This window comes from Rhinatrema bivittatum, chromosome 2 (assembly GCF_901001135.1).
Source record: "Rhinatrema bivittatum chromosome 2, aRhiBiv1.1, whole genome shotgun sequence".
Lineage (NCBI taxonomy): Eukaryota > Metazoa > Chordata > Amphibia > Gymnophiona > Rhinatrematidae > Rhinatrema > Rhinatrema bivittatum.
The window spans coordinates 528,209,514-528,786,229 of NC_042616.1; the positions used below are offsets into that span (position 1 = coordinate 528,209,514).

At 43.8% G+C, this 576,716-nt stretch overlaps 2 protein-coding genes across 9 annotated transcripts; one reads left to right on the plus strand and one right to left on the minus strand.

Moving 5' to 3' along the window:
• Nucleotides 1-9,004: 9,004 nt before the first annotated feature.
• Nucleotides 9,005-211,318, plus strand: SLC66A2 (solute carrier family 66 member 2). 4 transcript variants are annotated; one of them, XM_029590811.1, is made up of 6 exons: nt 9,022-9,357; nt 12,276-12,581; nt 50,644-50,777; nt 62,227-62,280; nt 124,464-124,680; nt 205,990-211,318. In XM_029590811.1, exons 2-6 carry the CDS (start codon nt 12,379-12,381, stop codon nt 206,198-206,200), a joined length of 819 nt encoding a protein of 272 aa, XP_029446671.1. In that variant the 5' UTR covers nt 9,022-9,357; nt 12,276-12,378; the 3' UTR covers nt 206,201-211,318. The 4 variants fall into 4 exon arrangements, with proteins under 4 accessions (XP_029446674.1, XP_029446671.1, XP_029446673.1 ...); XM_029590812.1 differs by lacking the exon at nt 9,022-9,357 and adding an exon at nt 9,486-9,748; XM_029590814.1 differs by lacking the exon at nt 124,464-124,680 and having other exon boundaries at nt 9,005-9,357; nt 205,990-206,139.
• Nucleotides 211,319-230,598: 19,280 nt separating this feature from the next.
• KCNG2 (potassium voltage-gated channel modifier subfamily G member 2) lies at nt 230,599-463,399 on the minus strand. Of its 5 annotated transcripts, XM_029590819.1 has the most exons (5): nt 463,267-463,390; nt 340,881-340,993; nt 325,732-325,847; nt 279,864-280,717; nt 230,599-232,816 (listed from the first exon to the last, which is right to left on the minus strand). In XM_029590819.1, the coding sequence occupies exons 4-5, from the start codon at nt 280,620-280,622 to the stop codon at nt 231,980-231,982; spliced, it is 1,596 nt and encodes a 531-aa protein (XP_029446679.1). In that variant the 5' UTR covers nt 280,623-280,717; nt 325,732-325,847; nt 340,881-340,993; nt 463,267-463,390; the 3' UTR covers nt 230,599-231,979. The 5 variants fall into 5 exon arrangements, with proteins under 5 accessions (XP_029446679.1, XP_029446677.1, XP_029446680.1 ...); XM_029590817.1 differs by lacking the exons at nt 325,732-325,847; nt 340,881-340,993 and adding an exon at nt 461,360-461,535 and having other exon boundaries at nt 463,267-463,394; XM_029590820.1 differs by lacking the exon at nt 340,881-340,993.
• Between the last annotated feature and the right edge of the window lie 113,317 nt (nt 463,400-576,716).

Here is a 576,716-nt window from a genome sequence, read left to right on the forward strand (position 1 = left end):
TTTAAAGGGTCCAGCGCGGGAAATACCCGGGGCCAGCCCCGGAAGTTCCCCACCCCTGTAGGGATTTCAACCCTCTCTCTTTTACTGCTTTTTGAGTTAGCAAGGATCGGTTGCCCCGGTCTGAAGCTCCTCTGCTGCTTCTATCCACTGGACGCTATCTTCACCCTTCGGGGCTCTCTACCTGGGTACCCGCTCCTCGGGGGCCCTCTGCTTATTTACAGGTGCCTATCCTCTTACAGGTACTCGCTCCTCAAGGGCCTGTGTGTCTTTCCTGGTGCCTGCTCCACTCCTCAACCTGCTGGAAATCCACCTATCAGCTACAGAGAGTGAGTTCAACTTCTATCAAGCTGTCTCTCATCAGTTCCTTGCTACCTCTCTGCATCAAGCCCTACACCACCATTGTGGAACGGGTCTCCTCTGCCATGGACCACAGACTGCTAACACCTATCCTCTCTACTGCTCATTGGAATTCTCTCTACTCTGCTTCGGGAGAGTGTTTGACATCTGCCAGTCTGCCTCTCCTACAGTGCCTTATTGGACATCTGCATCGGGGCCTCACACCACCATTGTGGGACGGATCTTCCTCGCCAAGGATTACAGATTGCTACCAGCTAACCTGCTCTTTACTGCCACCTCTGGTGGTCATCCTAGCTGTACAATAAAAGAAACTATCTCAGTGTTTGTGCCATTGAGTCTAGCCCGGTGCATCAGTCTCCCTACGGGGCTCCTCCCCATAGGAGATAATATCACTGTTGCCCCTGAGAATCCACCAAACACCTTGATATCATAACAGATTGCTAACTGCATGGATTCGGCTCAGCTCAACGCTCTGCAGGCCATTCCTGGCTTGGCACAGAGGAGTCAAGAGCAACAAAGGTTCCTGGAAGCACTGTCTACCTCTGTGGACAGATTGAATGTTCGACTAGATTCACAGACTGAGGAGTTGAAAGTACTTCAGTCAGTGCCCGGTTTTCTTCAGAAGATCCATAGCCTCCAGGCCTCCCTAGAACTAGTAATGGCGGATGTCCACCGTTTGACTCTCCGCCAAGATTTTCTACAGAAGCTAGACATAAATTCTCCCATGCTAGCTGTCTCACCAGTGGTCCCAGGACTCCAGCAAGCTGCGATTTCTCTGCCTAATCCCCCTCGCTACTCTGGGGACCCTAAGCATTGTTGTGGGTTCTTAAATCAGTGCCATATGCACTTTACTCTTCAACCATTACTGTTTCCTAATGATATGATTAAGATGACCTTTATTCTCTCCCTATTAGATGGCAAAGCCCTGGCCTGGGCTTCACCCCTGTGGTAGCACTCTGATCCTCTGCTATCTGATCTACCTCAGTTTGTTGCCACTTTCAAGGAGGTGTTTGATGAGTCCGGCAGGCTGCCAGCTATGGGTGCAGATCTCCTTCGCCTACGACCGGGCACTCGATCCCTAAGCGAATATGCTGTAGAATTCCGCACCATGGCTACTGAATTAGACTGGCAGTTTAAATACTATATTCCTAGAAGGATTGTCGTCACAGATCAAAGATGAGTTAGTGGCTCGGGAACTTCCCACGACTTTGGAAGGGCTTATTAACCTCACAGGGAAGATCGACCGGAGGTTGCGGGAGCGAGCCAGGAGGCCCATGGAGGGTGACGAGGGCATCTTCCAGACCCACTCTTCCGACCAGAGGTATCTCCGCTTATCACCGAGGAGCCGATGCAACTGGGTTGGACCCAGGTTTTGGCAGCCGTGACCACTCCCTACAGTTGGGGAGCTTTCTCTGGAGATGATATTCCTTCTGATTCATCTTTTGGGTCTGAAAAGACGATGCCACTTTGTTCTAGACCAGCTGAAAGTAAACCCTTCGGTCAAGCTGCCGGATCACCTTTTTTCCTCTTACCTACAGCAGTGGAGCTCCCAACCACCAGGGTTTCCTCTCAGGCCTTGGTGGACTCGGGTGCCGGGGCGAATTTTATTTGGCAGGACGTGGTAGATCATTGTGGTCTTTTCACATCACCAGTAGAACCCCCACTAGCTCTCTTGTCTGTACACGGGAATCCTCTCCCGAGTGAGATTACATTAATTACTCTGCCGTTGTCATTAAGGATTGGAACATATCATGTGGAGCACCTTGTCTTCTTTATCTTACCCAAGGCTGTGAGCCCTATAATTCTAGGGTTAACTTGGTTACAAAGACACCAACCTCAATTCGACAGGGCTTTTCCTGACCAGATTCAGTTGGGCCCTCATTGTGCAGGAACCTGCTTTGCAGTTCCAGAACCATCCCAGTACATGAAGACGGCTATTGTTGTATTGGAACCTATAGTTCCCCGTGCTGTAATTGAAAAAGAACCCGAAAGAGCCGAATCTTCAGGACTACTTAATTCATTGGAGGTGCTAGCACAGTTAAAAGAACAGTTGAGCCTTAAGACTTTGGAGAATGAGAAGCTGAGGAAATCTCATGGACAAACCACCCAAGGCCTATTAACCATTCTGACTTATAAGGAACAGGAGATTCAGCAATTACACACTCATTTGCAACAACAGAGGGGTTCCGCGGTATCTGCATCAATCATTCCGGACTCCATGAACTCCTTACAAGAGGGATCTTCTTCCCTGCAGACTTCGGAGTTATCCAGTTTGGAGACTGAGGATAGTGAACAGAATTGGATTACAGAGGATGAAGTGGACTGGACGACAGATGATGACAACCTATCGGAGGGGATCTATGAAGAGGGGGTATTGTTACACACTGTGCTTACCCACTCTCGCAGCGGATCGGCGGGCCTGGAAATGCTGGGAGGCCTCCCTTCGCAGCAAGTGCTGCCGCCGGCGAGGCCACACCCCTTGATGTCGTTTGGACGCACGCGGTGACGTCAGCTCTTCGTTTAAAGGGTCCAGCGCGGGAAATACCTGGGGCCAGCCCCGGAAATTCCACACCCCTGTGGGGATTTCAACCCTCTCTCTTTTACTGCTATTTGAGTTAGCAAGGATCGGTTGCCCTGGTCTGAAGCTACTCTGCTGATCCTATCCACTGGAAGCTATCTTCACCCTTCGGGGCTCTCTACCTGGGTACCCACTCCTCGGGGGCCCTCTGCTTATTTACAGGTGCCTATCCTCTTACAGGTACTCGCTCCTCAAGGGCCTGTGTGTCTTTCCTGGTGCCTGCTCCACTCCTCAACCTGCTGGAAATCCATCTATCAGCTACAGAGAGTGAGTACAACTTCTATCAAGCTGTCTCTCATCAGTTCCTCTCTACCTCTCTGCATCAAGCCCTACACCACCATTTTGGAACGGGTCTCCTCTGCCGAGGACCACAGACTGCTAACACCTATCCTCTCTACTGCTCATTGGAATTCTCTCTACTCTGCTACGGGAGAGTGTTTGACATCTGCCAGTCTGCCTCTCCTACAGTGCCTTATTGGACATCTGCATCGAGGCCTCACACCACCATTGTGGGACGGGTCTTCCTCGCCAAGGATTTCAGACTGCTACCAGCTAACCTGCTCTTTACTGCCACCTCTGGTGGTCATCCTAGCTGTACAATAAAAGAAACTATCTCTGTGTCTGTGCTATTGAGTTCAGCCCGGTGCATCAGTCTCCCTACGGGGCTCCTCCCCATAGGAGGTAACATCACTGTTGCCCCTGAGAATCCACCAAACACCTCAATATCATAACAGGAACAAAGCGGGTACTGTGGCTGCAGCTGGCTGCTGTCTGGAAGAAGAACCCCGGGATCCAGCAGTGAGTGCCGAAACAGAGCAAGTGGCTTTGGAGGTCAGTGGCTCAGGGAGCATTGCAGTGCAGGCCGCCTGGTAGGAAAAGGCTTTGAGAGGGAGGATAATTTGAGCCTAGGATGATGATGGTGTTGGGAGGAGGAGAGGGCAGTGAGGAGAGGGAGTTAGTGAATGTACTATATGTTCCTGAGGGAGAGAAGTGAAAGTTCCTGTGTGAAGGAAAGTGGAAGCAGGAACAGATGGGGGGGGATGGGTGATACTGCTGGTGCTGGCTTGGAAAGGAATGGGGACACAGAGAGAGGGATACTGGTACTGCTTGGGGGGGACGCAAGAACAGAGAAAGGGACATTGGTGAGTTGGGGGAGGGGATGATGTAAGAGCATGTGTGTGTACACACGTGAGGGGGCGAGAAATAGCATGTATCTGTATGGGGAGCATGAGAGAGTGAGCATGTCTGTGAGGAGGAAGAGAGCATTTTGTATGGGTGTGTGAGAGCGAGCACATGTATATATGTGCGAGAGAGCAAGCGCGTGTGTGTGAGTGAGAGGAGAACGTTTGTGCATGCCTGCACGCGCACACACACACACCTCACACCACACACATACACTAATCCACAACAATTTCGGGGTCATGGTGACTGGAAATCACAAGCACCCAGATATTGAGAGCAAGACAGGTTTAAAAATTCTTATTAGTTTTACTTATTGGGTATTTGATGTGTTCTGAAATATTTTCTTGGTTGAGAAATTTTTAAAAATTATGTAAATGAGTTTTTAATTATTGGATTTTCTATTGGTCAGCTGTTTTGAAATATGAACTTTTTTTAAAGGATTTAAATGCATTTTTATTTGTGTAACAGACTTCTCACCAGCTGCATTGTTGCGCGTCCCGGCCACGTTGGCTCCGCGGCCGGGCCTGCTCACCTCGCGCTTCCTTCGACCAGCTCCGGGTACCCCTCCCTTGTGGCCGCAGCCAGTTCACGGCGTCCTCGGGCTCTCCGCTCACCATCCTCCTCGCAGGCGTCAAGGCAGAGCTCCCATCGGGGTTCCGCGTCGTCAGTGTCCTCGGCCATGCCCCTAGGTGCGCTCGCGGCCAACGTGCAGTCTTTTAAAGGGCCCAAGGCGGGAAACCCCCCGGGGTGCCTCCCGATGATGTCACATAGACTCACTACTTAAGGCGAGGCCCTGTCCCTAGGACCTCGCCTTGGCAATCGGGTCAACACTGTTGGTGTATTAGTTTGCCTTTGTGTTCCAAGTGTTCTCCTGTTCCAGTGTCTCCGTGTTCCTGTGTCTTCAGTCCCCAGTGGCTCTGTGTGTTCCTGTAGCCTTCTCAGGTAGTCAATTTTCTCAGTGGAAAAGGGTAAACAGTGGAGTGCCTCAGGGATCTGTACTTGGATGGTGCTTTTCAATATATATATATATATATATATATATATATATATATATATATATATAAGAACATAAGAAAATGCCATACTGGGTCAGACCAAGGGTCCATCAAGCCCAGCATCCTGCTTCCAACAGTGGCCAATCCAGGCCACAAGAACCTGTCAAGTACCCATAAACTAAGTCTATTCCATGTTACCATTGCTAACCGCAGTGGCTATTCTCTAGGTGAACTTAATAGCAGGTAATGGACTTCTCCTCCAAGAACTTATCCAATCCTTTTTTAAACACAGCTATACTAACTGCACTAACCACATCCTCTGGCAACAAATTCCAGAGTTTAATTGTGCGTTGAGTAAATAAGAACTTTCTCCGATTAGTTTTAAATGTGCCCCATGCTAACTTCATGGAGTGCCCCCTAGTCTTTCAACTATCCGAAAGAGTAAATAACCGATTCAAATCTACCCGTTCTAGACCTCTCATGATTTTAAACACCTCTATCATATCCCCCCTCAGCCATCTCTTCTCCAAGCTGAAAAGTCCTAACCTCTTTAGTCTTTCCTCATAGGGGAGTTGTTCCATTCCCCTTATCATTTTGGTTGCCCTTCTCTGTACCTTCTCCATCGCAATTATATCTTTTTTGAGATGCGGCGACCAGAATTGTACACAGTATTCAAGGTGCGGTCTCACCATGGAGCGATACAGAGGCATTATGATATTTTCCGTTTTATTCACCATTCCCCTTCTAATAATTCCCAACATTCTGTTTGCTTTTTTGACTGCCGCAGCACACTGAACCGACGATTTCAATGTGTTAGCCACTATGACACCTAGATCTCTTTCTTGGGTTGTAGCACCTAATATGGAACCCAACATTGTGTAATTATAGCATGGGTTATTTTTTTCCCTATATGCATCACCTTGCACTTATCCACATTAAATTTCATCTGCCATTTGGATGCCCAATTTTCCAGTCTCACAAGGTCTTCCTGCAATTTATCACAGTCTGCTTGTGATTTAACTACTCTGAACAATTTTGTGTCATATGCAAATTTGATTATCTCACTCGTCGTATTTCTTTCCAGATCATTTATAAATATATTGAAAAGTAAGGGTCCCAATACAGATCCCTGAGGGACTCCACTGTCCACTCCCTTCCACTGAGAAAATTGTCCATTTAATCCTACTCTCTGTTTCCTGTCTTTTAGCCAGTTTGCAATCCACGAAAGGACATTGCCACCTATCCCATGACTTTTTACTTTTCCTAGAAGCCTCTCATGAGGAACTTTGTCAAACGCCTTCTGAAAATCCAAGTATACCATATCTACCAGTTCACCTTTATCCACATGTTTATTAACTCCTTCAAAAAAGTGAAGCAGATTTGTGAAGCAAGACTTGCCCTGGGTAAAGCCATGCTGACTTTGTTCCATTAAACCATGTCTTTCTATATGTTCTGTGATTTGATGTTTAGAACACTTTCCACTATTTTTCCTGGCTCTGAAGTCAGGCTAACCGGTCTGTAGTTTCCCGGATCCATATAAATGATCTGGAAAGGAATACGGTGAGTGAGGTTATCAAATTTGCGGACGATACAAAATTATTCAGAGTAGTTAAATCACAAGCGGATTGTGGTACATTACAGGAGCACCTTGCAAGACTGGAAGATTGGACATCCAAATGGCAGATGAAATTTAATGTGGACAAGTGCAAGGTGTTGCACATAGGGAAAACGATGTTAAGTTCCATATTAGGAACTACCACCCAGAAAAAAGATCTTGGCACCATAGTGGATAATACTTTAAAATCGTCAGCTCAGTGTGCTGCAGCAGCCAAAAAAGCAAACAGAATGTTAGGAATTATTAGGAAGGGAATGGTTAATAAAACGGAAAATGTCATAATGCCTCTATATCGCTCCTTGGTGAGACCGCACCTGGAATACTGTGTACAATTCTGGTCGCCGCATCTAAAAAAGATATAGTTGCGATGGAGAAGGTACAGAGAAAGGCAACCAAAATGATAAAGGGGATGGAACAGCTCCCCTATGAGGAAAGGCTGAAGAGGTTAGGGCTGTTCAGCTTGGAGAAGAGACGGCTGAGGGGGGATATGATAGAGGTCTTTAAGATCATGAGAGGTCTTGAACGAGTAGATGTGAATCGGTTATTTACACTTTCGAATAATAGAAGGACTAGGGGGTATTCCAGGAAGTTTGCAAGTAGCACATTTAAGACTAATCAGAGAAAATTCTTTTTCACTCAATGCAAAATAAAGCTCTGGAATTTGTTGCCAGAGGATGTGGTTAGTGCAGTTAGTGTTGATGGGTTCAAAAAAGGTTTGGATAAGTTCTTGGAGGAGAAGTCCATTAACGGCTATTAATCAAATTTACTTAGGGAATAGCCACTGCTATTAATTGCATCAGAGTCATGGGATCTCCTTAGTGTTTGGGTAATTGCCAGGTTCTTGTGGCCTGGTTTGGCACAGTCAAACTCCTATTTCCACTGTCACGGGAATGGGATCCCGCAACTGCCTTGCTGCTCCGGCCTTTCTCTTCGCCATTGCGGGGATGGGATCCCGCAATGGCCTTGCAGCTCTGGTCCTCTTTTTTGCCGTCGTGGGGATGGGATCCCCAGTTGACATTGCTGCTCTGGTGTCAGGCAGCCCTGGTTGGTTGGGCCTGAGTCCAAAGTGGGCCGGCCATGGCCCACACGGGCCCACCCATGGCTACACCACTGTTGGTGGAGATGGCAGTTGTTAAGTAATTAGAGTTTCCCTGATTATTCTAATGGAATGCTATAGGTATTACATTTTGGATCATTTGGTTGTGCCTTTCTTAGTGTACAGTTTTCAAAGTAATAAAAGTTTAAAGTGGAAGGACATAGGTGTTCGGAATTTCACAGTTGAAAGTTGTCAACTCTAATGAGCATGTGTGTGCGTTAGAGCATTCAAGGGTGTGTGTGACACAATGTATGAAAGTGACAGACATGATAGTGAACATATGTGTGTAAGAAAGCATGAGTGAGATCATGTGTGCGTGAGAGCATGTGTGACAGCATGTGTATGAGAAAGGACATGTATGTGAGGAAGCATGTGAGAGAAAATGAACGTGCATGTCAAAGAGTATAAACCAATAATTCTGTTTTTAGGGCTATTCTCTCCTCACAATGTATACAAAAAACCAAACGGCGTCTGAAACGCAGGGAGGAGCCGTGAGAGGCCAACTCGCAGGGAGGAGCTGTGAGAGGCCAACTAAATGAGAGGAATCCCCTGAAGCAGGCGAGATGAGCCACCAAAACATTGCAATGTTGGGAGGTTGAAAAGTTTTAATAGTCACAAAAGCAGTGTCAGTCTTGAGTCACGAGAGGAGGTGATGGAAGGAATTAGAGGATCTACGGAGTGTTTTTGAAAAAAGAAAAGAGATAAGTGACAGTAAATTAATGTGCATTTTTTAAAAACTGAAAAATAAAAATTGTGTTTTAATGGGAATTGGTAAATGAGGTTAACAATCAAGTGCTGTTGTTGCCATGAATATGGTTGTAGCCCTGTAAGGGCAAGAGCCTAAACGATTGAGCACAAATATTCTGATACTAATTCCCTGAGTCTTGAAATATGTTTGGTGAAATAGAGTGAAAAGTTTGGCAGTCCTCATTTGTGTGGAATATTGTCAAAGGGTATATACATAAAAGAAAGGAGAAAGTTTGTATACTGACCCCTCCCTTCCCCTACTAATCTCGGGACACCTGGAAATCAAATTCCCAGGTATGAAGAGCAGGCGATTTTTGTTTTTTTTTTAATATATTGTTCAGATACATGATATTTTACAGGGGCAGCTGAACACGTTTTTCGTTGGGGTGGGGAGAGAATCAAATAGACTAATGCCTGCCCCTACTCCCTGAAGTACCCTTGTTCTGATACCATGTGGTACAAAACGCTGACAGGGCCACTCCATTCTGCTGACTCTGATATTTTATCAAATACATAAATAAATAACGTTCCAGTATTTCTTAGAACTCCAGAGCCTCCCACTGCTGAATATGCAGGAGAGGGGAGGAGAAGCAGGCAGCTCGTGCCGACTCGGCGTTCTTTCCGGGCCCTCATTGTGATGTCACAGAGCCGGCGGTCCTCCTCTGGCTGTGACGCCACAGATGGGAGGGGTAGGGATTGTCCTTGCTCCTGGCCCTCGCTCGGCCGGTTCCGGGAGGGGAGCGTGGGGTCCTGTTTGCTGCTTGCAGGCCGTCCTAAGGCGGGACCGGTAAGGGGAGCATGGCGGCGGGAGGGGAATGTCAGAGAGAGCGGGGTGCAGGGCACTTCCTGGAGGGGGGAGGGTGTGTGTGTGTGTGGTGCCGCTGCCAGATTTCAGAGCCGCCACGCCAGAGCTCTCTCGGCTGTGAGGCTGGAGCTGTTGCGGAAGAAGTTGCGAGCAGCGGGGGAGTTTCTTGCTGCATTTTCCCTCTTTCTCTGCAGAAGAGCCCCCGCCCGTGCAGGGATATAGACCCGGCAGCGAAGTCCCCGCCAAGCTGTCTCTCCGACAGACAACTTAGCGGTTGGGTTTGTTCCTTACTGCCTTCGATTTACACCCAAGACAAAGAAACAGAAAGAAAACTGCTGAACTCCTGGAGGAGAGGATGACTCTTCTATCTCCGGTGCTCTCTCCATCTTCCCCATGTTCTAGTGCTAGGGGGATGTGGTCGTGTTTGGTTTGTGTTCGGGTCCCGTGGTGTCTGCGCAAAGGGAGGGATGCCACTGCACGCCCAGGGTATACATACATTCACCATCACTGCACGCCCAGTGAATACATACATTCACCACCACCTGCACTCCCAATGTATACACACACTGACCGCCACCTGCATACTCAGTGTATATACACTCACTCACTTCCACCTGTGCGCTCAGTGTATACATACTTGATCGCCACTTGCGCACCCACTGTATACACACGTTGATTGCCACCTGCGCTCCCAGTGTATGCATACAATGACCGCCACCTGCATGCTCAGAGTGTATGCATACAGTGACCGCCACCTGAACACCCAGTATATATACACATGCTCACCGCCACCTGCAGGTCCAGTGTATGCACACACTCATTGCCACCTGTATACCCAGTACATATATATATATATATATATGCACTCCCAGTGTACATGCACTCTCGCTGCCACCTGTACACCCAGAGTAAATGCACACTTGCTGCCACCTGTACATCCAGTGTATATGCACTCATGCACTGCCTGCATGGCAAGTGTATACACGTGCACACCCTGCACACTCAGTGTATACACACGCACGCACACTGACTGCCACCTACCAGCATGCCCAATGTATACACATACATATTGACTGCCACCTGCATGCCCAATGCAAACACAGGTGCTGACCACCTGCACTTCCAGTGTATACACACACACACTGACACCACCTGCACTCCCATTGTATACACATACTGACTGCCACCTGCACCTCCATTGTATACACATACTGACTGCCACCTGCATGCCCAGTGTATGCACAGGTGCTGACCACCACCTGCATGCCCAGTGAATACACACATGCACTGAGTACAACCTGCACATCCAGTGTATACATATACACTGACCACCACCTGCATGCCCTGTGAATACACAAATACATTGACTGCCATGTGCATGCTCAGAGTATGCACACACATAGACCGTCACATGCACTCCCAGTGTGTACACTCGTACTGATCACCACCTGCATGCCCAGTGGTTACACATGACTGCCACTTGCACATACAGTGTATACACACATTCTGATTGCCACCTGCATGCCCGTTGTATATGCGCACATACACTGACCACCTGCACAACCAGTGTATGCGCACACCTGGACTGCAACCTGCATGCCCAGTGTATATACATGCACACCCTGATCGCTACCTGATGCCCAGTTTATTCACACCCACTGACCGCCACCTGCATGCCCAGTATATCCACATTGACCGCCACCTGCACTCCCAGTGTATGTACACATTGACCGCCACCTGCACACCCAGTGCATACAGAGCATACATACATGTATTGACCACCACCTGCATGCCCAGGGTGTACCCAGACACTCACTGCCATCTGCACTCCGAGTGTATACACATGCTCTGAATGCCACCTGCACACCCAGCATATACACACACTAACCCCCACCTGCACTCCCAGTACATACACACGCACTGACTGGCACCTACACATCCAGTGTATACACATGCACTTCCACCTGCATGCTCAATGTATATAGACACACAATAACTACCTCCTGCACATCTAGTGTATACACATATGCTGACCACCACCTGCAATCTAGTGTATACACACATTGTCTGCCACCAGCACACCCTGTGTCTACGCACACGCCGACAGCCACCTGCACAACCACTGTATTCGCACGCTGATTTGCCACCTTTACGCCCAGTGTATACGCACAGATACATTGACCGCCACTTGTTTGGCCAGTATATATGCTGGCAGTCAGGTTGTGCATATGTATCTGCCTGCACACCACCCATGGCCTGCATACTCTTAGTATATAATTGCACACATTCTGTCTACACCTTGCATACCTATAGAATATTTACATTCTATCTACATCCTATGTACTCATAGTATACATACACATGCTTGGCTCATGATCTGTACACTAGTAGTGCACACAAACATATACATACGCATTGCCCACAATCTCCACCTTCATAGTATTCATACATTCTTTGCACATCCAGCACACCCATGGGAGATGTGCACACACATACACACACACACACTGTATTTTCTGCACTGTCATGGGAGACATACACACAATGCATACATCCTGCACATCCATGGTGTGCCAACATTCTGTACACCAATTATACATATACATCTGTGAATTCACTGCCTGTGTTATGCACATTGCTAATGTCCTGCCTACTCATGGTACTTGAACACTGCTTATGTCCTGTACATCTATAGTACAAGTACACCTGTGGTACACACACTGGTTATGACCTACATAGCCATGGTACACATATGCTCACCTTGCCTCCTACCTGCACACCCGTAGTGTGTGCACACATGCTGTACAGTTAGTGCCCAGGTGACCTGTGAGAGAGCAATAGGGTTTTGCAGACAATGTCTGATTGTGTTCATTTTTTTTTTTTTTTTTATTATTTTGCAGTTTGGAGGAGGCTGGTCTCTGTCACCTGAGCCATGGCAGTAGGCTGCCCCAGGGTGAGATTATTGTTTGCTGAAGAGTAATCCAGAGTAACTGAGGAACGAGGATGGAGGCAGATGACTTGGAGTGGCTACTTCTGCTCCTGCACCAGCTGGTGGCCTGGGGGGCAGCTGGGGCTATGGTCTTTGGAGGGGTGGTACCTTACATCCCCCAGTACAGAGACATTAAAAGGACACAGAATGCAGAAGGTTTTTCCACTTACGTCTGTCTGATGTTGCTGGTAGCAAACATTTTAAGAATACACTTTTGGTAAGTTTGTATTAATGTTAATGTATTTTAAGGTTTGCTGTGGAAAATAGACCAAACTATTTTTATTTGTGCATGAAAAGAATATTGCTGTAAAATTTGGAAACAATGTTTTGGGTTCTTTATAGGAAAACAGTGAGTAGTGCAGCAGTCACAGTTAGAGATCCATTATTTGCAAAAGTTGCATAATAATCACTGCTTATGTATTATGGGCCAGATTTTCTAACATGCGCGCGCATATTATAAAATCCAGGGTCGGCGTGCGCAAAGGGGGTGCACACTTGTGCATCCTGCGCGCGCCGAGCCCTAGGGGAGCCTCGATGGCTTTCCCTGTTCCCTCCGCGCTCCCCAGCCCTACCTAAATTCCCCCCCCCCCACCTTTGTTGTCTTAATTATGCCTGTTGGCTGCTGTGCCGGAGGCCTCGGTCCCGCCCCTTTTTCAAAGCCCCGGGACATATGCACATCCCGGGGCTTGCGCACGTCGCCGAGCCTATGCAAAATAGGGCACTTTCTCAGGGTTATGCGCGTAAGCTCCACATGTAACCCTTTGAAAATCTGCCCCTATTTTACACTCTGCCTAACTTTCCATTAATTTTATGTTAATCACTATCCAACGGAGCGCACTGTTAACCTGCAATTGGACGCGCGTTTTCCCTTACCCCTTATTCAGTAAGGAGCGGAAAAAGCGCGTCCAACCCGCCGAACCTAATAGCGCCCTCAACATGCAAATGCAAGCCACACGTTTTACTTTCAGAAATTAGCTCCTACCCAAAGGTAGGCGCTAATTTCTTCCGGCACCGGGAAAGTGCACAGAAAAGCAGTAAAAACTGTTTTTCTGTGCACCCTCCGACTTAATATCATGGCGATATTAAGTCCGACTTAATATCATGGCGATATTAAGTCCGACTTAATATCATGGCGATATTAAGTCGGAGGTCCCGAAGAGTAAAAAAAATAAAAAAAAAAAAAAAAAATTTGAAGTAGCCCGGCGGCTGTCGGGTCGAAAACCGGATGCTCAGTTTTGCCGGCATCCGGTTTCCGAGTCCGTGGCTGTCAGCGGGCTCGAGAACCAACGCCGACAAAATTGAGCGTCGGCTGTCAAACCCGCTGACAGCCGCCGCTCCTGTCAAAAAGGAGGCGCTAGGGACGCGCTAGTGTCCCTAGTGCCTCCTTTTGCCCGTTTCTACCGCCGGGCCTCATTTGAATACTGTATCGTGTGCACAGGCCAGTGGCCTGTGCGCGCGCCTGGAGAGCGGGCATTTGCCCGCTCTCCTGCAGACTTTACTGAATCGGACTGTATATATGTAATTTGTTTCCTGTCTTTTGTTTCTATGTGTTTTGAAAAAAAAAAAAAGGGGATCTCTGAAGATATTGATTCTGCGTTTGTAGCTTTCAGCCCTATGTTTATGAACACCATGCTGTTTTTTGTATATATATGAAATGTAGCTTTGACAGGTTTTCTATTCTCCTCTTTTGATTGGCTGAATCTCTGACTTCTCTCATTGGTGTTCTGGAGTCATGTGACTTTTGGCACGTTTTTGAAACAGTATGTATATTTCTTCCTCCAGCAATGCTTCCGTTTATATTGATGCTGTACAGAGATTTCTGTACAAGCGTTATATAATGACAGAAGCAGGTATGTTTCTTTATTTTCCTGGTGAGCACAGAGGTTATTTGTTTAAAGGAGCCAACCCTCATCCCAGGTTAGGGGGGAAGGTCAAAACAGTTGTACTCCTGGGGGAATTCTGCGCACAAAAACTTAAAATTCTGCAAACTTTATATTGGTCAAAATAACCCAATTTACATGACAGTCTTTAAGTAATTACATTTTAAATTAATACAGAAAAAAGTTATTACTTAGAGATGCAGAATTTTAAATATTTTGAACAGAATTTCCCTAGAAATTCACTGTAAGAGTGTCCCTTCCACTCGCTTTCCCTACTCCCCTGGTCACTTTGTCCTCTCAGGCCCCAACTCCTCCACCTGCCAGTATCTCTCCCCTCCACCTCTTGGCTTAACCCCTTTCACTCTATCGCCAGTCCCAGAGTTTGACCCCATTCTCAGTACTGCCCCTCATACAGGCTCTCTCACTCTCTCGCACACATACACACATCCCCTCATACATGGTCCCTCTCTCTTGCATACACACCCACACAAGCTCCCTTTCACTCTCACGCATACATCCTCACACAGGCTACCTATGTCTCTCTTTCATGCGCCTCTTCACACAGGCTACCTATGTCTCTCACACATATGCAATCCCTTCACACAGGCTAGCACCTTCACATACACACGATCCCTTTTTCATACACACGTGCTCCCGATCTCTCTCACACACACACTCCTTCACAATCTCCTCATATAGGCTCCCTCTCTCTGGCACCCGCGCTCTCAGATCCCATGCTCTCTCTCACCCTCCCCTCTCCTCTCTCCCACCCCTCCCCTTTCTCCCACCCGTCTCCCTCTCCTCTCTCAGGCACCTTTCCTGGGCACGCGATTCTTTATTTAAATTAGGGCCCGCGCTAATAAGGAGGAGCTAGGGGCACTTAACGCGTCCCTTGTGCCTCATTGGCGGAAGCGTCGGCTGTCAGCAGGTCTGACAGCCGACGCTTAATTTTACTGGCGTCTGTTGTTGAACCCGCTGACAGCCACGAGTTCAGAAAACGGACGCCGGCAAAGTTCAGCGTCCGTTTTCCAACCCGCGGGCAGATTTTTTTTTTTTTTTTAATTTTTGGGGCCTCCGACTTAATCTCGCTATGATATTAAGTCGGAGGGTGTACAGAAAAGCAGTTTTTTCTGCTTTTCTGTACATTTGCTCGGTGCCGTCTGAAATTAATGCCTACCTTTGGGCAGGCATTAATTTCTGAGAGTAAAATGTGCGGCTTGGCTCATCCACATGCATTTGCATGTGAAGAGAGCTATTAGTTTCGGGGGTGGGGGTGGGGGTTAGCCGCACGTTTTCCACGCGCTATTACTACCCCTTATAGTATAAGGGGTAATAATAGCGCGTCAAAAACGTTCGGCTAAACGGTGCACTCGGCTGAACGCACCATTCTGTATCGGCCTGATAGTAACTTAAATCATGACAGAAAAAAAAAAAAGCCCATCCAATCAGCACAGCAAGCACTATTTATTCCTTCTTTTAATTTATTTAATTCTGTTGAGGTTGTAACTACCGCTCCAATTAGATTACCCCATGCCCTTCGTCAAGGTCGGCAGCTGCGCAGGGCACTCCAGGACAGGTTATCTCTTATCTTCATTTCCTTCCATTATCCACTACTGATCTTCTGTGTTTATTCTAATTACATTTCCTATTTTCGTCTTAACCACCTCTACCGGGAGATTATATACCTGAAGATCTTCAGGGTCCGAATAGGTGAATAAAGTGAGGGCATAAGATCCTTGGTTACATAGACAACGAGCCATGGAAAATCACTGCTGACCAATGTTCATATACAGGCCCGCACCCAGGCTTTTGCAGCAAGATCACCAGTGCTTGCTCCGGAAAGTGCAGGATTTCTGGGCTGAGGACATGTGCATCGTTAATTACCTTTCCTAGGTACAGCATGAGCCCTGGCGTGTGGTAATTAATGAGATGTATGTAGGGCATGGATAGCTAGGTCCCACTTTCTGCAACACATACATTGCGCTTAGCACCTTTGCATCAAGTAATTTCAGCCGCTGTCTTATTCCCAGGCTGAGAGAGCCTGGTATTGGGGATGTGACTCATTCTGACTTTTTGAGCTGTGTCAGCCAAATGCAGCAACCAAGGTACCTAACTGAGCCTGCTGCTTGCACCTTTCTGACTTCCCACCTTCTGCATTTCTATGTAGACTTATTTTGTATAGTCTTATTTTCAAACTTTTGGCATCGGCGTGCAGTCATATTAGTACATTTATTAGTGGTATTTCTATCTTATAGGCATCCACTCCCTGCTTTTCAGATGATACAGGCTGGAGTCATTCTGTCTTCATGCCTGGTATTTAAGATATTGCAGTCAATTTCATCTGCAGGCTGTAGTTAAATACATCTCATTCCCGCAGCATTAAGGGTGCTCGGATATGCCCAATAGGGGATATGCTCCAGCAGCAGAGGATAGCGAACCCAACTTTCTTCTTTTCACATGGTGGCCAACAGTGCTAAGAACTGTTAAAACATTTTCTGTCCTCAAACAATTCTTTGTACACCTTCTTGCCTTGAACAGATAGTGATCAATCGCTATTGGACTTCAGTATCGGGGGCCCAGTGCTGTCTTAGCACAGCAGTCAGTGTGTCAGTATCATAATCTGAAGGTCATGGGTCAGTCCTCTGAGAAGGCAGCAGCCAGCTTTATCACCCCCAGCACTTGCAAGTCAGCATTTTCTGAGTGTCATCCATTCTCGTCCTTCAGCAGGTCATTTATGGCATCCAGGCCCTCATCACCATGGGGGATTTCCCCCTGGCGGGTAGCACAAGTGTTTCTTGGCTGCGGACAGCACGCACATGCTGGGCCCCAATGCACTGATGTGATGTTTTGAAATTACTGTCAGCTTTTGGTTTGTAAGTCTTATGATTCTTGTTTGCAGTGACATGGAGTTGACCAGCAGCATTATTTATCACATCTTCAGTGAAGACTGCTGCATCATCTTGAGCCTCGGTATTGTGCAGGTTTTCCTAGGAATGAGGACAATGAAGTGCTAGCCTGTCAGGTGTCTCTGCTGATAGTCTTCTACCTGTTCAGTTCTGGTACATATAATAGATCTCTGTAGGCATGTTCTAGGACAGGCCTAATTGCTTTGCCATGAGCTGTTAGTGTTGGGGGAGTGCTCGGGAGCGGTCCCAATTCCGGGGAGGTTATTGTGCCCTTGCACCACGGCGCGACTGCAGAGGAGCTCCGAGGAAGCGCCGAGGCAGGCAAGACGTGTCCAAGCTGAGGCGGACAGGCTGAAGACCGGGAGCCCTGACCTCTGCCGAACCTCGACGCACTGGAAGAGACCCAACAATGCAATGCTGGTCTCTGGGGTAGCCCTCCGGCCACTCAATAGCCCTTTTGGACCTGCCGCCTGGAAACGGCAGATGCGACAGGACGCACAGAGGTCGAGGACAGGCGATGGTACTGGAACAAGATGAAGACATGGACGAAGGTACTTGGAGACATGGTCGGAATGAAGATGCTTGGAGACATGGTCGGGACGAAGATACTAGGCGAGTGGACAAGGCTAAGGCAAGACTGAGGCTTTAGGATGAAGAGAGGATTCGGGCGGCTCACAAGGCAAGGTCCAGCCGGAAGAGGCTTCAGTGACCCAGCGCGACTGGCGCCCTAGCAGGTCCACTGACGGCAGGGTCCGCTGGATGGGCTAAGGCTGGCCCCCGGAACCTGGAACATCCACACAAGGACAGGCTAAGGGAACTAGGTGGATGAGGATTCTTGGTGAGTGGAAAGACGACAGCAAGATTACAACTCAGGATGAAGTGGAATCCAGGCAACACTCATAGCAGGAAATTGGCATGGGCGGCCTCCGGGCCGCAGTGGCTGAACAGCGGCAGCTCCGACCACCGCGGAGCACAGGCAGCGGCCTCCAGGCCGCAGAGACGGCGTCGGGAGAGACTGGTGGTGGAGGTAAGAGGCTGCTTGCGGCTAGGCTCGCGAGCAGCATCACAACAGTTAGCTCAGCTAATGGCAGTTAATTTCAAGGCAGCACTGTTCTTTGAGTGTTCGACAAGGCGATGACATAACTTATGCAACATTGGTGCTATTTTGTGGTTAATTTACCTTCTGGCAGGTGAATTTTAAACGTGATTTGTACTCATCCCTAGTCTAGACTCTAGTGCAGGTAGGCAAGCTCTAGAGGTACCTGGCAAAGAGACACTGTAGTGTTGTGAGCATGTTGCCATCTCTGTTTCAAACGTGAGTTTCATCTCCCTGGTTCACTATATGGCTACAAGCTGTTTGTGAGATCCCATGACTTTTGCAACCTCACACTATATAATAGTTATTAATTCTTACTGCAAGTTCCAGACCTAACCCTATGTGATTTATAGATGCATTTGTGGGAATCACTTACTCTAGGCATCTCACACTTTCTTTCCAGAATGGGGATTTGTCCCCGATTTGGGTGCTATAAGATGGGCTGGCAGAGGGAAGTACTAAAGTGTTTTTTGTCCGTGACTGTGGTCTTCTGTCACCCTCTTCACTGAGAGGGTGACAGAAATGCTGTTTGGGTGACTGCTGATACCCTGTAGCAATATCTCTGCTATCTGCCCTATCTCGTATTGTTCATGCCTTGTTCTGTCCAGGTATCTTAGTATGCCAGTCTTCAATATGACTCTCCCATTATTCCTCCCTAAGGGCAGTTTCACCTGGTACCTGAAGCACTGCAGGAACATGGCAGCTATGTCACTACACATGGCCTGCCAAGAGGCATTACAGAAGCCTCTACTGGGGATGTCAAAGCTTGTCTCATGCAGATCTTGCAATCCCACACTTGGGGATGTGGTTGTGCTACCGCATGGTCTATGGATACATGTATTTCTCTACGCGAGTTCCATTGTTGCATATCTCATCGGCTATGTATCCTCATCTCTGAACTTGTGCTGTTGATGTGAGGGCTTTTATGCTGGTAGTTTGCTTCCCATGATGTGTCATGTGCTATTCATTTATGTTTGAGAAATGTGATTGGTGGAGCCCCTTGGTGTTGCTTAATTCAGGGATGCCATATCCCCCTTCGATCTATTACAGCATACAGCACAACTGTATGGGTTTTGGAAGAGGGCTTTGACAGGTACTTGGGCTATATATACGGCAGGTATTGTCATTCCTGAATCGCATGGGTTGGTGCCAACCTGAAGTATCCTACTTTGGCTTTGGAGGGGCTGAACTATCTTGGCACCTTTGTGCAGTATGTTTGCAGCATTAGTGGTGGCTTACCAAACTGAATGGGCGCAATCATATCTGTGGGTGCCAGCCTGTGATACCCTCCTTGGAATACAGAAGAGCCGTGCTGTCAGCAGTAATATATGCAGTATCTTGCGGAATGATCATGACATACCAAGTCGTCGTCAAGAACCTCAAGAGGAGTTACAGCTGGAGGCGTTTGTAGCGATTCAGTGGGGCAAGAAAATCCTTACTGCTTGCAGGTAGCATTGAAGCTATTGGAATATGGCCACAGGTAGGTTGGTGGAGAGCCTGTGGCAAGCGAGGTGTAGCTACTGTGGGGATGGGGTGAGGTTGACCATGCCCTAAAGGTGCACAGCAAGTGCTGTTTTAAAATGCTATTTTAAAGTTGTTCAGAGAACACCAAGCAGGTTCTCCTGCCACTGTGTTGCACACAGATTATGTGATGTGAAAGCTGGTCAGGCAGCGAATACCAAGCGGGCATCTCCTGCCACTGTGTTGCATTGGTAGTGAAAGTGTAGACGAGTTGCCTGTCAAGTCTTCAGCTTTGATGGCCAGGATTAGCCCTATCACTTCCCAGTACTCCTGCTGCATCCTGAACAAGTGAGTCCTGCTCTTGCTACGGACCAGGACATCGTCGGAGAGGCGAGGCTTCAACGGCCCTGCGCTCCCAGCGCCAGAATATTGCATTAGTATGATAACGTGATGAGCCTCTGTGAACTGCAACTCTGGCAAGGACGTGGTCGCCCTATAGGGCTTGCCTAACGGTCTAGGATTTAATTAATGGTTGAATTTAGTATTGTAATTTGACCTATGCTGTGGCCATAGTCATCCAATAAAGATCTTTATTTGTAAACCATGTTGTGTCAGTGAGCTTCATTCATGGTGAAATTAACTGAAACTTGTTGGGGAGAGAGGGGATGATGAGGTTAGAAATATCATAGGGGAGGGAAAGGAGGAGGCAAGTGTGAACCTGACACAGTCGAGAAATTTTACTTTGCACAATTTTATATTCTTTCTTATTCCTAGTAATTTGTCCCTCCCGATGCAGCATGTCTATGAAACACGTACGTGGCAGGGGACTCGGCTATTTCAACGACATCTGCGAATAGCAGTGTTTTAAGGTTTCAATAACCTGTTTCTAGATATTAAAAACATTTTCTGCCTTCTATACATGATTGCTATTGCAACTTTTGCATAAAATGGATCTCTATCTGTGACTGCTGCATTATCCGTTGTTTTCCTATTGATGCCTATGTGCTGCAGTCCTTCTCCACTTGTTCCATTGGGTTTTTGTATATTCATTTTTTAAAATGTATGCATCTGTGCATCTCTGATATGCGAATATGTGCTTCATCGCACTGGTTTCAAGATTTTGGGTCGGACTTAGGTGTTCATGCCATTTATATGCTACTTCGTGAAAAGTGCAGAGAGACGTGAATGCAGCAGTAAAGAAACCGTGGAAATTATTCTGGATGGATGAATTGGAAAAACCGTCCTGCAGTCAGAAAGGTTGCACAAAGTCCTGTTCTGTCCACAGAGATGACAATCAAATTAGTGTTTTATGTAGGTATCCGTTGCTTGCAGTTCTTTGGCAGCAGCCTGCTGAGTGCGGGTTAAGCCCACTCATGCCCTGTTGATCCTCTCCTGGCAGAATCACAAATCTGAATCCATGGACTCTGTACAAACGGAAGAGATGTTTGCTATCCAAACGGATTGTCCACAAGCTACTTATGGAGTTTGCAAAAATCATTATTGACTCACCCCTAATGAGGCCCACCTGACTTTTGTTCAGTATTTTTATTTGTTTTTGTTAGAAATAAGGTGTTACAATATCCTGTGTTGTGTCAAGTTTGAGTTTCAGGGCTAGTAGGGCAAATGTATTTATTCCTGTTTTCATTGCTTACTAGCTGGCATTAAATTACAGCACTTGTCAAGGATTTACTTGGAAAAAACCCCCCAACATAAAGCCTCCCAAATGTATATGACTGTCTTAGTTAATGTAAATCACATTAATATGATCACATTTATTGGGAATCTTATGGCATGCTTTAGCCATGCAGATTTCTTTCTGTGGATTTCTTTATTCTGAAAAATAGAGCATGCAATCTTCTATACGGTAGCAACCAGAAATGCCAACCTGCCGAGGGAGCTAGAGTGCTCTCTGTTTCAGAGAGATTACAGAACGGATCATATCCAGCAGCCAGTGGGTGATGAGATCCAGATAAGTTTACTGCCTGCTGATCCATCACTTTCAAAATAAGGTGTAACGTTGGCTTTAATTTCATTATCTGATGGCTGCAGTAATGCAAATTACATTTTCCTTTGGAGTTCTGTGCTTAGGACTGCTGACTGTGAAGGCAGGTGGGCATGCTTTAACACAAAGCCCTTCTGCAGGGATTTCTGCTGCATTATGATTGCAGTGCAGATTGGCCCTTGTTGAGCTGGTGGTGGGCTGGGCAGGCATGCTCACATGCGGGAGATGTGCTTCTGTTTAGTTTTTTATATCTGAGGTCCCCTCAGCAGTTGCATGCATTGGGAGGTGCAGGAATGAGGTGGTAAGAGGGATGGGAAGATGCTGGAAGTGTGGCCAGGGGATGGTTAGCTTTACGCATTTGTCATTTCACTGTAAGCTGAGTAAGTGCTGACGAATTCAGTTAAAATATGGCTCAGACTGCAGAACCTGCTCTTTACTGCCTGTGGCTGAGTCGAAGGCCAGCTCAGAAAGGTAGCTCCGCTTTAGAGAGATAGGTATATCCCAGATAATTTGGTTAAACTTCATAGGGCTTATTACTGCAGGTTATTACTGAATTTATCATCTTTCAAGTCCTTGGTGAATCTCTCACCTGATTCCAAAGTTTAGCTTACTGAACAATGTAACCACATCTGTGCTGCGCTCAGTCTGTAATCAGAAACCCACCCAAGATTAAGTAGTGTACAATAAGACGATAGAACAGACCTCTCACTTACCAGATCAGTAGGGGTGGAGAATACCATTTAGTCTTTTTCTGCCATCATTACTGTGTTACTTAGGCATCAGCCAAAAATTTTGAGGAGCCGGGGAAATGTATTTTTATTTTGCTTTTTTTTTTTTTTGCCCTTTTTTCATTTTTCTTTTGGTTATTTTGCTCTTTAGGTTCTTTTTTACTTTATTTTGCTCGCTTTCCCTCTCCTTCAGGTACTCACTTCCCCCTTCCTCTTTCCTCCCCTGCTTCCAGGCACTCCTCCCCACCCCCACCTGCATCCCATATTCTTCCTCTTCCCTCTGGCCAGGCATTTCCCTTCCTTACTAGCATTCTCCTCCTTTTGTGGTCCAGCAATAGTGTCCCACCAGTGCCAGCTGCCACCACTTCCTTGCTGAGGCCCGCCAGCCGCAGCCACCATGGCTTCCTCTACCTGGCCCCACTGGTGGAGACCACCTAGACTCCTGTTCCCTTGCTTGGGCTCCTCTGGCCTCAGGTGACTTGGTGCATGGCATTTCTTCAACCCTCTTGGTGTGGATTGGACAAACCTCAATTTGTCAGATTACCGATTTTAGTGGCTCTGCATTTAGTCACTTCTTTTGGCGTGTCCTGCAACGCCACCACTAATAATAATTATCATTTCTAAAGTGCTTGCACATGTATGTAGTGCTGTAGCGATACACATAGGAGAAAGCCCCCTTCTCCAGAGAGTGTAAAAGCTAGTTAAGACAATTATAAATGGGAGACAGGAGGAGTCCACGGGAAGTGTATTTATCGTAGAGAAACACTTAGGATTTAAAAACAGCTTCAAGTTTTTAAAACTGGATTTTAATACAGCCAGAGTTGGGGGATATGATGCACCGATCCAGGACATCTTCCAGGCATATGGCGCAGCAAGATGGAAAGCACAGAGTCGGGAGTTGGCGGTGGAGAAGAGGGTTATGGATGAGTGACTTGCTGGAGGAAGAGTGTAGGGAGAGAGAGAGGAGAGGTAATTAGGAGCTGCAGAGTGAATGCATTTATTTGATTTATATTCCGCTTTTTGGCACTTCAGAGTGGATTACATTCAGGTACCGCATGCATTTTCCTATCCTCAGAGCGCTTGCAATCTAAGTAGACAGAAGGTAAGAGAAGCTTGAACTGGCTGAGAACTGGTGGGTGTGTGCATGTTTTTGTGAAGCGCCGCGCACTTGAGAACTGCATTTTGCTGAGGTCACTGATGCTCCTGCCAGCCCTGTCCCTGTCATCCTACCGCATCAGCCTTCTCTGTAAAAGGGATGCGCTGCTGGCGGGCCACCGACTTTGCTTGCCCCTTAGCTTGAACCACTGTTGTAAGTCTCTTCTTTTGGGGGACATTTTTGCGGATTTTGTGGGGGATGCTGGGTTGCAAGAAGTTAACTCTATTTCAGTTATGTGGGGCAGGGTTAGATATGGTCAGACAATAGGTTATATTGCCAGTAGACAAAAAGCTGGCGATGCAGTGCTTTCCACTTTGTTAACATGTAAAGTAGCTATGAAATGCTCATTGGGTGCCCCACTAGAATTTTATTTTAATTGTTGCTCTATTAGGAATATCTTTATTTTCAGATCTTAAGCCTGACCTGTTTTTGATAAGTCTTGGCTATGGATACTGATATTTTGACTTTGAATCAGCTCTGTCTCCCATGCTTTGCTTTTTACCATCATGCCAGAATTGGGTGGAGGGATTGTATTAGTATATCTGTCTACTCTGTCTGTGCAATATGCATCTCATAAGCTGGGTTTGGGTAGTGAAAGTTTGGTGATAATTGGGCTATTGGATTGGTGTACTGACCTTCCGGTCAAGAGGGGACTCCATTAGATGTAGTTTGGGATTTTGTTTCTTCCTTGTACCTTTGGTATTGAATGCTGTTGTGGGTGGATTGGGAGGATTATACTGGGGAGAGACCGGTTAAAAATTTTTTTTTTTTTTTTTAAGAAACAATTATGTCCATTGAACTAACATAGTTAATGGATTTTCCAACGCATCGCACTAGACACATTTTAGATCTGGTGCGTTTCCCCACCGAATTGTTATGTAGGAAGATTATTGGGGATCTAGAAGCAGAGGAAGTATTGTGGTCAAATCATATTTTAAATGAGTTTTCAATTTACTCTCGATAAAAGCTCTCACACAGCGGCTCCAACTGGAACTTTGCACCAGTCTCATGGTGAGATTGACATCGCGAGTCCACTTCTTTTTCTAATCCTTTATCTGATTCTTTAGCGCAGGCAGTTGAGAAGACTGCTCCTTTAAAGTTGTTATCTTCTCCTTTGATGAGACCTCGGGTCCCCTGGTACAACATTCTCTGGTGGGGAAAAATAACTTATGAGATGGGCTGAGAAACGTTGAAGGAATAGTCCAACTTTCCAGACTGTGGAAAATGTTATTGCTAGAAAGTCATGTAAATTTAAAGTTGATCAGGCAAGGAGAAAGTACCGGTATGTTACCTCTCATCTGAAAGCTTCCCTGAATCGTCCTCATGAGCTATTTGGCATAGTTTCCTGGTTGGATGAGCCCTTTCAGAAAGCAGAGTCAGATTGGAGTTGATTGTATAACTTTCTCAATATTGTAGGGATAAAATAGGTAAAACATATAAAGCTGTTAATGATAGGCCCTGGAGCAGAGTTAAAGATAAAAAGTGATACATTTGAAGTAGTGGCATCCTCAGAAGTTTGAGTAGTAGTATCGAAATTGAAATCATCCCTTTGTCCCTTAGATCTGTGCCCCTTTTGGTTGTTAAGTGGGTTGTGTGACATTTTTGTAGAAACTCTTACCACGTTGGTTAATTTGTCAAAGGCAGTTGTTTGTCCAGTGCTGAAGGGGAGTCATCTTCCCAATGGCAAACCCTCTAGTTACAGACCTATTTCGGTTCTTCTGTCACTGGAGAAGATAGATCTGGCCCAACTGCTTGATGTTTTGAAAGATAATAGGATTTTGAATGACCACCAATATGGGTTTCGTGTGGGCCACAGTATTGAGACACTGTTGGTCTCAGTGGCTGATTTTTATTCTGAAAGAGATGGGCCCAGAAGCATTCTGTTATTGCTGTATTTTTGGGATGTTTTACTGGTGATTAATTCTGTTCTGCATCTGGTGATATTGCAGCGATTGATGGAAAAAAGTATTGAGGGTGTAGTGATGCCCAAAAGTACACTAAAGCTTTGAAGCTATTACATAATGCTGCTGCAAGAATCCTGTCTGCTGCTAACCATACTGAGCATATAACTCCAGTATTGCATAATGTCTACTGGCTTCCTGTGAAGTGGAGGGCTCAGTTTAAAATCCTGGTCATCGTATTTGTTATTAAATACTGGGAATCCATGTTCCCTGGCTTCTAGTATTGTTAAATAATGTTCTTGTGCACCCGTTGAGGTCTTTTAATGCTAATTTGTTGTTGCAGAATTCTAAGCAATAGAACATTTGCCTGTATTGCCCTGACCTTGTTGAATGTTTATCAGCAGACCTCCGAGCAGAAAAGGATATTCAAATTTTTAAAGAACAAGTAAAGCTCTATATTTTAAGGAAGCATTTAGACACTAAATATTTTAATGTGTTTTATGTCTCATTTTATTTGTATTGTATTTTCATATTACTGTATTGTTTTATATTTGTTTACTATTTGAACATGTATTAATGTATCTTATGAGTGCATATTTTTGGTTCTCTGTAGTGAATTATGTTGGAATTCATGGACTATAAGTATGTTTTAAATAAATACAATGGTTTGGATCATTTTTAAATGGGCGGTTGCAGCAAGTTCAGATGGGTCAGGATATGCTGATGTGTGTGTGTGCCCCAAGGATCTTCTCTGTCACCAGTTATATTTAACATTTATTTCAGCCTCTTGTTGTAAGTTGGCAGATTAAGGAATCTTTTTAAAAGTTTATGCTGACTATATACAGATTTTGTTTACTGTAGTTACGTCTATAGATGATGTAACATTTCAGTGGATTCTTAGTACTTAGGTATTAAGCAATGCGTGGCTGAAAATGGACTTGGCTGAATATTGCTAAAACTGAAGCCCTGTTAATTGTGCAGATGCTTCATCATGCTGCACTCCCCTCTCTTATTTTTGAAGGGCTGCTTGTTCCATTTTTGGATTCAGTGTGAAATTTAGGGGTGCAACTAGATAAGGTTTTTAGTTTGCATCTCCAATTAAAAGCAGTTGTGAGAACCAGAGATTTGTTAAACTAAGACTTAAGCATATTCTGGATAAATTGCATTTTCATTCTATCATACAAGTGTTTGCGTTATCTATAAGAACATAAGAAAATGCCATACTGGGTCAGACCAAGGGTCCATCAAGCCCAGCATCCTGTTTCCAACAGTGGCCAATCCAGGCCATAAGAACCTGGCAAGTACCCAAAAACTAAGTCTATTCCATGTAACCATTGCTAATGGCAGTGGCTATTCTCTAAGTGAACTTTATAGCGACTTCTCCTCCAAGAGAACTATTGCAGTGCACTATATATTGGATGGCTAAAATGTCATCTTAGAGCATTACAGATGCTGATGAATAACATGTTTAGTCTTAGGTTGTCCTTGGAGAGACCATACATTGCTGGTTTTGCAGTTCCTACACTGGCTTCCTGTTGTGCAGAGGACTAAATTTAAAATTTTGGTATTAGTTTTTTTAGAAACAGCCACCTTATTTGAAAGAACTACTGGCTGGTACTGTTCAATGTGTGCACTCTTTTCTGTTGGTTCCCATTTGCTGACGATACCCAGTGGGAAGGCTAATCACACTGGGTATGCAGGAAACCATTGACAGAGCTTTTTCTAAACCAGTAAACCAAGTAAAAGGACCTTGGCCATGAAGAGGTCATGGGAGACTCCAGTGAGAGCAATTTCTGTGGAACATAAAGGGTGAAGGCCAGACTGCAGTGGAACCACGTTTAAGCAGTTTGAATGCAAGGGGGGGCAGGTATGATAAGTGGGTAGGTAGGGTACAGTGAGGGTTTGTTGAGGCGCAGTGTGACCACAGCATATTTGGAGGAAAATTGGATAGTCATGGTAGCAAGGGATCAGTTTGAAGATGTGATAGATTGAGAGGATGATTGCAGGGGAGATAGAACTGAGGAGCCAGGTGGCAATGAGGTCAAAAGAGCAAGTAGTGAATTTGGATGAGGAGAGAAAATGGTCAAGTTCTTTCTCTGTGATTTCAGAAAAGGAGGAAAATATGGAGGGGGGCCAAAGAAAGGGTGAAGTTTGTGGACAGAGGAGGCGTCTGGTAGGGAATGCACAGCTAAGCCACGATGCACACGTCTCGATATCCCTTTATCAAAGAAGTTTACTTGGGAAAACAGTTGGTCACTGTATCTGAGTAAGAGAAACAGTTTCTTTCTTTTCTTCCTTCTTGACACAAACCATTGCTCCAGTATTTCTACAGTATGTCATTTTTGGTCTCATCCCCTCTCTTCAGTAGGCTACATTCCTGATTTCATCAAAACCGCTGACACTTGTTCTCCAGCCTAACATCTACCCCTGCCTCACATGATCCTCTTTCTGCATCGTCCAGTGCATACCTGACCTCTTTGAGAATCAGAGCATGCGTGTACGCCCTTGCAGATCTCCATCTGTGCACTTCTGCAGTTTATGAGAGGAAGCTCTGTGCCATAATTAATAGGCGTTTATGTGGCTTTTGATATGGGAATAAATACCATCTTGCTGCATCCGATGCCATGGAACTCGCGTGCATAACCTTCCTGACAAAGAAATGTTACACATTTAAGCTGAAAAAGGACGGACAGAAATCAGCATTGACAGAAGCTTTTCTCCAGCATTTTCTGTAAAGAATACCTAAAAACAAAAAAATCAGCCTTAAAAATGCCAACTATGTACATAAAAACTATTTTGTATGCATGCTTGAGGCAAAAGTTGTGGGTGATACTTTGTGTAATAGTGTTTATCAGAGAGGGAGGGAATGTGCATGTGCGCGCATATATTTGTGAGCTGGAATTTGTGTGTGCGAGTGTTGGTAACATGCTGCCGTTATTGGTGTAGATGTATGAAATTAAGGATCTCTTCATGCGTACAGTTTCTTTCTCTCTCACAAACAAAAGTCTGTCTTACTCACGTATAGAAACTCAGCCCCCTCCTGTCTGTCATGAACATTTTGGAAATTTGTGCTGCTCAGTGTAAAGAACACATGTTGGAAATGTTATGCATTCAGTGGAGTACTCCACCTTTCCAACCTCTCTCTTTTGGGCCTGATATTTTCCGTTTGCTCCTTTGGCCTTTCAGCTCAATCAGATCCAGAGCTGAGTTCTGACGCCATAAACCTTCATTTTATTTCCACTTCCATCTCAGTTAGCTGGGTCTTTGCAGCAGTGGTCTTTGGTTGGTGTCACTATTATTGGGATGACTGGGATTCTTTCCCTGCCAGAGGCTGTGAATGGCCAATCACTTTTTTTTTTTAATGGCAGTACTGGTGTGAAGTGTTCCTTGCTTTTTTTCTCTTACTGTAAGTAATTTTTTAGGCAGGGAATTCCCATATCATTACTATTTATGATAACCTAGCATCTTGTTTTTGTAACTTACAAGCAGGGTCGTCACCCCCCCCCCCCCCCCCCCCCCCCCCCCCCCGTGCAGGCCTGCAGACCTGTATTTTCCCGAGATCCTGTAGGGAAACCGCTCTTTTGGCTTATTGGCTTGGCTGGACGTGCGAGATCCCGATCCAGTTTTCAGAAATCTACCTTGTATTCTTGTATTCACAAGAAGGGATGTGCTTTGGGTAAGCAAGTTGAAACCATCAAGTGTGTGCAAAATTTGTAATGGATGGTGCCCAGTGTTTGTGTATCAAGGCTATATACATTATTACTTGTCCTAGCACAAAAAATATGTTTTCAGTTTTGGTTCTGTGATGAAATATTGTACCCTCTTACATCTATTCCTCTCACATTTGCATTCTTATTGCTGTAAGCATCTCATGGTGAAGTTAGAAGATTTTAAAAAGTTGTCCTGTAGAGAATTTGAAAGGTATATCGATCAATTAGTAATGACCATATCAATTCAAAGTTTTACTGCTCGGTTATTCACCGTGAAATTGTTTAAGCAGCTCGTTCACAATTCCGTGTTAGCGAGAGTGTCACAGATTGTTGCCATGGCTGGATCTGATTGGTTTATATTGGACATGATGTTGCAAGTGGCAAAACGTGCAGGGCACGAATCGGTAGGATCCTGCTCTATAGAAGGTCATCTGCTCCAAACCCAGCGTCTTCCTTGGGAGCAGCTTGAGGAGTAGGACTTGGCAATAGCATTTTTAATTCAGGTAGGGTGAGTTTTGGTGCTTGGGTAGCAGGGCCTTTGGGCATTTCCCTCTCTATGTACTGCAGTTTTTCTTTGCTGCTGGAACTGGGGTGATATGGCTACAGTTGTTTTACAAGAGTTTGAGGGGGCTTTGAAACTGAAGGGAATTTCTTCCCATTGAGTTCAACCTTCTAGAACTTGGAAGGGAACTCTCTTGATAATAAAATAATGTATTAGCAAAGTCAGTTTGCTTCTGTTGCCATATATATGTATCTAATTGGGTCAGGAATGCACAATTTTTTTTTTTTTTTGCTGGGCTTGGGTTACTTACTTGTCGAGGCTTCAACCTACTTTCAGTTTGTGCATCATTCATACACATTCATAATTCAGTCGTCTTAAAAATCTATCTAAAGTGGAGAGTGGATCTTATATTTACCTCATGCTTGGATATGAAATGGCTGAGCAGTATTTAGGATGCAACTCTTAAGGAGCTGCCTTGGGAAATGTTATCACTGTCAATAGCTGAACAGTATATTCTGGTAATGTCAGATATACCAATTTACTGGTCAGACAGTATGCAGCCTTTGTAACTCTTAGAGTTGCTTTTGCCAAAAGTTGATTACAAGAGTTACATTCTTATGTTTTTTTTTTTCCTTCTAGGACCAACAAAGAGGCATTTTCAGTCTGTGCTGCGCCAAAAACTGACATACTTAAAATGGTACTGGAGACTGAATATATTGAATTATATATATTGAAAAGTAGTTTTCTTTTTTTTTTTTATATAATTTTATTTTTATCGTTAAATCATATTACAGCTATGAAATAACATAAAACAATCATGAATTACCATATCCCACATTTGTCCTTTTCCTTTTTATATATCTTATGCTATGTGTATATATATATATGTATATATATATCTATATATATCAAGCCCACATAAAATAATAGAGGGGGGGAGATAAAAACTATATCGAGAAGAAAACATGGAAACAGGTGTGAATGACACTAAATGTGTCTTCCCCCACTATACACCATCACAAATATATGCTTATATCTCACAAGGACAAACTGCTTTCTCCGAGTCTGCTTTGCTTGTGATACATCCGGAAAGACTTGAATATTTTGGCCACAAAACAAAAACCTCTTTGTTCTAAAATATTTTCTAAGAACAAAGTCTTTGTCCTGCTGAGCACTATAAAAACAACCGAGTAATGTTGCTCTAGCTGGAATATTGTCAATTGAGGCTTCCAAAAATGTGGCTATGTCTGGACTTCCAGGGGAAGGAATATCCAGCTTCCTTTCATTCTTATTCAGACCTCTCACCCTCCTAGGAAGACAGTAAGCCTTTTTTCTGATATATTCAAAACCTCGCGCACACAAACTCATCTTTTAAAAGTTCCCCTAGCTGTTAATAGCCTAGTTGTTGGAAAATTCAAAAACTGCAAATTTCTAACAATTTGAATCTTTTCTAAGGTCTCCTATTGATTATGTACAAGTAAACTATCTATAATAAAAAGTACCCCAGTAGTTTGCAAGGAAGCCATCTGAGGAGACAACGTAGAAACTGAATTTTCAAGTCTTTCAAGATGTGACTTATGCTCTTCTGACTTTGGTCGTATCTCTCTAGTGAAACTACCAAGTTGGGTAAACTGATTGAGATATAGGGTCTTCTCCAGTTTAGTCACCATCCTCTACACATTTGCAGGAGCCAAATTCCTTAATTTCTCCAGGAATTCCAACAACTGGAGAAATAACAGATGGTAAAGGGAACCATCGCCACATGCAAGGCACTGGGAGTGCTATCAACACTAACTCGAAGCCCCTCTTCACAGCGAGTGGATGCCGCCTCAAGAGGATTAAGAGAACCATTACATGTTTGTGCTCCAATAGATGACTGACCTGTTGGATGCAGTGGTTGCTGGTTTCCACCAGGATTCAAAGACGCTTCCAGAAGAGACGCTTCCGTATCAAAAGTCATATCTGGGCTGATCCTCTAAATGCTGAATATGAACATCCACATCACAACGGGAAAAGGAGATGCCAGAAGTTTGATATTCTTCCTCCTCCCCATCCAGTCCTAGGGGTGCACCCTTTGTGTCGTGGCTTTAGCTGTACATCTCGGGGTCCTTATTTAGGAAGATGGAATAGGCGTAACCTGATGACTTTACAATGATACTCAGAGGAAGGGAAAAGTCCAGCTGCTCACAAAGACTAATCACCCACAGGAGTTTGGGATTTGGGGAAGACCACGCCAAGCTTCAGATCCAAGAAAAAGAATATTTATATTGCTGAGTTTTTTTTCTCTGTATTTAATGTTCTGTTTTAGCACTTCACTCCCCTCAGTAGGTGGTATTTCGAGGGTGATAGGCCTCAAATAAAATTTACTGCTATTAATCTGCCCTCGCCGCATGTCCTTTTTATGGCCGTACAGCTGTCTGAATCCTGATTCGGTTTATATACAAGAGGCTGCTTATTAAAAAAAATAATAGGAACATCAAACGTCCTGGAAAGAACTAGAGAAGAACACCAAAACAGCTTTTTAAAAATGTTACAGCTGGTTTAGCCTTCTGTGGATATTACACTGACTCCGTGAGTGAAAAAGTGATGCTTTCTGTGGTAGCTGAGGCAGACAGCTGGAGCATCAGGCTTAGCTGGGAGTGTGAATCTGTGTTACTGACAGTTCCTTTCATACAGCGAGGTAAGAATGCCCTTAATGCACTGCTGTCCACCTAAAGTCCAACCTGTCGGGAACAAGCATACAAATTCCTGTTTTTCTTTCGCGTTTTTATGTATGAGTCTGTTTCCATCTGCTACTAGAAGGTGACAGCAAAACATACAACCCTTTGTAAATAAAGCAGGCTGAGAATACAGGATATTGTAATCAGTGTTGCCAACTGGCTCCAGATTTTCAGGACAGGCTGATCTGATCCTGTTTTGAGCCTACTGCATCCGGGGGTTTTGTAGTTTCCCTTGTCTTAGGAGCTGCAATAGAGAAATCAGAACTGCAAGGCCTTGCCTGCGGAGGGGTAAAACCAGGACTGGATCCTCCTGCCCTGAAAAAAACAGAGCCCATTGGCAACCCTTCTGTGAATGCAGAAGAATTCCTGTGTAACAGCACAGCCTGTATTGTAATTTTTCTTACTTTATTTGGGAAGTATTTTGTGAATTGTCAGAGGTGTGGAGTTTTGCTGAGGTGAGTTCTTGGTGGCTAGAACAGGAGAGAAACATTAGCTGCAGTCTTCTAGGTGTTATACTCCTTCAATAATTTTGTGCTGTAAAAGAACCGCATTCAGTAAGTTGCGGAAGTTACATGGTGCTCGCGTGGTTCAGGATGTGCAGCATGCTTGTGCCTGAAGTCTGTGTGCATGTGCACTATAGATGCATGGCAAGAAGAGGAGCAGATAATTGCAACTGCAAACTTTTTTTTCTTCCTGTACCTTTAAAGAAATGGTAAAGAGCTCGAGGTCTTCCATTCTTTTGTTTTCCCTTTCATAACTTGCTTGCTCCTTAGTGTGCCTGAAGGTTGTATGCTCGTTGCAGTGGACGCATAAGCTGGCAGTACTTAGGGGTAAGCAGGGGAAAAATAAAATGTGTTTTGTTTTATTTAGCATGCACTAAATATTTGAATGTGTGCCAAATGCAATGAAGCAAACAAATCGCTTGCGGCTATAAAAAATTTCCTTGTCTCAGCATTTTAAACTTTAACTTAAAAAATGTAGCTAGGGCAGCATTTTTTTTTTTTATTTGCACCTTTAAAGTCAATTTAGAGTCTAGGATGACCTCTGCATGCCTGGCCCCAAATATAATAGGCAGAATAACATCAACAACAACAATATATGCCACATTTCCTACTGGTGCTTTTCTGCCAACCCAAATAATCACAATTTTCTGTAAATTTAAGGTTAATCTGTTGTGAGACAGCCAACTGTTAAGAGATGGAAAACAATTCTGGCAGTGAGGAGCTGGGAGGGTTCCATCAGGGTGACAGGCTGGATCTAGGTTTTACGTAGGAGAGAGAGAATTTTCCAGTCTCCGTCGGTGCCACTCTGCACAATAGCACTGTATCGGACATTGCTAAGGAAATGATTGTATTTGCACTGTGGGAAGGAGAATGTGTTTAGGGTTATTGCGTAATTGTGTTTTAACAGCAATAACTAGCTGCTAAGTAACTTCCTCTGCTTTGTACCATGCTCCCTGTTTGCACCTCCCTGCTCAAGAGAGAATTTCAGGGCAGGTGGAAGGCTCCTTTGACCCTGGAGAGCTTTCCAGGGTAGCCAACCTATGCACATGGAGCCTTGTTCTTAGGCTGAATATTCATTCTGGATATGATGAAACTATGACTTGTCTTTGGTTTTTGCTGAGAGGCCCCTGACCTCCTTCCTAGCTTGCCTGTGGGTTCTGTGCCCTCTCGACGCTGCTTACTGTCTAGCTGATGGACTCTTTACTTTTTCTTTCTTCTAGTTGATATTGGCATTAAAGCTGCAGCAGCACTACTTTGGTGCTTTAAAATGTCAGCGTGGCCTGTTTGATCTTTTTCTTAGATTCCCTTTTTTTTTTTTTTTTTTTTTAATTTGTCCTAGTACAAAGGTAGGTAATTCTGGCCCTTGAGTGCAAACAAACGGGTCTGGTTTTTAGGATATTCATGAGATGCATTTGCATGCACCGTTTCCATTTCATGCAAATGCATCTCATGCGTATTCATTGTAAATATGCTAAAAACCTGACAGGCCTGCGGAACCCGAGACCTAGCATGGCCTACCCCTGATTTAGGCAATAGAATCTGTTGCTTTTTTGTTGTGATCAGGCCACTGCCCTGTTGTATTCCTGCTTGGCGTGTGTCAGCACGGTGCTGGTGTGAGGGCTAGGCTCAGGATCATCTTTGCAGTGCTTCAGTTCACTTAGATTCATAATGCTGCAAGCAATTAATGGAAAGTGCTTTCAGAAACTTTAAACGCTAATATCATCCTGGGAATTGATATAATGAGAATCAGAAAAGGATGCCACTGTTTTTTTTTGTTTGTTTGCATTATGACAATGTATTATTAAAATAATATAACAATCCTTTTTTTTTTATCTCATCTTTTGAGAACGGGATGACTCAAGAGAACGGGCATGACCAAAGCTTAAAAGAACCTTTCAGTTCTAGGCCATCAGTTTAAACCCCACCTGAGGTGGGCTAATTGAAATGAGTGTCTCGGTCCTGTTCTAGGGGCCAACGCAGAAGTGTTCACATCATAGCTCCTGTCAGACCCCTGTGACGTTTTGCATTTTCTACCTCACTGGTTCATGATAAAGACACGAGAAAAGACAGTCTCATCCTGCTGCTTTAGCTCTCTGTTATAGATCAGGGTGTCATGAAATTGGAAATCCTAAACACCAGTAACAACTTGATCACTCATGGCTGGGGATTGGGGTGTTGCAAAGTTGTGTTTTGTTTTGGTTTTTTTTAAACTGTTCTGTGTTCGTGGTGTAAAAGCTTGAGAAATTGGTCCTTTTGTCATTGTGTTAGAAATGCTTATATATAAATTAAAGTTTGATTTTCCCAACTTGCCCTGGCATATCTTTCTTCAGGAAACCTTGGATAGTCACATTTTTTTGGATAAGCTGATGAAGACACTGTCCATCAGTGTCAGGAAGGAGAACGATCCAAGAGTGGATGTCTTTGGGCTTCTTCAGTTTATTCAGCCCCAAGTCAACTCTGCATCCATTCCAGTTCATAGACTCCTCAAGCACCTACAGATGTTGATGTGGCAGATGCCAAGCTCATGCATTCTATTGGTCTGAAAACTGGGCCTAAAGTATAGGGTACAGGCCTATCTCCCCAGGGTTAGCAGTGGTTCAGCTATTGCAGTTCTTGGTAGTAGTGAAAGTATTTGCACAAATGCATACTTAAACTTTTTATGGAATTGTCAGAGCCAGCACATTTTGATTCACTCAGCATAGAAAGCTTTTGCTATCACAGCGCATATTTTGACTGCTTTCATAGGGGCCCAAAGACTTGTGTGATTGAGAGTGAGTAGCCTTCATGAAGACATGCATGACCATCTGAAGGATGTACTCTTTTACAGGGGACAGTTTTTTGATGACAATTGAAGGAGGTGGTAGTTTTGATTTAAGGAGTATCAATCCACCCTAGAGTCATTGTCTGTGATGGCAGCCCGATGACAGTTCTTCTCCTGGTCATCAGACCTGGATAGACTCACTTGAAGACAAAGTGTTTCTTCCTACTGATGGACCTTGTGCGATGTTTTCTACAGCAGGTCGAGCATCAGAAAGGTTGCAGGTACATGTCTACACATGTAGGACTTTCAGTGTGGGTCTTCCGAAGTCAGTAGAATCAGCTCTATCAACAGTTCTCCTCCTAAATCTTTGTGACTTCTGGGATGCTTTGGTGGTGGATGAACTCAGAGGTTCTAAATATGGGTAACTCACTTCATGTCTTACTGCATCAAGTGATCTGCCAAGGATGCTTTCACCAAGGAGCGGGGTTTACACACCGGAGTGATTTGGACCCAGGTATCATGATCATTGGAGGGGAGTCATCTACAAATCAAGTATCTGAAGCTGCATGCCATATGCTGTGCTCTAAGGGCTTTCTTTCATCTCACAGGCAAGATAATCTTAATTCAGATGGACAGCCAGGTAGCCATGTTCTGCATAAATAGGGTGGCATGGGCTCATACACCCTCTGCAAAGAGGCCCTCTGAATCTGGTTGTGGACCAACCATCTCAATGCCCATCTCCAAGGAAACTAGCTTCCATGAATTTAAAATACCTTAGTGGACTGCCTCAGAGTATTGCAACCACACAAGTGGTCCTTGGATCAAGAAGCGATGGATAACTTCGGTCACTAGGGAACACCGGTGATTAACCTGTTTGCATCGGAGGACAACAGAGAGATCTGCTTCATACATCCGAGAAGCTACAGATAAGTTCCTGATGCTTCTGTGCTAAACTGGAGCACTGGTCTACTCTGTGAATTTACTGATTGTATTCATTGCCAGGGCTGTCTAGAAAGCTCATCAGGACAAAGAGAGGATAATCTTCACAGCACCAGACTGACCACCTGTCAATTCAGTCTCCAATTCCCGTAGTGATGACTCTGACTCGTCACACAGGAGGACAGCAGGCTCTGCCATTTGAACCTACCATCGCTAACCTTCATGGTCTAGATGTTGAATATACAGTAATCTTCTCCTTACTGCTTCCAAAGGATAGAAAGCCTTCAACTAGAAGATCCTATAGTTTCAAGAGGTTCTCGACTAGGTGTGGAGCCAGCAAACTGGCTTTATTCTCCTGTAGCCAGAGGGGCTTACTTCAGTATCTGTTCTTCTAGACTTCCGGTCTTAGCACCTTTTCAGTTAAGGTTCATCTTGGTGACATCTCAGCAGGTGGGATGGGCTCTAATCCCCCTTCCCTTTAGTTTTAAAGTTCATGAAAGGACTGTGGCATTCTAAGCCACTGGTCAGTAAATTTCCAGTACCTTGGGACCTCCATGTAATTCTTGTTCAACTCATGAAAACTTTCAGACCTCTTGAGTCTGTGGACATGAAGTATTTCACTTGGAAAATGCTTTTTCTTATTGCTGTCATTTCAGCACAGAGTGAGTGAATTACAGGTTCTGGTTTCCTGTTCACCATAGCTGCAGTTTTTTTCACAACAGAGTTGTTCTACACACTTTACAAGTTTCCTCCAAAGGTAGTGTCTGAATTCCATGTTAATTAAACAATCTTGCTTTCTGAGACTGCACACAGAAGAGTCCAGTGTCTTCACTCCTTGAACTGCAAGAGAGCCTAGCATATTTCTTGAGAAGGAATCAACCTCCTCATGAAGCTTCTCAACTGTTCATGTACTTTGATCCTATTAATTGGGAAGACCAATTTCCAAAAGAACTCAGACATTGTTCAACATGGCTGGTGGAATCTAGCACACTGTCTGCTTACAAATTACAGATTATGTCAAAGTTCATCAAGCAAGAGCCGTGACAATGTCATTGGATCATCTCAGGGCCACTTCCATTGAAGATTTATGTAAAGCTGCTACTTGTTCATCAGGTCATACCTTTATGTTCCACTAGTGTCTCAACAACATGTCACGAAGGGACAGTAACTTTGGACAAGCAGTAGTTAAATCTCAAGCGGATTGTGATGAATTGCAGGAGGACCTTGCGAGGCTGCAAGATTGGGCTTCCAAATGGCAGATGAAATTTAACATGGACAAGTGAAAAATGATGCATATAGGGAAAAATAACCCTTGTTGTAATTACACAATGTTAGGTTCTATCTTAGGAGTTACTACCCAGGAAAGAGATCTAGGCGTTATAGTGGATAATTGACATCGTCTGCTCAGTGTGCTGTGGCAATCAAAAAAGGAAAGAGAATGTTAAGAATTATTAGGAAGGGAATGGCAAATAAAATGGAGGATGATGTCATGCCTCTGTTTCACTCCATGGTGAAGACCGTACCTTGAATACTGTGTGCAGTTCTGGTCACCGTATCTCAAAAAGGATATAGCTGCACTGGAAAAAGTGTAGAGCAGGGCGACCAAAATGATAAGGGACATGGAACAGCTGCCCTATGAAGAAAGGCTAAAGAAGTTAGGGCTGTTCAGTTTGAAGAAGAGACGACTGAGGAGGGGATATGATAGAAGTCTATAAAATCATGAAAGGACTTGCATAAGTTAATGTAAATTGGTTATTTACTCTCAGATAATAGAAGAACTAGGGGGGCACTCCATGAAGTTAGCAAGTAGCTCATTTAAAACAAATCGAAGAAAATTCTTTTTCACTCAGCGCATAGTTAAGCTCTGGAATTCATTGCCAGAGGATGTGGTTACAGCAGTTAATATAACTGGGTTTAAAAAAGGTTTCGATAAGTTCCTAGAGGAAAGATCCATAAATAGTAGCTTGTGATTTATCTAATGTTTAGGTACTTGCCAGGTACATGTGACTTGGTTTAGCCAGTGTTAGAAACAAGATACTGGGCTTGATGGACCCTTGGTCTGACCCAGTATGGCATATCTTATGTTCTTAAGTAGTCCACTCTCCTCTGGTGGGGTCCAGGTTGCCTATTTTGGTAGATACTATACAATACAATGCTCAGCTTGGGACACCCCGTGTGTTATGGCTAATTCACGAGTGTTTGTTGATGGAGAAACCAAGCTGCTTACCTGTTTGTGTGAAAGTATGTGTGTGTGATTGAGATCCTTTGTGTGTGAGAGAGATCATGCGTAAGTATGATTAAGATCCTGTGTGTGTAAGAGAGAGAGAGCATGTGTGTCTGTGTGTGACTGAGAGCTGCTTTAAGTGAGGGAGCATGTGAGTATGTGATTGAGAGCCTATGTGTAAGTGAGAGAAAGAGAGCATGTGTATGAGCATGTGTGTAAGCATGTGAATGAGAGTCTGTTGTGAGAGAAAAAGACAGCATGTATGTGTGTGATTGAAAACGTGTGTATAAGTGTGAAAAGACAGCATGTGTGTAAATGTGTAATTAAGAGCCTATATAAGTGAGAGAGAAAAAGCATGTGTATATGTTTGCGACTGAGAGCCAGTGTGAGAGAGAGAGAGGAGAAAGTTGCAAGCAAACCATTCCTCCTCCTGCTAATTCTAAACAATCTCAGAGCACCTGGATATCAAACGTTCCCAGGTATGCAGAACAAAACGTTTTTGTATCCTTATATTTCATTATTGGGCCTTTGTGTCTGCTCTTTTGAAATATTTTATTGGTATCTAGAAATTTTTGATATGAGTTTTTAATTATTGGATATTCCATTCATCCGCTATTTTGAAATAATCTGTTCTTTTTGTTAGTATGGTTTTACTGCTACTGATTTTATATTTCTTGATTTGTTTTATTAGGATGGGTGATGTTTCTTTTTTTCCTTTGTTACACTGCATACAGAGACTCTGGCTTGTTGCGGTTTCCAATTCAGTTTTTGTCTGCATGCTTCTAGATATGCGTTTTGGTCTCTTTATTCTTTGTTAGGTGAGGGTCAGCACATGGAATTCAGGTGAGGTTTTCTGCTGGCGTATAGTTTCTGTGTAGGGTTCTATAGCAGCCTGGCTTGTTCCGTTTTCCTAATAGGAGATGTATTGGTGTCTTAAGACCTGGTGTAATATTTTCAGTGTTGCCTTTTCTTAGGTAAGGCGTTTTCTGTTTGAGTACTGGTTATTGGTGCTGTTTTGGTGTGGGATGTTTACTATTTATGCAATTTCTGTTCAGACCGAATAAATGTCTTTCCCTTGTGTCATTCTTAACAATAAAAATAATACTAGGCCGTTATTTTTTATTTCCACCGTGAATTGTAATGAGCAGTGTGTCACATGTGAGCGTGGTCTGTCAGGTGTGTCACGATGGGAAAAAGGTTGAGAACCACTGCATTAGAGTAGCTCTTTAGTACTGGGAGTTGTTGCACTAAGTGAGGATCACAAGAAGCTGTAAAGCTTCAAATCATTTGCAAATAGTAGGTGCAATGTAATCTGTGGATCATTAGTGTCACTAGCGTGGTGACAGGGAATCCCCCTGAAATATTCCTTGCTGGATCTTGATATAAGGAGTGACACATAGTTCATCTTAATAATTCATATCTGCCACTTTTTATGGTCGATTTGATGTCCTTGATCAGGCCATGGTTCACTGTATATTTCAAGGCAATGTATTATCCATGAGTGTGAGATGTTATTCAAAGCTTTTTTTTTTTAATAGTCAGTTCATGCTAAAATAAGGTTTCAGTTATTTTTGTTACAGCTGGCTGTAGACATGTAGAACATGACAGTTGATAAAGACTGCATGGCTCATCTAGTCTGCCCATCCAAATTTCTTTCTCAGATTTATAGTCCCTCTCGCTTACTTATCATCTGTGCTTGCCCCATGTTTTCTTGAATTCTGATATTGTCCATCACCTCTACTGGGAGGGAGGCTGTTACTTTCATCCATCACCCTGTCCATAAGTAAATATTTCATTAGATTACTCAAGCCTATCCCCTTTGACTCTCACCCCATGATCCCTCATTCTAGAACCTCCTTTATACTGAAAAGACTACTTCCTGTGCATTTATTCCTTGGAGGTCTTTAAATGTCTCCATCATATCGCCCCTTTCCCTTCCTTTCCAACAGAAGGTACATGATTAGATCTTTAAGTGCGTCTCCATTTGTTTTTTGATGACTATCACTAAGCAACTCTATCCAGTTTATAACCTGTTGAAGATGCAGTCTCTAGAATTGTACATCACATGAGGTCTCACCAGAGGTAATATCGCCTGCTTTTTCTGGCTGGATATTCCTCTTCTCCTGCATCCAAACATCCTTCTGGATTTTACCATCACCTTATCTACCTATTTGGCTACCTTAAGATTATCAGATATGATCGCCCCAAGATCCAGCTTTTGTTTTGTGCACAGAAGAACTTCACCCCCTATACTTTTTTCTTTGGGATTTTGACATGCAAATGCTCAACCCTACATTTTTTATTTATTTAATTATTTATTTGTTTTAGCATTAAATCTTAGTACCAAACTCAAGACCATTACTCAAGCTTCACTAGATCCCTCCTGTTTCCCATGCCTTCTAGGATGTCTACTGTTTTGTACATTTTGATATCTGCAAAAAGGCAAACCTTTCCTGGTAGCCCTTTTACAATATTACTTATGAAAATGTTGACCAGAACCAGACAGAGGACCACCCAGTCAGTCACTTGAGGGCCCATACATAGGGCATTCAATTTGTTTATAAATTACCTATATGGAACCATGTCAAAGGCCTTGCTGATATTAAGAACACTACATCTAGCGCTCTCCCTTGATCATTCTGGTCACCCAGGCAAAGAAAATTGGTTAGATTCATCTGACAAGACCTGCCTGTGGTGAAATCATGCTGCCTTGGATCCTATAAACCATTGGATTTCAGAAACTGTACTGTCCTCTGTTTTAGCAGCAGTTCCATTAATTTACTTATCACTGAAGTCAGATAAACTAGCCTGTATTGCTCCATGGTGTGACTTTATCTAGAGTATTATGTACAGTTCTGGTCACCACATCTCAGAAAAGATATAGCAGAATTAGAAATGGTACAGAGAAGGGCAGCCAGAATTTTAAAAGGGGTGGAACAGTTCCTCTATGAAGAAAGGCTAAAGAGGTAAGGACTCTTCACCTTGGAGAAGAGACAGCTGAGGGGCAGATGTGATAGAGGCTTATAAAATAATGAGTTGAATGGAATGTGTAAACTTTAATTAGTTGTTTACTCTTTCACAAAGTACAGACTGTGGGGAAACACAATGCATTTAAAACTAATAAGAGAAAGTGTTTTTTTACTCAATACATAATTAAGCTGTGGAATTCATTGCCAGAGGATGTGGTGAAAGCTATTAGTGTAGCTGCATTTAAAAAAGGTTTGGACAAGTTCCTGGAGGAAAAGTCTATTTACCATTATTAAGGTAAAGTTGCAGAAATCCACTGCTTATTCCTGGGATAAGCAGCTTGGAATCTATCTACCCCTCGCGATGCTGCCAGGTACTTGTGTCCTGGATTGGCCACAGTTTGAGACAGGGTTCTGGGCTTGATGAACCCTTGCTCTAGCCCAGTATGGCAAGTTTTATGTTCAAATGTATTTTGTGATGAGGAACCACATCTGCATGTTTTCAGTCCTTTGGAATCACTTCTGACTATAAACCACCGGAAAGGTCAGCCAGTGAAGCTGTGAGAACATCCCTAAGCCAATCTTTGCCTCAATCATATAATCATTTGTCCTTTTTAAAGAACATTTTTAGAATACTGTTTTGAAATGCACTAAAAAAAAAATGTTTTGGATTCTGATTTAGATTTCACATAGGAATAGTCTTCGTAACAAAACTGAAGATATTTTTTAAAAATTTATATTACTTATCTAAGTTGTCTTAATGTCAAAATGCAGTTCTCAAAAAGATTATCCCCTCATCTGGGTTATCCTGATTTCACAGTCTAGCATTTTATAAAAAAATAAAATGCCCGACACAAGCCTGGTGTTTAGAATCACTGTTCTGCATGAGGGTCTGTAGTCCTAGACAGCTCTTTCTTCTTTGAATATAAAAATGCGATTCTCTGTACAACACATATCAGCGTTTATTTAAGCGCCCCTCTTAATCAAGGAATCTCAGTTTTACATACTTCTTTGCGGTAACTTTTTATGAGCCAAAATTCATACATCTAACAGCTCTTTGTGTCCCAATGCCATGATAATTCTCAAGCAGAAACACAGTTCTGTATACTACCCTTTCTTTAAAAGGACCTGTGATTATAAAACTGAAGCAAAGGTTGGCTTAGGGAAGTTCTCACAGCTTATTATAAGCTGTATAGCCCACATATATGATGGTCCCATAAGTATAATGACTTTATATGCATATGTGAATAAATTCTGAGTTAAATATCAAAATTGGATATTATTGTGTATACTGGTTGTTATATTGTCTTACTGCTGAAGGATTTTTGTTATTTGTTTAAAAGTACCATCATTATGCCCATTGCGATTGTTCCTTCCTGTTCTGCTTCTTTGGTTCGTTGTATCACCCCCCCCCCCCACGCCCTGTTCTTTGTAATTTCCTTTCTATAGTTCGCTGTAAACCGATATGATGTCCCCACTAATATCGGTATAAAAGTCTCTTTAAATAAATAAATAAATACTGGAAGCCCAGATAAAATGTATTTCATGCATTAGAAAGGTCAAAGAAAGATCAAATGACTGCCAGTATGAATATATGGTGAGGTGAAAGGCAGTTAAAGCCAAAAGGACTTTTCAAAACATGGAAAGCAGATCCAACTGAGGAAAATAGGAAAGAGCATAAACACTTGTGAGTTAGATGTTAAAAATTAATAAAGCAAGCCACGAGAGAATTTGAAAAGCAGCTTGCCATAGCAGCAAAACTCATGATAAAAACAGCTTCACACAACTCTCACCCCCTCATGCCTCCCAGTACCATGGTCAGACCACTTTATGATCACCTCCACTCTTAAAAGGACGACAAGATCTCTTGCTCCCCCGCCGCTTACCCCACTGCACTATAGGAAATCCTGCCCTTCAGAAGCCCTCAGCAATTCCCTGAACAAAGAACTTCCCAACCTGGATCTTTCGAACCCTAATGCAGCTATACTCTCTTGGCAAAACATCACTGAAACCATAGCGAACAACCTATGCCCGCCTTCATCAAAGAATATCGACCCGTCACAGAAAAATAAATAACCGTGGTTCTCAAAGGAGCTCCGCGCATTAAAACAAAGCCTGAGACAGAAGGAAAAGAAATGGCGGAACTCCCCCAGCCCTCATACTCTAGCCATTTACAAAGCAGCTCTCCACCACTACAGAACTATGACACTGCGAACTAAAAGAGACTTTTACGCCCACCGTATTCATGATATGATTTTCGATGCAAAGGCTCTCTTCGCTTACGTCTTGGACCTCACCAAAACAACCTCCTCATCGATCTCTGACGACCTAGCCCAATCGAAAGCCAATGAGCTGGCCATCTTCTTCCAGAATAAAATCTCTAACATGTTGGCTAGATTACCCTCTAGCCCAATCACATCATCTTTGGATCCTCTCTACCACCCTAACTCAGTCGCAGTGTTGGAAGCTTTCGAGCCCACCTACACTACAGAGGTGGAAACTCTCCTTAAAAGAATGAAACCCTCCACTCACCCACTAGATCAAATCCCATCTAAATTACTGCTTCTAATACCAGGCTCCATCTCTAAATACCTAGCAGACATCATCAACTGCTCTCTCTCACAAGGAATCTTCCCGGACACTCTCAAATTAGCAACCCTCAAACCTATACTCAAAAAACCAAACCTGGACCCGGACGATCCCAACAACTATCGACCGATATCTAACCTGCCGTTCGTAGCCAAAATCATGGAGAAAGTTGTAAACAATCAACTATCAAATTACTTGGAAGAACATAAAATCCTTCATCCATCACAATATGGATTCCGGAAAGAACATAGTACTGAATCACTCCTCATATCACTCCTAGATCAAGTATACCTGGGCCTTGACAAAGGACGCTCCTTCCTGCTAGCACTTCTCGATATCTCCGCAGCTTTCAACACAGTCAACCATGCACACTATTAAACCGGCTATCAGACATAGGAATCTCAGGATCTGTCCTCAGATGGTTCGACTCATTCCTCAGCAATCGAGGCTATAAGGTTAAAATCAACAACATGGAATCTCCTCGCACCAATTCCCCACACGGAGTCCCCCAGGGCTCCTCTTTATCTCCCACCCTATTTAACATCTATCTCCTCCCTCTCTGCAATCTACACTCGATGCTAAATCTGAAATTCTATGTATACGCAGATGACGTTCAAGTTTTGATCCCCATAACTGGCACCTTGGACTCAGCAATCAAGCTATGGGACTCTCACCTACAAACTAACAACCACCACCTTACCAGCCTTAACTTGGTGCTAAATACTGCTAAGACAGAACTCCTGCTTATCACTCCTGAAAATAGTCACCACCTACAACAATCGCACGCTACCATCCAAATCACCCATGCTAGAGACCTCGGAGTCATAATAGACAATCATCTGAGCTTAAAGAAGTTTATAAATTATACTACCAAGGAGTGCTTCTATAAGTTACAGGTGCTCAAAAAAACTCAAGCCTCTTCTATATCACCATGACTTCAGATCAGTACTCCAAGCCATCCTGTTCTCCAAGGTCGATTATTGTAATTCGATCCTGCAAGGTCTACTAGTTGCTACAATAAAACCGCTGCAGTTGCTCCAAAATGCGGCGGTGAGAATCTTGACAAACACTAAGCGAAGAGATCACATCACGCCCATACTAAAAGACCTACATTGGCTTCCAGTTAACTTTAGAATACTCCACAAATCTCTCTCCACAAAAGCATCTACCACCAGACCCCCCTAGACCTGCTACATCCTCTCAAATTATACTCTTCGGCTAGACCTTTAAGAGACGCTTATAAGGGATCTCTACACGTTCCCCCGATCAAAGTGGTACATAGATTAAACATCAGAGACCGGGCATTTTCAACAGCAGGTCCCGCCATCTGGAACGCACTGCCCCCGAACCTCCGACAGGAAACCTGCCTCCTAACTTTTAAAAAGAAACTCAAGACATGGCTGTTCGGTCGAGCCTTTCCCGGCTCCTAGACCAATTCTGCCATCATAGTATCCAATCCGCTGTTCTTCAGTTATTTCATATTAATACATAAACTAGCATGGCATCACATAATCATGTTATAATGCTAGAGGTAATCTCCAGAGGTTGGCTTCCAAGCCCCCTACTCTCTGTATATACCTTCTACCTTGGTTTCTCCCACTCTTCATTTCCAATCCCCAGTTGCTCACCCTTGTTATAATGTAACTTTTACTTTTACTTCTCCTACTTTGTCTCCTCTATTTGATGTTTTGACTTGTTATTGTTAAGAGCTTTTGTTCTATGTAAACCGAGTTGATTTGATCTGTATCAAGAAAGTCGGTATATAAAAACCCTAAATAAATAAATAAAATTTCAAGTACATTCGAAGCAGGAAGCCTGTGAGATAGTCAGATGGCTTGCTAGATAACCAGGGTCAATCAGGGATAACTAGATCATAGCAGAAAAAGTAAATGAATTCTTTGCTTTTATCTTTACATCTATCTTTACATCTATACCAGCAATGTTTATCTTTACGTCTATACCAGTAATGTTCTTTGCAAATCACTATGAAACTGGAAGAAGTAATAGAGCAAATTGACAAACTAAAGAGTAGCATCATTGGGAGTGGATAGTATTCACCCCAGAGTTCTGAAAAAACTCCTGAAATTGTACACCTGTTACTAGTAATCTGTAAACTATCGTTAAAAATAAAAAGATTGGAGGCTGGCTAATTTAACACCATTTTTTAAAAAAGGCTTCGGGGGGGAGGGGGAGTGCGGTGATCTGGGAAACTGTAGTCCAGTGAATCTGAGGTCTGTGCTGGGAAAAATGGTAGGAAGCCATTCTCGAAAACAAATTTACTGGCTGTATGGATAAATATGACCTATTGGGGAGCAATCAACATGGATTTAGCAAAGGAAAGTCTTGCCTTACCAATTTATAGCACTTTTTTTTTCCTTTTTTTTGAACATGTGGATAAGAGTGAGCCAGTCACTGTGCTATATCTGGATTTTCAAACGATATATGATAATATCGCACATGAGACTCATCAGGAAAATTAAAAAGTCATGGGGTGGGAGGTGGTATTTATTGTGGATTGGTAATAGATTAAAAGACATGACTCTAAATGATCAGTTTTCCCAATGGAGAAAGTTAGAGTTGCCCAGGTGTCTGTACTGGGACTGGTGCCATTTAACATATTCATAAATGATCTAGGAAAGGTAGCAGTGGGTGAGGAGATCAGATTTGCAGATGATGATAAAATTATTCAGAGTTTTTAAAACATAAGCGTACTGTTTGGAGCCACCAATAGGACCTTGTGAAGCTTGGGGAACTGGGGATCTAAATGGCAGAAGGGAATTTAATGTCGACAGATGCAAAGTGATGCTCATAGGGAAAACAAAGTGCAAACTATACAATGCCTTGTCAAAGTATTAACACCCTTGTATTTTCTTTTTACCACGTTCTGCTGTCTAAAAAATTCAAATCAAAATGCATTAAAGTAGGAGTTTGTTTCATTAATCTACATACTCTACACTTTGTGTGAAAGAACAATTATAATAATTAAGAATAAAACCCCCCAAAAGTCGTGATTGCATAAGTCTTCACACCCCTTGATCCAATGCTTGGCAGAAATCCCTTTTGTTATAACAGCCATGCAGTATTTAGGATAAGCGTCTACTACCAACTTTGCATAACAGAATAGTGCAGTTTTTCCAGAAGAGTAAAAAGCTCTTCAGAGTTGGCTGCAGTCTTTAAGTCTTGGCACAGATTTTCTGTTGGATTCAGGTCTGGCCTTTGATTGGGCCACTGGAGGGCGTTCACTTCTTCTTGCTGAGCCAACTCCATTGTTGCTTTTGCTTTGTGGTTAGGATCATTGCCCTGCTGAAAGGTGAATCTTCTCCCCCCTAGTCCCAGGTCTGTTGCGGAAAGGATTTTCCCCCAGGATCTGCCTGTACTTTTCACTATTCATCTATCTCGTGGTCTTCCCAAGCCTCCTTGTTTGCCACTGCTGCAGAGCATTCCCACAATGCAATACTGCCATTGCCATGCTTTACTGTAGGGATGGGGCTAGCAGGGTGATGTGATGGGTTTTTTGGTTTTTTTTAATACCAAATGTGTCGCTTCCCACTGAGATCAAAAAGTTCCACTTTGCTCCCATCAGTCCACAAAACCCTCGGGTCCCACAGGCATGCAGTATCCACTGATTGTTTCTTTGCAAACACTATGCGGCAATCCTATGGCTTTTCTTCAGCAGTGGCTTCCTTCCTGCCACCTTCCTATAGAGGCCATGTTTGTGGAGTAGTCTTGAAATTGCTGAACAGTCAACATTTTCCCCGGTGTCAGCCAGAGACCTCTGCAGTTCTTTTAAAGTATTCTTAGGCGTCACAGTGATCTTGGAGGGACTGTCTGATCGCGGCAGTGCCTTGGTGGAGCCAACCTGTTTCCACATTGCAAGGATGGACCTGACAGTGCCCCAAGGGAGAATAAAACCCATTGAATTTTTCTTGTAACCTTCTCCCAGTCTGTATCTTTGAATAATGCTATCCTGGTGTTCGTTTGGCTGATCCTTATTTGGCATGCTGTACCTTTTGCTTCAAATAACACCTCGTACAACAGAAACAGCTTGATACTTTATCCAGAGGTATTCAGATCAGTTCAACCACTGTCATTGGACACATGTGGGTATTGAACTGGAGCTAATCTGGGTTTGCTCTGACAAAGGGTGTGAAGATTTATGCAATCAAGATCCTTTTTTTTTTAAATTTTTATAGTAATTATCTATGGGATGTTTCTATCATTGTTCTTTCACAATGTGACTGTAAAGTATGTTGTGTAGATCAGTGAAATAAGCTATTTTCATACGTTTTGATGTATATTTTTTAGCCAGTAAAAAGTGAAAATATACAAGGGTGTGAAGACGAAGCAGTGTTGGTACACAATGCTGAGTTCCATGTTAGCAGTCATCACCCAGGAAAAGGATCTTGCAGTTTTTGTGGACTATAAGGTGAAATCCTCAGCTCATTGTGAGGCAGCAACTAAAAAAAAGCAAATAGAGAATCTTAGGAATGATTGGAAAGGAATAGAAAATAAAACAGGTAATATAAGGTTTCTATTACAATCTGTGGGCAACCACACTTTGAATATTGTTTGCGATGGAGAAGGTACAGAGAAGGGCGACCAAAATGACAAGGGGAATGGAACAGCTCCCCTATGAGGAAAGACTAAAGAGGTTAGGACTTTTCAGCTTGGAGAAGAGACGGCTGAGGGGGGCTATGATAGAGGTGTTTAAAATCATGAGAGGTCTAGAACAGGTAGATGTGAATCGGTTATTTACTCTTTCGGATAGTAGAAAGACTAGGGGGCACTCCATGAAGTTAGCATGGGGCACATTTAAAACTAATTGGAGAAAGTTCTTTTTCACTCAATGCACAATTAAACTCTGGAATTTGTTGCCAGATGATGTGGTTAGTGCAGTTAGTGTAGCTGGGTTTAAAAAAGGATTGGAGAAGTTCTTGGAGGAGAAGTCCATTACCTGCTATTAATTAAGTTGACTTAGAAAATAGCCACTGCTATTACTAGAAACGGTAACATGGGATAGACTTAGTTTTTGGGTACTTGCCAGGTTCTTATGGCCTGGATTGGCCACCTTTGGAAACAGGATGCTGGGCTTGATGGACCCTTGGTCTGACCCAGTATGGCATGTTCTTATGTTCTTAAATGCATTATGCAAAGGAACGACTCTTTGCCCAGAAAGGCTAAATAGGTTAGGGCTCTTCTGCATAGAGAAGAGGTGACTGAGAGGGGATATGATGCAGGTAGATGAAATTTATTTTAAATTTATTTTAAATCTTTTCTATACCGTCGTTTGGAAGATACCGTCACAACGGTTTACATCAAGGCACATAAATCATGAGTGGGGTCGAATGGATAAATCGGGGTGGTTATTTACCCTTTGAAATTGTACAAGGATTAGCGGTCATACATGAAACTAACAAGTAGCAGATGTAAACAAATCGGAGAAAGTGTTTTTTCACTCCAAGCACACATCATGTTTGGATTTTAGTTTTGCTTGAGATTTTTATTTTATCTGTGTTTCCTAATATTTTTTTTGGGGGGGGGGGGGGGGGGGTGTGTGGAGGTCTTGTTTTGTTAAATTATTTCTCTCCCTCATCCCTCCAGGCAGGCAGGGAGCAGCCTCGGGCTGTAGCAGCTCTTCCTGGACCTGGGCCAGCAGCAGGCAGCACATTTCAGGTACCCGGGGTGACCCGGAGCCTGGACATTTTCCACCGTGAAATACAGATTAGAATTTCCTACTCTTCTGCTCGTCTTGGGATAGGAAAACCCGGCGAGTCTAAAACTTCATTTTTGAAGGGAGGCAGAGGGGGTCGGTGTAGTTGCACTTGAAATTTCACGCTCTGGTGTGCACTTGGCACAACTGCTGTATGTGAAATGGAGAGGAGGAGAGAGAGTGAGAGAGAGGGGCAGAAGACTGCGATTTATCCCCTTGAATCACTGCTTATAGGAGATGAGGGGAGAGGCTGCGACTCGGTTAGGACTCGATGACTCTTCTGTTGTGTGCTCTTCAAGTGTGCCCTTTCAATGAGTTAAAGACGTTAATGCTTAAATTCGAATGTTTAAAATACAGTAAAAGCTTGGTGGCTCCATAGAACCTCGAGCTACATCCGTCTGCTGCAAATTCTTATTCATTCAAACCATTCATCTTAAGGATTTGTTTTATTTTTTTGACCAAAATGTGTGGAAACCTTTTAACTGTTGGGGATAATCAGAGGTGTACACTCTGTGTTCTTTCTAGGTTTGGAAGGCATTTTGAGTCCCCGCTCCTGTGGCAGAGCCTGATCATGATCGTGACGATGCTGCTGATGTTAAAGCTGTGCACCGAAGTCCGTGTGGTGAATGAAATCAACACAAAACGCCGCGCCTTCGCAGGTTGGTGCACGTGGCCGAGGTGCTGCTCTTTTCCAACCCCGCTCTCGCTCAGGGAAAGGTCTCTGCCCTGCGCGTGTCGCAGTCACACAGCCGCTGCCAGTACAGAACAGACGCACCTTGGTGGGGGGGGGGGGGGGGGGGTGTGAGCTTCCTGCCTAGGGATTCAGGAAAGAGAGCATGCGGCATTGGCTTTTCTCGTGCTTTTCCTCGGGTGAGGGGGAGGAGTTGGCGGGGAAGGGTCGGGCAGCTCCCCGGGCAGTACGAGGAGCCGAGTACATTTGTTCTGCTGAGGTCCGGCCTGAAGCCAGCGTGTATGGGGGAGCCAGTGGGCCGCCTCCTGTGCTCAGTCTGCAGGGTACGTGCTGCTTCCTCGGGTCCGAGGACGTGCTTTGGACTTGGCGGGGGGGAATATAAACCTCACAAGTCGCTAATCCAGAATATGGCGGGGTGGTATGATGTGTAATAGGGATTCTTCCCCTTGCCTGATTGAGAGGTGCTGACCTGCTTTCTGTCGGCTGCACTGGAGAGCATTCCTGTGTGTCCTAGCTTAGGCAGAGAGAGATCCTGCAAACCCATCAAAGAGTTCCATTAAATGGTTAGAAAGCTTGATTGTAAACAAAAACGTGCCTGATGGCTTTTGGGTGGGGGAGTGGGGAAGAAGGTTACAATTGAACCGCAGTAAAATGTTTTATAATATAGTAACCAGGGAATATTTCCAGACTTCTGGAGCTTTTCAGGCTGTCCCAGTTTTTAGCAGGAGCTCAACTGGCTGCACCTGAACTGATAGCAAAATAAAAAAAAAGCTCAATTAATCTCAGTAAAAGCTCAAATGGCTCGAGCAATTATTAGATGAGTGTCTTAAAATATTCCCTGTTGGTAATTCAAAAAAAAAAAGTAACTGTAGTATTGTAGCCTGGATCTGCCAGAAAATAATTCTGCAGTGCATGAAGACTTGGCAGGTGGAGATATGGAGATAGGTCTAAAAATTATCAATGATGATTGTTCCTTGTTCACAGTTCATTGGCTTATAAAGTAAGCTGTTTGTAAAGCTCATTAGTTATAGAAAGGTATGTCAGTGGCCGTGCCAAGGAAATGCTTTAGGGGACAGTACTTCCACGTTGGAGCCAATTTTTTTGCCGCAGCAGGGTGTGTTATAAAGAGGAGCCACTGTAATAACACAGGATGGTTTGTTGATATCTTCAGAGTTTTGGTCTTCATGTTTCCGAGGGCCCTCCTGGCTCCGTGTAAAGTTTAAGATTCTGCTGTGCTGGGCTGGGTGGAGAAATGTAGTGCCGGGCTCTGCTCTTCTGCTGACGCCTGGTCCTGGTGACCTGAAGCACATCTTTCTGGTGAGCTGCATAATGTTGTGGGTCCCTTGTTGCTCTTGGTCACGGGTGGGCAGACCACAGTAGCTGGAAAGAGGAAAAAGCAAGCTGCTGGAATTTCTCTCTCTGCACTAGATTATTATTTTTTTTTTTTAAAATAAACTATAATGTGAGATTGGATGCTCCACCTGCAATGCATATGAATTCTTCCGCGAAACCCAGAGTAGTCACTCACCGGGGCTCCCCTCCCCCCAACCCCTGCCGTGCGTGTGACAGACACGTTTCCAGAAGGCTGAGATAACTTCCGTGTATCCTCTGCTGGAGCACTGCACAGGGTGGAGTGCTACTGTTGATCTTTCACAGCATTCCCTTGTAGATTAATTCTGCATTGGAACAGTGACAGCGCTGTAGCCCTCTGATTTATTTTACGTATGATAGTGTCCTGCGGTGGTTCATGTCTTGAGCGCTGTGTAAGGGTGCTGGTCGGAAGCCCAGACCGTAGCTGGGCTAGTCTCACAAATCAGGTCATGCTCTCGGGCACGGGCAGGTAACTGAGAGAAGCAGAATATATTGGCATGTATGTGCCTGTCTGCACTGGGAGGCGAAAAATGGTTGATGGCTCCAGCTTCCAAATTATACTCTCCATGGCAAGCCGTGGTTTTATGGTGTTTCAATCTACCAAAATCATCCTCCCCCCCTTCAAAAAAAAAGACCTTACAATAAAGTATACAGTAATGATACTAATTCCTGGAGCTAGAGTCTGAGAGGGCACTCAATTATGCACATACCTTTCCCCCATACAATCCCTTCATCCCTCCAGATAATTTTCAAAAACCGATTTTACATGCATAAACTACGGTTTATTATGCCCATGAATCCTTTTGAAAAGTACCCTTAAGTGACTCGGGAGAAGGGGGAAGTCAGATTGGGGGAAGGTAAAGTTTGCATAAGGTGTCTTAAAAAAAAAAAAAGTAATATTTAGAATCATAGGCGTTAAAATCTGAGCAGTAGAATGCACTTTTCTAAGACTACCACAAAGGCTGGAAACATTCAGAGTCATAAGGACTGTTCCCAGAGTAATCGAAGGAGCCAGCTTTAATGTGAATTTTATTTTTAACTTAATAGATTTATAACCCGCACCCTTAAAAGTGACACAGTGGGATTCAGAGTTAATAGGTACCATAAAATATTTGGCTAGCTTCAAGGAATGAGGTGTGATGGCACAGGAAACGTATAAATAAGGTACTTATTGGTGAGCTGTAAGGCGAGATGAGAAAAGCAGCTCAGTGTGGAAGAGAGAGGATGACACTGAAATATAAAAACAAAAAAACACTGTACAGTTCAACAGAGATTACTTTGAGGTGACAATTATGAAATAAAGGTATTTAAATATCAAAGGTGGAGGAAAAAGAAGGCCCTGGGAAATGCTTTCAGTCTGAAGAGGAAGGGGAGGTTTTGGAGGGCTCTGGATAGTACAGATGTGGAGTGAGAGCACCTCTGCCTCTCAGAAAGATGAGCTTTTCCTTCAAGCACACAGGCATTGAAAGAGCATGGGAAATCCAGGCAATGTGAACGTACCAAAAAAAAAAATCACCTTTAATCAGTAAGAAGTTAATAAAGATGAAAGGAGATGTTAAAGTTGAAGGAAAACAAAGTCGGCACACAAAAGATCCTGCCCTTTTGTTAGACTAATGCTGAATAGTTAGACTTTTGGTGGTTTTAGTTTTGATGGGTTTTTTTTTTTTCTGGGCTAACATGGGACTTCCTTTCTACTTTATGAAATAAAAAAAAAAAAGGACTAGAGGGTTGTGTAATGGTTGTCTTTACCTGCATGCGGGTCTGCAGGTGACCGGCTGTGCAAGAGAGAAATGCCAGTCGCGGAGGCAGATGAGAAACCCGACGTCTGACAAGGCATCAGGAGCAGGTGACTGGGCGAGCTGGGAGGCAGCTGATGGCCATACAGAGGGGGTGGTATACTTTAGAAGGGAAAGTCACGAGAGACTGTTAGCATACGTTTCTCAGTTTAATGTAGTCTGCAATGTGTACGTTTTCTGTAAAGGTTTTCTGCAAGATTGGCTTTTTGTATTTCTTTGTCACCGTCTTAAGCTGAATGAACTAGGAAGCCGTATACAGCTGGTAATATTGGAGTTCTGCTGGTTGGGTGAAACTGTAGATTTATTTCAATAAGTGCAATCTTGGGAGAAGATCTTGACTTAAAAGGCTTTCAGTGGGCCAACTGAAATACCTCGACTTCCTGTTCAAAAAATTAAAGAATAATAAAAAAAAAAAAAAGTCCAATTGACTAAAGAGGTTGCTTAGTTTGGCCTTTTCCAGTGAAGGATTTCATTTCGTGTGAATTCTCAGCATCAAAATTATAGCAGCAGTGTGTCGGAAGAAGATCTATGACATTTCTTTCCTTCAGTGAGCTGGAAGTTCCAGGCAGCTTTCAAAATCTATAAATCCTAATAGGACTGCTAAACCAGGTGGGAAGCCAAAACTTTGCACATTAATAATCCACAAATTCAGACTAACAAAAGTCAAATGAAAAACTTCTTTAACTTCAAGTAAGGGGGGAAGGGAGAAATGGACGCTAGAGCAGCAGTTCCCAAAACTATTATGAGGGACCCTCCGCCAGTCCGGGTTTTCAGGATATCCGCAGTAAATGTGCGTGAGATGAACTGGCATTCATTCGGTGGAGGCAGGTCATGGAAATCTGTGTCTTGCATGTTCATTGCGGGTATCCTGAAAACCCGACTGGCTGGAGGGAACGCAAGACAGGTTTGGGAACCGCTGCTCTAGGGTTTGTTTTTTCCAGCCAAATGAAATTGTAGATCGGTGAGAGGAAGGAGTTGAAGGACGAGGATTCCGAAACCAATTCCTTCATTTTCGAAAACTAAAGAGATTTAAAAAAAAAAAAAAAAAAAAAAAAAGGTGTTAAAATCAAGTTGGTTTTATATTTTAACCCTGTTATGGGAAGGTTAATTGATATTTTTGAACATCTTAATATCTCCAGTTTCACCAAAGGAGAAAATGGGTCACAAAAGTGGAAACAAGATAATATAAAAGGCGCTGTGTTGGACCATGGACATTATGGCACTGATTGATAGGGATGTGAGCATGGATTTCATTATTCCCTTTTGTACAGGAAAGGAGAAGGGAATCAAAGGTGTGTGTACTTTTGATTTACTTGCAATTTGGGTTTCTTTGAAATAAAGGCTCAATAACCATTGACAAGTCACAAATCACATACTCCAGTGTGATTGGCAGGCCTCTATATCAGCCCGTTGTCCTTCTGGAGAGGAAGCTCAACCTTACTTTCCGCCTTTAGACCTAGAGTAATGGGACTGTATGTGTATGCACGTGCACATGCTGCTGACATATCCTGGCAGAACTCTTTATACATTCTCTTTTGCTTTTCTTTTCTTCTTTTTTTTTTTTTTTTTGGATAGTCCTTTGTTACCTGAAGCCTCCTGGCACAAGTTAACATGTGGTTGTGTAAATGCAAAACTGCTTTGGACCAAGCTTCCAAAGGATTTTCATGCTCAGGGCACCATATTCTTATCTCTGCACAGCAGGCTAACTCTCAGCTCGATACAGTAACATTCAGTTGAAGATTTCTCGTCTGTAACGAGCTCGCTGCGCACAATTCCGACGCGTAAGGCAAACCAGCGATACAGTCTCCAGTTTCGCGCGTCCGTAGCGCTTCTTAAAACAGACGCGTAACCCTTCCCCACCCGGCATGTAAATGAACGAATTAGCTGTATAATGAAGGAATTAGCTATTCCCCTCCGATACCGTAACGCGCGCTCAGGTTATCTGATTAGTAACGCACTGTTTTGCCGCGGCCGTCACGTGTTAGTTTACCGCCTCCCCCTAGTAGGAGTTAGGACTGTGAGTCTAGTAACAAATCCATCGACACCGCTTAAGACACTCAAAAACAATAAAACACAATAAAAAAAAAAAGCGATACAGAGATGATCGAGAAAATGTAATGATGTGGGACACATAAAACCTGTCAGAAAAAAAAATAAAAATTTTTAAATACCTGTTGGAGGGCCGTGTGGGTCCAGGCGGCCGGCGGGCGGCGGGAGCCGGGTGGTCGCGTGTTAAATCTAGGCCGTGGGCGGGTGGGCGCCTGTTCCAGGCAGCAGCGGCAGCGGCAGCGGGGGGACACGCGTTAGTTCGAGACGGCCGGTGGGCGGCGGGTGGTCGCGTGTTAAATCTAGGCCGGGTCCGCACAGGCGCGCATTCATTCACTGCTGGTGGGGGCTGCCCCGGCAGTGAATGAATGCGCGCCTGTGCGACCCCTGCGATTCGGCGCTCAAGGCAGTCACATGCCGTGACGTCACGGCATGTGACTGCCTTGAGCGCCGAATCGCAGGGGTCGCACAGGCGCGCATTCATTCAGGCGGAGGAGCCGGCTGCTTTCGCCGCCGGCTCCTCCGCCTGGATGAATGAATGCGCGCCTGTGCGACCCGGCCTAGATTTAACACGCGACCACCCGCCGCCGCCTGCCCGCCGGCCGTCTCGAACTAACGCGTGTCCACCCGCCCCTGCCGCCGCCGCCTGGAACAGGCGCCCACCCGCCCGCAGCCTAGATTAAACACGCGACCACCCGGCTCCCGCCGCCGCCCGCCAGCCGCCTGGACCCACGCGGCCCTCCGACAGGTATTTAAAATGTATTTTTTTTTGAACACTCAGGTTTTTACATATTTTTGGTATTTTTTTTTTTCACTTCATGGTGCCTGTCATTTCAAATGACATTTGAAATGACAGGTACCAGCGCACCCAGGTTACTGTATAGGCGCTGTATTAAGCGCCTATACAGTAAAATGGGTTACGCGGGCATAACCCTTCCCTACCGCTTTAAAGCCGCGGCATGCGATTAGAGGAGAGTATCGGGGAGTTAGTGAAGAGAACTGTGCGTGCGGGGAGGAAGGGTGCGCCTGACACTGCCGCACTGTTATTACCGCGGCCTTACAGGATCGACCTGTCTATCTTTTCTGCCTGCAGTTCTGGCATGTCAAAGACATCAAGGAGAGAGCAGACACATTCCCTTGTGTGAGCAGGTGCTTTAACTTGGTTAAAACACATATATTGTTCTGCTAGCTCCTTACAGGGTTAAGTTTCTGGATTAGCTGTGTTGGGAGTAGTTAATTATAATAAAAGTTACAGCCAGATTTTTGATATATTATCCCTGAACCCATTCCTTCTCAATTACTATAACCTATTAGAGAAATTCTTGCTTTTCTATTAGTGCTTATGGGAAAATACTGTCTCGAGATTATAGCTTAATAGTTGAAGGAGCAGTAAGTGAGGTGGCTGTACCTCCTTCATACATGCAGATATGGAAACATGGGGCTGTCATGGGGGACCTCGGAATAATCCCTTTTATCTTGCCTAGAAACATTGTGTGGAAGAGGATCCCGCCAAGTACCTGTGACCTGGCTTGGCCACTGTTAGGAACAGGATACTGGTCTTGATGAACCTTTGGTCTGACCCAGCATGGCAAGTCTTATGTTCTTCGTGTTTACATAAGGCTGTGCTGGGTTAGAGGTGCCATTGTACTTGGAGCCTATGGATCAGTTGAGGAGTGGGTTCGGGGGCTTTCCCTTGGTGATTGAGCCTGCACATTCATAATTCAGGTAACAAACATCATGCGGAGGGGGTGTTGTCTCATCAAACATTCTGCATCCGTGCCTCCTTCAGCATAAGATCAGGCATCCGTGTGCGTACATTCAGTGCCTTGTAAAAGTCTTCAAACCCTTGTCCATTTTCCACATTCCGCTGTCTAAAAAATACAAATCAAAATGCATTAAAGTAAAAGTTTAACTGATCTGCACAACATTTTCATGGGATGAGTGTGAAAGTGGTTTGAGGAATAATGTGAGGGAGTATTACTGTACGGGGATAGTAGTGGATGCATGGAGCAGCCTTCCCCTGGAGGTAGTGGAGATAAGGACAGTATTTCAATTCTAAAAAGCAGGGGATAAACGCAGAGGCGCTCTGGAACGGTGGCGATTGTAAAGGTGAATGGTTGGTGCTGGATGGGCAGATAGGCCCTGTGGTCTTTTCTAATGTCATGTTTCTATCAATCTCCACTTTGATCATGCAAGAATAAGTATAGAAATATTTCACAACTAATTAAGAATAAGAAAACAAAAAGCCTTTGTTATAGCAAAACCCAAATTAGCTCTGGTTCAAAACATTGCCTTAATAAGGTCCATAATAAGTTAGAGCCTGCCTGTGTCCAGTCACATTAACTGAGCTAATTCAAATACTCCTGGATGAAGAACTGAGCTGTTTCTGTCGTATGAAGTAAATCCGAAATATGATCACCTAACTCGTCGTACCCCTTTCTGGATCATTTATAAATATATTAAAAAGCACCGGTCCAAGTACAGATCCCTGAGGCACTCACTGTTTACCTTTTCCCACTGTGAAAACTGCCCATTTAATCCTACTCTTTCTTTCTTGTCTTTTAACCAACTTGTAATCCACAAAAGGACATCTGTAGACTATCTCCAGCCAACTTGAAGGAGCTTGAACTCTTCTGCCAAGAAGAATGGATAAAAGTTGCACCATCCCACTATACAATATTGGTAGACACTTCTCCTAAACCACTCATGCTGAAATTGCTGTTATAAGGGCTTTCACTAAGTATTGAATCAAGGGCTGTGAAGACTGGTGCAATCAGGACAGTTTGGTTTTTATTCTTAATTATTTTTGGAATATTGTTATAATTGTTTTTTTCTCAGTGAAAGTGTAGACTGTTGTGTACATCATTGAAACAAACTCCTACTTAATGCATTTTGATTTGTATTTTTTAGGCAATGTAAAAATGTTCAAGGGTGTGAAGCAGGAGCGTTAGCTTTGGGCACACAGGGCCCATATCCCAAGTCCAAAGATCAGTAACCCGAGTTTCAGCCATGGCAACTATTAAATGCTTTTTCAGTCCTTCAGCATTTCTGCTCAGTTGGGTCCCTACACCCTGCCAGCCAAAGAGGGGAAGCTGCTGTGTCAGCCTGGACCCCTGCGGCTGAAGAGGGGAAGCTGCTGCCTGCACCCTGTATGTTCTGGGGAAAGAGCACGAGAATGTGTATCTGTGTGAGAATACGTGAGAGGGAGCATGTGTGTGTGTGTGTGAGAACATGAGAGAGAGCATGTATTGTATTAATACAAGAGAAGGTTATTGGAGATTTTGATAAGACAAAAAAAATGAGACACCCTGTGTGAGAATTTGCGAGGGAGAGCACATGTATAAGTGTGTATGTGGGAACATGACAGTATGTGTGTGTGTGAGTCTATGTGAGAGCATGTGAGACTATATGTGGTGAGAAAACGAGAGAGAACATGTGAGAGAATGTGTGGGTGTGAACACGAGAGAGACAGTATGTATGTGTGTGAGAACACAGAGAGAGTGATCTTGTGTGTGAGAACATGAGTGTGTGTGTTTGAGAGATGCTGTGTAGGCCCAAGGAGGAGGCTGCTACTGCTGCTGCTGCTAATTTCTCCGGGCACAGGGAAAGTGCACAGAAAAACTGCTTTTCTGTGCATCCTCCGACTTAATATCATGGCGATATTAAGTCGGAGGTCCCGAAAGTTTAAAAAAGTAAAAAATTAAAAAAAACAAACAAAAACTTGAAATAGGCCCGCGGATCGAAAACCGGACACTCAATTTTGCCAGCGTCGGCTGTCAAACCCACTGACAGCCGCTGCTTCCGTCAAAAAAGAGGCGCTAGGGACGAGGTAGTGTCCCTAGCACCTCTTTTTACTGCCGGGCCTAATTTTAATAAATTAAAATACTGAATCGCGCGCACAGGAGAGCGGGCGCTCGCCCGCTCTCCCGTGTTTTTACTGTATCGGCCCGTTAATGTGCAAATGCATATTTTGCCCTCCGTGCATGAGTGACACCTTCATAGAGTCTGTGACAGCCCTAGACTTCAGGGGCATTACTGCCTTAGTTATCAAACACTGGCAAGACCTGAAAATCTCACTTAGTAGAAGATTAGCAGGTCCTAAGTGTACAATAATTTGGAGTTCATAGCTGAGTTTAGCATTCTGCCTGAGAGCTTTGAGTGGTAACCATAGAACAATCTGCTACAAAGAGAGGACGTGGGAACAGATATTGGTGAACTTCTGAGCTAATGGCAACAGTTCACATCAGTAAGGAAGCACAAATGCTATTTGTATTGTGTTTCTTTTAAAGCAGGTTGTATGTGCTGTAATATGCAACTTCTCATCACGCTGCCCTGTACACTACTCAGTCAGGGCTCCCTCGAAGGAGTGACTAGGTGTGTGCAAATTATTTTTTTGTGCGTGAGCAACAATTTTTTTAAACCAACAATTTTGGAGTGCCAGTGTTAGTGTTGCATTTCTGTATATAGCACAAAGAAAAATGTATGTGAGTGAACATGTAAAACCTGTGAGCGATTCTCCAAAATGTCTAAGCAGTCGTTCGCATGCTCAGCTTAGAGGGAACTATGGTCATGATTATTTTAGTGTAAAATATGAAACCTAAAATGTTTGGGTTTTTTCCCCCGTTTTATATAGTAGGCTATGAAAACCTTTTTTTTTTTTTATAATGTTTCAGTTCTTTAGGGGCATGATCACTGTTACTTCTAAGCTGTGTGTGTGTGCCTGTGTATGTGTGCGCACAGGCACACAGCTCGTGAACCCCATGCACACTGCAAAACATAGTCACAAAAAATCCTGATATTTGTATTATACATAAATTTGAACTCTGCTTATAAAATGTTGCCTAAAAGAACAATGTTTGTGCACATAGCCTTTCAAAAATTAGAGGGGCCATTGGGCATGATTGTTTTACCTGATAATGGCACCATTTCTATGTGCACGCCCCTCTATTTGCCTCAACATGGGGGCAAAAACACCCATCAGCTAATGCAAACTTTAAAGTTAAGAAAGCAACTTATAAATATCTATTTTTCAGAGAGATTTTTTTTCTGTACCTTGCAGTTTTTCTGCCCAGTGGTTCTTTGTTTCTGTGCTTTTGCTTTGCTGGGTTTGCGAAGGGTTGACAGATATTTTGGAAGCAGTGCATATGCCCAGGGTCTGGTGAAGCACTGATGAAATGCTCACACAAAAGAGTGCCAAGGTTATAAAATGGATCCTGGGGACACAAACAATAATAGGTGGGGGAAAATAGTTGTGAAATTAAACTGCATGATTTCTTTTTAGTACTTGCTAAAAATAATAATAATTAAATCTTTGGGGGTTAGTAGGGTGCCCTCTTTGTAAAATGTAGTAGATTTTTCTTCACTGTCAGCAGTAAAGTGAACTCATGCTTTTCAGACTGTCTTTGTGCAGCTATATTTATTCAAAATCTTTGAACGCAACTCACCAGTGGAATTCTCTAGAGAACCCTGATTGGTCATGTATGGGGCATCGGTTCATGGCATGCCCACTTCTCAATGCCTTTTCTCTCTCTCTCTCTCACATTTTTTACAGTGATTTTAAAGGGGATGGGTAAGGATACATGCCTTAATCATCCCTCTTTTGGTAGCTTTATCACAGCTTTCATCTTTTAAATGGTAACAACTGGTCTTTACTCTCTTGAATATGAATCGCGTAGATCGCTGAGAGACAGCATCCTTAAACACATCCAAATCATGCTGACCAGCATCCAAATAAATATTTTCCAAACAAACAAATTGAAAGGGGCCTCTTGGTATGTCTGGGCCACTGTGTTTACAGCTAAGTGGGAAACCGATTGTGTTTCCCAACCTTCTGCTGGAGGCGCACATCCTGTCGGGTTTTCAGGATATCCATAATGAATATGCATGAGAGAGATTTGCATACATCAAGGAATGCAAATCTAACTCATGTATATTTATTATGACAATCCTGAAAACTCAACTGGCTAGATGTGCCCCCAGGAGAGGGTTGGGAAGCGCTGATTTAGATCCTTGCGTAATAGAAGGTAATGGATCCGTTGACCCATCCTTTTTAGAAAGATGATGTACAGCATTTATGGGGGTTGAAAAAATTCCATCCTGCCCAGTTTGCAGGTTATAGTAAGTGATTATATTGGTTAATGCATTATATCAAACTTGTCTCTTTTGTCTTCTCTTCTTCTGTTCTTTAATTTTTTTTATGTATAGCCACAGATAGTAAGGATGAAGAACTCAGAGCTCACGCCAAGAGATCCTTTTTGGGTATGTACTGTACAAACCCACACTGCATGAGGCTTTTTTTTTTCTTTTTTTTTTTTAGCTCCTTGCTCTTTTTTTTTAAATTTTTAGTTTTGATGGCTCGTTTTGCATTTGGTATTTGGATGTGACAGGCACTGATGGTCTCTTCGTGTTAGGCTTTCTTTCTTCCTATTTAATTTCCTATTGTTCCAGTACTTGATGTTGGAACAAAAGGAAGTAATGCTTTCAGAGGGTTTCAGGAATCCTTTTTTTTGAAGGGGAAAGGGTGTTCGTATTTGACATTTCGCTTCAAGACAACTATCTGGTTCTTGGTACTTTTTATCCTGTTCATCTTCACTTTTTTTTTTTTTTTTGATGCTTCAGTATCCTGGCTACACCCCCCAAATGCTATGGCCTGTGCCATCATTGCCTCTCTTCTCCACAGCCATCCCTATGCATTACATCTCACACTAAGGCACAGGTGGGTGGGAACAAACCTAGCTAAGGAAACAGCATTAGTAGCCTTGAAAGAAAGAGGTTCAAGGTACAAGTAGAACTGTCATGGTCTGCTCCGCTGGGGACGAAGAGTAGCTATATAGTTTTTTAAAATATATTTTTACCTTCTATATAGTTGTTAATTGGTTTCCCCTGTTCTATTGTAAACCGGTACGATAAGACCGTGTCTTGAGTATCGGTATAGTAAAAGAATTTAAATAAATAAATAAAATAAATAGCTAGGCAGGAGCATACCTTGGAGAACCTCTGCCTGGAGCAGTCGCTGTTCCCTGTGGTTTGAGCTCTTGGGTGCACGCAGCTGCCAGAACTTTCCAGATGGAATCAGGAAGAAGGAATTAGGAAAGACCAAAGATCAGGACTGTGTCGCTGAGGAACGGGGACCAGGAAACGCAAGAACACGGCCAGACAACAGTATATCAGGGAGCAAACTCTGTGCAGAATGTTGGACCAACAAAGGTGTGTCAGGCTAGAGCTCCTTATAGATAGCCCTCTATTTGGGACACACCTAATGCTGGTCCAGTAGGGAGCCTTTGGAGTCTCGTCTTCCTAATTCTAGAACGCTTAGTATTTTCTGCAGAGTTCTTGGTGAATTAAGAGTCCCTGTGACTCCACTGCAGGATCCCCTGGCCTTGAAGACCTGGGGCTGCAGATTCGATCCCTGCTGCCCCTCACACATTCTAACTCTGCGTCCTCCGGTTTTCTCAGCCAATCACCCCACCTGGAAGCACATCCTGTGATGAGAAGGCACTTCCTATCTCTAGGCTGCTAAGCTGTTTGTGGAAGGTGATGCAGCCTACTCCTGAGATCATCAGCTCTGAGGTTTCCAGACAAAATGTCAGTCATGGATGAATAGCCAAAAGAGTGTTATCATCTAAAAAGTCTTGAGCAATGCTCCATGGACTGCTCAATTAGTAGAAAAGTCACAGAAAAGCTACCATGTTAAATACCAGGAAAAGAAATGGGGGGGGGGGGGGGGGGGGGGAAATCCCTTGATACGGTAAAGCTTAAACAGATGCAGATTCGCTGAGCTCTGAGTGTCATCCCCAACAATTACAAAACAAATTGCATTTTCGGAAACTCTTTGATAACTGCTTTTGAAATAGGTTGTTGCTGAAAACGTAAGAACCTTTGCTGTTGGAATTTTTGGATGAAATGACAACTAGGCCAATAAAAAAGGACAAAGAAAAAAAATAGAACACAAGACCCTAAAATGGCCGAGCCACGTGGAGAAATGAAAGCAGGCAGACTGAGTGAGCAGACAATGGAAGCGCCAGCAAACGCGGCTGAGCAGATTTAGAAAATAAAGTTGAAAAGATTTTCAGTCAAAATCAGGAGGCACGTGACTGGATCGATTCCTTTAATAGCCAAGTAGACATGGTAGAGACGTGAAGATGTAATAACGAATACGAGCTAAATGCGTTAAAGCTTACGATTATTACATTAGAAAAAATCAGTGAGTGAAAGAGAAGCAAAACTGGAAGACCTGGAAAACACGGTAAGGCGAAATAACTTGCATTTAATGGGGTTCCCGGAAAGGCTGCCGGAAAGAGATCTCCCTGCGATGATTGAGGAATAGCTACCAACTGCTGTGGAGCTAACGGCAGTACAAGGCCTACTGGTGGGAGAATGGGCCCATCACTTAGGACTGCTGTTGGAGAACTGATCATGGCCCAGGGTAGTTATTGCAAAAATTCTAAATTTCGCCCATAAAGCAGAGATTCTAAGAAAGTTTAATAATTAATAATAATTAATAATTCTCCTCTTCCTCCCATCCATCTTTTTCTTCCCCCTGCTAATTTTCTTCACTGCCTTGTTTTAACTCCCTTGTTAAAACTAACATGTACATATGTATATAATTCCTGTATATAAGTCCTGTATTATCTCCTACCCCTGTTAACACTCCCCCTGTTAATGTTATTATTGTAAAGCTTGTTGCTAAGTTATGTTACATTGTGAACCGAGGTGATGTTTTGCAAACGTGCCTCGGTATATAAGAAACCTTAAATAAAATATAAGAAACCTTAAATAAATTTAAGAAATTTGCAGTACCAGGAAAATAAAATCCTCAAGTTTCAGGATTCTTTTGCAGCGGTCTCTGCGAAAAGAAGAGAATACTCAACCACATGCAGTGAACTGGCCAAGAGAAACATTAAGTTTCCACTTACATATCCAGCAAAATTAAGGGGCAGATTTTAAAACCTGCCTGCGGGCGCCGATTTGTTCACACAACCGGGCGCGAACAAATCTACGCCCGATTTTATAACCTGCGCGTGCATGTTATAAAATCCAGGGTCAGCGCGCGCAACGGGGTGCACAATTGTGCAACTTGCGCGCGCTGAGCCGCACAGGCTGCCTCCGTTCCCTCCAAGGCCGCTCCAAAATCAGAGTGGCCTCGGAGGGAACTTTCCTTCTGCCCCCCTGCACCTTCCCCTCCCTTTCCCTACCTAGAACCCCCCTTACTTTGTTGAAGAAGTTACGCGCGCCGGCCGACGGCCAGCCCGCGATCCCGGGTACAACTGCAAATGGCTACTGTGCCTGGAGGCTCAGGCCCCGCCCCTTTTTGCAAGCCCCAGGACATACGCGTGTCCCGGGGCTTGCGCGCGCCACCGAGCCTATGCAAGATAGGCTCGGCGCAGGCAGGGGTAGGTTTTTGAAAATCTACCCCTAAGTGTGGCACAAGAGTCAGATGCAAAATATTACCATGGTGGAGGCAGCATAGAGCTTTTTAAAATCGCTCCAAGATCAACTAAAAATTTGAGGAAGGTTTTGAGAGAGAAAGTCCCAATATTGAGACACCGTCTTGAAGGTTCTGAAATTGCATAAGCAGCAGTGAGTAGCAATGTCTGATGGTTCGCCTGATGACTATTCTCTTTGAAGGTGTAGGAGCCTGGCTCCGTGGGAAATAGCATGAACAATTTGCTTGATTTAAAGCTAATTGGGGGTTTACATAATTGATCTTCACAAATCGAGCTTTATAAGGTTTAGAACACATTTTGACAATTAAGATGTTTTATATTAAATATGTTTATTGATTTTTCCATCAAAGAGATCAAAAACAATACCACTTATAAGGAGCAATGCTGAAAACAAAGCCACAGTTACATTTGCATAAATGAACGATATAGAGATTTAGAAGTTGCATTGAGGCTTTACGATAGTAACAAACCAGTTACAGTAAGTCTTTGATGCTTTATGCCCTCCCTTCCCCCCTTTTATGAAGAATCTCCAAACATCTATTGAACTGGTCCTTCAGCGGACTTGCCAGAACTGAATCCAGTGTCCTATCCGCCCTCCCCTCATGGCTTACCACCAGGCTTTGTAAGTATCTAAAACAGCCACCAAAACTCCTAAGGCTGTTGCCCAAACATCCGGCCTTCTATGTCCCTATGAACTTACTTGGCCATCACCAACATGCTGGCATCGATCCGGTTTCTTCTTAGGGTGTTGTAGTCTGCTGGTACCAGCCTAGCTACCCCATATCCTATAGCATTGCAGATCATTTTTTTCGGCAGCCTGTTTTGTCTTTAACAAACCTCATCTACTTTAAAAATAATTTTTACAATATGCTGAGGCTGTGACTGATTTTCTTGAGGCAACATAGTCATATTCCTAACATCTGTGAGCATAAGTAGGTGTAGGATCAATAGGAGGAACGTAAGTCAGCAGTCCCTGAAGGCCTGACTTACCATGAACTTTTCTTTCCTTGTGTGCCTACAGCAAATGCCTTAGATAAACCCAAGCCCTGTGTTACTACCAAGAATAGTTTGTTTTCCTTTTTCTTTTTGTTAGCCTTATGATAATTATGTTGGTTATTACAAAGCAATGTATTATAACCATAATATTTTTTGTCGAGTAAATTGAAACAAAGTTTTAGGAGCCAGCATGCATAAACTACTCCTACTTATTAGCTATTTCTGCAATGCTACCAGATGCGCATGGTGCTGTACAGATACGCAGAAGAAACTTGCTTGCTTTGTAGAGCTTACACTCTAATTGTTTTCTAAAAAAATGTTGCTTTTATTAAAAAAAAAACAACCCCAAAAACAAAACAAAACCAAAAAACCTTCGTCTCTCTCTCAGCTAGCCAACAGTATTGTCCTCAGATAAGAAAAAAATACCTCCTTTTTCTGCCTAGCCAACCACCAGTTAATTGAAAAAAAGATTCCTCGCTCTTTCCCTCCCCCTTTGGTCACCTGCTCATCCAAAAAAAAGATGATAGATCCCTTTCTTTCTCTCCCTCCCTCAGCCAGCCAGTAACATTACTACAATTAATATCTCTGACCCGCTGACTTGGGCTGGTCATGAGACCCAATCTCTGGGAAAGGAACAGCTTCAACCAAACGTTCTTGTGCTGGCAGGAGACTAACAGGCTGATTCAATAAAATGTGCAGGACAGCCGGCGCTCCGAGTTGAGCACCTGCTCTCCCAATGCGCGCCCAGGCACATCTCCTAGGTACACGATTCTCTATTCAAATGAGGCCGGGCGCTAATAAGGAGGCGCTAGGGACAATTGCACTTCCCTAGCATCTCCTTATTAGCGGAAGTGGCAACTGTCAGCAGTCCGATAACCGACGCTTAATTTTACCAGCATCGGTTTTCAAACCCGCTGACAGCCACAAGTTCGGAAAACGGACGCCTTCAAAATTGAGCATCTGTTTTCGAACCCGCCGACCATTAATTTGCACAAATTTCTACAAACCTGATTTCGCTTTGTCATCATGGGGTATTGTGTGTAGGTTGAGGAGGGAAAAAATGCATATTATCCATTTTAGACTAAGGCTGTAACGTAGCACAATGTGGAAAAAGTGAAGGGGTCTGAATACTTTCTTGAATGCACTGTGTGCCTGTGGCTACTGCCTACCCAGAGATTGGGCCTCAGGATTGGCCCCAGCTGGCAAAAAAATGTTCTGTTGGGTGGGTGGGGGAGGATAGGAAAAGTCTCTGCTAGCTGTGGAGCAGGCTGCAGTGCTGCGTGTGCGGTTGCAGAGCAGGTTTTGCAGCCTCGTCATCCTCCTTCAGTTATCATTGCTTTGCAGACTGGCAGAACTGCAGACTGGCGACAGGTGCCAGCCCATGGACCAGTGGATGAGAAACACTGATTTAGAGGAGTTGCAATGTGGGGGTGACATCAGTGTGAAAATAGGGATAAAATGAGTAGAAATCAAATATTCATGTTTTTCTCCCACTTAGATTAATTATCTTCTACCCTTCCCTCCCCCACCCTGCCTCAGACACGCAATTAGTTTTCAGACTGTTATTTCCTGTTGTTGTTGTTGTTGTTAGGAGTTGTTCTGTTTTCCCAAGACATAGCAATATGCTAAATCACTTAAGTATGAATATTTAACTCTGACCTTTAAAACACCATAATTTCTGTTTTTGTACTAAGAGTACATCTTCAGTGACTTATCTATTTGTGTTATTAAAAAATCTTGCTAGAAAAACACCAGTTGAGTACAGAAAGGATTAATGCCATTAGCAGGGGTCAGAGGTCCTTAGCAAAGAGAATGGAAGCACCTGTGACTAATAACAAGCAAGCATAAACCTGCATCCAAACAGTTAGCAAAGGGCAATCTAATCTGTTTAGTGAAAGGAAATGACAGTGGAGCGCATGCATCATTATGTCTGTGATTAATAGGCTGTTGTCTTCCATCTGTGGGACTATGCAGGACAGAGTGCAGCATGAGCCTAAGATTAACCATGTTGGCTTGCTTTAGGAGAGGGGTAGGCAGACACTTGTCCTGGAGTGCCACAGACAGATCTGGTTTTCAGGATATATCCATAATAAATATGCATGAGAGAGATTTTCATGCACTGCCTCCATTGTATCTGTAGCGGTACCCCTGTTTGGGTGGTTAGCTTAATCCGGGGCTACGGTTGCTGGGGTTTGTCTGGCGGGGGAGGAAGGGGGAAAGATGATAAAACTTCAGGGCGCTAGGTGTGTTTGAGGAAAATTCCCTTCTTCTCACAGCTTCTGGCTCTGGGGTGCCAATAAGGTGCAGGGGAGACCCAGGAACCACAGCAAAATTAAACCCCCAAACCCTGGTGCCAAAGGACCGTCACCCTTCATATCCACTCTCTTAGGAGGGGGACATAAAATATCCAGAGTCCCAGTTAGTGTTCAATAAAAAATGTACCATGGTTGGAAAATGAAAATGTAACTCGGAAGCAAAGATGATAACATAAAAATGGAAGTGATGACAAACTCACGGCCACCTTTTCTCTTGGTTCTTCTGTGTTGGTCTCCACCTTGCTGCAGAATCTAAATCTAAATCCAAGCTGCTGTTCCTTCCCATTGAGAGGTAGGATACAGAGGAGTACCACTCCAGCATCCCCATGGGCAGAAAATAGCAAAATTCCCCAGTCCAGCAAACTGACTCGCAAAAATTCCAACAGTTCAAAAGAAACTTCAAAGTATAATCCAAAACGTCTCAAAGTCACCTTAATTCTTTCAGCTTCTCTTCACCCCAGCCTTACACTTGCAGCCTGGGCAGAGAGGCTAAAGCTCACCCTTCTCTTCACTGTTGTTTTCCTGGTCACTTGGGCAAAAAGAAAGAATGCTCCGGCTTTTCTGGATATCAGGGGGAAGCTCATCCTTCCAGACTGGTCACAGTTCCAAATTCTCCACTGCAATCTGCAGCAAACATCCTTCTGTTCCTTTGGATCAAATACCTCAAGGAGTGAGGCTGTGAAGAACCTCCAACTCCTACTCCTGTTTCTTTTGCTTCGAGACCAAGGGGTGATCTCCAGCCGCTTTTCCTCTCTCGCCTTCCCTCTAAAGAAATGAGCATGCTCCAAAGGGTTATATACCCCTAGAATCCTTCCCCCCCAAAAAAAGTGGGGATTATTGCTATGGGAGGATTCAAAAAATCTCCAAACCTCTCCCACTACCTATTGATGGAAAATTACCGCATGGCAGAGCCCCGTCACAAATGCAGATCTACCTCATACGTATTCGTTGTGGAAATCCTGAAACCAGACCTGTGTGCGGCACTCGAGGACAGGAATAATCCAACCATGCGTCAGGATCCTTGTTGCATCATTCAGTTTAAAGTTATATTGCTGTGCTGCTTGCCAGCATCTCTCTCACACATTTCTGTGTCATACAAATATGGACACTTGGTACAGTTGGATGAAGAAAAACATCAGGTCATGATATGAAACTCCGAAGAGGGTAGTTTCAGGAGTAACGCATGCCCGGTGCAGCCTTCCGGAGGAAGAAATTGAGATCATAATAGGAACAGAATTGAAGAGGGATAAGTACAGAGGGTTCCTAGCTACTAAGAAGTGAAGCAAAGCCTGAGATCACCTGGGGTCTACAGCAGGGGGTGGACAACTTTGGTCCTTGACAGTCTCTAACAGGTTAGGTTTTCATGATATCCCTCATAAAGGTGCACAAAATGGATTTACATATTTGTAAATCTCTCTCATGCATATTCATTGGGGATATCCTGAAAGTCTGACCTTTATAGGGGCCCTTGAAGACCAGAGTTACCCTTCCATGGACTATGGCACGCAAGAAATTTGGGCAGTTCTCACCTGCCATCATATTCTTTAAAATATAACTAAGGAAATGAGCTGGAGCAGCACAGTTTAATTAGAAATCCTGTAAAAAGTTTTTGTATGCCCTAGTATGCAGGGGCTGTGGGATCCAGATGCCTGGTAGTCTCTAATCCGTGTTTGCTGTCGCTTTCTATCTTTCTGCCATTTGGGTTGATACAGTAAAAGTTGCAAGAGAGCGGGCGAGTGCCCAGGCCACTCTCCTGTGCACGCGATTTAGTATTCAAATGAGGGCCCGGAGTAAAAAGAGGCGCTAGGGACACTAGCGCGTCCCTAGCGCCTCTTTTTTGACAGGAGTGGTGGCTGTCAGCGAGCTTGACAGCTGATGCTCAATTTTGCCGGCGTCGGTTCTCAAACCTGCTGACAGCCACAGGTTCGGAAAACGGACACCGGCAAAATTGAGCGTCCAGTTTTCGAGCAGCGGGCTGATTTTAAATTTTTTTATTTTAAATTATTTTTTACTTTTCGGGACCTCCGACTTAATATCGCCATGATATTAAGTTGGAGGGTGCACAGAAAAGCAGTTTTTACTGCTTTTCTGTGCACTTTCCCGGTGCCCGGAGAAGTTAGCGCCTACCTTTGGGTAGGCGCTAATTTCTGAAAGTAAAATGTGCGGCTTGGCTGCACATTTTACTTACTGTATCGCGCGGGAATAACTAATAGGGCCGTCAACATGCATTTGCATGTTGAGGGCGCTATTAGGTTCGGGGGGGGGGGGGGGGGGTTTGGCCGCGCATTTTCGATGCGCTATTACCCCTTACTGAATAAGGGGTAAAGCTAGCGCGTCAAACGCGGGTTAACAGTGCGCTCCGCCGGAAAGTTAAATAGAATAAAAGAAGGGTCTAACGATCCAGCAGCACAGCTACAGACTTGCTTTATTCTGTATGAGGTTCTGGTCTGTTAGCTTGTCTTCATCCGCTCCTGCCCATAGAGGTCAAGAAGTATTTGTTTCCTTTTTTTTTAAGAAGTTTGCAAAATAAAGAAAAGAATGCCTGTGCCTAATGGAGCGAAGGTGTCCGTCCATGCGTCTGTCTGTCTGTCGGTGATCTCATACCAGCAGACAGACCAGGGAATGGACTGACCCGATAGTCAGGATTCTGCAGTTGAATCTGATAGTTTACAATGTCGGGGGTGGTTGGGGAGGATTTGCTTTTGTTTGTTTCGATTAGGGTTCAAGCCTGTTACTGTGCGGGAAAGTGATTTAGTCCTCGCTGACTGGAGCAGAAGGGGTGCGTGTGTCGGACACACAGTTTCCTCGACAAACGAATGCCACTCCCCCTCATATGTACATCTCCTTGGCGTCCATCCTTTTAGATTTGCTCTCTTTGTTCCGGGCCTCTTCATGCCTAGAAACCTCTGATGATACAGAATGTGTAACGGTGCTTGCCTTGTGGCTTGATATTTGTTTGAGGTAAGGAGGATTGACTGAAGGGTAAATTACTTTTCCCTTGCAGGACATAAGTTATTACGATTTCAAAGCACTGTATATATATATATATATATATATATATATTTTTTTTTTTTTTTTTTTTTTTAAAGGTAAATACACAATTTTGGTTCCTGAAGTTTTCTTATGTACATTATTTTTTTTTTATCTCGGAATGGATGCCGTGTGTTTTTACTGTTCACCCTTGAATTTTCTGTTAGAAAGGCAGTTAAGCAAATGATAAACTAAACACGATGTTAGTTGTGATTAGTCTTTTTATCCAGTAGATATAAAAGCAAAAGTATATATTCACACAGCTTAAATCTTGCAGCGTTAACCTGAAGAAAAGAACCCAGCTCTCTTTCCACAAATGTTAAAGGAAGAGTGTGTTTCCTGTAATTTTGTGTACAATCTTTCCGTGGATGGCTGAAATAGATGTGTTGGTTCACTTGAGGGCGCTCATGCATTTCCAGGCTCAGTTTATAAGGCCGCTGATGTGCAAAGCAGACACTGGAAAATGAAGACTAAATCTCTCTCTCTCTCTCTCTCTCTCTCTCTGAGTAGTACCTACCTACTGTAGGTGCTGTATGTCAATTGTTTAGGTACCAGGTAATTCTTATGTGCTTTTAAATGCTTATTCCCCTGAAAAATAGAGCTTATCTACACTTTCTTAACAAATGCTTGAGAACTAGGTAGAAGCATAGGAGAAGGGAATGCAGTGGCTGTGGTTGGGTGACCAAGTTTGTCATTGTGCAGAACAGGCAGGGTCTTGGCCTCCCTTTTCTAAGCTTTTCAGAAAAAAAGTGTTTGCGCACAGCCTTGCTCTTGTGTATGGAAATCATTCAGCATTTCCCCCTCAATAGGTTTGGATTTAAAATGGCTTAGATCACAGTTTGATGACTGTTCAACTCGCTGAAGCACCAAGACCATTTCATGCCCTTCAGCACTTAAGATCCCTTTCCTTACCCTGGCAGGATTCTGTGAAATGTGTCAGAGATGTTGCACGCCAGGAGAGAGGGCGTATCTTGATAAAACGCATTGCCACACACTGGCTGTGGGCTAGGTAGTGCTAGTATTTATTTTTCATTTCTCTCTTGTAAGACTTTTCTCTTTTCCTTTTTCTTTGATGTCCCAGTAACAGTAGTGATGTAGCTGCTCTCATTATAGGGCGGTGCCTCTGGGAAAAGCCAGTGGTCACCTGAGGTCTCTGACATTGCACTAGGAGATAAATTGGGAACACGGATGAGCCTTACGACCCTTAGCTGCCATCACATTTCATGTTTCTATGCAGCATTACTATCCCAGGGAGCAGGAGTCTGAGCTGGATATGTCAAATAAATGTTAATGAGCAGTTCCATAGTCCCCAAGTATTAACCAAAAAAAAAAAGACATACCCCTTAGCCCCTCCCCAGGAATTTATCACTACACCTGCCGTGCATTTTTCTTGTGACCTTGTCTGACCGACCTCTGTTTGTTATGACTGTGCCTTGGGCCTCATTGCCATAATTGTGGCCACTCACCTGGCATGTGACATAAAAAGGTTACGTGGATGTATCGCCAGTGTTTTCTATGCCAGATCTGAAAATAGAAGCTTTCTTTCCACATCCTCATTCCTGAAAGCATCTGACATTGGTGCAGGGCAAAATTAGTAGAAGCCATTCTTAAAAGCAAAGTCACTGGCAATATAGATATACATGGCTTAATGGTGAAGAATCAACAAGGGAAGTCTTGCCTTGCCAATGTTTTTATGAAAATATAAATAAAGGTATAAAAAAGGGTGAGCCAGTCGATATGGTGTATTTGGATTTTCAGAAAACATTTGACAGGGTTTTCCATGAGAGACTCCTCAGGAAATTAAAAAGTAATGAGATCGAATGTAGTGCTCTGTTGTGGATTGGTAGCAGACAGGAAACATAGGGTAGGATTAAATGGTCAGTTTTACCAAATGGAGATTGATTTAACATATTCATAAATAATCCAGAAAGGGAAGAAAATGAGGTGATCAAATTTGCAGATATCACAATTGGTAAAAGATGTTAAAAGCAGTCGCGTATTGCGAGGAGCAGCAGGACGACGTGAGGCTAGGAGACTGGGCAACCGAATGGCAGATGAAATTTATTGTGGAAAAATGCAAAGTGATGCGCATAGGAAAAAATAATCCCTACTACAGGTACACGATGCTGGGTTCTGTATTGAGTCACTATCCAGGAAATGGACCTTGGGGTCCCTTGTAGCTCAGTGTGTGGCGGCAATCAAAAAATCAAATAGAATGTTAGGAATGATCCGAAAAGTGATCTAGAATGAAATAGAAAATATCACGTTGCCTCTGTGTCGAGCCTTGGTGTTGACTGCACCTTAAGGATTGTGTACATTTTTGAACTCCCCCCTTTCGAGAAAGACATAGCAGAACTAGAAAAGGTACAGAGGACGACAAAAATGAGAAAAGGGGATGGAACACTTCTCCTGTGATGAGAGGCTACGCAGGCTAGGAATCTTCAGCTTGGAAAAGAGAAGGCTGAGAAGGGGACATGATAGAAGTTTATAAAATCAGTAGTAGGGTGGAACGGGTAAATAAAGGACTGTTATTTACCCTTTTCAAATAATACTAGAACAAGGGAACATGCCATGAAACTAACAACCAAATTTAAAACAAACGTTAGAAAGTACCTTTTCACTCAACAATTAAGCTTTGGAATCTGTTGCCAGAGGACATGATGAAGGTGACTATCATAGCAGGTGGAATTTAAAAGAGGTTTGGATAAGTTCCTGAAGGAAAAGTCCGTCACACATGATGTGCCAGACATGATGTGCTTTACCCCCAGGGATAACACATGTGTTATCCCTGGGGTAAAGCAGATCAACTGTTTGAGATCTGCTGGGTACTTGTGACCCAGACTGGCCCCTGTTGGAGGCAAAATGCTGGGCTCGATGGACCTTGGACTGACCTCACACGGCATTTCCCATGTTCCATGGAATTGCCTTTGTTCGGATTGTTCCCATATTTTTTCCTAATTACTAGCAGTTCAGAAGTTAGTCTCCTTCCTTTAGTGTGCTTGAGTGTTTTATTTATAGACTTTCTAAAAGTCTGGTTAGGTGAAAATATGTGAAATAAAAAACAACTCTCCCCCCAAAAAGCAGACGAATCCTGCTTAAAATCTTCACTCAGATCAGGTGCTGCTATTTTTTTTTTTTTACACAAATACAAATTCTCTTAACTTTCAGTTAGATGGGGTTTCTGCCTGTACATCTTTCACACCGAAAGCAGGCTCAAAGCTTTTACAAGCCCCAGTGCCCAGTAATTTTTTTATACTGCAGCGTAACCTCCTTCACTCCAGAGAGCCGAGCCGGCTGCAGGCTGAGGACGATGCATCCGCTGATGCACGGCAGTCGTTTGGGTGTAAAAGATGCGAAGAATGCACCGGTATTAACTTGATTTTTTTTTTTAAACGTTATTCTTTCTTTCTATGCCTTTATTTTGTTTGGCATAAAGTCCAAATGCTGACGATGAGGTTAATTGTGACACAATTAACCTCATCGTAAGTTTCGAGACGGTGCCGGCAGTCACTCGGTCCCTTTGGTGCGGCTTAGGTTTCGCAGACGGTTCTCATGGGAGCAGCTGCCGCACCGGAGGCAGGTTTCTGCTGGCTGTGTCTTCTCTATCCCAGCTCCCTTACTGAGATCTCATCTCTAATTTTCTGAACTCCGCGGTCCCCGGCTGCCCTCCCGTGTAAATCCTCAGGTCCCTGAATTAAACTGTCCAGGCTGCCCAGTCCCACCTCAGCATGAAACTGACCGAATGCGCCACCTGCAGTTTGATTCGGCGGGGACACTCGCAGTAGGTGGAGTGCTCTGGATCAGAGGCAGCCCCTCCTCCTCTCAGCAGCTTTTCTATCTTGCTTGCTTGGTCTCTTTACAAAAAGACTTCAGGTGTGAATTGAGCCGGCTTCCGTGCGTTGCAGCGTTGTATGGCAGCTGCTACAGGATTATTGGGTACTTGCCAGGTTCTTATGGCCTGGATTGGCCACTGTTGGAGACAGGATGCTGGGCTTGATGGACCCTTGGTCTGACCCAGTATGGCATTTTCTTATGTTCTTATGTTCTTATTTGTCTTAATCCTCCGTGACTGACACGTTTCTACCAGCGTTATCAGCCAGCGGCAGGAACTGCCTTTGACTTGGCTGTGTTACATGACAAAAGTTGAGCAGCAGTTTCTTTATTTCTGCTGTGGTCCGTCCCCCCGAGCCTGGACTTTTCTTGTGTGTTGGAAATGCTTCTTGGGGGTCAAACTATCTTGCCAAAGGCTTGTTTTTGCTTGTTTGGGTTTTTTTTTAATTTTCTTTCCCATCCGCACTGCAGAAGCAAGTGACAGGCAATAGAAACTTTTCATGTATTCATTCGAGCAATAGACTAAACTATTTGCTGTGTAGTCAGGCCTTGATGAGAGAAGCCTTCTACTACAATAAGAGATGTAGTGAAGTGAATGGAAGAATTTATCCAGATTCGCTTGTGATATAGCACACAGTACAGCCTGTTTTCACAAACAAGGGGAAGTGGCTTAATTAAAAAAAAATCTTTAAAAAATGATCATTCAGTGACCAATGATTAAATATAAGGCTGGGTTTTAAAGTTATTCTTGAAAACTATACGATGAAGGTAATTTATAACTAACATAGGTTCTTTGATTATAAAATTCAAGAACGCTGGACTTATTGGTACCTTTCACACATTAGTTATAGATTTACCAACGGTCCAATTGTGGTAAATTTTGAGGTTAACGTGGTTAGTTGAGTGAAAGAGATTATTTGCCATCCAATTCCTCCCGCCGCAATGCTGCAGCGTCCGGCCCTTGCTGTGCTGCATGACTGGCCATGCTCCCCCCCCCTCCCGCAGATGTCATTGTAAAAACGAGTGCAAGAGCTGGCCTGATGTGGGGGAGGGGTGGGGCGGAGCACAGTGCCAAAGAGGGCTTGCTCCTTTGGGAGCAAGCACAAGGGGAAGGGGAGGATAGAAAGTTTATTTAAAGTAGTTTTGTGGTCGGAATAATATAGGTTGGGGGCAGCCAACCTTGCACAAACCAAGAGTCAATAAACCAGAGTGTGCACACCACTGAAGAGCTTTACACGTTCTGAGGTTGGGGTGGGCCTCATCCCCTCCAGTCTCCCTCTCTCAATCCCCCCCCCCTTCCTGTCCCAACCAGAGTTTCTTTCAGTGCGCCCCACTCTGTCCCCATCAGACGCACCAGACACAAGGTTTTTTGGGGTTTTTTTTTTAGTTGAATTTATTACCTGCCTTTTTGAATAAGAAATTCATCCAGGACATGGTACAATAGTGAAATGGCTATATAATATAATCTGGTTATGTTCAGATTGACGCTGAAAGGGTGCCTAACATTTTTAGTAAACCTAAAATCACGATTACTGTTTACATTACATAAATACATATTACCACCACTAGCTTAACATTGGACTAAACACATCGGCATTATATTCCAATACTACATTTTAGCAGCATATCCATGGCACTCTAGTGCACTTGTAGTTTAGTTTGTTTTTTTAGTGCATGCTTACCCAGGGAAAGAGTTTGGCATTAAAAGCCTGGTGGAAAAACCAAGCTTTTGCATGTTTCCTGAAATGGGAGTGGTTATTTGGCAGAGCTCTTCCGGAAGGGAGTTCCATAGGCCAGGTACCACTCCCAAAAAGGATCGACGTGTGTCTACATATTTTTTATTTCTTTTGTTGTCTGCTTTGTAATGAGGGCTGTCTATGAGTTGGCCATCCCTGCTATAGTAAATAAGGACCATATTGAAAATCAGTATTCTGCATTTATAGATCATTGTTTTATGAGAAATTATATGACTTTGTTATATCCGCTTTCTAAAATAAAGGTGGAGTTGCGTCCATAAAAGATTTAAATAAAATGAGAATGAAAACGTTCGTGGTCAGAGAACTAAGTCCGTCCCCAATTTCCTCCCCCAATTCTCAATTTAGATGAGATTTAGTGTGATTGTTCCTACAAATGGCAAAAAGCAGTTAGCCCTAGAATCCTGTCTGCTTTGGTTATCATGGCATATAGTTGGACAATAAAAATGTTTACCTGTAAAGATCACTTAAGATCACAAATCTGACTTTTCAGCTTGGAGAAGAGACGGCTGAGGGAGGGTATGATAGAGGTCTTTAAAATCATGAGAGGTCTAGAATGGGTTAATGTGAATCAGTTATTTACTCTTTCGGATAATAGAAAGACTAGGGGGCACTCCATGAAGTTAGCATGTGGCACATTTAAAACTAATCGGATAAAGTTCTTTTTCACTCAACGCATAATTAAACTCTGGCATTTGTTGCCAGAGGATGTGGTTAGTGCAGTTAGTAAAGCTATGTTTAAAAAAGGATCGGATAAGTTCTTGGAGGAAAAGTCCATTACCTGCTATTAATTAAGTTGACTTAGAAAATAGCCACTGCTAATACTAGCAACAATAGCATGGAATAGACTTAGTTTTTGGGTACTTGCCAGGTTCTTATGGCCTGGATTGGCCACTGTTGGAAACAGGATGCTGGGCTTGATGGACCCTTGGTATGACCCAGCATGGCATGTTCTTATGTCCGTCCAGCCGTTTATATTCTCAGCTCAAATAACTTCAGTTTGTGTCAAAATATTTCTCACAGTAAATCAAACTCTGACATGTCTTACAAAGAGCCCCATTAAATTACAGTTGAGAATGTGAATTTTTAAAATAAGAGCACTGCTTTGATAGACAAAAACAAAACCTATCACTGTACTGTTTTAAGTTTTATCTAGTCCTCTGTTCAATGGCTCCAGCTGGGTTTTGTTCTTTGTCCCTTCTGGTTTCTTCTCCTGTAAGCACCAAAGATCAGGCAGATTTCTGCTGCTCTGGGAAAGGCTCCAGGTGAGTCAGATGCCTTGTTTCTTGGACTCCACATTACCAGCGCCAGGCAGGCTGTCACTTTTGGGAGTCTCCGGGTTTACTTCTCCAGGTTTTGCTTTTCCTGCATTCCTGCCGCCTGCATAGCACCAATGTGCACGGTGGCTGTACGGGGGTATATTTTTATTTATGTCATAGAACACTCTACACATAACCTGGTAGAGTGAAACTTAGTTTACTAAATGTTATAAATATATGGATAATAAATCAAAAAAGACACCAAAGGTCTTAACTCCTTATCAGCTCATTGGCATTGGTATTAGTCTTTAGCATTTGATCTTCCCAGGTGTTCCCTGGGGTCATCTCAACTCTCCTGAAGGACATGAAAGTGTCATGCCTTTATACAGTCCCTCTACTCAACTTATATGCAATAATCATCAATCATTAGAGCCTGTTCTGATCCATCACAAAGTCTTCCGGGGATTTAGCTAAGCTGTCTGAAATTATCTTCTTACAGTCCTCAGCCGGTGGCCCCCCCTCTGTGGTCCAGCTGCACCCGTGGAGGGGATTTTCAGAATTTAATGGGCTTGATTTCTTTCCTCTATGATGCTGAAAACTCTGAGAGTTGCAACTGGCCAGCGTTAATGGATAGCTTGAAAACTGGAAAGCAGGTCTGGCGTGAGTCAGGGCTGCTGCTGCAGTGCACAAGGCCGCCCCCTACAGGCTGGAGCAGGAGGAAACAGTCATGGACACTTGAGTGCGCTGCCCCAGCCACCATAAACAGCTGTTTTAAGAGGGAAATGGCAACAGACTGTGCCTCTTCTTCCCTTGAGCCCCTGCAGGCTGCTAATGCTGGAAGTGCATTTTTATTTTAAGGGAGCCACATACTGTGAGATGCAGGTGGGCCGCCCCTGGTGTAGGATTTTCTTTTTCTCCTGTTAGGGGAGAGAAAAGGAAGGAATAGTTGTTATGCTTTTTGATTAGTTCTTGTATATGATATTGTTTTTGATATATGCTGCTATATTCAATGTATATATTTTGAAATTTACATTGCCTTCGCTCCTTTGTTTGGAGTAAGGCAACATATAAACTGAAAGTGTAATGTAATGAAACAGCCTGTGTAATCCAGGTTGGAAATGTCAGATGGACTGTAATTCCCCACCACCACTGCTGCTGAACTGGCTTGCAACCTGGCGCGAACAATTCTACGCCCAATTTTATAACGTGTGCGCGCAAGGGAGTGCACACTTGGGCCGAGCCCTAGGGGAGCCCTGATGGCTTTCCCCGTTTCCTCCGAGGCTGCTCTGAAATCGGAGCGGCCTCGGAGGGAACTTTCCTTCCGCCCACCCCCCAGCCCTACTTAACCCCCCCCCCTACCTTTGTTGCCCGAGGCAGGCGTAACTTGCGCGCGCCGTCTGTTGTGCAGGAGCACTCGCTCCCGCCCCCGGACCGTGGCCCCGCCCCCGGACCGCCCCTTTTTCAAAGCCCCGGGACATACGTGCGTCCCAGGACTTATGCGCGCTGCCGAGCCTATGCAAAATAGGCTCGGCAGCGCGCAGGGGCAGATTTTCTCAGGTTACGCACGTAGCCTTTGAAAATCTGCCCCATAATGTTTTAGATAATCAGATAATTTAGTATTGGAGGAAAAGAAATCATTAAAAATTTGCCCTTTTATTCTGATTTATATCTTGTCCCTGAGACAGAGGTTTTGTTTTGTTTTGCAAGCTTTGCCTTTGCAGGCACTCCGGCTTTCACCGATTTAAGTAGATTAGGGGGTGTTGCTTTAATGGCCTTTAGCGGGAGCCCATACATTCTTGACTCCGGTATTTGTAAATTAATGAATTCAGCACCAGACAACTGAAAAAGTGTTCTTGGAAGAGTTTTGAAGAAGGAACCTAACCATCATTAAAAGGAGCGCCCCTTTTATTGCACAGTCATAAAAATCTTAAAAAATTGCTTTCGTAAAATAAAGAAAGGAAACCTAGGAATAAGTTGCACTGAAGAAACAAAGCTGAAGGACAGACGGGCTGATATTTTGAGATACCTAGCTAGCACTGCTGGTTTAAGCTTTGATAGCTTCCTGCTGGCTGGGGCAGGACTCGTGAGATCACTCTGTGCACTGGTCGCAATTAACACAAATATTGTGGTGGTAGGGTTGGCAATACTCTGGTTTTGCCAGCCTCCAGCTCCAGAGTGGCTCCTGTTGTCTAGCTCCAGGCTGGCTTCAGAGTCAAGAGAGATCCTCGGCTCCAGACTGCTCCAGGAACTCCAACTCTGGAGCAGCTCCAATCCACTTTACCAGCTCCGGCTGCTGCTGCTATTAGGTTCTGTCTCCCAGAACCATGGGGGAAAGAATGGGAAAAAAAGGTACTGTAATAATCTTAACATGTTTAACTGATGCTACTGGATAATAAATATTCCAAGAGTGAAAAACAGATGACACTTAAAAGCTATTTATTAAACCTTAATTGTTTTATTTGTATATCTAACAAATTTGCAACTATGGCATAATGAATAGGGCAGAGAAAGAGAGATATTTCTCTTTCCATCAATTAAGTGACACTGAAGCTACGTTTGCATGACATCAGTTGCACACTAAAACTTCCTAAACAAAGATTTTCTATTTTTCTGCCCCTCGTTAAACTGCTTTTTTCCAGTATCTCCCTGTTAATTGCACACGCAAGGATAGATTACGGTTTGTCAAAATGATTTTCTCAGCATTTGCAGGACTCGGCCTGGTGCTGCAGTCAGTGGTTAGGTCTCCCTGCTTTAGAGAAGAGGCTTTCACTTTCTAGAGGCGTTGCTGTCCCGCATAAGAAACGATGAGACACTTGTGCCAGTAAAGGTGTTTATGTCTTTGCACGTTTTCCAAAATCCTTAAGGGCAGGCTTCAAGAGGCTCCCTCTTCTTTACGCCAGCTCAGTGTGCAAAGGAGAAGAGAAACCTCCTAGTCAGTTGCAGGACCACTTTTGAAGAGGTCGTAGATACTTGAAAGTGTACGCGCGCTCTTGTCTGGAGCTGACGTTTTGTTGTTGTGTTCACTTGGTGCACAGGGAGCAGCAGACAAACCTTTTATCACCACTTCCTTTTGCCCGGTGTCAAAAAGACGATGTTTAAAATGTGGATCTAGAAAGGTAGATATTTGACAATATTCTTGAAGCTTGACAACCTTGTTGAGATTTGCCGTGAAAAGAGACTTTCATTTTCAGGCCAAATTCAGATTTCGTGTCTCGTTTTCCAAGAGCTTTGTGAAATTCTGCTAGCAACATCTGCCTAACTTTCTTCATTTCTGCTTTTGCTGTTCCTGTGCCTCAGCCATAATGTGAAACTAGAGACGAGTACTGGTTCGGTTCCACCAAGCACAGTGTACTCTAAACAAAGTGAAATTATTTGCTTTCCCTCTGGGGCTTTTTATCCACACATCCTATGATCTGACCAGCTCCCAATCACCACGCATGTCTAGGAATTCAAACAGACTGAGATGATATAATCAACTCTAGAATCAGGAAAAGGAAGGCATCAAAAAGATTACTTTAATAAAAATGTACTTTCCCAAATGAGGTTTGATTGTTTTACTTTTTAGACATGAATTACATATTGTGTTTTGTTACTTTCAGTAAACTTACAGTATTTTAAGGTATTGGCTCTCAGCCCTGTCCTTGGGCCTCATACCTAGCCATTCAGGTTTCCAGGATATCCACAATGATTATGCAGGAGATAGATTTGCATGCAGTGTCCCAGCTGTATCTCATGCATATTCATTATGGATATCCTGAAAACCTGACTGGCTAGGTGTGTCCCGAAGACCGGGTTGAGAGCCTCTGTATTAGAGAGCTGCAATTTGAGGACCACATGCTACTAGCACAGGATTATCCAGCTCCGGTCCTCAGGGCTGCATATCAGTTGGGTTTTCAGGATATCCCTAATGAACATGCATGAGAGAAATTTATATGCATGCTATGTCAGCTTTGTGCAGCTCTAACTTATGCTAGTTCTTCATTAACAATGTCCTGAAAGCCAGACTAGTTTGCAGCCATCAAGGACCAAAGCTGGGCACAAATGTGTTATCATTTGCATTCTGACTGAAAGTTACTACTTATAGATAAATAAGGAGTAGATAATGAACCACTGATTTAATACCTGCTGGACAGTGCGCCGAGATGAGATGGATGCAGAAGACCTCAGTTACTCATGCACTGAAAGGCTGTGTGTGGATATAATTTGTGACTCTGTATTCCAGTGAATGTTTAGTAAATGGTTGGCATCCTCATTCATGTGTAGAATCTGTTGCTCTGCTTTGAATTTTGTAAAAATGTTTTTTTTTCTCTGTAGATTTTGTGCTTGCTTTAGTCATCTTTTGACTTCGTGGATGTCAGACATTTCAGTCACAATGTCTTTTTCACTGCCTCACCAGATGCTGCCTGTTCCTGTTCGTTTGATCTCAAAAGCGGCACCAGCGACGGCAGGGCAGGAACTGAGCCCCAGTGCACGATCCTAGGCCTTGTGTCCCATACAGAGACCAGAAAGGAGCAGAGCATGGGAGTGCATGTTAGCTCGGTCCTCATTCTATGCGCCTTCATAATCTGCAGCCGCAGCTGGGAGCAGGACCACCCGGCCCCGTTTTGTAAGAAAGTCAGTCCAAGGGAGGGGGCAGAGAGGGTAGGGAAAGGAGAGGGAGAGATCTGCTGGGTGGGGAAAGGTGGGGGGGGGGGGGGGGGAAGAGGAATTCAGCCCATCAAATATTTTGATTTAAATAGTCCTTGTGGCCAGATAACTGACACCACTGCTTCAATGGGCTGTTGGAGAATTCTGGCACACAGAACAGAAAGTTATGCTTTAGAGCTGACTCTTCTGTCAAGGTCTTTCAATAGATGACTAAATGGAGGCATCAAGCAAATGAACTCTTAAGAGTATCCCAGGGTATATCTGATGCTAGGGGACAAATGTAGTAGAAGATATTAGTAGGTAAGGACCAGCTGAAGCACTCAGTCTGCCTGGTTTTGCCAGCCTGCACTGCTCTAGCTAAAGGTATGTCCCAGCTCTCAGCCATACAAGCCTTGACTTCCTGCAGAAGAATAATTGGCCCATCCAGTCTGCCCATTTATTCTTGTCTATAGCATCAAGGATATCTAACAGTCATAGAGCATGACTGCTGGTAAGATATCACTCTTATCCAGAACAGTTTTTGTCACCTTCCTCCTTTCCTCCTTATACACGTATAAGATCCCCCTACTTAGTTTCCACCTATATCCTCCCTTCCAGTGTGTAACCACAAGGCTTTATTATAATCTGAATAAGTACCAATGCTAGCATGACTATTGCTCCAAGCATCTGATCTACTTAGGCCCCTTGTATAGCCTGCCAGACAGACCCAGCTATGGGCAAACCCACGTTTCCACTAGGGCTTCTAATCCTTATTGTATTTGAAGTCTTCCAGACAGACCTGGCTACATGGTGCCGTTTAATCTTTGATGTCATTTACTCACCAGTTCATTGTGGCAACCCTAGCACTAGTTGAATTTTTTAAGTAGGGCATTCTAATTACTTCAAACACATCCTGCTAGGTTGTGCCTCACTATCTCTTCAGCTTTTGCAACTTATGATCCTTTGTGCTTATCCCCTGCCCTCTGAAAGTCTTGTTACTGTCTCCATCATGCACACCTGATGGTGCTCCTTGGGGCCTCAGATCATGACCCCCTTGTTCTAGAACATCCTTTCTATTGAAAAAGCTTTACTACTTCTGCATTATTTCAGGGATTTGAATGACTCTAGTATATCTCCTCCTTCTCTTCTTTCCTTAAGGGCATGCATATTTAGGTCCTTAAGGTTCACTGCATGTCGCTTTTGGGGCAGTCCTGCACCATTTTGGTAGGTATTTCCTGGATCACCTCAAGACTGTCTGTATCCTTTTGGAGGTACAGCCTCCAGAAATGGGCACAATACTCCAGGTGAAGTCTCACTAGCAGTTGATATGATAGCATAATCACTTCCTTTTTTTCTGCCGGCTATGCTTCTCCTTATGCAATCTAGCAGCCTTCTGGCTCTAGCTGCTGCCTTGTGGCACTGTTTCGTTATCTTGAGATGATCAGATATTGTCCCAAGGTCTCTTTCCTACTGTGTGGATGTTACTGTTTCACCTCACACTGTGTGTACGTCACCTTTGGATTTTCATGCCCCAAATGTACTACTCTACATTTTTTAGTATTGGAATTTATCTTCCAAGCAGTTGGACCTCTTCTCGAGCTTTCTTAGATTACTCCTCATGCAATCCAGTCCTTCACACATGTCAACTCTGGTGAAGATCTTAGTGTTATTTATAAAACAAACAAACAAAAAAAAGTCAAATGTTTCCGCCTGACGTCTTTGCAGTATTGTGCACATAGATATTGAACAGACCTGGCAACAGAGCTGATTCTTGAGGCACTCCATTACTCTTCTTTCCTCAGAGTGAACTCCATTTATCCCTATACTCTGTGGCACTAAGTCTGTAGTAATCTGCTCTTCTGGACAGATGAGCTCATTGTCAGTACTAAGGTAAATGGCTCTCCTTGTACACAAGGATAATTGTATAAATCTAGTCTTACACTAATTATAGATAGCCAGCTAACTTTAGGTGAATTTCCAAACACAAACTAGCCAGCAATGCCCAGCATAGCAGTGAATTAAAAAAAAAATCTTTAAACATCTGTACCAAGGGTAGGCAAATGTCTTGGCCGGCCTAAATGGCAAGCCACTCTGTTGAGGGAGGCAGGGGCATTGTCCTACACCATGCGTGGGAAGAAAGCTTTGGATCCTGACCCAGCCTGCAGTAATGATATCACTTTCACCAGCCCATGGAAGTCACTTCCTCCCATGGGCTGATAGAAGTGATGCTGCTGCTGTGGGCTGGGATACTCGTGCAGGTGTGGGCTGGAAGGAGGATACCCGCAGGCTGGATGTGGCCACCCCTGATCTATGTCCTCCCTCAACACTTAATTTTTGTAGGTTACCTGATGCTAGAAATCTTTTCTTAAAATTAGAATACCCTCAGACAAAATATTTTCATATTTATAAGCTTGAAAATATGGTCTTGAATTAGAGCATAAACAGCATTATATTAAAGCATCTAATGTTCTGAAAGTTACACCTGTTTGTCCAAAGTTAAATCAGACCTATGTAGCCAGGCATTTGAACTAGGTGCACAAAACCTGTCTTTTGAAAGTTCTTCAGGCCACCTGCATCCCAGTTTAAGCTTTTTAAAATTTTCATAGAGTGAAAATTCCCCTTGTTTTGTCACTGACAGTGCAAGCCTCATTATTTCTATTTCTGTAAACAAGGAGTATATATATAAAATATTTAACATCACATTCCTAATTAATATTCTGTAGGCAGTAAATGTGAAGATTGCAGATTTATTTTGCTCTCGTGGCTTATTGTTCCTCTCAGAGGTAGTGCTGTAAGAAGCTGATCGAGACGAAAGTATTGTCAATATCAGCTAGGGAGGGCGATCCATGACCTATCACCGGGGCGCAACACTCTTACTGTCTTGTCCTTCCTCTAGAAAGGGCAATAAGGATACTAGGGGCCTCCAGATGAAATGCAGGATTACAGGTGACTTAAAAAAAAAAGTATTAATGTAATTTAGAGTACATGTCAAGAACACAGAAATAGAAGTTTGCATAATGACTTATAGAGGATAAATAATGGAAAAAGTAAGTAGTAATATATTCACTTCATATTAACCCTCGATACATTTAAGGGGAGATCCATTACAGAAAAGGGAGCATAACTAAAGTGAAAAAGGTAAGTGCCTCAGTCACTGGCATCATTTTCAGTATGGTGAAACGAATAACAAACTCCAGCTCCTTAAGATTTACCTTATAAAGATAACAGCTGTCAAATTTAATTGGAGCCCTTATTGGCTGCCTCAGTTTCGCAAGTGTTTCTAGACTTTAAGAAAATCTTCAATTGAGGAAGGTCATAGAATATATATCTGATATTTTCAAGTTTAAGTAAACACACAAGGCTAACACTAGGAGGGGGGAGGGTGTATCGGAGGCTTTTAGGGGAGGTGACAGAGCAGCAGCAGTCACAACAAAACAGTAAGTCCTGATAGCCACACAATCTCTCATAGAACCATCAATAAGTTCAACATTTGTGGTGCTTATGTCCCAAGGCCTGTCATTTGGACAATTAAGGATTGTCCAATTTGCCTTCAGCTGTCTGCCATGAAAAAAAGAACTAATTCACCTGAAAGATAAATTATCTAGGTTTCAAAAATCTTCCCCTTCCTTGCAGCATCCCAACTCCCACAGAGGAGTCAAAAACCCAGGGATAAATGGTTTACAGTGGGCTCTGGTAAAATAAAATCTGTGACTCTGAGACACCTGATTTCCCCATCTTTGAAGCATTCTGGATATTCATCCCCACTCCTACAGAGAAGTCAAACATCCAGAATTCAGAAACCTTGGAATAATTGGATAACAGTGGGCTGTGGCAGAATAAGGCCTGCGATAAAGAGGTACCTTCTCTCCCTGCTGATACCTTTACATATAATGCCTTTTCTTCATTGGGAAAGGAAGAAGCCCCAGCAATAGAATTATGAAGTAATGTCTGAAAGGGAAGTAGTTACCCAACACACCCAGAAACCCTCCAACAGGATCAAATGTCTTAAAAGAAAGCTTTTTATGCTGGGAGACTCTGTCATCAGAGGAACCAATTTGGGAACTCATTTTGATGGGGACACAACAGTTAAATGCCTTCCAGGATCCTCAGCCAGTAGAAATACCAACCATATATTCAAAGCAATTATGGAAGCAAGTAGGGGCACTGACATCAGTGTTATCATCCATCTAGAGACCAATGACCTGGGGTGGAGGTATCCATAAAGTACAGCTTGACTTCCAAAATATAGAGAAGAAGATTAGACACATGGCAAAAACTATTGCCTTTTCGGAATTATTACCTGTTCATGGAAAAGGAAAGAGAAAGCTATGCCATATAGATAATTTCAATTCCTAGCTCAAAACCTCGTGCAAAGAAAGTAATTTTGTGTACATTGGAGGCTGGGGCCATGTATGGAGCAGTAAAAGGTTATATGGTAAGGATGGCCTACATTTGTCTGTGGCAGGAAAGAGAATGCTAAGTGAGAAATTCAGATCATACATTCTCAGGCATTTAAACTGGAGAGTGGGGGTGGCAGGAGGCAGCCAGTGAAATTGGCAGGTTACTCCCAAGAAATACAGGAAGTGGGAAGAGAAAGTAACAAAATCAATCAGTTCAAAAAAAGCAGAAAAGGTGACTAGGAATAGCAGCTGGAAAGCTATGAACACAAATGCTCGTAGTCTGGTCAATAAAATTCCAAACCTGGAGGCCCTAATGGTGGAGGCAGACTTGGACATTGTTGCTGTTACAGAGACATGGTTCACTGATTCTCATATGGCCATCCTGGCTATAACTTGTTTAGGACAGACAGAGAGGACAGAAAAGGGGGGAGTAGGGCTTTATGTCAAAAACAATATCAAAGCAACTGAACTGCAAGGGAGTTGGGGTAGAGAAAAAAGCATTATGGACCATCCTAAATGTAACGGGAGCGCTAGGGAGCGGTCCTGATTCTGGGAAGATTGGTGTGCCCATGGACCACTGCGCGACTGCAGAGGAGCTCTGAGGAAGCGCTGAGGCAGGCAAGACTTGTCCAAGCACGGGCGGACAGGCTGACGACCAGGAGCCCTGACCTCTGCCGAACCTGAATGCATCCGACGAATCCCAACAATGCAATGCTGGTCTCTAGGGTAGCCCTCTGGCCACTTGATAGCCCTTTCGGACCTGCCGCCTGGAAACAGCAGATGCAACAGGATGGACAGAGGACGAGGACAGGTGATGGTACTGGAACGGGAACAAACGAAGACACTTGGAGACTTGGACAAGGCGAAGACACTTGGAGACTTGGACAAGGCAAAGGCAGGGCGGTGGCTCAGGATGAAGAGCGGATCCTGGGCAGCTCTCGAAGCAGGGTCCAGCTGGAAGAGACTTCAGTGACCCGGTGTGGCGACACCCTGAAAGGTCATCTGGAAGCAGAGTCCGCTGGAGGAGGCTAGGGCTGGCCCCCGGAACCTGGAACATCCGAACAGAGGAGCCGAAGGGAACCAGGTGACAAGGCGGAGATACTTGAAGACTTGAATGAGACGACGACTCTTGGTGAGTGGAATGACGTGAGCAAGGTTAAAACTCAGGATGAAGAGGAGTCCGGGCGACACTCGAAGCAGGATCCGGCCCAGGCAGGGGCTTCAGTGACCCTGCATGACCGACGCCCTGGCAGGTCATCTAGAAGCAGAAATTGGTGGGAGAGCTGAGTCGAAACCGGAACCAGGAACATCCGAGGACAAAGGCATCTAAAGAGAGGAGCCAGAAGAAATAGGACGTCTGGAGACATGACATCTGAAGACGAGGACATCAGTGACATCTGAAGATGAGGACATTTGAAGATAGGATGGACGAGATTGCAGGATCCGACGAGAAACCAGGAAACATGGACGAAGACAAGAGAATTCCCACGAAGAACAGAGTGCCTTGAAGAAGCGGAGATGGACTTCGGGGTCTCCTGGAACGAAGGGCTGGAACAGCGGAGAATCCAGGAGCAGGCTAGGTTTAAGAAAGCTTGAAGGGTGGTGGAAGATTTGGCAGCTGGGATTCAGTGTGAAGAAGTGCAGAGTCATGCATCTGGGGTGTGGTAATCTGAAAGAGTTGTATATGATGGGGAGTGAAATACTGCTGTGCACAGACCAAGAGAGAGAGATCTTGGGGTAATAGTATCTGAAGATGGCAAAATAATGTGACAAGGCGATAGCTAAATCTAAAAGAATGCTGGGCTGCATAGAGAGAGGAATAACAAGCAGGAATAAGAGAAGATAATGCCCTTAAACAGGTCTTTAGTGAGGCCTTACTTGGAGTCCTATATTCAGTACTGGAGACTATATCTCAAAAAGGATAGAGACAGGATGGATGTGGTCCAGAAAAGGGTGGCCAAAATGGTGTGGGGACTTATGAAGAGAGGCTGAAGGATCTAAATATGTATACACTGGAAGAGAGGAAGTGCAGGGGAGATATGATACAGACCTTCAGGTTTTAATGATGCACAAACTTCAAACTTTTTCTGTCGAAAAGGAAACAATAGAACTAGGGGGTCACAAGAATGAAACTCCAGGGGGGGATGTCTCAGAACCAATGTCTGGAAATATTTCTTCATGGAGAGGGTGATGGATGCCTGGAATGCCCTTCTGGAGGAGGTGGTGAAGAAGAAAACAGTGAAAGAATTTAAAGTGGCATGGGATAAACAGTGTGGATCCCTAAGGGCTAGAGAACGGAAATGAAGAAGAGGGTGCATGGGGGTAACTTGCACTGAGTGGCAGTTACTACCCTTAATAGAAAGCATGGGCATTACTACCCTCAATCAGTAGCTTTGATGCTTTTGACACAACCGCAACATCCCTCCCTGCTTGGATGGTGGTGGTGGTAGTGGTGGTGGTGGAAAAGGGGACCTGGATACAGATAACAACCAACTTGGGCCCTGTCTTTTATGGTGTGGGGTACTGACATGCAGCCAAGGGGAAAAGCACAGGATGGCTTCTGTGTCCAAGTCCCAAAGCAAAGAACATCAAGCAGCATCTTCTGAATCAGCGTTTCCCAACCAGTGAGCCATGGCATACTACTGTGCCATGGCTAAAGTGCAGGTGTGCCGCGGATGCAGTCTTTATTTTGCCTTTCCCTATGGGCCTGCAATATGTCCTCCCAAAAGGCAGGGAGTGTTAGAGAGCAGCGCTTATCAGCAGCTGCTCCTGGTTTCCCTCTGCTGGCTCTCTGCAGTGGAAACTGCATGGGACTTTATAGGCTTGTGAGACTTGCTTGCCCCATGGAGTTCAGATTGCAGAGGGACGCTAGCAGAGGTGGAAGAAGCAGCACTGGGTAAGCCTGCTCCCAGACATCTGCTGTTCAAACATTGGGGGTGGGATGGGGGAAAGAGACAGCTGAATGTACCACCAGGTGTTGGGGAGAGAGAGAAGGGAATTTGATGATGCCAGGAGATGGGGGAGAGGGGAGATGATGCCAGGGGGGCGGAAGGAAAGAGAAGAGAAGTTGTTGACAGGGGGTGGAAGAGATGGAAGATTGATGACTATGTTGGTGGGGGAGAGAACTGGAGAGATAGGGAAGGTGATGATGCCAGAGTGTGAGGGAGAGGGAAGGTGATGGCAAGTGAGGGGGAGGGAGCAGGTGATTCCAGGGGTGGAGGGAAAGGGAAGAGAAGGTGATTGGCATGGGGGGTGGACGGGGTGGACAGAGAGGGAAGTTAATGATGAGGCCAGGGGTGAGGGATGGGGTGGAGGGAGATGGGTGGGGGAGGGTGAAGGGACAGGGAAGGTCATGATGATGCCTGGGGGAGGAGAGGTAGAAGGAAAAATGATGCCAGGGGGATGGAGAGATATCGAAGAAATGGGAAGAAGGTGATGATGCCAGGAAGTGAGGGGGAAGGTGATAGTGAAGCAAGGGAGTGGCAGGGAAGAGGTGGTGGGAGAGGGAAGGTGATGATGCCTGGGGGTAGGGGGGAGAGAGGGAGGGAAAGGGAAGGTGATGGCAGGGAGAGGGGTAGAGGGAAAAGCATGATGATGATCACGGGAGAGATGCAGAAGATAGGGAGGGAGAGAGACGATGATTCTAGGGGGAGAGAGGGAATGTGATGATGATGATGCCAGGGGGTGGGGGGGAGAGTTAGAAGGAAAGGGAAGATGATGGTGATGATAATGATGCCAGGAGTGAGAAGATGGAGAGAGAAGAGGATGAAAATTCCATGGGGTGGTGGAGGGATAGGGAAGGTGATTATTATGGGGGCGGAAAGATAACTGGAAGGGGGGGAGAGATGGTGGGAGAGGGTTGGTGATGATGATCATGCCGGGGGGGGGGGGGGGGGGGAGAGAATGAAGTGATGATGATGCTAGGGGGTGGTGGAGAGGAAAGGGAAGGTGACGATGCCAGGGAGAGGGGTGATTATGATGGGAAAGGGAGCAGATGATGGTGCCAAGAGATGGGGGTGAGGGAAGAGAAAAGGAAGTGGTTGGTGTGCCACAACAAAGTGAACCCTATACTAGGTGTGCCACAAAACAAAAAAGATTGGGAAGCACTGGTCTGAATTATCAAGAAGGCTCCTCACCTACAGGCCGATACAGTAAAAAATGCGGGAGAGCGGGCACTCCGTGTTTAGCGCTCACTCTCCCGACGCGTGCCCAGCCACCTCTTCTGGGCACGCGATTCTCTATTTAAATGAGGTGTCGTGCTAATAACCCTAGCTCCTCCTTATTAGCGAAAAGGTGGCTTTCAGCGGGTCCTGACAACTGACGCTCTATTTTACCGGTGTCGGTTTCCAAACCGCTGACAGCCACGAGTTAGGAAAATGGACGCCGGTAAAAATTGAGCGTCCGTTTTTCTAACCTGCTGACCGGCGGGCAGACTTTTTAATTTATTTTTTAATTTTTATTTAATTTAAATGTTTGGTTTCTCCGACTTAATATCGCTAGGATTTTAAGTCAGAGGGTGTACAGAAAAGCTGTTTTTTCTGGGTTGCTCAGAAATGAATGCCTGCTCCTGGCCGCACATTTTATTTTCAGTATCCCGGGCGACTAACTAATAGGCTCATCAGCCTGCATTTGCGTGTGATGAGCGCTGTTAGTTTTTTGGGGGGGTTGGCCGCGTGTTTCAAGAAAACCCGTGTTAAGCACAGGGGATCTCTGAGGGAGTGGTTGCGTTGTAAAGCTGAGAAGTTGGTGTGGATGGACAGGCCAGATTGGCCATGGAGTCTTTTCTGCCATCAGGTTTCTAGATTCTAACAATGGAGCTTCTCCTATTAAGCTTCTCCTTTCTTCTTTAGCATCTCCAAAACTTGCTCTTTTCTCCACTCCTTAATTGCTGCAGCTTTAGAGGCTTCCCAGGAGAATTGGAGCATTGTATTAGAATAGTCTTGTAAAATAACTGCAATAAGGTTATTGCTGCTGGCAAAATTTGGTAAAAGGCATGAGGGAGGGGAGAGAAACAGAGGAGGGAGGAGAGATTGCGTAAAAAAAAGTGACTCTTCCTAATCTTGACTGGGTGGATTGATTTTAAATCAAGTTTTCTATTGATATTACTATAGATATTTTTTAAACAATGATGCAAATCTGAACACTAAAACATCTTGGCAATTTACTTGCTAAATCATTTATTTTAAAAGGCATAGAGATTCTTGAAGAATGCCACATTACAAAGCGAATCTTTAAATTACTAAACAGTGGATCCGCATTGTTCTTCTGACATCCATATTTTTATCCACATCATTTTTAACCAATATCCGGTTTTCATTATTATGTTGCATTCTTGCATCTCCTTCTTGCACTCTTTATACTTGACACTTTTCTTTCTTTTTTTTTTTTTAACCCAGGGAAGGAATTTCTTTAAAGTATTCCCAAATTAGAACTTCTTTACACCCAGAAGCAATGACAATTTTCTATGGCATTAAGGAAGCTTAATGTGTATTGAATTATGTCTTCCCTTTATCGTCCCAGTCCATTCCACTGTTTTTTCTTCTCTGCCTTCTTCCATTCCTGTGTTGTCACTGTCATAACTCCTCTGCCAGCTCCACTACCACATAACCACAGAACAACAACAACAATCCTATCCAGCCTGTATCTTTGCACATGTGACTTTAGCCTGCTGAGAAGCAATCTGAAATCCCAGAACGCTCCAAAAGCGACAGCTGGTTGTTACTGGGCAGTGCTGGATAGACTAGAGCCATTTTCTTGAAATGACAAACTGAAATGAATACCTGTGTTTGATTTTTTTTTTGTTTGATTTTTATTGTTTGTAATTTGTTTACTTTTATTGTGTGTGTTTTATCATCATAAAATCACTCAGATAAAACATTTTACAGGTGGTATATTAAATCTTAATAAAATAAAATTGGTGACAAGCCGATTCAGTAAAGTCCACGGGAGAGCGGACGAACGCCCGCTCTCCATGCGCGCACACCGGCCCCTCGCCGGTGCGCGCGATGCAGTATTCAAATTAGGTGGTGCGGTAGAAATGGGGAAAAGGAGGTGCTAGGGACACTAGCGCGCCCCTAGTGCCTCCTTTTGTCCCGGAGCTGTGGCTGTCAGCGGGTTTGACAGCCGACGCTCAATTTTGCTGGCGTCAGTTCTCGAGCCCGCTGACAGCCACGGTCTTGGAAATCGGACACCGGCAAAATTGAGTGTCCGATTTTTGGCCCGACAGCCACGGGCCGAATTCAAAATTTTTTATGTATTTATTTTTCTTTTTTTTACTCTTCGGGACCTCCGACTTAATATCGCTATGATATTAAGTCGGAGGGTGCACAGAAAAGCAGTTTTTACTGCTTTTCTGTGCACTTTCCAGGTGCCGGAAGAATTTCTGAAAGTAAAATGTGCGGCTTGGCTGCACATTTTTCTTTCTGAATCGCGTGGGAATACCTAATAGGGCCATCAACATGCATTTGCCTGTTGAGGGCGCTATTAGGTTCGGCGGGTTGGACGCGCGTTTTCCTCCCCTTACTGAACAAGGGGTAAGGGAAAACGCGCGTCCAAGAGCAGGCTAACAATGCGCTCCATCAGAGCGCACTGTACTGTATCGGCTGTGTGTGTGTGACAGAACCATTAATTAAGTTTTTGAGACTGTAAGTGTATGTTTAGCATGTTTGTGATGAGATAGAGCTGTAACTTTTTTTTTTTAACAAAGTTTAGTATTTTTTAAATTTGATTTAAAACTGATTTAAGCAGATATTTTAAATTAAAGTCAATTATTATCCACTCTGATCTTGTCCCTTGAATGTTAAGCATATTACTGTAATACTGGAAATTTTGACTTGTGTGTCAACTAGATTGCAAGCTCCAAAAAGCCGGGAGACTCTGTTTTATGTATTGCACAGTGCTGGGTATGTCTAGTAGGGTGATCCAATTGGTAAGCAGTAGTGATGTTAGGCATGAGGGACAAAGGGGAAGGACGGTGGTAGGCAGGGAATGAGAGGGAAAGGACAGGGAGCTATTCATTTTATCAACTCATGTTTCCCTTATCAAGTTGCTGGCTAATATTCTCGGAAAGTTGTTAAGATTGTTTTGATCTGGCAGCTCCTGTTGCTCTAGAGCCCATGCTGATGCAGACATTCATGGTAAAATGTGCCAGCCTTTTCAGAGCTGGCTGGCAGTCTGACAGTGATGCAGACAGCCTGGATTTGGGGACAGCATCTGGTCTGTTGTCTGTTACAGAGGTGACACAGCTGGAGCCTGGCATCAGGGTAATAGGAATCCAACTGCTCTGCTTCCCGACAGCTTTTACTTATGGCTCTGACCTTAGAGGGAGCCCTTCCCGTTCTTTTTTTTTTTCTTCTGTGGGAGTTGGCTTGTTGAGAAAACTAGAAGTTGCCTTGTCTGCTATTGTAGATGAGCATGAAGGAAGGGGAAGGGTACCATGAAGCAGAATGCCTCAGTAATTTAATTAAGCAAAGCTTTCCCACTTCAGCCTTGATCCTGACAGAAAAAAAACCATTTCTCCTTAGTTTTGACACGACTGCAATGGTCGATCCTAACTCTTCTGTATCGCCTGTGACCACGTGCAGTAATGGACGCAGGGACAGGCTGGCATCTCCCAGAGAATGAGCCAGCCACAATATTGGATATATTTAAGAGTGGGAATGGCTCTGACATGCACATACGTTAATTACCATGGTTGACAGGTTTATATTTCTGCTTTAATTTTCTCATGCGTTTTTTTTCTCATCCACATGCATAACGTGTGAGATGCCTCTCTATTTGGCATGACATACCCCTAAGCTTTTCCCTGCCCCCTAGGAATTTATCACAACACCTGCCGTGCATTTCTCTGTTTGTTATGACAGTGCCTTGGGCTATAATTTTGGCCACTCACCTGCATCTGACAAAAAGGGTTATGCGGATGTATTGCCAGTATTTCCTATGCCAGATGTGCAGATGGAAGCTTTCTTTCCACATCTTCATGCCTGTCGGCATCTCTGTGTTGTACACTAGTCTGCATTTTTTTTGCTAGATATTGTCCTCTGAGCCCAGTCTGTTTTCTTGGATTCTGAAGATTCATAAGTAAAGGTGTAAACCTAACTTGAAAATCTAATTTCAGCCAAGGAGTCCTAGTTGTTTCTGCATGGCAGACTAGAGGAAGTGTGTGTGGGTTTTTTTTTTTGTTTTTTTTTTAAACCTGGCAGTTTGTTCCTGTTTCCTCCAGCTGAATCAGAACCAGGATTGGGAGATGATACCTTTAGCTTTCATTTGCAACTGCCTAGGGATTTTTCTCCCATTTTATTTCCTTTCTCGGCTTACTTAGGTCAGTCATTGCCACGCTGATCCTTGGGGGGGGGGGGGGGGGGAGGGCAGCCTATGCACCACAGTTTCTTCTATCATGGATCCTAAACCTGACCACTAGTTGTCGCCATTGCGCACCCTCAGTAGCTCTGAGGTTGCTCCCACAGCTTCCTCATCCCCGATTGACCCAAGGAATGGAAGTCATGAGCCGCAAATAGATCTCAGGGCCCCCTTTATTTGGTACTGCTCAGCACTTCTAGTGTTGTTAGTGGGTCGGCAGGGAAAGTATTTTTATTATGCTTGGGTGTATGTGATATGTCCCATGTGTGCACTGAGCTGCTTTTTCTTTTTGTTTGTTTAAATGCTCTACATGTCATAAAATGAACATCTAATATGTGTGAGCGTTTGCTCTTTTTTCCAGATCTCTGGAGGATTTTGGGTTGCATGACACAGAATTCAAAGGGGTTTACAAAACAGCAACAATTTTGTACAGCAGATCGATTTTAATGGGGTAGCCTCCTCTGGTTAACACTGAATGCTTCTTTCGACTCAGAGGAAAACAGAAGAGTAAACACTTTTTAAATAGAATGCTGTATATATTTTATATGAGTGCACGAGTGCTCATTATTTCTGATTTGTTTTTTTTGTTTTAATAGGCTTTTAACTTTGCAACAGTCTTTAGGGAATCGGACAAAGGACATAAATACACTCTCACATGTTTTATAGTACACAATGCCAATTTATTTTCTTAAAATATGTGACTTGTGAAATGAAAGCAGGTTCTCAGGTTAATGGCTATAACGTTTAGTGTTCGTGGCTGGAGAAAAGCGACTGTGTGTTGTGATGGAAACCCTGGTGCCTGTCGTATGTCGTCTTTTGAATATTGTGGGCATTCCTAAGTTGTGTTGCTCATTCATTTATTCATATAATATGCTTAACAGTTTGAAATAAGCGGTCTGTTCTTCAGAATTGTAAAAGTACAGGAGCTGATAAGAAGTGCAGGCAGAGAGCCCATGTGCTTTGGTCTAGGGGTGACTGTGCAAGGCCTGTGGTTGGTGCTTCTGACTTTCTTTGCAGGAAATCTAGATTTCTTAGGTCTAGCAACTAAACCTTGTGTAGTGAGTAGGAAAATTGGTGATTATTTTGTCATAGATTACACAACATACTTATTTATAAGGATAGAAGTTTTACTTGTAAGTCTGAGAATAAGCAATAAAAGCATACAAGAATAGAGTTTGCATTAAATAATATCTACACAAAAATACTTCCCCTCTCAGTTCCCAGGGTGAATCTATCTATCTTTGGAGATCCGGGAAAGCAGCAACAGCTCATCAGGCACTTCATTAACCACTGATAATGTCTAAAGCTTTTCTTCAGAGCTGTTCTTTCTCTGATTTCAAACAGCTTGTCTCATGTTGCTCTTTTTAAGTTAATTCTTCTGGCCTTTGTCCTAGTTTCTTCTCTGGGCTACTCCCATGTGTTCTTGAGGCCCCAACTGTCTGTCCTTATCACATCAGCAAGCAGTTAGATGTGACCAGGTGACTACTGTACTGTTTTCCTCTATCTGCACAGTTGGCCTCCTGAATAACTGCTCTCCAATATATCTGATCTCATGACATGTTTTGGTGCAAGCAAGCAAAGGAAAATGGTATATCTATTCTCAGAACTTATAGGCCTTATATCAAATAATTACACTAATAATATGAGTGATTCTCTGCTTCATTACGTCTATCGCTGTACAGTATTCTTCTGCAGACTAACTCCTTAAAATAATTTCCCACACCTTGTGATAAATGTTTATTCCAGGTTCCCCAAATCATCATCATCATTGATTTATTTATACCACGCCTTGCCAGCCAAGAAGTTCAAGGTGCATTACATGTATTAATATATTTATTTCTTTAAAAGCATTTATTACCCGCCCTTCCTACATTCTGGGCGGGGTACAATATGAACAAGATGAAACTGCACATTACATAATTCTTCAATACGGGGAACTTGTACAGCAGATGACAACATATTAAAACATGGGAGGCAACTCTGTCAAGATAGAGGAGCCATTAGTGGGGCCAGTAATCAGCTACATAGAACTCCCTCTGGAGGGATATGTCGGGGATAATATATAATCACTTAAGTTTGGAAACACTTTATTGAAGAGGAATGTTTTTAGTGCTTTTTAAAAGAACATTCTTTCCTGGAGGCCTCTTACTTCCTTTGGTTAGCTGTTCCATAAGAGGGGACCTGCAGAAAAGAAAGCACGGTCTCTGGTTTGGAGATGTGACATCTAATAGCATTAGGTTTGCCGACCTGAGGGGCCGGGAGGGAGTGTGGATTTTTAGTACTGAGGAAATCCAGAGGGAGTGTATGATCATGGCGAGCTTGTATTGTATATGGTATGAGATTGGGAGCCAGTGTAGCATTTCAAGGACAGGAGTGATATGTTCCTGAATGGGAATGCTAGTTAAGTTTTGCTGCCAAGTTTTGTATAATCTGCAGTGGATGGATCGTGTATAATGGGAGACCTGTTAAGAGAGAGTGACAATAATCTATACTGGAGAATAATAAAGATTGAAGGACTGACCGGAAATCAGAGTGTTCAAGAAGGGGCTTGAGGTGGCAGAATAGACATAGTTTATAAAAGGATGAGTTGGTAATTGTTCTTATATGGTCACTCGTAGAGAGGGGGTGGGGGTGTCAATGGTGACTCCCAAATTACATACAGTTTGGGAGACAGTGATGGAATGAGTATCGAATGAGAAATTGTTGGGTGTAATTTCAACAGGAAAACGTGATAAAACAATTTCTGTTTTAGAGATATTGAGAACTAATTTATTGCAGTGAAGCCATTCTTGGATTGTTATAAGACAGTGGGTAAGGAATGATTCAGTAAGAGCCCAATGTTTCTTTCAGAGGAAAAAAGAATTGGATATCATCAGCATAAATTTTATAATGAACTCCAAGGCCAGCAAGGGTATGGCATATTGGTGTTAAGTTGATGTTAAATAAGGCAGCAGAGAGAACAGACCCTTGGGGTACCCCAGAGCTCAGTGACATCACTGTGGAAGTAAAAGAATTGAAATAGACTTGTTGGGTCCTGTTATTGAGGTATGAAGAGAGCCAGGACAGAACAGATCCAGTTATACCAATGGAGTGCAGTCTGGAAAGTAGGAGGGATGATTTACTGTGTCAAGAGCAGAGGAGATATCAAGGAGACATAGAAGGAAAGCTGAACCCTAATCGAAACCCCGTCTAACCGTGTCAGAGCTGGAAAGCAACAGTAATTCAGTGCTATGATGTTTCCTAAATGCAAATTGATATTGATTAAGGATATTATTAGCGTCAATACAGTTGCAGAATTGGTGGAGAACTGCTGTTTCTATGCCTTTGGCCATGAATGATAGAGAAGAGATTGGGTGGTAATTGGAGATAAGAGTTGGATCAGCTGATGGTTTTTTGATTATGGGGCGAACTGAAGCCTGTTTTAGTAGGTTAGGAACAACACCATGTTGTAGTGATGAATTAATGAAATTATTAATAAAAGTAGGATTTTCAAGTTTAATCATTTTAAGTAATGTAGTATGACATGGGTTAAGGCGATTAAATGATGGCTTCATGTTATTGATAATCTAAGCAGTATCAGATGTTGTGACATGATCGAAATGCTCCCAAGCTGGGCCATCGGTGATCAATTCATCAACTTCTTCAGTAGGGGAATTATTGAAGGTACTGTTTACAGTTGCTGTCTTATTGTTAAAGTATGATGCGAATGTCTCTAGATTGTTCATCCCAGGGAGCGTGGATGGTAAAAGTAGAAGGAACTGAACTGGGGTTAATGACTTTCTTGGCAGAGGAATATAATTCTCTAGGATTGTTTAGTATAGATGCCGGTTTCGTGAAGATACAGGTTTTCTTAGCAGAATTGATGGCCTCTTGATACGATGCAAGTTTACAATCATAGAGTAGCTTGTTTGTCTGGGTAGTGTCTTTTCGCCACTTCTCTCACATCCCCTCAGCTCACATTTTTTGGCTTGAAGCGAGGTATTGAACTACAGGACCAAGTTAGTTATCTTGGGTTGAGAAAGGATTCAAAGGAACAAGTTTATCAAGGGTAGATGTTAGGGAAGTGTTCCAGAATTCTAAAAATTCTTCAGGCAAGTTACAGGGGTTATTGCCCAGAAAGTTATGAGGTTGGAGGCAAGGGATTCAGTATCTAAATGCCCTTGTTTCATGCAGTGGTATTATTCCTGTGGGAAATTTGCTCAAGAGATTTGGATGTGAGTAAAAAGGAGATGAGGAAGTGGTCACTCCAAGGAATTTCAGCTATGGAGACAGTTTCATTTATATGGAAACCTGAGGGATTAACAAATACCATATCTAGGCAATTGCCTTTCTTTTGAATGGAAGAGGAGATGATTTGCTTCCAGCCATAGGAAAGTAGGGTATCAAACAAGATTTGGGTAGGGGATGAGAATGTGGAGGTTAAAGTCGCCTAGAATTATGGTCTTAAAGAGATTTAAATTGAGATTCAGAATTGATTCGCAAAGAGGGGATGAGTTATAGGCAAGTAGCCCTGTAGGTCAGACAAAGATTAATATGTTGAGATTTCAGACATAACTCTTACGGAGAAGGAATAGAGACATTTATCATAGACCGTTTCAAGTGGAATTTAAAGAACACATCTAAACCTCCTCTTTGCCCCGTTTAGATTTAAGAAAGTATGAGAAGTTTGGTGGGCAGCAGCGATTAAATATCAGAATGTCATAATCTTTCAGCCAAGTTTCAGTAATACATAGACAATCATATGTTCCAGAGGTGAGAAGGTCGTAAATGACAGCAGACTTCTTTGTTATGGATTGTGCATTGATGAGTATGAATATCAGGGTATTAGATGCAATAATGGGAGTCATGGTGTTTAAAGCAATGTTAGTTAGGGTTCTAGCATACAGAGGATGGAAATGCCGTCGAATACTGCCTACACCATAGCATCCTTGGCCTGTGATATCTGGTATTGAGAATTGAACTGGATTAGAAAATAAATTGTACTCAATGTTGCCCATCACCGCCTTGGTGATTCTGGTAGCAGGCGCACATGAAGGAGTGCACAAAGGGGCAAACTCCTTTGTTGTGCTCCTAAGGGCACACGCCCTATGGCACAAGCGCATTCGGTGTCGGCGCCACACTTAAGAAGCCCTGCACCCGATGAAGATGTCTGTGGTGGACTGGGCAAGCACACAAGGCGTGGGTGTCTTTCTTGGAGAAACAGGGTGGCCGAAAAGTCAGAGCTGTAGCCAGCCAGTAGTCTGGCCGATAGAGGAGACCAGCTAGTAGAGGCAGCAGTGGTGGCACGGCTGATTTTCCTTCGGTGCCACACTTAAGAAGCCCTGCACCTGATGATGATGGCGGTGGGTGGGGAAAGCTTACAAGGCACGGGCATCTCTCTTGGAGAAATGGGGCGGCCGAAAAGTTGGAGCTGTAGCCAGCCAGTAGTCTGGCTGATGGAGAAGGCCAGGTAGTAGAGATAGCAGCAGTGTAGACATAGATGACTTGAGAAATAAAGTAAGGTACATCACAGTTAATACAGTGCATATGCTTCATGAAATATAGTCTCTATTTGAGTTTGTGTCCTTGGTTTTAATATAGTATATAGCTAGTGCAGTATGTAAACATTAGTTTACAGTTTTTAGCAATGTTTGTGTCTTTACTTGGAAATATACATAGTTCCTGGTAGAGTTTGTGACCTCAGCTGGGCTCCATTAATTCCCACTGTGCAGCACCAATGTAAATAGCACCACGGTACAAGCCAATCTGCACCAGTGGATGGCAGTCACGAAAATTGACGCCGGGTTTATCAGCCTTCGGTTTTCGTGGCTGTCTGCCGGTAAGGAAAACAGATGCCGATAAACTCGGCGTCTATTTTCGTGATGGGTCTGACTGTCAATTTTATTTTTTTTTACGTTTGTTTCTTTTATTTTTCATCCTACTTAATACCATAACAATATTAAGTAGGAGGCAGTACAGAAAAGCAGTTTTTTCTGCTTTTCTGTACTTGTTTATGATGTGCTCAGCTATTAACGCCTGCTCCAGGCAGGCGTTAATCGATGACAGTTAAATGTGCGTCCGAGATGCACATTTTTTTTTTGTTTGCATCCGGAATGAATGTCTAGCCTCATTCACATGCATTTGCATGTGATGAGTGCTATTAGATTCACTCCTTGTTGGACGTACGTTGAATATGCTCTAATCCCCTTATTGCATTAGGGGATTGATTAGCGCCTATTCTACCCGTGTCCGACTGCAGGTTAACAGTACGCTTGGCTGAGCACACCGTATTGCATCGGCCCCTATGTTTGCTTAGTAGCTTGAGCACAGGTTTTGGAGTCCAGAGACACACAAACAGGTCTTTTTTACTTCACACTGTGGGAATTTGTGCAAGCCAAGCCATCTTGCTCTGCTAAGGTGACTGAGTTGGGTATTATGATGGGATGAATAAGTGGGTTGTTTTAGCTACGTATTACTGCTGTTTTTATTTATTTATTTAAAAAATACTTATATTCCACAACTTCCAAATTTAAAATTTGTCCAGGGTGGATCACATAAGTACATTCATAATACATAAGTATCAACAAAAATATGACAAATAACACCCATATCTTGCACAAACATTACAAAAATTAATGCATCTCATTAATACCATATGCTTCTTGAAAAAGGTGTGTTTTAATTCCCTTCCTGAACTCTTTCACATCCTGCATTCTTCTCAGCTCAGCTGGCAGATTACTCCACTGTGCTGGGGTGACAAGTGAAAAAGCTCTTGATTGAGTTTGAGCTGAATTAGTAGCTTTAACCTTCCTAGTGAGAATAGGATTGGTCTGAGTTTTGATCCAGTTTGTTGATATTTTATGTTATATTTTGATTACTGTAATATTTTTGGCTTGTTACATGCTTTGGTTTGCAATTGCATGTAAGGAAGGCAATCTATAAATATAAAATAACACAATATAGTCGGCATGGATAGAAAATGGGAGATTGTGCTGGTAGTAGCCTTAAGGGGCTTGCACTGGAGCTTTTATTGAAGATCTAATGCAGGAGAAGGATTTGAAGGTGGAGCAAGGAGGAGTTTGGCAAAATGAAAAAGAATAAACCAACCTAAAAACTGAGTACAAGTTTGGTTGATGTTTTGTCCCACACTCAGGTGCTGTATGGAAGTCTGCAGAATGGTCAGCAGAGAAAGGGAGAGCTGATATTTCCCTTGTATAGGTCCCTCACTTGGAATACTGTGTACAGTTCTGGAGACCGCACCTTGAAAAGGATATAAACAGGATGGAGTTGGTCCAGAGGGTGCCTACTAAACTGGTCAGAGGTCTTCATTCTAAAGCATATGGGGATAGACTTAAAGATCTAAACATGTATATCCCAGAGGAAATGCGGCATAAGGGAGATATAATAGAGACATTCAAATATCTCAAAGGTTTCCATGCACAGGAGGTGAGACTCTTTCAGTGGAAAGGAGGTTCTAGAACGTGGATTCATGAGATGAGGTGGAAAGGGGGTAGTCTTGGGAATGATTTTAGGAAATATTTCTTTGCAGAGAAGATGGTGGATGTGTGGATGAGTCTCCTAGTGGAAGTGGTGGAGATAAAACCAGTATCTGAATTCAAGAAAGTATGAGATAAATACAGGGGATCTCTAAGGAAGTGATGAGAATTATAATGCTAAATTCATTGGACGGCAGGGCAGACTGGATGGGCCATACGGTCTTTTTCTGCCATCATGTTTCTATGCATGTGCAGCCTGAGTGATTCCTTCTGCTGACGTTACCATGTGTATAATACATGCTGCTACCTGTGGGGGAATTCATTTTTAACAGGAGGCTGACAGTCCATTAGTTGTGCAGCTGAATTGCTCTAAATACCTATTATTAACACACTTTATACAAGCAAATACAATCTCCACCTGTAATTTCCACAGGGGTGGCCTCCATTCGTGCTTTTGCAGCTCTAAAGTTACTATACTGGGGGTTCAGGGAATGCGGGGGTTTAATCACGACCCCTTCCACCCTACATAAGTATTTGCTAAAACTTTTATTTGTAGAGCTTGTTGATTTTTATTTTATTTTAAAGCTGATACTTTTTTAGCCTAGTTTCCTGTAGGAAAACTGGCCTTATGAGATTCATATGATTCCCTTCACCCCTCACTACTGACATTTGAGCAGTTTATCCAGTTCCATTTAAGTAACAGTTTCCTCAAGCCTTTTTGGTTTTGCCAGCTCAATTGGAACCAGAGCCGGGAATCCGGCGCCATGAGCCTTTCTTTGCAAACATCCAGGGATTTTCTTTTTCCTCGTGTTTTATATCTTCTTCCAGTTTACCTAGCCCAGTTTTGGCAGCAACAAATCCTCCTGCACCAGGGTTCCATTCATCCAGAACCCTGCCCTCATGGGCCCTAAATCTTACCACTAGATGATACTGCACAATGATTGAGACTTCATTCCTGGGAATGCCGCGTTTACAGCATCTCCATCTGGCTTGGGAGCAGAAGCCCTGAACTGGGAACCAAACCCAGTTCCTCTGCATGGCAGTTCACAGCTGTGATACTAAGCCACTGTCAGCTGAAGATCACTAGTCAAATTGAACTTAGACCCCTGAACCTGATGTTCTACAACCACTATCTGCACAAATAATTACAGACAAATAAAGCATCACGTGCTGAAGGACCAGCAATTTCACATGCAGCAACTGGATGAGAAAATACTTCAAAGCGGATTGCATGCAGGTGCTGGTGAAGATTTCAGTGGAAGGGGGCCTCCAGATGTCACAAATGTCTTACTCCTGATCTCCTTCCAAGACAGCATCGATGGATCTCTCTCTGATGGAAAGGTCAAATCTTGAACTTTCCTCAATTACCGGGTTAGAACCCCTATGGTGAGAATGTCTGGCCATGTTGATGATTTCTGAGCATCAGAACTGGAGTTGAAAGCAGGCTGTGCCTTTACGGTGATCCTCCTCTGATGCAGACTGGCTTCCTGAAAGGGGAACTGCAAAGCCCCTCTCATTAGATTACTGTAATGAAACCGCTATCTGATGGGAGGAGCAATCAGATAGGAGTTAGCAATCTGTTGTTATTTAGGAGAGTTGTGGGTGGATCCTTGGACTGGTGGCAGATGACCACGCCCCCGGGGGAAGATCCCGAGAGGGACCACCGGTCAGGCTCAGAGTATGGAGACAGACACACACTAGTTCTTTTATTAGACAGTATACTGAACCACCAGAGGTGGCAGTAGTGAGCTGGAATGCCCGGCTGGGCTGTGGTCCCTCAGAAGCTGGAAGAGCGATCCCTGGAGGCTGAGCTGTAGAGAAACTGAAATAAGGGGGTAGGCAGGGTAAGCAGAGTTCATGTACTGAACCTGATGGTAACACTCACACAATGACTCATAGAAGCCCAGGAGCTGGAATGAAGTAGGCCCTCGAGGAGCGAGTACCTGGTTCCAGGGAAAGCTCTGAGAGAGCGATGGTAACTCACAGATGTAGTAGGCAGTGCTGACTTCCAGGCAGAAGTGAATTCGAAGAAGTCCGGAAACAAGGGCCCTCAAGAAGCGAGTACCGGTTCCAGACTGCAATCTACAAAGTAAGAGAGAGAGCGAGGCCCCCGAGGAGCGAGTACCCCGAGTTAGTCCAAGGAGGCAGAGTAGCTTAGGTAGCAAAACCCCTTGCTAACTCGATGTGTTAGCAAATTCTAAGACCTTAAATATCCGTTGCAGGTGACGTCATCTTCGGGGGACGCCCCGAGGTTCGCGCCATCGCCGGTACTTTAGTCGGGGCCGCGCTGCGCACGCGCCCCTAGACCTCCAGGAAACATGGCGGTTTGCAGCATGGAGCCGGTCCGGGAACGCTGGAGGACCTCAGCAGCCAAAGAGGTGATGAGAGTGGAGAGAGGGCATCAGGAACCAATGGACACAACAATTACCTGCTCCTATGAAGGAAAGACAGTGGGGTTTGCCTGTCTTACTTCTGGATTCCACCCTTGCACTTTATCTGCTTCTGGCTGACCGCGACTTGTGGGGCTCGCCGGCTGGTTCCACCCCCTGCTTTGAAATCCTCCTCCCGACGTCAGCAATCCTCCTACAACATCAACGGGTTTCCTGAAAAGGGGAAGGCCTGTAGGCGGGCCGCCGCTAAAGATCCACACCTGAAGGCCTGTCCTTTAATGTGACCCTTTGTGTGCCAGTGGTGTTACTGTTTGTCACTTAATGCGAGGTTTGAAATTTGTAAAAAAAAATAAAAACCAAAAACTTGTTTATGGGTTCCATCCCTGTTCTTATTAGGTGAGATTCTAGGAGCTTTAAATCTTGAAGATCTCACTGAGTACCTACTTTTGTTGTTTCCCTTTTGTGATCGTTTATAGAGTTCAAAGTGCAAAACGTTTGTGGAAATTAGTTGTGGTCTGTTAAATGTTTTTTCCTTAAATTCTGTCATCTTTAGTGTCTCACGTAATTGTTGAGCATAAAATGCATTTTTTGGCCCTTTATAACACCTGGTTGCATGTGACAGTGAACATTTTTCCCTTCAGGCAGCTTGTCCCAAATATTATTCTTTTTATGCTAAGAATAGGGTAGGTAGACAGGGTGGTGGTTGTAGCTCTGATGTTTTCCTTTTTTTTTTTAAAACTAGTCAGATTGAATTTAGACCCTTAAAATGGTAAAAGTTGAGTTAGACTTTCCTTTTTGGATTCTGGTGGTGTATAATCCTCCTGACAAATCAAGACTTCCTCTGCCTGAAACTTTGGAACGCTTGGCAGAGTGCGCTTCTAATTTTGACTCCGTAGAAGACTTTAATGTACATGCAGACAAACCTAGCAATCTGGAAGATGTGGAGTTTCTACAAATGATGTCTGATCTTAATTTTATTCAACATGTCATTGGCCCTACACACAAAAAAAGGGCACACTCTGGACCTGGTTTTATTTTAGGGGAGATTCAGTTTTCTGGCCCTCCCACAAATACGTTTTGTGAGAGAGCCAGATCATGGACTGATCACGCTCTTCTTTTGTTTTCTGTAAATAATTTAAGGCTATGAAAGAGCATCCAGTAGTTAGATCATGCCATAACTTGCAAGTCAGCGTTGCTTGAGAATGTTCAACAGTTTCCAGCTGTCTTTGCTGATACGACCTTGGATCAGCAAGTGGTGACCTGGAATTCTATTTTAAGTAAATCTCTGGAGGAGGTTGCCCCGCTTAAGAAATTGAGATGCTCAAAATCTTCTAATGGTTTGGTTCCATGGTGGCCTTTTGATTTTGAAAAGGCAGGTCTGCCACTGTGAAAGACAGTGGTGTAAGGAGAAGCCCTCAGGAAATGTGATTATCTGTAAAGCTGCAATTGATATATTTATTTATATTAGATTTTTATATTTCGCTTTTTCGCACTTTTTTCAGCGCTTCAAAGCGGATTACATTCAGGTACTGTAGGTATTTCCCTATCCCAGAGGGCTTACAATCTAAGGGGGTCATTCTCTAACGCTATCACACGCGAAAAGGGACTTTTCGCATGCGATAGCTAGCTAGGGGAGGAGTCGGGGCGGCACCGGGGGCCGATGCGGACACATCGCTGGCAGCGAAAGGTAAGATTCCTTATCGCCGCCAGTTTCTTGTCTAATAACTACACCATTTATGGTCCTGCGCTTGCTGGCAGCGATCGCAGTGAAGTTATTCGGTGCAAAAGCCGGCAGCGATCGCACCGCGGAGGTGCGATCGCTGCCGGCTATCGCAGGACCGCCGCCCGCTTCGCCCCCTGTTACTGCCGGATTCTCTAAGGTCGCAAACCTTAGAGAATCCAGGCCTAAGTTTGTACCTGATGTAATGGAGGGTAAAATGACTTGCCCAAGGTCACAAGGAGCAACAGTCAAAATAGTGAAAAGGGATTACATTACAATTAAACTGACTGAAATTAAATCTAAACAACTTTTTTCTGTTGTCTGCCAAATGTCGGGGTTGTTCACATCTGGTTCTTCTGTAGTTCCATCTTTGTTTGCTGAAAAATTGGCAAATTTTTTTCGGCAGAAGAATCAGAAAATACAAGACTTCTTTCCAATTTCTCATAGTTCAGAGGATTAAATCATGTTGTTAGACTCAATTAGTAATGATTTCATGGTGTGCTTTGAGGATTAGCCTATGGATTGAACTGTCTGGAAAAGTTTTAATCCAATGGTACTATTGGGTATGGAAAAGAATTTGACATCTTTAAAGAATTCTACTTCTGATCTTGATCCTTTGCCCTTGTTTTTTTTTTTTATCAAAGATAAAGAATTGGGATTAGCTAAATATCTAATGCCTTTGATAAATTCTATCTTAATCAGTGGCCAAATTCCAGCTATATTAAAACTTTTATCAGTGTCTCCATTTCTAGAATAAAATATTTTGGATGCTCATGATCCCTAAGCATTATCATCCTGTCTCTTAACATCCCATTTGTAATGTAGGTAATAGAAAAAGTTGTTTTCACTCAACTTAGTGATTTTGGAAATAAAGTTAATGTGCTGCATGCAAAACAATCAGGGGCGGATTTTCAGAGCCTTGCTCGCGTAAATCCGCCCAAAACCGGGCGGATTTACGCGAGCAGGGCCCTGCGCGCCGGGAAGCCTATTTTACATAGGCCTCCCGGCGCGCGCAGAGCCCCGGGACTCGCGTAAGTCCCGGGGTTCTCGGAGGGGGGCGTGTCGGGGGCGTGTCGGGGGCGGGCCCGGTCGTCGCGGCGTTCCGGGGGCGTGCCGGCAGCGTTTTGGGGGCGGGTACGGGGCGTGGCTACGGCCCGGGGGCGTGGCCGCGCCCTCCGTACCCGCCCCCAGGTCGCGGCCCGGCGCGCAGCAGGCCCGCTGGCGCGCGGGGATTTACGTCTCCCTCCGGGAGGCGTAAATCCCCCGACAAAGGTAAGGGGGGGGTGTAGACAGGGCCGGGTGGGTGGGTTAGGTAGGGGAAGGGAGGGTAAGGTGAGGGGAGGGCAAAGGAAAGTTCCCTCCGAGGCCGCTCCGATTTCGGAGCGGCCTTGGAGGGAACGGGGGAAGGCAGCGCGGCTCGGCGCGCGCAGGCTATACAAAATCGATAGCCTTGCGCGCGCCGATCCAGGATTTTAGCCGATACGCGCGACTACGCGCGTATCTACTAAAATCCAGCGTACTTTTGTTTGCGCCTGGAGCGCAAACAAAAGTAGGCTGTTCGCGCTTGTCTGAAAATCTACCCCATAGGTTTTTGTCAAACTTTTAGTACCGAAATTTCTCTTCTGGCACCTTTGAACAAAATCATGGTAAATATCGATAAGGGAAAAGATGTGATAGTGGTATCTATTGGCATTAGTGCAGCGTTTGATACAGTCGATCTTCTTCTGTTATCCCATTTGTTTGAACTGGGAACATCAGGTACTGTTTGGCAATGGTTTCAATCAGTAAGGGTCAAATGGGGTGATGAAAGCTCAGCTTTAAAGAATGTGAATAGTGGTGTTCCACAAGGGTCTATCCTATCCTTCTTCTTTTTAGCCTCTTTTTGGCTCCCCTTCCCAAAATTATTCATGAGCAGGGCTACAGCTATTATGTTTATGCAGATGTCATTCAAGTTGTTGCTTCTTTGAACTCTGATTCAGTTTTGGCTATGACTGGGTTTAATGACTGCTTGAACAAGATCGCTGACTGGCTGAGTACACAGAAACTAACAGTAAACACACAAAAATCTGAGGCCATTTGATTTGGTGGTTGTAAGTCAAACATTAAGTAGTCTCCCTCTATGAATAATTGTAGTATTCCTTTGATGGAGGATATTAAGATTTTTTGGAATACATTTGTATCATACTTTATCTATGAATAAACAGGTTTGCGTACTCTCTAAGTCGTTTTTTTTCAGTCCCCCAAATGATTCACCAATTAAAATCTTATTTGTCGGTATCCGATTTGACTATGTTATCTTGTGCATTAGGACATTATAAAATTGATTACTGTAATTCTTTGTATTTGGGAATCACTGAATTCAAATTAAAAAGATTACAATTGCTTCAGAACACGTCAGCCAGGATCATTAAGGGTTTATTGAAATACGATCAGAGACCGAATGTTTTCCATAGCGGGCCCCGGGTTGTGGAATTGTCTTCCAGAATCACTACGTCAGATAAAGAAAGAAAGAGTTTCAAACGGGAACTGAAAACATGGCTCTTTAGGAAAGTATACGATCTAATGTAAAATACCAATATGCCGATAACAATAACATCAGTGTCTTTAACCTTAGCTTATGTTAGTAGATCGAGCAATAAGTATTGAACGATGTAAAGTGTAACAAGATAACATACTGGGGCGGATTTTAAAAGGGTTAGGCGCGTAATATACATGCCTAACCCTTTTAAACCCGCTCCTGCGCGCGCCGAGCCTATTTTGCATAGGCCCGGTGACGCGCGCATGTCCCGGGGTTTGAAAAAAGGGGCAGGGAGTGGGCGGGGCAGGGTGGTCCGGGGGCGGGGCGGGACCAAGGCCTCTGGCACAGTGGCTATGCCGGGAGATCGCGTGCCGGCACTTGGCCGGTACGCACAAACTACGCCTGTCCAGAGGCAGGCGTAAATAAAAAAAAATAAAGGTGGGGGGATTTAGGTAGGGCTGGGGGGGCGGGTTAGATAGGGGAAGGGAGGGGAAGGTGGGGGGGCAGAAGGAAATTTCCCTCCAAGGCCGCTCCGATTTCGGAACGGCCTTGGAGGAGATGGGGAAAGCCATCGGGGCTCCCCTAGGGCTCGGTGTGCACAAGTGTGCACCCCCTTGCTCGCGCCAACCCCAGATTTTATAACTTGCACGCGGCTGCATTCCCATGTTATAAAATCGGGCGTAGATTTGTGCGCGCCGGGTTGCGCGCACAAATCTACGCCTGCGAGTAAATACGAAAATCTGGCCCACTGAGTATAACATGAAGGATAATGAAATGTAAATTATAGGTTACAATCCATCAGAGCACCCTAGCTAACTTGTATTTGATGCTGAGGTGTTGACCTAGAGTATGTATTTGTCATTGTGATGAACTTGATTATGTATTTATTTATTTATTTTTAATTTTATTTAATTTTATATACCGACAGCCGTTTGCACATTGTGCCGGTTTACAGATAACTTACAACCAAAGTATATATATGAATATGATCTGGAATATGTAATTGAAGTTGTATTGACCTAGAATATGAATGTTGATCCAGAATGGGAATGTTGACCCGGAATCTGAACGCTGACTTTGTAAACTATTGTGATCTTATTTTGGAACGGTGGTATATAAAATGCCTAAATAAATAAATGATCATATGTCCCCTGTTCTCAAAGGCCTACATTGGTTACCGGTACGCTGTAGAACTTGTTCAAAGTGCACTGCTTGACCCATAATGCACTTTCCAGGGGACTTCCTGAATACTTGTTCAATTTGTTGATTCCCTACCAACCATCTTGATGTTTGAGATCATCTCAAAAAAGTCTTCTTATGTTGCCCCCTCCGAAGGAAATTTATCTAGAGGGTACTCGACAGTCTGTATTTCAATATTAGGCACCTGTGCTCTGGAATTAATTGCCTCTTGATACTCGATTGGAAGGTAATTATTTGAAATTCAGCAAATTGGTTAAAACCTAGTTTTTTTCTAGAAGTTTTTATTAAACTATGACCTTTTTAAGTTTTTTTTGGCAGTTTCTGTTTGTTTTTTTTACTATATTTATTGCTGAAACATTTCTGAGACTTCAGGAATTTGATATTGTTGTTTGGTTTTATTTCTTATTATCTATATTGATCTTAATGTGAGTGTTTTAATGTGCTTTTATTTTTTGTATTTTGGTTTTGCTATATTGTATTACTTTGTTAATTTTTGTAAATTTGTACATTTGTTTGGCATATTTGCTCATTATATTGAATTTTCTTTTAAATTTTTATTGTACACCATTTTGATATGATTACTAAAATCGGTTTATCAAAAATAAATTACCATACCATACTGGGCCAGCAACTACATTCAAATATCTGACAAAGATAGTGTAGTGCCTCTGATGCAGCTGGTATTTAGAATCATTTTTTTTTATTCCAGTTACTATAGGGCAACAGATCAGGTCCGTTCAGTGCCTTTGTTAATGTATGGGAGCTCAGTGTGTTGCGATATGATATGATCAAACATTTTTATGTTCAATTACTTTTCATTGAGTTTTAAAAAGTAACCCTTACATACATAATTTGATGACCTAAGGTGAGGCGGTGTTCCTACATGCCACCATATCAAATAAACACATTTTCAACTTCAAGAATCAGTTTTGGCAAATACTCCACCAGTTACAATAAACCTCTCTTCCGGTAACTCCCCCCAACCCTCTCCCTCCCTGAGTGTGTCACATTTGTCCGGCTGCAGGACTAGCCTGAATGCCACCCACACTCATGTCTATTCTGCCCCTCTGGCACCACCATTGCTCCTAGACTGGTGCTTCCCAAGTGTGCATGTGTGATATAGGCCCCATGGCAGAAACAATGTTAGTAGTACCCTTTGATGACAGCGCAGCTGGGATTTAAATAGCTTCCAGCTATTGCCTCAGCAACAGGTCCTCCTGCTCCTAACAGTGTGTGTTGCTAATTGTGTTCCCATCATCCTTTGCTCCCGTCTTGCCTCGTCCTTACTGCCTGGATCTGACCATTCTCTTGCCTGCCGCCTGGATCTGACCTCTGCTATGGACCTTGACCATTCTCTTGCCTGCCGCCTGGACCTGATTTCTGCTTGGACACTGACTACAGCTTGCCTGTTGCCAGCCCTGACCCTTGGCCTGGATCCGGTACCCTCTCTGATTGCTGCCAGCCCTGACCTTAGCCCATTTCTGGATTCACACTTTGGATGCCCTCGGGACCCTCCTAAGTCCTGCCAGCCCCCAGAATCCAAGAGCTCAACCTGCAGGGAAGGGGCTGGTATAGGCGAAGCTCCAGCTTGGAGCAGACCAGGGCGTGTTTTCCAGCTGGCGGTGTGAGCCTTGTAGGTTCACCTTCTAGGCTGCGTTAACCACACCACAGCACAAGGGCTCACAATCATCACACAGTGATTGTATATAAGTTGCCAGAAATTGAAGCAGTTTAACAAAAAACCTATGGTCATAGACACTGGTGGTGAACACATTACAAATCTCTAAGGATTTACAATAGAGCTTACCCTCCACTATTAAATATCTGCCCTCTGGATCTTCCATCACCGTGGAGACTTGAAACAGAACATTCTTTCCAATCAAAATATCCATCCCTGCCTTTCTAGTACCAGATTGTGATGAGAAAACATCCCCGACTCACCGTTTCTGCAATTTCTGGTGCTTGGCCTTATCCAGGTGTGTCTCTTGCAATAATGTTGTGTGGATTTTTTGCCTCTGCAAAGCCTGCAAAAATTTCTATCTTCACTACGATCCTATGCCTGAGAAGTTCCAAGTGGAACACCTGATTGTATGACTGCTCATCTTATTGCTTGATACGTGTGCTTAAAAATAATTATTGTCACCCTGACATGTTTTAAGATCCGGACCTTCAGCCTAGGTCCTGGCCTTTTCCCATCCCTACCATCAAGGAGCTCTGGTTGGTTCTTACCCAATTGTTATTCCGTTCATTTTCAGTCTTCCAGTTACATAAAGTTTTACACTGTTTTCCAGTTGCTTCCCTCCCAAACCACCCTCCCACCCTCTTGCCTCCCCTCCCTTGTCCCACCCTCCCTCCTTCCTTCCTCCTTTCCAACCATTCCTAACCAAGTTTAGAATTATAAACAATCCTCAACTGAGTATCTCCTCTCTGGAGGCATATCAGTCACTCCTGACATGTGGGATCCCACTCCCCCCATCTCCTCTTCTTCTAAATAAAATATATGTACTTTCCAAATGAGTAGCAATTGCAATATTGAACCTTGGTAATTATCCCAAAGCAGAATACTAGAATTTGTAACAACAATACATTTTATCTCACTTTTCTCACATCATTGTTGTCACACATCTCAGCTTTTTAAAAAAATAGTATTTCTTGCATTAACCACGTGTTAAGTAATTCAAAGTTTCAAGATAGGTCCTCTCTCTGCCTTTTGTTGCTCTTTTACATGTTCCTTATCTTGCACTCTTTTCTCCTATTCCATGCTAGAGCTCTTGGAAGCCTAATGTCAGTTGGGGTAAACATAAAAAGTCTTCATGCAGACACAACACCTTCAAGGTCATGTAAATAAGCAGAAAGGGTGACATATTAATGGGAAGAGCAGCTTCCAAGCAAACACAATAGCACTGTTCCACAAACTTATTAAATTGATGCACTGTCGATACTGTTCTATCTATCCTTACCCCCACTGTAAGGTAAATTGCTGCGATTGCCTTTGCCCGTGACTTAGAGCAAAAACCAGCGATTCTTCAAGGCCCAATGGGTGTTGGTAGAAGTAAAAATAAAGTTCATGAAAAAAAATCTGTTTGCAGTATTGTAGACACTATGAGAGAACAGCACGTTGATGAAAAGCACAAGCCAAGTCCCTCTAGTAAACACATTAACAGCTATTCAACAAATTTGAAAATAGAACTTGCAATCACAATTACTCAGTCTAGCTTTGCTTGCCACCAAGAGAGCTGCTGCCCTCTTTAACTGATCTTGGAGCTGTAAGATCTGAAGAAATTCCTATCTTCTCCGTTATTTCAAAAAAAGCGACTTGATTCTCATGCATTCTGCGAAGTTTCGCTGGGAATTGCAATGTAAAAATTATGTGTCTCTCTGCTAGCTTGGCACAAACATAAGCAAAGTTCTTTCATTGAGCTGCTACAGTTGCCAAGAAATCTTAAAGATAAGAATTGGCGCTCCTTGATATAGTAAATTTTGGTTTCCGCAGTAGACTTGACTAATTTCTGCCTTCTGTGCAAATTTTAAAAACGTTGCCATCACCAGCCACAGCCTATTATGGTGAGGCTGTTTTGCCCCTAGCCTGTGCGTTTGCTCGATTCGAAATTCACCATGATGGGAGCTCAGTTGCAGAACACACAGAGGCCCCCCCTCCAAGACTTTTTCCAGATTTCCATCTGATATCGATTCTGGAAGCCCAATGAACCGAAGAGTATTTCTAGATCTTCAAGTTTAGTAGCATGCTGATCCCGACTTGCTTTTAAATTCGGTAATTCAGTTTCCAAGGTGGCTATCCAATCTTATGTTCCTGAAACCCACGTCTCTTCTTCCTGGACCAACTTAACTGCATCAGATATGAGTGAGTGTAAGTCTTAAAATTTAGCATAAATCTTCTCAAACTTATCTTCTAATGTAGAGACTACCACCACCACCATCTCACTCCTCATCGGGTCTTTTGTTTTAGGCGAGGAGGGATCGCTCATGGTGCCCGCCATTTTCCCATCAGCAGCTTTCCCTCTCATCTTATCTTTATACTGCAAGGTCACTGCCATCGCCATCCTTAAAATTCTCTGAGGACAAGCAGGAGGGTAGTCCTCACACATGGGTGACATCATCAGATCATGATACGGAAAACCTATGTCAAAGTTTCTAGAATTTCTGACTAGGCATACTGAGCATGCACAGCATGCTCTACATCATGCGTCCATGCAGGTTCCCTCTTCAGTCTCTTTTTTCCCCCGGAGCTGTGAGCCTCTCTGTTTGATTGAGCTCTAAAAACTTGGCTTTTTGCATTCTGGAAAACTTTGTGTTACGTTTTTTCGCAATCCTTTTCTTCGATATGTGAGTGGGTCCCTCTCAGTGCCTCCCCATAATGTCCCCAATCAGGGTTTTTTGCATTTCGGGTAAGTTTCTTTTCTCTGTCGTTTTCCCCCTTAGTGGTAGTGCCTTGGTGCCTGCCGCCATTGTTCTGTTATACCCTTTTGTTTCACCCCATCATGGCCATGTCGAGCTTTCACTGATACCTCAAGTGCCAGAGGACCATGTCGATCACTGATCCTCATAAAGTTTGCATCTTCTGCCTGGGGGCATCGCATGACATCCGGGGCTGCCACTTGTGCACCCAGATGACCCCGAACGGATGTTGCCTTCGACTTGGCAAGATGGATCAGCAATTTGGGTCTAAGAATTCTGAGCCATCAGCATCAAAGGACCCTGGAGCCGCACCGATGGACCCCTTACCATTGACATCGGCAGAAGTATCTGTTCCGTTGAGGTCACTGGTGGATAGGGGTGCCACAGACCAACCGTTGTCAGTCTCCTCCAGACTGAGGACTCTGGGTTTATCGTCCTCGATCTTGGCACCAGGGAAGGATCGGGCCAAGCATTGAGAGAAACCTAAGAAGTGCTTGGCAGCAGTCGATGCATGGTGTTGGGCATAGGGGTGCACCAGCTTTTGTTGCAATGCCCCCCAAAGTGACCCCGTGGCAAGGAGTTTCCACTCTCCATCGATGCCCAGGGTCTGTGACTGTCTCCACTGGTCCTGTTGCCAGTCGCCTCTCCCCCTCATGGGTTTGAGAAAGATCTGGCCACCCCTCCTTCCTCCCAGTCAGTGTTGGCATCAGCAATGTTTGAGGAGGAACTGAAGAATCGAGTCCAGCTGGCGGTGGAGCAGGCACTGCAGGGCTTCAGTCCTGTGGCACTGACTGCACCAGAGCCGGTACCACCCATCCTCGTACTGCTTCTGGAGAAGCTCAATGTGCTAATTGGCATGTTACAGATCCAGCTGGTGTCAGTTCTCGGGACGCACCACCTAGGGCTCCCCCTACTGATATGGTGGTCGTCCCTAGTCCCTCCAAGAAGGAAGCTATACCGAGGCCTATAATCCCCCATCCAGTTACATCAGTGCCTGCACCTCTGGACATAGGCCGAGCACCTAGGGCCCCATTCCCTGTGGTATATAGTGAGGAAGAGGGTCCCTATGACCTCTGGAGTGGATGATCAGATGGATTCCTCCTCCGAGGATTCGGATGATCTCTCATCAGACCCTTCTCCTCCAGATGAGCAAAGGAAGTCTCTGCCTGAGGACTTAACCTTTGCAGGTTTTGTGAGGTTGATGGTGGAGGCCATCCCATTCCAGCTTGTGACAGATGAGGATGCCAGGCACAAAGTGCTTGAGATAATCCAGTTTGTGGAGACTCCTAAGGAGATCGTGGTGGTCCTGGTACATGAGATCCTTAAGGAGTTGCTGCTGAGGATTTGGGAATACCCCCTCACAGTGGCTCTCGTTAATAAGAAGGCGGACGGGCTTTAACTCTTCCAGAAAGCTGCCGGATTCGATAAGTGTCAGCTGCCCCACCAGTTGGTGGTGGTCGAATCTGCCCTCAAGAGGGCCAAGTGCTCTTGAACCCATTCCTCGGCACCCCCAGGGACGGACAATAGAGTGATGGATACTCTTGGGAGGAAGGTGTTCCAAGGCATCATGCTTATTGCCCGTATCTCTGCCTACTAGCTTTACATGAGCTAATACTCATGGGACATCTGGAAGCAAGTGCAAGAGATGGCTGAACAGCTCCCTCATGTTATTATTTGTGATAATTGTGGGTGGATCCTTGGGCCGGTGGCAGATGACCACGCCCACGGAGGAAGATCCCGAGAGGGGCCACCGGTCAGGCTCAGAGTTGGGAGACAGACACACACTAGATCTTTTATTAAACTGTATAGTGAACCACCAGAGGTGGCAGTAGTGAGCTGGAAGAGCCCGGCTGGGCTGTAGTCCCTCAGGCACTGGAACAGCGATCCCAGGATGGCTGAGCTGTAGAGAAACTGAATATAGTGAGTAGGCAGAGTATGCAGAGTTCAGGAACAGAACCTTGATGGTAACATTCACACAATAGTCTCTTGAAGCAGCCCAGGGGCTTGAATGAAGTAGGCCCTCGAGGAGTGAGTACCTGGTTCCAGGGAAAGCTCTGAGAGAGAGATGGTAACTCACTGGTGTTGTAGGCAGCGGTGACTTCCTGGCAGAAGTTGTATTCAGTAGCAGGTCCGGGAACGTGGGCCCTCGAGGAGCGAGTACCGGTTCCAGACTGCGACCTGAAAAGCAAGAGAGAGTGAGGCCCCCGAGGGTACCCCTGGTAAAGTCCGAGGAAGCAGAGTAGCAAGGTATGCGGAGAGCGAATCCCATCCGCAGCAATACCTGGAGGAAGCTAGGAAAACCTTCATAAACCTTTGCTAACTCGAATAGCTAGCAAAACGACAGATCTTAAGTATCCGGTGAGGATGACATCATCTCAGGGGGACGCCCCTGAGGTTCGCGCCACAGCTGGTACTTTGAGTCGGGGCCGTGCGCGCGCCCGCCCTTGAGCTTCAGGAGAACATGGCGGAAGGCAGCGTCTAGCCGGTCCGGGGACGCTGGAGGAGAACGGCAAGATGACGCCGCGGCAGCCAAACTTCCATCAACCAAAGAGGGAGTCGCAAAAGAGGTAAGGTGGGCGGAGTGGAGACGTCTGACAGCGACAGTCGCAACACCTCAGCAGCAGCAAAATACCCTCATATCACTGGTCCACAAGGGTCTGGAATGCGGGAGACCCGAGGTCTGTGCAACCTACAATGTTTTTGAAATGGCATTGAGGGTCTCTGCAGTGGGAATTGGCACCCACAGAATGGCATGGCTGTGGGCCTCGGATCTCCAAACAGAGGTACAGGAACGACTCATTGACGTGCCATGTACTGGAGAGAATCTCCTCGGAGATAGGGTGGGGGATGCTGTTGCCCAACTCCAGGACCATCATGAAACCCTCCAGCAACTCTCCACCAGTACTCTGGGCCCGTTCTCCTCTTCCAGGAGGCCAGGGCCAAGGAAATCTTTCTTTCACCAAAGGAAGTACTATCCTCTGGCTCCTCGATCCTATCTACCAACATAGCTTTTTCAGCCATCCCAAGCCGCAGAAAGTTCCCACGCCCCAGCCAGCTCCTTAGTCAACTCTAGGAACAGGGTTTTTACTGGGCCATAAGGAGCATAAGCCAGTTGCCCTTAACCGGGACAATGGACCATCCAGGCAAGGGCAGACTGTGGTTCTTTGCGAACCAGTGGCCCAGTGTAACCTTGGACCAGTGAATTTTGTACATCGTCCACCGGAGTACCAATTAAATCTATTGGGTGTCCCACCAAATTGCCATCTGTGCCCATATTGGGGGCTAGTAGCGCATCAGGAGGTAGTACAGGCAGAGCTCTCCTTCCTCTTAATGGCCAGAGCAGTTGAGCCCATACCACCAGGGCAAAGAGGGCGGGGATTCTATCCCAGGTATTTCCTGATTTCATAGACAACAGGAGGATTCCGTCCCATACTAAACCTGAGGGCATTGAGCAAGTTTCTAAAAAGAAGTTCAAAATGGTTTCCCTGGGACCTTGATCCCCCTTTTACAAAAAGGGGACTGGCTATGCTCCCTCAGCCTAAAGGATGAATGCACCCATATCGATATCTTCTCCAGTCACAGGAAGTATCTCAGATTTGTGGTATGGACACAGCACTTCCAGTACCATGTTTTGCCATTCAGGCTCGAGTCTGCCCCACAGATCTTCATAAAATGCCTGGCCATGGTGGAGCCACACCTCTGCAGGCTAGGAGTGCATGTTTTCCCATATCTGGAAGATTCGCTGGTCAAGAGCATGACTCAGGCAAGGCCACCAGGTGCATGCGCTTGACTATTCGGGTGTTGGAGTCTCTAGGTTTTATTCTCAACTACCCAAAGTCTCATCTAAGTCCATTACCTCAATTGGACTTCATTGGAGCCCTGTTAGAAACAGCTCAGGCTAAGGCTTTTCTGCCATGCCAGAGAACTGTTGCCTTGGTGACCACTGTGGCAGATGTTCGACAGAGCCGGCAGGTATCAGCCTGGCACATGTTGAGGCTGTTGGGCAACATGGCCGCAACCATCCATGTCACTCCTTTGGCATGCTTGCACATGCGTAGAGTCCAGTGGACCCTGAGGTCACAATGGTGCCAAACCACGCAGAGCCTCCAGGATTGCATCCGAGTCACCCCAATTCTCTGGGACTCCTTGACCTGGTGGCGGGTACTTTCCAATTTTGAATGGCGGATTTCCTTTTGGAGTCTCCCAATTTAAATTGTGTTTACCATGGATGCATCCACCTTGAGGTGGGGAGCTGATGTGGATAGACTCGGCACCCGGGGTTTGCGGTCCGCTCAGGAATATTCTTGTCAAATCAACTTCCTGTAGCTCCAGGCAATCAGATACACGCTATGGGTTTTCAGAGATCAGCTATCCAACAAAGTTGTCCTGATACAGACCGTCAACCAAGTTATGTAGTATGTCAACAAGCAGGGAGGCATGGGATTGTACCTCCTGTGTCGGGAAGTGGTCCATATCTGGTCATGGGCTCTGTCTCATGGGATGGTGCTCAGGGCCATGTACCTGGCTGGGACAGAGAATGTGGTGGAGGACAGGCTGAGTTGAGCCATCAATTGAGCATTCAGACCCCAGGGGGTAGTGAATCAGATATTCTGCCTCTGGGGGAACCTGAACATAGATCTGTTCACATGCCCCTTCAACAGGAAGGTGCCTCAGTTCTATTCCCTGTCCAGGTTAGAAGACAAACTAGCCTCAGACACCCTGGCCATTCATTGGGGCAAGGGTCTTCTGTATGCGAAGACTCTCTTGAAGCTTCGCGAGGACAGGGGAACTAATTCTGGTTTCCAATCCTATGGGAGTTGACCATCTAGAGACTGTTCAGTCTGGGGACTTCCCCAGATCTCATCACGCAAGTTCAAGGTAGGCTGCGGCATCCCAACCTCCAGGCCCTGTTGCTCACAGCCTGGATGTTGAGAGGTTAATCCTGCAGCCGCTTGATCTTTCTGAGGATGTGTTCAGATCCTCCTGGATTCTAGAAAACCTTCCACTAGAAAGTTATACAGACTGAAATGGAGGAGGTATTCCGTGTGGTGTGAGCAGAAGACCCTAGATCCATTCTGCCCTACACAAAAGCTGCTTGATTACTTTCTACACCTTTTGGAGGCTGACTTAAAAACTAACTTCATCAGAGTTCATCTTAGTGCATTTGGTGGGTACCACCACGGTGTAGATGGTATTCTCATCTCTGCACAGCCTATAGTTGTACGTTTCATGCAGATCCTGCTTCAATTGAAGCCTCCCCTAAGGCCTTCCACTGTGTCTTGGGACCTCAACATGGTGTTAGCTCAGCTGATGAAAGCTCCTTTTGAGCCGCTGTGCACCTGCGACCTGAAGTTCCTGACCTGGAAAGTCATATTTTTGGTGGCGGTCACTTCAGCGCGGAGGGTTAGTGATTTATCCACCTTACATTAAGTTTTATCATGTCAGGCATGTCTTGCGTAAGCATCCTAAGTTCCTGCCTAAGATGGTGATGGATTTCCATCTTAACCAATCAATTGTCCTGCCCATATTCTTTCCCAGACCCTATTCACATCAAGGCAAACGAGCACTGCACAGTTTGGACTGCAAGTGAGCCTTAGCCTTCTATCTGGAGTGGATATAAGCCCATAGATAGTCCACCCAACTTTTCTTTCTTTTGATAAGAATAGGTTGGGTGTTGCCATTGCCAAACAGACAGTATTCAATTGGCCAGAAGATTGCATCTCCTTCTGTTATGCCCAGGCGGGATTGTATCTTGGAGTACATGTCTAGGCTCATTCTGTGAGAGCCATGGTAACTTCGGTGGCTCATTTGCAAGCAGCTCCCATGGAGGACATCTGCAAGGCTGCCATGTGAAGATCTCACCACACATTCACATCACATTACTGTATGAATAAGGATGGCCGATGTGACAGTAGGTTCGGTCATTCTGTCCTCTGGAACCTGTTTGAGATGTAGAACCCAAGTCTCCCAACCTAGGGCCCATTGTTTGGGTCCAGGCTGTCTTCCCCTTTGTTACCAACAGCACTGGTGGTTGGGTGTCTGTTGGTCCCCTTTTTGTATTGAGGAGCAGCCTGTAGCTATGTATTCACCCATGTGTGAGGACTACCATTCTGCTTGTCCTAGGAGAAAGCAGAGTTGCTTACCTGTAACAGGTGCTCTTCAAGGACAGCAGGATGTTAGTCCTCATGAAACCCACCCGCTGCCCCACAGAGTTGGGTTTCTCCTAATTTTTTATTTTATAATTCTATGTTACGAACCTGAAGAGGGATCCTGCGTGGTCGTGTGGTATAGGGCTTGCTCAGTGAGCTTAGTCAAAGTTTCTAGAAGCTTTTACATAAGTTTTTCATATCAGGCTCCATCTGATGGTGTTAGCCATGTGTGATGATTAACATCCTGCTGTCCTCGGAGAACACCTGTCACAGGTAAGCAACTCTGCTATATCTCCGAATCTGCCTGTACTGTTCTCAAATGTTTTGGAACAGTTACTGTGCCTTTTTTGTCACAAAAGTTAAATTTAAATGTTCTTTAAGTTGCAAATAGAGATGTAGGGCCTCGGAGCATCACAGGCACATGTTCTTTTCCTCACATCATATCACATGACCTCTATCAAACATTTTTAAAGCTACCCTGCTAATGGTAAATGCTTGTGATCACCAGCTGATGCCCTTTTTAGCTTGTTCCATGAACAGTAATTCACATAAATGTTATAACACTGTACACATTTATGTGCCAAAGATAGAAAACTAGGTATCATGAGATGTTCACATAACTCCTGAATATTCAAGTTCTTTTCTTGTCTCTTGTATCTTTCTAGAATTGGAGGTTATTGGTGTGCGCTTAGGTAATGAGAGAGGCTGTTTGTTGTCCTTCAGGGATTGTTAAATTTAAACTTGTTTGACTTCCTCGGTTCTATTACTCTGTGACAGATGTGCCACAGATGGCCAAGGCACAGCTGTTCACGTTACTCTCTTTATTTTTATGTGCTTGGAGTTTCTACTGTCATAAAGATGAATTGATAGTGGGGATACAGCAGGGTGGGTACCAAGAGATGGGGAGTGTGAGGTTGATGGCTCAGGTCATCTGTAGATTAGGGCCCTGTGGTGCATGGATAAGAGAAGTGAATGATAAGTCATGCTACTCTGCTGGCAGAAGTTCAGGTCCAGGGAAGATTGGAGGTACTAAGTGCATGGAGAGAGGAGGAGTGGATCAGATGTAGGGAGAGAGTGGGGGTGGTATGAACTTAAAGGAGTGTATAGGGAATGGATTAGATGTGCTGCTTCCATTGTTTGCAGATCTTTCTCATGTATAGTCATTGTGGATATCCTGAAAACCTGACTGTCTCAGTGTGTCCCAAAGATTAGGCTGATAACCAGGGCGGATTGGCCTATTGGGGGATCGGGCATCCCTCGGTGGGCCGGTCGCTCTAGTCACGTGGTCTGCCGAGCGCGGCCGTGACAGAGCCGCGCTCGGCAGACCACGTGGTATCGCCTGGGCGGCGAATCCCCGGGCCGGTCGTCATCGGAAATCCGCCCCTGCTGATAACCACTGGATTATAAATCAAGAGAACACACTCATGTTATACATCCATACACACAAAGATGAAGACAGTTTATTAACATCACCTCTCTCTCCCCTAGCCTTAGCTTTCTCTTCTTACATGTGATCCACTCACTACCCATGATCCATGTGTGGTTGACAATCCAATTGAATGCCAAATTCATACTTTTGTTTCATTGCAAATCACAAACTTTGGACAACTTATCTCTAGTTTCCATTTATTTTTTCAATTTTTGGTTCCAAAAATGTCTTGGTTTCAGTGAATCACTGTAGATGCATATTTTCTGCATCCACAGCTAATGAAGAGGCAATTTCCAAGGGTGAATGTTGTTTGATGTCCTCATGTATCTTGCTTTGGTTTTATGTTTTTGGTTTCCTTTTCTTCTATGTTCCTTTTTCTTGTATATGTTGTTCCTTTTTCACTTTTTGCCTTTTATTTTTCATGATCTCTAGGTCCCATTTTCCATTATCTCTAATATAACTAACCTTGTCAACAGTGAGGTTTGTAAAAATAAAATTATTCATACGTGATAAATACATTTGTATTCGAATTTCTGTACATAGACTTCAAAATAAATATTTAAAACCAAATATAGGTAATAGGTGTAATCTTCTCTGTGATGAACTGTTGTAGCAATATGCTGCTAAGACATGTAAGATGTCATCTTGATCATTTTTTTTTTAAATTTGCCATCTTCAAGAGTATATAGCTGTACACACACATGTCCGGACTAAAATTGTCTCAGAGGGCAAATATTCCCAGGAGAAGAGGTAGTGACTAAAATGAAGACTGCATTGCCTTAGTCTAGAGCTTCAGCACCATGTCTGTACAGGTCACTCATCTCTCTCAATATCTCTTTTGCTACTGCAGTACAATATACACCTGAATATATTTTTTTAAGAGTTGGTTGCCAATCACTAGCTTCTGTGTTTAAGCTGCCTTCATTAGGAACAACATTTGACATAACTTCTCTGAAGAATAGTGGAATCCATTGCAGTCTTCGCTAAAGAAGAAACTGATTCAAATTTATTTTTACACTGCCAAGGTTTTGTGCGCAAAGATCAAGCTTGCTTATGTACACCTTACATACTATAAAGTCACACATGGACGAGTGCAATTAAATGGATGCATGTATTTGTTTTATTTCAGATTTTGACCTGAACTGCTTTTGGCACTGGAGCAGGTTCACAGACTATGTGCAATGTGTGTTGACTTTCACTGCAGTGACTGGATACGTCACCTACCTCTCCCTCGACTCCGTACTCTTTGTAGAAACTTTGGGCTTCCTTGCAGTGTTCACCGAAGCCATGCTGGGCATTCCACAGCTTTATCGAAACCACCAGAATAGATCCACAGAAGGAATGAGGTGGGTCTGCTTGCTTTAGTACTTCGCTGTTTGGGTTGAAATATAGCTGGGGGAACTCAGTACATATGGGACCACTCCTGGAAGAGTTCTCCAAGTTTGGATTCTGGGAGAGGAATTTTCCACTGTGGAATGGAGTTGGTGGCTTTTAGACCATTGGTGTTGAACTTGTCGATGTCTATCAGACCGTTATTGGAAGAGAAATTCAGAATCCATTTCCTGGGCTGTTGAAGGGGGAGTACATTTGTGTTAAGTGAGAATAGTGTTGAAATGTTAGTAAAATGCCACAGGGCCCTCTCTACATTAGGGATTTTGCTGTCAGGAAAGTGCATTTTCCCTACTAATTTGTATCAGAAACCTGAAAGGAAAGTTGTTGATCCTTGGTACCTGAAAAAGGGGTACATAAGTCTGCAGCCATATCACATCTATCTCATGTTAGGAGGGGATGCTCAATTTCAAAGTGTGCTCTTTCAGTTTAATATAGTAAATGACAGCAGATAAAGACCAAAAGATCCATCCAGTCTGCTCTGCAAATTGTTTAGAATTGTAACTGCCGCTCTGTGCAGATTACCCCCATGCAGAAATGTTACACCAAAATTACTACCTTTTACCTTGGTTTTTCATTTCCTTCCTCTGGTCACTAGGGATCTTCTGTATTTATGCCACACCCTTTTGAATTTTGTTACCATTCTTGCCCTCACCACCTCCTCAGGCATTTGAGGTATCCACCACCTTTTTTGTGAAAATGGATTTGCTAACATTGTTCCTGAGTCTACACCCTTGGAACTTCATATCATCATGACCCTTAGTCCTACAGATTGCTTTCTACTGAAAAAGATTTGATTCTTGTGTATTATTACTTTTCAGGTAATTAAAAACCTTCATCATATCCCCCCTGCCTCTCTTCTCCTTTTGATTTTACATATTTAGGTCCTCAAGGCTCATCTAATATGTGACTACCCTAGGAGTTTGATTAGATTCTGCCCTAACCTGTAGCGGACAAATTTCAGCCCTCATTCAAAAGGCCTCCTATTTTTTATGCATGATTAGAATGGTAAGACCTTATCTTAAAGTACAAGAGCTCAAAACTCTTACTCTCTTGTACTAAGCCAACTTGATTATTGTAACTATTTCTGTCAGGCATTTCTTTTAATTTCTTCATTGACTTCAAATAGTTCAGAACACGGCAGCAAAAGTTATTTTTGATAAAAAATAATATAATCATATTACACCACTTCTACAAGAACTACACTGGCCTCCCATTAGTAGTCACATCGTTTTCAAGATCTATTGTCTAACTTTCAAAGTCCTTCAATGGAGCACCCAACCTTGGTCTTGGTCCCTTGTCAATCCACTAGATCTTTGCGTTCATCTCAGTAGGAACAAATTAGATTACCATCTCCCAAAGAAATCTGTTTAGAACAGAGATTATCAACCGGTGTGTCGCCAAACACCAGCAGGTGTGTTGTGTGCTACCCGGTCTCCCATTGCCCCTCAGAAGGCCCTTCCTCCGCCAGGAAGACCTCCAGACTGGGCTCTCGCAAGTCCTTTTACCAGTTGAGGAAATAGTATCCTCTAGCCACCTGTGCTCGCCCGCCTTGGACCAGTTCCAGGGGTCTTGGCCGGTAGCAGCGGGCTCCGAGGACCCAACCAGCCCCCCAGTAAGCCCCATCTACAGGCTTTTGACTAGTGGCGAGGGGGCACGAACCAGAGGCCGGTTCCCCTGGCGGTCGGTCCCCCAGTCGGTGGCAGGCTCCTTTGCTTTGCCCGCCATTGGGAAGCGATCACTTTGGACCGTTGGGTCCTTTGCATTGTCTGCCAGGGCTACTGCTTGAACTTCAGCAGGCTTCCAGAGACTGCTCCCCCAAATCCATTGTGGGGTTCACCCGCCCATCAGGTCTTCCTTCAATCGGAACTTTCTGCCTTTCTAGCAGCGGGTGCAGTAGAACCGGACCCCGTGAGTAGCATGGCTTCTACTCGAGTACTTCCTCATTCTGAAGAGGAACGGCAGCTTGCACCCCATTCTCAACCTCATGACATTGAACAGGTTTCTCATATGCATACTTAACCCTAACTTGAATGCAAAAGTTGTAATTCTGCTGTTAACTCTCTCTTCCTTGGTATTTTGTATTACCCAGTTAGCCCCTCCCTTGTTCTTTGTAATTTCCTTTCTCAGTTGACTGTAAACCGACATGATGTGTCCTACGAATGCCGGTATAAAAAAGTGTTAAAATAAATAAATAAATAAATATGAGAAAAATTCAAAATGGTCTTTCTGGGCATGCTGATCCCGCTCCTCCGAAGAGGAGACTGGCTTTGCTCCCTCGACTTAAAGGAGGCTTATGCCCATATTGCAATTGTCCCCAACCACAGGAAGTACCTCCACTTCCTGGTGGGGACAGAACATTTTCAGTTTAAAGTGCTGCCCTTTGGGCTGACATCAGCCCCACATGTCTTCAATAAATCTTTGGCAGTGGTGGCTGCCTACCTCAGGCGTTGCTCGGTCCATGTCTTTCCATACCTGGATGATCGGCTAATTCAGAGCAACTCCCACTCCAGGGCCTTGCAAGCACTAGCCCTGATGGTTCAGACCTTGCAGACATTGGGATTTGTCATCAACTTCCCCAAATCACGTCTGTCCATCTCCACAGCTAGACTTCATAGGCGCCAGGTTGGATACGACACAGGCAAAGGCCTTCCTGCCAGAGGAGCGGCCGGTCGCCCTCTCCTCGCTGGCTACCCTTGTTCGCAACAGCAAGAGGGTGCCAGCCCGCATACTGCTCCGTCTGCTGGGCCACATGGCCGCCTCCGTCCACGTGACCCCCTTTGCCCGCCTCTGCATGAGGAACCCTCAGTGGGCCTTGCGGTCCCAATGGTGGCAAGCATCCCAGGCTCTGGTCATGGACCCCCTCCACTCCTCCCTGGCCTGGTGGGAAGCCCTCCCCAACTTGGAGAGCGGGGCTCCCTTTTCTACCCATGCCGCCTCAGATGACCCCTCTCCACTGATGCCTTGCCTCAGGGGTAGGGAGCTCACACGGATGGCCTGCACTCTCAGGGCCTCTGGACTGCGGCTGAGGCTTGCTGCCAGATAAACTTTCTGGAGCTTCGGTCGATCCAGAACACCTTGTGGCTTTCCAGGACAAGCTGTCCTCCAAGGTTATCCTCTTCAGAACAGACAACTAGGTGGCGATGCAGTACATAACAAGCAGGGCGACACAGGCAATGCCGGTCTGGGATTGGGCCCTTTCCAGAAGAATGTATCTATGGGCCACCTACCTGCCGGGTCACCTAGACACACTGGCGGACCGCCTCAGTCGGTGCTTTCAACCACATGAGTGGTCCCTGAACCCTGCGGTGGTGGCTGACTTGTTCCGCCACTGGGGTAAGCCGGACATGGACTTGTTTACTTCTCCCCGCATTCGCAAGATGAGCAGGTTCTGCTTCCTGATTCCGGGGAAGGGCCATCCAGCCTGCGATGCCTTCTCCCTTCACTGGGGGCAGGGTCTCCTGTACACGTACCCCCCTATTCAGCTCCTCTTGAGAACTCTGATGAAACTGCAAGAGGATGGAGGGGGGGGGTGACCCTAGTGGCACCCTCCTGGCCAAGGTAGGTGTGGTTCCCTCTTCTCCAGTCAGTGAGCGCACCTGTCCCACTGGGGACAGCTCCCGACCTCATATCACAGAACCAGGGCACCCTGCGAAACCCGAACTTCCGGGCCCTGGCCCTCATGGCGTGGATGTTGAGCGCATGATCCTTCAGCCTTTGCAGCTCTCGGAGGGTGTGTCCAAGGTCTTGATTGAGTCCCAGAAACCCTCCACTTGGAAGTCTTACAGCTGAAGTGGAAGTATTTCTCCATGTGGTGCGGTGGTCACAGACTGGACCCTTTCTCCTGTCTGCTCCCCCACCTGCTGGATTACCTCTGGAATCTATCCGAGTCTGGCCTCCAAACCAGCTCGGTCCGCGTGCACCTCAGCGCCTACGACCAGAGTGATATACACTGCTGACACTCTGCTCCACTTTCTCAGGTCCCAGGAAAAAGGTTCTAGGTTGTTCTGCCAGAAATTAAGACCTCTGTAATGGACACAAAAAGGGGGTTGAATTAGCACAAGATTAAAAGTTGAGTAGCGTCATTCATCAAGGCCAAGGCTGAAGCTCTGACAATTGGTACTAATTCTCAGAAATTTCAAACTTGTGCTAATTCAAACTTATCTTATTTCTGTTCTTTGCTTTGCAGGTCTGCATTAGTATCACCCATTCCCCTACTGTTCTTTGCAATACAGGAGAAGAAGTACAGGGAAGGGGCTTTATTAGGGAGCAGAGTAGCTGTTCTTGTCTGTGTGCTTCAGGCTCACTTCTCCTCTTCCCTGTAGACTGCCTGGAGGGGAGAGACTGGAGCAGAATATCCCTGCTGCTCTCTCTGCCTCTTAAGCCTGAAAAGAAATGCAGGAACTGCATTCCAGGCCATTCTCCCACAAATTAAGCCTTGGGGCAAACTCCAGATGGTTCACTTTAAGACAGAGGCACCACAGTTATTACATTGAATAGCAGTCATTATGTTAATTTGTTCTAATATTGAACACTTTTATTGTGGTAAAGATTTGCAGAGTACCTTGTTACCACTTCCTGTAACTGAAGGTCATTGGTTATGTGCCCTAGTAAGACTATATAAGAAAAGCAGGTTCTGGGATTGGTGGAAAAGAATAGGGGGGAGGTTTTTAAATAGTTGAGATGAAAATTGTAAGAAGTCAAAACACAAAGAGATTTTTAAAAAAAAAATATAGCTAGAAAATCACTCCACAGTTGGAATGCTGGAATTTCTTGATATAACAGAGCAGCACACCAAAATGTGCTCTCAGAACTGACTCTGTCTGGTTTTCTAGCAGCTTCGGTTTGTTCCCTGCAAAGGCAGACATTCACTATATGGCCAGGTAGAAGATGATAAAACAAAAACCCAACCTCAATTTCAAAAGAGTAGATTTAACGAGTAAAGTCTGTTCTAAAATGCTAAAGTGGCAACTATTTAAAGGCCCAAAACAGGGCTTTGCTGTGCTCAGTGCAGTGAGCTGTGCTGCTCAGCCATTCCTCATCCTAAGGACAGGTTTTCTTTCACACAGGCAGCTTTACTCTGCTCACGTTGGAAGGGAAAGGGCCTTTGGGCCAAGTGTAACAGAGTTGTGTTGTGGCCTATTTGTTCTATGTTTGTCACTTTTATAGACTGCGCTTAGCAATTCTGTCTACGTCTGCATGTGTTTTTGTTTTATTAGACAGATTGCAGTGTAACAGGCACACTGAGAGTTGTTGAGTATGACTTTCTTTTCCCTCAAATTAGTAGCCTTTGAAAGATTATTATTATTTATTTTTTTTAAAGGAACCATTAACCAAAGGTATGAATCAGAGCACACATTGCTGGAGTCAGAGCAGTCACATGCTGATAAAGCAGCAATATTATTGTCTGACAGGTTTCAAAAGTATAATTGCAAATCTTTTACGTTGCCATGGCAATGACAATAGTGACTTATTTAGACTCCCTTTCTTTTTATTTTATTTTTTTTATGGTCAGCCTTTTTTGTAGATGATACTTAGATCCACAACAGACTGGAAGTCTTGGAGGGAAAGAACAGATTGAGAAGTGATTTAAGAAAACTCAAGGAGTGATCAAGTGCTTGGCAGTTAATATTTAATGCAAAGAAAAAAACAAAACCCAGTGCAAAATCTTGCATTTGGTGTGCGGAAACTCAAGGGAGCAGTATACGAATGGGGGGGGAGAAAGGGTGGGCTTACTGATGTGAACCGACCAGGTGATGGACCTTAGCGTGATTATCCGATGATCTCAAATTAGTAAAACAGTGTGGCAAGCTGTTTCATGCCAGAGGGATGTTACGGTGCATAGGAAAAGGTATAATTAGTAGAAAAAAAGGAGGTGATCATGCCCCCCCACAGATTTTGGGGAGACTTTGCATGGAATATTATGTTCCATTCCTGAAGCTGTATCTCCAAAAGAATATACATAGATGCAGTCCAGAGTGAGAGACTATCAAAAGGAGTGCTATATTTTATTTTATTTGTTTCTTCAACTTGAATATCACCCGTTCCTAAAGAATCCAGGCTGGTTTACAAAAACATAAGTTATTCAAATAACTCATAGAGAATAATACACAGGAAACCAATTTTTATTTTTTTGGAGGAAAAAATTGTCTAGTGTCATGGATGTGGGCCCTTGAGCCATGGCGTGGTTGATGTAGCCTAGCAGGTGAACTTACTAGGCCCACGCTGACAGCTGGTGGACTCGCTCTTACTAGGACTGAAGCTGGAGCTTCGCCTTATACCAGCCCAGTTCCCTGCAAGTTGAGCCCTTGGCAATGGGTGATATCATTCCATGGCACCAAGCTCTCAGAGCTCAGTAAGTGTCTTACTAAGCATGTATAGTTGTTCTCACACACAATCACTGCCTTGTGAGCCCCTCTGTCTTTCTTTGTCTAACCTATCGCATGGATATGTTTGTTTGTTTGTTTGTTTATTTGTAACTATTTGTAACTCACGCCCTCTGATGTTCGAGGCGGGGAACATAATTGCATACATAAAATAATGTAAAACAGGTTTAATGACCACAGAAATATGACTGAATGGCTGATATGCAGGAGATGTAAAGCTTAAAACATCAAAAATAATAAGCAGAAAATCTGAAGGCTGAGTTAGGGAGTAACCTGGCTAGACACTGAATTTAGGGAGAAGGCATCTGCGAATAGATGAGTTTTAAGAGCCGCCTTGAATTCTTTTGAGTCTTTCGGGGTAAGTAAATGCTGCAGAAGGAATTTCTAGAACATTTCTTTCACTTCTAGTTGACAATAAAGCTGTTTGAGGAGAGGGGATTTCCCAAAGAGATTGAGAGGCTGAGCAAAGTGTTCTGGTAGAAATGTAAAATCTAAGAGTACTGCTGATCCATGGAGACATAACATGGTGTAGAATGTTATAAATTATAGAAGCTAGTTTATCTTGTATATGTGACTGAATAAGAACATAAGAAATTGCATATTGTGTTAGACCGAGGGTCCAACAGTGGCCAATCCAGGTTACAAGTACCTGGCAAGTACCCAAACATTTAATAGATCCCATGCTACTAGTCATCTTGATTAATAGCAGTTTATGGACTTCTCTTCCAGGAACTTATCCAAACCCCTTCAACTTCTGCAAAATGCTACTGCAAGACTCATTACAAACACACGCAAACATGACCATATTACCCCCATCCTCAAGGATTTACATTGGCTCCCCATAATGTCCCGTATACACTACAAAACTCTGACCATAATTCACAAGTCCATTTACACCCACAACTCCAACTGGCTCGACCTCCCTTTCACTGCCCCCCTGTCCATCCGAGCCACCAGATCTACCAACAAAGGCACCCTCCACGTTCAATCCTTGAAACAGGCACATCTCTCCTCCACCCGAGACCGTGCCATCTCTATTGCCGGGCCCGTTCTCTGGAATACACTACCTGTCCACATGCGACTTGAACCCTGTGCATTTAAATTCAAAAAGAAATTAAAAACTCTCCTGTTCAACCATGCTTACACAGAATAACTCCCTCCACTCCCCCTCGCAGTCCCCTTTCAGGTAACCTCCTTATTAAGGAGACTTTCATTGTAAATTGTTTTGGTTATTACCTTCTTGTTCTCCTATCCTTCCTACTGCCTTTCTGTTCTTCCCCCCGCCCAGTTACATTCCCCTGTTGCAATGTATTTTCCAATCTTTCAGTTACTATGTGAACCGGTATGATGTCCCCACAAATACCGGTATATAAAAGTTTCTAAATAAATAAATAAATAAATAAATCCAGCTAAGCTAACTGTCCTAACCACATCCTCTAGCAATGAATTCTAGAGCTTAATTGTGCGTTGAATGAAATAATTTTCTCCTATTTGTTTTAAATATGCTACTTGTTATCTTCCTGGAGTACCCTCTAGACCTTCTGTTACCTTTAAGAATAAATAACCAATTCATATTTACCCATTCAAGACCTCTATCATATCTCCTCTCAGTCATATCTTCTCCAAGTTGAGCAGCCCTAAACTCTTTAGCTTTTGTTCATAGGGGAGCTGTTCCATGCCCTTTATCATTTTAGTCACCCTTCTCTACTATATCTTTTTTGAGATGAAGCAACCAGAATTGCAGACAGTACTCAAGGTGTGGTCTCACCATGGAACGATACAGAGGCATTATAACATTCTCCATTTTATTCACCATTCCTTTTCTAATAATTCCTAACATTGTTTGCTTTTTTGACTGCTGTAGCACACTGAGCTGATGATTTCAATGTATTATCTACTATGATGCCTAGATCTTTCTCCTGGGTAGTAGCTCCTATGGAACGTAACATCATGTAACTACTGTATGGGTTATTTTCCCTATATGTATCACCTTGCACTTGTCCACATTAAATTTCATCTGCCATTTGGATGCCCAATCTTCCAATCTCACAAGGTCGTCCTGCAATTTATCACAATCCGCATGAGATTTAATTACTCTGAATAATTTTGTGTCAACTGCAGATTTGATCACCTCACTCATTGAATAGGCAGCCAATGCAGGGATTGCAGGGTTCTCAGTCTCTCTCTAAAATTTTTGGCCCTTTTTTTCAGACTCAGGTTTGGTAGAGTTTTTCTTTACTGCTGCCTTGGAAGCTGCTCAACAGAAATTTCAGTTGTACCAAAAAAAAGTAAAGGAAATTGAGAAGCCCAGTGCCAAAGATCCTGCAGTCAGTGGGTTAAGGACTGTGGATGTGGACATCGCATGTTTATCACAGACACCCATTCTGTCTACTATTGCTGCCTGGGCCCTGATCATGATGCTCCCAGCTGTCCCAGTTGTGGTCAGATGTTCCCAAGGGCACAACAGTACTGTGCCTGGAAATTGGAGGCCCTGCAGAAGTCATCTTTGAGTAAAGCCCCTAAGTTTTGGTGCAAGGGCGGACAACAGAGAAGCCAATCTTAATCATCTTCCGGTCTCAGTGCCAAAAGAAGCCAAGGCAGGATTCAACATCCCCTCTCTCCTGCAAGTCAGGAAAGGCTACCCCATGGCACTGGATCCCAGATAGTCCACAGGTCAAGGATGAGTGAACTGCAGAAGAACAAGGCTCTGAGAAAAGCACCTCCGGCTCCATCTTCCTTGGTTATGAAGAAGCCAGTGCTGCCCATCAGGGTTCCACTTGGGTGGATCCTGCTTCAACACCTCAATGGAAGATACTTTCCTCAGCACAGGCACCCTCATAGTTTCTGGCATAGAAGCCATTTGTTCTACCTGGTGTGCTGTCCATCTTATTGGCGTGAAGCATACTGGTGCACACTATGATGTAGTCAGCCCCCTTGGTACAGGGTTTTAGAATGCCTTTAATCTCATTGAAGCAGAGCGCTAAGATGCGCAAGGACATGCATTCTTCAACTATGGAGTATGTGGTCTTTGTGCAGAAAATGGCCTTACTAGCATCATTGATCAGTGCTAGTCAGCAAGACGTATTGGCACAACTCCTGCAGAGTAATTCACAATCCGCTGCCTCTACACTTATGACTATTGTGCCTCCAAGCTCCCATTCAGCACCACTGGTGACAGCAGTACTCAATGTGGCTGAGCTAATTTTTGTGTTTAAAGAAGCGCTCTCTCCCCCAACTCCAATGCAAAGGGTTCTTCAGCCAGTGGGACTCTAGCAATCGGAGATAATAACAAACTTCTTTACCGGCTTAAACTCTGAAGACCAGCAAGGAAAGTTGCAATCTCTCCTATTTAAGATGGAGGAACCTTTCCTGCTTAGTGGGACCTCACAGAGACTGTGAGAGTTTCAGTCCTTGCCTCATGGACTCCTGGCAGTAGGATTGAGTCCCTGTCCTGAGATGGTAGATTTACCCCCTCCAAGGGAGTCCTTTCATGAATCAGAAGTGAAGAAGTGGGATCTGCTTATTTTGACTTCTTATTGGTCATTTCTCCCTTTGACCAAAAGATGTCTCCTTATACTCTCAGAATTATTGGGGCCCTAGCTAAGTGTCTCTCCATGGGCAGGTGAAGAGGATTCCACTTGGATTCTTTCAAATCACCTGCCGGACTTGCCTCAGCATAATTCTCCTCTAGAAGATCTCAGCTACTTAGCAAAGAGCTTCAAGGTGAACTATAATCAATTTAAAACAATTACAATTGAAATAAACTTATAGTGGAGATAAAATTTACAGCATTGTAATAACTTCAGGTCCTTGATCAGTACCAGGGGGAGTAAGATTAGGGGCAAGTGGAGTCTCTATAGAGAAGACCTTGCTGAAAAGCCATGCCCTTAGCTTTTTTCCTAAAGGTAAGGTAGCAAGATTTAAGTCATAGGGGTAGCGATATCTTGTTCCAGATTTTTGGTGCATAACAGCTGAAGGCACAAAGTCTAGTGCAGGACAGTCTGGCAGTGGTTAGAGGAGGAGATGGAAGAAGAGACATTTGGGAGGAGTGTAGATCTCTTATAGGTGTGTAGGAGGAGAGAAGTTAGGAGAGGTACTCGAATGCTTATTCATGCACTTGTAAGTGACATCTTTCACTGTGAGGAAGGAACGGGCCCAACGAATGGATATTTTCAGTTTGTTGCAATTTCTCCTACTTTGAGCAGACTTTGCATTTATCCTGATATATAGCCTCCTCAGAAAACTGCAAATGATGATGTGGCAGGCTCCAACATGTTGCCTTCCAATAGCTTGAAAGACTGATTGAATGTATAAAGTCTAGGCCTCCCTGTGTTTTGGAGTAGTCCAGCTACCGCACCATTCCATTGTGGTGGAGTTGACATTGAAGTGGACAATGTGAACCTAGGATTGCTCTAACATGTCTCCTGGAAAGGTCTAAAGGCATTGGCTACGTTTGGAAAGAAGGTCTTCCAGGATCCATGCTGATGCTTGGATTGCAGCTTCCCACTTGTACATGGCATAGTATTTACACAAGTGTGTGCAAAAGCTGAAGCCTTTAGCAGAATTGTCAGACCCTGGGCATGTAGGATTTCACCGAGCCATGGAGGATGTAAAGGTGTGCGAGAAGCACCTCATCCACTCTGCCTATAAAGTTTTTGACAGTATGGCAAGAACCTTGATTATCTTTGTAGGTGCCAGGAGGCTTGCATGGTAAGTGAATGGTCTCTGAGAAGATCTGCATGACCTCATGGTGGGTGCGCCCTGTACAGGGGAAAACTCATTCAGGTATAAAAGTGCAGCAGATGGTGGTTCTGATTAAGGAGCATCAATCAGAGTCACTATCTGGTTGCAGGTGACAAGCCAGCCCCTTCCAGATGCCAGTATTTTACCTATAAGCACCAATTTTTCTAGAGATACCCTTCCATCTGTTAGAATTGTGGACTCTTGTGGGGGGTGAGTTTGATGCTATGTACAAGTAAAGCTCTGTAGGTCGTCATTGCCAGCTGGCGGAGTGGACGGTGAAGAGACTGAACTGGAGCTTCGCTTGTTCAGCCCCTTCACCTCGGGTTGAGACTTTGGGTTCAGGGGGCTGGCAAGTCTTAAGTAGCATTCTCTGGGCACAGGGCGAAGAGTAGACCCAGTGTCAGGCTGAGGTCAGAGGCAGGCAGCAGACAAGGTAAACGAGAGTCCAGGCTAAGGTCAGTACCAGGTGTCCATCCAAGGGAGAGAAGGCAGTAGGTTGGGCAAGAAGGATGAGGCAAGGCTGGATAGATAAAGACAAGCTGGACAAAGTTGAAGACTCTGAGGCAGTCTGGAGAGGCAAAGACAAGGCTGAACAAGGCTGAAGACATGGAAGCAGGCTGGAAAGACGAAGACAAGTCTAGACAAGGCTGAAGACGATGGACGCTGAGGCTGAAACTCACTCTACCACTAAGGTAGTAGACCCATTGCTGAGGTACTGTAGTTTGCACGGCTGAGATTTGAATACCCAGCTGTGTGACATCATCTGGAGGTACCAGCCAGCATTGTTCCTACACTAACTGCACTAACCACATCCTCTGGCAACAAATTCCAGAGTTTAATTGTGTGTTGAGTGAAAAAGAACTTTCTCCGATTAGTTTTAAATGTGCCCCATGCTAACTTCATGGAGTTCCCCCAAGTCTTTCTATTATTCGAAAGAGTAAATAACTGAGTCACATTTACCCGTTCTAGACCTCTCATGATTTTAAACACGTCTATCATATCCCCCCCTCAGCCATCTCTTCTCCAAGCTGAAAAGTCCTACTCTCTTTAGTCTTTCCTCGTAGGGGAGCTGTTCCATCCCCTTTATCATTTTGGTCGCCCTTCTCTGAACCGTCTCCATCACAACTATATCTTTTTTGAGATGGGGTGACCAGAATTGTACACAGAATTCAAGGTGCAGTCTCACCATGGAGCGATATAGAATCATTATGACATTTTCCGTTTTATTCACCATTCCCTTTCTAATAATTCCCAACATTCTGTTTGCTTTTTTGACTGCCGGAGCACACTGAACCGATGATTTCAATGTGTTATCCACTATGACGCCTAGATCTCTTTCTTGGAACCTAACATTGTGTAACTATAGCATGGGTTATTTTTCCCTATATGCATCACCTTGTACTTATCCACATTAGATTTCATCTGCCATTTGGATGCCCAATTTTCCAGTCTCATAAGGTCTTCCTGCATTTTATTCATATCTTATTCACCTGTCAATTCAGTCTCCGATTCCATGAAGAATGTTGTGAATCTTATCACCCAAGAAGACTGCAGACTCTGCCATTTCAGTCTGCCATTATGGTCCTCATGATGTGGATGTTGAATGCACAGTAGTCTCAGCCTTTTTCTTCCTAAGGAGGTGGAGATTGTGCTGATAATGGTTTGCAAGCCTTCAACCAGAAGATTCTACATTTTCAAGTGGAAGAAGTTTTGAACTTGGTGTGGGACTAGCCAGCTGGATCCTTTCTACTGTGGCCTGAGGGACTTGCTTCAATATTTATTCTTCCTCTTGTCCTTAGGCCTCAGCACCTCTTTGATTTAGGTTCTTCTCAGCACTGTTGCAGTGTATTACCAGCAAGTGGCAAGAGACTCAAACTCTCTACAACCTTTAGTATCAAAGTTCATGAAATCTGGTGTTCTAAACCTCTTGTCAGTAAACCTCAATGTCAGTAGACCTCAATGTAGTCCTAGCTCAATTCATGAAACCTCCCTTCCAATATCTCAAGTCGGTGGACTTGATGTTCCTCATCTGAAGAGTGTTTCTTGTTGCCATCACTTCAGAACAAGAGTTAATGAATTACAGGCTCTGGTTTCATATTTACCAGGCCTGCGTTTTTTCCACAACAGGATTGTTCTGTGTAAATTCCTTTTTGAAAGTGGTGTCTGCTTTCTACTTTAACCAAGCTATTGTGCTACCTGTGTTCTTTTTTAGACCAATGTGCACAAAGGAGAACAGGCTCTTCACTCCTTGGATTGTAAGAAAGCCCTGGCATATTATTTAAAAATGGCCCAGCCTTGCCATCAAGCTATTGAACTGTTCATATCCTTTATCGCAATAGGTTGTGAAGAACAATTTCCAAAAAACTGGCTAATTGGGTAGCAGACTGTATAGCACACTGTTATGCTCTGGCTGGTTTACAGATTATGGATGCTGGCAAGGCTTATCAAATGAGAGCCATGGCAACTTCAGTGGCTCATCTCAAGAACACTTTCATTGAAGACATATGCAAAGCTTCTACTTGGTCATTTGTTCACACCTTCAAGTCCCATTACTAGCATATCCTGGGAAGACAGTAACTTTGGACAAGCAGTTCTGCACAACCTGTTCATCCAATATCCATACTCTACCTGGTGGGGCCAGGTTGTCTTTTAAGTATTTGTTATGCAATACAACCCTCAGCTAGGGAGTCCCCATGCATTATGACTGATTCATGTCTACTTGTCAGTTCATTTTTCAAACTGCACACTTTAAAAAGATTAAAGCCACTTTTCTTTAAATCTGATTTTCAAACAGTCCTTCAAGCCCTTATTTTCTCAGGGCTGGACTATTGTAATGGCCTTTATTTAGGCCTACCTGACTCTACAACAAAACCTTTACAGTTGATTCAAAACGCTACAGCCCGGTTACTTATAGGCTCCCCAATGAGAGGTCATATTACACCTATTCTATATACATTACACTGGCTCCCAATTAAGTATAGAGTGAAATTCAAAATACTATCCTTAATACACTCACTTATAAATAGCCAGGACTCCATCTGGTTATGTACAGCATCTAAGGCTGTATAAACCATCCAGGAATCTGAGATCTACCAGTAAAAATTTGCTTGAAGTCCCTACAGTTCGGCTTGCAAGATTAAACATCACAAGAGAAAGAGCTTTTGCCATGGCCGGTCCCATACTCTGGAACTCTCTTCCGAATGCTCCGAGACAAATCTCCAATCACAAAGAATTAAAAAAATCATTAAAAACGCATCTATTTAAAGAAGCATTTGTAGGCCTTGAGCAACAGAACAAACAATAATAAAAATAACAAACATCTTCATATATCATACTATTACTGCCATTTTCAATGCAATTGAACTCTTATTGTTTTTATTTGCTTTCTTAACTGTTTCCTGTTTTTGTAATTTTAAGTATAGGAGATATATACTGAGACATATGAGAATAGGGATTAAACCATGAATTGTATTTCTCTCCAACTGTTACTGTTTTTTGTTTGTATATTTTTTATTTTTATGCATTTTTAATTCTTTTATTTTTACTTTGATTGTTATTTCTCTTAATAACTGTTATATTAATTTTATTAATATACCCTATAGTTTTTTTGATGATTTGTAAACCGTTCTGGTCAATTCTTATTGTGAAAGACGGTATAGAAATGTTTTTAAATAAATAAATAACCCAACTTGCTTTCTCAGTTTATTTTATTTATCTGTATACAGATTTCTCTGTAGACACCAGGGTAAATCAGCCATACTTAACTCACCCGCCTCCCTGGACATTCAATGACCTTTGCTAAAGCTTAAGACCTGGAAGAGACCTAGGGTGTAGGAGGCAGTGCGTGTGCACGCAGGAACTCCTGTGCATGCTCAGTAAAACGTTTACTGAGCTATGAGAGCAGGATGCATGTCAGTGCTTTCGGATGATGCCACCCATGCGTAATGGCTAATTCATCCTGCTGTCCACAGAGAACCCTGTTTAAAGGTACACAAACTTGCTTTTTCCTGGGTTGCTGTTTGTGTCCAATCTCACCTTTCTTTCCTCTGTGCAGGTTAGTGCATTTTCACTGACGTCCAGGGGGTTGAACTCGTGACAGAATATCACGTACAGAGCCTTGCAAAAGTCTTCACTTCCTTATGCATTTTTCACATTCTTCTGCCTAAAAAATACAAATCAAAATACATTAAAGTAGGAATTTTTCATTGAACTACATGTAGAATATGGAGGCAATGAATACCCATCAGGCAGCTTTCATGGCAGGCAGGGAAAAGGGACTGAGCACACCTCAGGGCCCTCTTTTATTGTACATTCATACAAAGGCAGATGATGTGTCATTACATGATTGGCTACTTTCCCCATAGCAACAGACGAGTCATTACACCATTGGCTTGGTTCAGGGGGTGTATACGGATCATTTCATTGGCTGCTGAAATCTATACCTCCTGACTTTGTCCTGCCTCTGACTAGGGAACACCCAGCCCTTATTTCAGGCAATCAGGATTAATTATAAGCTAGAGAAATACATGACAGTCAGGTATCCTTTCCTAGGCAGAGAGGCTTAAGCACAGGTGATGCTTTTATTCAGTGCAAGGCCAGGGAGAAGGGAAGATAGTGTAAAACCCTGACATGGCTTGCTGGCAAGCGCATATTTCCCACACTACATAACCTACTCCCCACACCTTCATCATGAAAGAAGTATAGAAAGATTCCAAAAGTACTTTTCTTGTCTTATTATGTGGTGAGTTCACTTCTCATTTACAGATTTTTGAATACGAGATTCTTTATGATTGACTTTTCTTTTTACAATTCAATGCTGATTCAAGTCAGCTTTTGGCTTCTTTCTTTTTTTTATTTAAACACCATCCCAATCCCTGCTCCCATATCAAACAAAAGTGTCTGATTCACTACCCCCCCGCCCCCCCCCCCAATTCCCATTCCCATAGAATGGAAGAAAAAAACATTGCGGTGCCTAAGATCAAGAAACAACGCTGGGTCCATCGGGAACATAAGCAGGAAAATGGCTTGCATCACATTTCTGCAAGACTTTCCTCCATAGCTCAAAATAGCCTTTGTAGGCTAGAAAGGCTCTACCTGAGGGTAGGTCTTTCATCCGCAATTGCTCAATCTGCGCAGCGAATGGGGTATGATTGTAGTGTGAATGTGTGTGTGTGTGGGGATTCAGTTTTCTTCATTGTAAAAAAAACCCAAAACTGTTTGAGCCTAAGGATTCTCTTACTCTGTGGATATTTTTTTTCCTGCACTATTTGTCATGTTCTAACCTGCTTTGTATTGGACTGAGTTGTATATCATATTTGTTGGCTCAATTAACAAATTAAAAAAAAAAAAAAAGAATGGGAAAAAAATCCTTGGTTAAATCAGTCCCAAAGTGATTAAAAGAAGAGAGCTGTGAGGATAGGTATGTGGCATACAGGTGCAAGAGGGAAGATGCTGCTTTGGACTGTGCTGCTCTGTGGCATCACAACCTCCAAAGTCTCATACAAGCTCTGCTGAACTGTCCCCAGCAGGGGCAGTGTCTGGTCGCCGCATCTCAAAAAAGATATAATTGCGATAGAGAAGGTACAGAGAAGGGTGATCAAAATGATAAGGGGACTGGAACAGCTCCCCTATGAGGAAAGACTAAAGAGGTTAGGACTTTTCAGCTTGGAGAAGAGACGGCTGAGGGGTGGATATGATAGAGGTGTTTAAAATCATGACAGGGCTAGAGCGGGTAGATGTGAATCGGTTATTTACTCTTTCGGATAATAGAAAGACTAGGGGGCACTCCATGAAGTTAGCTTGTAGCACATTTAAAACTAATCGGAGAAAGTTCTTCTTCACTCAACGCACAATTAAACTCTGGAATTTGTTGCCAGAGGATATGGTTAGTTCAGTTAGTATAGCTGTGTTTAAAAAAGGATTGGATAAGTTCTTGGAGGAGAAGTCCATTACCTGCTATTAATTAAGTTGACTTCGAAAATAGCCACTGCTATTACTAGCAACGGTAACATGAAATAGACTTAGTTTTTGGGTACTTGCCAGGATCCTATGGCCTGGATTGGCCACTGTTGGAAACAGGATGCTGGGCTTGATGGACGCTTGGTCTGACCCAGCATGGCATGTTCTTATGTTCTAATGGGCTGAATAACAATTGGGGTTTGTTTGGGGTTTTTTTTTGTTCAAAACCATAGAAGTGCTCTGTTTTCATGATGTTGTAGAATCTCGTTTTACCATTGTTGTTTTGGAAGGGCCTGGAGTTTTTCTGTTTTGTTTTGTTGATGTTTTCTACTGATCCCTTTTAATGACGACACTGAACCTGATAATACAGGCACACAAGCATTAGCCTATGTCAATTGGGAAAACTAAGCTTTAATGTGACTTCGATTCATTCTGTCTCTTGAAGTTACTTATGCTTTTTAATTGAAAAAAGAGTAATTGGAGACACAAAGCTTGTAATTAATGAGGATTAGTATTTTAGTTTCAGCTTTGCACTCTTCTGCCATAATTAATTTACTGTTTTCTTGCCAAAGTAGCCATCTGGCATCACCTTGAAAAACAAGAAAACGTAACAGGGGTCAGTTTTTCCAGAGCTCTTAGTTTTCCGCAACAGATTCTTCAAGATTCTGCAGCAAGAGATGGCAAATTCTGAGGCCGACTTCCCCAAATTTGATGGCAAATTTGCGTAATTTTCATATTTGCAATTTAAATGTCATATTTTGTTTACATTATAAAAAGTCATTTTTTGACATATCTGTGTCCAGTTAGTTTATTTGGTTCTTTAGAGGAGATTTAGGCTGGGGAGGAAGGGATCTGGAAACGGGAAGAGAAGATATCTCAGAAAAGGGAAAGGGGAACTCAGAGGGGTATGAAGTTGGAATCTTTGGAGGGATAAGCGGTAGCAAAGGAGAGGGAAGAGAGGACAGGGATTCAGGGAAAATAAGGAAAGGGAATGAGAGGAGGACAGGGTTGGGAAGGGGGATCAGGAATGTGGAGAAGGTAGAAAGAGAGAGGGACTATTGGGGCTGGAAGAGATGAAGGGAAGATTGGGATGAAGAAGAAAGAGGACAGAGGGAGGACTGGAGTTGGGGTGGAAGAGAAGGAGGAGGAAGGAAGATTAGGATGGGGCTGGAGAAGGAGGGGAACCCACCGTCCCTGCAGTTACACCCCAACCCCTCTTTCCCTTATCCCCTAAAGCCCTTGTGGTACCCCAATACCCCCTCCAATCCTCTCACTCACATCCCTCACCCCCTCCAATCTCCTCATTGCATCCACAGTGATCCCCTCATTCACTTCTCTCCCCAGCCCCCCTACTCAAGCCTCCCCCCGCCGCTCTCCATGGCTCACTCTCTCCTTTGCTCCCTGTGCCCCTCCCACAATCCACTCACCCTCCTTTGCTTCCTTCCCCCCACGAGCCCCCCACGAGCCCCCCACGAGCCCCTCACTCACTCTGCTTTGCTCCTTTCCCCCCACAATCACCCCTTTCCTTTGTTCCTGCTAGCCTCGATTCCCTCACTTACCCTCCTTTGTTCATTGATTCCCCCAATCCCCTCTCTAATTCTCCTTTGATCTCTGCCGGCCCCCCCTGATTGTTTCACTCTCCCTCCTTATTTGGAAATAGGAGGAGGACAGCAGCCTTATATGCACCACCTTGTGTTGCATCCTCCATCTCCTCCTCTTCTGCTGTCTTTGAGATGCGTTTTTGAACCACGCATGGCTCAGACCCGGCAGAAGGGGAAGAGGAGTCTGACATGGCTGAAGTCGCTGCAAGGTCGCCATCCTCCTAATTTTAAACAAGGTGGGTAAGTGAGACGATTGGAGGGGCAGGCAAAGAAGCCGCCTGCCGTTTGCTGCCACCTGTGCGTTTTTCTTTGGACCCTGGTCTTCTGCAGCAATTTGGCCAGGACTTGGCGGTGCCACAGCAAGGGCCGAATTTTGCGGTCTTTTACCGTGACCGCAGAATCGCAGGAGAATGGGGGCCCTGAGTATTCCTAATATCAGGACTGGAAAAATACTAGAAAATGCTAGGTGCCAGTAAGACCATGCTGGGAGCTAGGCAGCAATGCCAGAGATTGTGAAAATCCTATCATCCAGCCTCGTTGCCAGCATTTGAGAACCAGCTTTCACCATCTCTCAAGATATGGAGAGGCAAACTGAAACCCCATCTCTTCCCCGCATTTCTGCTCTTCCTTCTCTCCCATGATTTTTTTCTTTTTCTCTGATCCCATCTCTCTGTGGTAGTCATAAGAACCGCTTTGCCTAGAACATTGGCGTGGACAAAGGATATTACAGACTTTGAAAAACTGAGATTTGGATTATCGGGGGAGAGATGTAAATATGACAGGATTTGGAGTTGTTATAGAATATATTAAGGCTTGGATATTGTCAGTTAAATGATTGCATTAACAAATGGAAAAGTACAGGCAAGTGATAAATGTGTGTTTAAGCATGACCACGCAGTTGTTATGGAAACTGTTAATAATTTATTGCATGACGAAAGTTAAATAAAAAGTTAATAAAAGAAAATATAAGAACCGTCGGACCAAGGGTCCATCATCTCAGTATCATGTTTCCAACAGTCGCCAGTCCAGGTCACAAGTACTTGGCAGGATCCCAAATATTAAATTCCATGCTGCATACACCCAAAGATAAGCAGTGGCTTTACCCGAGTCTACCTGTTTAATAGCAGTTTATGGACTTTTCTTCTAGGAGCTTGTACAAATGTTTTTTTAAACCTAGCTGAACTAACTTCCTTTACCACAACCTCTGGCAATGAATTCCAGAGGTTAACTGCGTTGAGTGAAAAAAACATTTTTTCTAATTTGTTTTAAATATGCTATTTAGTAACTTCATAGAGTGTTCCCTAGTCTTTTTATTTTTTGAAAGAGCAAACAACCAATTTGCATTTACCCAATCCACGCCACTCATGATTTTAAAGATCTCTATCATATCTCCCCTCAGCCATCTCTTCTCTAAGCTGAACAGCCTTATCCTCTTTAGCCTTTCCTCATAGAGGAATCATTCCATCCTCTTTATCATTTTGATCACCTTTCTCTGTGCCTTTTCTGTTTCTGCTGTATCTTTTTTGAGGTGTTGCAACTAGTATTACACAATGCAGAAGTATTATCATAATCTCTATTTTATTCTCCATTCATTTCCTAATAATTCCTAGCAATGTTTGCTTTTTGATTGCTGCTGCACACTGGGCCAAAGATTTCAACGTATTGTTCATGATGATGCCTAGATCCCTTTCCTAGGTAGTGACTTTTAATATGAAACCTACCATCATATAATTACAGTTCGAATTATTTTCCCCTATGTACATCAATTTACACTTGTCCACATTAAATTTCATCAGCCATTTAGATTCCTAGTCTCTATCTTGCAAGTTCCTCCTGCAATTTCTCACAGTCTACTTGTGGTTTAACAGCTCTTTCACCGCCTTTTAACCATACCAGCAATCATTTGGCCTTCCTTCTGCCTTTTTTAATACGTGGAATATATCTGGTCTGGGCTTCCAAAATGATATTTTTAAACAATGTCCATGCCTGATGTAAACTCTTAGGGGCAGATTTAAAAACATACGTGCGGCACGCACAAATGTATGCCCGATTTTATAACATGCGCGCGCAGCCGCGAGCATGTTATAAAATCAGGGGTTGGCGCGCGCTCGGGTGTGCAGACTAGTGCAAATTGTGCGCACCAAGCCCTTGGGGAGACCAGCTGGCTTTCCCTGTTCCCTCCACCCACCTTCCTCTCCCTTCCCCGCCCCCCAGCCCTAAAGAAACCCCCCCCCGTACCTTTGTTTCGGAAGTTATGCCTTCCAGAGGCAGGTGTAACTTGCGCGCCGCGATCCCCCTGTGCCGGAGTCCTCGGCCACGCCTCCCGGACCACCCAGGATCGCCCAGCCAAGCCCCTGGACCGTCTGCCCCGCCCATTCAGAAAAGCCCCAGGCATACGCGCATCCTGGGGCTTTACACATGTTGCCGGGCCATTTGAAAATAGGCCCTGCGCGCGCAAGGTAGGTTACGAGCGTAAATCCTCTGGATTTACGCTCGTAACCTTTTGAAAATCCGGCCCTTAACCTTTGGAACTGCACTTTTTCATTTTTTCTCACTCTTTTCCTATTTTATCATAGTCTTCCTTTTGAAATTTAAATGCTAGAGGAGTAGTTTTCCTTAATATCCTTCCACCAGTTAAGCCAAATTTGATTACACTATGTTCGTTATTTCCAAGTGGCCCCACTACCGTAACATTTTGCACCAAATCCTGCATTCCAATTAGGGTTAGGTCTAAAATAGCTCCCCCTCTCAACGATTCTTTGACCAGCTGCTTCATGAAGTATTTATTTATTTCATCTAGAAACGTTACCTTCCTAGCATGAGCTGTTGTGAAATTTACCCAATCAATATGGGGGTAATTGAAATCTCCCATTATTACTGTGTTGCCAGATTTGTTAGCTTGCTTAATTTGTTAGCAATTTTTCTGTCCATTCATTCTGGCCAGATGGATGGTAATATATCCTTACCGCTAAACTTTTCCCCAGTGCACATGTAATTTCTATCCACAAAGATTCCATGGTGCATTTAGTCTGAGGGATCTTGATTCACCCTATTAATAAGATATAATTTGTATTTTGGTATCACACTCTCCTGTTGGTTATCCTTCTTCCACCAGGTCTCTGAGTTGCCAATTACAGTATTTTTCCCACTATAAGACGCACCTGACCATAAGACTACGGTTTAGAGGAGGAAAATAAGAAAAAAAAGATTCTGTCCCCTTGATGGGCTCCGTACGGAGCTCCCCCTGGTGGGCGTCCGTGGGATATTTTTTCGGTTTTGTGTTTTTATAGTAAGGCAGAGAACTTCCACACAGGTACTCACACTCACTGGTTTTCTCTGCCTCACATACATACATAGAATTTTTCCCCTCCCCACATACACACACAGGCTCTTTCACACTCACTAGCTCTCTCCCCCACTCCCACACAGGCTCTCGCACATACAAGCTCTCCCTCCCACCCTCACACACACACACACTCACTGGCTCTCCCTCACATATACACATACCCACAGACACTCACACACGCAGACTCTCTGCCTTATACATATAGCTCTCTCACACTCACTCACTGACTCTCTCTCCTTCACATATACATACACATAGATGGCTGTCCCCTCACCCCACTCAACAGACTCTCTCAAACTCTAGGGCTCCTCTGCTGCAGGTGGGAAGGAAGATGCTCGCACATTTGCCCAACAGGACTTGGATATCTTGCTGGGTCTCTACTTACAAGATGTATTGTCTTACTGCCGTCTTACTGCGAAGGTCTGTGCGGCGCAGGTCAAACATCAGCTGTTTGAACCGCGTGGGCTACAGAGGCCTCTCCAGTTCAAACAGCTGACATTTGACCTGCACCACCATGCTGATTGGGCTGAGTTGGGAGGAGGAGGAGGGGGACGGCGCGCGAGAGGGAGAGACGCTAAATTCGCTCCATAAGATGCACAGACGTTTTCCCCCCACGTTTTTGGAAAAAAAGTGCGTCTTATGAGCGAAAAATACAGTATATCTACCTCTTCATTCAGCCCTATACATTCTGACTTTACCATCTTATTTTTAAGACTTTTGCATTTGCATACAGATATTTCAAGACATATTTTTTGTTTGTATTTACAGCCTTTCTAGTAGTTGACAGGGATAATTTGGAATCTTTTAACTCACTCTGCTTTTTACTTAAAGGTACATGGGCTACTTTTGCCTTTGGTGCAACCTCTCTATTTTTATGCTTTAACTTCCCTGTTTCGTTAGTATTCTTCAAAGATACCTCCCTTCGAACTATGCACTGCTGAGCGACTGCTTTCCCCCTTGTTCTAGTTTGAAACCTGCCCTATCTTCATTTCAAAGTTAGCTGGGTTTCACCCTGGTTAAGGTAGCGCCCACGTTTTGGAATAGTTTCCCCTTCCCTAAAATGTGTCAAATCTAGTTCCTAACAAATCTAAAGCAGTATTCCTTGCAACAACATCTCATAAATGCATTGCAATTCTGGGGTCCTGCGTGTTGAAACAGGGAGCATTTCTGAGAATACTATCCTGGAGGTTCTGGATTTTAACAGGTACAAACTTACGGCTCGATCCAGTAAGGCCGCGGTAAAAACAGTGCGGTAGTGTCAGGCGCACCCTTCCTCCCCGCACGCACAGTTCTCTTCACTAACTCCCCGATACTCTCCTCTAATCGCATGCAAATGCATGCCGCGGCTTTAAAGCGGTAGGGAAGGGTTATGGCCGCGTAACCCATTTTACTGTATAGGCGCTTAATACAGCGCCTATACAGTAACCTGGGTGCGCTGGTACCTGTCATTTCAAATGACAGGCACCAGGAAGTGTAAAAATCAAAATTTGTAAATACCTGTCGGAGGGCCGCGTGGGTCCAGGCGGCCGGCGGGATCCGGGGGGCCGGTGGTCGCGTGTTAAATCTAGGCCGCGGGTGGGCGTGGCGGCAGCGGCGGCGGGGGGACACGCGTTAGTTCGAGACGGGCGGCGGGTGGTCGCGTGTTAAATCTAGGCCGGGTCCGCACAGGCGCACATTCATTCATTCACTGCCGGTGGGGGCTGCCGGAGAGGCAACCCCCACCGGCAGTGAATGAATTCATTCATCCAGGCGGAGGAGCCGGCTGCTTTCGCCACCGGCTCCTCCGCCTGGATGAATGAATGCACGCCTGTGCGACCCCTGTGTTTCGGCACTCAAGGCGTGACGTCACGGCATGTGACTGCCTTGAGCGCCGAAACGCAGGGGTCGCACAGGCGCGCATTCATTCATCCAGGCGGAGGAGCCGGCGGCTTTTTCACACCGCCGGCTCCTCCGCCTGGATGAATGAATGCGCGCCTGTGCGGACCCGGCCTAGATTTAACACGCGACCACCCGCCGCCCGCTGGCCGTCTCGAACTAACGCGTGTCCCCCCGCCGCCGCCGCTGCCGCCTGGAACAGGCGCCCACCCGCCCGCGGCCTAGATTTAACACGCGACCACCGGCCCGCCGGCAGCCTGGACCGACGCGGCCCTCAGACAGGTATTTAAAATTTTTTTTTTCTTCTGACAGGTTTTATGTGTCCCACATCATTACATTTTCTCGATCATCTCTGTATCGCTTTTTTTTAATTGTGTTTTATTGTTTTTGAGTGTCTTAAGCGGTGTCGATGGATTTGTTACTAGACTCACAGTCCTAACTCCTACTAGAGGGAGGCGGTAAACTAACACGTTACGGCCGCGGCAAAACAGTGCGTTACTAATGAGATAACTTGAGCGCGCGTTACGGTATCGGAGGGGAATAGCTAATTCCTTCATTATACAGCTAATTCGTTCATTTACATGCCGGGTGCGGGAAGGGTTACGCGTCTGTTTTAAGAAGCGCTACGGACGCGCGAAACTGGAAACTGTATCGCTGATTTGCCTTACGCGTCCGAATTGTGCGCAGGGAGCTCGTTACAGACGAGAAAACTTCAACTGAATGTTACTGTATCGAGCTGCTAGATTGTAAGCCCTCTGGGGATAGGGAAATACCTACAGAACCTGAATGTAATCCACTTTGAAGCGCTGAAAAAAGTGCAAAAAAGCGGAATATAAATCTAAATAAATAAATAAATGCATGAGGTCTGCCACCTTCACACCAAGCAAATAAGTCACCAGACGATCCTTATGTCCACCAGCCACTCAGCTATCTATATTCCTAATGATCAAATTGCCAACTACAATGTCCATATTAACCCTTCCCTTCCTGCAGATACATCACCTGGAGGACAAATCCTCGCCAGATAATCACTTCCTGCCACTCCAAGGTGATGCTCTTCTTTCAAGAGGCCTTTCTCCTCCAAAGAAGCACAGTGGAAATGTTACCGGCTTATGTCCCTGTCTCTGTCTTGTACTCTAACCTAAGGCGATTGGACTCATTCTCTGAGAGCCAGGAGCTCTTTTCATCGTGCACACACATACAACTTCTCACCCACTGGTAGATAATCATACAGGTGACCAGGGCCGGCGCAAAGGTGTTAGGCACCCTAGGCAAACCTTACATTCTGGCGCCCCCTCCCCATACACAATTTTAAATTATGCATTTATAACCTATTTTACATGAAAAATGACATTCTGAGGTAAAATTAATATACAAGTTGTGATAATTTCATGCACTGTTGTGATGCCAACAAGAAAACTTTGCATCTTGGAATTCATATGGCATCATACCTATTGTGATATGTTTCAGCTGGTCCTCCCGTATCAACACAGTACTATCTGCCAACACTCAAAGAATAACAACCCTACCTATGAAAAAGAATATCACAAATATTACACCAGAATCTAAAATATCAATACACCTCCTATCAGGAAAACAAAACAGGTCAAGCTACTACAGATCCCTACAGAGAAACCACATGCTAAAAGAATGCTTCATCTCAGTCTTTGCATGCAGAACACAAACCCTCACCAAATACAGAATAAAGCCACATAAAGTATAAATAGAAATGTGCAGACAAAAACTGAACTGTAAAACGCATCACGCCAGACTCTATACAGTGTAACAATGGAAAAACAAAAATTTCACCATTTCTCATGAAACAAATCAATAAAATAAAGATATATAAATCATTAATCATAATTATAAAATCATACAAATAAAATAATTTCAAAACAGCTGATGAATAGAATATCCAATAATTAAAGACTCATGCAAATTTTGAAAGCTTTACCGAACACCATTAAAATGTTTCAAACAGCAGACACATCACATACTACCCAATAATTACCCTCTCAGCAGTTCTCCTCCTCCTTTCCCTTGCAGGCCATACCAGAAGCAGCAGTAGCTGCTGAAGCTGTCCTCACAGTCCGCTTCCTTAGGGACCACAACCAGTCTCTTCTCTCTCTCACACACCCCAGTCACACCCTCAGGACTAGTTTCTGTTTCTCACACACCAATCATCTCCCCAACCAGTCTCTCTCTCATCCACCCCCCCCCCCCACCCCACACACACACACACCAGTCATCTCCCTGATCAGTCTTTCTCACACATACACACGTCACTTCTCTGGCCAGTCTCTCTCAATCACACAATGCTTTCGCTCTCTCTTACTTACACACAGGCTTTCAATCACATACATGCTCTATTTCTCTTACACACAAGCACTCAATCACACACTTGTTCTATCTCACAAACAGGCTCAATCACACACATGCCCTCTCTCACAGCCACAAGCCAGCCAAAAACATGCTCCATCTCTCTCGTACACACACATTGACGCACAGAAGCACCCTCCCTGACTCACGTATACACCACACACATACCGAAGCACCCTCCCTGACTTGCATATATATACCACACACACATTCAGAAGCACCCTCCCTGTCTCACATACACATTACTCTCTGACAGAAGCACCTTGCTTTCAGACTTGCAGCATTTTTCACTTCTACTAAAAGTGAAAGTGATGCTCCCAACCGTTAAATAAGAAAACCACATTCCTATCAAAAGGCGAAATGACACCCTTCCTTCAGGTTCTGTCCTCCCAAGGGACAGCCACCCACACCATACAGCTTCTCTTGTTTTACGCTTTCAGGCAATAAAGCAAGTGTCTTTCTTCAAACTATCAGTCGTATGATTATTCATGTGGGAGATATGGAACAGAAGGACATCGTTAGTCGGCTTCCCTTTTAAATGGGAAGATTCCAGTCTTAGTCATTTAAAAATATACATTTTCTAAAGGCTTAAAAAAAAAAAAAAAGCAAAACCATTTCAGATTCTATTCTAGTCTTCATGCTTAAAAAAAACCAAACAAACCCCACCTGGCAGCAGTATCTTAAATTTGTGATTTTGCTGAGATGAACATTTTAAATATTTTAATTTTTTTTGCTTTAGTATTTGTCTCTACCCACTTTAAGTTAAATTTTATTTTCCAGAAGAGGGATGCTTAAAATTCAGTAATTTCATCTTTCATCCAACTTTCCAAAAGTTCAGGTATATATTACATTTTTTTAAACTGGCAGATTCGTCTTTCTCACATACACACACACTCACAGAAAGAAGACCGGCGCCGAGACTTAGGGGGCGCCGCGGCAGGCAGGCAACCAGCTCCCGACTCGTCCTGCCTCCCCCCGAGTGCCACCCTCCCGACACCCCCCTAGTGGTTCAGCGGAGGTCCTGGGAGCGATCTGCTGCTCCCGGGTCCTCGGCTGCCACTAAGCAAAATGGCACTGGTTACCTTCAGCCCCTACCATGTAACAGGGGGCCAAAGGCCACTGGCGCCATTTTGCTTAGTGGCAGCCGAGGCCCCGGGAGTAGCAGATCGCTCCCAGGACCTCCGCTGGACCACTAGGGGGGCGTCGGGAGGGTGGTACTGGAGGGGAGGCAGGGCGAGTCGGGAGCTGGCTGCCTGCTGCGGTGCCCCCTAAGTCTCTGCGCTTGGTCTCCACCTAGGCGAGTCGGAGGCTGGCAGAATTTTGAAAGGGCACTTTTTGCCCTTTCAAAATTCTGCTGCTTGCCGCGGCGCCCCCTAAGTCTTGGTGCCCTAGGCACAGGCCTCGCTCGCCTGGTGGTTCCTCCGGCCCTGCAGGTGACACTCTGTGCAAAAGAATGGATGGCCTCCATTTTGCTGCATCTCAATTTTGATGAGGTATTAGTTGAGGTTTCTAATTGAGTAGAGATTTTTAGCTTAATGTAAAGCCCTTTAAATGTATTTGCTACATTTTATTAGTTTGCAGTGACCTGCCAGGTGGCAACAATTAATTTATTGATAGGGGTTGGGCTATTTCCTTGTTTTACCTATATTAGAAATAAATTAATAAATTCTCTCATTTATTCTTTTTGTGAAAAATTTCTCTTTTGTCCTCTTGTTTGGGATAACAGTGTATAAATCAAAAAATGTGCTTGGGGTGAGTGGAAGGAAAAAGACACTGAAAATTAGCCTAGCTTTCTTTTTTAAAAACGCACACAGAATATCAGTCTACCCCACAATCTCTTTTCACCCAAGCTTTAAGCCACAGGACATCTCAGCAAATCCATACTTACAAATCCTCTTCAGTTACCAGCAAAATCACCATCTACAATCAATACTTCCTCGGGATCGAGGGTAACTGGGCTCTTGCCTTGCTATATATATATATATCTGTGCTTCCAAGGCAAATTGCTTTTAATAAACCCCTCCCCCTTTCTATTTGTAACTTCTTTTCACCCATCTATACCCCCAAAGTCCTCCTCCCTCCCGTCTTTCTTAGCGTGATGTGAAAGGGAGGTGAATTGGGAAAGGGGAGAAGCAGCTGTGTGTGTGTGGGGGGGGGGGGGGGGGGAGGAGGAGGAGGACCCTGGCTCCATGAACTAACCTGCAAATAGCGGAGGCTGTGCTTTGCTCTGGTTTCAAGAACCGGAAGGGGGCAGGGCCTCAACCTTCATGCTTCTTGCAGCAGAGCATAAGAGAAGGTTGTGCATCAGGTTCTGTGTTACTTTGGGAACCCAGAGTGGCATAAAGAGTTCAAGAGTCTCCTCACACTTGTAATACTATTCCAGTCCATAGACATGAAGCCACGTGCTCTGCTAAACCCTGCTGCGGCCGAACAACCCGGTTCATCCAGTCAGAACTAAATACTTATCCAGGGTGGAGAAAAACTCCATCCCCAGTATTTATTTTTTGTATTCAGATTACCAGGGAGATTATGTGACCCACCTACCGGATCCGAAGAAACAGTACATTCAGCTGTCCTTTCCTTGATCCCGATAGTAAGGAAAGGGGATGGAAGAACAGAAACACTATCTCCATACGTTGACTTATAACCAAGAAGTGGCTTCAAAATAACATTGCACCTCTATAGCCACCCTTCCCAGTCATGAGACAGAATTGCCCACAGAGTCAGGACATTTGATTATATATCTGTGATAACCAGCAGCTGCATGAATCCAACTTCCCTACAGCAGTGGTTCTTAACCCAGCCCTTTGGATGCACGTAGCCAGGATATCTGCAATGAATGTGGATGAAATAGATCTGCATGTGTTACCTCCATGTTATGCAAATCTATTTCATGCACTTTTGATTTGGATCTCTTGAAAAACTGATTGGCTAGGATGAGAGCCACAGGCCCTACCGTTCCAACAGTGGAAAAATCCAGCAACTGAAGCCCCACCTCTCCCCCCCCACGGAACATGCCAGTATACAAGTCAGTCCTGAGCACCAGCTTCATGGAAACTCACCCAAATTAAAGAGAGAAAATTTACAGCAGAATCATTTCAACACAAATAATTTTATCTGTGTTTAAAAAAAATAAATCTGCTACCCTGGCTTTCTGATTCTATTCCAGTGGCCGGTGGCAGTGGGGAGGAGGGAATCTCACGGCAGCTGCAGGCTGTCTTCCCTGGGCCCCCCCCCCACTCACATGGCTAGAGGAACTCTGCCGGTCACAGACACTTCTCATCGATCTGCACTGGGGTGGAAAAATCCAGGTACAGAGTACTGGACAACCCCCCAGCTCGGAGCCTGGGCACCAGCAAGGGAAATGTTAGGTGACTGGGCACCTGGTAAAATTCTAGCCCTGCCTAATTTGATACATCTCACCCTCTTTCTGCATCATAAAAGTGGCACAAAAACCCCCAAATCTGCTCAGATAATTTTTAGGTGTTTTAAATATTTAAAAAAAAAAAAAAAAAAAAAAAATCATTCCCGTTTTTGTATCATTCAGGTTTCTACTGCCTTCCTGTAGTGCTAATGGTATTTAACGTTTTTGAAAGAATTAGACACGTTCCTGCAATGCTGAGTCTGAGTAAAATCGGGGTGTTCAGACCAAGAGACACACAAGAACATCACAAATATTAGGTTAACTTGGTTAATATTAACAAAAATGCTTTCAAATGTCAATTTTATTTTGATTCTTTTTTAGAGGGAAGGAGAAGTTATAAGTGATTAAAGTATCCCTTTGGAAGTGTGGCTATACTGGTCTTAAGCTAGGAATAATATATAATTTTATTTATTTATTTTTTTTAACTTGCCTTCAGGTAGCTTTGTCTGCCATTCTCTGCTGTTTGGCAGTCTCATTTCTCAGAGATGTTTTGAGAAAAATATTATTTTGCTAAGATTATCTGAGCCAATCTAATATCCATTGTGCTCTTCTTGTTCTGTGCTTTTCAGTAGTGGTTACATCGAAAACAAAAGAACATAGATATTTGTAAGGTTGAAGTAATGCTGTTTCTTTAAAGTAGCAAAGTGCAGTCAGTATGTTTGCTAACGTCCAACTATGAGGCCGATGTAATAAGACCCGCGGCAGAACAGGCACTAGTTACGAGCGCGGGTTTTGACAACTGCGTGTGGTTGAAGATGCTTCCGCAAAATGTAAAAATCGGAGCGGCCTCGGAGGGAACAGGCAGCGCGCGCTAGGCTCGGCGCGCACAGGTTGCACAAATGTGCACCCCCTTGTGCGTGCCGACCCCGGATTTTATAAGATACGCACGGCTACGCGTGTATCTTATAAAATCTAGCGTACTTTTGTTTGCGATCTCGCAAATTTTTAAAATCTACCCCAATATTTTGATTATCTTAATTGTTCAGTTCTTAAAAGTTCTGTGGGGTTTTTTTTTTCCTTTTTCATAACCGTAGATAGAACACCGCTTCATGTGGAACTGATAAAGGCTCCTCAGGGATATTAGTTAATCTTGTAAGGAATAACTGAGAGAGGAGTATATGGGGAAATCCTTTTATCGTTAGCTGACGGACCACTAAAGCCATCTTTAAAGTACTCTGAGACACTTCTCTTGAAAATTGAAGGTGGAGAGTGTACCTCAACGGGAGCGGGTTTTGACAACTGCGTGTGGTTGAAGATGCTTCCGCAAAATGTAAAAATCGGAGCGGCCTCGGAGGGAACAGGCAGCGCGCGCTAGGCTCGGCGCGCACAGGTTGCACAAATGTGCACCCCCTTGTGCGTGCCGACCCCGGATTTTATAAGATACGCACGGCTACGCGTGTATCTTATAAAATCCAGCGTACTTTTGTTTGCGATCTCGCAAATTTTTAAAATCTACCCCAATATTTTGATTATCTTAATTGTTCAGTTCTTAAAAGTTCTGTGGGGTTTTTTTTTTTCCTTTTTCATAACCGTAGATAGAACACCGCTTCATGTGGAACTGATAAAGGCTCCTCAGGGATATTAGTTAATCTTGTAAGGAATAACTGAGAGAGGAGTATATGGGGAAATCCTTTTATCGTTAGCTGACGGACCACTAAAGCCATCTTTAAAGTACTCTGAGACACTTCTCTTGAAAATTGAAGGTGGAGAGTGTACCTCAACGGGAGTAAGCACCTTCCACTGAACTGCTATGCATCAATTCGCCCTTCTCTGTTTTCCTCCCTTAATTGCCTGTTTGCCCCAGGGGAAAGTTACTGCAGACAGAAGGGATTTTCACTCCAGGCAGCATGTTTATAAAGACTGAATGAAAAGGCAGAGTTTTTAGATACTAGGCAAATAGCAGGCTGGCGCTGATGAATTAGTGCCAGCGTCAGGCGTGGAACATGGAAAGCTGAGACACTAGCTGAAGGCAAGCACTCGCATTTCTTGGTGGCATGCACGGGGAGTATCCTCTATTTTTATTCCCTGCACTGGCAGTAGTTGAATTGGCGTGATGAAGGTTCAGATTCTCAGTTATTCTAGTGTTTGCCCTGAGCATGTTCATGGTCAGCATGTACTGCTTTGTGCGGACACATACCCATTCTGTTGGAGCTCCATATGTCTTGACCTTTTGACCAAGCATACTAAGTTAATGCTTACCAGAAACAATTTTTGGACTTATCATGACTGATCGCTGTTAAAAATGTTATGTAAAAAAAAAAAAAGGCACTACTAGTTTTGGTCCAATCTGTTGGCCACAGAGCTGTGTATCACATCGAGGGCTTGCTGCTTTTTATTTTTTATCAGGATCCATTTTTTTGGACGTAAAATGTGATTGAGGTTCATGATGCAAAAAAAGAGGCATGCCCACATGTACTGTACTTGGATTGGGCCTCTTCCACCTCCATTAGGATCCTTGAAATCCAAAAAGTGGCCTCATTCTATTTTTAGACAGTCCTTTGAAAAAATCTTCATACCCTTGTATATTTTTCACATTCTGCTATTTAAAAAAATAAAAAAATGAATTAAAGCAGGAGTTTGTTTCACTGATCTATACAACATACTCTGCACTTTAATCGTGAAAGGATAGTTTAGAAATATTTCAAAAATAATTAAAAATAAAAAAACTCTTGATAGCATAAGTCTTCATATCCCTTGACTCCATACTTGGTTAAAGCCCCTTTTGCAGCAGTAACACCCATGAGTCATTTAAGATAAGTGTCTGACAACTTTGCATAGCAGCATGCTGCAGTTTCTAACCACTCTTCTTGGCAGAAGAACTCAAGCTCTTCCATGCTGGCTGTGTGATTATCTGTGGCCTGCAGTCTTCAAGTCTTGCCAAAGATTTTCTGTTGGATTCAGGACTGGGCTTTTGACAGAGCCATTTGAGAGCATTCACTTTTTTTTCTACTGAGTCACTCCATTCTTGCTTTTGCTTTGTGCATAGGATCTTTGTCCTGCTGAAAGGTGAATCTTCTCCCCCATCCCTAAGTCTGTGGCAAACTGGAATAGATTTTCCTCCAGCATTTGCCTGTACTTTGCACCATCCATCTCTGCCTCCATCTTCATAAGCCTCCCTATCCCTACTACTGCAAAGCATTCCCACGACCTAATGCCACCGTCACCATGCTTTACTGTAGGGATGGTGTTGGCAGGGTGATGTGCTGTGCTTGCTTTACACCACACATATCGCTTGGCATGAAGACCAAAAAGTTCCACTTTGGTCTCATTAGACCACAAAACCTTCTCCCATATGCGCAGTGTCTCCTAAATGTTTCTTTATAAATGCTATGCAGCACTCTATATGGCTTTCCTGCCACCTTCCCACACAGGCAGTATTTGTGGAGAAATCTTGAAATTGTCGATCAGTCAACATTTTCCCCAGTCTCAGCCACTGGTGCACTGATTTTCTGCAGCAGTTTCCTTAACTAGTGGGTACTGACTTTGGAGGGACAGCCAGACCTCAGCAGTGCTTCGGAGGCACCAGTTTCCACTTTACTCTGATGAATCTGACAGTGCTCCAAGGGATATTCAAACACACTGAATTTTTCTTATAGCCTTCCCCCTATCTGTATCTTTGAATAATGTTATTCTGGAGTTCTTTCAGCAGCTCCTTGTTCAGCAATTTTTGACTTTTATTTCAATTTCACTTCATACAACCGAAACAGCATGATTCTTCATCCAGGAGTATTTGAATCAGCTCAGCTACTGTGGGCCTTATTAAGGCAATTTTTGAACTGGAGCTAATTTAGGTTTGCTATGACAAAGGGTCTGAAGTCTTATGCAATCAAGACTTTTTTGGGTTTTATTCTTTTCTATAAATTTTCCTTCATGATGTTGTAGATTCTCCTAGGACAAGCAAGATGGTAGTCCTCACGCGTGGGTGACATCATCAGATGGAGCCTGGCACGGAAAATTCTAGAAACTTTGACTGGCACACTGAGCATGCCAGTATCCGCGCATCCACATGGGGGTCCCTCTTCAGTCTTTTTCTTTCCGTGAAGTGTTTGCCTCGTGGTAGTGGAGGTCTGCTCCTTTGAAGTTTTTCCCGTTGATTTTCGGCTGTTTTCTGCACTGGGTCCCTCTTCACCGGTTGGAGTCCTTCCTGCAGCATGGTAGATTTAAAATTTCCTTTGTTGCTGTCGATTCCCGGTGTGTCACTTTTTCATGGCCACCGGCCATGGACCTCTTGCCGGCTATTTTTTATGGCATCGTTTGGTTTTGGACAATGCCCACAGTGCCTGTGGACCATGTCCATCATGGATCCACATGAGGTTTGTATCCTCTGCCTGGGGGCATCGCATGACTCGATCAGATGACTCCCAAAGACCGATGTGCTAGGCTGGATAAGATGGACAAGCATTTTGGGACCAAAAAGTCTGATCCATCTACTCCGGCATTGGGTCCATCGACACCGAGAGGCCATGGGACGCTGTTAGATATGCCGTCCCTTTCCACTCCTTCATCAGGACCCCCCTTGTGAGACAGGAGCCAGAGATAGGCCATCGCCAGTGTCATCAATTTCCAAAACATTGAGATCTTCGCCTTCCTCCGCGCACTGGGCCAAGCATCAGGAGAAGTCCTGTGAACATTGTTACTGGTCGGCGTCTCTACATGGCACTGGGACAGGTGCGGCACCGGCAGCTGCCGTGCTGGCACCAAAGCAACCCCGTGGAGAGGAGGCCTCGATCTCTATCAGACCCAGGAGTCCCAGGCATTCCTCAACAGTGACAGTGCTGGGGACTGACCCTCCTCGGGGATCCGAGGAGGCTCAGGTGACGCCACCTCCTCCTCAGTCCACTTTTTCTTCTGCAGATTTTCAGGAGGAGTTGGATCGCAGGATTCAGCTAGTGGTGCTATGAGCCCTGCGGGGTATTGAGCTGCATTGACACCAGTACCCATGCTGGTGCTGGAGCCTGTGCCGTCTCTCTTGGCTTGAGCATCTTACTACCAAGGCAACCGGTACCTGTGGTACTATCGGTGCCCCAGTGACCACCGATGCCCTCCTCTGGAGCTATTCCCATTATTGGGTTCTCCAAGGAGGAAGAGTTGATGCGGCCAACGGCGCCCACAGAGCCACCAGTTCCATGTCCACGATTCCCTGATCCCAGGCTCAGGCCATCAGGAATCCTGGTCCCATCGGTGCCCTCTATGCCCCCAGGGCCAACCAGAGCTGGTGCCAAGGGGATTAGGCACCCTAGATACCTTCTGCCTTGCACCCGCCTCCCCTCACCATACCCGCCATTGCACCACTACCCCAATCTCAGCCCCAATTGTGCTGGGCCGTGAGCAGCTGAAACTCTACACTGCCTCCTTGCTGCTCGTGGCTGGTGGCCCCACAAAGCTTGCACCCCCTAATGGTCAGCGCCCTAGTTTGCCTAGGGGTTCCACTGGCCCTGGGGCTGTCGATGCCCTTGGTGCCAAAACAGAGAGGCTTGGGCAGGGACCCTCCACATCGGCCCCCAGAGGACTTTAGGGAGGAGGAGGGCCTATATGATCCATGGGGGATGATACCACTGAGTTCTTCTCAGATGACTCAGACCTTTTCTCGGAACTGTCTCCGCTGGACGAGAAGCATAGGTCCCCCTCAGAAGACCTTTCCTTTGTGGGCTTTGTCCGGGCGATGGTGGAGGCCATCCCATTTCAGCTCCTCACTGAGGAGGACACCCTGCACAAAATGCTGGAAGTCCTCCAGTTTGTGGATGCTCCAAAGGGAAGTAGTGGCTGTCTCAGTCCATGACATTTTCAAGGAGCTACTCCTCAGGATCTGGGAACACCCCATGACTGTTCCTCCGGTCAATCAGAAGGTGGATGCGATTTGTCTCGTACAGCAAACGTTAGGGTTTGAGACGTGCCATCTCCCGCATTAATATGATGTGGTGGAGTCTGCCCTCAAGAAAGCCAAGCACTCCCGCACCCACACCTTCTCCTCCAGGTTGAGAGCATAGGGCGTTGGATGCCCTGGATAGGAAGATCTACCAGGGCGCTATGCTCATCACCCACATTGCCTCCTACCAGCTGTTTATGATCCACTACAACCGGAACTTGTGGAAGCAAGTCCAGGAGCTGTCGGAGAACCTGCTTCAACAGCAGCAGGTGGTGGTACAGCAGTAGAGATGTGAATCAGGTGCCGGAATCGGTTCCAGTTTTGATATCGTGGACCCGCGGGAAATTCCGTTACCCGCAGTCCGGATGGTTTTGTTTTTCGGCTGTCCCGAGCCGAAAAAAATCAAAACACCCCGACCCTTTAAAACTAATTATTTAGAATCCCCCACCCTCCCGCCCCCCAAAACTTTCCTAAAGTACCTGGTGGTCCAGCGGGGGTCCCGGGAGCAATCTCCCGCTCTTGGGCCATTGGCTGCCAGTAAACAAGATGGTGCCGGTGGCCCTTTGCCCTTACCATGTGACAGGGGCTATTGGTGCCATTGGCCAGCCCCTGTCACATGGTAGGAACAATGGACGGCCAACGCCATCTTAAAAAATGGCACGGGCCATCCATTGGGGTTTTGGGGTTTTTTTTCTGTGCGCACTTTCTCCCCCCCCCCCCCCCACCCATGAAAATTTCGTGGGGTTTTTCTATCGTTTTCAGGGACCCCCGATACTTGACGGATTAGAAAATATCGTACGATATTTTCATTCGTCAAAAAAACGATGCACATCCCTATACAGCAGGGTCTGGAGGTGGGTAAAGATGAGGTGAGATCCACCTACAATATTTGTGAGATGGCGACCAGGGTGGCTGCAGCTGGCATAGGTGCCTGCAGGATGACCTGGCTCCGTACCTTAGACCTTTGGCCGGAGGTCTAAAAGAAGCTGGCAGATCTGCCCTGCACCTGGGAGAATCTCTTTGGGGATAAGGTCAGGGACATGATGGCCCAGTTGAAGGATCACCATGAGACCATTCAGCACCTTTCGGCCAGTACCTCGGATGCGCCATCCTCAGAAAATTCTCATGACAGGAAGTCCTTCTATCACCAGAGGAAATATTACCCTCCTGCCATGAGGGTGCATGCACCATGCATGGCCTCCTGGGCTCATTCCAAGCAACAGCGGGCCCCCAGGACTTAGCCAGCCCCCCCAGCAGAGCCCCACTACAGGGTTTTGAGTGGGAGTGGGGGAGCATGAGTCAGACTGCTGAACTCTCAGCACCCTACCCTCCAGTTGGGGGCAGGCTGCATCTTTTTGTGGACCATTGTCCCCACGTTACCTCGGATCAGTGGGTTCTTTCCATCATCTGCCAAGGGTACCGGCTAAACTTAAGGGATGTCTGTGTCCTGTTCTATGCTCCATCTGATGATGTCACCCACATGTGAGGACTAACATCCTGCTGTCCTAGGAAAACACCTGTTACAGGTAAGTAACTCTGCTGTACGTTGTGTAGATCAATGAAACAAATTCCTACTTTAATGCATTTTAATTTGTATTTTTGGAAAGAATGCGGAAAATGGCCAGGGGTATGAAGACTTTTGCAAAGCACTGGCTATTGGCCTAAGTTTGTACACTGCTGCATGATGGGATTTAGGATGGCTTAGGGGAGGGGACAGTAGGCATAACCCAATGAAAAAAAAAATAGTGCCATTGTATAACAATTTGAGGTGGCCCCTGGCGTGCCAATATGTGGGGGCACAGAAGGCATGAATGTTACAAGTGGTTATTAGAATACAAGCTACAGTCTTAAGAATATAAATGCTAGAGAGGATGAGAGGTTTAGGGGTGCAGAAGAGCATTCCATGAAGTGAAAAGAGTTTCAGATCCAGTGCAAGGAATATTCTTCCATTTTCTGAGCTAAGTCTCAGGATATAACAGAATTCTTATCAGAATAAAGTTTCCTTCTGTTTATCTAGATTTATTATGTTGTTAAAGATTAGATGCAGTGGACATCAGGGTTTACTTTAAAACATTACACATTTAGCAGTTGTTTCTTACAAAAAAATATATATGTTTATGTGCCCTACAAAATTCATAAGGCACTACCCTATCAAATTAGCATAAACTTGCACTTTGCAAAGATGTCACAGCCTAACTGTTCCCAGCATTAATGAGACTAAACAACCCAAACCTTACAGTTGCAGTGAGCGCCAGGAATATATGTGAATCTGGCCGCACTCTCCTTTTGGCTGCAAATAGCAGGAGACTGGAAGCCTTTGTTTCAAACTGCAGAAGGCCAGGTTTCTTGCCTTCAACAAGGCAGAATGAGGCTTAAGAGCAATGATGGAGAGTCTGATGGTGTCCAGTAGAGAGCCCAATGATATTTGATGATGATTTAATATCTTTGTTCTCCTCATTTTAAAGACTGGAATTTAAATTTCTCAGATTCAATTTAATGCAGATAAATTACAAGATCAGATCCGGGACCAGTTTTTTCTACACCACCTCTGCTCTTTCTGTATGAGCTGGCTAGCATCCCCCTCACTCTCTTTCCCCCTGTTCCTCTGCCTAACATCCCCTTCTCTTCCTTCCCCCCCATTCCACCCAGTATTTATTTTGTTAGATTTATATCTCACTCCTACCTACACTTGCTCCGGGTGAGTCACAAGAGTAAATCGTTACGTTATCAAAAGTATTGTAAAATGCAAGCAATTAAAATAAATCTTAAAATGCATTCTACACCGTCAAACACTTAATATAAACATGAGCAATAGAAGCAGTATTAGCCAAAACTAAAGTGAAAACAAATAAAACTTAAGTATCACTTCCGCTTTATCCTCTCCCCTCATTCTCTCCCTTCTCCCACCCCCAGCAAGAATCGACTCTCTCTCCCTTCCCTATCCTACAACCAGCATCCCCCTTCCTCTGTCTCTCTCCACCCACCTCCTGCCCAGCATCCATCCCCAGTTTTGTTTAGTATTGTTCCAGTATATGCTAACTTCATAACTTGTACTGGTGTGCCTAGATCCCGCTTCAGGCATCTAGTAAAATCAGTTTTCTAAGCCATTAGTTGATGGGAAATTGAGCCTCCGCTTAAACTGTTTTATGCATTGTCTTTTTTTTTTTTGTTTTTTATTTATGCAATCTTATCTTAAATTCTGGCAACTGAATGGCGTGAAGTATTCAAGGTCACTGATCAAGATGTCTGGACATATCAGGTTACATTATTTTACATACAGAGTGTATGTGATCTCAGCCGTAACTGAAGTAGTAAATTGGTAACATTTTAAAACCACATCAAGGGCCACCAAGCAAGGCTGTGCAATAGATCAAGGGGCATAGACTCTTTTGGGTAGAGCACTGGATTGAATTGGGTAGGAATGGCAAGCTCTGTTCCTTGGGTGCTGCGGATGGGCCCGGTGTCAGGATTTGCACAATAACTTTTCACGAGAGAGATAGAGACTGGTGTGCAACTGAACCGACAGCATGGTTATCTTGTGAAATCCTTAAAACCAGTGACGGGTCTGTGCGAATGCTGTTTCTTCATTGGGAGCAGTCGTCAATGTCCGGCACTCTTATAAAAGGTCTCCAAAGGGACCCGCAGGGCTGGATTGGGAGGTGGAGAGGCAGCTGTATTTTATGTTATCCATAGGCCACTTACATCACAGTTGGGGAGCAGCTGCCCTTTTTTACTCTCCTCCTCCCCAGAGTCCCTGCATCTATGCAAGGTTATGGGGAAGGAAATGATCAGATTTTCTATAGGAGGAGAAGGAGATGTCCGCAGCCAGTGTTTTTGGAAAGAAAGATAGAAATTATTGTTGACATTAGTCATCAAGGATTCAACATCAGGATCCCTCCAAGTTTTTTTTGCTTTTTGCATGTGCCTACAGTTGAGATGGTTTCGCTGGTTACTACATTGTACAAAACAGGAGCCATTCCCAAAGGAGGTTGTAGCTATTTCCTGATAGCAGGAAATGATGCTTCCTTTAATAAGATTCTTCTTTTTAATCATGTGCACTGCTCGACTTGGGAATGAAATAAGAGCCTGTGAGTATGGCTAGGGGTGTAATTACAGCACGCCAGCATATGGTCCCTATTTTTATTCTGCCATGCTGCACTTGCCTGGTTGGACCCCAGTGGAATGTAATAGCAGGAAGCTACAGCCTGACCTCCTGCATGCTAACGTTTGTTTTATTGATTTTAATTATTTACACGTTCTCCTTCCAACGTGATGGCACAATAGAGGATAGATTGATTCATTCAAAATATAAGGGCACTATGGTCAAGCTTTTTTGTCTGTGCCAAATTAAGGTTGTTATCCTTGTCAGCCATCCCCTATGCTAGGAAACAAGCATTTTCTGTTTCATGGCAGGTCAGATTATATTCAGGGGTTTGGTTTTTTTTGTGTGTTCTTATCGACATACGTTCAGTGATTATATGTGACTTGGACTTGGATAGTGAATGAGACTGTATGTGAACAGAAAGGGTTTTATTAATGTGTCGACTCCAAAGAAACTGGCTAAGCATTTAAAGAGAAGAGACATCTGCTCTCACCTTGCTTTTACATAGCTATTTATCATGGACCAGTATATCAAAATGGGAAACTAGATAATTGCCTGCTGTTGATGGGGTTGAGGGAGGAAGGAAGCCTTGTGGATATATACATCACAACCAGAGTTTTTAAATGAGAATTTTAAACTGAGGTAGGTTTTTTCTTTGTTGTTTTTTGAGAAAGAGAATAGGACTTTATGTTGCAAAAATTTTATATTTGTCATTTTTCTTTTTTTAAATTATTTCAGTTTTGTATTTTTCAAATTTGTTTTTCAGTTTTGTTTTTTTTTCACTTTTTTCATTTGGTTGATTTTGAGTTTTTAACACAGTGGGATGACAAATACACGTGTGTGTGTGTGTGTGTGTGTATGTATGCAAAATACAAATAGAGACTTGTAAAAGTGTTTACACCTTTGCACATTTTTCACCTTCTGTCTAAACATATAAATCAAAATGCATTAAAGTTTCACTGTTCTACACAACATACTCTATGCTTTCATAGTGAAAGAACAGTTGTAGAAATATTCCAAAAATAACATTGTAAAAAGTAAACAAAAAGTCTTGATTGCATAAGTCCTTACACTTTTTGTAATTGGCAAACCCAAATGAGATTGGTTAAAAAAAATTGCTTTATCAAGGACCAGAATAGATTAAATAGAGCCCAACTGTGTACAGTTACAGTAGTTACATATGTATATAATGCCAGTTATACCTTACCTACTTATGTATATAGCTCCAGTCAATCATACTTCACTCACATATGTATATAGCCTCAGTCAATTACTTTTATCTCTATTCAATTAGTAATTGAGAGTTGTCCTATATTGATATATTTATTCTGATTTACTTTGTTAAGAAGTTCTCTGCAGTTGCTCTATCCTTCCTTACTGCCTCAAGTGTGCCCCCTACCTTACTGTTTACTAGCTCTGTTATATGTATTTTCAACCATTTTGTTACAATGTAAACCGGTGTGATGTACCCACTAATGCCGGTATAGAAAAGGTTTTAATAAATAAATAAATAGTTGAGCTGATCTGAATGCCCCTGGATGAAGAATCAAGCTGTTTCTTTTGTATGAAGTGAATTTGAAACAAATGTCAAAACATGCCAAACAAGGAACTGCTGAAAGAACTTCAGGATAATGTTATTCAGACATAGATAGGGGGAAGGCTATACAAAAATTTTAATATATTTGAATATCCCTTGGAGCACTGTCAGCTCCATCGTTTAGTATCACTGCTGTGATCAAGTTGTCCCTATAAAGTTAGTAGCAGATGAATTAAGGAAACTGAGGCTGAAGGTCACTATGAGACCTTAGATTACTTTAAAACAACTACAGAAAATTCTGGCAAAGACTGGGGGAAGTATGTTGTCTGTTGAACAATTTCTGGATTACTCCACAAAAATGGCCTTTATGTGAGGGTGGCAAGAAGGAAGCCACTGCTGCAGAAAAGGCACTTGATATGCAGCATAGCCTTGTATGCAAAGAAAATCTTAAGGGACACTGCACACATGTGGGAAAAGGTTTTGTGGTCGGAGACTAAAGTGGAGTTTTTTGGTCTCGATGCTAAGCAGTACGTGTGGTGTAAAACTGGCATAGCACATCACCCTGCTAGCACCATCCCCGAGGCAGCAGCATAGTGATGGGGGCCTATGCCCCCAAGGGGCAGGGGGATCTCATCCCACTCAGCCAAGAAAAGGCCCCACGACCGCTGAGGGGATCCCATTCTGCCCGTCAGCAGAGGTGGAGAAGGCCCGCAGTTGCAGGGGATCCCATCCTGCCCAGCAGCAGAATTGAGGTGTCCTGCGGCAGCCAGGGGATTCCATCCCACCCAGCGGCCCAACTAAAGGAGAGGAATTGGAGCCAGCTGTGTGTGTGTGTGTGTGGAGGAGATAGTGATGTGGGTGCTCATAGGCCCTTAGTCTCAGTGAAACACTTTTTGTCATGTCTCATATGAAGTCATTATTGCTGCGTTATCAGTAAAATCATTTGAGAGGGAGTTTAGGCAAGTGTCTTGCCTGGTACCCTTCCTCTCCATAAGGTACTTTATTATTTAATATCTAAGATTTATATTATAGCAGTTAATAAAGCCTTTTTCTCTACAGCTGATGGCTTTAAGCATTCTTATTTTTAATGAACCACAACAATAGAATGGAGCCAGCGTGTGTGTGTGTGTGTGTGTGTATGTGTGGAGTTGGAGTGGAAACAGCTTGTGTATATGGAGGAGAGGGAGTAGAGACAGTGTGTGTGTGTGTGTGTGTGTGTGTGTGAAGGGAGAGTGAATAGAACCAACCTCTGTTTGTGTGTGGAGGAAAGGGAGTAGAGACAGCATGTGTGTGTGTGTATGTATGGAGGGAGAGGGAGTGGAGCCAACGTGTGTGTGGAAGAGGAGGAGTGGAGCCAGCATGTGTGTGTGGAGGAGAGGGAATGAAGCCAGCGTGTGTGTGTAGAGGAGAGGGAGTGAAGCCAGCATGTGTGTGTAGAGGAGAGGGAATGGAGCCAGCATGTGTGTGGAGGAGCAGGAATAGAGCCAGCCTGGGTGTGTGTGCATGGAGGAGAAGGAGCGGAACCAGCATATATGTGTGAATGGAGCTAGCGTGTATTTGTGAAGGAGAGGGAATGGAGCCTCTGTGTTTGGAGGAGAGGGAGTAGAACCAGCATATGTATTGTGTGTGTGTATGTGGAGGAGAGGGAGTGGAGCCAGCATATGTGTGTGGAGGAAAGGGAATGGAGCTAGCATGTGTGTGTGGAGGAAAGGGAGTGGATCCAGCCTGTTTGTGTGGGGGAGAGGAAATGGAGCCAGCTTGTGTAGGAATGTGTGTGTGTGCATGGAGGAGAAGGAATAGAGCCAGCATGTGTGGAGAGGTAATTGAGTCAGCATATATGTCTGTGGAGGAGAGGGAGTGGAGCCAGCATATATATGTGTGTGTGTGTGTGTGTGTGTGTGTGTGTGTAGGAGAGGGAGTGGAGCCAATGTGTGTATGCCTGAGAGAGAGGGATCCGATCTGTATGTGTGTGCCTCAGAGAGAGGGAGATAGCCAGCGTGTGTGTGTGTCTGTGAGCAAGTGTAAGTTTTGAAAGAGGGTTTGTGTGTGTGTGTGTGTTTGTTTGTTTGTTTATTTATTTATTTATTTATTTATTTATTTATAGGCTCTTCTATACCAACATTAGTGGTTACATCATATCTGTCTACATCAAACTGAAGGTAGACAGATACATAGAACAGGGACTGGGCAGTGGAATACAGTGAACAGAACTAGAGTAAATATAAAGGACTGCAGAACAGGAATTCTTAACTGAAGAAAAGATAACATGTTAACAAATTAAAGTAACAGTTAATAACTTAGAAGCATAATGATTCAGCATTGGATATGAGACGCAGGGGACCTAATCTGGGTATGCCTGTTTGAAGAGCCAGGTCTTTAGCTTTTTCTTTAATTTGATGGTGCAAGGCTCAATGCGGAGGTTTGTGGGTAGTGCGTTCCAGCGGGAAGGGCCAGCAATGGAGAGGGCTCGATCCCTCGTGGAGGTGAGGTGTGCATTCTTGAGGGGTGGGATGTGAAGGGTACCTTTAGTGGTTGCTCTGGTAGGGTGGTTGGAGGGTATGAAGTGGAGAGGCTCGTCAAGCCAGTTGGAGTTGTGTTTGTAGATGGATTTGTGAATAATGGTGAGGGTTTTGTAGAGGATGCGTGTGGGGATCGGGAGCCAATGGAGGTCTTTAAGGAGGGGGGTAATGTGGTCGGATTTGCGGGCATTTGTGATGTTTCTAGCAACAGCATTCTGCAGCATTAGTAGAGGTTTTATGATAGAGTAGGGGAGGCCTAGAAATAGGGAGTTGCAGTAGTCCAGTTTGGATGAGAGGGTGGAGTAATGGTTTGAGCTTTTTCAGTACATTGAGCTTATAGAAGCCTTCCTTAAGGATAGTGTTGATATGTTTTGTTTTTTTTTAAGTTTAATTGCTGGTCAATCAGGACACCAAGATCTCGTACGAAGGGCTGTAAAGAAATGGAACTGTATGCTGGGTCGCATGAAAGGGCAGGTTTTGGAATTTGTTGGTTGGAAATGAAGAGCAGTTCTGTTTTAGTGGTATTAAGTGCGAGGTGGAGATTTGTGAGTAGGGTGTTTATGGAAGCGAGACATTTTTCCCAGAATTTTAGAGATTCGGAGATAGATTCTTGTATTGGAATGATGATTTGAACATCATCAGCATATATGTAGAATTTGACGCCAAGGTCGGTTAGGAGCTGGCCGAGGGGGATGAGGTATATATTGAATAGGGTAGAGGAGAGGGAGTATCCTTGCGGAACTCTTGGGTGAGGCAGAAATGAGTAGATTGAGTTGCCTATTTTGACAGAGAATTGTCTATTGGCCAGGTAGGATTTAAACCAAAGATGGGCTGAGCCTGAAATGCCAATGTCAGATAGGCGGGAGAGGAGAAGGTTGTGGCTGATTGTGTCAAATGCTGAGGAGATGTCGAGGAGGGCAAGAATGTAGCAGTGGCCTTGATATAGGCCTATCAGAAGGGAGTCTGTGAGGGTGAGTAATAGGGTTTCCGTGTTGAAGTGTTTACGAAAACCAAATTGCGAAGGGTGAAGAATATTGTTGCTGACAAGGTAGTCCATGAGTTGGGAGTTGACAACCTTTTCTATGGTTTTAGCAATAAAAGGGAGGTTGGAAATGGGCCGATAATTGGATGGGTCATTGGGGTCCAATGAAGGTTTTTTAAGGAGGGGTTTGACAACTGCATGCTTAAGGGTATCTGGGACCGTGCCAAGGGAGAGGGAACAATTGAAGATGTCAGCTAGGGGTTTGGCAATAGTATTAGGGATGGTTAGGAGTACTTTGGTTGAGATAGTGTCTGTGGGGTTGGAGGCTGGTTTAATCTTTTTAAGAATGGTCTATGTGAGTATGAGGAAGAATGTGTGTGTATATTTTTTATTTTATTTATTTTTTATTTGTGTTTTTCTATACCGGCATTCACGGAAGTTCGTATCATGTCGGTTTACATAAAACAAGGGGTGAGCAATACATTATAACATACATAACTAAAACATAAGCGTATACATTACAAAAGTATAACAAGTGCATAGAAGAAAAAGTTACAATAAAACAGGGGTTATTCTAACTGGGATTAGAGTTAGAGGAAAGATAAAGAGTTTAACAAGAAGTAAAACGTTGTGGTGATTGGTTGGTAGTGTCTGCTACAGTTTAATAGAAGATGCTCAGTATTGCTGCATTTGATGGAAGTATGAGAGAGGAGAAAATTTGTGCACCTCCCTTCCCCTCCCACTACTCCATGACAATCTCAGGAGGACCAGAAGTCAAAATTTCCCAGGTATGGAGAGTGCACTGTTTTGAAATATTGTTTTTGTATTTGGGAAATTAGAAAATATGAGTTTTTAATTATTGGATGTTATTCTGTTTATCAACTATTTCAAAATACAGTATTCTTTTTACTAATCTGATTTTATTATTATTGATACTTTATTATTTCTTGATTTTATTGTTTGATGTTTTCTGAGGAATGATGATGCCTCTGTTTTTCCATTGGTGCCCTACATATGGAGTCTGACTTGTTGCAGTTTCATGTTCAGTTTTTGTCTGCACTTTTCCATTTATACTTTATGGTTACTTTATTCTATGTTTAGTGAGGGTCTGTCTTTGTTCTGCATGTGTGATTGAGGTTAAGTATTCTGCTAATGTGTCATTTCTATGTAGGGATCTATAGAAGCTTGGTTCGTTCTGTTTTTCTAATAGGCGATATATTGGTGTTTTAGGACCTGGTGTAATGTTTGCAGGGTCACTTTTTCATAGTAACTATTTGAGTTCTGGCAGTTAGTGCTGTTTTGGAATGCGAGGTTTATTATATTGTAATTGTAATTTAGTGTGCTCATGTATGGCTTTCTGAGGACCAAGCCCACACCCAACATGCATTACAATAGTCCTAATACCATATACATTCCAAGTGTGTTTTTAGCTTTTATGCAGGGTTTTTTGGTTGACACAGAAGTACATGTAAATATAATGTATATGCTGTTATGATACTTTTATTTCAAAAGACCGTACTCTGTGTCCTTTTTCATGTAAAATCTTTTATTATAAATGCAAAATTTGAAATTGTGTGTGGGAGAGGGCTATGGTTGAGGGAAGACTGGGCACAAAACTGTAAGATTCACTTAGGGTGCTTACTACCCTTGCACTGACCCTGATTAGAAAAAAATACAAGTTAAATGTTAAAAAAAAAACAAAACCCAACAAATCCAAAACCATAATGAGGAGGGGCCTGGGACAGTAGTTGTTCGCACAGGGCTGCAAAAAAGTTAGTCCTAGCCCTGCCTACCGGTGCCCTGTGGTGATGTGCTGACAGTGTTCCCACCCCTCCCCAGTAAGAAGAGACCTCGTGCAGTGGTGCTGTGTGGTGATGCACTGGCAGGTGATAGTGGGGAACAGGGGGCCTTGCAGAGGAGACAACACAAATGCATTGGCCCCCAAGGATCAGAGACCCTCGCTATACCACTGCCCTGAAGTAAAGCATAATAATAACAGTTAAACAGGACGATACAGTACAGTGCACTCTGGAGCACACTGTTAACCCGCATTTGGACGCACGTTTTTGACGCGCTAGCTTTACCACTTATTCAGTAAGGGGTAATAGCGCAACGAAAACGTGCGTCCAACCCACCCGAGACTAATAGCGCCCGCAACATGCAAATGCATGTTGATGGCCCTATTAGTCATTCCCGCGCGATACAGTAAGTAAAATGTGCAGCCAAGCCACACATTTTACTTTAAGAAATTAGCGCCTACCCAAAGGTAGGCGTTATATTTCTGCCGGCGCCGTGGAAGTGCACAGCAAAGCAGTAAAAACTGCTTTTCTGTGCACCCTCCGACTTAATATCATGGTGATATTAAGTCGGAGGTCCCAAAAGTAAAAAAAAAAAAAAAGTTAAAAATAATTAAAAAAAAAAATTGAAATTGGCTCACGGGTTGAAAACCGGAAGCTCAATTTTGCCGGCGTCCGGTTTCCGAACCCATGGCTGTCAATGGGCTCGAGAACCGACGCCAGCAAAATTGAACGTCGGCTGTCAAACCCGCTGACAGCCGCTGCTCCTGTCCAAAAAGAGGCACTAGGGATGCGCTAGTGTCCCTAGCGCCTCTTTTTATCATGGGCCCTAATTTAAATATTTGTATTTACTGTATCGCGTGCACAGGACAATGGCCTGTGCGCGCACCGGGAGAATGGGTGCTCGCCCGCTCTCCCGCGAACTTTACTGTATAGGCCTGTGTGTGTGGAGATGCTTTGCAGCAACAGGAATGCAGAAGCTGTGAAGATCAAGGGAAAGATGGATGGTGCAAAGTACAGGCAGATCCTGGAGGTAAACCTGTTCCAGTCTTCCACCCTAAGATTGGGGAGAAGATTCACCTTTCAAAAGGTCATGATCCAAAGCAAAAGCAACAATACAAAGTGAATGTCCTCAAGTGGCTCTGTCAAAGCCCAGACCTGAATGTAATAGAAAATCTGTGGCAAGACTTGAATACTGCAGTCCACAGATTATTCCCTGGGTATGTTGAAAGAGCTTGAGCTCTTCTGCCAAGAAGAATGGACAGAAACTGCACCATTCCACTGTGCAAAATTGTTAGACAATTCTAAACCACTCATGCTGGTTAACTACTGCAAAAAAGGAGCTTCCACCAACTATAGCGTCAAGGGGAATGAAAATTTATGCAAACAAGACTTTTTTTTTTATTCGTAACTACTTTTTGGAATATTTCTACAATTTTTATTTCATGATAAAAGTGTAGAGTGTCTTCTGTAGATCAGTGAAACAAACTTCTAAAGGCTAAAGGATAGAAATGAAGAAAAGAGTGCATAGAGTAATTTGATGGTGCAGCGATAATTACCCTTAGCCGATAAGCCTTGATACTGTTGATGCAACTCCATCATTGCTCTCTTCTTCAATGGCAAGGGGAAAAGTGGAATTTGATTCATTCAGCAACTGAGGGTCCTGACTCTTACAGTCTGGGGAAACAAGTATGGGAGGAACTTCCTGATGCGGTGGTTACTACTCTTAACCAATAAGACTGATACTTTGATGCAACTCAAACATTGCTCCCTACTTCAATGGCAAGACATAACGTGGAATTGGATTGAACAGTAATTGACGAGGACTAGTGTGGGAAACTGATAAGCACGGGGGCAATGGGAAATTGGATTCAAACAGCAACCAGCGAGGGCTCTGACTTTTATGGTTTGGGAAAGAGATAAGCATGGGGTAACCCACATGGCATAGCAAATACTACCGTAAGTTTACTGGGCAGACCTTCTCTGTCGTCATTTCTATGTTTCTAATGCATTTTGATTTGTATTTTTTAAACAGAATGCGAAAAATGTACAATGGCGTAAAGACTTTTACAAGACAAACAGGGGAATCAAATATGGTCCATTTAAGCAGTTTTGATACTATTAGTCCTAGGGGAATTCTGTACTCCTGTGGAGTGCAGAATTTGCACAGAATTCCCCCCCCCCACACACACAGAAATTCCAGTTTCTGTACAGAATTTGGAGCAGACCCCACTGTGCCATGAACAGACCCCCATCCCACTCGTGGCGAAGAAGGCAGCCCCAGCGTGCTGCGTCGCCAGGAAGAGGAAGGAGGCTGTGACATGTTGTGTTGCAGCGAAGAAGGAGGAGGCCCCAGCATGCCGCATCACCAGGAAGGGAAAAGGAGGCCCTGGTGTGCCGCATTACAGTGAAAAGGGAGGTGCAAGTCCCGGCATGCCGCAAGTGGAGCAGGCCTCAGTGAGTCTGTGTGTAGTGGTTGTTTGTGTGAGAGGCTGTGTGTAAAGGTATGTCTTTAAGACTGCAAGCCAGTGTGTGTGAGAGAGCATGAATGAGGGGGGTGTGTGTGGCAGAGAGAGGGAGTCTTTGTGAGGAGATTGTGAAGGAATGTGTGTGAAAGATTAGGAGCTGATGTGTGTGAAAAAGGGAGTGTGTATGTGAGGGAGTGAGGGTGCTTGTTTGTGAGAGAAGGAGCCTGTGTGAAGGGATATGTGTGTGTGTGAAAGAGAGAGGGAGCCTGTGTGTAAGGGTGTGTGTGTGAGAGAGAGAGGGAGACTGTGTGTAAGGTTGTGAGTGTGAGAGAGAGGGAGCCGATGTGCAGGGGTGTGTGAGAGAGATAGGTAGCCTGTATGAGGGTATATGCATGAGAGAGAGAGAGAGGGAGCCTGTATGAGGGGGTATGCATATGCACGAGAGAGAGGGAGCCAGTGTGTGTGTGTGAGAGAGAGAGACAAAATAGAGGGGTGTGTGTATGAGAGAGGGAGATAGATAGCCTGTGTAGGGGTGTATGCATGAGAGAGAAAGGGAGCCTGTGTGAGGGGGTGGGGTGTGTGCGAGAGACAGGAAGCCTGTATGAGGAGGTACTTATGTCCTGGAGAGAGAGAGGGAGCCTGTGTGTGTGTGAGAGAGAGGGACAGAGGTAGCCTGTGTGAGGGGCAGTACCGAGAGAGGGGTCAGGCTCTGACTCTGGGAATGGAGATAAAAGTGGAAGGGATTGAGCCTAGCAGGGAAGGGGAGAGATAGTGGAGGGTGAAGGAGTTTGGAGGCCTGAGAAGGCAAAGTGAAAGGAGACTGGCCAGGGGAGCAGGGAGAGAGAGAGCGGGAGGATGGGACATTCTTACAATGTACTTCTAGGGAAATTCTGCTCAAAATATTTCCAACTCTGCATCTTTAACTAACAATTTTTTTCTGTATTACATTTTAAATTAATTACTTAAAGATTGTCATGTATATTGTGTTATTCTGATTAATATAAAGTTTGTAGAATTTTTTTGCTCAGCATTCTCCCCGAATTAATACTATGCATAAATATAGCTTATTTGATTCCCCCTCATATGTACGGTATGTATGCGTACGTAGGTTTGTGTGTGGGGGTGTATATATATAAAACCTCCATTTCATGTCTTATCTCCTAATGGTGGCTTAGGGTTAGTCTCATGCTGTGATATGAATTCTACGTAGGTTTGGGCCTAACTGGATATCTGCTAAGGAAGAAATAGATGTTTTAAGTGCATTTTTGAAGGTTTGCTCTTCCGCATGTGTTGTGCCTCTCTTGTGGGTTTTGGTTTGTTGCAAGTTGAACACCCAGTCTTGATATTTCTGAATCCTGCAGTAGAATGGTATTCTATATTTGTGTCAAGTTATAAATTATTATTTTCATTTGTATAGCACATAATGGACAGTCCCTACTCCTTGGTGCCTACAATCTTTGCTAGACAGATAGACCAGGTAGACAAAAAAACAAAAAACAAACAAGCAGCTTTGAGTTCAAACAGTGAAGGCCATGTTTGGGAAGAATTTAGAGAGGCGGGTTATAGGTGGGATTAATATACAAATTGGTCCTGGAAAAACTGGAGGGTTTTTTTTTTTTTAGGCTGTGAAACTTTTCACCTCTGAAACTGAGGCCTGTGTGGTCTCCAAAGCTTGTGTATTACATCTTCAGGGGTTTTTTATTTTTTTTTTTTTTTTTGACCCTTTAATAAATATGCAGCAACTTTATCTCATGGAAAGAGTAAATTGAATTATAAAGTAATTTTATAGAAACTGGCTTGCTTTGGCTGGGACATCTTGTTTCAGCTGGCCCCAGTGTACAGCTAACATACCATGTAACACCTAATACTTTAGGAGACCATATTAATGGTAGCATTTCCACATCTTTGCTCTGCCATAAATTGAATCACAGAGGGGCTCAAAAGCTCCATGCACAGGGTGCTTGAGCAGCACATTGCCACTGAAGATGTCTTTTCATTAAGACTGCTGATATAGCCAAGTTCTTAATTTGTAGAGTGTGTTGGGTTTGGTTTGTGTTTTGTTTTGTGTTTTTTTAAATGTAACCTTGACATTAAGTCATTATTACTAACTTGGCAGCTCCCTGTAGCAAGATCAGCTGTTCAGAATGAGTGGAGACACTGTGCAAGGTTTGTTGTTGTCCTCTGTTACCTTGGTGGTAGTTTATGGATGTGCTATTTTGGTTGCAAACCGGCTCCGTTCTCTGAGCATACCTGCTTATTTCATCCTGGCTTCTCCTTATTTCCTAAATGCTTTGCTGCCATTGCACAGCAAATTCCATTGCAAATATCGTTCCATTTCCTATTTCCAGGCTACTGCACTTAAAGCTGGATCCTATCACTTATGACATCCAAGAATTTCACAATGTACCTTTTAGAGAGCTTTACTATAACATAGGCTCTGATTTTTAATTTGGCAAAAGATGGCATAGTGTGTTCTCTGACCCAATATGGAAAAACCACACACTGGCTAAAGCGAAATTTACTTCCCCAACATACAAAGTATAGTAAGAAACTAGGGGTAAGTATATTAATCAATGTTAATAATCCTTAACACGTTAATTTAAAATAGGATTTATTCACAATATCGTATAGACAAAGTTTAAATGCAGACTGACAGATGTATCATTTTTTGATTTTTCAACTATATTTACTCATATAAATTTATTCAGAACTTCAATTAATCACTTAATTACATAAATGAATCCCCCATCAATAAAAATTACTCATACACACACATGAAGTACTTCCACACACACCAATTCCACATGCATCAATTAAAAAATAAGATCATATTTCAAAATATTAAAAATACTCAGTGTATATTCAATAAGTGAAGCTTCTAATCATGTCAATATTTCTCTTAACATAGGGTTACAGTGATTTGAATAGCATAAAGAAGGGTGTAAGAAATTCCAGCTTTCAACGAGAAATGATTTCACTCCAAACCCCAAAGAGCTTCCAACTTCCAATAAAAGACACTAAAGGCTTCCAAACATCCGACAGGAAAATGAATTTCACTCCCAACCCGACTAGGGCCCAAGATTCACCTCATATACAAGGCTGCTTCAGGGGAACAGCTATAAATATTAATTCTTCAAATTCCTACCCGATGCTTACATTGATATCAACTGCCGGCTCCAAAACGCCATAAACTTGGAAGAAAAAAATCTCTTATAGGGTATTGCTGCAATGGTGAAGCGCTATGCAGTCACATTTCACTTGGACTCTTAACACAAAAGTATGTTACATCAGCGTATCTCTAGCATGATATCTCCACTACCCATTTAACCAAACCATAAAGCCTCAGCTTTAAGTTCACAGGTTAAATAGGCACTCGCTCTCAGCAGCTTAATGCCCCTAGAACAGTATTTCCCAACCCTCTCCTGGAAGCACACCCTAACAAGTTGGATTTTCAGGGTATTCATAATGAATATGCATGAGATTGATTTGCTTTCCCTAGATCTCCAGTGTATGCAAATCTGTCTCATGCATATTCATTGGCAAGTACCTGGCAAGTACCCAAACAGTAAATAGATCCCATGCTACTAATGCCGGTAATAGCAATGACTATTCTCTAATGGGCCAATACAATAAACCTCCCGGGAGAGCCGGCGAGTGCCCGCTCTCCTGGGTGCGCGATTCACTAAGCCAAGGCATGCAAATTAGGGCCCGCGGTAAAAAGGAGGCGTTAGGGATACTAGCACGTCCCTAGCACCTCCTTATTGACAGAAGTGGCGGCTGTCAGCGGGTTTGACAGCCGACGCTTAATTTTACCGGCATCGGTTATCGAACCCACTGATGGCCACGGGTTCAGAAAACGGATACCGGCAAAATTGAGCGTCTGTTTTCCAACCCGCGGGCAGATTTTTTTTTTTTTAATCTTTGGAGCCTCCGACTTAATATCGCTACGATATTAAGTTGGAGGGTGTACAGAAAAGCAGTTTTTTTCTGCTTTTCTGTATACTTTCCCGGTGCCGGCTGAAATTAACTCCTGTCTTTGGCAGGCATTAATTTCTGAAAATAAAATGTGCGGCTTGGCTGCACATTTTACTTTCTGTATCGCGCAGGACTAACTAATAGGCTTATCAATATGCATTTGCATGTTGAGCACGCTATTAGTTTCGGGGGGGTTGGCCGCGTGTTTTCCACGCACTATTACCCCTTACTGTATAAGGGGTAAAAATAGCGCGTCAAAAACGCACATCCAAACGGGGGCTAACAGTGCGCTCGACCTGAGCGTACTCTACTGTATCAGCCCGTAAGTCAGCTCGATTAATATTAGTTAATGGACTTCTCCAGGAACTTATCCAAACCTTTTTTAAACCCAGCTAATTTAACCACATCCTCTGGCAACAAATTCCAGAGCTTAATTGTGTGTTGTGTAAAAATGCATTTCTCTGATTTTTTTTTTTTTTTTTGGAACAAAACCAGTGATCAATCATTTTATCATTATGTTCTGAACAAGCTTACGTTCTACAATTTGCAAAGCAAAATACAGCAGAGTTAAAGAAAATCAGTCATCCATCTGGATATAAATAAAACAATCTTCTCCCATTGCCCAGCGGAGGAAGCTCTGCAACTGCTCAGATGATATACACCTTGGAGACCAATATGGTTGAAGTTATGAGTTTGCACCCCTTCCCCCCCCCCCATTCTAAGTGATCCTGATAAAATACAGATGGGTTACTATATACAAAAGGCCACATTCATTCCATAGGTAGATCATTGAGCAAAAGACTGCGAGCCAATGGGGAAAGAGACTGAAGGTATATACCCCAGCGTTTAACAAAATCTCTCTCTTTCCTGTACCATTCAATTTTGTCGACATATTTATCAAGTACACAAGTAAGGTGAATCAGGTTGCGGAATTGTATGAGTGTGGGTGGGTCTGAGAGAATCCAGTTCTGCAAGATGCATTTCTTGGCTAATAAGATTAATAATCTACAACACCATTGTTCACATTTACTGGAAAAAATAATACCCCGAGAGTCATCCCATAGCAGGGCATTCACCGTGAATGCAAAAGAAGTAGTGATTAAGGAGATCAAGTATTTATGCACGTGTTGCCAAAAGGCATTTATAACTGGACTGGTCCAAAATTGATGCCCCAGCGTACTGTTGACAGCCCCACATTTAGGGTAACAACCATTACCTAGATTCCCATATCCACCTGCTTGTGCAGAGGGTATGTAAGACCGGTGCAAAAATCGAAATTGCAGCTCTTGAAGGGGAGTGTGGGCTCCCAGAGATTTTGCTTGGCTAAAACAACCCTTATGATAAGCGGAGGTCAATTTGGTGCCCAATTCCCTGTTCCAGCCTGCTACCAGAGTGTCCCAGTTGGGGGAGAGGACAATGTTTCATGAATAACTTTTACCAAAAGGACACCCAATGACGTGTAAGGTCATCAATGTCCAAAAAATCAGAAAGTAGTTCCCAGGCATAATGAAGTAGGTCAGGCAAGGTCAGGGACTGCACATAATGTCGGACTTGCAGATAGGCATAATAATGTTGGTTAGGGAGATCTATTGATCCTGGAGATTCTGAAAAGAACGGACGGCATTGAACCTGTCCACAATATGAACAAGAGCTCGCAGTCCCCTGCCTCACCAGAACCTAAATACCCCACTTTGTAAGCTAGGTAAAAAATCCCTGTTGCCCACTAAGGGCCAAAAATGGGTATAACGACCAGGGAAATCCAGACTGTGACAAACCCAGCGCCACGCTGCTAAAGTGGGCTTTATCAACACGTTGTGGCGAAGATGCACAGGGAGAACCTGAAGTGACCTATGTAGGATATATATAGGAGAGAGAGGTTTTACGTAAAGTTGTTCCACTGCCAGAGGCGTGTAAAAACTAGTGTCCATAATCCAATCAACGGCGTGGCGCAATTGGCAGGCCACATTATATACTCATCTTCACTAAGCCTCATCCACCCATTTGTTTTGAATAACAAAGCTTATTAAGGGCTTTATGGAGTTTTCCACCTTTCCATAAGAAGTATTGCGTCTGGGCTGCGATGCCTTGCAGCTCTCTCCTCGTTCAGTATATTGGTAGCAGCTGCATTGCATATAATCATTGTGGGAGAATCATCATTTGATACAGGGCTATACAACCCACTAGGGAGAGCGGTAGATTATGCCATAGTTTAAGTTGCGTGTTTGTCTTTTGCCAGACCTTCTTGTAATTTAGCGCCTGTACCGATGTCAGTATGCGGGGAATCACCACACTAAGGTATACTATTGAGTCCATGACTCGAGGAATGGGGATATCGGGCGGAATCCACTCATGTGTGTCTGGCACCGTAAGTAAGGCAATTGATTTTCCCAGATTGAGTTTCAACCCCGCAACATGTTCATATCTAGTAAATTCACACATTAAGGCCTCCCAGGAGCGTTGCGGGGAGCTGACGGGGACTAAAAGGTCATCAGCAAAAACAACCAACTTATAGGGGACCGGGGCAGGGGAGGGGCACACCTCTGATATTCTCATTATGTCGGATGTTATTCAAAAGGGACTCTAGTGTGAGAATAAAAAGCAGTGGGGAAAGCGGGCAGCCTTGTCTGGTTCCACGATGTAATTCAAACGGAGCTGATAAAACCCCGTTGACAAGCACTGCCGCTTTTGGTTTATGGTAATAGAGCATGTAGCACCTGAGAAAAATATCCAGTGATACCCATAGCAGTCGAAATAGCAAACATATAAGACCAGCTAACCCAGTCAAATGCCTTTTCAACATCAAAACTAATCAACAAAGAAAGTATGTTTTGCCAGTGACAAACTTCCAGGGAAGATAACATTTTGCGAACATTCATGGAGGAGTGGCGGTCTTTCACAAACCCAACCTGGTCAGGCTGAATAAGCGAGGGCAGCAAGGCAGCCAACCGGTCCGCCATGATTTTGGCCAACAGTTTAGCATCAAAATTTAGAAGAGAGATCGGGCGATACGAGTCTGGCTGAGTGGGGTCTTTTTTGCTTTTGGGTATCACTGTGATATGAGCCATGTTGTGATAAAAGGAAGAATTCTTATGTTGGGTAAGATCTTCGTACATGTCTCGCAATGGGTGAGAGACGTGAAGCGCCAGTATCTTATAGAATTCTACCGGATAGCCATCGGGTCTCGGGGTTTTAAGTACCTTAGCTGCTTTAATTTTGTCATAGACCTCTTGGGGTTTTATGGGTTGGTTCAACAGGGCAAGTTGAGATTCGGACAGGTGAGGTAGACCTGACTGGGCTAGATAATCCACTATTGGTCGCTGTTCTGCTGTATCAGCTGTGTAAAGATTTTGGTAGTAAGTGCGAAAAATCTCACTTTTCTCTTTTTTTTTAATTGACCAAGAAGCCCGCAGGAGTACGCAGCGTGGAGATGTAGCTCTTGTGTCCCCAATTTTTAGTCATGTTAGCCAATAGTTTACCTGATTTGCTACCATAGTGGTAATATTTGGCCTTAAAATACATGGCTGATTTTTGCGCCCTCGCATGCAGAACCGAGTTCAATTCTGATTAGATGTTCATAAGTAAAGTCCTAGCAGCTGAGGTCGGTGCCTTCTCAAAACGCGACTTGGCAGCTTTGAGTCATATTTGACATAGCAGGGCCTTATTACATGAGGCTACATAAGCTATTATGTCTCCCCCGCAAGACAGCCTTAGCAGTCTCCCAAAAGAGGAGGGGTTGAGTCTTATTCTGGTCATTCGCAAGTGAATATGCCTCCCATTTCTGAGTTAGGTAGGTACGAAATCCTGCATCCCCATACAAATGTCTAGGGAACCGCCACAGACTGGCTTCATTAGACGACCGGGTGAGTGTGAAATCAACTGATACCGGAGCATGATCAGTGATATCCAGGGGTCCCAACTCCACTCTCTGATTTGTTTTAAATATGCTATTTGCTAACTTCATGGAGTGCCCCCTAGTCCTTCTATTATCCAAAAGAGTAAATAACCGATTCACATTTACCCGTTCTAGACCTCTCATGAATTTAAAGACCTCAGCCGTCTCTTCTCCAAGCTGAATAGCCCTAACCTTTTTAGCCTTTCTTCATAGGGGAGCAATTCCATGCCATTTATCATTTTGGTCGCCCTTCTCTGTACCTTCTCCAGTGCAACTATATCCTTTTTGAGATGTAGTGACCATAATTGCACATAGTATTCAAGATGTGGTCTCACCATGGAGCAACACAGAGGCATTATGACATCCACCGTTTTATTTGCCAGACCCTTCCTAATAATTCCTGACATTCTGTTTGCTTTTTTGACCACCACAGCACACTGAACTGATGATTTCAATGTATTATCCACTATAATGCCTAGATCTTTTTTCCTGGGTGGTAACTCCTAATATGGAATCTAGCCTCATGTAACTACAGCATGCCCAATCTTCTAAGCAAGAAGAGAGACTGAAGGAGGAACAGTCCAGGGCTGGCACAATAGATGATAAATTTATATTAAAAATGTTTTGTTAGGCCCTATACATTTTTCACATACTGTTGCCACCCCCATACTTTACTGTGTAGGGATGAGATAGGGGAATACCTTAAGGAGTCAACTGGATGTGATAAGCGTTTTGATTTGTATTTTTAGAATGTGAAAAAGGTATAAGGGGTTGTGAAGACTTTTACAAGGCACAGTATCTGTGTTCGAGTTCTTTTCTGGGTCCGCTTTGTGTTGTCTGATAATGCTGGCTATGTCAGGTTCTACCTAGAAATAGTGATTTCTTGGCCTGGTTTACTAGCCTCTTAAATTGACTGTAGTGCATTTTTTTCAAGTTTGCAACACTGTTAAAGTTAGATTTGTGATTTCTCATGCGGTTTTGGATGTGTACACGCTCCACTTGTGTAAAATAATTATGTGCATCACCTGGCACAACACTCCAAATGAAATAGTAATGATGTACTGTGCAGAGTTTCCAAAACTACATGGAAAATTAAAGAAATTTGAAATGTGGTTGCATTCTGTACATCATTGTAATCCTTCGTGAAGAAAAAAATGTGGGCATTTTGTCATTGACTGTCTTACCTGAGCAATCCTTAGCTTTAAGGAGGAAGGTTCTGTCTTTTTAGCTTTGCCTGTGACTACATAAACGCAAGTTATATTTCCTTCACACTAAGGGGCCAGCGCAATTCCATGCACAAGCCGCTGTGCACGGCTTAACACACGATTGGATGCGCGTTTTGGACGCGCGTCCATAACCCCTGATCTAATAAGGGGATTGGTGCGTCCAAAACACGAGTCCAAATCACTGCTCATCACATGTAAATTCATGTACATGAGGCTATTAGCTAATCCCCGCAATCCAGCAAGTTTTCTACGCTGGCGATGCACCCTTGCAACGCGGCAAATTTTATGCCAGCCCCAGGATGGCGTAAAGGTATGCCATGCTCAAGGGCGCATTGAAGAAAAGAAATATCCTGCGTTTCCTGGCGTGTAGCCAGATGGACTCAGAACGAATGGGTATAGTATGCTCGTGCTAGCAGTTGGAGACTGATCTGATGTCAGCTCGGGTATATATACCCCCACAGGAAACGTAGCAACTTAGTAATTTCCGTCTCCAAAGCAGTTTGGAGAGCCTGCACGCTCGCTGAGCGTATTTCCAATCTACTTTCTATTTTCTACTATCTTCTTACTAAATTTCTACTGCAACATCGAGCCCCGCACTCCTGCGGTGATACCCTTGGGGTCCCTCCCCCAGTAGAGTTTCCCGGGGTGATTTCCGTGATCCCCCGAAGGTTTAAGACCTCGGTCCGGTGGCCGAATCGTGGCAGGGACATAGCCCCCGGGCGAGGCTCGGGCGTGGCGAGCGAGGTGCCTCGGTCCCGGCGTGGACGAGGCAGCGGGTGCATATCCTCAAACGCGGCGGTGAAGGTACTTGCCCTCTTCCCCCGCAGCCGGAGACCGCCTGGGTTCCAGCCGGGAAGCGCCGAGGATCAGGTAAGGCGTACATCTCTTACTTTTGGTCTCCGAGGAACCGAGGATCAGCGACGTGGTACGCCGTGGAGGGCGCCATTTTGTGGGCCTTATTCATGTATTGAGCGCCCGTGATAGGCGCATGTCTATGACTAAGCGCATATTGTATCCATCATTGTGCGTATACTTATTGCTGAGAGCATATTGAATACCATTGAGCGTGTATTGCTGACCGCTTATTGCTGAGTGCATATTGAACACCATTGAGCGTGTATTGCTAACCACATATTGCTGAGAGGCTATTGCATACTGTTGAGCGTATATTGCTAACCACATATTGCTGAGAGCAGATTGAATACCATTGAGCGTGTATTGCTAACCGCTTATTGCTGAGAGCTTATTGAATACTATTGAGCGTATATTGCTAACCGCATATTGCTGAGAGCATATTGAATATCATTGAGCTTATATTACTGCCGCATATTATTGTGCGCCTGTTATATTAAGCGTATATTGCTGCCGAATATTATTGTGCGCTTGCTATATTAAGCGTATATTGCTGCCGCATATTTTGTGCGCCTGTTCTATTAAGCGTATATTGCTGCCACATATTATTGTGCGCCTGTTATATTAAGTGTATATTGCTGCCGCATATTATTGTGCGCCTGTTCTATCAAGCGTATATTGCTGCCGCATTTCATTAAGCGCTTACTTTTCAATGGAACAGAACGCCTCAGCGTCTTCAGCGGGGGCGCCTCCTGCCTCCGGCATTACAGCCCTCGGCCTCTGCTCCGCATGCCAGCTTAGAGCCACGCACAGTGAAGAGCCAGACTCCCTATGTGCCCAATGTGAGGAGGCCGTGGGACCCTCGGGCCAGGACCAGTCTCAGCCACGATTTGCTGACAGTTCCCCAGGGGCTACCCCGGATTTAGCGGGCAGTCTCGACCAATCTGGAATCCCGGGGGATCTTGTACCCCGGCGATTAGAGACCGCTTCAATTTCCTGGGTGGATCTCTTTAAGGGGATTCATGCCTTTGTACAGATGCAGACGGCTTCTTGTCCAGGCCCTGCGGTTCCTGCTGTTCCTGCTGTGGCTGCGACTGCGGCGGCTACTACGGCTGCTGCTGTGGTTGCGGCTCCAGCGGATTCTGTTCCTGGACCCTCACGCCCTTATCGTGAGTGGGACCTCCCGCCGCTAGACAGTCCGGATCAGTCGGACCAGGAGGTTTCACCGGACGAGTCCGAACTCCCGGACGAAGGGGAACTTCCCTCAGGGATTGAGCCATATAGAACCATGGGGCGGTTCTTCCCTAAAGAGGATCTCTCCGACCTGGTGTCTCAGTGCCTGGCGGAGTTGGATATTACAGGTCCCAGCGCTACGGTACCCTCTGCGCAGAACCCCCTGCTGGAAGGTCTTCGTCCTACAGCCCGCCATTTTCCATTCTTGCAAGCGGCACAACAATTGATAGATTTAGAATGGGCTGCACCAGCGGCCTCATTTAAAGGGGGTTGGGCCCTGACGGGCATGTACCCATTGGCACCGGCTATCCAGGAGCTGCTGGCGTGCCCTCAGGTGGACGCCTTGATTAGCGCTGTAGTCAAGCGCACTACCATTCCAGTTGAAGGGGGGGCGGCTCTCAAGGAGCCTCATGACCGGCGACTGGACGCCATTCTGAAACAGACTTTTGAGGTGGCAGCTTTGTCTTTGCGGATCGCCACCTGCTGCACAGTGGTGACGCGTGCCTGTTTGTCACAGGTCAGGAACAACGCTCCAGCAGCAGACATGGAGTCAGCTCTCTCGTTCCTCACGGATGCGGCATCAGACCTAGTCCGGACAACAGCCAAGGGGATCTCATCCTCCGTAGCCGCCAGGAGGCAGCTCTGGATCCGGCAATGGTCAGCCGATGCTCCTTCGAAGACACGCCTCACCAGATTGCCCTTTAAGGGCTCTTTCCTGTTTGGCAGCGACCTTGATAAACTGGCCAGCACATGGGGCGCCTCTCCAGTGCCCCGACTGCCGGAAGATCGGTTCAGAAGGAATCAGCGCGCCTTTCCAAGGCCCTCCAGGGGTAGAAGCTCTCAGCGCTTCATTCCCTAAAGGAGTCGCTATCAGGCACCTCGTCCTCAGGCCCGGAATCAGTCCTTTTGGACCAAGCAGCGCAAGAGGGGAGCAGGCCCGGGCTCAGGTCCCGGCCGAGCCTCACAATGAGAATCCACCGATTCATCTGGGGGACGGGGCCATAGGGGGCAGGTTAACCCTCTTCTTTTTTGAAATTTAAGGTTTATTAGAGAAAGATAATACCGACAATACAAAACCATACAGCATCTGTGAAGCATGTACAATAACAAAATTGACAGTAGAATAGATGCAATAAAGACTTACAACAGATTCTCTGCTTTTCTCAGTTATTGTGTAAACATATCCCCCCCTTCTGTTCCCCTCACCCCCCACCCTTCTCCCCTACCATCCCTGGGAGCTCCTGCAAAGGTAGTATGAACAAATAACATAAGAGAAAATCAGACATAAAAGGAAATCATATCTTCTTCTGTTGTTGTTGCCATGTTAGGTATAAAGACCAGGTACGCTGAAAGGCCCCTATTTGTTTCCGACGGTGCGCCGTAATCTTACTAAGGGTACAAACCTTTGCCACCCGTGACTGAACCTGCAATAATGTAGGTACACCCTGAGACTTCCAGTGTAAAGCTATCTCACATCGAGCAGAGGTGACCACCAATCTAACAAAACGCTGTAAGGCCGTGTCGAGCTGTGGATAGTCTGAGTTAAGCAGGGCAACTATGGGGGTTAGAGTAATAGAAACATGCAATATGTCTGAAAGCCACACAGCCAGTCCCTGCCAAAACTGGGAAACAGCAGCACACTCCCACCACATATGATAAAAGGAACCTCGCTCCCCACAACCCCTCCAGCACCGATCCGAGGCCGTGGAATAAATTTTATGGAGTTTAGCGGGGGTATAATGCCACCGATAGAGGAGTTTGAAACTATTTTCCAAGTAGGAGGCTGAGATAAGACCCTTACACCCCACTGTAAAGATAGTGTCCCAAAAGTCGTCACCCTGCGGGGACCCCAGATCAGCCTCCCAGGCGGACAGGTATGTTGGGCGCGTTCCCATACCCTGAAGGAGCAGCTTATAAATTTTGGACATTAAGTGCTGTACTTTGTCAGCCGCTCGGCAGAAATTCTCAAAGAGACCAATTGGCTGGAGTAAATCCCGGGAAATATGGGTCGCTCTTGCGTAACTCATTAGTTGGAGGTAGCGATAGAAATCCCCCTGAGGTAAGTCATGCCGGGCCTGGAGAGTGGAGAACGTCACCCACGAGGAGTGCTCCCAGAAGTGACTATAATTATAAAGACCCTTAGCCAACCAATCTGCAAAGACCTGCGGAGCTGTACTCCCCAAGAATGACCCAGAGTGAAAGGGGGAAAAAAGGACCGACCCCACCTTGGACCCCACCACCTGAGGCTTCCATTTATACCAAAGGTGTAAGGTACACTGAATCGTGTCCGGTAGGCCTTCCAATTTGGGCCCAGAGCTAGGAGGTTGCCAGAGGATATTAGTCAGCAGGTGTGGCCCGATAAGTTCCTGCTCCAGAATCGCCCAAGGTTTGCGGGCGGTGGTTCTGTGCCAATCAACAACAGCTCGTAATTGAGCCGCAACATAGTATCGTAATAAGTTAGGCACTGCAAGGCCCCCCCGCACCCGAGGTTGAAACAATACTTTCTGGGCCACCCTGGGGTGCTTCCCCTGCCACAGGAATTTCATAATCCTGCGTTGCCACTTGAGAAGCAGTGCAGGTGGTATGACGCAAGGAATGGTCTGGAAAAGGTATCCAATCCGGGGCAGGATGTTCATTTTAAAAGTAGCAATTCGTCCCAGCCACGAAATGTGGTATCGATTCCACTCCTCCATTTCCCTGTACAATTTAGCGAGAAGAGGTGGATAGTTAAGCCTAAAAACATCAGAATGAGCCCCTATAAATATACCTAGGTATTTAATTTTCTCCTTTGCCCATTTAAAAGCAAAACGGGCTTTCAGATCCCGTGCCTGGTCCTCCGGTAACGTAATATTAAGGATTTCGGTTTTGTCCCAATTAATGGAGTAGCCAGACACTTGACTGAAGGTTTTAATAATCTCTACCACGGCTGGCAACGATTGCTGAGGGTCCGCAAGGGTCAGAATGACATCATCAGCAAACATCGCCAACTTGGAGGAATATGACCCCACACTAATGCCCATCACGTCCCTTGACAACCGGATCCGTTGGGCCAAAGGTTCTATAAATAGGGCAAATAGTAATGGAGAGAGCGGGCAACCTTGGCGGGTGCCCCGCTCAACAATAAAGAACGGGGAATAGCCCCCATTTACCTTAATGCAGGCCCTCGGTTTATCATATAATTTCTGAATCCAGGTAATGAAAAAAGGCCCAAAACCCATGGTATGCAAGACTTGAAATAAAAAAGGCCAGTGAACCAAATCAAAGGCCTTTTCCGCATCCATAGCCATAAAAAGAAAGGGGATATGATGGCGCTTAACCCACCAGAGGGAATCCAACAACTTCCGCACATTATCGGACGCCATGCGACCAGGGATAAAACCGGCCTGATCCGGGTGAATGAGTTGTGCTACATAACCGTTAAGCCTGTTAGCCAGAATTTTAGCCAGAAGCTTGAGGTAGGTTAACCCTCTTCTACCCCAGATGGGTCGAGATTACGTCGGACCAGTGGGTCCTCGCCATCATCTTGAGAGGGGTATTATCTGGACTTTCATCACCTCCCTCCGGACAGGTTTGAGGAATCTTCATGTCCCATACACAAGAAGGCAGCATTGGAAGCTACCCTGGCGAGGCTCCTGTCCTTGAAAGCCATCATCCCAGTACCTGCATGGGAAGTGAATTGTGCACACTATTCCATTTATTTCATGGTACCCAAGAAAGGGGGCACCTTTCGGCCCGTACTGGACCTCAAGTCAGTCAATCGATACTTAAGGGTCCCCGAGGTTTCGCATGGAAACTCTGCGCTCCGTCAAGACCGCAGTACAGCCAGGAGAATTCCTCACGGCCTTAGACTTGTCGGAAGCCTACCTGCATATCCCGATCCATCCGGATCATCAGCGCTACCTACGCTTCAAGGTTCTAGGACGCCACTTCCAATTCCGGGCTCTGCCCTTCTGGTTGGCCACGTCACCGCGGACCTTCACCAAGGTGGTCGTAGTGGTAGCAGCGGCACTCAGATGGGAAGGAATCCTGGTCCATCCCTACCTAGACGATTGGCTGATCAGGGCGAAATCACGAGAGGAGAGCCATCGGACAACCGACAGAGTGATCGCCCTTCTGGAAAGCTTGGGCTGAGTAATCAACCTCGGCAAGAGTTGCCTACAGCCTTCCCAGTCACTGGAATATCTGGGAGTACAGTTCGACACCCAGGCAGACACAGTCAGTCTCACTACCAAGAGAAGGTTAAAACTTCAGACGCGTATCCGGTACTTGATGGGAGCCAGTCGGCCCATAGCTTGGGATTATCTGCAGGTTCTCGGCCTCATGGCATCCACCCTGGAAGTAGTACCTTGGGCAAGGGCCCATATGAGACCTCTGCAACGCTCCCTGCTCTCTCGCTGGAGCCCCCGTTTCCGGAACTATTCCACGCACTTACCTCTGCCTGCCACAGTACGGACCCAGTTATGGTGGTGGTTACAGTCCAACCACACAAGCAGGGGGTCGAAGATGTCCTCCCCCACGTGGACTCTGGTCGCCACAGATGCCAGCCTGAGCGGCTGGGGAGCACACTGCGAAGGACTTACCGCACAAGGGCGGTGGAACAGAGAAGAGTCAGCGTGGAACATCAACCGTCTAGAGGCTCGGGCAATCCGATTGGCATGCCTTCGATTTGCTCACAGACTGAAGAACAGAGCAGAGTGATGTCCGACAACGCCACCACGGTGGCATACATCAACCGTCAGGGCGGAACCAGAAGTCGACAAGTATCTCTGGAGATCGCCCCACTGATGGCTTGGGCAGAGGCGAATCTTCAGGACATCTCCGCCGTCCACATTGCCGGGAAGGACAACACCACGGCAGACTTCCTCAGCAGAGAAAGCCTAAATCCGGGAGAGTGGCAGCTGTCACCCACAGCCTTCCAGATGATTGTGGATCACTGGGGGATTCCGGACATAGACTTACTGGCGGACAAGTCCAATGCTCAAGTACCCAGATACTTCAGCCGCAAGCGCAACCCGTTCTCACACGGAATCGATGCCCTGGTTCAGCCATGGCCTCCAGGGACTCTGCTATATGCCTTTCCTCCGTGGCCTCTGCTGGGCGCCATCATCCACAAGATTCAGAAACACCGGGGCCTAGTTATTCTGGTGGCACCAGACTGGCCAAGAAGACCCTGGTACGCGGACATGAGAAGACTACTGGCAGGGGAGCCCCTTCCCCTGCCTCCTCTCTGGGAACTTCTACGTCAAGGTCCCATCCTTCACGAGGATCTGGCTCGATTCTCTCTTACGGTCTGGCCATTGAGAGGGCTAGACTGAAGAAAAGAGGCTACTCGGAGCCCGTGATAGATACACTCCTCTGAGCTCGCAAGTTTTCCACATCCCTCACCTACGTAAGGATCTGGAGAGTATTTGAAGCATGGTGCAACACTCATGGCATCAACCCACATGCGACTACTATCCCTATTGTTTTGGATTTCCTACAGGATGGACTTCAGAAGGGTCTCTCCCTCATCTCCATCAAGGTTCAGGTGGCTGCGCTGTCTTGCTATGGTCCCAGGAGGGATGGCAAGACCATTGCCACGCATCCAGATGTTTCTCGTTTCCTGAAGGGAGTCAAGCACATTCGTCCGCCACTGAAGTGGCCTGTGCCCTTATGTAACCTCAACATAGTTTTGGATTTCCTCGCGGGATCCACCTTCAGACCCCTTCGGGGCCTGTCTCTCCGTTCTCTCACTTTGAAGATGGTGTTCTTGCTGGCAGTGTGTTCCGCACGCCGCATCTCAGAGCTACAAGCACTGTCCTGCCGTGATCCATTTCTCAGAATCACTCCAGAGGCTATCCATCTTCGGACAGTTCCCTCCTTTCTACCTAAAGTGGTTTCACAGTTTCATCTTAACCAAACCATATCCTTGCCTACCATGGTGGGTTTGAAGAAATCTGAAGAAGGGCGTTTGCTACGCCATCTCGACATTGGCAGAATGCTGCCCAGATATCTGAAAATGGCACAAGAAGTACGAAAGACAGACCATCTGTTCGTCTTGCACAGCGGGAAAAGACAAGGGGAAGCGGCCTCTCGGCCCACCATCGCCCGCTGGATTAAAGAAGTTATCCGAGCAGCTTACGTAGAGGCTGGGAAGTCTCCGCCTCTACAGGTCAAGGCTCATTCTACCAGAGCACAAGCGGCATCCTGGGCAGAATCCAGGATGCTGTCGCCTGCAGAAATATGTAAAGCGGCGACATGGTCCTCCCTCCATACCTTTTCCAGGTTCTACCGTCTGGATGTCCAGGTCAGGGAAGACACAGCATTTGCGAGGGCGGTACTACATGGTCCTCAGGCAGCCTCCCGCCCAGGCTGGGAGTAAAGCTTTTGTACATCCCATTCGTTCTGAGTCCATCTGTCTACACTAAGGAAAAGGAGATTATCAGGTAAGTAATCTCAACATTCTGTGATTCCTCCTAATAGTATTGTCGTGATACTAAGTAGGAGGAACCAAATAAAGGAGTATTTAGTTTAAAAACAAAAATTCTGGACGCCCAGTACACACACAAGATACACGGTCCGGACGTTCTATCTTGTGCGTGTATGTGCTGGTTGAGGGAAAAAATGGACACTCATAGATTGTATCTGTTTTCCTAACCTGCTGACAGCCACCCCTCCTGTGCACCCGATGCCAAAGAGGTGCTAGGGATGCACATTTGTCCCTAGCGCCTCCTTTTTAGCGCGACCCCTCATTTAAATATTGGATCGCGCGCCCAGGAGAGGTGGCTGGGCGAGTATCAGGAAAATGGGCGCTCAACACTGAGCACCTGTTTTCTGCACACAGTTATTGCATCAGCCCCTGAGAGCAATGAGATGTCAGACCAACAAGCTTTCCAATTAGGACACATGGCCCCTGGTTCACTGAAGGCAGGGGCTTCCTCCTCCTATCAGATTTTCTCTTCAAATGTGCCATTAAATGTTACCTCTTCTCCACTACCTGTCAAACCCGTTTCTAATAACTTGATTTAAAAAAACAAAACAAAACACTGTACTTGTTTATTTGATATCCTTGTTTTCTTTTACTTCTATTTCTGTTCCGTATTGAGCTGTATCTTTTGATTGTTGTGAATTGTATTGAGGAGGCTTTTGTGTTATGTTTGATAGAGACTGTGCAATGTAAGAGACTCTTGCAATGTAAGAGACTCCAAGAGACTATTACTGTTGCCAGCATTAGCCAACAGTATAGGTCAGGAGGAAAGGCAGAAGAAACAACCATTATTTGGCAAATGGGATCCCGTCATCCCCAGTGATGCTGGATAATCTGACCCGAATATGCAGATAAATTATCCAGCTAATCTTGCATCTTGCTCTGAGTGGTCCAGGAGGAGAGTAACAAATCCTTGTATTAAGTAAAAGTAAATAACACAGAAGCTTTAAATGCTTTTGGCAGGCATGTTGAGGAAACTGGAATCACTGATAAGGTAATGTCTGATAAAAGGGTCTGGGCACTATACCCGCCATATTTAAGCAACTACGAGGGAAATTTAGAAACCCCCTCGGACAGTGTACAGGGACCTGCAAACTCATTGTAAACAGAACCGCCCCACCGAGTTTCCCTGTATAAATGTGGAGACTGAGGATCTGTTCCAGCTTTCCAGCAGGTGCAGAGTCTATATGCGGGGATTTCAGAATGGAATCCCACCACCTCCTTTGGCTCTGGCCCTGCCGCCTCCCCCCTCCCCCCCCTCCCCCCCCAGTCTTCCCGGTATCCATTCTTTTGGCTGCTGAGGGGAGGGAAGTTCCAGCCTTCAGGGGATTTACTCCGCTCATTGACAAGACAAAAGTAATCCTGCTGATAATTCAGTTTGGGCCTAAAGCTTTAGAAAGTATTCACGTTAATTTACTCTCTCGTTTGAATGACCAGGTTTTGGTACTTGACAATCCATCTTCTTGATGTGCATCAACAAGAATGGTGGAGGTATACCGTACTGTCAAGCAGCATCTTGCACATGCATTTTATTTACTTATCTATCTATTTATTTATTTAAGGATTTTATATAACGACATTAGTGGGGAACATCATGCCGGTTTACATAATAACTGAGAGCAGGTGGAAATTACAAAGAACCGGAGGAGGGGAGGGGAGAGAATAGACAAAGCGGCCGAGAAATGTGCAAACAATGCATATAGAATTTATAATACTTGAAATAAATTAAGAAACAAATGGAAACAAGATAAACATGATAAATAACAGTAAACCTTTTATACAGTAAATAGTACGATTTTATACAGGCTCAGTTGAAAAGGGAGGGGAAAAAGGGAGATGGAAGGGGCGGACTAGTCAGGGTATGCTTGTCTAAAGTATTATGCTACTAATACTATACTTTTCCCTCTAGCCTGATGAAAGTCTGTTTTGGGACCTTGCGGTACTGAACATTTTTGTTTGTTTTTTTTAATCTAACTTTTCGCAATATACAGAGTAGGTGTGGACACATTTTATTATTTAATGTGTGACATTCAGTAGATCTGTAGCTTTAAATACTTTTTTTTTTCGGCGGGGGGGGGGGGGGAGGGGAAGGAAACGGGAATGTTTTATTGCTGACTAGATGTGCAACATCACCATAACTATTAACATTTAATTCTAAAAGTAAATGTTAGGAGGATGGTCATTTTCTGGCATCCTCTTTCAGCAGCTGAGATGAGAGCACATCTTGCTGGAAACAGGATAGCTAGCTTAAGATTAGAGAGGAGGTTGTGCTGTTTCCACGCAGCACTACTCGTTACTGTGGAAGGTTAGCTCCTAATATTCTCCCCACCTGACCTTCCTGGTCTCAGGCAACAGAACTTTGATTTTTAGAAACCGTGCGCCATATTAAGCAGGCAGGAACACCATTTATTTAGACGGTGCATCAGGGAAGGGACTTTGGCAGTCCCTGAAAGCAAATACCGTATTATAGTTAGGGATATGCAATTGTTTTCAAGCAGAATGAAAAAATGCTACAAAAGAAGCTGTTTCATTTTGTTTGACAGTGAAACAGAAAAAAACACTAACGAAATTTCATTGTAATATTTCATTTTCAATTTTAGTGCGTGCTAATTTGCAAATTAACACATACTAAATTGGGAATGAAATGATATAAAACAAACAAACAAACAAAAAAAAGACACTAACCCCCATCCCCCTATAAAACCCCTGATGTGAAACAAAATTTGGGGGGCTGCACATCCCTAATCTTAGTATGTTACGTAGAGAAAACATTTTTTTTTAATTTATATTTTTATTGAGAACTTAAGCACACAATACAGAAATTGAAAAACATTGTAAAACATGGTTTCAATAACTTGTACAAAATAAATAAAGTTACATTCTTTCTCAACAATGATATGGTTGGGCTCGGGACAATCCCTTAGACCAGGAACAAATGGAGAGAAAACATTTTTATTAGGACAGCAAACTACTTTGCTTTTAACAATTTTTTGCTATTCCTAGTGACTTTGAAGCATAAAAATACATTTGTTTACCAGACACCGCTCCTACATGTGGCCAATGCAATACATTGCGCTCACCGGAGCAGGCATTAATTGCCGAGCGCTCCTAAAAGTAGTACAGAAGAGCAGAAAAAACTGCTTTTCTGTACATCCTCCTGCTTAATATTGTTGTGATATTAAGTAAGAGGAACAAATCTTAAAAAAAAACAAAAACGTTGGCAGTTGGGTGCAGGAAATGGATGCTCAGTTGACAAGTGTCTGTTTCCTGAACTCCTGGCTGTGTGCCGTTTAGGGAAATGAAACATAGAAACATAGAAATGACGGCAGAAGAAGACCAAACGGCCCATCGAGTCTGCCCAGCAAGCTACGCACTTTATCCATTTTTTTCCCCTTTTTTTCTCTCCCACCTGTTACTATTGGCTTCCAGTACCCTCCAGCCCTAATCAATTAGGGGTAGCAACCGCTGTAACAAGCAGGCCACACCCTTACCCCATACTCTTACCCACCCCTGTTTTTATTTTATTTTATTTTATTTTATTTTTGGAAATAGCAGCCCTCCATCCTTCCGCTCCGTGAAGGTGGAACACCAACTACTGGCCACTGGCATCCCGCTCCGTGAATGCCTCTGTGGCTACTGCCGCTCCGTGCAGTGTTTTGCTGCCTCCTCTTTATACACGTCCTCTAGACTTGATGGATCCACAGTGTTTATCCCACGCCCCTTTGAAGTCGTTCACAGTTTTAGACTTCACCACTTCCTCCGGAAGGGCATTCCAGGCCCATCTAATCTGCCCAGCAAGCTACGCACTTTATCCATTTTTTCCCCTTTTTCTCTCTCCCACCTGTTACTATTGGCTTCCAGTACCCTCCAGCCCTAATTACCCTCCACCCCACCACCAATTTAGAGAGCAGCGCCGTATCTGCATCCAAGTGAATGTCCAGCTCAATTAGGGGTAGCAACCGCTGTAACAAGCAGGCCACACCCTTACCCCATACTCTTACCCACCCCTGTTTTTATTTTTTTATTTTGGAGATAGCAGCCCTCCATCCTTCCGCTCTGTGAAGGTGGAACACCAACTACTGGCCACTGGCATCCCACTCCGTGAATGCCTCTGTGGCTACTGCCGCTCCGTGCAGTGTTTGAATGCCTCTGTGGCATCAGTTTTCCTAACCGGCGGACGGCCGATGCTCTTGGGGGGCGCTAGGGGCGACCCCCTAATTTAAATATTGCATGGCGCCCCCAGGAAGGGGGTGCCTGGGGATGCGTCAGGAAAGCGGGCGCAGAGTGTTCAGTGCCCGCTTTCAGCACATATTTATTGCAATGGCTCCTATGTGTTTTTAATTTTTATTTATTTATTTATATATATTTCGATTTCTCTCTTGCCTTTTCATTCATTGCTTAAGGCAAGTTACATTCAGCTACAGAAGGTATGTCCCTCTCACCTGAGGATTTGAGTCTGTTTTTATTGGAGGCAATGGAGGGTGACGTGACTTGCCCAAGTCACAAGGAGCCTCAGTGGGAGAAGTGGGAATTGAAACCTGATTCTCAGCCACCTGCTCTAACCAATAAGCGGCTACTCCTTAATAAAAGCATCAAAGTTCATTGCTTCCAAAACTGTAATAATAATGATGTCACAAGTGTGACTCAGAGTCGGACTATGTAAAGTTGGCACCCAAGGCAGGCTCGTAATTCAGCCCCTCCCCTCCCCTCCCCCCCTCCCCCCCATTAATTTGGCGCTCCTCCACTTTCCCCATGACATTTTACCCCTCCCCCTCCCCCCCCGGAATGAGGGTGGCAACACTGCTCCCTGTCTCCTCTCCTCCCCCTATTCCGGCCTTGCAGTCCAGCTCCCAGGAGGTGGAGGATAGATCTGCAGGCCTAGTCTGCCACCACCGCCGTCCATCGCCTGCCCTCCGAAACGGGGAACGCACGCTGTCACCGGCCACTGCGACCTGGCGCACCTGCATTCCTCTCCCCCACTCTAATGCTTCCCCCGGTGCTTGTCTTAATCCAGCCTTGCTCGGCTGGTTATATAATCCCGAGCTGGCAAGGTAAGGGTGAGGATAAAAGCGTGTCGATTTTAAGTCTGAAATTATAAATTCAAAAATTAAACAGGGGGACTGGATCTCTAGCTGACCATTAGTTAGTCTGTCTGCATAATCCTTAGGGCAGTATGTAACATTTATTTATTTTATTTATTTTGATTTTTTCTATACCGGCATTCGTGATAACATCACATCAAGCCGGTTTACAGTAAACAATGGGGTAATAACTGGAACATAGAACCAAATATGTAATATACATATTATAAATACAGTTACAATAAACAAGGATACGTACAACTAGGAGTAAGAAGAAGAAAAGATAGGAACTTTAACATGTTGTATTAACCTGTAGAATGGTAAAGTTTCCAAAGATGGAAGTGAATGATTTACAATGAATTGTTCAGTTCAAAAATGCAGTTTTTAACAATGAGGAAGAAAACATAAGTAATGAAGATTCTGGATGTTTATAAAGTGTAGGGGAAGATTATCAGGATGGTTATAAAAGAGAATTGTTGCTTGGAATTTGAATATCGGAGAGAATTGTTTTTAGTCTGAGTCTGGGAAGGCTTGTTTGAAAAGCCATGTTTTGAGTCTTTTTCTAAATGTCAATAAGCAGGGTTCTTGTCTAAGTTCCGTTGGTATGGAATTCCAAAGAGTGGGTCCTGCTGTGGAGAAAGCCCTATCTCTATAAGTTATATGGAGGGAAGTTTTGGAAGGTGGTACCTGCAGAGACTCTTTGTAGTACTCTCTTATGGGTCTGGAGGAAGTATGCTTTATGAAAGGGATTTGTAGGTTGAGAGGAGCGATTTGTTGGATGGATTTATAGATTATGGTGATTGACTTATAAAGAATTCTGAAATGGATTGGCAGCCAGTGTAAATCTTTAAGGATCGGGGTGATGTGCTCTCTTCTCCTTGTATTTGTTAGAATTCTAGCTGCCGTATTTTGAACCATTTGTAGCGGTTTGGTATGTGTTGATGGGGTACCTAATAATAAAGAATTGCAATAGTCTAACTTGGAGAAGATTATTGCTTGTAGGATAGTCCTGTAGTCATGGATGTGGAACAGAGGTCTTATTCTTTTTAGAACATTCAGTTTATGAAAGCAGTCTTTAGTGGTTTGGTTTATGAATGCTTTTAAGTTAAGCCTGTTATCGATGATTGCGCCCAAATCTCTTACTTTTGTTGTTTGTAGATTAGTTGGAGGGATTGTAGGGGTGTGGCTAATCTCAGATGATATTAGAAGGAGTTCCGTTTTTGAGGAATTTAGGATTAAATTCATACTGGAAAGGAGGGAGTTGATTTCTTGCAGATAATATTCCCAAAGATCGAGGTTTTTGTTTAATGGATTCTTTAATTGGTATCACAATCTGGACATCATCTGCATAAAGGTAGTGTTTAAGGTTCAAGTTGTTTAATAGATGGCAGAGAGGGAGGAGGGTAGATGTTAAAGAGGGTGGGAGAGAGGGATGAACCTTGTGGAACTCCTTGAGATGAAGGGTAGCGTTTAGATTCTTTACTGTGTATTTTTACCTTGAAGCCTCTGTTTTTCAAGAATGAGTGGAACCAGGACAGTGCAGAGCCTGTTATGCCGATGTTCAATAGTTGGTTAAGGAGCATAGAGTGGTTAACAGTATCAAAGGCGGCTGAGAGGTCCAAGAGAATCAAAAGGTAGGACTGGCCTTTATCTAGGCCTAGGATGAGGTAGTCTGTTAAGGAAATTAGTAGAGATTCTGTGCTTAACGATTTCCTGAAGCCATGTTGTGAAGGGTAGAGAATTTTGTGGTCTTCCAGGTAGTCTGATAATTGAGAATTAACCAGTTTTTTCCATGACTTTAGCAATGAATGGGAGGTTTGAGATAGGGCGAAAATTGGAGGGGTCGTCTGGGTCTAACTTTGGTTTTTTCAAGAGCGGTTTGATTGATGCCATTTTAAGGTCGTCAGGGTAGAGTCCTTTAGATAAAGAGCAGTTTATTATGTCTGCCAGAGCTTTGGATATAGTATCCGGAATAAGGAGGAGTAATTTGGAAGGGATTTGGTCTAAAGGGTGTGTCGATGGTTTCATCTTTTTCAGTATTCTAAGGATCTCAGAAGTTGTAGTTGGTTCAAATGAGTTGAGTGAGATGTATTTGTTATGGTGTATATAGGTACTGTAGGGGGAAGAAGTATTGGGCGAATTTTTAGAAAGGAGGTTAGCTATTTTGTTATTGAAGAAGAGAGCAAGCTCCTCTGCCTTTTCTTGTGCTTTGTTAAATGGAATGTCAGGTGTTTGGATTTGAGTTAAATTGGAGACGTAGGTAAAAAGGGCTTTAGCATCAAAGATCATATGATGGATCTTATGAGCATAGAAGTCTCTTTTGATTTTTGCAAGGAATTTTTGTAATTGTGGAGAGCAGGTTTGTAGGTAGAAAGGGTGGACGCTGAAGGGGATTTGCGCCATTTGCTTTCGTTCCGTCTGAGGGAAAGTTTTAGATTTTGTAGTTCTTCATTAAACCAAGGTTGTTTTTTGGAATATTGTGTTTTAGTTTTTTTGTTGTTAGAGGACAGAGTTTATTAGCTGCAGTTTCTGTAATATTATTCCATGAGTGAAGTGCCGAATTTGGAGAGGAAAGGTCCATGTGGAGTAGTTCTAAGACTAGGTGGTTGTGGAGGTCCTCGGATGCACATATTTTCCTGTAGGAGAATTGTTTGTTGAGGGGCGGAGTGCTGTTTTTTTTGTGCCAGTGTGATGGTGGTCGAGATTAGAGAGTGGTCCGACCAGGGTACTGGTTCGCAGATCGGTTGAGTTGAGTTAGAGATACCAGAATTGGTGAAGATAAGGTCCAATGTATGACCTGCTTTATGAGTGGGTTTCTTGATAATCTGATTGAAACCTAAAGCAGACAAGGCTGTAATGAAAGTTTTCCCATTTGTAGATAGAGATGGATTGTTGACATGTAAATTGAAGTCACCAAGTATAATTGCTGGAGAATCTAAATTAATGTGGGAGACTATTAGTTCCAGAAGAGGAGAGGCATCTAGGTCGAGAAGGCCTGGGGGGGGCATATACAAGAAGAATTTGGAGATGGTTTGATTTGAAAAGGCCTATTTCCAGTTTGGTAGAAGAGTTGACAGAGTATTGGGTGAAATTCAAATCTTTTTTGGTAGCAAGAAGAATTCCTCCACCTTTTCTTTTCTGTCGGGGAATGGAGAAGAAGTCATATGAATGTGTAGGTAGTTGGTTAATTAGAGCAGTGTCTGTCGATTTGAGCCAAGTTTCTGTTATGGCGCATACGTCTGGATTTTCTTCTAGGAGAAGATCATTGAGAATGGGGGTTTTTTTAGTGATGGATTGTGCGTTGAATAGATATAGTGAGAATAATGTTAGTCCAAGCAATTGTGTAAGAGGGGAAGCCATGATGGGAATGAGGGCTTTATAGGTGTGAGGATGAGAGGTCCCAAGAAAGTTACTAGTTGCATTGTGTCTCCTGTGATGAAGAATCGGAATCGGTAGACCGCGGAGCATGATGGTTAGAATAGGTCGGAGGTCTTATTATTATTATAGAAAAGTAATGTTAAAGATCTACTATGTGAATAGGGTGGAGAGGTAAGAATATTCACGGTGGTTGATTGTGACTGAGGCTTGAATGAGAGGTGAAGAATGATTGCGGATTACTTGTAGACTTAGAGAATAGTCGAGTGAAATTGAAGAACTGGTATTTGAAGACGAGAGGTGGATGATGATGGTTATGGGGATGTATTATGCGTCAGGGGTGTACGAAGAGGTGCACATAGGGGTAGGCCCTTTTGTGCTAGCGGTGATTCGGTCCTGGGAAGGTCACTTTTTATTTGTTTAGGTTTGGCGTCAGAATCAGCATCAGACTCAGCGTGCTGGTTGAAAGCTGAGTGCTTGGAGGAAGTTGTCTGATGCTAGTTGAAAGCTGAGTGCGGTAGTACACTTTCTCTGGACGTTCTGCAGTGTAGGAGCAGGTTACATGAGTAACTGCACTCGCTGGCAAAAATTAAGACTAGGCCACAAAGCCATCCCAGTGCCCTTTAGATGTTCTTTTCAGTTTTTTTCATAAATGATAGTGTGGGGGTACTATCGGGGTAAGGTTTGCCCTTTTGCAGATGATACTAAAATCTGCCACAGGGTAGACAACCAGGAAACATGAGGAGGGATCTAGTGAAGCTTGAGTAGTAGTCTAGAGTCTGGCAGCTAAGATTTAATGCTAAAAAATGCAAGATCATGCATTTGGATGCAAATTCCCAAGGGAGCAGTACAGTCTAGTGAGTGAAATTCTGTGCACTAATCAAGAGAGGGATCAAAGGGTGATCTCATGTCTGATGATCTCAAGGTGGCCAAACAGGTGAGTAAGGCAATGGCAACAGCCAGAAAGATGCACGGGTGCATAAGAAGAATGGTAAATTAAAAAAAAAAAAAAAAGGAGGTGATATTGCTCCCTGGTGAGACCTAATTTGAAATGCAGTGTACATTTCTGAGGCTGCCTCTTCAAAAGAATATAAACTGGATGGATTTGGTCCAGAGAGTGGCTACTAAAATGGTCGGTGATCTTCGTTGTAAAGCTTTGAGGACAGATTTAAAGAGCTAAACTTGTATACCCTAGAAACAGGGGTGCTCATCCTAGTTCTTGGGACACACCTAGCCAGTTGCGTTTTCAGGATATCCACAATGGATTTGCATGCACTGCCTCCATTGTATGCGAATCTATCTCATGCATATTCATTGTGGATATTTTGAATCGCAGATTGGTTAGATGTGTTTTGAGGACTGGGTTGAGAACCACTGCCCTGGAGTAATGGTATTCCCTCCCAGCTCTTAAAGCCTGCAAACAGGTCAGGTTTTCAAGATATCCCTAATGAATATGCATGAGATAGATTTGCATTCCCTGCCTCCATTGTATGCAGTTGTATCTCCTACCTATTCGTTTGAGATATTCTGAAACTATGACCTTTTGTGGCCCTCAAGGGCTAAGAATAAATACCACTGCCCTAGAGTAGTGGTTCCCACTAGACCATCACAGGCGATGCGCCAGAAGGGAGGCAACCAAAGTGCAACCGCTGGGAAACAGAGCGGGCTGTCCTCACCTCTGAGGAGCTCTGCCCTAAGGCTCCTGCTGCCTGATCCCATGCCCAGGAGGGGAAGATCACAGGCTTAAGAAACCCAAACTGGTGCAGAGAGGAGGTGGGGAAGAGTGCGGCTGATTTGCCACCACAAGGAAGCTGGTGCTGAGAGGAGGGGGAGATCGCTGCTGCCACCAGCACCTCCATCAGCTGCTGCTGCTCCTCCACACGACCAGAGGCAGCAACAAGCAGGGTGATAGCCCTGAGGGGCATTTCTGGCCCCTGCTGCATGCGCTCTGGCTGCCCTGCAGGCCTGACAGCCAGGGGAGAAAAACTGCACACAGGGAGCGGGGGTCAGAGGGCAGGAAGGAAAGGGCCATAGTGGGATCAGCGCTTAGAGAGATGTGGAGAAGGGATCACAGGGAAGAGAGGGCAAGAGGGAGAGCATAGGAATGAGAGCACCTGGGGAGGAGGGCAGGAGGGAGGGATATAGACTGCTCGGCCCCTTATGGGGCGCCTCAGACGTGCTGCTGCAGCCTAACGTTTTCCTGACATGTTTGTATTCTTATCGAATTAGCCCTGTGGTTGATGTTCCCGAAATGTGCTGTATTCTTAGCCCTGTTGATTTCTTTTAAGTTGAGCCCTGCCATTGATAGATATCAGTTTTTGTCGTTCCTGAAGGCTCCTTCAGACTGCGTTACCTTTCAAATATGTTGCACCCCGCTTTGGGTGAACTTCTTATCCAAAAAGGTGGGTAATAAATCCAAATAAATGAATAAAAAGGACGTTTGGGATGGCGCCACGGGGAGAGGAAGGGGGGGAGGAGCAGGGAAAAGGGGGCGGGAAGTGGGGGAGAGAACAGGAGGCAAAGCACTCAGGAAAGGGGGGGAGGAGCACCCAGAAAGAGGCCATGGAGGAAAGGCAGGAGGGGAGGAAGGTGCACAGGAAGGAAAATATTCAGGAAGGGGCCTCAAGGGGGAGAGAGCCAGGGAAGGGCACTCAGGAGAGGAGGAGGAGGAGAAGAAGGGAAGGTGCCATGGATGGGAGCAAGCAGGGCAGCAGGAAAGGCGTTCATGGAGAGGAGAGGGGGGCAGGAGGGTGAGCCCTCAGGAAGGGCTCACAGGAGGGACAGAGCTAGTGAAGGGGCTTCAGGGATGAGAGCGCTGTTGGGAGCGCACTCAGGGAAGGGTCGGTAGGAGAGGGAAGGCACCTGGGGCAGGGGCCATTATGGAAGTGGGGAGCAGCAGTCATGTAGGGTTATAAAGGAGAGGGCAGGAGGGTAGAAGCACAGTTTGTATCATACAACATTTCTGTTTAATGTAGGTTTTATACGTTACAAATGATTCAGGAGTGCATGTTATTACATGGATCAGTGTCCCGTATGGCATTTAACCGTACATAAAAATTAGAGATCTGTGGGGTCCACATTCTCTAAAAGGTTGGGAGCCCCTGCCCTGGAGGACAGGCAAGATAGGGGAGATATGAGAGACACTTAAATACCTCACAGATGTCAATGCACAGGAGGCAGGGCTCTCAGTGGGAAGGAGACTCTGGAATGAGAGGCCATGGGATGAGGATGAAAGGGGAGAAACTGAGAAGTAATCTAAGGAAATATTTCTTTACAGAGAGGGTGGTGGATGCAAGGGACAGCCTCCCACTGGAGGTAATGGAGACAAGGACAGGATCTGAATTGAAGAAACCATGGGGGCAATCCCTACCACTCCTTCAGAGGATCTCTGAGGGAGTGGTAGGGATTGTAGAGCTGAGCAGTTGTGTGGTTGGGCAGACTAGATAGGCTGTATGGTTTTTTTTTGTGTCAGCCTGTTCCTATAATACTAGCCATTTACTGGAGATGTGAAAGCCAACAGATGTTCCAGGAAGGAGGTTTGAGGATAAGTGCACTCGACTTACATTTCATTATATAAATGATCTTCTTGCACTGGCATTGTGCCAGTGCAAAATGAGAGAGAGATGCAGTTCTCCTTCTGAGTTGGTGAAAATTCATCAAGGGCACCTTGAAAGGATTTATATAGTAGCATGTTGCCCCAAGTCTGAGTCCCATCTTGTTTGGCTATATGACTAAATCATACCTCTATTCAGCTGGTAAAGACTACTGTTGCACCTGTTGTGGCTATGGTGACTGTAGCCCATTTTTCTCCATTAGTAGCAATAACGGCACAGCTTTGCCCCATGCGGTATTGCCGCTACCTGCTGGCACTGATGTCAGATTAGTCCAAACAACTGGGCAAGTTTGTCATTGGCAGTTTGGGCCTGTGCAACTTTATCTCATCTATGCACCAAAGCAGAAACATTCCCTTGCCCTATTGCTTCACAGGACCTCTTCATAGCAATAATTCTCAGACATGTTCAACAGGTAGAAATAGCAGAAAAGTAGAGATGAGGTTGCTGAACCACAGAACCTCGAGCAAGGAAAGTGAGAGAAGTTGCATTGATTAGATATGTCCTGTAGATGTGCAGTATATAGCAGGCATTGTGGAAGCTAATAAAATGAAATAAAGCAGTGAACAGTAAAATATACTGCAAAAGAAAATGGCAAAATGTATTCAGCAAGCTCCCCAAGTATTTGATACACTGTTGGCCTTTTATTTAATTTAAAAAAATTTATATATTGCCACCTTGGCCAAATAGGTTGCCCAAAGTGATACACAAGAAAATAATCTATCTTTATATATATATATACATACCATATATATATATATACATACCGTAAGATGGCGCCGGCCGTCCATTGCTCCTACCATGTGACAGGGGCCGACCAATGGCACCGGTAGCCCCTGTGACATAGTAAGGGCAAAGGCTATCGTGCCATTTTGAATACTGGCAGTCAACGGCCCAAGTGCAGGAGATCGCTCCGGACTCCCGGTGGACCACCAGGGACTTTTGGCAAGTCTTGGGGGGGAGGGGGTCAGGAGGGGGGGGGGGGGTTGTAGTTAATTAAATTTAAAGGGTTGGAATGGGGACAAAAAAACCATTGGTTGTAGTTAGTTTTTATTTTTGGTTTTTTTTTAATATTCGCTCCATAAGACGCACAGACATTTTCCCCCACTTTATATTTATACATATATATATATATATATGTGTGTGTATATATATATATATATGTATATGTACCAGTACATGAACATCGGTATATAAAAGCTCTTAAATAAATAAATAAATATTTTTTATAAATATTTATTTATGTGTGTGTGTGTAAAAGGCATGTGTCGGTCGGTCACGTTGTGTCTGTGGACTCAACTGGCACCTGGAACAGTGTAAGGTGCACTCTGCAGGCACACGCAGGCTGTTATCGATCAGATAACCCATGCAATGCTGGGTAATATTCGCTCATATGCTTTGTCTGCGAAGCCCTGTGTCTTATTCATATTCATTACGGATATCCTGAAAACCTGACTGGCTAGTTGTGCCGCCAGGAGATGGTTGGGAAACACTGGACTAGCGGCATGTAGGAAGTATATGGTCATGGAAAATCCTTAGCAGAGCAAAATGAATAGAGCGCCCAGTGTGTTCCAATAGGGAGAGCGTGGGTCACTTTAACAGTGGATTTTATAGCCATCTGGAAAAAAAAACCTGACCCTGTTTGCTTTCAGCTGGCACTGATGAGGCAGTGATGTGTAGGCTGAGATTAAAACTGTATAAGAACAGTGTAGCCCTATGTTTTATTCTTTTCTGAAAGAGAACGATAGGGGTGCATTTAGCATAGAAAAGTTAAAAAAAAAAAAATTCCTTCCTTTTCGCATATAAATTTCTTTTTCTTCAAAAATGTTCTCTGCATGAATGTAATTATAGTGTGCCAGTAAGTAGTCATTTATGCCTTTATGGAACATAGAATGCTGTAAATGTCTCCTAATAATAAAGCACTTAGACTCCCTTTCTCTGTACATTATTTCACACCTCGGTTCTTGCATCTAGTTTGTTTTTCATACGTTTTCCCAAGTGCAAGACCCCCTTCCTTTTTTTGGTCCCAAACTTTCACTGGCACATGCCCGTGATTTTCGCATAGCCCAGCCCGGTGACAGTCCGCCTTGGACTCCTTTCCAGTTTCTGCCACATTACGTTTTCTAATGTAAGTATAGGCTGCACTGGATACTGTTGTTGTGTGCTGAGAAAAATAAATAAATAGGAATTGTGAGAGGTAAGTGACAGGTCGAATGTTGCTTTTTCGGGATCCCTCAAACTAGAGTGGCCAACTTCACCCTACCCCCCCTCACCCTTCTGAAGAACCATTTCCCTTAAGCACTGCAGCAGTCACCGGCCCCAGCTGAATCCCTGCCCCTAGCCTCACCGGCTAGTAGTCAGTTAACAGGTATTCCAGACAAGATAAACAGATGTTAAGGAGGGGCTGCCTGCGGTCCTTTCACTTTCTATTGCTCCAAAGCATGGTAAAAGTTTTGTTTTTGTTTTAGCAGCAGAAGACTACAAATGTGCTTAAAGTATTTCTGTACAAATTTATGAATTTTGAGTTCACGTTGCTTTTTGAATCGCTTATTTATTTGTCTATTTTTTTACAGCATCAAAATGGTGCTAATGTGGACCAGCGGGGACACCTTTAAGACAGCTTACTTCATTCTGAACCCAGGCTCCTTTCCAGTTTCTCCGTCTGCCGGGCTGCTTCAGGTCTTGGTGGACGTGGCCATCCTCCTGCAGGTTTACTTCTACAGCGGCTTCCCGCAGAAGCCAGCGCCACACACGGCGCACCCGACCAGTGCCAAGGCCCTGTAGACTGGACGGCTCCAGCTCGGTCCGTCGGGTGCCAACAGGCCTCCTGAAACTGGCACGACAGCTTCACGTCTGCAGCTTGGACTTGTAAATACTGCCCCTCCCCTCTCTGCCCGCCCCCCTTTCCTTTTGAAAACTGCAAGCAGGCAAAGCCGCAAAAAATGCGTTTAGTTTTGCAAAGCCTGCTTTTGGTATCTGGATGATGTTTTAAACAGCTTGTGTGGTTTTTATCTTTTGAGTTTATCCAGGTCATATTTTTTTTTTTTTGTTGCATTAATTCCTATGGACCATGTATGACTGCATGTATGGGTATGACATAGAAGGATGTGTGATGTGAGAAATAGATCATGGGTCGCTGTTAGATGTAGAACTTATCAGAGGTTCTAGTGGCACAATAAGAAGCTGATTCTCCGTGGGATCTGGCCCTGTGATGGCTGAATTAGGCAGCTAGCCTTAGCTGTACAAAGGTGGACAGCCCCGTAGGTGTTCTGGGGAGGGGAGGACTTCAGTGAAAATCGCAGGCTGCCAGTGCTAGCCGGCCAAGCATCGCCACGTAACTGGGAGCAGGCAAATAGCAATCCTAAATCTAGCCGGCTAAGCGTTAGCCAGTTAGAGTAGCTAAATGTTTTAGCCCTAACCTAGCCACATAAGTTGTGGCTGAGCATTAGCCTAAGCATAGCCAGTTAAAAATGTAGCTGGCTGTCCTCCAGGCCCGGCTGAAAATGCATCACTAAATGAAGCCGACCTGTCCGTGCTACAATTCTCTTCTTACTTGAACTCTTAAGATGGATTCATGGCCTCATGCGCTTGTTAAGGATGAAGTACGCTTGCCATAGACTCCCACCTTCTGCCTCTTTCTGCCCAGGCGCGTGCATCCCACCCCGGTGTAACCCTCTGAATCTTCCTCTCTGTGCCAGACCACCTCCCTCCCCTGTATCCCATCCAGGAGCTGTCCCCTCTTCTCTTATAGTCTCTCCCATCCCATGCAGCCCTTCCACCCTCTCTCAGCTCCTATGTCCCCGTACAATCTTCCTTCTCCTTTCCCCCACCCCCCTCCCATATTCCTCGGGCCTCTCGCTTCTCCTCCTAGGCCCCACTGCCACCTCCTTCCTCCCCTGATTGCAGCCAGTGATTCTTCTGCGCCTCTCGCTTGTGCCAGGGTCCTGAACCATGGCCAAAGGCGCTTCTGCTATCTCCTGCCTCCTGGGCCTGCCAGCTGAGAAAAATGCACTCACACCCCCTCCCCCCCCCCCCCCCCCCCCCCCCCCCCCCCCCCCCCGTGAGTAGCTGAGTGTATTTTTGAAACGCCCGTGCATACATTAACACGTGCAGCTTTATTCCTGATTTAATAAGGAGTTCAGTGCTCCAAAAATGTGCACACAAATGGAAGTAGAACTGTGTGCACATATTTAACGTTCCTCCGTGCAAATCCCATGTTAATCAAAGTGTACTGACTGCTATTCCCCAGTGCAGAGAGGTGCATGGGCTTTAACTCCTGGTTCTAACAGATCTCCTCCTCCTGGAGCAGCTCCAAACATACACACACACCTGTTCATTTGTATTTGGTCTTTTACTAGCCATTGCAATGGCTTCATAAGTGATTCTAAAAAACCCCCAACACTATGCAGCCCTCTGATACACAAATGCACATTACACCTAATTGTGCAAAGTGCTCACACACACAAAATATTAACTTATTACTTATAAACTATATATATATATATATATATATATATATATATATATATGCAATTTTTTTGTTTTTACTGATAGTGAAACCTTTTAAAATTGAACTGATTCTTTAAAAACTTTTACTGGAGGACTGTACATCTATTAATTTAGCTCTTTCGAATTCTAACCCTAATTATGAATTTTAACCCTAATTATGGCCCTGATGCAATAACATGCAAGCTTTACTTGCACGTTAAGAGTTAACGCCCCATGCCTTATGTTAATAGTAGGCTAATGCATCAGGAGTAAGAAAAGCATGCTAACCTAAAACTCTGTGCACAAAGACACACAACATGCGGAAAATATGATTTGTGCACATAAACAGTGTTTTCTGTGTGCAGCACACCATTTATGCACAAAGTGTGTTCTCTGTGCATAAAATATGGTGTGCAGCAAATTTGATTTGTGCGCAGATCCCGAGTCCAGGAGCCCTGCACCACAAACTCAGGGGTTCATCCCCAGAAACTTTACTCCACCTCAGACCATCAGTTGCGTTTCCAGCGATAAGAAAACCTTTTTCTTCCGCCCTCCCCCTCACAAGGCCCTGCTGCTCACTGCTGGGTCAGTGGGTCACGTTTTCCTTATCTGGGCACCCTCAGCAGTACCCATTGGTCTTGTGAAATGAAACCAAGCTGCAGAGCAGAACATGGGACATGGAGACGCGTAAAGGAAAATGATAATATATGAGAAGAGGTCACATCTCTTCAGAGCAGCTAAATACGAGAAAAAGCTGAGAAGCTGTCCAGATCCTGTGCCCGGGTCCTGGGTCAGTTGTAGTGAGTCGAGGACTCGATTTTTGGCGGGTCCAGGATGCCAAACCAAATAAAAAAATTAATAAATAAAAAAAAAAGCTGAGAGATTTCATGAAAGCTACACACGGGTTGGTTGAGAGAAGTGAGGCATGAAAAATTATTTTAATGAAAGGTGTTAACTATTTATTGACTTCTAATTAGAATGATTTAAAACTGATGTTAATATGTCTTTTTTGTTGATGTTGTTTTGCATAGATAGCACATGCCAGTGCTGTAAAGAAACGAGTTGCCAGTATAGTAGTGTAATGGCATTCTTCCTTTTTGGGAAGTTCTCATCGCCAGTCTATGCAGAACACAGAATTTAACAGGTGGTCCCTACACAGATATGCAGCTGTGTGCCATAGTTCTACACTGCATCCTCATCAAGATGGAATATTGTGCTTCGACGTCGTTTAAACACTAGAGTGATGCATAGCACATGGTGTGATGGGGAGGGGGGGGGGCTACATTTGGAAAGGGTTTCCCCTCCCCCTTTTGTGCCTATTTGAAAAACCTTATCAATGAGGCCTATAGGGTGGACACTAATCATGGCAGGATAATTGTTTTGGCCATTACCATAGTGGCAGTGGCCTCCTTATTGCATGTAACCATAACTTAAGTATTTTGTGGTAAATTAATGATACTCGCCTGTTTCTTATACAAGGGGGTTTCTTGGAAGCTCATATATGCTTGTGGTCGCACCAAACTTTGTAGACCTCTACGGGGATGCGCATGACTTTTGAATCTTTTAAGTGTTTGTAATGATTTCCATTTAGAGCTGGCCAACACTGGAATGCCTCATGCAAACTATTTTGCTAAGAGTTGTGACTTCCGTAAGCAGTGTAGGGTTTCAGAGTTAGGCTGACAACAACAAAAAAAAACCCCCCCAAACCACAACCCCCTTCCAGCTAGCCACCGCACATCTTTAAATATCTTACTCAGGAATAGTATTAGCTGGTGTGTGTGAAAGGTGGCTTGCCGTGAAGTGCCATGCTCGCACTGCATCCCTAAGACTTCATTTGCCAAAAGCGATCCTACAGATGTATCCATCCTGGAGGGGACCCTGAAAGGTCTATTCTCGTCACTTCTCATGTGTACCAGTACCCTGAAAAGAGAACTTTTACCCCTTCCGCGCACGCACGCAGACACGAACATGTCTGGGATTTCAAGACCGTGCAGGGTGCAAATTAATAGTCCTTTGCCACAAGTAGAGCAGTTTACTTTCAAATCATTGTTTTGTTTTGGGTGGTTTTTTTTAAGCCACTTCTGCACCCTGGTAAGAAATCTGTATTTTTTTTTTCCAAGTAAATATCACAGATATCATCACACATGGATGAACCAATAACAGTCCACAGTTCTGAAGTAATTTTATGACATTCTTCTGAAATATGGCTGTTTTTGAATTTACAGTATACACAAAGACTGAGGATGCGTACAAGCATAGCAAATAAGTGTTCAGGAGAGCTTCTTAAGGAAATGTAAAAATGACTCTAAAGTAAGCTTTATTGACACACTGCACAAAGGGTATAGGTCTCTTTTTAATGGAAAGCTGCAAATTTTTTAACTGTTAAATGTATTGAGCAAGCTCCCTTGTGCTGGCTACTTCAGTGGAGGTAGTATTTGTTTGCAGAGAGCTTCTCTTATAATTATTTTGTACGTACCGTGTATCATAAATATGAATCTTTGTCACATTTTCTTTGTCATCGTTTTCTGAAGTGAATGGTTTATGCTGCAGCTCAGCAGCTGTTGCAGAAGCTTTGATGAATTACCCTGCAGAGGTCAAGTGCCGTTCACGTTTGTGCGCCTGCCACTGTGCTGGTACCTGACTACGGAAGATATATCTACCCTGATGAGTGTTTTCTTCTCCTGGCAGGAGGCTGTGCAGATGATTCCCAAGTCTGCAGCAAATACCAAAAGATGCCCAGCTCCTTGAAACATTTTGTACCTTTCCGAGCCTGTGACATTATCATTATAATGATTTGTATAGCTTAATACCAAATTCACACAGTGTTGAACAGATGCACGTATTGGACAGTCCCTTGCTCCTTGGAGCTTATGGTCTAGACAACACAGACGAGACAAAAAATACAGTCAAAAACAAATGAGAAGCTCTAGGTTAAGAATGAGCCCATGACTGTGAACAATTAAACCAGATGGGTTACAGGTGGAATTGAGGAAGGGGATAACTTGATGGGGAATGTGCTAATGAGCTCTTAAGCTGGTGCCATTTTATAATTCTGCAGTATGGAGGGTGGCAACAATTCGGCTGGAACACCTCTTCACCTTTCCACTTGTCCCGAGAGTGTTTGAAGTTTGGTAACATGCAAGGGCCTTCCTTTCATCAAAATCACCTCTGAATTGGGTCGGAGAAGCCCGCCGAGTTGAAAAGGGAGGGCCACCAGCTCCTCGCGTTGTCACTCATTGCTGTGTTTTTTTTTTTGTTTTGTTCTGTTTTTGGGTTTTGTTTTTTTTTCAATTAAATTGTACATGCGTTCTGTGTTCAAATGCTTTGTCCAGGCTAAAAGAAATGGAGTATAACATACAATCTTTCTTTTTATTGCAAAAAAAAAAAAAATCCATTATGGTATTCAGTTGCTAAGCAAATTGAATGTTATACTTACCAATAATATATGTGAACATAGTGTTTGCAGCTGTACGAATTGTGGACTAAATTTGTACTGCTAGGCACAAGCATCCGAAAGTGTTACACGGTTTATGTTGGTATCACCTTTACGATGGGGGGGGGAATAAATATATATATTTTATTAAAGCAAAGACATAATAGGGAAGCTAAACCCAAAAGCTGGTTGATGACACTTGCTTTAATACCCTGCCGGGACGAAATGCAAGGTATTCTTGATCTTCTTTGTCCACGGTGCATGTTAATGAAGACCTGTGGTACTTCGTACAGTGGGCACCCTCATTCCTCTTCAGCTTTCTTAAAAGTGTAAGGCGCAGTGGGCAGGGGAAGGGAATAGGTTGCCATGTGAAATGGAACCACCCGGCCGTGCTTGCCCTCGCCTGCTTTATTTTGCATTCTCGGCCCCCTGGTATACCTGGGCAGCATTAGAGAGCTGACCGGTGATGCTGGCATCTTCTTAAAAAAAAACAAAAACCCACAGGGACACACCGTGCAAAGGTGTGACAATGCTTTGTCTTAAAATTCACTTAGATTTTCTGTCCCTGTCGTGAATTCTACCTTAAGATATGAGGTGGGGAGGGGGAAGACGCTTTAGGGGCTTGCCCTTATTAGCATTTTAGTGCCAAATGGGAGGTCCAAGTTTGGATCCTCAGCCTGCTGGGGGGGGGGAGAAGTCTTGGGTGTCGCCCAAGTTCGTTTGATCTCCCACGGTACCATACTATCCTATCTAACCGTGCTACACGTCCCCAGGAAAGCATTTTAACACGACCAGCTTTTGGATCAGCTTATGTGAAGATGGTGCTTAAATAAAGCAGCGCTACTAGAAGACTGAGAGCAATGTATATCAATTTGGTACTCCCATTTCTGGCTGCTTACCACAGAATAATGTATAGCGCTGTCAATTTGGAAGTATGGATTAAAATGATCAATCAAATCAAATTGCTGTAGTGTGCAAAAAGCGCATGATAAGGAGCCATGTTGAGGATGGGTAAAATGCATTCTGTTTAGGACTTTCCTTTATTAAAACTGAAATAAAGATTTACATTTTTCTAAACCTGGATTTGTTATCTTATCCTCCACGTGCATTGCTGCAACGCAAAGCTGTGTGTGTGGTTTGTTGTTTGTTTTGGGGTTTTTTTTTTTGGGGGGGGGGGGGGGGGATTGAGCAGGAAGCAAAAAGGAGAATTGATTGGGGAGCCCTTGGTGAAGCTGAGGGGCCGATGCGATGCAGTGCGCTCAGCCGAGTGCACTGTATAACCCGCAGTTGGACGCGGGGGTGTATAGGTGCTAATTAATCCCAATGCAAAAAAAAAAAAAATGCGTCTAAGATGCACATTTTTGTGATCAGAAATTACAGAAAAAAAACAGCTTTTCTGTACTGCCTCCTACTTATTTATTTATTTATTTATTTATTTAAGTTTTTTTATATACCAACATTCAGGACGATAGTCCCATCATGCTGGTTCACAAGAAACAGGGGTGCAATAATAATAAAACTTTACAATTTGAACAATAGTGCAGAAAAAGCAGTTACATATAACAAGGAAATCAATAACTTGGAGTGAGAAGGAAAATGAAGATCAGATAATTATATATAAGTATAGATAGCATTGAATAAATAACATTTATTAACGTTATTACTAGCGAAGCGTGTTGATTGATGGGAGATTAAATAATGTTGGAGTTAGGAAATGCCTGCGTGAACAGCCACGTCTTGAGTTTTTTCTTGAATGTTGAGATGCTGGGTTCCATTCTAAGATCCGGGGGAATGGAGTTCCATAAAGTTGGACCGGCTGTGGAGAATGCCCGATCTCTAAGCGTGATGTGTCTGGTAGTTTTGGCTGGAGGTACTTGAAGTGAACCTTTGTAAGCATCTCTTGTCGGTCTTGTAGAGTGGTGTAATCGGAGGGGGATATGGAGATCGATTGGAGCTAATTGATGGATGTTTTTGAAAATGGTGAGAATGGCCTTGTAGATTATTCTGAAGTGTATGGGCAGCCAATGAAGGTCCATCAGGATAGGGGTTATGTGTTCTCTTCTCCTGGTGTTAGTGAGTATACGGGCGGAGGCATTTTGGACCATTTGCAATGGTTTGGTGTGTGATGAGGGGAGACCTAGCATGATGGTGTTACAATAGTCCAGCTTTGCGAAAATGATTGATTGTAGAATCGTTCTAAAGTCATGTGTGTGGAAGAGAGGTCATATTCTTTTCAGCACTTGGAGCTTATAAAAGCAGTCTCTGGTGGTTTTGTTGATGTTGGCTTTCAGGTTTAGGTGATTGTCAATTAGAACTCCTAGGTCTCTTACTTGTGTAGTATTTGGTACGGTAGGATGGGTGAGTGTGAGGGAGCTGTTTTCTGGTGTGATGAGTAGAAGTTCCGTTTTTGATGAATTTAGTATCAGGTTGAGACTTGTGAGAAGCTGTTTGATATTTTGGAGGCAGGTTTCCCAGTGAGACAGAGTTTTTGCGAGTGACTCTTCGATGGGGATCAAGACCTGGATATCGTCTGCATAGAGGAAGTGTTTGAGATTGAGTTCGGTGAGAAGTTTACATAAGGGTAACAGATAAATGTTGAACAAGGTAGGAGACAGGGATGAGCCCTGAGGGACTCCTACTGACGCGGGGTGAAGAGAGGATTCTTTATTATGAATCTTAACCTTATATCCTCTGTTGCTGAGGAAGGTTCTGAACCATGATAGGGCAGTGCCTGAGATACCCATGGCTGTTAGTTGGTTGATGAGAAGGGAGTGATTAACCATATCAAATGCAGACGAAAGGTCGAGTAGTATCAGAAGGAAGGCTTGTCCTTTGTCTAAGCCTAGGATGATGTGGTCAGTCATAGAGATGAGGAGGGCTTCTGTGCTTAAAGTTTTACGGAATCCGTATTGTGATGGGAATAGAAGGTTATTATCTTCAATGTAGTTTGAGAGTCGTGAGTTTACCAATTTTTCCATTATCTTGGCTATGAATGGGAGGTTGGCTATCGGTCTAAAGTTGTTAGAATCGTTTGGGTCGAGATTTGGTTTTTTGAGCAGGGGTTTGAGTGAGGCAAGTTTGAGGTTGTCAGGGTAGAATCCTTGTGTAAGGGAGCAATTTATGATATCTGCCAAGGTTTTGGAGATAGATTCTGGAATTGATAGTAGTAGTTTGGCTGGGATGTGATCTGAAGGGTGAGAGGAAGGTTTCATTTTCCTAAGAATTCCTTGGATCTCAATGGATGAAGTTGTGTCAAGTTCTTCTAACCGAGTGTAGTTGATTGAGGGTTGAGGAGTGGTTAGTGGAACAGTGGGGTTCGTGGGGAGCTGTGATAGAAGAGTATTGATTTTGTTGCTGAAGAATAGAGCTAATTCTTCCGCTTTCGATTGAGCTTGGTCATGAGCAATCTCTGGTTGGTTTAATTGTGTGAGGTTGGCTACATAGCTGAAGAGGGCTTTGGCATCGAATACAAGGTTGTGTATCTTCGAGGCGTAGTAGTCCCTCTTGGATCTTAAGGTGCTTGATTTGTATTGCTGCAGAGATGATTTGTAGATTGAAAGGGTGTTGGTTCCTGGGTTTTTGCGCCATTTAGCCTCATTTTGTCTTAGTTGGAGTTTGAGCTTTCTTAGTTCTGAAGAGAACCATGGCTGTCTTTTGGAGGAATTCTGGTGTGGTTTTTTTGTAATAGGGGGGCATAGCTTGTTAGCTATAGTTTCGGTGATTGTATTCCATGATCGAAGCGCTGCGTTGGGATCTGTAAGGTCCAGTTGGTGGAGTAGTGGTGAAAGGTGATTGTTAAGGTCTTCTGGGGAGCAAGTTTTCCTGTAATTGAAGGAGGGCGAAGGAGTGCAAGCTGGGTTGGTATCTTTTATAGAGAATGAAGTTGTTATGAGGTAGTGATCTGACCACGGGACCTTAGTGCAATTTGGGATAGATGCGGGCTTGATTGCAGCGTTAACGAAGATCAGGTCTAGCGTGTGGCCAGCTTTGTGGGTAGGTTTGTTAACTAATTGAGTGAAGCCTAGTGCTGTGAAGGCTGTGAGAAGTGTTTCACAGTTAGGAGATAGGGTAGGGTTATCAACGTGCATGTTGAAATCACCTAGAATGATAGCTGGTAAGTCAAAGTTGATGAGGGAGGAGGTTAGTTCGACCAGTGGTGAAGCATCTGATTCCAAGAGTCCTGGGGGAGCATATACGAGAAGGATTTGGAGCTTGTCTGAGGTGAAGAAGCCGAATTCAAGTTTTGAATTGGAATTGGATTGATGTAGAGAGAATCTGAGGTCCTTTTTAGTTGCTAGAAGAATACCTCCTCCCTTTTTTTTTTGACGAGGAAGCGAGAAGAAGTCGTAAGCCTCTGTAGGTAGTTGATTAATTATTGCTGTGTCTGATGGTTTTAACCAAGTTTCAGTGATTGCACATATCTCCGGTTTCACGTCGGTGAGGTAGTCATTTAAGATTACAGACTTCTTCGTTAGAGATTGGGCATTGAAAAGGCTTAAAGAGAAAAGGGTGAGGCCTAGAAGTTGCGTGGAAGGAGTGATCAAAGTTGAAGAGAGGGATTTAAGGTTGTGTTGTTGGGCATGTCGGAAAGAAATTCTTTTAGGTGGTGTATAATGTTGAAGAATTGGAATTGTGAAAAATGGGGCCATTTGTAGGGACTATGTTGCGAGGTTAGAATGATTAAGAAGGAGGGGCTATGTGGAAGTTGGAGGCTTGTATGTGCAGGTTTGATGAAAGCTAGAGGCTTGCAGGGGATGGTGTATGAGTACTTGAAGCTTGCAGGTGGGTCATGAAGAGTGCTAGAAGCTTGTAGGTGAGGCTGGATGACTGCTGTAAATTTGCAGGTAAGGCTGTATGAATGCTGGAAGCTAGCAGGTGAGGCTGGCTGGATGCTGGATGCTTGCCGGTGAGGCTGGCTGGATGCTGGATGCTTGCCGGTGAGGCTGGCTGGATGCTGGATGCTTGCCGGTGAGGCTGGCTGGATGCTGGAAGCTTGCCGGTGAGAATGGATGAGTGTTTGTAGCTTGCATGTGAGAATGGATGAGTGTTTGTAGCTTGCATGTGAGGATGGAGGAGTGTTTGTAGCTTGCAGGTGAGGCTGGAAGAATGCTGGAAGCTTGTAGAGGAGGCTGGAAGAATGCTGGAAGCTTGCAGAAGAGGCTGGATGAATGCTGGAAGCTTGCAGGTGAGTCTGGATGAATGCTGGAAGCTTGCAGGTGAGGCTGCAGGTGAGAAGGGTGAATGGATCGAGGTTCGGGTGCGGAGGTAGCGAGGTTGTACGACTGGCGTTCTGACAGGGTGAGAGTCTTATTGTAGGTGTCTGTTACGACGCTGTAGAGACTGGGATGGATGAGGTTGGCTGAGAGGGGCTTTTATTCCATACGGCTGAATCGGTAGGCTCCGTACCTTTGCTAGCTGCTACCTTTGTTGTAGATTTAGGTTATTCCGCGGGTATGGCTCGGGGCCTACTCGGGGCTCTACGAAGGGGCGAGACAAAGGGGCAGGCCCCTTTGTCGCGCTCCTTCATTGCTCCTTCATTGCGATATTTAAGTAGGAGGAAAAATCTTTCATAAAGTAATTAAAAAAAAAAATAAGCGCCGGCAAAGTTGGGTACAGGAAACGGACGCTCAATTGACAAGCGCCCATTTTCTGAACCCCTGGATGTGCGCCATTTAGGAAACTGACGCCGATAAATTTGGCGGAAGGCCGATGCTCTCGGGCTCCTGTTATCAAGGAGGTGCTAGGGGCACGCAACCCCTAATTTAAATATTGCATGGCACCCCAGGAGGGGGGGGGCACCTGGGGGCGCGTTGGGAAAGCGGGCGCCGAGTGGAGCAAAAGCTTCAGGCTGCCTGGCACTGGTTGAGTTTACAACTTAGTTTCTGCCCTAATGCAGCGTAAGCTTTTAAAGTACTTTCGTTGCATTGATTAAGCAGGCCCTGGTGCATGTTCCTGTGTTAAATGTTTTAGTACTGAGCACGTATCACTTTTCGGTTGATTTGGGTGTACTACAGCGCATGCTACGTTTTGTGAGCCTGTGTTTAAGTGAGTGGTTTGCAAGAAGTTAGCAGCACCCACTACAGCAAACCCATATGGTGAACATTGTGAGATGTCTTTTTCGATAAAGCTCATGAAACTTTATTTTAGAATACTGAATAAGGGAATTTCATAAAAGCTGTCATGGGACATTCTGACAGTGGGGTGTTGGGAGATTTCTGACTAAGAGAAAACAATCTTTAGTATGTCTCGTCCCTAAGAGGAATAACCAAACCAACAATCGGGAGATTTTTATTTAATCTGCCCTTTTTGGATTTTGTAAGAGCCAGGAATTTACCCCCCTGCCTGCACCAGCACCCCCTTGAAAATCCAGAATTTCTTTGGATTTGTTCACAGCTTAAAAAACAAACGTAGATAGGAATGGATGTGAAAGTGTGGTCCTTTAAATAACTTGCATCCACAACAGGAGAATTTTATTATTATTATTTTTTTTTACAGTTCACTTTGCAAGAATGTCGCTTGTGCTTTGTGCAGGCCCATGACGACCGCATGCGTCATCGAGCCTCACTGCCCCCAAGTGTGTAAAGTATTAGAAAGCACCTACCGCAAGCTTTTGGTGCATTTTTTCCATCCATCTTCCTCCGCATACACACACACACACACACACACAACACTGCCTGTACATTGAAATGCAGTGACACCTTTGGTGCTTGAGAAAACTGTGTAAAAATATAAAGACTGGAGAAAGAAAAATCTCAAGATTGACTGTCATTCCAGGCTGAATTTTTTTTTATTCATTTAAATAGATGCTGCGCTTGTTCTAACCAGGTTCCATAAAAACTCCAGTTCTTTTATATTGCTGTTCTTGTTGACAGTAAGCAGCAATTGTAAAAAAAAAAAAAAAATCAAATCTCGTGGTACACGGTGACTGCAACATTGGCAGTCCCACTCAGTAGCAATTCACAGTAGAGCATTTAATTCTGATTTTTATGAGGGAATAGAAATTTAGAATACCTGAGATGTTCTACTAAATCTACGAACAGGGTCTAATAAAAGCTTAGGCATGTTCTGTTCTTATTAAAAACAATTATTATTGTTCTCATTGTTTTTATAAACCATGCCCGAAAAGGAGGCCAAATTTATTTCCTGACTACGGTAGTTTCCTGAAGACTGAGGTAGGTATCTAGTCATCCTGCCGCAGTGCCTGGAAATGGGAATGGTGGGTTAGCATGTGCAATATGGCAGCACCGGCAATAACGCTTGTTCTTTGCTGGTGTTTGCACGCTTTCTTCAGATTATGTGACCCAACCTGCCCAGTTCTCTCTGACTTCCTGGTGTCTGCAGAACCGTGAAATGTCTCAGTGATTCAAGAAGAGTTGCAGCACTAACCACAGCTACGTATCATCTGTGGAGCTGAAGCAAAGGTGCCAACAGCTGGATTTTTTTCCCCTAAAGTTAGTTCTCTCCTCCCTTCCCCTGCGCTTGTCAATGAAAAGGAACATAGAATTTATTTGTCGATGTGGAAGACACTTCCATAGACAGTGATCTGAGTCCACTAAAAGTGAATGACATTTCACTTCTGAGTCTGGCACCAAATTCTCCCTGTTCTGATCACTTCCAATTGTGATTTAAGGTTTAATCTTCAGGGAAGCATATGGTGGGAATTGGCATTTGTGACAATGCAGAATCATGACAAATAAGAACAGGCCTTATTGGGTCAGACCGAGGGCCCATCAAGCCCAGCATCCTGTTTCAACAGTGACCAATCCAGGTTAGAAGTACCTGGCAAGTACCCAAACATTAAATAGATCCCATGCTACTAATGTCAGTAATAGAAGTGGCTATTCCCTAAGTCCACTTGATTAATAGACACTGGGGAACACAATTTTCGTTGACTTAGATCTGACACTTGTTTTGACTAACTTTTGATATCTGAATCCAAAAATGACCCCAGTTTTTCTCTATCACGTCAACTTTTTAAAGTACAGGATACCCTCCCTTTGTCCCAAAAATCATACAAAATGTACATACAAAGGAAATAAAAGAAAAAATTACCTGAATATACTGTTTATGTAGTTATTTTATTCATATAATGGCTATATCTTGTTACTGTGAGTCAAATTGTGTACAAGTAGTAAAGTTCTGCTACCAAACATACATTTCTCTCTCTCTCTCTCTCCCCCCCCAGTGGTGGTAGGCTATGCTCTCTCTCCCCTAAGAGCTTAAAATACTGAAAACGCTATTTGCGAAAACATCTCTCTCCCCCCCCCCCCCCCCCCCCCCCCCAGTGGTCGTAGGTAGGAATTACAACAATTCTGGCACTTACCGCAAAGTGCGAAAAAGTTTCCAGATAGTGCACTTTGCGATAAACAGCCTGTTACCATAAAAACATGCCCCTTTTCCTATCGCATTCGATATTTAGTGCATTTTGATAAATCCAGGCCTAAGATAGGCTGTAGAGAGAAAACTTGACGTGATAGAAGAAAACTAACTGCAGTTTTTAAATCAGCAAGCCTATTTAAGTCTAAAACAGCTGAAAAATCGAACTCAACAGGAATTATGTTTATGGACTTCACCACCAGGAACTTATCCAAACCTTTTTTAAACACAGCTATCTTAACTGCCCTAACCATATCCTCCACCAATGAAATCCAGAGCTTAATTGTACATTAAATGAATTTTCTTTAATTGATTTTAAATGTGTTACTTGCTAACTTCATGGAGTGCCCCCTAGTCCTTCTATTATCCGAAAGAGTAAATAACCAATTCACATCTACCCGTGCTAGACCTCTCATGATTTTAAACATCTCTATCATATCCTCCCTCAGCCATCTCTCTCCAAGTTGAACAGCCCTAACCTCTTTAGTCTTTCCTCATAGGTGTGTCATTCCATCCCCTTTATCATTTTGATTGCCCTTCTCTGTACCTTCTCCATCACAATTATATCTTTTTTGAGATGCGGTGACCAGAATTGTACACAGTATTCAAGGTGCGGTCGCACCATGGAGCGATACAGAGACATTATGATATTCTTCATTTTATTCACCATACCCTTCATAATTTCTAACATTGTCTTTGTTTTTTGTTTACCTCCTGGCACAGTGAGCTGACGATTTCAATGTATTGTCCATTATGATGCCTAGATCATTTCCTGGGTGGTAACTCCTAATATGGAACCTAACATTGTGTAACTACAATATTGATGTGTATACATTATTTCAGAAACACGCAGGCATGCTACCTTCTCAGTTAAGTTTTACTTTTAAGATCTTTTTTAAATTCTTTAAGCAACGCTGGCCATAGTTTCCTGAATTCTAGGAGATCCAGCTCAGAAGAAGTCCAAATTACTTCACACCTACTGGATCTGAAACCACGTTTCATGTCCATGTTGATTATGATGTCACAAATTAAATCACACAGCCTGCTGCTCTATGCGGCCTATCCAATAAAACTGACAGCTGAGGACGCTCACTGCAATGACTTAAAATGAGTTGGAAGCAGCAGGGACATTCCTCAGCAGTTAGGAAAAGAGGCTCATGATGCAAGATCTCAGCCCTAGTTCCAACTGAGTTGAAACGCTAAAAAAAAAAAAAAAAAAGGAGAGGTGGAAAAGGTCAGGTCCAAAAAAACCAAGACAACTCTTCACACTAAAGAAAAAGGTTTTATCGTGCAACTTAGTAACGGTTTTTCTTGTACATTAAAATGGGACATAACATGCTATTCGATCCATTTTAGCAAGGGTGTGCTGAAACTTATCCTTAATAACATGGCCTCAGTATTAACGTGGTTGTTAAAACTGAAAGGCAGAATATCCATGCTAGCTGTTCTGGTAACAAAGTTACTAACATATTTATGAGACTGCCTGCATGTGTATGAGACAGCCTGAAATTCTGTGCATGAGAGACAGAGCCTGCGTGCATGTATGAGAAAGTCTGCATGTGCAAGCCTGCATGTGTGAGAAACTACATGTGTATGAGAGAGAGAGCACGAGTGTACATGTGAGAGACTGCATGTGTGTGTGTTTGTTTGTGTATGAAATTGCCCATATGGATATGAAAGAGTGAGACCCTGCATGTGTGTATGAGAGTCAGAGAGAGCCTGTGTATGTCTGAGAGCCGCATGTGTATATGAGAGACAGCGAAAAACCCTGCATGTGAGTATGAGAGAGAGCAACTATGTGTGTGAAGGGGAAAGAGAAAAAATAAATATTGTGTGGCCTCTTTCCCCCAAATCCATGATAATCTCTGGGTGACTGGAAATCACAAGATACCAGGTATTTATTTACTTATTTTATGGTATTGAGAGGTGGAGATTTTTTAATCCTATTATTTTACATTTTGGGATGTTATTTAATGTGTCTGCTGTTTTGAAATATTTTATTGGTGTTTAGGAAATATGAGGGTGTGTAGGTGTCTATTAGGGCGGGGGTGTGTGTGTGTACCCCCAGTTCATGACAATCTCAGAGTAACAGGTATGGAGAGTGGGGAATTTTTTAAAATCCTTATTAGTTTTAATTACTGGGGGTTATTTGATGTCTACTGTTTTGAAATATTTTATCAATAGTTAGGAAATTTAAAAAAATTTGTACAGGAGCTTCTAATTATTGAATATTCTATTAATCTGTTTTGAAATGTATACTTTTTAGTATGGATATACTATTCTGATTGATTTATATTTCTTGATTGTATTGTTTTGAGGAATAGTGATTTTCTGCTTTTCCATTGTTGCACTGCATACAGAATATGGCTTGTGGTTTCCATTTCAGTTTTTGTGTGTGTGTGTGAGAGAGAGAGAGAGAGAGAGGAAGCGTATGTTGGTGTGTCTGTGTTAGTGTGTGAGAGAGACACAGAGGAAGCGTGTTTGTGTGTGTGTGTCTCTCTCTCTCACACACATGCTCCCTCTGTCTCTCACCAAGCATGTATGTGTGTATGAGAGAGAGCATAATTTTAAGTGGGGTGGGGTGGAGGTGCAAAGCTGTAAGGTTTGTCTAGGGTACCTAATACCCTTGCACTGACCCTGCGGGGAGCACGCCATACAGCCCCTCACCATTCACCCATTTCTTACTTCCCCTGGGTGTAGATTCTGGGGGAACGATGGGATGCAGATGGTAGGATTTCTGGGAATGCAACAGGATTGCCAGATTCCTAGAAATATTAGATCCGGCAATCTCTCTGCCACTCCTCTGGGAACCCTGACGCTGCCTCCCACCTTTCCCAGCATTTCAAATTGCCAAAAGGTAAAAACTCCAAGGTGGACCCCCTCCACCTCCACCCCCACTCTTTCACTGATTTGACCTGTGCAACAGCGTTGGGGGTGGGAGTGGGGGGCACCGCTTCATCGTTAGCCTCAGGCAGCGGATTGCCTCGAGCCGCCCCTGATCCCAGCCAGGGTCTTCGATGAGCTCTGATGCTACAGACACTCGTGCAAGCACACAATACTGCCAGATCTCCTACATTGGGCAGGAAGTGCCCCCTTCGGGAGTGCATCTCCCAACTCTTCCCCACCAGAGTAGGAAACCCCGGCCCAAAGCAAGAGACTTAAATTGGGAGGCAGGGGGTGGCAGCTCCAGGGATGCAACATTCCAGCGCCGGCAAAGAAGAAACTCAAGGATGGGAACGCTGCACCTCAGACCACGGAAGAGGAGGAACAGAGGGAGCTTGTCGTGAGCAGCTCATCGCTCAGTCTATTCCCTGCTTGGCAGCGGGACGAGCAAGCTTCAACTCTCGGGAGATCAGCAGCAAATGGTCCTGGTCTGTGAGATTTGAGGTTACTTCAGTGCAGTCCCGGCATTGAAGAAATGGAGAGAAGCCTGCTGCCTGACGGGCTCGGCTGCTGGAGGGGAGTGGGTGGTGATATGGGCAGTGGCAAGATTAGAAAGCAGATGCTGTGGCAACCCATGAAGGAAGCAGATGCTGGGAAAGTGGGGAGAAAATGCTGAGCAAGTGGGGGGCAGGCATGTTACTTGGGGGGGGGGGGGGCGGGTAGCCAATACTGGAGAAGGAAGGCAAGGGGAGCAGATGCTGGGGAAAGGTGGGAGCAAGAATCAGTGGATGATTAATGGGGAAAGTGAGGGAGAAGAGGTAGGGGGCCAGATGGAGGGGAAGAAGAGTGGAGACAGGCAAGAGACAAATGGTGGAGAAAAAGGGGGGAAAGGCAGGAGGGAGATGATGGGCAAGGAAAGGGAAGTGGCAGGGGGCAGATGCTGGTGAAAGGGGGTTATGAGGCATGGCAGATATGTGGGAAAGGTGGCAAAAGTCAAGGCTGATCCGTGGAAGAAGTGCAAGGCAGAGACTCGATGTTGTGGAAAAGGGGAAGGCAGAGGGGACGAATGCTGAGTGGAAGGGGATAAAGAGGCAGGGGGATGGGTGCTGGTGAGAATGGATGCTGGGGAAGAAGGAAATGAAGGTTTGGTGGAGATAAGAATGGAAAATCAGACATGGACGAGGGATAATGTGGAGGCAGAGAGTTGAGAGATAAAGAATAGGAAAGAGACATGAGGTGAAGGGAGTGGTATGGGGCTGATGGTGTAGACGCTGGGGAAAGAGGCAGGGAGCAGATGGGTAACAGAGAGGGAAAGAGAGGGTAGATGGGAGGCAAGGAATGTGAAGAGATGGAAAAGCAGTAATTATAGGGATGAGGTGAAGGGGTTGGGAGACAAAAAAAGGAATGGAAGTGTTGAAGAGAGGAAAACAAGAGGAAGGGGGTAGGCGAGAGAGCTGAGATGTGAGAAAAGCGATGACGAGAGAACGGGTGGATTAAAGGGGAGATGATGGACGGCAGCTGAGGAGAGGACTGGGAAGGGAGGCAAAGTGTACCGGCGACCAACCCGGAACAGGAGAGGGAGAGGACTTGGGATGTCAGGTGAGGAAGAGAGGGCCCTGGATCTGGTGGTGGGGCTGGAGGAGAGGGGGAGACTCTATTGAGGTAGGGGAGGAAAGGATTGAAAATCCAAGGACAGACCTGAGGAGAGGAAACCATGCAGAAAGGGAGAAGAGAGCAGAGAAGAACAAGAACGTGTTAAAATATTCACTCAAAGAGAGAAAGAAAGGAGGAAGAGAGAACTGCAACAGAAAAGAGACAGGGAGGAAACCAGAAGGAATGAAGAGGTAGAGATGAAACTAAGAGAAGATGGAGAACAAGCAGAGAATATGAGGATAGAAATAATGCTGCAGACACACAGATTAGAAAGTTGTTTATTTTAATTTTGGCAAGGATTTCCTGCCTTTTTTTCTTCCTGTACTACGTAGCCAGTCTAAGTCAAAGGGCCCCCAGAGGTAGGGGGAACAGTGGTGATCCATCCTTCTCATCCATCCCTGTTGTCACTGCTGTATATAAAGTTATTTTCTAGATCCACGGGTGGCCAACTCCGGTCCTCCAGGGCCACAGACAGGCCTGGTTTTCAGGACATCCGCAATGAATATGCATGAGATAGATTTGCATGCACCGCCTCCACTGTTTGTGGCTCTCGAGGACGGGAATCGGCCACCCCTGATCTAAAAGGACCAGGGGAGGGGGGGAGAGGAGCCTTCCCTATGCCACGTGCTGGAGATCTCCCTCTTAAATGTTGCTTCCTCTTGGCAGCTCTGGTACTGCACATGGGTACTGAGAAGACACCAGTGGCATGCGATCAGGGCCTTCAAGGGATTCACTGAATCCCTGGCCCTACTTGACTTTTTTTTTTTTTTTTAGCAGTGTCATCACTACTGCCTCGGGTACAACTCTCTGCTCCTTCTTTTATCAGGTGGAGCCTGCGGGGCCAATGGAAGCTGACAAAACATGCAGGGGCCAATAGCAAGGAGCCAAGAAGCAGGAAGTAGCATGGAGGTGGAGCCAATAGGAACAGCATTTCCATCCCATCATCAGTGATGTCAGTATAGTAATACAATACGGGGCAGAAGGTGGGACCGTACTTCCATCTGAAGCGGACATCCCACATGTTTTGCTGCTTGAACGGTGCAGAGCAGAAGGCAAGGCTTCCCTGTAGGCCATGCTGGCTCTGTCCTGTGGTCCATGCAGCGCATAACGCAGAGGCAAAAGAAGATGCAGCACCACAGCAACAGCAGAGCCAGTGTAAGGGTCTCCAAGATCGCTATGTAGCATTTGTATCTTAAAGAGGCTCTAGCAGAAAGTCAGCTTACTGCTGGGGACTTGGGGAAGGGGAGGAGGGATGTTCAGAGTGAGGTTGGGATGGGGGGAGATTTGAGAGTGAAAGTTCTGGGGAATGTGGGAGAGGGAGAGAAGAGTATGCAAGTGAGAATGCTGGGAACTCTGGCGGGGCTGAGAGTGAGAGTTCTGGGGATTCTGAGGGGGTCTGTGAGAGTTCTGGGGACTCTGGGGCAGCCTGAGAGAGTTCTGGGGACTCTGGGGGGGGGGGGGGGGGGGGGGGGCGCTGAGAGTGAGAGTTCTGGGGACTTTGAGAGAGCTGAGACTGAGAGTTCTGGGGGCTGTATGTGAGAGCTCTGGGAGGTTTCAATGTGAGTGATAGGTGTGGGGACTCTGGGGGGCTGCAAGGGAGTAATAATTCTGGAAGGGGTTGTATGTGAGTGAGAGTTCTGGGGACTCTGTGTGGCTGAGAGTGAGTTCTGGGGACCGTATGTGAGAGTTCTGGGGGGTCTGCATGTGAGTGATAGGTCTCGGGACTGTGGGCGACTATATGTGAGTTCTGGGGACTCTGGGGGTCTCAGTGAGTGTTCTGGGGACTCTGGGGGGCAGTATGTGAGTCATAGTTCTGTGGACCCTTGGGGGCTGTGAGAATGAGTGTTCTGGGGATTCTGGGGGCTGTATGTGAGTGATAGGTGTGGGGACTCTGGGGGGCTGCATGGGAGTAATAATTCTGGAGGGGGCTGCAGGTAAGAGTTCTGGGGGCTGAGAGTGAGAGTTCTGGGAGGTCATATGTGAGGTCTGGGGACTGGGGGGCTGTATGTGAGTGAGAGTTCTAGGGATTCTGAGGGGGGCTGTGAGAGTTCTGGGGTCTCTGTGAGGTCATATGTGAGTGAGATCTGGGGACTCTGGGGGGCTGTATGTGAGTGAGAGTTCTGGGGATTCTGAGGGGGGCTGAGAGAATTCTGGGGACACTGGGGGTCCTGAGTGAGAGTTCTGGGGACTTTGGGAAGCTGAGAGTAAGTGAAAGTGCTGGGGACTCTGGAGGAGTGGATAAGGGATAGGGGTTTAAGGGTGAGAATACTAGGGAACTGAGGGGTTGAGAAAGAGACTGTAGGGACGATGGGACTCAGAAGATGATCTATAGCTGCTGTTTCTATAGGAGAGGATGGGAAGTGAGAATAATTTGATTTTCTCTGTTATTTTGAGAAATGTGCCTCTCTAAATATTTCTTTATGGTATATATATAGGAGGAAATGCATTTCTGTTTTTATTTCTCTGTTGTTGCATTGCAGGCAGAGTCTGGCTTCTTGGAGTTTCCAGGCAGTTTATCCGGGTTTCTATTTCTAATTTGTGGATCACTCATTCTCTATTTGATGAGGGTCTGTCATGTGGGACTGAGGTGAGGTATGCTGCAGGCCTGTTTCTGTGTATCTAGAACAGTCCAATTTGTTCTGTTTTCCAATCTGGATCTCCTGGTAGCAGGGTCTTGATGTAGCAGAGTGTAGGGAGTAGGGCAGTGATTCTCCAACCATTCGTGACTGTTGTAACCCTTTCAAGAGTTTCAGATGTCTTGTGAACTCCTGGGGTCCCAACAATTCAAAAGTCACAGTAGATATAGCTCCTATTCTCTGGCTCCCCCACCCAAAATAAACACATACCTACATGCACACCGGCATTTCACCTGGCTCCCCCTACTTGCCAGACTTCCATTCTCTCTTTTTTACTTCCATCCCTGGGAGGGTGAAGGAGAGAGGGAAAGGGAAGGCCATTATGTCAGGGGATGGGGGGAAGGGGAGGGAAAATGATTATACCAAAGGGGGTGGAGTGGGAGACAGTGAAAGGAAAGCGATAGGGGACTGGGCATAAGGAGAGGAAAAGGAGGAGGAAGGGGTGAGAGGTAAGGCAGGGGTGGTTTAGGAGAAGATGATTGCACAATGGGATGCATTTACTGAATCCACTACTGTGACTGTCACCCCACACTACTGGAAGACACAATCTCTCAGCTAACCCACCTTCTAACCTGCTGATTTCCAAATGAGGACAATTTTGTCTTACTTTGAAGAAAAAAGTTTGATATTTCAGTACTTTAATGGCATCATCTTAATAAGGGTGATTCCATTAAAGTTTGTACTTGTTGATGATGTGGGGGTGAAAAGGGCGACACCCTTGAGATAATGGGGGAGTTGGAGGTTTCTGCACATACTTCCTCAGAGGGTCTAGAAGATTCTTGGCCTCTGTGACTTACAGCAAGACCTTTCCAGGTCCTTAAGAACAAAAGTTACACAGGTTTTCTCTAAGTTCAAGGAACAAAAAGAAAAAATGGTTGTGTAGGTGGCGAACGACAAGTTAAAAAGAACATGCCACAGGCATTGCACAGAGGTGTGGCTTCTTTCTGGTCCCTACTCCCTTCCACTGCTGTCACTGGCAAAAGCTCAGTGGCATTGGCAGAAATTTCAAGTGGCAGGGGGGCCAAAACTTCCACTGCTCCTCCAACTCTCTGAAGATGATGGGAAAAGTGGCATCAATGTTTGGTGTCTCTCACCCTGTTCCCAACTCCTGTAATGCACGTACACACACACACACACACACACACACACACACACGCACACAGACAGACAGACATATCCACCCTCCCTAACAGGCGCTCTCGCTATAGCAAAAGGCGCCTAAAAAAACCCAAAGAGCTCACATATCCATCATGGGAGGAACTGTAAAAGAATCCAAAGCAGTACACATTTTCTAGAGATTGAAGGCGGAGCTCGATCTCCCAGTCAACTGCCTCTTTCATGCTTCTGTTACATCTTGTTGGATTACTTGTTGGGGCCCTGCCCCTAAATACCACTGCATCTTGGCCAGATTCCACTCTGTTCCTGGTACGGTTGTTCGACCTGGTACTGGTTCTCCTAAGCTGACTGGCTTTCCAAATTTATAGTGCGAGATATTTGGAACATTTGTGGTGGGCATGAAGAATCTCTTTCTAGAACACAATATTCTGCTCCATTTGTGTGTGGGTTACCCTGTCCATTGGTTACCCTCCTAAAACATTCCCACAAAAGCACTGAGATCAGCCATGGAGATGCTGCTGAGGGTCCCAACTCCTGAAAAGAAGTTAAAGTGGTCTCAGCGAGAAAGCAGGCTTTTCCTGTGTTGTCCCTGTCTATCCTGGAATGTGATTCTCAAGGAAATTTGGTTGATCCAGGAGCTGGCGGCTTCCAGAAAAACCATCAAAACATGCCTCTTTCTCCAGGTTTTTCCTGCTTTGCGGTTTTCTTCACTAAGAGCTAACTTCATGGAGACCACAGATTAGAGTTTCAATTGCAGATCAGTTTAATCCGATGACTTGACGTTTTTTATGAGCCATAAAGCATCTACTAATTAGCCTTGTTCCGTTGTTCACGTGACCGCCTAGTTACACTCTGATATTGATATGCAGTTATGGCAGTGGTCCACAACCCTGTCCTGGGGGCCCACCAGCCAGTCGGGTTTTCAGGATATCCACAATGAATATGCATGAGAGAAAATTTGCATGCACTGCCTCCATAACATGCAAATTCTCTCTTAAGTATATTCATTGTGGATATCCTGAAATCCTGACTGGCTGGCTGGTGGGCCCCCAGGACAGGGTTGGGGACCACTGTGTTACGGTGCTAGAAGTTCTCTCGTTTTTGGTGACGTTTTCTATTTATTGAATTTTATTTTCTGCTTTTGTACCTCAAGATGCCTCGTGCTACCAATGGGAAGGCACGGGTAAGTTTGAATAAATATATATTTACACTGACTTTTTAAGGACATTTATTGAATGATTTCATTTCCGTAGGATCTACTCTTGCTATCCCATCAAACGCTGCCCCTCAATCATCTTAATGGAAGATGAAATAAAAACGATGTTCTCATGAGACCGCAAAGATGGCAAATTTTCTGCACATTTCAAGTGGGTACAAACATCCTTCGGATGACTGCCCGGCTTCTGCATGTGTAAAAGTACGTAGGCTGGGTAACAGTACGCCTACTTTCATCCGCTGAGAGAAGGAGAGGTCCCCAAGGCAGGCAGAGGTCGAGGGAGAGAATATATACGCACAAAACACGTGTCTTTTATTCCCCCATAACTTGGTACAGACCCTTACACTAAAGCTTCAAATGAAGTGCATTGGACTGGATGCATTTATTTCTAGCAGAAAGTGGAAAAGGAACAAACATTTTTTTAATGAAAACGAGAGACAGTTCCTCAGTGGCAGCTCCTCGCCCTCGCAGGACCCTGTGAATTCACATGAAGGGAAGGGGGAGTGGGGGAAGGGCTGCCTTTTCCTTTTGTTCTCTCCTCCTCCTACTGCTCTTCTCTCTGGTATTAAGTAGGCGAGGGCCACATGGGGGATGTGACCTGCAGCTGGGCACTTTTTACCCAGATTTACTGTGTTCGTAAAGGAAAGAAGCAAACACTCTCTAAAGGAATTAGTTTTATGCCTGTAGAGTAACAGTTTGTGGGCAGGTGACAGACCATAGATTTCATCCCTTTATTTACGAGTGCTTGAATTTTCATGTGGCATTTTCATTCAAAGAGGCATAATCCACTTTGCCTGTCAGAGCTAGAGTCAGAGCCAGAAAATTAAAGCAGCAATAGAAAATAAATTTAATTTCTGTTGTCACTTTTATTCAAAATCATTAAGATACCCCTTTCTTGTTTTCCCTCCCTCCCAGAATGACACAAGCACTCTCCCTTCTAATCCCAAACCCCTTCACAGCACTTTATCACTAGCCTCAGCCCCAGGACCAACCCCAGCATTTTAACCCTTCATAGGCATAGGCAAACAGGACTTGTGCAAGGAATCTCACTAAGCACACTAGAGATGTGAATCGTTTTTTGTGTTCGTGTCGTTCTTCATTTTTTGGCCGCCACAGGAAATGTCATTTTTTTGCGGTTCGGGTTTTTTTTTTTCCGCGAAAAATCGTTTTTTGAGTTAGTGTGCGCTAACTCCCTGTTAGTACGCACTAATAAAAACCGTTAGATTTAGTTACTTTTTGTTAGATTTTGTTAGTGCGCACTAACTCCCGTTAGTGCACACTAATCCGAAAAACGAATTTTCGTGAAAAAATAGGAAAATCCCGATCGTTTTTCGGGCTCCCCGAAACATGCCGAATTGGACAATTTCGTAGAAATTGTCCAATTCGGCATGTTTCGGGGAGCAAATTCGGTAGAAGTTTCGGTAGAAATTGTCCAATTCAGCAACAACGAATGCACATCTCTACTAAGCAGAGAACAATCCTCTGTTTCCTGCTCTAGTCCCTCTCCTCCTAGACATCCTGCCAGGAATAGTAAGGGAGAAAATGGGAAGAAGCCTGGAGCAGATAGAGCAGAGAAAGAAAAGAGTCACTCTGCTCCCTAATCCAGCCCCTCCCTTCGTTTCTGGCAGAGAACAGGAAGGAAGTGGGCGGATTTGGATTGCATAGAGCAGAGCAGATCAAAAAAGAGCTACTCTGCTCCCTAATCCAGCCCCTCATCTCCTGTTTTTCGCTCTCAGACAGCTTGCAGACCCACAGGCCAGCAATGAGGCTCCCTGCAATCCATCCCTGTACCAAAGTTTACGTGAAAAATTACACAAATGAACAACTGCTCGGGCATATACAAAATTCCTACAGTACTTACTGTAAAGAACACCTGAAAATGCGAGAAAAGAGAGGGCTGATATTGTTTTTTTGGCCCTGCAGTTTTCTCCTGCTCCTTTGAGTTTCCAGTTGATGTGGAACTACCCTCTACTGGGCTATGTCACCAAGAGCCTTCATTCACAACTAGCTGGGATTTTTTTGCCCATTTCTTTAATCTCTTCCTGCATAGAATGGGATATAATCAGGATCTATGGCATTATCTTAGTTTTGGCTGCCAGCATGATAAAAAAAAAATTGCATGAGAACAACTGCAATTTGTCCTTAGCAGTACCACTGTTACTCTTCTTCCTCCATCAGAAGCTTTTCCTTTAAAAAAAAAATTGCATTCCAAAAAAATGATTATAATTTTTTACAGAAATAGAAAAGCACTACTGGGTGGGCCCACAGGCAGGACACAGGCAGAAATAGTATGTATCCTATGTTAAGATGGTTCTGAGTGCACACATAAATAAGAGGAAATTAAAAGTGTTGCTAGCAAAGGTTGTGTGTATTTCTGTGCCATTCCTGAAATGCAGAAGATAGAGAAGCAGGTTTGGAGAAAGATTCATAAACAGAAAGAACACAAATTAGTTGTCAGCTCATTTCTCACTCTTTTTTCTTCTAATTTCCCCTTCCTTTGAGCACACACCCCATAGGGGCATAGCTCAAAACAAAGCAGTTTGTGTAGCAGGGAAAAAGAGCATTGGTAACTAAGGACCAATTTTACCTTTTCTGATGCTGTACTTTCCATATTTAGCCAACAACCTACATGTAATAAATGGTGCATCCATGTTCTATTAAAATTATTTCTTTGCACATTGCATTGTGTAATACGAGTGCCCTGACGCATGTGGTTTAAATTGATGCTTTTAATAGGCTGGAAAAATCTCTCATCTACAGTTTCAGAACTGCTGCCTTGACTCTTCAACCTCTTGTGATCTTTTGCATTGATTTGACTCGTCGAGTTTCTCAGCTAGGTGACACTGCCCAACACCCTGGGAAGACAAGCCATCAGCTCCCTGAGAACTGCTGCTTTCTGAAGACAAAATCCTTTCCTCCAGCCTATGCATCTGCCTACTAGCTCGCTGCTGCTGCTCCTTCAGCTCCGAGTAGGAGCGAGAAAACGTGTGGAAGATGGAGGTGACTGGGAATGCCATCAGTAGAATGCCACTCAAGATGCTGCTCAAGGCCACAACCTGCCCGGGGATGCTGCGAGGGACCATGTCTCCGTAGCCAACCGTGGTCATGGAGATCACGGCCCACCAGTAGCTTCCGGGGATGCTGGTGAATTCCTGTTTGGCACCAAGCTCATTTTCTGCCAAGTAAACCAGCGGGGAAAACAGTGCCATGGCAACACACAAGAAGAGGAGCAGGAGGCCAAATTCCCTGGTGCACCTCCTGACCGTGAGTCCCAGGGTCTGCAGGCCCAGAGAGTGCCGAGCCAGCCTCATGACATACATAATCCTCAGAGCACGGAGAACCCGAAGGACCAAGCCTACTTTCTCCAGATATTTGTTTCCAGCTCCACCGGGTTTCTTATTCTCCACGGAGACTGTGTCTACTATCAGAGTGATGTAGTAAGGCAAGATGGCCATGATGTCGATGATATTTAAGGGGGTCCTTAGGAACGCACATTTGCTCTCCGTCTGAATGAAGCGTAGAATAAACTCAAAGGAAAACCATGCCACGCAAACTGTTTCCAGCACAAAAATGTTGTAGCACTTCTGGGAGCATTCACCCTGAAAAACAAAAACAAACAAAAAGAAACATTAGCAACAATAAGCGCACAAAACAGCTAATGAAGAATTCTACACTGGTGCACAGAACCACCACACGGTACAGAAAATAAGTAAGCAGTTTATTTTATGATCCTATTTCCCATAAAAACACATTCTCCTTAGACCAAATTATTTTATTTGTTTTAAACAGTTATAACCCGTACTAGAGTCACGGTTCAAACGATCATAAAAAAAAAAAGTAAAACAGAGACAAGACAAAACTGAGCTATCTCATAACATAGGTGTTAGACCACCACTAAGAGCACAAAAAATAAAGTGACCCTGAAAGTCCCCTATCCGGGGTATTATTGCTCATAATGCCATCCGGGGATGGCATTATGAGCAATAATACCGAAGGTATAGACACCACCTGTATACTATAGTAAGCTTGCTGAACAAAAAGGTTTTCAGCTGTTTTCAGAAGATCTGAGTGCAGGTGATCGTATGCAGTTGTTCAGTGAGAGCGTTCTGAAAGAAGGGACAGCAACAGAGAATGCCTTTTCCCCGAGCTTCGGCAAGATGATCCAGCTGCACGAAAAGGGCATCCAAGAGACCTGCTTGTGAGGATCTCAGTGCGCGAGGGAGTTAGTATACATGTGGCATTGAGTTAATCCATGTGGGCAAACTGTTGCTGTAGTAATCAGAACATAAAACGTGCCAGGCTGCGTCAGCCCAATGGTGCATCCAGCCCAGCTTCCTGTCTGACAGTGGCCAGTGCCACTCACATGGACGTGCTTGGCAGATCCAAATGAGATCCATTCCCTGTTGTGATCCCTAAGTCTGCCTGGCTAATAACCGTTGATGGACCTGTCCTTCAGAAACTTGCCCAAACCTTGTTTTTAAATTCCACTATAATATTAGAGGTTGACTTTAAAAGTACTGTACAAAACTGCCCGCGCACAAGGAACGTGGATTTTAAAAGGCCACAAATTATGCAGGTATGCACCCACGCACACGTGAAAAATAAGAGGTGGGGAATGGGCCTTATGGGGTGGGGCTAACACTTATACACGTAACTCTGTATTTTAAAGCTGAAAACTGCAACGTGCGTACGCTAGATATCCGCATAACTTTACTGCTGCTTCTGATGAGGAGCCAAGACTATAGATCTTGAGTTATAGGACAGGGTTGAGCGGTCCGGGTCAACTGGGCAGCATGCAGGATGAAGAACCAGAGTGATCAGCAAGACCTCGATAATTAACTGGACAAACTGGTGGACCATTTGGGAAAACTGGGAAATGTGCCCCGCAAGCGCGCATGTTTTAAAACCCGCTTACATATGCGCATAAAAGCTGACAAAATCCTATGGAAGACACACGCGCTAGCCTTGCTCAAGTAACCTCTTCAAATTAGGAGCGTGTTTCCACCCAGCTGGTGCATTTTAAAACATACGTATGCGTGTGCGCACACAATTTAAAATTCCAGCGTTATCTTCACTCGCGTGCAGATAACCGCGTGTATAGGCACACGTGAACTCGTTTTACAGTTACTGTCTAGCCTTGATCATACTCTTTGGCAACAAATTACAGTTTAATTATGCATTGACTGATAAAATACTTTCTTAAGTTAGGTTTTAAATCTACTGCCAATTAAGCTTCTTGAAATGTCCCACAGACCTGGTACTATTTGAAAAAGTAAAGAACCATGCTGTACCACTCATGATTTTATAAACCTCTGTTATCCCCTCTCAGTTATTTCTCCAAGCAGAAAAGTTCTAATCTGCTCAGGCTTTCTTCACAATGGGGTCGTTTCATCCTTTTTTTATTAATTTTGTTGCCCTTCTCTGTACCTTTTCTAGTTCTCCTACATCTTTTTAGAGATGTGTTAACCAGATTCACACACAGTGCTCAAGGTGTGATCTCACCATGAATTGATAAAGAGGTATTACTTTATTCCCTTTTCGTTTTCTATTCCTTTCCAAATAATCCCTAGCTTTCTGTTTGTGTTGTAGCTGCTGCTGCACCCTGAGCTGAAGATTTCAGTGTTGTCCTGCTCAATGACACCAAGCTCTTTCTCTTGAGCAGTAACTCCTAATACGGAGCCCAGCATTGGATACATATCGGGGGTAGTTTTCAAAAGGATTCAGGACGTAAAATTGGAAGTTACACATGTAAGTAACATGTACACGCACCAGCAGTATTTTGTAAAAGCCTAGAGTACGTGCAAACTAAATGAAAGAAAGAAAAAAAAAAGGGCTTAGGGGCCTTGCACAGCGGGGTTTGGTAGTTTGTGCATGGATGGGTCAGCATTGTGAAAGTGATGCACGCTTGCTCTCTGAGTCGTGGAAAAGAAATCACACTTGCCTTTTTCGGAGTGGTAGGGTTTGTAGACCTGAGCAGTTGTGCAGCTGGGCGGATTAAGCAGGCCATATGTTCTTTTTCTGCAGACATGTTTCTCTGCTTCCATGTTTTGTCTGCAGTTTTTGGGGGTGGGGGTGGGGGTGAGGGTCAGGGTGAACTGGTGGAGGTGGCAGTGAACTGGTGATCAAAAGTATGTGCACAAGTAAGTGTTTGCATAAGTAGAATTCAGGCGTACTTTATAAAATACCTTCCTCCTTCCATAAAATTCAGTAAATAAAGACATACATGCTACATTTCTTTCGATATAAAATATGTGCATGTATTCTTATAAAAATAGGTTTAGAAAGTAAGTGGGTCCCTGCATTAAGAAAATGTGCACAGAGATACACAATATTTTATAAACTGTGAGGTTTATTTTATAAACCGTGCAGTTTATAAAATACAGGTATAGCTTTCAGTTTACTTACATGTGTATTTGCTGTCATGCACACTGTTGAAAAGTACCCTCATAGTTAGGATTTGTGTTTCCTATATGTGCCTCACTTTGCACTTGTTTATATTAAATTGCATCTGCCATTTAGATGCCCAGTCCCCCGGTCTTGCACGGTTCTCCTGCAATTCCTTACAATTGGCTTGTATTTTAACTACTTTGAATAATTGTATATCATCTGCAAATTTGATAATTTTAATCACTGCGCCTTTTCCCGGATCACTTAATGAATATTTTAAACAACATTGGTCCCATTACAGATTCCTATATGAAGTTTAAAAGAGCAAACTATTCACCTCTTTCTGTTGGGGAAACTATTTAGGCCTACTATCTGTGTCCTATTCTTTAACCAGTTACCAGTCTCTCCTACCACCACTGGCCCCCTACTGCTCCTCCTGTGCGGGTGTGAATGCTGCCCACAAACCTCCTCCAGTTACCAGATCTAGTGCCTAACGATAGCCTCCAACGCCCAGGTCCAGGCAACTGCTGAAAGCCTTTACATGTAAAAGCTGAGCTGGCAGAAAAAATCTAGGTTAATGAGTCTGCTGGTCTCAGCAGAGCTGGGATGGGCTACCAGATGTTTCAAGGGGATTAAGAACTGACTTGGTCCTCTCCTAGTTTTAAATTTCTTTTATATTGTCTATCCATTTGTCGTCCTTTTTCCCTTTTTTTTTTAATTATCAAGAAACAGCATAAAGAAAGGAAACTCATGCTTTCTGACATTGGGCACGTAATTAAAAAGGAAAAAGCATATGAACATGTGGAGACTTCTTCCTTCATTACTCCCATCTCACTGAGGTTGCTTACAAGAAACTACGGTGAAGCTGAGCAGTTGTTGTGGCTGGGCAAGCAAGATAGGCTGATTTGGGCTTTTTCCACCCTCACGGTTCTAAGTTTCTGTGTTAACCTAATAAAACAGGTCTAAAAAATTTCAGCTTTGAAAGTAACATGTACAAAAAGGTCCATTTTAGATATCTTTTGGTGTTGAGAATCCTGAGGAAATATTCAAGCAAACCTGAGCATTTATATTTTCTAGATAAACATCTCAATCCCATACAAACTTTGCAGCAATTTCAAGTAGTAGTTATTTCTTAATAATAGGTTAATGAATTGTTTTTACTGGTCTAAGTCAATACATCTGTGATTGGCTTCCAAGAGCTATATGTTTCCTTCATTAGGCCAGCGCAGCTCTGGAAAGCTAGCCACAGATTTACTGAGATAGTTAAAGACAAAGGCGTCATCTACAACTTGGATTTCTATATATTCAAGTGGATGAACATGGCAGCCCCAATACTTTGCTTAGAGAAACTGAAAGTTGAATCAAGTTTATTTTGCATCGTTGTACTACACTGTACATGTACATGTTCAAATGCCATTATAAATTTTTTCATTCCTCTTTTGGATGAGGACATGTTACCTTTCATTGTGACAATAAAAAGGTTCAAATACAAAAAAACTAGGGCTGAAGCAATTTGCTCCTGCTGACCTGAGAGTACAGCAAATAGCTATTACTGAGCAAGTAAAATGTTCCCACATACAGATTAACTACATCCCACATAGATATGATAATTATGTCACATTTATTTATCGCCTTCCAAAAAACGATCTCAAAAGCAATTTTGGATCCATCCGATAACTTTAGTGATAAAATCTAAAAACTTGACACACAGTGTCATGTAGGACATTTTTCCCTATTAATTGTTCCCCTTCTGGAGGGGCTGTACTGCAGTGCAGTTTTGGTGGTCAAAATGCTAATCAGCCATCTACACTACAGTGCCACAACACTACTTTCACTCAGTCGCCAAGGGGATTACCACCAAGCAATGCCTTTCTACACCTTCACTTTCCCTCTTCCTTTCCCTCCCAGAGACTGGAAGCATCTCCTTCTGATTTCCAAGCACTACAGATCCTGTAACGTCTCTGCAGTAATTAATTTTCCAAGATAGGTTCTCATTCATCACTTTGTGGGATCACAGAATTAATGGTTCTTTTAGTCAGTGGCTCTTGCTTGACATTTTGAGGTAGAGAAAAAATGTTCCTCCGACTATGGCTTGGTGTGATTTATAGGCTTATCAAGAGATAGAAGGGCTTTGCATACTTTAGGGTTGTTAATGAGCTGTCAGACATAGCTGAAAATAAATCTCATGGCCCGTGTGCTAGAAACCAAAATGTGCAACTTTTTCATATTACAAGCCTTTAGACTATTAAACACGTGGGCCGCTGTTATTGTACCCTTTACCATTTATATCTGTGCCCCTTGAGCTCTCTTCTGGACAAGGACTATTGAGGCAGCCCATGCTATGCCTGCATGGCTCTTCCTGTGGGAAAAATCAATACTTAGGAGCTCTACCTGGGGAGACCTTTGCTACTGTGATTACTCATCTTTGAAGTGTCCTCATGCGGCCGTGAACGGCTTCCTTCTGGATAAAGAATGATGCCGTGATCAGAAGAAAAGAGTCTGAGACGACGTGAACATGGAACCAAAAACCTTCTTTCAGCCAAAGGTACAATCTTTCTTAGCTTGGGAGTTGTACAGCATTTTCAGAGCAGCATGGTTCAGTACAAATCAGCTTCCTTGTCAGAGAATTCCTCTAGTGCTCCTTTCATATCTGATATCCAGGAAGACTCCGATTTACAAGAAGTGATAGTTGTTTCACCCTTTATGCTGGCTTGCATGACTTGTGAGATACTGCACAGCATCACATGCTTCAAGTTCTCACAGTGTTTTGCCTCTTTTTTCAGTGGATTATATTCTTGGGTTATATTCTCTTGTTCTGTGACTTGATTACTATGTTTAGTTTTTGTTTGTTTGTTTGTTTAACCAAGCATGTGCAGTGCATCTGCTGCTGCACTGTTCCAGTGAAGGCCAGTGCCAGCCTTTGCTATAGAAAGCACAATAGTGACAACCACTTTTCATGGCACAAGTTCTTGAAACCAAACGGAATCGCAGGCCAGCAGGGCTACTACAGAGAATCTCTGGAAGAAAAGAGGGCAATATCTATCACAACTACAGACACAAATCAGGAGTTTGGAAAGAGACTCATGAACCCCATCCAAACACTCTAAAATCCATCCAAGATAATTATTCAAGTCAATAGTCGCCCTATATAAACAAGGGCAACACAGAAACAATGAGAATTATTAATGGATAAAAACAGAGAACACAAAAACATATAATAAGTCTGATTAGAAAACCAGGTAAAATCCACCTTCCAAGGTCTCATACCTGTACTTGCTCATTTGATTGAAGTCACACTAGGTGAACTTCCACTATGGGGCTATCAATAATTATCTACTATTATCAAATAGAATTTATCAAAGAATGAAAAGTGAATGAAATATATTTCTTTAGATATTTACATACTTTTAAAAAGATTATGTATGATCATGTGTGAGTTCTAAGTTCACTATCCCAGGGGTTTTCATGTGATAAAATCAGAAAAAAAATAATCAGCTCTTGAGCAGTGAAAGAAGTAAATCTAATTAAAAAGTAAATAACCATGGAAAAAAAATTTAAATCATCAGAAAAATTGTGCTTTATGAATGCAAGGATCTCTTATAAATCAAAAAGCAGCCAACCAGACCTGGGGGGATGAGGGGTGGGAAACATTTCTCACACCTGCAAACAGGGTACAAAGTCTGTGTTTCAGACCAGCAGGGACCTGTTTCAAGGACAGACAGGAGTTTAAGGCAGAATGGAAAGCAGGAGAATGAGAATCTGTGTACTCCGGTCAGTCTCGCTACTGTAGTAAAACGCAAACTCTTCACCCCCACCCTTCCTTAGAGGGGCTGGGAGCGGGCACCCAGCCTCTCTCTCTCTCCATATTCTGCTCTTTCTCCAGGTTATAAATCTTCATTTTCAATTGATCTTATCAAAAGAATCAAGTCTCATACAAGCTTATCAAGAAATGAATATTGTTAGTCTGAGAAAATGATAGCTCCTAATGTTATTTACAAGTATTCAAGTGGACTAACAACACAACTACACTACATTATCCAAAGATATTAAAAAAGCTGAGTTCTAAGCCCCTCTCCCGTAAATATATACTGTAAGTAGCTAAGGGCATTTTGATTTATTTTGTATTGTTTAACTCATAATGTGCTTTATTAAAGGAAACGGGAAAGAGCGTTCCTGCCCTAGGTGAGACAGTGTTCCCCCAAGGGACCACTTTTCTCCCTGTCAGTTGGAAAGACAAATCCCTGGACCTGGAATATCCCCTGACTACGACTGCAGTAAAGACTCGGTGTACACACATAGCACATGGGCTTAGTCATCTGTGGACAATGTGCAGCAAGCGCTGTGTTAGAATTTATAAATGCCTTTATTTTCTCAACGGTTTCTTCGCCAACTCTGATTCTTGAGGGATTTAGTTCTTTCATATTTACATGTTGTGCACATCCCACAGATAAAGGAACCCTGTGGGTCAACTAAAAACCCTCTTTATGTATTCCCTCGCATGATGTCTAATGGCTAGGATTAAATAACTGAAGTACTGGAGACCATTTTTTTTTCTCTTTGGAAATGTTTCTTTTAAGTTGTTAATGCAAAAGAAATTCTTTCAGTGAATTCTGGAAATTGCCTCTGTGGAGCTGAACTGACTGCAATATGTACTCACTAAAGTATGGGTTGTTTTTTTTTTTTTTTACCATGACGAGAGTCCTAATTAAGTAATTGGGCAGCTGGAAAAAGGATTTAAAATGTCAGGAGGAGAATGTGCAGTTTGCAAAGTAGCACATGAGACACTGTGCAAAAGGCCATCTCTCCCATTGGAAGTGCAGCCTTCCAATGTATATGTCTCATGTAGGCAGGGCTGGTGATGAAGGGCGGGAGCTCAGGGATTCGTGTGATCATAGCTCACTGGAAGTACAGGTGCTGTCGCCACCACACTGCTTCATGTATGGGCTGCCGGCATCAGGCCTGGCCCCCATTAAAAATGTTGCTGCCGCTACTGCCATCAAGCTTCTTGTCCAGGGTTAGGGTGCCAACCTTGGACCTCGCTAAATGTCCTCCTGGTGCTGATGATCCTCCTTGTGCGAGGCTGATGGGACAAAATGAGACAATGGGAAAGGAGGAGGTATTTGTGTGTAAGAGACAGACGGAATATATAAGTTCTTGATACGACTTTAATTTGTAGGCACTCTCCATATCCCAGGGCTTAGTCATGTAATATCCTGGTGCGCATTCGACGAGGCAAAGGATTTCCTTCAGGGCCCCAAGGAGTTTTAGTGGTATAGCACCAAGGAGATACTTGACATAAAGTACTGGTGTTCCACAAACAAAAATGTTTACCAAAACATTCAGAGTAGAAAATGGCAACAGGTACAGTCTTTCAGTATTGAAATTCCAAAGCAGGTAATGAGATTTCACAAAAGAGTTGCTAATCCTTGCTAGTGCACATTCCTGGGATCCTCTTGCTCGTTTTCCTGCACTGGGCTTCTGCCTCTTAAGGACCCTGTTTGGTACCTGACTATCCAATGCTTGAATCCTTCTCCTGCATGCCTCATTCTTTCTCTCCTCTGGACTCCGTTGGGCTTCATGAACAAAGCACCAGATGGGCAACTCTCTTCTCTTTTCTTCTTTCCACACTGCTGGTTCCCTTTGGATGGGCACCAGACATTCCTCCTCCTGTGAAGATCTTCATTCACAAACAGAGTCTTCTTTTCTTCATAGAAAGGCAAAACCAGGGTGAGAGGTTTTACTCCCTCGAAGAGGGGATCCCTCAGGAAAGTTTCAGAAGCACCACCATGAGGATCTGTCTACGTGACCCTCTATACTCATAGAAACATGACTGGCAGCAAAAGACCAGATGGCCTATCTAGTCTGCCCATCCACACCAACTGCTCAGCTCTACAGTCCCTCAGAGATATCACGTGTTTATCCCATACATTCTTAAATTCAGATACTGCCCTTGTCCCCACCACCTCCACTGGTTGGCTGTTCCATGCATCTAGCACCCTTTCTGTAAAGAAATGCTTCCTTAGATTACTCCTCAGTCTATTCTCTTTCATCCTCATCCTATGACCCTCCTCGTTCCAGAGCCTTTTTCCCTATTGAAAGAGGCCTGCATCCTGTGCATTGATACCCTAGAGGTATTTAAATGTTTCTACCATATATCCGTTATCCTCTTTTTCCTCTAGGGTACACATGTTTAGATATTTAAGTCTGTCCCCTTACACTTTACAATGAAGACCACTGATCATTTTAGCAGGCACCCTCTGGACTGACTCCATCCTGTTTATATCCTTTTGAAGGAGCGGCAACCAGAACTATACACAGTTTTCCAAATGAGATCCCAGCAGGAATTTATACAGGGGCAATATCACCTCCTTTTTTTGCTAACTATTCCTCTTCCTGTGCATCCACACATTATTCTTTCTTTTGCCTTCAAATTATCTACCTGTTTATCCACCTTGAGATCATCAGATACAGTCACCCCCAGATCCTTCTCTTATTTCGTGCACATAACAATTTCACCCACTATCCTGTACTGTTCCCTTGGCTTTTTACAGCCCAAATGCATGACCTTGCAATTTTTAGCATTAAAGCTTAAGGACTAATTTCTTAAAGATATTGCATCTTAAGGGACTCTGAAGACACTGGGCAGAAGGCAGGTTTTTCCCCTTCTCTAAACTCCAAACTCCTGCAGAGAGATGAGAGACAGACTTGCTCTCTCTCTCAACTCCAGACCTTCTGACCAGAATATATTTGCTCTTCTTTGACCAACCTCTGGACTATGCTATTGTGGACACTCCTAGAGGGGAGTGCCAGAGCAAAATGGTTAAGCCCACGCACTACACTGACAACCACAATATGCCCTCCACTGTCTATACAGAACTGGGACAAGCACTGGTCCCTTTACATATGCCAGATATTATGTGTGCATGACAAATATTGCTGACTTTTATCCTATAAGTAGAACCAAAGCCAGTGGCAAGCATGAACGCATTGAGCATAACTTACTAAATGGTGTCCTGAGACAATGATTTTTTTACTCAATAAATTATTTTCAGCTTTTCCCATCTTCACTATTGTACCATAATATGCATGAACGTTAAGAAAGCTAAAAGCAACCTTTTTGCATTTATTTCCACTTTTAATTAATTACATAGAAAAGGACATGGCCACGTATGTCACAACAGTAAACAATTAAGTCAATCAGAGCGCTGGAGGAGGAGAGAGAACTGTGAGAGCTGGGGATAGTGGGTGGCTCTGGAATAGAAAGTACAACTTTTCTCTTGCATATCTGCCCGTCTGATTCTTCCAGGTTGCGTTTCGAAGGGGGGGGGGGGGGGCAGCCGTACAAAAGATAAGGATTTTACTTTATTGTTCGCATGTCTGCCCCACCCTCTTCCGAATCCCACCGATAGTCAGAGCATCAGCACGGGAGAAGAAGCAGGAATGAAGGTGAGCTGGAAGGTCAGGGTTAATACCGTACATGCCATTGAGCGCTCCTGTATAACAAGTGCTTCACAATTACACCCACGTCTTTTAATGGCTTGTTTTGCTGATCACTATATATAATTTGCTTTCCTATTATTATTTCCTACACACATACGGTTGGTTCACTCCCAACTTTCTACATTCTTAGATGCTACTTTTGTCTTACATCCATAGCAAGCAGGATACAGGAAAGGACACAGCATTGAGATTGCCCTTACTTCTCCGATCAATGAGATCAGCTAATACTTGGACAAGGAGAAAAACAGCTCTATTAATATGCTTAGACATGAGTTCCGCCTTTGATATTGTCGACCATCAATTGCTTCTTGTCCGGCATTCGAGCTCAATTCCTTAGCTAGTTTAAATCGTGTTTAACATTTGAATCTTATTCTTTCTCTTGGAATTCCTCACTGACTGCAACTCATTTTACTAACGGTGGTGTTACCCAAGGGTCTCTGCTATTTTATTTAATATTTTCCTTGTGCCCCTAGCTATCTTGATTCAGAGTATGGGATTTTCTGGTTAGTTCTATGTGGATGATATACAAATTTTGGCTTGTTACAAGCATAATTCAACATTTTCTCTCACTAGAATCAATGACTGCTTGACAGAATTGGCCAATTGGTTAAAATCCTTCAAATTTATGGCCAATCCTGATAAATCTGAAACAATTTGGTTCTCCAGAAAACAGGATACTACTCAGTTTCCTCCTCCTACTATGGCTGGTAAACGAATTCAAGCAAAAAACGTCATCACCACCTTAGGTGTCCATATTGATACAGCTCTTTCCTTTTCAGATCACATTTCACATTTGTTTCAAAGTTCATATTTCTTTCTGTGCTTCATTTGTCATCTCAAATCTTTTTTGAATTCTTCTGATCTCAAGACTCTAACACATTTTATATTATCAAGACTAGATTATTGCAATGCCCTGATTCATGGATTAACATCTGTTCAATTAACAAGATTGCAAACTGTTCAAAATACTGCCGCAAAACTCATCTTTGGAAAGAAAAAATATGACCATGTCACTCCTTACTGTATGAACTACATTGGCTTCCGATATCTTTGAGAATTAAATTTAAAATAGGGTGTTTGACTTTCAAAGCTTTACTTTGGGGTTCATCAACATATTTTTTGAGCTTTATTGTTCCTCATTGTCTTGCTCGTTTATTGCATTCTTCTCGATAAGAACTGCTAGTGTTACCTTCCCTCAATGAGATTAGGTTAGAAACTACCAGGGAAATTAGTTTTTCATACATTGTGCCAAGTCTTTAGAATTCTTTTCTCTTAGACTTACATTTAGAAAAGGATTATTTTAAGTTTAGGAAACTTTTAAAGATTTTTCTTATTTTGAAAGCCTTTCCCTCCATTTAAATAGGGTTTCCTTTATTTTTATGTTACTTAATGATTCTTGATTTTAATTCTTCTGTTGTTTTTTTTATGGCATTTAATGATTTTATGGTTTTTAATTTCTGGTATTGTATTTAATATATTATTGTTTTCTGTTAGATTGTAAACTTGTTAGTTATAACCTAATTAATACTGTTAACTTGGATATTACTTTTTATTATTGTTTTAGCTTTGTTTTATATATTTAATTTGATAATGTATTTTCTTTTTAATGACTCTTTGATTTTTTTGTTCCTGTACTTAATTTTGTTTTGTATTGTACATACCCTAGATTACTATATGTAAGATACACAATTGATTAAATCTGTAGACTAAATAAAGTAATATATACTATGTATAAGTATATAATAACCAAATATGACACACACAAAATGATATTCAAAAAGATATTTAAATTGGATGAACAAGCTAGTTCATAATCTTATTTTAATGCTAAACTGTGACCAAATGGCCGTGTAAGCATATAAAAATATTTTAATTATAACTGGCAAAAAACATCCACTTATAATTACTGATGCAGTAAAATTCAGTGATGTAGTTTTTAACCCATGATTGAACAAAACATGTTGCACAAATATCCCAGATAAACATTCCTAGCCCCTATAAAGGTCTTTGTTTCTCCCATAGGACTTCTTCAGGGGGACAAAAAAGCAAAAAAAAGAACTTATCTTATGGTATCCATGCTGACTCAAACTAAACCAACTTGATCTCATTGATGCTTTATCTCGGCTGCAGTGTCATCTTAGTTAAGCATATTTTTAACTGCATAGGTAACAGACCCACTTTATTTATACATACACACACAAACATCAATGGTTCCCATTGAAAACCTTTTAAAATTAATGGAAATCTACAATTCTTAATGAGATTTTAATAAAAGGTGACCTACATTGAAGTAAAAAAAAGTTTAGGTAGGCATCAATTCTCAACTGATTTGTAGGAAGTCTTGAATCAAATTTTAGTCTGGCTTCAATCTTCCAAGACTTCTAAAATTTCTCAATTTCTAAAATTAGCCAGGTTTCAATTTATACAACATTTTAGAATGGCCGGTAACTTAGCCTTTGATAAACAATGTGTTTAATGCCTAACAACATGCAAAAGTACCAGAATGAAATAAAATTCTCTAATTTGATTTTTTCTCTTATCAGACTGAATAATTACTGTTCTATATCTGTCCCTAGTGCGTCTCTGTATAGCACTGTGTACATCTGGTATGCACTATACGACTCATGATAATAAGAATATTTCTTCTTCAGACCTTGTGATTTGGTTTTTATTAGGGAAGCCCACTTTTTTTGACAGCTTCATCCAGACATATCCTTCTTGCTTCATGGATGAGTTCCATCAGGCTCAAAATTGCAGTTACCATTACAGAAGTAAGAATTCTTCCCCTTAGAACTTCATCTGACATATGTATTACTTCTCGTTTAACTCTCAATAGGTTCTTTCATATTCATAGCATAGGATAGCTCCACCCTATTTTCCTTCTCTGAGGCCACGTACAGATAGTGATGAACCTTTGAAAATGAGCCCTCTGGCTTGGCTAATATTAGAAACATAGAATATAACAACAATAAGGACTTTAAGACCCATCTACTCTGCCCAGTTTACTTCCTGTTACATGCCATAGATCCCAGTTGAGCTCTGGGATTGTCTGTGCTTATGCCATGCTTACTGGAATTCTGTTACAGTTTTTGTCTCCATCACCTCCCCTGGAAGGCTTTCCAAGGATCCACCACCCTTTCTGTGAAGAAATGTTTCTGATGTTATATATATATATATATATATATATATTTGAGATAGTTGAATGTCTGTCATATTTGCCACTTGTCCTCTTTTCTAGGTTTATACACATTTAGTACCTTAAGTCTCATCTCACTGAGCATTTGGTGCATAACCTTCACCCATTTAGTGGCCCTTCTCTATCTGTACAGCCTAGAGAACTGGACTGGGGATGGGTGTGGAGTAGACGAAACTCAGTTTTCAGAAGAGAATGTATGGGAAGAGCTAGGAATACTGAAAGTGGGCAAGGCTATGTGGCTGGATGAGGTACATCCCAGGATACTGAGGAAGCTCAGAGATGTGCTGGCAGGTCCGCTGCGTGACCTGTTCAATAGATCCCTGGGAATGGGAGTGGTGCCGCAAGATTGGAGAAGAGCGGTGGTGGTCCTGCTTCACAATAGTGAGAGCAGAGAGGAGATTGGAATCTACAGGCTGGTTAGCCTCACCTCAGTGGTGGGAAAATTAATGGAGACTGCTGAAGAAAAGGATAGTGAACTACCTACAGTCTGATGGGTTGCTCGACCAGAGTCAGCATGGATTTACCAGGGGGAAGTTCTGTCATACAAATCTGATTGATTTTTTTGATTGAGTGACTAAAGAATTGGATAAGGGAAGAGCACTCGATGTGATTTACTTGGATTTTAGTTAAGCTTTTGATACAGTCCAAAATGAAAAGCTTAAGAGTGGGTGCCAAAATAGTAGTGTGGATGTCAAACTGGTTTACTGACAGGAGACAACATGTATTGATAAATGGAACCTACTCTGAAAAAAGAACGGTGTTAAATGAAGTGCTACAGAGATTGGTTTTGGGACCAATTCAGTTCAATATCTTTGTGAGCGACCTGGCAGAAGGGGTAGAAGGTAAAGTTTGTCTATTTGCTATAGAGTGGATGGAAGGAGTAGTGAGAATGAAAAGTGATTTAAGAAAACTTGAAGAGTGGTCAAAGATTTGGCAGCTGGGATTCAATGCCAAGTCATGCATCTGGGGTGTGGCAATCCAAAAGAAATTTATGAGATGGGCTGTGAAAGACTAATGAGCACGGACTGGGAGAGGGACCTTAGTGTGATAGTGTCTGATGATCTGAAGATGGTAAAGCAATGTGACAAGGTGATAGCTAAAGCCAGACGAATGCTGGGATGCATAGAGAGAGGAATAACCAGTAAGAAAAAAGAGGTGATAATGCCATTGTATAGGTACTTGGTGAGGCCTCACCTGGAGTACTTTATTCAGTACTGGTGCCCATATCTCAAAAAGGATAAAGACAGGATAGAGGCGGTCCAAAGAAGAGTGACTAAAATGGTGAGGTGTTAGCATTGGAAGGCTTATGAGGAGAGGCTGAAGGATCTGGATTTGTACACCCTGGAAGAGAGGAGGTGCAGGGGTGATATGATACAGACCTTCATATATCTGAAAGGTTTTAATGATGCACAATCGTCAAACCTTTTCCGTTGGAAAGAAATCAGTAGGACCAGGGGTCATGAAATGAACTCCAGGGAGAAAACTCAGAACCAATGTCAGGAAATATTTCTTCACGGAGAGGGTGGTGAATGCCTGGAATGCCCTTCTGGAGAAGGTGATGAAGATGAAAACAGTCAGGGAATTCAAAGGGGCATGGGATAAACACTGTGGATCCCTAGAGGTTGGAAATAAAGAAAAGAGTGCATGGGGGTAACTGTGGGTAACTTGCTGGTGTGGTGCTTGCTACCCTTAACAATTAAGCCTTGAAACTGTTAATGCAACTCCATCATTGCTCTGTGCTTTAGTGGCAGTGGGAAAGAGGAATTGAATTCTGTTAGCAACCAACAAGGGCCCCGACTTTTAAGGTTTGGGGAACAAATAAACATGGAGGTAACTAGCTGATGCGGTGCTTACTACCCTTAATGACTAAAGGCCAGATTTTAAAAGGTCTGAGCATATAAAACCTGGGGTTTATGCACGTGGCAGGGCCTTGCGTGCACCGTGCAAATTTTCAAGAAAGGCCCAGCCACACGCATAAACCCAGTTTGCAAACAAGTGCCGGGCCTCTTCAAAGGGGTAGGGTCTGGACATGGAGGGGCAAGGGTGGGCCAGGACAGCGCCATTGTACACTGTCCCGATGACTTACTTCAACTCCGGCCCTGAAGTAAGTTGTAAAACAAAAAAATAAACGATGGGTAGGGTTTAGGGGGTGGGGTAGAGAGGGGAAGAGGGAGGGAGTTTAGGTAGGGGGGTAGGGAACTGGGGAAGGCCCGATTGCGTCCCCGTGCGGAAATTGTAAAAGTTGACCCCCCCCCATGCGCACGCCACCCGCACATGCACACGCGGATTGTAATACCTGGCACGCATATATGCGCAGCCCCCCAATTTTATCACATGTGCGTATGTTATAAACTCGGCGCATCCATGTGCATGCACCGCGAACTGTGCACACATGGATGTGCGCACATATGTTTGAAAATCTACTCCTAAGCCTGATACTTCGATACATCTCCAACATTGCTCTCTGCTTTCACGACAACGGATAAGGGAAACTGGATTCAAACAGCATCTGAGGGCCCTGACTTTTATGGTCTAGTAAACTGATAAACATGGGGGTAACCTGCATAGTGCAGAAGATACTGGCATAAACATGCTGGGTAGACTGGGTGGATTATTTGGTCCTTTTCTGCTGTCATTTCTATGTTTCTATGGACATAATACTTTAGAAGAATTCTCACAACAACTTACACAGCAGCATTGTCGCCTCCTTTTTTTCTACTGTATCGCCTCTCTCTATGCACTCTAGTATTCCTCTGGCCATTGCCTTGTCACAGTGTTTTGCTACCTTGAGATTGTCAGATATGATCAACCCAAGGTCTCTCACTTCCTTGGTGGGCATTAATATCTCACTCCCCCCCAAGCCCACTGCATACTCAGGGCCGGAGGAACCAGTAGGCGAGCTAAGCCTGTGCCTAGGGTGCCGCGATTTAGGGGGCGCCGCAGCAGGTGGCATTGAAAGGGCAAAAAGTGCCTTTTCAAAAGTCTGCCAGCCCCCGCCTCACCGTGCCACCCTCCCGACACCCCCCCTTGTGGTCCAGCGGAGGGCCCGGGAGCGATCTGCCGCTCCCGGGGCCTCAGCTGCCACTAAGCAAAATGGCGCCGGTGGCCTTTAGCCCCTACCATGTGACAGGGGCCAACCAATGGCACCGGTAGCCCCTGTCACATGGTAGGGGCTAAAGGCCACCGGCGCCATTTTGCTTAGTGGCAGCCGAGGCCCCGGGAGCGGCAGATCGCTCCCAGGCCCCCACCTGGACCACCAGGTATTTTGTAAGTTTTCTTTTGGGGGGGAAGGAATCGGGGCTGCGACTGGGGGCGGGGCAGGGGGGTGGCACGACAGGGGGGGGGGGGGCGGCACAAGGCTGAAGGTGCCTAGGGCGCCCAATCCCCTTGCACTGGCCCTGTGCATACTACTCCCCCAGACTGCTCAGTCTCTTTGTGAGCCTCCCGTATGGGACGATATTAAAAGTTTTGCTGAAATCGTACACCATATCCAGATATGCCCTTGACCTAATTATCCGATCATTCATTCAGAGAAATTGACTAGATTTGTTTGACATGATCTTCTTCTGATAAAACCATGATGCTTCAGATCTGGCAATCTTTTGGATTCAAGATGCTTCACGGTCCTTTCCTTCACTAGTGTCTCCATGAACTTTCCTGCCACCAAAGTTAAACTAAAGAGGTCTGTAGTTTCCAACTTCCTCTCTATTTATTTATTTATTTGATTTTATGCTCCCCAGAGGGCTCACAATCTAAGACGGTAACTTTCAAACCGGCACGCGGGCACACATATGTACATGCGCACTAGCCTGTGCCCAGGGATGTGGCAATTGTATAACATGCATGCATATACGCAAACATGTTATAAAATAGCCTGGCTGCGCACACGTGTGCCAAATTATAAGTAGTCGTACGCATGGGTGTGCAAATTCCGCTTCTACTGCGTAAGTTGGGGGATTTTAAAAGGGGTGTGCGCCCTTGCCATTCTCAGTTTACCAGTTCATCCACCAGTTTGCCCAGTTAACAGCTAGGTCCTCCAAACCCCCCTGGTTTGATAGCCTACACTCCCCTCAGTTACCCCAGACCCTTTAAAGCCCTCAGAAATATCTTGATGCTTTTATTTTGAGTTACACATCATTCATAACTGAGGTAAAGTTACACAGCAGTGTATTTATGTGTAGATCTCTTGGCCAGGCCCCAAAATGCCCATGCCCCAGCCCATGCCCTGCCCCTTTGTGGACATTTTTGAGATGTGTGTGCTGCACGGTTTACATGCACATATGGGCAGTACTAAAAATATGGTCAGCGCGCATAAGCCCGACTTCTTTGCACATCCCCAAGTGATGCGCATGCTGGGCTTTTAAAATTCACCTTTAAGTTTGTACCTGAGGCAACAGAGGGTAAAAGTGACTTGCCTAAGGTCCCAAGGTTTCCCTGGTTTGTAGCCTGCCTAGGCTTTTCCTTCACTCCACTCCTAGTACCGTGTTTATGAAGAGGGACAACATTTATTAGTCACTGTTACTATAGAACCTCTCCCATTTCCAAGGATCAATAAAACAGATCCCTTAATGTCCTAGAATTATCCCATCCTGCCACGGAGCTCATCTGCTTTTGGTTCTGCTAGTTCCACACTGACTCTCCCTTCAGTAAATGGTGCGGCGGGTATCCCACTACCATATGCACCCTTGCCAACAGTCAGCAAGCCTTCTCCAATCCCTTCTTCAGTGAGTAGTGAACAAAAGTATTTATTTAGCGTTTTGCAATTTCACAGACTTGCCTCCTTGCTTTATCCTCAGAGCTGTCTTTTCTTCTGCTTCTGTCTTTGCCATTCTGACTACTTTCCCTCTTTCTTCGGCTTTCCCAGATGTTTTTCCATGTGCTCCTCTTCCTGGTGTCTCCTGAGCTTTTGAATGCTAATGCTCTTGCCCTCACTTTTTCAGTCCCCTCTTTTGAAAACTAAACAGGTCTATTTGTCCTCTTACTTTTATTTATTTTCCTAAAATGTGTTACCCCTTAATGAAGCTCAATTTGCTTTAGCCCACCTTTCTACTTTACAAAGAACATCCTGCCCTGCCAGCACCCCCTGCAGATTTTGATTTTGTGTTTACTCCTCTCTGCTTTGGCTATGGCTGCTTAGTGTCTGGAAAACAGCCAGAATGCTTCCAGTCTGGTGGTGTTTTGCATCACTGGCAGCAAAGGAAACAAGGACAGCCACAGGAGAGAAGTACAGATCCAGAATACATTTTTTATTATTAATTTATGTATGTATTTGTACAAGTATTTCTGTGAATTTGTTTTTTTAACTTTTACGTATATATATGTTGTATGGCGCTGTGAACTGCTATGTGGAATATGCGGGTTATAAGAATTTTATAAGTAAATAAATAAATAAACGTTTTGACTTCATGTTAGGTACAGGTTTAACAAACCAAACTTCCTGGATCTCTGTGATCTGTTAGAAGATCTGGAGAGTCAGATACACAGAAGCCATGCTTTCATTGTGCACATCACAGTCACCACTGCCTTGGCTTTCTTAGCTACAGGCAGTTTCCAGACAGCAGTAGGAGATACCACAGGAATTACACTTTCCGCCGCCTCGCATTGCAATTAAAATTATTTCTTCATGCTCTTCTGCACAGAATAAAAGACTATATTTCATTTCCTCTCTCAAGGGAACACAAAGAGCAAACTATGAGAGACTTATGTGACAAAGCTGGCTTTCCCTCTCTTCTGGATGCTATTGATTGCACCCAGGTGGCATTCAGGCCACCATCTTAGTGTGAAAGGAGCTATAGACACAGGAAGAGGTTCCACTCTTATGAATATGCAGGAAGACTGCAATGCCAAGGTCCTTATCATGGACCGTCCTAGCCAAGTACCCAGGGTTCTGCCACGATGCTTACATTCTCGCCTAGTCTGGACATGCTAAAGACTTTGAGAGCTGCCCAGTAGGAAATAGCTGGCTTCTAGGTAAACTACTTCCTGTCTTCTTCACATGTCTCATGGCATGAGCTGGTGCTTCTACAGTCAGGGCTATGACCCAGCAGAGCACACCACACACCATGTTTCTCATCTGCACACTTTCTTACCTTGGTGCTGGCACTCAAATTCCCTTCCTAGGCACTTCTTTGTATGCTTGCTGGGCCTGGGGCATAGGGAGTTCTCGCTATTGCTTTACCTACCTGCACTATAGCACTGCTACAGGTAAGGGAGATATGGGTAGCTAAAGAATGAGATTTATCCCACTTTAATAGCACTGGTTTTCTAACCATGCTCACCAGCTTTAAACTTAACCAATGACTACATAAGCCTCTCTCTTCCCCCAGGTGATAGGGGCCACCCCCTGAAAACCTGGCTTTTAACGCCCATTAGACATCCTGCAACATTGGCAGAAGAAAGGTGCAATAAGGCTCTGCAGTGAACCAGGCTGGTTACAGAGCGCACCTTTGGCACTTTGAAGAGCCGCTTCAGATCTCTGGACAAAACAGGAGGAGTGTTACTACATACTGCAGACAAAGTCTGTCACATTTTCACTGCTTGCTGGGTTCTACTAGACAACCATGAATACCTGCGCCAGAGGAGGAGGAGAGCAAAGATGACAGTGATACAGAGTCTAATAAAGAGCCAGATGTACCAAGCTTCCAGACAGAAACATCAGTTGCTGTCCTTTCTCAAAGGAAGAGATTCATTCTACACGTGTTTTAAGTGAAAAGTGGCAATGTATTTACAGTCAGGCCGATACAGTACAGTGCGCTCCGGCGGCGCGCACTGTTAACCCACGTTTGGACGCGCGTTTTCGACGCGTTAGCTTTACCCCTTATTCAGTAAGGGGTAATAGCGCGTCGAAAATGCGCGTTTAACCCCCCTGGCCCCCACCCTATTAGTTATTCCCGCGCGATTCAGTAAGTAAAATGTGCAGCCAAGCCGCACATTTAACTTTCAGAAATTAGTGCCTACCCAAAGGTAGGCGTTAATTTCTGCCAGCACTGGGAAAGTGTACAGAAAAGCAGTAAAAACTGTTTTTCTGTACACCCTCCGACTTAATATCATGGCGATATGAAGTGGGAGGTCCCAAAAGTAAAATGCAGGAATGGTGGTGACATATTCTCTATCCTCTCATCACCTTTTTCCTGGAGTCTGGAAACTTGGGACACAGGAAGGTCACCTGGTTCTTCTCTCCATGGCCTATTTGCTGCGCCAACTCCTGCTGATGCTGCAAGACTGGCCTGCTGATTGTAAGAGCCAGCCAGAGAACCATCATCACCATGGCTGGGGGTCTCCTAAAGTTAGGGAAGAGCTTAAAAACTTCTGTTAGTTTTTTGGCCTCAGCTTACCCTAATGGCATGATGTATAAAGGCAGACATTATAAAACAAAGCTTATAGGGAAAGGAAGCTCCCATAAAAGGAAACAACTATAAAGTTGCAATCACTTGGTAGCATCTTGGAAACAAGGAAAAACTAGCCATTGGAAAGCAGCAGAGTCAAGGCCTAAACTTAATGGGATGGTACTATAGCAATTGGTGCTAATAAAAGGGCAGGACAGGATATATTTATATAAGAACTTCAAGTGCATTCATAATGCAAGCTGCAGCCCTAATTGGACTGCATTGCATGAGCCACAACACTGAACAGCAGCTTTGTAATTATATGTAGGGATGTGCATTCATTTAAAAGGAAAGTGTGCAACATGATGAATAAGGCTTATTTGTTTCTTTCGGGGGGCCCAAACCGAATTGGGGCCCCCCCAAATGAAAGGAACCTTATTCGGTTGTTGTGTTTTAAACAAATGCTTCGGGCCTAGGTCAAGGCCAGAAGCTGGGGCCTCGCCTAAGATCTAATCCGAGGGCCAAAGCAGGGGCTGCAGCCTATGCCCTAGGCAAGGCCCCAGCTTTGGGCCTAGGCTGAGATGCTGGTGTCGCATTCAGTGCAAAGGCCAAGAACCAAAGCAGGGACCTGGCCTAGGCCCAGGCTCAACACCGGGGTCAATGCCGGACCCTAGGCCTGGACCCAGGCTTGAAGCCAGGTTCTTAGCCAGGAGGCTAGGTCCCAATGCCTGGGCCTTGACCCAAGTTCAGGCCCCGGCTTCAGAGCCCAGGCCTGGGAGCTCTTCGCCATCCTCTTCTTCCTTCAGCACTTGCAAGCCAAATGATGCCGTCTGCTGGTGTGCATGTGCTGGAGTTGGGTTGCAACAACAGATCTGGGCCGAGGCACCAGCGCAAGAACACAACCTCCGGACTGGGTCACAGCTTCGGGCCTGGCCTTGGGCTGAGGTCCTGGCATCGCTTGGCCTCCGGACCAGGCCACGGCATCGGGCCTGGGTCTGGGCTCCAGCCTAGGCTGAAGCCTCGGGCTTGAGTAAGCCAAGGCCGCAGTAGGTCGCCGCGGTCTCGTCCTACTCAAGGCCAAGGCTTCAGCCTAGTCCTTGTCGGTGGATCCTCCCGGACCGAGTAAGTGGAGGCCAGGGGGGATCCTGGCCCCAGCATTTTTCTGGGAGGGTGGGTGGGAGGCTTTGATTTAGTTTTTTGGCGTTTTGCTTTTTTTTTTTTTTTTTATTGCTTTTTTTTTTCACATGAATTAAATGAATCAAGCAATCCACGAACCGAAATTTGTGGGAAAAAAACCCTCCTGAAAATGAACCAAATAATGAAAACAAATGTTTTCCCCCTGCACGTCCCTAGTTACATGTTCCAAATATCAAGTTGGTCTAAATAAGTGCACATTTAATAGATAACTTCCACTAATGGCAAGAGCTGCATAGTTGGTCATATACAGCACGAAACGTCATTTCATAGCAACGACACAGTGCCTTTCATACTGTGAGGCAGTTCAGTTATCAGCATACTGTCTCCTAATAAAGCAGGCTATCCTGGGTACATACACTATATGCCCAATGCTTAATGTTACAGTCCAAAAATTATATTGAGGTTTTGTAGCAGTTTGGGTGGGATAGGCTTTACAACCAGTACTTCCCATAAAATAAACATATAAGGATACAGACATGGCAGGTATCAAAGCCTTGGCCCACAGTATCCTAGCCCCTGGCCCAATTGACTCATATGTGCAATGCATATACCTAATTATCTGTGAGCAGTAAGAGTTAACAACAAGCGTTATAGCACATAAAACAAAACATTTACTTTGGGGTCTGTTAACCCTTGAGGTGTCCACTTCAGCCACCCCACTGATGGTGACATCATCCAGGCTCCCCAGCACTTCCTGTTCTAAAAACACGAGGCTGGCCTTTCAGAGGCAGGGAGGAAGAGCTTGGCTGCATGCCTCTCCGCAAAACAACCTCCTTATGGCTTTGGGGGGGTCTTCAAGCTCCATGTTCTGGCGGTGGGCTGCATTCACCTGGTGACAGACGGCGAGCCTGGCAAACAAACTCTGTGCCCAAAACAGTGAGCCTTCATGCTCCCGAATTAGTCTCAGCACCATCTGGTGCCCTGCGCTGGGCTAAAATTGGCCTTCCTCACACTTCAACCCTTTGTAGCCTTGATGCCAAGCTTAGAGACACGTAGGCTTGTAGCTGGTTACATTTTAAGTATGAATGGTTATCTCATGTTTAATGAGGACATGATCAAATGAAAGGCTGCCACTTAGATGTGTCATTTTTATCCAACTGAAAACTGAAATCGCAGTTCCTGCTAGGAACATTTAAAGAGCGGTTAGCCATTTAAGGAACTTAACCAGTTCTATTTAAAACCTATCCAGACTCATATTATCATCGACTACATTTTGAATATTACATTGCATATATGCAGGTATACAGTACTGTGGGTCTTCAGTTTTCAGTGGAAAACTTTAATCCAGTAGTTTGATGGGTATGAGGAGCTGGCTTTGCAGTGTGTGATATACTTGTGATTTGATGATGCTCTTGCAGGTGTTGGTGCTTGAGTGTCAACAGATGAAAGGCAATAGGCAGGATGAAGGTGAAAGGCATCTATTTTGGAGAGCTGTATGCAAATTCCCAGACCAGGTATGCCCACAGGTTAAATCTGATTAGCTTCAGCTAGTACATGGATCCTGAGATGAGGCAAGGAAGGTATCAGATGTTAGGGGCATAGCATAGCTTGTACATCAGAACAGCTCTGGTAACAAAATGTTAGGCTATGTCCAGCAGCGAAGCAATGCAGAGGCTCTACTACAAATGCCTGTATAATATTCCCTTCCGCTACACACTAGGTAAAATAGAATCTAGTGGGATAGTAATGCCATAAGATCCACAAAGTGACGTTATATCCTGTCTCTGTTTCTCTCACCAGCCCATGTAGCTGATTGCCAAACTTACCACTGTGTAGAAGGACTGGCTAGCACCTGTAGGTATGAAACTGATAGCTGCAGGTGCAGTGAAGATGCACTTTAATGTTGATGCTGTGTATAGGCCGTGAGCAGACAGGACCCTGTAGTTGTAGCTGGCTGTCGCTGCAATAATTCATTCTGAGCTTTGTGTGTTGGTAACACTCCTCATAGTGCTTGCTGTTGGACATTCTTTACAAGTAGCAGATGATAGCCCAGTGTTTGCGTATCTTTTACTATCAGCATAACATGCTAGCATGTGTGGCCATTATGTTTCCTTTACACTTATCAAAGTCCTTCTTACTTATAACTGTATGCATGCAATGTGGGGAAACCCCAGACTGAGAGGCCGTGCGTACCAACTGGGATAAATGTGTTACAGCTATGTTGTATCAGATCTTTTAAATTGCATGTGTGTGCCGTCTGTAGGCTGCTCAGAGGGGTTTATGCTCGTCTGGGGGCATATTTTCTGATTCCTGATATCAACTGGCAATCTTCGGCCTGACTAAGTTGGGGAGGAGCAGGAGGTCGCCATTAATTAGGTGACCAATCAGGGTCTTGGGTGATAACATAACATATATTATACATGTGTACATTACAGAGCTTGGTTAGTAGCTGGAAGTGAATGGGTGGCATGTAAGCCATAAAGATGTGTGCAGTTTGACATTTCAAGTACTCCATGCTTTGTGTACAAAAGATCGACAGAACAATAGCAAGAAATGTCCTGGCCCTCAAAATAATTGTTTTTCACCTTGCCAGCTTTTGGCCTTTTGTACTGTTCAGGTCTATCTTTGGGGTGGCACAATATGCAAATTATTTGCTCTCTGTAGACTGAAGTAACATGTCTGTATAAACCCTGTGGTTTGGTTTTGTAAAGCCATTTTCTAGAAAGGTGACTACTACATTGCTCTGTATTACTATGTGCCTAATATAGTTTTGTGCATGTGAGGCATAGTAAATGCAGGTTTCTAGCAGTCTGTTTGTAGTTACATAAGAACATGCCATACTGGGTCAGACCAAGGGTCCATCAAGCCCAGCATCCTGTTTCCAACAGTGGCCAATCCAGGCCATAAGAACCTGGTTACAAATTTTAACAAATAGATCTGAAATTTCATTTTTTAGTTCCTTCAGTACCCTAGGATGCATACCATCCGGTCCAGGTGACTTGCTTCTCTTTAGTTTGTCAATCTGACCTACTACATCTTCCAGGTTCACAGTGATTTGGTTCAGTTCATTTGATTCATCACCCTTGAAAACCGTCTCCAGAACCAGTATCTCCCCAACATCCTCATTAGTAAACACGGAAGCAAAGAATTAATTTAGTCTTTTTGTAATGGCCATATCTTCCCTAAGAGCACCTTTAACCCCTTAGTTATCTAACGGTCCAACCGACTCCCTCACAGATTCCCTCCTTCGGATATATTTTTTAAAGTTTTTATTATGAGTTTTTGCCTCTGCCAACTTCATTTCAAATTCTCTCTTAGCTTGTCTTATTAATGTTTTATAGTTAACTAGATAATGATTATGCTTTTTCCTATTTTCTTCAGATGGATCCTTCCAATTTTTGAAGGATTTTATGGGGCTAAAATAGCCTCTTTCACCTCACCTTTTACCCATGCTGGTAATTGTTTTGCCTTCCTTACACCTTTCTTAATGCATGGAATACATCTGGACTGCACTTCTAAGATTTATTTTTAAACAATGCCCATGCCTGTTGTACACTTTTAACCTTTGCAGCTGCGCTTTTCAGTTTTTTTTCTAAAAGAAGTGATTTCCTTTGAAAGGCATGAAATCAAAACCCCCTTACATATATGACGATGATGATATATTCCTTACAGATATGATGATGCCTTGTTTCAAACTATACTGCAATGCAGAGATGTAGTTGCTAGAGTTTAAAATTGATTCTAGTATATCTCACAGCCTTGCGGTTTTACAGTACATGAGCATTCAACCTACGTAGCTTGCCTTGTTGTTATGAGCTTTGTCTTGGAACCATGGTCCATGCAGATCTTGGGGTTTCAATGTTATGGCTCTATGTATCCTTGCAGCATCTACCCTGCAGTGGCCTCCCTTGCCTATCATTATAAACCCTTTGGCCTCCTTTGCCTGTCATTATATGCTATTCTTAGCTGCTGCTTCTTGGCTGTCATTTGTTTGGCAACGTCTTCCAATGCTCTGGGCTCTACCTTGACAGCACATGTCAGCAATCCCATGCACTGCTCATTCTGTAGAAGTGGCATCCTATGTAAGAACATTTTACACATGAGGTCAACAGTCTCAGCAGCTAAGGGGCAGTAAAGTTGATGGCAAGATGTCTCAAAGTCTAGTGAGGAGCAGCAGGTTATTGGTGTTGATAGCTGGCTGATGTGTTTTCCCCTGCCATAGGTTGGCTGGTCACTTCTGCTCTGCATTTGGAAGGCTCCACACCTCTCTGCTTCCACTGATCTTCTTACATAGTGACATAGTAATGATGACAGAAAAAGACCAAGTGGTCCATCCAGTCTGCCCAGCAAGCTCCTTATCGTAGTGTCTGCTGCATTTTGTAGGTTGCCCCCATGTTTCTCTTTTACTGGGTGATGAGCCTTCTTGAAAATTCAGACACTGCTGCTTGACATGCATTGCTTATGGACTTGGCCACTGAAGCAATCCCATGCTTTTTCTCTTATGTCTGCATAGCAGTACCCCAGAAGCAGCTAGCTAAATTTCGGTATATAAAAGCAATTAAATAAGTAAACAAACAAACAAATAAATAAATAAAAAAAAGTCAGGACCCGTTTTGGTTGTCGTCTGAATTCAATTACCCTTATCCTCCTGCTGTTGAAGCGGAAAGCCATGCTGCAGTTGCATCAAAACATCAAGGCTTACTGTTTAAGGGAAGTAATCCCCATGCCTTCTATTAAGGGTAGTAACTGCCAAACCAGCAATGATGAGTGTGTTATGTATTAAGAGATAATGTACACGTATACGATGTGAACATATTCAATTAAATAGCCAACAAACGATAAAAAGTAAAGGTCAAGAATTTTTACTTATTTTAAAAATACAAGTACAGAAAGTTAGATTTAGTAAGTGTGGCGTCACTATGTGCACTTACCAAGGAGAGGACCTTTGCTATGGTATACACAATCACTTTCATGTACGTCACTGGATATTCTACTTACTCATAAAAACCCCCCCTCAAATGCTAATGATTATTTCTCTATCAAGATTACAAAACATTAGCAAAATAAAGCAAAAGCTTCAATAAAACTTAAATATTTGTGAACTTTTTTTAGGGACAATAATATGTGGGGAAAAAACTCTTGACCACTGTGCTGCTAAATATCCTGGCTAAACTTATCCAGCTAACTAGCCGAGCCGCAGCGTCACTGAAAATGGACCTCATAGTTCTCAACACCCTGAGGCCAGCAGCACATCAGAAGGGTGGTGCCGCAGAAATGTGCAATGCTACATTTAAAAAAGTAGCCTCTCCCCCTTCACCTGAACTTCGGCCCTTCCCTGACCGTCTGCCAAGACACGTGCTCAATAGATTTTTGCTGGTTGCAGAAGTGACAAGTGCAAGTCAGCAAGGGCCCTATGATACCATGCACACAGACAAATGATGCTCAGCTTTTCCCTTATCTCCCACACAATCTTATCTTTCTCCACAAATACCCAGGTAAGGGTCAGAGCAGAGCAGAACTTTTCAGATGCATTATCTCATCCATTCCATTTTGCCTTTAGGTAAATGCCACAACTCCTACCATTACACACACTACCAACCCCAGCTGCAAAGAGAACCAGCCAGCTGGGGAGAGGTGGCACAATTACTCCTAGCCTACAGCTGTCTTCCAGCCTTCAACCCATAGATGAAGGTTGGTATCCCAGAATAAAGATCATCCTTACCAGTTACATTTCCATTGGATTTCAGTCCAGGCCGGTGTCCAGGCTTTTACATTCCCTCTCCTGTGTATCCAATGAGTACAACACTGCTTCTTTGGCCATGGCCAGACTGACCAAAAGTCCCTTCTCCTCCTCACTGAAACCCTGATGCCTACTCCATGCTGCCATCTTGTAGAATGTTTTCCGAGCTTCTAGAAGGCACTCTCAGCTGCAGAAAACTTCATGTGCATTTTTTAAACATAACCGGCTACATATGATATAGAAGGATATATTCAAAGTTAACCAGTTATCATTAATATCTGGCTAAATAGTGATATTAAAAGTTAATGGACAGCAATTATAAACAGCTACATTTTAATATCAACACTAAACTGCATAACATGTATAAATGTCTGGTTATTGTTGATAAGTGACTATTACCACTTAGCTAGATGTCTACAATGACCAGCTAAATCCTGATATTTACCATTTAATCAGCTATCCCCACATTCAAATCTCTACTTAATATACTCCACTTAATATACCCATATAGTTAGACTTAACCGGTTAAGTATCTGCTTGTTTGAAAATTCTTGCTCTTTTTTATTTGTTCATATTGATCTGTTTCTTAGTATTTACAGCATGCTAGGAATTATTAGGAAAAAAATGGGGCATAAAATAGAGAATATCATGGTACCTCTGTATCGCTTCATGGTGAGACTGCACTTTAAATACTGTGTGCAATTCTGGTCACTGCATCTCAAAAAAGATATAGCAGAATTAGAAAAGGTATAGAGAAGGATGACCAAAATGATAAAGGGGATGGAACAAAACTCCTATGAGGAAAGGCTAAAGAGGTTAGGGCTCTTCAGCCTGGAGAAGAGATGGCTGAGAGGAGATAGGATAGAGGTCTATAAAATCTTGTGTAAAGTGGAATAGGGAACAGTTATTTACCCATTTATATTGTACTAGGACTAGGAACACTCCATTAACTAGCAGATAGCAGATTTAAAAGAAATTGGAAAAAGTATTTTTTCACTCAATGCACAATCAAGCTATGGAATGTTTTGCTGGAGGATGTGGTCAAGGCATCGAGCACAGCGGGGTTAAAAAGGGGTTTGGACAAGTTCCTAGAGGAAAAGTCCATAAACAATTATTAGGTAGGTGGACTTGGGGAAAACCACATCTTATCTCTGGGAGTGAGCAACAAGGAATTGGATCCTCTCTTTGGGATATGCCAGGTACCTGCTACTGACCCAGATTGGCCACTGTTGGAGACAGGATGCTCGACTTGATGGACTTTTGGTCTGACCCAGCACAGCATAACTTATGTTTTTATGTTCTGATTGTCTCGGGTAAATCAGTTGTAATCAGACCTACAGGTCCCTGCCTGCAGTAGGGTAAAACCAGGACTGGATTAGTCTGTTCCTTATGACATGGAGTCAGGCCCCTTGCTAATTTAGTTTCAAGTTGCTGCAGCTATCACTGCTGTACAAAGATCTTCAATAACATGACTCGAAGTACAGAAAGGAGGAGAGAGAGTGAAAGGGGAAGAGGTGGAGGTGAAGGGAGGAGCCAAAGAGGGGACTGTTTGGAGAGATGGGGAAGAGGAGGCTGCTGCTCCTGGAAAAAGAGCTGGGGAAGAGGGGGTGGCAGCGGCTGCTGCTGGGCGGGGGTTTGGGGGAGAGGAGGCTTCTGTTGCTGATCTGGGGGTTGGAAGAGATAGAGGGGTTGCTGCTGGACAAAGGGAAGGGAAGACAAAAAGAAAGGGATCATGGGTAGGAGGAGAGGTGGGGGGGGGGGGTGCACTGTGCTGGATCTGCCACCATTAGAGGGACAGCTGTTCTTTCTTCGGCAAAGTAAAGAAAGCTGTGCCAGATCAACTACTGGTAAATCAAGGAGGAGGGCATAATTCTGAATTCCGAGTCTCTGCCCTGCATGAAAAAATGATGGTCCCAGCCCTGAAGCTGACATGAAATCACATATCTAACTAGGAGCTTCACATTGAAGAAGGCTGTGAGATTGAGTGTGGAGCCTCAAATACAAAGTATGCCCCAGTGATGCAGTGCTAAGACCATGTAATCTAGAAATCCTATCATTAAGCACCCTTTGTACCATGTGCACTTCATTTCTCACTTTCATCTACACAACAGTCACCTGCTGCACATTTCTTGATATCTCAAGTATGATTCAAAGCAGATCGCAGGTAGCATGAACAAATCTTGTTCAACCAGGGAATAGATAACTTACCCCATGCTCAATAAACTCATGTCTGCTTATTACATGAGATGGATTATACTAATATCTGGGCAATGAATGAATGAATGAATATAATAAACTTGAAGGGCAGTTTCCAGAGAGGGAGGGAGAATGAATGAGGTGACTGGAGGGAAAATGGGGTAAAGGAGAGTGAATGAGGGGGGTGGAATGCAAGAGTGAATGAAGGGATCAGAGTGGGGAGGATGGTGAGTGAGTGAAGGGATCGGAGAAGCTATGGGGTGTGAGGGAGGAGATTGGAGGAGGGGTATAAAGAGAGAGAATGAGGTGATTGGAGGGGCTGTGGATGAGAGGAATACATGGGTGTGAATGAATAATCCCTTCCTCTCTTGCTCCTGGATTCTCTTATCCAGGATCCCCTCTTTCTCCTCCCCCTCTTTGATCCCCTTAACTCTCCTCCATCTAACTCCCTTTCACTCTGATCCCTCCATCCTCCCCTCCTCTGGCGCCTCTAACCTCTCCTACTCTCCTGCTGCCCCTCATCCTCTGTACTTCTACCTGTTCTGCCTTAGATTCCTTCTCCATTGTCTTTCTCTAAGATCCCTCCTCCCTTCGCAGTATCAACACTAAGATCCCTTTCTGCCCAAAAAAGAACCAAATTAATTAAATGGACACAGAAATGTCAGAAAAGAAATTTATTTTTATAAAGTAAAATAAAAATGCACATAAATTAATATGCAAATACACGCAAAGTTATGCAAATTTGCCACAGAATTGCTACAGAATTGGCTAACTCTTTCTGCAGAATCTTGAAAAATGTGCTGTAAGAAACAAGGGGCACTGCAGATAAGAGGTTAGATTCCACCTAACGGTTTGATTTTGTATCGAAAATCAGATATATAAAATAATAAACGTTCTATTACTGAGCAAAACACCATGTGGTGAGAAAGGATCCTTGCTTCCATGTTCCTGGGATACTGCTAAAAACCCCAGCCTGGCTGCCCAGGCTTCTTAAATGGAAATTCCCTACCCGAGCTTTGGTTATTGGTTTATTGTTACCCCATACAGTGGCTCCATAGCCTTCATGACTTTAGCCTGGGTTCTCTCCTCCTTACAGGGTTCCAGCTCCTGGTTTTCTCTTAATCTCTTTTTCCAGCTGTCTGCTTTTTCTCCATTGCTTGCTTAATTTCTTAATTACTTCTATCTGGCTCCCCGTGCCAGGTTCCCTTAGAACTTTACCTTTGAACAGTAATCATATCTTCCCTCTGCTTTCAAATATGTTTTCTAGATACTCAAAATTACTGGAACAACATGTAATTCTTAATTCTTGCTACTTTACATTTTTGCTAGCCTGACCTCTATCCAATTATTTTTTTTTCTAATTCATTTTATTTAACAGGATAATCTTTTTCTACTTCGTCATAAACAATGATTCAAATAGGCTTGATTCATCCAAATTATTTTTTGGCTTCTGGAAGGCAAATAATGGAAAAAGCTCAAATAGCAGAAGCAAACTGAATAGAAACTATGTTCAAAAAACGTTTGTAATGCACAGAAGAAGCTATCATAATACTCTAACAACAACCTGCACTCCTTCTACAGACATGCCCACAAACACCTGGTCACCTAAATATGTGCATGCCTTTTATTTGCCTCCAAAAGCCCTCAGAGCCAAATATATTTATTCCTGCTCAAGACTGGCACAAGTTCAGGCTCGAATGCAACTGCCAGCTCCTATTATTGCTTATGGGAACAAGTTTCATACAATAATAGGGCATGGATATTATGTCCATCCTAATTGGCTTACTTAAGCATAATTACATTTTCAAGTACATGCAAGTGATCCGGGACGTGCCTGTGCTTCCCTGCCCTGGTTGCTTGGCATATTGTGCTTGATAGAACCATCAGTGCATATTATCCTAGTAGGGGTGTAGCAGAGATAGATGTACCATTGTAGAATGCAGAGATGTGTTTGTTTGTGATGAGAATGGTCCTCCTCCATCAGAGTTGTCTTAAGGCATTAGCAAAGCCTACTATGGTAATAAAATGTAGGCCCTCCCTCCTGTGTGTTGCTTCCCTTCTCTTCCTCGCTCTCTCTCTCTCTCTCCTTCTTGCCTTCCCTTTACTGCATTCCGACGTGCCTGTGCTTCCCTGCCCTAGTTGCTTGGCATTGTGCTTGATATTATCCTAGTAGGGGTGTAGCAGAGATAGATGTACCATTGTGGAATTCAGAGATGTGGTTTTTTGTGATGAGAATGGTCCTCCTCCATCAGAGTTGTCTTAAGGCATGAGCAAAGCCTACTATGGTAATAAAATGTAGGACCTCCCTCTTATGTGTTGCTTCCCTTCTCTTCCTCGCTCCGTCTCTCTCTCCTTCTTGCCTTCCCTTTACTGCATTCCTTTCCTATTCTTTGCTGCTCCTCTTTCTTTTTCTCCTCTCCTCTCTCTGTCTCCCTCTCTCTCCCTACTTGACAGCAGTATATATAAGAAGAGAAGGTGCTGGGCAGGTGGAAGTGGGTGCAGGGGTGAGAGGAAGAGCTTCTCAGTAGGCTACACTTTCTGCCATTGCTCGCTGCTCTCCTGAGCAGAGTGAAGCAATAAACCATGGGAGGGGAGAGAAGCATCAGTATGCTCAGAAGTGCTTCACCCCCTTCCCATGGCTGCACCAGCCCCCACTGCCAAGGGCCTGCTCATAAGTGCTGCTCCTTTTCCTGCTGGCCCCATGCAACCGATGTCTTTCAGTGCTGCTCCATGCTACTGTTCTGCTGGCCCTACTCATGAACTGGCTCCTTCATCTGCTGATATATGCACTACAGGGCCATCTTTAGGCCAATCTGGGTGTGATCATCATAAGGCCCTTGTGTAGTTACACCATTTTTATTCCCCCTAGAGATGACCCTGTCCAATGCAATTGCAAAGCAAAGTGTGCACAGTGCATGAGATTGTTTTCTCTTATTTTTTCACATTTTGACAAACACATGATAGTCCCCTAAATTATATACTTGTAAACAGAGATAATAGATTGTCATTTGTTGTTTATTTATTCTACGGATGGACAGAGGACTCGGGGTGGGAGAAGAAGGAGAAAGAACCATGGGAAAGAAGACCTAGTGTAGGAGGATAGAGAGAGAGAATCTGGTGGAGAAGAGAGGGAGAGAGGACTAGGGGTTGGGGAAGAAAGGACTGGATTGAAGGAGAGACCCTCTGTAATAAATGGATGTGTCTCCCCACCACCACCCAAATAGCTTTAATGCTGTACCGGCCTTGGATATAAGGGCATCCCAGCCTGATTTAAAGGAAAGGTATAGAAGACAACAGTAAGACCAATACTAGTCTACAGAACAGTGTTCTGGAGCACTAGAAAGGAAAAGACAACAAGCAAGGGATGTGACAGAGATGAGGGTAGTAGGCTGGATGTTGTGGGTGACAAGAAACAACAAGGTCAGGAATGAAGATGTTAGGTGGTTGAGATCACAGAAAAGATGAAGAAAAGACAACTGATGAGCTTTGGACAAGAAGAGATAAATGCCACGTTGGCAGGAAGATGCCGGAAATGTAGTGGGGGTATAAAAAACCGAGAGGAAGACAAAGAAAGATTTACGTGCACAACCGGCCTTACGCATGCCGGGCCTAAAGCCCCGGGATGCGTGTAAGTCCCGGGGCTTGCAAAAAGGGGCGGGGGCAGGGCCAGAGGCCTCTGACAGTGCGGCCATTGCCGCTGTGTCGGAGGATCGCAGGCTGCCGGCGCACGCAACTTGCACAAGTAAAATAAACATTTTGGAGGGTGTTAGAGTAGGGCTAGGGGGAGGAAAGGTTAGGGGAAGGGGTGGGAAGGTCAGGTTAGGGGGAAGGGAATGGGGGAAGGCAGTGCTGCTCAGCACACGCAAGGTGCACAACTGTGCAACCCCTTGTGCGCACCGACCCCGATTTTATAACTTGCGCACGCCTGTGCGCACAAGTTATAAAATCGGGTGTACATGTGTGCACGCCGGGTAGCAAGCGCATATATGTACGCCCGCACGCAACCTTTTAAAATCTACCCCAAAATCAATAGGCAGATAAAAATCAACAAACCATCCAAAACATAAGAGAACAGGAAAAACAGCTTAAGACAGTTCACAACTTTCAAAGCGGTTACTTATTCTCCTCTCATGGATCTTGGGTCACGAAACAGAAAAATTATCCAAGGATTACCACTCGACTCTCTCTCTTAATTAGGACATAGTGATAGTCAGGGAAACGGAAACCTTTTCTCCATTACAACATTCACTGGTTCCAGACTTTCCCAGACAGAAATGGTTTCCCCACGGGTGGAGGTTCATCCCTTCCAGATGGCCTGTTGCCCTTGTCAGAGAAGGACTGCTCGCTCCAATGAATTAATAAAATCCAAGGCTGGATACCATACTGGGGCTGCCCTCTCTAAGCTTCAAATGAGATGTCTTACTTTCAGACCAGCTCCCGTAGCTCCCTAGACTCCTTCCAGTGCTTCGTGGAAACATCACATACACTATCCCAAATTGGCCATCCCCTTTGGGGGAAGGTCCCTCCTATAAACCCACCTCTTTAAGCTGACACCCTCTGAACCTCCCATTGCTAGAAAATTCCAAATAATAAAGCACAGTACAATCTAGTGCAGTGCTCCCTAACATGGGGCCCGTGGACCCCTCAGAGTCTGCGAGAGAATCTCAGGCGCTGCGCCAGAAGGGAGGCAACCAAAGTGCAACCGCTGGGAAACACTCCTCATCAAGACCCACTAGATCGGCATACAGAAGCTCCCTACAAGTTCCTCCCAGCAGTTCCACTAAACATAACTCCATCGAAAAGCGAGCGCTTTCCACCGCGGGACCACTTCACTGGAACTCTCTCCCTCCAGACATACGCCAGGAACACTGTCATCTCACATTCAGAAAAAAACTGAAAACTTGGCTCTTCGCCCAGGCCTATCGCTGAAGAAACCCATGGTACCCGCTAGGACGCCCACCCCCCGGTTGATGTCCTCTCCCAGCTGCATTAAGTATCCACTATTCTAGAACTGCATTTGTATATTAACACTGCAATTGAATCTACACCATGTAAATATGTATTTAAGTTTTTCAAAGAAGCAACCGTTCCTGCTGATCGACTCTTCTTTATGTTTAGAATTGTAATTATCTATCCTTTTCTTCCAACAACCATGTTTGATTTCCCTGTTTTAATGTAACTTTTTCACTTCATATGTTAACTAGTTTCTCCTTGTTTATTGTAAACCGGTACGATAAGACCTTGTCTTGAACATCGGTATATTAAAAGAACTTAAATAAATAAATAAATAAAATAAACAGAGCGGGCTGTCCTCACCTCTGAGGAGCTCTGCCCTAAGGCTCCTGCTGCCTGATCCCATGCCCAGGAGGGGAAGATCACAGCCTTAAGAAACCCAAACTGGCGCAGAGAGGAGGTGGGGAAGAGTGCGGCTGATTTGCCACCACAAGGAAGCTGTGCTGAGAGGAGGGGGAGATCGCTGCCACCAGCACCTCCATCAGCTGCTGCTCCTCCACACGACCAGAGGCAGCAACAAGCAGGGTGATAGCCCTGAGGGGCATTTCTGGCCCCTGCTGCATGCGCTCTGGCTGCCCTGCAGGCCTGACAGCCAGGGGAGAAAAACTGCACAGAGGGAGTGGGGGTCAGAGGGCAGGAAGGAAAGGACCATAGTGGGATCAGCGCTCAGAGAGATGTGGAGAAGGGATCACAGGGAAGAGAGGGCAAGAGGGAGAGCATAGGAATGGGAGCACCTGGAAAGGGCCTTAAGGGGGAGGAGGTCAGGAGGGAGGGATATAAACTGCTCGGCACCTTATGGGGCGCCTCAGACGTGCTGCTGCAGCCTAACGTTTTCCTGACATGTTTGTATTCTTATTGAATTAGTCCTGTGGTTGATGTTATTGAGATCTATTGTTAATTTATTTCAAGTTTTGTTCTGTTCTACACTTTACCTGCTTTAGTCCTGTCATTGATGGATATCAAGTTTAGTCCTTACTGAATTCTTCTTCAGACCAGAACTGTTAAGTTTCCTTTCAGATACATTGATCCCCGCCTTGGGAGAATTTCTTGTACAAAAAGGTGGGTAACCGACAAAGCAAGAGGGTAGGCTATATAAGAAAGCCGTTTAGGCAACAATGTGGATTAGATGCCAAAAGATAGTCCAAGTATGAGCTTTATTTGAATGGAGATGTAAATTTTGTACATATGCCCGACTCAGGCTGAGTTTCACCCCGCCTGGGGCTGCCTCAGGGGCTGTATATAGATGATCACTATGGGCCGGATTTTAAAAGGGTTACGTGCGTAACCCTTTTAAAATGCCCCTGTGCACACCAAGCCTATTCTGCATAGGCTCGGTGGTGCGCGCAAGCCCCGGGACGTGCATAAGTCCCGGGGCTTGCAAAAAGGGGCAGTCTGGGGCGTGGTGTTGGGGGCGTGTTCGGGGACATGTGGGCGGTCCGGGGGCGTGGCCAAGTGCCCCGACACAGTGGCCTGTGTTGGGGCCTGCTGCGCCAGCAGACAGCCAGCGCGCATAAGTTACTACTGCCCAGAGGCAGTAGTAACTTTTCGAATAAAGGTGGGGGGGGGGGGGGGGTTAGATAGGCCCAGGGGAGTGGGTTAGGTAGGGGAAGGGAGGGGAAGGTGCGTGGGGGTGGAAGAAAAGTTCCCTCCAAGGCCGCTCCGATTTCGGAGCAGCCTCAAGGGCACGCGCAGGGCTCGGCGCGCGCAAGGTGCACAAATGTTCACCCCCTTGTGTGCGCCGACCCCGGATTTTATAAGATACGCGCGGCTACGCACATATCTTATACAATCCAGTGTACTTTTGTTTGTGCGCGCGTGTAGATTTATAAAATCTACCCCTGCATATATGAGTAAACACTCTTAGACTTAGTGCACCAAAAATCTAGTAGTCTGGTGGTTTTAGTTATGCGATGATGTTGTATCGTCTCCGCTCAGATACTGCACTAAGTCTAAGGGTGTTTACTCATATACATAGTGATCATCTATATACAGCCCCTGAGGCAGCCCCAGGCGGGGCGAAACTCGGCCTGAGTCGGGCATATGTACCAAATTTACATCTCCATTCAAATAAAGCTCAAACTTGGACTATCTTTTGGCGTCTAATCCACATTGTTGCCAAAAAGGTGGGTAATACATCCAAACAAATAAATAAAAGAACTCTTGGGATGGGGCCGTGGGGAGCAGGGAATGGGGCCATGACGGAATGGCAGGAGGGGAGGAAGGAGCAGAGTCAGGAAAGCACGCGGGAAAGGCCTTAAGGAAGGGCATCAAGGAAGGGACGCAGGAGGGAAGGAATTAGGGCAGGAGGGAGGGCATTTGAGGAGAGGGATAGGGGGGGAGGGTGGGCACCGAGGAAAGAATCAAGGGAGAAAGACAGGAGGGAGAGAAGGAGCTGTAGGGAGGAAAGAGGAAGGAGAGCACTCAGGAAGGGTCTGTAGGTGGAGGGAAGCAGGGCAGGAGGGAAGGCACTAGGGAATGGGCCAGGGTGGAGGTGGGGAGTAACACTCATAATGTGGGCCACATGGGGAGGGCAGGAGGGGAGCACAGTTTATATCTGAAACCATTCCTTATTTACTATTAAATTTTATACACTGCAAATAATTCTGGAGTGCATATTATTAATATTAGGGTAATCACGTTTCTGTATGACCTTTAACTGCATGTAAAAATGAGAGTCTGCAAAATTTTTGGAGGTTGAAAAGGGGTCCATGCTCCCCAAAAGGTTGGGAATCCCTGCTCTAGTGACCCCAGACAGGGGTCAAACCCCACTGCTTCAAATATATTATGGGGGGAGGAGGAGGTGGGATAAAGGCTGTCCTTCAAGGGCTCAGGGTTACCGTGAACAACTGATCTTACTTTTAATTTTTATTACTGCAGACCTAACTTCTGGGTTCATGGTAATAAAAAAAAAAAATAAAAGAAGATCAACTGTTCACAGAAACAGCTGATTATAGGGCTGGCAGGAAGGAGGCACAAAAAGGGGATGGGAGGAAGTGCCTGCCTTTACTCCTGTTCCCATTTCCATCATACTTGGGTACATCATCTCACAATGATAACAGATTCATCAGTGCCATGGTTTCCACAACAAACAGACCACATTGCCATTGAGAACAAATATCGATCAGAGTAGTTAAATCACAAGCAGATTGTGATTAATTGCAGGAGGACCTTGTGAGACTGGAAGATTGGGCATCCAAATGGTAGATGAAATTTAATGTGGATAAGTGCAAGGTGATACATATTGGGAAAAATAACCCTTGCTGCAGTTACACGATGTTGGGTTCCATATTAGGTGCTACAACCCAAGAAAGAGATCTAGGCGTCGTAGTGGATAATACTTTAAAATCGTCAGCTCAGTGTGCTGCAGCAGTCAAAAAAGCAAACAGAATGTTAGGAATTATTAGGAAGGGAATGGTGAATAAAATGGAAAATGTCATAATGTCTCTGTATCGCTCCATGGTGAGACCCCACCTTGAATACTGTGTACAGTTCTGCTTGCCACATCTCAAAAAAAGATATAGTTGTGATGGAGAAGGTACAGAGAAGGGCGACCAAAATGACAAAGCAGATGGAACAACTCCCCTATGAGGAAAGACTAAAGAGATTAGGACTTTTCAGCTTGGAGAAGAGACGGCTGAGGGGGGATATGATAGAGGTCTTTAAAATCATGAGAGGTCTAGAATAAGTAAATGTGCATCGGTTATTTACTCTTTCGGATAATAGAAGGACTAGGGGCACTCCATGAAGTTAGCATGTGGCACATTTAAAACTAATCGGAGAAAATTCTTTTTCACTCAATGCACAATTAAGCTCTGGAATTTGTTGTCAGAGGATGTGGTTAGTGCAGTTAGTAAAGCTGGGTTTAAAAAAGGTTTGGAGAAGTTCTTGGAGAAGTCCATTACCTGCTATTAATTAAGTTGACTTAGAAAATAACTACTGCTATTACTAGCATCAGTAGCGTGGGATATACTTAGTTTTTGGGTACTTGCCAGGTATTTGTAGCCTGGATTGGCCACTGTTGGAAATAGGATGCTGGGCTTGATGGACCCTTGGGCTGACCCAGTATGGCAATTTCTTATGTTTCTTATGTATGTTACTATGTAAGAATATCAGTGGCAGCAGAGAGGTGTGAACATGAGAAAAACGGTGACTTGTGGTGGGAGTGTTCTTTTGTTTGCCATCTTTTCCTTTAAGCAGGGATAGCAGGAAAGGAACACAAGTACTGCATGCATCCTTGCCAACATCAAAGGCTCAAAGTATCCTGATACGCAGAGGCATGTAGGATGTCCCATGGACCATTGCTCTCACCTCCGGGCAGGCCTGAGTTGCAGCAGGATGCCATCAGCGCATGCGGCAGACGCCGAATTGATTTCTATCAAGTCGACCACCATTCTGTGACATGGCGAGATGTGGTAGATGATTCCTGTGTGGTGCGTGGCATTTCTCCACATTTAAAGGGACTGCGGCGGGGAAGTCCCCGTGACCCTTAGAGAGAATGTTGTTGATCCTGCCTTATAAAAGGGCAGACTCCCAATAGCAGGATGCCTCAGCAACAGGTCTTCCTACTTGCTAGTTGTGTGTGTGGTCACTGCATTCCTGTTTTCAGTCCCAGCACTCCCTGTCTTCGTTCTTCAGTTCCACTGTTTTTGTTTTTACTTCTAGTGTCTTCATTCTTCAGTTTCAGTGTCTTCGTTTGTCAGTACCAGCATCCCATGTCTTCAGAAATTCTCTGTCTCCTGTGTTGTCTGCCTGGTCTCTCCATACCTCCCTGCCCTGCCTATCCATCCCTCCATTCCCTTCGGATGGACACCCGGCATTGATCACTGCCTACTCCTGGATATTCATGAATGCTGCCTGCCACTGACCACTGCCTGACTCCCAGATACGCTTGAATGCCTCCTGCCACTGACCATTGCTGCCACTGGATATGCCTCACCTACGCCTACTCCAACCCAGCTACCTCTACGGATCTCGTCACCATCAGCAGAGGCACCCACCTAAGACCTGTTGGCCCCGGCATCCAAAAACTCAACCTGAGGGGAACGTGGGCTGGTAAAGGTGAAACTCCAGTTGAGCCTCTGCTCCCTCCTGGTCCACCTGCCAACGGTGTGGACCTGCAGGGCTTCTCCTTGCAGGTTGCATCAACCCCACCTCAGTCTAAGGTTCCATGAACTCAACAAGCTACAGCACTGGCAGCCCGGTAAATCTATTACAATGAGCTATTTTTAATAATCAATAGACTGGAAAAATGGGCCTATGGGCCAGTTTTGGCCCATAAGCCATAGTTTGCCTTCTTCTCTTTTATGAGAAACAATGCTACCAGAACTATGTATGCTAGGCTGCTCTTAACTTATTTAAGAAGATATAAATTTCATTCACTGTGAACAGCCTGTGATTGGACGTTCTCTTTATTTTTGTTTCCAATATTTTTGTTTGCAATCACCACTAAAGTTGCAATGTTAACTTGGGTTAAACGTTTTTCCACTGGAGAGATAAGAAACTGACGACCACCTGTTGGTAACCCCAGAATCTGAGACATATAGTGGAACCTTGCCAATCCCCATAGGGATCTAGTCAACCCTAACCATCTAATGCTGCACCTTGTGCTGGTCCACTACACTATCTGTTCAACCAAGACTACTTCTCGTACCCAATAACTCAGGTGGGATTAAAATGCTTACTTGTGAAAATATGTCCATTTTATGGTCTGGGGAAACAAATAAGCACAAGGGTAACTTGCTGATGTGGCAGTTACTACCCTTAACCAATAAACCTGATACTTTGATGCAATTCCAACATTGCTTCAACGGCAAGGGGTAACAGGAAGTTGGATTCAAACAGCAACCAATGAGGGATCTGACTTTTACGGTCTGGAAAACTGATAAGTATGAGGGTAACCGGCCCAGTGCAGCAGATACTACCATAAGCTTGCTGGGCAGACTGTATGGACCTTTATGTATCTGTGTTTATATGTTTTAGTACCTAAGTAGGGAATTGGATCAAAGCGTTGAAGAGATGGGGAACAAGAAAAACAGAAAGTCATAAATCACAGGAATTTGTTCTAAGCTACTGAGTATTACTGAAGAAAAGTAATTAAAATTCCAGCTGGAAAAGGCAGCTGGCTTGGGATAAATTATGATAATGGGATAGTTTAATTATCAAGAGATTAATGGTGAAAGTGAAACATGCAACATAGTTGAACATAGGCAGTTGAGGCATGTCGTCAAAGAAAACAATGCTGCACAGTGGGTTTAGGAAGCAATACTGCAAAGAAAGCAATAACTGGGCAATATTGGATCTGGTCATTCTACACAACGATGAGATGGTGACCAATTTACTATGGAGGGCTGCGAAAATTCTGAGAACTGTGGTAATGTGATTACATTTGAATTGAAAATGTGGTTGGAAACAAGAGTGGGAGAAACGTGGACACTAATATTCATTACAGCAAACATGGAAATAATGAATGAATTAAGGGTAAATTGTGCTAGGGAATTTAAAAAAATAAAGACATAGAGGAAGAAAAGATAACATATTTAAAAGGATTGCTCAGGAGGCAGAAATGTTACATGAATCAACCATAAAGAAAAAGAACAGGAAAAAGTGTAAATCAGGACAGCTCAGTAATGAGGCATGCCATGAATTGGCAAAAATGGCTAAAGGTTTCTTTTATTTGCTAGATTGCAAATACAATGCATTTTCTGAGTATTGTCGATTAATTATTTCAGTCCCATCAGCAACTGGGGGTACAGAATGAGGAGAGCAACGGGTCAAGCACGAGCCATGAGGGGGGACTAATGAAAAGACGATGAGAAGGAGAATGCGCAGAATTTAATGAAGCCACAAAATGGACAAGACAAGAAATAAGGAACCAGTCCATTATAGAGCCAGATTATTCCAAAGATTAATCTAAGAGAGCATGTTTGATAGCATCTGAAAAATAAAGGAAAAAAGTCACAGAAATTGTTGAGTCCTGCAAGTGATGGCCATTAGAGGCTAAGGACTGATACAAATTTAACAGAGAAAAATTCACACATCTCTTAAGAAGATTTAAGATATAAGGAAGAGAGCAAAGATAGGGATTGGTTATAGGGTTCAGGGCAGGCTTTTAAGAATGGGGCAAAGCTTTAGCTTGTGATAGAACAAATACCGGACAATAATGAAGAATTTATGATATGACTAAAATGGAGGATAAAAAGTAGAGACAGAGTCTTCATGTGCATGAAGATATCATCAGGACCACAAGTCGTGGTGCAGCAGCAAGAAGAGAAATATCTTTGTTAGCAGGAAGAAGTCACTAAAGGAAGGGAGGCAAGTGAAAACTAATGGAGAAGGAGAGGTAGTGGTGAAAGAAGAGCACGCAGAATCCACTTTTGTGGTGAGAAAGTTTGCAAAAATAAAAAAAAAAATAGTATAAAAGGGACCTGGCCCTTACTAGACGAAGAGCGGCCTTTCTATTTTTCAGAAAGGGGAATCTTCCTGCAATGGAGTATTCATAGAGAGTTTAGGGGAAGTAGTGAGTAACAGAAGATTCCTTCCCCCAGAGGGTCTGTGTTAGAGGTGCTAGAAATGTGCTTTCTAAGAGGCATCTCGAGGAAGTCTTTGCGGGTGTCCAGGATGTGGTGTGGTGGGTGTGCTGGGAACCAGAAGGAACAGTAAGAAACTGTAGCCTATCGTGGAGCTCCAGTTTGGATTTATGGAAGAGGGAGGACTCTTTAGAAAGTTGAATAATTTTTCCTGGTACTTCTAACCACCTAAGCACCATGGGAGGATTTCTATTGGGCCAGCTGTTCTAGTCTGTGAGCACTTTGAGCAATTTCAAAAAGAACTCAATAACATTTTCTCTGGGCTAAACAAGAGAAAGCCTGGGGAAGGAAGTAGTGTTTTCAGTGAGTAAGACGACTTAAGCTGAATACAAACTGGGTCTACATTATGTGATTTTGGAACTCTGTTTCTGATTTCTACCTTGTTTGCAGTGAATTTGTTTTGCAACTTTTCCTGTAAATTTTGGAACCTAAACTACTTTTTTTGCTCTCTTTCTGTTTGGAACTCAACCTTTCTGGAGTAGACTGTGCGACCCTTTCAGTATTCCTGCCACCATTCCACAGAAGCGGTGCTATTTCTCCATCCTGTGTAAGTGAGCAGTGCTCTCCTGGCAGGCTGGGGGAGGCCACATAGGTTGAGGAGAGGCAGAAGGTAGAGGCTGAAGACAAAAATTCAAGGACATGGACCAAATATGAATGAGACTTGAAGCAGGTTCAGGAAAAGTCTTAAAATCATTTTTTTGCATGGTCTTTCTTTGCATAGGGAGAAAGGTGGGCTTGTATAACCAAAGAATATCGAGGGATTCTAGTACTGAGATTAAAGCTAAGGAAAGACAAACTATAACAAAGAAAAAACAGGGAATTGAGACTACTTTTCTGCATCAGTATTCAATTATGAAAAGTCTCTTAATAACAAAAATTTCCTTGTTTTTTAAATATTCTTTTTATTGTATTTTCTATATTTTTCATTCCATCATAAATTTGGTACAAAGTAGCAATATCAATTCATGTATTAATATCTGATGTATTTGTTAATATATGCAATTCAGTATAGGAAAAAGAAAAATAATAACATTTGAAAAAAAGAAAATAGATCTGTGGAGGCATCAATAAGAAATACCGAATTAAATATAAATCTCCTTGAGTAATAACAATAAAGATAATTGCCATTCTTACTAAGTTACCCTACATTCATTAAATACGTCCAATGCAAGATTACCAGTGCAAATTTTAAATCGTAAACCAAAGAATCATGAGTGGATGCCTCAGACAGACAATCAGAACCATGATCAGAACCATGATAAACCTTTGCAAATGTTGCAAAATGCAGCTGCTCGCATTATCACCAACACAAGCCGCCACGAGCACATTACCCCAGCACTTCAGTCCTTACACTGACTACCAGTGGCTTCCAGGATAATATATAAATCTATGACGCTGATACACAAAGCCATTCAAAACAGAGATATGCACTGGTTCACTGATCATCTACAATTCAACACTTCATCCCGCCCAACGAGATTCCAGCATTTAGCCAAACTAAAGATCCCAGCACCCAATCTGACTAGACTTTCTAGTACAAAAGAACGGTCATTCATCATTGCTGGATCAACAATATGGAACACCATGCCCTCTGAATTACGCCAGGAAATTTGTCACAAAAAATTTAAACAAAACCTTAAAACCTGGCTATTTAAAAAGGCCTACTATTAATGATCTGAGTCCTATACCATTCTTCACCATTTCCACAGTCTCTTATATTTCGACTATATTCTTTTAATACAAAGTTATACATGGTTTTGTATTTGTTCAGTTTCTATGTTATATTGTAAAGCGCAATGCTGAATTATTGTTTTAATGTAAACCGAGGTGATGTTACTTACGTACCCCGGTATATAAAAATCTGCAAATAAAATAATAATAATAAATAAATAATCTGTTATAGCATACTTTGCCTACGCCTTGTCTAATAACAATTTAGCATCATCAAAGCCATGAAATACATATCTTATATCTCCTAAGACGACTCAAAATTTAGCTGGATAAAATCTTAAAACCTGAGCATTAATTTTTTAAAAATCCTCACGTAGTATCAAAATTATTTCCGTTGTTGAGTAATTCAAGAGATATCCTGAAAAATGTGTATACGTGAGTCATTTCATATTAAAATTGTCTTTTGTTTAACCGTAAAATTCTTGTCCTATTTCAACTAAAAAAAGATGATCACTATGGGGCCCATTTTAAATGATCAATCAGTACCACCAAGGTTCAAAATATAAAATGGACAATAATTTCTTCTTTTCCATCTTTCACAGTTTTCTCCAGGTTCATCCGGGACTCATTGGCAATGAGAAATGATCCATGCTTAATGCACCAGATGTGACCAGCCGAAGCCACCCCTGGGATGACCTGCCAACTAAAAAGGTATGACAAGTTAAAAAAAAAATCTGTAGCTGTGCAGCAGACAAAAGTTTCACCTGTGGTATCTACACCTTCCACCCTTCCTACTGCCACAAATAAAAAGGTGCACGACCCAGACAGACCATGTCCCTTGAGCAGGAAACCTCAACCCCCTAAAGAAGTGCCATGGCTTCAGAGAAAAGCCGCTGGACGAACATAAAAGCTTGTTTAAGGAATTAGGAATCTGCTCCAGCTGCTGTTCTTCCTCAAATCTCCTCTCTTAAGGCTGTAAAGCAGCCTTTACGTGTATAGAGTGTGACAGTGACAAACATGTTACTGCCCTGCACCCACACGCTGCAGAAATCAACTCCCCGGGTGGTTTCTCTTTAAAAACGTAGCTAGAATACGATGCATGCATGACACACCCATACACTGCACGCCTGCTGTTCCTGCGGGTGGCTGACATGGTGGGGGTGGGGTAAAACAGCGTGGACACATTGGAAAATTGAATGTATACCACTGTGTTCCTCTCTGGATCAAAACTCACCTATGGGAACGCCTCTTATTCACTCGGCTACGTACTTTAAGCTCAACAAAGGATGGGCAATTTTCAGGCAGGCTAATTTATGTGAGCAAATCACTGTTTGCCATGCAAAATGGCTTTGAAAATTGCCCTCTGAAATCACCTCACATCTGTTTCTGATGCAAACCAGGTAAACTGCAAAGAAGAGGCATGCTCCTATCACTCCTAGGGGTAAAGAGCCAGTATACGGCCATTGCACATGAACTACCACCCTCTCCACGCTACCTGCAGCTACAAGCATTGGGTTTTATGGCTTCTGGATTTGTCTGTGTTTTAATTTGTTACTCGCATTGAGCCTTCTTTGTTATACTGTGGTCCATAAATTGAACGTACAAATAAATAAAATAAATATTGTATGGCTCCTAGATGTTCAGTGGTAAGCCACTAGACTAAAATATGCTCTCTTAAATCATTTGGATTAATTTCTGGGTGACTTGTTTAATTCCCAAGCACCATAAAATAGATGTTAAACAAGAACTATCTAACATTTTCTTGTAGGCTCCCCCCCCCCTTTCTTTTTCTGATTTTAATCTCTCCGTTCCAGCATTTTAAATCAAATTCACATATTTCTAAATGACATTGTACTTTAACCAGCCCTGTAAGAATTCACCGAGAACACCACATTCATTAATTGTTTCATGCAGGGTGTCTAGGATTTCTGGGTGTGTGTGTCTAGGATGGATGAGTACTGCATGCCCTGTATTTTGCTGTCAGTCATCCGTAGTCCTGTGAACCCTGCCCAACACGTTAAAGCTTCAAAGACAACCCTTTTTTGACATAAGCTTTTGCATTTGTTTTACTTTTTAATTTGTGTGTTTCACACATTTTCCACCCCTTAAACTTTTCTAATACGCAGCTATGGTGAGTAGATGGAAATAAAAAGTAGACACACCGCACTTGAAATGAACTAAGGCAGTAACTTTTAAACAGGTGTGCAGGCTCGCATGTACACGTGTTTGCCAACTCACATCCAGAAACGGGTCCGTTTTATAACATACGCGTGTATGTGCACGCATAGTATAAAATAGGCTGTACGCGCAAATATGGGTGTGCAAATGCTGCATCTAGTACCACGTAAGTGGGGGAATTTTATAAGGGAAGCGTGCTGACGCCAGAGGTAGTTTTCCCAGTCCGTTCCTGGTTCGTCCAATTAAGAGATAGGACTTCCCGAAGCCCCTGGTTTAATAGTCTCCCTTTCCCCCCCCGTTAGCTCCGACCTTTAAAACTCCGCTGACTAGCCTATATTGTTTTATTTTATTACTTACACGCCACCCATAGCAGTAGTAAAGTTACGCGGCAGAGGATCCCGGCATGCGCCTGTGCGGGTAAGTATTTACGCGCACATTCTCTTGGTCTTCCCTCGACGTGCCCATTCCCCGCCCAGATCAAGCCCGTGCCCTGCCCCTTTAAAAAAAACCAAACGTTGACTTGTGTGCATAGTGGAAGGTTGGCGCATACACAGGCGGCTTATAAAATCTGCTTGGCGCGCCATGGCCCAACATGTGCGCGCGTCGCCTGGCTTCGGGGCATGCAGGGCTTTTAAAATTCGCCTCTCAATTTGCGAGATTTTACTGGCTGTACTCAGCACTATAGGAGTGAGTGGTTACCTACAGAAGCACACTCACCCGATCTTCCTCTTCTCTCAAGTCTGGCATGGTGCTGATACAGAGGCTGACTGCTGTGATGGCCACAAAAGAGACGGAGAGGCAGGCAAAAATCTTTCCAGGGATCCCTGAGTGGGGGTTCTCCACCATGTCCCTAAGCTTCTTCATGCACCGGCCCAACCGGCTAGTGTCGCGCAAGGCACTTTGGGAGTCGTCTCTCAAGACGCAGAGCTCGCCCTCGTACATCCTGGCCTCCGCCACCTCCTCCTCCTTTTGCCGCAGCTTCCTCAGGCAGCACCACTCCAGGTTCTCTTCCTCGATCCCCCAGTACACCAGCTCCTCTTGGAAGGACAGGGCACACATTTCCCGGAGAATGCGCAGCTTCCCGGCTGCCAGGAAAGTCATGATGGTCCTGAAGGCACAAGGGTTGCGGTCAAAAAAGAACTCATTGCAGCTGATGTCATAATCATCGCAGACGTCCATTATCTCCTCATAATTGTTGCAGGCTTTCAGCTTACCAAGCCGGGTCAGAGGGCAGTCCTCCAAGGTGGTCCAGGCAATCTTGTATTTGATGCCACCCACGTTGATGATTACATACCTGGTCCGGTCCTCCCGGTGCCCCAAGCAGCAGAGCTCTTCCCCTGGGTGGAGGAGCTTGGCATTCTTGTAGAAGAATCCTTTCTTGGTTCTCACCTCACACAGGTTTTCCAGCTTCTTGAATGTAAATGAGGTGAAGTCGGGATCTGCTTTCCCAGCCAGCAATGCCATTTCCTGATACATTTGCTCTCTTCATTTAGACACCCAGTCCTTCCAGATAACACAAAGCTCTGCCGGGCAAATTTATTGAATCAGTAAATGGAAATACACTGACGGGTCTGGAGAAAAAAAAAGATAGGAAAAAAAAAAAAGCACAGATTACGGTCATTTTTATTTAAAAGTGGGCTGTTGGATGATATATCAATGAAACACATTTATTTCTGACAGATTTCGAAGTCAGAAAGAACAGGATGCCTACCCATAGTAATGAGTATCAGAGAAAAAACAGGTTGCCAGTTTATACAGTGTGCGTTGCATTCAGTGTAAGCAGTTTACAAGATGTGAGAAAGCAACATAATATGACTAGTCCACTATTACCTACTGAAGTGATAAGGGGGTGTGCTCATTGGAAGGATGGAACTCCTGGGTTCCAATCCCAGCTTAGTCACTTGCAGTCACAATTTATTTTTCTTTTCCAGTTAACCCGAGTCCCAACTTTAATTAAATAGCAACTGTGCCCTCTTTACCTCGTTTTAGAGGACATGTGCTTTGTTAAAGTACTGAAATGCTGCCCTGGCACTGTCATTGCGACTGGCACGTGCACTGACAGCAAGCCTAGTTGAAAGAATTTAAAGTAAAGATATGCCCTGGTATAAGGCCATTCCATTTCAATCATTCCCAATAGAGATTCAAATGATCAAAGTGGACAAATAAGTTACTATACTGTTTCTGAGCTCTTCAACACCACTATATACTAATATACTCGTTGTTGGCAGATATGGACCAGCATATGCAGACTTTGAGAAAATGTGCCAACAAACATTCGATAAGCTCAGGCAAAACCTCAGATTTACTAAGCTGTGTCAAAGCAACATTTTAAACACAAGTAAAATTCCTGTGGGATTCACTAAACTGTGGTACCCAAGCACTGAAGTTTAGTAAATCTCACATAGCCCTGGGCTACGATTGCATGTTGCTGCAACTGGCAAAGCGCGTGTGATCATTGCCTGGGGTAACACTCTATAACACACTCAGAGACAATATCACTGTGTAAATACAATGTTTATTTATTCAAGCAAAATATACAAAAGCTCTATCTAAACATTTTAAAATCTAGCTAACCCACACATTCCTCATTCATACCATTAAAACAATATATAGCAAATACATGTAAACAACATCGTGATTACTAACACTTTTTTCTCATATGTATATTTAATAGCTTTAAACAATTATTCAAGTATTTCCTATATCCACTTGCTGACGTAATAATTCTTCTTCATCAATCTTTTGTTTTCAAACTTCTTTCATTTGGGTTTCAAGATATATCTCGTCCGACAAAGATATCTTTGTTTCTCCCTCACATAAGGGCTTCCTCAGGGACCAACCCCAAAAATCTCATCGCAATTGCAATTCTTTATTCGGCTTTAATACGGGAAGGTTAGAGCGTGATACTACGTTGTGTTACGGATGACGAATTTACGGTGAGGATGTCAGTTCCGGTTTCATATATATTCTATACCCATTAAAGAGAGGGGTATTATGAAATTCCATGGATTGATTTGATAAACGGTGTTCAAGTTCGTTGTTGATGTACTGGATTGGATACTATTGAAATGCGGTTTTGCAGGAAAAGTTATTGAAGAATCAATGTTTAAGAATTGCAATTTATTGGTGGGAGGAAGGCCAAGAGGCTTTTAATGCCCTAAGTGCATTGGAGGGGGAGCAGTCTACAGGGGTTTGTGGCTCCTTATAAGATCGCAACCTTGGAAGCATTGCCAGGCACTTTAGCTTTTAGGAGAAAACAATACAACTTCACTTCTTGAAGTGTGGTTAACTTTCATGGAGTAGTGGGGCTTGGAACGTTGTTCTGCACCTGTGCTACTGCGTTTCCATAGTAACGAGCTGTTTTGCCTGCATTTGCACATGCAGCAGCTCATTGCATTTTTACTGATTTTGCACCTGATTTGTAGCTCTGAAAAGGCAACATAGTGAAACTGCCAAATAATGCAGCTCTTTGCCAAATAACTTGCATTATTTACCAGTTTTGCACATTTTTCCCTTCTCACAGTTTAGTTAACCCAAGTCCCAACTTTAATTAGATAGCAACTGTGTTCTCTTTACCTCGTTTTACCTAGTTATTTAAAGCTAAGTAACTCAGGGCTTCTTCTAGCTGGCAGCCCAGGTGAACTGCTACTTTGGAAGATCTCTGTCCCTTTTAATCCCTGAAGGTTATTAAACCTGGAAACAAAATTCCTCAAAGGGCAATTTCTCCTCTTACGACTACGGAGTCAATTTACTCCCAGCCTCTACTTAGCAAATAGTAGTTAAATATTGGTCTTTCCTAAATATCTACCCTTATAAAAGGAGACATTATATTAAAGGGCCTGAAAAGTGAGATATTCAGAGCACGCAGCCTATACTTTTTATTTAGCTCTGCTCCACCTCTGACCCTGTCCCCAAAAGGTTAGTCACCCACCTAGATACATGGCTTTATCCCCCTTCCTAAGGCCTCTAATTCGGTTTATGTTTATTTTTATATCACACTAAATCCAAAACCTGAAGGCAGTCCAAGGTGAAGCAAGAGTAAAACTAAATGGCCTCCCCTGAGCTATACTATCTTCTTTCTTTTTATTCTGTTCAGTTCTATTGGAAAAGAATCAGAAAATGTGCGAGTGTAAAAAAGACAGGAAAACATCCCATTTCAGGACCACATCTCTCAGCTTTTAAAGAATCTGTGACTGTTGCAGCACATCTCAGTCCTTGTCTTCTAAAAAGTGGCCTTGAGAATCCCTCCCTACAGTACAAAATGCAAGTATCTCAACACACTTAATCATACAGTTCCCCTCCCCTTAGCATTCCTACATCGTCCTCACATTTACTCTTACAAACCTGTACTAGTGGTACCTGCACTGTACACATGCACTCATTTTAGTACTCAGACCCATCATTCACATGCGAATGGACCCCTAAATTGGGGTCACATCTTGGAGTACGGCCCTTAATGAGAATCTGGGTGAGGAAGCCCAAGGTTTCTTTTTAAGTAATTTGAAGAAAATTACTATGTGTGTAGTACCAGTGAACTGCCACTAGATGGCATAATAAATGGTTTACAGAACCTGTTGTATGTTAATAGAATTTTCTAGATGGAGTTAATAATGATTGCAGTTCCTTTAAGAGGATTGGGAAGAAGATCCTCTAGGTGGAGTGTTTATAAGACTATATAATTCTGATCCAAAGTTAGGCTAGAGGAGACTCCAAGATGGAGTAAAACAGTGATCCCCAACCCTGTCCTGGGGACCCACCAGCCAATCGGGTTTTCAGGATATCCACAATGAATATGCATGAGAGAAAACGTGCACGTTGTGGAGGCAGTGCATGCAAATTTTCTCTCATGCATATTCATTGTGGATATCCTGAAAACCCGACTGGCTGGTGGGCCCCCAGGACAGGTTTGGGGACCACTGGATTAAATGATTGGAGGGAACTGCCAGCAAGGGACCCTTCCTTATTGGAGAGGGCCATGCAGGGGGTTGCTTCCTTCTCACAAGGAAACAACCAGGGGGACCCAACCTGGGTTTCAACATAAGAGGAAGTGTTGAAGAAGAATTTGTCCCTAGAGGAGGTGGAGGACCGAGGGAAGGAGAGGAATCTATACAAAGAAAAGTGTATTGAGAGCACTGGAAGTCCTTGGATACAGAATTACTGCAGCTAAGAAAAGCTAGTACCCCATGGCCCATGAATGAGAACCTGAAGAAGCTGAAGCTAATGTTGGAAACTGTGAGGATGTAGAGTTATCCTAACTTATGGTGGGGTATGGTTTGGTGATGTGCCAAAGAAATAATGAACAACATATTTCCACAGTAATAGGAATGAGGAGCATTGTAGTGTTTTTTTGAGAGATTAGAGTAATTCTCTTGGGATCTTTGTGCAATTTGTTGATAACTGTCTATTTGAGAACCTTAAAGTTATATTTTGGCTGTGAAAGCCTGTGAACTTTAAATATCTCAGTAATCTTGCCTATCCTTTGCTATCTTGTACATATTTTTTTTTATATTTTTGAAATAATCTCTTTATTAACTTTTTCCATAGCTTTCTATAATCAGTAATAAGGACGACATGAACATCTAAACCCTAGTCATCCTGCTCATCCTCTCCACCCCTTGCCCAGAGAGCTAATACACCTTAATCCACAACTGAAAATAAATTCAACAAAAATGAAATCTCATTTGCACATCCATAGGGAACAGATTTATATAATCACCCCAGATTTGTACAAATTTCTTCTGTACCAGTGGTGGCTTAGAACAAAACGTTTTAAATTCTAACCACAGGGATGGTGACTTTAATACCAGTGCGCTGGCGCACACCCAGGGACGCAGGCATTTTATAACTTGCGTGCGTATATGCGCACATATTATAAAATAGCCTGGATGTGCGCACGTGTGCACCAAATTTCAAATAGGCGCGCAAATCCCGCTTGTACAGCATGAGTCGGGGAATTTTAAAAGGGGCGCACGCTCGCTCCATTGCCAGTTTCACCAGTTCGTCCTCCAGTTCGCTCAGTTAATGGCCAGGTCCTCCAAACCCCCCTGGCTGAATAGCTTACACTCCCCCCAGTTACCCCGGACCCTTAAACCCCTCAGGTATGGCTAGTTTTTTAAAATATTTTTCAACTTTCACCTCATCCCTAGCAGAAGTAAACTTATGCAGCAGGGGGATCTGGGTGTGCGCCCAGGCTCACAAGTATTTATGTGCACATCTCTTGGCCACGCCCCACAATGCCCATGTCCTTCCCAGACCTCGCCTATCCCCCACCCCTTCTTGAAAACCTTTGAGATGTGCACACAGCGGGAGATACACGCACACCTGGGCAGCTTTTATAAATCGGTCAGTGTGCATGAGCCTGACTTGTGCGCGCATCCCCCCATTGATGTGCCTGCTGGGCTTTTAAAATTCTCTTCATGAATTCTAACTGTGCTTTCCAAGTGATAAGAACTGGTGCCACCAGATCATACCATTTAAAGAGAATACATTTTTTCACTACTAAACAGCACTTTAATACAAAAGCAGAAATACCTTTTCCCAGCCCCTGAGTTTCTGGGGAATACCTAAAACACACAGAGAAGGAGGAGAAGGCCATTAGCTGCTATTAATCAAGTTGACGTAGAAAATAGCCACTGCTATTACTAGAATCAGTAGCGTGGGATAGACTTAGTTTTTGGGTTCTTGCCAGGTTCTTATGGCCTGGATTGGCCACTGTTGGAAACAGGGTACTGGGCTTGATGGACCCTTGGTCTGACCCAGTATGGCATGTTCTTATGTTCTTAGGTGTCATGGAAACCATAAGAGTGATTACTGGCCTAATAATGTACGGAACTTGTGGACCACCCTACAAGTGCACCATTGTAGCACTGACTTCCTGACTCCTAAGGTAGCTCGCCGACATCGTTAACTCTGCCCAGAATGCTCTCTAAGGCAGTGGTTCTCAACCCTGTCCTGGGGACCCCCCCCAGCCAGTCGGGTTTTCAGGATATCCACAATGAATATGCATGAGAGAAAATTTGCATGTTATGGAGGCAGTGTATGCAAATTTTCTCTCATGCATATTCATTGTGGATATCCTGAAAACCCGACTGGCTAGGGGGGTCCCCAGGATAGGGTTGAGAACCACTGCTCTAAGGTGAGAATAACATTCTATGCATAATTTTCTGTTGGAATTCTCTTAATACTACCCACTCTGTACCATTATAAATTATTGAGTTGCTTGCAAATAAATCATCTTCTATAATATCACATGATTGTCCCTTACCCCATGATGCTGCCAGAGATTGTAAAACTGAGTAAGATGAGCTAGAATTAAGATATTTAAACATGGAAGGCAAAGTGTATTTACCAGTTTTATAAATGTATAACCGGGGCTGGTGCAAGGCGATTAGGCACCCTTGTCACCTTCTGCCTTGTGCCGCCCCCCCCTGGTCGCGCTGCCACATCCTGGTTGCATTTCCACTCCCCCCGGTCATTCCGTCACCCCCATTAGGTCCAGGCCTAGTTTGCCATATTCTAACCATTATTTTTCCAAACAAATCGGGAATTGCTACTCTGCCTGTAACCAAACTAGTATCCTCCACCTTTCACCAGCCGTCCCTAGTCCTTTACCTTTCCAAGTACAGATCACTGGGCAATGATCAGATATTACCAATGATTCTATAATTGCATTCCTAAGCTTAAAAAAAAGGGTTTCCAAAATTAGCAAATAATCTATTCAGTCTTTGTATCATGGGATCGAGCCAAGTGGACGAATTCCTAGGGTTTCCAAAATTAGCAAATAATCTATTCAGTCTTTGTATCATGGGATCGAGCCAAGTGGACGAATTCCTAGGGTTTCCAAAATTAGCAAATAATATATTCAGTCTTTGTATCATGGGATCTAGCCAAGTGGACGAATTCTTTTACCGTGGATTTGAGAATCCTCCTAATATCAATGAGCTGTAATTGTTCACAAAGAAAACCCACTGTTATATTCTTACCCAGTACTTTAATCCTCTGTGTTGATTGTCTAGTTAACCTAGGTTCACTTATATAATTGAAGTCCTCACCAATGTTTCCTCAAAAGTTTGAAAGACTGTGGGCCAGATTTTAAAAACTACGTTCGGGCGTAGATTTGTGCGTGCAATCCGGTGCGCACAAATCTACATCCGATTTTATAACATGTGCACGCAGCCGCACGCATGTTATAAAATCCAGGGTCGGCGCACACAAGGGGGTGCGCAATTGTGCAACTTGCGTGCACCAAGCCGTGCAGCCTTCCTCTGTTCCCTCCTCTCCCCACCTTCCCCTCCCTTCCCCTACCTAACCCGCCCCCCAGCCCTACCTAAAACCCCTCCTTACCTTTAATTTTTAAGTTGCACCTGCCTCAGGGCAGGCGTAGGTTGCACACGCCGGCGACAGCTGGCCCACAATCCCGGGCACAGCGGCAAATGGCCGCTGTGCCTGGAGGTTCCGGCCCCGCTCCCAGCCCGCCCACTCCCCGTCCATTTTTTCAAGCCCCAGGGACATACGCGCGTCGCCGAGCCTATGCAAAATAGGCTCGGCGCGTGCAGGAAGCTTTTAAAAGGAGACACTATGGGCCTGGGTCCTCTCCCTCTTGGCATATCACGAGCTACTTAAATCCCACAGCCATTGCTGAAATATGTAAATATAAAGCAAAATAGTCCCAAGAACTCTGAAACATTGAGCCTCCCCCCCCAAAAAATCTGTTAAACCATATTTTCAGTCCTATTGTCACACTCACACAGCTAAACCATTACTATTTGCCAACTAGCAAACTGCCCATGAACACATTAGTCTCCTTAGCAGACTCATAGGCACGTACTAAATTATTATGCCAGACCAGCAGTTTTTCATCTGCTTTTGGGCTAGCATCATATGTATGGGAACAAATTGTTTCTTTTTTGCCAAGACACAGTTGGAGAAATCTTGAAAGATCGGAATTCGAAGTCCCTGGTATTCTAGATCTCTCTTTTTGTTATATACCTGTAGAATCACCATTTTATCTGTGTAGTTAAGTATGTTTGTGATCACAACTCTAGGACTCACTCACCCCACCGCTTTTCCACACATGCAATGCACGCACTCAAACATAATCTATCCTAGTTGTGTAGGCAGCCATGATTCAAAGAGATTTGCTAGGTTCTCTCCAACACCAACTCCAGGATTCCCATGAATCTGAGATTGCTGTGTCTAAACCTATTATCTAGGTCATCAATTTTATCCTCTTGCACAGCAGTTAATTTTTTCTAACTACTAAAACTTTCTCTTGCATATATTTAGTGCCTTCCTCTACTGCTCCCACAGACCCCTCCACTCCTTTGTTATGAATACCAAGCTCCTAGATCATAAGAACATAAATGTTGCACTCGGGGGTGGACCCCTATCCTGTGACAGTACAGGGACTGGCCACAGGGGGAGGAGCACGGAAGGAGACAGAGGCAGTGTAGGTCTTCACCGCTGGAAGCCCGAGGTGACCCCGGGAGGAGCCCGTAGGGACCCAGGCTGCTGGGACTTAGGTGGGCCTCGCAGGGTCTCCTGGGAGAGTCAGAGTCCGGCATGCCCACAGACACTGGAAGAGCGCTATCGGGTTCGGAGCTGGAGACAGGTTGGAAGAGAGCGAACCAGAATAGTGTTGGTGAGGACAAGGCTAGGGACAGAGCAAGAATCAAGCAAGGTCAAAGTCCAAGAATAAGTCTGAGGAGTGGTCAACGAAGCAAGGGTCAAGACCCAGAGGTCAGGCAAGGTCGAAGAGCAGGCTGAGGTCTTTGGCAGGCGGCAGGCAGGCAGGTCAGGAACAAGCTGAGGTCTTTGGCAGGCGGCAGGCAGGTCAGAAACAAGCGGAGGCCTTTGGCAGGCAGCAGGCAGGCAGGCAGGTCAGGAACAAGCGGAGGCCTTTGGCAGGCGGCAGGCAGGTCAGAAACAAGCGGAGGCCTTTGGCAGGCGGCAGGCAGGCAGGTAGGTCAGGAACAAGCTGAGGTCTTTACCAGAAAGTCAATCCAAGGTAAGAACAGGGAGATGAACAAAGAAGGCAGGAACAAGCAGGTAAGGAGCAGGTATGAGCAGGAACAGAACTGGAACAGAAGGATCCTGGAATGAGATTAGGAACAAGCAAGCAGGAACACGAACAAGGGCAATCTCAGGAACAAACCGACCCGATTACCAAGGTAAGGAAGTGAGGCCAGGAACTTCCTTTTAACAAGAGTTCAATCAGGGTGCACCATGGAACTAGGCCCCACCCTGGAACCTACACAGGGCAGCTGGTATGTGCGCGCGTGCGTGCGTGCATAGGGGAGTGGCTAGCTGCTGAGATGCCGAGGCCTGGCGTGAGGCTCGGCACGTGACTGAAGGCCCGGCGACCGCCACCGCAGGACGCCGGGGCCTAGCTGGACTTGCAAGGGCCATGAGGGAGACTTGACCAGGACCTGCTGTGTGACTCCGAAGGTGAGCGGTCCTGAGCGCTGGACGATCTCGGGTGGGGCGCGTAATAATAAGAAGATGCCATACTGGGTCAGACCATTGTTTAATATCTTGAATTTTCTCAGATAAGTGGTCAAACTTACAAGTAAGCACAGCAACCACTGCAGCCTCTCTGAACGAACAAGGCAGTGCATTCTCCTTTGTGTTTTCTCTTTTGCTCCTTTTAGTGGACATTACCTCTGATGATATAGTAACAAATCTGTCAATAGGCTTCCACTCTTCATACACTGGAAATATTTAGTAGTTGGGCAGCAAAAGTCTACAAAAAACCTGAATTATCGGGGGATGGCACTTGGGAGACTTCTGTCCGAGCTCACCACATCACATGACTTTCTATCTTATACATGTTTTTATGCTGGTAACCCCAGAAATAAATGAATGTTTTGGACTATAACTTGATGAAGACCTTATTTGGGGTGCATATTGACTACCAGAGATAGTGAGGGACAGGGCTCATACAGGGAAAACCCAAGTTTCAGCCCAAGAAATGATTTCCTATCCCTCCTGCCTCTTGGCCTAGGTTTCTACATCTGCTAGACTCATTTCCACAGTTTTGATCCCTAACCCCCCTACAGGTTCCAGCCCCTCTCAACATTTTATATGACAACCCTGATGCACATATCACTAGACCTATCTGCAAAAGCACACAGGATAATGAAGATAACCATAACAAAAAATATGTATTTTTAGAAACAAAAAATAATTATTATTTTTTCTTGCAGTGTGTACAATGCCTAGACTAAAAGATACTGGCCCTTTGCTGCATGCTTTGGTCAGTGAGAGAAAAAGTAAAGAGAAGAGGAAAAAAGATACACCTGGTTAACAATTTCATTTATGAGCATGAGCAAAGAATGGAAAGGCAGCATGCACAGAAGACAAAAAACGTAGAGAGGGTAATTATATAACAACCCGCAGAACTTATGCATTTAGAGGTCCATATTGAAAAGCCATTTAGACGCATAACTCAAAAGTTATCCATCTAAATGGCAAACGTGTTCCGGGAGGGGTTGAATCATCCGGCTAACCTAGACAAATATTGGGGATATCCAGCCTCATGTGGCCAGATAACTCACTACTTCTTTGAATGCCTTCAGAGATATCTGGATAAGTAGCACATCTTAGAAAAAGAGAAAAAAATAAGTTGCAGGCTGCGCGGCCTGATGCGCCCCACAGCACCACTACATGTATCTATCCCCTTCCCTCTTCGGCTGTCCCACAACTTGGTAACTTTAGAACGTTCCTAAGATGATCGTTGCTGGCCTCCCCCTCCTCCCCCACTAAGAAACTTTAAATGTCCCTCCTCCACCTCTGGCTGATACCCTCCCATCCACTCTTTACCTCCAAAAGTGGACTGGGCCCCTCTTCTCTGTGCTGGGATTGCTGATCTCAGTGATCTCGGCCGCTTCTACCATAACTTAGGCTATTACCTATGTAAAGCTGCCAGCACTACGTAGGTAATAACACTGGAAGTGTACTTTTACACTAAAGACTACGCTTCCACAGTAGTCTTTAGTGTAGGGAGGGGAAATGGGGAGGGAGAGGGGAAGGGAGTGGGCCAGGCTGGAGGCGATTGTCTTAGGAAAGTTTTAAAGATGCTAAGTTGTGGGGCAGCTGAGGGGGCAGGGGGGTAGATACATGTGGTAGTGGGGGTGGACACTGGACTGGGAGGTCCGCAACGTTTTTTTTTCTAAGATGCGCTACTTACCCGGATATCTCTGAAGATTTTCTGGCCACACGAGGCCAGATAACCTTAGGCCTTACCAGCCATATTCAATGAATGGCTATTTGTAACTGGATAACTTTCAAACAAGTATATTCAAGGGGACGATTATCCCGCTGAATTGATTGGACAAGTAATCCGGTTAGCTGTAGACAGATAACTTGTCCTCTAAACAGCCTACTGAATATTGCCCTCTTAAACAAATACATCAGTTATGCCAGCTTTCAAGGCAAAATTATGTGCATAAGTTTGATCTGAAAATTATATAATGTACACAAACTAATCTACACAAAGTTATACCTCCTCTTTGCAGGATTTAATGTGTGGGTTAATTTACACACATACTTTTTAAAATCAAAAGAATGCACGTAAATCTCAATGCCACCCCACCTCCATCCCCTAGAATGCCTTTTTTTTGTGTGTGCATAAAAGTATGCATGAAATTGGGTTAAGTGCAGTCTTTTATAACAAGACATTTCCATGCATAAACCCATGTTTTATGCAGATAAATGGTGTTCAAAATTACCCCCACAATAGAACAAATAAAGACAAGCAGCATAACAGATAATACCACTCAAGGAACTCAGAAACAGTACATGCCTTTGCACTGCATGCAACAGAGGATCATGCCCAAAGTGCAGAAGGAAAATAGTGATTTAAACGGTGATATAAGGATTTGGACTTTTCTTATGTTTTATATTTTGTAAACTGCCTTAGGACTGATAATGAATAAATAAAATAAAATAAATAAGACCACATTACTTACATATGCACAACAAACATGACCAGAAGGAAAGAGAATGAGTAGAGATCCCTTGAACCCTACTAGAACAGATACAGGAACAAACCATTTTTTGTTCTGTGAGGAAACATAACAACAATATGTAACCCTTTCTCGGGAAATGTGTCAGATGTCAAAGGGCCATAAAATAATTCATTGACCATGGCTCGCTCCTCAGCCTCTTGCCTCACATTCTTTTCCCAAGGTGAGGGTCCTTCCTGTGGGGGCGCCGGCAGGGTGTGTGTTACCCTTGCTCTTCGGGACGGGTGCACTTACAAACCAGGCCGGGCTCTCTGGATGGGTGTTCAAATTAAAGTTTATTTGGATTGAGTTCAAAATAATCAAGAGTTGCAGCAAATGGAATATCCAGTTACATCCAGGGTCCTTAGATTTACATGATCCAGACTTTAATTGATCTCTAACGCTGTGGGTGTGTCCCTCCAGGCAGGGGCGTGAAACTGGCTTCTCCTCCATGACCGGGAATGATAAGTGTCCTAAGTGGGCTGGGGTGTCCTAACTATGAACAAGATACCCTACCCAGTACCTGAGGTCCACGAAGAATCCCGTTCTCCAGCCTGGCACTGTCCTGTGTCCCAGGGGTGGAAACTCCGTTGGGGGTCTCCAGATGTCCTTCTCCTCTTTTCTCCCTCTGAATCCTCTTCGAAAGACAGATGCAGTCTTCCAGGAGGAAAGGCCAGCTACTGAAGGCAATCCTTCCAGCCTCCAGCTCAGGGCAAGGAAGGGTGGCAGAAAACAGCTTCCTTCCCCCTTGGTGGTAAAAACTCAGTCTATCATCAAAACACTTCTCTTCTGTCTGCAGGGTCACTGCAGCCTCCTCTTGGACTGGGAGAAGGAGTACACAGCTCCCTCCTGACCCACTGAGAAAGGGATTAGAAAAACTGCAAAAATCCTTCCGCTTCTCTCTCTTCCCTCCAATCCACTTCCGGGGACCTGGCCAAGGCAGTGTCACTCCCTTTCTGTGCTAAGCCGAGGGCCTAATTTGGAGAGCACACTGAAAACACTCCTTCTCCCTTGAAATCAAATCTACACTGCCGCACTCTAACTAGGGCTCACCCCCCATCACTCACAGGCTGCCTCTGGGGGAGGGCCTATGCAGGAATGCTATCTCCTCTCCACCTAAGCTGCCATAAATCCTAAGGGCTAGGGGCTAGGAGCTTGGGCCAGCTAGTGGCTGACCAGTGGGTCTGCCACAAGTAGTATGGGTGTAGAGCTCCCCCATGTGGAAGCTGGTAAATGCTAAGCCCCTCTGGCACATTGCCAGCATTTAGAGTGTGGGGTTTAGTTTATTTTTCTAGAGGCATTCTATTTTTCTAGACTTACATCCATCCAGACGAGAAGAAGGAGAGGGGGGGGGGGGAGGAGTTAAAATGGACCCCCATAAGGCCCAGGATCATCTACTAAAGATTTGAGAGAAGGGGAGTAACTGCAGTATCGCTCTGATACTAAAAAGGGAGAAGAGGAGGATAATGTGTGCCATTCAGTTACTATGAGGAGAATAAGGAGTTCAGAGATGAAAACTACACGGAGAAGTAGGAGGTAAAATGACTGTGTAAAATGGATTTCACCTTTAATATTTCACCAACATTGGGAGGGAAGTATAAAGCTTGCCCTGTGGCAGTGAGATGGGAGAAACATCAGATTAAAGACTGAACCAATTGATTTTAACATCTTAAACTTAAGTAAGACTGTGAGAAGTCACAAATTTATTTAAAGCACCTGTAACATTGAAAAGTGAACTGAACGGCTGTAAAGAACATTTTTATCGTTTTACAACATCTCAGTAAAAGTGTTGTTGGAAACCAAAGTCAGCTTTCCATGTGCTGTTACTGCACAGTGACTTTGGCGCTTATTCGTACTGTGATCATCACTGCTGTATACAAGATGCTGACCTGAGACTTGATTGAATGCAATGAAAGGGCTTTGAAAGTTATGTCCCTCCCCCCACTCATATTTTAACATTATGAGATATTTACCATCTGAAACTGTGATTTGAGAAATGGCCTCTGTTACCACTATCCAGGTACGACCAGCCCAGGGGTTACATATGCATTGCGTTAAAGTTAGAAAAAAATGACACGCACAAACAAGACAGCAGGTGTCACACCAGTACATCTGGCATATTCAAACACCATATGAAAAGACATATACAAAGCAGCATGTCTGACAACAACAAACAGTACAGAAAAACACTCATGAACTGGATCTCCTCAACTAGCTACCACCGGCTCTCTAGGCCCTCCTATCCAAGGGCCCTCTATTAACCAGTGGGGCATCCTTGTCCACTCTGATTCTGCCTGCTGCTAGCTATCTCTGACTCAAGGACCCACTCTCCTCACAGGGTGCAAGCTGGTCTGAAAAACATCAACATCAAACATTAGCACAAAGTATTATTCTACAGAAAAGACTCGCATTCTGGCAGCACAGACTGGAACCATCAACAAAGTTTACAGACCCTATTTATCTCATAAAGAAAGACAGATAAGCAGAAATGCTGGACTTATCGGAGTTTGCAAGAGGATATGCCGGGGTAGTCCTCCCGACTCTAATAGTGGTCCTAGAGTAGTGATGGCATACTCCAGTCCTCGAGTGCCGCAAACAGGCCAAGTTTTTCAGGATATTTACAAAGAATATGCATGTGAAAGATTTGCATGCACTGCCCCCTTTGTATGCAAATCTATCTCATGCATATTCACTGTGGATATCCTAAAAACCTGGGCTTGTTTGTGGCACTTGAGAACTGGAGTTCACCATCACTGTCATAGAGGAAGATCAGCTAGAGCAGGACTTCTCAAACCTGTCCTGGGGACCCCGCAGCCAGTCGGGTTTTCAGGATACCATCCATGAATATGCATGAGCTATATTTGCATATAAGGTATGCAAATATATCTCATGCATAGCCCTGGGGGCTATAGCAGACTCACAGTAAGATGCTGAGCATAAGCATGTCTAATTATTTATTTATTTATTTATACTTTATCTTGATCTCTTTTTTACTTTTCTCAAATCCCATGATGGGAGGGATCCACTTGGAACCTGCAGCTCTGGATGTTCCCCCGAAAGGTCAGGAAAAGGGGCAACCAAGCATTTACTCCCAGATCTTTCAACAAAAATGTCCTTTGCCCAAAAATTGATTTAATAACATCAGAGGACGCTGTAGCATGTCACCACCATTCCTCTGCTCCCTGGGAAGGTCACAGCAGGGCAGACGTTTTCCAAGATCTCTCCCCGGATAAGACACCTTAGGGTCTCTCAGTCCTTCCTACAACAAAAAATGCAAAACTCCCAAAATGAGCTGCTGAATGTGACAGCCTTTTCATGGCCGCTCTATCTGACTGCAGTGATTTTCACACCTAAGTATTTCAGATATTCACCCACATATTAAAAGTGAAAATTTCTTTGCAAATGTTTGCCCCCCCGTGTAGTAACGTTGCTATTTAATATTCCAGATTTCCTGTAATTCACCTTAAATCTTGCTAATTTACCATAATGTTCAGCTTCAGCCATCAGGACTGGAAGAGGGACAATTGGATTAGAGACTGTAAATAAGACATCATCAACATATAGAGAAATCTTGAATTCCTCCTCTCCCACCATAATCCCTGAAATATCTAAATTCCTACGCATCCTTTCTGCAAAGGTTTCCATTGCCAGTGCAAAAAGGAGTGCGGATAACGGGCATCTCTGTCTGTTCCCCTCTCAAGTTGAAAGATTTCTGAATACCCCCCGCTGATTCTGATATTAGCTGCTGGCAAATCCTACAGACTCCTTTTTCATCCGTATAAAATGTCTCCCAATCCTTCCTTCTCCAGGATTCTAAACATATAGTTCCAATAAACTGTCGAATGCTTTCTCAGCATAACAACAAACTGGAGCTCTTATCCTTTTGAGCAGTCAATATCAGATTAAGCACCCATTTAATATTATCGCTGAGTGCCTGTTGGGAATCCAGATTGATCTTTATGCAACAGTTCTGGAATTACCCCTGCTAGTCTAGTAGCTGAATTTTTGCCAATATTTTGACATTTATATTCAATAAAGATACAGGCCTATAAGACCTGCAACAAGGTTTATCTCTTTCCTCTTTTGGAATTACCACTTTCATTGACTAAGGGAGCTCTTCCCCGAAGCAGCACATTAAACTCTGCCTTCAGAGGGTGAGCTGGCAGTTCACCAAAACATCTATAAAATCACACTGTATGGCCATCCATCCCTGAGCCTTATCTGTTTTCAGGAATTTTATTGCCATTAAAATTTCAAATTTAGAGATCATTGCTCCTGAGTAATCCCTGGTATCTACATACTCTGTAAATATGAAGTTATTTCAGCCTCCCTAATTGAGCCATTTAAGGAATAAAATTCTCGGTAATATTGCTTAAGTGTATGCCCAATCTCTTCCCCTGCACATCTCTTACTTGTGTAATCTGTGATTTTGCCGATTTCTTTTTTTTTTTTAATGTAAGTGCTAGTAGTAGCTTTGTTAAATGTTTGCTTGGCTTGTTGCATCTGATAGTTTATGTTACGCGCCCCATCCACGCTCGGCCCGCGCACGGGCCTGCTAACCTTCCCAACTCCTCGGCAGGTCCGGGGTCGGCCTCTCCCGCAGCTGCGGCTAGCTCCTTGAGGCCTCGGTGTCCCGCAGCAGTGGTCACCGGGCCTTCTTCAATGCACCAGGCCTCACGACGGAGCTCGGCTCCTCCGTGGCATCAGCCACGCCCCTAGGTGCGCACGCGCGGATCAGCCAGCCCTTAAAGGGCCAGGGGCGGGACCAGGCTCCGCGGTGTGCCCTGATTGAACACAGTATATCAGGAAGTTCCTGCCTGCACTTCCTTGCCTTGGCAATCAGGTCGACACTGTGTGTGTGTTCTAGTTTGCCTCAGTGTCTCATTGCATGTTCCAGTCCTGTTCCAGCGTCCTTCCGTTCCAGCATCCCTCTGTTCCTGCATCCCCTCAGGTAGTACCTCTTGGACTGACTATCTGGTACTGACCTCTGCCTGTTCCTCGACTACGCTGATCGCTGCCCGGATTCCTTGAGTCTGGCCCTGCTCCTAGCCTTGTCATCGCAGACACTATTCTGGCCTTCCTTGATTCCCCAAGCCTCCAGTCTTGTCATCGACCATGCACCCTTGATCCTGGTGGGCATGCCTCTTCACTTCCTTTCTGGGAGACCCTGCGAGGCCCACCTAAGTCCAAGTGGCTCGGGTCCCCAAGGGCTCCACCGGGGGGACTGTGGGCTTCCAGTGGTGAAGCTCGAGCTAGCCTCTGTCTCCTCCTGTGCTCCGCCTCCTGGTGGCAGGTGCTTCCTGGGTTCCTCACTGCCTCGGGACAAGGCGCAACAGTTTATGTTTATTAAAATGTGTTAATCACCTGTTGCCCAGGCCCTAGGCCATGTACAAGATTAAACATGCATAATTCAATAAAACAATAACCAGTAACCATTAAAATATCATCATACAAGTCAAAGACAACAATAAATATAATGCTAGAAACGTATTACTAAAACAGCACTGACTGCTAAAACACTGGTATGCCACAGCTAGCATAAAAAAGCTTGTTTTAAAGAGCATAGTCTTCAGCATAGATTTAAAAGCTTTTAAGCAGTCCAACTGCCTAGTCTCTTCTGACGGTGAGTTCCAAAACATGGGTGCAGCCACAGAGAAAGTGCACTCACGAGTGACGCCCAAGCGAGCCTGTTCAGCCCATGGAACGTCAAAGAGTCCATGCTGTTACAACTACAAAGCACAAGTTGGACAGTACAGATGAACCAATGCATTACCCCAAGGAAGCCTATCAGCGCTGATCAGTTTAAAAACTATCATGCCCTCTTTTTATTGAACACGTTGGATTACAGGGAGCCAATATAAGTCCATTAGCACAGGTGTAATATGATCTCTTTGCTTTTCTTCCTGTTATGAGATGGGCTGCAGAATTCATAAACAATTGAATAGGTTTCAAGGTCTGAGCAGATAGGCCCAAGTAGGCAATGTTACAATATTCAATGAAGAGCGATTGTAGAAGCCTGGATAACCGTACAGAAGTCAGCTTGATCCAAAACAGATTTTAAACCATTCAACACTCGTAAGCTTAAAAAAAACCAGATTTTATAACAGATTTAATATTTATTTTATTTTATTTATTTATTATTTTTATATAAACCGACATTCGATCTCAGTTGAGATATCACACCGGTTTACATTCAGGTACTGTAGGTATTTCTCTATCCCCAGAGGGCTTACAATCTAAGTTTTTGTACCTGGATGGATAGAGGTCCAGAAATGAGGATCAGTCCAGATACCCAGGATCCTGGACTGTGCTAAAGCACAGGGGAAAAGTTGAATCATCAGTGGTAATGGAAGTGCATTTTATTTTAGCAGCCGATTTTTGAACTAGCAAGAATTCAGTCTTTGACATATTTAGAGCGAGCTTATTAAAGGATAACCATTTTTGAATTTCAGATAAGCAGGTTTTCAATGTTTCAATTGTAACTGACCAAGAAGTCTGTACACAGACAAAAAGTTATATATCGTCCACATAGATCTTATAACCATCACAGAGACCTGTCAAAAGTTTGCATATAGGGGCAATGTAAATATTAAAAAGTAATAAGGATAAGCCTGAGTCTTGCGGTATTCCCATCTTTAACTCAGACCAGTCTGAACTTTCTGACCCAATTTTGACTATGGGCAATATTGGACAAGAAATATTCAAACCATGAAAGAACAGTATTTGAAAGGCTACATTCTTTGAGTCTACAAAGTAAAATCCTGTGGTCAACAGTGTCGAATGTGGAGGAAATATCCAAGGAAACAAGGATATAACTGTTTCCTGCATCAAGGCCTCTTAGTGTGTCTGGCAGAAAAGTCATCAAAAGTTCAGTGCTTAAGGATTTATGCAAACCAACCTGATGAGGATCGGGAAACCCCTGATCTTCAATAAAGTCAGATAACTGTTGAAGGACAGTAGTTTTGAGTAATTTAGCCAAGAAGGGTAAGGAGGAAATAGGCCTATAATTAGCAGGATATGTGCAATCTATATGATGTTTCTTTAATAAAGGTTTGATAGCAGCTTTTTTTTTTTTTTTAAGATGTAATCAAAATAACTTGCTCCAGAGAAAGATTTGTGAGAATAGCCAAAGAAGAAGCAATAACATCTCTAACAGCTAGAAAAACCACAGGGTCACAAATATTAAAAGGTGAAAAGGAGGGTCTTAAATTGGAGATTTCACAGCGTCTCATCTGCTGAGACGCTGTGAAAAGAAGACCTTGTTGTATTCATAGTCAAAGAAGAATGATCATACCAATCAGGCACAGATGTCTCTGCAATTTTGGAAACTTTATTGGAGAAACATTGCAGAAAATCATTACAGGTGAAAGAGTTAGATCTGAATTAATCAATGGTACACTAGTGAATTTTTTGGCAATTCTGAATAACTCTCTATTTCTCAACTTCTTCTGGAGAAATAAGCTTTTCTAGCTTGATTAATGGTAACTTTATATTGAGTCATCATAGATTTATAGGATTATAAATGCTAAATAGAGTGTGATTTGCTCCATCTTTTTGGCACAAGGAACGCCTTAAAATTCTGACTTCAGTTGTTAGAGTGGGGCCGTTGCAATTTCAGTGGAGCAACCTGGTCTAAAATAGATGTCATTTCAGACTCCCAAGATGCTACAGTGGAATTAACATCCATGGGTAAAAAAGTGACAAGTTTTTCTTTGATAACTTATGCAAATTCTTCACTATCAATGTGATCTCTAATTAAGACAGGTGTAGCTGAGGTAGATTTAGAAGAATGGTCAGAAACAAAGGGGCCTAATCTGGCACAATCACTATGGAGCATTAATATGTCCCCCCAATAATTATATAATCCAACACATATAGGGACCGCTAAAATAATTCATCAGTCTATACCAACACTTCAAATTACTCTTCAAATTTACAATTGTATCCTTTATTATATTTAACACATGAATATTTAATATGTTACATTATAATCACTAAATATATCATATAAATTACATTAAATACATAATATCTCATAACATCATACTCAATATTGTTTATTCATAAACCCCATTACCCCTCGACCTATAGATGACTCGTCATAATTTCTAATCTGATAATTCAAATTACCTCTTTATATACACCTCACCCGGACAAGTTCTCACCCACTGTAATTCCAACCCTAACCTCCTAATACCTAACCCCCTAATACCTAACCCACACAAACACACTCATTCATTCACCACTTAAAACTCCATACCCCATAAAAATAATCTGATATCATTGATTTCACTTATTTCATTAATATTTTCATATATTCATGCATTAATAAATTTCATAGGTTTATAAGTTGACTCATGTTCAGTGCGATTCCTTGTGATCAATGTACCGATGCCCCACTCTTTCTTGTCACGCCCCAATCTTCCTCAATCAACGTGATTGATGTCCAATGCCCCAACAAGGCACCTTGTTTCACCCTGAATTGGGCTTCTTCAGGGGATTCTTAATGTGTGGTACACTATTTCAATCATGCATCACTTTCAGGGTATATCCAGCAGCAGAACACCACTTTTCCGGACCGCACTACATGTGCTTACAAAATACATCCACACATTTCCATATGGCTTTTTACAGCTGATTTAGACAGATTTCACCGACAGCCAAATGCTCGAAAGGAGAACCCACTTATTCTTCAACAAACTTCCACGACTCTCGAATCTCAAATTTGGTCTCTAACTATTTTACCGAGTAGTACAACGCCGTTGCTAAACGTCGCTCCTTTCATTTCCTCTTCATGCCAGCAATGTAGAAGAATCCATCCCAAGTCTTTTCTTTGCCTTGTTTAGTTTCTATATTTTCAAAATTGGTGACGGCATAAATACAGTGCCTAGATTGAAATACTAGCTTATGCAGCAGTGGGAGCTACTCGCAGAACCAAGGTAATCACTTTTTATTATATATTACTTTGTGAATTTTCAGCCAATTTTAATATAAGAATATTAAGCAGTATGAATATGGAGCTTATAGATATAAGTTTTTATTTAATTTTTATTAATTTTTATCTTGTTACAAAATAACTGTAATTTTTTTATCTTGCTACAAATAGATTGTATTTATTTGGTTCCTGTGTTTAATTTGGAATTGCATTCTGATTATGTATAATTTATCTGGATATTTATATCTTGGTTTGTCATTCTTTTACTACAAAGAATATGTAGTTCCATATAGTCATCAACTGTGACTTGAGGCAATATCAATTTATTATTTGTTTCAATTAAGTACTTGATAGATTTTTTTAAAATATTTTTTTGATTTTAAATTTTTAGCCCCTGATGCAGCCTTAATTGGCGAAACTCGGCCAGAGTCGGGCTTTTCAATAAAATCTTTCCACGGTATAAGGTTGTCCTTTGTTGTTTTTTGCCGTGAAAATAAAGGTGACACAAGATTCATACAACTGGTTTAGACTGACAAAAAAACAACCTACATAAGTCCATACTGCACCGGATAGCCATGAAGGTCATTGATACAGTGTGGGTACTATATTGTGCTGGTTCAGGAAAGAATTGCAAATTCTGGGTGATAGAAGCCCAAGAATTATAACAGTATTAAACCTCCATAAAACCTATAACAGAGTGCAGCTCAGTCCAGGACATTGTACAACATGTACCCACCTATCAAGTACACATAAACCGGAGTGAAGGCATCTAGCTAAACTTCGGTATATAAAAACGTACAAATAAATATTATCTGCGCCAGTTACTGTCCTCAACACACAAGTTACCTGGAGGTTCATATTCAGCTGATGGCCAGCTAGGAAAGTTAGCCAGATAAACATATCCAGCCAACTTAGCTGGGATATTCAGCAGCGCAAATATACCCAACTATCTTAAAGTTAGCAAGATACATTTATCCAGCTAACTGTAGGACTTTAAAGCTATCCAGTGACTTTAGCTGAATAATGCTGAATCTTGGAGTATTCTGGCTAACTTAGGGCCAGATTCATTAATGCTTTTCTCCCATTTTGGGTCTTAGTGAATCAGGTCCATAGTCAGATGATCATGCTCCGCTCTGAAATGCCCCAGACCATCCCCAACATAGCCAGATACGTTTTTAACTGGGTAACAAGTTATCTGGGTATGTCAGGGATAGTCTCAGATTGGTGGGCTTTTCCATACGCAGCAAGACAAGCTGGATATGGACCTCCCTGTAATCAGCTTGCATCAACATTTCAAGCTTATAAGAAAATAATATTCATTACAATTGTTCTGCTGATTGTTCCATAAAGACTGTGCTTTCTGTTAAAGAAATGCCATGGATTACAGCAACAGAAAAGAAGTTCTCAGTGACCTTCCAGTGCAAACGGAAACTAAAATATATAGCATGTACATTACCCCAAATTCAAAGCAGTTTTGCATCCTGCTCCCCTTTCCCCATCTAACACAAAGCCTTCTATCTAAAAGTAATACAACAAATTCAAATTCTTGCAATAAACATTTGGTCATAGTTTTACTCAAATAAATTATATCCATGGAAAGACACCATGAAAACTTGCATCCCAAGCAATCTTACAGTTTGTAAGACTTTTTTTGCACATCAAAGGGAGATCAGTATGGAAGACTATCAGACAGAGTCAGCCTACTACAAAGCTTCCATCCCATTTCCTTAAAATCTCCAAGGATATCACTTGCACTATCCCTCCTCTTCTGCTCTTTTTTTCAAGTTGTTGTACAGGTTCTCCTTTTATGAAGCAATGGAGAAATTACCCCTCTAACTGGTCCTTTGGCTGGTGTCTCCTTTTTCATTTGCTCAAGTGCATTTTTTTTCGGCAAGGCTATAGACAGAAATCTTAACTTGTCTACCAATCCCCCCAACATCCTCACCTGGCAAACCGAACCTCTTGGCATGCTTTAGCAATACTATTTCCATAATTTTGGAATGGTGTTAAAATGGAATGGTGAATCAAATTACGGTGAACCTAGAAGATGTGGTAGGCCTGATTGACAAACTGAAGAGTGGTAAATCACCTGGATCGGATGGTATACACCCCAGAGTTCTGAAGGAACTAAAAAATGAAATTTCAGACCTATTAGTACAAATTTGTAACCTATCATTAAAATCATCCATTGTACCTGAAGACTGGAGGATAGCAAATGTAACCCCAATATTTAAAAAGGGCTCCAGGGGCGATCCGGGAAACTACAGACCGGTTAGCCTGACTTCAGTGCCAGGAAAAATAGTGGAAAGTGTTCTAAACAAAATCACAGAACATATAGAAAGACATGGTTTAATGGAACAAAGTCAGCATGGCTTTACCCAGGGCAAGTCTTGCCTCACAAATCTGCTTCACTTTTTTGAAGGGGTTAATAAACACGTGGATAAAGGTGAACCGGTAGATGTAGTATACTTGGATTTTCAGAAGGCGTTTGACAAAGTTCCTCATGAGAGGCTTCTAGGAAAAGTAAAAAGTCATGGGATAGGTGGCGATGTCCTTTCGTGGATTGAAAACTGGCTAAAAGACAGGAAACAGAGAGTAGGATTAAATGGACAATTTTCTCAGTGGAAGGGAGTGGACAGTGGAGTGCCTCAGGGATCTGTATTGGGACCCTTACTTTTCAATATATTTATAAATGATCTGGAAAAAAATACGATGAGTGAGATAATCAAATTTGCAGATGACACAAAATTGTTCAGAGTAGTTAAATCACAAACAGATTGGGATAAATTGCAGGAAGACATTGTGAGACTGGAAAACTGTGCATCCAAATGGCAGATGAAATTTAATGTGGATAAGTGCAAGGTGATGCATATAGGGAAAAATAACCCATGCTATAATTACACAATGTTGGGTTCCATATTAGGTACTACAACCCAAGAAAGAGATCTAGGCGTCATAGTGGATAACACATTGAAATCGTCGGTTCAGTGTGCTGCGGCAGTCAAAAAAGCAAACAGAATGTTGGGAATTATTAGAAAGGGAATGGTGAATAAAACAGAAAATGTCATAATGCTTCTATATCGCTCCATGGTGAGACCGCACCTTGAATACTGTGTACAGTTCTGGTCGCCGCATCTCAAAAAAGATATAATTGCGATGGAGAAGGTACAGAGAAGGGCTACCAAAATGATAAGGGGAATGGAACAGCTCCCCTATGAGGAAAGACTAAAGAGGTTAGGACTTTTCAGCTTGGAGAAGAGACGGCTGAGGGGGGATATGATAGAGGTGTTTAAAATCATGAGAGGTCTAGAACGGGTAGATGTGAATCGGTTATTTACTCTTTCGGATAATAGAAGGACTAGGGGGCACTCCATGAAGTTAGCATGTGGCACATTTAAAACTAATCGGAGAAAGTTCTTTTTTACTCAACGCACAATTAAACTCTGGAATTTGTTGCCAGAGGATGTGGTTAGTGCAGTTAGTATAGCTGTGTTTAAAAAAGGATTGGATAAGTTCTTGGAGGAGAAGTCCATTACCTGCTATTAAGTTCACTTAGAGAATAGCCACTGCCATTAGCAATGGTAACATGGAATAGACTTAGTTTTTGGGTACTTGCCAGGTTCTTGTGGCCTTGTTTAGCCTCTGTTGGAAACAGGATGCTGGACTTGATGGACCCTTGCTCTGACCCAGTATGGCATTTTCTTATGTTCTTATCCATTCTGGTACCTTCTGAAATGCACCAACTAACCAAAGCCCATACCATCTACAGACATAACATTGTGCCTTGGCCCATAAAACTCTCTCTAAGCTGTTGATTTTCTTATTTTATTTATTTTTGCTTCCGTCTACATAGTGCTTTTTAATTACTTGCATTTATGACCAGAACTATAGGAGGTAGAGACAGAAACATTATTCTTTTAAAACAAGAAACCTATGCTAAATTCTGCTAAAATCTCATTTTACATTTTTCCTCCCTGCACAAATGATTCTTTTTTTTTTTTTTTTTCACAGTTCGTAAGAGAACTAACACAGTTTGAGGTGCAAATGCTGTTACACCAGAAGGACACTGCTGCTGCAGCAAAGAAACACAACAGCAATCTACTTCTGCTTAGCACCTTCAGGCCTGGTGCAACTGGGTGTGCAGATCGTGCAGTTGCACAGGGTAGCACACCTGGGAGGGTGGCAGCAGCGGGAGCAGCGGCGCAAGAAAAATCCCCATGGCTTGCAAGAAATGAGAATAGACCTTTCTTCTTACGTCAGTGACAGGCAGTGTTTTTTTCAAGGTGGGTGTGTACGCCTTGCGCATAGCACACCTCAGACCCTGCATGTCCAGACCCCGGAGGAGAAGAAGAGGGAGCCCGGGCAATTCCGCTACTCTTCCTTCTTCATGTGGGGGGCCCTGCAATATTCAAACTGGCGGGGCTTTCACTGCCTCAGTGCTGATTTCGCAAAGCACGAGATCAGCATGGAGGAAGTGCAAGCCCTGACAGTTTTGAACGGGATACAGGGTCGGCACCCGGGGAAGAGTGGCAGCACGAGCTTCTGCTGCTGACAACCAACCCCCTCTCTCCAGTGCTGTGATCTTTGCCACTGCTAGGCCAGGCCTGGCACGGGAGAGAGAAGCTCCAACAATCTGCTGGCAGAGCTCATCATGCCAGCAGCCAGAGAAAAGAAGGAATGATGTCATTTTTACATTACAACAGATAAGCAGGAGCACCTGGAGATCACTGGAGGACTTTTTTCAGCTGGGAAAAGGGACTGAGACAGAGAATGACTGACAATTTTTACTGTGTGTTGGTTATTGAGAAAAAAACTCCACAATTTAAGTGTTAAAAAAAACCTAGAAGGGAGGAGCACAGTAATTGTTCACACAGGGCAGCAAAAATGCTAGCACCAGCCCTGAACACATTTACATTACTACCAAGATAAATGAGTATCACCTCTTGATCTGGCTTCGCCCTACCTTTTCTTATGTATCTGGGTCAGTACCAATTGATCCCATCTCTTCTCCCATTTTCTAACCAGCTCCTTTTATAATGAAACCACATGCTCAGCCAAGTCCCCTTCTTCTCACCCAGTAAAACAGAGTGAGCATTGATCTACAATTTCTTATTTTCTGTGCTCTTATTAGGTCCTAATTTAAGAAAACAAAATAAGAGTGGAACAGTGAACAAAAAAATTATATTACCTAGCCACAATTTCAAGGCAATAAGCATCTCCTTGGCTCTGTTACCTCACACACAACTAAAATCTCCCTGACTTCCATCTGCCAACATAATTTTTCCTTCAGGCTGTGCTGCTGCTGTACTTGTGTCTCTGTTACAAAGGAAGGTGTGCCAAGGCTGGAAACCTGCTTCCTTAACACTTACCTTCACAACTCACGATTCCAAATTGTCTTCTTTTCACAATTACGTAAACCTTTGGGGGTTAACTCTCAGATAACTCTTCTAGCCCTTCAAGGCGGCAAATTTCTCCTCTCCCTTTTCCAGCACTGCATAATCTGAGCCAGTTCCTCTTTTTGGTTCACTCTGGATTATATCTAAGGTGGTAAGTAGATACGGCCAGTGAACCATATCAAACGCTTTTTCAGCGTCTATAGCCAGGAGAAGCGAGCTATTATCTCTTTGTCGGCTGCCCAAATTATGTTTAAGATTCTCCTTGTATTATCACTCGCCATTCTACCTGGAATAAAGCCAGCTTGATCTGAATGGATAATCTGGCTTATAAAACTATTGAGGGAGAATCCAAAATGGCCGCTTGAGAGAGGACATGTGCAGAGGAGCTCTCGCGTTGTTGAATTACCTTGTTGGACATGCTGCACACGAAGCGAAAGGGTAAGCTCCGGGTGGATACCCCGACCACCCCGATACAGGCCCTTTCGCAACCGAATATAGAACATTTCTTTGCACCCACGGCAATTTCAACCCCGGAGGGGAGATCCGCGGAGGCGTTAGGCGGGGAGCTAGGCCTAATGCCCTTGGATGAGATGACATCATTGAGCCCCGGGGCTCCCAAAACGCCTCCACCCCCGCGAGCAGACCCGCTGCAGGATCCGGGTACGAAAGCTCGACCAGAGTTGCCGAGTGACTTTCTGTCCCTTGGGAGGGAACCGGCAGGGGTGGAGCCGCTCGCCATTACTGCGGGGATCAAAAGTTCAGTGCAGCACAAAAACCAGCCCTGGTTGGAAACGAGTGCAGCAGGAGGAGATCCTGAACTTAACCATGCAGCAGCGTTACACCTGGGGGGAGAAGGACTGTTGGCTGACCCAGGAAAAGGGAAAGAAAGCCAACAAGAAGGAATGGTAAGAGCTATTTCTTCTGCTATAACTGAGACTAATCCTCAAAATGTGACTTTAGACCTTGTATGGAAAACTCTCACCTCCCTGGTATCAGCTATAGGGAACTTATCAAAGATAATGACGGATACACAACAGCGAGTCTGCCATATTGAACCTTTATTAACTTCTCAGTCAAGTAAAATACAAGCACTGGAAAAACAAGTTACCCAGATACAAACTACACAAAATACTTTGATTCAAGGAGAACTGATAAATTCCAAGAAAATTGAAAACTTAGAAAATGAACTCAGAGCTAAAAACCTAAGAGTGTTAAACTTTCCTCATATTGCTCTAATCTCCCCATTGGAGCAATTTAAGAAGTATCTTTTGGAGACTTTGCAGCTTTCAAAAGATTTAATACCATCCACAACAAAAATATATTTCATAAAAACAGAGAGGAAGGATACACAAGGCGATCAGCTTCCAAATCCAGGAATTGAAAATCTGACAGAATTTCTTGAACAACCGTCGGAAGAACAGATTGACTATTGTGGGACGTTGTTAATAAGTTTTTCATTGGTATCAGAAAGAGATATGATTTTGAAACTTTTTCTTAGGAATAGAGAAAAAAAGTACCTGGGATTTAAGTTGTGGATGTTTCCGGACTTGACTAGAACGACTCAGTAAAGAAGGAAAATCTTTTTGGCAATGTGTCAGGAGGCCAGGGGTATAGGTGCACAGATTACCATACGTTATCCGTGTAAATGATACGAGATACATTTTCCTTGACCCGTCTCAGTTAAGAATATTTCTAGATACGCATTCCTTGACTAAACAAAGCTCTAACTAATTTCCGTTTTTGGGATCTAGAAGTATTATATTGCTGTGCCTCTCTTTTTACTTCCTATATGAAAATGAGATTTCCTTAATTACTCCCAATGTATAGGATTCTCTCTTTTATTTCCTTATAAAGGGATGATTTATAGTTGGGAATTTTTTCCACATTTCTTTTGTGTAAATTTAAAAAGATATTCCAGTAGGAACTTGATGTTCTTTTTCTTCTAATATATATGTATACCTTTATCCCAATCTCTTGATATGCGTGTATTGCTATCATGTTATGTTTGAAAATTCAAAATTCAAAATTAAAAAAAAAACAACAAAAAAAAAAAAACAACTATTGAGACAATCCGATAGTATTTTTGCTAATAATTTTAAGTCTAGATTAATTAAGGAGATAGGTCGGTAAGAACTGCAAGGCGTGGGATCTCTTCCAGGCTTGGAGATGATGGTAATTCCAGCCAAATTTGAAAAAGGGAGCAAACAGCCTCCTGTGCGTAAATAGTTGAAGAGTTTTAGCAAGTGGGATACAAGATAGGGTGCAAATTGTTTATAAAATTTGGCTGAAAGTCCATCTGGACCTGGAGCTTCTCCAGTTTTCAGATTTTTGATGGCTAGTAAGATTTCAGGACTAGTAATTTCCTTGTCAAGTGTATCACGCATCTCATTCGTTAGGTAGGGGAGGGAAATATTATGGGGTAGATTTTAAAAGAAGCGCGATCAGCCTACTTTTGCTTGCGCATCAGACTCAAGCAAAAGTACGCTGGATTTTAGTAGATACGCGCGGAGCCGCGCGTATCCACTAAAATCCTGGATCGGCGCGCGCAAGGCTATCGATTTTGTATAGCCTGCGCGCGCCGAGCCGCGCTGCCTCCCCCCGTTCTCTCCAAGGCCGCTCTGAAATCGGAGCGGCCTCGGAGGGAACTTTCCTTTGCCCTCCCCTCACCTTACCCTCCCTTCCCCTACCTAACCCACCCACCCGGCCCTGTCTACACCCCCCCCTTACCTTTGTCGGGGGATTTACGCCTCCCGGAGGGAGACGTAAATCCCCGCGCGCCAGCGGGCCTGCTGCGCGCCGGGCCGCGACCTGGGGGCGGGTACGGAGGGCGCGGCCACGCCCCGGACCGCCCCAGGGCCGTAGCCACGCCCCCGTACCCGCCCCCAAAACGCTGCCGACACGCCCCCGAAACGCCGCGACGACCGGGCCCGCCCCCCGACACGCCCCCCTCCGAAAACCCCGGGACGTACGCGAGTCCCGGGGTCTGCGCGCGCCGGTAGGCCTATGTAAAATAGGCTTACCGGCGCGCAGGGCCCTGCTCGCGTAAATCCGGGCGGATTTACGCGAGCAGGGCTCTTAAAATCCACCCCTATCTAGGTACTCCTCAATGGTATTTAAGTTGATGGAAGTATCTGGGCTGTAGAGATCTGTGTAAAACTGGAGAACACTTTGGATTATATCTAAGGCTTCAGGGGCAGATTGGCCTATCAGGGCTTCAGGCATGCCCTGGTGGGCCAGTCAGCCCAATCACATGCTTGGTATTAGTCTTAGTGGCCCCAGAAGGAGGCCTCCAACAGTTATTCTTAAACAGTGGGAACCTCCCCTCAGGCTCTCTGCTCCTTCTTGCCTGCTTGTTTCCCTGCAGTGTCTGACAGTTTATCACACAGCCCCCCCCCCCCCCCCCCCCAGCTTTCAGCGGCAGAAGTTTATCTTGTTATTAGCTTCTGTGGCAGCGGAAAACTCTTGGACCACCTTCATTCTCCTCACCTGCTTTGCTTCTCCCGGCTGGAGGCAGTCACCAGATCTCCCACCACTGCTGCGAGGCTTTCTATTGTTTTCTTTGCCTCCAGTTCCACCCATCCGTAACAAAAATAATAATTTACAAATCCAAGCCTCTGGGCCTTGCAGCCTGCCCTTTCACCCAGGTGAAAGAGAGAGAGAGAGAGCATCTGTTTGCACGTGTATGTATGTGTGTTTGAGAGCAAGCATTTGAGAACATATAGGAGAGGGAGCATATATGTGTGTGTGTGTGTGTGTGAGTGAGTGAGAGAGAGTGAGAATATGTGTGAGAATGTGTTGAGTGGATGAATATGTGCATGTGCTGGATTGTGTGTGTATGGGAGTGAGGGAAAAGTTTGTGTGCCCATCTCCTCACCCCCCCCCCCCCCCCATTAATCTGCAACAGTTTCAGGGTGACTGGAAATCAAAAGTTCCCAAATATGGAAAGTGGAGGATTTTAAAAAATCCATATTTGTTTTAATTATTGCATGTTATTTGATGTATTTGCTGTTTTGGAGTATTTTATTAATGTTTGCAAAACATTATAGCTGTTTGGCTTGTTATATTTTCATAATAGGAGGCATATTGGAATTTTAGGGCCTAATAATGGGTGTAATATTTATAGTGTTGTCTATTCATAAGTAGGATTGTTTATTGTTGGAGTCCTGGCAGTTAGTGCTGTTTTGGTATGAGAGGTTTACTATTGTAATTGTAATTCAGACTTTTCAGAGGATTCATTGTCAATTTGTTTTCAGCATCAAATTAAAAACAGCATGATTTTTAAATTTCTACAATACTGTAACTCAAAGGCTTTATGTAAGTGGCTATTTGCTGTGCTATGCAGTGTCTGGGTTCCTCAGCCAGCTGTTAGGAGCACCTTAAGAAGAGGTCAGTGAAGAGTGTGGATGATTTACACTCATAATATTTCCATAATATTGGGAAAATGAGTGATGCACCCATAATACACATGCATGCAGACAATTAATGGCATGCAGATTGTGCTCCATCATTCTCATGTTTCAGACATGAGTGCATCACTCATCATTGGTGGTCCTGTTGATCCATTATTAGATTGTTCATTGCCACTGTCCTGGGAATTCCAAAATAGAAGGAACAGAGGGATGAGCGAGAGGAGGTCAGTTCAGGGGCAATGGTGGCAAATCTATGTAAAGAGGGGCGAATCAGGTGATCAGGTTCCTCCCACCCCCCAGGCCTCAAGTGTCCAGTTCTGATCTGTGGAAAAGTGGACAAGCCTGGAGGGTGTGGGGGAGGATAGGAAAGTCCCTAGATCTTTGAAGTACCTAGCAACGCCCCTGCCCTGTTCTCCTGGAGCCATGCCTGGATTTCTCCCTAACCATTAATGTAAGTTAAACTTTTTTTCAGTTATGTGAGTCAGTGATCATGTGTGTGTGTCAGCATGTGTGTGTGTGTGTGATGGTGTGTGAGAGTTTGAGCGGGTGTATGCATGCATGAGAATGTGCGCCTGAGTGTGACTCAGTATGACTGTGTGTATGTCACTGAGCATGTATGAGAGTCACTGTAGAATGTGTGTGTGTGAGAGTGTTAGTGAGGCTTTTGTATCAGGTGGCTGAACTAAGCTCTGAGAGGGGCAGGGAGTCTCCTGAAGAGTGCGAGTGCTGAGATAGTGTGGGAAAGAGCAAGGGAGGGGGCTGCTATAAGCTGGGGTAGGGCTGGCAGCATGCAAGAACCTTACTTAATGATGTGGGGGACACCCACTGAGTGAGCACATGAACAGCAGTACAACAGCAGAATGTGTGTGTGTGTATAGGAGCCATTGGTTAGCAGTGTGGTTTGCCTCATTGCTTGGCAACTGGTTTAAGAGCTGATTGGTTGGCATCAGGCCAGGAATATATATATAAATATATGAGATTTATCTAAAGTTAAGTGGGGGGAGCAGGAACAAAATGAATGGATGGAAGGAGGACTGCAGCTCTGTTTGTTCAGGTTTAGTCTAGGGTATGCTTTAATTATTTAGGAAAAATGTGAAATTTATATTTTGGCTCAGTTTTGCTAGGCTCCAGGTCAAAGGATATACTTGTCAAAGATTGGTTTGGCATGCTTTTGGGAGCTGTTGAGGCATATGGTGCACAGAAATTGCATGAGGGACTCAGGTACTGTATGGGCTGGTTTTGAAAAATTCCCCTGGGCTGATATTTTTCTACAATCCACTCCTGAAGACTTATGTTTTTAGGTTTAAACCAATAAACCCTGATAAAAACACCCTTGATGCAAAAAAAAGGTGTTTATTAGATAAACTCAGAAAAACACCACTTCCCCTAGTATTTTCCCATCCCTCCTTTGCCTAACCTGAACCCTCCGTTTTGTTTTTGAATCTTTTCCATGCTAACTTGGGTGCACAGAGTTCCATTTATTATATAAAGCAGGGGTGGTCAACTCCGCTCCGCGACAGCCACAATCCGGCTTGGTTTTCAGGATATCCGCATTGAATATGCACGAGGGAGATTTGCATACAATGCAGGCAGTGCATGCAAATCCATCTCATGCATATTCATTGTGGCTATCCTGAAAACCTGGCCAGTTTGTGGCTCTCGAGGACTGGAGGTGGCCACCCCTGCTATAAAGGCTAAATTAGATGCTGCCTCGAGCTCACTAACCTGAAAAGCTCCAAAACAAGGGCAGCAAGGAAGCTGCTTTAGAAAAGAAGTTTCCTGTAAGGTTGTACATTTCTGGAGAGGACCCATTAATCCTGTTAACATCTCAGCAATAATTGCTTTCGATCTATTTGGCAATTTTTCTTCTTGGCTGATCCTCTTTCCCTTTGCCTTCCTTGCAGGAAAAGCCTTGATAGGATCCCCTTCCTTTGGTGCGGTTTCACTTTTTTTCTGGCTGGCGCTGATATTCAGTGCTAGCTGGACAAAGTCACCGGGTCATTCATCAAAATGCGTTATGGCGTTATCGCATGTGATAATAACGCTAGCGCACGGCATGAATGCAAATTTTTGGAAGGGGTGGAATCAGGGAGGAGTTCGGGCGGGATTTATGAAAATGAGGGGCAATATCACACTGTGTGATAGCATAACACATGCTATCGCACGGTTTTAACACCGGAAATAACTACACCTTTTTTCCTGGTGTTAAAATTTTTAGAATTGCATTTTGGCCATAGGAGGGGAGAGGGGAGTGGAGTGGACTACAGGAGAGAGAGAGAAAGAGACAGAGAGACTCTGGGGAGGCCCTCACAGTGTGCAGCTTTTTATATCTCTATCGGAGGGCCATCTAATAGGTCGAGGTGAGGTGTTGGTGGTGGTTTAGGGGCCATTTTCTCATGTAGAGTGAGACGTATGAACAGTATACCTTGGTGAAGATTTGTCATCATTTGGAGTGAGGAAAGTCTCACAAAGATGAAATTTTGTACTGTGTTATCTCACCCTAGCTTGATGGTACCCTGTTATAGAGTCCATTAAGTTAGGGTAAGAGAACATAGTAGAAATGGCATCTTTGTGAGACTTTCCTCACGCCAAATGATGTCAAATCTTCACCGAGGTGTACTGTGCTGTTTGTATGTCTCACTCTACGTGAGAAACAGGCCCCTAAAGCACCACCAACACCTCACCTCGACCTATTAGATGGCCCTCCTATAAAGATATGCGGTAATTCTAAAATTTCCCTAAACACACCCCTTTTTCTTATCGCAGGCGTTATTCATGTGTTAATAAGGCATTTTGATTAATCTAGGGGGGGTCAGTTAAGTAACTCTGCTTAGCCAAAAAGCTGACTTAAAGTAACCTGGATAACATAGATAAAAAAGGTAACTGGCCAAAAACGATGGGCCAAATCTACATGCCCACCCTCACCTCCCCAAATGCCCAAAGTGTCCCTGAAACCCGGCTCTCTGATGAGACTAATCCCACTGAGAACTGAGTTCTGCTTTAGGAGTAGTCTGTTCACCCCAGACTGAAGTGAATACATGAACACTAGGTGCTGGTGGCTATCAGCTGTGCCGGCTATTTATTTCATTACATATTCTTATATTCTGCAATTTCCAATCAGTTGTTCAGTGCAGATTACATAATAGCATTCATGCAATAAACATATAAACAGCACCAACAAATATAAAGTGCAGAAAACCAATACAGTCCATCATCCGGATTAAAATCTTTTTTATAAACCTGCCTGAAAAGGGATGCCTTGGTCTTTTTCCTAAAGCTTATATAACTAACCTCCTCTCTTACAGCCCTCGGCAAAGCATTCCAGATCATAAGTTCAACAAAATAACTTGCTGTTTCCCATGCTTCTTGTAACTAATAATTACAAAGATGGAACAGCAAGTACACTTTGTCTTGAAGATTGCAAGAGACGTTTAGAGATTCATGGAATCAAAAGCATAATGAGTCAAAATAAAATTTCGTTATAAAGAGTTTTATGGACAATCGTAAATAACTTAAAATGAGCTCTTTGCTGTGCAGACAGCCAGTGCAGTTCTCTAAGAGCCAGATTTATTAAGGCTTTTCTCCCATTTTGTGTCTAAAGGAAAAACCCTCACTGGTTGATTTTCAAAGGTGCGCGCGACTCGGACCCGCGAAAGCCGCGCAGATTTTAAAAGACCCATGGTCACGCGCATTATCTCCCAGTTTGTGCATAAACATTTTTTTTCTGAAAAAGGGACGGGGCGTAGGCATGGTCTGGGTGGGGCGGGGCGGGGCATGGGCGGGCCAGGACTGCACCGTGAAGCCAGCGCGCAAGTAATAACATGCACAAGTGTGCACCGGGGTCCCCTAATGCGTAACTTTACTTCTGCTATGGACAGCGTGTAAGTCGTGTAACAAAAAAAATGAGGCTAGTCAGCGGGATTTTAAGGCTCGGGGCTAATAGGGTAAAAGGGAGACAAGTTAGCTATGTGGTTTAGGAAGTCCTCTCCTTTACTGGGGCGAACTGGGAGCGAACTGGTTAAAAAGGCCTATTGCATCACTGCACTTACCTACTAAAATCTCCCCCATTTATGCGCTTCAGATGGCATTTGCATACACGTCAGTATAAAATTGTGGGGACATGTACGCGCAGATAGCCGATTTTATAACACAAGCGTATATATATGCACATATACACACATATGTTATAAAATTGGCGCGTCCATGTGCACGAGCCGGCAAACTCACGCACATGTGCGCATGCACGCGGGTCTTAAATTTTACTTCATAGTTAGTTAGGTACTAAGTTTGGGAGTAATAGTATCTCTATAACTTATACCAGTAATTAAACCAGCTGCTGCGCTTTGTGTTAGTTGAAAAACACAAACCATATGTAATATAACATATAGGGGCGGATTTTAAGAGCCCTGCTCGCGTAAATCCGCCCGGATTTACGCGAGCAGGGCCCTGCGCGCCGGTAAGCCTATTTTACATAGGCCTACCGGCGCGCGCAGACCCCGGGACTCGCGTACGTCCCGGGGTTTTCGGAGGGGGGCGTGTCGGGGGCGTGTCGGGGGGCGGGCCCGGTCGTCGCGGCGTTTCGGGGGCGTGTCGGGAGCGTTTTGGGGCGGGTACGGGGCGTGGCTACGGCCCGGGGCGGTCCGGGGGCGTGGCCGCGCCCTCCGTACCCGCCCCCAGGTCGCGGCCCGGCGCGCAGGAGGCCCGCTGGCGCGCGGGGATTTACGTCTCCCTCCGGGAGGCGTAAATCCCCCGACAAAGGTAAGGGGATGGTTTAGATAGGGCCGGGCGGGTGGGTTAGGTAGGGGAAGGGAGGGGAAGGTGAGGGGAGGGCAAAGGAAAGTTCCCTCCGAGGCCGCTCCGATTTCCCTCCAAGGCCGCTCCGATTTCGGAGCGGCCTTGGAGGGAACGGGTTAGGCAGCGCGGCTTGGCGCGCGCCGGCTATACAAAATCAATAGCCTTGCGCGCGCCGATCCAGGGATTTTAGTGGATACGCGCGGCTCCGCGCGTATCTACTAAAATCCAGCGTACTTTTGCTTGAGTCTGATGCGCAAGCAAAAGTAGGCTGATCGCGCTTCTTTTAAAATCTACCCCATAGAGAACTGCAACAGTGATTAACATTAGTGCCTACACAACAGCTCTAAAATCATCATTAGAAATAAAATACTTCAAATGTCTTGTTAGACAAAGTTTTAAAAAGGCCGATCTGGTGACCAACCTGATGTGAGATCTTATCATTAATGTGGAATCCAGAAGTATACCTAAATTTCTGGTTTCTGTAACAATTGGCAATTTTACATCATCAAGAATTAAGTGATAAAGAAGGCACAGCTGATTGCTACATATTTAACACTAATTTGTTTGCTAACCTCAATTCATTTTGAACTTTAAAACACTGACGAGGTAATTTAGAAAATGATTTACATGCATAAAACTGGGTTTTACACGTGTAAATACAATTTACCCATGTAAGTGGGCTTTTGAAAATTGCTACATTATATGTCATTGAATTGTCCATAGGTTATACACATGTAAGTGCACTTTATCAGGCCAATACAGTACAGTGCGCTCCGACGAAGCTTTACTTCTGCTAGCCGGCATTTGGACGCGCGTTTTGGACACGCTAGCTTTACCCCTTATTCAGTAAGGGGTAATAGCGCGTCCAAAATGCGCGTCCAACCCCCCCCGAACCTAATAGTGCCTGCAACATGCAAATGCATGTTGATGGCCTTATTAGGTATTCCCGCACGATTCAGAAAGCAAAATGTGCAGCCAAGCCGCACATTTTACTTTCAGAAATTAGCGCCTACCCAAAGGTAGGCGCTAATTTCTCCGGGCACTGGGAAAGTGCACAGAAAAACGGTAAAAACTGCTTTTCTGTGCACCCTCTGACTTAATATCATGGCGATATTAAGATGGAGGTCCCGAAAGTTTAAAAAAGTAAAAAATGTAAAAAAAAATTTTAAATGGGCCCGCGGCTGGCGGGTCGAAAACCGGACGCTCAATTTTGCCGGCACCCGGTTTCCGAACCTGTGGCTGTCAGCGGGCTCGAGAACCGACGCCGGCAAAATTGAGCGTCAGCTGTCAAACCCGCTGACAGCCGCCGCTCCTGTAAAAAAAGAGGCGCTAGGGATGCGTTAGTGTCCCTAGCGCCTCTTTTTACCGCCGGGTCTAATTTAAATAAATTAACTTACTGTATCACACGACAGGAGAGTGTCCTGTGCGCGCGCTGGGAGAGTGGGCGCTCGCCCGCTCTCCCGCGATTTTACTGTATCGGCCCGCAATTGTGTAAATGGCTTTGGAAAATTGCTACAGTAGTATGTTATATTTACACATGTAATTCCTCTGAAAATTACCTCCTAAGGGCTTAATTTTCAAAAGCATTTACAGGCTTAAAATTGGGTTTTCCACGTGTAAATGTACTTTACTCGTACAAGCAGGCTTTTGAAAATTACTACAATATATGCCACTGAATTGTCCATAGGATTCACCCGCAAAAGTGTACTTTTATGCGGGCAAATAGCTTTTGAAAATTGCTACAACTGTAGTTACATTTACACATGTAAATCATTTTGAAAACTACCCCCAGGGCCAGTAACTTTCAAATGAGCGCACAGGACCCCCATATATATATATGTGTATTTGGGCATGTGGCCACACATACCGAAATCTTATATCCTGCCTGCAAGTACGCGCACATGGTATAAAATGGGACGAGCGCATGTATGTGCGTTCCCTATTTTAAGCATTTACACGAACAGCAGGGAATTATCGGCATTTGCACGCACAAATGAGGAAATTTTATAACATGGGCGCATGAAGGAAATGACCAGTTTATCCAGTTTGTCCGCCAGTTTGCCCAGTCAATCCCTAGGTCATCAAGACACCCCCCCCCCCCCCCGGTTCTTTAGCCTGCACTTCCCCTGGTTTACTCAGACCCCTCAAGCATTTCATATGTGGCTATAAATACATTTATTCAGACTTACATCTGATTTACAGCAGAAGTAAATTTGCGGTGAAGTGAAGCTTTGCTACATACGCGCGTATCTCTAGGCTCCGCCCCATAACATGCATGACCCGCCCCCATTCCACCCCTTTTTTTTCTCAATGTGAGATATTCGCGCATCGGCACTTGTGCGTGTATGTGGCAAGTTTCTAAAATCGGCTGGCCGCAAATAAGTAATACATGCGTGTGCATCTCCCATTTTTGGCATTTAACGCTTTTAAAATTCACCTTTAAGTGAGCAGTTCCACTGGAGGACTACCATCTAACTTACAGGATATAAAAATCTGTATATCGTCGGCATAAATACAATAACATACTCCCCTAACCGCTGCGATTTTACACAATGGCTGGGAATAAATATTGAACAGAGCCGATGATAAAGCCAATCTGTGTGGAATGTTGCAATGTTTTCCATGTTATGTCCCAAGCAGATTTGTTGCTTTTGATCTAAACCAGGTATGGTGTCACCTATACTCAGTAGCCTAAGATGCTTAATCAAAATTTCAAGACAGACCATATCAAATGCAGCCGATATATCTAATTGTACTAATAAGGCTGCAGCTCCTTCATCTATTCGCTGCCGAAGAGCATCCAATAGTGTAATCAATGTCTCTCTACTATCAGCCTTCCACATAATTTTCTAACACACTTCCCCAGTAATTTAGCTACAGTAGGTATATTTGAAATTGATCCACAATTGGTGAATCTACATTTTCTGTATAGGTCGCACTATAGCCCTTTTTAATTTCTCAGGTATATAACCTTCCAATAATGACATGTTAAATTATCCTTTCCAACAGTTTATATGTAAGGGCCCGGAGTCCTTGAATAATCCAGTTTAACAAAATCCAGTTTAACAAAAAGTAGATTTTAATTGTGAAACTAATCCTGTAATTTCTGCTGAAGTAAGCAGCACAGATTTAGACCATATTACTGGAGGAGACTCCATTTCAATATCAAAAGTTTCCACCTCACATTTAGGTAAAAGAGGCCCGCAGGCCTTGAAAATATGCTGCAATATCTTCACCAACACCAACATCTTCACCAAAATTTGAATTATTTGGCTTCTTTAACATCTTTTTTCACAAGATTGAACAACTCTCTAGGCTGATTGCGAACATTCTTGATCTGATTAGTATTTTTGCCTGCTGAGCACAGCCTTTGTATACTTTTAGTCAGATCTGCCTGTTCCTATTATCTTGGCTTAGATTCTTCCGCCACGGTCTTTTGCTTTACAAAGCTCCTGTCTCTCCCTCAGCAAGTCATAAGAGAACAAGGGCACAATATGGTTATACCTCCTTGTTAAAACAGTTTTCAATCAGAGCTACTTTGTTAGAAGTGTCAGACGAGGTGGACCATCACCTATCTGCTAATCTTGACATATCTCCTACACCTGCCTCCTGAAAAGAGCGTTTCCAAATACTGAAACTCATTTCCATCCACCCCTGGCCTAGTAGTCTTTTCAGACTTATGATGGATTTGCATAGCAAGCTTTATCTCCAAAGGAAATAGCATCAAAACTTGATCAGAGCAAGGCACTGTTAAAGAATGCGGCCGTTGCACACAGCTTCACTGAATAACAACAAGTCTAGGAGTGTGGCCTGAACACTGTCGGCTAAATTTTAAATCCCCTGGGCCAGATTTTCAAAAGCATTTACTCGAGCAAAACTGGTTTTTGCTCGAGTAAATACACTTTACTCAAGTAAGTGGGCTTTTCAAAATTGCTACAATATAAGCCATCGAATTGTCCATAGGATTTACTCAAGTAAGTGCACTTTACTTGAGTAAATAGCTTTTGAAAATTGCTACGATAGTATGTCACATTTACATGTGTAACTCCTTTGAAAATTACCCCCAATGTGCGCAGGGAAAACGGGGGTTATGTGGGTGACCAGACCTTGTGCGCACTGTGCGCATCTTCAAAGGGGCCCGGCCACACGCGTAACTCCTGTTACGCGCAGAAGTGCCGGGCCCAATAAAAGGGGCGGTCCGGGGGGGGGGGGGGGGCTGGAGGTGGCCATTTGCCGCTGTGCCGGGGGATCGCGTGCTGGCTACATAAAGCCGGATAACAAAATACCTAACTGGCTATGTTTGAAAATATCACAAACCAAAACCACACGTTGCAAAGTAGACCGTCTGTAAATATCTCAAATAAATCACCTCCCTCCAAAAGTCAACAGTCTACATCAGAAACTACTCCAATTTACATCAGTCTACAACTATCTGAGATGGTATCGTTTTTCAATGAGAAAAGAATAAAGTAATTGTGTTAAAGAAACTTGGAGTAGTTTCTGATGTAGAGGCAGGTGATTTATTTGAGATATGTTTGAAAATAGCAAGGTAAACATTTTAGTTATGCAGTCTTGTGGGGCCAGATAATGCACTACTGAACCGGATATCCTGAAAAGATATCCGGTTAAGTAGTGCTGTCATCTACTAAAGACAGAATAAGTTGCCCCGTCCCCTCCTTCCCTCCCCCCCCCAAAGCATAAGTCAGTTCATACATTGTATTCTAATACACCCCGCTCCCTAAACCTTTTCAAATCATAAGAGATTTGCCCTGTTTTGGAAGCCAGGCCCCCGTCCTGATTTTACCTTTAAAAGGAGATCAACCTGCCTCCTCCCTCCCACACACCAGGAAAACAATCGGACTCCCATCCCCGCCCATACCTTTTTCTTCATCGCTGGGAGCGATGGACCCTCTGGTCCACTCCCGACGCTTCCAGCGCTGCTCTGATTGACGCGGGGGATGGGGGTGCGGGGTTTTTTCCTAGTGGGAGGGGGGATGTTACCTTTTGAAGGTAACATCAGGACGGGGGCCCGGCTTCCAAAACAGGGCAGATCTCTATGATTTGAAGAGGTTTAGGTAGGGGTGGGGTTAGGATACTTATTTTCTCTTTAGTAGATGACAGTGCTATTTAACTATTTAGTAGATGACGGTGCTACTCCGGTTAAGTAGCAAGTTATCCGGCCACAGAAGGCTGCAGCAGGTCTAAAGTTATCCGGCTAACCTAGCTGGACATATCCGATATTCGGCCAGGTTAGCCGGATATCTCAGCCCCTCCCCGGAGCACCCCTGAAACGTCCCTTTTTTATCTGGCTAAATTCTAGCCAGGGAACCAGTTAAGTGCTACATGTAGCTGGGTGAGCCATTTAGATGGATAACTATTACATCATCCATCTAAATGGCTTTTGACTATGGTCCTCAATATATCTACTCCAACACAAAACAAGGAGAAGAGATTTGCACTCCAAAAAATTATCCACACAACATGAGGGAGATGAAAAAATAATAAATGACAACTTGGGAAAAGATTAACTTTATTCCTCGTTTGGACCGTTACTTCTTTTGCATCTCCCTCAATATATCTATATCATGTGCTGCATGATCACTTCAGAAAGTTAAGTGTCTTTATTTAGCACAGATCTAGCATTAACATATCCCACTTTTAAGAACTTTTCCACCTCAGTATTTATCTTGACTACCATGCCTCTTAGAGTAGGTAAGATATTGAACTGAGTTGATACCTTTCTGTCTCGGTCACTTTCTAAGATCCTTATTTCATCCATTCTCCCGGATGACTGAGATGGAATGGGCTCCAGGATTAAGCACGTCAGGCTGAACCATTGTTAGCAGTAATAAGCTATGTTTCTTAATAAAAGATGCAAGCCCGAAGAGCATGCACCAAGCGAAATACATTCCCTAAGAGCAGATGATAATGTCAGCATTGTATAAAATTATAAAGACCATACTAATCGCTACACGATAAATACCTTACATGGGCCAGAACAGCAGGAGAAAGACAATCAAAAATTCAAACCCACTTAATGCCTACTAAGGGGGGTACATAAGGGGCCAGGCCCTTTGGTGCGCCTTTCAGCAATGGGCTGCCAGGTGGGGGCCCGTTGCAAGGAGCCAGTGGTGAGACTGCCTGATGGGGGGGGGGGGGCGTGAGACTTAACACCAGCTCCTCAGTGGCACATTGGGGGCCGTGGTCTGAGTGACTGCAGCTGGTCACATGTTCTGCTCAGGAGGACAGGAGGATATTCTTCAGGGTGGTGCTGGAAGCCATGCACACACATTCAGTATCCAGCCCAGCGGGAGGAGGTAGGTTCCTCTCCTCCTCCTCCTGCTGGGGCTCAAGGACACTTTTAGGGATTTGGAGTTGGGAGGATGGGGATTTGGCCCACCACTTTTTTTTATTTTTCTTTAGGTAGGGGATTGGAGGGAATCAAAGCCCCGCTGACCTGCAGGTGGGAAGGAAGGAGAATTGGGGTGCTGCTGGCCCGCTAGTTACTGTCAAAGTTCAAAAGCCCAGTGAGTGGCAAAGTTACTCAAATAACTTTATCTGAGTAGGGTCAGTAACACTTTTACCAAAGTGACTATACAGGGAATGTTATCCACATAAAGTTATCTGGCTAACTCTGCTGCTCACCAAACCTTCTACTCTATAAGAATGTGCATGTCCCTTCTTTTGCCTATCTGCAATCAAAGACATCACTCGCCATTCACAGGCAGAGCCCGCTTGTATCATGCCTTTAGCTATCTGCTTATTAATTGCATGTATGACATCCAATCTGTTATGCCAAAATTACTTTGCTGTTCTCTAAAGTATTATCCCAGGTGCTATTCCAGATTGGAGATTTCTAGCACCGTTGCGTAGCTCTCAGTGCAACTCATAGGCATTCTTACACATGCCATACTCCCTGAAATGAGAGTCCAAAACCTTAAACCTGCTCCTCCTCCTTTCTCCTGGAGGCATCTGCAAACAAGTGTAACTCCCTGCTGCTTGCTGTGGGAGTCTGCCAAATGAAAACCCCCTAGGAACTTCTCCAAAATAGGTCCTTCCTCAAGGGATCTGTAATGCTAATAGAATAATAATTCTGTATTATTCCAGTCATTGCAGCTGCCAGTTTCCAAATAAACAGCCTTCCCATTCGTATGACCCTGCAAAGATTAGAGCTGCATCCAGTGACTGTATGTGCTTCAGTGTAACTATGAAGGGCTTGACACCCCAATTCTTTTTTTTTTTTTTAATCTCTGGAGGGTGAATACCTGAACAACAACAACAACAAAAAAACCCCCTCCAAGAATATCAAAAAAATTTTTGGGTTTTTTTTTTTTTTAAACATCTACCTCACTCTCACATGAGATCTGTAAGAGATTCAGTAAAATAAAATTTGTCAGAGCCACCAAAGATATTTGGATCCCGCAGGAGGAAAAGTCACTATAGATATTCCATGAACACTCCTCATTAGCCCCCAGACCTGCTCACAAATACCCAGGGCTGTCTCTAGGTCTTGTCTCTCAGGACCCAAGCACATGGCCCTACATGTCTAGGAAGGAGGCAGCCCACCTAAAGGGAAAACAGAAAGCTGCTGACCCCGGGAGAGGTTTTTCTTTGCGTGTTTGAAACCCAGCACTGGACAGAGTGGCAGGGAGAGGAGAATGTGTTCTGTGGGCCCCCTGACAGAACTGCAAGGAGACGGCAATGACCATTTTGGTCTTGATCTGCCATCATTTACTAGTTACACTATACCAGAGACTAAACTGAACTTGGGCTGAGATAAAAAAAATAAGCCCTATCCGGCTCGCAGAGGATGAGGAACAACTGATATAAGCTACAGAGAATGAACAGAATAAAAGAATAAAGTTGCTTGACAATTTAAAATTCTCTCTTTTTTTTTTTTTACCTATGAGAATTAGGGTTGTGCATTTATTTAAAAATGACTGGTATTCTGAGCCTAAAATGACTGCTTTCTTTTTTCGTTTCATTAAATCCAAAACAAATGAAAAAAAATGGCCCCATTCGTCCCCCTCCTGAAATTTTGTTTTGTAAAACAGTGCAAAAAGCATTCACTATTTTCCAAAATGGAAAAAAAAACCAAACCCCCAAAATAAAATTTGGGTAAGAAATGGTTTTAAAACAAAAGAAACCAAAACAAGAATTTCAACCATGCATATATCCCTAATGAAGAAAGGCTTTCAAGTTGAGGAGCCAATGAAATATGTTGTAGTAAGTATAGTCCCCCGCCCCCAACATCTTAATTTCTCCCACCTTGCCACAGAGACCCCCTGCTGAATGCAGAGGAAAACATGGCCTAAGAGCTGCCTGCCCAGGAACTCCTGTAGGCTGTTATAGGCAAATGGAAGAAAAATGTTATGTAGAGACTACGGGGTCTCCACTAAATGCTCCTTCTTCCCAGCCCTTGATTGTACAGCAGCAAAGGGACATGGCATTCAATACAGCACCTCCCCCAGAGGTTGCCTGCACCCAGAAGTCCTTTTAGGCACGAGGGGAGCTTAGCCCTAGTTAGAGAGCGGCAGTGTGGACTTGAGTTTGAGGGAGAAGGCGTGATTTCAGTGCGCTCTCCAAGTTAGGCCCCCAGCTTAGCACAGAAAGGGAAGAGACACTGCCCTGCCAAGTCCCCCAGAAGTGGACTGGAGGGAAGAGAGAGAAGCGGAAGGAGATCTGCAGTTTTTCTGAGTTTTACAGTTTGACCCGAGCCTCCTGGCAGACAGGACCCCCTGCCCAGTGGGGTCCTCTTCGCCCAGTTCAAGAGGAGGTTACAGTGACCCTGCAGAGAGAAGTGTTTTGATCCGAGATTTGAGTTTTCCCACCAAGAGGGAAGGAAGTATTTTTTTGTCACCCTTTCTTACCCTGGGCTGGAAGCTGGAAGGACTGCCTTCGGTAGGAGGCCTTTCCTTCCAGGAAGGCTGCGTCTATCTTTTGAAGAGCAGTTGAAGGGAGAGAAGAGGAGAGAGTCACCTGGAGACCCCTTAACGGATTTTCCACCCAGAGACAAAGGACACACTGACAGGTTGGGGTTCGGGATTCTTCATGGACCTCAGATATTCTGGAAAGGGATTCAGACACTTATCATCCCCGTCCATGAAGGATAAGCAGGTTCCTAGCCCCTGCCTGGAGGGACACATCCACAGAGGTAGAGAGGTCTTTTAAATCCCAGCTCTTAGGCAGCTGAGGACACTGGATGTAAATGGACACTTTAGTTTTTTGTACCTATTGATTCTGTTGAAAGAAATCACAGTGAGCTTTAATTTGAACACCCCCATCCAGAGAGTCCAGCTTGGTTTGTAAGTGTACAGGTCCCAAAAAGCTATGGTAACCCTCTCCCAAGGGGGATCTCACTTCACTGCCTGGGCCAAGAAGGTTTTCCTTCACCTCCACAGAAAGGACCAACCCCCCTTGAGAAAAGAATGAGGGTAAAGAGGCTGAGGAGGTATCCCCGTTTAAGAAATTATTTTATGGCATCCACCAAAAAAGGGTTACAGTTACTTACAACCAGAAGCTATGCACATCAGCAGACAGTAGGAAAAGTGTCAACAGATAGGGACTGACTGTCACTCCTGCAGGCTAGTCAGGGACTTCAAGATTCAGTGTGAACGGAGAGAAGAATGAGGAAAGGAATCCATCGACAGCCAACCAGCGGAGAATGTGCTGTCTATGTCCCACATAAATTTTAGTCTGGGAAACAGAGACTGGAGTGGCACTGTGCCACCACTATCTTGTTAGAACCTCTCATATCCCCAAGAAAGCAGCAAAGAGTCTATGGACAGGATTATGTGGAGCAGCAGCCCACTGTCTGAATGCCTACAGAGAATACCTGAAAGGGCTTGAGAGATGGAAGCTTGCAACTCAAGCACCCTCTCACCTCAACAGACTTCTGTTTCAGGCAACCGGGTGCTTGCTTGCTGGCAACGAGAGGCAGCCAAGACTCTGAATCATCCTGAAAAGTATAGATTTATGTTCACAGCCTTCTTGGGTGAAGGCATCACTTGGCAGCATCTATCTACAAGAAAGTATGATTCACAGTACCTGAAAAGATGAACCTGGGTGTCCCTTTAAAAGTTCAAACTACTTTCAGCTCAGTAAGAGTGAGAGGAGATCTGCCCTGTGACCACCTGGAGAGCCAAAGAAACAGGGGATTTTATCTAAGAAAAGAATAAACAAATAGAAAGTATGTGTTGCACAGTTCCTGAAAAAAACTTGTTTCAGCTGAAACATGCATTCAATTTATGAAACTAAAAAAATAAAGGAGGGTTTTTTTTTTTAATTTTGTGTAAATGAACTGAGATGACATTTTTCTGCTTCTTTGTATTTTTATGAGTCAGATGTTTTCTAACTGGCAAAAGCATTTATTCTGGCAACATCCTGGGCCATTACAAAATTAATCTGCTATAGTTTCCAGCACACTACTGGGACAATCAACAATGTAGGCAAAAATCATTCAAAAGCAATTAAAGAACTGACCAACAAACTAATTCCAGGCAACATAACATTTTTCGAATTTTTACAATTCACTAAAACAACCATTTAGTGACACTACAACTTTTGCTTTTAGACAGCTATTGAACAGTGTTTTATTTTAGTTGTTATTTCATTAGAATGTCAATTGTCTTTTGAGTTTTGTTCCAGAGTACAAAGTATGTTATTTGTTCTTTTCAAAAACAGACATAAAGAACCCCGGAAAACTGCATGTAACCGAAACACATTGTTGTAATGTTGCTGTACCTGTGGTTTTCATGATCCTGGCAGCATAGAGAATGGAAAGCATTATTCCAAGAGCATTTATTTAAAAGTGAGTCTCCATAGATGCATGGATTACATAGAAATTAAAAAACAACCAAAATCAAAGGAAGAGTGTCACACCAATGTCACCACAACAAAGAAGGGGACCCAAAAAAGTATGTATATAAATTTGCAAAACATTTAGAGTATTTAAGAGAGTATTAAAAACTTGGCTTTTTAAGGAAGCCTACCCAACCCATCTTAAAGTTGTTTTACAGTTTTAGTTATTTTTATTTTGTTTTAGTGAAGGCAGTTTAGATGTTTTTACTATTATTATGATTTAGTTACAGGAGATAGGAAGAGATTGTGGCAGCTGCCCGATGAGTTTATTGATTTGTTTTATGAGATGTTATTATCCGGATGTTTGTAATGTTTTAATTCATTTTACTTTTTATGTCGATTAAGTTGATTTTATTATGTTTATTGTATATTATTATTTATTGTTGTGAATCGTTAAGATGGCACCCGAGTGACGGTATACAAGATCGAACAAATAAATAAATAAATAAAAGGGAGAAACCAAGATCATAATCAGAATAATTCTATATAATATGAGGACACCCTGGACCAGCCTCCAATCTGCACACATCTTCGCACATTCACAAACAGATAAATACATAACACAAATGTTTGGAAGGAGAAAGGCTGCAGATTTTATTAAGATTCAGTACTCGAGCCAAATAACAAAAACATCGACTTTACTTAAAGTAAGCCTTTCCCAAATCAGCCTTGACAGCTTAGTCACCATAACCAGCAAACTAAGACTATCCCTAGGTCGCTCGACCTGAAGGCCTGTTTGATCTCAGGCGCCCACCACAGTGAGCAAGGAGCCAGATATCCGTAAGGCTGAACCCAGCCCCTCAACGCATCACATCTGCCAAAGACTCCAAATACCACTAAGCTTTCTTCTATTGCTCCGGTACTCCGCCAGCCTCGACAACAACCAGATCCACATAAACAAAAGAAGGAATAACCAAGAACAATCATTGCAAAAGAACTATAAAACAGGAACAGAGGAAGGGGTGGGTGGGTGGGAAGCAAACAGTGGAATAAGGGGGGACCTGAGAGGGTGAAGCAGGGTATCCCAGTTATTATGTAATAGTGACACCGAGGGATCAGACTAAGGGCCTACAATTGCAGGGCTCTGAAAGGAGAGCTGAGAACTGTCACTGCAATAGATGGGCTAAGCGAGTTGAGAGCAGGATATAAATAAGGGAAAAATCCCACAGTGGGGGCCAGCTCAGTGGCAGTACTGTGCAGTGCCCTGTAATAATCCTGGGCTCAATTTCCAGGTAGGCTTGCCAACTGGCTCCAGATTTTCAGGACAGGTTGATCCAGGCCTGGTTTTACTCCCCTGCATGCATGAACTTATAGCTTGCTTTTCTTAGGGAATGCAATAGGGAAATCAGAATAAATCCCAGCATGCAATGGGGGTAAAGCCAGGCCTGGATCAACCTGTCCTGAAAATCTGGATCCAGTTGGCAACCCTATTTCCAGGTCAGGTCTTGCATTCCCTGGACTGGCCAGGGCAAGAGTTGCTGCAGAAGCGGTGTTTACAGCCTTTTGGAGGAGGGAGTCCCGGTTATTATGAAATGGCAACACCTAGTGGCTGTTATTTAGAGACCATGATTGTAGAGTTCCAGAAGGCGCCCTAATTCCTGGCCCATGGCAGAGGACTGTCACTGCAATGACCGGGCTAAGTAAGCTGAGACATAAAATTAAGGCTCAAGGCACCAGATCCCAGCCCCAGTTCTGATTGAGCTGGAAACCCAAAGAAATAAGAGGAAACTGCCATGTTCCCCTTCAAATCCATTCCTACCCCCCCCCCCCAAAAAAAAAGAAAAAAAAAAGATTATTCATGGCACCACAGTGCAAAAGAGGCCAGCTCTGAATGAGCTGGAAATCCAAAGGAGAAAGCCAGAAAAAAAAGCTTTACCTCAAAATGAGCATCACAGGGCTTTCTACAACCATTGTGGAAAGCTGGCTGCCTAAGAGAAAATTAAAACCTCCCCCCTCTCTTTTTTCTACATTTTTTCAGGTATTCTCCTGGTTTTCAGAAGGGGAGGGGATGTGGGCAGGCCCTGGGGTTTATGCAAGTCTGATGGTTGATTTTGAATCCCCCTCTGATTTAAACATCTGTGTAGGGATATTTTTAAGTTGCACTAAGCCATCTTTAAATTGGGATATCTCAGGAACCATAGGCGACAAGATAATAATTAATGCATCTAGAGAGAAAGAATCATGCCATTTTAATACATGTGCCCAAAGGATTATTTGTGGCAGATACTGAATCTCCCAGTAGTCTCCTCCTTCCCCTTTTTTGTTTTGGATATGCATTTTAACAAAATTTCCCATTCCACAGTAATTTGTTTTTAAAACAAAATTTTGTTTTCATTAACCCCCCCCCCCCCCAAAAAAAAAAAACCCCCCAAAACTAATGCTGTCAGTAGTGCCAAAAAATATAAACTACTCCAGGCATCTCCACCGCCAGACTTTGATGGACCTTTGGTCTGACCCACTATGGCAATCTTATGTTCCTGTGGGACCGGTAGTGATGAGGGGGATTTTAATTTAACAATTAAACCTGAATTGGATAACTCCTCAGGAGTGGGAATGTCGCAAAAGGGACAAAGAAAGAAACTGCATGCAGCGATTGATGTCTTGGATAAACAGATGTCTGGAGGGCTTTGCATTGTGCAAGTAGAAACAATGCTTGTTCTGTTCCGCACTCCTCCTACCTTTGGACAGACGTGATGCCGATAGGTACAACTTTCACGGGGAGGGTTAAAGCAGCTGAAATTGAAAATGTGATTAGGATGGATCATACCTCAGTTTTGGTGGAACTGCAAGGACGCCAGTGTTAGAGGAAAAATAAGTTTTGAAGGTTGAATGATGCATTGCTGTGGGATGAAGGGATCTGTGCTTAATAGCGAGGCAGAAACGAGGGAATACCTAGAACTTAACAACACAGGGGAATTAAAATCCTGCACTGCTTTGGGACTGTCTGAAGGCATCTTGAGGGACAAGCTAATAAGAGGAAAGTGAGTTGGAGAGAAAGAGTTCACTTCTTTGCAAAACTTAAAATGCTAGAGGAACAACATAAGGTACATTTATATATCAGAGTTTACATACCATTCCTAACACAAGTTACTCATATATAGAAAAAAAGGAATCTTCATTTAATTCAAAAATACAGAAAACATAAATAAAAGATATTGAATTATTAGCACACGCAATCGTAACTTTTCACCAAAAATATGTCAATGTTATTAAAAAACAAGCATAATATACATTAATGTTATTGATTAACAACACAATATATCTAAAAATACATGAGAAAGTGATCACAAAACACCATCTGTACACACAGCCCAAGCACTCTGTCATAAAATCAGAAAATGTCCAATACATAATGTATAGTCAAACCTTCATAATCCAAAATCACAGGTCTTTTCACAGACTGCATTGATAAAGATTCTATAAATACCGGATAATAACGCAAGTGTGAAAACTTAAATATCCTAACAGCCTCCCAAGTTTTCACCTTCAGAGAGTCAGTATATACCCCAACAACAGGTCCAGCTGTTCTGCCTATGTGGCTTCTTCAGGGGGATCACTGGAACCTCACTTTCTGTTGTTTTCTATTCAAGTAACTGATAAAAACTGGCTGTTATGATGAATTCTCTTTCACACAATATATACTGCGGATTTTTTATTTTTCCCTTAAGACTCAGTTCTTCATATCATTGAAAATATGCGATACTGTGTGGGACACTCCCACGTAAAGTGATATAACACAATTCAATCAAACATCTTGCCTGATACAACACAAACGATTCAACCAACTGAACGATATTCGTTAGCCCATCTCAGAAAAAGCACTTTGGACTGTTTTATTCTGTATGAAGATTCCCCGAGAAATTATTATTTGCGAATTGGACTTTAAACTAGGGATAGATATTCCGGAGAAACAAAATAGGAAATTAGACGAAATTTCCTATTTTGATTCATTACATTATCAAAACCAAACGATTGAAAATCTGCCAAAATTTCGTTGGTTTTCATATTTCGCTTCAAAAACAAAATCAATCCATCAGGCCTAGGCCCAGGTCTGAAGCTGGGGCCTCGCCTAGAGAATAGCTTGAAGACCAAAGGAGTGCCTTGGCCTAGGCGAGAGCACGAACCCAGGGTCTGGGTCTAGGCCTAGGCCCAAGTGCAATGCTGGGGTCTCAGCCCAGGCCCATGCCTAACACCGGGGCCCTGACTGAGATCCCAAACACATAAAAAACGTACCTGGCTCATGCCCAGGCCTGATGCCGTCACCCAGTCCAGAGATCGAGTCACGACACTAGGGTCTCAGCCCAGACCCAGGCCTGATGCTGGAACCCGACTGGAGGCCAGTTCCTGACACCTGGGCCTCAGCCTAGGCTGGGACTGACTCTGCATCCTAGTCCGGATACCAGGTGCTGATGCCGGGGCCTCAGCCCAGACCTATCCGGAGACCATCCCGACGCTTAGGCCCAGGCTGAAACCTCGGCCTTGTGTAGACCTAGACTGTGGTAGGTCGCCATGATCTTGGCCTATGCCCTATGCAAGGCCTAGACCTAGGCCTTGGTATCAGATCCCCCCAGACCAGGTAAGTTGGGGCCAGGGAAGATCCTGGACCTGACATTTTTTGGGTGGGGGGGGGGGGGCTTAGGAGGCCCCGTTTCTTTTCTTTTTTTTTTTTTCATTTTGGGGGGGGGGGGTTATTTAAATATTCATTTCATTTTTTTTAACTAAATAAACATTTGACAGGACGAAATTTGTAGAAAATGAAACCTCTGAAAACAAAATGAAAAACAAAACACGCATTTTTCTACTTCCCACCCCTACTTTAAACTACCTTCTGTTACAATAAAAAAAAAAAAAGTTTTTGAACTCCCAAATCAAGTATCTAGCCTATTTCTTCTGAGTCAGTAAAGCCTGCAAAAAAGAACATTTAAGCATGAGTACAAGGAAGAGTACGTCCTCAGCATGCCTGAAAGACTGTGTGATCCTAGGACCTTGGAAGAACCCCCAAAAGCCCCCAGGGACAACTGTGTGCCCCTGCATTCTGGGAAGCCACCTGAAGAGAGGGTTACATAATAAAGTCATATTTTGTGAGCAGCTTTGGCTCTCTTTACTAGCAGATGCTCTCAGACCTAGTAATAGGATGTTCAACTGGACGCAGTGTGAACTTAGGAGTGACAAGAAGGTTCATCCCCATAAAGGGTGAGTCAAATATCACAGGAGAATAAATAGAGACTCCATGAGCTGCTGGGGGGTGGGGTCGAAAAGGAGTGAAGAGGAGTGAAGAGGAATATAAACATCTAAAAAGGAATCAGGAAGAGCAGCCAAGGGGCTGAGCTTGGCTCTGGAGAGATTTTTTCCTGGATCTGCAGAAGAGCATGTTTTCCTGTATGACTGGTGAAGGGCGGAGAAAAGGGGATTCCAATCCAGAGAGGAGCGAGAGGGCTGCTTCTTTCAAGCCTGCCACCAGTGAGTAATTAAGAATGAAAAAGAGAAGGGAATCCTGCCATTTTTTCCCACTGGGGATGAAGAGAAAAAGGCCTTATGGGGGGAAAAGACCTAGGGACTTAAGTTGAACCAGGAACTGATCTACTTTTCTGTGAGTTTTAGGAAATAAGGAACTGTTTCTTGTTTTTGGATTTTGTGATCTGGACTGTCTGTTTTGCACCTGCTTTACTTTTGATTCTTTCAATTCAAAACTATTTTTCGGATTTGCAACACATCACATGGAGTGTGGTGGACTGTTTATTTTTTAGTATGTGATTCTCCTTAGGGCCCTACAGGTTAAGCCTGTCCCCATCACTGAACTATGTCTCCAACCCTGCCACGAGTGGATCTGTGCTCAGCAGGACTTGAAAGGGTGACCCTCCTTGTAAAGGGAGGGGTGAGGGAGGGTTATTCAGATACCTTTTAAAAGACTACAAAAGCACAGCCTATCATTTAAATGAATTTGTATATATATTAAAAATTCAGAGCCTCTATAGGTCAAATATGCTTTTCCAAAAAAACAAAAAAACCCCCTTTAAATTGAGTGAAGCTCATCATCTACGCAGAGTCCTGAAATCAGTATTGCAAAAAAGGACTTCTGGCAGCCTCAGTAACAACAGTATCTCATGTTACTATATTGTTAGGAGTAGAAGGAGACTAATTCTTGTCTTCATAAGGAGATGGGTGTTAAGAAGGACTGAGTCACTGACTTTCTTAAAATTGGCTGCAAAAGTCATCTTAAGATCAGACACAACCAGGAGGAAAGCATTTATCCCTCCACAGGAATATAATTGCCTCAAGTACTGTCCCGGGTGTTGTAAGTTTTATGAGTCAGCTGAATCGCCCTTACAAAAATTTCCATGCTGCCTCAGGGTTTATTTAAGCTCTCCACAGTATTTTTGTTTGACACTAAGAACCCCACAAAGGGAAATAAACTTTGGTTTACGATTATAGCAGAAACAGTTGCAGGCTACAGTGCAAGCCACATCAGCGTGCTGTATTTCCAAAAGAAAATAACTCCAAAAAAAATCATTTGGTAGAAGCATAAATTCTCTCCTCTCCATCTCGGAGCGTGAAATATTTCGATGTGTCAGAGCCCGTGTGCTATTTCATTGTCCTGTTGGACAAGAGATATCAATAACACGGTGCACACAGAGCTCAACTTACCCAGATTCCAGGCCTAGAAACATTTATAGCCAAAAAGTTATTTACTGATGTTAGCAAAAAAAAGAGAAACACATCTTATGTTTAAAACATACAGCTTAGAGATGCTTTCTCTCTCAGAAAACTTGCTTTCCTCTTTAGAATGACTGTCCCCCCTTCAGAATCACATAGCTTTATTGCAATATGCAAGAGCATCATTACCCTTTCTCAGTGCTCACCTGATGTCATCATCATCTGGAGCAGGAGAAATGGTGCACAACAAACAGGACATCACTGTGTGGTCACCACAGGCTAACAGCAGGGAGTTAAAAAAAAAAGCTTGCCCACATACCAGTCACCACACTGTCATTTAAACATGGGCCGAATGATTTATACGGGCCAGCTCTACGGTTCAACCCTAAAGAGGAGCATTTCCAAAGCTTTTTACCCACATTAATCAGCTGTCTGACACTTGCTCTGCCTTGGTGAGGCTAAAAGTCTAAACCTCGGTCCACAGTGCGCCTACTTTAAGCCAGCACGGGAAGAGGAGTTCTGGCAGCACATTTACAGAGAGCTGCGTTTTCAAATCTTTGCATGCGCTTTTCTACCTGCAGACCAAAGCAGCTACAAAGGACTGCACATGCTTGTAACCCACGAGCTGTTGCAAAAGTATGTGTGTAATTTCACTTTGAGAACTGGTGCGAAGTCTACGGGTAAAATGTCCGCGCGATCTTAATCCCAATCCTTATAGTTTGAAAATTTCTCCCCAGATCTGATTTGTGATGCATAAGGTTTTTTGGGGGTTTGTTTTTTTTTGACAACTCCCTAAACTCAGGAGAGTAAAATACTTCAAGTGAACCATATAACTCTCATTACGTGGCATGAAACAAGCAACCCTGGGCCACTTTTTGTGTGACGAAGCATTACTTGTACTTACGTTCAGATGCTACTTTTGTGTTATTCGCTTTGCTGTTAATACCACGCATGTAAAAACAATGCAACACGACATGAATTTGAAACATACTATAACCATTCCCACACATCAACAGCCTCCAGCATTGCTTTACACAATATTTCAGAACTGTTTTATTTAAGTGTAGAGCCCCCCATTAGGATCCCTACTAAGGAGCTAGGTCATGCTGTGCAGGGTCGTGTAGACGAATGTACCATCTTCACCACAACACCCCCGCTCGCCCCCCCCCCCCCCCCCCCCCGCGTGGCTGCTGCAATGGTTTATTCCTGCTTTCATATCACAGAGTGACTCCTAGTGTCTTTTTGGATTTCTGATTTTGATTTTGAGAGAATAGGAGCTGTTTATTTCCTGTTCCTCTGTATTTGAGTTGTAGGCTGAAAGAGTTGCAGGTTAATTTTAAAACTGCTTGCTTGCGCAAAAATGCCCACATACGAGCGTATGTAGGTCGCAAGTGAGCAACACAGGTTTTAAAAAGCCACAAAATACCCGCGTACGTACCCATGCGGGCGAAAGGAATAAGGGGGAGGAAAAGGGGCGGGGCATGGGCATTCTGGGGCGGAGCCAAGACTTACACGTGTAACTCCGAATTTTAAAACCGAAATCCGCAGTGCGCATATGCTAGATATCTGTGTAACTTACTTTACTGCTGCTCCTGATGAGGAGCAAGTCTGGAGATCTCACGTCTTAGGGCTTATAGGACAGGATGAGGGGTCAGGGTGAACTGGGGGGCGTGTAGGTTGAAGAGCAAGAGAGGTCTGGACAAACTGGTGGACTAATTGGAAAACTGGGAATGTGCCTTGTGTTTTAAAATTTGCGGATATACCGGGTAAAACCGACAAGGTCCTATGGAAGACACATGCATGCTGGCTATGCTCAAGTAACCTCTTAAAATTAGGGGCATACTTACACACGGTTGGTGCATTTTAAAACATCTGCACGCATGTGCGCACACAATTAAAAATTCCAGTGTATTCTCGCTTGCGCGCAGATACGCGCGTGAATTGGCGCACGCGTGCTCGTTTTAAAATTGACCTCTTGGGGAGGAGCCTAGGTGTTAGGTGAGAAATTTGCTGCTAGTTCACTCCCAGAGGGCTGGTAAGCTGTTTCTCTCTTTTGTGAGTTTGTTTTGGAAGGAAGATTTTTTTGTCCTCCCTTCCTTTCCAGCAGAGAGGACAGAAAGATTTGCCCAAATCTTGGATGAAAGCCTCTGGTCTTCTGGAGCTGTGTGGTTCCTTTTTGTATTTTGGTTTGCAAGGAATTTTCTTTTGTGGCTGGAGCTTGCACTGAGGTGTTAGGAACCTTTTTAGTCACCTCTATGTTCCTAAATCTGAGAAAGTCAACACCAACCCAGCAGAAATCTGGAGAAGGAGTGATACCATTCAGAGCCAAAATTGGGAGGAGAGAGAAGAAGAGCTATCCATCAAGTGCTTGCTCAGCATAAATAGCAGAGGAGGTGCCCACAAGGAGGAGAGAAGAGAAGTGGAGCCGAGTTCAAGATCAAGCACTGGATTTTAGATACAGAGGGGAATCTTTATTGGTTAGAAGGAACCTTACTAATCTGTCCAGGAGCAGCCCCAAATTTCAAGAGAAAATAGAAGGGATCTCAAAGGGAGAGATCAAGTGGGACAGAGACTCACTAATTTGCTGTTTCTGTTTGCATTATGAACTAGGGATGTACATTCGTTTTTATTTGTTTTCATTTTTTAGTGTGCACTAAAATTTAATCCACACTATTTTGATTTAGTGCACCTACCTTGCAATTAGAGCCATAACAGAATTATATAAAGACCCACATTATTCATGTCAAGCCAATACTTCAGTAAAATATATTGAAAAACCAGCAAGAAGTCCTGACTGGGTATTTAGCACTTAGAAGATAAGAGTTCAAAAAAAGGTTTTTGAAAAAAAAAAATTTTCTGGACGTCCAATGCACACACAAGATGCATGGTCCAGGCCGTGTATCTTGTATGTGTCTATGCTGGTAGTGGAAGAAAACAAACGCTCGTAGATTGCGTGTCCATTTTCCCAACCTGCTTGACAGCCACTCCTCCCGTGCACCCGATGCCAAAGAGGTGCTAGGGACGCACATTTGTCCCTAGCGCCTCCTTTTTAGCGCGACCCTTTATTTAAATATTGGATCATGCGCACAGGAGAGGTGGCTGTCGAGCGGGTTGGGAAAATGGACACACAATCTATGAGCATTCATTTTCTTCCACTACTGGCATAGACACATAAAAGATACACGGCCTGGACCATGCATCTTATGTGTGCATTGGGCATCCAGAAATTGTTTTTTTTCAAAAACTTTTTTTTTTTTTAAACTAAATACTCCTTTATTTGGTTCCTCCTACTTAGTATCGCTACAATACGTTTAGGAGGAATCACATAAAGCAGGAATTTTTCTTTTTTTAAATTAATTAATTAATTAATTTTAGGTTTTTCTATACCGATATTTGTGTTGGGTAACGCATCATGCCGGTTTACAATTAACAAGGAGTGACAAAAGGAAAATAATAAGAACATTAACAAGTGCTAAAAGAAAAAAATAGCAGTTACAATAAAACAGGGACATAATACAACTTGGAACGGTGAAGAGGCGATAGTAAATTTAACAGTGAAAAATAAAAAGAAAAAAATCTGCCGATTTAAAAGAGATTGAAAAGATTAAGGAGTTGGCAAAGTTGTTGATTAATGTGTCCTTGAGCGTGGCATACCTTTACACCATTTCCAGGCTGGTGTAAAATTTGGCACGTTGCAAGGGCGCATTGGCCATGTACAAAATGTATTGGATCGCGGGGATTAGCTAATAGTCTCATCTACATGAATTTACATGTGATGAGCGCTATTAGCTATACAGTGACTGGGACGCACTAATCCCCATATTGGATCGGGGGTTATGGATGCGCGTCCGATTGCGTGTTAAGCCGAGTGCAGCAGCTAGTGCACGGTATTGATTCGGCCCCCTAATGCCTTGGATCTTGGAGGTTAATCCTTCCCACCATCAGAGAATCCGCACCTGGGTTAGAAGAGAGTGAGTCAAGGACTTAGCCATGATACTGAGTGTGTGTCCCCCTCATCTAAAGGAAGAACCTGGATAGGATTTACATAGGCATAAAGAACATCGACAATCATGTGTTGTTAAATATAGCTAAGACATAAGAACATGACATTCATAGTGACAAAAGTGATCTACTCAGGAAGCAGATTTTGAGTTTACATAAATGTATTTTCTGTGAAATTTCTAACAGAATACTGGATGCATTTTTGCCACATTACAAGCTGCAAATGCAATCTTGAAGCCCTTACTAATTTTAATAACAGTGTGGTTTTTATAAATCATACCATAGCATTCTGTCACAGATTCAATGTACTTAATTAGTTTCACTGTTTTTGTGCATCTTGTGAACTCCAGGTAAAGCACAGCCTAGTGTTTAAAGCACGAAAGCTCGTAAAATCCTGGAACATGAATACAAGACTCCTTCTGCCACTGATTTTCAGAGTAACTTTACATAAGTCACTTTCTCTGTGGACAGACAGGGCTGAATTAACTGTGACATGTGGGTGACGTTATCCAAGGTGCTGAACGGACACTTCTCTCTTTTGCTTTTGCTCTACTAAGCATGTGTGGAAAATTTCACTGGGGTGCTGCCTTGTGAATCCCTCAGTTGTTTTCGGCCAAGCTAGAGCACGGATTGTACCCTTCTCTCTGTTGCTGTTGATTTCATTTCTTAACTCTTTTTTGAATTCTTTAAAATTTTTCAACCCTTTGTATTGCCTAGCTGCCTTGGCAATGTATACACAGTACTTTTCAATGCTGTAAAAAAAAGAAAATTAATATCTGGCTCCAAGAAAACCATTCTCAGTGGTTTTAAGGATTATGTGTGGGGCAAAAAGATGTCTCTCATTGACTACCACCACTTCTATTATCAGTGCCTTGGGCCTGACCATGACATGCCTAACTTATCACTGTGGCTAGATGTCACTGCAGACTCACAGATCCAGAGCCTGGAAGATGGAGGAGTTGCACAGGCCAGTAAAGAGCTGCAGCTGATCCTCCTACAAGAACAGAGCATCTTTTAGGTCCCTGGGTGTTGAATTGCACAGGAGTTCCTTCAGCACAGGGTTCCTCCACCTCATTAGAGGTCAAGTAAAACATGAAAGCATGGACTTAGGGGACCGCAAGCCCTTCACGGGCCCCATGGGGCTTGGTGCAGACCAAACAGAAGAAGGTGCTGTTCATCAGAGCCAGCGGTGCAGTCGAAGCCGACGAAGCCACACTGAGCTCTGGCACTAATGGCGCTGTCGACGCACCAGTCACCAATGCATCAAGCCCAGCAGCCATCAAATCTTGATGCTGGTGATGCCTCAGACCTTGGCACTGTCAACACATTGAGCCCGAATGCCTTCAGTGCACTGAGCCTTAGCACAGACAGTGCATCCACCCTCAATGTTGTCAACACATTGGCTGGGAGCCCTCAATGCCCCAAACCTTGGAACGCAGATCGACACAGTTGACACACTATACCCTGGTGCTACCAACTCAGCTATCCCTTAAATCAGCGCAACACTCACCGGTTCTATTGATGCATCCCAGAAGGGTAGAAGGTCTGGAAGGACATATGCTCCATTTTCCTCCCCCCTATCTCCAGGGCAATCGCGCTATCGAGGCTTTTAGAATAAACTCTTTGTCTGGAGATGCTGGATCCTATTTGTTTATTGGTGCTCTTGCTCTCCATGTACCTTCCGAGATAGCAACTACAGAGTCCAGTGAGACTTCAAGAGGAAAATACTGGTTTCAGAAGAAGATGTTTCTCCCCCCAGAGCCTGGCCAGAGGACATGATAGCCCTTAGACAAAGTGGCAGAGTTGGTGAAGACTTTCTTTACCTCCTTGACAGCTACGGACAAGAAGGGCACTCTTCAACCTCTCTTGTCCAAAGTATCAGATTTGCTCCTACCAAAGGGAGTCCTTTTGCTTCTTTGCCCAGGGATGTCCCATCAGAACTCCCAAGGCAGATTCTAGTCCTCGCCACTCTCTTGTGCAAAGTCCAGCCATTCAGAAAATGTTCCACAAGAATCTTCCCCTCCGAGATGATTGAAGACCCCACTTGAATCATCACTAGGATCCTGGGTTTAATGTTCCTTCACCCCTTAGATCAGAGGAAGGGTTGATGGGGATTCTTCAGACCCCTACCTGAACCAGTAGAGCACTTGTCATTGTCTGAAGATCTCTCCTGCTCCAGATTTCTGAATAGTAAAGCCCTAGGAGTAAATCTGCGTAAAGACAAGCACTCCTGCACAAAGGTCTTTGGGCCTTCTCCAAATCTTGGAAACTCTAAGGGAGCCTGCAGCAATTCTGATACACTCAGTCCTGCAGAAATTGCAAACAAGAATGTGGGAAAATCCAGTCTCCTGTGTGCTCAGAAAAAGCTAGAGTTCAAAAAACCCCGGGTTTGGGATAGTTCAACTGCCCCATCAATCAGTTGTTGTAGAATCAGTGCTAAAGTGGGCAAAGAAAACAAGGATCTTCTCCAATACTCCAAAGATTCCAAGCTGCTAGACAACTATGGGGAAAACATTTTTCAGAGCTCAATGTTTAATGCTCACATTGCTGCTCACCAGTTTTATATGGTGCAGTACTTACATGACTGCATTCAGAAACTGAATGCTAAGCCCAGAGAGCATGGGCTATGCCAGATATACACAGGCTCTGCTAGATGCGGAAGAATGCATGTGCCACTTCATTCAGTCAGTATAAAAGAGTTATTTGATAGCCATTGGAGTTCGCCAAATGGCTTGGTTAAGAGTCAGCAATCTGTGCAACTATGTACATGATAAGTTGACAGATGTTCCCTGCACTGGAGACCACATCTTTGGAGTCAAATGCAGGGAAGCAATCACCCAAATCAAAGAGCAATATGTGGCAGTCTAGTCTCTCTCAACAGGGTCAGAGCAGCAGTCATCATCGAGTCATCCCTACTTCACTTTTAAGTGCTCCTATTTCCAAGGATGACCCTTCCATCAAGCCAGTGGTATCATGCTCCAGCTATGTTTCCACAGCAACAATTTCTGGCTCGAGGACGGCAGCAAGACAGATATAAGCCGAAAATGACACAACATGCCCAAACCGAACCTTGGCCCTATTTTTGATCAGCTTTGACATCTAGTACTCAGTCCGACCAGTGTGTGTGTGTTGGGGGGAATTCAATTTTACTTGGAGGAGTGATGCAAAATCACAAACATCACTGGGTACTCAAGATTGTGGAATCTGGTTACCATTTGCACTTCTCTCAGCTTCCAGCACTACCTTATTGATTAGCCTTCATTCTGGATCCATTTCACTTCTCTCAGCTCCAGCCAGAAGTAAACACAGAAACATAGAAATGACGGCAGAAAAGGACCAAATGGTCCATTCAGTACCCAGAAAGTTTATGGTAGTATCTGCTGCACCATGTATGGTACCCCTATACTTATCAGTTTCCCAGACCATAAAAGGCAGGGCCCTCATTGGTTAATGTTTGAATCCAATTCCCCGTTATGCCTTGCCGTTGAAGCAGAGAGCAATGTTGGAGTTGCATCAAAGTTTCAGGCTTTTTGTTTAAGGGTAGTAATTGCTGTATTAGCAAGTTACCCCTCATACTCATTTGTTTCCCCAGACCGTAAAGGAACGTAGAACTCTGCCAAGAGTCCATAAGAATTTGGGAGTGGACTTGCAACCACCAAGCTTTCCTGCAAGTGACCTACCTTTGGGGGATTTCCAACATGTTGGTGGATTGCCTCAGCAAAGTGTCTCGCAAGAAGTCCCTATATTGGAAGGTGGCAGATTATTCATTCTTCGGGGACATCCATTGATTGACCTATTCGCAATAGAGGAAAACAAAAAGGTTTACAGATTTTGCTCCATTCCTCCCAGCAAACTCAGGTCCACTCTGGACACTCTACTGCTCAACTGGAATGCTTTTCTACCGCTTCTGCTAATAAGCAGGATAATGCAGAAAGCGCTCAAAGATTGAGCTCGCTTGATACTTATTGTGCCAACATGGCCCAGACAAATCTGGTTCTATACCTTGTCCAGTTATCCGTCAATCCCTGATCCCTCTAGGGGCTGATCCGACATTATAGACTCAAGAAGAGGGCCTGTTTATATCATCCAAACTTCCCCACTCTCAAATTGACAGCATGGATGTTGGGCACTCATTCGCTTCCCTATCCCTGCCCAAGGAAGTTGAAGACATTCTGGTATCTTCCATGAAGCCTTCAACTAGAAGGGCTTACAACTTTAAATGGAAATGGTTTTCATCCTAGTGTTAGAGCTCCCTGGACCCTTTTGCTTGCAAACCACAGGAACTGCTTCTTTTCTTATTCTCTCTTTCCTCCTTGGGTATCAGTACGTCTTCGGTTAAGGTGCTTCTCAGTGCCATAGCAGTTTACCAAATTCAAATGGAGGAAAAATCAATATCCACTCTTCTTTTAGTGCCAAAGTTCATGAAAGGCTTATGGCTTACGAAACGTGTGGTAGCCAAACCACCAATGCCATGGGATCTTAATGTGGTACTGGTGCAGTTTATGAAGCCACCCTTTGAACTGTTGAAGTCAGCTTCACTGAAGGTTCTCACATGGAAAGTGTTATTCTTTCTTGTGATCACATCAGCTAGGAGAGTCAGCAAATTTCATACACTGGTTCATTAACTCTCCGTATATGCAGTTCTTTCACAATAGGGTGGTGGTCTGTACCCACCCCAAGTTTCTGCCAAAAGCGACGTCAGCTTTTCATATAAACAAAGCCATCATGTTACATTTTTTCAAGGCTGCATGCACACAAAGGAGAAAAGGCCCTTCATTCATTGGACAGCTAGAGGGTCTTAACTTACTATCAAAAGAACTCAGCCACATCACAACTATTCATCTCTTATAATCCTAATCATTTAGGCATAACAGTTTCCAAGCATACTCTGTCCAATTGGCTAGCAGACTGAATCACACATTTTTATGCTCTCGCTGGCCTCCATATCCTAGACTCTTTTAAGGCTCAACAAGTGAGAGCCATGGCTGCATCATTGGCTCATCTATGAGCCATGCCTATTGAGGACATCTGCAAAGCTGCAACTTTGTTGTCATTTTACACCTTCACATCCCATTACTGGCTGGACAATCTGTCAAAAAGTGACAGTAAATCTGGACTAGCAGTTTTGTGCAGCCTGCTCACTCTTCATGGTCGGGCCCAGATTGCTTTTTCAGTAAGTGTTACACTGCAGCCCTCGGCCTGGGACTCCCCATGTGTCATGGCTAAATCAGCCCTGCCTATCAACAGAGCAAGCAAGTTTGCTTATCATAAATGGTGTTCTCTGTAGGCAGCAGGATGAATTAGCCATGTTTATTACCTGCCTGCCTCCCTGAATAGTCAACTATCTAGCTAAAGCTAAGCTCTAAATCGACTGAGGGGCTTATGAGGGAGCACCCATGTGGGAACTCACTGAAAAAGCTCTATGAGCTAGGGGAGAAGGGCCTATCTGGCACCGTCGGATGACATCAAGTGTCATGGCTAATTCATTTCTGCTGTCTATGGAGAACACCATTTACAGTAAGAAAACTTGCTTCACCTCCCAATGCATCAGTTTATCCAACTGTAGAAACAGAGGGGATAGTTATTCAAATTGGCAGCTTGTTTGCAGGCTTGCCAGTACAAAGCACCCTGTGGATTTTCCCTTTGAAAATTAAAGCCAGCTGACACTGCTGATATTTTTGCACCCACGAACTTTGCCCCTGTTTTACAACAGGGTCAAAGTCAGCACTGCAAAGCAGGCAAGGTGATTTCAAAATGAACTCCCTATGCATTGTCTGCCAACTCTGCCCTCACCCCATTCCTTTGCAGCATGGGTACTTTTACCCACAGAGAAGGGAAGCTTTCAACCGATGATAACCGTTTAGTTACCCGAGTAAGGTTGTCAAAAACTGTCTTCAGATTATGATGGTAGATAAGGCCTGTAAGTGATAATCCTCATAACACTGTTCTTCCTCCCTTCTAGAAGCTTATAGGCAGACTGCTTGCCAGCAATCAGGCTGATAACAGTAAGAAATGCGGGAGAGCGAGCGCTCCGTGTTGAGTGCTCGCTTTCCAGACGCGCACCCAGGCACCTGTCCTGGGTGCGCGATTCAGTATTTAAATTAGGTGGTGCACTAATAAGGAGGCGCTAGGGACAATAGTGCCTCCTTATTAGCGGTAGAGGTGGCTGTCAGCGGGTCCGACAACTGACGCTCAATTTTACCGGTGTCCGTTTTCGAACCTGTTGACAGCCACCTTAGGAAAATGAACATCAGTAAAATTGAGCGTCCATTTTGCTAACCGATGAGCGGGGGACAGATTTTTTAAATTTTTGTACCTTTTTTTGTTTTGGTTCCTTCGACTTAATATCGCTAGGATATTAAGTCGAAGGGTTTACAGAAAAGCAGTATTTTCTGCTTTTCTGTACACTTTTCTGGGTTGCTCAGAATTTAATGCCTGTGCTTGGGCAGGTGTTAAATTCCGAGAGTAAAATGTGCGGCTTGGCCGCATATTTTAGTTTCAGCATCCCGGACAACTATCCCGGGAGGTTGGCCGTGCATTTTCGACATGCGTCTATTACTTAATAGACGCATGTAAAAAATGCGCGGCCAAACGCGTGCTAAACAATGTGCTCGGCCGAGCGCACCGTACTGTATTGGCCTGTATGAGTTGCCAAGTCATCCACCCTGGAGGTGGCTACATCATGTTTCTGAATATTAAAAAAAAAAAAATGTAGAAGAGGACCAGAAGGCTCATCTGTGTATTCTACCCAGCAGTCCCTGGGAGAGGGCTCCAGAGGTCACAGCAGGCCATCCAGGCTTCAAACTCCACAGCCCCAGCTTCCAGAAGCCCAGAAGCACATGCACCTCAAACTTTCTATACTCTATCCATTTACCTTGCTATATATACCTTATCTGTTTACTAGAACGTATCTGTTTTTATTTGGTTTTATATGTTTTGATTTTACATGGTAATTGTGTTTGGTAGGAGTAATGTGTTGCAGATTCAAAACAAGAGTTAATAAGGTGGGTAACTAGGAAGATATAGGTAGATTCATTGTAGTGTTTTGAGGGTCATTGCCAGACATATAAAATAAATCCATAGACTAAAAGTACTTTAGGTTAGCTTTACATCCCTGCTCCCTTAGAAATTTTAAATCGATAACAAATCAACAAAATTATGATGCAGGAAGTAGTCCAGCAGCAAGAGGGAGGCTTTCCAGTCTTTTGCACTGAGCACCTCATGTATGATTATCTCCCAGCTGTCGAGAGGTTTAACGTGTGCACTAAGTGCAGAACGTTCCAAGCCCTCAGAAAATGAGTCCGATCTCTGGAGGCTGGAGTGGCAGATCTGGGGAAGCTAAGGGAGACAGAGAGGTATATAGAGTAGACCTTCAGGGACATAGAAGAGAAGTCCTACCTCCAATCTGGTAGCCCCTGTGCTGCTTTGGAGGAGAAAGGTCACCTGGAAGGAGAGCATCAGCTTGATAAGGCAAGAAGCAATCCTATAGCTAAGACCTGCCCTCAAGATGATATAGTATCCTCTCGCACTGAGCATAGGTCTCTAGGGGCACGTGCCCAGGAGGGAAGAGTTAGGATGGCCATTATAGCTGGTGATTCAGTTACTAGGAAGGTTGATAGCTGAATGATTGGTGGGCATTTGCAGATTGTTTGGTAACTTGCCTGACTGGTGAGAAGATGGTGAACCTCACGCATCACATAGATAGGATTTTAGATATTTATTTATTTATTTATTTATCGAGTTTTATATACCGTCATTCAGTTTTGTCATCACAACAGTTTACAGAGGATCGAATTCTAAAATTATACAATCGTTATCATGCACCGTACTGTATCGGCCTGGGGAGGAGCCGGCTGTCTTGGTACATGTGGGTACTAATGACATAGGACAGTGCAGGAGAGAGGTTCTGGAAGCCAAATTTAGGGTTTTAGGTAGAAAGCTGAAATCCAGAACCTCCAGGGTAGCATTCTCTGAAATGCTCCCCGTTCCACATGCATGACACCAAAGGCAAGCAGATCTCCAAAGTCTCGATGTGTGGATGAGACAATGGTGCAAGGAAGTGGGTTTTAGATTTGTTAGGAACTGGCCTTCATTTTGGGGAAAGGGGACCTTTTCCGAATGATGGGCTCCGCTTTAACCAGAGTGGAACCAGGCTGCTGGCACTGACCTTTAAAAAGGAAATAGCACAGCTTTTAAACTAGATGATGGGGGAAAGCCGATAGTCGCTTAGAAGCATATGGTTCTGAATGATGTATCTTTGAAGGATACTAAGAGAACAGGGAAAAGAGGACACCCCAGTAGAAAGGTTGCAATAAATTCCAAAGGGGACCAAGAGCCTTTAAGTAAAGTGCAGAAAGATTCCAAATTACCCCAGTCAACTGATGAGTAGGTTGCTAATGCAAACAAGAAATGTACTTTGAAATGTCTATATACAAATGCTCAAAGTCTAAAAAATAAAATGGGAGAGTTAGAATTTTAGCACTGGATGAAGAGGTAGATATAATTGGCATCTCAGAAACCTGATGGAAGGAGGATAACCAATAGGACACTGTGATACCAGGGTACAAATAATATTGAAATGATAGGATGGATCAAATTGGTGGAGGGGTGGCACTATATGTTAAAGAGAGCATTGATTCAAACAGGATAAAAGTTTTGCAAGAAACAAAATGCAATGTTGAATTTTTATGGATAGAAATTCTAGGTGAAAAAGGGAATAAAATAGTAGTGGGGGTACATTACCATCCACCTGGCCAGAATGAATTAACAGACAATGAAATGCTAAAATAAATTAGGGAAGCTAACAAAATCAGCAGCACAGTAATAATGGGTGATTTTCCTAGTTGAAATAAATGTCTGCTTCATGGAGCAGCTGGTACAAAAACCAACAAGGGGGGGAAACTATTTTACACCTAATCCTTAGTGGAACACAGGATTTGGTTCGAGAGGTAAACGTGTTGGAGCCACTTGGCATTAGTGATCACAACATTATCAAATCTGACTTAATAACTGGAGGGAGCACAAAAAAGAAATCTAGTGTGACAACATATAACTTACAAAAAGGTGACTGATAAAATGAGGAAAATGGTTAGGAAAAAACTGAAAGGAACAACTGCAAAGGTTAAGAGTTTAGATCAGGCATTGATGTTGTTTAAAAATACCATCTTGGAAGTCCCAAACAGATGTATTCACACATTAGAAAAGATGGAAAGAAGGCTATACGACCACCGCCATGGTAGGAAAGTAAGGTGAGAGAGGCTATAATTTCTAAAAGAACATCTTTCAAGAAATGGAAAAGGAATCCAAATGAAGAAAACAGGAAACAGCATAAGCATGGCAAGTCAGATGCAAAGCAATTATAGAGAAGGCAAAGAGAGAATTTGAAAAGAAGCTTGCCGTGGAAGCAAAAACTCATAATAAAATTTTTTTCAGGAATTTCGAGGTAAAAAGCCTGCTAGGGAGTCAATTGGACCATTCGATTATCAAGGGGTAGAAGGAGCAAGGGAATACAAAGCCATAGCTTTGTATTCCCTAAGTGAATACAAAGCCATAGCAGAGTTATCATGTCGCTTAGTTCCTGTTTTATTTTACTAAATATTTATACATAGCCTAAATTAATTCACTGAGGAAAATGTAAGTGATATACTCATAAGCGAAGAAACAAAGGTGATCGGTGTAAAAGTAGCCTTTATTGGAATAAGCCCATTGAGCACCCCGGTATTGAGCAAACTCCCTTACTGTGACCAGGGAGGGAGGGATTTGGGTTGAATTTAGCTCCCCCAATGATTTTGAAAAGTTGGCTTCTTCCGCTCCTATGATCATGATTCTTGACTTGACCTGACTCAGCTTTTCAGGATGATCCAGACAAAACACAATTTGGATCGGCTTCCGCTTTGTTTCAGTGATATACTCATGCCAGGATTGATATTCAAAGGTGATGATTCAGAGGAACTGAAACAAATCTCAGTGATCCTGAAAGATGTACTAGGGCAAATTGAGAAATTAAAGAGTAGCAAATCACCTGGAATGGGGGGGCTGCAGATGAGCCTTTTAGTCCTCTTCTGATGCACATGGTGCAGAATTGAAACAAATCTCAGTGAACCTGGAAGACGTATCAGGGCAAATTGACAAACTAAAGAGGAGCAAACCACCTGGACCAAATGTAATACATCTCAGAGTGCTGAAAGAACTGAGAAATACAATTTCAGACCTGCTATTAGATATTTGTAAACGATCAATAACAGCATCCATGGTACCTGAAGACTGGAAGGTTGCCATTGTAACACCAATTTTAAAAAAGGGATTAAGGGGCAATCCAGGAAATTACAGACCAGTGAGTCTAACGTCTGTGCCAGGCAAAATGGTAGAAACTATCATAAAGAACAAAATTGCTGAAATATAGATAAGCATAGTTTAATGGGACAAAGCCAACATGGATTTAGCCAAGGGAAGTCTTGCCTCACAAATGTGTTACATTTTTTTGAAGGTGTAAATAAACATGTGGTTGAAGGTGAGCCAGTTGATATAGTATATCTGGATTTAGAGAAAGCATTTGACAAAGTCCCTCATGAGAGACTTCTTAGGAAATTAGAAAGTCATGGGATAGGTGGCAGTGTCCTATTGTGGATTGCCATTTGGTTAAAAGATAACAGAGAATAGGGCTAAATGGTAGATTTTCCCACATGGGCAAAGGTGAATAATGGAGTGCCCCAGGGATCTGTTCTGGGACTGATGCTTTTTAATATATTTATAAATGACCTGGAAATGGGAACAAAAAGCAAGGGTATCAAATTTGCTGATGACACAAAATTATTCAAAGTTGTCAAATCACAAGAGAACTGTGAGAAATTGCAAGAGGACATTGCAAACCTGGGAGACTGGGCATGCAAATGGCAAATTAAATTTAATGTAGACAAGTGCAAAGTGATGCACTTAGGGAAGAGTAACCCAAATTATAGCTACAAAATGCAAGGTTCCACATTAGGAGTCACCATTCAGGAAAAGGATTTAGGTATCATCGTTGAAAATATGTTGAAATCTGCTTCGTGTGCAGCAGCAGCCAAAAAAGCAAACAGAATGTTAGGGATTGTTAGGAAAGGAATGGAGAATAAAACAGAGAATATCCTAATATCTCTGTGTCACTCCATGGTGTGACCTCATCTTGAGTATTATGTTCAGTTCTGGTCATCACATCTCAAGAAACATATAGCAGAATTAGAAAAGGTACAGAAAAGGGCGACCAAGATGATAAAGGGGATGGAACAATTCCCCTATGAAGAAAGACTAAAGTGGTTAGGACTCTTCAGCTTGGAGAAGAGATGGCTGAAGGGAGATATGACAGAGGTCTATAAAATAATGAGTGGAATGGAACAAGTAAAATTTAATCAGTTGTTTACTCTTTTGAAAAGTACAAAGACCAGGGGACACACAATTAAGTTACTGGGTAATACATTTAAAACTAATAAGAGAAAATATTTTTTTACTCAACACATAATTAAGCTCTGGAATTTGTTGTTAGAGGATGTAGTAAAAGCTATTATGTATAGCTGTGTTTAAAAAACGTTTGGACAAGTTCCTAGAGGAAAAGTTCATTAAGAATTATTAAGGGAGAGTTGCAGATAGCCACTGCTTATTCTTGAGTTAAGCAGCTTGGAATTTATCCACCCCTTGGGATCCTGCCAGGTACTTGTAGCCTGGATTGGCCACTGTTGGAAACAGGATGCTGGGCTAGATGCACCCTTGGTCTGACCCAGTATGGCAAGTCTTATGTTCCTTTGTAAACACTGTGTTCCTGTTGGATTGGAAGGCTCTATTTAAATTTACATTACTGTTATAATTAACTTGAATTTTTTTTCAGGGTAGAGGATTATTGTTGTAGCAATTAAAGTAATCTCTGAAACCAACTGTTGCGACTGGACCGTGGCAGAAGTACAATATAGAAATAACTCTCACTGATAAGCCTGCATAAAGCTATGGATGAAATTCACCCAGGAATAAAACAGGAACTAAACGACATGATAACTCTGCTACTGTATTTACTTATAAGGAATTACTGGACATTAGAATGTTAGCAGAGGACTGACAGCAAGGAAATATGACCATGCAAAACAAAAGACCTGAGATGGTTAGTCTGACACTGATTCCAGTAAAAATATTAAAGAAAAATGAGCAAACTCTTTGAACAGTGGAGTTACTGCATGGACTTAAGGCAAAAAGAGTGTGTGAAATCAACCTAGTTAATTCTTGTGGGACTGCTGGCAGAGAGAGAGAGAGAGAGAATGGTGTAGCTATAAATTTGCATTTAATATTTTCTGGCAGGTGATGCTGTCACAGTAAATCACACGAGCATGTAGGGGTCAAAAGTTGGTTGGTTGGCTGTGGGATGCAGTGGGTAGTGTTAAAGGACATACTCTAAGTCCCAGGTGGTACAGAGTGGAGGGCTACAAGGAGAGGAACTGGAATGCCAGCTTTTCATCATGATTATTAAATAGAAAAAAAAAGAAAGGGAACACAGCACGTTTTGCAGATGACACTAAAATTCATGGCATCACAATAAATTCAGCACATGCTGCAGAGGGACAAATCTGCCTAACTCACAATTCAGCTCTGATCACCTGGAGCCAGTTCTGTGAGTACAGCAGGTGCTTGAGCACCCCAGCATTGAGCAAACTCCCTTACTGTGACCAGGGAGGGAGGGATTTGAGTTGAGTTTAGCACCCCCAATGATTGTGAAAAGCTGGCTCCTTCCACTCCTATGATCATGATTCTTGAGCTGACCTGACTCAGCTTTTCAGGATGATCCAGACAAAACATAAATAGCCTGGATGCAGACATATCCACAAGTTTACATTGCAATGCTGGAGAATGGCATCTTGAGAGCACAGGCAGGAAGATTGTGTGGCAGCTCGCCAGCCGCTGTGAAGTACGGCTCCTCTGTGTTTCAGTGGGTGGGAAGAGCAGTATTTCATGCAGGAGCTAGGAGAGATGGCAAGAGACATTGTTTTACTGGGCAAGCTTGATACTCATATTTTTCTCTCGGAGTGTCACTGACTTTTTTTATTCCCTGTTTGGGAATCATTATATAGTCCTGCAGGCATCGTGTGTGTAACAGGAAAAGAGGAGAGCAGCATTAATGCTGTACTGCAGTACACCAGGCAGATAGCACAAGCAGGTCCACAGGAAGTGTGACAAGAGTTCAACAGTATTTCCCAGCCTTTTCCCACCCAAGGCACACGTACATTAACAAATATTTTGCATGGTACAAAGTGGAGAAGGCAGTATGGACATGGAGAAGATTCAAATTGGCAAAAGAAGAGGTAGGGAAGCACTGAAAGCCCCACCAGTTTCTCTAGCAAATTTTAAAAGTTAGGGAGAGAGGGAGTGAAAACACACATGACCCCAATATGATGGGCCAGCTCCTTCCCTGTGTAAGTGCAGGGGAAGGGAGAAGTCCAGGTGGAGCAGACAGCTTGCTCAGTTATTTTCAATGCTGCTGCCGGTGTCTGCCAGAACCCTTCTACTGCTGCTGCTTCTAGCACGTGAAGTGAGTCATATTTGGTGCTCAGGGTGCACTCTTACTGTCTCCCTCAGCCTGGAAGAACCTGAAGATGAAGCAGCGCTGAATGCAATGTGGGTGCTGCACAAAGTGAGATAAAAGCTTACACAGGGGAGTCATATAGATGTTACATCAAACTGCAGTCAGCGCAGACCCCTGTGGAACCCCAACTGTCACAATATGTCATCTAGAGGAGGCAGGAGCAATAGTCACTTGCTGTACAAGTTGGACATGAACGGCTTAAACCAGTGATGGCGAACTTCAGTCTTCAAGTGCCGCAAACAGACCAGGTTTTCAGGATATCCACAGTGAACATGAACTGCCTCCATTGGATGCAAATCTATCTCATGCATATTCATTGTTGATATCCTGAAAACCTGGCCTGTTTATGGCGCTCAAGGACTGGAGTTTGGCATCATAATACTGAACCCAACATTCCAATCTCTGCCAAATGAATGCGTAAGGTGGAATGACTGAGTGTATCAAATGCTGCAGAGATGTCAAGCAGTACTATCACTTATCTTATTCCTTTATGAAAACCACATCTAAACTAGATAGCAACAGGGTTTCTGTACTGAATACCTTCCAGAAACCAAATTGAAACTGATCTAAGATGTCCTGTTGTTCAAGAAAATCATTTCACTGGATCCAGACTGCATTTTCAATAATCTTTGCAAGAAAAGGCCACATAAAAATAGGCCTACAATTACTATATATCAAAAAATCCAATGACAACTTATTTAGTAAAGTTTGAATAAGAACATAAGAAATTGCCATGCTGGGTCAGACCAAGGGTCCATCAAGCCCAGCATCCTGTTTCTAACAGAGGCCAAAACCAGGCCACAAGAACCTGGCAATTACCCAAACACTAAGAAGATCCCATGCTACTGATGCAATTAATAGCAGTGGCTATTCCCTAAGTAAACTTGATTAATAGCAGTTAATGGACTTCTCCTCCAAGAACTTATCCAAACGTTTTTTGAACCCAACTACACTAACTGCACTAACCACATCCTCTGGCAACAAATTCTAGAGCTTTATTGTGCGTTGTGTGAAAAAGAATTTTCTCCGATTAGTCTTAAATGTGCTACTTGCTAACTTCATGGAATGCCCCCTAGTCCTTCTATTATTCGAAAGTGAAAATAACCGAGTCACATCTACTCGTTCAAGACCTCTCATGATCTTAAAGACCTCTATCATATCCCCCCTTAGCCGTCTCTTCTCCAAGCTGAACAGCCCTAACCTCTTCAGCATTTCCTCATAGGGAAGCTGTTCCATCCCCTTTATCATTTTGGTTGCCCTTCTCTGTACCTTCTCCATCGCAACTATATCTTTTTTGAGATGCGGTGACCAGAATTGTACACAGTATTCAAGGTGTGGTCTCACCATGGAGCAATATAGAGGCATTATGACATTTTCCGTTCTATTAACCATTCCCTTCCTAATAATTCCTAACATTCTATTTGCTTTTTTGACTGCTGCAGCACACTGAGCTGACGATTTTAAAGTATTATCCACTATGATGCCTAGATCTTTTTCCTGGGTGGTAGCTCCTAATATGGAACCTAACATCGTGTAACTACAGCAATGGTTATTTTTCCCTATATGCAACACCTTGCACTTGTCCACATTAAATTTCATCTGCCATTTGGATGCCCAATCTTCAAGTCTTGCAAGGTCCTCCTGTAATGTATCACAGTCTGCTTGTGATTTAACTACTCTGATCATTTTGTATCATCCGCAAATTTGATAACCTCACTCGTCATATTCCTTTTCAGATCATTTATATATATATTGAAAAGCACCGGTCCAAGTACAGATCCCTGAGGCACTCCACTGTTTACCCTTTTCCACTGAGAAAATTGACCATTTAATCCTACTCTCTGTTTCCTGTCTTTTAACCAGCTTGTAATCCTGTTTATGGCTACTCTGACACAGCAGTGTAGCTTAGGCTGAGCATATTCAGTAGACAAGGATGCCCAAAAACCATGAGAATAGTCAGTCATTCTTTCACTATTTCATCAGTGCTCTGGAACCAGAAATGAACCAATCCACCTTTTGTGATTCGTATTTCTTGTGATCCTCCCCTTCCTCCAGATCATTTCATTATTGTTTGCATTCAATCCCTATCCTCTCAGATTGAATGCATTTGGAGAAAACAAATACAACACCCATTCTACTCTTTTTCATTCCTATGCCACCACCTTTCTTATGATATGGCCATGCTGACTGTGTTCATGTTTCAGTATTCACTGCTTCCTCTTGTGATTTGCTTACTGTTATTACGTTTCCAGTTATTCTGACTGAAGTGCAGTTGAGTAAGATATAAGAACTCTTGCTACAGTCTATTACGCCCGTCAGTCGAAGACGGCTGCGACCACTAATGCTCACCTCTTTCTTTGCTGCCTTGTCATCTCATGGAAGAATGGCGGCTTTTGCCAACCACCGCCGACCTGTCTGGCATTCCCGGGACGGCAAGGGCGCTGCCGACCGCCATCTTGCTTCAGGGTTCACCTAGGCACATGCGGGCCACTCTTGTACACATCATGGTGGGAACCTCAGAGGCGTCCCCTCCAGATGATATCATCCTGCTGCTGTACTTATGCTGCCCTGCCCTACAGTTTGACGAATTAGCAAGGAGTTCCCTCATTGCTGAATCCGCTCCATCCTTTGGACTTCCAGTTCCAGAATCTGCACTTGGCATGAGACGCTCTGGGTACCTGCTCCTCGGGGGCCCTTCCTCGTCTCTGGCTATCTGCTCTTTGGAGGGCCTTCTTGCCTTGGACTACTATCTGCTCCTCTTCCGGAACCACCTCTTGTGAGTACCTTACCACTACGGACTCCATCTATACTAAGCCTCATTGTGGGATCCTCTCCAGTGTACCCTATGCTTCGGGTCACTACCGTATCGACCCCAGTAGGAACCACTCCGGTATAGCCTGCACTGCAGGTCATTACCGTACCATCGCTACAGGATCCTCATCCGGGTTCCTGCACCTCGGACCACCATCTCATCACCTCTGTGTGAGGAATTCCTTGCACTGCAGGCCACTACCGTATCACCACTACAGAAAGACTTCTTCGGCGTACCCCGTTCCGCGGGCCACTACCAGATCTGCACGTCTGAGGTATTGTCATCTCTATTGAGAGACTTCCTGGTGTACCCCGCTCTGCGGGCCACTACCAGATCTACACATCGGATGTATTACCCTTGGATATACCCCTCTGCTCAGGACTTTAACTGCACCTCCCGCTCCACGGGCTGTGCCTTTCTTCCTTCATGATAAAGACTCTATTCCACAGCTGTATCTGACAACCACTGAGACCACGCCTACCGATGGTGAGGCTCACAGGGCTCCTCCCTGTGGGTGGTGACACCTCTCACCTCAGCCCAGGGTTCACACTTCTACAAGTTATCACACAGTCCATCTGCAGTTTATTCAACTACAAGAAATGACTATACAGCCAAATGTTTTTCACTTAATCTGATTTATTTTTAGATATCCATAACAAAGTTTTGTTGTACAATAATAGTCTTCTATGATCATGTTTATTGCTCAAATTCTAGAGTATTTTTTGTCTGTAATTGTTAAAAGCATTAAAAGAAATAAAAATGTCCTATGAATTTCACTTTTCTACACTTTGTATCTTTATGACCACAAGTTATAAAATCAAATACAAATTTATTGCTGTTAGAAAACTAGGTTTGGATCAGAATTATACAGTGACTCAGAGCTGGTGAGCAAGGGTCAGAGTGAGCACAGTATGTGCAGCTGCATTAGAATACATTCTGTGGAGACCCTGTACAGTATTCCCTAGCTATATTCTATTCACCTCTGTATCAGGAGCATGAATTAGGCTTGTGCAGTTGTAGGCACGCATGATTAAGGACATAAATATGTACACATTTAGAGCTGGAAATGTCCTGTGTACACTATTGTCCTGTTTTCACAGTGTCCTGCTTCCACAGCAGCTTTTCTGTTGCTAATGCTGTTGTTTATACTTTATTCTGCATAGTTTCTTATTTTCTGTTATTCTGCACATTCACATTTCTGCTATATTTGGTGCAGCTGGCTCTAAAGGGTTAATCTCTAACTGGGAAGCAGGGGTTCCTGGGTGTTTTTTCCTTATGTGTGTTCAGTCAGCCCTGGTCTATGTGCTTCTGCAACTAATCTGGCCAGGCCTGCAGAACAATCCTCATTTTATCTATCTTTATTTCTGTGGCTTAGACTGCTCTGGTTGCTGTTTGTTATGCCTGTTAATGAGGTCTGTAGTTGAAAAAGCAGTCTTTTCTATCTGCGAGTAAAGACTGAGTTAAGTAGAGATAACATGATTATCAAACCGCCAACCCTAAACCTAGAATTACTAATATCACCCCCTCAAACCAAGTACGAGATCTAAGAATTCAGATCGACGAGAACTTCACTATGAAAAAGCGTATAAGCAAACTAATCAAAACAGAATAGTCCAAGCTGAAAATACTACATCGACTGAAACCACTGTTAACAATACAGGACTCCTGCACTGTCCTACAATCACTTATATTTTCAAACCTAGACTACAACTCCCTTTTACTAGGCCTACCCTCAAGTCTACTAAAACCATTACAATTATTTCAAAATGCCTCTGCAAGACTCTTACTAGGGATAAGGAAATGCGAACAAATCACCCTCTCGCTGATTGTTCTGCATTGGCTACCTGTACAATCCAGAATTCATTATAAATTATTATCTCTACATTTTGATATCATCAACAATATTAACCCATGTTTACCAGGAGTGACAATCCAACTCTACACACCACAGAGAAACCTAAGATCACAAAACAAAGGACTTCTAAAGGCACCTTCCTCTCGGATCACACAGTGAACACAAACAAGAGACCAAATGTTTTCCATAGCAGGCCCAAAATTGTGGAACTCACTTCCTGAGTCAATATGTCAGATAACAGAAAATAATAATTTTTTTTAAAATTTTATTTTTATTGAATTTTCATTAATTATAACATCAACATAATGTTCTCGGAAAAATACAGAAAATCAAAGGGGAAAAGACTATTAACATAAACATTAATTCATGTTTAAGAAACATTGTACATCTCTGAATATCATAAGATGGGTGGGAGTCAAGATTACAAAAGAAGCAGATATTTTTAAAGAAATACTAGTATAAATTACAGATATGCATAATACCACTGCCATCACTCTAATGTCTGTCCCCCCTGGAAAAATTATTAGGAGTGTGAGTTTAGATACTCTCGGAGATATGATGGTTCCAGAAATATATATTTAACATTTTGGAAAACCACAATACATTTATAAGGAAAACGTAGATTAAATTTTGCTCCCCTAGTTACCACCTCATTTTGCATACTTAAACATTTTTTTCTTCTCTCCTGGGTTATTTTTACAATATCTGGGAAGACTCTTACTACTTGACCATGAAATTGTTGAGATGAATTTGAGATGAATTATTTGAGAATTTGAATTTGAGATGAATTATTTGAGAATTTGAATTTGAGATGAATTATTGTGCATTGAGTGAAAAATTCTTTTTTACTCAATGCACCATAAAGCTCTGGAATTTGTTGCCAGAGGATGTGGTTAGTGCAGTTAGTGTAGCTGGGTTCAAAAAAGGTTTAGATAAGTTCTTGGAGAAGTCCATTAACGGCTATTAATTAAATTTACTTAGGAATAGCCACTACTATTAATTGCATCAGTGGCATGGGATCTTCTTAGTGTTTGGGTAATTGCCAGGTTCTTGTGGCCTGGTTTGGCCTCTGTTGGCAACAGGATGCTGGGCTTGATGGACCCTTGGTCTGACCCAGCATGGCAATTTCTTATGTTCTTATGTTCTTAAGAAAAGTCTGAGTTCTGAGTCTCTTTCAGATATGAAAGTAAAAGTTACCAGCAGAGTTGCCCTAGATTCAATGGACAAGTTGCTGGAGGAAAAGTTCATTACGAATTATTAAGGGAGAGTTGCAGAAATCCACTGCTTATTCTTAAGTTAAGCAGCTTGGAATCTATCTACCCCTTGGGATCCTGCCAGGTACTTGTGACCTGGCTTGGCCACTGTTGGAAACAGGGTACTGGGTTTGATGCACCCTTGGTCTGTCCCAGTATGGCAAGTCTTATGTTTTTTTGTAAACACTGTGTTCCTGTTGGATTGGAAGGCACTATTTAAATTTACATTACTTTATAATTAACTTGAAATTTTTTTCAGGGCAGAGGATTATTGTAGCAATTAAAGTAATCTCTGAAACCAACTCACACTGATCTACACGTGGGGCATAATTTACATCTTCAATACATTCAATTGCCACCAAATCACTTCCTTCTTCTGGCTGCTGCCGATATTCTCCACGTCTTTCAAAGCTGTGAGAAAGACAAATGGAGGCAGGAAGGTTTAAGCGTCCAGAGGTTAAATTACTGTAGATAACCAATGTCAGGAAGTATTTCTTCACGGAGAGGGTGGTGGATGCCTGGAATGCCCTTCCGAAGGAAGTGGTGAAGACCAGAACTGTGAAGGACTTCAAAGGGGCGTGGGATAAACACTGTGGATCCATAAAATCAAGAGGCCGTCAATAAAGAGTGGGTGGCTCACCAGAATGACGGCTACTGCCTGGAGATAATACCCTTATTCAATAAACATACACATGGTTACTGTGACTCCAACATCACTCTAAGCTACAACAGCAAGAGGAAATGTGGAAAAAAGGATTCGCACTCACAAAGTGGGGAGTAGCTGGCTTGTTACGGCGGTTACTACCCCAAACCAAATAAGCCTGATACTTCACTTTCAATACATATCCAGCATAGCTCTCTGCTTCAACGGCAGGGGAGAAGAAAAACTGATACTTCACGCATAGCTCTCTGCTTCAACGGCAGGGGAGAAGAAAAACTGATACTTCACGGATATCCAGCATAGCTCTCTGCTTCAACGGCAGGGGAGAAGAAAAAAGGATTCGCACTCACAAAGCGGGGAGTAGCTGGCTTGTTACGGCGGTTACTACCCCAAACCAAATAAGCCTGATACTTCACTTTCAATGCATATCCTGCTTCAACCGCAGGGGAGAAGAAAAACTGATACTTCACGCATATCCAGCATAGCTCTCTACTTCAACGGCAGGGGAGAAGAAAAACTGATACTACACGCATATCCAGCATAGCTCCCTGCTTCAACGGCAGGGGAGAAGAAAAACAACCAATAAGGGCTGAATAACACAGTCTGGGTAAAACAAATAAACATGGGTGTAGCTTGCTTATTGCGGCGGTTACTACCCCTAACTAATCAAGCTTGATATTTCACTTGGTTGCAGCTCCATCACTGCTCTCTACATTAATGGTGGGGGTGGAAGGGAAATAGAACCAAAGAGCTAAGAGAAACAGATAAGTATGAGAAAAAAATGTGAAGCTTGCTGGGCAGACTGGATGGGCCGTTTGGTCTTCTTCTGCCGTCATTTCTATGTTTCTATGTTTCTATCTATAATATGGAATGGAAATATGAAGTTTTGAATGTATTGAAGATGTAAATTATGCCCAACATGAAGATCGGTGTGAGGTTTGAAGACAGCGGATTGTGATTATTGGTAAAAAGAAATTAGATTCCAATGAAGTAAAGTTTTGGAAGTTTTAAGAAAGACCAGTGGTGTATCTACAAACACAGTGGAATATTGCAAGAACAGAGGGAGACTGAGACCTTGCAAGGATATTGATTTGGAAGAAATATACAAATGAATGCCCTTTATCTGTGATAGATAGTATGATGTTGAGAATCTTTGTTAACAAGTATTTTCAAATTCCCCTGATGAAGCCGTGAGGTGAAACAAGGGCCATGTAGGGATTGGTGGAAAGATCAAGGGATTGATAGAAAAAAAGAGTGGTTTAAGGATGGAGGGACTGATATAAAGGGAAGAATTGAGGAATTAATTGATTGATCTAATGAGATAGATGTAAAACAGATATAGTTGTAAAGTCGAATTGAATAACCAAGTGTAGGTAGACTGAATTTGGTGAGTTTTCTATGTATTGGGATTGGTTTTATGAATATAATAAGTATGTATGAGCGTGTATGAGTATGAGTGGGATATTTTTAATTAACTGTGGTAAAAAATGATTGGATAAACATTATATATTGTACCTTTGATAAATATAATATGAATGTTTTTTGATATTTTTCTAAATGATAATAAAAAGAGAATTTTTTGTGAAAACTTGATATGTGCTTATATACCACTCCACTGGGAGTGTATTTTGTTGTTATATATATATAACAATAGCAGAATATCACTTTTGATAACAACGAACCCCAGAAACTGCAAATTTTCAACCCTCTATGGTGCACCCCCTTCCCTTGCTGCCCTATGCATGTGCTTATTTTGCTTAATCCAGGGCTGATTCTTCAATAAAATAAAACCTGTCAGTCTCCAAAAACTGCAAGTATTCAACAGTATTTCCTTGGTATACTCCAGAAGAGCATCTCTGCTACAACAGGACTACTTTGCAATTTGCCACTAAAGCCTTATGGAGGCAATAAGCAAAGTGCCTGTGAGGCCTGCAAGCTAAACTTCATAGAGAAACTCTCTGCAGGGTTTGCCTCAGAAAATTCAGGGAGCCAGCAAAAAGTGAGTACTTTGTACCCGTATACTTTTGCACCTCCTTCCAAGCAGATGCCAAAGGACCCATGGGACAGTGCGTGCAGACTTTCAAAATGAAATCCCCACCTGTAGTCTCCCTTTCCCTCCCTAACTCCGCCCCTTTATTGCCACAGTGAGGGAGGGGGAGCAATTCCCAAGCACCCCAGTTTTGTATTTAAAAATTATGTTTTACTTGCAGAAATGACTTTGAAAGGCTGCTCGTCTCAACATATGTGAAAGCGGATCCTTTTGTTTTCCTGTTGGGAGAATGAGGTATCCGATATTCCTGTTCTTGAACGACTGACTTATGACTTTCGTGAGCAAGCAGATATCTACAAAGCCACAAGGACACAATATTGGACGTGGCATGAAAAATGGACAACTGCTTAATTGGTGTCATCTCCTCCTAACAAATTCATATACCTATGTATTGGTTTGATGTCTCAGTGTTCCATGGGTTCATCTGTCCATGTGTGTGCTTTGTTTAAATATAAAGTTTCTAAAAAATAAAAAAAAATCACCCATTATACTAGAAAGTGCAAAATAAATGAAAGCCCAAACAACGAGTTCCAGAAAGGGATACATGTGTTAAAAAAATTTACATTTATCATATTTTCTATTCACATAAACATCCTGAACCAAAACTCTCCATCAACATGTTTCATATTTACTCTGCACGTTATCTATGTGAATGACTGAGAGTATGAAACTCAGTCTACTGGATGAAGACCTGCTCTTCCTTCTCCTCATGAAAAATAATGGAGGCTGCAGGTGTTATGCATGAATTATGGAGACTTAGGGGTCTATTTACTAAGCTGCTGTATTTTCCCCCCGAGTACCTCAGGCTGCTGATCCCCATGGTATTTTCCCCCAAAATACTGCGGGGAAAAATGCTGTGTCTTAGGTGACCCAAAAATTGCCATGTGATGGGGGTGGCCCCACACCCCATCCCAAGCAACCCACATACTGTCCCCCCCACCCCATCCTAAAGTCAAAATCCCTGAGGGCCTATTGAGACCCTCCTGTTTCAACCCCCACCCCCACCCTCACCTGTCCCATGATGCAGAAAAAGTAATATATAAAAGTTACAAAGTCCCCAGCCTACCCCCTTTCCAAACCCTGTCTGACACTTTCAGATCTCACTGCAGCCTACTGAGGACCATGAGATATTGATAAATAGTTCCTGGATGGAATAAATGATAGCTTTATGGAGCAATTGGTTCAGGAACTGACGAGAGAGGGAGCAATTTTAGATCTAATTCTCAGTGGAACGCAGGATTTGGTGAGAGAGGTAATGTGGTGGGGCCGCTTGGCAATAGTGATCATAATATGATCAAATTTGATTTAATGACTGGAAAAGGAACAGTGTGCAAATCCAAGGCTCTCGTGCTAAACTTTCAAAAGGGAAACTTTGATAAAATGAGAAAAATAGTTTGAAAAAAACTGAAAGGAGCAGCTACAAAAGTAAAAAGTGTGCAAGAGGTGTGGTCATTGTTAAAAAAATACCATCCTAGAAGCACAATCCAGATGTATTCCACACATTAAGAAAGGTGGAAAGAAGGCAAAATGATTACCGGCATGGTTAAAAGGGGAGGTGAAAGAAGCTATTTTAGCCAAAAGATCTTCATTCAAAAATTGGAAGAAGGATCCAACAGAAGAAAATATGATAATGCATAAATGTTGGCAAGTTAAATGTAAGACATTGATAAGACAGGCTAAGAGAGAATTTGAAAAGAAGTTGGCCGGAGAGGCAAAAACTCACAGTAAAAACTTTTTAAAATATATCCGAAGCAGAAAGCCTATGAGGGAGTCAGTTGGACCGTTAGATGATCAAAGGGTTAAAGTGGCACTTAGAGAAGATAAGGCCATTGTGGAAAGATTAAATGATTTCTTTTCTTCGGTGTTTACTGAAGAGGATGTTGGGGAGGTACCCGTACTGGAGAAGGTTTTCATGGGTAATGATTCAGATGGACTGAACCATAATATGGGCATCCAGTACCCCACTCATCCATCACCGCCTTTCACATTCCAAATATTCACAGACACATTAATTTGGGTAAACAAGGCCGCAGCTTTATTATATGGAAGGCCCGAGTCTTACATACAACTTAACCCCCCCCCCCCCCCTGTCTTCCAGCTTTCCCCCAACCCTCCTCTATCTGCCGCTCCCCCCCCCCGGCAGGATAGCCTTTTCCAGCCAACCGGCTCGCCGTTCCAGCACTCCCCCCCCCGGATTAAACTCCCGCCGCCTGCTTGCAAGGAGCCAACCCTGCTGGACTCCCGCCGCCCGCCTGCAAGGAGTCCAGCTGGATCGCTCCCGCCACCTCGAGCAAGGAGCCCATCCCGGACAACGGCCCCCAGTTGTCAACCCCCCCCTCCACCTTAGCTGAGACCCTCTTTAACAATTAACACAACTCCAAACAGTTCTGACTCGGGCCAACCGCCAAAGACACGGGCAGACCTGCCCCGTGCCCCCCAAAGATGCGGCCTCACCTACAGTGGAAAGAATTCCTCCAAAACCTCCTGAATGGTGATCAGGAAGAGGTCCATCCCCAAAAAAGAGAGGTGGACCCCGTCCCTCCCGAACAACCCCGTCACCGATCCCCACGACCACTCATGACGTATGTGCCGCCCCCCCATCCGGACCAGCCACGATCCAATCTGCTGATTGGCCTTGGACCTGCTCCGTCTCCAGATCACACAATCACATTCAGCCGGCCTAACAATAATATCCGACCAGCACAACACTGTGTTCGGTAGGAGAAGAGAGACAGTCATCAAGTCCTTGCGCACCACACTGATGAACCGCTTCCCCGGCATCTTGCCCCATTCATTGCCACCCAGGTGAACAACCAAAACCCGCGGAGGAGCCCGCCGCTCACTCTCCCACCGAACACAGGGAAGCAACTCATCCCACCCCATACCCCATCTACCCAACCAGTGCACCCGAACCCCCTTCTCCGCCAGATCCAAATGAGGCCCATACGGCCGACTGCAGGCATGCCGGTGAGCCCAAAAGGTGTAAGAATGGCCGATGATCCACACCGACAATCCCCCAGCCACTGCACCTGCAAAGAAACAAGCGTTAGCACCTCTCACCAGCTCTCCTGTCCCGGGCGTACATAACCCTGGAACGCCCGAGACCTCCACCGACCAATCCGCTGGATGACCCCCTCCGCCAAACCCGCCTGAGCCGCCCCAATCCGGAAGGAATGCGTGCCAAAATTTCGCACATCGTAACCCGCGGCCACCAGAGCCCGTCGCAACACCACCTCGAACTGATATTTGGTCAAAGGCCTCCGGTCTCTATGCACCAAAAACGCCACCGCCCCCGCCGGCCAGTCCTGACAATAACAGGCTGCATTGGCCACCGGGCACGATCGCAGCCCCGGCACAGCATGGAGAACCACCGACGTCCCCCGTCCCAACTGATCCGTCTTAGAGCGCGGGAGCCAAATTACCACCGAACCACTCGTGACTCGCACGTGACCCGCCAAAAGCCCCGGGCAATCCACGCTCACCGCCGACTTAGCCACCAACTCCCCCACCCGAAAAGCCCCGAAGAAGGCAAACACGAATGCCACTCGAAAAAGCCCCGTCTCGTACGGGGTCGAGCATATACCAGGCAGCACGTCCCAAAGCCGCAGCAGCACCTCATGCGTGATGGGCAGACGCCGATCCGGCAACCGCTGCACCAACCGGGATCAGCCCGACAAGACCTTCCGAACCACGAACCTCCCCGCCGGAAACCCCCACCCATGGGCCCGCATAAAAAAGGAGAAACCCGCAAACTGGCGTCCCACCGCAGCCCGCGAGAATCCCGCCACCCGAGCCCATTCCAGGTAGCGCACCAGCGCCACATCCGACACCGGTCCCCCCGGCCAACCCAAGGATAATAGAAAAGAAGCCACTTTCCTTGCACCCCCCACGTAACCAGACCACGTGGATGGGGCTAATGAAGCTCGCAGCAAACTCCAGGCCTCGGGGCACCAAATTTCAAAGGGAAGATGGCACCGGCACACCGCACGGATCCGCATCTGGGGCCAAGGCGCGAAACATCTCCCACTTGAAACGAGAAAGAGAGTCCGCCACACCATTAGCCACACCCGGCACGTGCCGCGCCCACACCGTCACATTTCGCAGCATACACTGCAGAACCAGCTCCCGCAATAACTCCGCCACCAAGAGACAACGAGCCGCCCTTCTGTTAATGACCTCCACAACCCCCCGATTGTCACACCAGAAGACTACCCGCTTATCTCGCAACCGCGCTCCCCAAACATGCAGCGCCACCACGATCGGAAACAATTCCAAAAACGTGATATTTTTGGTCGTCCCCGCCTCCACCCAGTCCGCAGGCCACCCCGCCGCACACCACGATCCCTGAAAATACGCCCCAAAACTGGCCGAGCCCGCCGCGTCAGTATACAAGTCCAAGTCATGGTTCGACCTAGGGCTGGATTGCCAGAATGCGACCCATTAAAGTCCGCCAAAAACACCTCCCACATTCGCAGATCCGCCCGCATCCGCGCCGTTATCCGAATCCGATGATGCCGCCGTCGCACCCCCGTCATGGAGTGCGAGAGGCGCCGCAAAAACACACGCGCCATCGGGATCACCCGACACGCAAAATTAAGGCTGCCCACCAACGACTGCAGTTCCACAAGAGACATCTTATGCCGCTGCAGCGCGCCGTGCACCAACTCTCGAAGGTGGAGCACCTTATCCCCCAGAAGGCGCGAAACCATCGCCACCGAATCCATCTCAATCCCCAGAAACACTAGCCGCGTGCCCGGCCCCTCTGTTTTGCCAGCCGCCAACGGAATCCCAAACTCCCCCGCCATTGCCTGGAACCCTCCCAAAAGGCGCTGACAATCTCCAGAAGCCGCCTGTCCAACAAACAGAAAATCGTCCAAGTAATGGACGATATCCCGAGAACCAAACCGCCGGACCGTCACCCAATGTAAAAAGGAACTGAAAGTCTCAAAGTAGGCGCACGATATCGAACAACCCATCGGCATGCATTTATCAAAATAAAACCCCCCCTGGAAACGGAAGCCCAATAAATGAAAGCTATCAGGGTGTACCGGCAATAGCCGGAATGCCGCCTCAATGTCTGCTTTTGCCATCAGAGCCCCTCGACCACAACGCCGGACTACCTTCACCGCCGAATCAAAGGACGCATACCGGACAGAGCACAACTCCCTAGGAATGCCGTCATTAACCGACCGCCCTTCCGGGAAAGATAGATTATGTATCAACCGGAACTTTCCCACCTCTCGCTTCGGGATCACCGCCAGCGGGGAAATCACCAAGTCCGGGAACGGAGCCTCCGCAAACGGACCCGCAATGCGCCCTAGCTCCAGCTCCACACGCAACTTGTCCCGTACCACACCGACCGACCTCCGGACCGACGGACAATTACTCCCCCCCCCCAACCGCCCCGTCTCCACACACGGGATCCGGAAACCCCCCGAAAACCCCTCCAACAACAACCGCGCTGCCGCCTCCCGTGGATACATCCGCAGCCACGGAATCAAGGCCACCACCTGGACCGGCGAGCACGCCAGTCCCGCCCCCTCACTTACCCGGCCCCGTGCCGGCGACCCCCCCCGACGGTCCGTCCCCCGGCTTCTTAGGACACCGCACCGCCGGATGCCCCGCCCCGCACGTGGAACACGCTTGCCGGAATTTGCAATCGGGGAACAAGCAGGTGGCCCGATTGAAACGCCAACAGACGTCACTCCGGCCAGGTCCCGTCTTAACCGGCCCCCCGCTTGAGGCCTCCCTCCGAAAGGGCCGCACCACCCCCCCACTCGTCGGCACCACCCCCCCCACTCGTCGGCCGTCCCCGTCGACACCGCCGACACCTTAGCCGCCATCTGCGTCAGCCAAAGCCCTACGTCTTGCGTACCCCAGGACACGAACTTGTTCTCCTCCATTCTGTCCCAGAAACGCTCGTCGTAGTTCAACCACGACCAACCCTCATACGTTTTGCTTGCCGCCAAGATTGCGTCCGCATACGTCAGCAACGCACCATACTGCGACGGATCCCTACGGCCCACCACACTAGCCAAGCGCAAAAAGGCGCGCATCCAGTTATGGATGTTCCTCGCCACCTTGGGCGGACCCCCCGCTGCCCGCTCGCTCCTGCTCCGCTTCTTCTTACCCTTCCGCCGTCCCCGGCGCCCCTCTAACAGCTGAAAGATGTCGATGAATTGCCGATGCCGAATCCGCCGCCGCAGCGAACGCGGCACTTCCTCCCACAATTCATTCCAGGCCACCAGGGCCGGAGTTCCCCTTACCGGAGCCGCCCCACCTGTCCCCCCCTGCACAGCGCCTCCCTCCTCCGAATCCGTGGAGGACGACGTCTCGGACGAGGTCGACGTGGACGAATCCGACGAAGTGTCCCGCACACGCTTCCGCGACTTCCGGGCCCGGCTCCGCTTCGCCTTCCCGCTCCCCCGCCCCGTCCGAACCCCTGTCACTCCAACCCCATCGTCCCCGGAACCCCCCCCCCCCGCGCCCCCCCCCCCCCCGCCGTGGAAACCGGCCTCGGGAAGATCAAAGTCTCACCTGCAGGCGCCGGCGCCCCCCTCACCCCGGTCCTCTCCGATCTCCGCTCCGCCGAGCCCTGCCGCTGAGGCTCCGGCGCAACATTACGCCAATCCTCACTCCTGGACGTACTTGGCTCCTCACCGTCCACCGCCTCACCTGGCTCCTGCATAGCAAACACAGCGACCGACGGAGAGGGTGCCACACCACTGGGCATTCCGCCAGCCCCCCCGCATTCCAAGCCCTGTACGACGTCACCCCCCCCCCCTCAACCTCCCCCCATGCCCCAAACCCTGGACCACCCGGACATCTGTACCCCCCCGAACCCCACTCCCACTCCCCCAGCCAACCCCCAACTCCCCACTCCCCCCTGTCCCGCAACCCCTCCCCCCACAGCCCCCTACCCCTCCCCCGCACCAACACCCATGCCGCCCCCGAGCCACTAACCCCCTGCCCCCGCCCGCCCCCCTCCGCTCGCAAGCTTCCGACACCGGCAGAAGACAGGGCAAGGCCCCCTCGGGTCCCTCTACCTCGCGGCCCCCTCCCCGTCCCCTCGCCCCCAAGAACACCCACCACCGGCCCGGAGGCCCCCCCCGAGCTCACCCGACGTCCAGCTCCGACTCCGCTGCCCCCCCCCACCCTGACTCCCGGCCCGCCCCCGTGTCTCCCGAGGAACTGGCTCAGCCTCCAGAGTCGCTGCAACGCCCCCCGCCCCGCGGCCCCGCCCGCGGGATCTCAATCGCGCCGCCCGCACACCCCGGCCTCGAGCCCCTCCCCGCCCCTCACGCCGGTCTTCCGGCTCCCTCGGCACCCCCCCAGCCCCCAACTCAGCCCCACAACAAGCCCCACCGGGCCCCATCAACCCCTGGCCACCACCACCCCCAACCGAGGCGACCCCCTCACTCACCCGTGCCAGAACCGCCATTCCCCTCCGGTAGACCGCCAGGCCGCCGCAATCCTCCTCAGAGTCGCCGCCTGCCGCCTCCTCAGCCCCGGGCACCCACGCCGCCTCTTCCGACTCCGGACCGCTCGGGCACGATCCCTCGGCCTCTCCGTCCTCCATCGCCCCCCGCGCCGAACCCCCGACCAAATCGCCCCCGCACCGCAAGGTCAGCGTGCAATCCCACCGCAATCTCGCCGCGCTGCTGCCCTTGCGCTTTCCCGAGTCTAACTGCCTCCTCCCCCCTTGCTCTACCTCTCGGCCAATCAGGGCTGCCGTTGCCTAGCAACGCGCCCTGCCATGCCCTTCCTGTCCCTTCTCTATTTCCTCCCTGCTTCTCCCCCCCCCCCCTATCTCCTGCCCTTCCGCTGACCTACCGGTGCCCCCACGCTAACCCCACTCCTCCTCCGCCCTCCCCCCCGACACCTGGGCGGCCCAATTCCCGAGTGGGCCTGGGCCCACATTATACAGCTCCGAGCGGACACTAGGTCCGCTCGGGCGCCAAATCACGGTGAACCTAGAAGATGTGGTAGACCTGATTGACAAACTTAAGAGTAGTAAATCACCTGGACCGGATGGTTTACACCCCAGAGTTCTGAAGGAACTAAAAAATGAAATTTCAGACCTATTAGTAAAAATTTGTGACCTGTCATTAAAATCATCCATTGTACCTGAAGACTGGAGGATAGCAAATGTAACCCCAATATTTAAAAAGGGCTCCAGGGGCGATCCGGGAAACTACAGACTGGTTAGCCTGACTTCAGTGCCAGGAAAAATAGTGGAAAGTGTTCTAAACATCAAAATCACAGAACATATAGAAAGACATGGTTTAATGGAACAAAGTCAGCATGGCTTTACCCAAGGCAAGTCTTGCCTCACAAATCTGCTTCACTTTTTTGAAGGAGTTAATAAACATGTGGATAAAGGTGAACCTGTAGATGTAGTGTACTTGGATTTGCAGAAGGTATTTGACAAAGTTCCTCATGAGAGGCTTCTAGGAAAAATAAAAAGTCATGGGATAGGTGGCGATGTCCTTTCGTGGATTACAAACTGGCTAAAAGACAGGAAACAGAGAGTAGGATTAAATGGACAATTTTCTCAGTGGAAGGGAGTGGGCAGTGGAGTGCCTCAGGGATCTGTATTGGGACCCTTACTTTTCAATATATTTATAAATGATCTGGAAAGAAATAGGACAAGTGAGGTAATCAAATCTGCAGATGATACAAAATTGTTCAGAGTAGTTAAATCATAAGCAGACTGTGATAAATTGCAGGAAGACCTTGTGAGGCTGGAAAATTGGGCATCAAAATGGTAGATGAAATTTAATGTGGATACGTGCAAGGTGATGCATATAGGGAAAAATAACCCATGCTATAGTTACACAATGTTAGGATCCATATTAGGTGCTACTACCCAAGAAAGAGATCTAGGTGTCATAGTGGATAACACATTGAAATCGTCGGTTCAGTATGCTGTGGCAGTCAAAAAAGCAAACAGAATGTTGGGAATTAATAGAAAGGGAATGGTGAATAAAATGGAAAATGTCATAATGCCTCTGTATCGCTCCATGGTGAGACCGCACCTTGAATACGGTGTACAATTATGGGGCCTCATTTTCTAAAGTTTCGCAGGCCTGCGATACTTTAGAAGATGAGGGGCGGGGGGCTGAAACGGGGGGTGGGCCTGCGCTAGCCGGCAGCGATCGCACCATCGCGGTGCGATCGCTGCCGGTTTCACACCCAATAGCGCCACCATAGGAGGTGTAGCTATTGGGAGCGAAATAGGCAGCAAAAAGGCACCTACCTTTTCGCTGTCCACGGCGTCAGCGCAGAGTCGGCCCTGGTGACGCCCCGACTCCTCCTCTTCCAAGGCCGACTCCGCCCTGACTCCGCCCCCATCCTGGTATTGCACACGATAAGGGACTTTTCACGTGCGAAAGGTCCCTTACCGCGTGCAATACTTTTGGAAAATAAGGCCCATGGTCGCCGCATCTCAAAAAAGATATAATTGCGATGGAGAAGGTACAGAGAAGGGCTACCAAAATGATAAGGGGAATGGAACAGCTCCCCTATGAGGAAGACTAAAGAGGTTAGGACTTTTCAGCTTGGAGAAGAGACGGCTGAGGGGGGATATGATAGAGGTGTTTAAAATCATGAGAGGTCTAGAACAGGTAGATGTGAATCGGTTTTTTACTCTTTCGGATAATAGAAAGACTAGGGGGCACTCCATGAAGTTAGCATGTGGCATATTTAAAACTAATCGGAGAAAGTTATTTTTCACTCAACGCACAATTAAACTCTGGAATTTGTTGTCAGAAGATGTGGTTAGTGCAGTTAGTATAGCTGTGTTTAAAAAAGGATTGGACAAGTTTTCTTGGAGAAGTCCATTACCTGCTATTAATTAAGTTGACTTAGATAATAACCACCGCTATTACTAGCAACGGTAACATGGAATAGACTTAGTTTTTGGGTACTTGCCAGATTCTTATGGCCTGGATTGGCCACTGTTGGAAACAGGATGCTGGGCTTGATGGACCCTTGGTCTGACCCAGTATGGCATGTTCTTATGTTCTTATGTTCTTTGGCTGGAAGAGACAGATATAGTGGGGTACGGTGCTGAATTGGTGTAAATTATCTGAAAGATAGATCTCAACAGATTTTCCACAACTCTTTACCTGGGGCCTGAAATCTGGAGGGTGAGAGGTCAGTCCTGTTGCCAATTCTTTTTAATATTTATATTGAACTTTTACAAAAAGTCCTCAGGAAAAGTGATGTTAAAAACTTTATTACATGAATGACGTTCGATTTTTATTTCTTTTGGTCAAGATTAACAAGCAGCAGTGGCAAGTGTAAATGCATGTTTCAGCCAAATTAAGAACTAGTTATTGTAAACCTCGTGAAAATGAACCTGACTAAAACTGAAGTATTATGGGTGAAAAAACATTCAAGTCCTGTTTTGTCAGTCCATCCAGAATTACCAGTTAAGCCTCTGATTTTGGCAACAGTTAAGGCTGCCGTTTGCCAACTTCATCTTGGCTGCCAAGTGAAACTATTTTTAACTAAAGATGACCTGGTGACTGCATACAATAGCAGTCTCTCGATTAGATTACTGCAACTTGCTGTACGTTGGTCTTCTTAATGGCATTTAGAGGTTACAATTGATTAAAATGACTGCAGGTTACTTATTTAGTGGCATTAGGCCTAGGGACCATATCACAATATGTTTGAAAAAATTGCACTGGTTATTTATTTATTTATTATTTTTATATACCGACATTTGATCTGAGATATCACATCAGTTTACATTCAGGTACTGTAGATATTTCCCTATCCCCAGAGGGCTTACAATCTAAGGGCCTCATTCTCTAAAGTATCACAGGCCTGCGATACTTTAGGGAATGAGGGGCGGGGGGCTGAAACGGGGGGCGGGCCTGCGCTAGCCGGCAGCGATCGCACCTTCGCCGTGCGATCGCTGCCGGTTTCGCACCCAATAGCGCCACCATAGAAAGGGCCTTACCTTTTTGTCGTCCGCAGCATCTTCGAGGAGTCGGCCCCGGTGACGCCCCGACTCCTCCTCTTCCAGGGCCAACTCCGCCCCCATTTTGGTATCGCACGCGATAAGGGACTTTTCGCGTGCGAAATGTCCCTTATTGCATGCGAGCCACTTGGAAAATGAGGCCCTAAGTTTGTACCTGAGGCAATGTAGGGTAAAGTGACTTGCCCAAGGTCACAAGGAGCGACAGCGGGTTACCAGCTGCATCATGTTACCTTTGTTCCAAATGGCCTTAAATGATGCTTTACTCTTATTTTTGCAAGGCCAAATGCAAAACTATCTTCCAAAATGGGCTTTAAGATCAGCAAACAGAGCTTTTCTACAAATTCCTTCTCCCTTAGAGGCAAAACTGCAGATGACTTTACACAGGGTTTTCTCCTGTGCAGGACTGTAGAATAGCCCACCAATGCAGGTGCATTTAAAGATTATCTTAAATTCCGTTAAGTATTGCTCTTTACTTTTTATTTTGAATGTGTGATTATTTTTAGCTATTCATTTAAAACACATAATCCTGTCCTCTTCGACTGAATCATTTAACATTTTTTATTTTTATTTGGTTTTATAGCTTTTTAGTTCTTTGTTCATTTTGATGGTAATTATTATTTTGACATTTGAAATTGGATTTTTTTTGTTGTATTATTTAAGCTTTTGTCAATAGAACCATAATTATTGGTTATGTGTTATTACATTTTTTTATAGCCATATTTATTGTTTTTTGTAAGTTGACTTGCGCACATGAGGAAAGGTGATGAAATAAATAGAAACAAATAAATAAATGTCCTACAGTGGACAACAGAACATTTGCCAGAACAGATTAAGTCTAAGATTAACCCTTCTTGCTAGAAAGTAATGCTGATTATCTTGAAATCATGAAGCAAAGGGGATTTTGGTATTCACAATTGCATCTTTCAAGTCCAATCTGTAGTGTATCTAAAAAAAGATAAAATTATACAGCTTGCTACAGTTTTCTTTATGTATCTATAATTAATTCAAAGACTAATTACCCTCAATTTACTGCTGTATATAAACCCCAAATTTCCCTCCAGGTCTGCTCTGTTCAAGACAGGCTGAAAATTATAACTGAAAATGAAAGATTCTTGAAATTCTTCTATATTAAGAGTATTTAGGAATAGTGAATCTCAAGACATCTTGATATATGCATAGGAACAGATAGGTTGAAACTGGGACACATCAGAGAAACAATTAAGTGAATTGCTTACTATTGAAGTGCTAAATACTGTTGTAGTTAGAGAAAAAAGGTGTTAGGCTGTTTTGCTTGCTGAATATTGCTGTGCTTAGAGGGAAAGTTAAATGAGGCTGTCCGTTTAGAAGGGAAGTCTCATTAGCAAGCAGTAAAAGATGCAAATATAACAGAAATGTATGTGCCTTTAACACTGGGAGCCAGGACTAAAACTCCTGTCCCATCCTGACTGCCCTTCCCCTCCACACAAAGACCGCCTTCAGTTCGAGCATGACATGAATGATATGAAAATCCCAACAAGATGAACTCGCAGTAAAGGCCATAGCTTTATTAATATAACAATTTAAACCCGCATCCAAGCCGTGGTAATGAGTACCGGGGCTTCGCCTCCAATTTTGCCGCCTGCTGTGAAACCAAGCAATTACTACCACAAAATCCACAAAAATGGAGGAAATTGAATCCAATGTCACTATATATCCCGCATTACCTTTTTTTGTTTATTTTATTTTTTTGTTTCAACAGTTTATATTACTCTGATAAATCAAATATTGATCTCTATTTACCCATTTCTTATTCATATATCGCTTTTCACAACCAAAATGTTTTGCAAAAGCGTTTTTTGTATAAAGCCCAAAAAGGTTTTGAAAGACCAAAAAAATTTCTAAAGGGAGAAAAGTGATGTTTCATAAAATTATTTCAAGGTACCATCCAGGTTACCCTTAATGATTTGTAATCATGAACACCACTGTCGACCCTAAATGCCTTTATTACTTACTCACATCAAAAACCTTTTTTTTGTTGTGTTTCTTTTGAATATTTTTTTTTTAATGTTGTGAAAAGTCCATGATACATCTAAAAGTAAAATGTCCACCACCACACTAAAAATCACTTATGTTTATTTTTTGTAATGCTTCTTAGTAAGCCATACTTAACTTGCAGCTGTGATCCTGAGAAATCGATGCAACCAAAGCGTCTTATACCCAACAAGGCCCAGTTTCGAATATCATCTTCTTCAGGGGACTCGCTTGATCTCTGCTCATCTCAGTTCTGTATCACTATTGTTCAATCCGCTTTCTGCTTCAATTCGGAAAAAGCTCGCAGCGCACTGCCTCTATTCAAAAAAATGGATGGTACTAGATGGTACCTTGAAATAATTTTATGAAACATCACTTTTCTCCCTTTATACATTTTTTTGGTCTTTCCAAACCTTTTTGGGCTTTATACAAAAAACATTTTTGCAAAACATTTTGGTTGTGAAAAGTGATGTATGAATAAGAAGTGGGTAAATAGAGATCAATATTTGATTTATCAGAGTAATATAAACTATTGAAACAAAAAAATAACATAAACAAAAAAAGGTAATGCAGGATATGTAGTGACAGTGAAACAAAGCAAGGCAGTGATCTTCCCCAGCCAGCCCCCTGCCTTGTTTTCATGCAAGGGGGCCACATGTCCGAGGGGTAACCACACCCTTCCATTCACCGTAAAGGTGTTCCCTTGACAGCTTTCCATTGGCTCGGGTATCTGCCGTAGGCATGAGCCAGGGGTTTCTTTGCCTCATGACCCTGCTCGTGCTGTGGCCCAAAATAGACACTCCAAGGTATTTTACAGCACATTGTTGAAGATGTCGTAACCAACACCGGACAAGGTTATTCTGTCAGACCGATACATGCCATCACATTGCACAACTACCCAACCATGCACAATGTGCTGCCTGCTCATCCTTTGAGTCCACATGCCGATCTGGTGGTTAACCTTTTTCAACCTCTCTTCCAAAGTTTCCATTCAGCCCATTTGTGGCGCAGGATAATGTCTGACCATATCAAATAGGTGTTTGGCAACCAGGAAGCTAGTTGGCGAGGTTATTCTTAATCAGATTGATTAACTGTTTGCAGGAAAAGGCTGTCGTTACCTCTGAGATGTATTATTAAGGCATTGGGAGAAGCTGATGAATCTCTCTGGTAATGCAACAAAGGTAAAAGCTGGTTCCAATGCATGCCCCGCTTAGCCATCCAGACTATGTGCATGCCTGCAGGTGCCAAGCATAAGTGTGGTCCGTAAGGTCAATTGCTAGCCCTACTGGCTGCCCAGTGGACAAAAGACTGTCCGACAATCCATACGGTCTGATGAAACTTTGAATCTGCAATGATATTTAAACATCATGAGTGATATCCCTCGTCTGGTCAAGCCTCACATGCATATTGGCTGCGGAAGACCTCCACCATCTTATTTACCTTATTGTGTCCATTTGAATCCTGTCTGCACTGCGCTGGTTATGATTCCAATTCTAAAAGAGTGAGATGTGAACTTGCTGGAATCGAGATGCAATTTGTCTATTACCAATTGAAGTATGGCAGAGAATTGGTATCGGGTGAGTGGAACCCTGTTAGCATGAATTAAAAAATGGGTCCACCCGCGGGCTGAATGACAAGGTATCTCTCCATGTTCCCAACTGGGCAGGTGAAGGGGGAATCAAAGTATTTCAAAAACAGCCCCCTGACCCGCTTGATCCATTTTGGATCTGTGTATCCATATGCTAATTGATGATGTCATAATGTCACGTACTGCAGCAGGATACCATTGATACCCATGTTACGTTTGGAAGAGGCCACGAGCTCGCTTACTTGCAATGCTCCAAAAAAATGCCAGTGAGAAAGCCAAGCTAAATAAGGTTTTGAATGCTGAAGCACATATGGTTGAAAATAGCACACGTAATTTCACCAGCAGACTGTGTGTGAACAGGAGGCAAGGGTCATTCATTGGTCCGACCTTTGTAGCCCAGCCTGTGAGCATATGTTTCACAGTGAACGACTTGTTGTGAAAAAGATTAAGCTGGCTAGGTGTTTGACAAATGAGCCTTTGGAGGCACCTGAATCCTTAGCCAAGAAAACTTATTTGATGATCAAGTCCTCCAGTTTGCAGCCAGCAACCTAGCTGAACCTAGATAGAAACTCCTTCATGTGCTTGTAGCTCCTGCAGTATGCCATCCATTTAGCCAAGAATAATGATCTCTTTATGAAGATTCTGGTGGTAGGAGACCAATGTCTCATAGGTGGTTCAAAACTGGGGTTCCTGTCTCTTCTGCTCAGGATACCTGTTTGTCGAAATACTTTCCACTTAGCACGGGATAAGGCATCTGTAACCCCATTACTGACCCCCGGGACATGGCGCACTCTCATAGTAGTATTGATGCGTAAGCTGACAAGCTCCATTTCTCTTAGCAGTTTGGCTAAGTGCAGGCACCTAGGATGTTGACAATTCAGCACATGCACCATAGCATGACTGTCACACTAAAATATGATCTGCTTGTTCTGCAGATTACTCTTCCAAAGCACTATTGCCATCAGTATGGGGAACAATTCGAGGAATGCAAGATTCCGGATAATCCGGCCTCTACTCATGTATCTGACCAAGCTGCAGTGGACCATGTACCCTGGCAATAAAATCTAAAACCTCATCCTCCCGAGACATCTGAGAGTATATCCAGGTCCTGACTGGAAAGTGGGAGCTCCTGCTATACTAATACACCATAGAAGTTGGCTAGGAAGGCTACCCAAATGGCGATGTTGTCTCACATAGGTCTTGATATCCTAAGAAAGTGATGAGGCTTGGGTATGCCCAAAGTTGCCACAGCAAGTCTCCTCAGGAAAATCCTCCCCATTGCAATCACTCTGAGGAGAAATTCAAGTTGCCCACAATGGATTGTAATGTGCAGAGTGTAAGCTTCTTGACGTTGAAGGCTTGGCTCAACATGTCACGCAACTTAGCCACTTTGTCCTCAGGCAGTCTGGATATTATCTTTTCCGAGTCAAGCTCGATGCCCAAAAAATGGATACAGGTGGAAGGGCCCTCAGTCTTTTCGTGCGCCAGAGGAATGCCAAAGTCAGTGGCCATAGACTGGAAATTGAGAAGAAGGTATGCACAGGAAAGTGGATTCTCTTGGACTTAATGAATAGGAAGTCATCCAAGTAATGTATGATGTTGTCCAGTCCAGATCATTGTGCAGCTGCCCAGTGCAGGAAAGAACCCCATTGGCATACTTTTGTTGAAATAAAATTGATCCTGGAATTGGAAAACTATCTGGGTGAACTGGCAACAATCTGAATGTGGACTCAATGTCTGTCTTAGTCATTAAGATGCCCTGTCCATACCTCCTCAGCAAGGTTATGGCGCTGTGAAAAGATACATATTGTACTGTGCAATCTTTGGAGGTAAGTAATCATTTACAGATGCTCCTTTGGGGTATGATAGGTTCTGTATGAGCCTGAATTTACCAGGCTCTTTCTTTGGAACTATGGCCAACAGTGACAAGATCATCTCCAGAAAGCGGGGAATATTAAAAGGGCCCACTATCTGCCCCATATCCAGCTTGCCATCCAATTTTTGCTGCATAATGTTTGTATGTTGTACAGAGGATGGGGAATTGCTGAGGCGAAGGGCCTTGGTGCGCTTAGGGTAACAATCCAGCCAAGGAGACATTGCTGCCAGAATTATAGGGGATGGGGCCTTGTAAAAGACGTGGTATTTATCTAGACTTCGTGAAACTCCCTCCTGCTGTCTTCTTGGTGCACTAGTTCGCTGGGTGTGTAGCAAAGCATACTGAGCATGCATGCTTGAATCTGCAATCCTGGAAATTGCACGAGGATTTCTTGTACTGCCAACACACATTACTTGGCGATTGAGGGGGTGCAGCGGCCTGCATCAGCACTGCAAAAGATTTCCAAAAGGATCGATTGCGCACATCTGCGTTGCTCGCTTTGTCATTTGTTTCAGCCATAAGTTGATATCTTGGGTCCTCCAAGTCATGAATTGATTCACTTCCATTTTGTCACAGAATCATTCGTCATAATTTAGTCAACTGTCATACTCCTTGTAAGCTTCAAGTATGATGTCGACGTAGCTGAGCATGGGACCATACTGAGATGGGTCGTCTTGTCCTACAATGCTCATCATTCTTAGGAATGACCGTATCCAGTTAATTATGTTTCTTGGGACTTTCTTGTCCATGGCTGATGAGACACCTGTGACCTTCTTGCGAGTGGTCCTTCTCCTTCTTCCTTCCAAAACCCAGAAAATGTCTATGTAGGTATGTTTCCATATCTTCTTGCGAAGAGATTTTGGCATGCTCTCCCAGAGCTGTGACAAAGTAGTGAGAGTCGGTGGTCCCCTGAACGCCAGTTCTGTCTCTGCTGAATTATCTGAATCTGATGTGTCAGTGGTGCCGCTTGAATTGTAACTGGTCCTGCGCTTGTGCTTCACCTTTCCTTTCTTTTTTATCGCTGTCGCAGAAACCCCCACCCCTGTGGGAAACACATCACCACAGATTCCCACCATTAACTCACCTGCTGCTGTGATGATGCTAAACACAGCTGTGCTCATCCCATTGTGCGCTAGTAGCAACCCCAGCAGGTGAATATGGCCGCCCCCCTGGTTTGCGTCTCCGAAGATGCAGCCGATACCTGTCTGGCATATGCCACAGAAGGTAAGGGCAAGTTGGTGCCCCTCCCCCCTCGACATCTCCCTGATGGTGTTGCATGATTCAGGTTGTGCTGTGGCGGTGCATGTGAAGGTCTTGCTGATGTGACTATCGGTGCTGGCAGCTGTTATATCTGGATTTGCAGTCCCTGAAGTTGCATGATCCATGGATATGGGAGAAAGGGGTACAATCCTGGGAAATTAGGGTGAAAAGGAAAACCCCACTGTGGGTCAAGTCCCCAACTGTTATTAGAGTGTGGGTAGCCTTGTGGCCACCTGCTTCCCTGTTTCTGTGCCACAGACTCTGAGGATCTGCCAACTGGATAACCTAACCAATGTCCCATAGCTCTGTGGGCATTGTGGGATAATAAACTATTATGTCCGGTCCACACAGTGTCCCCAGTGCCTCCACTTGCCTGTAAAACATTGTGAGTGTGAGGAAGGCCTGATGCTGGTGAGGGCCGCCAACCATCTGGAAACAATCCAGTCTGAATTGCGCATTGCAACAGAGTGCCAACACCGTGTGGCTGTACAGACTCAGGGAGGTTCTGCTGTGAAGTCAAGAAAACTGAAGCCCCCCTTCCCCCCCTGGGAGGTTCTGCTGCTGGCAATATGCTGCAACCATGTGCTGGGTCATCGCTATGCACTGCGAGGGAAGGTGTGTGCCACTGAATGGAGCTTAGGTTGGTGTGCCCACTGCGGGTGGACTGTTACCCCTTATGGCTGCTGTGTCTGCTTCTCTGACTTCCCATGAGATGGAGCTGCCACAGCTGACCAGGTGACACTTTCCTTCCTCGACTGTCTCTGCCTCGGCCCCTTCCTTCAACACTCCCCAGTTGTTCTGATTTATATCTGGTCTCGTATCTTCTGCATGCAGCCCTAGATTGTGCACCCAACTCTAAGCTGCACAGCTTGAACTTGGAGGGGGGAAGGAGCCACGTGCTCCCTCCCTCTATGAGACTAATCGAGTATCCACATGTGTTAAAGGTTGTGTTGGACTGGGGCTGGGTGGATGTAGGCCTGCTCACTTAATGGGGGTGGGGGCTGACCGCATGCACAGGATGCTCACTGGACTTCCTTGAGTGAAGCAAAGTCTGATGGTCTCACACCTGAAATTGCAGTATGAAAAGGTAATGCCATACCCACGAAGAAAATGAAAATATATGGAAGACAGCTTGCTGTAATTCCTGAACCACCAGAAGTTCTGAAAAGAAAATGCGGGCAAAAGGATGGCATGCCAGATTTTGGATTTAAAGGATCCGAGTCATCATCAGTCTGCGCCTGGCATCCCCCACCGCTCACGTCATCTGGTGTTCCTAGTGATGTCACTGTTGCACCGCAAACACCTTGACATGCCGGGACAAAAGGGGGAGGTGGGGAGGTGGGGAAAGCTAGAGCCATCACAAGAATGGTTCCATGAGAGAGGGATATGCCCAATGACATCCTAGCCAGGGACCAGGTTAGTTGCAGGGATCCACACACAGGGCACGGGCCCTGAGCATTTCTTATTGGGCCCCATTTCCTCTTCATAGCTCTTGCGGCCACTGCTTTTAACAGAATAGTTTTTTTTTAACTAGAAATTAAGGAACTAACAGAATTACATTTTGCACAGTAAAGACATCTAGCCCCTGGGTCCCTTTGTGTTTTCCAGATTTGCGGGATGTTGGCTGGCTCATTTGCAATGGTCAAAAGAATAAAGGACTATGCATATGTCATCGGGGACCCCCTTTGACATCTTATAAAAGGATGCCAACCAAGAAGAAAAAGCAGAACAGATGGAAGAGACTAACTGATCTGGTTCTCCAGCGCTGAGCTCCTCACGTTCCTGGACAGATAACGCCCTACTCTCTGTGGGATCACCCAACTGATCAGAGTTGCCGTATATACTTGATGGGGAGCCAAGTGAGGGATTGGAACGTATCTAATTGCTTCCAGAGCAATCACCAAGACATTATCCTTGTAAAATACATTTTTCCTACTCTTCTTCTCTCTCTCTTTTGGGTCATTCCTATCAGAAAAAGCACTCTTTTGTAAACATCATGGACATATTTCATTGGATATACTCATCTTCATTTTTTAATTCCTGAGAGCTGGAATATAATTGTTTTAGTCTGATAAACAGACTCAAGAGCAGATTCTGTCTAATCTACGCACGTGACAACTTTGATAGTGTAATAACATATTTGAAATCAGTAAGGTTACTAACTTACAAATAACCACGTCAGGTTTGAATACTAAGCACTATTGTCAGGTTGTCTCCTTGTCTTTTAAAACAAGTTGCTTGGGAGTGATTGCCTTCATACCCCAAATATTTGAATTTGCAAGAACTTTGCCATTATTCAATAACTTGTATATGCCTTCCTTGGCTCCTGTGCCATTATACCCTTAACTTTGTCACAAGTATTGCCCCTCTACCCACCAAAATGACTGACCGCCAGTCCTGCTTCCTCTCTCACTTGGCTGCTAGGAGAAGTAGCTTAGTGGTTAGAGCAGCAGGCTGAGAACCAGAGATGTCAGGGTTTACGACCCACATCTCCCACTGATATTCCTTGTGACGTTGGTCAAGTCATTTCACCCTCCATTGCTTCAGATACATAGGGCCTAATTTACTAAGAAATTAGTCCTTAGATTGAAAGCCCCCTGGGACTGCAACTTGCCAATTGTACCTGAATTTGTAACTCGCCTTAGGCTCAGCTTTGGAAAGTTGAATAACTTAAATCTAAAATCGAAATCCATTACTGTCTGATAGAATGCTGGTCTATGAGGAGTCATTACCTCCAACCTTATCCTAATTAAGCATTAGGTTGCTGGACATGTTTCTCTTAAATTACTCATAATAAAATTTGACATTAATTTGCCCCGTAAGTGCTATGCAAGTTGAAGCTTATATCCTGATATGGTTAATCTAGCTCTTGGATTAATGCAGTCTTAAGAATGTATAAACCTACCAGGATGCTGGGATCAGCAAATAGAAATCTGCTTGAAATTCCATCCATCAAGCTGGTCCATCTTGAATTCAGAAGGGATAGATCTTTTTCAATGGCCAGTCCACTATTATGGAACTTGCTCCCTGATCAGCTCCATATGATGTCATGCAACAAAAAGGCTTATAAACATATTTTATCATGTTGGCATTTAATCAGAAGCCACCATCTGATTAATGCCCAAGGTTTTTAGGAATGTGAGCAGGTTTAGTATTTCGATATATAAAGCTTATTTCTCTGAGCTGCTGTATTTGTTATTTTTTTTATGCCTTTTGTATTATGTACTGTATATTACTCTTGTACACTGCCTCAAACATTTTTGTATGAGTCCAATGTATACATTCTTTAAGAATAAACAACGAGCAACATGTTTCTTGGTACTTTTCATCTACTGCATTCATGAATGCCCAAAATGCAGCTGTCCAGTTTACTATATCCCTAGTATGTCATGGTCATGGTGAGTGTCTGACACAGTATTCTCCAGGTAATTAATTAGTGAAGTGTGAACTTTTTATTTGAAGTCTGAGTTATAAGAAACTTTCTAGTTATAAGTCTACTGTTTCTTTAACAGAGATGGATCCAGCCCCTGAAGGGCCACAGCTCCAGTCCCTGGACCCCAAAAACCAGAAATAGTCCAGGTGGCCAAGTGTAGTGTTTTGGCATCCTAGTCCAAATGAATTTTTGGCTCCAGGGTCAGAGCAAAACAAAGAAAACTTGCCAAGAAGCCTTGCTTGAAAACTATTCACCAGTAGGCAATGGCCTGGATTTTGGCTCCAGTAGTGGTCAGTGAAAACTCTGGGAAAGTATCAGGTCAGGCTTCAGCTGCACTGGGGAGAGGAGGGCTTAGCTAGGCTCTCAGCTGTAGGGGTAGAGGTGGGGAGTGTGAAGCAGTCTGAATACCAGCCCCAGCATTGAAACAATGAGGCCTCCTGTCCGTTCTCTACTTTCCAAGTGGGAAAACTCACTTGTTATGGGCCTGCCAGAGTGGGCTAATCCGTTGAGGAATCTAATGTTCATCCTGAAGTGGGCGTTTCCTGCTCTGGCAGCCTTTTTAAAGGTTATTCCATTGGATTCATGCTGTCAGGGAAAGGAGTCTGGTTCCCTGGGGTGGAGTTCCAACCCGTGGAACTCCACCCCAGGGACGCTTTCAGCCTATAGATTGAAGCTATCTTTATTATGCTATTCTGCATGCTCTGGGTCATCAGTCTTAGCACTGATATGTGATTGGAGGGCCTTCCTTTTTATTCTTCTTTATGATCTCTATGTGACAACAATATACCTTTTCACACCTAGTTATCCTCAAATTCTCATTCTTGTGTGCATCATTTTCTTTGTTATTTTTGCCTTTTCGTTATCCTGCTCTCCCACCAATAATGGAAATATGTGGATATACTCATTTTGCATGTTTTTCCATGACTGCATTCACAGACACAGATAGTTTTCTGGCACCACTTTCTCCAACTGTTCCTCCAGCTTCAACATTCCCTGTTTTGTTTCCCTCCAAATTATCATACCTTTCAGACTCCTCTGGCACCCTCTTTGTTTCTCCTTCTGCTTGCTTAACCTGGCTGCCTTGACCCCTTATCTGATTCACTGGAGTTTATTCACCAGATCTGTCTGTATTTTTCCTTGCTCCCTTGACTCCCAGACTTTGTAAATTTTTTCTTCTGACTCCCCAGCTTATTTCTACTTTGTAATGTTATCAGTTAAAACAGCTTAAAATATCTTGGAGTACATAACTCACAAGTTATCCGTCTAAATGGGTTAAATGGCATATTGAGCCTATTATCTGGCTCAATATGCCAACCCCCTGCATTCCCACACCTCCCCCCTCTATCCATTAATCCCCCCCACCCCCTACCCAACCACTCTTTCCATCTCCCCTAAAATTATCTTCCAACCTATTACCCCCTCCTATCAACGCACTGCGCAATGATTCTATCATACTCTATTACATGCTAAGGTTTCAGTATATCACACCTTAATTTATTATTATCCCCAAGTTCTTTTGCTAATTCATGTTTACGTTGTTCCCCTGAATTTTTCGTATATCTAAGTTATAATTGTAAACCTGCTGTTGTTGTTCTGCTGAATTTAATGTATAATGTTGTTAAAAATGTAAACCAGAGTGAAGGCCTGCGCCAATACTTCGGTATATAAAAGTCAATAAATAAATAAATAAATAAATAAATAAATAAATAACATTATATCTGTACATGTTGTTATCCGGCTATAATTTAGCTGAATATAAAAGGGGTGTTTTGTGGGCATTCCGAGAAGGAGTCCTGTTATCTGGCTAACTTAGCCAACTATTGGGTATATCCAGCTAAGTTATCCGGCCTTGTGGGCTAATATAACTTTGGACTTAGCTATATTTATTCAAAAAAGAATATATCCGGTTAAGTTATGTTCCCTTTAAAAAAAAAAAAAAAATCGCAGCCTGACCCTCGCCTCCCTCCCACCACCTGAGTTGCCAAGGCCCTATGGGGCCGAACTAGTTGCCCACCCCCCCCCCCCAAAGAAAATGGGCCGTTTAATGTAAAAACTGAAATTTTTGGTGCTGGGAGTCCCCCCCTGCCCTTCCCCACCCCATGCTCTGACTTTCCCTTATAAATCTAAAATTTCAAAATCGTGATCTGCAATTTCTTTTTTTTTAAGGGAACATAATTCAACCGGATATATTCTTTTTTGAATATATCCGATTGAGTCCAAAGTTGTATGGCTAACTATAGCTGAATAACTTTATACATAACCGGTGATATTCAAAAAGAATATCTGGTTATATTTAAAGTTATCCAGCTATGTATTCAGTGGGATGTTTATTCCACTAAAATCCCACTGAATATACAGTACATGTTATCTGGCTACCTGTAGCCAGATAACTTGTCCACTAAACATTTCTACTGAATATGAACCCCCTTATGTAATGTTATGTATTGAAACAGACTTGAATCTTCAAATCAAATCCGCAGTTGTAGTTTCATAAACAGTTACCTCTGTTGAATCTGCTGTTCGTTGAGATGCTTACTGCGGATAATAGTTATGAGACCTTACTGAGTTGGAGATCAGAGACACCAGCCAACCCAGCTCAAGAAGGGAGATTTTCTGACAAACCCCATCCTGGTGCATTATGATTCCTACTGTGCTAATTTCAAATGGTAGCAGGGAATATAGATACCACAGTGCACTGACATGTAAGTTCAAAAGGCCAAAAGTCTTCCTCCTTGAACTGGATCATTTGGCAGCCTTTGGGAACCCCTGCATAAATCACTGACGATAAAAACTAGCAAAAAAGGATTTTGAGAATCTTGACTGTATGTGGACATTAAAGAAACAGCCTGCAGAAGTGCCTGCAGGTGACAACATCCATTGCATCACCGAAGTGCGGCCCATAGAGAGCTCTAAAAACCAAAGCACATACAGCACATTGCACTTAGCACAAGGACCCAGAACACAACTACATGTTGAGTTCTGTCAGAGAACAGGGGTGGAGTTAAGCCCCATACCTGGGACTAATTTGAAATTTGTGATCCGAGGTACCATCACCAATTGCAGTTCATTGTGCACTACTGCAATGGCAAATTCCTTCCAGCCCGGGGTGGGAGGTAGCAGCCCACTGCCCACGCTCTGAGCAGTGATGGCTTTCCATGGCCAGAGCATCTGGGAGTCTGGCTAGCACACTTGCCTTGAGCAGCAGGTCATTCTCACAATTGGGACATTAGAGTCCAAGTTACCTGCGATACTTTTACCTTCGCTGGAGGATCCATCTGTCCTTGATGGGGTGCCAGGCGATGGGCAATGCAGAAAGTGTGGAGTGCCACATCTTACAAAGACCGCACCCAGTCATCCTGCAATGTTACCAATGTACCGCTAATTTATATGTGGAAGCAGATACAAGGTTTGAGCTATCACCATCCAAAGTGTTGGGACTCTAGATAGTCAGCGCCTTGGAGTGGGTGGTGCTGACTGGCAGAACTGGGCCATCCTCCCCAGCGGGATCTGAGGGGAGCGAAGGGTAGTGGAAGGGAAGCATGGGAGAGTCGAGGAGGAGAGCAGTAATATTTTGCAGTAAATGAAATTCCCTCAGTAAGGCAGGCAGTATCTTTATGCAATTTAATGGAAAGAAAAACTTATCAGCCCACTCTTCCAGTCTCGCAGGAGGACCTTGTGAGACTGGAAGATTGGGCTTCCAAATGGCAGATGAAATTTAATGTGGACTAGTGCAAGATGATGCATATAGGGAAAAATAACCCATGCTATAGTTACACAATGTTAGGTTCCATATTAGGTGCTACCACCCAAGAAAGAGATCTAGGTGTCATAGTTGATAACACAATGGAGTAGTCAGCTCAGTGTGCTGTGGTGATCAAAAAAGCAAACAGAATGTTAGAAATTAAGAGGGGAATGGAAAATAAAATGGAAGATGTCATAATACCTCTGTATTGCTCCATGGTGAGACCGCACCTTGAATACTGTGTGCAGTTCTGGTCACCACATCTCAAAAAGGATATAGCTGCACTAGAGAAAGTGCAGAGAAGGGCGGCCAAAAGGTTAAAGGGCATGGAACAGCTGCCGTATGAGGAATGGCTGAAGAAGTTAGGGCTGTTCAGTATGGAGAAGAGAAGGCTGAGGGGGGATATGACAGAAGTCTACAAAATCATGAAAGGACTTGAATAAGTTAATGTAAATCAGTTATTTACTCTCTCAGATAATAGAAGGACCAGGGGGCACTCCATGAAGTTAGCAAGTAGCTCATTTAAAAAAATCAAAGAAAAATCTTTTTCAATCAGCGCATAGTTAAGCTCTGGAATTCATTGCCAGAGGATGTGGTTACAGCAGTTAGTGTAACTGAGTTAAAAAAAGGTTTGGATAAGTTCCTAGAGGATAAATCCATAAACTGCTATAACGGTAATTAATAAGCAATAGTAGCATGTGATCTATCTAATGTTTAGGTTCTGGCCAGGTACTTGTGACTTAGATTGACCACTGATGGAAACAGGATACTGGGCTTGATGGACCCTTGGTCTGACTCAGTATGTCATATCTTATGTTCTTGGGTTCTGCTTGTTTCAGAGAAGTCAGATACCAAAATGTTTGAAGAGACTGTGCGAGTTGTTAGAGAGCAACTAACACACAGGCCTCTGATGACAACAGAATTATTCACATTCCACAAAAGGAATCAACTTTGTCTAAGAACCTCTATGGCCCTGGATATAATCTGGAGGGCTGGGGTTTCAGGATGCAGGCATATTTCTTCAAGATCCTAAACAGTTATTCTACCTAACTGCAAAACAAGACATATTCCTAGCACTTCAGCTCATAATCTACTACTATGCTGACTCCCACTCCCCATGGAATATGTAATCCAACACATTCATGGCTTCCCTTTTATAAATCTCAACATAGTTTCATATATCACAGACAGGGCCAGATTTAATACGCCCACGCTCATAGGCAAGGCAGGGGGACTGGTAACCTCAAATTATAATTCATTTTTATTGAATTATCAGTAAAGTTATGTTGGAACCTCCTCATGGCCTCCAGCATGATTTTTACTAAATAGTAATGATGGACTTTGATAGCACCCAGAGCCTTGGAGAATAATCTTCCCTGCTAGCGAGAATCCTGGAGGAGAGAGAGGTTTAGGGAAAGTATGGGAGGCGAAGACATCTGAAGACTCTGAAATTGAGGAGTGCCCCAGGACTCCAATAGAAGATATCAACCCAGGGATTATACATTGTATATCTTTTTGTCTACTACTTTTGAATGACCTATGTTTTCCTCCAGGTGATACATAGCCAATATTTCAGAAATTAGATAATAAGGATGTGAAGGCCCTACTAGATTTTGTTATTACAAATGCAAAGGAAATTCAAGCATTTGAAAACTGTAAGGAGACACTGGGATTTAACAATAGGCATCTCTTTGCCTACTTCCAAGTTAAAAACAATGTCAATACAACATTGACTGGGGAAGTAGGAATTATGATTCTCCATCTTTTTTGGAATCAATAAAGGCCTATGAAACTAACAGTCTTTGACATAACTTTACAATTTTTGCATTAATTATGAAAAATATATACGGTTTTAAAGGTGATGGCAGAAATGTGGCAAAAGACTTAGATGTGTGCCGATAGACGATAATTTACATTCATGTAATGCTTTGATACACAGTTTCACTGAAAATGTGACATTACATGAGATGCAGTTGCATATTCTACATAAGATAATTTTCTCTCCTTTGACGGTCTATAAAGCTGGGATTTTGGAATCAAGTCATTGCATGAAATGTCTAGAGAATAATGCTACATTAACACATTATTTTGGGAATGGCCACATGACTAGAGATTGTATATTGGGTCATGTTTCAGAAGGGGTCTTAAAGGGAAAAACTCCCAAACTGATGCTGACCTAAGCTTACTTGATGGTTAAAAAATTACATTTTGACAAAATAGTTGGATAAGGATCCCCTGAGCGTAGAGATGTGGAAAGTCAAAATGCTAGAATATCATATATAATAAACAACAACAAACCATAAGCGACCACCTCACAAAATTATAATTAAAACCATGAAAAAGAGATGCAAACAAAATTGTAATCCACAAACAATTCTTTAGGATCGGTATCAGATAGTAGTGCCTGCTGAGCAAGTGTAATCTACTGCCTCTCACCTGCAATGGTTCACAAGCAGTTGCCAGACACCAGCACCAAACTGTCACATTATCTACCAAACCCCAAAACCACATTTTTGTCCTTGTAATCAATGTCTATTGCACATAAAAAATGTTGCCATACATTTTTACTTATTTTAACTGGTGCCTTATGTGTAGGATCACAATAACCAATACATTTCTTTAAAAAGGAGCAGCATTCAGCAACACTTGCAATCTTTATCAATGCCCAACACAACCAGTATTTCGACAGTAGAAGCTGTCTTCATCATGGGCCAAAACACACTTCCTAAAATAAAACAAAACCAATTCAAAACACACATCTTTCTTTTGAATTGTTTTGACCCCTGATGAAGACAGCTTGGAGGTGGATGTGATATGAGGAAATGTCATTTTGGCATCCCCCCCATTCTTCTGTCTAGAGATGCCACTGATTTTCTGTGATCTTCTTAAGCATTAGTACAAGGATTGGGGGGCAGGGGTGCTGGAGAGGCACACAAATGCATTGGCCCCTGGGCACCCGAGACCCTTGAAATATCACTGCATCAGCTTCTCACCCACCATTGTGTACCACTCCCTCGGATTTCTTTATGACTCTGCCCTATTTTGCACTGAATTTTAGCTGCTGCGTATTCAACCACTCCTCAGACTCTTAGATTACTGCTGAGATTACTACCTCAGTAGTGTCCACTATGTTGCAGATACTGTATTAGTGCCATCCACTAAAAGGCATTCTTTGCCCTCTAACGCCTCCATATTATTGCTTGCAAAGATATCAAACAGAATTGGCCCTGGGACTGATCACTGAGGAACTCCACTAGTCACTTTTATTTTGCTTCAGAGTGAAGTCTATTTATCACTGCCCTCTGTTTATCATTCAACCAGTTTCTTTCTTTTTTGCAAAATATTTTTATTAAGGCAGCATACAGCTCAAAGAATGTATATTACATCAGAGTATCAACTTTATATAGACAACTTCTGAAAACAGTAGTGTAAGACAAATACAATATAATCAGAGAACCACTTATTTCAAAAAACGTTTAGATACACATTTATGCCACTAGTTTAATAAAATAAACTCTCCTTCCCCTTTTCCATTCAACCTATACCCCAATGTCAAACTCGCCATCATTGCTCCCTCACTTCCACCAAACCCCCTCCCCCATTTAACCCCAGCCACCATCTCATTCTGACCTCTTTCACACCACATTCACATCACATTGGTGTCTCTGAATATCCTTGCAAAACATTCAGAAACATACGAACAATATTGCGGGCAATGGTGTTCTTTACCATTCAATCTAAACAGATACCAAGGCCCCAAAGCGCAAATAATTTACTACAATTTAGAAACATTGGGCCCTGTGTCTGGGGATGCTCCCCAGTTCAGGGAGTATCCCAAGGTATGTAAGTTAACCTGGACCTCTGATTTCAATTGCTCAAAAAAGATTTTCCATGCCTCCTCATACAGCTCTGGTAATTTACGTTTAACCACCTTTACATCCAACCATTCCATTTGCATGACCTGGGACATTTTTTTATGGCCACAGATCAATAGTAGGCACCTCCTCTCCTATCCAGGTGTAGAGAATACATTTATATGCCACTACTGGGGCCAGATGGAGAAATTTTGCATAATCCTGGAGAGATTTGGTGAGGCCTGGTATATCACCCAATAAGAGAGTTTTCCCCAATCTTGGGAGCATATTGCCTATGTATCTGTGAATCAATGCCAGTACTTTTTCTCAAAAACTAGTAATTGTTTTACAGTGTAGAAAATGATGTAGAGCTTTACCAGGTTCGGCTTGACACTTTATGCACACAGAGGACGGCACTACCTTCATCTGATGTTTCTTGATATCATCGACATAAGCATGATGAAGCAACTTGTCTTTCTTTTCCCTCCAGCTGGACTCTTTGATGATTACATATAGAAGTTTAAAATACTTTTTTATGCTCTCTGGAGAGATCTGCTCACCCAACGCCTCACTCCAATAGTTACTAAGAGAGCTTAGATGATGGGACTGGAGTTGTTGCATTGCACAATCTGTACCAACAAGAGATGGAGTTCCCATTGGTCACTACATCTTGAAAATCTTGTGCAAAGGAGTTATCCGTCCATTTCAGTGCAGTTAAATATTGCCTGGCTGGAAGAAATGCAAGGAATTGTGAAGAAGGTATGTGGTGACAACTCAGAAGATGAGCAAGAGGGAAACAAATAGACATTTCCTCATCATATATATCTCCTATAAAGTTTAGAAAATGCACTCCAGTTGTTAAAACTAGCACCATACTCCATACCAGGGGTAAAGTCCTTATTTCCAGTCAAGGGAAACAAAGGTTTCTGCGGTTCTAGGCCCATTTGTTTATACATTCAGCGCCATACCAGAAGACAAGGATATAGCAACACATTCTTATACATTAATCTATTCCGATCTCTGTCATTTGTATGTGTGAGATATATTGGTGACCATGGCAACACTACATTTTGAAGCAAGCCTTGCTCACAGAAACATATTTTCCTGAGATTCATTCACCAATGAACTGCATCTGTCATGCCACATTATAATACCTGAGGTCTGGAAAGTCAAGCTCCTCAACCTCCCGACTGCACATTAGTTTGGCGTAGCTAATGCATGCACTTTTACCATTCCAAATGAAATAGAGAAACGATGATTTAAGTAGCTTTAGATCTTTCAAGATGAGCCAACAGTGGAGCATTTGCAGATTATACATCTTCAGGAGTGCACACCTCCCTACAAAAAAGAAAGGAAGTTTCTTCCAAGTCTGTAACTGTATACACACCATGGCTATGCACTCTGTAATGCAGCATATAATGTATTTAGATCCTGGGTTATCCATACCCCCAAATATTTCATTTTATCTTTTGCCCATGTAAAGTGGAAAGGGCCTTCCCAAAATTCCATGTAATTGCGATCCATTGCCAACTCATATTTTCCAAAGTTTATTTTTAAACTCGCTATCTGCTGGAATTGCGAGAACACCCTTACAATCGTAGGGATTCTTGTTTTGGGTCAATCAACAAATAATAAGATATCATCCGAGAACACAGCAATTTTCAGCATGTGCCCTTCCACCGAAAGACCCCAAAATGTTTCTTCTGCTCTTAGCTTGATAGCTAGTAGCTCAACCACCAACATAAACAAAGGGGAAAGAAGGCATCCCTGCCAGACCTCACATCAGAGATTAAATGAAGAGGAGAGCATGCCATTTATAAGAATATGCTTACATGGATTTTTGTACATCACAGATAGCCATTGTAGCATGTTACCATTAAACCCATATTGTGTTAAAGCCCAAAACAAAAAAATCCCATGTTAGAGTCAAATGCTGTTTCAGCATCTAGACTAAGAATCATCACTGCTTTTTTTGCTTGATGACTTAAAGCCGCAATCAGTTGTCGTACATTCTTAACACCGTGAAGTCCTTTTGCAAAACCCATTTGATCTGCACTTATCACCTGAGGGAACACTACATTAATTCTATTCACTAAGACTGCAGCCAGTATTTTCATATCCACATTGATTAATGAAATAGGTCGATATGATCCAACCTCAAAGGGAACTTATCCCTTTTTTGGCAGGACCACTATTACTGAATGATTCATATCAGGCAGAATGCTACCACAGGAGACAATATCATTATAAAATTTGGCTAGCGCAGGTAACACCAGAAATTTTAACATCTTAAAAATTTCCAACTCCAACCCATCTATTCCTGCTGCTTTCCCTAGTTTGAGACCTTGTATTTTTCTAAAAATTTCTCCCTCACTAATCAGTGAATTTACGCACTTCATCTGCTCCTGTGCCATTTTAGGCTACTTGAAATCCAAAAAATATTGTTTTTCTCTCCTTCATTCATCTCCATATGCTTGTACAGTTCTTGATAATACTCCAAGAAACAATTGGCAATATCCTCCTGTGTGTGTTTATATCCTCCCCTACTTATCCTTTATTCCTGAGATACACGCACGAAGTCCCCAAATTCGAATTAGATTTGCTAAAAGCTTGCTTAACTTATTACCATATCTATACAGTTGATAGTTGATATTGGTAGAATTGGAGAGATTTTGCAGTCCTCTGAAACAGTAGATGATTTAATGTAGCATGGGCCTGCTCTAAGAACATAAGAAAATGCCATACTGGGTCAGACCAAGGGTCCATCAAGCCCAGCATCCTGTTTCCAACAGTGGCCAATCCAGGCCAAAAGAACCTGGCAAGTACCCAAAAACTAAGTCTATTCCATGTTACCATTGCTAATGGCAGTGGCTATTCTCTAAGTGAACTTAATAGCAGGTAATGGACTTCTCTTCCAAGAACTTATCCAATCCTTTTTTAAACACAGCTATACTAACTGCACTAACCACCTCCTCTGGCAACAAATTACAGCTTGCTTATTCAAGTCCGTCATATCCACTATGGGGCGGATTTTAAGAGCCCTGCTCGCCTAAATCTGCCCAAATCCGGGCGGATTTAGGCGAGCAGGGCCCTGCGCGCCGGTGAGCCTATTTTACATAGGCCTACCGGCGCGCGCAGAGCCCCGGGACTCGCGTAAGTCCCGGGGTTTTCAGAGGGGGGCGTGTCAGGGGCGGGACCGAGCGCAGCGCCGTTTTGGGGGCGTGTTGGGAGCGGGTCCGGGGGCGTGGTTACAGCCCGGGGCGGTCCGGGGGCGTGGCCGCGCCCTCCGGACCCGCCCCCAGATCGCGTCCCGGCACGCTAGCGGCCCGCTGGCGCGCGGGGATTTACGCCTCCCTCTGGGAGGCGTAAATCCCCCGACAAAGGTAAGGATGGGGTTTAGACAGGGCCGGGTGGGTGGGTTAGGTAGGGGAAGGGAGGGGAAGGTGAGGGGAGGGCAAAAGAAAGTTCCCTCCGAGGCTGCTCCGATTTCGGAGCGGCCTCGGAGGGAACGAAGGTAGGCTGCACGGGTCGGCGCGCGCCGGCTATACAGAATCCATAGCCTTGCGCACGCCGATCCCAGATTTTAGCGGCTCCGTGCGGCTCCGCGCGTATCTACTAAAATCCCGCGTTCTTTTGCTTGCGCCTGGAGCGCCAACAAAAGTACGCCAACGCGCCTTGTTTGAAAATCTACCCCTATGTGCCTTGCCTGAGCTATCTTCAGCACTCTAGTCAATTTTCAAATGTCAGCAGTTCTAACTATGTTGACCAGTGCCATGTATGCTATAATGTGCCTGCGCATAACCGCCTTTCCAGCCTTGCAAAGTAACAATGCGGAGGTCTTGGAACTAGAATTAGTACACTGATTCTCAGCCCACTTTTCCCTTAGGTACTCTTGGAAGTTCTCATCATAATATAATTCCAGGCTCATTCGCCATGAGAAAGGCAAGTAGATAGTGTCCCCCAGCTCTAGTCTAAACAAAACCAGTGCATAGTCAGAAATGGATACAGTACCTATCATGGATTTCTGGACCCTAGAAAACAACAGTTCAATTCTTCCTTACGAAATCAGAAAGTAATCAATCCTGGAATAACTTTTGTGCGGGTTAGAGAAAAAGGTGAAATCTTTCTCCCCAGGGTGAAGGGTCCTCCATCATCTAACAATCCCAGCTCTTTGCATAAAAGATTCACCCCTTTATTATCATCCCCTTTTCTGATCTTTTTCACAGGTTTACAGTCAATCTTACGATCTGCCATTATATTAAAATCACCCCCGACCATTATCTTATGGTCTGGAAAAACTAATAACTGAGATGTAATGTCTACGAAAATTTTATGCGAATAGGTTTTGGGGGTGTAAATATTACCGAGAGCTATCTTTTGTCGATAGAGTGCACTACCCACAATGACATACTTGCCTTCAGCATCCTGGAGATGGCGCTCAACCTGAAAAGGCAACTGCTTATATATCAGCATTGCCACTTCCCTTTGTCGGAAAAGGAAGAATATAAACACTGGCCAACCCATTCACACTTCAATTTAGCATGTTCTCCCTCGGTCAAATGCATTTTCTGCAAAAACACTACTTGTAATTTTAAACATTTAAACATATTCAATAGCTTTTTGCATTTCATCGGCAAATGGATACTGTCTACATTCAAAGTTGTTATCTTAACCCTCCCCATGTCTTTCCAAAACTCTCAATATATCAAGTTTGAACTTCGCAAAGCAAGAGATAATTGAGACACCCCCCCCCCACCCCCCAAGAGGCCTCCCAGCCTAAGCCCAGGGTTTGTGAACACTTATATAGTGGATCCCCTGAACAAGAACATCCATCCCATTCCACTGAAATTCTCCCTCAATTTGTTTCTCCATACGTACAACCTCCCACACTAACACACATAATCCACATCATCCTGTTTACATGTCCCCTTTCACCCTTGCTCCTAGGGATCACTACCCCCAGACTCCTTATCCTCCTTCTGGGGTCTGCCCACAACCATCTCCGTTTACATGTTACATTCCATTACTAATCATGTTTAACCATAAACCAAGGAAAATTTAAAAAAATGTTTATATATGTGAAGGCATCATACCTGGAGCGTCACCATAAGATTTTTATGTGAATGACTCCACCCCATGTCATCATATGCCAGTCTTTTTTTTAGTCCTGTTATTTTGAATGGTGAAATATTTAAACATTCAAACAAGTATCAAAACTTTTGAAATTTTTGAAAAAAAGATCACTTCACACTAATACAAAAACAATTTAAAACTGATGCCCACAATATCGGTCAAAAAACTGATTAACTTTCTTCAAAAATAGACATCTCTAAGCAAACCAGATGTTTTCACTGTGTTACTTTCCATGCGTCAAAGGTTCACCGGTTCCCAAAATGTTTTTGGAGCATCGCAAGTCCCGACATTGATGTTTTGAAACTGGCACTTTCATTTTTTTTTTTTTGGAATGACAAATTCCTTTGTAATTTGTCATTCCATTACTAACCACAATTATTATTAAAGAATAAAAAAAGAATAAAACACTGTGAAGTATTCTTAACCTCAAAGTGCTTGTTCACACTTAAAACAGAAATCTGAAGTAGCGAGCCTGTTCTCACCACCCGTAGCTGAATTTAGAAACAGCAAATCCAGGGTTGAGTGACGCAGTCCCCGGCATATACATCGCTGCAAGCTGGGTAATGCCCAGAAATTATGTTAACACTGAGAGCTTGATATAGCGCCGAGTCACGCCCGTAGTGCACCACAAAACCATTTTGTGTACATGAACACCAGCTTCTGCTGTACAATAACTTGTGGGCGTAGTATTCCTCTCCCCTTCTTCAACATGGAGACAACTGTGAGAGTACTCAAATATGAAGTAAACCCTCTTCTTTGCATGAATTACTCTCAATGACATGTATAATTTGCGGGAGAGTTAGAGGGAACCTCCTGATTCATCCAGAGAGGCCAGAAAAGCTGCAGTGTCTGTTTTTGTAGTGCAGTGTAACACTATTTTTATGCCGTGAGGGCAACAAAATAGGTTAGATGCCAAGGAGTTGTCCGTTTGAAAACTTTAATTGAATGGAGACGTATTCTTTATATATTGTGCCCGACTCAGGCCGAGTTTTGCCCGCACACGGGGCTGCCTCAGGGGCTAAAATATAAATAACAAATATAACTCACAATATAGAACATACAAGAACATAATTTAAAATCGTAATTAATTATATATACATACATATATAATGGTAACATATACAGTGAGACAACTTCTTTGAATCACATACATCTGCAACATGTAGTGGAAAAGCATAAATCAAAGAGCAAAGAGGTGGCATGATATATGATTTTACCTGTATGCAGTATAGCTTATAATGTGTATGAGTTTGATCTCACACCGAACTTATCTGCTGGTCTGTAAAAGTGTGCATGTAAAAAATAAAAAACAGTATTTAAAAATCAAAATATTGCTAATGACAAAATACTAAGTAAAAGCAATTAAAAAGAAAAAGAAAAGTAAAGGGTGCATATTGGTGTGGTACCACTTATATTAATACTGCTAAAAAATTATTTTGAATTTTGAACTTAGTATAATTCACACGGCAATGGCATGGCATAAGATAAGGAAGCACTAACACTGGCACTTAAATCTTGGTTTACTGCGGTGTTACTCGTGCAAAGAAAAACGAAACCCTTACTTTAGGTGGTATAAAATGTGAATATATCACAATTGTTCTAAATCTAAAGGCACAGACCACAGTGAGCAAAGCAACTGACACGATTAACTGACTGTTCTACTCTATAAAAACTAAAGGATAACAGGAAGTTAAACCTAGTTTCAATTAAAAATAGCAAAAACAATGCACTGTTAACTCTTGTTCTACTTACTTTGAGTTGCTCAAATTGAGAACTACATGTTGCAGATGTATGTGATTCAAAGAAGTTGTCTCACTGTATATGTTACCATTATATATGTATGTATATATAATTAATTATGATTTTAAATTATGTTCTTGTATGTCCTGTATTGTGAGTTATATTTGTTATTTATATTTTAGCCCCTGAGGCAGCCCCGCGTGCAGGCAAAACTCGGCCTGAGTCTCCATTCAATTAAAGTTTTCAAATGGACAACTCCTTGGTGACTAACCTATTTTGTTGCCCTCACGGCTTTCTTAGCCTACCCTCCTGTTTTATCGGTCCAACACTATTTTTATGCTGCACTTGTAGCTTAGCCAAAAGCAGCAAGGGAAATCGGATTCCCCTTTTGAATTATTCGGAACAGGAGAGCGCCATCTTGCATCTTTGAGCAGCCATGCGCACAGAAAAATCATTAAACATCAAGATTTGCTCTTGTTGCCGGAATACATTCATCAGCATAACCTTATGCGACCAATTCAGGATTCGAGCCATCTCTGGCCTCGGCCTCCCTGCACTGTCTCACACGGGCCTGATGTGATGCACCCTTTCACACCGAAGCTGATCTCCCAGTATGTTTAGGCCTAGATGCTCAGAGAACCATTTTTCCACAAACCGGTAGAGCTCTTCTTCTTGTATCTCCTCCAGCAGCCCCACTATTTTATTTTGCCAGTTCCTGTTTTCCTGATATTGCAGATGATCAAAAAGCAGAGCATTTTTTCCCCTCAGTTCAGATATATGACGCGCGGCTTCCACTAACTGATCATCTTGTAGTGAAGTGCTCTGCTCTGCCTGATCCAGCTGCTTCATTTGTCCATCCAAGCCACCTTTTATTTCTTCCATAGCCACCTGGATTTTTATTAATCTTTTGTTCAGCGTTGCTGCTACACTTTTTTTGCTGGAGCACATCCTCAGATATATTCGAGAGGATTTTTTCTCCACTGACATGCGCCGCCATTTTCACTTCAGAAGCTTTTTTTCTCCCGTGTAAACCGGGCCATTTTTGTGCCCATGCCCGCAGGGAAACACAGCACTGTTTTGTATTTCAACTCCCCAGTGTGATAAAGAGACACTTTGCTGACTCCCTTGTATCTTTTTCCTGTTATGTGAGGCAGTTTTCCCGAATTTTTAAGGAAGTGGTGAGGAGCTCTAACCCCCAAGGGCCGATCAGGGACATGCCAAAACCAGAAGTCACACAACCAGTTTCTAATCCAGACCATCGCACTGAGCCCAACCTAGGCTGCTCAGTTTACTAAGGAGCCTTCTGTACAGAACAGCTCTAAAAGCTTTGCTAAAATCTAAGTAATCCACATCCAGCACCTGCCTTTGATTTAATTCTCTAATCAGCCAGTCAAAGAAATAAATCCGATTTGTTTGACTTGATCTGCCTCTAATAAAACCATGTTGCCTCAAATCCTATGATCCACTGGATTATAGACAGATCACTATCCCTTCTTTCACGAGTTCTGCCATTAAGTTTTACATCATAGAGATAAGACTAACTAGCCCTGTGCTTCAACATTTCTCTCTGTAACCACTTTTGCCTGTCTCCAGTTCTTCGGGCCCACTCCTGTCTACTGAACAGGTCTCTCAGGAGATCCTTCAGCACTTTAATATCTTAGGAAACATCCTATCTGCCCCATGGCTTTGTCCACTTTCAGTTTTTCTATTTCCACACAAACCCTGTCTTTTTATAAATGGTGTTGTATTTAACCATCTCCTATATGTAGCTTTATAAAAAATCTGCAGTACTTCTCCAAATCTTTCTTCAGTGAATACCAAACAGAAGCATTTTTTTTTTTTTTTTTAGCATTTCTGCTTTTTCCTTGTCCCCTCCACATATTTCTCCTCATTTCCTCTCAATTTAACAATTCCACCACTGGCTTCCTCTCTTTAATGACAGACCTGAATAAAACATTGTCTTCTCATTTTAACTATCTTTTCTTCCGCTCAAACTTTTCCCATCCTGATTTATTTATCTCATTCAGCTTTACCTCATAGCCTTCCTTGTGTTTTGTTTTTTTTAATTTTTAATTTATCAATTTTACAGATTAAATACAAAGAACACCTTTGCAAATGAAACATTGAAATAATATCAAGGCAACTGCTTACATACATTCATTCATGTAAATAATATAATCTTTAGGAATCCAATACCTTCTCATAATTACACTGGAAAACATGGGGGGGGGGGGGGGGGGGGGGAGGAGAATAGGAAAAAATAAGGAGTTTAATTACAGTATTACTTTATATTATTGCCAAGACACCGGCTTTATATATTATAAGATCCCTTATAACTTGTGGGTCTATGCACTCCCATTTAAGAACTGCCTCAGCTGTTCTGGTATAAAGAAAATATAGGTATTCCCTGCTGATTTTAAAATACATTTACATGGGAAACATAATAGGAAATTTTCTCCCTTAGCTACTGCTTCAGGCCGCATAGCCAAAAAAGCCTTTCTTCGTTGTTGAGTGGTCCTAGAAAGGTCTGGGTAGACCCTTAACACTCCTCCCATGAAAGAATTATTTATATTTTTGAAATAAGCTTTCATCAGCTGGCTCATCTCATGCTTGGTGTAGAAAGAAATAAAGAGAACTGCACGCTCTGTGACTTCCACATTAGAGTTCTCCAAATATTCTGTGAGATTCGCAAGATCAGCCCTTTCTCCCACCACGGGCGTCTGAAAAGGACTCTTCCTTGTGGGTAAGAACAAAATCTTTATCACCGCTGGTATCATTTCCATGGGGATTTTTAGGGACTCATTCGCGTACTTCTTGAAAGTCACCAGTGATGGCTCTCCCATAATTTTAGGAAAATTAATCATTCTCATGTTTAAATGTCTCAGGGAGTTCTCTATTGATTCAAGTCTCCTTAAAGACGTAGCATGATCTTTCACGAGAGTATTATTCATATCTTGAACTACTTTTATATTTTCTGTCAAGCTTTGTATAGCGTTTGAATGATCCTATAGCTTTTTTGAATGATCTTTTTCTACCAAATCCATTTTTTTTTCAACTTTTCCCAGCAGCCGAGACTGTACCCCAAAGGACTGGGCCATTCCTGCCATCAAGTCCCAGAGGGACTCTAAAGTTATCACCACTGGCTTCACAAACTCCAAGGGAGCCAAGATGTTTTCTCCTACCTCCTCCAGACGCAGATTTTCTCCTAATATCCTGCCGTCCCAGCTACCGCTCGAACGGCAGGTCCTTCTTGCTGAGTCTGTTCAGTGACGCTTTGGTCCTGGAACACAACCTTGTTGATTTCGCGGAGGGGAGAGCTACACAGCGGGCCTCGTGGTTCAGGTAGGCTTAAGGTCACTTTGCCAGGTGAAAATGCAGCTCCTCTCTGCTTTTCGACAGCGGCGCTATCTGCCCTGGTTTCAAAGCCGGTAACCACATATTCGGTGATAAATCTCTGCCCTGCAGGGCCAGGGGAATCCGAAGGACTCTCTTTCCCTTTTCTTTTGTGCGGCATTTTCTCTTACATTCACAGAAAACTCGATTAGCAAGGAAACAGAAATGCAGAGCAGGAACCGTTAGCATCCTCCGGCAGCCATCTTGACTCCTCCCCCCCTTGTGTTCTTTTTAAAAATATTTTCTGTTTTTTGAATGCTAATCTTTTTGCCCTTACTTATTCAGCCATCTCTTTGAGGAACCATACCAATTTCCTTTTTGTGGACTGGATTTTATTATTCGCCTTTCCAAACCCATGCTCAAGGTGAGTGGCAATTCAGGTACACTAGGTATGTCTCTGCCCCAGAGGGCTTACAAACTAAGGCCTGGATTTATCAAAATGCACTAAATATCGCATGCAATAGGAAAAGGGGTGTGTTTTATGGTAATAGCCTATTTATCTCAAAGTGCACTATATTGGCACTTGGCATAGGTATTACTGCAGAGTGCAATAACTTTTTCACATTTTGCAATAAGTACTACAATTGTTGCAATTCCTACCTACAACCACTGGGGGTAGAGGAGAGAGAGAGAGAGAGAGAGAGAGAGAGAGAGACTAGCTTTAAGGCCTTCATAGTAGTTAGGTATTAATATCTCTATATGAGGCCCACCTTGTTACTCGAGGTGAGGTTTAGGTAGGAGTGTAGGGGTTAGGGGCCACTTTGACATTCAGAGTGAGACGTACAAACAGAACAGTGCTCTCTTGTGAAGATTTGATGTCCTTCGGAGTGAGGAAACTCACTCAAAGATGAGATTTGTACAATGTTCTCTCAACTTAGCTTGATGTTACCCAGGTAGAGTCCATCTGTGTGCGATATGGCTTCGCAAATTGTGAGGCCAGCCCACTTGGACAGAAATCCCGCCCCAAATTCCTCCCCTTTTCCTAATCTGCATCACACCATGCGTTATGGTGTTTTCGCATGCGTCAAAGGCAATTTTCTCATGCAAAAATGCCATATAGCACTTTGATAAATGACCCCCTAAGTTGGTACCTGAGAAAATGGAGGGTTAAGTGACTTGTTTACCGTCACAAAAAATCCTGCCTTCCCTGATTCGCAGCCTACTGTTCTAAGCATAGGCCACTCCTCTTACTTTAAATTTAATTTCCTGACATAAAGATTTACTGCCATGCCAAATGTTCCTTTTACTTTAGCTCATTGTTCCTCCACTTCACCTTCCTCCTCCCACCTTGCCAGCAGCTCCATAAGCAACTTTTCCATTTTACTAAAATAAGTATTTTTGAAATCCAAGAATTTGAACTTTGTGTGGCCATTTTATACAATCATTCTGTCTGATGATTACTGTTGCTGAGGCAGGCGGAGTCATGATCCGGCTTTGGTGCTTGGGGTTCAGCAGGCGGAGGAACTCAGCGGCGTCATGATTCGGCTTTAGTGCTTGGGGTTCAGCTCCATTATCTATTTCTAATCAAGTTCACAGACGAAATACTCCAATCCACACCCGGCAAGTTCAAATCTTCTGCCAACACAAGCTTCCCCTTTATTCCCACCTTTAGGATGTCTTCAACCAGATCTCTGTCCAGTACCTCTGCCTGAGTCAGAGATCTGTAGACCACCCCAATGTAGATGTAAGTGCCATCACTCCTTTACAAGATGGCCTATAGCACCTCCTTCTTTCCCCACACTCCCTGCATTCCAGTTGTTTTGATATTTTTTTACATAAAGAGCTACTCTTTCTCCTTTTCTGCCATTCCTATCCTTCAACAGATTATAGCCTAGTATGGCCCTATTCCATTCGCATGACCCATTGAACCATGTCTCAGTAATAGCAACAATATCCAGGTCAGCCTCTGCCATGAGAGCTTGTAGATGTGGAAGTTTATTGCTTATACTATGATCATTTATACTCATAGGGGTAGATTTTCAGAGCCCTGCTCGCCTAAATCCGCCCAAAACCGGGCGGATTTAGGCGAGCAGGGCCCTGCGCGCCGGGAAGCCTATTTTACATAGGCCTCCCGGCGCGCGCAGAGCCCCGGAACTCGCGTAAGTCCCGGGGTTCTCGGAGGGGGGCGTGTCGGGGGCGTGTCGGGGGGCGGGCCCGGTCGTCGCGGCGTTCCGGGGGCGTGTCGGCAGCGTTTTGGGGGCGGGTACGGGGCGTGGCTACGGCCCGGGGGCGTGGCCGCGCCCTCCGTACCCGCCCCCAGGTCGCGGCCCGGCGCGCAGCAGGCCCGCTGGCGCGCGGGGATTTACGTCTCCCTCCGGGAGGCGTAAATCCCCCGACAAAGGTAAGGGGGGGGTGTAGACAGGGCCGGGCGGGTGGGTTAGGTAGGGGAAGGGAGGGGAAGGTGAGGGGAGGGCAAAGGAAAGTTCCCTCCAAGGCCGCTCCGATTTCGGAGCGGCCTTGGAGGGAACGGGGGGAGGCAGCGCGGCTCGGCGCGCGCAGGCTATACAAAATCGATAGCCTTGCGCGCGCCGATCCAGGATTTTAGTGGATACGCGCGGCTCCGCGCGTATCTACTAAAATCCAGCGTACTTTTGCTTGAGTCTGATGCGCAAGCAAAAGTAGGCTGATCGCGCTTCTTTTAAAATCTACCCCATAGACTTCTAACTATTTCTCCTTGCCATACCAGAGCTTTCCATTCTTTTTGGACATTACAACTTTGAAAGATCTTTACTGCTGATATAAAAGACAGGGCCCATTTTCAGTCGCAGTGTGGTTCAGCTAGTTAGCCAGATAAACACATCTGACTAACTAGCAGGGTATATTCAGTGGTACAATCATACCAGTGAATATACCTGGCCAACTTGCTAACTTTAGGACAGCTCTACGGCCTGACCAGAGCTAGCTGCATAAGTTGAGCAGCTACCTCTGAAGATCTAAGTCAGCTGCTGAACTTAAGTGGCTAACTCCACCACTTCTCAGAATGCCTCTTGCCCACCATTATGTTATCTGTCTAAATATTATTTTTACACTTTTTACAGCACTTCAAAGTGGATTACATTCAGGTACTTCCCAATCCCCAGAGGGCTTACAATCTAAGTTTGTACCTGAGGCAATGGAGGGTAAAGTGACTTGCCCAAGGTCACAAGGAGCAACAATGGGAAGCAAACCCTGGTCTCCTGGTTCATAACCCACTGCTCTAACCACTAGGCTACTCCTCCACTTCTTTTGAGCATGGACCTCACCAAGATTAAAAGGACATTTTATATTTTCTTTTCTCAGTTGAATAAGCAGACCCTTTATTTCTCACTTTTTGGTAAGCGCTAATGGACATAAATCATTGTGTATATCCATTATGTTACCTTTAAATGAAAATTACTTCAGCCCTTTCCATTTCTGCAAATATTTCTCTTTATCTTTAAATGGTGTATGCAGATTTCTATGTCCCATGGTCTGCTGTTAGTTTTGTTTTTTTAGTGCTACTGCTCTGTAAACTCTCAGACCTACTTCTGGTTTTTTTTTAAAGGAAGCAGTTTGGCAAATATTCTGTGAAAACTGTCGCTTACAGATTCTCCTTTACCATTCTCTGCTATTTTCTTTATCTGGACATTACTTCTAGTTTCAATGTCATCTGACTTCACCTGACTTCATCTGACTTCACCAAAAAAAAAAAAAAAAAAAGACCACATCACCCCGATCCTACAGCACCTCCATTGGCTTCCCATTAAATACAGGATTCAATTCAAAAGCAGCATGATGATTCATAAGGCCCTACATAACATCTCCCCACTTAACTTAACCTTCCAGCTCCAACTACACACGTCTATAAAGCCGACGAGAAGAGCATACCAAAACAGATTGACCACCCAACCCGCAAAATCCTCCCTGAGAAAACGCGCCCTATCCACAGCGGGCCCGTCACTCTGGAACTCGCTACCACCAGACCTCCGCCTTGAGCCATACCATACCACTTTTAAAGTGAAACTCAAGACTTGGCTCTTCCTACAAGCATTTCCAGAGAGCTAAGATCAAGAAATAATCTACCCTCCTGTCCTGTAGCATCAATGTAATGTTCATCTGCCTTATTTATTATTTGCTTAATTTAATTTATGTATTCAAAGTTGAACTTAGTTTGTTATCTACCCATTATAGATCAATAGTTTGTTATGTTTCACGTAACTCCATATAAATCGTTTAATTTGTTTCATGTAATTCCATATAAATTCGTTTGAAATGTTCCTTGTAAACCGCCACTCGGCGGTAGTTATTTCAGTTACCTGTGAACCGGAGTGATATGTATTTTATACAGGAACTTTCGGTATATAAAAATAAAAAATAAATAAATAAATCTGTTTTAAGCTTTAGGAGATCATTTATTCCAATTTTTTTTTGTGGTCTCCACATTTGCATCACTGACTTCATCTGCTCCACATCAGCTACTCATGACCCACAGCTCTCTACATCTTTTCTTAAATCCTCCAGGCTTTCGAGGGCTCCTTGCTGAGCCATTTTTACCTCACGCTTTAATTCTTTTAATAATGCTCTCATATTCACTTTGGTAAAAAAAAAAACAAAAACAAAAAAAAAAGAATAACAATAATTTACTTCCAGTAAACCTGATTCATGAGTCTCGGAATCTGCTTCTGCCACAGCAGAGGGTGACTTCTTCCTGCCGGCTGCTCACTAGCTTTAAAATGCATCTTCAGATCAGCCGCTTTCTTTCTCCCTGCCAGGATTCTTCTTTCTGTTATTCACAACATTTCCCAATTGGTCTATTTTAGTCCCTTTGAATATGTTTTCATTGTTAAGGAAAATGTCAGGTATAATCCTTCCCAGTATCATCTTGCTCTGACTTTTATCACACTTTCAGGTTCAGTCAGTATCAGCAAATTTATGGGATATAAACACGTATTGAGAAGTTTCTATATATCCTCTTAACAATTTCAACTTGATGTTACAAAAAATATTAAACCTGATAAACTAAGACGGTAACTTTCACAGTGGCACGTGGGCGTGCATGTGCGCGCTTTCGTTGGCCTGCTCCCAGGGCCGCGGCTATTTTAAAATGCATGCGTGTTATAAAATAGCCTGGCCATGCACACGTGCGCAGAATTTTAAGTGGGCGCGTGCCTGGCATGCAAATCCGGCTTCTAACGTGTAGGTGGAGGAATTTTAAAAGGGACGTGCGCCAATACATTTGCCAGTTTTACGGTTTGTTTCCCAGTTAACAGATAGCTCCTCCAACTCCCCCTGGTTTGATAGCCTGTACAGCCCCCAGTTACTCCAGGCCCTTTACACCCCTCAGATATGGCTCGTTGTGTTTTTTTTAACTAACATGCCATCCATAGTATAAGTAAAGTTACACGGCAGGGGACCTCAGCACACTTTGGATTGCATAAGCATTTACATGTACATTTCTGGTTTGATTATTGACATGCTCATGTTCCGCCCATGCCCCGCCCAGAAAACACACAGAAAACTCCCTTTTTGAGAAGTTCCGAGATGTGCATAGCTGGGTGGCTTTTAAAATCTGCTCAGCGCACGTGAGCCCAATAAATATTCACACATCCTCTAATTAATGCGCATGTTGAGCTTTTAAAATTCACCCTAATGTCACATGCAAGAGCAGATTTAATCCAGACAGGCATTTTCCACTGATTTCACAGCCCTGCCCCTCCCTTCCCACCACAGCACCACCTATGTAGCACCCCTTGGCTTTTTGGACAGCACTGAGTAACTCTCTCAGTTCTCCTGTTTTCACTCTGCTTTTATTTTTGTAGCTCATGCTTTTTCATTGAAAGCACAAGGCGAGTTACATTCAGGTCTCTGGGTATTCCCCCGTCCTCAAAGGGCTTTACAATCTAAGGGTCCTCATTTACTAAAGCTTTTCCACCATTCTGTGTCTAAGGGGAAAATGCTTAATAAATGAGGCCTAAGTTTGTACTTGAGACAACGGAGGGTGAAGTGACTTGCCCAAGGTCCCAAGGAGCAGCAGTAGGATTTGAACGCTGGCTTCCCTGGCTCTTAGCCCACTGCTCTAACCACTAGGCTACTCCTCCACTCCATGCCGCTTCTTGTCACTGCACCACAGCCCGCGCACCTGGTGCCCACCAACGGCTGACATGGTGCTTTCCAGCTTCTGTCACCCCCCCCCCCCCCCAAACCTCTAGTGCAGCCTCACTCACACCACTGATCAGCTGCTTCTCTCAACAACAGCCATTCTGTGCAGCCAGCATGCACCCACCCTTGACCTTCACCATCTTTCGCATCGCTTCACTACAAATGCACACTCAGTTTTACCAATCCAGAGAATTTCCGTGGACCTTTCCTCACGGGATTCATGCCTTGATCATCATTGCATTTACCGGAGTTCTCTCTTTGTAAACTTTTCGTGGTCTCTTTCATTTGCACCAAAGATTACTTCTGAAGTGTTTTGCAAATTTGGAGGCTGATTGATTTGGAGTTTTTTGGGCTGAGCCGGAGCTTAACTTCAGTCATCCATCCTTGTCTGTGAAGTCTCCAGAACTGCACTACTTGTCCTTTTTATAGTGCTACCAGACTTACAAAGTGCTGTAGTCACAGCAACAGAGTTGGAGACCTTTGACAGAGCCAACCTCAGCCCCTTTCGTCACCTCCCCACCCCTCTGCAAGAGGTTACCCGGTCTGGAATAACACGGTTCTGTTGTCGCAGACGGAGACTGAGTGCTGATAGAATCAAGGGCAAGAGCAGCTGAGACTGAGTGCTATGCAACCAGTCCTAGTGATTCTTGCAGGCTTCAGATTTTATGCCTTTTACAGGTTTAATGGCTACAAGGTTGGCTTACTGTATGCAGGTAGCCTTTTCTCCATTTTACATATCGTGCTTTATTGAGTCTCCTGCATAATATGCTCTCGGCTTTATTTCTGTGTAAATATTTGGAACATTTATGATGTAGTGTTGCCAAGTGCTGTAGCTATTTTCAGATACCATGGAAGGAGATGGCTCATATAAGTCACTTCAGGTCAATCATTGGCCCATTTCCTTATCCCTATTAGCACTAATTAACCATACCTTGCTGATCACAGACTGTCTTTGGCGGTAGCATAGCCTGTGCTACACCTCAATCTGTTACTAAAACAGCTACCGCTGTCATTTCAGGGATTAATGTGAAAATAATAATTTTACAAAGAATGCAGCTAATACTTTATGTAGCTTACATATGCACCTTCCTGTTGTAGCAATAAGGGTGTTTTCTTGGGAAAATAAAGATGTTACTCCTAGAATTCATTGTCTGTGGGCCAGCCCTGGGACTTGTCTGCCGGGCACAGCAGGACTTGTGTCAAAGATTTGCATTCATCAGCAGGGCTCAGGTGTGTGTCACCGGTAATGTGTTTGGGCCCCAGGAGTAGAGATGTGTGAAACTGCATGGAAAAAAAAAGTATGTAGCCGAGTCAATGAACGTGGGGAAATCTGCAGGGTCAGCGATCATTTTCTGGCTGAAACGCGCCGCAAATCTCAGCGAGTCGTCGGGTCTGTGGTGGATGTCTTGTGGATTTATTGAAAGTGGCAGGGAATTCAATCTAAATTCACAGCGGACTGTCAGATCTGCTGCGGATTTCATCAGATCCGCATCGAATATTTCACAACTCCGCCAGTAAGAAGTTGCCATTGATACTCACTGGATCTGGTAGCTCATTAAAAAAAATGCATTGAGCTCAAACCAAGTGGCTTCCTGCTTCAAGCACAGTGGCAAAACTCATCTCAGGTTTCTCCCCAGGAAGAGGAGATGGTGGCTACTATTGCAGGGGCAAGGACTGCTGGCTGAGGAGCAGAACAGAGGGCTTCAGCCAGAGGAAATGTAGGAGTTTAGCCCTCATCCAGCAAGGGGAACTTGGTAACTCAGGAGGTCATCTAAGGGAGAGACGTGGAAGAAAGGTTCCCCTCCTCAAAAATATATATATATTCATATCTTCACACTTTAGCTGTAGTCATAATTCTGCCACTTAGAACTTCTTAATCTTTTTAAACAGCAGCCAAATGTACGCCATGATAAGCACACGATTTTGACCTTTGATGATTTAAATCTTTGGTTAGGTTGAAAGAAGACCAGAGGTCCAACTAATCTAGTCTTCTAATTGCCTAAAAACTCTGTGTGTTACTCCAGACGAAGGCAAAAACAAACAAAAAAAAAAAAAAAAGATAAACAGCAGGAGCAGATTAACATTAAGACTCTGATCTTTTTTTTCATCATTCTTTGGGGAATAATGAGGAAATTAGTCATTCAAACTACAAATCCTATCTAAATATCATTGCTTAGACTTCTTCCTCAGGTGGCAGCCGCACTTTTAAACCTGCTTTCCTCAAAATCTCAACTTGCCTCTTTTGCATCTTTCATGCCCAAAAGTACAATTTTTAACAAGCAGTGTGCACGCAGAGCCCCAGGGAGCGGAGAGGTGGACGGGCACAGCTGGCAGCCATCATTAATGGGTTAGTCCTGGCTGCCCAGAAGTACCTGAGAAACTACATCAGAAGTACCAGCTTGGAGTGTGAATAAACAGGGTAGGAAGTGAGGGGAGGGAGAGACAATTTTAAATAGAATAAAAATTTTAAAAAGTGGTTTGAACTGAAAATAAAACAATGTGAACCAGTCGATCATAACCGCAATTCTATACCTAAAACACTCCATTAGATCACTAGTCAGCTGTTTATAAAAGATTTGTACCCAGGATGTGGATCAGGGTGACAGGAAGTTTCTGATGAACAGGACAACAATCTCTCAATGTATTTACTTAAAAAAAAATGATTGGCAACATGCAAGTAATAGGAAAAGCTACTAAAATCACTTGAACCATGTTGTAGAGATGGAGAAAAAAATACCAGATTAATTGATAAAAATATTTTTGTCAAATTAACAAAAAAAAACCAAAAAACCCCACCCTGCTATTTTTTTTCTCTCAATAGCAAAAACATTTCTTGTGGCAACAATCATTTGCTAGAAGAAACTGTTTAGGATGCTTGATTTCACCTCAGAGCTCCTCTAGGATAATAATTTCTAATCCCTACAGCAGTGGTGTTCAAAGCAGCCTTCAGGCTTCCCTCTCCCAATCAGTCGGGTTTTCAAGATGTCCCCAATGAATATGTATGCACCAACGTATGCAAACATATCTCATGTATATTTATTGGGGATATTCTGAAAACCCACCTGGCTGGGGGGAGGGGCAGGAGGCTGCAGAGCGCCACTGCCATTCAGTATTATGTTTCAAAGTTTGACTGCAGGTGATGTTCTCTATGCCATTAATAAAAGAGAATGAAGACAGAGCAGCGATTTAGGGGTAGATTTTAAAAGAAGTGCACATGGACGCACCGATTTTATAACGTGCATGCCGGCGTGCACACGTTATAAAATCCGGGGGCCGCACACACATGCTCGCCGGATTTTATAATCCATGCAGGCACGTGTGGGCAGCATGCGCAGGGGGGCCTAATCTTACAAACATACTTGCGGCGACGAGATCGGGCCTCTCCCAGTTCCTTCCCAGGCCGCTCCAATTAAGGAGTGGATTGGGAAGGAACTTCCCTACCCCCCTACCTAATCTCCCTTCCCCTTCCCCTCTCCTTCCCACCCCCTAAACCCTTTCTCCTACCATTTTATTTTTTTATTTTGTTGCTTACTGTTCTGTTGGAGCAGTAGCAACTCGCACGCGCCGGCTGTCCCTTCCCCGGTACAGCGGCAAATGGCCCCATCCAGCCCTGCCGCTCCCCACCTCCCCGGACTGTCCCTTTCCTTCGGCCCGGCACTTCTGCACATACCGGCCTTTACGTGCGTGGCTGGACCTTGCTGAAAATTGGCTCGGTGCGCCCAAGGCCCAGCCACGCGCCTAAAGGCCGGAATTTACGCCCGCGGGCCAATACAAATCTACCCGATAATGAGGTATTTCATACTGTTTCGTGTTTTTCAGTCTTTAATATTTATTGCAGTAGCCTAAAATACAATTCTGACTGAAAAATAAATCTTGACAGGTTTTGTGAATTTTCAGTTGGTAAGCTGCCAACTGCTTGAATCCGAGGAAGAGCGCTTTAGAAAGAAGTCATAAATGGAGGAAAGCATGAGCTTAGGAGGTAAGTGGGGAGCTGCTCTTTTCCAAATCCCACATCTCCACACTGCTGTTCTGACATTCTTGTAGGTAGCGCAACCAAAGTAGAGGTCAGCCAGACAGAAGCAACCTGCAGTCAAGCATCAGCAACAGGAGGAGCACAAGGTCGGACGCGGCTGTACCATGTGGTCAAGTTTTTCCCACTGAAATATCCCTCCCCCTGCCGCATCACCACCCCCTCAGGTGGGCAAGAAAGCAGACAGCCTTGCTGCCAATTCTAACATGGTGGCAGAATCAAGCAGTTACTCTATGCCCTACCTGTAGCTCCCAGCTCAAAAATGTTGGAGTCTTTTGCAAGGTCCACAGGTGAGGCAAGGCTTTGCATTCTGTCAGATATGGATTTTAGGGATGTGCAGAAGGAAAAAATTTGTTTCGTTTCGTTTTTCGTTTCGCCGGAACCCAAATTTGTTGCATTAGTTTCATGGGGGAAAAACCAATTTGTTGATTAGTTTTATTCATTTTCCATTTGCCATTAAAGTCAATGGGGGAAGTATTTGCAGCCTATTTTTGGCTGCAGAATTGGGGTTTTCTTATCAATTCTGATGAAACTTCTGGGGAGCAATCATCAGAACGAGAAAAGAGCTCCAAGGTACTTAGACTGTGGCAAAGTGGCATCAAAGTGGCATGAACAGCCTAAGGCACTGTAAAGGGGCAAAGGGGTACCAGGAGTGGATAGAGTGCTTTAAAAGAGGTGCAAAGCAGCAGTGAGAGTGTAAAAACACACCACAGCTTCAAAAGAGAGCACCGATAACAGTTGCATGAACCTTCGAAGGCAGCACGACAGGCAAAGTGGCAAGACAAGTGGCATCAACATCCTACAGCACAATGAAGGGGGAACATAGCAAGCAGAAAGACTAGCACCAACACACTGAGGAACCATGATAGTGGCAAGAACACCACAAGGAGTAGAATCGTCTGGTGTATGGCAACAAGCAGAGTGGCAGAAAGTTGATAGGGGCAAGACAGGCTGGCCCTGGGGAGAGTTCCCTTTCCTTTGTGCAGGAAAGGGCTCCCTAGAATGGGTTCGCCCCTAGAGTGTGGTGGTTCCGTTGGCATCTAGTGAGCTCTCGCTGGTCTTTTAAAATCTGGTGGACGTAGCAGATATACAAACAAGAATTTTGAAGGCCGAGTCAGAGGAGGTTTCCATGTGAACAGCGGTTCAACATGGGTCAGCGGGTGTTAAGAGATAGGTGACACCCGGGGAGAGTTCCCTTTCCTTTGCGCAGGAAAGGGCTCCCTAGAATGGGTTGGCCCCTAGAGTGGGGCACGAGCCTTCAAAGTGTGGCGACATGGAGGAGGTTTCCATGTGAACAGCGGTTCTGGTTCAACATGGGTCGGCGGGTACTAAGAGATAGGCTGGCTACACCTGGGGAGAGTTCCCTTTCCTTTGCGCAGGAAAGGGCTCCCTGGAATGGGTTGGGCCCTAGAGTGGAGGAGGCCAAAATTTATTTTAATTAAGGTAAAGAAAGAAAATCCATTCATATGTTCATTGATGTGAATTGTATTGTAGTTAGCTATGATTATGTAGGAGCTTTGTAATGGAGTTTCATTATTATTGTGCCTGTATAATGGTACAAATGGTTAGGATTTAAGCATGTGCAAACAGATCATGACTTTCTAAACAAGACAGAGGAAGTTCTCTGCTCTGCCCTGAAACTAAAAGCAAATTGTTTGTTTTAATTAAGGATCCATGTTGTGAATGATTAGTAGTTTGAATTGCCAGAGACTGAGGGTTTCCTTTGCAACGAGGGTTCAGCCGTTAGGACCAAAAGAAGCGCTGACATCATCTCCCACCCAAATCTATAATATCAACCTATGTTGACTTTGTACCCTACACAGTGCCTCTGTAAACTATGGGAACACAGATGATGAACTAGAGTGCAACTACCACCAGTTTTCTGTAGTACTAGAAACATTAATGTTGGCACCTAAGAAAGATTTAGGGAAAATGGCCCATATTATGAAGGTCATGAAAACTATTGAGCATATGAAATATACAAGCTCCAAACAAACATCTTAGGTCAGCTTTTTATGTTCTTACATTCCAAATGTTGTAAAACAGGAAAAAGAATATTCTGTAAAGAAGTGATGCACATATACATAAAACTGAAATTAGAAATACTAGAACTAAACTCAGACAGGCACAGTGTTTGAGGTCAGGCCCTTGTAGTGATGTAAGGGCTGAACAGTGGACAGACAGGCACAGCGTTTGAGGTCAGGCCCTTGTAGTGATGTAAGGGCTGAACAGTGGACAGACAGGCACAGCGTTTGAGGTCAGGCACTTGTAGGGTCATAAGGGCTGGAGGAGCAGGCACAGCGTTTGAGGTCAGGCCCTTGTAGTGTCATAAGGGCTGGACAGGCAGGCACAGCGTTTGAGGTCAGGCCCTTGTAGTGTCATAAGGACTGGATGGGCAGGCACAGCGTTTGCGGTCAGGCCCTTGTAGTGATGTAAGGTCTGGACAGTGGACAGATAAGCACAGCGTTTAAGGTCAGGCCCTAGTAGTGTCGTAAGGGCTGGACAGTGGACAGACAGGCACAACATTTGAGATCAGGCCCTTGTAGGGTCATAAGAGCTGGACAGTGGACAGACAGGCACAGCATTTGAGGTCAGGCCCTTGTAGGGTCATAAGGGCTGGACCGGCAGGCACAGTGTTTGAGGTCAGGCCCTTGTAGAGACATAAAGGCTGGATGGGTAGGCACAATGTTTGAGGTCAGGCCCTTGTAATGTCGTAAGGGCTGGATGGACAGGCACAGCGTTTGAGGTCAGGTTCTTGTAGTGACGTAAGGGCTGGATGGACAGGCACAGCATTCGAGGTCAGGTTCTTGAAGTGATGTAAGGGCTGGATGGGCAGGCACAACGTTTGAGGTCAGGCCCTTGAAGTGACATAAGGGTTGGACAGTGGACAGACAGGTACAACATTTGAGGTCAGGCCCTTGTAGTGATGTAAGGCTGGACAGTGGACAGACAGACACAGCAGTTGAGGTCAGGTACATGTGCTGATATTATCTGGAGCATGTGGGGCAGTTGGAGCTGCTGCAAGGCTTTAAATTGATTTTATTCATCTTGCCATTCACAGGGAAAATTTGGAAACCCAAGTAAAGGCATGTTTATTTTCAAAAACACTAGCATTTCCATCAACTCTGGTGCCAGCCTTGAGCGGGGAGGGCTCATGATATCCCCTGTCATTGAAAATACATGTTCATTGGGCACACTGGTTGGTGGGCATTGCAGATATCACTGAGCCACTTTGGCTAGGTGTGGCCAGACAGTGGACTTGTGTGCCCAATATGCCAGCGGATCTGTCTACATGTCCTCTATGGGCTCTGTGAGATACCGTGTCACTGACATTTGTGCTGGTGTCTCCTTTGCTTGGGTGGGCTGAGAGTCCTTCTTGCCAGCTGCTTTCACTCTAGCCCGTTCCAGAACAGATGCTTTTTTAGGGGCAACATGGCTTTGGCGTACTGAAGTGGAGGAGGAAGTATTAGCTGTCGCTGACAGAGTGCTGCTCCTGCTTGGGCTTGCACTACTCTCTGAAGTGCCCACTGTTTCCTCCTCTGCTTCATGCCTAATCTGTCTCTGCCTATGGTGATCCTGTTCACGGACTTTTACTAACAGCAGGTCCTTCACAAATGTGAGACAATCGGACTGTAGGGTGAGCTTCCCTTTCACAAGAGGATCAGAGACTGTGGCTAGCATGTATGTGTGATCTTTTGTTAAATGTCTTGATCTCTCTTGCACCTGCTTCTGCAAAAAGTCCAGACAATGCAGCACCTTTGCTGTCATTCTCTCTTCCTGTTTAAAGCCCTCCAAATTCTCCTCCAGAAAATTAACTATAGGGGTGATGTCAGCCAAGGTGGCACTTCTGGAACTCAGCTCCTTCGAGGCATCCTTGAAGGGCTGCAGGATTTTTACTAGCTGACTCATGACTAACCAATCATGGTGCCCTAGGGAACTCTGCACAACTATGTCCATTGCTGAAGAAAGTTCATGAAGGGGTGTCTGTAGCTCCACTAATCTCTGCAGCATCATATAGGTGGAATTCCACCGGGTGCCAATGGCTTGAATGAGACGCTTGTGAGGCATCTCCAAATCAGTCTGCTTTTGTCGGAGAACCTGCCCCGCCTTCACACTTCTGTGGAAGTGCGCTGTTATGTCCCTGCACTTGTGTATTAACGTATGCAGGTATTCATTCTCTTGGTGATTGGACTCCAACCCCAGAGCTGACTTCACTACCAGGTGCAGAGTGTGTGCAAACATCGGATGTTCTGAAAGCGCCCGTCGCATATTGCCTTTACCATGTTTGCACCATTGTCTGTAACAAAGAAATCTACCTGACGATTTCTGTCTAGCTGGTGCAGCTGCCAGCATCTGTCTGATGCATGCTAGAATATTGGCTAAGTATGGGCCTCATTTGTCAGGTGGGTGTGCAGTAAAGCCCACCTCTACCCTGATACTTGTTCACTAATAGAGCTGCTGCCTGCCTCTGCCTCAGCCAGATCCCAACAGTACGCTGTCAGGGAGAGGTAAGAGTGTACAGCATTCAGGGTGATCCAGATATCGCAGGTGAAATGCACACTCCCCTGTGCCTTAGCTAGCAGCGCTTGGATGTGACTGCGACACTGGTTGTACAGGCTGGGGATGACCTTTCTGCTAAATGTGGTTCTGGAGGGTCTTTGTAATTTGGAACTAAGACCTTCAGCAAATGCGTGAAACCCACATTCTCCACTACCTGCAAGGGCTGGTCATCAAGGGCAATCATTTCCCCGATGCTCCTGGTTACAACTTTTGAGGCTGCCTGCCTCCTTCCCTGGGATAGCGTTACCGAACACCACCCCATTTCCTCCACGATGGGTTGTCGCTTCTGACACATGGCAGGGGGCTGCTGGCCTGCCACCTGACTGCTAGAAGGGGGCTGAGGGCATGGGTTGACTCTGCTCCTTTTCAACCACTCTACACTGCCTGGAAAAAGGGGTCCCCTGACTGGTACTGCCACCATCTCCAGATGGCAGTATTGTTAGATGTTGCTTCTGCATATGGTGCATCATGCCAAAATTAGTTAGATGTCCCATTTGCTTGCCTCTGCTAATAGCCCTGGCACAGTAATTACACTGAGCAAAATGAGGATCCTCCGTCACTTTAAAGTGGCTCCAGACCACAGATTTCTTTCATGATCCCTTCTCTATAGCCTTCGGGATGGATGCTGGCACTGGAGTTGAAGTAGTGGGTGCACCCTGAGAAGCAATGCCAGGGGCATCAGTCACACTCTGTGCCTGCGCTGACTGCTCTTCCTCCTCCTCCTCATCAGTTTCATCTCTCCCCTGCAGCACTGAAGTGGAGACTAAGACAGAACTAACTAATCCTCCTAAACCTTCTTCAGCTATTACTTCTTCCATTTCTGATGATGAGAATCCCACACAAGATGATTCTTCATTGGAATCAGAAGCAAACAATGCCTGTGCTACATTTTCAACGCTAAGTCGAGTCTGCTGTCGCACTGCTGCTTTTGGTTCTCGCCCTTTTCTCTGGCATGACTCAGCCTCCCCTTCCCTCACCTCCAAAACTACAAGCTCAGAAACAGTTGGTGGAGGTGCATCATCTTTAAATTTCATTTTTTTCCGGTTGGAACTGCCTGCTCCTCCAGATATTTTAGATTGGAACAGCTCCCTTTTTAACTTTAATGGGGACTGGCACTGCCTTTTGAAGTGCCTCCTCTGCCAGTCCCAATCACTCGTCTACCTTTCCCTGACATCATGGATTTAATGTCACTGCCTACTAGGGATTTCAATAAAAGATTTATTTCTTTATTGGTGAATGAACACCTCTGTACTAATATATGTGAGTCTGGAAAACTGCCCACAGACGCACAGTGCAGTGCCTTGATGTACACTACAACTAAGACTGCTTTATGTGCACACATCAACATTTTAACTCCAGAAGAGGCCTACTGGGGATTTGGTTTAAAAGAGCACTGCTGTACCAATATATGTGAGTCTGGAAAACTACACACAGACACACAGTGCAGTGCCTTGCTGTACACTACAACTGAGACTGCTCTGTGTGCACAAAAAAAGAAACAGCAGAGAAAAGACTTGACTGGAAGCCTGAGTAAGCACAATTCCTACTGATGCTGCTTCTTGTTTGAAAATACCAACTCACACTATCTCCCACCTACACCACCCAAACCCTGCTTGTGCCTGCACTAACCTACCCCAGGGGGGTAAGATCAGCAGCAAAATGCCACTGCTGGCATCTTGACTCAGTGGGAGAGACAGAGAGACAGTCTGAGCTCAATAAAAAAAAAAAAGTGTAGTCAAAAAAAAGCCTGGCTGGCACAAATACAGATTTGAGACACTCAGACTAGCTCTGAGTAAAGCCACCTCCCCGGACAACACCCTAAAAGAAAGAGCGTGGCACGCCGCGAGCTTAAGGTATAAATAGTACAGTATCATCAGGAACAGCGTCACAGAGCACTGTGTGAGAGCAGTGATTGGCTGCATTAGAAAAATGCTTAGCTCTGATAGGATGCATTCTTGTCTCCTTGACAACCTGTCTGACCCACTCCATGACAGGGCTGTGAGGTCACTTATGACTCACAGGAAAGGGCTGGTTTTTGCTATGGATACTCTCACATGGCCTTCTCCTATTTCAAACGGCCGCTAAGAAATCACTGCGAACCAAAAGAATGAAACTAATATGATATGTTTTATTCGTGGGGGATCGCCATGTGTTTCCTGAACCCACAAATCAAACGAACAGGGACTTACGCGTTGCGGATTGCACATTCGTTGAAAACGAATGCACATCCCTAATGGATTTGCATTTGTCTGAATCCTGTAATAGTCTTACATGGGTCCTATATTATAGAATGCATTGCCATTAGAGATTTGCTTGGAAATAGACTTCCTGTGGTTTAGAAAAATTATAAAGTTTATATTTTCAAGTAGGCTTTTGACGAGGGTTGATGCCACCTGTTTTTTTTTCCTGCATTATTGCTGTTTTGTATTAGCATATTATGGTGTAGTTTGTTTTACAATATTATTGATGTTTTTACTACTAATGCACTTTGTTTTACAGTACTGTTGATGTATTGTATTTTATGTTGTAATTCATTACAAGCATGGTTTTTGGAGCAGTGAACTATATATGATCAAAAATAAAACAAAGAGGTTAATTTACATGGAGATGGGAGAGTTCATCATATTCAAACGACTTAAACTGTTTCTCTGCCAACTATTTAGTGGCAAACGAGGAGAAGGCAGAAAAAATACATTGTCACATTCCATGTGGTCTCACAGATGGCTCTCATGGCCCACAAAAGGGGTTTATATACCCTTGATAGGTATCTAAAATCTAAGCAGATCATAACCACCCATCTTTTGTGCTTTCCCAAAGTCCAGCAAATTATTAGACAATTACGAAATGATTCAGCAAGGATGAAGAGAAGACCCTGGAGGAAAGAGGAGCAGTAATGAAGGCTAAATGAAGAAGAGGTGAACTTTTTAATAAAGATTTGAATGAAGTCATTAAAGTTGCTGATTGAATGGCAATGGAAAGTTAATTCCAATGTATCAGCACAGGGGAAAAGAGTTGGAGACATGATAAAGGTATTAGTTGGGTTAATTATGGTCTAAAGGCAATGAGATTGAGAGCAAAGCAATCTGGGGAGAACCTAAGTGTCTCACACATTAAGGCAGACTGTGTGATGCATTGGGCTACATGCCAGTCAATCACACACAGGCCTCCAACGTTCTCTTAAAATTCTGTAGCCAGCAAAATTTTATAGTTGCCCGCGTTAACAAGGTATCAAATAATACCTCATTTAAACTAAAGTGCAGGACACAATTATTACATCTATAATTTTATGAAAATCTATTTATTGAGTTGAAGGCACAATAACAATTACCCACAATGTTACCAGATAACAATCAGAAATCTTCAATATCATCACTACAGATCTCATAGGGATAAGCAATCTACACATCATCCCTTCAGTCCTTCCCACCCTCTCCCTCTCCCAATCCCCAACACAACAATCTACAAACCAAGGGCGGTGAACCATTATACAGTTAACGAATTAACAATAAAACAGCATAATTTTAAATAAAACTGTATACAGAAGATCTAACCTATTCCAATAGCTATTAAAAGAAAAAAGTCTTTCAATCTTTGCTATCTAAGGGGGGGGGGGAGTTTCATCATAAGTGTAGGGAACATGGGGTTTCCCTCACTAAAAGGCATGTTCTATTTAAATGGGGAGGTTCTGTATAGAAAAAGAGAGGTTTGAGTTTTGCTCCCCCATGTGGTGACGGCAGATGGTGTGACCTAGGTGTTTATTATCCCACAGAACCATCTATCCTCTTGTCTTTTAGTTTGGATTTTGTTGAAGCAGGAGCTCTCTGCCTCCTAACTGTTTAGTTATGTATCTGAAGGACTGAAAGGAGCTAACAGGATTTGCCTGAAGTCAGCCTGCATGTTGGACGTCCCTTTTGATTTTGTGTAGTCTTTTACTCCCTTTTTGAAGGATTCCCTGTGAGAGCTGGTCCCCCTTGTTGCAGTGGATTGGGGCATCCCTGTATTCAAGGCTGGATTTGGGGTAAGGACGACTTGCAGTGTGCTATCTCTCCTTTAGTGGATAGACCTAACAGTGACCTGATGCAGAGGAGTTTGAACTTTGAATTAACTGTTTTTTGCACTATCTCCTCTCCATCCTTCCTGATTCTTACTTGATTTTTCTCCTTGTTGAGATCAAAGACTATTTTTGTTCCACTGGAAGCTGATGGCCCTTGGGGAGTCAGTAACCAAACCACTGGGAGAGTGGCGTCTTTCGTTCTGAAGGAACCAGAAGTGTGGAGAAATTCACCTGGAAGAAAGGATCACTGCAAATGGCACAGAGGGAAGAAACTAGAGAACACAAAGTAAAGGTAATGAGAACTTTTGTTATTGATTTCTTAAGTAAGGAGTTAAAGGATTCAAGACGATTTAGGAAATGTATTAATTCTGGGACTAAGTTCTAATAAAATATTGGAACTGTATTCTAACCACCTTCAGTGGGAAGAGCTGGGAATTAAATATAATTAGAAAGGAGGATTGAATTAATTTCAGTCTGATAACTGGAGTAACTGGGAAGAAGAAGGAATTCAGTGTAAACAAAAGTGCTTCCAGAAGAGTTCAGAGACTTTGCTATAGAAATAGAGTCACAAGTTTATTAATCTTTCTGTTATATTATTATTTTGTAACTTCCAAATTTAAGCTGTAAATATTCTTCAGTCATCTAACCAACTGTCAGTAAAAGGGATGGAAACCACCCTTCTTCTCATATGTGTTTATTGGCCGCATAGACTGTGATAGTTATCAGTGCTGTGTACAAGGGACGGAATGGAACGGGCTTATTGCAAAAATAGAACCACGTACAAGAACTATTGTTCGTCCCCAAGTGGAGCCGTGTAACTGAGATAATTAATGCTATCCATGGAGCAAGTGAGAAGTGAGAGATTTTAGAGGAGTTGTGTGCATAAGGGGTAAATCTCCCCTTGGTGTCAGTTAAAGGATCCGTCCCACCAAGTTGTGAAGGACCCTCCCGGTCTGGCCACCAGATGTCATTGTCCCTGTCTTAGAACACACTTTGTAAAGAGCTATCCATACCCCTCGGTCCCTCCAACCTGGAAGGTCTGGATTGGATGCCTGAATGCTATTTAGTCCAGCCATTTTAAGACACCGTGGGTTCAATTTGAGGAAGCAGTCAAGGAGTAAATATGTATTTTTTCCACACTCTGGTGGGGCCTCTCAGCTTCACCCAAACGAGTTTGTTTTAGAAGTGATACCTTCCAGTGCACTCCTTGCCTGAGGGTTCTTCTTATAATTTACAGAGAGATAGAATTTTAAGCCTGATACTCTTTAGGGGCAAAAGGGCTCTCACCAGGGAACCAAAGACCTAAACCCTAGATAGGCAAGCACCAGTGATGGATCCTGCTGTGAGAGTCAGTGACGGCAGAAAAGATACCCAGTTTAAGCTTTAAAGTATTTTTTGGATTTAAGAAGAGTGGGGAAGTTTATTTAATTCCCCTTCCCCACCGGGATTTCAGAGCGGAGATCTTGCCAGATCCCACTGACTTTTCCCCAAGAGAAATTTCCCAGAAAGATCAGAGAATAAGGCTGAAAGAATCATTAAAGAGGGAAGAACAAGAGCAGGAGATCCCATCCGGATCTCTACAACCGAAGGACCAGGACAGGTTGGGTGACCAAGGAGATGATTAAAGGTAGGATTTTTCAGTAAAGTTGGGGACACCTCCACTAAGATTCCTGGACAGCCACTGGGAGAGTTTGTACAATTAAAATCACCATGGGATAAACCCAGAGGTCTGGTAAAAAGAAAACGTACCTACCCAGAACCTTACCTGCTCCATCCGTCAGATGTAAATTCACACTTCTGGATAATGGACTTTAATTTGAGTATTAATCAGTGAACTTTATTTTAAAACCCAAACTTGGTCCTGACTAAGTTATTACATCCTTTCACTTCATGGGAAGCTTCAATACAGTATCCACACATTGAAAATCTTTTAACATCGTCTGGGCCATAAGCGAAAGCTTCCCCCCATAAAAAGAGTTCTCCCCAGGAACTGAGAATTAGCGTGGAGAAGCCCTGAAGAAATAAATGATTTATATGCCCTAAGGAGGAACCACCTACCATAAAAGGGGTTACATAGGTTTGCAATCTTTCTGTTTCTCAAACTTTCAAACTCGTTCCTTTGATTTCTTTCCATTGTACCTTTTCTTATGCATCTCCTTTCTCCATTTCAACCTCCCCTTCCACCTCTGTTGCTAACTTCTCTCTCATCTCATTTTTCATTTTGCACTTCTTCCCCTCCACCTTTCTGCTCTCTAACAGCACTTCTCGCCATCTTGCCTGCTTTTCTTCTTTGTCTCACAAACTTCCACCTCCCATTCAGTCTTTAACCTTACCATTCCAATTCCCTCTCTCCTATTCCTTCTCTTCCCCCTCACTTTCTTTTCTCAACTCTCGACTTCTTCCTTGCCTTTTCTACCCCTCATCAAAATAATAAGGGTAACTATATAATTAATTCTAAATAAACCTAGACATTTACATTATTTTTTTTTATTTATTCAAACAACTTGATTACCAATTTATACCAACACTGAAATATATACCAATTAAATACAAATTAACTTATATTTACAAATCAAATATTTATAAATAAAGTATAAAGAATATCATAATAATAAAAAATATTCCATACAACAAACATACCAAAATACTCATACACATATACACAATAATTATAAAAACAAAAATAAAATCTGAGTGAATGCGAAATTTCTCTTATATGTGATTGGTTCTTCAGTAAGCGACCAATTCTCAATTCAAAATGTAAATCTTCATATAAGAAGAAATCCCCACCGGGGCCCAAGTTTCGCCTCGGGATCAAGGTTGCTTCAGGGGGACTAAAGTACAAAATAGGCAAATTATTCAAACCAAGGGGATATATATAATATTTAATTCTATTTTTGCCCAAAAAAAATTTATATGCTAAAAATGCCACTTACCAACTCAAAGTGTAATATACTAAGAATTAAAGATTGATGTTTAAACCAATATCAATCAAAAGAAAAAAATCCTTTGAACACACTCCTGCATCTGCACTGCCAGCCAGGATCAGAGCTCACTATTAACCTCAAAAATATAAAAACAAATGCTTATAAGCAAAAAAAAAAAAAATTAAAAAATATCTACTCAATTCAAATATCTCAAATATTTTTCAAAAATCACAAAATCAACCCGATTTAAATAACCTACCTTTATCAGGCAGGGACACATGTAGCCAAAAGAATGACTGACTGCTGTTATATCAAAACTCTCCATGATATTTAAATCACTATCAATCAAAAGGAAAAATCCTTTGAAAACTCTTGCATCGGCACTGCCTGCTGGCAGCAAGGCCTACGGTTAACCTCAAAAAACATGAAAACAAATGATTATAAGTAAAAGCTAAAGGGAAGATTTTAAAAGGCCCACATGCGTAAATCCCAGGGTTTATGAGCGTGGCCAGGCCTTGCACTCGCCAGGCGAATTTTCAAAGGGGCCCAGCTACGCAAGTAAAGCTTGCTACACGCATATCTGCCAGGCCTCTTCGAAGGGGCAGGCTGGGATAGCGCCACTGATCGCTGTCCCGAAGACTTGTGCACCAGCAGCCGGCTGGTGCGCCCAATTTACTGTAAAAGAAAGAAAAAAAAGGTAGGGTTTAGAGGGTGGGGAGGAAAGGGGAAGAGGGAGGGAGTATAGGTAGGGGGGTAGGGAAGTTCCCTATCAGTCTACTCCTTAATTGGAGTGGACTGGGAGGGAATTGGGGAAGGCCGGAATGCGTCGCTGTGCGGAAATTGCGAAAGTCCCCCCCCCCTCCCCCCTTGCTCGCACCACTCATACATACGTGCGTGGATTATAAAATCCGGCACGCATGTGTACGCTGCCCACTGATTTTACATCACGTGCGCACCAGTGCGCATGTTATAAAATTGGCATGTCCGTGTGTGCGTGCCGGGAAGCTCGCACACATGGACGTGCGCACACAGGTACGTTTGAAAATCTACCCCTAAATGCTTATAAACAAAAGCCAATATGTTAAAATATACCTTCTCAATTTGAATAGCCCAAATATATTTCAAAAACACTAACCAGCCCAATTCAAATAACCTACCTTTATCGAGCAGAGGAACTCTTCACAAAAATAAAGTGGCAAACCGCTATGGCATCAAAACTCTCTGGACAACTTCAAAAGCAATGGAAATAAAAGCAACACATATTTCAAAACCTCAAGATTTATTCCCATATATTAACCTTAAAAACAAACAGTCCAAACTCACCAAAAGATCTCACAGTGTTGCAAACTGCACTATGGTAGCCCGAGTAGAGCCTCTGCAAGCAAACATTTTCACTTCCTCCACCCTTCTTAAACAAGCCAAGTACTTCAAACTGATCAATCAAAAAAGAGCCACAAGATGGAAGCCATCCAATCACAAGTCACCAAGTCTCAACATACAAACATTCTTACTATTTCTACCCATTGAAACTAACCCCATGGTGCAAACTGACCACTCAGAAAAAGTCACATGGTATAAACAGTTCAATCACAATTTATCAAGCTGAAAAACAAGCTTATATACGTGCTTACTGCCCGTACTTTTCTGTGTATACAACACACTACAAAACAACCAATAAAAAAATATAATCACAACATACTTCACCAGAGGCATGCCTAGAGTATTTGGCTCCTGGGGCGTATATTTCTTTGGCACAACCCCCCCCCCCAAAAAAAAACCCATATAATTTAACATTTTCCTCAACATCGATAAAACATTTCAAAACAGCAGACAGCTCAAATAACACCCAATAATTAAAACTAATAAGGATTTTAAAAATTTTGCACACTTTCTCTGTACCTGTCTCACACACATACTTCCTGTGTCTCTCTCACACACAGACATGCTTCTTCCATCTCTCTCTCACACATACACGCGCTTCCTGTGTGTCTCTCACACGCTCACACACACACACACACACACGCACACTTCCTTTATCTCTCTCTCTCTCACATGTAAACATGCAGACAAAAACTGAACTGGAAACCACAAGCCAGATTCTGTATGCAGTGCAACAGATGAAAAGCAGAAATTCACTTTTCCTCAAAACAATACAATCAAGAAATATAAATCAATCAGAATAGTAAAACCATACTAAAAAATAAACATTTCGAAACAGCTAATGTACAGAATAATATTCAATAATTAGAAGCTCCTGTACAATTTTTTAAAAATGTCCTTAACATCGATAAAATATTTCAAAACAGCAGACATCAAATAACACCCAGTAATTAAAAATAATAAGGATTTTAAAAATCCCCACTCTCCATACCTGTCACCCTGAGATTGTCGTGAACTGGGGGTACACACAAACACAGACACACAAACAAAATATGCTTCCTCTGTCTCTCACACACATACACGCTTGGTGAGAGTCAGAGGGAGCTTGAGTGTGTGTGTGTGTGTGTATGAAAGAGACAGACACACATTTCCTCTGTCTTTCTCTCACACTTCCTCTGTATCTCTCACACACGATTCCTGTCTTACCCACGCACACACATGCTTACTCTTTCCTATCCCCACCCCCACTCTCACCTCCGCACATAGGCACCCCCTCACACTCACCCTTCTATCTCACCATCTCATACACACACAGGCATCCTCTCATACACAAACACACCCTCATACACACACACTCCCTCATATACACACACACACACACTCTCATACACACCCACCCACCCATACATTGGCACTTAAGCTCACAGAGCCAGTCTCTCTCCTTTCTTCTGCTGCTGGCTCCCAGAGCACCAGTGGCAATGCTGGGCCTATTCTTTGCCATCGAGCCGGCTCCAGGAAATGCCGGCAGCACCATTGGCCTCTGCCACTGCAGGTCCTTGCTTTTGCTGGCGGGGTTCCCCCCGCCACGTCACTGTTCCGCGCCATGGCAAGACCTTCCCGCTGGCAGCAATGGCACCCCTCCTGTTGCCACCCTGGGCGGACCACCACCCTCGCCCCTCCCCCAAGTATTCCTCTGTACTTCACCCTTCTGAACTAGAAAGGACACACCATTACCCACAAAGATGTATGAATTATAGAAAAATACCCCGCTCTATCCTTTGATTAAGTCCATTAGGTATTACTGAATTTAAACGATAAATCTATTTTTGTTCAGCCTTAATTAAAAATTTTGACAATTCTCTACCTCAGGTATGGGAATGGATTTGCTGTATAACAAAAAAGCATAGGTCCTGTAATCTCATGCCTTAACTCCAACCAATGTTGTACTAAAGTTTCCTCAATATGTTCATGTTTTAAATTAATGCAAAGTTCAATAATTCCTGTTTTTAAACAACGGGAGTTTTTTCCCACATAAAGTAATCCACAGGAACAAGTAATGACAAACTAGATGTTTAGATTGACAAGTAGTGGATGCTCATAATCTAAATTCTTGTGATGTCTTGGGATGTTTGAACATTTCCAAAGTAAGAGACAGAGCTCATACACTACAACTGATTGTAATTCTTTACTAAGACTTGATAGCTGTCATCCATGAAGGACGAAGGAAGCTGTACCTGTGAGTCAGTTCTTTCGATTACGCCAAGTGTGTTCATCATTGGAGGAATTTAGGGAACAAGCAGAAATTATGCGTGCTTCTTTTATAGAGAAGGGATATCCATGAAAGGTGATCAAGAGTATATAGAAGGGCACGTTTGTGTGATCGTGAATGGTTGTTATGCAAAAGATCTCCTGCATCTACTGAAAGGGTTGTGTGCATTTTACCACACTCTGACATCACACATAAGATCGTGAATATTATTAGGACCCACTGGCCAATGCGCAAGGAATTTGATATTTTCAAAGAGTTTCCATTATTTGCTTATAAACGGGGGAAAAATTTGAAAGATGAATTGGTTTTCTCTTTCCTATCTAATCTTAGGAATATAGAGGCTGAAACTCCTGGGGGACATCGTCTCTGTGGCAATTGTAGATTATGTGGTCTGTCTCTTACTTTGGAAATTTTCAAACATCCCAAGACATCACAAGAATTTAAATTATGAGCATCCACTACTTGTCAATCTAAACATCTAGTTTATGTCATTACATGACCCTGTGGATTACTTTATGTGGGAAAGAGCTCCTGTTGTTTAAAAACAAGAATTATTGAACATCGTAGTAATTTAAAACATGAACATATTAAGAAACCTTCAGTACAACATTGGTTGGAGTTAAGACATGAGATTACAGGACTTGTGGTTTTTTGTTATACAGTAAATCCATTCCCATACCTGAGGTAGAGAATTGATCAATATTGGTTTAAACATTATCTTTAATTCTTAGTATATTACACTTCAAGTTGGTAAGTGGCATTTTTAGTATATAGATTTTTTTGGGGAAGAATAGAAATAAATATTATATATATCCCCTTGGTTTGAATAATTTGCCTTTTTTGTACTTTAGTTCCCCTGAAGCAACCTCGATCCCAAGGCGAAACTTGGGCCCTGGTCGGGATTTCTTTTCACATGAAGATTTATATTTTGGATTGAAAATTTGGGAATTTCTTCTTATATGAAGATTTACATTTTGAATTGAGAATCTGGTTACCTTCTAAAAAACAGTTCACATATAAGAGACATTTTGTAGATTATTGTAAAACTGCATTCACTCAGATTTTATCTTTGTTTTTATAATTATTATATGTATGTATATGAGTGTTTTGGTATGTATGTTGTATGGAATAGTTTTTATTTTTATGATATTTTTTATACTTTGTTGAATAAATATTTGATATATAAATATAAGTTTATTTGTATTTAATTGTTGCTATATATGTCATTGTTGGTATAAATTGGTAAACAAGTTGTTTGAATAAACATTTTTTAAATGTATATGTGTAGGTTTATTTAAAATTGATTATATATTTACCCTGATTGTTTTGATGAGATTTTTTTAGGGAAGTAATTTTGCTTTAGCCAATATATTTTTTTCTTTCCTACCCCTCCCCATTTCTTGCACCATTGCTCGAAGCAAGACCTCTCTCTCTCTCACCCTTTCATTGGTTTTCAACTAAATCAAAGTCTACAACCTCTTTATCTTTGATTCTCCACCTTCCCATCTCCACGTCTCAGCTAACCAGAATTCTCTGTCTTAACTTTGAGTCCCTCCCCATCTTAAGTTCCTCTTCATCTCCCTTCCTCAGTGGCTTCCAGTCTCAATTTACCTCCCTCAATTGAGCCAGCAGATGCAATCAGCACAATGCAGGGCCGACAACAGGCATATCGAAAACACTGAAAGAATGTGTGCACTCTCTGACTCCACATTGATCCTGCTGGCTCCTCTACTTGCAGTGTCTATGCTAACTTTCAGAAATTAGTGCTGCCACTAGAGGTGGCAGACTCTGTGGCACAATGAACATGATGCGCATGTGCTATTTCAATGTTCTCATGGTGCATGCTGTTGACCCTGCATTTTGCTGCAAACTTCTATCACCACCTAGAGGGTGTTGGTTATTGTTGGCAACTTGGTGACCAAAGTTTTAGAGCCCTGATCACACATCAATATTTTCTCTTTACCAGCATAAAAAGGAATTAAAGGGGAAAAATACCATAAAGCAATTAATTAATACTGTGATTTATTTCCACAGTCTATGGTGTCAGTCATTGCTAGGACATCTAAGATGTCTGCAAAATTATCTTGGGATAGAGTGCATGACCCGACACTTATCATCTGTCCACATATAGGGGGTCATTTTCAAAGGAGTTACGCATGTAAATGTGACATACTATCGTAGCAATTTTCAAAAGCTATTTACTCGAGTAAAGTGCACTTACTTGAGTAAATCCTATGGACAATTCAATGGCATATATTGTAGCAATTTTGAAAAGCCCACTTACTTGAGTAAAGTGTATTTACTCGAGCAAAAACCAGTTTTGCTCGAGTAAATGCTTTTGAAAATCTGGCCCATAATCATTTAATGCCAAGTCAACCTGCAATTCAGATAACTTTAAGTGAATTCCTTGAGCTATTCCAGCCCTTCTGCAGAACAGCCAAGCAGCCCAGCTTGTTACTTTCAACACCTGGAAATGATGTTTCAGTTGACAGATGTGCTCGAGTGAGAAGAAAGCAAACATTATACAAATCTGAAGTGGCAGCTCATAAACTAGTACATTCATCTGTTCTATGGGAAAGGACCAAGGGAGCTGTTGTTCAAATCTTCTTCTGCTGACTGAAGCTGGTATTTTAGCCATGTAATGGAAAAGAGATCAATTTTTCAAAAGAAGTTGATTATGCAAGAATTAACTGGAGATTGTGGAAAAAGGGCAATAGTTGTACTGTCACTACTCATATATATAGGTAACCTATTGCTTTCATACATAGGGAATTCTCCAGCTGCAGTAACAAGAAAACGCTGGCAGATTTATGATTCAAAGAAATGTCAAGACATTAAAACAGAGTCCAAATAAAAAATCCAAACAAGCTAGAAAAAAAGGAAAGCTGAATGAACAGTAATCCTCAGAAAATATTTTGTACAGAGTTATATCTCATTAGAGACATACTAGATAAACAACATTTTATTTTTCTAATGTGAAGGGCACTTCACAGAAGTTCAGGCCCTGCTGACCTGACCGTTCTATAGTAATTTGGCAGTTTCAATACTGGTCAGGTATTGTTTTGTTGGCTGAAAATAAAAAGCACTGAATACGTTCCTATGGGAACAGCAACCTGTCCCTTGGCCTCAGGAAGTCACTGAGGCAACTCTGCCATGGAAGGCATAAGAGAGAGGGAAGAAGAAAAATAATGTGTACATTTTATTCATTCACACTCCAGATGAAAGATATGCCTGGGATAGTATAGTGCCTATCTTCTAGGCCCTCTATTTGATTTACAGCACAAGAAACATTCTTCATCCATGTGTGATGGGGCCTCCAAACTGGATCCATGTCTTGGAGTATAGACTGAAAGAGACTTTACGTGAGGAAGCCCTAAATGTGTTTCTATGAGAAAATTGGAAAATAATGTGCATGAAGTTCTGATAAACCACAACTAGACAGTATGCAGAATAGTTGTGAACCTTTTTGTATATGTTTTAATGGGGAAGTCTCTAGATTTATTTATTTATTTATTTAAAAATGTTTATATACCGCCTTTACAAACAGAGTTTAGTCAAAATGGTGTACAATATCATTGAAAAAAAAACCATAGAAATATATTTTATTTACTTCTTTATTCTCCCTCTCCTCTGTTCCTCTTTCCCCTATATCCCTTTGGTTAAGTCATTATTTGTAAAGCACAGTCGCTAACCGCTTGTTTATTTAGCACTGCTACAAAAGTTTGTTGATTGTGAACCGATGTGATGTTACTAAACAAATGTCAGTATATAAAAAACTTCAAATAAAATAAATAAATAAATATGTGGCAACAAGAACCTACACTTGAATGCTGAAAGGCTAAAGTTATTACTATTGCAACTTTGGAAAAAATTGACTTATTCTCTTACAGGTATATTTTAAAAGGAGCATGCGTGCACCCATAAATGCGTGTATTAGGCACGTGAGCAAAAATACACTTAATTTTATATTGTGCTTGCAAATACACACATGTCATTTAAAATATCCCTACCATGCATATGTGTGGAGCCTTTATGCACATACTCAAAATGACAGGAGAGAGAGACACACACAAGCTGACACTCTATATCTCTCCAACTGTAAGAGGGGCACTTTCAACTCAGGGTGGGGTTTGTTTTTAGGGGGGAGGGGTGTTACAAGGGTCTACAGACCCTTGTGCCCTAGGCAGACCAATGTAACACCTCCCCCCCCAAAAAAACCCCACCCTGAGTTGAAAATGCCCCTCTTACAGTGGAATATATATATATATATATATATAGAGAGAGAGAGAGAGAGAGTGTGTCAGATTGTGTCCATAACAGAGTCAGTCTCAGTCTCTCTCTCTTTCTCCCTCCCTCCCCCACCCCTCCTGTTCAGGATCCCTCTGGCCCAAAATCTTCAGACTTGCTCTTCACCAGGACCAGTAATAAAGTTATGCAGGTAACATGGTGTGCATGGCCATGTTCATCCTTGCAAACTTTAGGGGTTACACACACAAGTCTTGGCCCCACCCCGGGATCTTTGCACATGTATGGGACCATTTTTGCACGAGCAATGCTTTAACAATCTAACTGTTAGAGAGCAAAAAGGATGTCTATGACATAACATGGTCTCTTTATTGGAAATGGCATAGCATCTGGTCTGAGTGTTAATAAATGTTGAACCTGCATAATGTTCCCATGCCTTGTTAAATAAAGAGTTTAAATAAATACATACATTTCTAATGAATGTATATGGAGGAGTAAAATAAAGCAGTGGGAAGGACTAGATGAGTTCTCTGAGGCTAGGTACAACTGGTGGATAATTGTGTTGGAGATTGGTAAAGAAACCTGTGAACTCTGATTAAATCAGAAATCTTGTACTACCTTCTTTCATTTTTGTATATCGTGCTGGACTGGGAACCCCAGAAATAAAAGTTTTGACTGTTTTGGAAAATAACTTAAGTGTGGAGTTTGACTGAGGGGTTCACCCTGGCTGCAAGCAACCACCATAAAGAAAGAGAGGGATTTGGGTTCAGAGAGGGGGAGTCCTAGGTAGATGGCCTCCCTGTTCCAGCTCAAGAAAACATATCACGCTGTCTGCCTCTAGCCTGGGTCCATTACGTCTTCTGCTTGAGCCGCCTCTGCTGATCCCTAAAACTGAGAGACTGGCACTCCGCTTCCAAGGTGTCAGATCCTCTCCACACTTTATATGCCCTGTCTTGGGGGGGGGGGGGGGGGTGTCTATATGTTTTGGATGTTCTGTTAATGATAGCTTAGCTAAACTGAAATTGTCATTAGTTGGTAACTGTCTGGAGGAGCTAATTCTTCCCTAATGGCAACCAAATACTGTTCTATACCTCTCTTCCACCTCCTTGCCCCTTTCCCCAATTTCAGCACTTGGGAGCCTCCCTACAGCCCAATGTCACAAATTTCTACTAATTCTTAGACCCAGGCATGATCGAAACACTTTCCAACCAAAAGCTACTGGATTTAAATAATCCAAAAACTATCAAAGAAAAGAGGATTACAGGGAACAAGAGCCACAACCTCCTAACCACAAATCGGAGACTCCCGATGAGATACTGTGGAAATGACATTCTTGCATTATTTATTTAGGCTTTTGAACATACGTAACTCAACTTCTACTACCAAGTGCCAGCAGCGCTCTTCTGCCCTCAGGAACCCCCTATTGGTTTCAGCTGCTAAAAGCAGCTGTTAAGTGGCAGCAAACAGTTACTTTTAGCCACTTAGAAGGGGGTTAGGAGGGTGATTCGTTTTTGTTTAAGGAGATCTAATTACCTCAGCTATTCGGCTGATCATTTGAAAATGTACCCCAAGAATCCCTGCAGTGAGAGCAACCTAGTCCCAAATTTAGGGACATCGTTATGTTTTCTGTGTCTAGCCATAATGGAAGAAAGCTACAGTTTGCTGCAGTATTCATATTAGACACGTCAGGTCTAGAGTGCCCACAATGAAACTGATCTCCCTCCTAGAATAAATAGTAGCTTTTGCCATCTATGTGGTGGGATGCTATAAGGGAGGTCAGCCATGGCAGTCCATCTGTTATATTATGTTAGATGCTCAAGGCCATCCTGCTTTTAGTGAACATGGAACAGTTCCAGAATCACAGCTTCATTTTCACAATTATTTTTGGTTTCTGTTGTGAATTGGTTTTTTTTCCCCTCAATAAACCATCTGCGTCAACAGACAATGAGGAAAAGAACAATGTAATCATAAAATTAGATGAATAATCAAATTACTATTATATATGCTGGGTCAACTCGCAAACCACTTAGAAAGTGAATCTTAAAACGACACACAGCACAAGAATGCAAGCATTCAGACAATGATTTAAAAAAGAAACACATGGCAACTACTAACAGGGCAGGCTCTACCTAGCTGCCAAAGGAGAGGTCCATATCTTAAATTTTTGACCAGACTATTTCTATACAAGCTGTTCTGCTTTTACTATATATTTAAATTATGTATGTTGTTTCTTTCTTTATAAACAAAGTCCAGATGATCCTAAAAGATTTAAAAAACCAATCCACTCAAAGCATAACTCTTCCCTGTAATCCTTCAGTTGCCTGGACCTCTTTTGAGATGGTATCTTCCCTAGAAGTTGGTAACCTTATAAAAAAGATTAAACCAGCTAACCATCCGCTAGATGTTATACCAATAAAGACTCTAAAATCAGTGCCAGATATTATAACTAAACTGTTGGCCGATATAATCAATACATCTTTAGAAGAGGGAATATTTCCAGACCCTTTGAAATGCGCCGTAGTAAAGCCCATACTGAAGAAAAGTCATCTTGATCCTGAAACCATGGCTAACTATCGCCCTATTTCAATCCTTCCATTTGTGGCCAAATTACTTGAGAAAGTTGTAAATCGACAGCTGATGGAGTACCTCGAAGATAACCAATTGCTTTTCCCTTCACAATTCGGATTCAGGAAATCACATAATACAGAATTTTACTAATTTCTTTGACAGACACAATTCAAAGGGGTTTTGATCAGAACAAATCATACTTATTAATTCTATTGGATGTTTCAGCGGCGTTCGATACCGTCAATCATGAAGCTCTAATAGTAAGATTACAAGAAATTGGATTGAAAGATACAATTCTGGCTTGGTTTAGATTTGTGGTTTTTATATACCGGACTTCGTAGAAAACATCAGTTCGGTTTACATTATAACTTCAAAATCAGCAAACAGAGGCTTTACATGGAACTTATATGAAAACAGTGGATAAAAAAACTATACAGTTGGCAACAAGGTTTGATAAAGATCATTTTTAACAAACAGATCTTTCAAAGTAAAATCGGGCACAATAGAATCAGATGTAGTGGAGATACAGACAGGGGTCCCTCAGGGCTCCTCTTTGTCTCCCACACTTTTCAATGTTTATATGGCCCCGTTATGTAGATTTTTAGCAGGCCTAGGATTGGTTCATTATATATTTGCGGACGATGTCCAAATTTTATTACCCATAAACGATTCTCTCCAATTGACTTTGAAGTTATGGGAAGTATATTTGTCATCAATAAAACAACTATTATCTCATATGTCACTATCATTAAACAGTTTAAAAACAGAAATACTATATATGAGCAACAAAGTAACAGAGAAGATTGACTCAGAAATAAAGTCCCTTTTACCATCATATGAGATTAAGTATGAAGCAAGAGACCTAGGCCCTATTTTAGATGCAGAACTAAATATGAAAGCATCAATAAAAGCCATAAATAAAGATGGTTTTTATAAATTACAAATTTTTAAAATAACTGAGACCTTTCTTATATATAGGGGACTTCCGTATGGTGTTGCAGACACTCATTTCACCAAAGCTGGACTATTGTAAAGCCCTTCTGTTGGGAGTTCCAAATTCAATTCTACACCCTTTGCAACTATTACAAAACGCAGCAGCGCGTTTATTAACCAATAAGAGGAAATACGATCATGTATCACCTGTTTTGAAAGAACTCCATTGGTTACCAATTCAGTCAAGAATCCAATATAAATGTCTTTTACTTATTCATAAAACAGTTTACGGTAATAACTCCGAATGGCTGAATGCCTCACTTTGGATTCATACACCTGCCCGCAATTTAAGATATTTGGGGAAAGCATTGCTTACAATCCCATCACCTAAAATAGCACACTTGAGCTCAGTCAGAGAAAGGACCTTGTCCCTGGCTGGCCCAAAAATCTGGAATGCACTACCATTAGATATTAGAACAGAAATAAGCATTCAGAAGTTTAAAAAACTGATAAAGACTTGGCTATTCGAGCAGGCTTTTAATGAAGCAAACAGAGCCATTTGACCAGGCATGTAATGAAGTAACGGAGATATTAGTTGATTATTTACAGTTTTAAGATATTATTTAATAAGTTTTTAGAATTTAGTTGTATTTAAGAGTTTTAATTACAGAAATTAGGAAGGGCAGGGTAGTAACCTATGAGCTGAGGAATGTATTTGGAACTTTGAAGACTATGGATAGTACTGGTAAAGATATTAGGTATAGAATTGTGTAGAATTATGCTATTGTATTAATTTTATTGTTTGTTTTATTTCTATTTTATGTATCATTTTACTTAATTTTAATTGATTGTGAGTTAACTGAAATGCATTGGATGTATTGTTAACCAACTTGCTATCTTTTGAGGAAGGTCGGTATATAAAAATGTGCAAATAAATAAATGTTGTACATTGTGAACCACTTCTGGCCCCCGTGAAGAATGCAGTGTACAAAAACTTTTTATTAAATAAATAAACAAATAAATGAATTAACAAACAAGCTGTTGGTTCAGCATTTTAATATTCAATGGCAGACTGGAACAATGAATCCAGTGCTTCAGGATTCGGTTTCCAGTCATGCAAAAAAGGATTTCCCAGTAGTGGAGATTAGGTTTTATATTTGTATCTTATCACTTTTAGGTGTTTTTCGAGAGGGCCATGCACTTTCCAACAGAAGGCTAAGTGGATATGAATGAATAACAATGTTAATCAAAAATTTCTCTCTTTTTTTTTTTTTTTAAACTCCTTCTCTCCAAAGCCCTGAATTTTAGGACAGGGCCTGTGGGAGACTTAGAGTGAGTTAAGGACATAAGGAACAACCACGCCAGTTAAACAGAAAAAAAAAGGTTGCATCAGCTCCAAAGCAACAAAACAGTGTCTCGACATCCACCTATGACAAAAAAAATAATATATATATATATATATATTCTCAACAGCAATGCAAGAAAAATAAACAAACTTTCAAAAGAAGTATGTGTTTGTATCCTTCCTTGAAACTGGAGGCCAGCAAGAACACTGGCTGCATCCTTTAGTCTCACTCCTTTCCCTGCTTGCAAGCAGAGCCTTTATGCTGCCCTAAGATCCTTCCTTAGTAAAGGAACAGCATACGCTGAATCGTAGGGGAAAGTAACCAAGTTCTACCCCACCCCCACCCCCAGGTCTTCCTATAATAACCAGAGTTAAAACTGGTATGGCAATGCAATTTATCTGCCGGCTTCAACGCCCAATGTAGCAAAACTAATGAAACGCAGAGCGCAGCAGCATTACTATGGCCATGCTCAGCATATAAGATTTCCCTATGCCCATTCTCAGACCACCACCTGCTGATTTCGGTTGGGTTGGACATGATCAGGAGATAGGGACTGGCTCAGAGGTTTGATAGTCTTTTGGCAGGGAGAAGGTTAAGATCTAAGCAAATGAAGTCTGTTAAGATGATTAAAGTTAAGTATACCTCAGGAGATTTATTTAACTTTCCCTAGGATGCTCTAAGCCTCCAAGTATTAGCACAGACAACACCGAGTACCTAATGAAGTAAATATATCTATACTGTGTATATATTTTATATAAAACTTTTAGGAATTTGCATGCACATTAGTGTTACTGCGAGCAAGCTGTGCAAAATAGTACACTTTAACATGCTTAGTACATTTGGTAGGTGTTAATTAATGTCCATTAGTACATAGGCCCATATGTTAGCCTCAACCATGCAGCATTGCATCTCAGCCATGCAGCAATTCTGGGATTCTAATATTCTCATCTGACAGAATACTATAGGGGGCATGGGTAATTTATGAATGATTTGGAATTACACATCTCTGTATTTGTAACAGGAGGAATCCTTATGCCAGGGATGGGCAAGTCCAAAACTTGAAGGCCACAACCCAATCTGGTTTTCAGGATAACCACAGTGCATATTCAGAATACTATATATATATATATATATATATATTTGAGTACACATGGATGAAAAGGTGGGTTAATTTGGTTTGCCTGGAAACCAGACTGTTTCAAACCAAGACCACGTTGGGCTGCCCACTGAGACAAAAAGACGCAAGAGTGAGGAAAATCAGGACTCATGTCTGCAGGTGGGAGTAGTGCCATTAGCAACTCATAATGTCTGTGCTGTATGCCCTACCTGCAGAGAAATCCTCTAATCAGTGGGTGGATTCTACTAACAAAGCAAAATAACCCTAAAAGGTATAAAGAAGAAAAGCATTACTATTTCAGAGGAGCAGAAAATGGGCATCCTCTTTCTAGTCATCTATCTTTGGTATTCCAAGATATCCACTGAGGAACGTCAGCCGAGACACACAGAAATATTTATACAAATCAGGAATTGCCAGACCACTTTCTCTTGCAGCCTGTTAAGATTTGCAGACAAATTCAGGGCTGTTTCTTGTTCCAAGTAAATGTAGTAAGAGCCTGGTTGAAGCTGTGAATTATCTTGTAAGGAATGAAGGACAGGATCACTGTAAACATAAATAGCAATTTACGAAGTCATTTTGCAAGCATCAAGTTTGCTAGAAAAAAATGGGGGTTAAATCTGCCGCCACCCTAAATCCAATTTAATTTTGTTAAATGAGGTGAAAAATTAAAACTCTGAAGTTCTCGCAAGTTCCTACATCCATTCGCATCCAGGGACTGTACTGGCAGTATCGAGTTGGAGAAAGGAACACTGTTGTGCTGCATCATCAGTTGCATTTTGGCCCTGCAGGCACTGATAATTGCCACCATTGTGGTCCAGGAAAACACAGCAGGTTGATAACAGAAGTGTGTGTTTGTATGTATGTGGGGGTGTGCAGTGGGTATCACTAGTGTATACCAGGCCCTCTTGGCAAGTAGCTGCCTTGCTCCCAGCTTGGCCTACTGAGGCCACAGGACAGTTTCCCTGGCCTGCCTTAGCCACGTGCGTTCATGTGCCCATCCGTGTCCATGTTGTCATCTGCATGTGCACCTGGTACATGTGGATGGGCAAATAAACCAATCCACAGACACTAGGATTGTAGAAGGCACGTCTGATGATGAATCGCATCGAATTAGTGAAGGGAGCAGCATCAAACCAAGGAGTAACTGGTAGGGCCTGTGAAGTATCAAAGTTTATTTTATGGTTAGATGATCCACGAGATCTTTGTAGTTCTTCAACCAAACCTGTGACAGAGTCTTCAAGCTGAGGCAAGAACAGCAGGATGTCATCCGAATACAAAGATCTTTTGTTCTAGACTGCTGATGTAAATTCTTTCCATTTTTTTAGTATAACCTGATAGATTCTGCCTGCTCAAAAGATAAAGCGGATTGTAGAGGAAAGTGGACAGCCTTGTTTATTAGCTCTTTGCAAACAAACTTGTCGTGACAAGCACCCAGGGAATCATTTAATATAAACATAGTGGAGTACTTCTGGCACTGAAATTTGTAGCAGTAAGACAACAGATAGAGACAGTACACAAATAGTAATGGATATGTTGACAGGCAATGCAGGTATGCTTGCTATAAATGTGTCCCAGACAAGACAGCTCTTTGTTGTTAAATCCAATTTATTTATAGGTTTAAATTAATAAATTTGTGACTTTACTCTTCCAGTAAAAGGCTTCAGAATCTAAAGGTTGGCGTGAGCACCTTGGTGCTGCGGTGTAGTTGATGCAGCCTCGTAGGTAAACTTAAGAGCCTACGCTGGCAGCTGGGGAACGTGCCCTAGAGTGGGACAGACTGGAGCTTCACCTATATGAGCTGCCTACCCCGCAGGTTGAAATCTTGAGTTCTGGCAGCCAGTAGATCTTAGACGGGTCCCTAGGGTGGAGAAAAGAGCAAGAGTCTAATACCACACCAGAGTCAGGACAGGCAGCAGGCAGATGAGACAAAAACAGGCCAAGGTCGGGACAGGCTATAAACAAATGTGGTCAGGTCCAGGCGGCAGGCAAAACACGATCAGGTCAAGGCAGAAGATTAAGATATGGAAAGACAAGCCAAGGGAGGAGAAAGACACACTGAAGTCACTGGACGAGATGAATGAGACAAAGCTGGATGAGGTAGGCTGGACAAAGGAAGCAGAAGACATAGAGAGCAGAACAAGGCAAGGACAAAGCTGGAAGAGGCAAAGCAAGGCGAGGAACTGCTGTGGGCCTTGGCTTAAATGGTCCAAGAATCTGACATTATCTGGAGGCATCGCTCAGGGGTTCCCGCCACTGTGTGCATATCATACGCACACATGGGAAGGCTGGATCATGGTAGCATGGTGGCATGAAATGCTGGATCCAGTGGTATTCCTGCTATACTGAGGCTAGGGCCATATCGGGCCAACAGGAGAAAGAAGGTGGTGTGGGAAGCTGACTCCAGAAGCTTCTGGCCGTGGTGAGACTGACTGGCATTGGGGATGAGTGCCGCAACTCTTGGGGCCTACCCACGGGGCACAAATCTTAACCCAGAATTTGTAATAGCCAATTCCTCAATGATTTAGCTCCTTCACCTTTCCAATGAACAACATTTAAGAAAGTGTAGACCTTCTACCAATTTTCCCAAATTAATAGCAGATTCCTCTCATTGTGTAATGTTCAGATTAGTAGTCCCAATTACTTAACAGAATGAAAAGTCCCAATTTTCATACCTCTTCTGATGCCTTCACTATTTTCATAGATCTTTTTCTGACAATACCAAGTTGGGAGTCTCCTCGCAAGTACAACACACCTAGATCAGTAATAAAAATGCTCTTGAAAGATACTTTTATAATGCCTTCTCTCTGGCAATGGATGTGAATCCATTCTTCTGCGATGACACAGCTTCTTCCCAGTTCTTTCTAGGTGAAAAGACACCCTCAGAATGACAAAAGATCTGAGTTCTTCGGGCCCTAGGGTTCTCATTCATTAAAGACACAGACAAAAACTCTTAATGAAAAAGGGGAACCAAATGAGAAAAGAGAAGGATGGACAAACTTCCTTCTCCAGCAACAAAAGGTCTCTAAAACGCTGGACCAAAATAGGGTTAAGAAACTATTTCCACCTCTTTACCAAGGTCTCTGTGAAGAAGATCCTCAGAGTCTTTTTCCCAGAAAAACAAATAGTGGGACTACAGAGACAGGGCTATCCCTCAGCAAGGCAACACAGGAAAAACTGAACTAAGACGCCACACTCTTAAGATAGTGGCAGGAGTTTATAAAACTTAAGCACAGACCATCAGCTTCTCCAGCATGGAGAAGACCAACTGCCAACCTCTACTCTCTAACCTCTCTTTTCTTCCTCAAAATGATTAATTTACTCCTTCTGGTAACATAAAAGTTGCTATACTGAGTCAGACTGAGGACCCATCAAGCCCAGTATCCTATTTCCAACAGTATCTAATCCAAGTCACAAGTAGCTGGCAGGATCCCAAACAGTAGATAGATCCCATGTTGCTAATGCCCAAGGATAAGTAATAAGATACTCACAAAAAATGGCCAAAAAATATATAACCAAAATAACAATCATCAATAAATTATATATTGAATCTCAATTCAAAATTTATAAATCTTTATTCAATACAATACATCCACCAATATACCAAATAACTATACCACATATTTCTATTAAAACTTCTAAAAAATAGCAGCCATTCACAGAAAACACAACATAACAAATCACATTCATTCCCACAAAGACTCAACACCCATCAAAACATTCACACACAATATTTAAAAGATAATCGTTCCCCAACACATTTCACTTTTTACAGCTTCTTCAGGGGAAAATACAATTTTTAGATTTCATCAAGCTTTTACACAAATTTGTGGAGGCAGAGAAATGCAGTATCAAAAATCATTCACTGAGTAGCGTCAGATGAATACATTTCAAAATTATACAAAAATATATTAATTTTACAAAAATATTTGAATCACTCAAACTGCCAGGGGCATCACAGATCTTATTTCACATAGAAAATGTCTCTTCAGAAGATGAAAGATAAAGCTGTCATCATCAACTAAGTGTTCGATCCTCTTCTAATTTTACACAACACTTCTTGAAGGAAAATTGCCCAGAGTCACTACCATGGAAGTTTACCAAAACTCTCCTTATCACTTTGCACTTGTCCACATTAAATTTAATCTGCCATTTGGATGCCCAATCTCCCAATCTTACAAGGTCTTCCTGCAGTTTCTTACAATTCGCTTGTGATTTCACTATTTAGAATAATTTTGTGTCATCTGCATATTTGATCACATCATTTGTAGTTCCCTTTTCCAGATCATTTATAACTATATTAAAATCACTGGTCCCAGTTGAGATCCCTGAGGCACTCCATTGTTTACCTTTCTCCACTGAGAAAATTGACCATTTATTACTACTCTATTTCTTTTTTTTTTTTTTAACAAATTTACAATCCATAATCTTTTAACCAGTTTCCAATACCATGGCTTTCTATTTCTTTTCAGGCAACTCTCCTTGAGGGACTTTGTCAAACACCTTCTGAAACTCCAAATACACCACATCTACTGGCTCACCTTTATCCACATGTTTATTAACTCCTTCACAAAATGTAGCAGATTAGTGAGCCAAGGCTTCTCTTATGTAAATCCATGCTGGATGTGTCCCATTAAACCTTGCCTATCTATATGTTCTGTGATATTATTCTCTAGAATAGTTTCTACAATTTTTTTTTTGGCACTGAAGTCATGTTCACAGGTCTATAGCTTTCCCAGATCCCTCCTGGAGCCTTTTTTACAAATCAGCATCACATTGGCCACCTTCCAATTTTCAGGTACAATAGACAATTTAAATTATAGGTTACAAATTACTAGTAATAGATCTGCAATTTCATTTTTTAGTTCTTTCAGAACTCTGAGGTGTAAACCATTTGCTCCAGGCAATTTGCTTCTCTTCAGTTTGTCAATCTGCCCTAGTACATCAGTCAAGTTCACCTTGATTTGTTTCACCTTGAATCATCATCATTAAATACTGTTTCCTGCACAGGTATCTCTCCAATATCCTCTTCAGTAAACAATGAAGCAAAGAATTAATTTAGTCTTTCCCCTATGTCCTTTTCTTTTCTAAGTGCCTCTTTAATCCCTCAATCATTGTGATGATCAGGCGAAGGATAGAGGAGAAGTAGCAATTCAGGTGACACCTAGCCTTCAAATTAAATTCCAGGAGAGTACACACAGAGCACAAAGAAAACCTAGGAGTTCCAGAAAATTTCTAAAAATCCCTGAGACTACACTTCCCAGGTAGCCTGGCTCTATGCAGCGTATCTAGGACTCTAAACAGGATGCAGCCAACCTAGCTTGATGTTGAAACATCAAATCTAATCTTTGAGTGAGTTTCCTCACTCCGGTCATCAAATCTTCACAAGAGAGCACTGTTCTGTTCTCATGTCTCACTTTGAATGTCAAAGTGGCCCCTAACCCCCTACACTAATACCTAAACCTCACCTCAAGTTACTAGGTGGGCCTCCCATAGAGATATAAATATCTATCTAGGGTGAGGGCCTTATGGCTAGGTTCTCTCTCTCTCTCTCTCTCTCTTCCCCCCCCGTGGCCCTGATAGCTAAGCTGGTTAAAACTACTAAACATGGTCCGTCCCCCCCAGTGGTTGTATGTAGGAAATACCACAATTCTGGCACTTATCTCAAAGTGCAAAAAAGTTATCACAATTTGTGGTAACTTAGCTCTTCGCATAGGTATTAGCATAAAATGCCTCTTACCATAAAACACGTCCCTTTTTCTATCGCATGCAATATTTAGTGCATTTTGATAAATCCAAGCCTAAGTGACATAAGTTGGGGTAGGGCTCAGTTGCATGAAACAGGAGAAGCAGAGCCCTGAGAACAGGCAGAATCCACAGAAGTGGTAACAAGCAGCAGAAACAGAGGAAACTCCAGAACTCAAGATACCTCAGACTGAAGGGGAATTAAGGTGAGCCCTAGGTTCTGAAATCTGGAAAACTGAGTTTTGCAATCTTCCAAACAGAGAATGTTTCTTGTTTTGGTGTTGTCTGGGTTTGGTGGGAGGTGTGGGGAAGTTGAATCCCAGCAGAGCTTCCTGTTTTGCACTGCTGAAAACCTGTATTTTTTTTTTAATCCTGCTGCAAAATGTTGGTATTTTTATCAGCAGTGCACCGAACATTTAATTGACCCTGCTGTTTCAGCAATTAGCCAAGTTTGTGGAAAAGAAAAGTTTGTTATGGCAGTGATGACTGCTTAGACCTCTGTTTTGTATAAGCAGATTTTAAATAAATAAACAAATATGGCCAAGACGGAGCTCCTTATCTTTTCCCCCAAGCCCACCTCCCCTCTTCCTCCTTTCTCTGTTCTGTGGATAACATGGTCATCATCCCGGTCCCATTGAGACCCCTTCGACTCCTCTCTCTCCTTCCTACACATATCAAAAACACTGCTAAAACATGTTGTTTCTTACTTTATAACATTGCCAAAATCCATCCTTTCATTTCTGAACACACTACCAGAACCCTTATCCACTCTCTCATCCCCTCCCGTTTAGACTATTGCAACCTGCTCCTCACAGGTTTTCCGGCAAGCCATCTCTCTCCACTGCAATCTGTCCTAAATTCATCTGCACGACTTACCTTTTGCCAAAGTCACTATGCTCACATAACCCCTCTTCTGAAGTCACTGCACTGTCTCCCTTTCTGCTCCTGCACACAGTTCAAGCTCCTCTATCTCATTTACAAATCCTTTCACTCTGCAGCACCTAACTACTCTCTTATCTCTCTCTACATCCCTCCTCGTGCTCTCATTGGATAAGTTACTCCTGTCTGTGCCCTTCTCCTCTACTGCCAATGCCAGACTCTGTGCTTTCCACTTAGCTATGCCGTGTGCTTCGAATAGTCTTCCTGAACTGATGCATCATGCTCCCTTCTCTTGCCATGTTTAAATCCCATCTAAAGACCCACCATTTTGAAACCGCTTTTAAATCTTATGCCTGATTGTCTGTTTTAGTCTTATTAACTAACTTTCTTTTCTATGTTTGTACAGCACTATGTTCTGTAGCACTATAGAGGCGTGGTCCCAGGAAGGAGGTCAATGGGACAATCAAACCTCCGAGGAGGCAGAAGAAGATCTGCTCTTTGCTTGGAAAACACCTCTTCGAAATCTGCGTAAGGAGCAGGTATACCTGAAGAGGTGGTAGCCAAAGGAACTACGGATGGCTGTACCACTTTCTGAAGACAGGACTGATGGCAGGCGGGAACCCCACTCCACCAGTTGCTGCAAACCCAGTTAAATTGGGGAGAGTGCCTTTGAAGCCAGGGGAGTCCGAGGACTACCAGATGGATGGATTTCTCCAATACTAACAGTTCAAGTTCTTCTGTATGCAGGGCGCCAGTGCGCAGCTGGACTGGTTCCATGGTAAGAAAGATTAGACCGGGAAACGGGTCTCCATAAATAGATGCTATACACAAGGAGGTCTCTAGTGGATGGGTCTTTATACCCAGGAGCTGGACATGATCCTTGAGAATGAAATTACCTCATGCTCCGGAATCCACCAGAGCAAGGACTGGAAAGGAACAGGGAGTCCCAGATCAAGGTGACCGGTAAGACAATTGAGGGGCTGGAGAAGTTGCGCCCAAGTTCAGGACCCCTACTGAACTTAGGCCGGGAAGTTTCCCAGACGGTCAGGACAGGTCTGTAGATGGTGGCCAGGTGCTCCGCAATACAGACACAGACCGGTTTGTCTCCACCGGAGGCGCTCTTCCGGTGTCGGCTGCCAACAACCCAACTGCATGGGCTCTTCCATCTTAGCCACAGTAGTGACCCTGCTCGGGGCAGGGCTGGTGGTCGGTGGTGAACGGGACCGAATCCGAGAGGGCTTCTTGAGCATCTGACTCTCCCGGTGACACTCTTGGAGACGGTGGTCGATTCGGCCTGACAAGTCTATAAGGTCCTCGAGAGAGGAAGGGAGCTCCCTTGCAGCCATCTCATCCTTCATCTGTGAGGAAAGTCCATCCAGGTGAGATAGCTTGTAGGCAGTCCTCCTGCCAGGCGAGCTCTGAAGCCAAAGTCTGAAACTCGATGGTACAATCGAAGAGACTTCTTTGACCTTGACGAAGATGTAATAAGCTGGTGCTTGCCATGGCATGCCACCCAGGATCATTGAAGGTGCGTCGAAACACAGCCATGAACTGAGATAACTCCTTTAGGAGGGAGTCCGACTGTTCCCATAAGGGGGAAGCCCAAGCCAGTGCCTTTCCCTTCAAGACGAGATAGGATGAAGGTGACTTTTGTCAATTCGTCCTGGAAGACAGAGGGCTGCAGAGCGAATTGCATATAGCATTGGTTGATAAACCCTCTGCAGAGTCTGGAGTCACCGCTGAAGTGTGGGGGCACTGGTAGGGCCAGCAAGGCTCGAGGCATGATGGTGATGGCTGTGGATGAGGAGGAGCCGGCATTGAAACCGGATTACTGGTGAGGGCATCAAGCTGGGCATGGAGACGGTCAATGGAGGAGGCCAATGCCTCAAGAAACTGCTGCTGTTCTTAGGTGGGCCTCTGAGTGTAACTGCAGTAGGAGTAGGTTCAGCCCAGAGACAGCAGGTGAGAGATGGTACAGTCTTACTCCACACTGGGTAATGTCCTGGAAACTCGGGTGCCAATGGAACAAAGGCAGACAGGGGGCGATCAAGCAAAGGAAGGCCGAAGCCTGAAGAAACCATGTCCATGGAGTAAGTAGGAGAGGCGTCCAAGGGCAGGCTTGAGTCAGGGCTGGCGGCAATCTGGAGGCAGTGGCAAGCAAGGCTGAGGTCTGATCTCGGAGATAATCAAGAGCGTAGTCGAGCAAGGCAGAGGTCTGATCACGGAGATAGTCAAGAGCGTAGACAGGCACAGTGGAGTTCTGGGTCTGGAGATAGGCAATTAGTAAAAATTTGTAACCTATCATTAAAATCATCCATTGTACCTGAAGACTGGAGGATAGCTAATGTAACCCCCATATTTAAAAAGGGCTCCAGGGGCGATTCGGGAAACTACAGACCGGTTAGCCTGACTTCAGTGCCAGGAAAAATAGTGGAAAGTGTTCTAAACATCAAAAACACAGAACATATAGAAAGACATAGTTTAATGGAACAAAGTCAGCATGGCTTTACCCAAGGCAAGTCTTGCCTCAGAAATCTGCTTCACTTTTTTGAAGGAGTTAATAAACATGTGGATAAAGGTGAACCGGTAGATGTAGTGTACTTGGATTTTCAGAAGGCATTTGATAAAGTTCCTCATGAGAGGCTTCTAGGAAAAATAAAAAGTCATGGGATAGGTGGCGATGTCCTTTCGTGGATTACAAACTGGCTAAAAGACAGGAAACAGAGAGTAGGATTAAATGGACAATTTTCTCAGTGGAAGCGAGTGGGCAGTGGAGTGCCTCAGGAATCTGTATTGGGACCCTTACTTTTCAATATATTTATAAATGAACTGGAAAGAAATACGACAAGTGAGGTAATCAAATTTGCGGATGATACAAAACTGTTCAGAGTAGTTAAATCAAGAGCAGATTGTGATAAACTGCAGGAAGACCTTGTGAGGCTGGAAAACTGGGCATCAAAATGGCAGATGAAATTTAATGTGGATAAGTGCAAGGTGATGCATATAGGGAAAAATAACCCATGCTATAGTTACACAATGTTAGGTTCCATATTAGGTGCTTCTACCCAAGAAAGAGATCTAGGCGTCATAGTGGATAATACATTGAAATCGTCGGTTCAGTGTGCTGCGGCAGTCAAAAAAGCAAACAGAATGTTGGGAATTATTAGAAAGGGAATGGTGAATAAAACGGAAAATGTCATAATGCCTCTGTATCACTCCAAGGTGAGACCGCACCTTAAATACTGTGTACAATTCTGGTCGCCGCATCTCAAAAAAGATATAATTGCGATGGAGAAGGTACAGAGAAGGGCTACCAAAATGATAAGGGGAATGGAACAGCTCCCCTATGAGGAAAGACTAAAGAGGTTAGGACTTTTCAGCTTGGAGAAGAGACGGCTGAGGGGGGATATGATAGAGGTGTTTAAAATCATGAGAAGTCTAGAACGGGTAGATGTGAATCGGTTTTTTACTCTTTCGGATAATAGAAAGACTAGGGGGCATTCCATGAAGTTATCATGTGGCACATTTAAAACTAAACGGAGAAAGTTCTTTTTCACTCAACGCACAATTAAACTCTGGAATTTGTTGCCAGAAGATGTGGTTAGTGCAGTTAGTATAGCTGTGTTTAAAAAAGGATTGGATAAGTTCTTGGTAGAGAAGTCCATTACCTGTTATTAATTAAGTTGACTTAGATAATAACCACTGCTATTACTAGCAACTGTAACATGGAATAGACTTAGTTTTTGGGGTACTTGCCAGGTTCTTATGGCTTGGTTTGGCCACTGTTGGAAACAGGATGCTGGGCTTGATGGACCCTTGGTCTGACCCAGTATGGCATGTTCTTATGTAGTCGAACGTAACAGAGGTCTGGGTCTGGAGATAGGCAGTAGCGTAGTCAGGCAAAGCAAGAGGTCTGGGTCTGGAGATGATCAATGGCAAAGTCAGGCAAAGCAAAGTCAAAGTCCGTGTAGTCAATCCAAAGCATAAGCAGGATAGGAACGAAGAGACAGGAACCAGGAACAACGAGGAACAGGAATGCAGGGATGAGATGAATCTCTAGGAAGCACCGAATACTTGACCAGCGAGGAGACCTGTTGTAAAGGTAACGCTAGGGAGCGAAGCCTGTGCTTAAATAATGTAGTTAGGTTGACGTCATCATCTGGGGCCGCGGCTAGGTTCCCACCACGGTCCCTAGTTAAGAATCAATGATGCACGCGCGTGTGCCTAGAGAGGGGTGCGGCGTGAGTAGCAGTGTCTCTCCGCGGGCTATAAGGAGAGGCCCAACAAGAAGTGGAAGCAGGACCAGGGACTGTGGCAGAGCCGGAGGCACCAGGGAAGGCCCGAGGACGAAGCTGATGGCCCACCGCCGCCAGCGAGAAGGAACCAGAGGCTGGAGTCACTGTAGAAAGGTGAGGGGGCCGTGCCATGGGTCTGCCGTGGACGGCACGTGTAACACCCAGATGCCCGAAAAAAGGGCAACTACCTACCCAGAATCACACATGTGCCAGCATTCAGATGCAACTTCAATATTATGGATGGATGGACTTTAATTTATGAGTATCAATCAGTAAACCTTTATTTAACACCCAGATCTGGTCCTGTCTGAATTCTTGCAGCGTCTCACCTCATGGGAAGCACCAAATAACTATACACACACTGGCAACCTTTTAATATCGACTGGACCAGAAGTGAGAGCTTAACCCCATAAAAAGAGTTGTCTGTTCCCCCCCCCGCCGGTGTCAAGTGTGGGATGGAATTGCTAGCTGGAGCAGCCCCTGAAGAAATAAATGAGTTATGTGCCCTAAGGAGCCACAATCCTCCAAAAAAGTGGTTACAATAATAACATAGAAAATGATGGTAAATAAAGACTCAAGTGGTCCATCCACTCTGCCCAACAAGTTTTTTGTTTTTTTTAAATATGATTTATTTTCTTTATGATAGTAACTGCTGGTTACCCAACTAATATGTATTTATTCATTCATTCTGCAATTCTAATATACCGTAATTATATAGTGCCGATCACAAAATAAATGGTGACCGGAATAATACAGGTAAGGACAGTTCAATTCAAGCAAATCTTTCTTCTACTCAGTTTAAAAGCTACTACATCTCTTATGCTCTATGGGGTGAATTTTCAAACCTGCACGCGAGCGTACATGTACGTGCGCTACCTGGCACGCACGCACATGTACGCCTGATTTTATAACATGCGCAGGTGCACGCATGTTATAAAATCAGGGGTCGGCGCATGCAAGGGGATGCACACTAGTGCACCTTATGCGCACCGACGCCCGTGGGCTTCCCCCGTTCCCTTCCCCCTAACCTAACCTTCCCACCCCTTCCCCTAACCTTCCCCCCCCAACCCTACTCTAACCCTCCCAAAATTCTTGTTATACCTTTTGCGCCTACTTGGAGGCAGGCGCAGGTTGCGCACGCCAGCACCCTGCCGATACGCGATCCTCCGACACAGCGGCAAATGGCCGCTGTGCCGGAGGCCTCTGGCCCCGCCCCGCCCCTGGACCACCCCTTTAGTAAAGCCCCAGGACTTAGACGCATCCCGGAGCTTTACGCGCATTGCCGAGCCTTTATAAAATAGGCCCAGCACGTGTAACCTCCCCATGCGCGTAAATCCTCTGGGTTTATACGCGTAGGTCTTTGAAAATCCGGCCCTATATGAGTAGTAAACTGAATCAGTTTATTGTTTGTAAAATAAAACTTTATTTTTACAGGAACATTTATTTATTTGAATTTTCTATACCACCTGTAACAGGGATTTATCCAAGTGGTGTACAACCCCCCCCCCCCCCTAATAAAAAGCAAATTTAAAAAGATACAAATGATGGGAAATAACAAATAGCAAACAAATAATTAGTACTTAAACAACAACCTATAGGAAAAAGCCTGCAATGCAAAGATGAAGCAGATTAACAATTGCATGCTGAGGAGATTTTTCAGACTTTCTAAATTTTAAAATGTTTAACTCAGCATGGATATCACGGGGAGAGCATTCCAGAGGGCCAGGGCCTGATAACTGAAGGAAGACTCAAAAGTCACCATGAGTCTGTGAGCTGTGGGAGAAGATACTTGTAAAAAACTTTTTTGGGAAGAACATAAGATCCATTTTGGAGAGTAGGGAATCAATAATTTGGAGAGATATAATGGATCCCCAGAATGAAGAGCATGAAAAGTCAACATACAACTTTGAATGCAATACATGTTACTGGTAACCAATGCAGCTTCTGTAAAATGGGGATCACATGATCATATTTACTCAGGTCACTAATTAACTTTAGCAGCAGTATTTTGAAGGAACTATAACTGTTTAATTTGTGAGATAGGTAAACTGAGGAAAAGAGAGTTGCAATAATTAATTCTTGAAATAATTAAGGAATGCATTAAAAAGTTTTAAGTCATGACATTCTAAAAACTGATGTGAACAGTAAATACACCTGAAAAAGGGTGGATTTTTGAACTATCTGGAACATGTGATAAGTCATGGAAAGTTTAGAGTCAATATGCACATCCCTGAGAAGAATGGAAAAACCTGCCATCATGGGAAGAGAAGGAGGAATAGTTGCTTTATAGCTAACCCCAAAAGCTTCAGATTTAGCTTGTAGGCAAATAGCCTCATTTGTTAAAGTCCAAAAGTGAAAAACTCATTTGAGTATTAAAGAAGGCTGTCATCCTGATCATCTAAATCTACAATTCTATATTAAAGTGGATAATGAGGATAGAAGGATCTTGAAGAGCCAAAGCGTATTGCAGGGTTCCAAAATGGAACCCTGCAATACGCTTGAGGAAAAAGAGGCAGAGATTCAGAAAGTTGATATTCCCATGTCATTTGGAAGCAGTGGTCTAATAGATAGGGACTGTACCAGCTCTGAGCAATTTCAGCGAGCCCAATCTCTTTGTGGCAGTCAAGGAGTAGACTATGACTAAGTGTTGAAGGCAGCATTCATGTCCAAGAAGACAATGAGTCCATTCTTGCCCTCAGAGGCCTGAAGCTTAATATTGTTGATAGTAGCAAGCAGAGCTGAGTCAGTACAAAGCCCGATTGAGATGGGTACAGAATGTTAATTTTGTTGATATAGTCGCTTAATTGGGCTGCTACCACTCTATTACTTTAGATAAAACAGAATGATGCGAAACAGGTCTGTAATTGGCCAAAACTGTGGAATCTACAGATTCTTTCTTCAAGAGTTGGATGAACTCTTTTCACCAGCTAACATGTAATGCCAGGGCTGGTGATAACTTCATATAAATTTTAGCACTATTTTTCATTTTGCAGGATCAATACTTTTTCTAGTGTGTGTTTATTTTACATGATCAGATATTAGTTCAATAATCCCAGAATATGTGAACTATTACAACAATAAAATCCTTCTGCTTTTCACATTTAAATTCGCAAAGAAAAATTAATTGTTGATTTATGTTAGTTCTTTTAATTGAATAACCACAATACAAATCCTCCATGATGAATTATTTGGTGAAAACTTTAAACATTCTGAATCCCGAATCAGGGTAAAAAAATGTAAACAATTCTTATATATGTTTTCAAAAAAAATATTTGAAGACAAAGAGAGGAACATTTCATATATTGTTGTCCTAAATCCCCACCAGGGGTAATGTGACTATAAGTATAATCATCAACGGACCCCCTCCGTCCAATGTTTTTCTGAAAATGATGAACACCAAGTGCTAACTTTTGACGTGTATTATTTTTTTTTTTTTAATTTTTTCTGTTACTAAATGGTGAAAGAACTTTCCTCCAAAAGATATAAAACAACAATTGTAAATGTCCCGGCAAAAATTATAATGATCCCAAAACGGGTATGGCAATGATGTTAATACTTATGATCAAAACCTTAGGCATAAAAGATTTTCAATAAGGCTTAATGCTAAGCTCTTGCAACATCCCAACTTATCTGATGTCTGTGATGGGTCACCGACGCAGCCACGTTTCAGGTCCATCCAGGGACCTTTCATCAGGGGTTTAAACCTCCTTCGAACATTCAGTCGGTGGGTGTTGAGTTGGTTGCCTGCACAGGTCTCACATCTGGGTATCGATCAACTCTATTCGGGTATGACAACGCTGAAGTTCAACGGGTTTCCCTTTTTAAACTTGGTGACGTGATAGCCGCGTAACCAATCCGTGTGAGCTCTGAGGTCACGACGTACAAGTGTGAATATCCAATAAAAAAACACGCTGCTTTCAATGCTGACTTGCGGTAATTGTTGAACACCATAAATTACAATATGGAATTCCAATCCAATAATTCATTCATGCCTTGTGGGGCTTGTGATTTTAATGTAAAAATCCAGAAGGCCTCCCGCTTATTCAAAAGCCTAATCCGATCTCCCCGCGGGGGGAGATCAACACCTGATCAAGGATTGTCCATTTCAAATCGGTAAAAGCATGGCGCTGCTGAACACAGTGCAAAACAATAGGAGCTGTCATTGTCTCAGTGTTCAATTTAGACTTGTGCTCATTTAAGCGTATCCTGATTTTCCTAGTGGTTCTTCCGATGTATATCTTTGGGCAAGTACACATAATAAGGTATACAACAAATTCTGAATCACAGGTGGTATGGGATTTTCGAATAACTTTGTACCCAGTGAGAGGTTCAGTCCATGTTTCACCTTCTATACTATTTTGACAGTGCGAACAGTGCCCGCACTGTTTATGACTGCCACTGGGCTTGTCCAATCGGAGATCTGTAACAGCATGAATAAGTTTGTCACGAATATTAGAGCCTAATATTCGTGACAATTATTGGATTTTCGAATAACTTGACAATTAACTTGACTGCCACTGGGCTTGTCCAATCGGAGATCTGTAACAGCATGAATAAGTTTGTCACGAATATTAGAGTCCAATGGGGGTCCCGGAGCGACCTCCTGCACTCCGGCCGTCCAATGCCAGTACTCAAAATGGCGCCAATAGCCTTTGCCCATACTATGTCACAGGGGCTACCGGTGCCATTGGTCAGCCCCTGTCACATGGTAGGAGCACAAGATGGCGCCGATGGCCATGTGACAGGGGCTGACCAATGGCACCGGTAGCCCCTGTGACAAAGGCTATTGGCGCCATGATGAAACCTGCACAGAGGGTGTGAGTGCAGGGGATGGCTTCCGGACTCCCCGCTGGACCACCAGGGAGTTTTGGTAAGTCTTGGGGGGGTTCAGGAGGGTGGGGGGTTGTTTAAATTTTTATTTAGGTGGCCGTATAATTCGGCGAAGATTCGTGTATTCGTGGGGAATCGCGATACGTTTCGCTTCCCCACGAATACTACGAATAGTGTAATATACGTTGCGGATCGCCAATACGGCGAAAACGAATGCACACCCCTAGCAATTTTAATTCACACTTTAAGTGCTACACTTCAGCCAAGTTTTGATAACATTCTATCGCAGTTTCAATATCGCAGCAACTTATGTTGTTCTTTGTAACAGCCCATCTAATTTGTAACTCATCGTTTCGAGATAGAGCATGTTAACATATTTAAGTTTCAGATAATATATTTGTTTGTTATATCTGAAACTTTCCCGACATCATGAAAGAAAGCACTTATCTTTAAACTTGTTGCAGATTTTTATTTTTTTCACAAATCTGTGCTCCTTTTTGACAGAAGTGGCGGCTGTCAGCAGGTTTGACAGCTGACGCTCAATTTTACCGGCATTGGTTCTCGAAACCGCTGACAGCCATGGGTTCGGAAAACGGACGCCGACTAAATTGAGCGTCCGTCTTCCAACCCGCAGGCAGCGGGCAGATTTTTAATTTTTTTGGGGGGGGGGCCTCCGACTTAATATCGCTATGATATTAAGTCGGAGGGTGTACAGAAAAGCGTTTTTTTCTGTTTTTCTGTATACTTTCTCGGTGCCGGCCAAAATTAAAATGTGCGGCTTCACAGCACATTTTACTTTCTGTATTGCGCGGGAATAACTAATAGGCCCATCAACAAGCATTTGCATGTTGCGGGCGCTATTAGTTTCGGGGGGGGTTGACCGCGCGTTTTCCACGCGCTATTACCCCTTACTGTATAAGGGGTAAAAATAGCACGTGGAAACACGCGGCCAAATGGGGGCTAACAGTGCACTCAGCCTGAGCACACTTTACTGCATCAACCGTTAATGGGGCAACACCTTCAACAAAAGCAAAGTGAAAAACAGTGCCAGCAGAATATCTGAGCTCTGCTTACATTATATTAAACAATGATTAAAAATTTCCCAAACTAAGAGACAGGAAATCTATGGCATCCAAAAAAAATGGAGAGAGACATCCTCTTGTCACAGGTCACTCAATTCCTAACATCTGTTTTTGAATCTCTGGCAATGCTCAATGATCCCAGGCATTTTTGGTCTATTTATTAAACTGAAGAGAAAAGTCCATTATGAAACACAGCCACTGGTTGGGTGCGGTCCTAGACACTCCGCTAGACGCTTTTATTCCATGGTGAGAGTTTATTTTCAGACTCGGCTCGTAAATGAACTAACCAGTTCACAGGCAAGTCAAAACAAGAACACAAGCTCTATTAGAGAACTAACTAAACACAATCCAGAATCCCTTTACTAACAGGCCAGGCAAAACCCCAAACAACTTCTCCTCCCCACTGTGAACACATCAGAGATCAGATATCACTGCCTCCTTTAACTGTTCCCAGACTCCTCGCCAATCAGGACCCCTCCTTTACTGGGTCTGCTGTATTGTTCTCCTGCTTATTTTGGTAGGAGTAGTGAGGCTGTTCCCCTTTCCTCCATCACTTCCTGCTTCCAGAGCCCAGCAGCCTCTTTCTCTTCCCGCTCGCCTTTGAATCTCCGGCAAGGCAAATCCGAGTCCTAGAACCTCCCTCTCCAGAGGATTCCAACTCCCAGGGTCCTTTTCTGTTTTAAAGCCATCCTACCCTTTTGTTCTTTAGTGCCTTCTCCTCTGGGAGTTTCTCAGGGGGTGCCCTTTAGGTTCTTGGCTGTCTATACGTGCAGATTCCTTTGGGGGATTCCTTCTTGTATGGGATATAGACCTTATCACAGCTATTATAGTGTAACGGTGTTTCTCACCCAATGAACCACAAATCCCAGAATTATTTAAGCTAAACATGCTGCCCGGGATAAAAACTGCTGCTTACCTGGTCTTTCTACCAGGCACAAGGACTTAACTGGCCCTACAAAAAAGATGCATTATACACCAAGCAGCAAGTGATCCCAGAGAGCAGATGCAGGGAGAATAATATTTGAGCTGGTTGAAGGGTGGGGAGAGAATGCAAGAACGATAAAGATGGGGAGTGGGGTGAGAAAGTTGGAGAAAGAAGGAGATCAAGCGGGAGAAGGACTGACAGATTTGGGGGAGGGAGAAATAGGCAATAGAAATGGTCATAGGGAGAGAGATCGCTAAAGAGAGCAGAGTGCTACTGAAGTTAAAAGTGCCTGAAAACATTAAAATAGAAGAAAGAGAAAGGAAGAAAGCAGAAAAGACTAAAGAATATGCAACAAATGCAGAGACAGCCTTCAGAATATAAACACAGACGATGCTGAAATTTAAGCGCAAAACTACAAAATACTAAAGAATGTTTTCTTTTTCCATACTGCTTCTAAAGCAATGCATTAGTGACAACATTTAGCGGGTTATTACTGTCTGTTAACATTTGCTGAATATGGCCACTGATTGGCGAGTGCCTTTCTTCCATCTTCTAATATGCAATAATGCCTACACGATTTTTAAGGGCTCATAGCACAATTCCCTCATTTGCCCAAGGATGCATTATCTAACAGGACATTATAGTAGAGCAGCTGGAAGGACAACACAAGCAGAGTTTACGGCAGCTGGATGGCACAGATATACGAGGACCATAGCCATTAATATTTAGTATAAATTTGGATTAACAAAATCTTCACATGAGCAAGGTACTACTCTACATATACTGTAAAACTGATCACTGTCAGGATCACTGGGAAACTATAAAACGGGTTAAGAGAAACAGCAAATCTTTTTAGGTCCAATAATTTATTTTTTTTTTTAATTCCAGGGAAATATGCAGCAGTTGGAGAATAAAAACTGTTAAGAAATAGACCTTTATTCACTCCTTCAGCTTCTGTTCCTGTCAGTTTCCCACCATGAATGCAGCCTAGGCCTCTTTTTCGTCCTGATTTTTCTCAAACTATATTTTGAGAAAGTCCCCAGGTCTCCACTAGGTGTCCCTAGCTCAGGCTATAGGTTAGGGAGTGGAGGTGAGGCGTATACCATTCTTAACCAGCACTTCCTCGGAGGAGGAGGCAGGGAGAGGCATCTCCTGCTTGTAGAACTGCAGGTAGGTGGTGCAGAATAGGTTGGCATTTTGAGTTGGTTTTTGAGAGAGGAGGAATGGTGCAATTTATTTGTGTTCCCTTGTTTCCAACTGTAGGCCTCACAGTCAGAGATTTGGGCTAAGGGGAGAGGCTCCTTCCCCTCTGAAAGACACAGCTTGTCTGGAACGGTCTGTCTCAGTTTTGCAGGCTTTAGTAAGCTGGGAGAGTTATTTTTGGAGCTGTTGGTGGGAGTCTGCTCTCGGCTCTGGGGGGGGGGGGGGGGAGGTTAGGGTAGCGAAGACCTGTGGTTCCATTCCTACACCACATGGAGGGACAGCAGGGACTCACCACAAGAAGAGATGTGGTGCTTTCAAGAGGTTATTGTCTTTTTCTGGTTTGGGAGGAAGTTTTTGCCCAATCCTATTTATTTATAACATTTATGAATCGCTTTCCAGTTTTTACAGTGAAATCTTCCAAAGAGATGTACATAAGACAAATAAAAACATAAACATTTACAATAAAATCATCTACACATAAAAGATACCTTTTAAACACCCCTCCCACTCTTCCTGCCCAGACGTGGGGAAAGAGAAGTTTCTCGCTCTTGTTGATTTTTGGGGGACATTTTCCATGGTAATATCAGAGAACAAGGAGTTCATTAGGATACCCTCACCAGCATTTTTACCCCAGGGTGTTGATGTTTTGAGCAGAGTGGAGTCTGACAGGATATCTAGGACCTCAGGTATTTGGTGTCTTTTCACCATAGGAAGGGAGCCCCTTCAAGACAGGAGACCTTTAACCTACTAAGAGCCTGGCGCCCAAAACCTGGGAGGAGAGGTTGTCCTAGTGCCAGCAATCCTGAGGGACACTTACCCAGAGAAGCAAGGTTGAGGCTGTAGATAAAATATGGATGTAACAATAAGAAAAAGTGCTTGGTACCAGCTGATAACTGTTAAAATATTGTTGAAGTAAAATTAACTTAGGAACACCTCACTTGAGTGTCCAGAGAGGTTATTGGACATAAGAACATAAATTATGCCATACTGGGTCAGACCAAGGGTCCATCAAGCCATGCATCCTGTTTCCAACACTGGCCAATCCAAGTCACAAGTACCTGGCAAGTACCCAAACATTAGATAGATCACATGCTACTATTGCTTATTAATTACCGTCATAGCAGTTTATGGATTTATCCTCTAGGAACTTATCCAAACCTTTTTAAACCAGATACACTAATTGTTGAAACTACATCCTCTGGCAATGAATTCCAGAGCTTAATTATGCGCTGAGTGAAAAAGAATTTTCTTCGATTTGTTTTATTTGAGCTACTTGCTAACTTTTTGGAGTTCCCCCTGGTCCTTCAATTATCTGAGAGAGTAAATAACTGATTTACGTTATTTTTTTCAAGTCATTTCATGATTTTGTAGACTTCTATCATATCACCCCCTCATAAGTCTCTTCTTCAAACAGAACATCCCTAACTTCTTTAGCCTTTCCTCATAGGGCAACCGTTCCATGCCCCTTATCATTTTGGTCGCCCTTCTCTGCACTTTCTCCAGTGCAGCTATATCCTTTTTGAGATGCAGTGACCAGAACTGCACAAAGTATTCAAAGTGCGATCTCATCATGGAGCGATACAGAGGCATTATGACATTCTCTGTTTTATTTTACATTCCCTTCTTAATAATTCCTAATTTTCTGTTTGCTTTTTTGATCATCACAGCACACTGGGCCGATGATTTCAATCCACTAGGATGCCTAGATCTCTTTCCTGGGTGGTAACTCCTAAGATAGAACCTAACACTGTGTAACTACAGCAAAGGTTATTTTTCCCTATATGCATCACTTTGCACTTGTCCACGTTAAATTTCATCTGCCGTTTGGAAGCCTAGTCTTCCAGTCTCGCAGGATCCTCCTGCAATTCATCACAATCTGCTTGAGATTTAACTATTCTGCATAATTTTGTGTCATCCACAAATTTGATCACCTCACTCGTTGTACACCTTTCCAGATCATTTATAAATATATTAAAAAGCACCAGTCCAAGTAAGATCCCTGAGGCACTCCACAGTTTACCTTTTGCCACTGTGAAAACTGACCATTTAATCCTACTGTCTGTTTCCTGTCTTTTAACCAACTTGCAATCCACAAAAGGACACCACCTCCTATCTCATGACTTTTTAGTTTTCTTAGAAGCCTCTCATGCAGGACTTAGTCAAACTCCTTCTGAAAATCCAAATACACCCCATCTACCGGTTCACCTTTGTCCACATGTTTATTCACCCCTTCAAAAAAACTTAGAAGATTTGTGAGGCAAGACTTCCCTTGGATAAATCCATGCTGGCTGTGTCCCATCAAACCATGTCTATCTAAATGTTTTGTGATTTTATTCTTTATAACAGTTTCCTCGATTTTTCCCGGCACTGAAGTCAGGTTCACTGGTCTATAGTTTCCCGGATCACCCCTGGATCCCTTTTTAAATATCGGGGTTACATTGGCCATCTTGCAATCTTCAGGTACATCGGCTGATTTTAATGATACATTACAAATTTTTACTAATATGTATGAAATTTCATTTTTTTTCAGAACCCTGGAGTATATACCATCTGGTCCAGGTGATTTACTGCTCTTCAGTTTGTCAATCAGGCCTACCACATCTTCCAGGTGCACCGTGATTTGGTTCAGTTGATCTGAATCATCACCCATGAAAACCTTCTCCGGAACTGGTATCTCTCCAATATCCTCTTCGGTAAACAATGAAGCAAAGAAATCATTGAATCTTTCCATGATGGACTTATTTTCTCTAAGTGCCCCTTTAACCCCTTGATCATCTAATGGTCCAAATGACTCCCTTGCAGGCTTTCTGCTTTGGACATATTTTTAAAAGTTTTTGCCACTATGGCCAACTTCTTTTCAAATTTTCTCTTAGCCTGTCTTATATGTAACTTGCCAATGCTTTTTTATTTATTATATACTGACATTTGATTTGACATATCAAATTGGTTTACATTCTGGTACTGTGGGTATCTTTCTGTCCCCAGAGGGCTTACAATCTAAAGGGGTCATTTATCAAAAAGGGCTTATTGTATGTGAAAAGCCCCATATTGATAGCCTCCCTTGCTGGGCAGTAAGGTTTTATCACTGTTTGTGATGTCTCCTGAAAGGCCTGTTTGAGAGGAGAGAGAGAGAGAGAGAGAGAGAGAGAGAGAGAGAGAGAGAGAGAGAGAGAGAGAGAGAGAGAGAGAGACTAGCCATAGTGCTTGCTCCCTAGATAGGTATTTGTATCCTATGATAGGCCCACCTAGTAACTCGAGGTGAGGGTTAGGTATTGGTGTAGGGGGTTAGGGGCCACTTTGACACGCAATGTGAGACGTATGAACAGAACAGTGATCTCTTGTGAAGATCTGAGGACCGACGGAGAGAGGAAGCTCACTCCAAGATGAGATTTGGGCAATGTTCTTTCCACCTAGCTTGATGTTACCCAGGTAGAGAGTCCATCAAGCTAGGTTGAGAGAACATTGCACAAATCTCATCTTGGAGTGAGTTTCCTCTCTCCGTCGGTCCTCAGATCTTCACAAGAGACCACTGTTCTGTTCGTATGTCTCACATTGAGTGTCAAAGTGGCCCCTAACCCCCTACACCAATACCTAACCCTCACCTCGAGTTACTAAGTGGGCCTACCATAGGGATACAAATACCTATCTAGGGAGCAGGTACTATGGCTAGTCTCTCTCTCTCCCCCCCCCCATTAACAATGGTCCCCCCAGTGGTTGAATGCAGGAAATATAACAGGATTCAGACTTATCACAAAGTCTGAAAATGTTATTGCTGACTTAGCTCTTGCTCCATAAAACTGTCTTTTATTCCATCCAGGAACATTATCTTTCTAGCATGCCCTGATGTTTCACTTACCCAGTCAATATTGGGGTAATTGAAATCTCCCATTATTACTGCACTACCAGTTTGGTTAGTTTCCCTAATTTCTCTTAGCATTTCACTGTCCATTTTGGCCAGGTGGACGGTTAGTATACTCCTATCACTGTTCTCTTCCTAACACACAAGGGATTTCTACCCATAAAGATTCAAATGTACATTTAGTCTCATGCAGGATTTTTATCCAGTTGGACTCTATTTTGTTTGTATTTACATTCTGCTTTTCAGTTGACAGGGATAAATTGGAATCTTTTAGCTCAGGTTAGTTTTTAATTGTAGGCACTTGGACTACTTTTCTTATTATTGGAATCTCTCTGTTGAGATGCCCTAACTCTAATGCTTCATTAGTATCCTCTGAACCATGCACTGCTGAGTGACTGTCGGTTTTCCCCTTTGTTCTAGTTTAAAAGCTGCTCTGCCTCCTTTTTAAAGGTTAACGCCAGCAGCCTGGTTCCACCTTGGTTAAGGTGGAGCCCATCTCTTCGGAAAAGACTCCCTCTTCCCCAAAAGGTTCCTTAAAAAACTGAATCCGTCTTCCTTGCACCATCGTCTCATCCACACATTGAGACTCCGGAGCTCTGCCTGCCTCTGGGGACCTGCACATGGAACAGGGAACATTTCAGAGAATGCTACCCCAGAGGTTCTGGATTTCAGCTTTCTACCTAATTTATTTATTTGTTCAGTTTTATATACCATCATTCGGTTCAGCCATCATAACGGTTTACAAAAATCAAATAGAGAATAAACCATTAAAAACATTGATGCATAAATTAATAGTGGAAAAGAAGAAGGGTTCGGGGAGAGGTTGGTGGTGAAAAAGGGAGCATAAGGAAAAGAAGGGAAAAGGATAGTGGTAACAGTATTGGTATTTAAACATATTCGGGATGGTCTTCTAGTGTTGTTAATTATAAGTTCATATTGCTATTATGATGGTCGTTGCCAGATGATATTTCATTATCTCTTTTGCATGAGTATGATTGGTAGTCTTGATTAAAATTAGATTGTTGAAATAAATAAATAATAACCTAAGAACCTAAATTTGGCTTCCAGAATCTCCCTCCCACATTTTCCTATGTCATTGGTGCCCACATGTACCACAACAGCCGGCTCCTCCCCAGCACTGTCTAAAATCCTATCTAGGTGACGCGTGAGGTCCACCACCTTCGCACCAGGTAGGCAAGTTACCCGGCAGTCCTCATGCCCACCTTCCACCCAGCTGTCTACATTCCTAATAATCAAATAACCAACTATAATGGCTGACCTAACCTTTCCATCCTTGGCAGAAGTCCTGGGAGACACATCCTCGGTGCGAGAGGACGATGCACCACCTGGAGAGCAGGTCCTTGCTACAGGATCATTTCCTGCTGCACCAGGTTGATGCTCTCTGACCAGGAGACCTTCCTCCTCCAAAGCAGCACCAGGGATGCCAGACTGGAGTTGGGAATTGGTTACTATGTGCCTGAAGGTATCATCTATATACCTCTCTGTCTGCCTCAGCTCCTTCAGGTCTGCCACTCTAGCCTCCAGAGATCGGACTCATTCTCTGAGACAGGAGGTCTTTGCATCAGATGCTCACATACAACTCAGCAGCTGATAAAAAATCATACATGTGACACTCAATGCAAAAGATTGGGAAGCCCCCTCTTGCTGCTGGACTGCTGCCTTCATCTTAAATTTGTTTAGTTCCTAGTTAAGTTTTAGGTTGCTATGGATGTAGGATTGCGTATGATTAGGGTCCTTTAAATGTATTAGTTTATTCACTATATATCTGGTAGTGACCTACAAGGGAACGATCAAACTTTTGATAAGGTGTGAGGAATTTCTGAGTTTAAGTTAAAAGTCTGAATTTTTTTTTTTAAAGTGTGAAAGTGATACCTGCCTATACATTAAAGGATGAACTAGGGCTGGGTGGGTTGGGAAATAACAAATGCACAAACTTCTGTTTGTTGCCTGACTTTCTGACTACCTATTTAAAACAAAACACACGAACACACTAAATAATTTACCCCAATAGTTTACTTCTCCCCAATAATTTTAAGTTTTAAAAATTTCTCCAAGCAGTACTTCCTGATTTTTTCCAGCCACCAGCAAGATGATCCTCTCCTCTCAGTGCTCTCAGAGACATCTGTGCACCAAAGAGACTGTGAGTACACCCGGAGAGAGAGATGTTCACCCTACTCCTTGGGCTTTGGAGGGTTCAGCCTCCCACCATTGTACAATTCACTCCTGGAGCTGATAGAAACTTTGTGACTGTCTACAGGGACTTAGCACCTGGACTGAGTGTGACCTCTGCACATTTCTGCCAAAATTCCAAAGTAGGGGGCTACATATTTTCTTGCTTTCTTTTGCAATAAAAAAGGCCCTACCCCTTGTTCTGAAGAGCCTTTCCTGAGTACACTGCTTAGTTGTCCATGCTATATAAATTTTACGTTTTATGGATACCAACACAGAGTTCTAATAAAGAACAGTTCAGCAGGAAGAGCGTTCCAAAAGACTATCAGAATTTAAGAAAGCATGGGATAAATTCGGAGGATCCTTAGCTGTGGTGAATAAGGGCAAAGCCATATATCTGGCAGACTGTGCAGTACAGCAGGAGGAAGGGCATTGTGGTCTTCATCTGCCATAAAAAAAAACAACTTTATCTCTGAGGTGAGGTCCAAGATGGCAGACAGGCAGTAGGCCTGCGCTGTGTGGGTTCCATCAAGGTTGTCTGTTCCCATTTCTTCCAGTTGGATTTTCCATTTTTATTGATGTGACTGATAGTTAAAAGGAAAGGAAGAACCCACATTTTTCCCCTCAGAGATCAGAGTGCTTCCACTGTCCAGCCTGTGCCTGACAGACCATTTCTGGATCGCTGCATCTGGAACAGCTTCACAGGCTCTTGATTTGGCATCCTTGGACCCCCCCACCGACTGACCCAGACATTGAAATATTTTGGAGCCAGGATCTTCGGATCTCCCCTCCTCCTGAGCCCACTGCTAGATGGTCTGACAGCTTGGCTGCTTACGATGAGGTGGTGATGGGCGAGTCACCTGGAGGGAGTATTGTAGGAGCAGCTGCTATAAACACAGGTGGAGAAACAGCTGGAATGTGCTGGGGTGAGCCTGGTTTCTTCACATGTTGTTTCTCTCTTCAGCCTTGGAGAAGGGGGGGGGGGGGGTAACATGTTGGCTGCCAAGGACAACTGAATGGGTGCTTGGGTCTGCGGCTGAGGTGATTTCCATATCAAATGTTGGACCTTTCAGAATTCCTTTAGGTCAGCATTCTTGAAACCTAAAGGGTTTAGCCTAGAAGATCTCTGTGGTACAGCGGCTGCAGGACTCTAATGCTAAAATGAAAGTGCATGAGACTGAGCTGCTGGAACATAAAACTCAGACCGAATCCTTAGAGGAGAAAATGGATAACTTTGAAGAACATGAAGGTTTTCTGGTTAAGGATAATTCTCTTCTTCATAGTAAAATGATTCTGAAGAATATTTTTGTGTTAGACCTAGACAGGAATTATATCCTTGGATAAGTTTTCAAAATACTTTGGGGCCAATGCAATACAGTGCACTCAGCCGAACGCACTGTTTAACCCGCAATTGGACGCGAGTTATGTAAGTGCGTCAACAGCCTCTTATGCTATAAGGGGATTAGTGCCTCCACAACGCGCATCCAACGTGCATGTTGATGAGGCTATTAGTTATTCACTCCACATGCACATGCACTCCACATTAAAAAATATGCATCCAATACGCACATTTTTACACTCAGAAATTAACGCCTGCCTGGAGCAAGCATTAATTTCGGAGCACCCCAAAACGTTGTACAGAAAAGCAGAAAATACTGCTTTTTTGTACATCCTCTGACTTAATATCATGGCGATATTAAGTCATGTTAACCAGTGTTTTGCATTGGCCCGAAAGAGGAATAGAATTTCTCCCTGATGTTGCAAAATCATTAAAAAATAAAGGTAGAAAAATGTTTTTGCAAGGCTGAACTCGCGATGTGAAAATAGGAACTTAACTTTTTAAAATTTCCCTTGTAAATCTGTGAGGAGTAGCAAGGGATTTGTTATATTTATTGCACTGCCACACAGACCCTTGTTGGTGTGTGATAATGTTCCTCATTCTGAACCTCCAGCCACCTTACCATAAATATTATTGGCCTAAGTCTTAAGAGTCCAGATATATAAGAAGCATTTTTCCTGTTGCGCTGTCCACCTTATCCTAGCTTGGGAGTTGTCCTGTAGAATTATTAGATTTGATTTTCCTACTGTTCAGACTTGGATCACCTCTCTTGTTTTGTGGACTGGATAAAGCATCTTCAAATGGGATAAAAACTACATCTAACCTTTTAAGTTTTGGTTTCCTTTTTACCTTATTATGTTGTGTGTATTCAGTGTTATTTCATTTCTGAAAATCATATAACTACAGAATAATTTTAAAAAAATTCCTCAGGATATAATTAAAAATCTAAACTAAAAGGGTACTGTAATCTCCTGATTATAACTGACTATAAATTTATCTAAAAGTTGACTAATCCTCACCTATCTCTTCTATTTTTTCTTTGTTCTCACGCTCCCGGTTTTCCTTGCTTGCTTCCCCATTGTATTAGAGACCTGCTCTTCTCTAGCTCCATGCTCCTGCATGGGCAGGTCAAAAAGTAAGTATGGGCTTTTGAATTCAAGTCCCTTATATCAGTCTGTCAGAGTGAATGGGTGACCTGGAGCCAGATGAAATGCACAAGCATTAACACGAATAATAAAAACTACATTAAAAAAAAAAAAAAGCCAGAAAATGTCCGTCCATTTTTGAGTGGTTGCCCTTATTAATCTAGATATCAGGTGCACAACACTCAAACATCTGGACAAAACATGCATCAAACTTTATTTCAATAAGCAGCTAAAGAGCCCTCCTCCCAGTTTTCCCCAAACAGGTCTACAACCTGTTTGTAGTTAGCACAGTCTTCACATGAAATGGACGCAAAGGGTTAACAACAACTGCCCGCCCCAGCACTTGTCCATCAGAGCCCAGGGGACCCTCTCCTGTAATCAGCCCTTTCCCAACAATTCCATTATCCTCCTCACCCCTTTACACTCGGTTGCAAACGAGCTCTCAACAACTATCTTCGTATGGAGGGAAAGAAAATCCTCATCCCCTCAGGCACACATCTGGAATGAAGAAGTCAGCGGCTGTGCACACAACCAAGCAAGGTATCTTGATGACAACTGACTTCTCCTGCAGACCTTTTCTTCACGTGCAAAACGCCGAAGAATAAAAATAAAAACAACAGCCACTAAATCCTAAGTGAAACCTACAGAGTGTGCTGCGCAAAGGTTCCCAGGCAGGGGGTCTGAAGCGACCCAGGACGATGCGCCCGCCTCCTCGCCGCCCCGGCTGTGCACCACCACCAGAGCCAAGAGTCAAAATAATATATTCAATGCATCTTACCAGCCAATGTCTCTTAATAATAATAATCTCGAAGTGCACAGATTAATGGAGAGGGGGGTTCACACTGCGCCCTTAGAAACATTCAGTGCTGTCAGAAGAAAAGAAAAAAAAAAAGCCAGATGCGGCCCCTGAGCCTCAAGCCAAGTAAGACCGCTGCAGAGGAAAGCAGCTCCCCAGATCGGACACACGGCCAGGGGCTCCCTTGCATGCTTTGCAGCAACTTTGGTCTGCCCCGCACGCTGATCGTGCGCCCTCTACCCGAGCCAGTACCTTGCGTTGCAAACTGGCAGAGAGCACGGGGGGCGGGGGGCACTTGATCTCGCACTGAGCCCTTCCCCTGCCTCATTTCTGTCCTATAAGCGATAACTGGAGTCTCTGCGGCCCCCCTCACACACTCCCGCGTTAATAAGTCCGAACGGATCCTTCCCTGGCTATTTTTTTCACAACGGTATTGAAAATTGTTGTTGCTGTTTTTATTTTATTTTTTCCCTATAGTAGCCGTTCGGCAAAACGCCTGCCGCGTGTTGTGTGTGTGGTGGAAATCTCACCCAGTTACTCGCACAAAGTTTCTCTCCTCCCTCCTCTGATCTACAGCTCGGACCGAGGGAAGGTTCTAAACTTCACCGCCGGGAGAACGAACTCCGGACGCGCCGATCAGAGGAGAATATTGCTCTGGAGGGAGGGGATTACAACTTTCCCTTCTTCACAGAAAGAAAGACAAGTCCCGTAAGCCAGGACCAAAAAAAAAATCACACTGAAAGGAAACCGATTTCCAGGAGCACTGCACTTAAACGACTTTTCTTTTTCTTTTTTTTTTCTTCTTAAAACTCATCCTAAGCACTTTCTGCGGGGAACACGAGCGTTTCTCTGCTGACAGATCGGCGAGGCACATCCCTTCCTCAACCTGCTGCAGCCCAAGTGCGGGAGAGCTGGGGGGGCGAAAAGTAGCTGTGGGGGCCGATCGCTTGGCAGAGGAAAAGCAGGTCAGGACGCGAGCACTCACCTCAGGGACACACGCAGGTGCCTGATCCCCCTCTCCTCGCTGCCGCTGTGCGCAGTCCCGGAGCCTTCCCTGTATTGTAGGGCTAAGGAGAAACTAACTCCCCCCTCCCCGTGACTGCAACAAGCACTGGTTAAAAGCAGTGAGAGCCGCCGGAGCCGCCTTTTAAGGAGGACTCCGCCTAGTGAACGGCTCCAGCCCCTGGCTTCCTCGAGGAGAGGATGCAAAGAGGCCGGGTTTCACCGAACATAATTAGAAGGAAAATGGTTTTGACTATGCCTGTGACTTAAAAAAAAAAAAAAAAAAGACAAACAGTGCCCATGGGATAAATTATTACACAGGCATAAAAGAAAATCTAGAGGGAGCAGGTCTTCTTGTAAATCAACTGGCAAAGAAACAAATAACTAGTTGGGATATTATTCTAATCATTGGACCGGAGGGGAAAATCGTACATAAATATCTAAGGTATAAACCAGAAGGGTGGGGGCCATGCAAAGCACCCATATGGCATGACTGAGAGTGCCGTCCCTGGAAAACGGAGAACTCTGTTGCCCGAAACAGGATCTGCTCCCACAGTCCAGGAGATTTTCCCAGACCACGAGCCGCATCCTGTTCTGATGGGCTGCCACCTTAGCAAGAGCCAGGAGATCCCTGAAACTTGTGTAGAAGATGGGGGGGGGGGGGGGGGGGGGAGGAGAAACATACATCCAGCAATGCAAACTTCTTCCTGATGCAATAGCAAAGCAGGTGAAACACAGATTCCCATCTTTGCACAAGAGGAACAGAAGGTTCACCTGTGCTCAACAGCACTCTTCAGACTTCACCAGTTTAAATCCCCAGCAGGCTGTGGAATTAAAGATGTCTAGCAGAGGGGGCCAGGACAATTCTATGATATGTCTTCTTCAATAGGGAATTATTGAATGTAAATGCTAATAAGTGGAATTAGGTGCACCCTAAACCAGTGTCACCCCAGCAGTATTAGGTCTGCAACAACAAATGGTTTGATAGAGATGACTGGTTGATGTGGGAGTGAAGCTCCCTGACATAGATGAAAAAGTTGGATGTCCCTAGATGATGTTGACCAGGGAATGACTCCTGCTTAATATCAGCCAGGATCTTGGATGCAATTAAAGGCTTGCCTGATATAACCACTGCATCAATGTCCAGGGTCACCAGAAAGGCTGAACACCTGGCAAAAAAAAAAAAAAAAGATTACTCTTGTGGTTGCCACCCACACTGAGCTTAGGTGGTAAATAGATTCAAGATGATGCCCTTGAGCCAGACTCTGTGCTCTAATGGTCAACTTTGCAGTGTGGTTTTCCTGTTCAGCACCTCATGCTGTAATTACTCGAAGAAGAAAACTACGAGAAAAAACATATCCAAAGAATTTTCAAAAGCCCTGCTTCATCAACATTTGCAACCAGCTGGCATCAGTCTCTGGAACAGTATGGGGGCTCTTCTGCAAGAAACTCAGAGTATCCTGCCTCCTGAAGAAAGGCGAACACCTGGAACCTGCATTCCTTACTAGGGATGAGCATTCTTTCAAAACGAATTAGGCAATTTCAACGAAATTGCCTAATTCGTCCTGGTTCGGGGACCCTGAAACCCGAACAAATTTTTCCCAAAATTTCAGGAAAAATTTGTTTTCGGGTTAGCACGCATTAACATTAAAATGTTAGTGCGCACTAACCTGAAATTCGGGTGTCCGTCCCCCCCCCCCCCGAATTTCAAAGGCTCGAACCGCAGGAAATAAGATATTTCCCACGGTGGGCCGAAAACGAAGCCCGACCCGAAAGGTTCGGGGTTTGCACATCTCTATTTCTTACAGCATACTGAATGGTAAGACTGGTAACAGCAGCTGAAGGGGATGGGCCATAGCAGTAATTATACCAGTGGAAGAAGGGAAATGGGATTGCAGCACCAGTAGCAAAGGTGAATAGGCTGCAGGATTATTTGGAGCGCCGTGCCATGACTTGATGAGTCGCGAGAAAGCAAGAGAAGAGGCAGCCATCAAAAATATACCAGAGAGGAAAAGGGATCTCTCCTTTCCAATGCATAAAGGTAAACCAATAAACAAAAGACACAAGGACCAAAGGTGAGAGGAGAGGGATCAAACAAAGCCATTGGTAATCAAAAGGATATAAAAAAAAAACCCCACACTCATCAAAGGCAGGACATAAGCAGCAGTGGTGGGATACAAAGTAAGTGATACAATAGGGAGGAGTCCCCTCCTTCACTCTCCCCTTTCCTCACTCTCTCTTCCATTGTTCTCTGCCCTGCCTCTTCCCCACCTCCATTTCCTGTCTCCTTTCTGCCCTTCTCTCTCTTGCAGTGGCCAGGGCCAGATTAAACAATATGACACCCATAGGCAGAGGACCAGGGATGAAGGGATGAACCCCAGACAACAAAGAGCTAAAGGAGGGGGTCTCAGTCTGAGGGCACCTTCAGAATATGGTGCTCTAAGCACATGCCTATGTTGCCTAGTCCTAAATCCAGTCTTGGCAGTGGCACCTCTCAGCTAATTACACCTTTCTGGATCATTAAAGTAGAGGCTCCATCCTGCCTCCTTTTCTTAAGGGCCCAGTCTTGCAGTGGCAGCGATGGGATCAGCTCCTCCCAGCTGTGAAAAAGTCTCTGGCAGTTGAATCTTTTGGTCTCCTGCTCATCCTGCTGGGCTCCCTACCTCCTGCACAGCAGCTTAGCTCCATCTTCCAAATCAGTGTTTGAGCAAAGAGCCACTAAGCTGGTCATGGCTCTCCTGTGGCCACAAGGACTAAATTCAGAATTGGGTCTATATTCTTTTTTTGCAGAGTGTGACCCACTAGGTTAGTTTGTTTCTACATTGTTTTTGCATATATCATTTGGACAAGTACCTGGAGGAAAAGTCCATTAACCATTATTAAGTGGAGTAGGATAAATCCACTACTTATTCTTGGGATAAGCAGCTTGGAATCTATCTACCTCTTGGGATCCTGCCAGGTACTTGTGACCTGGATTGGCCACTGTTGGAAACAGGATACTGGGCTTGATGGACCCTTGGTCTGACCCAGTATGGCAAGTCTTATGTTCTTATAACTTTTTCCTGTCACTTTTTATAGATTGTACAAGATAGATTGCTTTCTACATTATTGGTGAAAATTATTCTACTCCATTTGACTTTCCTGCTAAACCTTTGAGTGACAAACCAGTGACTGATGAGGCTGCTTCTTCACTTCATTTTCTCATAGCTGATGTCAGCAGCCACATTTGTGAAAAGGACTCTTCAAACCTAGCATACTACAGACTCCATTTTTTGATAAGGCTAGAGCAATAGCTAATGCTTGCATGCCATGTAAATTAGGTACACTGATGAAGCACGCTATAGTTAAGTCTGATTTGCATGCTTTAGCCTTCCCCTGATGAAGGCTATTTTGGCCAAAACATCTTCCAATGTTGGGATGGGATTGGACATGCAAGGACTGAATTTTTGAAGGTTAGTTTTGATGTATATGTTGGATATTATGGGGTCCATATTGAAGGCATTTAGCCATATAATTTGTGAGGTATCAAGCTAAGGGCTGACTTATGAATCTTTTGGGCACTTATCTGGATACATTTTAGCTGTATTTTAGCTAAAATTTAGCCAAATAATGTACAGAAATTCCAGGTGGAGCTATGTTATCCGGCTATCTTAGCTGATTGTCAGCTATATTTGGCTAAGTTGGCCTCATAACTTGTGGTCTGCCTCATAGCAGTTCCAAAGATATCCAGCCATGAGTGGCCAGATAACTTTATTCTTAATCTACCTTATAAATGGGCTCTGACCGACGGCCCGAAAATGCGCAGTAGAGAGCAGCTCTACCGCGCATGCGCGGGCGAGCACGTCGGTCAGTGTGCTGGGAGGAGCAGGAGTGGCGGCCAGGAGCGTGGCGGCGGCGAGGAGCAGGAGCGGGAGGAGCAGTGGCGGCAGCGGCACGCGCGAGGGAGGGACACCCCCCCCCCCCCGGAGATCTTCCGTCTGCCGGTTGTGGATGAGCTGAGAGGAGGGAGGAGAGAGTGAGGGGAGGGGATGGAGGAGAGGGGGAGGGAGGAGAGAGTGGGGGAAGGGAGTGGGGGGAAGGGGAGGGAGGAGAGAGTGAGGGAAGCGGAGGGGGGAGGGAGGAGAGAGTGAGGAGGGGGAGGAGAGAGGGAGGGGAGGGGAGAGTGAGGGGAGGGGAGGGAGGAGAGAGGGAGGGAGTCTAGGGGGGGAAGTGGGGAGGGGAAGGGAGGGGGGAGGAGAGAGTGAGGGGAGGTGGAGAGGGGAGGGGGAGGAGCGAGTGAGGGGAGGGGAGAGGGAGACTAGAGGGGGGAGGTGGGGTGGGGAGGGGGAGGAGAGAGGGAGGGAGACTAGAGGGGGGAGGTGAGAGGGAGGGAGGGAGAATAGAGGTGGGAGCGAGATTGAGGGGGGAGGTGGGAGCGAGATTGAGGGGGAGGGAGTGGGAAGGAGAATGAGTGGGAAGGAAATGGACCGAAAACATTTTTTTAAATGTAGCCCGTTGTTACGGGCTTAACGGCTAGTCAGCTATATTCTAACAAATCAAGGGAAAGAAAGTAGAAAGCTATGACTGCAAATGCTTGTAGTTTGGGCAACAAAATCCCAGACCTGCAAGCCCTAATGGTGGAGGCGGACTTGGACATTGTTGCTGTTATGGAGACATGGTTCACGGAGTCTCACGATTGGGATGCAGCCATCCTGGGCCTTAACTTGTTAAGGAATGACAGAGAGGACCAAAAAGGGGTAGGAGTAGCTCTTTATATCAAAATCTATATCCAAGCAACTGAATTGCAAGAAATGAGGGATAGAGAAGAAGCATTATGGGCCATCCTAAAAAAGATGATGATGCATCCTTTTTACTGGAGTGGTATACAGACCTCCAACTCAATCGGAAGGACTTGACAGAGATCTGATTGAAGACATCCAGAAGGTGGGAAAGAAGGGAGAAGTGTTGACTGTTGGAGATTTTAATCTGCTGGTCGTAGACTGGAGAATCCCTTATGCAGAATCTACCAGAAGTAGAGAGATAGTGGATGCCATGCAAGGGGCTCTGTTCAAACAAATGGTAATAGAACCCACAAGGGAAAATGCGATACTCAACTTGGTGCTCACTAACGGGGAAAATGTCTCTAATGTCCGGGTGGAAGCCCATCTTAGCAGTAGTGATCATCAAATGGTATGGTTTGATATCGTAAATATGATACAAAGAAGTCACACGAAGACCCGGGTTTTGAATTTCAAAAATATGAACTTTGTCGAAATGGGGATGTACCTGGATATGGAATTAGAAGACTGGGAGAAAATGGGTGAGGTGGAACAACAGTGGGCCCAACTAAAAGGCGCAATTACATAGGCAACAAATCTATATGTTAGAAGAGTAAACAAAAGTAAGAGAAATAAGAAACCGATCTGGTTCTCAAATAGGTGGCTGATAAAATAAAAGCAAAAAGAGCCACATTTCCCTGAAATATCTGAAAAATGTTTTGTCTCCTCTCTTTACCTCTTTGGAAATCCTTTCTTCCGCCTGACTTTTAGCTTTCTTGATTTTCTTCTTCATCTCCCTCAGTTTCAAGTGATATTCTTCCCTGTGTTCCTTCCTGCTCCTACCATGTGACAGGGGCTGACTAATGGCACCAGTAGCCCTGTGACATAGTAAAGGCAAAGGCTATTGGCGCCATTTTGAATACTGGCAGCCGACGGTCCGAGAGCAGGAGGTCGCGCCCGACCCCCCGCTGGACTTTTGGCAAGTCTTGTGGGGGTCAGGAGGGTCCCCCCAAGACTTGCCAAAAGCCCCTGGTGGTCCAGCGGGGTTCCGGGAGCGATCTCCTGCACTCGGGCCATCGGCTGCCAGTAATCAAAATGGCGCCGATAGCCTTTGCCCTTACTATGTCACAGGGGCTACCGGTGCCATTGGTCAGCCCCTGTCACATGGTAGGAGCAGAAGATGGCGCCGGCCATCCAGTGCTCCTACCATGTGACAGGGTCCGGCCAATGGCACGGATACCCTGTCACATGGTAAGGGCAAAGGGCCTATCGGCGCCATTTTGATTAGTGGCAGCCTACGGCCTGGGAGCGGGAGGACGGCCCGGAGCGGGAGATCGCTCCCGGGAGCGGGAGATTGCTCCAGGGACCCCCACTGGACCACCAGGTACCTGTAAAACGTTTTTGGGGGCGTCGGGAGGGTGGGGGAAGTTAAGGGGTTAGTTTTAAAGGGTAGGGGTGGGTTTAGGGGTTATTTTTGTGTGCCGTTTTTCCCACCCTCCCCCAAAATGATAAGAGAACCCCCACGATCAATATCGTGGGGTTTTCCTATCGTTTTGGGGGAGCCCTCGATTTCTGACGATTTTGAAAATATCGACGATATTTTCAATCGTCCGAAGTCCGATTCACATCCCTAGTCTACGGTGTCAAAGGTGGTGGTTAAGTTAATCAGTATTTGGCAGTATGATTCATTGGAGTCAAAACCACGCAGTACAGGGTCCATTATTAATTGAAGAAGGGTTTCTGTTGAGCGATTCTTCCAGAAGCTGAATTGGTTAGTGAATAGAATTTTTTTGTCATCAAGATGAGATTCAAGTTGGGAGAGACCTGACGTTTCAAGGATTTTTGCAAGGAAGGTTAAGTTGGAGATTGGGCGGTAGTTATCCCAATCATCAGATTTTCCAGATTTGTTTTTTAAAATTGGTTTAATTACAGCCTATTTTGGCTTATGCGTACAAAACCTTCAATGAGGGCACAGTGAGGGAGTTGACCATAGTTACAATTGTTGGGCTTATTGTTTGGTTTACTTGTTTTAATGAGGAGGCTGGAATCTGGTCAAGAGGGTGAGTGGATGGTTTGAGTTTGAAATGATTTTGCTTATTTTTAATTTTGAGACATGGTCAAAGTCTGACCCTTTATCTTTAGGATTGATAACATCATATTTGTAAGGTGGTGATAGAGAATTGTTTAAGTTTCAGTATTTTTTCAGATAAAGCATATTCGTTGCATGAGGTTTTAGAGAAAGCATGGTTGGTTGTTTGATTAAATGTAGGTTCTTTAATCAGATTCTTTACTGTATCAAATAGAATTTTTGAGTTGACTCCATGAATTAGTTTTGCATAGTAATCTTTTTTAGATTTATTCGTGAGCACTCTATATTGAGAAAGATGAGTTTTGTATCTATTTTGAGAATCTTCTGAAGGATTTTTTCATCATTGTTTTTCAAGTTTTCTTAGGTGTTTTTTTTTTTTATTCTTTCAGAGTTTCATTATACCAGGGGTTCATCGATTTTTTTTTTTGAGAACGTTATGTTTGTTTATGGTTTTTGGTTTGTATCGGGCTAAATTCGTTTGCTATTTCCTTAATAATTGAATCCCATGAGTTGAAAGCTTCAGTGCAGTTGGAAAATTTTAATTCGCTGATTTTCGTTTCTAAAGCATTAGTTAGTGTATTGATTTTTATTTTCCTTCTAAACATGAAGGTATGAAGGTGGATGCATTTTCAGGGAGGTTCACTATGTGAATTTTGTATATAATATCAGCTATCATGTGCAGTCTTGTTTCTTGTGTTGTTCCTAGATTGTTTTATGTATCCAGTATTCCTGTTTGGTCCTGTTCTGTTTTGTGCTTTCAGTCATCCTGAAGTGATCCTACATTGCTTCTCTGGGTTCCTTTGTGCTTCCTCTCTGGTGCCAGTTCTGTGCAGTGAAAGGCCTGGTGGTCATCAGTACCTGAGAGCTCAACCTGAGGGTAAGGTGGCTGCTCCAAGTGAAAGATCACACTTCCATATTCCGGTACAAGAGGTACTTGGTACTGCAGTTTCCTGTGCCTTGTCCTTGGACTATGGCCTGCTCACCATCTCAAGATCCCCTCCTCAATAAGAATCATCACATTAAGCTCTGTCCAAATGAACCCCACTGAGTTGGGCTCAGTCTTAGCCTCCCAAACAAAGCTCCTGGAAGAACAGAATCAATGCTCAATTAAGTGGCAGGGTCAGATCGATGCACTCATTCTAGCTTACTGGCTAAGGGCATTTTCTGAAGCATGGCTTTAGGAGTCATTTATTCTGGCTCCCTCACCTGTAGCTGCTCAAGCAAATGTAGTTTTTGCACCAGTGATTCCAGCTCCAGTTCCAGTTTGTGCAACAGTGATCTCATCTTTTGTTCCAGTTCCTACACTAGGGAATCCAGTTCCAACTTTCTTAACAGCTCCAGTTCCTTCACTGGTGAATCTAATTACAGCTACCTTAACAGCTCCACTTCTTGTTCCAGTGAGTGGTTTGGTCATAGTTGCCCAAATAAAGCTGCTGGCAGAACAAAACTAGTGTCTGATTGAGCAGCTGAAGTAAATCAATGTGGCTCTAGTCTTTGCACTAGTGATTTCAGGTGTCCCAGCTCCAGTTCTTGCACTGGTGATTCTGGCTCCAGCTGCAACTGTTCCTAGCAACTCTGGTTCCAACAGCTCCATTTCTTGCACCAAAGAGCCTAGTCCTTGCATGAGTGAATTAAGTCATTCCACTGGTGACTCCAGTTCCATTCATTTCAGCAACTCTAGCATAGAGAGGAATAGAGAACAGGCAAAACATCAAAACTATGGAATGGCCTGAAGTTACAACAATTGAATTGGAAGGCCCAAATTGAAAGTGTCCTGGCCCTGATGGAGTGCCCATCTTTGTCTCAAATATTTGACCTCTCTCCATCAAGATGTGACTAACTGCAAAAACCAATTGATCAGAAAGTCAGAATTAACACCTCATTGGCTATTAACAGGAAGTACACTTCTCCTGCCAAAGGAGGAGTCAAATAATACCACAAAAAAATATCGACCGATTACCTGCTTCCCTACAATCTATAACCTGTTCACTGCAATTGATGCAGACACAGTTGTGCTCATAAGTTTACATACCCCTGGCAGAATTTGTAAGATGTGTAGCGTTTTAAGAAAACATGAGTGATCAGGCAAAACACATCTGTTATTTTTAATCTGTTTCAAATTAAATTATTATGCATCACAGAATAGCACATTCATTAAACAAACCATAGCAATAAAAGAAATAATAAAATGACACTTTAAAAGTTTGCATACCATTTGTTCTTAATATCATGTATTGCCCCCTTTTGCATCAATGACAGTTTGCCGTCTTTTGTGATAGTTGTAAATGAGGCCCTTTATTTTCTCATGTGGTAAAGCTGCCCATTCCTCTTGGCAAAAAGTCTTCAGATCCTGTAAGTTCTTTGGTTGTCTAGTTGGAACTACATATTTGATTTCTCCCCCCAAAGTGGCTCAATGATGTTGAGGTCAGGAGACTCTGATGGCCATTCCAGAACCTTCTCTTTCCTCTTCTGCAGCCACTAAAGGGTTGACTTGACCTTATGTTTCAGATCATTGTCATGTTGGAAAGTCCAAGTGTGCCCCATGCACAGCTTCTTGGATAATGAATGCAAATTCTCCTCCAATATTTTCAGATAAGATGCTGTATTCTTCCTGCCATCAATTTTGACTAAATTCCCAGTGACGCTGTAGCTCACATACCCCAAAACAGCAGAGATCCACCTCCATGCTTCATGGAGTGATGGTGTTTTTCTCTTCATAGGCCTTGTTGACTCCTCTCCAAACATAGTGTTATCACCACCGGCTGCGGCCATTTGCGGTAGGCTCAACTCACATCATGTCATGCCTGGCTCTCCAATTCCGGTGCTCTTGTGGCGGTGGCCAGTCACCACCACCGCATTCCTCCCGGCTCTCTGCACTCCATGTGGCGGCCAGGACGCTGCCGACCAGCACTCCAATCCTGGGTCTCTTTAGGCACGCGTGCTACCTGCCCTTCCTTTAAAGGGCCCATGGCGTGAACTCCGGGTTCATCCCCGGCTGATGACATCATTGACCCGGAGCATTTAATCTTCATCTCTAGCCTCCACTAACCGACTTGGCAATGAGTTCCATGATTCCTGTTGGTGCCATATTCTCTCCATGGACCGGATTGTTCCTGTCATTGGACCTCTGCGCTTCTTCTTCCAGGTTCCTCTCTCGGCGTCTCCCCTTCTGCGGGTCCTGGCTCAGTGCAACCTAACTGGACTCCCTCTCAGCGCTTCCTGCTCCTCAGGGCCAGGTTCAGCGCAACCTTACCCAGACTCCTTCTCAGCACCTCCTGCTCCGTGAGCCCTGGCTCAGCATGACCTTACTGGACTCCCTCTCAGTGCTTCCCGCTTCTCAGGGCCAGGCTCAGCGCAACCTTACCCGGACTCTCTCCCAGCACCTCCCACTCCACGGGTCCTGGCTCAGCACACCCTAACTGGACACTCTCTCTCAGCACTTCCTACTCTGTGGGCTCTGGCTCAGTGCAACCCTATCTGGATTCTCTCTCAGCGCTTCCCGCTCCTCGGGGCCAGGCTCAGCGCCATTCTACCTGTGAGCTCCAACTGCAGTAACCACAGCTCCTGGGAATCCCCCTAGTACTCCTCCTTGAGGACTTTTGCCTCAGTGCCTTCTTCCTTCAGGAGTAGGCTCCGCACAGTACACCTCCAGACTGGGTCTCAGTGCCCTGCTCCTCGGGGCATTCCTCTATGCTATCACTACAGAGGGTCCTGTCATCAGCTTGCCATGTCCCAGGCAGTACCCCAGCACTGCTACCCTCCAGGCACCTGCTTCTGCGGGTTCCCCACTCTAGCTTTGATTCAGCAGACTACTGTTCGTGGCTCTTCATCTGCATCTCCTCATCTCGAGGCCACTCCCACATAGTCCGGCCCTACTCTTTTCAGAGCTGCAGTGGTCTTGCTCCTCTCGCCTCCTGGAGTGCTCCTTCTCGAACTGTGCCTAATCTCTATGACACTCTCTGCATCCACTTACCTACTCTCTCCGGGACCAGCCACACAGAGGCGCTCCTAAGTTCTTCCGGTCCCGGCATCCAAGGGTCTCAACCTGCGGGGAACGAGGTTCAGCACAGGTGAAGTTCCAGCTTGCCCCTGTTCTTGGCCAGCCTCGCCTCCCTACGATGGGGACCTGTGGGGCCCAACTCCTCAGGTAGCAACAACCCCACCTCGGGCCAAGGATCCACAATTCCTAACACATAGCATTTATGGTTGTGCCATAAAGTTCAATTTTGGTCTCATCACTCCAAATTATTTTGTTCTAGAAGTTTTGAGGCTTCTCTAGGTGCTGTTTGGTGTATTATAACATGCTGTTTTGTGGAATTGGTGCAACAATGGCTTTTTTTTTTTTTTTTGGAAACTCTACCATGCAGCCCAATTTTTTTTAAATATCTCCTTTTTGTGCATGCTGAAACACCCACACCACTTTGTTTCAGAGAAGCCTATATTTCCTTAAAAGTTGCTTGTGGATTTTCTTTGCATCCCGACAAATTTTCCTGGCAGTTGTGTTTGAAATCTTTCTTAGTCTACCTGACTATGGCTTGGTTTTAACAGAACCCATAATTTTCCACTTCTTGATCAGAATTTGAACGGTACTGATTGGCATTTTCAAATGTTTTGATATCTTTTGATATCCTTTTCCTGATTCATAAAGTTGAACTACTTTCACTTGCAGATCCTTTGACAGTTCTTTTGCTCTCCCCATGCTTCAGTAACCACCAAACTCAAACCCTGGATGAAATGCACAAGGGTTTCTCAAGAGCTAAGAAATTAATTGACTATTATTTTTACATAGACACTAATTACAATCAAACAAAGAACAGGAGTGAATACCTACCCTTCATTGCCATCTCAACCTGTGTGTCAACTTGAGTGTATATTATCAGCCCAAACATTCAAGGGTATGCAAACTTTTAAATAGGACCATTTTATTATTTCCTTTATTGCTATATTTTGTTTAATAATTGTGCTATTCTGTAATGCATAATAGTTTAATTTGAAAACATTAAAAATATCAGACATGTTTTGTCTGATCACTCATGTTGGAAGCAGTCTCTGTCCCGTTTCCCGTGAATTTCTTCGAGACTTGGCGTCTGTTTCATGAAGGTCCTGCTCTCCATCAACACAAAGTTAAGTAACAAGTTTGTTTGAAAATTGTCCCACATCTGATTTTTGTTTTTTATAACATTCACAGAGATTTGATCAGTTCATTTACCCCTGAAGAAGCTACGAGGTAGCGTAGCAAAACACCAGCCATTGTCGGGCGGGTTTAAGACTCAACTACTGTTTTACGGGACACAGCATATAAATTTGGTATTACAAACCTCATCAAGTGTTAAGCTGTTCAAGAATCATCATCTAGCCGCAAATGATTATCAGACCGAACGGTTCTAGTGCATACTTTAGAACACGTTGTCTGGCTTGCTGATTCGGCACTTCTCAAATTCAATTTTTGATTGTATTTTGATCCAATACAACCTTTGTTTTGATGGAAGAGTGATTGTGAAGCTTGTTTGTTGCCGGTTTCCCTTTTGTTGCTGCTTCTTAAAATGCTACAAATCTTACAAATTTTGCTTTTTGCCAGGGGTATGTGAACTTATGACCACAACTGAATGTGTCACCACATCGATTCTAATAAAATCTTACAATAGAACAGAAAGGTAACAAAAGAGGAGTATATGGTACCAAAAACTAGCTGATGCTGAATAAAGCTATTATGACCAGCTGTATGCATAGTTGAAATCTTACAGATCAATTTTAAAAGCTTTGCTCATGCAAAAATGGCCAAATATGTGCTTATGCGGGCAACGCGCAAGCAATGCAAATTATAAAAAGCCATGAAGTACGTGTGTACATACCCATGTACGTGTCAAGAATAAGGGGACAGAAAAGGGGCAGGGAATGGGTGGAGCATGGACGTTCTGGGGTGGGGCCAAGACCTACACGCGTAACTCCGAATTCACATAAATCTGACCATGGTGCATGTTGGTGTGTTATCTGCATAATTTTATTGCTGGTCCTGATGAGGAGCAAGTCTGGAGATCTCGAGTTTTAGGACTTTCAGTACAGTGTGAGGGTTTGGAGTCAAGTGGGAGGCTTATAGGATGAAGAACAGAGGGGTCTTAAAGACCTCAATATCAACTGGACAAACTGGTGGACTAATTGGAAAAGCAGTTTTTTTCTCTCACGCAAGCATGTTTTAAAATCTTCCTGCATACGTGTGTAAAAGCTGCTAAAGCCCTAGTGGAAATACGCATGGGACATTTACTCCAGATGCCTCTTAAGATTATGCACATACATATGTCCGGCAGGGTAATTTTAAATGATACGTGCATATGTGTGTGCAATATATAAAATTGCAGCACATCTCTTCTCATGCACCGATACACGTGTTTATGAGCACATGTGCGTTCCTTTTAAAATTAGCCTGTTAGTATAGCATGTATTGATTATAAGAAAGGACCCAAAAAACAAAGCGAAAGTCGATCAATAATGCTGAACAGCGAAGAAAACAAAGATGATCGGTGTCAAAGGGATTCTTTATTAGAACTGTGCCCGACTCTGGCCGAGTTTCGCTCTTGTGGGAGCTGCTTCAGGGGCTGAACTGATTAGTTCTTATGTTCAAACTCCTTCAATTGGAAACATCAGAAAATTGCTGGGACAATGCTTGAAAAGTCCATGTCAATAGTGTCTAAAATCGTCTCTATATTTGTTGCACCGAATGTCTGAGACCCAACACTGTCATTGCATATTATTTATCTCAAGAGCAGTGTCAGATTCACATTGAGAAATGTAGATTTACTTATTGTCCCCCTTCCAGTTATTATTTAAATTTGGTCATGTTATGATCACTTTTGCCAAGTGGCCCCAGCATCATTACCTCTCTCACCAAATCCTGCATTCCACTAAGAATTAAATCTAAAATAGCTCCCTCTCTCATTGGTTCTTGAACCAATTGCTCCATTAAGCAGTCATTTATTACATCCAGGAACTTTATGTCTCTAGTATGTCCTGGTGTTACATTTACCCAGTCAATATTGGGGTAATTGAATTCTCCCATTATGACTGCACCACCAAATTGGTTACTGTTGCGCTTGGGGGTGGACCCTTGTCCTGAGGCAGTGGAGAACCAGGAGGCAGTGGAGGGACCAGGAGGTAACTGCCCCCAGGGGGCAGAGCACTAGAGGAGACAGAGGCTAGGAAGAGCTTCACCACTGGAAGCTCGAGGTCCCCCCGGGAGGAGCTCATAGGGACCCAGGCCGCTTGGACATAGGTGGGCCTCGCAGGGTTTCCTGGGAGAGTGGAAGTCCGGCGTGCCCACAGACAGAGGGGGAGCGCGGTCAAGTTCGAGACTGGAGGTCAGGTGGAACAAGGAGGACCAGAATAGCGTCAGTGATAACAAGGCTAAGAACAGAGCCAGAATCTAGAGACGAGGTCAAGCAGGCAGAGGTCAAAGTCCGGGAGTCAGTCCAAGGAATGGTCAACAAAGCAGAGGTCAGATACTGGAGGTCAGACGAGGTCACAGGCAGGCAGCAGGCAGGTGAGTCGAGTAGCAGGCTGGAGTCAGAAGGCAGACAGCAGATAGGCAGGTCGAGGAGCAAACCAAGATCAGTACCAGAGAGTCAGTCTGGAGGTACTACCTGGGAAGAAGGACAGACGAACAGGAACAGGAGAATGCTGGAACTAGGATGTAGGAACAAAGCAGGAACAGAACTGGAACAGAAGGATCCTGGAACGAGACTTGGAACAAGACTAGGACAAGATTCAAACGCAGTGACAATCTAGCAGAACGCTGACCTGATTGCCAAGGCCAGGAAGTACAAACAGGGACTTCCTTATAACAAGGACTCAATCAGGGCGTGCCGCGGAGCTAAGACCCGCCCTTGGCCCTACAAGAGGCCGGGCGGTCCTCGCGCTTGCGCGTAGGGGCATGACCAACACAGCTGAGGATGCCGAGCTCCAGCGTGAGGCCTGGTGCACAGAGGAAGGCCCAGTGACCACCGCCGAGGGATGCCGAGGCCTGGAAGTGCTAGCAGCTGCCGCTAGGGAGGCCGACCCGGGACCTGCCGTGAAATCATGAAGGTGAGCAGGCCTGTGTGCGGGACAGGCGCGGACGGGACGCGTAACAGTTACTTCCCTGATTTCTCTTAGCATTTAATCATCTCTCTGACCATTTTGTCCAGGTGGACGGTAGTATACTCCTATCACTATACTCTTACCCCCATCCTTTTGGAAAAGTCTCCCTCTTCCCCAAAAGTTTCCCCAGTTCCTTACAAAACTGAATCCCTCTTCCCTGCACATCATCTCATGCACGCATTGAAAGTCCAGAGCTCTGCCTGTCTCTGGAGACCTGTACGTGGAAGAGGAAACATTTCAGAGAATGCCACTCCTGGAGGTTCTGGATTTCAGCTTTCTAACTAAAAATCCTAAATTTGGCTTCCAGAACATCTCTCCCACATTTTCCTATGTCGTTGGTGCCCACATGTACCATGACAATAATTATAATGTAGCATATAGATGACAACCGGAAAAACAAAACTGAAATGATATTGTATGTGTAGATAACAAGTTCCTTCATTATTAATATCAGGTGCCAAAAAGTAAAACAGCACATTATAGATCCAAGATCAAAAGGAGATAACTAGTAACCCGAGTATATAGTGCCAAAGTGTCCTCACTACTTATTTCCATTCATTTATTTACAATATTTAAAGGGCCCTTCCCCTGAAATTTTAATGGTGGTGAGGCCAAAATAAAAAACGTTTCCTTTAGTTTCATGAATGCTGTCTTCTTCCTGTTCTTGTAACACTGACCTAATGAAGAGAGGATGACTCTTTAAAACTGCCACCCATGTATTGAGTTAGTCCAATAAAAAGCTACCACCTACAACTTGTTAGTTGACCCTTAATTCCACTCTCTGATCAAAAAATGTTGGCCACGTTCACTCTTTCTGCTGATAATTCTTGTGTGCCTCAGTCTTTTGAATGCGGGTTCACTGGTGTGTTAGATCAGATGCAATGGGATGTAACCTGAGAGCTACTGTGCTATGCTTATTGCCAAGGGATTCGTGTTTGGAGAGCACCACTTTTTCATCATTTTGTCTCTGCTTCTTTGTTGCTATTGGCACAGTCACTCAAACCTAAGCCCCATCGTTGGAAGTACTGCATTTTTTTTTTTTGTTTCTGTTTTCTATCATGCTTCTGTTTTATCTGTTGGAAATTGGAGTAGGAACTGTTCAGAACACAGCCCAAGGCATTTCTCGGCTCAGTTTAATCTGCAATGACAGCCTGGTTTGTGGCACCCTCTTGATGGCTGGCCTCATTTGAAATGAAAAGGTTAAATAGTCCTGTCAGCGGACTGACAATTAGAGTCATGGGCTAATTTGTCAGTAGCCCCCACCCAAAAACAGATGTATCTTAGACTAGGAATAATCAGATGTTTCCTCTACCTCAAAAGCTATTGCATTAGTAGTATATTACTCATCTATGAGCAGGAGGCTTTAATGTGCACAGGGAGTGCAGGCACCTGCTGATTCAGGTTGATTAGGATTATTATATTGCAGCTCAGGAACAATTTTAAGAGATATACAGTATGCTGTCCTGAATTTTCATTTTGGTTACCAATATGGTGAACCTGGAGAAGGTAATTTTATAATTGTGTACGGTGGGGTAAAGCCTGCACATAACTTTTATGTTCAAGCTTTACCCCCAAATTTTCTAGGCAAACTTATGTGCATTCATGTTGAAAATTTGCATGTAAGTGCCTGAGAGCACACTGAAACCCACCTACACAGCCGAGGGTGTAACTTGGGCGGGTGAACATACAAGCATAGATTTTAAAATCTGAAAGTTGTGCGTAAGTGTGCATTTCATCCTAAGTCTGCCCCCTCGACACCTCTTGCCAGTTTGCGTAAAAGTCCGCATGAAACCAGGTTATATATATAAACCAGGTTTTATGCATATTAATAGGTTTGAAAATTTAGCCCCTAATGTTTACATTGTAATGAAATGTGCATGTGTAATGGGGCCTAGGTTCCCTTCACTACATCTATGCTCCTCCCAGGAGAGGAGATATTGAGGAGACCAGAGTAGACCTGATCAAATCTCAGAGAGAAGGGTTAGGAATTAGGAGATTGAGAGGTGTGAAGCCTTTAGGTTTCTGTAGACAAGGGAGTTGGAAAAGAGTGAAGCCTGCCTTTATCCAGAGGCTCCACAGTTTTGGTAGGAAAAGAAGGCCACACAGATAGATCTCTGTGGTAGTGCCTCTGATACCTTTTCAAAAGTAATTGTTCCTGCTGTTTTCACTGCTGAAACAGAGAGTATCTCCATTCTGAGGAAGTAAACTTTTCACTCTGGGCCTAACTTTCTATGGCAGGGGTGGCCAACTCAGGTTCTCGAGAGCCACAAACAAGTCTGGTTTTCATTCAGGATATGCATAATCAGCAGGCATGAGGTAGATTTGCATACAAGGGAGGCAGTGCATGCAAATCTCTCTCATGCATTTTCATTGTGGATATCCTGAAAACCAAACTTGTGGCTCTTGAGGACCAGAGTTGGCCACTCCTATTGTATGGGAGAAAGAAGACCCTGATCTAAGTTCATGGCGAACAAGAATCTGCACAGGAGCCAGTGAGAGGGGAAATTTCAGGTAACCTGTTCAGAGCTGATCAGATGTGTGGGAGAAGGAAAGATGGAGTGAGTTGCTTACCCAGTGCTCTATTTCCAGAGAACCAGGAGTTCACTGAAGTTCAGGAGGAGGAGGAGAGGTCACAGGAGAGTTTCAAGCAGTGCAACAATCAGGTACAGCAATGTCCTTGGGAATCCTTGAACAACAAACAAAGGAGGAGGGGGGATCCAGGATCAGTTACCCTCTATACATTTCTGTACCTGTATTGAGATTTGCAAAGAAAAGGCTGTTCAAGATCCCATTTCCCCATTTTCATACATGTCAGTAAAGATTTTTATTTTTGGAACAGCTTTGTCCCGTGTCTCTTTTTCTTATTTCGCCAGCAATACGCCTTGGGCTTTGGAAGTGAATTTTCTCCATCCCCTCCCCCCCCCCCACTCACACGCTACTCGCTTTCGGAAACTCCATGCCAGGGTTGAGAGTGTGAGTCAGGGACTCAGCCCTGTTCCTGAGTGCGCCCCCAGCTTCAAGGAGTGCCCCGAACTGAGGGCTACATATGTATATATTACTTCTCTTTACGGGCAGCATTGGTACGAGATTGTAATATAACCTGAGTGCTGCTATTCTGGGCATGTTACTCATGTTTCCTGTGCAGGGTATAGTACATTTCTGATCTATATTTCCACTATATACAGAGCATGTATTGAGTCAGTGGATGAGCATCCAAGTGGGAGACATGACAGTATCTGGGAATTGCTTTTGAACTAGAGTGCTCTGACTGCAAGAAGTAGGATATTCAATGCTTAGATTTCAGTAAGAGTGTAACATAAGAGGAATATAAAATCTTAGGTCTTTGAAGGCAAGGACAATATACTCTCCTATAATCTCTAGAGCTTTTTGGACTGGCCTGATCAAGAGTTAAAATATTCACATTCAGGTCTATCTCATAAAATGAGCATTATTTCAAAGCAGTGTTCCTGCTGGCTTTTAATAGCACTGTCCATACTGCGAGATTTGATTTCCTAATTTACTTCTTCAGCTGCAGGGGTCTTTGCCTGTAGCAGATCATCCAGGGGCATTGGGGGCCCCTCATACACAGAATGGCATGAAGCCACAGTTTGTTTACGCTGTGAAAACACAGCTTTTACTGTCAAACTAAAATGAATGGGGGAAAAAAAAACCCAAAACCAAATATAACTACCAAGAATCAGAAGCACTTTCCCTTCTACACTGTACAGACAGAGAAAATAAAGAAGAGTTTATCTTCCCTTTAATTGCAGACCTCATAGTAACATAGCATTGTCGGCAGAAAAAAAAACCCAAATGGTCCATCCAGTCTGCCCAGCAAGCTTTCCATGGCAACAAATGCCGCTCCGTGCAGGTTACCCCCATGCCTTATGGTAAGAACAGTACACTTGCAAGCAAGACCAAGCAACTGTCAAACCCATAACAAAATCACTGCAACGTTTTTGCGTGGCGAGCAGCATTCCTGGAATTCAGACAATGCTGCTTGAATGCTCTTTGCTTTTGGACTTGGCCATAGAAGAGTTATCCCCAGTGTCGGTGTATTAGTACCTCACACCGTAAAAGTTGGAATCCAGCGTTTGCTGACCTCAGAATCCAATACCCTTTTTTTCCCCTTCCCACCGTCAAAGTGGAGAGTGATGTTGCGGTTGTGTCTAAACCATCACGGCTAATTGATTAAGGGTAGTAATCACCCATGCCTTCTGATTAAGGGTACTAATCGTCACACCATGCAGGTTACCCCCATGCACCCTTTTCTTCATTATCCTCAGGGTCTTTAGGGATTCACACTGTTTATCCCTTTTCAAGTCGTTTACTGTTTTCATCCTCTCTATGAAAAAATATTTCCTTATGCTGGTTCTGACTCTTCTCCTCTGGAATTTCATTTCGTGACCCCTAGTTCTGCTGTTTCTTTCTCACCTCATAAATTATGTGTCAGCCTGGTGCTGAAGTCAACTCTGTTTACTACGGGCTGAGCATCATTGTAATTATTTATTTTATTTTATTTACTTACCGCTTTCACCTGAGCTCTAAGCAATGTTCCGGATACATACATAATTAAAAAATATATAACAATACATACAAATAGCAAAAATAACAGGATTCAAAGAAGAAAAAAAAATTCCCATCAGCAAATAAAATTCACTAAGGGGCGAATTTTAAAAGGGTTACGCGCGTAATATATGCCTGTAACCCTTTAAAACCCCTCCTGCGCGCTGAGCCTATTTTGCATAGGCCCGGCAACGCATGCAAGCCACGGGATGCGCATATGTCACGGGGGTTTGAAAAAGGAGGCGGGGCAGGGTGGGGAGGTTTGGGGGAGGGGCTGGAGCCTCCAGACACAGCGGCCATTTGCCGCTGTGTCTGGGATCGCGGGCCGGCCATTGGCTGGCGCGCGCAACCTATGCCTGCCCGGGGGGAGACGCAACTTCTAAGTTAAAGGTAAGGGGGGGTTTAGATAGGGCTGGGGGGTGGCTTAGGTAGGGGAAGGGAGGGGAAGGGGGGGGCAGAAGGAAAGTTCCCTTCGAGGCCGCTCCGATTTCGGAGTGGCCTTGGAGGGAACAGAGAAAGCCATCGGGGCTCCCCTAGGGCTCGGCACGCGCAAGGTGCACAATTGTGCATCCCCTTGCTGCGCCGACCCCGGATTTTATAACATGCGCGCGGCTGTGCGCATGTTATAAAATCTACACCCGTGCGTAGCTTTTAATATCTCCCCTAACTGCAGAAGTACCTCCTGTAAAACATACCTATATAACCACCACAAAGCCAAAACTAAATAAACTGGAATGCCAGTACTTAAGGATCAATGTCTGGTCCAAACCAAAGCCATAGATCAACACGCTTCTTCAGCCATTATTTGCTCAAATAAAATGGACTTTTTAAAATTATTTTTATTCAGTAAATTGTATAATGCAGCTTGAAATCCATAATATAAACACTAAATAAACAATCAGTTAATTGGTTACCCCTTGTTTCAATGTAAACCGGTACGATAAGACACCAGTCTTGAGTATCGGTATATCAAAAGTATTTAAATAAATAAATAAAATAAATAATATACAGTTGAGCCATAACATCCATCAATAGACAATTTTACTTTTTATTTCAAAATTTAATACCCTCTCACACTACATCCCCATATGTCACACCACCCCCAAACATTTTTACACAACTCCCTTACCCCCACAGATAATCATCTCACAACCAATATACACTTACAGCTCCCCCTGCATCACCCAACAATATACATACAGCTTCCTCCACATCCCTCCTTCCTCTCACACTCTCATTCATCCCCAGTCCAAGGAAGAACGCCTGTTGCTGCCTCTAATACAGCTTACCATATGGATGTGTACCCTTGGTCAAGGATAGACTTTCTCAACTCAGTTGGAAGCTAAAGGAAAAAATTCTCCCATGCTTCAATATAGGCCTCTGATACCTTCCAACACCATATAAGTGGACATTCTGTGGTACCACAGACTTACTGTGGGCGGGCTTTCCTCTGTCCACTTAAGCAATACACATTTACATGCCACAACAAAGGCCACAGCAAGAAAATGATCAACACCTTTCTTCATGTCTGTGACCTGCGAGATGACGTCCAAAAACAGTGTTACACACTGTTGAAGAAGCTACACCCCAGTTCATTGATCAGTTTCTTTAATGACAGGGTTCCAGAAGGGGGGTATTACACGACAATATAAAAACCTATGAATCGTTTTCTTTCTTACACCTAATGCATAGAGGAGTGATTGCTAGTTTCATATGGTAATGCCTAAGACTGTCCAGGTAAGCATAATGTAAAATCACGCAGCATCATATCAATATACAGTCTATGTAAGGACCTGCAACAATTCTTCAACATATCCTGCGAAATGTCGATATGCAGCTCCCTGGACCAAAAAGCACTCGTCGCCAAAACGACTTCTGATGGTCGTTGTTACTGAAACGACTTCTGATGGTCGTTGTTTTTGTTGCTTACAAATTACAGACCAATGGGAAATAGAATTTTTTGACTTGCCTGCTCTTTGCAACTCAGACAATAGTTCGCTAATGTATTCAAGCTTTTCATCAGCCCATTTCAGTGATTCCAGATAATGACGTGCTTGTACAAATGTAAAACAGCGAGACCTAGGTATATCATACCGGGATTGCAAGGACTAAAATGTCCTGCACTTCAATATTTATTTATTTATTTATTTTTAATTTTTATATACCGACATTCTTACATCCGATGTAAATCATACCGGTTTACATTAAACAGAATAGCAGGAAATAAATTTCCATAGTCTAATACAATGAACATTTCTAATTAAAATTGTTAACAAGCAAAAAGAAAAGGTAAAGAATTGGAATAAAGGTTAAATTACAGAAAAATATAAAAGATTTTGTTTTTTTTTAGAAGCACAAGGGTTGCACGAAGGGGTGCACAAAGGGGAGAGCCCCTGATGGTGAGGCGCTCTTCAACTGTCGCTGGGGCTCCCAGTGACATCAGGGGGGGCGTGGGCACATATCGCAGTCATTCATTTCCCTCACCATAAAGATATACCACCGCCTGGCAGCCCATCTGCGCCCAAAGATGAAAAATCTGTATATATTCCATCGCTGGAGGAAAAAAAGAATTTCCTAAAAAAGGCTTTAAAAAAGAAGTTGTTCTTCTCCTGCCCCAGCCCCGAAACCAGCACTAAGCCAGTATGATTGACCACAATACATTCTTGTTTGCCATTTTTGTAAATCTGTCCTCATTTGTATGGAGTAAACACAGAGGTGTCCAGGGAGCCAACATCACCGGCAACCATATCTGGTTCACAGAATTTAAATCTTCCTGTGAACCATTCCGCCAGAAAGCACAACTGATATGCTGTGTTATAAAGTTTTAAGTTTGGTAAATTCAGCCCCCCCCCCATAACTTTTACTGCACATCGACTTATGGTCCACCACCCTAGCCCACTTACCATGCCAAATAAACTTAATAAACAAGGACTTGAGGAGAGAGAGATCCGTTTTGGAGAGCCAACATGGAAGCATGTGTAATTGGTATAATAACTTTGCCAGACTCATCATTTTAAATAAGGCACATCTACCCATGGAGGATGCTGGTAACTCCTGCCATGTATTAAGCTGTGCTTCAGTTAAGCCCACTATTTTCATAATATTAAGGGCATAAAGCCTTAGAGAGGTCCCATGGAACCCAGATCCCCAAATTCTTGACCCTATCTTCTGCCCATTTAAAAGGGAATATTCTTGACCAGTTTTGCATAAGGGCAGGGTCCAGTGCCAAGGCCTCAGATTGATCGCAATTAATTTTTAGTCCGACAAAGGAGTAAAATTTCAAAAACAGCTCCTATATTAACCATATACTCCTCTGTAAGTCTCCCACAAAGAGCAAAACATTATCTGTGAACAATGAGAATTTCACCTCCCTAAGGCCATTCCGAATTCCTTGAAATGACTCTTCCTGCTGCAATTTCCTTGCCATAGGCTCTATTGCCATCACAAATAGTACGGGAGAAAGAGGGCAGCCTTGTCTAATGCCCGACCTAAAGAAAAACTGTCAGATACGGAGCCATTTATGAGCAGATGGGCAACCAGATTAATATATAGAGTATGTAACCATTTAAATAATAGCCCCCCAAAAACCAAATTTTCTAATGCCCAAAACAAATATTCCCAAGAGATTGAGTCAAATGCTTTTTTCGCGTCAAAGCTTAAAATAAAAGCTTGACTATTATTGACTTGAGATAAAGAAAAGGGTCTTAAGCATTCCTTTGAATGTTTTAGTGCAGTCCATTAATCTTAACACCACAGGTAGCGAGTTGCACATTATCAGTGCTGCCATCAAAAAAGCACAATCTCGAGTCTCTGCTGATTTCACAGAAGGAATAGTTAAAAGACCTCTCGCCGTATTGCACACCATCAAAAGCAGTGATACCTAGGTCACACATTTCATTATCTGCTGAAAACCCTCCTCTTTGTCCATGGTTGCACGTGCAATAATGCAATACAATAATGTCGAACAATAACGCGAACAAAGAAAAGTTCACTATACATTCCAACTACAAATACCTACAGTTGTTCTCTTTGCACCCAAGAGAAAGTTGCTTATTGTACCTTCTCATTGTCTGACTTTGTGAAAAGACACAATGCTAAGACGTTGTACCATAGTAAATGACAGCAGATAAATATCAACCGGCGCATCCAGTTTGCCCAGACTTAGACACTCTCTCTGGTTTTTTACCACTTGGGTACATGAGCACACAAATTCCCATTGCCTACATCAACACCTGCCTCCCCCACCACCTTCCCCCCTCACTGCTGACCTGTATATCTCCCACCCGACCTCTCGACCCTCCTTTCACTGCTGTCCTTCACAACTATCCAAGTATATCCTCTTCTTCCATATCCTCTACCCATTACTCCCGTCTTCCTTTTGACATGCCCCCCTCCCCCATAGACAGGTAATGTCATAGAATTGACAACACAAGCAAGCCTGAAAAAAGACAACCAAAAAATGAAAGAAAGAAGTTAGATAATGTTAGCACTCCATGTTGTTTCTGTTGCCACACCCACACAGCCAATAGGAAGACTGAGAGTGGTAGGGGTGGGACATAGGCAGAGGCAGTGTGAGGCAGAGGGGGCCAGAGAAAGAGGAAAGCAGAAAGAGGAGGAATGCAGTGGTGTCGATTACCTGGCAACAGAAGAGGAAGGAGACAGCAGCAACAAAAGAGATGAGCTGGATCAGCCCATGTGGAATCTGAAGGGGAACCTCAGCTGTGCAGGTTAAGCAGACGGCAGCTGTTGCTATTTTTTTTTTTTCCTGTGCAGGTCAGGACAGAGGGAGGGGTGTGAAGCCTCAGTGGGGACAGAAGACTAGTTCTCTCTCTCTCTCTTCCATCCTCACTGAGGCTTCACACACTCCTCAAGGGGATCATGGAGATGAGCTGGGGAGGAGAGGAATGTTAAGTCTCAGGAGGGAGAAGAGAGCAATTTGGACAGGAGGAGTGTTGTATCTGGGATGGGGAGGTAAAAGAATGAGGGTAAGAGAGTGACTTGGAGGATTTGAGTTTGGGTAAGGGGAAGAAACCCATCCAGCTTCAGTCAATGAGAGAGAGAAGCTATTGCATGTGTGAGAGAAAGGGAATCTGTTTGTTTGTGTGTGTGTTAATGTATATGTGTGTGTGTGAGAGAGAAGTACTTGCGTGCATAAGAGAGGAAAGCATGTACATGTGTGAGTGAGGGAAGCGCATACATGCATGAGCGAACAAGCCTAATAGTATGATTTATTGTCTTCAATGCCTTTTTCTTCAGGTTTATTGTTAGATGCCTTCTTAGTTCATATATTTTAATGATTTTATATTTTTATGTCTCCGCTGTTTTATTGTATTTTAATTATGTATGTTTTATTATTAGCAGCCTAGGGCCTTGTGCGTTGGTAGCATATAAATAAATAAACCATAACCGTGTATGAGATAGGGAAGCGTTTGTGTGCGTGCATGAGAGGGAAGCATGTTCATGCATGAGAGAGGGAAGCACATGCATGCATGAATAAGAGGAGTGCATGCATGTGTGAGAAAGGGAAGTGTGTGCATCTGTGCATACATGAGAGAGGGAAGCGCATGTGTGTATGTGCATGAGAGATAGAGGAGAACATTTCTGAGCCTCTCCTACCCTATGAATCCACGAAAATCTCAGGGTGACTGAAAACCAAAAGTTCCCAGGTATAGAGAGTGGGGGATTTTTTAATATTATTAGTTTTAATTATGAGGTGTTATGTGATGTGTCTGCTGTTTTGAAATATTTTATTGGTCTTTGGGAAATGTTTTAACATTTTTGAGATTTTAATTATTGGATATTCTATTCATCAGTTATTTTGTAATATTCTTTTTATTGGTATAGTTTTACTATTATCATTGAACATAAGAACATAAGAAATTGCCATGCTGGGTCAGACCAAGGGTCCATCAAGCCCAGCATCCTGTTTCCAACAGAAGCCAAACCAGGCCTCAAGAACCTGGCAATTTTCCAAACACCAAGAAGATGCAATGCTACTGATGCAATTAATAGCAGTGGCTATTCCCTAAGTAAACTTGATTAATAGCAGTTAATGGACTTCTCCAAGAACTTATCCAAACCTTTTTTGAACTCAGCTATACTAACTGCACTAACCACATCCTCTAGCAACAAATTCCAGAGCTTAATTGTGCGTTGAGTGAAAAAGAATTTTCTCCGATTAGTCTTAAATGTGCTACTTGCTAACTTCATGAAATGCCCCCTAGTCCTTCTATTATCCGAAAGTGTAAATAACTGATTCACATTTACTTGTTCAAGACCTCTCATGATCTTAAAGACCTCTATCATATCCTCCCTCAGCCATCTCTTCTCCAAGCTGAACAGCCCTAACCTCTTCAGCCAATCCTCATAGGGGAGCTGTCCCATCCCCTTTATCATTTTGGTTGCCCTTCTCTGTACCTTCTCCATCACAACTATATCTTTTTTGAGATGTGGCAACCAGAACTGTACACAGTATTCAAGGTGCGGTCTCACCATGGAGCGATACAGAGGCATTATGACATTTTCCGTTTTATTAACCATTCCCTTCTTAATAATTTCTAACATTTTGTTTGCTTTTTTGACTGCTGCAGCACATTGAGCCAACAATTTTAAAGTATTATCCACTATGATGCCTAGATCTTTGTCCTGGGTGGTAGTTCCTAAAATGGACTTAACATCTTTTAACTACAGCAAGGGTTATTTTTCCCTATGTGCAACACCTTGCACTTGTCCACATTAAATTTCAACTGCCATTTGGATGCCCAATCTTCCAGTCTTGCAAGGTCCTCCTGTAATGTATCACAATCCGCTTGTGATTTAACTACTCTGAATAATTTTGTATCGTCCGCAAATTTGATAACCTCACTCATCATATTCCTTTCCAGATCATTTATATATATATTGAAAAGCACCAGTCCAAGTACAGATCCCTGAGGCACTCCACTGTTTACCTGATTCCACTGAGAAAATTTAACATTTAATCCTACTCTCTGTTTCCTGTCTTTTAACCAGCTTGTAATCCATGAAAGGACATCGCCTTCTATCCCATGACTTTTTTGTTTTCTTATAAGCCTCTCATGAGGGACTTTGTCAAATGCCTTCTGAAAATCCAAATACACTACATCTACCGGTTCACCTTTAGCCACATGTTTATTAACCCCCTTCAAAAAAAGAAGCAGATTTGTTAGGCAAGACTTCCCTTGGGTAAATCCATGTTGACTGTGTTCCATCAAACCATGTCTTTCTATATGCTCTACAATTTTGATCTTGAGAATAGTTTCCACTATTTTTCCCGGCACTGAAATCAGGCTCACTGGTCTATAGACCCGGATCACCCCTGGAGCCCTTTTTAAATATTTGGGTTACATTGGCTACCCTCCAGTCTTCAGGTACAATGGATGATTTTAATGATAGGTTACAAATTTTAAGTAATAGATCAGAAATTTCAGTTTTGAGTTCCTTTAGTTCCCTAGGATGCATACCATCCAGTCCAGGTGATTTTCTACTCTTTAGTTTGTCAATCTGGCCTACTACATCTTCCTGGTTAACAGTGATTTGGTTCTGTTCGTCTGACTCATCACCCTTGAAAACCATCTCCGGAACTGGTATCTCCCCAACATCCTCATTAGTAAACACGGAAGCAAAGAATTCATTTAGTCTTTCTGCAATGGCCTTATCTTCCCTAAGAGCCCCTTTAACCTCTCTGTCATCTAATGGTCCAACCGCCTCCCTCATAGGTTTCTTGCTTTGTATATATTTAAAAATGTTTTTATTATGAGTTTTTGCCTCTATGGCCAACTTCATTTCAAATTCTCTCTTCGCCTGTCTTATCAATGTTTTACATTTAACTTGACAATGCTTATGTTTTATCCTATTTTCTTCAGATGGATCCTTCTTCCAATTTTTGAAGGTTTTTTTTTGGATAAAATAGCCTCTTTCACCTCACCTTTTAACCATGCCGGTAATCGTTTTGCCTTCTTAATGTATGGAATACATCTGGACTGCATCTCTAGGATTGTATTTTTAAACAATGTCCATGCCTGTTGAACACATTTAACCTTTGCAGCTGCACCTTTCAGTTTTTTTCTATTTTCCTCATTTTATCAAAGTTTCCCTTTTGAAAGTTTAGTGTTGGAGCTGTAGATATACTTATTGTCCCCCTTCCAGTTATTAGTTTAAATTTGATCATATTATGATCACTATTGCCAAGTGGCCCCACCACAGTTACCTCTCTCACCAGATCCTGCATTCCACTAAGAATTAAATCTAAAATAGCTCCCTCTCTTGTTGGTTCCTGAACCAATTGCTCCATGAAACAATCATTTATTAGGGATGTGCAGCAGGGACGGATACGTTTGATTCGGGATTCGTATTCGTCGGGACCCAAATCCATTACATCCGTTTTCAGGGGACCCCAATTCATCCATTAGTTACGTATGGTATTTGTTTCCCATTAAAGTTTAAAAAAAACCCATCCCAACCCTTTAAATTTAATTAACTACAACCCCCCACCCTCCTAACCCCCCCAAGACTTGCCAAAAGTCCCTGGTGGTCGAGCAGGGATCCTGGAGAGATCTCTTGCACTTGGGCCATTGGCTGCCAGTATTCAAAATGGCGCCGACAGCCTTTGCCCTCACAGGAGCTACCGGTGCCATTGGTCGGCCCCTGTCACACATTGAAAGTGAAGTATCAGACTTTCTCCCCTGCCGTAGAAGCAGAGAGCTATGCTGAATATGCATTGAAAGTGAAGTATCAGACTTTCTCCCCTGCCGTTGAAGCAGAGAGCTATGCTGGATATGTGTGAAATTTCAGTCTCTCTCCCCTGCCATTGAAGCAGAGAGCTATGCTGGATATGCATTGAAAGTGAAGTATCAGGCTTATTTGTTTTGGGGTAGTAACCGTATTAACAAGCAAGCTACTCCCCGCTTTTTTTGTGAATGCAAATCCTTTTTTCCACATTCATTCATGCCCTCTAGACTTTATGGATCCACAGTGTTTATCCCATGCCCCTTTGAAGTCCTTCACAGTTCTGGTCTTAACCACTTCCTCTGGAAGGGCATTCCAGGCATCCACCACCCTCTCCGTGAAAACATACTTCCTGACATTGGTTCTGAGTCTTCCTCCCTGGAGCTTCAAATCGTGACCCCTGGTTCTGCTGATTTTTTTCTGATGGAAAAGGTTTGTCGTTGTCTTTGGATCATTAAAACCTTTCAAGTATCTGAAAGTCTGTATTATATCACCTCTGCTCCTCCTTTCCTCCAGGGTATACATATTTAGATTCTTCAATCTCTCCTCATAAGTCATTCGATGAAGACCTTCCACCTTTTTGGTCGCCCTTCTCTGGACTGCCTCCATCTTGTCTCTGTCTCTTTGGAGATACGGTCTCCAGAACTGAACACAGTACTCCAGGTGAGGCCTCACCAAGGACCTGTACAAGGGGATAATCACTTCCCTTTTCTTACTCGATATTCCTCTCTCTATGCAGTCCAGCATTCTTCTGGCTTTAGCTATCGCCTTGTCACATTGTTTCGCCGACTTCAGATCATTAGACACTATCACCCCAAGGTCTCTTTCCTGCTCCGTGCACATCAGCCTTTCTCCCCCCATCGAATACAGTTCATTCGGATTTCCACTCCCTATATGCATGACTTTGCACTTCTTGGCATTGAATCTCAGCTGCCATATCTTCGAACACTCTTCCAGCTTCCTTAAATCCCATCTCATTCTCTCCACTCCTTCCGGCGTGTCCACTCTGTTGCAGATCTTAGTGTCATCCGCAAAAAGACAAACCTTACCTTCTATTCCGTCCACAATGTCGCTCACAAAGATATTGAACAGGACTGGTCCCAACACCGATCCTTGCAGTACACTGCTTATTTATTTATTTATTTATTTATTTATTTCGAGATTCTTCTATACCGATAACCGTTTGCACATCGTATCGGTTTACATATAACTAGGAACATTTAGGCGGAGCCATTTACATATAGGCAGAGCCCTTACATGGAACAGTAACAACTATAATAGGCAAGGAACAGTAGAATAACTAAAAGTTAAATTCGAGGAGCTATGTGTTACATATAAAGCTAATGAACTAGAATGCTAGATAAGGTGAACTATAATACAAAATGTACAGCAGTTCATGGATGCCAGGAAGTAAACTGGGGTAAAAATAGGAAAAAGGGTGGATGGTGGGAAAATGAAAGGAGAAGGGAAAGGTAATAAATACTAGGGTAAACAGGGGGAGGTACCAGAGGTTGAGGATGACGGGGAGATAGAGAGACTGCTACTGTTATATTAACTCAGGGGTTAAAATAAAAGGATTTTAGGAATTTTGGGAATTCTTCGTGGAGGATTGTGAGGGGTATGCCTGAAGGAACAACCATGTTTTTAGTTTTTTCTTGAATTTAGGAGTGGAGGTCTCTGTGCGTAAGTCTGGAGGTAAGGAGTTCCATAGGGTAGGGCCAGCAAGGGAAAAGGCTCTGTTCATAGTGGAGGTAAGTTTGGTGGATTTGATTGAGGGCGTGCGGAGTGTTCCTTGGAGGGCAGGGCGAGTGGGTCTTGTGGACGTGCGGGGGAGGAGAGGCGGGTTGATCCAGTGGAGGTTTTCATTTATAAGGCTTTTATGGATGAGGGAAAGTGTTTTGAATAGTATTCGTGATTGTATTGGTAGCCAGTGAAGTTCAATAAGAGTTGGTGTAATGTGGTCTCTTTTTTTGGAGTTACAAAGAATACATGCAGCAGCATTTTGTAGTAGTTGTTACGGTTTAGTATTAGTGGAGGGAAGGCTGAGGAAGAGAGCATTACAGTAGTCTATTTTGGAAAAAATAATAGACTGGAGTACAGGGGCGGATTTTAAGAGCCCTGCTCGCCTAAATCTGCCCAAATCCGGGCGGATTTAGGCGAGCAGGGCCCTGCGCGCCGGTAAGCCTATTTTACATAGGCCTACCGGCGCGCGCAGAGCCCCGGGACTCGCGTAAGTCCCGAGGTTCTCCGAGGGGGGCGTGTTGGGGGCGTGTCGGGGGCGGTCCCGGTCGTCGCGGCGTTTCGGGGCGTGTCGGCAGCGTTTTGGGGGCGGGTACGGGGCGTGGCTACGGCGCGGGGCGGTCCGGGGGCATGGCCGTGCCCTCCGTACCCGCCCCCAGGTCGCAAGAGGCCCGCTGGCGCGCGGGGATTTACGCCTCCCTCCGGGAGGCTTAAATCCCCCGACAAAGGTAAGGTGGGGGCTTAGACAGGGCCGGGTGGGTGGGTTAGGTAGGGGAAGGGAGGGGAAGGTGAGGGGAGGGCAAAAGGAAGTTCCCTCCGAGGCTGCTCCGATTTCGGAGCGGCCTCGGAGGGAACGGGGGTAGGCTGCGCGGCTCGGCGCGCGCCAGCTATACAGAATTGATAGCCTTGCGCGCGCCGATCCAGGATTTTAGTGGATACGCGCGGCTCCGCACGTATCTACTAAAATCCAGCGTACTTTTGCTGGCGCCTGATGCGCCAGCAAAAGTAGGCCTATTCGCATAGTTTGAAAATCTACCCCACAGTGCGGAAGTCAGAAAAGTATAATAGAGGTCTGAGTTTTTTAATCGCTTGTAACTTGAAAAAGCAGTCTTTTATGATAGATTTAATGAGGGGTTTGAAAGTGAGTTGGTTGTCAATAAGAACACCGAGATTACGGATATGTGAAGGGAAAGAAGTGGAGGAGTGAGAGAGGGGGATGGGGGGGAGGGATGCTTGTTGGAGATAATGAGGAGTTCAGTTTTTTGAGGGTTGAGAGCGAGGTGCATGTTTGTGAGGAGGTCGTTGATGGAGGAGAGGCAGGATTCCCAATTTTGGAGAGCGGTTTGGAGGGAGTCAGAGAAGGGAAAGAGGATTTGCACGTCATCTGCGTAGATGAAGTGCTTGATACCAAGGTTGGTGAGAAGGGTGGTTAGGGGAAGCATGTAAATGTTAAAGAGGGTAGAAGAGAGTGATGAGCCCTGGGGGACACCTTGATCAAGACTAATAGGCTCAGATTCAGTGTTATTAGTTAGGACAGTGAAATAGCGATTTTGTAGGTAAGAACGGAACCAGGAGAGAGCAGATCCCGAGATCCCAATACTCTGGAGGATGTTGATAAGGATAGTGTGATTGACAGTGTCGAACGCCGCAGATATGTCCAACATGGCAATCAGATAGGAAGACCCTGAATCGAGTCCTTTGATTAAGGTGTCAGTTAGAGAGAGTAATAAGGTTTTGGTCCTAAGATGCTTCCTGAAACCGTATTGTGTTGTGGGAAGAATGTTGTATTGCTCGAGGTAGAGGGAAAGGCGAGTGTTAACAAGTTTTTCAAGGACTTTAGCTAGGAAGGGGAGGTTGGAAACAGGTCTGAAATTGGAGAGGGTGGAAGGATCAAGGTTCGGTTTTTTGAGGATCGGTTTAACCACTGCTATGACCATAGCCCCAGGACCAAACCCTGAGGTTTGGTCCTGGGGATTCACCAGGGGATTCACCAGGGGATTCACCAGCATGGATTCACCAGGGGAAGATCCTGTCAGACAAATCTGATTGACTTTTTTGACTGGGTAACCAAGGAATTGGATCAAGGAAGAGCACTCGATGTCATCTACTTGGATTAAAACCGCTCTCTCTTCAGAGAGACTTCCATTTACCATCACACATTGTCTTCTGTCCGTCAACCAGTTTGCAATCCAGGCCACCACCTCGGCACTCACTCCTAAGCTTATCATTTTATTCACCAGTCTCCTGTGTGGGACTGTGTCAGAAGCTTTGCTGAAATCCAAGTAGATGACATCGAGTGCTCTTCCTTGATCCAATTCCTTGGTTACCCAGTCAAAAAAGTCAATCAGATTTGTCTGACAGCATCTTCCCCTGGTGAATCCATGCTGCCTCTGGTCCAGCAATTCTCCCGACTGTAGATAGTTCACTATTCTCTCTTTCAACAGTGACTCCATTACTTTTCCCACCACCGAAGTGAGGCTAACTGGTCTGTAGTTACCAGCCTCTTCTCTGTTCCCACTCTTGTGAAACGGGACCACCACCGCTCTTCTCCAATCTCTCGGCACCACTCCCGTTTCTAGGGATCTATTGAACAGGTCACACAGTGGACCCACCAGCACATCTCTGAGCTCTCTCAGTATCCTGGGATGAATTTCATCAGGCCCCATGGATTTGTCCACTTTTAGTTTCTCCAGCTCTTCCCATACATTTTCTACTGTAAATGGAGTTACATCTACTCCACTCCCCTCCAGTTTCTTGTTAACTAGCGACGGTCCTTCTCCAGGGTCCTCTTTAGTGAACATAGAACCAAAGTATTTGTTTAATATTTCTGCCATTTCTTCGTCTCTCTCCACACATTGATCCTTTCCTCCTTTCAATTTCACTATACCACTTTGAACTTTTCTCTTTTCACTGATGTATCTGAAAAATGTTTTGTCACCTCTTTTTACCTCCTTGGCAATCCTCTCTTCCACTTGACTTTTTGCCGTCCTGATTAATTTCTTCATCTCCCTCAGTTCTACCAGATATTCTTCTTTGTGCTCCTCCCTTTGGGATCTTTTATATTTCTTGAACACTGTTCTTTTAGTCTTTATTTTGTCAGCCACCTCCTTTGAGAACCAGATAGGTTTCATTTTTATTGATGATTTAATTTATTTACTTGCTTTAATTTAATTATCAGCCCTTTCAGGATAGCTCCAATGGTGTACAATAAATAAATCAGCTAAAAATACAATATCAAAATAGACAAACATGAATAGCAAATCCTAAAAGCAAAGGGAACTTCTCTAGGTCATTTTAATTGTGCATTTCCTCAGGGTTTGGTCCTGGGGCTATGGTCATTTCTGTTCAATTTATTTCTGAGCGATATTGCAGAGAGATTAGTAGGACACGTTTGTATTTTTGCATATGACACTAAGATCTGCAACAGAACGGACAACCCTGAGAGAGCAGACAGAATGAGAAGTGTTCTGAGAGCTTGAGGCTGTACCTCTGAAAAGATATAGACAGAGTGGAGACTGTCAAGAAAGAGGCTACAAAAGTAATGCATGGTCTGTACTTATATTTTTATGCAATGAGACTTAAGGAGCTAAATTTCCCTTCTCCATAGGGAATGGATATCAAGCCATATTTTACCAGTAAGGTTGCATCACAGCAATGTCATCAGGAGAAGAGAGAGAGAGTGCAGAGCAGTTAAATCAAGGAGATCTGTCAGGTGCGGAGGAAGGCTCCAGCAAGGAGTCAGAGGAAAAGGCATCAAGTGTCAGACCAGCTTGTGAAGTTTCCAATTTAGGAGATATTGAGAGAGGTTCAGCACAGCCAAGGTTAGCACAGTTTTCTTATGAGCAATTTGGATTAAAAAAAAAAATACTCCCTTCGGTTTCATTGGTTTGCAAAGCATGGCTGATTAGAATACTCTGTGCTAGAAAATGCTGTACTTTATTTTGCATGCAAAAAATTCGGCTCAAAATAGAACAGATGTAAGTAACATTGATGCATTTATTAACCATGGCTTTAAAAACTGGAAGGGAGCAATAGACTCCTTTAGAGAATATGAAAAGGCCGCAATTCACAAGGCAAGAATTCTGGCTCCGCCGGCCTTCAGAGACCGTAAGGTGTGTGGTGATGTAATGGAACATGTACCAGCAGCAAGCAAAATTAAAATCAGAGAAAGATGAGAGGACTTCTGCCGCATCATTGGTGTTGCACACTTTCTTGGAAAACAAGGAATACCTTTTAGAGGCCATGCTGAAAGTGAGGAAAGCCAAAACAGAGGATATTTTATGGTGTGCTTAAAGTTACTGACAAAAATTTGCCCCAGTTCTTCAAAATTACTAATCACCAGTCAATGCAAGCTATATTTCCCTTTCATTTCAGAATGAAGTTATTCACTGCTGCTCTGAAGAAGTGACGTGCAGCACAGTCAGTGAATTGAAGAAATCAGGAATGTATGCAATAATGGCACAAGAAGCAAAGGACGAACATAAGGAGCAGTTAGCCCTCTGGGTTCGGTATGTTCCAGAAACTGGTTTGGTGAAAGAGCATTTTCTGGGATTCAGTGAATTAAAAGGTTTTCACGCAGATTCAGTCCCTGAATCAATACAACACTGCATAAGAGTCAGCGAGTCAGAGTCTTAAATGTGTAGCACAGACTCATGATGGTGCAGTTGTTATGAGTGGAACATGTGGTGGTGTTCAAGCTAGATTTCAGAAATATCACCCAGAAGCTATTTATGTCCATTGTTACGCTCATGAACTCAACCTGGTACTCTGTCACACATGTAAAGCAATCAAAGAGGCTACTGAATTTTTAAATTATTGGAAAATGTATACACCTTCTTTTCAGCATTACTAATACATCACCAAAAATTTGGTGCTATCCAAGCTCTACTGGGGTTATAAAAAGTGAACTGGTAGAACTTTCAGATACCATTTGGTCTTGTCAGGTGCGTTCTGTAAGTGCACTGATAAAAAAACTTCTCAGTTGTTGTGCTGTGCCTGTCCGAAAAGAAGTTGCCAAGTTTTTGGCTTGTTAGCAAACCTGCACAAATTGCCTACAGTTTATTGCCTCTTTATGTCTCATTTTCGGCTTAGCCCACCTAGTCACTCGAGGTGAGGTTCAGGTATTAGTATAGGGGTTAGGGTCCACTTTGACATTCAAAGTGAGACGTACGAACAGAACGGTGGTCTCTTGTGAAGATTTGATGACCTTCGAAGTGAGGAAACTCACCCAAAGATGAGATTTGTGCAATGTTCTCTCAACCTAGCTTGATTGACTCTCTACCTGGGTAACATCAAGCTAGGTTGAGAGAACATTGCAGAAATCTCATCTTTGGGTGAGTTTCCTCACTCCGAAGGTCATCAAATCTTCACAAGGGCCCCTAACCCCTATACTAATACCTAAACCTCACATCGAGTGATTAGGTGGGCCTCATATAGAGGTATAAATACCTACCTAGAATGAGGGCATTATGGCTAGTCTCTCTCTCTCTCTCTCACTCATATTGTAGGAGGGCCTTGATAGCTAGGCTGGATCTCCAGAAGCTTAAAATGTTCCCCAAATTTATCACAGTTTGTGATAAACTGCCTGTTACCATCAAACACACCCCTTTTCCTATCACATGCAATATTTAGTGCATTTTGATAAATCCAGGCCTAAGTTTGTACCTGAGGCAATGGAGGGTAAAGTGACTTGTCACAAGGAACGACAGCAGGACTCGAACCCTGGCCTCCAGCCCACCAGTGCTATTTATTCATCTTACTTATCCACCTATGTAGCACTTTTCTTTTACTTATCTGACTATCTTACTTATAGGGCCACTTTTCAAAACGCAATGGGGCCATTATTGAATGCGTTAGGGCGTTATCACGTGCGATAATGCCCTAACACATGCGATAACTACCACATCATCACGATAAAATTTAAATGAGGGAAAGGGGAGGAGTTTGGGTGGGATTAAAAAAAGTTTGGTCCTGTTTGCGCTGCGGGTGATAATGTTTTATACATTATCACTGGCAGTAGTGCCACAAATAACTACACCTTTTGCAGAGGCGCTATGGGGGTGATAGTATGCGCTGTGGTTGCAACCGCAGCAGGTGAAAATGCACCGCTGTGATGCGGCTGGATGCACACTATCGCCCTCTGCCCCTTTTCTGGCCGCGGCTCTTCATTCTGCTATATTTATAGCGGAATGAAAAATCTAGGCCTTAGCCAGATAAGTCTTAAACAGCTCTTAGATGGATAAATTACCACAATGCTATTTAGCCAGATATCTGTCATCGCTTAGTTGGACAAATCAAAACTTACGCAGCTGTGTTTAAAATACATGCCGCATATTTTTTGAAATGCGAACATATTGTTGGGCAGTTTTATATGTATGTTATAATAGTGTGCGTTCCCTGAGAACAGCTTGTATTATGCTAAATATATGAAAACCCCCCCCCCCTTTTTCAGGACCCTCTCTGTATTTGCAGGAGGGGCTTACATTCAGGCAATGCAAAATCCTGATAAACTCACTGCAGTCATGAATGTTTTATATATTTTTAGTTTGTTCTGTTATACAATAGCTTTGGTTTTCTTTACGTGTACTTCTACCATCAGTGAAATACAATAAACATGTGAAATAATTTAAAGTATGATGTCTAATGTATTTTTAGATCATATTTGAAGGTAATTGTGATTTTTCAATGTACATATCAAAATCTTACAGAAATACACAGGCCCTGCTTTCTTTCCTCAAGCAGCTGAAATTAAATGTTTTGGTATTGTTGCATAGACATGCTAGCATCTTTCTTCAATCACAATTCATGCATCCCTAATTGGCAAGCATCCCTTGTTGGCAAGAGGTCACAAAGGGGCTGATGCAATACAGTGCGCTCAGCCAAGTGCACTGTTTAACCTGCTGTTGGACGCAGGTTAAATAGGCACTAATCCACCCCCAATGCAATAGGGGGATTAGCGCCTATTTATTTAACACACGTCCAACACAGAGAGAATGAGTTAGCGCTCATCACAGGCAAATGCATGTGAATGAGGCTAATACTCATTCACGCCAAATGCAAAAAGATAAATGTGCGACTCAGACGCACATTTATCGCTCAGATATTAATGCCTGCCTGGAGCACATTGAAAAGAAGTACAGAAAAGCAGAAAAAACTGCTTTTTTGTACTTCTTTTTTAAAGTAAAAAAAAAAAAAACAAACTCAGCAGACCGCCGAGTTATGAAAACTGACACCGATAAACACGGCGTCGGTTTTCATAACTGGCCATTTGCCAGTAAAGAAAACAGCCGCCAAGTTTATCGGCGCCATTTTCATTACTGGTAGACAGGCAGGTTATGAAAACCGAGGCCGAGTTTACTGGCGGCGGTCTTCATAACCGGCAGCCACGGTGGGTCGCGTTAGCAAGGAGGCGTTAAGGTCGTGCAAGCGACCCTCACACCTCCTTACTAGCATGATCCCCTAATTTACATATTGCATGGCGCCCCCCTTGCGGGCGCCATGCGTGAGTTAAGAAAGCGGGCGCTGAAAAGTCAGCGCCTGCTTTCTGCGAAGATTATTGCATCAGCCCCAAAACTTTTAGGATAAATTCTATTAAAGTTGGTGCAAACCAATGACATCATTTTAATGTGAATCAGAAATGAAGGGAAAAGCTAGAGAAGAAGTTGCTTGATCCTGTCTCCAGCAGCCTAAATTTGTAATGCTGACTTCAAGGAAACAGGGCATGAAAGGATGCTTTGTAGCGCATAGATACTGCACCAACCCTATCCCTACAGCCCAAAAAGCATTCAGAAAATACCATTTCAAGCATTTAAGGGCCCTCTCCTTGTTACGCTCTGAGGCACGGGGGCCTTCGGATTCTGTTATGAGCACGTCCTCCGGCGGCTGTTACGAACTGAGGGCTTGGAGGCCTTTGGATTCTGTTACGAGTGAGGAGGCGCGGTCATTTCTATAGCGGGTGTTGTGAGCACTTTGACCACGGCATGACCCAGGGAGGAACCCCAAGACACACCGCGGGAGGTGAGCTGGTGCAAGCATGGGTAACAAAAGCAGGACAAGGCTGAGGCAAGGCTGAGGCAAGAACAGGGGTCCTGGGTCTGGCCCTCTACCGGACCTGCACGCCCCAGGATGACCAACCACGCAATGTTGATCGATGAACAGTCCTCCGACCGTTCCAAGCCCTTTCGGACCTGCCGCTGGGTACGGCAATAGGCGGCAGACTGGACAGAGGACTAGGGCAGACGGAGTCCTTAGAACACAGAAGACTTTGGACTAGGACTGGCGCGAAGACATCACAGATGAGGGCTGAAGCGAAGACATCATAGACGAGGGCTGAAGTGAGACACTGTAGACGAGGGCTGAAGCAAGGGTCAAGAACTGGTTCGAGACTGTGATGCAGCGCACCCTACACAGTCCACCCGTGGGACCGGTCGCGGACCACGCTGGGCTCGACGCGGACTCCAGGAGGAATAGTGGAAGTTGAAACCAGGACATGACGAAGGTCCTGAAGAGGCCCTACACAGCCCCCTGCAGGACTGGTTGCGGACCACGCCAGGCTCAGAGCAGGTTCAAACAAAAACTTGACATGGACGGACGCAGGGTTGCAATAGGCTCTGAAGACCAGGGCAAGACTGAAGCAGGATTCAATTCTCAAGGATTAAAAACAACGGACTGAAGCAGGAAGTCTTCCAGAGGGTTGCGCTGCAGAGATGAGGATGGCCTTGTACCATGAGGCGCCATACACAGCCCACCCGTGGGACTGGTCACAGACCATGACAGAGCTATGCCAGGAAGATGGACATCTGGGAACCAAGGCATGGAGGCAGAGACGAAGGCGAGGACATCAGGAGCATCTAGAGAACAGAAGACCAGAACATCAGGCACCGGGAACATGAAGACATCTGACAACAGGGACAGAAGACATCAGGAACCTGAAGACAACTGAAGACCTGGACGAAGAGCATCTGGAACATGGAGACGACTGAAGACCTGGACGAAGGACATCTGGAACATGGAGACGACTGAAGACCTGGACGAAGGACATCTGGAACATGGAGACGAAGCCATCAAAGCAGAAGAAGACCACGGAGGACCTGGACCGGTCAGAAGACACAGACGACTGTGGAACCCGATCTGAAGGACAGGAACAACTGAAGAAGAGGCTCTCTTATAAGGGCTGAAGCAGGAAGTTGTCATCAGGTGGAGCCTGAGGCATATGCGGCAGAGGGCCCTTTAAATGAAGAGAAGAGGCATGTGCCGGCACCTAAGAACAGGGCTGAAGCAAAAGAAGAAACAGCACCAGGGACAGCAGCGTCCCCCTGCTCGCAGATGCGAAGGAGCAGGGGAAGGCAGGCAGGCTACGGGACAGCCTCCAGGCTGCCGGATGAGGGCCCCATCGATGACGTCACGGCTGCCTGCTGAGGAGCCCGGCTGGCGGTGGCTCCAGGCCGCGAAGAGGAGCGTCGGGGAGCCGGAACGGCAACGGCCACGAGGAGAAGCTCCTGGCAGTTCAGCCCTGCAGCGCAGGGCCGAAGATGAGCGCGGCCCCCAGGCCGCGGAGGACAGAGTTGGCGGCGTCCTGCCGCAAGAAGAGCACCGCTGGTGGCGTCTGAGGTGAGAGGCCTGCTCACCGAGGGTAGCTCCGCGGGCAGGAATCATAACACTCCTTCCCCCAATTTACTACAGCAGCTCAGGGGTAAATTTTGTGGAAAGAGAAAATTCTGCAAGAAAATTTATAAAATGATGTGGCAAATTTACATACATTTGTATATTAACATTTACATACATTTGTATATTAAATAATGCAGTTTTAAAAGTCTTTAATTCATTTAGTATTTCTTGAGTTTTTTTGGAGGGGGAAAAGGATCTTAATGATCAGTGTAAGGAAGGAAGTGTAACTCCATCCCCGGGTGTGGGCTGCTACCCGATGAGGCCAAAAAAGTATTTGTTGTACTTGTGACACAGGAACCTTCCCAGGCTAGCTCCAACACTCACTCTTCCTTCCGGGGCCTTGTTCCTTAGTTGAGTGGAGGAGGGGGGGGTGGAGAGGTGATGCCAAAGGCCCCCGAGTGCTAAGGTCGCTCCCGTGTGTCTTTCCTGCTATACCTGGGGGTACCAAAGTTATTTCTGTTCCAATGTGTGCCGGGTGTGCCAAAGAAACAACTGGAGTCACTGTGTTAGGGGGTCATTTTCTAAAGCTTTCGCGTGCGATAGTTAGATCGGGGTGGATCGGGGCGGCACCATAAGGGGAGGAGTCGGGGCAGCACCGGGGCGGACACGGCGAAGACATTGCTGATGGCGAAAAGGTAAGGTCCCTTATCGCCACCAGTAATGCGCCCAATAGCGCCACCTTTCACGGTGATGCTATTGGTTTGCGAAAGCCAGCAGCGATCGCACCGTGGTGGTGTGATCGCTGCTGGCTTTCGCAGGCCTGCCCCCCGCTTGGCTCCCCCGCCCCCCCCGGTACCACATGAATCACTAAGGCCTGCGATTGAAGAAAATCCAGGCCTAAGTGTCCAAATAAATCTTTACTGTTAAAAATGAGGTGAATGGCACAAATCTCAATCCACAGCAGCACAAGGAGGTTTGCTTGTCACAATCTCCTCCTCAATCTGTGCAGGAAGGTCAAATGCCAGCCAAGGGAATTTCTTACTCTCTAGGGCTTGGAAAAATAGGGGCCCCAGGTAGGTAGGGGTGTCCTACAGCTGGGCAAAAGCTCCCCTTCCAACTGGCAATGCTACAAGGTTGGAGTCTCTGCACAGAGAGATAAACTCTCTCTCTCCCCAGGGATTTGGGTAACTTCACGGATGTCAGGCTTTGCCTTTACTCACAGTTTGTTGATTCAGCCTTTGTTATTGGTGCGGTCCTTGATATTTCCTCCGAATCCTTGATGGAGCAGGAATCTAGATGCTCCCAGCAAGCCACTGACACCCCCTTCCACACCGAGGCTAACGGAGGACAGGTCTTCCCTAACCTGCCCAGGCCCAAAACCAGGGATCCCCATGCCCTGAGCCCAGGAGCTGAACAGGCTTCAGCAAGGCCCCTACACTTCAAAGGTAAAAGTTCAAAAAATGTACTCAGAGGGAAAATCCCAACCTGGCAGGTTGTGCACAGATTAGGGAAAACGCTTCCAGGCCTGGCCAGGACCACCAAGCAGGGCTTGCTTGGCTAAAACTGGCTGGACCTGTAAGACAACAACATCTAAACTCCTCTCTCTACCTGCTGTACTCAGTAGTAAACACAAAGGACTGCCTCCTCCACTGTAGCTGGGAGCTATTATAGAGTATTACCATGGCAAACCCCACAGAAGGAGGGGCTGCATCTGCATGGACCTCCTAAAATGCCCCTACTCTGACTAGCTGATACTGTCACTAAATACCCAGGGATTTCTGGTCACCCGAGAAGTGCCCGGGTTACAGAAGTAAGGCAGATTAGTAAGGTGATGGGACTACAGGGAAGGGGAAGGAATGGAGAAGGAGGGAAGAGAAAGAAGGAAGGCTTTGCAGTGTAGAAGAAAGAGAGGAAAAGTTTGGCACTGAGGGGAGGAGAGGGAGAAAAGATGGGAGATGGGGGAGGGAGGAAGGAGGAGGGAAAGAGGAGATGGGATCTGAGAAGGATCCAGGACTAGGGTAGGGAGGGAAAGGGAAGGAGTATTGACGATGAAGAAATCTCTCTTAAATATAAAGGGTAAGGGGCGGATTTTAAGAGCCCTGCTCGCCTAAATCCGCCCAAATCCGGGCGGATTTAGGCGAGCAGGGCCCTGCGCGCCGGTAGGCCTATGTTCAATAGGCCTACCGGCGCGCGCAGACCCCGGGACTCGCGTAAGTCCCGGGGTTTGGCGAGGGGGGCGTGTCGGGGGCGGGCCCGAGCCGCGCGGCGTTTAGGGGGCGTGTCGGCAGCGTTTTGGGGGCGGGCCCGGGGCGTGGTTACGGCACGGGGCGGTCCGGGGGCGTGGCCGCGCCCTCTGGACCCGCCCCCAGGTCGCGTCCCGGCGTGCTGGCGGCCCGCTGGGACGCGACCTGGGGGTCGCGTCCTAGCGAGCCGCGCAGCCTACCCCCGTTCCCTCCGAGGCCGCTGGGAGCGGCCTCGGAGGGAACGGGGGTAGGCTGCGCGGCTCGGCGCGTGCCAGCTATACAGAATCGATAGCCTTGCGCGCGCCGATCCAGGATTTTAGCGGCTACGCACGTATCTACTAAAATCCCGCGTACTTTTGCTGGCGCCTGATGCGCCAGCAAAAGTACGCCTATTCGCGCGGTCTGAAAATCTACCCCTAAGTGTAGAAATCATCAATATAACAGAATATTCAAAACAACTCTAAAAATTCAAATTTTTAATAGAGGTATCAAAAATCATAAATGGTTAACAAATATAAAAATTATACAGAGAAATAAAAAATTATATTTATATATTACAAATTTGATTACAAAATAACATAAAATACATACACATCTACTAAAATGCAACCCAGCCATAAAAATACATATAGCAACCCTCCTTTTACAAAATATTCCAATCACAATTTAATCACAAAATAATACACAAAACCACAAAACAAACCCACCCAACCCCCAAAAATAATCATACACCAACCCTTCTCCCATACATCAATCACATCTATCCCTCATACAACCAACCAAACTCAATACAATAACCACCCTTTATTTTCAAAATTAAAAATCAAAATCAAAATATAGAGGTCCATACTCAGCCGCTATATGGCTTTGCTAGTTAGCTGGATAAATGTATCTGGTAATGAGCACTGTATATTTAGTGGTGCAACCAAGCTACTGAATATACCCAGCTATCTTAAAGTTAGCTGCATAAGTTTAACTGGCTAATTTCATACTGTGCTATAGGCCAACCAGACAGGGTCATTCATCAAAATATGTTATTTTTTGCATCGCATGATGTGTATGCACATTTTGAACATTTAGTCAAAGGGGATGAGTTTGGGCGGGGTTTATGAAAATGAGGGACATTTAACATTGCGTGCAATAGCATAACCCACATTATCATGCCAGAAATAACTACTATATCTTTTTGCCTGGCATTAAGCTGTGAGATATACCCAAAACAGGATTTGCAATATCACAGAGAAAGAGAGAGAGAGACTCTAGGGTGGCACACATATTAGTCATTTATAGGAGGGTCATCTAATAATTCGAGGGGAGGTTTTGGTGGTGGTCTAGGGTTTTGGGGCCAGTTTTATATGCACAGTCAGACGTACGAACAGCACCTTATACATAGGTGAAGATTTGATGTGATTTGGAATGAGGAAAGATACACAAAGATGAGATTTCTATGATGTACTCTCTTCCAGGTAGAGAGTGCATACTGCTGCAGTGTCATAAGCTTCTGACAAAATATATACATATCGTGTAATGTTGTAGGGGCACATGCAGATGATGCGATGATACTAAACCCCTTGTTAGGCACTCTCAGCATCACAATCCTTCATGTAGAGTACTTCCGACATAGGTCTATGTTTTGCCTCATGAGAACTGAAACAAATCAAACAACATTAAAAACACTCCAAAAAAACAAAATCCAAAGGAAATTAATGCCGATCACTTGCCCACATAGCAACTGCAAACAAAATCACACCAACTGTCCAGAACTTCAATTATGAAGAAAAAAATCTACCTAACAAATAACAATAAAAGTGAAAAAATCTTCATTAACTAACCAACCAACCAACCTAGTACTACAAATCACAAATGAAATGAATCAGAAATAGAAACCCCCCCCATCTTATTAACAAAGCATATTCCTGAAAATAAATACCAAAACAGCCAGTGGTGAACACTGCATAGATTCAAACCAATGTTCAACAAAACACCAACTTCCCAATACCCATTCAAATACCTTTCCAATAAAAGACTTCAACCAATCTTAAACATCCAAACAAAGCAACCAATCACAATGCTCACAAACTAGAAGGAGAAAAAGAGAAGAAACCTATAGCCTGGTTAAGGCCCCATAACTACATACTGATGTCACAAAAAAAGCTATTGAAATTGCTACAATAGTAGCTACATTTACACACATAACTCCTTTAGAAAATTACTATTTATCGTGTATTTTATTTCTTTGCTTAATCGCCTTTCTAATCCGAAAATCAAAGCCATAAGGCCAAGAAGAGACTCTAATATTACATTTGATCTTAGCCAAAGAGAAGCTGAGAAGGGAGAAGAAATAGCCCAGGAGTTTTCTGGAAGATCAAGGAGACCTAAAGGTAGATTTTAAAAGGCGCAAGTGCACGTCCACGTGTGCGCGGTTCCCAGCACGCGCACAAGGACGTGATCATTTTATAACAAGCGCGCATCGGCACTCTTGTCATAAAATGCGACATCTGCGTGCACATGCGTCCCAGATTTTAACATCTGCATGCACATGTGCGGGTGGCCTGTGACTCACACGCGGGGAGGGGGGGTGGGGGATATTCTAAAGTACGCTTGGCGATGTCATTGGGCCTTTGCCTAGTTCCCTCCCAGTTTGCTCCAATTAAGGAGAGAACTTGGGGGGGGGGGAATTTTCCTACCCCCTATCCTTCTTCCCTCTTCCCCTCTCCTCCCTGACCCCTAAATTAACCCTATCCTTCTCCATTTTTTAAATTTTTATACCTACTGCTCCTCAGGAGCAGAAGTAAACTCGCGCGCCGGCAGCCTTCCAAGGGACAGCAGCTAATGGCGCTGACCCCGCCCCTCCCCTGCCCCCTGGCCCGTCTTTTTTGCAGGGCCCGGCACTTACGCGTGCGGCCGGGCCCATTCTAAAATGCGTGCGGTGCATGCAAGGCCCAGCCCTGCCTGTGACCCCCGGATTTTATGCACACGGCCCTTTTAAAATCAGGCCTTCAGGATGTATGTTTCCCAAATCCTGAATTGTTGAGCCTAAGCCTATTTTTTTTAAACTTGTAGCTTGCTATTGTAAACATTATTGCAATTATAACTGTATTGAAACTGTATTAATTGACAATAAATATTGTAATTACAGGGCTAGATGTACCATAGGGGTTTTCCCCACAATCTGTCTCTTGTGGCACTGGGTATTTCCAGGCTGTTTTGTGTGTGGTGGTTTCAGTAAGATCCCAGACTGAGCACACTGTGCTACCTTAGCCCTTTTGAATGACTCTGGGTATTTTTCACAAAGCTTTACGAGTATCTGGGGAATTTACAGTGAGTACAAAAAAAAAACCTGATTGATGGTAGCCTTCCCCTTGCCTTACAGTTACAAAGACATACAGGACATGACTATTTAACTCACACAGTGGAAACTCTTTATTAATTCAGAGCTCCAACAAGCACATAGCAGAGGAGCTGCTGTCAGACGCCCCCTTCTCTCCGTGCAGTCACAGCTGACTCCCAGCTTGAGTTCTGGTCAGGCACACGTCTCTTTCAGGCAGACTCAGCTGAGCACACCTGCTATCCAAGATCCAGGACAGCTCTTCACTTAGTAGCAGCTGCGGCGGCTCCCAGGACGCTTCCTGAACACCGAGTCCAGCACATAGGGTCAAGACAAAACTAATGACAGTGTATCTTCTCAAATTAAAGGGCTCGAAGGCATGGTCCAGACATCATTACAGCATGTTTTATTTTTATCTCATGAAGTTTCTCTCCAGGATTGTTTCAGCATTCACCTCGCAGGAGTCTCACATTTCTGCTACTGCCTTGGCCAATAATATTGTAGGTCTGAAGCCCCTTGTTGGCCATTACTTTTGTCTGGTGAGGAAAAAGCACTGCTGCTCCCTGTTCCTTTTGTGTATGTAATTATACTGTGACATAGACGGCGCACCTTGAGAAAAAGATATGTTTTCATTAAAATAACCTGTGCTGTCCAGCAAATTGTCATTATGAGAGGAAACTCTAACAAGCTTTTTACGCTAGGACGTTTGCAGACATTTACTATATCAAGAAATACACCCTAACACAAGCTTCTGTGATACAGGTGGATTTTATGACAGCCATTAGCCATCATCCCCACTGAGCTTCTGCTGGCATATAAGGGTACACATAAGCATTAAAGCACTGTCTCACAAAATGATAATTGTCTTCAGGGATTTAATCAAACAGCTCCATCTAAAATAAACATTAGCTTGATAAGAATTTGGCAGGACAGAGCCTATCATATGGATGTCTTTTTGGTTCATAATTAGTATAACTGTATCTCATGTTTTCTGAATTTGGATTTATATTTAGTTTAAAAATAGGAAGAAGATGCTTTTATCTTGGTTTGAGGGCATGAATATAAAGGCATCTCTAGTAGCAGTCAGCATACAGAATGTATAAATGTTAGCCAAATTCAAGGGCAGCTATTGCCCAAGTGCAAAGCAGTTTCTCTTATAGCAGCATCTCATAATGAAGGGAACTAATGTTTACCACATCAGTTTTTATGACTAGGTATTATTTATTATTTATTTCAGGCCTTTATATGCTGCCTGTTGCTAAGGCCCTAGGTAGCTTACATAATAAAACATACATAATAAAAAGTAAACATCAATAAATAAAAGATACAACAGTACAAAAAAATGGCATAAGACCTAATAAAAACAGCAGATCAAAACATATCAAAAAGAGAATTGGGACACTGCTAAAAAAATCCTATGGGACATCAGTTAGAAGCCTGTTGGAATAAAAATGTGAGCATGGATTTAAAAGTTTTTGTGCAAGACATCAATTGCAGGCTTTCGGGGAGAGAGTTCCACTTCCACAATGGTAGGTGCTATTGCCCTTGAGTCCGCTCTCTCTTGGGATTCAGCCAACCTAGCAAATTTGACTGCAGGAACCCTGGTTGTGATGAACGCAATGAGCAGGTCGGATTATAAATGTGAAGTGTCACATTAGCCTATAGTAAGGAGTCCAATCTGAGCAATTATGTAGCCATAGCCATGTTGATAGTGGAATGTTTTCTTCTGCCAGGAGTGATGTGATGAGGGCCCTCAATAATAGGAGCACCTAAAATTAGAAAGGACATTCTAGGACCTATGGGGGTCATTTACCAGACGGATTGCACTTGAAAAGTCCCTTATTGCGTGCAATACCAAGATGGGGGCGGTGTCGGCCCCGGAAGAGGAGGAGTCGGGGTGTCACCGGGGCCGACTCTGCGAAGCCGCCGCGGACGACGAAAAGGTAAGGGCCTTTTCGCGTCCTATTTCGCGCCCAATAGCTACACCTTCTATGGTGGCGCTATTGGGTGCGAAACCGGCAGCGATCGCACCGCGGTGGTGGGATCGCTGCCGGCTAGCACAGGACCGCCCCCGTTTCGGCCCCCCGCCCATCATTACCTAAAGTATCGCAGGCCTGCGATACTTTAGAAAATGAGGCCCTATGTGAGAAAACCTGTGCTAAAAGATTTTCAGAATTCGAATCAGTAAATATTGAAATGGTAATTTTGTAATAGCCAGCATAAAATGTGGTGGCAAATACACACTTAAGATACCCTAGATTTCAAAGCCAACTTATACACATAATTGTGCTATGAAAATTATCCCACCAAATCTACCCGCACACAATTATGCCTGATAATTTGCATGGACTTTTTCTAGAAAATGTACCCATATTTATTTACTTATTTAAACTAATTTTTAGCCTGCACAATCTGATATAATAAAGACAAATCTAAACTAACATCACAAAATTAAAAATAAAGCTTATGCAAGGAGCTAATAACTGAAATTAAAAAATATGAAAATTAAAACACAATACAATAAAAAATTATAAACAAACCATACAAATTAAAATAACATGTGAAAAACCTCCCTGACTAGCAGTCATCTAGAGCACTACTGTTCAATGTGAGCGAAAGCTTGATTGAAATGAAATGCTTTTACTTGTTTCCTAAATGTGGAATAACACTGGATCATATGAATATGTATCATTGGGTAAGTTATTCCAGAGTGTGGGCCCTGCTACACAGAATGTTCTTACTCTGGTTTTATCCAAGCATACATGTCAAAAAGATGGAACATTCAACAAGTTGCAGCTTATGGATTGTAAGAAGTATACTGACACAGGCTAATAGCCTATTTATTGCATAGGTATTACTGCAAAGTGTGTTAACCTTTTATTAATACCTACATGAGAGACAGAGAGAGACAGAGAATCTACAAGGGTCTTGTAGTAGTTAGCTATTTATGCTACTATAGGAGACCCAGCTAGTAACTCGAGGTGAGGTTTAAGTAGGAGTTAGGGGCTATTTTTACATGCAGAGTGAGATGTACGAACAGAACAGCGCACTCTTGTGAAGATTTGATGTCTTTCGGAGTGAGGAACCTCACACAACGATAAGATTTGTACAATATTCTCTCAGTTTAGCTTGATGGACTCTTACCCTCACTCCGAAAGACATCAAATCTTCACAAGAGTGTGCTGTTCTGTTCGTATGTCTCACTCTGTATGTAAAAGTGGCCCCTAACCCCTACCCTACTACCTAAACCTCACCTCAAGCTACTAGATGGGCCTCCTATAATAACATAAATAGCTGCTTACTAGGGTGCCACACACTGAGTTTCTCTCCCTCTTCCCCTTCCCCAGCATGAAAATACTCAAACTAGAATTTGCAAAAATTTCACAAATTGCATTATGGGCACATTGCACAGCTTAATGCTATTGAAAAAGGTGTAATTATTTTCGGCATTAAAACTGTGTGATATCATGCATTATGACTTTTACAAAATTCCCACTCCGACTCCTCCCCAATCCCTCCCCTTTTAAAAATTTGCATCGCACCATGCGTTATGGTGCTTTTCGCATACTTTAAGGCATTTTTCGCGTGTGAAAATGCCTTAACGCATGCAAAAACACCATAATACGAGTTGATAAATTACCCTGTTAAATTGTATTCTCCACTCTATAGGGAGCCAGTGTAATGAACACAATATTGGAGTAATATGGTCTAATAAATTTGCACCTGTGATAAGCCTAGGAGTGGAGTTCTGAATTGATTGTAAATATTTTAGCATGTTTGCTGGCAATCCCACATGTAGTGAGTTACAGTAATCTAATTTTGAAATGACCAAAGATTATATTATGGTACGAAAGTCATCAGTTTTAAGAAAAGCTTAAGGGCATGTAATGCCCATACTGAGTGATGCATCAAGTCTTGGTAGTAATCTAATGGACGTTATATCACATATATCACGTAATATATGCAATATTTTGCATCTCCTCTCCCAGATTCTCTCCCCTATTACCATGACCTTCTTTGCATGTGATTTGCATGCATGAATTACTAGTCAATTTGATGTAAATATTTTATTGCAGCTTTCCGAGAATGTCATCAGTTACGATAAAATAAGTGCACCTATTTGAAATGTGTTAAATGTGCGACGGGAGGCCATGACATTAATGCTGGTTCTGAGGCTCCCACTGCACATTTAAAGCGGCAAGAAAAAAAAAAAAATCACTGTAAACAGGGAGGTTGACTGGGGGTCAGTGCTGATCCCTGTCTCAACCCAGGGCTGCCAGTCGAGATAGCACCAACTTCCCCAAAATGTTAAAAATTTAAAAAAGACCTGCCGCAGCGACAGTCCTGGTCCCCTTTCTCCCTCCCGAAAGCACAAAAGTCAAAGTTAGTCCCAGGCCCCAATTCCAATACCCTCCACCCCCCAGGTGACAGCGACGGCCTCCTCCTCCCATCCCCTAAGTGACAGCGATGGCCCCCTCTGATTGTAAAAAAAAAAAAAAAAAAAAAGGTTCCAGGACCCACCCACCCGAAAGGGAAAAAAATAGTAATGTCCCTCGCAGCTGGCCCTGAAGTGGGATCTGTTTTTAGGTACACGGGGTGTGGGAGAGGTTTGGGGTGGGGGAGGGGGAGGGGGAGGGGGAGGGGGAGAAGGAGGGGCTGGGATACTTTCAGTTCTTCCTTTTGGGGGATGGGGTGGGACCTGGAACCTTTTTTTTTTCCTTCACAATCGAGGGGCCATCGCTGTCACTTGGGGGGTAGGGAATCGGGATCGGGATATCACTTGGGGAGGTGGCAGGAGGGGGCCATCGCTGTCATTTAGGGGGTGGGGTGTTGGGATTGTGATGTCATTTGGGGGGTGGGGGTTATTGGAATTTGGGGCCAGGGCCACATTTGACTTTTCTCTTTTGGGGAGAGAGAAAAGGGGGGAGGCCGGGGCCATCACTGCACGGGTCATTTTTTCATTTTTAACATTTTGGGGGAGTCAAGGCAACCTAGTTTTCTCTCTGGCTGCTCCTACTCAGCCGGCTTGACTCCTGGGAGGTGGAGGCAGACAGAGCAGAAACTCAGTCCAGAGGGTGTGCTAAAAGCAAAACCTTCATCCGCTAATGGTAAGTTTGGGAATGCTGGGAAGAAGCATTTACATTTTAAGACAAAATTTAAAAAATAAATCTTGAAAGGTTAAACTGTTACTGGCTGTTTATATTGACTGCTAGATATAAGGTTAGTATTTGCCAGTGTTAGAATTGTTTACTAGTTTTAAGGTGTAATGATCCTGGCTGCTGGGCAGCCCCCCCACCAGCAGAGGTCCTTGTGGAACCACACTCTTTAATACTCTAGCCACCTCTTTGATGATCCCATGACTCAGCAAGGCCAGTCCTATTTAGCCCTACCTCTCCCACACCTCGGTGCCTCTTCATCGAGTCATCTTGGCTGCTTGCATTTGGCCAACCTTGCCTTGCAACTGTGTGGCCCCTGTGATCTTCTTGCTTCACCTTGCCTTGTCCTGTGGCCTCCCTGAATTGTTCTGTGGCCTCCTTGGCATTCTTGCCCTGTCTTATAGCCTTTGGGCCTCCTGGTCTCACTCAGCCTTGCCTTGTGGCCTGCTTAGACCTCCTTGTCTGTTTCTGTCTTGTCTTGTCTATATCTTGCATTGCATTAGTTCCCTGTTAGCCTGTGTTAGTATTAGGGATGTGTATTCATCTAGGATGAATTAGGAAATTTCAATGAAATTGCCTAATTCGTCCTGCTTCAGGGAGCCCGAAACCTGAACGAGTTTTCCCCGAAATTTCGGGAAAAATTCATTTTCTGGGTTAGTGCGCACTAACTCCTGTTAGTGCGCGGTAACGTAAAAATGTTAGTGTGCATTAACGGGAGTTAGTGCGCACTAATTCAAAATTAGGGTCCCCCCGAATTTAAAAGGCCCAAACTGCGGGAAATACGAAATTTCCTGCGGCGGGCTGAAAACAAAGCCCGAACCAAAAGGTTCGGGCTTTGCACATCTCTAGTTTGCATATTCTTTGTCCTGTTCTCAAGGCCCCATCCAGTCATAGCTTTGATCTTCCCTTTCTGCCCTTGTCTTGTCTTCTCCTGCCCAGTCCTCCCTGTGGCCCCTGCTCCATGTGGGCCTTCAGTTCCAGCCATTGTCTCCCACATCTCCCTTATCACCAGTTCCAGTCCCTGTTTTCAGTTCCAGGTCTCCCCTCCTGTTCCAGCTCTTGTCTCCTGTGCCAGTTCCTTTCTCCTGCCTCGCCTTGCCTTCTCCATTAGCATCCCTTGGACTGATCTTGTTGCTGACACTGACTGCCTCCAGCCTTGACTTCGTCTGTTTGCTGCCTGTCCAGACCTCCTGCTTGGACACTGCCTTCATCTGAATGCTGCCTGCCCAGAACTCTGCCAGCCATATACTGCTCCATGAAACCCCTGCCGGTCACCAAAACTTGTGGGCTCAACCCAAGAGGGATGTGGCTGGTCAAGTGGAAGATCTTATCTGGCTCTGCCCAAGAGTCTGGCCCTGCTCCTGATGGGGTAATCTCCCATCCAGCTGATTCTTCACTCTGTGACCTAAGGTTAGTATTTGTTTGCTAGTGTTAGAATTGTCTGTGTAATCGGAAAATAGACTTTGATTCTCTGAGCTAGTAAAAGATAGAATTTGTTTACCAGTGCTAGAATTGTTTATGTTATGGGAATATAAATTTTGATTCTATGAGTTAGTAAGAGAATCTATTTCTTTGCCAGTGTTTGAATTGTGAGTTTGCAAAGGTCACTTACTTAATCTGAGAAGGTGAAAATACTGATTCCTGGGCATCTAATCACTAATTTGATTCCCACCCATCTCTTTCTCATTTTTTTGGATACAGTATATAGATTATCACACCACTAGGAAGAAAGTCTTCAACATAAGTCAGTTAGTCACTTAAAATAACATTAAATGACCCTGATTTTTAGTGATTGACTAATTTTAGTCCTTCTGCTGGTCATTCACTAGCGTTAATCACCCCATTATCAAATTTAAAAACCATAGATTTGAAAATACACTTAAGGTTCGATTTTAAGACCCATGCGCATGTCCATGTGCGTGAGTTGATTTTATAACATGCGCACTCCAGCGCGTGCATGTTATAAAGTCTGATGGCCGCATGCACATGAACGCTGGATTTTAAAATCTGCACGCACATGTGTGGGCGGCCAGCGGCTTGCATGCACGGGGGGGACTTTTAGCAAAATACACTTGGCAACGTAATCGGGCCTCCCCCAGTTCCCTCCCAGTCTGCTCCAATTAAGAAGCGGACTGGGAGGGAACTTTCCTATCCCTAACTCTACCCTTCCTAACTTTTCCCCTCTCCTCCCTGACCCCTAACCTAACCCTATCTAACCCTAATTTTTTTATTTTAATACTTACTGCTCCCTGGGAGCAGAAGTAATTTCCACGCACTGGCCAGCTTCCGGCACATGCTTCCCTGGGACAGCGGCTAATGGGCTGTCCCAGGGAAGCATGTGCTGGAAGCTGGCCACCTCGTAGGTCCTCAAAAGACTTGCAGCGTGAATGGATTCTCTTGCTGTACTGCACCGACATCAACTCCTCTCGTACCACCTGTAAGTTCCATTCTTTGATTACCACCTCTTCCAAAATTCAATGGAGATCCTTGACAATGCAGAGGATTTATTAACCAGTGCCGTAAGCATTTTTCACTTCTGGCATCTCTGTTCCCTACTGACAAGATGAAGGTTACTTTCATTCTGATCCTTCTCAAATGCTTGGCCTTGGCTTGGGTGTACCCGCTTTGGGAGTGAAATGATCCTCTATTGGAAGATTTGGATCATTTCCTCTTGGACTTTCATCTTGTATTCAACAAACTGGGACGTTCCACTTCTGAAGCTTCTGATCTATTACAGATCAAAAAAGGACCTCGTTCTGTTGGGGAAGTATGCTGTAAGGTTCCGAACCTTGGCTTCCGAATTATGGTGGGGAGACAATAGCCTTATTTCAATCCTATGACAAGGACTAGCCGAAAATATAAAAGATGAGTTGGCTGGACAAGAGCCTCCAGACTTGTTGGAAGATTTGATTCAGCTGGCAATCTGTGTGGACCTACAGTTCTGGGAACGGTCCCAGGAGAGGGATAGCCCCCCCCCCTTTCCAATGCCTGGTTCTTCCAGCCAAGCCCCTGGAATCTAGAACCTCACCTGAGGGACCCATGCAAGTGTTCGCCTCAGGTTCTCTCCCAAGGAACGTCAGCAGTGTCGGCAACTCAACCTCTGCCTTTACTGTGCCAGCCTTGTTCACTATATGGCTTCTTGTCCCCTCAAGGTGGGAAACTCTCGGACTTAGGGTTGGTGGGAGAGGCAACCCTAGGTGAGTTTTTCTTAGGGAAGAACTTACTATACCTTCAAGCTTCCTGGATATCAGTGCTGCCAGGAGTTTCATAGAAGAAAGACTAGTGTGGGAATATCAAATCCCTACCAAGTCCTTGAGATTTGCTCTTATGGTCTCCTCTGTTTCAGGGGAACCACTGCCAAGGAGGATTACCCAAATCACAACACCTCTGACCATGAACACTGGACTCCTACATCAGGATAAAATTTGTTTTTACATCCTGCCATCCGCTGTCAACCAGGTAATTCTGGGTTTGCCTTGGTTAATTTTGCACCATCCTCACATCAATTGGGGCACCCTGCATCTGGCTAAATGGAGCCCCATGTGCCAAGAACACTGTTTGACCTAAGTTAAGGCCTCGATGCTAAAACTTCAGCATGCTATTCCAACCCTGACCAGATTACCCACCCTCTATGCGGACTTTCCTGATGTTTTCAGTAAATAGCAAGCAGAAACCTTGCCCCCACATCAAGATTATGACTACTACATTGAACTGTTTCCTGGGAAGATGCCTCGCTGTCAGCCATGATCCAGTACATCCAAGATAAGTTGGCTAGAGGCTTTGTCAGACCATCTTCATCCCCGACGGAAGCCGAGTTCTTCTTCATGGGGAAAAATATGGGCCTCTATGGCCCTGTATCAACTATTGAGGAATAAATGCCATTACCAAAAAGAATCGATATCCTTTGTCACTTATCTCAGAGCTCTTTGATCGACTCAAGGGAACTCGGATATTTACTAAATTGGATCTAAGAGGAGCCTACAACTTGATTTGAATCTGGGAAGGAGACAAATGGAAAACCGCATTCAATACACAAGACGGCCATTATGAATATTTACTTATGCCATTCATACTATGTAATTGTCATTCATACTATGTAATGCCATTCATACTATGTAATGCTCCTGCAGTGTTCCAAGCCATGGTAAACAAAATATTTTGGAACCTTTTATATTCACACGTTGTTGTATACTTGGCTGATATTCTTATTTTTTCTAAGACCTTGGACCAGCATCAAAATCATGTGCAACGGGTCCTGCAATGGTTACGTGAGCACAAGCTGTATGCTAAGCTAGAGAAATGTGTCTTCCTCCAAGAGGAATTGCCCTTTCTTGGTTATATAATTTCTCGAGCAGGTCTATGTATGGACCCAGTAAAACTAAAAGCCATCTTGGAATGGCTGCAATCATTGGGCATCAAGGCATTACAAAGGATTTTGGGGTTCTCTAACTAATACCATCAGTTCATCCATGGATACTCCTCGCTGGCGGCCTCCCTCTCAGTTTTAACCTGAAAGGGTAGGGATGCCCACAACTGGACTCAAGGCGCCATTCAGGCTTTTTGACAATTAAAGGAAGATTTCATCAAGGACCCTTGCTTGCGACACCCGGATCCCACCAGACCATTGATCATCGAGGTGGATGCCTCCTCCTTAGGGATAGGGGCAGTTGTCTACACCCAGACACCAATGAGAAATTGGTTACCTGCGCATATTTTTCTAAAATGTTTTCACCTACAGAAAATAATTACTCCATAGGAGACCAAGAACTTCTCACAATCAAGTTAGCACTAGAGGAATGGAGTCATTTCCTGAAGGGAGCCAGGCATACAGTAACCATTTATATCGACCATAAAATTTGGCATATCTTTCTCATGCCCAACGGCTGAATCCACAACAGTTGCTTCAACTTCAATCTGCATTTCCGTCCAGCAGAGAAGAACCGGCAGGCTGATGCCCTATCCAGAAGTTTTGATTCTCATGAAATTCCCAACCCACCTCTTCATATCATTGATCCAACCAGAATCATGATTGCTACCACTTTGATGGTTCCCGTGGGGAAGACGGTAGTTCCCAAGCGTTTGCAAGAACGGGCCTCTGGTGGGCCCACAACTCATGTATGGCTGGTCATCTCGGATTCCGATGTACCAAGGGACAACTCTTCCAACATTATTGGTGGCCTCAGTGGGAAATAGACGTCAAATGAAATGTAGAATCTTGTCCTACATGTGCAGCTAATAAGAGCCCTCGGACCCGACCCGACCATTTAACCCTACTTTCTGTTTTCTATCCTTTCACCAGTTCGCAAGCCACAATAGAACATTGTCTCTGATCCCATGACTTTTTAATTTCCTCAAGAGTTTCTCATTAGGTACTTTGTAAAATGCTTTCAGAAAATCCAGATACATTAAATCAGCTGTTAGGTTTTCATGAACCCTTGGGTGGTAGTGTCTCACTTCCACAGGTGGACCCCTGCTGAACTGTCAGGAGCTTAACTTGAATCCAAGCACCGGAGCTCAATGATGCAGAATGGAAATGGCACCTCGCCTTTCTGACAGATGTAACAGAGCTACTCAACAGTTTCAATGTGCAACTTCAAGGAAAAGGGAAGCTCATCTGTGATATGCAATCACATGTGAAAGCATTTGAAGTAAAATTAGGCCTGCTTATCAAACAAGTGAAGGAGGAAAATTTCTGCCATCTCCCCTTAACTCAAAATCTGTTAGCGGAAAAACCCTTGATTGCATTCCCAAAAGAAACATGTGTGGGTTCACTGGAAAAGTTGCAAAAGGAGTTCCAATTCAGATTTAAAGAGCTTCATCTCCATGAACAGGACATACAGCTTTTCCGTAACCCATTTTCTATTGACATTGAAAATGTGGATAGGGTCAGGGGCGGGTCCTAGCTCTGCGGCACACCCTGATTGAATGCAGTATTAAAGGAAGTGCCTGCCTACACTTCCTTGCCTTGGCAATCGGGTCGACACTGTATGTGTACTAGTTTGCCTCTGTGTCTCATCACCTGTTCCAGTCCTGTTCCAGCGTCCTTCTGTTCCAGCATCCTTCTGTCCCAGTGACCTCCCATTCCATTGTCCTTCTGTTCCTACGTTCCCTCTTGGACTGACTCTGTTCCAGCGTCCATCTGTTCCTACGATTTCTCTTGGACTGACTCTCTGGTACTGTTCTTGATCTCTCTGGTACTGTTCTTGATCTCACTGATCGCTACCTGGATACTGACCTCTGCCTGTCTACTCGACCACATCTGACCTCTGGAACCTGACCTCTGCTTTGGCCTACTACTCTTGGACTGACCTTTGGAACTTGACCTCTGCTTTGGCTGACTACTCTCGGACTGACCTTTGGAACTTGACCTCTCCTATTACTGACCCTGCCTCCTTGATTCTGGCCCTGTTCCTAGCCTTGTCATCTCAGACTCTATTCTGGCCTTCTCTGGTCCTCCAGTCTTCCTGCACTAAAATCGACCACGCACCCTTGATCCTGGTGGGCACACCACTGAACTTCCTTTCTGGGAGACCCTGCGAGGCCCACCTAAGTCCAAGCAGCCCGGGTCCCCAAGGGCTCCACCCTGGGGGACTGCGGGCTTCCAGTGGTGAAGCTCCAGCTAGCCTCTGTCTCCTCCTGTGCTCCACTTCCTGGTGGCAGGTACTCCCTGGGTCCGACCAGGGAGTCTATCAGCACTGCTCCAGAACAAGGGTCCACCTCTAGGCGCAACAGGATGTTTCCATATACTTGTGACCTGAATTTGCTACTGTTGGAAACAGGATACTAGTAGAGATGTGCTGGAGGAAAAAAAAATAGTTTTGTTTCAAAATGTGTTTTGTTGTAATCTCAATTTGTTTCTTTATTTATTTTTATTTATTTTTAGATTTTTATATACCGGTGTTCCTATATGAAATAAAGATCACATCGGTTTACATTGAAACAGAACATGAAAATTGCCAAAAGGCATTACATAGAACAAGGTTATGAAACTTGGAACAGTGTACATAAGTTCAAAATTTAACAATAACGTTGTAACATTGATGACCAAAAGATAAAGGAGAAAAAAAAAAAAAGACTTTACTTTCAAAATGATAAAAAAAAAAATTTTTTTTAGTTTGATTTGGTTTTTGTTTGCCATTAAAGTCAATGGGGGAAGATTAAAGCCTATATTGTGCTCCAAAATTTGGATTTTCTATTCAATGGTCTTAAAACTTGTGGGAAGAAATCAATAGAAGGGGGAAAGAACTCTGAAGTGCCTAGAAAGACTGTAGATACTGGATAGTGGCACCAAAAGTGGCATGAATAGCCTAAGATTCTATAAAGGGGCAAAGGAGTACAAGCATTGGCAGGAGATTGCCAACTCATTGTGAGAGGAGCCAAAAAGCAGCAAAAATGTGAAGGCTCCAAATGAGGGCACCAGCAACAGTGACATGAACACTTGATGGCATCTCAATTGCCCGAATTGCACCAAAATTGACATCAGTTTTGTAAGACTGCATGAAGGGGTAACAAAGGAGAAAAACTGGCAGAAAATCCCCCAAGGCAGGCACTGATAAAGGAGCCAAGCAGCACAAAGAGTAGCTTCAAGAATCTAAAGCAGCCTCCCAGACTGGCAAGAACAAATGCAGATGTAAGATCTGAAGTATGACAACAAAACACAGTGGCAAAAAGAACTGCAAGGTTTAAGGTCTGGGCATGGAAGCAAGATTGAATGGCAAAAAGACCCCCAAGGTGCAGGATGGAATTTGGATTTTTTTTTTGTGAAATGGGCTTTCAAATTAGACTGATCACATTCAGTACATGGAAATGATTTCACAGTGATGGGGGAGGGAGATTATATTAAGTTGTGAGGGTTGCTTTTTATAGAAAAATTTCCCATATTCTGTACCTGACCTCTGGCTATTGCATTTCCTGATTTTGTAGTGTCCTGATTTTGTATGAGTTGCCTCTTACTACTCTAACCTCTTATGACATTCAGTACAGGAAATGGTTTCTCTTGAGTATCTTTTCTCTTGTGCCTTTATTTCTTCCTCTGAATGAGGGCTTTATTTGGACAAACCACTCCAGTGTAATCAATCATTAAACAGGATGGGAGAACCAAACTGAGATTGTGGAGGGGCTGTATGCTTGCTGACTATGCCACACTAATGTGTGTGTACAGGGAACCCAGAGACAATGCTGCACTGAGTAGCATACTGTGTGCACTAGTTCTGACACTGTCAAGCTTAGTGACAGGCTTCATAAAACAGCCTGGTATGTTTCAGTCTCTGCCTTGCCCTCAGTGCTCAATTTGTGCCCACTGCCCTGACTGCCTACTGCCCAAGCAGTGACAAATTAATAGTTGCTCTGCAAGCAACTTTCTGCACTCTACCCCCAGCCTCCACAAAGAAAGTAAACACCACGTCTGCTCTGACACAGAGCTTTATTGAGATAGTGCTGCCTATACCTAACTGTTTTTCTCTACTGTGAAACTGGCACAGTGACAGTCTAAAATGGGCAGCTGCCAAAATATTGTTTGGGGAAAGTTAACTAGGAACTCAGAAAGTTCAAAGAAATAGTTCATTCACAGACAATGCCTTCAGAAGGAATGCACACCAAATCTCTGACATGCTCAGTTTTCAAGATCAATGTCACTGTACTCAGTATGCAGTGATAGGTTGGATTGGAAAAATGTTTTGCTGTGATACATCATCCCTGTTGTTTCTTTGACAACATGTGCATCCTGCACATATCTACTAGCTGGCTGTATCGGTTCCTAACTGTACACCTGTTGCTCTCCTATTGATTTCTATGAGTTAATTGACTTTAATTGCTTATAGAAATCATTTTATTCAAAATAAATGAAACTAATATGATTAATTTAATTCAGGGATCCCTCTCAATTCATTTCAGGGTCCCTAGAAAGAAACAAATTGGTCCCTAATTGTTTCTTTTTCCCCATTCCTTTGAAACTAATGTACTTCCCTAGATACTGGGCTTGATGGACCTTTGGTCTAACCCAGTATGGCAAATCTTATGTTCTTATGCTCCCTCTCCCTGTTCTCTCTCCTCACCCTAGCAAGACCTACTAGCTTTCTTTCTGTCTGAAAGCCTCTCTTTAGCAAGACCCTCAGCTTTCTCCTCTTTCCTCCAGGTTCTCTGTCTACCTTGCTTGTTCAGGCTCCAATAGACCCCTATTGCTCCCTCTTTTCCAAGGCCAATGCTGCAGGATCATCTCTTCCAGCCTACATGGGCCAACTTACCCAATATTCTTCAGATCCATGTAAGCCAACTCACAACTGCTCCTTTCTTTCATCCTGCTGCCATTGACACTATTCCTTCCTCTTTTCCAGCCACACAGGCTTCCATTGCTGTTGTTGCTGCTTCCTAGTTCTCACACCCAATTCTGTGGGGCAAATGCAGAATTCTGTGCATGAAGGAAATTCTGCACAAATTCTGTGAAACTGCTCAACACAGAATTCCCAGGAAGTAACCAACAGCTTGAAATATTTGGAGAAAGAGGACTGTTACCCTCTGTAAAGAGCCAGTAGCCAAGTAACAAAAATTGATCAGTTCTTTCACCTCCAGAGACATTACCTGATGGTGATTTGTACAGGATCCCAGGTGACTAAGTAACTGCATGCACAGATGGAAGATGAGGCGCCTAGTCAGCTGGAGTCAGTTGAGACACACTCTCAAGTTAGCTCTTCCAGACAAAAGATTTTCTTACAAGGTGCACATGTCTCTACAATTTTATTTTCCTTTGTTTTAAAACAAAACAAAAAGTAAAATGTTACAGGCCTCAGAGTCTGGGAAACCCACCTGGGAAGGGGCACAAGACTGCAAGGCAGGACTCGAGGCAAGACAAAAGCTGGTCTTCCGCCTAGCCAGCCCCTTTCCCTGCAGGTTGTGCTCTTGGATTCTGGGGGCCAGTAGGTCTCTGAAACATAGAAACATAGAAATGACGGCAGAAGAAGACCAAACGGCCCATCCAGTCTGCCCAGCAAGCTCTCACACTTGATTTTTTTCTCATACTTATCAGTTACTCTTGGCCCTTAATAACCTTATGGTTCTATTTCCCTTTCACCCCCGCCATTAATGTAGAGAGCAGTGCTGGAGCTGCATCTAAGTGAAGTCTCTAGCTTAATTGGTTAGGGGTAGTAACCGCCGCAATAAGCAAGCTATTCCCACGCTTATTTCTTTACCCAGCCTGTGCAATTCAGTCCTTGTTGGTTGTTGTCTGAATATAAATCCACTTTTCTTCATTCCCCCTGCCGTTGAAGCAGAGAACTACGCTGGATATGCATTGAAAGTGAAGTATCAGGCTTATTTGGTTTGGGGGTAGTAACCGCCGTAACAAGCAAGCTACTCCCTGCTTTTTTGTGACTGCAAATCCTTTTTTCCACATTTCTTCTTGCCGTTGAAGCATAGAGCAATGTTGGAGTCGCATTAACCATGTGTATGTTTATTGAATACGAGTATTATCTCCAGGTAGTAGCCATCATTCCCGCAAGCCACCCTCTCTTCATTCACATCCTCTAGACTTTATGGATCCACAGTGTTTATCCCACGCCCCTTTGAAGTCCTTCACAGTTTTGGTCTTCACCACTTCCTCTGGAAGGGCGTTCCAGGCATCTACCACCTTCTCCGTGAAGAAATACTTCCTGACATTGGTTCTGAGTCTTCCTACCTGGAGCTTCAAATTGTGACCCCTGTACACCACTATGATGTACTGCAGGGGCAGTACATCATAGTGGTGAGTCCACCCAGGCAAGGCTTGAACAAAGGCAGGCTGGCTTGGCAGTCAGAAGAAGGTAGGCAGGCTTGGCTGGCAGGACAAGGCGGGCAGGCTGGATACTAAACAGGTCCTGGAACTAGACAAGGATGAAACAAGGAAAAGACAGGACTCTGGTACAGGCAAAACAGAATACTTGGAACAGACAAGACAAAGTCAACATGGCAGACTAGGACAGGAGTCAGACAAGGCAGATAAGGGAACAAAGAACATGCAAGCCCGAAGGCAACAAGGCAGATAGACAGAGCAGATAGACAGAGTAGAATATCCACCTCACCAAAATAGATATCTCTATGGCAAAAACAATTTCATACCTCACTTAGGGCCTTATTTTCCAATATCGCATTGGGCATTAGGGGGCGTTACCAATGCAAATGAGGCTTCTTTCGTGCAGTGGGGAAACATCGCGTGTTTTCGCCATTCACGAAAACATTAGCGCCACACGCGATGTTTTCCCAGTGCACGATGATTCTTTCAGTCTTTTATCGCGGTGCACGATATTTGAGAGAGAGAGAGAGAGAGAGAGAGAGAGAGAGAGAGAGAGAGAGAGAGAGAGAGAGAGAGAGAGAGAGAGAGAGAGAGAGAGAGAGAGAGAGAGAGAGAGAGAGAGAGAGAGCGCCTTACTATAGTGCCTATGCCCTACATAGGTATTTCAATCCCTATGGGAGGGCTACCTACTAACTCGGGGTGGGGATTAGGTATGAGCGTCGGGGGTTGGGGGCCACTTTCGCATTCCACATGAGACCTACGGACAGAACAGTGGTCTCTAGTGCAGATTTGCTGGCCGTCGGAGTGAGGACGCTCACTCCAAGAAGTGGTTTGGGCAACGTTCTCTCTACCTAGCTTGATGGACACTCTACCTGGGCAACAACATGCTAGGTGGAGAGAATGTTGGCCAAATCTCAGAGTTCTTTTAACATCTAAAGCAAAGCTTACATTAAAAGGTCTTCTTTCTTTGCAAAGGTTGATCATCAAAGTTGTCTACGCCAAAGGAGAATTATAGCGCTGATGGAATTACATTGTTTAGAGTATGAGCATAAATTCAAGGAGCTGAAATGTGTTGTTTTAGAAGAACTGGATTTTTCCTATTTGGACATGAGGTTAGGATTGTATGTTCTTTCCAAAGTGCTGATGTGCTCATTAAACTGTGGTGTAGAGAAGGAATATCTTGTTTTTAATTAATTAGCTTCATTAAAGATATGTTTTGTAAAAACTGATTAAACTTCATATACATTTTTGATAAAAATATAAATTATGGTTTATCAGATTAAATGTTTAAGTGTGGTATGAAATTGTTTTTGTCCTACAGATATCTAATTGAATATTTTGGTGAAGTGGAATATTTTATTGAGTTTCATATGAATCGCCTCACAGTCCTAGTTTTGTGTTAGATAGATGGAGTAGGCCAAAAGGCTTCAAACAAGACACAAGATAGATTAGGCCAGAAGGCCTCAAGACAAGACAGAAACTAGAAGACATGTGTTGCGTTTGTGTCTCTTCTCACCCCTCGCTCCACCCTCTCTACCTTGGGAGTGACTCCCTTTGGCTCTGACGGACAGATGCAGCCGCGGCTTCTCCTTGCCTCTTGGTCCCGGTGTCCCCGGCTGGCTTGACGCGATGGATCCGCCAAGTTCCTGATGACGTAACGGCGCGAGCATGCGCGCGCTCCAGACTTTGTACCAGCAAGGGCGCGAACCTTGGGGGCGTCCCCCCGTAATGACGTCATCTATTTTCACTTTAAAAGGTCTTTGTTTGCTAACCTCTAACGAGTTAGCAAGGAACTCCAACAGGACTTGCTTCGGCAGTCCACGATACTTGCAACAACGATCCGAGTCAGCGAGAGGAATCCTTCTCCACTGCTCGGCCTTTTCAAACTTACCAGGAGTACCCGCTCCATGGGGGCTCCACTCTCTCTTCTTGATTTCAGATTGCCAAGACGGGATCCGGTACTCGCTCCTCGAAGGCCTATGTCCATGAATACTCAGAAGACTCCTCATTGCCTGGAAGCGATCCCAGACGTGAACACAGTGAGTTCTATTGTAGATAGGAATTGGGACTCGCTCCACGAGGGCCTACATTCCTATAGCTCTGAAGACTCCCTTCGGTCCAAGATGTTATCGCAGGTACGGAGATCAAGAGTTATATTGGCAAGATTGCAGATAGGAACCGGTACTCGCTCCACGAGGGCCCATGTTCCTAGAATCCTTTACTGACTCTCTTCTTCTCTAGAAGCCATTTCATATACAGCTATTGTGAGTGTACCATCTTGTATCCAGTACATCCTGTCTACTCACTACTTCTAGTCTCTCTCTACAGCTCAGCAACCCAGAGATTATATTCCAGTATCAGAAAGACTTCAGCCCTACCGGACACATCGACTCACTACTGCCACCTCTGGTGGTCCAGCTTCCAGCCTAATAAAGAATATTTGTGTTTATTTCATATTCTAGCCTAGCCAGTGGTTCCTCTCAGGATCTCCTCCTGGGGGTGCTGTCATCTGCCATCGGCCCAGGGATTCACCATTTCCTCCAAGTGGTCATTCCTTACACTACTATCACTCTGTGGGAGCCAACCACTACCGACCACTAACACTGCTTACGGAAGTATTATATAGATAGCTACCTTCTCTTCTATGGGACTTGCCAGCAGCCTATATATAACAGATTGCTACTCCGTAGCGGAGCATGATAGATTGCTATCTCAGTAGCGAAGTACAATATACCTATTGTTAGCTCCTCTCCTCAGAAGAGTATCATTGAACAGATTGCCAACTCCTCTTCCCTGGGGAGTTGATCCATAACAGATTGCTACCTCCTTCTCTTACAGGAGCATTTAACAGCAGTTCGCTAACAGATTACTAACTCCGCTCTCTTGGCAGGGTAAAGCACTACAGATAGCTAACTCCTCTCCTCTGGAGGAGCAGATCATGACAGATTGCTACTCCTTCCCCTTTCAGAGAAAAGAAGAACAGATTGCTAACTCCGCCCTCCTGGCGGGATGAGTGACAGCAGATTGCTACTCCTCCCCTCTGGAGGAGGAAAGCATAACAGAATGAAGGCCCAAAGGCCACAAGGCAAAATTAGAAGTCCCGTAGGCCACAAGGCAAGGCAAGGCAAAGTAGATGGCCCATAGGACATAAAGCAAGACAGAACAAGGGTCAGGTCACGGTGCCAGAAGTAACACCACGAGAAGACAAAGCTACTATGGCAAGGTGGGTTTACATAGGGTTGGGACTTCAGCATGGCACGAGCAGTGAGGAGGAGCTCGACAAGTCTAGTGATCAGGCACATTGAGGACCTCTGCTGGTGGGGAAGCGTCATGAAGGTAGGATAAGGCTTATAACAGGCAACATCCTCACATAAAACAAATGAAATTTAGTCATTTTTCATTGTTTCATTTTCAAAAGAGAAGTAACCAGCCCTGGCTCTAGCTCCTCCCCACTGAAAAAACTTGTGCATTCAAACAAACAAAAAAAGCATTCTGCGCTTTCTTCCACTCTGCCCCTTTCCCTGGATCCACCTTAAACCCCTCCAGCTTACTCGTGATGCCAGATCTAAAGGGGGCAGGAGTGATCCCCAGATGCTCTTGCCCCCACTAGTTCCATATTTCTAAATGGTGCCGGCTGTATCACTGTAGATGGCATCACTGTAGAGTATGGCCATGCTTGGGAAACAACACAAATATGATTTTCAAATTTATGCATGTTGTTTGCCAGCAAATGTTTGGCCATGGAAAACCCAGGTGCAAAGCCCATGAATCCTTTGCAAGTATACAAAGTTTTCAAAGAGAATTGCCCCCCCAGCCTGTATAGTTTCTCTTTGAAAATCAACTGCAAGTTCCGTAAATTTTGCAGCTAAAAAGGCTGTCTGAAATTGACCCTCATAGAGGACAATTCTCAGACTGAGCGTACAAGTGCAAAGTACAAAGCTTTGTTTTACCCACAGCTCTTATCCCAAATTTCAAAGGAAAATAACCACTATACTCGAGGATAATGTATCTGGGGAAATTACCACACATGTTTGGAAATACAAACATTCCCCAATATGTGTAAATTTCTTCCCAGCTTCGTCCCCAGGAACACCTCCCCTTACTGTGCACAAATTTCTGCATATAGTAGCACTATGCGCAATACTTTATCTGCAGATTCGGCAAGCAGTTTCCAAAGAACCCATTTCTGCATGGAAATGGCTTTTGGAAAGTGTCCTCAGGGATGTTAATGTACAAACAGCCTGCATAGGCCTCATTTGGTGGGTGCATTTTACCTACAGAGTTTAGACAAAATTTTCTAAGTGGATTTATGTTCATTAATCCGCTTTGAGCATTCATGGAACCCCCTGCACCCTACATGAACAAAGTTACACCTGCTATATTAATGAAGCCACAACAGTTGCTCTTGCCGTACACTTTAATACACATACAGAATTCTCATCTGTATGATCTTCATTATTATCCAAGAGAAGCCATTGTCTTTCAGCATATTTTGCCCTTTTGAACGCATGCTTGATGATCTTATATGGATATCCACAAATCAACAACCTTCTAGATAAATGTTCCGACTGTTTCATAAATGCTTGAGTAGTGAAGCAAATCCTTTTCAACCTTAAAAATTGCCCCTGAGGTAAATTCCTTCTCAGATGGTATAGATGGAAACTATTAAAATATAATAAAGTTGTTATGTTTTAACTTGGTTTGTGGGCCCTTGGGTCATGGAGAGAGCTGACTCCACCCACAGGGAGGAGCCCTGTGGGGACTCTTCATGACAGGCGGGGTCTCAGCAGTGATGGACACAGGAGTCAGAGAATATTTATTATACAGCAAAAAGAAACCCGAGGAGCAGGTTTGTAACTCAGTCCTAGAAATAGAAGACCTGGGATGGATTCTCTGGTAGTGGTCCACAGGGCGGGGTAACCCGGGGAATCCTTGCTTCTTGATAGGTCTTGTGAGTAGGAACTCCGGTAGTGGTCCACAGCGTGGGGTAGGCCAGAGGCAGATATGAGTAACTGGTACAAGACAGCATGAATCCGGTAGTGGTCCATAGAGCAGGGTAACCCAGAAAGTACTTGTTTCTAGCATCCCTTGTGCATTGTAGCTCCGGTAGTGGTCTGTAGCATGGGGTAGGCCGGAGGTAGGTGTTGGCAACTGGCACAAGACAGCGTAGATTCAGTAGTGGTCCTCAGAGCGGGGTAACCCGAGGATCCACACAGCAAGACAGATGTGATGATGAAGAGTAGGTCTTGTACTCACGATGCAATAGAGAATTCATAGTAGCAGCAGCAGAGTTCCGATGCAGGAGAAACTCACTTAGATGGTGAAAGTGAGACAGGCAGAAGAGGCTCTCCAAGGAGCGGATAGCCCTGAGAGCAGCAAGGACCCCGAGGAGAGGGTACCTGGGGAACTCAGTCAGGAATGCAGGAACAGTGATGCGAAGCATCTCAGAATAAAGGAATTAAGCAAGATGGAATCCTTGCTAACTCGTAGGTAGGAAAGTCCGGTAGGTTTAAATACATGTAGGCAGTGACGTCATGTGGAGGGAATGCCCCCGAGGTTCCCTCCATGACGTGCATAAGAAGGAGGCAGGTGTGCGCGCGCATGCCTTAGGTCACACCAGATTCAAGGTGGTGACCGGGATCACCCTCGCCGTCCCAGGAACGCCAGGGAGGTTGGCATGCAGAGGCAGAGGCGGCCATCTTGGCCAGAATCGGAGCTAGTGGGAAAAATGAGGTGAGCAGCAAAGGTCGCAGCCGTCTGTGACCGACGTGTGCAACAAAAGTGTTCCTGTCACTTGCTTTCTGAAACACACTGGTACTCAATGAGGTGCCATTTTTAGATATAATGGTATCCAAATAAAGACCAAATTTGGATCTAAATTATTCAACCATGTCAAAAAGGATTTTAGCGTTGTCACATCCGATCGCCTTAATAAAAAATATATCATCAATATATCAGGCCCAGCGGGCCACATTGTCAAACCAGGTCACTGTATATAGGTGACAGTCCTCGAATCTAGCCATATACAGGTTTGCAAGGTTGGCAGCCAAAGTGGCTCCCATAGTTGATCCATGAACCTGTTTGTATAAGGTTTTCCCAAAACCTTTCTGGCAATGCTATAGCAGCCATGATGTCAATAAATTCAATCGGAATTCTATGGGGGTGCACAGGTGTTTCTAATGCATCATGTATAACCTGAAGAGCCTCAAAGGGTTCATTCAGATAACTTTTGAGTTAGCCAGATAAATCCCAAGGTTTGATTATCTCAGCCACTTATATGGATAACTTGGAGACATTTATGGGGCGTTCCAGGGCAGAGTTGACTTAGTCGAATAACTTATCCAGCTAACTCCAATATTTAGACATCCCAATAAGTTTTTTGGCTAAGTCTAGACCTCCCTTAGACAGAGAATGATTGAGGATTTTGCCGCTCCTAGGCACTTTTGGTGCTTTTAATCCCCCACCTTCTGTAAGGGTCTGTTAAAGGGTAGCAGAAGGCTGTTCTCTGCTGAATGAGATTCAGCAGAGATTCAGCAGAGATTCAGCAGAGCTGGAAGGCAGCAAATCTTAGACAGTCTGCCACTCCTAAATGTTTGCCGCCCTAGGCACACGTATGATGGGTTCCAATTGACAAATCCAGGGCTGCCCTCAGAGCAGAGCTAAAATTATCCTGGAACATGTTTCTGGATAACTTTACTTTAATATATAGCTGGTAAAGGGGCAACTGAAGGAAAGAAAAGGCAGGCGAGTGGGCCTGCTGGTCCAGTCCCCCCTTCCCCACCTCAGTGACAGGCTTTGCGCCCGATTCTCCCCTCCTTCCCAAGCCCACCCAAAGATAGTTAAACAATGTATGGCCTATTGGACCCCATCCCCCTGCAATTTCTCCACATAAACCTTCTTCCGGGCCTCCTCCCCATCCACCTCCCTGTCTAAGAGCTTTTGAGCTAAACTCAAGCAGCAAAATATTTATAAAGATCAGAAAAGCTCCCTGTTTTTCATTTTTTGTTGATAATGAAAAAAGCAGATGGTACAGTAAAACAAAGATACATACAAATATAAGTAAAACCTGTAAAAAGAATAAAGCAAACCCCAAAGTGCAGTGAAGAATATAATTGTAAACTACAAAATTGAAGATAAAAACTGAAATAAAAATAGGGAGAGCGTAGCAGTTTATAAATTCACGAACACAGGTCTTAGTATGCTGTTGAAATATTTTGTATTATTTTGTGTACTTATTTTACAGGTTGTACACTTTCAAAATAATTTTATTTTGTATCAATAAGGCAGGCTTCATGTCAGCATGGGACATAAGGAGCAATCTTTTCCCTTAATTTCCTAGATGAAAGAAGCTGCTCCTGTTATTGGAGCTAAACCCAAGCTCCTGATCAAGGGCAAACCCCCTTCTGTCATTCATGGTTGGAAACTACACCCTAATAGTGAATTTTTCCACCAGTACTGATAATATCTACCTCGTCTCTGGATCAATCTTCAGCTACAGGGTTGCTTCCAAATGACAGACTGGGTGCCAAAAAATAAATATATAATTGATAGCAGCTTTGTAGCCAATTTGTATTTAAGAAGCTTTTCAAAGTATTTTGCATATTCATTATAGGAATTGAAGAAAATTATGAGTTCAGGATTACATTTAAAATAATTAAACCAGTCTGGATTTTTCATAAGATTATAAGGAGCCTGCTTGACCTTCTAACTCATAGACTATGAGTTAGAAGGCTAAATGATATATATATATATATATATATAATACTTTGGGAAATAATAGGAATATTTGTTTGGGTAGTTCTATTTTTGGTGTGCATCTAATGTATTCTTTTGTTTAATTACTTGTGCCATTTGTCTTCTTGACTTTTTGTTTTAGTGCATTTCAATTGTTGGTTTATGTGCTGTACGGCTCAGCCTAATAGTGTCAGGATTGATTGCAAGTTGGAAAAACCAGGCTACTTTTCTTTTCTAATCCACAAAGATAGTTAATTAAAGGAGATAGAATGCCGCTCAACTGGAATGTTTTTCAGAACAATTAATGAGCTTTATTTATACCTTCTACTTCTTCTATTGTTTATTGAATGTCCTTCTAGTGCATTCGTCGGAGAAATGACTAACGTGATTCTGTACCATAGAACATTTTTCAGGCCAGACTTAAAATTATGTTCTGAAAATGTAGTTCTCCCTGACAAGAAAGCAATTTTCATATCCCTCAACCTGGGTGAATTGGTCTCTCAGAAATGTGCCTTCCTCTGACCATCTAAAACTAGATTATGTGCGTATGATTGTTCTCTGCTGAGAATTGTAGACTAGCGGACTACAGATGTTTGAGATAAATAAGTGAATGCGCACTTCCAGGAAGCGTTTCACTATAAATATCAGCTACAAAGTACACGTGTAAAAAGTGCACATGTGCTTTGCAACTAGGCAGCCTATTAGCAATTGCCCTCCCAAAGAGGGGCGGGTCAGCAGCTCTTCCGCTGGTAGATTCAGACGCATGAATGAACAGAAGAGCGCCTGTCCAGCAGAACTGGTTGGGAAGAAATGGTATCAGGTTACAGAATGGACACAGAGGATCTTTCCTGAGGAGAAAGGAAAGGAATAGTGCAGATCATGTTGGGTTTGCAGTATTGCAGTAGGTATGGAAAATGAGCAGATTTGAAGGGTCTTCCAATCTTTAGAGGGTACATTTTCAATGTGGCTTCCATTATTCAACCTGCACAAACCAATCTGATATTCAAATGCATAGTTTATGCTGGAAGATTGGGTTGTTATACGGATAAAAGCACATCCCTCAAATGAGGGAGTAACATGAACGCATTAGTAATGCACGTTAAGCGCCCAGTTTAATAACAGCCCACATATACGTGGATTCGGAACTCAGCTCTAATGTTCACAGCACACTTAATGCATGTAAATCTGCTTTAAAAATTAGCAGGACATGCATACCTTAGCGTGTCATAGGCACACATGTTTACATCAGCTAGAGAGAAGGTGTAAATGTTATTACAAAAATTTAATAATTATAGGTTGTGTGTGCGGTTCAATCAAGATAAAAATCAAAATCTACCGCACTGAACAATCTTTACAATATCAAGATAAAGATATTAATTTCTTATACATATTTATTTAGGAGGAAAAGACTTCAGATACCAAATTGACAGTGACATCTACTGAAGATTTACCTACTGCTAAATATTCAGTAGATGTCACTGTCGATTTGGTACTCTCAAAAATCAAAAGTACATGTATAAATGATTTCCCAGCTCCAACTCCACACCCCCCCCCCACCCCCAGCAATGCCTCTCTGCAGTACATTTAAAACTGTGTGCAAAATCACTTCCCTGCATTCGTTTATGTGTTCAACTCACAGGATAATTTTTAAAGGCAGTTTACGCACATGTGTGCTTTTGAAAATTACCCCCGTATTGTTTAAACTTTAATGTATGCTTGTAGCTTTCTCCCATTCCCAAATTAAATCCTCATCCTCCCACCCCCACTCCCACCCCACTTTGAAATGCCTCCTCTTCCTGCATACATTGTTTATGCTAATTTATGCAAATACTAGCATTGGGAATAATGGGAACAATTGGTTGGCAATTCTGGTTATACTGTGCTTTGCGGTTTGGCTTTTTAAATTAAATTACCTGGTTTAATTGATTTAAGCCATAACTAAGAATGAAGTCATGATCTTTGGGGCTAAGTCTGATTAAGAAGCATATTCTGTTTTTTTCTTTTTCTATTTTATATGAATATTGTTACAGTGGTGATGCTAGATGACGAAGGAAAAAGCTCCTTTCTTAAGTTTTTTTTAAATTTTTGACTCAACAGTCTCCTCCATATCCTTTGGGCTGCTAGCAGGAACCTAGGTCACAGACATAGGTGAAAGAGGTAAAGCTGGATATTCGATTTTTGGGGGTGGGTGGGATGCCTCCTACTGCATCCCCTAGCTGAGAAGCCCAGGCACCACAAGGGCGCCCAACGATCCTCACTTGTTGCAGGACTGGCCACGTCAATGGTCTGCTTTTCTCACAGATTGCCTTCCATTGAATAAGAGAATGATAAGCATGCTATTTTGATAAATACGCACTTTACTCACCTGTTTGTTGTCTTTTATGCTACTCATATCACTGGGAATAGTCTTGCCTAATGGTTTCTTCATTCAAGTGCTTTACATTGGAACAAATCTTGTGTTGATGGGTTTGGGTGTTAGGGGAAGGGATCTGTCTTACACATTCCCCCTCCCTTTCTCAGAAGTGATTGAGGGCGGATAACGGAAGAGATGGATGTAAAAGCTGGGGAGATACAGGGGGAAGGGAAGTTGCTTCCCCACTCTTCCACCTTGCTATCTTTCTTCCCATTATCCTCAGATGTTCAGGATCTAATATCTGCTGCGTACTAAGTCACTTTACTCCAGCTCCTCCCCCACGTGCTATTTATTCCCTTCGTCCTTCCAATCTTGTACTGGCTCCCTTTCTCCTCTCCTAGGTTGGGCCTTTGGCCACCCAATGCACCATATGTAGGGCTCTAGAAACATAGAAACATAGAAACATAGAAATGACGGCAGAAGAAGACCGAATGGCCCATCCAGTCTGCCCAGCAAGCCTCACACATTTTTTCTCTCATTCTTATCTGTTACTCTTAGCTCCTTGTTCTATTCCCCTTCCACCCCCACCATTAATGGGGGTGGAAGGGGAATCCCTGTCTCCTCGCTCTCACAATGTTGTCTTTCCAACAAACTGCCTGATCCACAGAAAGAATGATGCATTCGCTTACATGGCAGGAGTTGAAAAAAGTGGCTACTGCGGGGAAAGGAATCTGCGGTCAGTCTCGCTCTGTAAAGCAAAACAAATCCTGTGAAAAAGGTGCTGCAAGTGCTTTCCCCCTCAATGGAGGAAGCTCTTAAAGTTAAAGTAATCTACATCATCCAGCCACTGACCCGGCCCTCAGTCACTGTATATTCCCTCCACCTATCAGGAAGACATGGGGGAATCCTCCTCCAGATCTGGATTAATGATGGATGGGATGCAATACTTAATTCTGGTTGGGTTCTTTTTTTTAGAAATCACAACTTCAGGCTTGCTGACACCGTCACTTAGGCTATTTTCTATATATATTTTTTGGTTACCCTCATTGTTTCCAGTTATTTTTTGGGTGACTATATTGACTCTCTTTGATAATAAATTTGGTAATTGAAATCTCCCATTATTACTGCACTGCCAAATTGGTTAGCTTCCCTGATCTCTCTTAGCATTTTGTTATCTGTCTGATCATTTTGGCCAGATGGACAATATTATACTCCTATCACTATTCTCTTACCCAACACACATGGGATTTCTATCCATATAGATTCTACTGTTGGACTCTGTACCCTCCCAGACATAAAATGCTACACCCCGACCAAGTTGATCCTCCCTAGCATTGTGGATTAATTTCTACCCTAATATAGCACTGTCCCATTGGTTATCCTCTTTCCACCATGTCTCTGAGATGCCAATTATGTAATCTCATCATTCACTGCTATACATTCTAACTCTTCCATTTTAACTTCTTAAGCTTCTGGCATTGGCATACAGACATTTCAAAGTGTGTTTTTTGTTTGCATTAACAACTTTTTTTTCAGTTGATATGGATAATTTGGAATTCTTTAGCTCGAGTGATTCTTTACTTATAGGCTACTTTTGCTTTTATTGGAACCTCTCTGTTGGGATGCCCTAACTCTCCTGTTTCATTAGTATCCTTCAAAGATACATTCCTCCAAACCATGCACTGCTGACTGATTGTCGGCTTTCCCCCTTGTTCTAGTTTAAAAGCTGCTCTATCTCCTTTTAAAAGTTAGTGCTAGCAACGTGGTTCCATTCTGGTTAAGGTGGAGCCCATCCTTTCAGTTTAGAGAGATCAAAAAACCTTGAGCAATGTTTTTATACTCCAAATTTGTAATCAATGACAGAAATAGTGGATGCATGGACTTCGGTGTACCTCTTTTCTGGACTTCTTGGGAAAGATATAGGAGTGAGGTGACAGCGTTGTCATCTGTAGCCTGTGTCACCTATCAAGACTGAATAGTAGGATCAAATCCTAGAGAAAAGTCTTAAAGACTGTGAGCTAGTGTGCAGCTAATATGACTGTAAATATTCCAGGTGTTGCAGGTGTCCCCCATCCCCCTAAGTCATATTTACTGGGTGCCAGTGATGGGCAAGTGTCATTGTCATGGAGTGGCGCTCAGCAGGCAGGTTCCGTTAGGTGTGTTTTGGTGGCTGGCTTATGTGAAAGTATCCCTGGCATGTATGTGGGTTCCGAGTAGCCAGTCTCTGTTGTATCAGCCCACCTCAAACTATTAGAAGAGGGTGGTGTGGCACAGGATAAAGGAAATATGGTAAGCTCTGGGTAGTGGGCAACTGCATTCAGAATACTCATGTGTGTAGCATAGGCCACCTGCACATTCATGGAATGATAGTACTTTCTATTACAGAAGACCCATTCCCTGACATGTGGTGGTTGTGTCAGCATGACATGTGTACAGTCGATAGTACCCATCATGTTAGGTACGGTAAGCAGGCTATCAAATATAAATCCCTTTTGAGGTCCTGCCATTATGCCTCTGATTAGGACATTTCATATAATTCTCTCTCATCTGTACATGGAAAAATCATGAGAAGATGAGATGCTCTATTCCACAGTATCTTTGAAAGACAAGAAAATGTAACTAACTCAGCAGCGTTACAGGTCCAGGTATGGCATGATAGTTGACTATCAGAGAATCTAGGTCATCCTTTAAACCCTCACATAAAGTCATAATATGAAGCCATAATGGCCTCTGAACTTAAGTGGTACTTATGGATTACTTCAGCTTCAGGAAGACCCAACAGGGTACTGGGCCTGAAAATCCAGCTCTTGCTTGCTCTCCTTTGCTATCTTTCTCGCTATCCCTCTCTCTCCTGCTCATCTCTCCTGTTCTTCCTCTTCTCTTTCTCCTTCTCTTCCCTCCTCCTCTTCTCTTCTGTTTCCTTCTCTTCTCCTAGTTTGCTATATCATTTCCTTCTGCAGTAGCCAAAATACCTCCATTTCCCCTAACAACCTGCCTGTGGCCAGCAGGTGACTTACAGTGTGTGCAATCAGTGCATAACCTGATCTCCTGACCTTCAGAAAAAAAACTAAAAACTGGTTGTTTGTAGAAGCTTTTGTCCCATTTCAGAGACCTCATGGTTTTGCCTTCCTCAGCTTAGGCCACCTGACTCACCATCTTAGGACCCGGCAAACTTAGGGCCTGTTTTTCAAAAGCATTTACACACTTAAAATTGGGTTTTACATGTATAAATGCACTCTACCTGTGTAAGTGAGCTTTTGAAAACTGGTACCATATATGCCATTGAATTGTCCATAGATTTTATCTGCATTATGTGCACTTAGCGCAGGTAAAGGGCTTTTGAAATTTGCAACAATACTATGTTGTTGCATTCACATGCATAGCTCCTTTCAAAAATCACCTGTTTATCTATCTTTTTTCCCTATGGCTCTGTACATGGCTTGTATATACCACCTCTCCCTCCCCCTCTGTCGCCTCCCTATGAACTGTAGCTTCTGATAGTCTGTGGATGGCCTCACATTTTAGGATTAACAAATCAATTCACTGTTCTTTTTTACAACTATTCTTGTACAATCTGATCTTCCTTGCTACTCTACATTATGCCTGTTCTCATAGACATGTATAATATACTACCCTTGTCTCCCTGCCCACTGTAATCCCTCTCACTTGTTTTGTTTGATGGTCTCTGTAAACAGCCTGGCAGGGGGAGGCGGCCACCTCTGGTAGTAAACCTTTGGGGCAGCAAAAAGTATCCCCCAAAGCCTTCCTGCCATGGGCGCCTCATGCTGCATTCAAGACCCGACATCAGCGACACAGTTCTCATGACAAAGCTGTGGGGACCCCTCCCTTCCTGCGGGCCAGAAAAAGAGAACCGTGGTTGTAATGATGTCGGTGGGGATGGGAACCCCATAGGCAGGAAGTAAAGAACTGCGGTGGTGCGGTTTTGATGACATACCCTTGGGGTTTCTACCCCCCCCCCCCACCCTCGTGGGCAGAAGTAAAGAACTGCAGAAGTGCCAAAGATGATCCCACACACTCCTGCCCACCCCCCACGGGCAGGAAGAAGGACTCTGCTAGGAGGAGGAGAGGAGATAAGAATAAAGGCAAGGCAGGGTCAGTGAAGGAAAGGAAAGGAAAGTGAGATCTTTCTCAGCCTTCCCCTTCCTCTCACTCAGCTCTGTTTCCATTACTTCCTTTTCCTTTCCTCCCCTCTCTTCTCAGTGAAAAGGAAGGGGAGAGAAGAGAAGGGGAACTGAGCTGAGTGAATGAAAGGAAAGGGAAGGGGAGAGGAAGAGTGCGAGTGAGTGAGAAGGAAAGACGGGGATTGTGAGCGAGGGGAGATGTGAGTGAGGGAAGGGGATAGAGGAGAACAGGTGTGAGCAAGAGAGAGAGGGAAAGGGTGAGTGAGAGAGTGTGCCGGGGTGAGTGAGGGATAAAGGGGGAAGGGGAGGGAAGGGGTGAGTGAGAGCTAAAGGGGTGGAGGAGAAAAGGGATAAGAAAGGGAAGGAGTAAAGAGAGGGAAGAGGTTAAGTGAGAGGAAAGGGAATGAGTCAGAAGAAAGGGAGGGAAGGGAGGAAAGGTGTAAGGGGAGGAAAGGGATGGGTAGGGAAAGGGAGAAAAGGAAGGAGACAGGTGAGAGGGAGGGGTAAGGGAAGGAGGGTTGGGGTGGATGGGTGAAAGGTAAGGGGTTAAGGGGAGGAAAGGGAAGAGGAGGGATGGGGTGTGTGAGTGAGAGGGAAGAGGTGAGTTAGTGAGAGAGAAGGGAAGGGATAAGTAAGAGTGAGGAGGAAGGGGGGAATGAGAGGAAAATGGTGGGAAGTAGAGAGGGAGCAAGAATGTTTGGGGTGTGTATGACTAGGAGAGAGTGTAGGGCCAGTAGTAGAAATAGGCGGCTGCCTAGAGTGCCACAATTTTGGGGACAGCACAGCAGAGGAAGGACTATGATGATTGTGGCTCCTTGTTCTTCCTGTTCGTGTGGGCCTAGCATAGGAAGTTGTTGCATTGGCCCACACGGATAGGAAGGAGACACAATTGCTGCAGCCAGAAGGAGCAGGAGCAGCATTGGTCCATGTGGCAAGAAGAAAAGAGCACAAGAAACATCTGCCCATGCCTAAAAGGAAAGAGTAATAGTCCTATTGGCTGCATGGACTTACGGTGGAGACTGCTGCAGTGATTGCATTCCAGAAGTGGAGAAAAATGTGTGTGTGAGCATCAGAGAGAATGTGAGTGAGCATGTGTGTTAATGTGTGTGCATGAAAGAAAGGACAATGTTCGTGTGCAGTCCCCTTCCTCCTACTAATCTAAGACATTCTCAGAGTGGCCTGAAGAAGCAGACTGGGAGGAAACTTCCCTAACCCCCTACCTATCCTTTCTCCCTCTTCCCCTCTCCTCCTCCTCCTCCCCTCTCCTCCTCTTCCCCTCTAAACCGTCCTCCTCTTCCCCTCTTCCCCTATCCTTTCTCCCTCTTCCCCTCTTCCCCCTCCTCCCCTCTCCTCCTCTCCTCCTCTTCCCCTCTAAACCCCACCAACTATTTTTTTTTAATTTGTTGGCTCCTTGCTCTCTGAAGCAGTAAGTAGCTTCTGTGCGCCAGCCGACTGCCGGCGCACGCTTCAGTAGGACAACGCCATTAGGCACAGTCCTGGCTGGTTCCCATCCCGTGCTCACCCTGCCCGGACCCTGCCCCAGCCCTCCCCTTTATAAAAGCCCGGCACTTCCACGTGGACCAGGTAGATACGTGCATTGCTGGGCCATTTGGATAATGCACTCAGTGCATGCGTGGCCCGGCCACATGGAAATCACGCAAGATTTGTGCGTGCCAGCCTTTTAAAATCGACCCCAAAGAAGGCAAAAGATAACATTTCTGTAAGCAAAAGACAAATTATCATGAAATTCTCTTACTACAAACAGATGAATTTGAATTAAATTAAATTAATGAAATCAATAACTACAATATATCAGAGCCCATAATTCTGTCATCTTTTTTAAGGTAAAGAAGTAATATAGAACACATAGGGACTTAATGAAGCCCTTTTGGACAAAGGCCCTCAGATGTATAAAAAACATAAAACATGATTGCAGAAAAGGAATGCAAAGCCCATCTAGTCTGCCCATTTTCCATTCCTGTTGTAATTATACAGTCCCTTCTTGAATAACTTGAACTCTGGTTTTAACCCTGACTTCTCTAAGCTCTTATCTACAATATGTCTCCCATGCCTTCTTGATGTTTGCTACTATTTTAATTCTCTTCATCTCCACTGAAGAGCTGTTCCATGAATTCACCATCCTTTGCTCCAAAGAAATGCTTCCTATATTGCTCATGAGTCTATTCCCTTTCCATTTCATGTCACTACCCCTTGTTCTAGACTTTCCTTTCCACCCTGGAAACATAGGTAGTTAAGGAAGAATAGATCCACCATGTTCGTTTCATCACCGACGAGCATGAAGCACCAAAGAAATATTTGTCTTGGTCTGAGTAACTTTAATAAGCATACATAAGCAATACATTTGCTTTCTTGTGCTTTCTGCCTGTTGTCTAAGAACTACTTGAAAAGTATTTCTTTGCTTACAAGAAGACAACAAATATAGTTATTGTTAGTATTCATGTAACTATCTCCCCTTCCTCATTTAAGATGTTTGAAACTCTTTTCATTTGTGTTTTAAGCATATTTACTTGCATGATATGAATTGCAACCTCATTTTACAGAAAGTTAAAGGAGGATCTTATTCTAATAGTACACCAGATATTTTTTGTAGGTTTTAATGTTTCATCAAATGTGAAATACACACAAGCTGAATAAGCTGATTAACCAGAAATGAAATGCAGTACTGGAATTTTTAAAGACTGAACTATGCGGTCAATGTATGGTCATAGAAGTTAGATTTCAGTTGCAAAATTTGTTGAACATCAGCTGTCAACCATCTGGCAATGAGTTTTCACAGAAACACAGAAACAAAGTACATGATGGTAGATAAACAAAAGCTGTTCATAATTCTGTCTCTCTATCCAAAGCAAACATGGAGCTTGAATCAGAGGATCAATATGAACTGTTATTGCTAACATCCAAGGCTTGGGGAGGGGGGGGGGGGGGGGGTGTCTGTCTTGTTTATTGTCTCCCTGAGCTCCTTATGGTCAACAATGCTCCAGTTATTGAAATCTTGATGCATCTAAGATAGAACTAAGTAATCTTATTGTTCTGGGTGGTTTTAACCTTCATGTAGATGTGAACCCTCTTATAGTTTGTGAGGATTTCTTCACTTCTGTGCCTGTGCTTGGATGGGAACAGCTGATTAATGAACACATTTACCATCACAGTCACACGTTGGACTTAATCTTTCTTTTTTTTTTTTTTACTCTTTATTTATAACATTTAAAAAAAATGACATACAACAAAGCTTTAAAGTAATTAAGTCATTGCAACATACACCAGTTTGACATTGTTTTATGTAAACCGGAGTGATTTGTATTTGATACAAGAACCTCGGTATATAAAAATAAAAAATAAATAAAATAAATAAATAACACAAATATCTAAATAAGAAATAAGCATTAGAAAGAAACTGCAGTCGCATAACCTAAGACTTAATCTTTCATAATAGTCACTGGCTGGATTGCAAATCATCTGGCTATCTTTGGAGGGATATTCAGTGAGTGCAGCTGCACTATTGAATACAGCCGGTTATCTACAGGGTTACTCTATGGCATAACTAAAATTAGCCAGATAACTGATCTGGCTAATGCAACTCCACCCTGGAATGCCCCAGAATGCCCCTATTTAAACCTGGTTAAATTTTAGCTGCATAATGAATTATCCAGCTAAACCTTAGCTGGATAAGTGGGGGAAATATTGAAAAATTCTGCATTTAACCAGATAGCTTGTGAGTTATCTGGCCAAATGCCTCTGAATATTGATCCCCAAGTCAGCCTGGTCTTTGAGAAAGAGATTTCTCACATTTTCAATGAATTCCTGTTTTGTCCTTTAAATCCCTGTGATATAATAGTGCTGAAGGCATTACAGGATGATATCAGTGAGGCATCAACCTCCTTGGCTAATGCCTCAGAAGTGGGAGGTTACCTGTTTTCCAATGGTTAAACAAACAATTAGTCCTATGCTAAAGAAATTGAATCTTGACAGCACATTTCCTTCCAGCTTTCACTCGATATTGTTCATCCCATTTATAATGAAAGTGGCTTCTATTTTGTCCAGTCTAGATACTATCCAATGAAGCTTTTACGCTAGCACTGAATATCTACTGGTTCTACTTGATATCTCTCAGCCTTCGACACACTAAAGTATAAGATATTGCTATTCCAATTATCTTATTCTGGTATTTCAGACACAGCGCTAAATTAATTCCATTCCTACTTGTCATTTGCCATTCACAGGTTTCTTCCTGGTACTTGTTGACAAGTGTCCCGCAGGGTTCCACTCTTTTTGCCACCTTGTTCAATATCTGTCTCAGGTCCCATTTGTAAATTTCTTTCAGGCTTGGGCCTACATTATAGATTATATACTGATGACATTTATTATTTTGCCCAATCACATCGACAATGTTGAACACTTTAGCAACCTCCACAATCCACCTGATTGCTATCAAATGTTGGTTAAGAAGTAACAAGCTGGCCTTAAGCATCTCCAAAATGAAATTCATTATACTAAGATGAATTCCAATGTTTAATGTTCCTTCTAGATTTTGGTTTGAAAATTGTTCTATCCTTGTTGTCAACCAAGTTTTGAATCTGGGAGGCCTGTTTGATTTGGATCTTTCTTTTTGTGCACAAATTAAATCAGTTGTATGACATTCCTAGTTCAAGTTCTTCAGAAAATTCAAACCATATTTAAATCCTGCTAATTTTTGTACAGTGTTACAAACACTCGTTTTAACTGAACTTGACTATTGTAACTCTGTTTACCTCAGATTTAGTGCTTCCACTATAAAGGCTCTACAAATGATCCAGCTGCAGAGTACTTACTGGCACCACATGAACTCATCATATTATTTCAGTATTGCAGTCCTTCCACTGGCTTCCCACCCAATTAAGTTAAAAATTCTGACCTTAATACATAAAGCTTTATGCAATGGCACTCCTCTACGCATCAACTTTCTACTATGAATTTACAAACCCTCTAGGGATCTAAGGTCAATGGGCTGTGGCCTCCTCGATGTTCCTACAGTACAATCAATACTTTCAGCAAAGTTTTGTGAAAAAAACATTTACAATCACAGTTTCTTTATTGTGGAACTCTCTGCCTGAGGAACTTAGGGAACAGCCATAAGTTAAGACCTTTAAAAAACACTTGAAAACCTTTCTTTTCAAAGAAGTTTTTAGATTCTCATAGATCAATTGCTTTTCACCATCCTGATTACTATGAGCTCTCACAGTTCTTACTTCAGACAGCTCAGCATTTTTAAGAGACAAAGGCTCTCATGATATTTGCTGCTAGCTGAGTAATAATCAGTCAGATCTGTTATTATCATGTGTAGTTTTATAGTATCTATGTATGTTTTACTGTAAGCTGCTTTGAACTTTGGGTTATGTGATATATAAATATTTTAAATAAATAAGTAAACGCACAAATAAATAAACAAACAAATAAATAAAGGCCCATCTCATTTGCCCATTCTCTCTTCCTTCTATAATTCCACAGACTCTGCTTGATGCTCAACTAAACTGTCACTTCCCTAACACAAAGGATCCTCAGTGCTTGTCCCATGCTTTTATAAATTTCATTAATTTCTTTCCTGCACCACCTCCATTGGGGGGCTGTTTAACACATCTAGAACGCTTTCCTTATAGTACTCCTGTGTCTACTCCCCTCTAGTTTCATATCATGAACCCTTGATCTAGAATTCCTATAATACTGAAAAATGCTTTTATGTTGTTTATATCTTTGAGATATTTGATCGTCTTTATCATATACCCCCTTTTCATTTCAGTATATATAAGGGTTTAAAGTTACTCCTTGTAGGATTATGTGGTATAGACTCTGCAGCATTTTGTAACCCTCCTCTGGATTATCTGTTCTTTGTCTTTATTCTTTTGGAGATGCAGAGACCATAATTTAGCACAATTCTCTAGATGTGATCTCCATTTTGCTAATGGTTATTAGGGATGTGCATTCATTTGAAATTAATAGATAAAGTGCAACAAATGATACTCTTCTCATTTCATTTGTGGCCCCCCCTGAAACAAATGGGGGTGCCCACAGATATTAAAAAATATTTTTGTTTCATTTATTTATATTTCCCATTCAAGTCTCTGGCCTATGTAAAAGTGCCGTAGTGAGACTGGGTGGTTTTCTTCTGAAGATAACAGGGTATATTTACTAAGTCGTGTTAAGCATTTATCGCATGCTAAACACCTAGGTTTAAAATATTGCATGATAGTTTACCCAAAATAACACAGATATGTTAATGATCTCCTTTGCATGCATAAGCTTTGCAAATGCATGCAAAGCAGCTCATTATTAGGTGATTTTATATAAATAAAAAAGCATGACTTGCCTCAAAAAAACATAAGCAGCATTATTTTCCTGAAACTTAGCTATAGCTAAAGAATTATAGCTATCTTCTCCAGGGGATATCGGGATGCTAATGTGCATTCTGATGCTCCTAGGATGCTTCTTAAAGGGCAACAATGGTTCTACATCCTTCCCCAATGTGTAGAAGATCTCCTGCCTACCCACCTCTCACCTGTAGTGATGGCCCACAAGTGATAAAAGTCAGAAAATTAAATGTAGAAGTTGCACAGCAATTGGCTGCCCCCTACCCACCCCACTTTTTAGGAGATTGCCCCCCAATCTCAGTATGGTCCCTTTCCTACCTGAACCCCTGACCTACCCACTATACCTGATGGTCTAGTGGAGCTTGGAGTGCCTTCTAGGCTCTGGGCCAGTTGCTTGCTTAATCCAAAATGGTGCTAGCCAGCCATCAAAGTAGGGCATTACTAGAGGTGGGGTAGGGTTGGCGGGGGTCTCTCAAAACACAGGGGTTCTTTTAATGTTGGGGGATTTTAGGACATTGTGGCCCTTTAAGAAGATGGCATCTTCAAGCAAAGGGGGCTGTCATCACATAAATTTTGTTGATCTTCCCAGTTGTATTTTTTCCTGTGGAATTTTTTCATGAGGGAAAATATCACATGGTATCCAATGCTGTGGCACCCCAGTACTGCAGCTTTGGAAACTCCAGCGGAAAAATATCTCAGGTTAGTAAATGACTCCCAACCTCAGCAACTGAGCAATGCCTGTGAGGTAGTAGTCTGAACAGAACCAAGGTGGGGAAAAGTAGACAAGCAAACAGGATAGAGTCCAATCATGGTGAAGCATTGTTTTAACTGATCTATAGATGGCACCTGAATCAAGTGACACTATGTGCAAAGAAACGCCATTTTCTCTGTTGGATTTCACAGGGAATGGTTCTCTTTTTGGAAGCTCTGTTAGAGTAAAAGAAAAGGTTCTTGTAAAGAAGGAGCAAGAAGAAATTTGGCATTGGCTTTTTGTTATCTTCACTGCTGCAGTCACAGTGCTCTCATTGTAAGAAAAGACAGAGGCACTCTATGCTGTCTGTTAACTGGGCAGAGGAGTAGAGACAGAGAAGCAGAGAATAGAATTGTGTCTGTCTGACTCTGCACAGTGCACTGCAGACTATAGAGAGAACCCAGAAGAGCAGCTTTGCCAGTTTCTTCTCTGATAGTTTTTGTGTGTGTACAGTCAGCAGCACACATACAGTACATTCTTGCTGTGTTTTTGTGTGTGTGAGAGAGAGAGAGAGAGAGAGAGACTTTTATACACACTATGAGGGATAGCCCTAGCCAGACAAAAGAGACTGAGTTTATACTACTAGCAAGCTGCTAATCCTGATTGGCAGTGCTCACTAAGCACTGAAGTGAATTCAGTCTCAACTTGACTGAATGTGCGTGACAGACACTCAGTCAGTACTAGAATTGTATTGGTGAATGGTACAGTATATCAACAAACTATATTGTGATATCAAAACCCCCAGTAGTCTCTTCCAATCTCATCATGCCACTCTGAGGAAAGGGGAAATAAGGGAATGGTAATGGGCAGAAGAATGGCAGGGGTAGATGATTGGGAGTTCCTACAGAGCCTTCTGTCGGAAGTACAAACAGTAGAAGCAGTGAGAAAAAAAGGATTCCTGCCCCTAAACTTAAAAAGATACTTTTTTAGCTGCAGAAAACCAGAAGAAATTAAAATTGTGACAGCATGTGCCACCATTGCCTGTTCCCCTCCCTTTTGCTTTGGAGCAGGAGCAAAATGCAGGACAGCCATCCTAGGCTGGTGTTAGCAAGGCAAGGACAAGGACAGGGACAGTAAAAGTACAACATTCACACCAGCAGCATACTTCTCCATGATTACTGCTTCTGAGGTAATGTAGGCAGTATTTTCAAAAACTGATTCATAAGAAGAATTGTGTATTGGACTCCCTGAATCACAGGATATTGAACAACTAGTGGCTGAAGAGAATTTGACACCTCTAGTCAATAGCATCTTAGCCTCCAGCGAAGAGGTGGAGGAGGAAGATGATACTGACAGGGCTGGGCTTATGTAACAGCAAAGAGGAAGAACAATTCCAAGCCTGAACCACCAGCCCCTTCCCCATATGATGCTGTATTAAAACTACATCATGCTTCCTCTGGCTTCTCCCTGCCTAGGGTTTTGTATTAATTTGATTGGTGCCTTTGCCCTTCATTTGGAGCCTTGAGCTGTTCTTATCACTGTGGGTGGTTGCTTTTTGCCTCTCATGGTGTTTTGGGGGTCTTCATATCACTCTTTCTCTGCTATGACCCTCTATTGTTGCCTTGTATTTTTTTCTTCCACTTTTGCTGTTTCATTCCTCCTTCATAGTTCCTTGAGCCATGCTTGATGCCATTTTGCCCCTCTCATGCTGCCTTAGGGTGCTCATTCCACTGTTGTTGGTGCCCTTTGCCCTTCATTTGGAACTTTGGAATTTTCTGGCCACTTTTGCTGCTGTTTTGCTCCTTTCATGGTGCCTTGGAGAATTCTTATCACTACTGGTACCTTTTTGCCCCATTCCTTAGGCTATTCAAGATATTTTTGGTGCCATTTTGATACAATCTTGATACGTTGGAGTGCCTTCACTCTTCTGATGATGTCTACCCACAAGTTTTATTTGAAATGATTAGAACTCCCATTGTGGGAGAATAAAATAGGCTGAAATGAACCAAAGAAATGATTAGGACTTATGAAATGAATACATGAACCAATAGGAAATGTTTGCCTCGGCACATCCCTACTGGTTGTACCTTTTCCTATGCATCCTTGTATGTCTCTGACTCTATCTTGCTGCACTGTTTGGAAACCTTGACATCATCAGCCCCAGATCTGTCTCCTGGTTTTGTGTAATTCTGAAAGACAGAAATATTTATGACAGTGGTATTCAATTCTTGTCATGCAGTCAGGCACTTTCCTATGGATCCAAGTCTCATATCTCTAGTTATCTTCTGTTTAAAGTGACATTGATGAAAAAATTAACTGCAATAGAATAAAAACCTTAGGATGATTCTTTCAGGCACTGACACCAGCTGATAGTAGAATGACAATGTCTAATGATGTTAGCTCCAGTAAGAATCACTTTAAGACCTATGTACTTTACTGTGCAGTAACAGAATGTATAAAACTGTGGTGATTTTTAGCCAACAAACTAAGTAGACATAACTTGTAAGGCATAGGACAAACCCATCTCAAGAGTCTTATTTTTACAATGCGGGTTACTTTTAAGGAGGCCTGCTTTCCCTGAAAATTTAAAATATTTGCTTCATTTATTTATGCAATGTTCTGAAACTTCTGTATAAAACAAAAAACAGCCACATAGAAAAGGTAATTTTCAACAATGTGCATAAGTCAGCACATATGAGTGAATGTTGGTACATCTAAAGTTACAGCAGTATTTTATAAACAGTACAGCAGGAGCCACATGTGTGCATTAGGAGTGTATAGGTAAAAAATAATGTTTTTGTTTTTCGGTTCGATTTCAGGAGTTTTTTTCTCAAGAATTTTGGTTTATAGAATGTTTGATTCATGTCATTCGTGCAAAAAAAAAAAAAAGAATCAAACTTTTAAAAAGAAAAACGTAAAAACAGACATAAAAAGGAATACAGGACATTCTCAAGACTTATTGTCCCTCCCTCCCACTCACTCAGGAAAATGCCCAAGCGTCTGAGCAGCTCTGGTGCATTCATCCCAGCAGACAGCACCATTTTGATGGACATCATCAAAGCAGCTCCAAGGGCTGGGCTGTAGGCCTGGGCCTGACCCTAGGTCAAGACCCAGGCATCGGGACCCGTCCTCCAGGCATCAGGCCTGGGTCCAGATGGAGGCCCCGGTGTCAGAACCTGACCCAGGCCAGGCCCTAGCACTGGGATACAGCCTCTGGGCTGGGCTGCAGTGTTGGGTCAAGGCCCGGGCTCCAGCCTAGGCCCCAGCGTCAGGACCTGGCCTGACTGCATCTGTGGGTACCCAAAGAATCAGGTAAGTGAATGTTTGGTGGGGAGGCTCGGTTCTTGGTTGAGGCACTGGTGTCAGCCCGGGCCTAGGTCGAGACCCCCAGCATCATGCTCAGGCCTAGACCCTGGCCCCTGCTTTGATCCTTGGCCTATGACCTAGGCGAGGCTCTGGCTTCAGGCCTAGACTAGGCCTAGATTGAGGTGCCTGCATCTCGCTTGGGCATAGGCTCAATGCATTCATTTAAAACTAATATAACAAATAAGGTTCATTTCATTTGGAGGACCCTCAATTCATTTTGAGGCCCCTTGAAAGAAACAAATTGCCCTTATTCGTCGTATTTTGTGCATTTGGGTGCATATGTCAATACATGCATACTTTTATAATGAAGGGAGCCTCATACTTTCTCTGCCTATTTTATACAAGTACGTGTATACATTTTAGATTGTTCAATAACCCTCCTTTATATGCAGCAGCAGGTATTTTATAAAATATGGGCATACTATGTGTATGAAAATACACACTTGTGTGTGGACTTGGAAACATCAATTTGACAACACCTTCACCAGTTCACCAAGACTGCCACTAGTTCATCTAGACCCTTCAACACTTCCCCCTGACCCCCCACCACTTAACCCAAAAACTGCAGACAAAAGAGAAGCACGATTTTGGTTTTGCATATTAACATGTTTGGTAACATATGCACATATATCAACCACAAAATAGAAACTTGTGCACATATTTCTGAACCTTGCCCTGGAATGCAAGTATGTGTGTACTCACAATGTTTCCAAAGTAGCACATACGTGTGTACATGCTATCTACATTATATATGCCGATTTTATGTGCATAACCCTCACAAAACTCTTTGAAAATTACCCCCTAAGGATCTTAAAAAGCCCCATAGGTGAGTCTCAAACCACATTTTAAATGTTAGTAATTTGTGAGAATTATTTATATGCAAATCTGAGTTAGGTGCTGTAATTAATTTTTCTCTTTAGATTTCATACCCTCTTCTCTTTGTCAGTGGGGACAATAGAAGGTACTTTTGTTGGGAAACACTAGAACTAGAACCAGTGACCACAGAGACTAAACACAAGCAGCTAACCAGGTAGCCAGTAGAGCCGCAAGGAAGGGGGAACTAGCAGTGGAAAGTTGACTGTTAATAGATTGGCTCAGACCACAGCCCCAGCAAGATGGGATTGGCTGGGGAAAAGATGAAATCCTGATTGAGGAAGATATTTAAATGCGAATCAAGAATTCTGACTGCTCATGAACACAATCAGTCCTGACGTATCAGAGCAATAGATACTGTGCAGGATAACATGTGCTGTAGAGTAATTATAATGTATGGTTCTGCTACATATTCTATTATAATGATGGGATGGGGTGCCCATGTTCTGCCCCTAGAATCCCTGCCCTTTAAAACATGCATGCAGAGGCTTCAAAAGGTCTGCATGCCCTCAATGTGACAGAGGTCTCACTGCCTGTGATGTCAGTATGTTAAGGAGGGGCACCATTCCCATTGGGAGGGGTGTGAGGAGAGTATAAAAACCCCTGCACCCACTGGTGTGAGGGAGAACTTGGAAGCTAAAAAAGAATTCTAAGATCTGCAGTCTTGCTGGTATTTGGAGCCATCCCTTCACAGAGCAGCACCACAGACCCTGTCTCTCCACAGAGAACCTTCTCTGTGGAGAGACAGGAATTTCTAAGAGCTGGAGATGAGTCTACTGGGAGGTGCCAGAGGAGAAGGAAAATTCAGAGACTGATGGAGGTCAATCAGCCCGAGACTCCAGAAGTAAAGGAAGAGAGGAGGAACCTGTAAGGAAGAGATTAACAGCTACCAAATAAGTACTGGGAGGATCCAGGGTGGAAGAAAAGTTGACCTGTCTTGGGAAGAAGATGAAAAGAGACTGGATTTGTCTTTTCTTATTTTGGGACTGAGTTGCACTGTCCTAAATGTATTGTGTTTGGACTTTGTTTTGCCCTGCTACCAATTTTAAAGTAATGGATTTTAATTTGAACAGCACTAGTGCTTGGACTGGTGAGCAGGAGGAGTCCCTTTGTGAGAAGAAAAGACCCTAAGGGCCTTGAAAAGACATTGCTTTTCCAACCAGAGTGGGAACCCCGGGAGATCATGGGGCTTGTATAGTTTGAGGCCCTTCCTGAGGCCAGGAACTGACCAGGAAAGGGTCTATACAAAAACAGTGCCCTGCAACATGGAGTTTGCAAAAGTTTTGGGGCGTTTGGAGTGCCTGGAGAGCTGTTCCTGAAGAATTTGGTGACTTTGCGAAATAATTCTTTCATAGAGAACAATGGACCTAAGATGGTCACCATCCCTGCCCGAGGAGAACAGGGGCGATTCCATAATGAGGCAGTCGTGAGGCGACTGCTTCTGGCAGCAAAAATTTTGGAGCAGCAAAAGTGCCCTCCAAAACGCTCAGTGACCGCCTTCTGATACGTATTTAGCTAAACTTTGGCGGGGTTTCAACCTCCTGCCAGTGAACGAAATAGGAGAAGACCCTACGTGCTCCTGGCAGCAGGAGGAAGAGGAGAGGCTTCATCGCCACCGGCAATAGGAGGAAGAAAGCAGGCATCAAGCAACACCAATGGACCACATCCCACCAGCTGTGAAGGCAAGAAGAGGTCTGTGCATGATGCGATCGGAGCAGAAAGGAGCCCGTTCAGCTGCTGCTCCTTCAGCTGAATGGGTTCCCTCCTGCTCCTGGTCACGTCATGCACGGGCCTCCCCTTGTCTTTGCTGCCAGTGAGATGGGGTCTACCGGCGACCCTCTTCTTTCTTTTTCAGTCCGCCCCCCCACCAACCCACCTGCGAGCACCAGGCCTGGGCAGGAGGAAGAGAAAAGGCTTCATGGCTGCCAATGGAGCACAGCCCATCAGCAGCAGGAGGAAAGAAGAGGCTTAGCAGCAGCAGAAGAAATTAAGAGACCCTCATCTGCCTGCTGAGCTCATTCCTCTCATCACCATAACAGAAAGGGGTGACTGAGCCTGATGGACAGCATGTGAAGATGTGTATGTGATAGAGAATGGGTTGCGTGAGAGAGAGCTCTGTATATGTATGTATGAGAGAGCATCTGTGTGTGTGCCTGTGTGAGAACATCAATGTATATGGGTGAAAGCAAGTGTATATATATATGTATAACAGAACATCTGTGTATGTGAGAACATATGCATGTGCATGAGAGAGAACATCTATGCGTGTGTATGAGAGGGCAAGTGTTATGTGTGTGAAAGAGGACGTGTGAGAGCATGTGTGTATGAGTAAAAGAGCAAGTGTGAGAGCAGATATGTGGATAAGAGCATGTGAATGTATACGAGAGCATCTATGTGCATGTGAGCACATATATGAACATGAAAGAACTTGAGTTAGAGAGGAAGGAAAACGTTCCCTCACTCTCCCCTGCTCCCCCCACACTAATCCACAGAAATCTCAGGGTGACCGGAAATCAAACGTTCCCAGGTATGGAAAGCAGGAATTTTTTAATTCTTACTAGTTTTAATTATTGGGTACTATTTAATATGTTTGCTATTTTGAAATTTTTTTTTAATTAACAATTTTTATTGCTTTCAACACAATTTTAGCCATGAAACATCATGGCTAGCAATACAATATAGAATATAATAATACAGCAAGACATTTTTACATCATCAATATATCCCTTCCCTACCTCCCACCCAGTATGCTTCATATAATATTTTATAGGTGTTTGGGAATTTTTAAAATAATTTTTATGAGATTTAATTACTGGATGTTCTATTCACCAGTTATTTTGAAACATTTATTCTTTTTATTAATATGGTTTTACTATTGTTTTTTACTTTTTGATTTTTTGTTTGATATTTTATGAGGAATGGTATTTCTATTTTTCTATTATTGCATTGCATATAGTCTGGCTTGTGCTTTCCAGTTCAATTTTTGTCTACATGTTTATTTATGTTTTATGATCTCTTTATTCTGTATTGGGAGAGGGTCTGTCTGTGTTTTGCATGTTTGTAGTAAATTTATTGCAGATGTATTGTGGGTTTCTGTGCTGCTTTACCTATTATTTGGTATCTACCTTTGTAATTATTTGTAACATTTAATTGTTCTAAACTTTTAGATATTTTGTTGATTGTTTTTCATTTTGCAGATTTTATTATATACGTTTATTGTCATCCACTAAGTTTTTCGGATTATTGGACTACAAAGTTTCTAAGTAAATAAATAAATAGGCAAATAAGTAAATGTGTGACTGAAGTGAGGTATCCTGCTAGTGTGAATTTTGTGCAAGGATCTATAGTAGTTTGGCTTGTTCTGTTTTCCTAATAGGAAGTGCATTGGTGTTTAGGTCCTGCTGTAATATTTGCAGTATTGCCTTTTCATACATAAGGTTTTTACTTTTTGAATTAATGCTGTTTTTTAGTATGAAAGGTTTACTAATTCAGTTTACTCATGGCTTTCTGAGGACAAAGCCCACACCCAACATGCATTACAATAGCCTAATACCATATACATTCCAAGTGTGTGTTTTGCTTTTTTTGTAGGGTTTTCTGGTTGGCGTTCAGCAATGCATGTAAAAATAATATATATGTTGCTGTGATATCTTTATCTCAGAAGACTGTATTTTGACTGTCTTTTTTCATGTAAAATTAGTTATAAATGCAGAATTTGTAATTGTGGGTGGTGAGGACAGAGGGCCGTGGGCAAAAGGCTGTACAGGGCCTAGTCTGCCTTATGCCCTTGCAACGGCTCAGAGAGTGTGCGCCACACACAGACCACCGCCATTCACCCATCTCCCACTTCTCCAGGGGGAAAATGCTGGGGAAAGGTGGGAGGCAGGTCTTAGGGTCCCTGGGAGTATGGTGGGTTTGCCAGCTTCCTAGAAACGTTATCACTCTGCCACTCCTCTGGGAACTCCGACCCCTTCGTTCCCCCTTCCGCAATATTTCAAATCACTAAAAGGGCCAGTCTGCATAGAGACTCCCCTCTTGATGATTTGACCTGTGCTGTTCCCTGGCGGGGTGAGGTCAGGTGGGGCTGGGGGAGCGCCATCTCATCCCTCGCCTCAGGCAGCAGATTCTCTCGAGCCGCCCCTGGAGGTGAAGAAAGAAACCTTGCGCTATTCACCCAGAAGCATACTTAGGGACTTTTCAGTTCTCCTCACCCTGATATTAGCATGAGGTAGGGGAGGAGCAGAACCAGAACTGATTTGCTGCCAGAAAAAACGTGTTCCACCAGAAAATAAACCCTGAGCAACAGACCCAGAAAGGGGTTGAATTAGCACAAGTTTGAAACTTGTGAGCTGTCGTGCTTATCTAGGCCAGTATTGAAGCACTGACCACTGGCATTATTAATTATAAAAGTTTCAAACTCCTGTTAATTTAACCCCTTTTTGTGTTTGCTTTTTGCCCTGCAGCATCTTCTTCAGTATCGCCCCCTTCTCCTGTTTCTTGTAAGGAAGAAGGAGCAGAGTTCGGGGGCAGGGTGGCTGTTCTCTGCTCTTTCAGCACCCTTCCCTCTCCTCTTACCTGCAGTCTTCCTGAATAGAAGGGGCTGGAGCAGAAAACCCATGCTACTCTCTGCTTTTTAAGTCTGAAAAGCAGTGGTGGAAGTGCATTCCAGGCCATCCTCCCACAAACTCAGCCCTGGATATACTTAGGGCCTAGAAAAATCTAAAATCTTGATAAGGTGGCATGGCTTGGCAGTCCAAGGGTGATTACCCTCTCTCCCCCCCCTAAGTATTTTCCTTTTGTAAGGCTGATTAGATCTTTCTATAATCTTAAAATGTAGAAACTTTCAGGATATACGGATAGGGTTGCCAACTGGTTCCAGATTTTCAGGACAGGTTGATCCAGTCCTGATTTTACCCCATTGCATACTGGGACTTATTCTGCTTTCCTTATTGCATTCACTATGAAAAGCAAGACTATAAATACCTTCTGTACCTTATTGTAAACCGATGTGATATCTCATTGAACGTCGGTATATAAAAAAAAATCATAAATAAATAAATACAAGCATGCTGTTGAGTAAAACCAGGACTGGATCAACCTGTCCTGGAAATCTGGAGCCAGTTGGCAACCCCACATACGGAGTTCTTTATTGAGCTGGATTGTATTGAGCACAGCACCTGTTCACCGTGACTGCCCGGACCCGAAACCAGCATCAGGCAAGGCCTACCTCACTTCTTAAAGGAAGGCCCCGACCGCAGGCGTCCCTCTCAGCCGGATCCCTGCACCTGACGCAGACCTCCGCAAGCTCCGCGTGGCTGGCGTAGACCCATCGGGGTCAGGAGCATGGCACCTGTTCACCGCGACTGCCCGGACCCGAGACCAGCATCAGGCAAGGCCGGCCCTCTCTCCACGAGAGGACCACCCCCCCCCCCCCCCCCCCCCCCCCCCCACCCCCCCCCCGCTGACGCTGCTTCTGGCCTACCTCACGCCTTAAAGGAAGGCCCTGACCGCAGGCGTCACTCGCCGTGCGTCGCGCACCTAAGGAGCGCAACCTGCGCTCCTTTGTGTTCCCCTTTCTGCTCCCTCCTACCCCTCATTCCCTATCGCCCAGCTTCTCCCCTCCCCCTTCCTCCATTGCCCCCCACTGGATGTCGTACATTGCTATCTCTGCTCTCAGTTGTTTCCTTGCTCAATCTCCCCGGTCCTACCATGACAACCTATCCAATCCCCTGCATTCACTACCCTTCCCACAGACCCCCATTCCTCCCTCACACCAACCCATCTGCTCATCGCAAATCCCTTCTCCCCATCCTCATCTCCTCCCTGACACAGCTACTGGGACTTACAACCCTATCCATAGTTCTCTTCAAAGCACAATCTCTCTCTAAAAAACCCCCAATCCTTAATGATCTACTACTTGATTGCAAGTCTGAAATCTGCACCGTCACAGAAACCTGGCTCAAGGAATCCGACATTGTCCTCATTAATCAGCTCCCCATGCTCTCCTACGATATTTTCACCATCCCTAGACCTAAGAAAAGAGGTGGTGGCCTCCTTTTAGCAGTTAAAAAGCATCTAAAACTCAAACCTGTGAATATTGATACCCCTCCCAGATTTGAAATTGGCCTGTTCAAATCCCCTGAACTCCAAATCTGCCTTGTCTATACCCCCCGGGCCTTCTAGACCTCAACCCCTCCCCCCTGATTAAATTTATTTCTGATAACATCAATATCGAAATTACAGCCATTATATTAGGAGACTTCAATCTCCATGTTGACTCCTTCCCCCTCTTATCATCCTGTGAAACCTTTCTTAACTCACCCCACGCCATTGGCTTTAAGCAACTCATCTCTTCCCTCACCCATAAAGCTGGGCATACCCTAGACCTTATTTTCATTCATTCCTGTATCCATTCACCTAACACACCCTCATGCACCCCTGTTCCCTGGTCAGATCATTCCGTCATCGAAAGCCTATACTCTATAAATGCCGCAATCTTGTGCAACCCTGCACAAAGTGCCACCATTGTCTTCAGAAAATCCTGCGCCAGCGAGGACCTGATCTCAGCTTTTTCTACCTCTCTGTCCAAACTCAACTGTACAATCCTGAAGCTGCACTTGCCTCATGGAGCAACCTCACCCATGACATTGCAAACGATTTATGTCCAGTCACCAGCCGAGACTTGCACCCAGCATCAAAAAATAAAAAACCATGGTACACTGCTGAGTTAAAAATAATGAAAAATAACGTCAGATGGAGTGAGAGAATCTGGCGTAAAGACCCCTCACCCCAACATGCTTCCATTTTCAAATCTGCCCTGCACTCCTACAGACTCTCTACACTTAAATCCAAATGTGACTTTTATGCATCAAAAATACATGAATACAAGTACAACCCCAAAGCCCTTTTCTCCTACGTTGCAGATCTCATTAAGTCCTCCACTCCCCCAATCCCTGACAACGAAGCTAGTAACAAATGTGAAGAACTAGCACTCTACTTTCACAAAAAAATAGCAAACATCCTCCTCAGATTCTCCCTCACCCCACCTCTCACACCTCCTGGTACAAGAGCAACCACTGCCATCCTTGACTCCCTTGGCCTTACCTCCTCCAAAGAAATTGAATCCATTCTTAAAAAGATTAAACCTGCATCCCACCCCACAGACACCATCCCCACCAAAGCACTCCTCACCATTCCTAACACTATCGCCAAACCCCTAGCCAACATCATCAATTGCTCCCTCTCCTCTGGCACAGTCCCAGACACACTCAAACATGCGGTTGTCAAACCCCTGCTCAAAAAACTCTCGCTAGACCCCAACGACCCAACCAATTTTCGTCCTATCTCAAACCTCCCTTTTATTGCTAAAATCATGGAAAAGGTAGTCAACTCCCAACTCATGGATTACCTCGAAAGCAACAATATCCTATACCCTTCTCAATTCGGTTTTCGCAAGCACTTTAATACTGAAACCCTCCTACTCACCCTATCTGACCACCTCATCAGAGGCATGGACCAAGGTCACTGCTACTTTCTCGCCTTACTTGTCATTTCCTCGGGTTTCGACACAATAAGCCACAACCACCTCATCTCCCGCCTATTTGACATAGGCATCTCAGGCTCAGCCCTCCTTTGGTTTAAATCATACCTATCCAATAGACAATTCTCTGTCAAAATAGGCAATGCCGAATCCACTCATTACTCCCTGTCCCAAGGAGTTCCTCAAGGTTCCTCCCTCTCATCCACCCTATTCAATATTTACCTCACCCCCCTCTGCCAGCTCCTATCTGACCTTGGCCTCAAATTCTACCTATATGCCGATGATGTCCAAATCATCATACCAATTCACGACTCAATCTCTGATTCTATAAAATTCTGGGAGAAATGTCTCGCTTCCATTAACACCCTACTCACGAATCTCCACCTCACCCTAAATACCTCTAAAACTGAACTGCTCTTCATCTCCCAACACCAGATCCCCAAACCCTCCCTTGCAAGCGACCCGGCATATAGCTCCATCTCCTCTCAGCTCTTCGTATGAGACCTTGGTGTCTTGATTGACCAGCAATTGAACCTGAAAAAATATATCAATTCTATCCTCAAGGAAGGTTTCTATAAGCTTAATGTCATGAAAAACTAAAACATTTACTCCATACCTATGATTTCCGTAATGTCATTCAAGCCACCCTCTCATCCAAGGTGGACTATTGCAACTCCCTACTCCTAGGCTTCCCCTATTCCACCATAAAACCGCTTCAGATGCTCCAGAATGCGGTCGCGAGAACTATCACAAATGCCCGTAAATATGACCATATTGCCCCTATCCTTAAAGACTTGCATTGGCTCCTGATTCCTTCGCATATCCTCTACAAAACCCTTACTATTATTCACAAATCCATCTACAGACACAACTCCAACTGGCTTGATGAGCCGTTCCGTCTCACACTCTCAGACCACCCCACCAGAGCAAATAATATAGGAACTCTCCATATCCCATCCCTCAAGAAGGCACACCTCACCTCCACAAGGGACCAAGCCTTCTCCATTGCCGGTCCCATCCGCTGGAACTCACTACCTACAAACCTCCGTCTTGAGCCTTGCACCATCAAATTCAAAAATAAGTTAAAGACCTGGCTTTTCAAACAGGCTTACCCAGATTAGATCCCCTGCACCTTTACCCCCCGCTGCATCAGAACATTACTTGAACATAGTTGTTAAAGTTACGTTACATTGATTAACATGTTATCTCTTTATTCTGATCTCTTGTTTGCCAGTTTCCGGCTACCCTTCTCTCCTGTTCCTTGTAGTCCCATCACCTGTCCCTGTTTGATGTACTTTCCACCTTCAGTTCGGATGTAAACCGGTATGATGTAATCACTAATACCGGTATAGAAAAGAATTAAATAAATAAAATACATGGTGAGTGGGAAGCTATTTGGGTAACTTTAGCCAAGATATTTTTTAAAATATATTTTCTTTTAAACACAAGGCAAACCTCTGTTGCAGAAACAGTTGGCAATGTGAACCTTGAGGAGGAATAAGGTGCCAGACAGTCCAGTTTACATTGATGACTGCAAGGAAATGGGGAGAAAACAATATTCACCCCCTCCTCATCTCCCCCACAGCATAAGCTCCTCCCTGTGCTGATCACCGTCCCCTCCATCTCTCACAACATTCACCCCTTTAATGTCACTGCCCCCAGAAATACTGACCCCCTCTTGTACTGCTTCTCCTTCAAGCATTCACACTTGTCACTTGCCCCAACATTCACTTCCTGCACTGCCCCTGCTCCAAGTATTCATCTACTATGTTCACCCCCTTCTTCCCTCACCCCATTGCAGCATTTACTCCCTTTCCCTTGCAACAAATAATTCTGGCCTGACTGGAGTTCTGGGTGGCTCCTTCCTGCCCTCTGCTGCAACTGAATCCCACATCTTGGAAGCATAGGGGTCGATTGTAAGACCCACGTGCAAGGCCCGGCCACGTGCATACCCCTCCCCCCCACCCACCTTTTTATGTGCGTGGTCTTATGAAAATTAGCCCAATAGTGAACTGCTGAGCCTACAGCAGTTTACACTTAAGCCTCTCCTCTCCAGAGAGCAGACCCAAAATGTGCACTCTACTACAGGAAGCAGTGAGATGGGGGAATTGGTCAGGATGTGGAGGGCTGGAGAAGGGAGCTGACTGGCACTTCTTTGCTATCCTATCGACTCCAGCCTCATACCTCCCCTCCTATCTTGTCCTCCACTGCTGCTGGTGATAGACAGGGGAAGAGGGGGAGGATTAGAGCACGGACTGGCAGAGAAAAGCCTCTAGTCCCTGGCTCCAGCCCTTCCCTTTTGACTCTGCAGTACCCAGCAGCACTGTGCGATCAGGATGGAAGAGGCTGGAATAGTGAGCAGAATAGTTCTTTGCCCTGTTCTATTATGTATGCTTCCTGATCCAGCCTCTCCCATTCTGTCCTTTGCACTGCTGCTTCGTTGCCATATGGCCAGGAGGACTAGAGCCAGATTTTGCACATGAAAGAGCCACATGTGACTCCCAAGCCACAGGTTGGCCACCCCTGCCATAAATTATAATAAAAATATTTATTGACAACAGCACTGAGCATGCTGAACGCTCCCCACAGTACAGAGAACGATGTCCTACTGATAGCTTCACGAGCACTAACAAGTCTGGGATACATTCACATAGCCCAACCTTCCCGGTGTTAAAACCATAACACATTTAGTATAGGACTAGGTAGTGATGGATGAACGAGCCTGTTCAAGCCATCCTGTGTTGCTTATGACATCAGAATACTGTCTTCAGTCTTGCGATTGGAAATTTATTTGGTATATACCTGCCTGTTTTATATATAGATAGTTGCAATCTCCCTGTAAATTGATGGAAGATCGAGCAAGGAGAACATGATTGACATCCTCAGTCTTCTGTAGGAAGATTTGTGAGCAGGCTATTAGTTCACTCCAAACACTGCAAGGACATGAGAAAAGCAGGGTCTCATCATGTAAAGCAGTATTTCCTCTATTGTATAAAAGCTCATTGTGATGAAAGGAAATAAAAAAAACAAAACGTTACTGAGGCAAGATTTACGGGTAGTGGAGATGTTTGTGGTATCAGTGCAGGAGATCTTTTCAATTTTTCTTCTTCTTAATCAGAGTCCTTGGGGATTAAAGCATGTAATTGCAGCACCTGCTTTAATTGAATCAATAGCAGGAGGGCTAGTGGCAGGTTACAGAATCCCTTCTACTCACACTAAACCAAACTAAAGTGCAAAATACAAGGCAAGCACTGATTTGGCAGCCATGCTTGATAAACTAGTAGACAACTTGTATATCATTACTAGAAAATGTATAAAGGTGGCTAGAAATGAAAATACTAGCCATGAAGTTTGAGATAGTCTATGTGCACATCAAGATTTGCTCTAATAATGCCTCTATTCTTCCATCTGTAGCTTGCTCAGCTTTACTGCGAGAGGTCCCAGGAGAGTCTCTGTTTACTGTTGTCGAGAGCCTTGAGCAGGCAGACTGGCTGATGTATGTCACTGTCAGACAAGGGGTCATAGGTCCTTGTGTAAAACATGATGTGACTGCAAGACTAGACATGCCACAATGCCTCTGACTCAGCAACTGGTTTTCACTATCAGCAGGATTGAGAAATGGGACCCAGTTGGTCAGAGACTAGGGGCAGAAATAACTGCAAATCACACTTCTCATATGGATTACCAGAATCATTGTTTCATTACTTCTAGGTTTTACAGCCTAGTCAACAGCTTTTAAAGCCACATTTTACAGAAGCCTACTGTTTTTGGCATAAGGTGGGTGATTAAGAAACCTTTAATGACTTCATTCAAACACAACAATTAAATACTTCTAAAATGTTTTACTGTCATATTTATTTACTGTGCATTTTTTAAAGTTATGCAGCAAAATATTTCTTCCCAGAGAAAGGGGACAGTAAAAATTTTAAATTGTCAAAGCCAATGTGAACAATCAGTAATGTCCCATGAGCAATCTGCTGTCACTTTCAATGTAGAGCAGTGCTCCAGGCTAGTGTGACATAAATATGGGTCAGAGATAAAGCTTGGAGGTGTGATTTCTTTTGCAAAATGTATTTTGCCCTGTTTTCTCCTCTTTCTCCCTAACTTATGCTCCATTACAGCTGCCTTGGTCAGGGTAAGCAGTTAAATCCAGGCATGAAGATTAACGCTATTATAGAGGATTCCCATGAGCCTGTACTAAAAGGATTATACCAACTGTGTAGGTAGACTAGAAGTATCCTTGATTGATGTATAGCTCCCCATGTGGGCTGCTATAATGGTAATGGTCCTGGCTTTATAAAAACCAAGGACACCATTTTGTAGTGTGGATTTTTGAGTTGACCTTTGAAGAGGCAGGATAGAGTTTTTTCCTGCTGCTAGTTTTGTTCTTTTTATTTGGGAGTAGTCTGAGACTTTAAGGAATAAGGTTTGGGTCAGATGGTGAAAAGGATACTCATCTTTTCTTTTTGAGAAACTGATTTTACTTCTATTTGGACTTTATTTTGGACAAAGTTTTGTCCACCCCTTTTTTTTTTTTTTATCTTTTGTAGCTTTTGGAAGCCTGGATTTTATTTTTGGTCCAGCGACTAAATTCCCCAAGGCCTAGAAAATGTATTCACTGTCAGGAAAAAAGGAGTATTTCAGGAGTCTCTCATTCAGAGAGATCCCAAATCCCTCTACAAGTCAGCAGAAGGAATGTATTCCCATTTATTCCTGAGAGGAGGATGGAAGAGTGAGAGGAGAATTGTGGCACATATCTGGAGTTAACCACCACATATGATCAAGATGTATTGGAGGAATCGTCATCTGAATCCCTTGATTCAGGGATGACAAGTGGGATGGAATTGTAGGCTATCTGAATTTAGTGAAGAATACTATTCCACTAATTCTAGGAGGGGGCGCTAAAACTGCCCCTGCAATTGGTAAGGGATGTGGAAACAGAAGAGTAAATTAAAACATCACAAAAGAGTCATAGATTTATTAGTATCGAATTATGTAATGGATTACAAGGAACAAAGACTTGTACATTGCCAATCATTTCATTTTTATATTAGTTATCAGAAAAACTTATGTTTCATCCTGCAACGAGATTATTACTGTACATGTTAAAGACTTTTAAACAATGCTCAGGGCCTTGGAGCTCAGTCTCCCCAAAACAGAGAAACCTGGAAACAAAGGGACTTAAGGACAGTATAGGAGGTTTGGATATCTTAAAGCCTTGGAATTGGAGGTGGCCCGTGGACTCCTCAGTGAAGACATCAGCCCAAGGGTTACACTATTTTTAAATGAATGTGTCCATGTCAGGTTTTTCCAAATTGCTACTGTAGCTTGTTTCTTCTCTGCTGCTGTTGAAGTTTAGATTCCCCTCTGCATTTCACTCAGTCTATTAGCAGTTCTTACAGAGTGGCAACTGTGGACTTCCTTATAAACCTTTGCATACAAGTGGTTATTGATAATTAAAGCAGTTCCTTTGCTGATTGGAACAGTGTCAGGTTAAGACTCGCTGCTTCGTTGATCATTCCAACTGGAGGAAGGCAACCAGTCATTCTTATTGTACAAGATTGGTGCTGAAGGCAGGCTCTAATCTAAGGCCTACTACTAGGCAAATCAATCTTTCTGAAGGGTGATCAACTTTTAACACCTGAGTGTGAGTGCCTAGCTTCTTATTTTCCTTACAAGATTACCAGAGGAACAAGGAAATAAATGTACCTGTTCAAGGTTACACCAATGCTAATGGGTTTTGAAATCATGCTTCAGAACTTCTGAATCATAGAAAATCACTTTGACTACTAAGCTACTCCTTTTCCAGCAGGTGGCATCGGGAAACAAGTCTGTGTGGCTGCATGTCACTAGATGGGCCTGATGTACCACAGGTAAGTTAGGGGAGGCTACTCTAGGGAGAGAGATTCTCTGAAAAGAGTTTATTTGCCTACTCAGAATACAAACTCCCCAGCCTTAGTTTAGTTTAATTTATCCTTAATTCAAATAAAATCATATAAAAACATTGATGCGGTTTATATAAAAAATTACAAATACAATAATTAACTTAGTTTAAAAAAATACAAAACTGTTTCAAAATGCATAGTATAGAAACAAAATTGTATACATAGCAATAGTATAAAACAAAAATACATAATTAACAAAATAATAATAAACCATAGGATAAAAGTATTTATTTATTTAAAACATTTATAACCCACTTATAAAAATAAAATCATACTAAATGGCATACATGGAAATGATGACAGAAAAGAACCAAATGGTCCATCCAGTCTGCCCAGTAAGCTTATAGTAGTATCTGCCGCACCATGCAGGTTACCCCCATGCTTATCAGTTTCCCAGACTGTAAAAGTCAGGGCCCTTGTTGCTTGTTGTCTGAATCTAATTCTCATTTACCCCTTGCCATTGAAGCAGAAAGCAATGTTAGAACTGCATCAAAAGTATCTAGCTTACTGGTTAAGCGTAGTAATAGCCACATCAGCAAGTTATCCCATGCTTATTTGTTCCCCAGACTGTAAAAGTCTGGGTCCTTGTTAGTTGCTGTCTGAATCCAATTCCCTTTATCCTCCAGGCGTTGAAGCAGAGAACAATGTTGGAGTTGCATCAACATTATCAAGGCTTATTGGTTAAGAGTAGTAACCACTACACTAGCAAGTTACTCCTATGCACTCTTTTCTTCATTTCCATCCTCTAGCCTTAAGGGATCCAGTATTTATCCCATGCCCCTTTGTATTATTTCACTATTTTCATTTTCAACACTCCTTTTGGAAGGACATTCCAGGCATCCACCAACCTCTCTGTGAAGAAATATTTCCTGACTTTGGTTCTCAGTCATCCTCCCTGGAGTTTCATTTCATAACCCCTAGGTTTACTGATTTCTTTCCAACTGAAAAGGTTTAACGATTGTGCATCTGAAGGTCTGTATCATACCTCTCCTTCACCTTTTCCTTCCAGGGTATAAATATTTAGATTCTTCAGCCTCTCCTCAGAAGTGTTCCAATGCCACGCCATTTTGGTTGCTCGTCTTTGGACCGCCTCCATCTTGTTGTCTCTATCCTTTTGAGATAAGGGCACTGGTAAATAAAATAAAAGTTTGTTCAAGTGCCACTATCTGAAAAATGCTTCTTTAAAAGGAGTGCTTTCAATTGTTTCCTGAACATCTTAAAATCAGTTATCTGGCAACTGATAGAGGTCTTTTTTTAAATTTTTCAACAAAATCTTACAAAGTATCCTCTTTGAAACAGCAATATGGCATTACATAAAGGTGAAATAAATTCAGGACCACAGTTTCATATAATATGTTCTCCAAATGTGATACCCGTTAGACCTCTAAAATAGGGGGGATGGGTAACTGCATATTTAGGAGATCAATAAGAAAAATATATTCTAATAAAGGTATCGCAAAACCATATATTTTCTCAAGGACTAGTAATATTAATACTTAGTTGTTGTAAAGCTTTTTTTCCTTCAACAAAGCTTTTTAAGTGTTCTTGTTGGTAGAAGATATATGTAACCTCTTTATATTTCACGATGCATTTGCATGGGAAGCGCAGAAAGAACGACACTCCCACAGCCAGCACCTCAGATTTTAAATCAAGAAATGCTTTTCTTCTCTGTTGTGTAGTTTTAGTAACATCAGGGTAAATTCTCACAGTAGCTCCCATAAAACTTCTGTTGGCCCTTTTAAAATAAGCCCTCATAATATCTCCCAGATATTTTACATTAAAAAAAGGAGATTAGGAGCGTAGTTCTCTCCGCAATTTCACAAGCTGATGACACTAAGAACTCTGTCAAGTTCTCTAGAACATTTGGGGTTATTATATTACCACTGAAAAAACTCCACCACTGGATAAAGTATATTTCCTTCCTCTACGCAAGTCTCAGCAAAGACTGATAGAGGTCTTTAAGATCATGAGAGGTCTTGAACGAGTAGATGTGAATCGGTTATTTACACTTTCGGATAATAGAAAGACTAGGGGGTATTCCATGTAGTTAGCAAGTAGCACTTTTAAGACTAATCGGAAAAAATTCTTTTTCACTCAACGCAAAATTAAACTCTGGAATTTGTTGCCAGAGGACGTGGTTAGTGCAGTTAGTGTAGCTGGGTTCAAAAAAGGTTTGGATAAGTTCTTGCAGGAGAAGTCCATTAATTGCTATTAAACAAGTTTACTTAGCTAATAGCCTCTGCTATTAATTGCATCAGTAGCATGGGATCTTCTTGGTGTTTGGGTACTTGCCAGGTTCTTGTGACCTGGTTTGGCCTCTGTTGGAAACATGATGCTGGGCTTGATGGACCCTTGGTCTGACCCAGCAAGGCAATTTCTTATGTTCTTAACTTGTTTCATAATTCGGGTCCCACTATTGATAAAGCAGCGTTTATACTGGAAATCTCCATCAAAAAATGAACACAGTAGAATCTATATGGGTAGAAATCCCATGTGTGTTGGGTAAGAGTATAGTGATAGGATTATACTACCATTCACCTGGCCAAAATGATGAGACAGAAGATGAAATGTAACATCAGAACATGCTAGAGATGTAAAGTTCCTAGTTGGAATAAACAATTGTTTCATGGAGCAATTGGTTCAGGAAATGATGAGAGAAGGAGCTATTTTAAATGTAATTCTTAGTGGAACACAGGATTTGATGACAGAGGTAATGGTGGTTGGGCCACTTGGCAATAGTGATCATAACATGATCAAATTTGAACTAATGACTGGAAGGGGGACACTGTAAATCTACAGCTCTAACACTAAATTTTCAAAGGAGAAACTTTGATAAAATGAGAAAAATAGTTGGAAAAAACTGAAAGGTGCAGCTACAAAGGTTTAAAGTATACAACAGGTGTCAACATTGTTTAAAAATACCATCTTAGAAGCACAATTGAGATGTATTTCACGCATTAAGAAAAGTGGAAGGAGACCAACCAATTACTGGCATGGTTAAAAAGTGAGGTGAAAGACTGGAAGAAGAATCCATCTGAAGAAAATAGGAAAAAGCATAAGCATTGTCAAGTTAAGTATAAAACATTGATAAGGCAGGCTAAAAGAGAATTTGAAATGAAGTTGGCCATAGAGGCAAAACCTCATAATAAAAACCTTCTAAAATATATCCAAAGCAGGAAACCTGCAAGGGAGTAGGCTAGATTATTAGATGACCAAGGGGTTAAAGGGGGATGTGATAGAGGTCTATAAAATCAGGAGAGATCTAGAATGGGTAAATGTGAATCGCTTATTTACTCTTTCGGATAATAGAAGGACTAGGGGGCACTCCATGAAGTTAGCAAGTAGCACATTTAAAACGAATCAGATAATATTCTTTTTCACTCAATACACAATTAAGCTCTGGAATTTGTGACCAGAGGATGTGGTTAGTGCAGTTTATTTTATTTTATTTATTTAACATTTTTCTCTACCGAACTTCATGACAAGCTTCATATCAGGCCGGTTTACATAAAACTTAGGGAATAACTGAGCATAACCGTATAACAGGAAGGCCGAAGCGCAGATACAAATAACAGGGAGAATGAACTTGGGGGCTAGAGTAGCCAGGAAGTAAAGGACAGTTAGTGTAGCTGGGTTTAAAAAAGGTTTGGATAAGTTCTTGGAGGAGAAGTCCATTAACTGCTATTAAGCAAGTTGACTTAGGGGCAGATTTTCAAAGGGTTATGCATGTAACTTACGTGCGTAACCCCGAAAACCTGCTCCTGCGGACACTGAGCCTATTTTGCATAGGCTTGGCAACGCACGCAAGCCTCGGGACACACGTATGTCCCGGGGCTTTGAAAAAGGGGTGGGAAGGGGTGGGGCCATGGGCGTGATGCCGGTCCGGAGGCGGTCCGGGGGCGGGACCGAGGCCTCTGGCACAGTGGCCATGCTGGGAGATGGTGCACCAGCAGCCGGCCGGCATGCACAAGTTATGAAATAAAGGTAGGGGGGATTTAGGTAGGGCTGGGGGGTGGGTTAGATAGGGGAAGGGAGGGGAAGGTGGGGGGGGGAGCGGAGGGAACGGAGGGAACAGGAAAGCCATCGGGGTTCCCCTAGGGCTCGGCGTGTGCAAGGTGCAAGGTGATTTTATAACATGCGTGCGGCTGCGCACGCATGTTATAAAATCGGGTGTACATTTGTTCGCGCCGGATAGCGAGCACAAATGTACCCCACGCACGCAGGTTATAAAATCTGCCCCTTAGGGAGTAGCCACTGCTATTACTGGCATTAGTAGCATGGGATCTACTTAATGCTTGGGTACTTGCCAAGTACTTGTAAGCCTGGATTGGCCACTGTTGGAAACAGGATGCTGGGCTTGATGGACCCTTGGTCTGATCCAGTATGGCACCTTCTTATATTCTTATGGGATATAAGGCTTAAAGAGTTTAGAAGGATACTCTGGGGCATCCTCCTGAAGAGATTTAAAAACCAATACAATAGTTTTAAATTTTAATCTCTACACTACTCGTAGCCAATGCAAACTTTTTAATATTGAAGTAACATGCTCATGCTTCTTTATCCCAGATACCAATCGGGCAGCCAAATTCTGTTGTAGTTGCAAAGCCTTCAAGTAATAGTTAGGGAGTGTTGTGAATTATAAATACAATACAAATTTATAGAAAGTATAATAAGAAAATAGCATATTATTAACCTAATGAGACTAGTAAAATAGGAACATGATGATTTAAGCAAGCTATAAAAAATAAAAAATAAAATAAAACATAATTAACCACATTTAAATAATTCAAACCACAATCTGTACCCACTCCAACCATGACTCAATAGAGCAGTAGCTTTATAGCTCCATAACGATTATCAGCAAAGAAGGACCTCTTGGCCTAACCATTTAGCCTTGTTGCCATTGCTCAATCTCTGGACATGTCACTCCCTTGCCTTTACTGTGTTAAGATGCCCTTAGAGAAAAAACCCTCATGCTGGTCCTTATTTTCAAAATCTATTTATTTATTTAAAAGTTTTTTTGTATACCGCCTATATAGACAGTAATTGATCTATATGGTTTACAATTTAAAACATGCATAATTGATAAATTACAGTTAAACTTGACAAATTAAAAAACAAACTTAGCAAAATAGAATAGCAGTAAATATATGGAGAATTGGAAAGTTGAGAGAACCTGGAGAGTTGTGAAAAGTGGAAAGGTTAATATTGTTGATCAGGAAAAGCTAATGAAATTCATGTTTAGTGGTGAATTGATGGATGGAGTTGGGTAATGAGTTCCATAGTCTGGGGCCTGCAACAGAAATGGTTCTATAAACTATTTTAAGGGGAAAATTTTAACAAATGCATAGAATTCCCCCCCTGTGCAGAATTGCCAAATTCTGAGCAGAAAATGGCAGAGGAGTGCGCATCGTTCATGGCGAAGATGAAGGCCTCAGCACGCTATTCGCAGCGAAGACAAAGGCTCCTGCATACCGTGTGATGCGCTTCGCTTGCAACAAAGATGAAGGCCCCGGTGAGAGTGAATGTGTGTAGAGAGGTGAGTGTGTATGAGAAGAAGGGGAGGGGGGTGTGAGAGAGGGGAAGGGGAGGGAAAGGGGTGTGAGAGGGGGAGGGGAGGGGAGGAGGTGGGGTGTGAGGGAGAGAAGAGGGGAGGGGGTATTAGAGAGAGTAGGGGAGGGGGAGGGAGTGTGAGAGAGAGCAGGGGGGAAGGGTGAGAGAGGAGAGCGGGGGGAGGGGGAGGGAGTGTGAGAGAGAGCAGGGGGGAAGGGGTGAGAGAGAGAGCGGGGGGGGGGGGGGGGTGAGCAAAAAGGGTGTGAGAGAGACCCAGGAGGGTAAGCAGGGGTGTGTGAGAGAGAACAGGGGGGCAAGAGAGCGTGATGGGGTGCTTGAGTATGGGTGCCAGAGAGAGAGAGAGAGCCTATATCAGGAGGCTGTGAAGGAGTGTGTATGTGTGTGAGAGATTGAGAGCTGATGTATATGAAAAAGGGATCGTGTGTATGTGAGGGTGCTAGCCTGTGTGAAGGGATTGTGTATGTGTGAGAGAGAGCCTGTGTGAAGAGCTGCGTGAGAGAGAGACATAGGTAGGCTGTTTGAGGATGTATGTGTGAGAGAGAAAGGGAGCTTGTGTGGGTGTGTATGCAAGACAGAGTGACCCTGTATGAGAGGATGTGTGTGTATGTGCGAGAGTGTGAGGGAGCCTGTATGAGGTTGTGTGTATGTGTATTAGAAAGAGGGAGCATGTGTGTGAGAGAGAGAGGGACAGAGGGAGCCTGTGTGAGGGGCAGTACTGAGACTGGGGTCAAACTCTGAGAGTGATGAGCGTGGAAGGGGTTGAACCTAGAGGTGGAGGGGAGAGAAACTGGCAAGTGGAGGAGTTGGGACCTGAGAGGGCAAAGTGGCCAGGGGAGTAGGGAGAGCGAGTGGGACACTTACAGTGAATTTCTAGAGAAATTCTGCTCAAAATATTTAAAATTCTGCATCTTTAAATAATAACTTTTTTCTGTAATAATTTAAAATATAATTACTTAAAGACTGTCATGTAAATTGTGTTATTTTGACCAATATAAAGTATGCAGAATGCTGCAGAATTTTACGTTTTTGGGCGCAGAATTTTAAATTCTTTTGCGCAGAATTCCCCCAGGAATAACTAAAGAAGGGAAACTGACACCATATTTCAAACACCAGGCTTGAACTTTGCTCTCTGTATGAGCCAGCCAGCAACTGTTATACTTGGATGTGAAAGAGTACTAGTTGTACTCTTATCGATAAATAATGCCTTAGAGTGCACCTGACAATGGATTTCTAAGTAATCTCATCATGAGTGACACTTTAAAGTATTTTAATTATATTATTTCAAGCACTTACCAACGTTAAAAATACCTTATTAATCTGTATTCATTTAGTTCATTTTTATTGTACTTTATAAATATACATCATGTAAAAAGTTAACAAATAACACTTAACAGAAAAAACACATCCAATCCCACAGTAAAACAAATATCAATGCATTTTTTTAAATGAATCTTTTTTCCATAAACATAGGGGTACAGTTTCAAAAACAGCGCGCGCGCGTACTTTTGTTCGCGCACCACACACGAACAAAAGTACGCTGGATTTTATAAGATACGCGCGTAGCAACCTGTTCAACCTGTGCGTGCCGAGCCTGGCGCGCACTGCCTGTTCCCTCCGAGGCCGTTCCGAAATCGGAGCGGCCTCGGAGGGAACTTTCCTTCTGCCTCCCTCACCTTCCCCTCCCTTCCCCTACCTAAACCCCCCCCCCGGCCCTATCTAAACCCCCCCTACCGTTGTCGGCAGGTTTACGCCTACCCGAGGCAGGTGTAAATCTGCGCATGCCAGCGGGCTGCTGGCGCACCATCTCCCGACCTGGGTCAGCGCCACGCCCCTGGACCCACCCTGAACCACCCCCTGACCCCGGACACGGCCCCTCCCGCCCCTTTTACGAAGCCCCGGGACTTATGCGCGTCCTGGGGCTATGTGCGTGCCAGTGGCCTATGCAAAATAGGCGCGCTGGCGCGCGAGTGCCCTGCGCGCGTAAATCCGGCCGGATTTACGCGCGCAGGGCTTTTAAAATCCGGGCCATAGAGTATATCATAACTACAATAAAACAGCAATAATCATAATATTCATCATAAGAAGATTTGCAAAGGGTGTAGAACAGAACTAGGGCATGCAAAAAATTATATTCAAATTCTCAGTGACAGCAAAACAAACTCCATCCACTGCCAAACACTTTGGGGCAGATTTCAAAACAATACGCGAGTGCGTACTTTTGTTCGCGCACCAGGCACAAACAAGAGTACGCCGGATTTTAATAGATACGCTCGTAGCCAGGGTCGGCGCACGCAAGGCTGTACAAAATTGCCAGCCTGTGCCAGCCTGTGCACGCCGAGCCCCGCAGCCTGCCTAGGGCAGGCGTAACTTTTGAAATAAAGGTAGGGGGGATGATTTAGTTAGGGCTGGGGGGTGGGTTAGATAGGGGAAGGGAGGGGAAAGTGGGGAAAGTGTGTGTTGGGGGGGGGGGCTGAAAAAAAGTTCCCTCCGAGGCCGCTCCAATTTCGGAGCGGCCTTGGAGGGAACGGGGAAAGCCATCGGGGCTCCCCTCGGGCTCGGCGCATGCAAGGTGCACATGTGTGCACCCCCTTGCGCGCACTGGGGCGGATTTTAAAAGGAGCGCGAATAGCCTACTTTTGTTTGCGCTCCAGGCGCAAACAAAAGTACGCTGGATTTAGTAGATACGCGCGGAGCCGCGCGTATCTGCTAAAAACCTGGATCGGCGCGCGCAAGGCTATGGATTCTGGTTAGCCGGCGCGCGCCAAGCCGCACAGCCTACCCTCGTTCCCTCCAAGGCCGCTCCGAAATCGGCCTTGGAGGGAAAGTTCCCTCCGAGGCCGCTCCGAAATCGGAGCGGCCTCGGAGGGAACTTTCCTTTGCCCTCCCCTCACCTTCCCCTCCCTTCCCCTACCTAACCCACCCGCCCAGCCCTGTCTAAACCCCCCCCTTACCTTTGTCAGGGGATTTACGCCTCCCAGAGGGAGGCGTAAATCCCCGCGCGTCAGCGGGCCTCCTGCGCGCCGGGACGCGACCTGGGGGCGGGTCCGGAGGACGCGGCCACGCCCCCGGGCCGTAGCCACGCCCCCGGGCCCGCCCCTGGAACGCTCCCGACACGCCCCGAAAACGCTGCGCGGTTCGGGCCCGCCCCCGACACGCCCCCTCCGAAAACCCCGGGACTTACGCGAGTCCCGGGGCTCTGCGCGCGCCGGTAGGCCTATGTAAAATAGGCCTACCGGCGCGCAGGGCCCTGCTCGCGTAAATCCGCCCGGTTTTAGGTGGATTTACGCGAGCAGGGCTCTGAAAATCCGCCCCACTGAGCCCGGATTTTATAACATGCGCCGGGTCGTGCAAACAAATCTACGCCTACGTATAGATTTTAAGATCTGGCCCATACTTTTTTATTTTAAAAAAGTACGAGTATAAGTGAATGCTCTCCGAGAATGAGGTATAACTTTATGAAAGTGAATGTATGTGCATTCGACCAATTACCTAAGTATTTTCAAAGCAAACGTATGCAGGTAATTTCGCTTTGAAAATGCTCAGTAAAGTCCACGTGTACAAACTACAATATACTGCCGTGCAGGCTATATAAAAATTTCTTTTAATGAGCACAATAAAATACCACTCAACATGGTGTGCAGTAAGTTTTACCGGTTGGCACATTAAATCCTTGCTACAGTAGCATGGCTATTGTAGTAGCGTACACAGTAATAAAACAGCTATGCAATATACCTGTCAAACTCCTTCATGCTAAGTGGCACAAATAGCACAGGGGAATTCTCCAATTATCTTCTACTCCCTAGCAACCAGAAAAAAGGACCTCTGAACCCCAATACTGCAACCCCACCTCCTAGCACCAAAATAAGGGACCATCACCCCCTGACCCTTCATGCTCCCCTCCCCCTGCACCAAACTAAGGTCCATTGGGATCCACGCCCTATACCGCCCCAGACCCATCAAGGTGGGGCTCTCTGAATCCTGACATCGCTCTCTACCTGTGACTCCTCCTATCTCCTGGAAAGCCCTCTCCCCCCAACATCTTACCCTATCTGCTGCTGGGCCAAGGAAGATCAGGGCAGGAGGCAGCTGGACTCCCTCCCGCAGTGCAGCACTACTGGGGATTTTAAAAATGGCTCCGACTGGTCTCTTGTGCCAGTTTGCAGGTCTGGTTTTCAGCACAACCAAAATATGGAACTTAACTAGAAGCTAAAGTGACTGCTAGGGGGCCGGAGAGCTAGTGGACATCAAACTGCAGTTAGTTGGATTTCAGCTTGGTATGAGCTTCACAGAAAAAAAAAACCAGACTTCCCCATAATCAACAGAGGAAAATCCACTGAATTTTCACTCCAGGAACCTCAGGGAGATCCAACCCAGCTCTGCTAAAATTCAGCGCAGATCCACTAATTCACAAAACCCATTACAGTTTTCTTGCGGTGATGTCTTCAACCCTTGAACTTGTTTCCTGTTTGTCAAATTGTTTCATGAGCTTTTTTTTTTAAAGACGTCCACCCCTCCCTGGTCATTGCATGCATTAAGTCATGAGTATTTATTGTAAAGAGCCTGAAAATCAAACCTGCTGTTTTTGTGCCACTCAAGGACTGGGTATTCAGTCGCTGACTTGCAAACATTTCAGGTGCAGTGCATACAGTATAATAAGGGTCATTTTTATGCTGTTGGGAAAAGCGATGTTAAAGAACCCTGGGGACAGAATAGAGATTTAGTACGGCTTCCTTCATTTAATGTCAATTTCAGGGTTAATGTTTTTCATCTTGAATTCTTTCTTCTCTCTGCTGCAGCCGATCTGAAAGAATTTAAGATCTTCGGTGAAAAACAGCATAAAATAAAATCCCTTCTCTTGTTATCACAGAATCAATGGATTATTTGTCTTGACTATGAAAACTATATCAACATTTTCTGTTTTGTTTTTTTTTTAACCAGGAATAATATTAATGTGGTGGTGTGCTAATGTCTTTGTGAACCATGTGACAGTTTTCCATTAATGCAAAGTGCAGTTCTTTTGGCTTTTGTTCAAAAAGCACACTGAAGCGCGCACCACTAATTATTTAAGTGTGTCCACAAAAAGCAGCAGCACAAAGAGGATCCTGCTTATGTTCCCCTATGACTTTTCCCTGACTTCAAAGCAGAACACCTTTTATATTTCAAAGAAGCAGTATTATCACTTTTTTTTGATAATTCAGTTGACAGTTAAACAAAATCAGTAAGATTTTCCCTCCCTGATTTTTCTCTCATTTCTAAGGAGATATTAAAACTTGACAAGGTTCCTCCAGTTTAGCCACTTCCACCATTTTGAATGTTATTCAGGGCTCTTCCGTGCTGATCTTCATCAGAACTCCATGCAGATATCACAGTGATTCATGCAAAACCTGAATACAACTTGCAGTGAAAGGACAGCGGGCTTGAAGAACAAAATTTGCACAGGGTGGCACTCCTGGAGGGATGGCAGAAGAAGAGGAAGCAGCCTGAGAGGCAGCTGGTGGACCCCTTCCTCGTCTTCTTCTGAGCTCCCAGCAGGAGACAACATCCCACCAATGGCCCGGAAGAAGAAGAGGCCCTCAAAGCTGTCGGTGGATTCTATCCCACCGATGGCCTGGAAGAAGAAGAGGCCCTCAAAGCCGTCAGTGGACTCTATCCCACCGGTGGCCTGGAAGAAGAAGAAGCCCATGAGGCTGCCAGTGGACCCCATCCCACTGGCGGCCCAAGAAAATAGAAAGAGCCTGTTATCCTACTTCTTCTTGGTGCTGGCGTGTGCTGTCCAAAACATGTGCAGGTAGCACATGTTCTATGCTGATCTCCTTCCCCTCCCGCTGCAACAGCAAGTCCCAGGGCAACAATTTTTGTTTTCTTTATTTTTGAGTAAATGATTAATTTTATCTTTAGCTAGAATTTGTTCCAGCTATTAACTAACTTTTCTGTATATTTTAAACTTATTTGATTTTGTTTGTTCTTTTAAACTTTTATTTTATTCAATGTAAACCGTTTTGCCAAAATTTATTTTTTATAAAGCGGTATATAAATATTTTTAAATAAATAAATAGAGAAAATGGTAGCCTCAAGGGATTTGATTAGCGCAGGGGTCAGCACACAAGGAGGAGCAACAGAATGGCTCCCGATGATATGTGTGAGTGTATGTGAGTGAAGGAATGAAAGCCTTACCGGGCCGGGGGGGGGGGGGGGGAGGATATGAATGAGATCCTTACTGGGGTGTGGCGGTGTGCTGTATTTTTACTGAGAGCCTGGCCTTGAGGGAGTGTTGTGTGTGAATGGGAGCCTGACCTGGGGGGGGGAGTGTTTCTGGGAACCTGAATGGTGTGTGTGTGTGTGTGTGTATGTGGTGTGTGTCAATGGGAATCTGCTTGGGTTGTGTGTGTATGTAGGAACCTGACTGGGGTGTGTGTGTGTGTGTGTTAGTGAATGGAAACCTGCTTGGGGTGGGTGTGTGTGTGTGTGTGAATGGGAACCTGTCTGGTGTGTGCATGTGTAAGTGTAGGAATTTGTCCGGGGTGTGTATGTGTGTGTGTGTGTGTGTATGTGTAGGTGTGTGAATGGGAACCTGTCTGGTGTGTGCATGTGTAAGTGTAGGAATTTGTCCGGGGTGTGTATGTGTGTGTGTGTGTGTGTGTGTGTGTGTAGGTGTGTGAATGGGAACCTGTCTGGTGTGTGCATGTGTATGTGTAGGAATTTGTCCGGGGTGTGTGTGTGTGTGTGTGTGTGTGTGTAGGAATCTATCTGGGGGGAGTGTGAATGGGAACCTGCCTGGGGAATGTGTGTGTGTGTGTGTGTATATATGGGAACCTCTCTGGTGTGGGTGTCTGTGTATATGTGAATCTGTCTGGGTTGTGTGTGTGTGTGTGTGAATGGAAACCTACCTAGGGTATGTGTGTGAATGGGAACCTGCCTGGAGTGTGTGTGTGTTTCTGGGTACATGGGAACCTGAATAATATGTGTGTGTGTGTGTGTGTGTATGTGGTGTGTGTCAATGGGAATCTGCTTGGGTTGTGTGTGTAGGAACTTGTCTGGGTGTGTATGTGTGTGTGTGTGTGTGTGTGTGAATGGGAACTTGCTTGGTGTGTGTGTGTGAGTGTGTGTGTGTGTGTGTGTGTGTGTGTGTGAATGAATGGGAACCTGTCTGGTGTGCATATGTGTATGTGTAGGAATTTGTCTGGATGTGTGTGTGTGTGTGTGTGTTTGTGTAGGAATCTAGCTGGGGGGAGTGTGAATGGGAACCTGCCTGGGGTGGGTGTGTGTGTGAAGGAAGTGTGTGCTGCCTCACTAATCCAAGCCTTACTCAGGATGACTGTAAATAAAAAGTTTTCAGGTATGGAGAGTGGTTAATTTTCAATCTTTATTAGTTTTAATTATTGGATGTCTGTCTGCCATTTTGAAATAATTTATTGTTTGGAAAATTTTTAAAATTTTGTATGAGTTCTTAGTTATTGAATGTTATTCTATACCTTAGATCATTGGAAATATTCTTTTTATAAGTATGGTTTTACTAATATGATTGATTTATATTCCTTGATTTTATTGTTTGAAGAATGATTTGAGAGGACTCGTGATGTTTCTGTTTCTACATTGCTGCATTGCATACAGAGTATGGCTTGTTGTGGTTTCCAGTTCAGTTTCTGTTTATAGTTTATAGTCTCTTTATTCTGTTTTTGGTGAGGGTGAGTCTGTGTTCTGCATGTTTAACTGAAGTGGAGTATTCTGTGT

Excerpts from the sequence above, each read along its gene's own strand:
- KCNG2 (XM_029590815.1), bottom strand. The coding sequence starts at position 280,622 with ATGTATCAGGAAATGGCATTGCTGGCTGGGAAAGCAGATCCCGACTTC. Across the intron at positions 232,817-279,863 it reads TGAGAGAAGAGGAAGATCGG|GGTGAATGCTCCCAGAAGTG; the intron begins GTGAGTGTGCTT and ends TTTGTTTTTCAG.
- SLC66A2 (XM_029590811.1), top strand. The coding sequence starts at position 12,379 with ATGGAGGCAGATGACTTGGAGTGGCTACTTCTGCTCCTGCACCAGCTG. Across the intron at positions 12,582-50,643 it reads ATTTTAAGAATACACTTTTG|GTTTGGAAGGCATTTTGAGT; the intron begins GTAAGTTTGTAT and ends TGTTCTTTCTAG. Across the intron at positions 62,281-124,463 it reads CGCCAAGAGATCCTTTTTGG|ATTTTGACCTGAACTGCTTT; the intron begins GTATGTACTGTA and ends GTTTTATTTCAG.